Source organism: Falco rusticolus, chromosome 6 (assembly GCF_015220075.1).
Source record: "Falco rusticolus isolate bFalRus1 chromosome 6, bFalRus1.pri, whole genome shotgun sequence".
Classification (NCBI taxonomy): Eukaryota; Metazoa; Chordata; class Aves; order Falconiformes; family Falconidae; genus Falco; species Falco rusticolus.
Window position 1 is genome coordinate 21208163 of NC_051192.1, and position 576716 is coordinate 21784878.

The 576716-nt window shown below is 35.7% G+C and overlaps 1 protein-coding gene across 1 annotated transcript; it reads left to right on the top strand.

The window, feature by feature from the left end:
- The first annotated feature begins 36646 nt into the window (after positions 1-36646).
- GRIK2 (glutamate ionotropic receptor kainate type subunit 2) lies at positions 36647-452588 on the top strand. Its single transcript, XM_037392944.1, has 17 exons — positions 36647-36789; positions 42145-42549; positions 170935-171102; positions 175199-175456; positions 197965-198146; positions 201593-201646; positions 204772-204945; positions 262061-262204; positions 263495-263602; positions 273283-273396; positions 285516-285722; positions 307474-307697; positions 351809-351927; positions 355808-356025; positions 412858-413083; positions 436047-436297; positions 450924-452588. Exons 2-17 carry the CDS (start codon positions 42435-42437, stop codon positions 451086-451088), a joined length of 2727 nt encoding a protein of 908 aa, XP_037248841.1. The 5' UTR covers positions 36647-36789; positions 42145-42434; the 3' UTR covers positions 451089-452588.
- Positions 452589-576716: the final 124128 nt, after the last annotated feature.

The window sequence follows — 576716 nt, forward strand, 5'->3', positions numbered from 1 at the left end:
TCATTGGTTACATTGTCACATTACATTTTCTTTCATAAAAGCCTGTGCTTATTCAGTGCTTAGTATGAGTGTTATTTTTCATATGAACAAAACAATGCCTTCATTCTGGTTGAAATGGATGAACTGGTTTTCCTGAAATTTTATTTATAAACCCCAACATAATCACATATATCCATGATATGGAAAATGTCATCCACACATCTAGTAAACCTATAGCCAAATGAATGCAAGATCTTATGAAAAAAAAGCACTGAGCAATCTTTAGAATTAAAGTTTAGGCAGCCATGTGAATACTTAAGAGATTTGCACTTAAAAAATAAATGTCAATTATGAAAACTTCAGTTATTCCTTTTCTTCTGTGTGTGTTTGTGCCACATATGTCACTCAGGGAGCAAGATCTAAATAAATAGTAAGGGATAACATCTGAAATAGCCACCATCATCTTGCTGCAATAAATACAACTTTCTTCCTGCAAGAAAGGGTATCAAATCCACATTTGTATTGTTACAAAATACAATATTTGAAGGAGTCACATCAGATAAAAGAAGTTAATTCAGATGAGTTCATCTGAGAAGACCCACCAGTAACTAAACTACTGTAGACAATGACTAACAACCCTGAAGACATAAAAAAAATCTTAAAGTTTAAATATTTTTTACGTATTATCCTGGGAAATGTCAATACAATATTGATTGTACTTAAAGAAGTAGTAAAAAATATATTGTCTAAAGAAAAATATGTCTTAAAATATTTTTTCACATGCCTGACAGGTTGTCTTTGATCTTCCTGATAAAACTGTTCTCACATTGGAGTTGATATCTCGCCTTGTACATCAAGGACATCATCCACAAAAAAAGTATATTTTCTCGCTCATGAAAGATAGCTGTGAAAAAGAAATGTTGCTGAAATGTTCCTGAATCAGACAGTGCTCTAGAAGAGGAACCCCCACTACTATGTGAGACAAGAGGCAAATTGTTCCCCTGGAGACAGGGCAGATACCTGCCTGCTCTGGCTCTGCCTGGTAGCTATCTGCCCGTCCCAAGCCTTGCAGTGGAGGACTGAACAGTCTGCTCTGCTTTCTGAATGCACCATCTATGTGAGGTCACCAGGTCCAGTGCCAGTAAAAAGCAGATGACATCTTCACAAGATAGAGCCACAATCTTACAGCCAAGCTCAAGGATCAATGCAATCAGTTTATAGATGATGAACAATTTGGCAAAAGGCAAAGATGGGCAAGGCAGAGAGTGTGCTCTGGGCAAAGTCAAATGTCTTTTCAGATATTATAGTTTCTTTGTAGATGACTTGTCCAAAAGAAAACATCTCTATTGTTCCAAGTAGTCTGTAATTCTCCTTAATTTTTCCACTGGGTGTCATACTTTAACCATGGCCAGCAGCTCAGCCCCACACAGCTGCTCGCTCACTCCCCACCCCAGTGGGGTGGGGCTAAGAATTGGAAGGGTAAAAGAGAAAACCCATGGGCTGTGATAAAGAAAGTTTAATAGATAAAGCAAAAGCTGCATGCACAAGCAAAGCAAAACAAGGAATTAATTCACTGCTTCCCATTGGCAAGCAGATGCTCAGCCATCTCCAGGAAAGCCAGGTGCCATCATGCATAATGGTTACTTGGGAAGACAAACACCATAGCTCCAAATGTCCCCCTTTCCTCCATCTTAACCCAGCTTTTATTGTTGAGCATCATATGGTCTGGGATATCCCTTTGGCCAGTTGGGGTCAGCTGTCCTAGCTGTGTCCTCTCCCAACAACTTGTGCACCCCCAGCCCACTTGCTGGTGGGGCGGCATGAGAAGCAGAAAAGGCCTTGACTCCCTGCAAGCACTGCTCTGCCGTAACTAAAACATCCCTATGTTAGCAACACTGTTTTCATTAAAATCAAAAACATAGCACCATAGGAGCTTCTGTGAAGAAATTTAACTCCATCCAAGTACACGGATGTAATGTTTTAAAACCAGTACACGGAGTAATGTTTTCTGTTGTTTTAGGTCACCCAGCAGGATCTATACAGCTCTACATTTATGCAGATTGGCAAAGAAGTTTCTTCGCCTTCAAGTGTTCCTTTGACATTAGTGTTCCATAGCAGCTCTACGAGATGCCACAGATATATGGGAAATGATGCCTCACACGTCAACAACATTCAAACCAATTTAGGACTCTAAATTAGGAAGAGTCCTAAATTGGTTTGAATGTTGTTTATATGTTTATGTGAAGGTGAGCAATTTGCTATTTGAGGTGCCATGTCCAAAAGATATAAATATTTCTGAAAGTTTTTTAGTGAAGACCATGGCAAGGAATTTTGCTCCTCAGGTATAGTAATACGATATAATACAGTATAATGCAGCTACAGAGATAAACATTGAGAAGGATAGAATTTTCCCAATGGCATGGTCCAAGACTGTGAAATTAGGCCACAAAAATCATGGGTATTTCCAACTTCAATTAAAAATATGTTTAATCTTGATTTTTCTTTAATATATACCGTAGCAAAATGTTTTCTTACTGACCTATTTCTTCAACATAATTTTGAGGAAAAAGCAACCCAGCCATCCAAACAGACCAAACCAAACTTCACAGCACATCTCCCATTTTGCAGACTATGGAAGTGCACTGGGTGCAAGTGTTGAGGTGTTGGCAGCGGGGGTTGGGTGAGGGGTGGCGCTGCAGGGGGGGCTTTTGTGGGAAGAGGCCTGGGGCTGCCCTGTGCCAGACAGCTGCTTCCAGCTGGTTCCAGCTGACCCCAATGGACCCACTGCAGGACACGGCCAAGTCTGTCAGCCAAGATGGTGGCACCTCTGAGAAAAGTGTATTTGAGAAAAGACAAGTGAAAAAAACCACAGGGAGAGAGAAGAGGGGAAAACAGTGAGAAAGAGCAAAGGCAACACCAAGGTGGGAGGAAGAGGGAGGAAGAGGAGAGGAACGGAAGGAGAAAAAAAGAGTGTGGAGAGGAACCACAACACCCCCGCACCACCACTTGGCTCGCTGAGGGGGCTGAGTGTAATCTGAGGCAGTAATGAAGGGGAGGAGAGGAGTTTGAAGTTGAGCTTGAGAAAGGGAGAAGAAAGGTGTTTTCCCCAAGTGTGTAAATGTTTGTTTCTTTTTCTGATTTGTTTCTTTGTTTCCCAATAGCTGAAACAGTAATTTAATATATACATATATATAGTAAATGGCAGTAAATGAAGTTAATCTTTCCCAAATCCAATCTGCTTTGCCTGCAATGGTAATAGTAATCTCTTTGCCTTTATTTCAACCCGTGACTTCTGTCATTCCTGTTCTTCCTGTGCCATCCCTTGTCCCCCTGAGGCAGGGGAGAGACCAAGTGGCTGGGTGGGAGTTAGCTGCCACCTAGGGCCAACCCACTACAAGAAGTCTACGTAAAGGAGTACAAAAATGTTCTATTAATGTGCAGAAGAAAAGTGTAGACAAAATACTGACATTACTGTGAAGAATTAGTGGGTGAATAAACTAAAAAACCCCTGCCTGTTGGCAGACACAAAATCAAATACCTGGGTGCCAGATGTCTGTGTAGCTGCGGACTCCATCTGTAGCACATGCTTTCATGCCATATGCTACTTTATGTCAAATGGTGGTATGATTACATAACAAATTTATGGAAAAACAGCTCTGTTCCCATCTCTTGCTGCCTTTTTTATACTCCCATGTCTCTCTGTCACTACTGAAAAATAAATTCTACAGGCAGCTTTCTATACTCTATAGAACTTTTGCTCCAGAAAGAGGATCACTGAACTGTTGGACTCTGAGAAGTTAACGTCCAGCTATTAGCCACTAGTTAGTCCGATATGTCTACCAATCACTGTTCTGCAAGTGCACTGTGTTTTCTCTTAGGGGACTAGCATTAATATTATAATTGCACTTTCACACATTTTAATTTTGCAGGATATAGCAAAACTATATTTAACCTTAAAACATAAATATCTTTAAATATAAACAGAGAAGTTTTGAGCCCACACTCATTTTAAAGAGACAAAGTGGTGACAAAAATTCATCAAGACCAAGTGCTCTGGGTTTTTTTGGTTGGTTGATTGGTTGGGATTTTTTTTATTTGCAAGACTGGAAACACTGACATGCAAAATTTTATCTTTCATACTTGTTAAATTGAATACTTTTTGTTTTCTTATGACAGTCTCCACAACGTGACCATCTTTTCGTTATAGAGACAAATTACCTATTAAAAAAAAAAAAAAAAGTTGATAAATTTTGGTTGGTTTGAATGCAGACTCTGGTTTCTCTCATCATCAAGTTTCACTCAGTTTTATACCTTCCTTGTGATCCCTTAGTTATGACTGGAACTGTTTGGATTATAATGTAACTGAGAACACCTTCAGAATTTCTTTAATTTCATCGCTGTGTTGGGCTTGTTCCTAGGATAACATTTTGATACACTTGAGATTTCAAAATGACCATTGAGACCTGAGATTTAGTTATTCTTCCTTCAGCATGATACTGCAGTGTCCCCATGTTCATGGCTGAGGTGAGCATATAGCGACATTCATTCATGAGGTCCCCTATTCCTCATTCTGTATCTTACTGTTCTGTAGTAATGGCAATGTTGAGTCAATATAAAGTTTATTTTACCCTACATAGAAGCTGGCATTTGGCTCTATTCTTTGTCTTTCACAAAGCCTCACAATATTCTTGGAACTTTGACCTGATTCTGGTTCATTCACTTCTCTACAAACTGAATAATCTCATTTGCCAGTGTAGATATAGTGCAATAATAATAGCACAAGTGAGAAAAGAACCCAGCTGCTGGCTTTTTACTTGTGTTGTTATTTTAAGTATCCTTTTAAAGAAGATAACAAGGGATAACATCTATATTGCTTTTAATTTAATTCTAGTTCCTCTTACTACTCGTCAGAACTTTCTTGGCTAATAGTTACAGAACACAATAATTCCATATTCTGCCAAATTGCATGTCAGTTGCATTTATTTGTGAAAAAGGCAATACTTTTAAAAAATAATATTATGTATGCCTGATCTATTGAGGGTGTTACAAGAACCTGAAGACAATCTGGTAGCAATGGTGACTTGAAAGGATAAAGACCTTACAAAATAAAATAAGAACAACATTAGTCACAGGCAAGTACAGGTTTTCACTGTGCTAAATTCAAGTAATATCACTTTAGCCATGAGTACCATGCCCCAGTGTGATGGGGAGGACAGCATCCCCAAGAAAACGCCTGATAATCATTAACAGAGGTTACAGTTCTACCTGCCTTTGCATTCTGCCCTGTCAGCCTCCTCTACCATGTCTGACTCCCTTCTTTTCCTTTGATTCTGTCCATTAACGGATTGATTTTGGCAAAGAAATCCCCAGATAGGCCAACCTGTCATCTTGATATCATGTTGACTGATAAAAGTAGAGACATAGTATTAGTGTCTCAATGGAATAAGATATCAATATCTGTAAACTGTTATTTCAGATTTTCTTTATTTTGTAGTGCAAGATCCTCCAGAACTTCATTTATGTCACTATATCGTGACAATTAAAAATTGGTAGCAGAGTTGCAACTTCCCAGCTTCAGGTACTTTTCTTGCTCACTAAGATTCTCTCCCAACATAGGTAAGATGTTATCCACCATTTTCTTTGGGTAAATGTTTTAAGGTATGCCTCTTGATTCTGCTGGGAAGTACCTATAGTGTTAGGTTTTGTCTGGAAATGATGTTGGCATTTCACAGAGTTTCCATCTAGTTTAAATCAACTGTAATTCTGTCCCTGTGAAATGTCCACCTTGATTCTTGTTTCTCATATGGCTTTTGGAAACATTTTCTCAGAATCATGATAAACTGATATATCTGATGTAGAAACTGGTAATTTATCTTTGAAATAAATAGCTTTATGTCTTTAACACACAGAAAGGCACAAATATACACATAAATAAAAAAAGATTTTTATATACCTGTGTGGAATTTTAATTTCCTTAACATAGCTCTTAAAAGTTTTAGAAGAATCTTGTCTCCTTCATTAACTCAACAGTTCTCCTTTTCCACATAACTATCTCACTTTTAGTGCAAATACTTGAGCATGTATATTTCAAATTATATTGATGTGGGACTGGCAGCTGAAAGTCTATCACTGACTTTAATGGAAATTGATTAGATCCTCCTGGCACTTATGCAAGTAAAATTCAATTGCTTGAATGTGTGTGGAAAATGATCATAAACATGATGCAAGTGTAGCAAGAAGGAGTTCATTTTTTAATCTGAATCAATGTTTGTGGAAATAAACATATCGCACTTGCTGCAGCCTGGAGAGGGTAATGGAGGTAGAAGTTACTTAGTAAACTGGTTAGAAGAAAATTTTAAAGATAGCCTTAGAGTTTACTGAGAGGGAACACCACTTGACTATTTGGGCAAACTCATTTGATAGCTATTGTCATTTGCTGGGTGTTACTGGCTGTGTTGAAACATGGTGCAATGTCCACTTTCTCCATTAACTCTTATTGTGCTTATTGGATCAGATTCAAAACTTACATCTATACTGGCATGGAATTGTATTGGAGTTTGTTTCCTGGCCACAGGAGAGCGATAGCTTTTGGACTGCATGGATACTTTGAGCTCAATTATCTTAATTTGTTCTGCTGGCAAGGGAACTAATAAGAGCTGTTAATTCTTTCTGTGATATATTCCATTTTACATGGTGTGCTTTTCTGACTTAGATTGCCCCTCTGCAGCAATTTGAGACACTTCTAGAATGAGTGAAAGAGAATTCAACTTGTCATATTTTTAAACAAAATATATATTCTTTCCTACAAGTTAGCACTTCAGTGTAAATAACAGGGTAGCATGGCATGACTCACAATCCTCAGGATTCATTACTTAAATCCATTTCTGTACTTTTATAATGTAGTGTAATTTCTGAAGCACTTATAGGTTTTTCAACTTTGTGCTTACCAAAAAAATTTTAAAAAAAATGCTTATATAATTCAAATTAAAGTGAGAGATCACATAAAAAGGAAGAAAGGTTAAAACTTCGCACTATCATAAGACCAGATCTTGCAGTCCTTCCCACACTTCTCAGGATTGTTTTCTCTGAATAAGATTTAAGAAAAGATCTTCTTAACTTTCCTCTGAGCCATTACCAGTATAAACAGCCAAACGCAATGGCTTGGTTTTGCATCTGTCTTTTTTCCCCAAAAATATCTTGGCACTATTTTTTTCCCCTATTATTTGTGTTTATTGAAGGAAACACTGCTAAGTCTAAAACTATATTTCTTGCACCTACTAAGCACTTACCAATTGCTACAGGAATGAGAGCTACTCTTTGCTAGCAGTACCAGAAGGCCACTGTGATGCCTGATCAGTGATTTTCCATAGTTTTGAAGTCTGATGTGCAGCACAGTAGTATCAGACTTCTCTTTCCATGCCTGGGAAAATCTGAAAAGCAGATGGAACATGTGAGGGGTACATCCTAGGAGCTAACATTTATTCCTCGTTTACTGAGGTTATAACCCTGACCACAGCAAAACCAAAGGGAGCTTTGCCTCTGACTTTAATGAGGCCACAATTTTTCTTCTTTAGGGTGCGAATAGTTATGATACTGTGTTACCTTTGTCTTAGACTTGCCAAGAGTGAGAATTTTGTGATGTACTGCTGCAGTGAGGGATCACACCTGGTGTTGCCTCCCATAGGTATTACTTTTGTTCTTTGTTGCTAATATTTTTCTTATCCAGAAAGGTGCCATTTTAGGTGGAAATTACAGAATAAAAAGAACACTGAAAAACTGGAAATATTGCCTGCTTAGGTTTATTATGTCTGGTATTTCTTTGACAGAAAGTGAGTGGTTCTCTGTTATTAGTCTAAGAAATGTAGCATTGTTAGTGTGAAGTCTTTAACAATACAAAAATGAATCTGTTTTCTGGCCTGGTGAGTTGATCATGGTTTGAGCACATGAATCCTTGACTTCCTAACACATCCATGTCTACAAGTAACCTCTGCATCTACTGTTTAAACTGCTATACATGACTATGTATGCTTTACTGTAAACAATAACATGGAGTCAGTATGCATCCAAATTTCTGTTGAAGGCTGATGAACAAGCTGTTAACTAATTTAGCCTAATTGTAGCTTTGTTGTGTTAAAATATAAAACTAACAATTCAGCTTTTGCTTTGAGTCTTTTAAATTATATTTTTATCCCTACTGAGTAAGGATCTAATTAAAAGCTTTTAGCTTCTCATTGTGCATGCTGCTAAGTGATGTTGTTCAGTTTATCAGGACTCTGTTATCACTTGATTTAAATAGAAGGAAAACAACAGAACAACATATTTTCACTTGCTTTTTTTGCCACTTGTCTTGAAAATTGTTCTGTTAATTTGATTATTAAGTAAACCACATGAAAATCAGAAATACAGAAATATTTTCTTATAACATCCATGGTGTTTTAATGATTTATAAAGAGAAATTAAAATATAAACAATACATTTTCAAACAACGTGATTTGTGAAATAGTACATGTGTCCTATCTCTGCTATGTATCCACTGGAGAGTGAGAATGGGTAGTTTGGATTTTGGATTTTTTTTTCTGTTGTTTTGCTTTTCCATAGGTTTTTTGTTTGTTTGCTCTCTTGGCATTTTGTGAGGTTTTTTGGGGGTGTGTGTATTTATGCTTGTGCCTATTTTTTGTTTGTTTACTTGCTTGGGTTTTTGTTTTTACATCTGACAGAGGTGAACCATAGTTCATAGAAAGATGAAGACTGAAGATGATACAGAAGAATTTTTAAACAGCTTGTGGCAGAAGAAAACCATCTCTTCAGACATGGTAATCTCCACAAGACCTTGCTAACACTGCTGGTGTCCTTCCAGCCTTGCTCTGTAGTCTTCAACTTCACTCTTTTGGGAGTGCTAAAAGACTTCTCACTAAGTTTAGACAGTCTGTGAAGGGAACTAGGAAACTTATTAAAGAGCCTTACCTGCTGGTCAGAAAAGTGGTTTTCCTTGTCTTTTGCCTAGCCAGAGGAAAGGTTACTTTACTGTTAATTTTAAGCTACCTGTTAGCAATTAAATAAAAAGTCTGAAGAGTCTTTGGTTTTCAATGCTTGAGTAGTCATTTGACAACTCATGAAGAAGCAGGTGAGTACTGGCAAGACTGAAGACTACTTGTGCAAGGGTAAATGTATTTGGCAGGGAAATCACGCAAATCTGCAACTAAAACAGCTGGTCATGACATGCTGTACTTAAATGATCCTTAGGGTGGCCCATTCTGATAGTATGCGAAGCCAAGTATAATCCTGACCCAAGTGCACTGCCATGCTTTTGTCCTGGGGGCAGTAGGGGAAGATGGGAGGGAGGGTAGAGCTTGGAGGAGAAAGGGACACAGGGTCTCAGAAACCAGGGTTTCAAAATAACTGTTGCTTGGGTTTCAGACTGCAAGAATACATCTATACTAATAAAGTAAACAGTGACAGGGAACAGGAATGAACACTGGAATGTTGTTGTCCATAGCGTTGAATTTGTAGCATGGTTCTTGACTTGAACTTGGCCTGGGCCAATTAACATTCTTCCAAACAATTCCTAGACCTGATCTGGAAGTTAAGCATATGCAAAAAACTACTTGGGTGGACAGTCCTCTGTTGAAGCTAAGAGAGTTTAATCATATGGATATGGGTTGTTCTGTTCCTTAGGTCAGCTAATGAGCCCAGACACTGCGTGTATTATTCATGTAGGAATAGCTCAAGAGTCTAAATGGAAGCTGACACATGGCTTTGAACCGGAATTTTCAACTTTGGCGTAACGCACAGTAAGTGAGATGTTATGTATGCTTCTACTATATCTATATAGATATATAGATATACACGTTTGGGATAATCATGCTAGACTTGCTTTTAATCAAATCGAGGCATGTTTAAATGGCTCAGATGACCTGTCCCATTTTAGATAAATGACTAACTGACAATCTCTTGTTAGTCCTGAGCTGTCTCTGGGGTGCTCCTGGAATTGGCCATGAGATTGTTTGATTTTCTTTTCTTTTGCATCCATTGTAGTCTTAGACACCAAAGTCACAGTGACAGTAAATGAAACATACTATGGTTATGTCTGAGTGACAGTTATCATCTATAAGTACTCTAGTTATTTGGGATCACACAAACACCTCTTCTATGCTGTGCATTGGCATCCACATCTATCATCCTATGTTCTGATTATCTCCTCCCTATGTATCTGGCACTGAGAGGCAAACAACGTCATATCTAATCTAGCTGTTGAGGGCAGCTCTTTACCAGATGCCAAGATATTCTTGCTTCTCATCTTCTGTTGTTTTCTTTGTGATTTTGCTGTTTCTTCTTCAGCATGTCTTTCCCCATCCAGCAACAATCTTGTGACTGCAACTTCAGCCTGACACAGTCATGCTCAAATGTGGGCCTGCCTCATCCCTTGTTTCTCTGCATCCCCTGTCCACTTTGGCATCTTTCACTGAGAACCTCTCATGACTTTTCTTTGTTCTTACTGGTGACGACAGCCTCTTCTCTGTGACTTCCCTTCTTCTCTTATCTAGGCTCCAGATTGATTTTGGAAACAGGCCAGTGACAGAGTGAAAAACAAAAGATGCTTCATAAATTTCTGTGCCTATTTACACTTACATATAATTCAGTGTTCCTACTGGGTCAGTGGAACTGGCACTGATGTTAGCAGGAAGCAACACAGGTTGACTTGCTGTCAAGTCAGTCATAAGGGTGAGTTTACAGAACTTGGAACTGTGAGGAAAACATCTTTTTTACTTGACACTAAGCAAAGCTAAGTCAGAGCCGTTGGGGTAACGAACAGAGGACCTCCACAAGATGCAATTTTTAGAGCTACTTTCCAAAATAATTGTACTTTAAATCCATGACTGTTATTGTCTGCATTTAGACTCTACTCTCTCAAAGCTAATTTTACAAGCTACAATAAAGCACTTCCCAGCATGTAACATTACTGTTCAAGTGTAGCTGTTACTTTTTATTTTTCAAGTGGAGTTGAATGATTAGTATAAGACTAGGAATTTAAATTGCCTCATCTCTAGTAAATGTTAATACATGCCTGATATGGCTCTCTGAAAGTATGGGTTATCTGGCAAGCCAACTGTATGTATACATATAATTATGTAAACACATTCTCCCCAGTGTGATTCAAGGAGATAAAATGCAGTGTAGTGGAAGTTTTTTTGATCACTGTCCTCACTGTGAGTTGCTTAAACATCCGCCCGTCTAGTTCTGAATCAAAGTCAGCGGCTGTATAGGGATGCACAGTCCTGTGCATGGTAAAAATGTTTGCTGCATCACTTACAGTAAGAGCTGGTCACCTCTTGCTCCAGCTCTGTCTTGCACATTTTTCCCAACTGTAGCCATGATATCTTTCTTAAGAAAGGTTTATTCCTTCATGTCTGTCTTTTTGTGGCTAAAAGTTCAGAAGAGTTGACTGCTGAATTGTACTCAGGTGTGCTTTAAACCACAGCTCAGTGCAGCTGACCTTCAGCAGACAGACAGTACACTGCAAGCCATGGTCATTGTCGTGCTTGTTTTTCTGAGACTGTTCCTGTGGACAGTACCTGTGTCTTACACCTATAGGCTTCATTCTGCACTGAATCCATCCATAAAAAAGGTCTGTCAGCACACACCTGTCAAAAACCATGATAACTATGCAGATTCTCTGCCATTATTGGCAGAGCTGTTCATATTATCTTGGCATTAAGCGATGATTCAAAGTTCAGTTCTACAGGAGGTATGGAAGAGGCAATATAGTGTCTTCCAAAAGTTGTGTATGAAGACCTGAACTAAGCTTAGATTTGTAGCATATTCAGGAGCCTATGTGGTTCCTGGTATAGGCTACCTGAGAAGCCGTGGCTTCTCACACTCTTGCTGCAGGTATTCTCCCTGCATGCAGTGTGCATTCATTTGTGAGAGACCCCCAACAGCAGACAGGGGGGTCAACAGAGAAGTGAGCACCACTTTTAGCAAGTCTTTTCTTCCATCTATCCACCTACTTATTCACTTACCCATGCGTGCACCCATCTAGGCAAAAGTTTTGCTTTACCTATATTACTGGTAGATAAAGTAGCAAAACCCTCTAATCTAAATACATTTCAGCTCATTTCCTGATGAAGTGGAACATGTTGTGTGTCAACTTAATAATACAGCTATAATTGTTTCACAGAGAAGATTGCAGAGATAAAATCTTTCAGGCAGAGTTAAGAAGGCTAGATTTTTATTACCGTCTATCAATAATATATTGCTGCATATACCTCAGAATCTCAGCACCTCACAATCTCTTTATCCCAAAGTGGTAAATAAGTGAGGAAGTTGAACATAGTTTTAACATGGATTATTTAGGATTATTACATCTAATAAATCCAAAAAGCATATGTATTTCTCTCTGAAAGTCCAACAAATGCTGTGAAATTCCTGTATGGTCCCATGCACCGTGATCTTTCACAAGACATTAAGCTAATGATAATTCTCACAGGGATGAAGCTGCAGTAATCACAAGCAGCAACATTTTCAGATGAGGAAAATTGTTATAACAGCAAATAATGCTGAGGAACAAGTAAACATGGAATAATAATTTTAAAAGGTGGATAAAGCTGACATATTAAGACAAACTATCATTAACCATGCTAACTGCCATACTTTAGCATCTAGAAATAATGAGTTCAGTCTTTACAAGTGGAACTGGAAAATGGTGACTCTGAGAACACTTGGGATTTGTAGTGAACAAAAGAATTTCAACATAAACTGGTTGTGAAAATGCAGTTGCATTAAATGCTTATATACACATATGCAGCCTAATAGAAAGGAAACCGTGAGCTCTAATTCAGCAGAGAAGACAGGCCAAGAATGAAAACTGGAAAGGAAACAAGGAGGAATTGTAAAGGAAATTGTACAAAAAATTGTAAAGGAAAACAATTAAAATAGAAAATTAGTTATACATTTTCTTTTACAGAGGGGTGGCAGTCACTGGAACCACCCACAAAAGGGAACACTAAATTTTCTGTGTTTTGTTGAATTCAGCTGAAGACAAACTGCTTTTAAAAAAAGATATTACTTGGCTATAACACAGCATGCTTTACTCAAGCACAGAGTGCCAAATTGAGGAATACCCTCCACTTTTACTGAAAGGAGATAGAGCTAGTTTGTTTCCAAATTATTAACGCCCCACATGTTCTTGTGGCAGGTGGGCAGAGTCACCCTTAAAGGTGCTCAGGAACTTTGTTTCTTGAATGAGGGAAAAGACAATGTCAATAAACTGGTACTAGCTTATTCTAAAAGTGAAACTCCTACGCAAAACTTGGCATTAGCTATAAATTGGAATTTACAATTCCTTGTGGTAGGTAGGGTTTCTCTCCCTCATGAAGGTATAGATATTGCAACATGTAGGTACCTAAACCAACACTAAGAATACATCCCATACAGTGGATAGCTATTAGAGATCTGAAGTATGCAATAACCTGCTCTCTCAGTTTCTGTAAAAGGGCTATTTGTACCTTTGTGGACTTACATGGTAAGGCAACATCTACCAGAAACACAGCTGGAAGAACAGGTGCTCCAAAGGCATGAAAATTGTGGTCCTGAACAAAACAAAAGAAAGTTAATTGAAAAAAATTGAATGATATAAAGGACCCATACTGGCCCATATGGTCCAGCAGTATCCCAAAGTCTGCAATGGTTTTATGAATGGCTAAGCACTGGCAGAAGTACGTCTGATTAAATACATCATCGGAGGTAGCATCTGGAGGCTGTATGAAACCCTAGAAACTATTGCCTTGGCCTTTATTTGTCAGTGGTTTATTATCCAAAATAAAGAAGGTTTGATTGCAGTTGAAAACTGTTCTTTGCTGAATGAACCGGCAGAGACGAAAGCAAGACAGACAAACACACTCAAGCTGACTATGACTCACCTGAGGGCACAGTAGCTGCCACTAATCTTGATAGAAACAACGTAAGTGTTGTTCCTCTGCTAACACCAGTGAAACAAGCCTGGAAGACTGATGCTACCATGTGTCTTGATTTCTGAATTCGGTTCCATGTGTGTTCCTTCTATAAAAACAGCAATATGAAGCCCCTGGTCCTTGATTTTGTTACTGGTGAGCTCATTCAACAATTTCTATTCATTTATCACAGCACAAGAAATAAAAGCATACAGAATGGCACAGGCTTATTTTTAATGTGGTAATAATAGCTAGACAAATTAAATGTTGCCTTTTTTGTTGCAAAATGTGGACATCCCAAAAGCAAAACTTGGCCTTCACAGGTAATGTTTGTGAAGATAATGCCAGATATTCCCTGCCACCTGTTTGTGAAATTGTTTGGAGACTGTTAATTACATCCCTCTAATACTTTGCATTTCAGTTCACCTGAAAGATCAGAGTTCTCTTCATCTCCTTAGATAGCTGATAATTAGAAAGATAAATAGAATACCTCTGCTCATCACCCTTCCACTTCTGTTAAATATTCTGTCACTTTTTAGCCTTCTGCCTCTGAATCAGGATTTCTTAGCATTAAACATGAATGCCAAATACCTTCATGCAAACTTATCTATAGAAGATCCAGAATGAGCACTGCCAAATGATTAAAGCAAAGGTGAAACCATCATATCAAACTAATTCCACTAATGTCGCTTGATAATAGCATCTAGTGGCCAAAGACTTAGCCATTCCAAATACCAAATGAAAAATAATTGTTCACCTTTTATTGAAATATTAATCTTGATATTCTTCTTATTATAACACTTCTGAAAGCAATATCCAAGAGTATAATATCTATATACATGTAATCTTTGTTTTATAAGTTGATAAAATATGAAACTAAAGTATAAAGACATTAAAAATTAGCATATTTATTGCAACTTTTATGAGACATGCTGCTGCAAAACACATAAAATCCTCTAGGATAAATCTACATCTGGTGCTGTCTTGATAACTATTTAATTTACAATGGTGTAATATTTATATAGGCTCTTCTTTTAAAGAAATAGCTGATGTGTAGTATTCTTTTGTATGAGGTATAGTCTTTCATTTGCTGCTGGAAGCTACTGGTGCAGTGCATCAGTATGAAAGTAAAATATGTGTATGCCTGGATGTCAGTTAATTTTTAGAAGTGAAATACCTAGTTCCTATCGTTCATTTTCTACTTCAGCGTAGTTTTGCTGCTCATGTGCAATGTCAGCCATCCCTTAAAACATTCACTTTTCCAATTTTTTTTTTTCTCCAAAAGTCTCTTTTTCTGATTTAAACAAAAGGATATTTTATCGCTACGGATAGCAAAGCAAAAACTGAAAATTTTGGAATCTTGTTGTGAAGTTTTAGATTCAGATCACCTCCCATTATTTAAATTCTTACTAAAATCTCAAGATTTCCTAGAAACTGGTACACAGAAATTGCTACATCTCAACAGCTTTTTCCCCACCCTAGCCAGTCCAGGGATGGTTAGTTTGTGGCTGCCAGGAAACACTCACTCTTGCAGTGTAGGAAGGCAGGGCATTAACTGTGTCTTGTGTCCTGCTCTGGAGATGTTCTGATGTCAGTGAGCTGAATAATCCTTAATGTGACCTTTTAAAGGATGAAGTCCTACTGAGAATGACAATGCAAGGTAATACAGACATCTTGCTTTGTTATCCTCTTCTGTTTTCTGGTAGAGCAATCCGAGCATCTATGAACTACTGAAAAGCCTGCTCCCCTCAGGGCTCTGGAAAGTGTCTTGCAGCTCACGGTCATAAAATATTGACATAGACCTTATGAGCCAGAAATTCTGGCAATCCTGTTCTTGCCAATAATTATGATAACAACTTGAAAATAGTAATTAAGTATGGATTCAATAGTGGCATACTAGAATTTTTGTGTTAAGTTATAGAACTAACTTGCAGTTTCACAAAAGTCAATGGATCAATATGAACTTAGTTTGGAACTTGATTAGTCTATGATTATTTTTTTTTTTAGAACAAAACCTCAATATACATTTATTTCACTATTTTTCTGGTTAGTTGCAAAAGCATCTTTCTTCCAGAAATGAAAAAAACTGTTTTCCTTCACTACCAAAATATTCTGTTGATCAGAGAGCTTAGGCTTAATTTTTTTCCAACAGCATTTCAAAAAAAAAATCAAATATTTTTCTTAGCTTTCTGAAAGACAAGAAGGTGGACAAAATTAGTAGAACAGATGTTTTTTGTTGATGTAAACAATGGCCCAAGGAAGCTGCCTGAGAGCCATAGGAAGATTAAGTAAAGAGAAGGAGAACAGGCTTCTTTAAAGAAGAGTGAACACTTGGAATGTGATGAATGTAAAATATTATTGTAATTTTGACTCTTCTCTTGTGTGTGACACCAGGAGATAAAAAGTAATAACTTACTAGAATATTCACCTTATTTTTGCATTAAGGCTTTAAATTAAGATTCAAGTAAGCCTCTAAAATTTAGAATGCATATCACTGCTGAACTTTTAAACCTTTGAATTTTGCCAATAACTAATCTTGACAGAGCTATTATAAAGAGGGGAACCATACCAGATTTGTTTACACACTTCCTCTTTGATCTACTGACTTTGAATGTAATTATTATTTCAGAATTAATATCTTGTCACTGGGTATATGACTCTCACATTGTTGTTTTCTTTGGTCTAATGAACCCAATGTACTTCTCAAAATCTTTTCTTTTACATGGAAGGTCCAAAGGGACCTATTCCTTATTCTTTTCTATTAATTTTAATTCTTTATCAATTGAACTTACATAATTACTATGCCTATCCATTCACAATATAGTATCTTGAATACTGTCCAGTTAGTCAAGATTTCCACTGTGCTTCTGTCTGCTTATTAGCATTGAACACTGAATAACAAACACATACTGACCTAGCTAGTCTTCCTAGTTTATGTAGAATCACAGCTGGCGCCCATTATGGAAAGAGAATAGTTCATAATTGCACCAAATGTACATACTGCTTCTCTTTCAGATTTACTTTTTTTTTTTTTTTCCCTTAACCTGGAAAGTTTAATCAGCTGTTTTACTTTAACCATACTACAGACACTAAGCAATTTGTTTTTACAAGAACTGATTCTTGCCTACAGGTGGACTATGCCTGCAGAAGTTAAAAAACTGAATAATATTAGAACTTTGATAAATATTTGAAGGATAAATTCAGGAGCTATCAGACCTGTCAGGAATGTGGGCCATGCACTGTTTTGTTCTCAGAGGACTGGAGGGCAAAAACACATATTGGGCCAATGACCCGCATTCAGAATGGTAGTAGACATTGATTGTACTTAGTGTTTGCTTCAAAGTTATTTAAAGTCAAAGGTTTTTATCTTGCTTTTAGTGTATGCTCTCTTGTCCTCTCAATTCTGTTTGTCCAGTAGCAATGGAAGAGTAGAAATATAGCTATGCATAGCTGTGACTTTCTCTTACTGTAGGCCTGTATACATGCTCTTAAGTCAAGGAGAAGCACAAGTTTCTGGTCTTTTCTTTGACTAGCTATTTGTACCCTGCTGTCCTTCCCACATCTTGTGATATATTCCTCTTGAGGACATCTTGCCCTCCATATTTCCTTCTGATTTATTTTACCAATTTTTCTTCTATATTTCTAGATGCAGACTGGACTATAAGTATTAAGTCAATGTCCACTAAATACTTTTTCTCATTTTATTTTCAGTTATGTTTCAAAAAATCCAGTCAATAAGTAGAACACATAGCAAGGATCAGAAGATACCTTGAATGTTTTTAATGACATTTTAGTCAAAATACTACAGAGGTTTTAATAATTTGAATTTTTCTTTGTTATTTGGTGTAGTGAGGAAAATAATATGTCTCCAGCTTCAGTGCTACAAAAAATTTTCTTGAGAAGTCTTCTTAAATTTGTGTCCTTACCACACTAAAGATCCATGCATGGCTTCAGCACTCGTAGATGCCTGCTTTTCTTACCTGTACCAACATTTCATCTTTCCTGGGAGTTTGTTTTTAAAAAAAAAAAAAAAAAATCAAGGTCTGAAATTTCTTAGTTAATTTTAAATTTGCCTTTGTGTGTCAAGGTTAATGTCTGATTCAGAATCCTGAATGAGATGCAGAAGCTTTGCAACCCCTTTCCCTCCCCCCTTCCTAGGGATTTAGCTGCCTGTATTTAAGGTCTGCTCTGTTGTGACAGAGCTGTGTGGTCTCAGACCTGAGTGCTGTGAGAAGAGCTGTGAGAATGCACTTTGGGGGCCTCCTGCCCTTGGCTTGGGGGCTACATTAAACCTGAGAACCTCACTCAAGGCTTTGATATTGACTTCTGGGATGTTATCAAGAGGATTTGTTGTTCTTACTAAATAAGAGCATTTTCAAGTAAAACTTCAATTTGTATGACTACATCTGATTTTTTGATCATACTTTTCCTTCATTTTCCTCTGACTTCCTCTTTGTTTTTTCTTTTCAATTTTATTTCAGCTGTACTGTAATTTGGTAAACTGAATACACATCTTTCTATTGAACAGTAATTTCAACTTGTGGGGTTTTTTTATCCTGCATTTGTTTTATTTCTCTATTTTTTGTCTCATATTCATATGGTATTTAGTTCTTTTCATGCCTCCTTGGCATTATTGAAGACTTTGTTGATCTTTTCTGTATTCTCAGGTCATCTCATCTATGTTCACTTAAATGATTTGAGGCTAGAATAAGAATGTAGATCAGCACCTGGTTTTATACTGATGTCTCCTATGGTTTGACATCACATTTCAATCTCTAATTACTTTATGGCAATGTTTAGAAGTTCCTGAGATTTTAATTTGCTAATGATTTGGCTTCCAGTTTTAGTCTTGAAACTTACTGAAAAAATCTTTTATATGTATATTTATTAGGGATTCCCCAGTTTTTCCAAATGTTATTTGCTGTTCTTATAGAGAAACTGCAACAATTCTTTAGCCAGCCTTACATACCACAGCAATGAAACATTTTTATACATGTATAAAGACTGATTCATAACATGTTTGAAGATTTTATTCAAGAACTTGTTTGTAGTTAAAAAGAAAGAGCATAGGAAAAAATCAAGAGTAACTGTGAGCACAGACATTCTGAGATTTAGCTGTTTATACCATCCATTAAAATTTCTTGGAACAGAATTCATCAGTACTCATCAGCATTCTGTCCAATCTCCTCTCAAGTCCTTACAGTTTCATGGATCATTTACCCAATTATCCAGTATAGATTCTGGGTTGCTTGGAAAATCCCACAACAAAATTTTTTTTATAATTATAAAAAGCAATAATAAATCATCCAGTGATGAGATACCACAGCAAGATGGAGACTGTAGCAATTCAGTCCAATAATGATTCTGGATTATGATTGGCATTGACACAGAGTATTTTTCCAGCTATCTCCAGAGTTCTAAGGCTCATTAAAAATAAACAAACAAAAAACCCCAAAGTACTGTGAAATAGAGAAGCAATTGTTTCAACCTGAGCATGATCTTGTCACTTACACTTTGAACATAAGAATCCATTTTCAAAAAGTCTTTGTCAGTTCTAAAGCACCGTCAAAGGAGTCCTGAGCAATAGTGCAAACAGAAACAACTGATGAGACCCTTCACTGTTACAGCTTTAATGCACTTAAACAGAAAGAGCTCCAGCAAGGCAATTACTTCAGTCAAGCATCACATACAGACAGCTTCTGTACATACAGTCAAATTTTAAGTTACATGTGACCATTTCTGTTCAAGGTTTAGTGAATTTAGTGAAACAATAGGAGATCAGATTCCCTGACACTGATTTCTCCTCTGACAGAAAACAGACTTGAAAGACTCATCTAGGAGTTACTGATTGTTGGAAGGAAAAGTGTCTGTAAAAAAAAGAAAATTAACTGGTTTCAACACAGTCCTTTGCACTATAGTCCTTAGACATTACTGGTTTTATGATTATTTATCTTGTGAAGGAAGGTTTGACAGAAATTTCAGCTAAAGTCTATATAGCTGTTTACATTTATAAAGATGTTATTTCTGTAATCAATCAATCAAATGCCATTAAAAAAACCCAAGCACCCCTGAAAGTGACAAATTCTAAAGAAAGCAGAACCTGGAACTCACTGTAGAACTAAGAGCGATGCCCACATTCCTCCCACAGGGCTTGTTGGATAATTTCTTGTTAAACACCTCCATTAATGGACTAAAGAGTTTATCAATGAGCTGAGATGGTGTGATGTTTTTATCTTGTAACTACATGTTAGCAAACATAAGAAGTAAGTAATCCTGTACAGATGGAAAGCTGGATGACAATTTTCTTCTATCCCTGCAGCCTATGAATATACTTTTTGGTTAAATTGGCGCTGTAATATCAACAAAAAGCAGTTGCATTGCTGAGATTCCTCAGGATATTTTATGCTTTTTATGCAGTATAATATATTACGCATCTAGGCTTCACAATGTGATGCTCTCATAGTAGAAAAGTTCTGAAAGCAGAATGACCCTTTGGTTTAAATCATACTTTTGACATTTAGTTGTGACCTGGGTTGGCTAAACAGTTTACTCATTATATTATGAGTATTAGTTGAATGGACCATGCATGAATGCATACACTTAAAAAGGAAAGATCTTGGTTTGCCATCAGGTTGCCATCATTTTAGTACCTCTTGTTTCCTACAAATATGATGCAGCAACCTGAAAATGTGTTGTAATATTACTAGAGAAACATTAATTCCATTGTTCCTTTAAAAGGCTCAAGGTTAGTTCTATAATAAATGTTAGTTCACTGTAACTCTGTCAGAAAGATCTATGCAACTGCACAAGATAAGTATTTGGTCCCAAGATTTTAATAAAATAAAATGAAAGTTAAACAAAATGCCTGTATCTGAACAAATTAATGCATTTACATTGCAGGTATGAGAGTCTTTCAAGAGCTTTTAACTGACAGAACTATAGCTTCAAAACTCAAAGAAAAATGAAAGTCAACTATTTCAAGGAGTAAATTTGCAATTTTCATTTTATAGTCAATTGGTTTAGCTGAATTGAGTTTATGTCTTAAAGTCCCAGCCTTGGGAAAAGACAACCTTTTTCCTTCTGGAGCATTCTGAATTCAGCAAGTATTTATCATTTTGCAAGGTTTGTGGGAGACTGTTTAATAGTTTGCTGACTTCAAATTACAGAATGGTCTGGGTTGGAAGGAACCTCTGATGATCATCTAGTCCAACCCTCTGTTAAAGCAGATTCACCTAAAGCAGGTTGCACAGGATCATGTCCAGTCAGGTTTTGAATGTCTCCAGAGAAGAAGACTCCACAACCTCTCTGGGCAGCCTATTCCAGCACTCTGTCACCCTCAAAATGAAGAATTTCTTCCTCATACTCAGATGGAACGTCCTATGTTGCACTTTGTGCCCGTTGCCCCTTGTCCTGTCACTGGGCACCACTGAAAAGAGCCTGGCCCCGTCCTCTTGACACTCACCCTTAAGATGTTTGTAGACATTGATAAGATCCCCTCCCAGTCTTCTCTGCTCCAGGTTAAACAGCCCCAGCTCTCGGAGCCTTTCCTCATAAGGGAGATGCTTCAGTCCCCTCATCATCTTTGTAGTCCTCCACTAGACCCTCTCCAGTGGTTCCCTGCCTCTCTTAAACTGGGGAGCCCAGAACTGGGCACAGCACTGCAGATGCAGCCTCACCAGGGCAGAGGAGAGGGGGACGATCACCTCCCTCCACCTGCTGGCCATGCTCCTCCTAATGCAGCCCAGGGTGATCCCATTTGCCTTCTTGGTCACAAGGACACACTGCTGGCTTGTGGTCAGCTTGCTGTCCACCAGAACTCCCAGGTCCTCTGCAGAGCTGCCTTCCAGCAGGTCAGCCCCCAGCCTGTACTGGTGCAAGGGGTTGTTCCTCCCCAGGTGCAGGACCCTACACTTGCCTTGGCTGAACTTCATTGGGTTCCATTCTGCCCAGCTCTCCAGCCTGGCCAGGTCTCGCTGAATGGCAGTGCAGCCTTCTGGGGTGTCAGCCACTCCTCCCCATTCTGTATCATCAGTGAACTTGCTGAGGGCACACTCTGTCCCTCCATCCAGGTCACAGATGAATAAGTTGAACAGGACTGGACCCAGCACTGACCCCTGGGGCACCACCGGCTACAGGCCTCCAACAAGACTCTGTGCCATTGATCACAGCACTAAATCAGATCTAAACTTCTGTAAGTCTTTTCTAGGTCTTCTTGACCATAACTTTAATTTGTGCAAAATTTTACTGAGAAGAACTTCAGGCAGTAGGAGTATTTTCTTCATATTGTAGTTCTTTCCCAGTTTATTATGTTCCACAATTTCAGTCTAGGTAACAGTGACATTTGCAGTCCAAAACCAAGTATCCTTTATGTGAAGTCTGTTTTCTTTATTCTCTACACCAAACTATCCCCTTTTTCAAATCTGCGTTATATTCTAACCAATTAGAATGAGGAGGTTTCATACTGAATTTAATGAACGTATTCAGACACCCAAGTTGATCACAACAGAGCACCAAGTGAGCACTTTTGCCAGCAAAGAGGCAGTGAATTCAGCCTGGAGTTCCACCTTGGGCTAGCTAGCCCTGTTTTGCAGTGTAAAGTCAACATGAAAGTTTAAATAGTTTAGGATTTTCTCCTTCAGTAGATCCTTTTCACTGATACATATCATCCTATTGTCACAGTTAGGAATGCTGAAATTCACAGTGTGTGCATCTTTAGGGATCTTAGCATTACATGTGCTCTGAGCATCCCTAGCATCGGTGTTCACTCCTTTTCTAATTTTCAGGGTTGTGTATTTTACTATCTTGCACAAGCCCTTAGAACATGGAATAAGTGCTTATGAAATAGATGTAAAGAACTTTGTAGATACCTACAAAGAAAATAAGGAACAGAAAAAGGTGACCTATAGTACAGAAGTGAATTATTATGACAGTCACATGAAAAGTGGTATTTTCTATACTCTGTTCCACAATACAATTTGGAATGTATTCCTGTTTTACACTGCCCTTGTAAAGGTATGAGGGAAGTAAATACATCCTCTCTTATACATTTCACACACACACATACATTTATTGAAGTATAAAATGTAGAATCAGAAAACCAAAACAATGTCTCTCATTCCATGATTTAAATTTTAATTTAAAGTTAAAACATCCCAATTATGTAGAAATAGTTATTGCAGTCAGTCTTTACCAGAAGACCTATTTTCGCTTGCCTCATCCTACAGTAATTAAGTAAATGGGTCAGATCCATCTCACTGGAAAAAAGCCTACTCTTTATGACTGACTGTAAAGGAGTCTAGACAACTATTTTGGATGATGATGTCTAAACTTGGACAGAGAAGTCCTATTCCAGAAGTTTAGTTAAAAGTGGTTTACAAAAGCTTAACCACTGTGAAAGAATGTGTCCAGTTTTCCTCTGCATTTTGAAACAGCTGTGATGGTCAATGTAGCAGTGATGTGCCTGTTACTGTCACTGTGAAAGTCACTGAACTATGATGAAATTGTATATCTTGGAAATATAGTAATATGCTTGCATTTTAATAAGAAATTTAGACACTGACAGCTAAAACATCTGAAGATCGATATACTAATAAGCTTTTTAAGAGAGATTAGGTTATGTAAATGGGACTCATCTCACTTAACTTTGGATGCTTGAAACTTAAACCTTCACATTTGTGTTTGTTGTTTTATGTTCTGATCATATATGATTCAACCGAGTATCTAAAAGTTGGTAATTGTGTTCCACTGACTAAAAAAGAGATTTGTTGACCTGCTCAGGTTGTACATGCTTTTTAGTTAGACCTTATCCCATTTGCCAAATCAAAGTTGGTAGAAATTGTCACTGTTTTATAAATTCTAAACCTTTAAATCTGCACATAGTATTTAACTCTTCCAAAAGAAATAGAAAAGGAAAAGGAAAAGGAAAAAGAAAAAGAAAAAGAAAAAGAAAAAGAAAAAGAAAAAGAAAAAGAAAAAGAAAAAGAGAACAAGATCTCCAGGAGGCAATATTCTTCTTTAAGCTTTTAGTGTCTTGAATCTCCTTAACTTACTTCAGTGAATTCTGACAACTTGTGCAACTAAACCCAGACTTTGAGAAAGCTGATGATTAAAAAGAAGTTATGTATCCAAGGCCATGGCTGAACCCATGAAACACCTGCTAACTGCATACTGTTTTGTACATAAAGTAAGTAAACTTTGTGTCAGAAAACAGCCTCCTTATTTCAGGGCAAATCCAAAGACATCAGTGACTAGAAGTTTTGATAGAACCTGACTAATAGCTGAAACACCCCTAAACTGATTTTCATCCCTTCCTTCCTCCTTCCTCTCTTTCTTGTAAAGTTTTAATTCTCATGCTTATGTCTTAAGCCATTCTGTTGCCTTCAACAAACTTTGGATCAGATCATCAAACCAGACATTCCCTCCCCTGAACCAAACCTAGCTTCATACCCATTTTAAAAACTCATCTCCAATGTAAAAAGATGAGTGAATTGACAGAAATCACCTGTACTTGCAGATGTGTCAACATTCTGTGTTTCTATGAAGCATAACAATATCCTTCGAGAGTCTTGCTTGATTTAACTCTACCAAAACATATTCATATTGTTCAGCTGTAAGACCTTTTCTGAGAAAAGACTTCAGGAGACTGGTAATCTATCATATGTTCTACTTGACTGGTTATAAGAAAAATACTTCATGTTTTATGAGTTGCCTATCACTGTCTGACTGTGTTTGTATGCCAGCAGGGAAAACTAAAACCAAGAACTTTGTAAAATCGTTATTACTAAGGAGCTACATTTTAGCCTTTTTAATTAAACTGTACAATTATCGCTAAATGTTCTGTCCATCTAATCATGGTTATGTAAGGTTACTGATCAAGCAGAGTGATGTAGTCAGCATGACAGACCAACAAGATCTTTTTAAGAAATGCAACAGGTGAAATGGATAAAAGAAAGATTCCTCAAAGAGCAGGTAAAGTTTTCAGGCATTTAGTCACAGAGGCCAGAAGAGATGGATTACTGGTACTTATGGTAAAAGAGGTATTGATGTGGTGCTTAGGGACATGGTTTAGTAGTAGACTTGCCAGTGTTAGGTTTACAGTTGAACTCAATGATCTTAAAGGTCTTTTCCAACCTAAACGCTTCTATGATTCTATGATCATTAGTGTAAGGAATATTTCTTTGGTTCAAAGTCCTGGCATTTATTCTCTCCTCCCAGTCTCAAAGTGGCTGAAAATTCTTAGAGTACATTGAATATTAGAACCACAACAGAAATGCAAATCAGAATAAAGGTGGATATGAACCTTTTTGAAATATTAGTAAGCATAATGAAAAATGTCTCCTTCTAACCTCTCAACTGCATTGGGGCTGTTAATGCTGGTGAAATCTCTTCACTTCCAGATGGCATTTATTTTCAAGCACACTTATTAAATACAAAGTTTCAGAGCTCTCATTATGGAAAACAGGTAACTTTTATTCATCTGTCTTTGATGATGACCCAGCCCCAGGTGCATTAGGAAAATTTATTACTTATTTTTTACTACTTCCTTATTACTATCTCACAGAACAAGAGGAAACCTTCATTTAATCAAACTGTTTGTGGAGTAATATATTAGCTATTTACCTCCTGAGATTTAGGGATAAATTTGGAGAGAGACATAGAATTAGTTTAGTGTGGATTTATCTCTGTTCCCTTAGTAATATTTATTCACTATCACCATCTTTAGCATTTAAAAGCCAGGGACTGAGATATTAAAGGCCAAATACACCCTTACAGAAAGGGGGATGCACCTGAACAATCAAATGCATGACAAAAAAAGTAAGCCAAAAATAATTTGCAAAGAAGCAAAAATTTTGAAAAAAATTTTGTAGCTTTTGCTACTGAAGTTAATGTTTTTGCCAATGAAATGGAAATAACACTATGTCTCTATGCCAAAGTGAAGACTGCTAGCAGTTTAAGTTGCTTAAAATCAGCTGTTGGTAAATGCTAGGCTATAATCCTCTGACAGAACTGCAAAACAAGAACAAATTATTCTAGGAATTTAATGATTAAACACTTGATAAAAAGCTGTTTTCTTTACTAACTAAGATAAGTAGTCTGGGAGAGATTCAGAGCCCAGTGAGGGTTTATGAGTAACATCAGTCAAGACCTCTGTCATCTTTTTTTACTTTGGGAAGATTGTAGCTTCTGCTATATTATTGCTATTATTTTTCTGTTTATTAAATTGCATAGGACTACCCACTGAGGAGTTGAGGGTTTCCTATTTAATTTGCTAATTTCTTATGTAATTTATAGATACATGCTTCTTTACTTAAGCATGAAAGGACAGGATGAACACCGTAGGGGAAATGGCAGGCAAAACCACTAGTTTTGAACTACATCGGGATGAATTATAGATAGACTATAACAAGAGATTTCCATTTTGTGAGCCTCTAGCTAAGGAACTGCAGCTCAAAGTGCAAGATTAGAAATGGTTGGTTTTGGAAAAGCACACTGCACTGGTTTAGCCAGCTTTGCCAATGTTGGACACATTGTAGTCTTAGTAAGATTCTTTTAGCAAAAAGGGTTAGCACTGCTCTTTCACAATGTAATAGCAAAACATTTTCAATGCTATGACATAAAAAGAAGTGATTCAGAATGTGAAGAAGTTCTTCTTAAAAGTATTTTTGTGTTCTGAATGACTACAATTGTAGGTACTTCAAATTCTTATTTCCTTGTAGAGGTTTATGTATGGTTTTCCTAAACTAAAGTTGTAGGGAAAAAAGTAATTAGATTTTGAAATACATGTTTCCCAAACCTGCAGTTACCATGAAATAACAGATAATACTACCTACAAGGTGTATTTACAAACAAGAAAGTAAATAAAACCAACCTGAACTGGTTCTTTAGATAATTTACTAGGCACATCTTCATATTAGTTCCAGGTATGTGGGTGTCTTAGATTTCAGATACCAAGTGATTTAATCCAAGTTTATTCTGCTCCTTTGGGTGTTATAGACCAGCTGGTTAGACTGTTGCAAGACACCTTTTACCTGCCATGGAGAGGTCTATGTGAAATTATCAGCTCAAATCTTCTGCCTGTGAGACCTGGGGAAAAACCTGCTGCTCGAAGTTCTGAACTTTATTTAATCATCTGACTCACAGTGCTATCTACTGTAAAATGTAGGGAGTTACATGAAAATGTTCTTATAATTTGTGGAAATGTTCCCATCTCTGGTTAAAAGTGGAAAACTAAGAATTACTGCATTTGTTCATATGTGTTTCAACTATGTAATACGCAGTCGGGTATAAGAAATTATTGTAAGAGCTAGCTTTCACTTGGGGTTTTTTGCACTTTGTCTCAGTTCCCTCTTCAGTAATTTTTAGAATTGTCCCTGTCCTTTTTGTTGTGGTGGTTGTGTTTTCCAATTGTAAAAGTCTTGTCAATAAAACGTGGAAGATGAGAGTATCATTAATTCTAGTTCTTTCTTCTTGGATTCATGTAAAGTCTGAAAGAAGAAACAAAAACAGTAAAGCATTTGACCACAAATTAAGTCTTGATACAATGTGCTTGTTTCCTCCTTCTCACTGTTCATCATAAATTCATCTTGTTGAAATAAAAATTTTCATTTGACTTAGATATTCTTCCAGAAGGACTTCTAACAGGGAATGTTAAGTTTGGAAAAGGAGATGTGTCTCTTTTCCACCAAGAGATACCCGACTAGTGCCTCTTACCTATTAGGAGGAAAAAATACATGCTGAAAGTGTGCCTTTTTTAAAATCTTTAAATTTTTTTAGTAAATCTAGGAGACTGGGAAGTTTCTCAGCCTCTCTTTATCTCTTTAGACTGGACATTGGTTTTGATAAAGAATGACTGTCTCATCCTGTGTGTTCTCAAGGTTCATTCATTGATGTCAATGTTCATCAGTTATAGACATATGAACAAGCCAAATTAGGAGTAAAATGCTAATTAGAATAATTGCAGACTGTGAGTTTAAAATGTTTTCATAAAGACATTTTGCATTATACATAGTCTTAAGGAGAATCAAACTCTCATAAATTATCCAAGAATACCTTGTGTGGTTCTTTTTGTCTTCAGGAGGACTTCACTCCTTCTGCCTGTTGTTCCAACATAGTGTCTTCTCTCAGCTTTCAAGCAATTTCAGTAAGTTTAAAATATTTTCTTTCTGATACTTATCTTCAGTTCTTCCCTTCCTCCAAGGAGCCTTTCAACTCAGGAACACTTTTCAGTTTCTCTTACCCTTTCTGATTTTCACTTACTGTTTCCATTCCAAGTTCAGGTTCTGCTCTTCACAGAACTGGTTCATCATCTCTTGCTTGTCCTGCCCTTTCTTTCAGAATAGTATGTCCAACAACCTTTTTTCTCTCAGCAAGTTTAAAATTCCAGTTTTAGCAATCTCAAATAATGAAATACAAGCCCTCCTTTGTCCCTCTCACTTCTAGAAGATTTTCCTGGATAACAGGTTTCAACAATATATTGAAATTAAGCTATCAAGATAATTTTGGGGGCTGTCAGAACCTGGGAATTAGGCATTCTTCATCAATGAAATGTAATCATCATTTCTCAGCCTGCATATGGGTACTAACATAACCTTCAGAGAAGGAGGGTCCTTGCACAGCCTTAAATGGTTTCACAGAATCATAGAATCATTTAGATTGGAAAAGACCTTTAAGATCATCAAGTCCAACCGTTAACCCAGGACTGCCAAGTCCATCATTATACCTGGTTCCTAAGCACCACATCTACACAATTTTTAAACACTTCCAGGGATGATGATTCCACCACCTCCTTAGGCAGACTGTTCTAATGCTTGATGACCCTTTCAGGGAAGAAATTTTTCCTAATATCCAAAATAAACCTTCCCTGGCACAACCTGAGGTGGTTTCTTCTCCTCCTGTTGCTTGTTATGTGGAAGAAGAGACTTACACCCACCTTGCTACAGCCTCCTTTCAGGTAGTTGTAGTCAGTTAGCTTCTTAGTTTTAGTTAGTTAATTAGTTTTAGCTTCTTAGTTCATTAACTTACTTGCTTAGTTCTTAGTTTCTCTAAGTCAGATTCTAATTTGACAAGGTGTTTAAGCACATTTGAAACATGATGACTACAATGCTCAAGTTGCTCTCCCAGAAGCTAAGACTTTTGTTCTAAAAACTCACATGGAAGTGAAACTTGCCACTTCTTCCTAGCAGTTGAATAAGATAGGAAAGAAATTAAGGAATTAAAGTGCTTATAAATGCCTAAAATGTTAAAAGTATTGAATAAATAAGAGTTTGGATAAATAAGATTTTTAATAACTTAATTAAGGTGTTTATTTTTACATATTATTTGTGGCCCCATTACATCACTTATGGCTATCATTGCTAAAGTAGGTCATTATTCTGTTTTATAATACAGTGCCAGGGTATGTAACTTCCTATCTACTTAAAATGAATATTGTAGAGGAATATGCCCCAGGGCATATTTTCACATACTAGAAACGGCTTTCCATATCTGATAAACTGCTTAGGTTTGAATAGTGGAGCAATTTCCTTGCCTCCCCTGAAATGGACCAAATAGACTTTATATAGTCTAACTAAAATAATTTCAAGGTAGATTAGGAGCATAGGCTTGCTTTAGGTGAAAATCACTTTCCAAAACCTCAAAGAGATTTAAACACTGCACAGATCTTGTAATTCTCTACACACTAGTAAACTTTAATTCTTCTATTCTGAGAATTTGAAGTCAATTGAGCACCTTTTAACAGGTGTCCTAGTGAGCAGCTAGTATTGAGGGCTAAGCTGCTGTTTGCCTGTCACCACAACCAATATGCAGTATGTAGTGCCATATATCCCAATCTTGACAATGGATTCACATCTACTTCTAAATCCTAGGAAAAGGAATGAGATTAATTATAATTAATCAGACTATATAATAGATTACTTGGTTTAAATGGCTGCATATTTGAGGACAGAGCCCTACTGTCAGCTGTATATTAAACACAAAAATATTACCTGTGAATCCTATTTGTATTATGGGCATTTGGAACAATATATAGCACAAATTCTCCTGCTATGTTCCCCCCTGAAAATTAGTTCTATGAATTCACAGTGGATACGTGACTCAGATACTTGAAAAAAACACCACAATTGTCTTTTAATATTGTAAATGTGATCAACAAACAAAAAGTTCCCCATGTATGGAGAGTTTGGGTATATTGCCAGTAGACTGGCAATTTAACTATACAGCTGAACAAAACCTGTTGCAGCTTATTGATGCATGATAAATTTTAATCTTTTATACAATATATTCTAAGAGAGACATGAAAAAAGCACAGTTATTACTGAAGTTTAAATCTTATTGGAATAATAACTCAGTTGCAAAGTAAAATCAAAGTTTTTTTCCCATTTTTACAATGTCCTCTTCCTTTACAGTTCAAAGTTACCTGTCTATTGGGCATTATCTCATACTAGGGAAACTTCCACTCCCCACTTATTAGACTAAAGCCTGATTCTTACTATCTATTGGAGTACTGCTTAAGGCTGTATTATAAGGTGGTGTATCCAGTTCTTGTTTAAGACATAAACCAAAAATTTTGCTTGTAGATATTTCAGAATTGTACTTGTAAGAATTAACTGTTTTGGTTTGTTTGTTTTTTAAAATTATTCAATTTTGTACCCATTATGATTACTTCTGAGTCTAGATGCAAAACTAAGTCTCAATCATGTAATTGGCTCCACTTAGGCTCCATCTTTACATTTTTTCAAAGCTTCATTTATTGCCACAGGGTTTTCTTGGTCCAGCGATTAATATTTTATTCCATGCATCTAAAGTAGTACTGGATTTGTAAAAAGCTAGACATACACAAATTCATTAAGTCTATAGAATACATATTCCTACATGTATTTTTTCTCTAAAAGTGGGGAGGGGAAATTCTTTCGGGCTCAAAGAACAAAACACAAGGATAAAGCATTAGATAAAATATATTGGTATTCATAAACAAGACTATAGAGTTTCTGAGAACAAGCCTGGACAAGACATGTAATTTGCATAAGCAAAATAGAATGTAAAAGTTAACGCAAAACAATTTTATTGGTATGCTGTTGAACTGTAAGGAGAGAAAAAAAAAAAGACTCCTCTAGAATTTTTTATGTCCTGCTACGCTGCTATTGCACATTTGTTAGTGCAAGTATTAATGATCTGGCTGCCTCATTTAAATATTTGATGAAGACAATATAGGAGAAACTGCAGAAATGGTGGTGGTTAGGCCCAGAATTTAATGTGCCTCAACAAATTGAAAAAGTGTTCTGGAAAAATAAGAATAATATTGAACAGGGATGAGCACAAGATTCTACACTTGGGAAAGAATGAGTAGCTCAGCAAATCCAAATGAGAAAGCAGCTAGTCAGTGGGGTAGTTAAGCAGAAAACACCTAGACATTATTGTGACAAGACAAATATGAACCTACAATATCATGCTGTTTCAAAGGAATCAAATATTATATTGGGATTTCTGAATAAGATGGGAACTTGAAAACAGTAATAATACTGTTTCCTTCCATTCACTGCTTTTATTGTGGTCTTTTCTGTACTATATACAGTTCTGCACACTAATGCAATGGTATGGACCAAGTAGAAACATTCTGGCAAAAGCACTGATAACTATGAGATGCTTAGATATTGTCTAGAGAAGAGTAGACTAGGCTGGGACACAAGATAATCAGAATCACAGAATGGTTGAGACTGGAAGGGACCTTTGGAGGTCATCTAGTCCAAGCCCCCCAGTCAAGCAGGGTCACCTACAGCCAGTTGCCCAGGACCATGTCCAGACAGTTTTTTGATATCTTCAAGCTGGGAGAATCCACACACTCTTTGGGCAACCTGTGCCAGTGCTTGGTTACCCTCACATTAAAAAGTGTTTCCTGGTATTCAGAGGGCACCTCCTGTGTTTCAGTGTGTGCCCATTGCTTCTGGTCCTGTCACTGGACACTACTGTAAAGAGTACTCCATCTTTGCATCCTACCTTCAGGTATTTATACACATTGAAAAGATCCCTGCAACATCTCTTCTCCAGGTTAACTAGTTTCAGCTTTCTCTCTCAGCCTTTGTTCATATGAAAGATGATCCAGTCCTTTCATCCTTTGTTGGACTCTTTCCAGTTTGTCCATGTGCCTCTTATACTGGGGAGCCCAGAACTGGACATAGTATTTCAGGTGTGGTCTCACCAGTGCTGAGTTGAGGGGAAAGATCACCTCCCTCAGCCTGTGAGCAACACTTCTCCTAATGCAGCCCAGGATACCATCAACCTTCTTTGCCACGTTGCTAGCTTACATTCAAGGTGGTGTCCACCAGATTCCCTGGGTCTTTGCAGCTGGTTGGATCCCAGCCTGTACTGGGGCCTGGGTAAGTGATGTTACTAGAAAACTCCCTTGTCTGGTATGGGCCTCTGATTGCTACCCATTACTGATCTTCCAAGTAGGAAATGATGAATTCCAAACAAGAATAAGCTAAGGCCAATCAAGAGAAACCTCAGGGCATTGGGGCAACAGCTTGAGGGATCAGGAGCACAAGTAGTGTTTTCTTCTATGCTGCCAGTTGCAGGGTAATTGGAATATCACACAGGTCAATACCTGGCTCTGGGCCTGGTGTCAATGGCTAAATTTTGGGGGGGGTTCATCATGGGACAGTTTACATGGCACAAGGCCTGCTGGCAACAGATGAGGTTCACCTGTCTCAAAGCGGGAAAAGGATTCTAGGTCAGGAGTTACAAGGGCTCATCAAGAGAACTTTAAACTAAAATCAAAAGGGGAAAGAAATAAAACCAAGCTCCTTAGAGATGAGCCTGGGGGCAGCATGCCAGGGCTGGAGGTGAGATCAGTAGCACAGCTGAAGGGCGTCTATGCCAATGCCCAAAGCATGGGCAACAAACAGAAGGAGGTGGAAGCCATTGTGCTGCAGGAGGACTATGACATAATCACCATCATGGAAACATGATGATTTGCTTGAGGGCAGGAAGGCTTTGCAGAGGGATCTGGACAGGCTGGATCAATGGACCAAGGCCAATAGTATGAGGTTCAACAGGACTCAGTGCCAGGTCCTGCACTTGGGTCACAACAACCCCACACAGCGCTACAGGCTTGGGGAAGAGTGTCTCAAAAACTGCCTGTTGAAAAAGGACCTGGGGGTGCTGGTCAACAGCCAGCTGAACATGAGCCAGCAGTGTGCCCAGGTGGCCAAGGAGGCCAACAGCATCCTGGCTTGTGTCACAAATAGTGTGGCCAGCAGGACAAGGGAATTCATTGTGTCCCTGTACTCAGCACTAGTCAGGCTGCACCTTGAATACTGTGTTGGGTTTTGGGGCCAACTCAGGAGGATTTTCCTTGGCAAAACTAAAAATTTTCTTTGCCTGCGAGCTGTATGAGTCCTTATGCCATAGCAGTAAGACATAGATTTTCTGAAAGACCACCCAGTGTTGTCCACAAATGCAAGAGGATAAAAAAATACAACAATGACTGGCAGGAAGAACAAAATATTCAGTTGTCTGCAGTCTGACACTCCAAAAATTTGCTTTGGTGCTTTCTGTAGCAGGGAGCAAGTTATGAACCACTCATCTTGAACAAGTGTCAGTAATCAAAATTGCATCATTAAATTGGACAGAATTTGTTTAGGGCTGTTAAGCCTCAGCAAACAGAATCCCTATGAGATTATTTTGGTCAGTTTGGGGTCTTCACAGATCTGACCTTTTCAAAAAATTCAATGGGAACTCTTCCAAAAGATCTTAAATTCTGTCAGTGTTTACATTATCATAGCTGAACCAAATTGAAAGATAAAGCCAGAAAAGAAAAAAGTATTAAATATTCAGATGTACTGAGTACTAGTGATAGATTTCTGTGGGGCAAGAATTTATCTGTCATCCTTAGGCGATTTCATTTTGGAAGGCTTAAATGAATTAGGCTACAAGTTTACACTACTTTTAACTTTGAGGTTTAAATGCACCTAATGGGGTAGGAATGCAGTAAACCCAGATTATTTCATTCTATAAATTTAGAAATAATGCTGGGAAAAACAAAGTAAAAAATCATTCTCACAAAGATCTTTGCAAGTTTGTTTACATTTTAATGGGGTAACATTCTTATTGGCACTTATAAAACTCATTTTAAACAGCTAGTGAAAAGATGAAACATTGTTATTTGATAAAGTTTTAAATTTCAATAAAAATTATCAGAAATAAAAAAGAAGGAAGCAAGCGAATAAGTTTGGTGGGGTTTTTTTCTTTTAAGAGTCCAGGACCCTGTGTTACAAATTCTCTGGTACACCTTATTTGATTATTGACAGACTTGGGCCTGTGTTTTCCTATGTGTAACTTTCTAGTGATCAATACCAATAAAGTTCAAAGTTCCCACAGTGTAACTGGGTAGAAACATAACAAGGAATTTTGTCAGTATTGAAATTATGGGGTTTTGCAGTAGTCAAGGCCTGAGAAGAGAGAATTCCAGAGTATCTTGCCATCATGTCACTGACTTGCAGTGTGATCTTAGGCTTATTCCAACTTTCCTGCTCCAACTTTCTTTATTTGAGTAATAAAGAGACGTATGCAAAGTCCCTAAATATCCGAAGTGATATGTGTTGATAAGAGCACTGGTGACACTGGGAACCTCTTTCCTGATTCTGCGTAAAGCATTCTTGTCTGAGAAAGGCATTGAGGGCTCCACATCTGGACAGAAATGTAACCCAGGCAACAAGGGAAAAGACTCTGCATCAATGTAGTTGAGGTGAAATGATTACATGAGTGTATTACACAATCCGTCTGCAGTATTAGAACCACTCTGGGGGCTGAAATGCCACATCCCTTTTTTATCCCTGCCTTCCTTTCTCTCATCTTAGAGAAACACCTTTGAGTTACGTATTTTTATGTGTGCCTCGTTCTCGGGTCAGAAAACTGAGGATAGTAACAGCGCAAATGCAGTCAGCGGTGACAGAAGAGGGACGGAATCGCCGAGTCACGGCTCGCACAAATGTTGGCTCCTCCGACCTCACACGCTTCCCACTCTTCGCCTGCCCGCAGCGTTACCCCGCGTCGGTTTCCCGGAGATCGCGGAGATCCCTTGGGCCCTGCTGTGGGGCTCCTGGCGGTCCCTGTCCCTCCCGCGAGGCGCCCACGGGGCTCAGCTGCCCGCCACCCCGTCCCGCTCAGCTGCCCCGCCAGCCGCCCGCTCACTGCCGGCGCGGCTCCTCCCCGGCCCCTTTACCTCCTAAGGCGGCACAAAGCGCATTGCTTTAGCAGTGGGTTTGGTTTTTTTCAGGAGTTATTTCCATTACAGCTCCAGGCAAACGAACTGACTAATGAATTTTCTGCCGGCCAGGGAAGTGCGCTGCTAGTAATTACGGGTTGTGCCGTGGGGCCGATTAAGCTGCAAGTCACAGCGGCCAGAGCCCCGACCGCGGCGAGCCCGGCGCGGGCTGTGCCGCCTGCGCTCGGCTCTACAATGGGATCATTGACTATTTATTTACTTCGCACAACAACTCTGCTGTTTACTTCATTATAGGAGCTTTTCAGTCACCGACCCTCACCCGCCCCAGCCCCATCTCTTCGATGCTCTTCGAGCCCCCCCGCCTCCGATAACCAGGGCTCCCTCGCTGATCGCTTGGGCAGATGAAGCGGGGTGACGCCTGAGCATCCTTTGTGGGGTGCGGGAGGCGTTCCCCCGCCGATCCGGGAACGGAAATTTTTCGTGAGGGAGGGGCGAGGGGACGGGGATTTTCTTGTCTAACTGCACAGCACGTCTGCCCGGAGATGAGACCTCGGGGAGGCTGCGGGGTGGAGGGGAGGCGCAGGGGAAATCGTGCGGCGCATCACCATCGGCAGAAGGGCAGAACCGGCAGATGCCTGTGGCGCTGCCGGACCGAGCGCGGCTGGGCGGGAGGGGAAAAGAGTGGCAACCCCGCCAGGGAGGACCGCATTTCACACCCCAGCTGATTAGGGAGGCCCTGGCCCTGTTATCAGAGCTCCCTTCCCGCGGCGCTGCCGCTTAGGGGAGAGTCAAGCGAGAAGGACAGAGGCGGCTGCGGCTCCCGCAGGGCGCGCTCGCCCTCCTTGCTCGCCCTTGCAGGGGGTTTCTCCCCCTCCTCGCACCCTCTTTCAGCCTGGATGGGGTGTGGGAAAGTGCCTGAGCTCAGTCCCCGCTAGTCCAGGGAAGGAGCGGAGACAGGTGGGCTTCAGCACCAGGAAGGAGTCGAGAGGCAGCCGAAGGCACCCGCACTTTCCCCAGCACTCCCGCAGGCTGCCGTAGGGACGCTTCGCGCAGCCCCGCACCGACGGGGCAAGTCGGGGACGGGCAGGGGTCGCTGAGCGTCGTTTTGCGGGCGGCAGGGTCCAACCCCCACCCCCCTCAGGGTTTACAAAAGGGTCTCCGGAACCCCGATTAGCAGTTCTGACTTTTAACGCCCTGAAAACTCGCCGCCTGGCCAGCTCTGGTCCCTCGGGCGACGGCGGGGGGGCGGGGGGGAAGAGGCGGGAGCGTTTCTGCTTTGCCGCCCGCGAAGCCCTGCGGCCGCCGGTGGGCAGCGGGGCCGGCGGGGGCGGCGGGGGCGGCGGCGAGGCTTGGCGTTGCGGGGAGCCGGGAGCGGCGGCCGTGGAGGAAGCGGGTTTCTGCTCCTTTAAAGGGCGCTGTGCGGCGCTCCCGACGGGAGGCGGATCTCCCTCCTTCCTTCCTTCCCTCCCTCCCTCCCTCTCCCCCCCTCTTCGTCGCTCGGCCGCCGCTTTCCGCCGCCGTCAGTGGTGCCCGGACGCCGGCTGCACCGCAGCCCGGGCAGTCCCCGGCGTCCTGCCACCGCCCTTCCTCCCCCCGCCTCCACCTTCCTCTCCCTCCCCGCTTCCCCGCCCGCAGCTCAAGGTAGGAGGATGTCCCGGGGTCTTCAGCTGGCCGCCACGGCCGGAGGGATTGCATGCCAATGAGGGGCTGCGGGCGGGGGACGGGGGACGGGGTGGGCGGGAAAGCGGGGCGGCGGGGGTCGCACCGTAGCCGCGCTGTGCCTAGAGCTTGCACGCCGCGATGTCTCCTGGCCAGGTGTCCCCGGGCAAAGGCGGGCGCTGAGCTGGCGAACCCGAGCACTACTGGGCTGGCAGGCTCCTGCCGCCCAGGTCTGTCCCTCCTGTGGGGCACTCAAACCTGTCGCCTTCCTCTCTGCGTTCCCGCGTTGCTCCACACCGTGGGAGCCGCCGCTGTCCCCCAGCTACAGGCGGAGGGGTGGGAAGCGGGGGGAGAGCCCCGGGCAGCGCAGCCCCCGCTGCCCCCCGCCCGGCTCCCGCGGCAGCGCGGAACTGCCCCCCACAGCCGGAGAGCCGCTCCCGGGCCAGGTCCCGCGGCCGAGCAGCCAGCCGTGAGGATGTGCCCCCCGCTCTCCTGGGGGAGCGGAGGTGAGAAACGGGCTCTAACTTCGCTAGAGTTGTGGGTGGACAACAGTGTCTCTGTTTCATGAGGTCTCCTCCTGCCCCTACCCGGCCCCCACCGTTCGGCGCGGCCAGCCCCCCCTGCGGCTTGTCGGCAACCCTGTCATTTATTTCTGAACAAGTTCAGCATTCTTTGGGTGAGCATCCCTCGCTAACCCAGCCAGGGTGCTGACACTCTGTGTAAAGCAAGAGACATTACTGCCTACGGAGTGGAGGCATGATTGCAAGAGCTGTGCGAGCACTGAAAAGGAATGAGTACATTATAGTGAAATCTTTTCCACGTTTTCCTCAGAAACTTTTGGGGAAGTAGAGCATGGGAAACGTTAAACATCCTCCTTCTCCTCCCAAAATCTTTCACAGCTTCCCCAGCCTCAAAGCAAACTGAAGGGACGAAAGGCTGATCTGTAGATAATGTCATAAATGTTTGTTCTTACTGCTTAAAACCTGCAAGGAAAGGGCATTGCTGTGATGCTCAGAAGTGCCTGAGCAAGTAAGTCTATTGCATACTCAATTCGTTAATTAGAATACACGTCTTTCCACGAGCTAAAAATTAATTACCACCTTAAAATGTCATTAATCATCGGCACAGCAGAAACTTGGTTGTAAATTTGGACTGAGCTAATAACAGAAAGAAGAGAACCTATGTTTTTTATAGCTGGTGGGACTGAAGTGCAAGTGGGCCGCAATGTGTTTCTAAATGATAATATCAACATTTATTTGAATACTTTGGCAAACGTTTAAGAAGGGAGGACTATTACTGCTTTGTCAGCAAAGCTGCAATACTTGTTTCTAGAGAGCTAGAGATGCTGGTCAGGTGTTGCGGTAAGCTATGGCTCTCCTTACACCAGGCTGCAACAGCAGGACTGTGGTGGCATGTGAATCTGAAGCATTTGCAAGGATTTGCCGAAATATATCCAAGAAACAAAGCTTTGGGGACTGTGTGTTGTATGCACACTATATCAGTGGTTGTTGGAAGAGGACAAAACAGTAGATTGAGTGATATAAATGTCTTATCATTGATTCTTACATACACAGCTATGACCTGAAAACGAAAGCCATTTCCTTTTTAAAGTAATACGGTAAAACTATACATCCCAGTAGGTGGCAGCTAGCTGGAACTGGGTTAACTTTTATTGTGATAACAGCACATAAAAATGAGTTCTGAAGGAAAAAGTGTCTGATATAGTGTCTGATATAAGGTAATCAGTATCACATATCTCCCCTTTCTAATGAAACACTATGTACGTAAGTTCACCATTTATATTTGACACATACCTAAAAATTTAGTAGGCTTTTATTACCCAGAAAAGGTTCAAAGGCCTCAGATTGTCTATTTTTTCCCCTATCTAAAGCTATAATACTGGTTTTTATATCAGCTTCTTTAGAAAGTTGTTCTTGTGTATTGAAGATGTGTTACCACCTTGTCTACAATAGATGGTCAAAATGTAAAACAAATCAAACCCCATACATTCAAAAATTGTAGATTTCCCAGTTGCTGATCACTGAAGTGTAGGGGGCATTTTCATAAATACTTTAATCTGAAAAAACCCTGTGTCACAGTGGTAACAAGTCCCCAAAACACAAGAGCAGCTTCTCCAGTATAACATTTTCTTAGGGCTTTCCAACCTTTGAGCTGTACTTCTCACAGGGAAGGAAATCTGAAAGGCGTTAAGAACATTTACCTGCTTTCATATTGAAATCATTCTGGAGGGTGAACAAAAGTCTATTTCTTAAAGGCTACCCTTCTTTTTCCTTCCCTTCCCCGAAGGACAAATGACGCTAAAGTACAAATAACCGAAAAGGAATCTAGGGTGGAGGAGTCTGAGGCTTTAGTTAGTTGTGTAGTCTATAAGTGATCTTCAGTCACCAAATATTTAGTGAGTTCTAAACGTCTGATGTCTTGCAAGATTTACTTTTTCATAAGAAGCTGATATTCTTGAGAAAATAATTCTGCATTGATTGCGACTTTCCTTCAAGGTGGGAGCTAGGGGTTGAAAGAAGGGGGGAGTGATGTTAACACAGAGCATTAGGCGATGTGTGATAGCAGTTAAGGAGAGCTGTACTCCTTCTGAACCCATAAAATGCCATAGAATAGCTGGCCAGCTAACATAATCGAGGTTATAATATGTGTCTTTAAAGAAGCCGATAACAGATTTTAATTTCCTTTCCGTGCTGCGAAGTGACTGGAAGGGAAAGAAAATGCGCCGTGACACCGGCGGGGGCTGGGGCGGGGGCGCGGCGGCGGGCGGGGCGGCGCGGGGGGCGCTCTCCGTGGTGCTGGAGGAGCCGCCCGCCTGCACCTCCCGCTGCGCCGGGGCCGCGCCGGGCGCTGTCCGCGGTGCCGGGGCCGCAGCCGGCGGTGGCGGGTGCGAGCACGGGGGGAACGGAGATGGGGCTCAGCTTAGGCGTGCGACCAGGGGTGTCCTGTGGGCTGCTGGATATTTAACCGTAGAAGGAATTAATCACAAGTTGTTTTATGATTTCAGTTATAAAGCCCTCGGTGAGTTAGGAGCTCTGCTGGGCTTAGATTACAGATAGCTGCTGGTTGGTTTCTTTCAAGAGACCTTATAAAATCAGATTGATAACAGGAGTTACTTTGCCCAAACTTTATGTCTTGTCTAATGTGCTAAAGCTGATTATGAATACTGTATTTTCAAAACTGCTCACCAAAACTGAATTGAATTTAAAAAAGGAAAAATCCATTTAGACAGGAAGCTACTTCTGTGCATCCACAATTCAAAAAGTATTTAAAGATGCCTAAAGCCCTTTATTTCAGCAACGCCAGGGGAAGGACACAACAAACGTTCATAGTATTCACGTGGGTTGGTTTTATTTCTCCTTAGACTAAGATAAAATATGAATGAGTATAAGAGAATAAACGAAATAGAAAATACAAGAAAATGCATCTCTCTGCATTTTTGCTGGGAGATATTCTAAATGTGAACTGAAGGAGTCGCTAGATATCCTTGCTTTTAACACGAGGTGTTCTTTTTAAAGTGCTCCAATAGTCAAATCGTCTGATTGAATTCCCTGCTAGACTGCAGAACTAGCCATTCATGATACTTATTTTTGACACTGCAGTTATGCCTCCATCTTAAAGGAAAAAAAAATCGATGATGTTTAATAATCCTCTCGCAGAATGTACATTTCTTTTCATCAGCATTTTACAGTGTTTTAAGTAAATGCGTGCAGAGAAAATCAGTAAGCCATAATGACAAAAAGTTACTGTGAATTGCTAACACTCTTAGAGATAGAGAGCACCAACATTACAGGTTACAATTTAAATGCTGCTGTTACCTATTTACATGTCTACCATACACAGATGTTATTTAAGAATAAACTGTACCTCACATCTGTCATGCTCTACTTCTGATAGATTCCACAGAGTGTTCTCATTAGCTTGGCATCATCGGCATTTATTTCTGTAAAGTCAGGTTTATTCTGTGCTCATCTGTATGTATCTGTGGGGGAGGTCTCTCAGTGGTATTTTCTTTAGTAATAAAAAGCAAGGAGCGAGATAAAGGAGACAAAAGATGTCTGTAGGCAGAATGTAGAATAAAATGAATTAATTTTCCTGGTGGGGAATCTAGGAATTATCTTTTAATGTTTGTAATAAAGCTTAAGTAGGTTCAGCAAAAGCTTCTCTTAGATTGCAAAGTCTGACAGTCCTGGTTCAAGGTATTTTAATAGATACAAGCACACAACTAATTGTATTTCCAAGGAAAATCTGAAGTAGTCCACAGAATGAGTTTATCTTTTTTGGAACACCTGGTGAAAAGACAAAAGTCGGTGGCTGCATTTGCAGATAGAAACTCAACACCCCACTATCAAACTGAGAAGTGCTATTGTTCTCACCGAGGACTGCAAAATGACAAACTACATAGATCTCTCAGTACAGGGAGGAACAGCAATATTTCCATAATAGTAGAATGAAAGGAAAGCAGTGCAAAATAAGAGAGTGGCAGAATAAAGTGTAAAACATAAACTAGTAAGTCCCCAACTTACTGTCTTTTAAATAACATTACAATTTCAAGCAAGTTGAGCAAAACAGGTCTGTGCATTCAACAAGGCTGTTCTGGCGCTGCCGGTTCCCCTTTACCTTGTGAAAGCAGGCTGGTGCTCCGTAATCACCGGGTCCGGAGCAAGTTCTTAGGAACAGCCAATAAACAAGCCATCACTACCCTATTTCATGCATTAACGTGAGAAGCAGTTAGTGAGTGGAAATATCAGGATATATATATATATATATATTATCCTAAACGTTATTCTGATAACCTGCATGACTTTATTGTCAACCGCCTCTTTCACAACTCTAAAGCTAAGTGATTTCGACCCAGGCAGTCAGCTATTAAAATGCACGAATTGATTTTTACACAACCGATTCCCTTTTCCCTTATACACCCCCCCCCTCCCCATTCCCCCCCCTCCCCCCCCCCACGCCGCTACAGATCCTTATAGCTATTGTTAGAGCAACCGAAATACTAATAACAATTAGAAGCATGTAAATAAAACCAGGCTGTTTTTTCCTCTGACAACGCTAGGCGATCAGATCGGTTGCATAATAGAAATTGGGAAGGCTGTCTGACAGGCAGCCTTAAGAAGAGAAGAGCTATCTCAATTTCTCTCACTTAATCTTGGCTTCGCGTCAGAAGCTGTGCAGCAGTGCAGTAGAATGGGAGCACGGCAAAAGCTTCGCCACTGAAACGGCTGGTGCTCACTGACTCTCGCTATGTGGCGATACCTCAGCGATTTCTCCAGCTGGATTACCTATTGATTTTCCTCCTTTCTTGCCTCCCAGGTTTACTCGGCTGGACATTGTGTGTGTTTGGATTTCTCAAGGATTCTCCCCCGACTAACATGGATGTCCCACCATTCCTTGCAGTTGAAGGTTGCTCCTTGGCGCAGTGAATGAAGAACATGCAGGGATTGCTAATGGGTTTGGGAAGCGTAGACTCTCTCCTCTCTCTGTGACCATGCCGTGATCGTGTCTGAGGGCCATCAGTTTACGTATCCTCATTCTCACCCTACCGGGAAACCTGACGGCTTAGAAGGGGGAAGTAAGGCAGCGTGTGTGTGCATAGAAACATCATGAAGATTATTTCCCCTATTCTAACTAATTCAGTCTTCAGATGCATCATTAGACTCCTTCTTTGCTTACTGTGGATTGGATATTCTCAAGGAACCACACATGTATTAAGATTTGGTAAGATTTGCCGACACTTTTTTCATTCTGCGTTTAAGCCTCAATGTGATATACATAGGATTGACTCAGAAGGGGGTGCTGGGGGAGAGCTGGGACGTGCTACCGGAGTGAGGCACCGAAGTCCCTCTTTATTTTGCATCCGGAGGGATGAATTGCTGTGTGGTTTTGTTTTTTTTTTCTTCTGTGGCTGCAGCTCATTGTAGCCGTAGTAACGGCACGACGATGATGATAATTATAATAACAATAGCGAGAAAAATGACTGGCAAATGCGTTTGCCTAAGGCTCTGCGCTGCTTGCGTGGCTTTCTCGTAATGCACATTTTTGTTTCCATAGTAGTGGAAAGCATCGCTAATACAGTGCTTGATCAGTTAAAAATCTGTCAACTAGTTGTTAAGTTTCGGCCGCCCGTCTCCATCCACCCGAGCCGATCCCGTGTGGGCGCGACGCTGTGATCTGAGTGAGACCTTTGGGCTGATTTCCGCTTGAAGCGGCTGCCTGCTGGCTTGTCACTTCAGTGGCGTTTAGTTAGAGAAGTGATATGTGTCTTAAGCGGTGGTCGTGAAAGAGCCTTTGCGATACGTTTCAAAGACGCAGCCTTTCTACGCGAGGAAAGTTGTATGAGGTGTCAGCCCCCACCCCCCCTCCAAAAAAAAAAAAAAGAAAAAGAAAAAAGAAATGAGACAGCGAGAGAGGGGAGTCATAGATCAGAATGAAATTTCCAGGAAAGCAGAGAGGTTTTACATGTTAAAGACTATTCCAGCTGAACTGTGAAAACTAACCTCAACAGCTTTGCCTGCCTATGCGCGCGTGTGTACGCGTGTACGAGCAAGCAGGCAAGCGAGGGAGACATTGCAGCCGCTGCATCCCCTATAGAAGTTTCGCAGCAAGGAAGGGCAGGACGGGAATGAAAGTTGACGGCGGCTCCAGGGGGCTGCGCGGCCCGGGGAAGTCCTCCGGGGCGAGCCACGGCGGCAGCCCTGGGACCCCCGGCCGGCCGGCGCCGCGGGCGGAGCTCCCAACCCCGCGGGAGGCGGCGGGGACTGGCCGAAAGTTGGGTCCGCAGCGGAGCGGCGCCAGCCGGCCGCGGGGCTGGGGGGAAATCGCGCATCTCCCGCCTTCGCGCTGGCCGCGGCAAGCTGTAGCAGCCGCTATATCCAGTTCTGGGGGCCGCTGGAAGCTCTTGTCTCCGCCTGGGAGTAGTGCCTTGGTTTGATTTTGTTTAAATTTCACCCCCTCCCGCGCACGCTTTTGTGCGGAGGGGAAGGTGGGTAATGATTAAAGTCACCAGGCTGTTACAGATCTCGTGTGCTGAATTCCTAGTAGTACTTATTTTCTGCTTCCATCTGGTCTAAAGGTGGTGCTTAAGGCACGTTGCTCTTAGCAACCGTCTTCAGGAATGCTTGTTTCTTTGGACATGGCTAAACGGGTCCGTATATCATTGCGGGGTTTGTTTCGCATTCCGTCTGATCCATAATCACGGCCGTGAAACTAGCGCTGGGGTTGCCTGCAGCCTGGAACTGCGCGGCTGCCTGTCCTTCCGCCACCCGGGGTTCAGAACCGGTGCTGAGGGTCCGTCTCTAGAAGTCTGAACGACTTCCAAGGGTAGCTATGTAAACATCTTTCCCGGGCGCACCGTTAGCAAGAGGTGGGCTTGCCTGCTTTAGATGAGAGCGCTCTCTGAATTCTAGCCCAGTATACCTATAGAGACAGCCCTGGAGAGTAGCGTTTTGGTAATGAGTAGAGTAACAAATAATCCCGAGACTGAAGGGTGGTGCAGAGGGACGCCGGCGCCCGCTGCCATGGTCGTGCACGCATCTGCTCCGCTGGGCTGAGTCCCCTTCCCGCCCGGTCACACAGCCGTTAGCGGGCTGTGCTCGCTCCACCGTTTGTAGCAGAGAAGTGTGAGTCCGCTCCTGACTCACCGCATGCTTTTTCTAGTCTTTCCAAAGAACTGTCGCCAACCCATCTCTGAGCCTTGGAAGTATGTAGGGAGCGGTTTGTTAGTTTATATTTGTATGGAAAACGTTAGACGTAAGAGAGCGCAAAGAAGACTTTTGCCCTGCTCAGCCGGGCCTGTTGCACATCTCTGTTTTAAGGAGCCTGGATTTAGCCTGGTCCAGGTGTGGAGTGACTGTCACTGACCGCGAACTCCCGCTCCTTCCCCAGAGGCATCTCTGCCTCTGTGTAGGGCATGGTGGGGAGGAGGGAAGGAGCAGGGAATGAGCTGTGGAAAGGCTTCGGTTATTTCCGAGAGGGGAATTCTCCGCTGCCCCCTCCGGGTTCCCGCGCTATCTGTCCCTTCGGGGTGTCCTTGCGACCAGGAGGACGGGATACCGATGCCTTTCTGTGGAGTCCTTCCCGAGGAGAAGCGAAATCTGAGGAGATTCCCTCCAGGAGGCAGCTTGCCAGCCCCCGCTCTTCTCTCTCAGCCGGCAGCGCTATGGCAACAGGGGAGAGCTTGAAGCCTGCCAGAACTCCAGCCCTCTCATTCCTCATGTGCAAATTAACCACCATGGATTCGCATTGTCCTTCCCACGGCTCCTCTCATTGTTGGGACTAGCCAGCATGTCCTTTCTCTCTCTCGTTCTCAAGCTACCTTTCAGCAACCACACAGGGAAGCCGAGCCGCCAGGGTTATCTGTCAAATGCGGGGGTGGGTATTTTTGCCTGCGCGTTGTGGAGCAAAGACGGGGAGAAGCTGGTGCGATGGTGTAATTCCCTCCCTAGCGACACTCACTCAGACATCTGGACGCCCGCCTGCTGCTGCTGGAGTAGGGCAACGTGGTATCTGGGCATCGCACCAGGCACCCTTCCTAAATTACACCTCGCTTCATGGGGCGTGTGGCCAGGATCCCTCCCTTGTCCTTTCTGAATAGCTTCCCAACAGCAAGTCCAGGAAACCCTAAGGGTGAGGCTTGTGCCCAAGATTTTCCAGGGTTCCAAACGGGAGCGGTCCTAAACCCTTGCTGTGGGGAAAAGGACAGGTCTCATCTTGACGAGGGAGAAAAGCAGCAGCTTGGTATTTGTCTCTCCGCTGTGCTAAGTGTGATGGAAACCTTTTCCTTATCACTTGGCACCGTGCAAAAGCCAAAATACGTGACCGCCGGCACATCCATTCCGTTATCGGGGATCACGTCTCGCAGCTTGCCGAGTCACTCGCTCCTGTGTAATCGCAGACCCAGGGCAGCGGCTCCCCAGAAACACCAGGTAGCTCGGCACAGCCACATCTACAGCCCAGCCCAGCCGGGGCCCGGGGCTGGCCTCTGCCTCCGCCACCACCTTTCCGTAGGCCCCCTCGCTTCTCCCTTTACCTCCTTGGGGGCATCTCGGCGCTTAGCCCAGTACGACTGAATTAACAGGCTATTAAGAGTCGTTAACCATCGGTAGCTGCTCACCTGCGTTGCCATAAACGCGCCCCTCCCTTTGCCCAAGGCACTAAGAGCCCGAGCTGTTTAAAACCACTCTTCTCTTACCTACGCAGGCCATGAATATCAACTCTTTGATATCTGGAGCACTCTAAAATGCCCTCTTTTGTTTAAATTGCCCCTTTCGGGCCTTGTCTCTGCCTGCCGCGAGCAATTCGCCTTTCCACAGCCAAGGCGTGAGGCGGAAGCAGCGGCTGGACGGCGGGAGCGGTCTGGCCATGGCGCTCCGTTCTCCCCCGGCTGACTCGGCATCCGGGGCAGCGCGGGGGCAGCCTTGCACCGCAGGGGGCCCGCAGGCTTGGTAAGTGTTTCCTCACTTCGTGAGATACTTTGTTTTCTTCAGCGCGTTCAGATGTAAGGGTAAAGGAGAGGCCCACGTCTGTAGTCTCGGCTTCTTGTTGCTTTGGAGTTGCCTGACTGCAGGTAGATGGAGAAGGGAGCTGAGTGTTACGGGGTGCAATGGACTATAAGGGAAATGCGTGGGTGTCTTCTTCCAGCTTGAAAACAAAAGAAAGCCAAGAGATGGAAACGCTTCTCAAGGAATGAAGGGAGAGCTTTGAACTTTTTACTGACTTCTTCTCCCCCGCCCCCCCAAAACAGAACCCGACACCAAGCTCTTACAAAGCCTAGTAATTTACTGATGCCCTCCTTAAAATAATAATAGCAAAATAAAGCTGTATATGATCACATAATCTTTGGGTTTTAAGAAAAAAACAACCCTAACCGCAGTTCTCAACTCCGTGTGGGAACCTGGGAAGGGGAATTTACGCCGGAGTCTTTCTCCGTGAAGACATAGCACGGGTTTCATCTGACGCACTTCTTAGCTGAGCTCCTTTGCTCAAACAGATTAAGTTTATCTCCATATAATTGTTTTCTCGAGGTCGAGCGTGGCAAACCCAGGGAAGGGGCCGGCTCACCGTGCCCACCGCTGGCGCAGCTGGCGGCGGGTGCCCAACGGCACCTTCTGGGGCAGCGGTGGCCGCGTGAACCTACCCAGCAGCGTTCAAACCCGGCAAGTCACGGAACAACAGAGATAGCTCTGTGCAAAAGGGTATGAGACAAAAGTTCCAGTGAAAAATACCTACTGGGTAATCACGTAGTTTTCCTAGACCGGACCTGCATTGGCTCTCCTGAATATGCACTTTCTTTCCCTTGGATGTTGCACTGACACCCTTTTAGTGGAAGGAGGTAGCCGTTCTGCCTGTATTTGAGAGAAATAAGAAACTGTGCGTATCTTTTTTTTTTTTTAGTGGGGAAAGCAGTCTGCCCTCAGATCAAGAGTGTGATGAAAATCTGAAAAATAAACACTTGTTGTGGCAGCCCTCAGAGGTCCGTGGCTTGGTAATTCCAGCATTTAGAGCCAATGAAAATTTTGCTGCCAAGGACAAGAAGCTTTCAATATGTGTTAACATCCTAATGGAGAGGAGTTCAAAATCAGCCTTACAAACAACAACAGAGATCTTTGAAAGAAGAGTAAGGTTAAGAGCCTCGGGAAAGTAGCAAGGAGGTGAGAAGCATTGTTATTGACTGGTCTAGATTAAACAGCACAGAGGAAGATTTCAATTTGATAACGTCACAGCCCTTCCTGTTTTTCTTTTCTGCTTCTGCTGACAATTTTGTAAGGTAATTAAATTGGCTGATTGAAGTCACAGTGGTCATGGGGCGATAAAGACCGTTTGGATTTAATGGAATTTAGAAACAACTGTGTGCCTGCACACAACTCTTAGAGAACGAGAATTTTAATGACTCATTCAGGGTGCTGACTACATAGAACGTCCTGGACAAGTTTAATTGAAAGGGCAAAGCAGATTAGTTGTATACAGTCTTTATTGCACTAGATAGGGGAATTAGAATTATCCTTTTAGAAGAGTCATTATTGCATTATCAAGATTTAATGTAGGCTAAGAAATCTTTCATCCTTGTGGGCTTTCTGAAATATCCCCACATGCTATTTACCTAGTGTTTGGAACACCAATACCCTTGTAAAATGATTTTCACACAACTGTCCAAGAGATTGGACACTGGGAAGTGTAGCTTGCTTTTTACTGACTGCTACTTGTCTTTTGAAGTGATGCAAAGTTCAAGTAATACCTCCCATTTAAATCTGGTTGCTGAATGAAATGGTTTCTGTCACTGGAGAAAAGAAACCAGAGAAAAAGAGATTTTTTTCTAAACTCAAATATTAGAGATTTAAAAAAAAATACAAGAGAAAATCCTTTCGATTTAGAAAAGAAAAAAAAATATTTTGTAGTCATTGCAAATAATAACAGGTCTTTGTCCCCCACTTAATATATTTAAGTCTCCTCTTTCTGGGTTTTAACCTTCATCCTCTTTAATCACTTCCAAGGGAAGAATTACTACAAGTTCTATCAATAATGCAAACCAGAAACTAGAAGGTGCCTTATTTCCACACTCCTCAATCTGCAAGGCAAATTAATGTTTCCCAAATAAGATTTTTATCATATAAGCTGTAATGTATGTTGGAAGATTAGATTAAACAATATGATAACTTAATGGCATTATGCTGTCACATCTGAAGTGGAATATGGGGGTTCAAAGACCACTTACATATTGATAGATTAAATTTTTTTGCTCCTCCCCAGTCTTTTGACTCCTGTAATATACAGTAATAACTATCTTAAGTTTATATAGTGCTTTCAATTTAAACAGCCAAAGCTTTCAGTAATGCAAAGAATACAGAACAAACATGTAATGATCATTATTCCAATTACTGGAGCTCAGCCAACTTTGGATAAACTAGATGGTTTTGTAATACTATGTAAAACACTAAACAGAAGCTCAAGAAATATGTTCTTAATTTCATTAAAAAGTAATTCTTAATAAATTGAAACCACAAAACTTTTTTTTTTTTTTTTTGGGCAAAAATTAGACATGACCCATGGGTGCCGTGCTCAAGACTGCTCTTTTTACCTGTCCTGCAAGTATACACTTGGATCAAAATTTGCAAATGATTTGGATTAGCCTGGATTCAGATTTCCTTGAACATTATTCTTGTGTAGTCTTCCCAAAATGCTACTAAAATACAGCAATTCATCTAGGAAAATGTCTGATACCATTGTTTGATGTAGCCTTCAAATAAAATACACATTTTTAGGTAATATATTTCACAAGTGTTTCCATTTCTGGTGTCTCTGCCTGGGGTATAGAAAAACAGGTTCCTTGCTAATATTGTGACTGGTGTCTACAGCAGGGATAGTTTAAAGCACTAGAGCTACACTCCAGTCCTTCGATAATAATGTTTTGTTATCAATGTTATTAATCAGAGGGTTAATTTATTTATAGATCTTACAGAATTTTACCTTCATATACATGGAAATGCATTCATTCATTAGCTGAATGTCTATTTTATTATGTTTGTGTTTCCATTCCCCAACTCTTTCCCCCACCCCCAATAAAATGGTTATCGGGATTTAAAAGTCAGTTAAATAAGAATGTTAAAAATACCTAACAGTCAGAGGGTCTTTCATGCTGAAATATTGACAAAGTCACCAATTCTTGCATTAGGCTCAGTAACACTGACAGAAGAACAGCCCAGGGTCAGTTTACTATGCTGTCAGGGACTGTTGTTCGGGAGACTTGATGAATTTTTTAATTCAATCTATCACGGCTTTTTTGTGTTCTTTTCATTTATCTTAGTATTTTCTTGGGTGTCTCTGCTAATTATGTAAACAGCGTATCTGATTTCAATGTGTGTAGCTAAATCTTAAAGTACTTAATGATCCGTGCTGTATTTTTACAGATGAATGGAAAAAGCAATGTTTTTATGAGTGGGCAAAATAATTTTGAAAGAAGGTGTTTTCTTATTTTTTTTTTCTTTTTTTTTTTAACTTTTGCACCTTGAATAAGTTGGTCCCTTCCCTCGCTTCCTCTTTTTCATTTTTTTCAATAGTTGAAGTGGAAAACAGTTACTTAACTATCTGAAAGAGGAATGTATGTTTGAATGTTGTTGTTCTGGTCCTTTTTGGAAAGTCTTTGCTTCTCTAACTTTCTGGGAAACTGCTTGAAAAATTAAAAAATCTGAAAGGCCTCATCTCTGTCTAGAAACTAAAATTCTAATCTAAGCCAAGTTTTAAGCCTCTGCTGCAGTGTTTGGAGAGTGAAGGAGGCCAACGGGTTAGGGAAGGTTGGCTTAGGTTGGGTAAATCTTACATTGCAGAAGTCAGGTTAGGTGAACGATGCCTTTCATGGCATCAGTAATATGGAGGAAGTAAAAGTGGATTAAGTAGGCATTTCTCTCTCCCCAGATTTTGAGGTTTATTACCACACACTGAACTCAATTTCTCAAGTAGGAATTTAAAAGGGAAAGATAAATATGTTAATGGCTCAACAGCTTGCTCCTGATATTAAAATACTAAAAAAAAGCTGAAAGAGAAACTACTCACTCATTAGGCTGAAAACTGACCAGAAAATGCGTGGTGCTTGTTCTTACAATAGGTTATCATAATCAGTCCTGTAAATAAGGACTTGTTTGTGAACATATTATTTAACTGATTACTTAGTCTACAGAACTTCATTAAGTTTATGAAGCTTGCTTCAAAAGTTGCAGAACTACTTTGGCTTTGGAAGAGCATGCCATCTTCACATTTAGCTTTTTCTGTATCTCCTGTTAAATATTTCAAATTAAGTTTCGTATTTCTCTGGTTATAAAAATAGCTATTACTTTAAAGTGGTTTTTGTCATAAGGTAACTGATACTGAATTAAAATAGTTATTAAATTAAAATTAAAATAATTATTAAAATACTTATTAAAATGCTCATTTATGAGCATATACACACTTAGTAGGTAACAATCTGGGTGAATTTATTAAGGATCATTTTATAATTGAACTTGCCACCCATTTGGGCTTTTGTCCTTCTCCAGGAGCTAAATATGAACCAGCTATTTTAATCTGCTTAGTATCTAAATATTTATCAGCTATATCAATCAGCTCATATTTATGCTGTTATTTAAAAGTTGCACAATTAGGACATGAATTACTGAATAGTCCATAATAAAAATAATTACACTAGTAAGCATGAAACATTTACAAGAAAATCTGAGTCTTGTACCCCTTTCTTTAAGCATGTAAGCAAATGTTTAGGTCCTGCCTCAACAGTTCACACTGTAAAACCTTGAAGAAAGCAGTTATTTTAACTGAAGACCAATCAAATCTTTTATTCCTACCTATATTTTCAGGGTTAGTGCTTGATCATCAGTCAATACCAACTACCTGGATTGTCAGAGAAATAAGTCCTTGATAGTTTAGTGCTAAGTTAATTTATGTTAGTGTGTTTTTACTTTTACACCACAGATGATACGAGATCTGTGTGTACTTCTTAAAGTTTCTTATATGTAGTTATTTACAACTACAATGTATGGATCAAATATTGAAATAAAATAACAAACTTTCGGTTTTGTCCTCCTCTAACTTTCTGTTCAGGTCAGTGCCTTATGTTAGTACAAAATGAAATGAGAATCAGAGCTGTAAATTGTAGGACACTGTTTAGAAAAAGAATGGTTTAGATCCTTCTAATGCTAAACCTAAGTAATTATGTCCATTTAAATTTGTCTGTTTGTCCTAGATCTAGTCATTGGCTAGATGAGTTGGTGGTAAGAGTATTCTTCTGAAGAGGCATGATTAGGTCCATAGTGATGTTGAATGACACAGTGCTTTTCTAGTCAAGCCATCTGTGCTGGTTTACATTAGCGAAGGAGCTCATTCCAGAATTTGTCTTTCCTTTATTTTTTTTTTTACCAATTATCTTTTAAAATTGCATTACACTTCTTCTAGACTTAATTGGTCATTCACTTATTGATGTTAACAATATTTAGCAATTTGCTTACTTCCCCTAGTAGGATGGGGGAGAGAACTGAAAAGGTAAGAAAACTTGCAGGTTGAGGTAAAGACAATTTAATCGGTGTAAATCAAAAGCCACGTGCATAAGCAAAGCAAAACAAGGAATTCATTAAAAAAAGGAATTCATTCACCACTTCCCATCAGCAGGCAGGTTTGCAGCCATCATCAGGAAAGCTGGGCTCAATCGTGTAATAGTGACTTGGGAAGACAAACACCATCGCTCCGAACATATCTCCCCTCACCCCCCGCGCCCCCCCCCCCCCCCCCCAATTCCTCCTCCTTCCCCCAGCTTTATATGCTGAGCATGATGTTCTGTGGTACGGAACATCTCTTTGGGTAGTTCAGGTCAGCTGTCCTGGCTCTGCTCCCTCCTGGCTTCTTGTGCCCCGGTCACTGGCAGAGCATGGGAAACTGAGAAGTCCTTCATTTAGAGTAAGCACTACTTAACACAGTAATGTTTTAGTTGTTGCCTATTCACATACATGTAACCTTATTTGCATACTAAATCCAAAACACAGCACTGTACCAGCTACTGAGAAAAAAATTAACTCTGAGACAAAACAGGGCAGCGCTATAAAATTCAACATGATAGTGAATAATTTCAATTGGTGTTTTTTTTCGAAGTTGGAAACGGTACACACATTGGTTGAAGATACTGCAGTTTAGTAGAAGCAATATAACTTGTTTCACTGATCAAACATGGTAACACAATCAGAAACATTGTGCTATGTAGAAGTACATGTAAATAACAGTAAAGAACATGAAGATTACACATTCTGCAAGAGGAAAGTACTTTCTGAAGCAGTGACTTTGTTATTCTGCAACATTTATCCTACAAGACATGAAATCTTTAAAAGAAATTCAGTGTTACTTATTCATTAAGGAATTTGGTAAAAAGGTACATTAAGGGAATTAAAGTCATACAGAGTACTCTAAATCAGGGAAATTTAATTTTCTTTTAAGATGCTTCATCATATTTATTTGTGGTGTTATACTTGTTAATGGGAATGTGTATGTTTGCATTTTGCACATTTCAGTAACTGAAGTTTTTGGAACCTTTAAGAAATTACCAGCATACATTTGAATATTACAGTAAAATTCATTATTCTTGCTTCATGTTGTGCCACTTAACAAGGACCAATATCAGGACTGAACCTTAAGGTATCTGATTTGTAACATTATTGCTTATCTGATTTTTACTGTTCCAACAACGTTTATAGCTTTTGTAATTTAAAAAAATTATAAGAATTTTTTATTCAAACTGGAAAAGGACCCTAAACCAGCTACCTTTTCCAGCTAATAATTATGTATTTTTAAAAATATATCTTCTTGCTTAGAAAAATCTAGTCTGTCTGGTGTTGTATGGCACCTATATATACTTCTTTCTAGTCCATATAACAATTAGCTTTTGATATACCACTCCCTGAAGCTGGTATTTGAAAGATTACTGTGCAAATGGAAATGTAAGGCCAGTGACTGGTCAAGCTAATATGATGGCAAATGTGAAATTCTTCCTTTTACAAGAAGATATATTAAGTACTGAGGGAGTGTCTTGCTAATTTTTAACAGCCGTGTTTTTTAGTTAGTTGGTTTTCAGTCCATTGTGATTCCCCATCCCTTGTTAGCACTTGTCTGGTGCTCACCTTCATACCTTGACATGCTGGTCTATTTCAGACACTGAACTGCTTAGACATTCACCCAGATATCCCTGACTACACTGTTCTCCTCTGTTGGAGAGAGGGTAAAAAAAAATAAATAAGGGTGATAGGCAGGATAGACGCGGTTTAAGAATGATAATGCAAATGAATTAAAGGCCATCAGTGATAAACAAACAACACAAAGGAACTGGGAGGGGTTAATGAAAAAAGAAAAAAACCCACTGTTTACCTACAAAGGCCATATGCTATACAACGGTACAAATAGTAAGATTTTTGTTTCTGTTCAGTCAAAACCAAACATAAAGATGATACTCAGCAAAATGATCCAATAATATCAAAAAGAAAGTATAGCTTTGTTTTTGTAAGCTAAGAATTTGGTCAGTTCAATCCCTGTACTTGTTGTTTGATATGGAGTATGATGTTTACATAAAGAACAGAAAAATTGTTAAATAAGCTGTTTATGCCCAGATCTGATCCTTTCCTTTAAGGAACATACATGGAGTTGGTTTGGGGGAAGTGGTAAACCCTGGGTATGCCTCATCTGTAAGAGGCTGAGGGAAGAAAATGGAAATTTGTGAAAGATACATGTGACTTCCTTTCAGTACTGCTATATGTATTTGTTTGGATGTCCTTGAGAAGGAAAGACTATAAAATATGACTGTTATTAAGGCTTATCTCTTCAGATCTCAGCAGACTCTATCATTCACGATGTTCAATATGCCTGCAGAAACTTACTGTGTAACTGTGATACGGCTAAGAAAAATGTGTCAAAAAATGCATTAAATCAGATTTCCTAATGTCTTTTCAGACCTACCTAAACAATGAAAAATCACATTTAAAGATCAAATCAACATTAGCTAGTCACAGCAGCTTCAGTGTTACCCATTTTTGACCCTTTGTGTCTAGACATTGGAGATTACAAATTTAGCTATGTATTTGTATCATTCGGTGATCGTTAACATTCATTAAACATTGTATTTGTTGGAATGTAAGGTAAGACTGTAGCATATTCTCAGGTGAACAGTGTAGGTTGCTTTTGAGAGCACTTTACACTGTTTTCATTCATTGGAAGATGCTAGAGTTGGATAAAACTTTTGTCTAGCTGTCTTGTGGACACAGGAGCTCTGTCCACATTGATTTCCTTTAGTCTCTTGTCATCTTCTAGTTTGTAGGAAAGTGGTAACACATGTTTCTGGAAACCTTTTTTCTCCCTGTTACCACAGACCATTCAGAAAAATTCTTTCTGCTTTGGGGTTGTACTGTGTACTGGTTTCTTACTCATCAGAACCTTTCTGATAGTTATAAGGACAGAAAAAAGATCTTTGTCATCTGCACTGCTCTGGTTATATACTTACAAAAGCAAACAATATTTTCACTAATCCATATTAATAATAGATTATTGGGCTTTTGATAAGTCCCTTTATCACTTATTTTTTGTCAGTCATTTCAGAGTGTCACAGTATCTTTCTGACTTGAAAAAAGGAACTAGGCAGTGATAGTCTTACACAGGCCTGTGTGAATGTGTGCATGTACATACATTTTCCTGCTGTGGTGACCCAAATGCAAAAAAAAAAAAAAAAAAAAAAAAAAAAAAGAGTATGTCTCCTTTGCTGGAGTTGACTTTAACATAAACCAGGAAAACTGCCTCAGGGTGCATCAGAGGTCTTTGATGGAAGGACTCGTAAGGACTATCCATCTGTTTCCTGCCAAGTAGTGTGAGTCTGGGATAGCAAAGAGCTGTGAAGGTGGCAGAATCTATTCTCACATGGTGTGATCTTCATGAATATTTTCAAAGTGGTTGTGAAAGCAAAAACATTTCAAGAAAGAAGCTATGGAATTCAGCAAAAAAACCCCACAAAGTGAAGTATATTTATTGCAGAAAAAAAAGAGAATGCTCAATAATTTGCTACCCTAAGAAAGAAAACCTAAGTTCTGTGAATGAAGCTATGGAGATATGTGTGCTCTTATGCATTCAACACCTGCTCCCCTCTCGCATCTCCTAAGAATGTGGAAATGGTACTTGTTAATGTATCAACTCAGTTTGCCATGGAGTAATATTCTCAGTGTAAGCTAAATCTTCATTTAGGGAGTGGATCTGTGTGAGATCTGTGGCAACTCACTTTCTGTGCTGTTACCCAATATTTCTGAGTGCGACAGGCAGTACAATAAATCATATTAAAGTCAATTTCAGCTACTGTTAATTTTCTTCTTAGCTGGGTGGCCTAACCCTACAGCACTGCAACAATGCTTTAGGTAGATGTCCTGGGCCTCCATTGTAAGGAGCCGATATGTCAAGGATCGGCATATAGTTCTTTGCTGGGCAATTCGGGGAACTCCTGAGGAGAGAGAATAGTTTTCATTACTTCTGATTAGGCATAATTTCTACAAAGGCTTACCCATATGAATAACTTCACAAATATGGTTAATAGGTGGAAAGCCAGAAGGGATTTTACATCCATGAATCATCCTGTTGAACCATAATTTTAAAAAACAAAAGGCTGAACGAACTGACTAAATATTAACTTGCGCTTTAGAGTCCAATTAGTTCTGAAGCTGAAGTAATCCATCAAAGTTCACTTTGTCTACTTCGGCAGAAAATAAAACCACTGAAAGCCAGAAAATATTGGCTTTGGTGTCACCCTAAAGTTAGCTGAGTTATGCTAAACAAATTGAGACGGTAAATGGAAAGGGGCTGGTCTAGGTGGTAATGAAATATTTTGCAGTCAGTGAAGGTTTTCATGCTGTTACACAAAAGAATTTTCTGCTAGGGTTGGAAAAGGGCATGAGTATACTGAGATTTTCAGATGCCTTGAGTTCTGAAATGCCCTGTCCTAAGTAAAATATTTTATATTTGCAGTGATGGTGAGCTGGAAGTGCAGAGAATTACAGTGCTTTTGCTTTTAAAAATATCTTTAGCTCATGTTTTATAATTAGTTATCTTAATTAATTTTTTTTATGTTCTTTGGGTATTAGTTACTTTTCAACAGATTTTCATATTTTTAAGTAACTCATTTAGGTTGATTTACATCACAGGCAAGAATTTTTGAATGCAAAGGTTGTTTCAGAACTAGCACTGATATTTAAACTTCTTCTATAAAAAGTGCTGCCCTATTTTTTTTTTAATTTTTAATAATATTATCTTGCTTGTAGTATATATTTTTTTTATAATCTTTCTTTCAATAACAGCCAAATGTTTTACTTTCTTTTTGTCTAATACAAACACTGTGGTCAGTCATTATTGCTGGACATTATTGCTACTTCTGGCTCTGTGAGTCCCTAAGTAAGTAAACATGGAAAGAGAGAGAACTCGGAATAAGAATTATTCCATGTATCCATTGTTTACTTTTCCTTTCCTTAAATTTTGACTTTTGGTCTGTGTTGGTTTCAGAGAAGTGTGTGTTGGAAAAATAGTTATTTTCCACGCTTCTTTAAGGCTGTTCTTGTGTTATGTTCTCTATAACATGCATAGTCAGAGAATATAGAAAGCGATGTCAGTGAGCTATTGGAGATTAAGATAATGACAGTTAAGAAACAAGTAATACAACCTTCATATATGAATAAAATAAGGGGAAACATTTAGATACTGTAGAGGAAAAGAGAATTTAAAAATAAATATAAATATGCTGTAAATAACGAATGGTATATGGTAAGGAATAGAAATGGAACAAGAAAAAATAAGCCCTTGGTAAAGCAGTACTCTGCCAAAGATGGGCATTCAGTCCTACAGCAGAAAATGTGGAAATGTAGTTCTGGAGTAGGGTCATGGAAACATAGCTCATCTGTCTTTTTGCAGAAAGACATTGATGAGAATGTTTGTGAGTGTGCTGGCCAATATATCTTTCTTTTTTGAAATACAGCATCTCTGGGAAAACATCAAAATCTTTGTTGAATGTTATTATAGCATTTATATAGAATAAAGAGTTGCTTTAAAAACTTGAAATTATTGGAGATCTTCAGGTAAAATATTAAACAGAGGCTGGACAGTTTAGATTATCTGAGGTTTGTGCCACCAGTGGAGTGTATGGCCTATTGAAATGAAAATATGTGGATGAGTGTATTTCTAATTACACAAACTTGTATCTGACTTGTCAGTTTCTTGTATCACTTCTCTCAAAAGAAGAATGTGTTCAGCCAGGGTAAAAATGTGAAAAAAAATCTAGGAAACTTGGAGGTAAGAGTAATTTTATCTTTTATATTAACACCCCCCCCCCCAAAAAAAAAAAAACCCAAACAAAAACAAAAACAAACCCCAAACCCCCAAACCAAAAAAAGATCTTTCTTTCCTTCTGGACACTGGTATTGCTGATTCAGAGACTGGAAAAGTGCTATTTTAAGAGGACAGAACCCTAAAAGCATAGCTTCATGCTATGATCAAACTTTGCTGCTGAGAAACATTACTGCCACAAGAAAAGAACTATTGGCCATTGTTAGATCAATAAATCACTTTCGTCATTATCTCTATGGGAGAAAATTTATTATTCAAAATAATCCTACAGCTGCTCAGTGGCTGTTGAGAGTCCAAAGCCCAGAAGGACAATTGACTCACTGGTTACACAAAATATGTGTGGATTTCATCTTTCACTATCTCCATGGCAAAAGTAATGAAGATGTTGATGCCTTACTAAGGGATACTGTGTTTGTGTACTTTAAGCATTATATGTGCATAAAGGTTAAAAAGTTTTCATCCATATTGCAAGATTCTTCATGTGCCAGTTTTCTAGAAATATTTCCTTCAGACAAAATAGAAAAAAATAAAAGTATATTCATATATGAAGGTAACAACACAATTATGAAATGATTCATTACAAATGACTCTCAAGAAGCCCTGCTCAAGTGTCTTGTGTTATTGGTCTGATTTAACTGTTCTTGAAATGGATCTCCCATGAGATTGTTTGCTTGACTGGATACTACTCCAGAAAATAGGTAAATGTTGGCAATGACCAGACAAATATACAGGAGACAAATTGCAGTTATGTTAAAGCAAAATATTAATTTAAAAAGACCATAGAGTACCATAGCTGAATTTCAGGCAGTAGTTCTCAAGAATGCTGGTAAATTGTGTGCTACAACTGGATTTTATGTTATTTTTTACAGGTGCATCTTGTTGGACTAAAACTGGAAAGGTTATGTTTCAGAACTGGCTGTCTCATTTTTGTGTTACTTTCTTAATATTCTTAAATCCACCCTAATCCTGCTTAATAAGAAAAATAAATGTTCAATTTCTAACAGTATTAATACAAACCCCCTGCATGTACTTTGCAGAAGTTTATAATTGCATTTTAACAGTAGTCATGATAGATCATAGGTTTCCATATGAAATGACAGATAGAAAAAAAAAAACCACAAAGAAGATGAAAAAATTCCAAGTGTGCTTTTAACTTACGGAAAGAGTAGATAAATATTGTCTGTCTGCCCACCACAGAAAAATAAAAAAATTCTTTTCTGAAGTGGTCATAAAGTCTCTTGGCTTTATAGCCACCCCTTTTTTTCCCCTCTTTGCTTCCCCTTTCCAATTCATGATCTCCAAAGCAATGAAAGGTTACACTTAGAATGTTTTGAAAAGTAACTCAATGCATTTATAAATGTATTTCAGGGAAACTGGATAGTATTGTGTATTTTTCACCGATACATCTGTTACCTTATCACTTTGTTAGATGTTGTTCTTACAAAAACCTGTAGGACTGTTACTTAAGTTTGCCATCCTAAAAGTCAAAATCCTCACAATGAAAACTTTATAAATAGTAATTTGTCATTTTAGAATGCATTTTAAGTGTATTTTGTATTTAGTCAAGGTGGGTTTTTTTTTTCATATGGAATCATAATAGCAATGGGTTTCCTGAAATCAGGTCAATATTTGTTGCATGAGCATTTTATGTATAAAACATTAAGACTTTGAATGAGTGAAGAAGTGCATGTTATAACCAGGTATCACCTGATTTTAGTAGAGCACTACTATGCTTCAAGCTAACATGTGGCTCACGAATACTTCCTCCCTATCTCACAGATGAAAAAGTTAGAAATTGAACTAATACAGCATTTATTTATATTTGAAATAAGACAAGGTAGTGTTTTTATGTTTCTGTTGTAGTGAATCTAAAGTGAAAGAACTATTTTCCATCTTTGTGTAGAGGTAGAAAGAATGGGGCCACATTCTGAGCTCACACAGGGATTTGGTACGAGGACCACTCCAACTGAGGCAGTTATCCTTAGGTGTTCTAATGTGACAGATCCCAACAGAGTAATCCAAGAACAATGAATGCATTTTCCACACCCGCTGCTTGTGCTTGAGCATGCATTTGGGGGTGTAGCCATGCTGAAGACTTTAGACCATGTTATTGTTATTCTGAAAGGGCAGAGCACATAGAAGTTAACATTTAACATTAATCCTTCTTTGTTTTATTAACAATGTGGTATTTGGATGAGGAAAACGGTACATATGACAGTAGTTGATTTTACCACTGCTTTGTTATCAAAGCTCTTCTTCTCTCAGACTTGTCATGTTGAATCTCTGACTGCTAGGAGATCAGTTTTTCCCTCACAGTTTTGCATATTCTGTTGCTGACATAACCTCAAAGGCAGGCGGTCTTCTCACAGGGGATTTTATAATTGGATGAAGAACAGTAAACAGAAAAGTTTACATCTGTTAAGGAATGTAAGTGAAGGACTAATTGCTCACCTTACATTAAAAAGTCACGAAATATTAATGACAATTTGGAATATGGATTTGCTGGATAATCTGAAGTTTCAGTATTTATTCCTGTTTATGCTTTTTTATTTCTGCAATAATTTAGGGTATGGAAACTTTCAAAGAAAAAAATAGTTGGTATTTTGCATTTCAGATTATTTTGTAACTGGTAAAACTAAAAGTGTGTAAAGCATTTGTACATCTGTTGCACGTATTTGTATATAAATATTTTATATAAAGTTTAAAGCTCACTTAGGGATTAAAACTCATCATACTTATATCCAGTGTTTACTTGTGCAATAATCTTGACTCAGAACATTTTAGTTGTCTTATAAAGGGACTTTGAGTTACTCTCCTCTTATACAGTATAATACTCTCCTGGAATCATAACTTTGGACTAGATTTTCCCTACTTAAATCAAGGCTTGCCAAAGGCAACGCCATAGGCCAGTTAATCTTTTGTATGGTTCCAGAGATGTCAATAAGAATGTTTTGAATCTGATCAAGCAGCAGCAAAGATTGTATGACGTGACCTGGTTTTCAAGGGGGGTGAGCACTGTTACTCCTATTTATAGGAGTACATGGGAAGGGGCAACACTTTGCAGTGACTCTTAAGTAGGTATATAGGACTTTGCAATAGAAAGTTTAAAGATGAAGATTTTAAGTTTCTTAAATATGGTGCAATTCATCTATCTGCTTTCTGCTAAAGTGACCAGATTTGCTCATTCACAAGTTTTCTGGTCTCAGTAATGGCTGCATAATTTCACAGGGTTTTGAAAACCATCTTGGCTGTTTCATCTCTCTCACAGGTGATCTACCCTATGAAAAAAATAACATATCCAAATCAAAGTTGTTTATCCAATTCATTAGGGAAAAGATGTTTGGGTTGGTAATTTTGAATTATCTGTTCTTTGTTCTGAACCTTTAATACAAAGGTTCATTGGTATGTTATTTTCCATAATTTAGTCCTGCAGTCATGTTTATGCATAAACCTTCCCTGAAGGTGCATATACAGATTAGACACAGAATATTCCTAAAACAATTTTGGCTTTATAATACAATGGTATGAGGCTTCTTAAGGCTAGTAGAATCTGAAAATCATATATTTCATTTTTACCCAAGTTCAAGGCTTTTGTGAACCTAGGATGATCCAGTACGTTTTACAATTTGTCTTAGAAAAGCATACCCTACGATAGACACACTGTTAAAAAAATAATTTTGCAAGGAGGCTTAAATCCTGTTACTTGAGAATGGTTAAATACATATCTACTTAGCACTGTGGCATTCAATGACTTAAAGACTGTAATGAATATCTTCAATAATATCAAAGTTAAATATTCAAACAAATATCATTAAAAAATTTGCTTTACGTCTTAACTTTACAATTATTGATTAGAAGCTTAATGCAATTTCAAGCTTCAGAAAAGATTCTGCAGTTTTCATGCCAAATTTATGAAAGTACATTCAACTAATAATATTGGTTTTAAAAAAATCCCTGTGTTGTTCAAAACAGGTGTTGTGGACTCTATTTCACTCAGTGTATCTGTTCCATAAAATAAATGTTATTTTGAAGCATATATATCAAATCAAAACAGATGGATCTAGAAACAAAACATATGGGTATACATATGCTAAAATGTTCTTTAGAATGAACCTTTTATGAACCCTGATATATAATTGTTGGGAAATTCAACACGCTCTGCTGGTAGAGTTACTTTTGTTGACTTTTTAGATATCAATGGAAACATAATAGATATTTTAAAACAAAATTTTACTTTGAAGACATAAGATCAGTGAGTGCTGGGAACTTACTAGCAAATGTTTCAACAGTACTTTTTAATTAATGTTTCCAGTGTATGAGCAGAGAGCACGACATGAAAAGAACTTGTTTTTTTCTGCTCTTAAGTTGGCTGAAATATAGGCAGCAAAATATGAAATATCTTCAAGCAGTGACTAAATAATATAAGCACTTGTTTTAATTTGTAAAATGTGCTACTATTCTGTGACTATTTTTGGCTGTTTCCCTCTTATCTTGGTCTTGGAACACCTAAGTGCCAACAACTCAATATGCACATACAGCAGCCTGCATAATTCATTTAACAATTCATTTATGTATGAGGGAAATATCAGGAACAGATAATTTGGCAGGGTTTTTTACAATAAACACATTGTTTTCCATAAATAGATATATATTTTCCATTATTTCTTTTTCAGAGGAGGTAAATGCTTTCAAATTAGCATGTGCTTCTCTTATAACATTCCGGTGGATGTCTACAAGATTCCAATGGTGGAGTTTCCCTTCTGCACTGTGGCTACTCTAAATAAATGAATACTGCTATACAACTACAGCCATCAAGAGTTGAGTAATGAATAATAGCTTCTGGACTTCTCTGTTCCCTTTTTTGTTTTATATTCCATTTCCATTAATTTCTTTCTTCATTAATCCCACAGCTTTATCCATCCTTTGCAATTTCAAGCTAGAGGAAACAAATTAAGAAACACCTCCCCCCCCCCCCCCCCCCCCATTAATTGACTTTATTTGCTTTAATGCTGCTAGTCCATATTATCTGCTCTCTTAAATTGAGTTTGGGATTGCCAGCTTTAAGGGTATTACACTGCGTTTTGGGATGCTGCCAGCATATCCTGAGCAAATATATTTAAATCAAAGCTAAGCTGCTTAAAATATTCATGTTATGCTCTTAGTATGGTTTAGAGAAATGTGAAACCATTTAAGACTTGCAAACCTGTTTTATGGCCAAAAATGTATTTGAACTGTCAGGCATGTAGCCTAAATTGATAGTCACTGTTAACTTTGTTTAATAGGAAATGGTTTTGTTGTTTTATTAGCCTTGGTACATTCAGGGGCTAATTCATTTGAAATTTGTGGCATAATGCAGCTAAGAAGTAAAGAAAAGCATTTTTAACTGAATCCAGTTTTGGGAAAAGGAATATTCTGAAGAGATAAAATCATGCGTACATGGAAAAAGCACGTTTGTTTTGAACAGTTAAACATTTTTTCTTATGCATTGCAATTTTATGTATTGCAGGGAACTTTGAATATCAAATTCAGTAGTACACGATTTTAAAAGTCAATGTATTTTTAAATACTAAACCAAAAGAGAAATATCTATGAATATATATTATATTCTGGGTAGAAATACATCCCGTAAGAGAAGCTAACCAGCAATTTTGTAAGGTTTTGATGAAGAAGCTGTGAAACAACATGTTTAAAACAGGTACTAACTTTTCTTTGTACATTCTTTTTTCTTTTTTTTTCCAGTAATATAATGTGTTTGCTCACAAACTGGCCTATGATAATCTAACAGAAATCTGTTTTTTCTTCAGTTTTGTCCTACAGTCAGATGAATAACAGTTGCTGTTAAGGTTAGTTTAATTTAGTGGAAGGTTAGCAATGAATATGCATCTAGCTACTAAAGCAGAAGTTAACTAAAAGCTAGTTATTGAATAGGGTGTGCTATCTTTTTATATTTTTATGTGCGTATTCACTTTAGAGAAACAAGTTGTAAGGTAATGTGATATAATCTCAAAAATTTAAATGTGATGCAAGCTATCAGTGTTTGATCTACTATTGACTGATCAATAAACCAAAAGTATTAGCTAGAAAGAGCCTATCCATCCAAACACGTATATACATTTTTATATAATCATATCAAGTGACTTAAAAATAACAATCTAGATTGATATTTTCCATTTCATCCTAAATCCTTTATAATCTAAACTGGACCCTGATTATTTCTGTAGTCTAAGAGAAGTTTATCTAACTGAATTTTGTTACTGCAGGCTATGAATTCTTAAATTTTGCCTTAATTTTCTTATGACAAGCTCTACTGTGAACAACTGACTAGGTGGAAGACTCGTTTTGGGAACAAAGTTAGTCAGGGAATGTTGGATTGTTGGACTCTGAAATTATGAGGGAAAATATTTTGTCTTCCAATTATTCATCAAAAGCAATTACAGGCCATGTTTTTTTAGTGTTTAAAGGAGTATACTGCTACCAAATCCAACAAAAACCAAATTTGTTTTAGGAGTTCTAAAACTCTGGGTTTGTTTTACAGTGTGCTTATATAGGTGTCTGTCTACCAGTCTGTCTGTCCACTCATACAGTAAAAGGCAGTCAAAAAGCTAAAGCCAACAATAGGGGGCAGGGGTGTATGTTGGAAGAGGACTAAATCCCAACCCTGTCCAGCAAGTGTTACCTTGCATATATATCTTTTAAGTGACAACCACCTCAGGGTAGTTTGTCCAGTGTGGGGAAGTGAGGTGTGAGATAGACATCTTGAGGCTGCAGTTGAAGTGTGTGTATTTGCAAACAGCGACATGAGTGCACTTATAGCGCTTTGTTTTTGTTTCTCCAGCATTGTGGTGTTCTCTTACCTTAGATTTCAAATGAAATTTTGATTCTGCATTTTTAGCTTTGTCTGTGTATAGATGTGCACAGACATACATACATATATACTCATTACATACACATATAGGCAAACCTCTGTTTCTAGTCATCACCTCCTGTTAGTTTCCACCACCTAGCTGTGGACCATTTTGATTTCACTGTTTCCTGCCCTTAATTTTGAGCAAAAATCCTCTATTTCTCTCCTTTGAGACTTTCTAAAACTCCTCTGTGACACAAGTTTTTCCAGTGGTTGGCTTCCTGTGTTCAGAATTTACTATCTATCATTTAACTGTGGGTTGGTTTTTTGTTTGGTTTTTTTTTGGGGGGGGGGGGGGGGGGGGCAGGAGGGAGGGTATTCACCTGTCTGTGCCCATATACTGGCTTTCATTTTTACCAGATTCTAAATGCTTTTATTCTGCTTGTACAGCATCTAAGTATTGCATTGTACTATTACTGGTCTCTGTATTACCCTGATGGTTATATATGCTCTGAAGGCTCCTAAAAGGTGAAGCTTTGAACTCCCTTACTATAAGGAAGGTATTGAACTTGCATGTCTGCCTCCCCAGATAAATTATGCCTCTGCAAGATTATATATAAAAGATAGCCACAATCATGAAGGAAAAATATGCATTTTTTATATGCATATAAGGAGATAGATCAGGCTTATGGATTCTGGTTTCTCCTTGGTTTTGTAATTGAGAGCTGAAGGAAAATGTCTGTACTTCAGGAAAGGGCAGAACTTCAGCTATATCCCAGTCTATTACTTATGTTAGACACGGCCTTCCTTACCCTGTGTCGTCCCATCAGCTACCTGTTAGGAATCATGAGGTTGCTAATCCTGATCACCTAGTGGGTTCCTTAAGTTATTTGGGGATTTTAGATGTGGACTTTATGTGGAGGCTAAGCTTCGAAATCCCTAGGTGGATCTCACCCTTGGTTGTGCCTTCCTTCCAAAATGAATGCAGTTTCACTGGGTCACATTTCTCTCCTCATTATACCAGTGTAAAGCCATTGCAGGCATGACAGCAGCACTGCTGTGAATCGGAGTAAAACTTGCCCAGCATTTTAAATGGATGTTTCATTTCATTCACGTTATGTTCATCTTTTAAACTACTTTTCAGATATAATCTTTAATTTCCTCTTTGGGCAACTGCATAGAAATTCTAAACAGCATGTAGGGCTGGAGTAGCACAAACTGCTGGCATCTAAAAACTAGATAAGTGATTACTTCTAATGGATGATGTGTGTATATATATGTGCATAAATGTATTTAATGCACAAGGCTAGCATTTCTCTCTTGTTCAGCTAATTTCTGGTAAACACCGTATCATTGATAGTGTGAAAAGGATCCATTTTTCCACTCTGCCTTTCTGGAATAGATACACTATGCAGACATGCATAGCCACTACTTTTATTTGTGAAGAAGCAGCATCCTTGGAGGATAAGATACATACTACTTGTGTTAAGCCCTTTTACTGCCGTTGTGCTGCCAATACTCTTCTTTCTGTATATGCGTTCAAAGCATCGTCCTCAAGAATAAACCAATGGAACACAGGGAGCCAGAAAGACCTCCTGGTAAATATTTCTCCTTTCTGTTTCCTCTTCTTGGAATAAAACAGTGTCATTTCCACATTCCACTGCAGTTCTTATTTTTCTGCCAGGAAAAGGAAGTGCTCTTCCAACTAGAAAAAGTTTTACAGCTAACATCAGATAACAAAAGGATGTTAATCTCCTTATAAAATTTCTGCTAAATGTAATGGATTTGAAATAAGACAGTGAAACCACATAATGGTCACTACTCAGTTCTCACTAATTCTGCTCTCATGTAAGGAAGTAGGGCTTCTGCTGACTTCAGTGAAAGGACAGTGGCTGAAATACTGCTCGCACAATACTGAGTGGTCACTGCTTCCCGAAGAAATGCAAAACCGAGATGTGAGCTTCCTGAATCCGATAGGTATGACAAAGCAGCATGTGAAAACCTTTTAGCCCAATTTGGTTCTAGTTTTACATCCATATATTTACAAGGTGTGAATGAAAATATTTCATAGGTGTCTGTATTGGTAGTGCTATTCCAATAGCATGCTCAGCTTAGTATGTAGCTTCAGCCACATCTTTGCACACTGATCTAGGCCTCTTAAGTTTTGATAATCAGTTTGAGCAGCCAGATAAGCATATGACGCTTCTAGAAAGTAATCAAAATTCATATGATTGTAAGACACCTGCTGAGGCAATTCACAGGATTTCCAATACTGATACTTGGAACCAACTTGCCTGGAGATGCTTTGAAACACAAACCTACTATAAAGACAATGGTACCTCTCAGCTAAATACCTGCCCCAATTTGTGTTTGAATACAAATTCAAATTTGTTTTTGAATAGCCCCGTGAAGATTTCGAACAGCATTTAAAAGGTGAGAGTCTTATTTCCTTATAATTTCCTTCAATTATTTTATATAAGTTTGTATCTTGAATTGTTATAATTTTCTTCCAACATAAATGATTGCAAGAAACTGAATTGTGTTCTCTGTGGGGAGAATTTTCTGTTATTTAGTAATTTAAGCACCAGAGCAGTTTTTTTTTTTTTTGACCAACATGAGATGTGAAATGCAAACTAAACTGATAAATATTTTCAATTAAACAGAAAATATAAGGTGCTGAACATATATGAATGAAATTCAAACAGCATCAAAGTATTTTTATTTCAAGTATTTATGAGAAAAAAGGGAAATACTGACCAGTCCTTTCCAGCATGTCCAGATTTCGTGACAGTTTATACTAATCAGAGTCATGTTAATATTCAATTGTTTATTTCAATACCAAAATCTGAGAAGCCTGAAAAGGAGAGCCCACAGCCTGAGTCTGGTACTGAGGGTCTGTATTGGTACATAAGGGAGCAAGAGGAAGCTACAAAACCCAGCATGTAGAACAATGAGCTTTCAAAAATAAGCAGAAAAATGGGGAATAGTGCATGTCCTGATATTAGATGTTGTTCATAGCTATGAGGAAGTGGCTTCATGTCTCAAGAACTTTTTTAGAGTACCGAACTTAGTTTAAAAAACCCCAAACCAAACCACAAACATTTTTGTCACATTCTATTTGAAAGACTAGGAGAGAAGATGCCAGTTTTTTATATAATTATCTCGTGGTTAATGCATACATACAGGATACTGTAAATTCTGAGGTCAATTTTTGCTTATGTATGAGGGGGATTTAAACCCACATCTGCTGCAAACCTACTGCTGATGCTGTCTTAGCTTTTTTACTCTAATTAACAATTTTTCGAGGCAGAGACTGTAAGAGGGAAAATTACTTTCTAGCTTAGAGGTTAACAGACTTGCTTGGAAGAGTCTTGGACATAAAATAACTTTTTTATCCCTTCACTGTTAAAGGGATAATAATCCTTGAGGCAAAAGACTGAGCCCCATGACTCCTCCTAATCTGTCAAATTTATACTGCTCTTTCTTCCTCTGCTGGTCTTTTGAATATTGAATGCTTTTATATAAAACAGAAATGCCTCAACAGAAGGGATTAAACACATTCCCAGATTGTATTGCCATTGAATTTTCAATAATTTGATGGTCAAGACAATCAGCTTCAGAGTTAAAGCAGAGATTTACATTCCTTTAAGGCTGAGGCAGGTGCACTGGAAAAAGTTAGAGAAGTCATCTCTTCCTCTGGCTGTTGTGGCATTTTGTGTGAAGCCAAATCCAATAGGCATGCTCTAACACCACCTATCAGATTAAGCACTGCAGGCAAAACAGATGAAGGAATTGCTCATCTATTTATTCACTCCAGTAGGTCTAAGCTGACTTGAGTACTAAACTCTCTTGCTGCTGTTGAGCCTGAAGTGCTTCCAGGCATGCACAAAAGTAGAACCTTTGGCAGGTTGGAAAGGTTGAAATAAGAAACGGGTATTACTGGCTTTAGGTGTTAAAGAATTAGATAGCAACTGAGTGGGGTGAAGTCTACAATTTAGGCATTTGGACTTGGGGTATGGTAATTACTAGATCTGCTTATTAGCAGGAAAAATAAAAGTGAGAGTGTTGTTTTTATTGAACTAAAAGCAACATAAAAGTCATATTAACTTTGTCAGGTGCCTTTACAGTAAGATACTCTATAATTTCTTTGTTTTAATAACAATGATTTGGCAGTTTTTTCAAGCTACTTTATGAAATTGATATATGCATTGATGCTGCTATAATCAGCAGAGTCAATGAGATCCATGAGGCCTTACATATGCAATATTCCTGCAAAGTGTTTAATATGTTAATATTATCAACAACTGCACCCACCAATATATATTGAAATACATGGAAATATTGTCTACCAAACAAATATGGCTGTATATTTAATATACAGCATAAAAAGACCTTGACAAATCCCAATATGTTAAGTTTTGTTGTCACAGTCATTCTTACCTACTTTGTCAGTATTAAGCCTCTTCATTTTGTGCAAATGTCTACAGATGCAATTATGATAGGAGGACAAGATGCGCATGTGTGCAGACAAGGTAAATCTCATCAAGATGGGCCAGAAGTGCTGCAGGCTGCACACTCTTTCCATACTTGAATAGCTAACTGTATGCCCTCTCTTCCATGCAGAAGTTCATCAGTGGCAAAAACATGGGTGAAAAGTACTTAAAAAAGGAAGACAGGTTGTAAGATGTATATAAATAATTTGTGACTAGATAGGAAAAATCTTATAGATATACAGCTTACACACATATGTCAAAATTGTATTGTGTAAATAGAAATTGTTCTTGATCAATGCGTTTACTAGTCTAGAACTGACTGATAATTTGAGCAGTGTTTAGGTGGATTCAGAATATCAAACATCTTTCAACATCCAAAGCAAAGACAAACTGAGATTATTGGCTACTTTGGGATTGACATCATCGTCTTTTCCATGAAAAACACTGAAAAGACTTATTTTTATTGTATTTGCCATATTTCCTTCATTCTCCTTCTGTCTCAAAACCCCATGGCTTTCAGTCCATGTCTGTGCTCATTCTTTTGAGTGACTTGGAGTTCTGGGTACTTAGGAGCAGGTTTTTAGCTGCTGGGATGAACATGATTTACAAAGAAGTATCATAGAAATAAACCATATAAGAATTAGCTACTAAAAAACCAGAAGGGAAAGCCCCCCCGGACCAAAGTAAGAGGTGACAATTATCATTTTCTTTGATAAGGAAATCACTTATAAATGCATAAAGCAATCAAGGCATAATTAGTTTTTGTTATGTTAAGATCTAAAAAAATTAAGTGATTTGTTGCACTAAAGATTGTCAAAATAATAGATGAGTTTCACAACAGCCTGAATAGATGTTTCAATTGAGGTTATAGGGATGAGTGCAATACACAACAGCTTCTTTGAAACTCTATAGTGTATGTCTAGGCAGAAACCAAGTTGTTATATTGCCTATGTATTTGATTTTCTGAAGATTGCTTTGGGAAAGCATGTATTTCATTCCAGGTATGTAGTAAAATATGAATACAAAATAGTACTGACAGTAAGTTAAAAAACTCCTTTCTCTGGAAAAACAAACAAACAAAACCCCAGGGTTATCTCTTCTAGGAGAGGATCTCAGAACTAGTTAAATAATAGATGTATGTGAGATGGAGTGATTTCATTGAGGTGACTAGCACAATAACAGCAAAAGTAGTTTATAGCATGCTGTAACTATACAACTCTTAAGAAATAAGGGAATATGAATTTCTTTACTTACATTCATAAATCAGGAACAAATCTGCTGTCAGCCAAATTAACTTCCTATGTGAGACAAATCAATCCTCTGTTGAGATTTTGCCTTAGAAATCATAGATATACCAACAAAATGTCATTTGATGTTTATAAAGGACATAGAATATGGTATTTACTTTAACAGAACATAAACTGTTACAATGGAAAGATTTAAGCAGAAACTTTAATGAAAAGGCGTGCTTTAATGATTAGGACTTTTGTTGCTGGCTTGTTATGACATTTTCTTACATGGAAATGAAATATAGGTAATTTTTATAAAATTTACTTGCACATTATTAGATTATGAGAAAACTTTGATGCTGAAATTTTTCATGCATTATAAAGCAGCTGTTCCTAAAACAAACAAACAAATGAACAAAAAAAGTGTCCTAGAATGTGAATATTAACTTTGAGAGAATTAGCTGCAGAAAGGGGATAGTGCTGCAAACTTTTGCTTGGCTTTGTGTAACAAATCCCCTGGCATTGCCAAATTATCAAAAATATTTTCTAGCATCCTTAAAAACGTTAATTCCACTTGGACTGTATATCAAACAAGAACTCAAATTATTTTCATTGGAATAGTAACTTTTGTAGCTTGCTATCACTGTATTACTTTACTAATGCTCATTTTATTTTTTGGGTCTGAGTATCATGAGAGAGAGCCAGAGTTTTGCTCCTCTGTTTTGTAGATTATAAGCATATGAGAAATGCTGCTGAGTACATAAGTTGACAAACCTAACAGATCTTTGGAAATATTGTGGATTCACCATTAATTTCAGTTGAGTTATCTTCCTGGGTCGGGCTAGATTGAAGATGTTTGTCTAGTCTTGGAACATCTAATAGTCTCTTGGGCCTGGATAGTGTGTGTACTTGCTAAGGAGATGCTTTGGGTGCCAGAAGTACCATGGAAAATGGATGGCCAGAAAGGCTATGTTGAGGTCCAGCACTATTACCAAATTGACACATAGGGACTTAAAATTTTCAATACAAATAAAAATGCAGTTGATTATAAACAAATTAAACCCCTGTATTTAGCATTAGTGATTAAAAAAATAAAAGTACATTCTCAAGTTTAGTCATATCTAAAACAAACTACTCTCATTTTCTTTATTTTGATTTTACTTTTCTGAGTTTTTTTTCTTTGATTCATTAGAGGAGCACGTGTCAGAATAAGGACTTGTTTGTGTGGTTGCTTATACATATGTCCAGTCTGTATTTTTTAGAAGTGATGTGATTATAAGTATCAACCTGTAAGTGAATCCACGTAGAAGAAAAGCATGAGGTATTGAATTTTGTAAGCTCCTTTGTGTTATTACATATTTGAACCTAAAAATGGAAACATCAAAATGTCACCGCAAACTAGCATAACTTTCCTTCCTTGCCATAGCTCTGTAACAGAGACAAATTTGATTTTTTTAGTCCTTGAAATATATACTAGTTTTTTTCAACTGTTATACAGTGACTGCAAGAACAGACCTAACCCATATGAAAATAGATATGTAGATCTCCTGCTGTCTTAAACCACAATGTAATAGAAGCCTTTGTCCTCTAGTATTTTGCAAGAAATGCTAGTGAGGCTACTACAATATCCATCAAAGTGCAGCAGAAAAAGTAATTTTATTAGCAGATGTTTCAATGTCTGCTATGCTTATTTTAGTTGAATTTCTACAATTATGAAACTCCCTCTAGGAGCTTGTACTTTGTGTAACTGAATGAGTTCTTTGCCTTCTTCCACATTTTTGTTCCCATCCCAATTGCCAGAACTTCCAATTAATTTTTGCCTTATTCTTCCTTCCTTTTTCTAAAACCTGGCTGAAACAGAGATCAACAGATGAAAATGTGGCATGATTTTGAGGAAAACCTCCTTTTCTCCACTGTAACTGCACAGTCAAATAAAAGAAATACTGCCAAGTTCATTGTTTGAATTTCTCTTTGGTAAAAAGCCTGGGCAATATTGTGACATTGATATTAAAAATTTCATAAGGATAAAAAAAAATATGAAGAGAGTTATTTAAAATTATTCCAGTGGTTCCTTCCACAGAAGGTGTAGGGTAGCAGATACAAGATTTAATGTTACTTGATGTGGTAGAAATCAATTATTTATTTCTAAATACTTGCACTTATTGTGGTATTTGAAAACAAATGTTTTCTTTTTCAAGTATCTTTTAAGATTTTATAAATACATTAATAATTGATTTCTTCTTCCTATTTCATAAGACTCAGGACAAACTTCTGGGCAGCTTCAAGGGTTAGAAGAAATATTAGGCTGTTCATATAACATTAACATTAATTAATATTCCCAGAATTAAAGTAAATTTTGCCAAACTGTGGGGACACTGCAGTAGAATACTTTTTTACTCTGAGTTCAGCTTACCTCGCCTAAAGATTTTTTGATATATTTGTGAAAAGTATCAGCCTTTTGCTTGATATCTCCTGAAGTAAATCCTTTGCACAAACTTTGACTAGATTAAAATGGGCATTCTGCTATGTATTAATATGCACATTTATGTGGCACAAGCATAGTTTAAAACAGCAGTCTAAACAAAAATAACTCCTTCACTTTAGAAGTGTAACACTGTATAATGTGATGAATGACATCATTAGTTATTTGTTTTGAACTCTGTTTCGAAGACAGGTTATGCAGGAGATATTGCGATGGTATGATTTGGGTTGTTTCTTCCTATTATATATGCACTTGGTAAAAGACTTGTGTTACAAAACAGAGAAAGGAGTTGCCAGGAATTCTAATTATATAAATTATTATTTTCTCATAGGAAAAAAAACAGAAATATATTATCAATAATGAAAAAACAGGCTGGCAGATTTCTTTACCAGTCATTGAATGAGCAGGACAAGATTCTGCTCTAAACTTCATTTTGGAAGTGGCAGGAACTTCACAGAGGACTGACATTTAAGCTGAAGATTAAACAAGAGAACTAATGTTCTCAATTTTAAAGGGCAAGCTTTGGTAAAGTGTGAGAACTGGCTTGGGGTAGTCAGCTGGAATGAGGAAGCGTAAGGATAAAATGAAAGTTGTCCAAAGTCAAGATGAATTAGACCTTGCAAAGAAACTTAATATGTATAGTTTTCTTAGGTTTATAAATAAATAATGATAATAAAATACAAAGTTGAAAAAGCCCAACCAAACAAAAATAGGTGATGTGAGTTGTTTGCTAGTGAAGATGAACTAAATGGTGTATAATCTGGGATCACCTAAAACCTAAATACTTTCCTCAGTGTTCAGTAAGGTTAATGATGGTCATAGCACAGGGTAGAACATGAGGCAGAACCAGAATAATAACTTGTACTGAAAGTTTGAAAATGAAATTTACCATGAGTTGAAAAAAAAAAAATTGAAACACTTTAATAATTTCATAGTAGGGATTTAAATAGTCCCTCTTCCTGTGTACTGAAAAAAGGACAAGATATTAATATATATATATATGGATATTAGCAAATAATGGGGCATGCTGCAACCTGTTCCCACCAACAAGGAGGGGCTGGGGGGAGAAGCTCAAGGGCAGCCTTGGCTGCAGTGACCACAAAATGGTGGCACTCCAGTTTCGTAGGACAGTGAGGAGGGTGCACAGCAAGCTCGCTACCCTGGAGGTCAGGAGAGCAGACTTTGGCCTCTTCAGGGATCTGCTTGGTAGAGTACCATGGGATAGAGCCCTGGAGGGAAGAGGCACCCCAAAAAAGCTGGTTAAATATTTCACGATCACCTCCTTCAAGCTCAGTAGTGATGCATCCCAAGAAAGAGGAAGCTGGGCAAGAGAGCCAGGAGGCCTGCATGGGTAGCAAGGGGCTCCTGGACAAAAGAAAACACAAAAAGGAAGCCTGCAGGGGGTGGAAGCAAGGACACATAGCCTGGGAGGAATAAATTGTTCAAACACCCAGGGATCAGGTTAGGAAAACTAATGCCCTGATAGAATTGAAGCTGGCCAGGGATGCCAGGGACAACAAAAAAAGTTTCTATAGGTATGTCAGTGATAAAAGGAAGATTAGGGAAAATGTGGGCACTCTCCAGAAGGAAGCAGGAGACCTTGTTACCTAGGACATGGAGAAGGCTGAGGTACCCAATGCAGTTTGTACATGCGTTAAGATGCACCATGGCATGCATATATGTGAAAAAGAAATAATGATATGTAGGAAGGGAATATCAGCATATAAGGAATGTATCTGGAAAGAGACAGGCTGTTATGGTCACCCATATTCAACAAAGATTGACAGAAACTGAAAAAGCAGTGAAAGCAGTGCAAAAAGTGGGATGGTCAGTGATCCAAAACTGGCCTTAAAAGAGGAGCTATGTTAGTCTTGGCCATGCAAAATCTTTCTGAGGAAAGATAAGACTATGATCTCTAAATAACTCACAAAATTAAGTTTCTGGGAGGCTAAGTTGTCTAATGTAAAGCAAAATACTAGCACATGGCACAACTGGTCTCAGAATGGCAGGGGTCTGTCTGGGGTTTCTTGATTCACCTTCCATAAGAAGGGTGGAGTAAACCACAAAACTGTGTCTGAGGCAGAGTCAAATAAAAATAGACAATATTTCTGTGGCAAGTTTCTTGTGTTTGATGAAAAAGGGTTTAGAGGTCTCCTCCAGTCCTCTGTTTCTATATATTTGAAGGGAACTTACTGTTACCATAGTAACAGATGTGGAGACTGAATTTCTTCGTTATTCATACATGCAGCCTAGCTAGCATGGACAGTGAAAAAATTAATTTCTCTTTGTTAAATTTTTCTCAGCCCTGAGTGGTACTTTGGAAGTTAGATGGAAATGCTGTGGAGCTGTACTGCATAAAAGAATGCGGCTGATTAATTGTTTGACACATTAAATTGACTTAGCCTGTTTGGGTGCTTGTGTTTAATCAATAGCTTTGATTTTTTTGAACCACCAAAGTTATTGGTAGATCAAAAAAGAAAATGACTTGCTACAATATCTGTCAATGTATGAATTTTATGTATGTCAATGAATATAATGTATTCAAACTGAAAAAAAAAAAAAGAAAAGTCCACCGTATTCCATGTGGTTTTTCTAGCTCTGGATGGTAGCATGTGTAGCAATAGCAACATGTATTTGCAGAATTACAATAAATCTTGTAAAAAAAGGAACAATACCATTACAAGAGAGATTTTAGCATTCTACCCATCATATTGGATTATTATATTATTATGTTATGTAAGTGTCTAACAATTTTATATTTGGTGACGTAAAAATAAGATGAGCACCTGTGGTTTGAATTTGCATTTGATCTGTGAATAGCAACGTGTTATTACCCTTCAGTGAATTTTAAGTTTTTACTATTCATTTCTTGGTTTTTTTTCCCAAGAAATGAACTAATAATGAATTCTTTAGCTGAATATAAATACGTCTCTTTTTAAATTCTGGGAAATAAGATTGTATTTGAAAACATGGTGTTCTGGTGCTATATTGATAAAAACTGTACTCTATTGATGCCATAAATAGCTTCATAAATCTTTACAGCACTGGAGTATCAGTTGTCTTAAGAACAGGGAGAATCTGCAGACACAGTGAATATGCAGTGTTAAGAATAAAGAAAATTAAATATATAATGACATCTGCAGCAGAAAACTAGTTTATATGTACACATGTTGTACCCAAAAATATACATTGTATATATTTTTCTTTTTTATTTAATGTTTTGTCTAGAATAAAAAGTTATCTTGTTGATTTTCATTTATATGTTACAGCAAAATCTGAACAGAGAAAAAGAATACAAAAAAAATGTTTAATATAATGGCAATGGAATATGGAGATATGTTAGACACTGTTTCTTTTTCTCTAGTAGCCAGCTGATATTATAAACAGTTGTTGCACTGATCCCGTCAAATAATGAAATAATTACTTGGGCTTCTCCATGGGGATTTCTGTGTTGGTTTGTGTCTTTTTTTTTTCTTTTTGTGTATCAGAGAGTGCTTTTATGTCTGTCTGACTCCACGTTTATAGATCTAGCTATAATCATCTGTTCAAACCCAAACTCATATGTAAATAAAGGTATATGTACCGCATTTCTCTTGAGAAATCTTAGTAGGAAAATAATATAAATGTACTGCTCAACTCAGTGCAAAGTTATAACTTAGGCTTAGAAAGATGCTGATTTGAAGTATATCACTCTCATGAACCAAACTGACATTTTTTACTGGCAAATGTATATGACTGGGATCTGATACATAAGGAGAAAGTTCTTAAACAGTCCAGTCCTATGCTTTTATTCACACGAAGTTCACATTTTCTTGAGTATGGTTAGTAGTAGCAGGTAAAAAGAACAGTTGCCCAACAGAGAATATAGTTAGCAAGTTGCAGGTGAAAGTCTGTGGAGGCTCAAGTCCAAGGCAAATAATCTCATTTTAAATCATTGAGACAATTCTTGTTCTCTGAGGTTTAAAAGGTCAGACATACCTTTTCTCAAGAGCTGGGATTAGCTGCATTGACAAGACTATTGTGTAATTCTAAGCAGAGAGAGGACACTGATTTAAAAAAACAAACAACCGAGACAAAAAAATCTCTTCCCTCCTTTTCTTTGCCTGCTCCAATTGCTTAGTGAACCTATCAAAGTTTGAGTGTGTTTTTACTTCATTTAGATAATGAATAACTCCCCTTTTTATTGTGTGAAAAAGCTGGATTGTGGTACAGAAGACTAATATTTCTACTTAAAATAGAAATTTTCTATTGAAAATAACAATATACTTCCTGATTAATTTCTGAATAATTTCCACATAATTTCTGAAAATGTTACTGTTGGTTGGATAGTGACTGATTTTTACTGGAATGTAGGAAATTTATGAAAAAGAAAGAAAGAACATGTGAAGGTGGGGAAAAACACTCTATGGGCAAAGAATATACTGTTGTATGTGTTTTTGCTTTTTGTAGAAGAATTACAGTGCCAGTAATCTGTTTGGCAAAGTGAGTTTTCTCCAGAACGTTCTACTTTTTGGAACTGTAACAGATTTTTTTTTTTATTGTCTGGAAGAGTATTGTTCAATTATGTGCAGAAACAATTGGGTTTTATTCAGAAAGCTGGAGAAATCTATAGTATGCTTAAACTAGGAGAATAATTCATTTCTCTAGCAGGGGAAGAATAGATAAACGTTCATCCTTACTTTTTACTTAGATATTTCTGCAGCATTGACTGTGACCAGATTTTCTTAATAGCATTTTGTAAATGTGAACTCTCAAATGTGTAAATTGAGTGTATATGAAAGGGATAAGAGAGTCTTTGTAGTGTAGTGTGTCTTCCTGCTTTATATTCATTAAGGATGTAGAATGTAGGTAAAAGAAGTTTTGAATTAAGTTTTTCTAATGCATTTCTCACCTTCAAAATTCTCATAGAAATGAAGTCTTTTCATCACACAGCTATTTTACTTAAGTACCGCTAACACTCCAGCTACTGCTTTAGAATACAATTAATTGCAAGATAACCCATGTTAAACTTTCAGTCCATATCTGCTGAAAGGCTGACTTATTTTAGGAAATGAAACAAGATGAAAGAAATATCTGCAAGGTTTTTCTGCTCTTCAGAGGCTGTTGGCTAAAAGAATAGGGACTGGAGGGATTGTGTGTTAAGGAAAAATGTATGCTTCAAGATAAGGAGGTGTAAGAAGTTTAGGTAAATGTATCAGCACATCAATCAGCTGCTTAGTCCACTCAGAGAGAAAATGAAGGTTTATCCCATGTTATCTTAGGTATTTAAATGGGATATCTAGGCCACCTTCAGAGAAGATTCCATTGAGAATGGTGGGATAAACTTAGGCCAAAATCACTGCGCAATTTTTGCATTCACTAAAGAATTCCACTTTTGTAGAGCTTTATTTCCCTAAATTATAGCCAGAAGTTTTAGTTGCTCAATCCCAAAGATGAGAAAAACTGGAATCAGAATGACACATCTATAAATCTTTGAGCAATGTAAGCTCTGTATCAGCTTGCATCTGCCTTAATATTGTTATAATATTTTGTTATTGTTTTTTTTAAAAACGTTAACTGTAAAAACGCTGGTTTCTCTTTGTTTTCACTGAACAGTTCAGCTTTATTTCTGTGTTGGTTTTTTTTTTAATTTACACTGTTTGTGCAGAAAATACAGTGCATTTCTGTGAGATGATTGCTTGAGTCTTCCTCAGTCCAATTCTTTTTTTACATAGCTTTTCCAACCTTCCATTTTGTCTAGAACTGAAAAATCAGTAGAAAATCTGGCTTCACCCAGTTTCCATTTGCTTAGTTAATACTGTATAACATAAATATTCTATAAAATAAAAATATTTATTTTATTATTAGTAAAAATAAAATATTAAAGCTTAGTTTTGCAGCATTGCCAATAGTGTCTTTGGAAAGCGCACATTCAGCAGGCAGAAAGTCAGCTTAGACGGTATTTGAATCTTTTCTCACTGGTGTTCCTCTAACCAGGTCATAGCTTTGTAAGTTAAATCAGTTCCCAGCATTATAAGTGGCATTTTAACACTACTAATGTGAATATGGCAGTTATAGAATAATAACCCTATGTGCCTCTGGGGGGAAGTCCTGTGTGAAAATGTGTATACTGAATTCTATTCCTGATCATCATAATTAATACCAATTTAACATCTCTGTGTATCCACCAGTGTTTGCATAATTGTAGAAATAAATTCTGAGGCAAGAGATTAGTGTCTTTTTGCAAGAAGAGCAAGACAGGAGTAGAATGTGTACTATCAACTCATCAACATTAAAAGAATTAGAAGCAATTGGATTTTTCACTGTTTCTCAAATACTGCTGAGATGCACAGCCTGATGGAGTAAGATGCACTTGTGGTGCTCGTATCCCTGTTTGACAAACCCCAATTTATTGTTCTTAGCCAAAAGAAACCTAGTACTAAAAAAGATGATTAGTGGTTTTTCTGTCATCAAAGTAGCTCTTATTTTGATTTTATAATGTTGGGTTGAATCTGCATCAACATATAACTCCAGAATGGTGGCTGCCTTCCTCTGGTATTTCTGTAGCCACTGTGTGTCTACTTAATCATGTTACCCCACGGTGCCTATTTATCAGTCATATGCAGCTGACTAGTAAGGATCTGCACCAGCTGACAGCTTTTATGCAGAAAAATGCATAATTGTCTGTCTAAATGATCCTGATCATATCCCCAAATAGTCCTAGTTGTGATATTTAAGTTATGTAAATATAGCAGAATCATTCAGTTGCCCAGTAAATGCATGAGTGTTCCAGTGACCTGTTGTGTTTCATATTGATGATGAGATAGAAACCCAGAAGAAATACAAGATTTCTAGATGACAGCATATTTTTAACCTGAAAAAAAAATGCCGTTAAGAAAAGAGAGCTGTGGATATTGACCTCAATATTTTGATTATCACATAGCTGCCTATGATTTTGGGATGGCCCTTCACAGTATACCACAAAAATATTCATTTCTTGATGACACGTCTTTCCACTCAGGAAGAGGGCACAAGAGATAACAGTGACATATCTATGTGCAGAGTACCATGGCTTCAGCTGGAAGAACTGCGTAGAGAGAGCAGGAGTGACACTGGCACTAGAACCAGTTGTGCAGACCTTTTGTTAATGGTGAAGTTGACTCTTGCAAACCAAGCAACGTATGCTGAGAAAAATTTCTTGCAGAACTGGAAGTTATGGCATAAGTGTATTAGTTGCTACAATAACCAACTACTTCCCATTTACAATTTTATTTCTAAACCATTAGTAGTGTAATCTAGGAATCAACATTCATTTTCAAAACAGTTTTCAAAATAGGATTGTTCCTTGAGTACTTAGAAAGAGAAAGTGAATGAAGAGCAGCACTGTGTAAGTTATTGAAGTTTGCACAAGATGAAAGTCAAGAAGATACTTGCTTTTTTAGTGTAACAAAACTTATTTATTGATTAATTTTGGGCCATAAACACATATTTTTTTTGTCTTGCCTGTAAACCCACCAGAAGCTGAAGTTAACTATACACATTTAGTAAGAAAGTGCATATTTGGAGCAGAAGTAGTCTTTGTCATAAAAAAAAGCAAAATCAGATGCCCCCAGAGTCACCTAGACAGCAAGGTTTTTAAAATAACTGGCTCAGAGGGAAAAACATTTTCAGTACTAATATTTTCAATGCAAAATGCAAATAGTCCCAATGCATAATGAACAAATAAGAACTGGGTGGACTGGGAGTACCCATTTTTGCCTGAGGGTTTCAAGGCCACAGGGAAAACTTGCCATACACAAGCTGTTCTTTGAGCTATGAAGACAGAGAGGTGGTAAACGAGGAAGAAAAAACCCAAAAAACCAACCACAAACCAAGAAGAAAAACAACAGTTTAGAGTCAATAGATTTTTTTATTTCTTTTACTTACCAAAGTTTAATTAATAAATATTTATGTTTAGAAATGAGATAACTAAAACATCACTAATGTTCACAGATCTTAATTCTTCTGTGGCCTGCATGTTAATATGTAATTTAATTATACTTCTGGATTTGTCATTATTGATATTATACGAGTACTTCATATGTAGGTATCATAGAGCTAGGGAGCTATAGAACTTAAAAATATTTTTTAAAAATATTGAACAATAAATAGGCAAATACTTCCTCCATTTTGCACTTTTGACTCTATAATCTCAAAACACTTGTATTTTGTAGAACTGCAAAAAGTCTTTCATAACCCATATCTAGGTAATGAGAAATATCTGGAAAGAGGAAAACCAACCATCAAACTGAATCCTGAAGAGAGGGGCAAATCCTGATTTGTATTAAAGGTCTTGATTATTTTGAAAATTCTATTCTAATTTGTTTCTATTTATGACCATAAGAATTGAGGACAAGTAAGAAATCCTAAATCTAATTCTTTCTAGAAAATGCACTTGATTTGTTGTGTCCCCTGTCCTGCTATGCCCTTCCCCTCACCCCCTTCCCCCCTAAACATAGACTGTCCTTAATTCTTGCTCTGGCAGTAGCGACTAAAGACACTTAATATCAGCCGTAGGTTAATCAAGATGTAATTCTGTTTGAAACTAAAGAAGTCTGAAGATCAAATGACAGTAAATCTTTGGTCTTTATACCTTAGCTAATATAGTCCGTAGGTCTTCTATCTTCAGAAGAAATTACAAACCACATGATATTAACAACACAGGTATTGCATATGACTTATAACTAAGTCCAGCATAGAATATTTCCCATGGTTTGCTGTAAAAAGGAACTCAAGGATGGTGGTCAGCTGTTAGTACACATTTATGATGCTGCATTCTGTGGAAAAACCTTAAACATCTCTCTCTCGTTAGCTCATGTTTTCCTAAGGTGTAGGTGAAATTCCATTAATTGAATATTTATTATCATTTTTCTGTTGCTGAAGCATGCGTTAAGGAAGAAGGAACACATGAGATTATAACCTGGTTTGGTAAACAGCCATTCAGCCCTCACAGGCAGGAATTTCTATGTAAAGTTGCCTCAGTGATTTCATCATGAGCCTGGTTAGATCTGTTTATTTGATGGAGAAGAACTTCCGTAAGCCTTTCAGGTAATAAAACAGTTTGTCAAACTTCAAGTACTTAAAAGGGAGTGATCTCCATGACTTGTCATTTTTTTAAGGCTATATTTGTTGCAATCCACAGCCAAGATTACACATTTAGATCAGGAGAATAAAGATGAGAATAATGAAAGAGAAACTTCAGAGGAATGAGAACACAGTAGATGATGATCATGGTTATGAAATATACGATGGCCTGTCCCCCCCAAAAAAGAAATTTTTTTAGGTACTAGTTAAGGTTTTGGATCTTTTTTCCTTCATTTTGGCAAAGGTAACAAATATTATCTTTTATTATACCTCTTTCCAGCCTTCTGACAAAAAGATCTAGCTGATGGGTGAGGAAGAACTTGTCAATATACTTTTTATGTTCTATTAAAGAAAGACAGACAACTCCCATCTCTGATTAGAATTGTTTGATACTCAAAACAAAATAAATGTATGAGAACATAACCCTATTTGAAGCCAGCTAAGTCATTACAAGGATCTCAAATGATGTGCCTTACTAAAATATAATTATTTTATGTTTGACAGAGTTCTGTTCTCAGTTTTCTTTTTTATTTTGCTTTTTGAGAGGAAAAGAGTTGAGGCAGGACAGCAAACAAGTGCACAGAAATTAAAGGCAGCAGCTTACAATGAGTTAAAATATTTAGCTTTGGCTTTCTACTACAGTGACATATAAAAATGAGTGAATGGATATTATTTAAGGTTGTACAGTGGTAGTACACAAAAGCTCCATTAAAGAACAAGCTTTCATTTTATTAGGTGTAAGTAAAAGGATAAGGTTAGAGGGAGAGAAACCTATACCCCAAGGCATTTAAAATGTGTATTTAGTGGGGCTAGTTAAAGCAGCCTTTGTATCTCACAAAGCAGAGAACTAACTCAATGAATGTAGGTGTGTGACTAATATAGTGGCTCTTGGAAAAGGTTTCAGATTTTTTAGTGTATTGGATTTGTATGGGTAATTTTAAATAAAGTTATTTGGGGAAGTGCCTTCTTGGATCTCCACTTGTGAAAAGCACCAGATATACTTTATATAATCTGAACTGGGGATGGAGAGAGTGTTTTCAGATAGCGAATCATCACTACCAAGATTTTTAATAATTATTAGGTATTTGGGTTGAATATAATTATTTTAACATTTGGAAATACTGCCTTTTTATTTTTATTTCCTGTAGAATCTAATATTTTCTTCCTGCTTTTTATAAGAGTTTCTCTTGCATTTTGAATAAAAGGCAAAGCTTTTTATTCTCTCCTCCTGTAACTCCAGTATCTACTTTTGCAGATACATAGCAATGTGCTCACTTCCTCTGTATTTTTTTATTTAAAAGTGCTCTCTGTGTTTTGATAGAAGATGAAAAATGGATTTTTTAACCCATCTGGGAAATTCAAGAAATGCAGTTTAGGTTTGGTTTTTTTGGTTTTTTTTTTTTTTTTTTTTTTTTTTTTGTTTGTTTTATTTTTTTTTAATAGGTTGCATTTACCCAATGATTTTGAATTGGACTATGCTCTGTGAGTGATCTCTAAAGCACTTAATGTCACTAGTAATTTTCTGATATTTTAAGCATTCTTCATATGCAGTACTCCAGTTTATTGAGTTACTGATTTTCATAGAGAAATCTTCAAGATTTTTCTCCATGCTGGAGAGGGTAAACTACATAAAATTAATTTGTGAGTTCTTCATTGTGAGACCTCCACTATATTTTCAAGACAAAATTCTAGGAGCTGAGAAAGATGATTATCATGGGAACGACAGAGAGAACAAGGATTGCATATCCAATGTGTATAAAATATTCCATATATGGTAACACCACAAAGGCCATGACAAACAGGTATGGAAGACAAATGTAGTCCCTACAAGAAAAGGAAAAAAAAACAGGAAGAGAATTTCTTTAGTAATGTCTTCCCTGCTGGAGGATACTGCACTGGTAAAAGGCACTACCTAAATGCCAGCAAGACTTCATTCCCCTTTGGAAGAGCAAAAACACAGCCTCTTTGATGTTTACTGCATTTACCACCTTACACAATATTTGGAACTTAAGACTCAGCAATCACATGTGAAGTATTATTTTTACTACCGATAGAGTTTGGCAACTAAGAATTTTAAAGAGCAGCATGTATTTTCTGAGAAGGTTCTGGCTGTAAGATGGGCTATTTTATTTTTGTGGCAGACTCATTAACCTGGGAGTCCTGGAAGGCAGCAGTAGGTAGAAGGCAGAGGCAGACAGAAGGCAGCATACAGGCTTCATCCGAAACGTATCTCACATCCTTCATAATTGCCACTGGAAACTTGAGATGAGCTTTGTTGTTATATGAGTGCTGGTAAAATATAGCAGTTATTGCTTGTCCAGTATTCTTTTTCTCCTGTATGGGGGTATCTTTATTATGCTGGCAGAGGAAAAATGTCGAGGATTCTCCTACAAACAGCTGCCAAATGCATTGCTGCTGCTCTGAGGGGGAAGCACGTGTTACTGTTGTGTTCACAGGGTGATCTGTGCTGCCTAATGTCTCACAGGCAGACAGCTTTTCTGTCTTGATTTGGGAACTGTTCTGGAAGGAGAGCATGGATTTGTGGCTTCTTGTTTACGTAAGGCTAGAAGCTCTTGGTCTGAGGCATGGATAAATCAGTGACTTTTCTAGTACAACAAAGACATTTCTTTTGGTAGAACTTTCACTTGAGGCCTCGGGCAGCTTCAAGCTGTCTCTTGACTAGGTGTCCCAGAATATTCTGAGTTGGGCCAAAAGGCAACAGGACAATGAGCAAAGAGTGCTGAAAAGTCTGGTGAGGGGCAAGGGAGACAAATAGTCTTGGCTCAGTTTCAATCCTGGCCTCTCAGGTGCTTGGTATACTATTGTTTTGCTATATGTTATTGTGAATAGTAGCAAGAGTAAGGTGGGTCTTCTGCAGAGGACAAAAAAGTGGGTTTATTAGGTGTTCATGACACAAGATGCATTGAGGCAGGTCAAACTCTAGAAGAGTCTTTGCTGAGTGTATTATATGACTGGTAAAATAAGTGTGTCCAAATGTACCTCAAGCTGGTCACAAATCAGATAATGTGACTTAACTGTTCTAGAAGCTTTGCTGTATTGATTCAATGGAGTCAGTGCTCCAGCCTTGGAACCTCTCGCTGGACAGACCAAGACAGTAATTTAGTATGGTGATGTAGACACAACTGTATTTCCTAATTTTTTAAATGTATATTTATATTTCTTTATGTCATAAACCAGCAGCGAGCTGTTGAAAGATTCTAAGAGTCTTCTGGAATTTCCAGTGCTCTGATCTCCTTTCTGCAGTTGTATAATATCTCTATAGGAGTGTGGTGGGGAAGAAATGTTTTCTGTGTTTAGTCCTGCGGTTTCTAATATTTTTTCAGCCTGCAACCATTGCTGTCTGTGTATAACAGTCCTTCAAAAAAGCCCCACAATGCAGTGTTCTCTGTACAGTACAGTACAGTGTGATGTCAAGAAAAAAAGAGCATGTTTAAGTTTAACTTGGTTGTAGTCAGATGTTGGAATAAGAGTTTCTCTTGCTTTGAATTAGGCATTTCACAAGGGGATTTTTCTTGATTAATTAAGACAGCTACAATACTTTCATATAAATTATTCAGCAATTAAGAGGAAACTGTTACAAGATGCAGTCATCCTGGCCTAACTATTATTCATGTGGATCTTTAAACAAAGATATAATGGCAGGTATACACAGTGAGTTTTGGATGGTATGTTTCCTGCTTAACCAGCAGGAATGTATTTTAAGTTCATTTTCAGTTTAGTTTTTAATATATTATTACTTCATTAGAAAATCTATTTATTGAAATTAAGTAGACTGAACTTTAGTAAACTGACTTCTCAGTCAATTACGTTTCTCAGTACTTGTTTAGTTTTACATCCAATGCCTTCTATACATGTCTTAATATACACCCACTTTTTAATCTGTCTAGTCCTTATGCTTCTTCATTTTTTTCTGTTATGTTTTTAGAATACTACTATCACTGTTTTCTGATTCTTAAATATTTGATGCTTGTACCATTCTATTTATTTCACAAACTTTTTAGTTGAAAGAAAATAACCCATAACTTTATTACTTTATTGCATTTATATTACTTTATTAATTACTTATACTTCATAACTTCCTTTATTAGTATAATTCTGCACTCTGTGGCTCCTAATTGTTCTAATGCACCAGGAGGAATAACTGATTCTCAGATGTGCCAAATAAAATATTTTAATTTATATTATGTTCCTATGAAATCACTCACTAGAATATCATAGTAATATGGGAGATTAGATATACAAAAATAAATTTCAGTGGGCTTACTGTGTTTTTCTTTAATTTCCTTAAATATCTATTTTCTTTCCAACTTCACATAAGATAAAATACACCTTGCCAAATTTGCCTGTTGGCTATGTTGCATGTAATTCCACTTTTAATACTACTTTGAGGAAAACTAGAATTTGAGCATCTGCAGTAGATGCATTCACATTCTTTCCCTGCACTTGAGTTCTTATCTTGCTCTCTGCTTTGGGTATGAAATGATGATACTTTCAGCCTCAGGCCACACGTGTAGTTTGTATATACCTTCATGAGGATTCTTTTTGAGACCTGAATCCTTACAACTTTTTGAATTGCCTGTATTAATCTTTCAGTGCACTACTAAACCAAATCTGTTGCATCCATGTTGTAGCCAATAAAATATGTTTGCTACAGATTTGAGCTTTGACTCATATACTAGTAGAAAAAGCTTGTCTCTTCTCTCAAATAGTTACAATAAAATGTAATACATTGGATTTCAAAAAAACGCTAAATCAGTCCTGAGGATATACATTTTATCTAGACAATGTGCTGATCAAATTAAGTTTTTATTGCATTGAAATCAAGAAAGTTTATGCATCAGCACTGAGTAACTAAATCAGTTGCCTGGTATTTACTTTCTTTCTTTGAGGCACAATATATCTTCGTTCACCAGCTGGAAATATTTAGGCAGAACCTGAGGACACTGGGGACACCTGTCAGTTTCCACATATCCAGAGAAATGGCCCTTTGGATGCTTCCAAACTGCTCCATGAGTGTTGTAACTGTGGTTTATCGATGCACAGCAAATCCAGCTGATTCAAGACATGCACAGATCTATGGTTTCACACCTATTAAGGAAATGGAAGCCCTAGTTTGTCTTTAGTGAGAGCAAAGAAAATTTATCACTCGGAGCTGCTCCTTAAGCCCTAACTAAGCTAAACTAGGCTAAACTAAGCTAAACTACACTAAATTTGGAAAGCTTAGCAGGCACAGCCATTTTCAAATGCACAATCTAGTCCTGGTATTGTTGATATGAAGACAAATTTCAGACTTCAATACATTTTTTATGTGCAATGAATTGGCTTGAGGATATCTAAAACATGGCAGTACTTGGGTATAAAAGGAGAAAATGACACACTTGGTAAGTCTGGTTCAAAAAAGCACTCAAACACTTTTGGTACAAATTCAGCAGTGCTAATATGTTATTCCACATTTTGCTGTCAGGGTGCTGCAGTGGCAGGGGGCCCCTGGGGTCTGTCAGGGCAGTGCCCAGCAGCCAGGGCCGATCCCACTGCCCCAAGCCAGGAGCAGGGCAGCTGGGGGGGCACCAGGGGCAGTCCCATCTCCAGGTGTTGAGCACCTCCCTGGGGATGGGCCTAGGCTGGGTCAGGATGTGAGCCTGTGGGTGGGCTGGGCTTGGTGGGGCCCACGGACAGGCAGGGCAGGACTGAGATCACTTAGATAGCTGTGGATTTCTTTTTCTCTTTTCTGGCTTGTTATTAAAACAGATAAATTCCTTTTTATTTTATTGGCTTCTTGGTCCTACAAATGCATTCTATACCTTTTTTCCCCATTGTGCTTTAAACGTCCATTTTCTTTGTAAACTTGATCCTATTGTGGAAGAAACTTCTAAAGCATCTGGCATATAAATTCAATAGCTCTTGTTCTTCCTTTTGCTTTATTTCATGTTACCTTGCATCCAGCATGAGAATCTAGCTAACGCTTTGAAGGTCATCTTGAGGAAACTGTATTTTCTTCTGATTTTCCTTAATGTGAAGTAGCCAAAATGTATTCCGTTCTAAAAAAAAAATCCTATTCCAGAGTTTAGCACTTGCTTTTAAACCTAAAATTGGTTACTATAAAGAGTAAGAATTACTGTTCTAAATGTAGGTATTGATTAAAAAGCACTACATGTATATTTAAATTAATGAGAAAATGAATGAAAACTCTGTTAAGGAAGCATCCTCATGTTTCTATATCCCCAAGTAAGCAACACATCATCAGCACTGTAAGCTATAAAATGAGGAAGTGACTATGTGATGGCATACTTCTGTCAAATATCCAATAGAAAACACAATATGTCATGTATGTCACTTAAAGTCAAAGGGGTCAACACTCTTTAAATTCCTTCTGAAATAACTACAAAGTGTTTCATTGCCTTCTGAAGTCATATCAGCTGTGAGGATTTTAATGAATTCTTTAAAGAGCCTTTTGTTCCATGGAATGACAGTTTTGTCTTCTGTATAGAAATTTCTGACATTTTGTAATTAATCTTGCTAAAATATGTGAGTATCTGCTTGGCATACTGAATGTGTAAATCCAAAATCTACTTCAATTTCTGATGTACACAAAGGAAAAGTAAATCTTAAAGAGTTCTGTTATTAGCCATCAACCAAGCAATTTTGAAAACTAGTCTTTAGATTATAGCGATTGATTTATAAGTATAAAGTGAATATCATAAAAACATGTGTTTAATTTAACTAGAATGTAATGATATTAGTTCCCATGAAGAAACCTAACAAACAGTTGTTGTAACTTTAATTTATATGGGTGTACATCCTTTGAAAACTAGGGTGTGATTCTCCACATCTTTATTCTTCTTGATATTGTAATTATTGGAAGTTACATACAGTAATCGGATCAACTGGGTCTGTAATATGTATAGAATGAATGCTCATGTATTTATTCTTAGTCTCTGTAGACCAGCAGAACAAGTTCTACACTACTGTGAAATTTTCTAAATTAGCTAGGCATTTTACATTGCAACCCTAGGGAAAAAAACCCAGTTCATTAATTGCAGATAGCATCTTGTGAATATTATGAATTTACTGTTTCCTGGGAGGTGTTCTGTAGGGATGTTCATAAATACAAATAATGAATGACAGGCTGCATAGATAATATGATAGTCACATCAATTTAAAACCAAAATATCATGGGGTGAACAAAAAACTATTCTGATGGTAAGTGCTAAAATATCTGGATGAAAGAGGTATGGAGACATAACCTGTAATGGTCAATGATGGGTGGATAGTGATAAGGTAATAATAGACAACTAAGGGAAAGAAGAATCAAGATACTTGTTTTTATTTCTGGATTTCATTTTTCCCTTTGCTAAAAGGGAGCATAACACAGAAAGAGACATAAAGGGTGGGAGGTCATCAATAAAATTAACCTTGCAGACTTATGGACTTGCAAAATTGGGTAACATTTTTAGTTTGATATCCTGCATAGAGAGGCAGCAATTGAGAGCTGGGGAGGGGAGTCCTACAGGGATAAAGGATTGACCCATGGAGTTTAGAAGGGCTCTATTGAAATGATGGTTTGCTGAAATAAGTAGCAAATACAAGTCTGTGCTAACTTTTCATTTATTGTCACAGATGGTGTACACTTACGGAGTTGTTCTTGATAGCATAGGTGTTCTATTAGAAAATATCATTCTCATAACCCTGAAATTTCTGCTTATTAAGTGTATCTTTCTCCTCCTAGCCTCCTGGCATAAACTGTGGATGTGAAATCATCCTGATATGAAGCCTGAATTTGAATCTCAGGACCTTTGTGTATCCTTGGTCTCAAGTTACTGCTTGTGTTGATACTGCCCCAGCCAGCATGACTTTTACTTTTAAGTGCTGAGTAGAAGTGCTGTCGGAAAGTCACAGACCTGGCAATGAATCTTGATTTCAGTAATATTCATTGAAGTTCTTTCTCTTCCTCCATATGCAGAGGTGACAAATAGCACATGAAGATGCTTTCTAATTTTCTTGGTGCTACACTTTATAAGGAGTAAGTACACTCAATCATTTAAAGTGTTACAAAATATTTTTGAGAAAGTATGAATTATACCCCAGATAAAAGCTTATATTCTTTGCACAGAGTCCATATATGCTGCCCAGCACAACTAACTTGATGAGGTGCTAAAGAGCTCTGCAGAAAGTTGCCTTCCTTTCCTGTGCTAAGTGGCAGCTGAATTGCCCTGTAGTTGTTACTGCAGCCTTATGTTTTAGGATAATGTGACGTGTTTTTTCTCCCTTCCACATCAGGGAGAGCTCCAGAACCAATAGTACTGTGTTCTTCAGCGTGTAGGTCAATACACTCATAGAAACCCACTTACATGTAAAAAGTCATTAATTTTTACAGCATCCAGGTCTCTCACCTTAGATGTAACCTTTGGAGATAGCCAAAGCAAAGACATCAATTCTGAGCAGTTTCTGCGAGGGAAAAGCTTTCTCCTGGATGGGTGTGATTGTCCCCTGAACTTAAACTGTCTTTTCGGACGTAACATCATAGTTACCTGTGTTACTATTTGTGTTAATCTGGGAGTTTAGGAGAAACCAAGTGATTCTCTGACCAGTCTTTTGAGTAATACAGAACTCTAGTTAGGAAATATTATATTTCAGTGACAGGGAGAGAGAGGACCCGGACTATGCAGTAACTTGGTAAAGTATATGAGGAACAACTGCTTCTGTAAAGTTGTCATTTACATTACAAAGTGTTTGAAAGTTCTATTCTACAACCTGGTTAACATGTTAATAACAAGGAAAGTAAACATGGTGTGGCTAAACAAATGCATTTTCACTGGCTGTGTTATACGAGTTCATACACTTGGGATCCTGTTGACTATTCATATGTAAGATACTAGTTCCACTGTGCCACTGCCCCCGGAGCAAGGTATGACTTGGGGGTAGTGCAGTAATGCGATGGAAACAACTATCAGGAGGTCTAAACCTGGTAAGTGGCTCAGTCTTGTATACATCTGGCTGTACTGAAAATACAAATGGCAGAGGTGAGTTTAAGGACAACTACTTTCTCTTTGCCATACTCCTGGAGCTCAGTGGCATATTTTAAAAACCTGTTCCTTGTGGCCCTCTCTTAATGTGATAATTAAAACTACAAAAACCCCAACAGTTTTTCCATTTGGGATGTGGCATTTTTAAGTAGGTTTAGCTCCTCAGTGTTTAATAAGTTGCACTGGACTCCTTTGGAGAAAAAAACCCAGGGTATTTATGGTTTGTCTCTGGTAACTTTCACTTTCTTTAAACCCAAGATAAAAGTGGTTATTTTTTCTAACATTCTTCCCATCGGAAAGATATTTTTCTTTGGAGATTTTAATACTGTTAAGGATTTATCCTCTCAAAATTGTCTTTTTCCTGTGTTGTATACAGAAAGAGACCATGGCTTAAAAACAAATATAGTAAGGCCTGACTGTTGTGTTATTTTTCCTTCAAAGGTATTTGTTTACACTTAAATATTTACTACCTGATATTAAGGGACAAATTTTAGCTTTCCTAACCTGAATGTATGCACTAAGGAGATTTCAGTGGTTGTTTGTAGGGAGAACCATGGAAGGCTATCCACATGTGCACAAAATGTATTAGTAACAGAATGTATGTTTTATGTCAGGTCTTTCTATTTTGCTTTATATAACTTAGGTCTTATACATTCAAGATACAAGAAAAGGAAGTACATCAGTTCAAAATTCATGAAGTTACAGATTACATGCTTTTGAGTATGAATGAGGACAGATTTCTATTTTGGGTTTTTATTTTAAAACTACAATATGTAATTATAATTAGTTGATTGGCAGTCCTTCAGCAGGATGATTTTAAAACATTATACAATTTGTTCTACAAACCCTTTTCAGAGTTACATGACTGCTAATTTTAAAGAAAGATAAAGTTTGAGATATGTTTTACTTTAGGGATTTGAGTTGTTAAAAAACATATTCATTTCCATTTTAACTGGAATGTTAACCCTTAAGTAAGATGAATGATGCAAAATAGTCTGACATATAATGTTAAGAATATATCTACAAGGGTCTGGACAAACTATTTCCAGGCAATTTTAATTGGTTGGACTGAGAAATAGATTTTCATCCTGAAAGCAAACACTTGCGGTCTGTTGAACCTTTCTGTCTGCATACAGAACATACGGACTTCTACCCATTATATGGGACAGAAGAGATAAGAACTGACATGTAAAAATTAAACTCAGTTTTCTTCAATTAAAAAAAAAGTTTGGAAATCCTTTCTTAGAGAAGATGGCTATAGAATTTACAGTGTGCTTCATGTTGTGTTGTTTGTGCAAACCTAATGTTTCACAAAACTGATTACCTGCCTACTTTTTCCATTCTGTTAAAGATCAGAATTTGGTGTCTAATAAATGCTTCTATTTATTTCCTGCTGCTGAGAATTTGTCTCCTGCTATTGTTCTTGAGGGGTTCAATTTTATATCAACATGGTTTCTTCCTTTGTATTTCAGTAGTTCTCAGCTGATGGTGTGGGTTTTTTTGTTTTTGTTGTTGTTTGTTTTGTTTTGTTTTTAAATTCTGTAAGAAGAGACAAAGTAAAAAATGTCATGCCAAGTTTTGTAATATTTAAAAACCTGGTTTGTCATCTACAGATGAAGTAGCATGGATTGTTTCTGTGCATTGTTTTTACTGCCCTTGCAACACTTCTAAAACATCGCAGCTTCTCTTTGCTATTATTATTCCACTATACACTTTGTTCTAGTGACATTTTAAAGGACCTTTTGTGCCCTCAGGTATGTTAGACATAATATTTATCAGCTTAGTTCTAGAGAAAAGCACTTTGGTTCTTTGGATTCAGGAAAGCAAATTTGGTGATCAATCTGTAAACTGCAAAGTACCTGTGTAACATATTCAACTATTTCACTTTTCCTTATGAAGTCTAAATTAAAACTGTAGATGCCAGTCCATGGGCCACTAAATGATTCAGTTTCCTGACCTTTAGCTCCCCTCTTGAACCTGCCATTTTGGCTTTTTTCACTGTTATTTGAAGATCTATCTCTGTAATTGTTGGAGTATTTACATAGCACTGGTTGCTTACAGCAGTCTTTAGGTCTCTGACCTTCGTAAGGGTTACCCTACAAAAATATATTACACAGACTCCCTAAGATTAGCTGCTGTTAGCAATCTGTTTTAATCGCACTGAGATTTGTCTGGCTTACTTTCAGAGAAATCAAAGCCTTTCCAGCATAATTCTGTCTTAGTGAGCCACTCTCATTCTAGAATTTCTTCATTGTATTCAGGCAACTGTAATGTAGCATCTCACAAAATGCTGAACAGGAGCTAGTGCCAATGCCACCATGGCAATGTGTATATAAAGATACTTACAAATGCAGAGGTCATCCTTGTTTTTTACTCGTGTGAAGGAAATGACCTTAAAGAGAAAATAATAATAAACCCTCATATCCAGGGTCTAGAAGAATCCTGTCTAAAGGGAGAACTTCCTTGAATGAATTACTGGTACAGACAAATTTTTTTTTAAAAAATATCCAGTTATTAAATTCCAACCAACGTCTGTGCTATGTAAGTAAATCTTCTGAAATTTGAAATATATAGGGATTTTATGATCGACAATAATGTAAATAAAAAATATTTCTATAGATGGGAATATCATCTATAGAAATAATAAATATGGTAGATAATTATCATCTATATAAATAATTAAGGGAGGGAAGACTAGGTCAGGACATCTGTGAATATGCAGGCAGCTGAAGCACAGTTCCTTTTAGTTTATACCCTGTTTTCCTTTCTTATTCATACTGAGAATTGAGTAAATGATCTTTTGAAAGGAAAAGGGTTACATTCCCTTTCCCTTCATTGTTTCTGATCAAGTTTTGATAGTGAAGGACAGGAATAGAAAAGCTTCTGGTTGCAGGGGATGTTATGATTTTTATTCCTAATTTTTTTATGCAGAATGGACACTTGTCAGAATATGTTTTTATTTATATGTTAGGGAATTTGGAAGAAGCAGAAATTCTAAGAAAAAAATGCTTAAGGATCTCATTTGGGCTATAAAGAACTCCAGCATTTAAAATATGAAATATTAATATTTTGGCTGAAGAGTTAGTTTTATGAATATTTTATTATTCAATCTTATTTTCTTTTGTGTGCCTTATTTTTTTCTTAACTACAAGTAACATTTTAAAGTTGTCTTTTAGGGGTCAAGCCTTTTATTTTCCTCTCCCTCTGGTTGTTCCTCCTTTATTTATTCATTCACTCGCTTACTGCTAAAAAAAGCACACTTTGAAGTCTGTCTTTCAGTGTTTCCTTTTTTCCTGTGTACGCCTGCCCTTGCCTTCTTTCATCATGCAAACTTGTCTGCTGACAAACATCAGTCTGAGGCTAGCTGGTGCACATAAAAACAAACGCAAAATGTCAAAACACAAAGCACAAACTAAAAAAATACTACTTTTGCTTATTTTTAAGGCTACCTATAGTGTCACATTAGAAAAAAGAAAGAGTATTTCAATTACTTGCCATTTGGGGTGGTATTTGTTATACAGAATGTCTGCCTCTGGAAGACTATTTTCTGAAAAGTTCAGCCAGGAGTATTTTAGACAATTCAGCCAGTGAGGCTTAAGAGCACAGGTAATATGCTGATTCTGCTTTATTTTTGCCCCTCTTCCTTGCATGCATCTTTTTCCTTGCATGCATGCTTTTGAACAACAGTCTGAAATTATCATAGAGTGTCGCTTTTATCACTTCCATGAAAATATGTAGAACTTTGATTACAGAGTGAAAGTTTGGATAAAAAATAAAATCACAGACCAAATCTACTCAGTAGGAACATCTTTGTTTTAGTAGCTGTTATCTCCCAATATGCTACTCTTTTGGGGCATTGCTAAGTTTCTCTGAGATAGCTGATGACTAATACATGCAGCTCTTTCACAGAGTAAACATGTTCTGTCCTGCTGCCCAAGGTGCAAACTCATAGGGAAAGGGTTGACTTTGGCTGTAATATTGACTTCTGTAAGCAACCAAAGCCTGTTTCTTGTACTACCAGTAAAGTTCTTTCCTCTGCCCTTTTTGTATAAACTTACAGCTATTTCAAGCAAGATGGAAGAGTGTATTTTCATACAAGGAAGACGTGAATTGCACAACAGGTGTAAGACTGGTAAAAGAAAGCTTTGAGATGAACTGGAGACTGACATTTAAACACTGGAAAAGGAGTCTCAAGAGGATAGGATTGGCTTCATTACAACTGGGGAATGACCAGAGAAGGGAATTAACTGACGGCTTATAAGAAGCTTCACCCTCTGTAGTGTGCAAGGTGCTAGAAAGACTATGAACATTTCTTACTTTTTTTTCACTTACCACATATATCAGGTGTGGGTCTTTATAAAGCAAAATCTGGATTTTATATTTCCCAATATCCAGGAATATTCAGTTAACATAGTCTAAATCACAAATAAATTAAACCATGACACGCTATCATACAAGCTTTCCCATAAAAAAGTAAGAGATGAATGTCATGTGAGACACATTGCAATATAATGTGTCACTACAATTTTTTTTTTTTTCCATTCAGGTGCCTGTAATCAGGTATTTAGGCACTACAACAATTAAACTGATGTAGGGCTGGAATAGATTTTTCATTCTTGAAGAGGAATAATTTCTGTCCCTAAATAATGTGGCTGTCTCGGTATATCAAAATAATAACAATCATATAGAGGGAAGAGTCACCTGGGTGACTTTGGCCAGCTTTGCTCTCTATCTTCCCCTTCTGCTTTGTTTTCCCTGAAGGAATGTTCATTTCATCTTCACTGACATTTTAAAGTCAGGTGGTGACTTTCAGTTTTCTACCCAGCCTGGGAGTTTCTTCAGTGCCCTCAAGAGTACTCTTGACCTCATCAAACAGTAGATGCCTCAGTCCCACCTAGAGGTCACAGCCATGATGGAGTTACTGCAAAAATAAACATTAGTACGTTCATAATATTTTTTCTCTCACAAACTACTAAACAGCTGAAAACAACACTGGCAATCTATTTGATTGTAAAGGAGATAGGCAAAAGGTTCAAGCTTCTAGTGGAAGTGACTTCTATTCCTTCTTTTCTCCCTCACATTAAGAGAGACATGCTATCTTTCCTCTTTAAGAAGCTCACATTCTTATAGTCAGTGGATGGGAACCACTGCCACGATTTGTTTGCAACATTAACTTTACAATGACAGTTTTATGTTTTGGAAATGTAGATCTTTATCTAAGTGAGGAAAAGGACTCCTAGGATTTCCAGTTCTTAGAAATCCTATTTACATTTCCATCATATATTCTAAAATATTAAACAAGTCCTGGACAGTATCAGTAAGGAAAACTTTCAGAAGACAGAAGATTTTTGCAACATTAATGATTGCCTTTCTTCCTTAGGATCAGCTAAGTGGTGTTCTTATTAGGTTCAGTCAGAAACCCTAGAGTGAAAACTGTTGTTTCATGGAAAGTCACACTGCTTCTAGTCTAGCTTCTAGATTAATAATGTTTAAAAGCTAGTGCCTGCTCTTAAGAGATGCACAGAGTCATTTAGATTGGAAGGCATCTCTGAAGGTCATTTGGTCCAACCTCCATCTCAAATCAGGGCCAACTTTGAGCAGGTGGAGTGGGGCCTTGTCCATTTCAGTTTTAAATATCTCCAGGTATTTCAGAACCTCTCTGAGAAACCTACCCGAAGGTTTGTGAATACCACCAGGAAGTTTTTTTACTACAGTCTACTCAGGATTTCACTTCTTACAACTTATGTCTATTGCTTCTTCTTCTGTCACTGTGCACCTCCAAGAAGAGCCTTGTTTTCTCTGTACTTTCTTATTGGTTATTTAGAGACAGTAATAAGATCATTACCCACAATATGAAATTTACTAATAACTTTGCACTGTAGATTTCAAACCTACACTTTCATGACAATGTCTGTACTTTTAAACAGTCTTTGTTGAGAGCAATGGTGTTCCTGACTAGCAAAGGATTAAGTCTTTGTATTTTGATAGAAACCAGCAGTTGTTCTGTTCATCTGATAGTTTTTAACTGCAATTTAGAATTCATGTAGTCCTTCCAATGTCTTCGGTTATTATGTGTTTTGTTTTTAGGATATGACCTAGCTGCAAACAGCCCTCAGCAGCTCCTGGAAATTTTAAAATAAATATGCTTTTCATGAATATCGATAAAATGGAAAGTTTGCTATAATTGTAAGGGGCTGCCTTGTTAGTAATCTACTCTGTTGGCATAATGCACATTTTTCCATATGGTGAGGCAGGACTCTTCCAATCATTATATGCTCTCATTCAAATTCTGCCTGCTGCAGGAAATTAGCACTGTTCACACTTGTTTAGGCTTAATAAAAATCATTTTTGCTAAAGCACAGGGATAAGGTCACCATCTGCCACATGAAAATGCCAATTTCAAATGAGCAGCAGTCAGAAGAGAGTGTCTTTCAATTTCAGACACTTTTAGAAGGAACTTAATAGGAGAAATCTTAATTGATTCCGACACCTATCAGACCACAGATAATGTTAAGATATCAGATTTTCAGATTTGCAGATGTGTACTTTTTTCCTTGTAGTGTTATGAGTGTTTCATGCAGTACATTCCTATTTTCAGCTTTGTTCATATTTGGGAACATCTGACTATATACAGTATGCACTTGGAAACCATTCCCTAAGCGTGAAGGCAATAGATCACATTCACACTAAGTTCAATGATTCAGCACTCATACCATCTTTGATTTTTATCAGTTGTTTTAAACTATCTGATCTGTAGAAATATGTGTTGAAATATTTTGATAAAAAGGTCTTTTACAAATTTGTAGTCTCTATCAAAAGCTGTTAATGATAGCAAAATAAAGTGTGTGTATATATACATCATGACGTTTTTCTCCCAAAGTAGATTACAAAAAAGAAATCTACATACAAAAAAGAAATCTACACCTTCTATGAGTTACAAAGAACATTTACACTTATCTATTCAGAGAGCATGAGCTAAATAAAACACTTAATTAATGACCGTAGAATGAATGATTGAATATGGCCTTTTCATGACCAGAGTGTTCGTACTCTAATAAAGGAGATTAAAAAATGCAACTGCATCTGAGAAAATGAAGAACTCTCTTACTCACTTAAATTTGGAAACATCTGCTTTTCAAAATTATACTCAAAGTTCTGTAGTCTTTCAGAACAGGAAAACAAAATTTACGTTTGATTACATTTAAAAATCTTCTTAGTTTACAAACTGGTCATGATAAGTTTGTTTGAATTGAGTATACGACATAGGTATATTCAATCACTAGTTCTGTAGTCATTTACTATACATTGATTTTTAAAAAATCATAGTTATCTTCTCATGCTTGGGAAAATCAAGTAATCCAGGAATGAAAAAAAAAAGCAAAAAAACCTAATAACTGACTGGTTTCTACTTTCTCAAAGCACTAAAATTCCGAAGCTACAGGCTGACGACAGAGTCAGGCTGATGATTAGCAGCCTGGGGATAGCAGAAGGGATAAAAGCTACTTAGAATAGTGACAGAAACACACTGTGGACAGAAGAAAGTTGTGACAGATTGTTTCCACTCCACTTGTTACAAAATTCTAGATTTGTGTCTGGTGATATCATGTATCTCAACATGAACTCAAAAATGTGGGTTGATTTACTATTTGGCCAATGAGAACTGACATCACTGTTAAATTGCTTCCCTCAGTCACTGGTGGTTTTGGCTCTACTCAGAATTTCAATGCTGACCTCTAACCGTTTCCAAAAAATTACACAGACAGGTTTATGAACTGGATGTTTGCTTTGCTCTCACAGCAGTTTTTGGGTTGGGTGATTGTAAGCATAAGTTTTCCTTTATTTCAAATGTGAGTAGTTAATTTCCTTATTAATGCCCCTAATGTTGCAGCTGCTGTAAAGCCAACTTCATTTGCTCCAGCTCTATAGTGAGTGAAATATTCTGGATGACCTCATGGTTTAATTCTAGGTGATATTTTTTTTTATTATTTTTTAAATAAAGAGTTCAGAATCATAGGTTCATAGAATTGTTTAGGTTGGAAAAGACCTTTAAGATCACTGAGGCCAACCATTAACCTAACACTGCCAAGTCCATTGCTAAATCATGTCCCTAAGCATCACCTTTACACATCTTTTAAATACCTCAAGGGATGGTGACTCCACCACCTCCCTGGGCAGCCTGTTCCAATGCTTGACAGCCCTTTTGGGCAAGAAATTATTCCTAATATCCAATCTAAATGTATAGAATTATAGAATTGTTTAGGTTGGAAATGACCTTTAAGAAGTTTACTGCTTTATAATCAATTCTGACAAGTGAAAACAAAGTAATAAAAATGTAACTGCCTTATACCTGCTCAGATTAAAACAATGATCAGTCTCCAAGCAAGTTTACTTCAGCCACTATTTTTAGTCTGCTCATTACTAACTAAATAGCCTTCTTTGTCAGCTGTGGTCTTGACTCTTAGACAGTATTCCTTAACCTTGTAATATTTATTTCTTTGTCCTTTTTTTTTTTTCTAAGGTGCTTTTATAGGTGTTGAGCCTCTATTTTCATGCTGTTCACTTCCTCCTTTAATTATATGGGCAATAAAAATCCCAGCAGAGACAATAAAGGGAAAAGCATGCATTCATTTTCTTCTGTCATATTTTTAAAGCCATTTCCAGACTTCTTCATTTTTAGGAGAAGGCTTTTAACTTTGTAGCATGACTAAGAAAGAGGAGCATGGATGCATACTGTTCTTTCCTTGGCTCTGATTCTTCATGCCTTACCTAGCATATAGCTGGGTCAAGTATGAAACTAATCATGCACATACAATCTGTTCCTGTGGCAATGTTGTGTACCTGGTGGTAGGTTGTGTAGAGAAAGGACAGATGGATTTGTAGATATCCCTACTTTAGCTTTTTTTTTTTTTTTTAATACCAATATGTGTATATTGCAGCACCATGATATGTAAATAAACAGAGCTATGTCAATAGATACTCCATTTACAGATCCTGGCCCTTTCTCTTAAGACAGAAAGGAGGTATATGGCATGAAACTACCACAGAAAGTTACTTCTTAAGAAGCACCTACATAAAAGCAATTACATTATGGCATATCAACATAATAAAATAGTGAAAAAATCAAGCCTAGGAGACTTGGCAATTAAAAAGTTAAGGGCACTAATGTGCATGTTTATATTGTTAACATTTCTCTCATTTCCCACTTAGAACAATTTTGTGACACCTTAGAAGCTATTAGACTGACATTTCTGTCACCCATGGAAACTAGACTCAGTCTTCTGCAGCCGCAGCAGCAGTTAATGGGGGCTACATTTCTATGAGTTTCTAGATTTCAGTCTAGCAAAATTTGTCAGCAGCATGGGCTAATACTGAAGACTAGCATCACGCTCTAAGAAAGTGTCGTAAATCAAACCTTCTACCCAGCTTGTGTGTATGCTATAGTCAGCAAGAACCACTAGCCCTGGGGGCACACAATCCTGCTGCTCACAGGAGCAGCAAAGCACCCTCCTACAACACAGTGAAATCCTTCCTCAGTTTAGCACGATTCCAGTAGCAGACTGCAGACTCCATTTAGCCTCTGCTCCTATTCACATTTCTTCCAACTGTGCCAAGGGTGGCCATAGCCATATCTGAATGACAGTGTTATGTGCTAGGAGATGAAGTAGTGTATTGTTCCATTTTGTTCAGCTGTGGCTGAAGTCATTCCAGTTTAGTTCTAGTTCAAGTTCAACAACACTTCAAAAGAGCAACGTCTTCCCTCATTAACAAATAAATAAATAAATAAATAAAGTTACAGTGTGAACCAGTTTCTGTTTGGGGAAGAAATAGGTTTGCTTCAGCTGCCTGGTTGTGCATTTAAGAGGGAGTTATGATGTATTTCTTGCTCAAGAGTATGGGTAAAACTATTAAGGGTAAGCCCTTTTCAGACCATCTTCCCTGACCCCACATGCATATTCACTGAGATAAACTAGAGCAGAATTTTATCCTAAAAAAAGAGATATCAACTTTTGTACAGCACTGTGTGTGCTTCTGCTATAAAAAAAGACTAAAAATGATATGGTTCTATATTTAATACCTTTCACTTCTCTAAGAAATATATTCATTTTATAAATACATATATTAACTGCTAATCCTACCCTTGCAATTTAAGGTCTGAGAAGCTGTGGTTTTCCCTTGTGCTGTCATGAGTGAAAAAAGATGTGAATGTCAAATTAAACTTTCAGTTGTATCCTCAGCGGCCTCAGTAACACACCTCTACTGTCTGCAATACATTTATGTAAGTGCAGTTGCTGAGTATCATCTTGAATCTTTTCCTTTTTAGGGCTGTGTGGGGCTAGCAGAAGTTTCTTTTCTTCTTTTTCTCCATTTTTTTTTCCAGTTAAATGAGCAGAGATTTCTGAAAAACAAGGAAGGAAAATCACTTTTATACAATTAGCTTTTTAAAATGTAACTGTGCTCTAATTAGCGAGATGAGGTAACATTATTATAGCTCTTCCAATAAAACTGAAAACTGTGTCCGTTTCTCAGTTTCTTAAAAGGGATACAATCAAGAAGAAGAGACATAAAGGGGACAGTAATCTATTACAGAGGAAATGTATTCATGTAACTGGAGAACATGCAATTACGGTGACGATACTTACATGTTTCTGGTTACAGCTCAGCTTTGGTCTATAGTTTTTTGGACATACAGTCAATTAAAATTACTTTAACAAAGTCCTTTCTTCACAGTAATTTTCCTTCTAAAGTCCATTTACAACAGGAATTTATTTCATAGCTAAACCCCTCCTCCTTACAGTTCACAGTCATTAAACATATATATATATATATATACATATATATATATATAAAGAGACAGTCTTCCTTAAAGTAAACACTTGTCTGATCAGTTCTTTGTCCTGGTACTTCCTTTCTTTCAGGTCTTGGAATTATTTGAGAATCCTTCATCCTTCAAGCAGAAGCCAAAGGAATATATTTTGTAACGGGAGTATGTCTTCCATGAGACTCATTGTAAATCAGTGTAGGTTATTTGCTGAGAACATATTCAGTTTTCTATTCCTTTAACATTAGTACACCAGTTTTTTTTGATCTGGTACTTGGACCTGCTTGTATGAGTCATGTTTATGAATTTCTGACAGGGATCTAGAAAGCAGTAATAGTTTAAGACTGAGCCACTTATGAACAATATTTTTTACTATCAGAGATCTGCTTTCATAGCCACTAGGCTTAAATGGAATGTATACCTATTTTTTCTTTCTTATAAATTTGAATAAAATCCTGACTTGACAGAAAAATGTTACTGTCTGCTTGTCTTTAAAGTCCACTTATTTACATGTTCCTGTCAAAATCATATGATACTCAAACATGCATACATAGAGTTACAGTACTTTTCTTTCTCCACAATTTTGTTTAAAATAATGTAGTATAAAATACTAGTATAAATTAAACATGACATTCTAAGGAAATATGTTGAACTCTTGAAGGCAGTTTTTAATTTGTATAATTCTTCTAAACAGGTCTGAATCGCACTAATGATCAACTCTTTAACACCACTGTGCCTGGAAGTAAAACAGCTCAAACTTGAATGCTACTGGTTATACATGCATGGGTTATACATTCAGTGCTAAAGAGATGATGCTAAAGAAAACAGTCATAAATGTAAATATATCACCCTGAAAGATTGTCTATATTTTTAAAAAAAGCGATCTATGATTTAGGAAGGCACAGAATTCTTCTGAAACTGATTAAAATTGAAGGTTAAGAGTGCACCTCCTTTAAGTATGGTCCTATTCTCTGCAACCTCAATTTCTGACCTTGATGTAAAATACTTAAAAGAACTATTAATATTAATAAGTATTTCACTGTTAAGTGGAATTATTTTCTGAAATTTAAAAGGTATATGTTTACAAGGAATTGAAATTAACACAACATAGGGTTAGAACATAGCATATAATCAGACATTAAATAAGCTTCTTCCTGAAAGGGAACCTAATTTCAAATAGGTCAAGGTATTCACCTTTAAAAATGGAATATGTCTATATTTTCTAATCCTTCTTCTCTGGCAGCTAAGTGAAAATTTTCAGGAGTTTTACTTACACTAAATTCTCTTTACGTTGTTGTTGCTCTGCAAAGGGACCTTAAAACAGATAAAACTGAACTTTTCTCCACTTTAATATTTTCTCCATATTTCCAGAGTTGTTGACCAAGGGTCTGGTGTAAATGGAAAAAAACCCCCTCCTATAAATATAAGAACATGACAGGGTGCCCAGTGAAGCTCAACCACAGCTGTAGTTCACAAAAAAAACAACCAACCCCAAAACAAAAAACACCAAAACAAAAAAACCCAAACAAAATAAACTCACCCAAAAAACACAAAACAAAACCCAAACCAGCTTTGATCTAAAAATAAATAACTTTCCTTTATTTGTGATATGTAGTTGTCTTGTTAGTTTCACACCAGGGAAATCAGTGTTGGCTTTTAGCCTCTGTTCTAGTAGGGTGGCTTTATATCTTTGCTTGCTGCTAACTTTTTCTCATTTCTTTCAGATTTACTGCAGCAATTGAAATGAGTAAAACGAATAGCTACAACCTCCATTTTAGCAATACACATTTAGTTCTAAAATATCATCCTGTACATGACAGATAAATTATTCAGTGCACTATTTAATAGTGAGATCTCTATAGATTGTTTGTATTTTAATTAAATGTAACCTAAATTCAAAACCAGTCTCTAAAACCCGAGAATGGTTTTCTGAGTTTCTATTGCTTTAGTATGTGACAGTCAATTAATTACACATTTCAAAAATATAGGTCTGTAGAGGTGTTTTTAAGGAGAAAGGCTAAAGACTGTTTCAAAGTGCCAGTCTATGCTATTCTATTGATCTTTGGATTACACAGAAGACTTACTATGCTGGCATTTATTAATTTGGTATTGTATTTATTATAGTGTGTGATATGTTAGCTAAACATTTTCTTCACTTTTGTTAGCTTATACAGAAAAAGCTGATATGGCAATGTTAAGATATTAGTCTGACAGATGGAACAGAAAAAGCAAAATGATTGAGTGTTTTTATTATTCTAGGGGATTGTGATGTTAACTCTAGGTGCCAAAACAGACCTTCCTGAGACTTGACCAAAGCAGGACGATGAGGATTCTGAGGACAGAGAAATCTTGTTCTGAATTTTAAAACAATTCCTATTGTTTACATCTGCCTAAAATGAAAATAAAGACAGCCTTTGGGAGAAAATGGCAATAAAGTAGAATTATTTTAATTCTCAAAAAGTAAGAGATGGATTCAGGTAAATCTAGAAACTGATGTCAGAAGTTAAGTTATTTTTTAATTAATATTTGATGGTGGAAGTTTTTTTCTGTGCAATTAAAAAAATGTTCATGCATATATCTATGGAGTGAACTTAGAACAACATAATTACACCTCCTTTCAGCACATAGTTTATCTCTGAGAAAGTCTGTGTGACAGCTTTTTTTAATTAGAAAAGGTATACCTTCCTATCGTCTTCCAAGAAGCTGTAAATCAGCTGGGTCAAGAAATTTCAAATTTAAATTGGCTTCACCTTTCTCATATTATTCTGATTGCTGACAACACTAATGACCTTCACATGATATCAGCAGGCAAAAAATCATTAAAATCAGCTAAATCCAGTCTATCTTAGATTTAGATCAACAATGCTTCTATAGTCTAACCTGCAAACCTCTTTCTTTTAGCATGTAAGGCAAAGGGGTGTGCCTTCTCTGTTGCTTTGTGATTTTTATATTTTTCCCCATAATTTCTTTAATGGCACAGTTCCTTCTCTCAGTGGAATTCAACAAAGGTTTTGCAAGAATAGGTGGTGACCAGTTTTTTATGGCAATCATAGACAGGTTTTGCTAAAGTTTCAAACTGGAATCTTTAGATGAAAGTGAGAGTCTATGATAGTTAACATAAAGCAGTTTGCCAAGTAGGGAACAGAATTGTTAGTCAAATGAGAAAATGTAATATGTTATAAATCTAGCTCATTTTAGAAAGAGTGGTATAGGCTGCTTTGAATGGAAAATTAATCAGTAGACTACGCTTGCTGATTTTGGAATCAGTGGAGGATTTTGAAAGAAAAGTAACTTTAAAACAACTGTCTATTTCAAAGGTCAGACAAATAAAAAAGAATGTATTCCCTCAGTTTAGCTAAGGAAATGAGTTTGTAGTGGGTACTTTCCAGGTACTAAATCTTGATCCATTTTACTCTCGTTTTTATATATATATATTTTTAATACTATTATATGTTTTGATTGGAATCAACAGTAGTGAGGTAACTTTTTGCCTCTTCAGATTATTAATAGTTCTTTAGGAATGTCTTACACGTTCCCTGATTGTAATACTGTGATGGCACGTTTGGATCATAGAATCATCAAGTGATTTGGGTTGGAAGGAACCTTTGAAGATCATCTAGTCCAACCTCCTTGTCATGGACAAGGATATCTTTCACTAGACCAGGTTGCTCAAAGCTCTGTCCAACCTGCCCTTGAATGTTTACATTCTTCTGGACTTCTCTGGGCAATCTTTTTGCCTGCCTCACCATCCTCACTGTAAAAAAATTCTTCCTTATACCCAATCTAAACCTACCATCTTTCAGTTTAAAACCACTGCCCCTTGTCCTGTCCCTATAGACCTTGGTAAAAAGTTTCTCTCCATCTTTCTTGTAAGCCCCCTTTATATATTGAACGGCTGCAATATGGTCTCCCTGGAGCTTTCTCTTCTCCATGTTGATCAACTCCAAGTCAGCCTTTCTTCATAAGAGAGGAATTTCAGTGCTCTGGCCATTCTTGTGGTCCTCCTTGGACCTGCTTTAACAAGTCCATGTTTTTATTGTACTGGGGACTCTAGAGTTGGGTGCAATGCTCTATGTGGTGTCTCACCAGTGTAGAGTAGAGGCAGAACTGCCTCCTTCAACCTGCTGGCCAAGCTTCCTTTTAAGTAGCCCAGGATACTGTTGGCATTCTGCCAACTCCTGTCCAATATTTTTTGTCTGCCAGTATCACTAAGTCATTTTCTAGAGGTCTGCTCTCAACCTGTTCATACCCCAGTCTGTACTGATATTGGGGATTGCCCTAGTCCAGCTGCAGAACCCTGCAATTGGCGTTGTTGAACTTCACAAGGTTTGCACAGGCCCGTGCTTCAAGCCTGTCCCTGTCCTGGATGGCATCCCTTCCCTCTAGTGAATCAGCTACACCACTCAGCTTAGTGTCACCAGCAAACTTGCTGAGAGTGCACTCAGTGCCACTGTCTGTCATTGATGAAGATATTAGTATTGGTCCCAATGTGGACCCTTAAGGGACACCACTCATTACTGGTTTCCACCTGGACATTCAAACCTTGACCGTAACTCTTTGGATGCAGTCATCCAACCAGTTCCTTATACATCTAACAGTCTATCCATCAAACTCTTATCTCTCCAATTTAGCAGCAAGAATATTGCAGGGGACCATATCAAAGACCTTACAGAAGTCTAGGTAGATGACATCTGTAGCTCTTCCCTTGTCCACTGATGCAGTTACTCCATTGTAGAAGGCCACTAGGTTAGTCAGATAGCGATGGTTACTCTTTCAAGGCATGCAGCTAAGTGCAATACTGTCCTTCTAACAGGAGTTTATTTCATAGCTAACAATGAAGAAATGGGACTCTTAAGAATAATGAGTTGTGTGGGTGAATGTTTGTAAACAAATAAACAAAAGATATCAAGATATACACAACAACCTTCTTTTACACGTATATAAGTAAGTAGAATGTTGGCCTTAAAATCACTTAACCATATTCAATTTTACTGTTACTGATATAACTCCAATTTGTCCTAGTTTGGTTTGGTAAATGTAACAAGAATGCAAACAAGTTTTGTAGTAAAACTGCAAAAGAACTGAGAAGATCTATTGACCAGAATAGATGGACTGCAGGTATTTAAGAAAGAGACTCATAGCCCAAGCAATCGGTTCAGCATGCAACATTAATTAAAGAGACGAACAGGCATAAAAAGTAGGAAAATATAGGGAAAAGAAAAAAATCTTGACTACTCTCCTCTTAGAACTTCTAAGCCTTGTACCCAGTGACAGTTTTATAGAAGCCATACTGCTACCATTGTTCCTGTTGCTGCTGTTCCCACCGAGATTGCATCTCAAAAGGTTATTCTTTTTTTCAGTACTTTCCCACTATGTCAGACCACTATACAAATATAAGGAAATTGCTCAGCGTTGTGGCTGCTTTGTAGTGTGATTATGAGGTAGGAAGGGTTTGGCACAGTGGGCAGCTGATGTTCTGTATTTTAAAGGAAAAAAAATATTGTAATTACTTACTTACTTAATACTTACTTGCCACAACTAAGTCATTTAAGACTATCCTTTCTGGTAGCTTAGTAGCCTGATGCTGTTGACTGACTTCTGCCTCCCATTCCCAGCTTTGTGAACCTGTCTCCTTCCTTGTACTACTCCTGGCCCTTGTCTGTCCCTGCTTCTAGGGAGCCAATGCAGCTTGCCAAGCCAGCAGTTTTAGGGTTTTTATCTGGTTGTTTTTCTGCTAATTAGTGAATTAAATGAGCTCGCTGAAGAATCAAGCAAGTGCCAAAGCCAATGCATTGTAAGCAACGGGAGCCTGGATGAAAAGACCGGGTTAGACATATAGGGAGAAGCAGAACTCCAGCTGCCTTTGGCAGCAGCCAGTTATTAACCCTTAGCCCACTTCAAGCATTTGTGCCCTCTGTCTCTCAAACAATTTATAGCATGCTTGCAATCCAGTGGCTAAGTGACTGCAGGGGTGTCCAAGTACCTAAATACAATCAATCACTGAAAGGTTATGCCTTACTAAAAGAAAAATTAATGGGGTATTACTTCTGTTTATTTTTGCCTGAGATTTGGGTTTTTTTTCAGCTTCTGTCATTTAGAAATGCCGCATAATGTATTATTCTCTCACCATACATAATACCTGGCAGTTTGTGATATAGTTTGGGTTATAGTCTGGATTACATTGCCAGTATTCAGAGGGGAATATTTAGGTTGCAATTACATAAGAAGCAATTACATAAGTGCACAAACTTTTCCATGGGATTATGCTGGCTAACTTAGATGAGAAATATATTGTTTACACTTGTTTCTTTTCTAGAATGATTTCAGTGTTAACTATCCATGACTCTTCAATGTTATACACATTTTTATTTTGTTGGATTACTGTTCTTACTGTTTTTACTTCATACTACAAGGCCAGCACCTAATCTTCGCATGTAATTGTGCAAAATTCTGGAAACACATGCTTGTTTACTGTTCAGTTCAGAGCTTTTCAGAGTTGCCTAATAAAAACCAAATGCATTAATACTTAGAGAAATAGTTTCTAATGTGTTCTGCTGAACACAGTAAAATCCTTTGCAATGAAAGTGTTTCACAAATCATGTGGTTCTACAATGTGGTGTATTATAGGCAACAGCCTGCTGATCTTATTCCTAAACTCTACACTGAGGAAACACACCCTGATGTTTTATGTACATAAAGCGGGAGAAGCAGTCACCTGTACAGTTCTGTGACATGATAAATCAGGAGAATGTGGTAACTCCACTCAAGCCTAAAAGAGCACAGAATAAATAATAAAATAAACAAATTGTATAGGGTCTCTGATGTTAGAATCTGGTGCATAGGATAAGACTATTCTTTTGTTTGTTTTGTATTTTTTTTAATGCAGTTAGACTTACAGACCCAGCTAAGGTCTTTGCAGCATTATGCTAGACGGCCATGCAATTAGAAGCTACATCTGCTTTATAGCATACAGAAAAATGAAGCCTAGGATAGGAATCAAAGCACAGATGAAATGATGCAATTCAAACAGGTCAGTGGCAGAGATGGAAATGTAACCTGAGGTATCTGACATCCAGTTCTTTACTTTGCTAACTGGTTGCTAATTGGTCAAAATTAATATTGAAATAGCTTTGAGGGGAATAAATATATTTTAAAAATATGATTCTCTACAGGTTTTCAGTCTTGGAAAAGTAATTTGGCTAAAATTGTTATTTTTGATAAAATGAGAGTACAAAATGAAAATATGAACCCTGCAGGATAAAAATGCCAAATATAGATAAAAGCAGGGATTATGTCAATGTGTTATTTTTTCCTAATTTATTTTCCACCAATATGTTTTCTTTAACTTATTTTTCACCAGCAGAAACCTTTCATACTGGAGTAGACATAGGAAGCTCACAGCAGTATGAAACCTTTAAGAAAACATAGAACATGCAAAATTTCCCCTTGGATGTTATAGCTTCAGAGATTCTCAATGTCTAATTAATATTCAGATTTCTAACAGAAAGTTGTTAGATTTCAGTAGCTTGTTCACAGAGGATCCTTACCAATCTTGGATACTTTGAATCACACACCTCACTAATTTGATTTTTAATCAATGTAATTGGAGTAAATGCATGCAGTTGTTAGGTAATCTATATGTCCTTTAAAAAGTTACATAAATATTGCTATACAGAGTAAAAACATTTTAATTATAGTTATCTAACGTAGAGACTTAAATTATGATGAGTAAAGAGGCCTTGATTTCACAGGTAGTGAACAAGTAAAACTTGCACCAACCTTATGGAGAATTGCCTTTCTTTCTGAAGACTAGACTCCTATATGATGACTCAGATGAATGTAGATAACTCATGGATTTTGCATACCTGAAACAAATAATTTTTCTTACTGATATTTTCAATTAAGTTTTCTAATTATTATATTTTATATTAGTAAACAATTCATTTGCTGGTGTGCACATGTATTGCATAGGTAGTGCCATTCAGAAAAATCTCTTTAAGAAAAGAAGTTTCTTTATTTACAATTGTAAATAATCTTAGACACTGTAATGTTCTAATAGAGTGAACTGGTGATGAAAAACACAATCAAAAGGTTTAGAGGCTTTGCAGTATGTAGTAAAATACTGATACCTCTAATTTATACTAACCCAGAAAGTAAGTATTCTAATTTCCGTAACATTACATTTGTGTAGAATTAGTTACATAAGTCCATTTGGATCCAAGATCTGCAAGATGTTCTGTCTGAGCAGACCTGTGAGCCCATGTGGTATGCTTTAATTTAAGGTATTGATGTGAAAGATTTTTTCCTGTTTATAATCCTATAAAAGATATAAGGGTTTTTACAAACATCAACCCTTAAAGACGATAAATATGTGGAAATTTACATACCGTTAGGCTGCGTAATAAAAAAGCTGTTCCCTGCGCACTCACCAAGGAGCACAGGGCACATGGGGAGATCTAAATAATACCCTGCTCCAGCTGCTCTGTGGGCCACCACAGGAATGTGATCAGCCCATGGAAAGTTCGTGCTCCCCCAAGCACAGGGATGCACAGAGGCAGGATGGCAGGTGGGGGAACTCTGGTATCCCAGTCAGGGGAACAAGCCCAGTCCCTGGGCACCCCAGGAGCACATCAGCCGTGTGGGCTGGGTGAGAGCCACTACTGTGAATCAGTGGAAGCAGTTCTCCTGGTCACCTTACTGACTGGGGAGGTTACTAGCCAGGGCTATGGAACTTGTTATGGGATACAGGAAGAGAGAATTTTGGGATTGTGTGAGACGGATGTTTTGGGGAGGAATCAAAGGGGAGGGATCATAGTGGTTTGGGGAGGAACATGCATGGGGAAAAATTAAAGGGATAAGGGGATAAAAGGGACCAGTATTGTGAACAAGGACTGGTGAGTACCCTTCTCTGGTCATGCCCTGTCCCTGATCAGTACAGTCTGTCCTGTCTTCTAAAACTGTATTTCTACCTCTTTTCCTGGATGAGAGGCTATTGTGTGTGTCTCTGTGTTTGTGCAGGTGTGTGAGTGTGTGATTGTTAGCAAAGATCAAGCTGGACTACCCTGTAGGTGAAAAGCTTGGGAACAAGGAGTGCTTATGTGTCTCTGAAGGTGATAGCAGAGGAGGAGTTGGTTACTGGAGGGACCAGGGGATCAAGGCCAACTTCTGGAGAGGCTGAGATGCCTGTGTGTGTGCCTCTGTGCAGGAGGCCACTGGCGAGAGTGAGGATCCAAGGCCAAGTGTTGGATGGATTGTATATCTAAACCCAGTTACTGGAGAGATGCACAGTGTCAGCATTCGGGTGTGTGTGAATGAGGGTGTTGTACCAGCAACTGGAGTGGGGCTGCAGCCCCAGGGGTTCGTATGTCCAGGTGCCAGTAACTGAGGAGGCTGGGATCCAGGGGCAAGCTACCATGTAGACTGAGTGTCTGACCCCAGCTTCTGCAGGGATCCACATTGTACGCATGTATGTATATATATTTCCCACTAACAGACTTCCATCCTAATCTGCCCTCAGAGGACAGTGGAATGAGGCTGTTGGTGCTGCTTGTGTTCATGTGAATGTTGAGTGCTTCTGTGCTGTTCTGTGTGGCCAGCTGTCTATGAGCATTATATATCGGTGCTGGTGAGCCTACCATGTGGACATGCACAGCCTCACAACTGCTTGGATGTGGCGGTATGAGGCTGCAGCAGCCTTGCCTGTACTGTGCTACCAGATTCGACAATACCTAACATATACGATATTTAGGAAAACAGCCCAGCTTTAATTCTGTAGAAGTGTGGAACTGGAAGGGTTACTAGTTACTTAAACAGTTATGTCATTGCATCTTGTTCATAAGTTTTTGGTTTTGTTCTATTTTTAAAAAATCCAAAAATATAATTTTGATGTTGCCTATCATGGAATCTATTGCAATACTGAACTATAAAACTATTAGATTTGTTGAAAGGGCTTACTGTAAGAATAATCAGAAAAGAATACCATGTCTACCACCAGAAGAAATCAAGCAATGATTTGTTTCATATGACAATTGACTGAAGGATCTGATTGATAAATGCTGGATTAAGAGAGGAGGAAATACCCAAAACTTCCTGGTTCTTGTTCAAGCTCAAATGCTTTAGGAAGTACCTGTCAGTCTACTCAGTTTATATGGCACTTGTTCTGGATGTGACTGAAACCCAGTTTTATGACTTGGAGATTAGAAGAGCATTGTGTGATGTGTAGTTGGTATCTGAGCTGAGGATTACACCTTACCCTTGTGTGCAGAAGTGCATTATTTAGCACCCAGTGTGGGCTCCACAGACTTTGCTTGCTGTTCCCTGTCTCTCTCCAGGCTCCATTGGTCTTCTTATTTCTGTTCATAACTGTTCTTAACTTTTAAGTAGATTTGGCTAATATGAATGAAGAACAAGATACATGGATAGTTCTGAGCTGCAATGAATCTGGTATCTCTGGTCAAGCAGGTGGATTAAGCAGTCTCAAAAAGGGAAAGATAGGTCTGTCTAAGTGTACGTTACTGCCTGATGGTGTTAGCAGAATAACTTGTAGCCACATCTGTAAGCTTTTCTTTACCATAAAGAGAATTGGAAACTAATAACTTTAAGCAAAATGGGTTGTTTTCATTCTCTATCATAAAATCTGTTGTGTTTCCTCCTCCAGCCCTCCTCTCCCACCTCCACCCTCCCCATGCAACAACTGTTATTCCAGATAGCTTTCAGGAACTGCTGCAGACAATTGTTATGATGCACCATATGCTCTGGATGTAAATTTATTATTTTGACAGACTTTCATTAGTAAGTGACATGGTTTAAGCACAGGACATAAGCTATCAGATTTTAAATGTGTCTGGCAAGGATGTTTCCAATGACCCTGGCCATGTCAGTGATCTTCCCTGCTATGTTTCTACACTCTGTAAGGCTGGTATATTAAGAATGTCCTCAGAGGATGTGTAGGAGAGCTAATTAGCCAATTACTATATCAAGTATTCAGCAGATAAACTTGCCTGTATAGTGTATTTGAGGTTAAGTGGGATTTTATTCATAACAGCAATCATTGCATAAGCAATATATTAGAGAAGCTAGATGGGCTAAATAGACATGTTTGTACCCACTGTGCAAAACAACCATTCAGATGACAGTAGAAGAAAATGTAATGGAAAGCTTTTACACATCGTCACAAGGTGGGAGCAGAGGGGGGAGATGCTCCAACTGCTATTATGAGGCAACGTCCATGTTATCAGCATGTCACTGCTTAAATACAATGCGTGCAAATACCATATGAAAAAAAAATAAAAATCACTCAGGACTACTTGTATGACTAAAACTGACAAGTACATTTTAAAGAACCTCTAAGGTTTTTAGTACAAGCTTCATTTGACTTGAAGTTAAAGATCATCTCTGTTAGTCTAGTGACATTTGCCAGTCCTTTAGGTTATTATTTAAAATGGGTTTCATTGTACTCATTTAGCTCACAAAATGGACACAATTCTGTGTAACCTATTTAGTTGCAATAAGCAAGTAAAACTCTGCTTTATTATTTTTTTTTAAGCAGAGTATGTAATTCAGCAATACGATATTGAACTGGTAGCATCACATTTCCTTTCAAATTGCCTTCTTTGCTCTTTTATAAAAATTATATTGACTTTTCCTTTTCAGGGAAGGCTTCCCTGTTGACTCACTTTTCCTTCTTTCAAAGGAGTTGCATGAAATATTCTTTTAAATGTATCAAAACCATTCACTGTGTCAACAGCATGGAACCACAGCATAGAAATGTGGATGGCCCTTACTTTAGGGGTAAGGCGAGCTTTTCTGCATCCATTTCTCTACCTGAGAGATGAAAGTAGCTTGCTTTCCAATTCACGTCAGCAACCACTGATTTGGCTTTTTTGTCTAAATTGGTTTTATAAATAAAAGCATTTCCAGCCTCAACCTTTACTTTATACTTTTGATCTTAATTCTTGGTAGAAAATAACCAGTAATTTCAAGATGACTTTCAAAGTGAGCCAGTGATCTTGGCTTTTAATATGCCACTTTCTAATCTTGCCCAAAGTAGTTGTACAGGAGGATGAGAAAAAATGACTATAGTAGAACTTGCCTTGATTTTTAATTGTTGCTAGTTATGACCATTCCTGAACTATGCTTACTCCAAGAGTGTGTGTTTCAGAAGGAATATAATGAATGGATACATACAGTAGGCATGTTTCTAAGACCAGTTGTTATTTATCAGATATTCAGAAGCAAAAGATGAGATATATTTTACTTAGCTCTCACCATCATAAAGCTTGCCATCAACTCTAAACAAACTGCTAAGCTTCCTCAAAAATCATTGCAGAGATGCTAATCCTGAGACCCCCTCTCTAATATAGGAGGTGGGGGAAGTAGTTTTCTGACTTTTAGAAAAAACATAAATATCGAGTTGAGATTTGATGTCAAGCTTCTAGTGGCTAAAGTTGGATGAAATCAATCCTGTTCATATAGAACTTAGGTCAGCTTTCAAAGTACTCTGCATTCTGAAGTGTTGATTTTGCATGAACATCAACGAGAGATTAAGAAGTTCTAGTACTGTCAAAGACTAGGTTCAATTTTATTTAATATGAGTTGAAATACTTTTAAAGTATCTTAAATATGTAAAATATCTTAAAGTATATAAAAAGGAATACTGAATTAGGACTTTGTGCTTCAGCAGGATAGAACTAATTTTTGTTGTTGTTTTTGGAGGTGTTTTTTTTCCAGTAGACCATTCCAGTAGATCAGTCAATAAATGGGAAAATAAAAGCATTGAAGGGAATAAGTGGTTACATTTTCAGAGGTATGAGTATATGAGAATTGCAACTCTGTTTACATCTCTTCACTAATGTAGCAAATAAACTGACATGGGTATGTTCTGTCTTTTTTAAAGGGATAAAACATTAAAAATGTGGACTTTCATATGATTTAATTTTCTTCTGCAAGACAGTTTCTTTTGTCTGAAAAGTGATTATCAAATTAGTCAACAGTTTCAAAAAGGTAAAATAAAAAACCCCTGTAACTTTTCTTTTCAGTCAACTTGTAGAATGACTGTGGCATTACCGCTAGAATGTCTTTTTGTACCTTAAAGCAATAGTAGAAATCCATTATTATTTCTTGTTATGGCAATTCAGGATGGTTTCAATAGATCCCGGAATTTCAGTTAGAGCTAATATTTTGTTAAGGTAGACTATGTCTTACAGGTACAGTGAAGATTGTAGCTGAATTCTTCATTATAGCATGCTGAATTTTGTTTTTGAACGAGTTGGGTTTTGTTAGTGTGTGACAACAGAAGTCACTAAAACAAGATGGAACAAGAAACTGCTATAGCAAACTGGGCAAAAAGGCTGGACATATAATGATTAGCTATTTTAAAAACACCTTGTTACAGGAATCTTTCTGACACTGAAAGTAGGTTAAAACTAGGAATATCTAACAATCTTTACTTAGCGGGTATGCTGTTACACACCTGAGCCAGCTTTGAATTAAAACCTCACCGCTCAGGGAAAAATTTCAATTAATGGGCATGAATAGAACCGAACAATGTGAGGGAAGGGCAGATATCCAGTCTAGCTTCCTGCAAGGTTAGAATTATTCTCTCTGCTTATTTCATAAAATGTGTGAGATCTGATTTTGTGTATTTCATGTATCCTAAACTCTACCCTTTTTCATATGAGGTTGCGCAGGCAAGTTTCAGTTAGTACAGGTAATATCTAGATTAGTCACTCTTAGCACAAATGTGATTCTAATCTTCACTATTTATTCCTGCTTTTTCTATTATCTTAAGATATATTTTTTGTTTCTTTGCACTTTCCTCCTAAACCCTTGTAGGATTATTTGACACCATAATTTAGGATCTCATTTTGGCACCATTCCTGATGCTGCTTTATAGTATTTTGAAGAAGGTCGAATCTACCATTAGGCATTAACAACTTTTGCTGACATGCTTTCTTTCTCATGATATGAAATAGTGATCCATGATACAAATCACTGTGACATTTCAGAAACTTCTAGTCAATACACTGGCATTTATTATTAACTCAATTTACAGTCATTCACTTTGCATGCATGCATTGGTAACCAAATCACTTCAAGAATGGTTTGTAAGGAAGATTTTGTGAGAGTATAAAATGCTAACAAAACTCTAGATGACATTGGGAGTATTCTTCTTGCATCCAAATTTTAAAAGCTGAGCAGCAATAAGTCAACAGTGAAGTACTGACTTCTTACAGTGTTATTGTGGTAATAGTCTAATATCAAATTGCATATAGATGTCACCAAGGTGCACAAATGTTAATATGATACAGATTGACATTTTAAAGTACCTTTACAAATATTGATCTCACCTTTTTCTGTGATCTGAAACTCATTTCACTTAATGGGAGTCTTGTTCATCTGAATACTATTCTGGACACAGTGTCAATAATTGAAGATAACCAGAATACACGGCAAATTACAGATTTTTGATTTTATTTTGTTTCACAACTGGTTAAATTACAAGCAAGAATCTCCAGTTAGATACTCATGTATTTGCATTTCCCATAATGCTTCATTCTCTTTTGCTTAGATTACAAACGAAATACTATTTCTTACAAAAAAAAGAACATACAAAAACTCCACACACATGCATAAAAACCCCCAAACAATCCCCCAAACAAACACAAACCCCCAACAACAACACCCTTTCCACCCCCCCCACCCACCCCCTTTTCTAAAGCTAGGACAGAAAGGCAAAAAGGTAAGAGAGTGGAGATGGGGGTAAAAAGAGATAAGTATATGAGTCTGTAACAAAGAATTTTTTTTCCTTTAGTATTTCAGATTCTGTTTGTGCCAGGTGTAAATCATGATTTTAAATAGCCTAGAAAGAAATACATTCCAGATGTCTAGACTGTGATTTTTTTTCCTGCTTTCAGTGTGGCTGCACTTCATGATGGGTAACCTGAATCCCACTGAAGAGTTTCATGTCAAAATGAAAAGGGGAGGGAAGGATAAAATGTTTTGGGTTTTTTGGTGGTTTTTTTTTTTTTTTTTTTTAATAGTTCAGAGTAGTATGGCCCTTGTTATATGATTGAACTTAAACGAAAAAGAATGATGTTTTTGATTCCACTGGCAAGAATTTAAAATAGCACAGAATTTTATGCAAATTATTTGCATTGCTATGTATTTCAATAAAAGGTTTTCTGTATATGAAGTAACATTTTTACTTATACGGAACAATACATCAGTATTTATGAAACAGAAATTAGATAAGAGTATACAAGATCAAGGAAACTAATGCAGTAGTTGTATGTATACTTTTCAAGTTTTTGTAACACTAATACACCTGTATGCTGTTTGCTAGTGCTGGTTATGGCACTTGGCTTAGTAAGATGGTTTTCTGAGACTACTAATTCCATATCTACTTCATTCCTGTATGTTGACCAAACATATAACCTTTTCTTACGGAAAACCACCAGTAGAAACTTGCTTTGTTCAAATTACCTGTTCACTGGATGACACTGCTGCACATAAATATCTATGAGAAGCTATTTGCCACCATTCAAGATTCATCTAAGCATTCAAGAAAAGAACAGGATCTCTATTTCTAGCTCTGTCAGTGGAAGGATTATGAACACTTCACTCACCACTTATTTCAGAACAAAGGTGTTTAACTTGACACTTGCTCGCAGGAAGTGATACCCAGTAGTACCTGATGTATGTACAATGCTATTTGTACCTACTATTAAAAATCATGTTGCTGGGCTTTAACAATAGACTTTGCAATCACATGTCTGGTTATAACTGTATTATAAATTTTGATTTTCTGTTGAAAAGAGGCAGTTATTTTATAACAAGAACTAAAAAAAGTATCTTTGCTTTCAGGTTTTAGTATCTCCTCAATATTAACAAACAAAAGTTTGTATGAAAAATTTTACATCTGGATTTGTAACATCAACAAGAAATAACAGGGTCTTAAAACTGTCTTTAGTTGACTATCTCCTCTTTGCTCTGAATACTGTTTATGAGTCATTCCTCAGGCCAGACTTTTTTTGCTCTAAGTCTAATATAGCGGATGACAAGCTAAGTAATTTCACCATAGCAGAATATGTATACAACTTAGTATAATGAACATGTTCATTCTTTTACCCTATCAACATTCATGCAAGAACAAATTTCAGAAAGGTAATGTGTCAGGTAAACATTAAAATGGGAAAGAGCTAGGAAATTCAAATTTTAAAATTCAAAGCTGAAGAAGAAAATTGATAATGATCCTTAAATAGCTGGTTCATATTACAGCAGTACTGATTTAAAGCGTACATTTTGTTTTGTCAGGGCTTTAGTTGCAGATTGTCACTTTAGTGTGAACTATTTCCATTCACATTATAGTCTTATGTGTAATATTCTCATAAAAAAATTGTTACAATTGAAAAACTGGTTTGGAAGACACTTCAGGGTATAGTACTGAAAAAACAATAATTCTACTTATACCCAGAATTTTCTATAATAGATCATAAGCCATGTTTCTCTCTACTACTACCCATAGCTGTGAATCTATTCAGAATTTTATGAAGTAGAATAGAATAATTTTTGCAAAGAATTTTAAAGAAGAAATATATCAAGTTATGATTTCATTTCTGTAGTGCTTTAAAAATAAATCATGGGCTCCTGAACTTGAACTATATAGTCAGTTCATAAGGGAGAAATGAAAGTTGACCAGAAACCACACTATTACATATACACATTATGTGATAAAAATTACATTTACTTCATATATAAACTTAATTGATATAGGAAGAAACACTTGACTTTTCTGTGGTTTTTTATTTCTTGCAAGTTCAAAAGTTCTGTACAATATTCAATGACTATTGTCTAAGCAAACTGTTTCATGCCAATACGTGTATATGTGCATTTTCAGCTCCAGGACATTTGGAAAGCATTTAATTAGTCAGACAGAAAGGATTAGTTAATATTAAACAATGTTTTTCCATCAAATGTAATGTGAAAAAATAGTTACACTGCTCTTCAACAAAAACAGGAAGCAGATTTCAGTCTTCCTAAAAGTAACCTTGGGATGCTTCCATACCATAAGGTACCATAAAGATGGTATGGAACAAGCACAGCAGACATTAGTTCTTGTTACGTCCCCTCATCCAGGAAGCCCGCATACTCTGCTTAATGCTTTGGAAAAGTTAAGGGTAAGTGTTGTGCTAAATTGATTGAGATTAAAGGTGTCTGGGTTTGGCCTGAATTAAATATAGATCCCCTTAATTCTCTGGTCTGTTTCTTCTAGTATGTGTTTAATAACTTAATTGCTATATTTTAAACTCTGTATTATAAGTTCTGCCTTAGATTTCTTGCTGACCACCCAAACCCACACCATTCAGCACAGCCTTAAATCCCAAGCACATGATGAAATCTGAATTTGCTCTTTTCTGGTTACTTGAACAGAGATATGTGTATTTTTAATAGGAGTGTGAGAATTTTTATAATTAAGTCTACTTACAGAATTGTTGAATTATATGTTGGACTTTTTGAGGCAGGATTTGTATATGAACCACTGATCCAATATTTTCATGCATTGCGCAGGAAAAATGTCAGGTCTGGGTGTCCAGCTACTGTTACTACAACACAAATGCCTTTTTTGTTCTAGTCCATGAAGATCTACGTATTTGATATTTTTTGTTACTTATTTGTTCTACAATAAACTATAACCCTGATAGAATATGTTATTCCAGATTTAAGTCTTGCACTTATGGTCCATTAATCTGATTTTAAGTCAACCTTTTTTATTAACAAACATGCTGAAAGGAATACTCTAGTATACCCTCTCTCTCTCTCTTTCATAATGTCACTGCAAGTGTTTGTTTAATTGCATTTGGTGAGAAAACTGTCATTGTTAATGTACTGCAACATTTAGTAACACTTCTGTGTGCTATAAAGGCACAACGTACCTTTATTAGAGGTGGAAACTGACTTGGATCTCTTGCTTTTGTGCTCATTGCATCTCTCTAACCTTTTCTATATTGTTTGAAGTTTTTATTGAATGTAATTTTCTACCTCCACATTCCTCTTCGAAAACTTGACAAAATCAATCAACAAGGATAAACAGGGGGAAAACCCACACCCCAACAGCCCACGTCTGATTAAACTGACCATTATGGTGACAACAAGGAAAAAGTGATACAATTTGCAAAGGCAACATAATTTTTTTTTTTTTTTGCTTGGGTAGGGAAGACCAGAGAAATAAAGATGAGGAAACCAAAGTTCTGGCACTGTAGGACAGGAAACCAGCTGCGATTGTCATGCTGAGCTCATAGTAAAAGAAACTTGGACTTGTTTGTAGCATAAGTGGCAGAAACAAAGCAACCCTGTAGGAATTTTAAACTGCTGGATTCCTCTTAAAAATATGCACTCTCCAAAGACTGAAAGAAAATATTTATGCATCCTCTAACCAGTGAAATTTTGAACCTGATGAAATCTTGAAAGATTATTATATTAGCCATTATTTTCAAATATTGAAAAAGAACTTGGCAACCAAGTCCTTTCTTTCCCATTGTATCCACCCATCCAGCTCTTCATTCATAAACTATGAGGGAGCTGACATTCTGCTCATCTACCTGAGGGCAAAAAAATGTTGACATGCAGATAATTAAGCATGTGCCCACAAACAATTGGCTCTGACCCAAACTTGTGTCAAGCAGTTGGCATGGCTTCTGATTAGTAATTAATTAAATCTATGCCAGCAGACACTAATGGTATCTTCCCACAGAATGGCATGCCAGATACATTAAGAATAGACTACTTGATACCAATTCCTGTCTTATGCTTTGTCAGTTCAGCTGGATATCTAGTCAGTGTCAGTAAATACACTGTGTGAAAGATTCATTTAGAGAAAATGCTATCTAAAATGTAATAAAATTAAGCTCAGAGCACATTCTTTGCTAAGCTGTAGTACTTCTTGCTCACTCTATAGGGAAGCTGCAAGTCTACTATAGGATCCGATTACCAAAACCAAACCATAAAATCCCCAAACCACACTTCTTCCCCACCTCCCATCCCAAGTGTAGCTTATATAATAAAAAGTAAGATATCAGTTTTGATTCAGCAAGATATAATGTTGCTGGAGATTTAAGCTGTGTTTCTGGTTGCAAGTATATTTGAGTACAAACAAGGACTGAGAAATTAGATGGTAAAGTGCCTCATGGACTTCAATTGCATTTCAAAAACTGTTTTTCTATTTAATACCTTTTTCCCTGCAGGCAGCATCAACCCCTGACAGCTGATGGGCACCTGCTACTCCTACTCATTTCCATGGAAGGCAGTTCTCAGGATTTTTCATGTTTATTGACCATTTTATATCAAAAGGTCTGATTTAAAGCTCTCTAAGTGAAATAAATAACTAGAGGCCACAACTCTCCCTCAGTCATAGTTATGTAAACCAAAATTAACTTCACTGGTTCAGAAGTTTAGAACCTGAACACTTAAGGGGGGGCGGGGAAGCCATCTTCAAAAGTATAGCATTAGTATATTAAGTGCTGCTGAACACTGTCTATCCAAAATTAACAGTAGCTATGCAGGAATGGTAATAGTTGCCTGACTGTATCATTTTTTGTGCTCAGTTCTAATTGCTCATTTCAGGATAGTGAAGTGGAAAGTCTTCTGAAAAAATTGTATTCTGTGTGTATATTTATACAGGCAAAAAAGTTGTCACCTTGATTGGGATGAGGCTTTGGAACATTACTGCAGCTAACATTATTGTTTGTTTGTTTGTTTGTTTGATTTAAAGTAACATGCGAAGGATTTTACTGAACATTTTCTGAATATGGTATAATTTCAACAGCTATGAAGACCAAACCAATGCTGCTCACTTGGCAGATGGGATAATCTTTCACTTTGATGTATTTATCTAGAACATTGGAACTATTAACTTACCTTACGTAAGGCAACACAGCACAGTCTGCACTGCCCTGCCTTAAATTGCCTAATTGTGACTGTTCTGCATGGGATTTCCCTTCAGGTATTTTTAAGTAGAGGTCAGAAATCCTGCCCTGCTTTTCCTGGACTGAGCTCACTGCTGTGCAAGTGAAATATACCCATTGCCCTACAAAAAATTTTATGCAGGGTTGTCACCATAGGAAGTTTTTGCCTGTGGTCATATCTATAGTCTGTGCCTGCCTGCTTCTGCACAAGGACAAGAATGAAAACAGACGTAACAAGAACAATCAAACAGTATTTGTGCTTTGTGGAGGCTGGTGCTTTGAACCTGAGAATAGGTCTAGGATCAGCTGCATTGGCTGTAATAATTAATGAGTCTGGGGAAGGTTTCCATTGCACTCTGCATAGCTGTGTCTGAGAAACAGCATTTCTGAAGCAACCCCAGAAGAAACCCAGCCTTAAGGTCCAAGAACTGAACTGTTGGAAAGCAACTATTTTGGATGAGCTGTGTTTTGAAAAGTGGTTATTTTGTCAAGGAACTTTTTTGTTGCTTGGTATAAATAAGCTGCCTGAACACCAGGAAGCCATAGGTGTTCATCTGGAGGTCAAACTGAAAGGACAGGGTGTTGAAGTGGTTGAGGTTGAGGGTTCTGTAAGCTGCTGGTACAGGGACAAAGTTAACTAAAATCTTATGACGCTAAAGTCCATGTGGTTATTGTTAACACTGAAGGGCAAAGACATCTACTCTCGGTCTGCATGTCATTTCCTGACCTGTACCTGATTTCAGACAACTTTAATACAAATTTTTACTCACTTTTGGAAGATAAAAGATACGCATTACTACATACTATGGAGGCGTTTCTCCCCTCCACTTCCCTTTGACTTGTGCTCTCTCTTTGGATGCTGATGACCACTTTTGACACTAGGTCTACCCTGTAATCTGTCTCCAAGGAGGAAAGTAACACTTGCCATGTACATGTTTTAAATGAGTCCACACATCTCTAGGAGTTCTAGGCTTTGAAATAAATACAGGGGCGTCTGGCTCCATGACGGCATTTTGGAGGGCCAAACATCAGCCCATACCGGTGTAGCTGACCACTGTTGACCAGGATTGGAGGTACCTAGCCCAGATGCCAAACTTTTTTCTCACACTTCTTTGCCACCATTTGGCTCCCATAAGGAAGTTATTGTAAAAGGGAATGGCTTCTGCATAGCTCTGGCAGAACAGCAAGTACTAGGCAAGTAATGGTGGAAATACTACAAGTTCCTGTGGAATAAAAAAACATCGAAAGATGTCTTTTCTGTTGAGAAATGTGGATGCAGTAAGTCTTTGGTGGTGTGGAAGGACAGGGGAGTATTTTCAGCCTCTACTTGGGTTACTATGGGCTTCACCTCCCAAGCGTGTGCAAGATCTGTTATGTTCTTCACCTTGGAAGAACAAGCTGACCAGAGCTGGAATGCACAAAGTTTGCTAGCTTCCACAGACATGGCATAATTACATGTACTGATATGTGGATGAGACACCTGTGATCTAATCTGTAAAATTCAAAGATACTTTATAAAGACCCATGTTATTCTAAGCATGCAGCTCTGAGAAGCATGGTTTTTACTTTGAGGTGAAAGATGAACTCATCACAGCTATGCTTTCATACCTTTTGTTAGAAATAAAATGCGATTTTAAAATACTAGCTTTTAGAAGTAAATATCTTCATATTAAATACAAAGTTCTTATTGCAATACTTTACAGGGCTAAAGGCTGACTATTACTAGGAGTAATTATGGATTTATTGAACTTCTGTGGCTATTTTATTTTTAGAATTTTGCTTGGAGGTTTTTTTTCCCTCCCAACTCTTATCCAGTAGTTCTGAAAATAAAATTAGTCTGGTTAGTGTCAAAGGTTATACTTGGATAATACTTCTTAAAATGTCTTCCTGATTATTTATTCCAGCAGTACTGCCCTATTGAAAAGTACTCTAAATCCTTAGGGATAAAAGGTGACAGGTGCTATATGAATGCAAAGTGTTATTTTGGCAGATCTAGGTCAAAATCTTAGTTGTGGCAGTAAAATTCACCTTTGCTCAACATGTGATTGTTGGAAAGGGCAGTTTGAAGTCTTCCTTGATTGTTTTCAGCAGCCATCAGTCTATTAACTGAGTGTCATGTTGATGGGAGCAACTGCTGCTTGATACCATTCCTCTGGAATACCATTCCTCTGGAAATATTTTGATTATGTAGCCTGGGAAACACTTGCTTCTACATAGATGTGGCTATAGATACCTATTCTTTACAGACTGCATGGTAGTATGTAAAGGTGATAAGGAAAGAGAAGGATTGTTGATTAAATCTTATATGACTGTTGAAGATCTAGGATTAGACATCAATTTTGTGATTTTGGCATCCCTATATGAGTAAAAGAGTATGTTTGCAATGGAACTAAAATCTTAGCAAGGCCAGCTTCAGCCTTCTGATAAACCTGCCAAAAAAGATTGTGTGTGATTTGAATAGAGTTGAGCTGAACAGTAATTCTGGATTAGTAAACATAGTTTCTTGCCAATTCTTGTGTATGTTCTTTCTGTTTTATGAAATCATGATAGAATCAAAATTATGTAATTCACTGAGGGTTAGTTTATTTTTTGAGGCTTTTCACTTATAAAATGCATAGTAATTAGTATGGATATGAGTGTTGCAAACTGATAAGCTTGCAGTTCTTAACTGGTCTGTTTTATGGCAATGTTCAGAAAAACCTTATTTTTTAGCATTATTTTAAAAATGAATGTAATACCTTCTCAAATGGCACAGGTGCTCAAAAAAGCAAAATGAAAAAAGGCCCTTACCTGTGATTACATCCTAAAATCTTTTTTTTGTAAATTTAATAATAAAGAAAAATAAGTGATGCAATCTGTTTTAGTCTTACCTGCGCAAATTCAGGAACATATCAAAATATCTGTCACTATTATGCAGAACTTTTTGATTTTTTTGATGGATTTACTTTCTCAAATGATTATATCAATCTTCTGTTTGAGATAGTGTTACGGTTTTCAAAGACATACATACATTTTAATAGAATTTCTGTATATACCATTTAAAAATTATATTTAATTTTCCCAAATGTAGAAATAAAATGAAATTTTGTTCTGAATGTACATAGCTTGACATTTTTATTAGAAAAAATGAGTTTCTCTATTGATATTTACACTTTTTTTAATTGTTATGTTGCCATTTTTTAATTAGTGTTACACTTTGGAACAGCAACAACATTCAGTAATTGACTTTTTATGAAGAAAATTATCATTAATTTCTCTACAGCCTTAAAATACAACATATTTAACTTGGGGGGGTTGGGCTTTTTGGTTGTTTGTCAATGTATAATGTAAGTATATTTCACTTGCAAGCAGAACCTATTTCACGACTCGATTGTGAACAGATGCTGGTTGAACTTCATGAGAGAAATGGTCCGTGTTTTCCAAAAGCTCTTTGTTCATGATGGGGAAATCAGAGCAAAAATCACAAGAAAACCCCTCTCCTGAAAATGTTTTGTTAACTTTCTTGGCTTGTTGCATTGTTACACAAAGGCCCAGAAGAACAATTACTTTTCTTAGTGGAAATCGGTGGTATCTTTATTTACAATTAAGTTCTAATTTAGTGAAAAGAGAGCTCCATATCTAACAGATGCCATCACATTTTGTCTGATTTTCTTCTGACTACACTGCTGTCGTGTCACGTGTAAGCATAGTCAAAGAAGTGACAACTTTAAGCTTGTAAACTTGGATGCAAACATCAGTGCAGACTGGTCATCTAAGTTATTCAGGTGTCTGGGGAGTTCTCCAAGCTCCATGAGTACTGTGCTAATGGAATCCAAATTAATTTTGAACTAGCATAAGTAAGTACCTCTGAGAGAGCTTGCAGTTATACTTGTCTCATTTCATTGTATCTATGGCAGATGTGTGTATTTTTTGAAAACAGCTATTGTCTTGACTCCACCTTGTGACTGCTATAAACACCCCTAATCAGGCCAGCCACTACAGGTGATTAAAGATTTCCATGTATTTGCAGTTCCTAAATACTTGTTATTTCATGGTAACCTCTGTACATGACATAGCATTTGTTACTGCTTGAATCAAAATGATCATAGGTATCTGATCACACTTTGCACCGAAACTTTATAAACTTATAAACTTTATTCTTTCCCTGTTGAGTTGCAGCTGTAATGCCTACTTCTCTGCAGACTTTTCTTTGTCAGTCTGTTGACCTCTTTCATGTATCTCCTCTTTCCATCAATCTTTACTTGAAAATGTTTGAATGTATTTCTTTTAATTTGCCACGCTTTGCATCTCCTAACCAAAATTCATTGTGCCACTTCTCAAGACTTCTCTTACTTCCAAGTAATCAGTAGAATTTAAGTACTGATTGTGGGTTCATAGTGGTTTTAAGGTTGTGAAAACATGTTCAGCTGAACATGCATATTATGTTTGGAACTTATTTCATCTTGTAAAGATCACTGTGTGCTGGATATCCGTAACAACACTTGAGCAGTGGCTCAAAGAGATACATTTCCCAATTCAAACATAGCAAACACTGGTCAGACTTTCCATCATTTCATTTACCTTGAACTGATGAAATAGTGTATTTTATTTCCATGTCATAACACTTCATAAATATACACCTTTTGGAGTGAAAGTACTCAGAATCATACTGTATTAAAGCTTGGTTATGAATGAAACCTGGAAATTTGGGTGTACCAGAAAAGCAGACCAGAGAATATTTAAAACAAACAACCCCTCCTCCAATAATGCAGGAACAAAAAATCCCACCCAAAACCATCCACATGTGCCCTCCACCCCACAAAAGTGTTAATGTTAAGCTAACATACTCTGGCTGGATGCAATATTGACCTACTAGTGTCTTCTCTGTGTCTACTAAAATGGCTAAAATTTGTTGCACGTTCCTTCTGTACCCACACCTGGCAACAATAATGCACAATTTATGTACCTCATAAAATTACCCTGGAAAATTGATTTGCTGTGGGTGGCAGAAATGCTGATAAAACAGTGATCTGTGCTGTCTTAGAAACATATCTTTTTTGCCTTTCAGCTTTCTTGTGGCTAATCATTCTATTTCCAATTGCAACAAAAATACATCAGTAAACTCTATGACGTGCTGTTTGAAATAAAGAACTAAGTTTGTATTTAAATCCTGAAGGACATAACCAAACATATATATTTTATCTATAGGTTGGCTTGAAGCCTAACTGCAAGCCATGTAGGACAAAAACTTTGGTAATTCTTCATCACCAAAATGTTATGAGTAACTGATCATGAAACATACCAATTTTATTAAGAACAGTGGCAAGGGATGTAATAATTCTCTTCCAAGATGACAGAAAAAGAAATGTAAAATAAAATTTACCTCATCATGAAAGGGGCAAACATGGACTTTTATGCTTTCATCTTGATGGAGAAGTGGTCTTTCCAGTGAGTGAGGCAAGTAAAAATGGAAAAAAATATATATACAAGCACTGAGTTTATACAAATTTGTGCCTTACTGTTAGTATGATAAAACATAAAATAGAAGGCAGAATTAATATTTAGATTGTGGTAGTGACAGAGAACACTAAACCCCATCAGACCATTTGTTACGTAAAAGGTAATATCTGAAGTGTTTATGGGTAATAAGGGCATACAATTAACATCTGAGAACTATTTAAAGTTTACCTGTCTTAAAATAGTTATCTCTGATTTTGTACAAGTTGTGAAACATGATACTAAATGTTATTACAGTCATCTAGAGTATTTTTAACAAAAACTAATTATATCAAAATAGAATTTGATATGCATTTGTGGGGCATCAGTTCTACTGTATTATCATTTGTTAAATTATACACTTGATGCTCTTGTTCTTTTGAGGCCTTCACCACAATTGCTAGGTTTTTCTGTCTATTAATGTTCTTTCATAATAACAATGAAAGAATTGTTCCCAGGCAAATAATTGTTGTACAAAATCAAAGAAAACAATTACTGATATGTTTTCCTTTTCTTGGTTTTGAACAGGCTTATACCATATGGTTTTAACATTTGTATGCATTGTGGTCAGTCAAATATGTAAAAATTATTATAGATTTTCTTTATATTATAATCATATTTTTGTATGTAGTAGTCTAGATAAAATTGTTCTTTTGAGCAATGTCTTATATTCTTATATCTGAGTAGGCAGCTGATTTGAATTAAAGCCTATTTGTAGTTGTATTAGTATTTGTTTAAAGGGATAGTTTTTTCAAAACCATGGGTTTTTCTTTGCTTTATTAATTTTGAAAATAGGAGTTTAACAAAACCAGAATGTATCAGATGCAATGAAGGAAAAAAAACCAAACCACCCAAAGCTCAGCATAGGTTATTGCATGGACATCTACAATTAAGCTGAGAGATATATAGAAACAACCAAAGGCAGACCTTTAATTATAATAGTATTTTCTGGTATGATTTACTTGCTGGAACTGATGCAGAGGCTAAACTTCCTACGGTGGTTTTTGCAGTCTACCAAGTGAGCAAAGGGCAGGTTCCTCTTTGGGCCAAAGGAACCTGTTCTGAATAACCCTTTAGAGAAGCTTTTTCTTCATTGTTCATGGAGGAACACTGTCAGCTTAAACCCCTGATAGGAATGTTAGTCTCTGAGATTATCACCTAATCATGTGGCCTTACACAGTATGCTTACTACAAGGTTAAAAATAATATTTGCTAAAGACCAGGCATTTTCTACCCATTGGCGTCAAGTGGGTTTTAAATCAGCCCCTATTTTGTCTTTATAACTGAAAAGAAAAATGTATAGCTGAAGTAATTTTTTTTAAAACTAGCTCTTAAAATATGTGTATTTTCATAATAGAGAAAATGTAGGAATAAGTCATTAAAATTCATGCCACCATGAGGTCTGCTTTCACTAGTTTAGTAAAATATCTGGATTTTGACTGATCATTCAAATAAAATATAAATTACATGACTATTGACTAAAAATCACTTTCCAACCGCAATAAAAAGTGGAGAACCCATGGCATGACATAGATCACAGAAGTGATAACAATATGGCCTAGGAATTCAAGTACTTGACTGATGCCTTTAGTTTATCATTTACTGGGATTTGTTTTACATTTTTCAAATCAGCAAAAAAGCCACACAACCTTCTTAAAGTTAAAAAAAAAATAAATAAAAATAATCCTACATGTCCCCAGTATGTATATCTCTATAGTGAACCATGCAAAGCCATGAACAAATTAATTTACATCCTTCTTTCTTGCATCTTATTGTTTAGCATATTTATATTTTTTAGAAAACATCTTCATATCTAGTTGCCTAATTAAAACTCTCATATGCCATGTTACCCATCAGTGAAACAGCAAAGCAGAAGCAGCAGCCTGAGGTTTTTATGTGGATTTGCTCTCTACTTACTGGATTCTCTGATGAAATGATGTCTTGTCCTTTTCTAAAAAAATAAGTTGATAACTGAAAGCTGAGTTGTCTAACTCTTTTTACTGCAGTAACCATTGTAATAACAGTAAATACTTCAGCAAAATATTTTCCTTGCCTACTGAATTTCCTCCATTAGAGGGGAAGCAAATTAATATGGAAAAAGTACAGGAATTTAAAGAGTCAATATATGTGCACATTTTAAAATGACACCCTAAAGAGCTGAAAAGTAACTAGAAATTTTATATATCTCAATTTTCAAAGACTGACCTAATTCCAGAATGGAAGTACAAAACATTTTGAAAACAAGGTCATAGAAAGACAGAGCCAAGTGGTGTCTCAAGTTCTTTTGGAAAATATCAGTTGTTATGACCATCTTACAAATACTTTGAGACTTCTCTGAGAGAAAAGATTGTACTTTACGGAAAACAGCAAGGTATCAGCTGTAACTGGAATTTTGAGAGGACCAAAGATGTATGCTTTCTTCTCAATGCAAATGTTTGTTGAGATGTTCTCTGTGTATCTCCCAGCTCTACTTACCATTCTCTTTCTGCTTTTCAGGTATAAAAAATTCTTAATCACCTTTTTAGAGTAGTGAAAACAATTAACAATATGAAACAGAAAAAGTGTATTGATCAAAAGTTTAATATCTATGGAATTACTAGTAATAAAGATATAATTTACATATTCTATTTTCCATTTAATCTAGAATATCAGGTAGTTTCAAAGGAAAATAATAATTTGCACATCCTTTTATAAAAATGATGTAGTTTAAAATCTCTTTAAAAATAGGTTGTAAATGACCTATTTAATATTGAAAAATAGCTTGAAGATAAAATAATAAATATCAGGAAATAGAAGAATTTTGATTTAAATACCCGTAGCTATAGGTTTTTAAGGCAGTTGTGCTTATTATAAAAGGGTACAACTACTTCTGTCAAAATGAGTGCATTTTTTTACTTAAGCTACAGAAATTGCTGAGAAACCTTTTGAACTACTTATGTTTTATGTGATTAAAAAATTGAAATATTTGACAATAATGCAGTAATTCCATTCAATGAATATAAGTCTAACTTTAAAAATCCTAGACATACCTTACAGATGAGGTATAGTCACAAAAGCCAATTTTATCTGGTTTCTGGATGACACTTTGAGAAATGTAAAAAAAAATAAAAATCCCTTGCTTACACACCATGAATGCAATTGTTTTGTTCCCTGAGATCTAACATTTATTAATTGCTTCTCTGATTGATTTATGGGGATTTCTTGGCTGATACTGTTATCTTCCATTATTTGGAAAATCTGACAGTCACTAAATATTCTAACAGAATAATTTAGCAAAGTGAATGCTGTTCAAATAGTGGTGCAAGTGGTGAATGTGATTAATTACTTTTAAATAACTCCTATCTAGTCTTACACTGTGACAAAAACATACAGTGGAGATGTAATGGAATTAATATTAAAAAATAACTGAGATGGTTGTGGATATGAACCATAACATGCTAGATTTTTCCTTTGCCTGTGATCTAATTTTACATCCTTTGAAGTCAGTGATTAATGGTTTAGGGATTCCTTTTAGATTTGAGCTTGGACTTTCTGATGGATGTAAGGTCATAATTTTCCCACTTTGAGATATCAAAATATTTTCCTTTGTAAGGAAACCTTAGGGACATAAAGGAGAGAATTTTGGAAGATTGAAGTTTTAGGGTGTAAAATAATTTTGGATCAGAGATACTTGATTTGGCCAGACAAGTTTTGCTGTGGTGCTTGATCTATTTGAGTCTGAAAACAATATAGCAGTGTAACTCTGGCATTCTGCTGAGAAATCTGTATTGTTTCCAGATGCAAGCTAGCATCTGTGTATATGCCGTATAATGCTGGAATATGTATCAGTTTATATCTTCAGTCACTTAGGGATTTTCTATTTCATTGTTATGTTGGACTCTTAAGTGATGATAAATGATGAAACAAAGTAGGTAATTTAATTTCTAGCTGTATGGCTATATTCTGTGTGGCCTCAAGAGCTGAAGATAAATTTGCTTTTGGTGCTGAGGGCTGGCTCAGAGTTCAGCTCCTCTGTTCTCAGTACAGTATGAAAAATACAGGAATGGTCATCACACCAAATGTACTGGTATGAGAAAAAAGTCTTTGTCATAATGCCATTTCTGTTTAGTAGTTTGTACTAAATGTTTTATTTAGTAGTTTGGGAATATACTGCATGTTTGAGCTTCTCTTTTCTGAGGAGCCAAATTCACAAAAATCCCAGTGTCCAAATGGTAAACATATAGCCATTTGATTTGTTTAAGGAGAAGCAAAGGGAGAGGTTTTTTCAATCCTTTTTGTTTTTTTCAAGTGGTTTCATTCTTGAACAACTTAATTTAAAATGTTTGAGATATTTTACACTGGATAAAATACCCACCTGAATTCCAGTTCTTTGAAGTAGTAGTTTATATATTCAATACTAAGTTGCTGTTGGGTAGACTACAGAATCTGGAGTGGGAAGTATGAGCTTTCTAGGAACTACCTTTGCACAGGTCAGCGCCTTTGGAACGTGCCTTTTTATGCAGGTGATTGTTATTTACTCATGTCTTTCTGTAGACAGCTATGATATAGACCACTCATCTAATATGAATTTCAATTTTAAATGAATCTCTGAACTCAGAGGGTAAGCTTATTCATGTGGCCAATTTTTATTTTATATTTTTCAATTTTGGGGTAAAGACACTAAGTTCTAGATGGCTTCAACTAGTAGACATGTGTTGGTCAATATCAACTAAGTTCAGTCTGTTGTACTTTCAGTATTGCTTAAAGTCTAGGGTAAGGTTCAGAAGTTCAGTGAAATCTCATTTTTTTAACTTTTGGATTTTTAAAAAATGCTTAATCCTAATTCCCCTTGTATGCTGCTTTCTCTCTAGGAAGTCTATTCATTAAAAAAAATTGCTTGGTTCCTCTGTCTAGTTGGAGCTATAAAAGGCAACAACATTTGTTTGTCTCCATTTCCTGTGTTTGTTGTTCTGACAGCTGTGCAGTTACATTTTGCCCATCTACCAGCACTGCATATGCCTCTGAATTGAAGTGCGCACTAAGGTCATGGATTTTGTATTTTCTTAGGGCTGGTGACAATGGAACACTTTAAATTGTAATCCCAGTGAAATTGGTCTGTACCACTAATTTAAATTTTTCAAGGACAAGGAATAAATTTATTCTGTCCTATGTTTTCCTGATTTAATTAATTTTTCTATCTAGTTAAGCATGCTTATTTGCACTGCTGAGCTGTACTGACCAAAGCTGGACTTGTGGCCCCTGTGTAAAATTCTTCAAAATAACACATTCTGAAAGATATCTCCTGTCGCAGCACTCTCCAAACTAGCCAGCTGCAACAAGGTCTTTTACCATCACGTACCAACATACTCTTCACACCAGTCCCTCTGCTGCCTTCTCCTAGTCTCTCCTCATCCAGGGCACGCACCCTCTCTCCTCTCTGCTTCATCTTCCTCCTTTCTCTTCCTCAGCTGCTCTCTCTTCCTTGGCTGCCCAACCTCTTCACAGAACCAGCCACAGCTGCACCTTGTCTACATCAGCCAACCCACTGCCCCTGAAGCCAGCCTACAGCTGTATATTATCAATGCTAATTAACCCAGCTTCATTCCCCTACAATGTCCTGCATTAAAGATCTCAGAATATGAATTAAAAATAATAATAATACAGGTTTAATGACCAGGAATGAAACAGAAATGTTTAGTTTTTGCAAGTGTGACTGATAAATGCATTTCATGTTACTCCCATGTCCACTTGCCAGTCGCAGACAAACTACAGTCTCTCCACGTCCACATTTTATTTGGCTGCAGACTCACAGTTCACAAAAAGCCAAGAAAAGGCTAACAATGTTTTTACAATTACTACATGGAACAAAATAATAAAAAAGATATGGTAAGAGCAAATTGATTTATAAGCAGATACCCTTTGACCACCCTTTAAAAATATTTACTCTTTTCTACTTCTTTTTAAATAATGTCTATGTAAACACTGACAGAAGGTGGCTCTCAAGGATTTACTCTATCTGGTAATTTTTTTAGCCAGTATTTGATAATATTTTAGTTGTAGATGAGGTGTGGAGTCTATCTGACACATACTAGTTGCAATAGTAGTCACAGAAAGGAACACTGAAGAGGCAATATAGAGCATGCTTCTGAGAACAGCTTGCTCCTACCATTTCAGTATAGCTTTAGTAGACTAACGGCAAGATTCTGTCAAGCATGTCTATTTTTATTAAATATCTAATCTTAGCTGAATGATGTGGTCTTACAGCTCAACATCTGCTGCTATTTACTCAATGACTGTGAAGGTCTGGATGATGATCTTGGGAAACACATTAGCACTAAGCAGAACCCCCACTCACTTTAAAATAGATGATTAATCATTGCTTTCTGAATAGCCAGCGAGTGCTGTGCTTGTCTTCTAACTTTCAACAGCACCTCAGTTTTTTTGCATCTGTTCTGTTTTTTCTGTAGTTTTCTTCCTGCTGAGTATTTTTGGATTCTTGGGGAAACGGGGGATTTTGGTGAGTTTTTTTCCTTTCCTAAGCTTTAACCCTGTGAATTCAGAGCTTTGTGTGGTATACGGATTCGGGGACAGGTAGATAAAAGGGCTTAAGTATAAAAGTATTGACATATCACAGTGCTGAACACTATAATGCCTAATTTTCAGATACCTGCTGATAACAAGAATCCACAGCTCTGAAATAGGTACATAAGCTTTAATGCCCAGGAAGAATTTTATAATATGTATATGGTGTAGGAAAACTAGTATATGTAGAAGGATAATCACTGTTTATATCACAGAAAGAGGCAGAAGGACAGTGGTGATAGTAACTAAAGTACTTGAGTATTTTCTGCACCTAAGTACCAGGAACCTCATTTTAATAAAGCCTGTCTCTCAGTAAAAAAGACACTCTGCTGACATTCTGTAAATGGTAGTTCCAGTCTTCGCTGATGGAAGAGGGACTGAATTCTATATCTCTTACACAATATTAAGCTACTGGTTAAAATTCAAATACTAATGTACCTCCTTTAGCAAATGGTTTAAGGCTTTCTTCAAGTATAGCTGCTCATATCTTTTATGTAATGTTTTGTGTGAAACCTCACAGTCCAGAGGTATGACAAGATCAAGAAGTACTCAGGGGTTGAAAAAAGATTTAGCCTTGAAAACGAAGTGCCTCCAGAATTAGCAGATAAATTAGAATTTCTGGTAACCTATACTTTAGTCTTGGGTATGTAAGGCACAATATAGTCCAGAATTTCCCTCAAAGGAAAGTCTGGTGGAAGATGAACAACCTCTTACCAGAGAAAGTGGAGTCAGTTTCTCAGCTGGTATAAATGAGTATGGCTCTGAGTTAATTCAGAGCAGCTGGTATGGCAACAGAGGGGCAGAAAATGTGTTAAGTAGTGGTTTAGTTGCAGCTGTACCAGGACAATTATGGTCTAGGACAGGGGTCCTCAAACTACGGCCTTTGGGCTGGATATGGCCCCCCAGGGTCCTCAATCTGCTCCCCCCCCCCCCCCCCCCGCCCGGGGTTGGGGGAGAAACCGAGCAGCCGCAGATGACTGCCTGCCACTTCATCCATGCGCCGGCCCCCTGGTTAAAAAGTTCGAGGACCCCTGGTCTAGGACAAGGATTCCCTCCCCTGTTGTATTTTATAGCAACTTTCACTTATTTTTGTAAATGCTGTATTTTGACCTTAAATCAATTCTGAAGAAGAGAATCTTCTGACTGAGACCTTATTTCAACTGCTGGATAGGGACACTTTTTCCACCTTCAGACAGAAAAATGTGTGAGCCATCCAACAGCACTGTGAAAACACTGTAAAGACAAGTCACCAGTTTTGCCAAAAGGTAAACATGTAGAGTTGTCCTTATTCATTCTCTCAGGATGCAATAATACTAAACCAAAACAGTCTCAAATAACAAATTTTCAACATTACAAACTGGTTTTGTAAGAGACTTGGCTGAATAAGGAAAATACTATTGAATGTTTTCAGAAAATCTTTACTGTCAGTTCCACAAAATAGCTAAATTTATTTTAAAATATAATTATTTTATAATTGTGGCATTATTAGGTATGATTTTCAAAACTGCATCAGTCAATAGAATGTACGTAGTGCAGTGAAAAATAGTTCTGCTGCGTAATGGGATTTATAGCCTGAGCTATGTTTGCCAGTTTAGCGAACTGATTTCCATTACTCCAATATTAAGAACGTTCTCCAATGACTTCTATTCCATCTTCTGTTATGATTTGACAGTGTAGGTAAGAGGGTAGAAATGATCAAATAGGCTCAGTGACCTAGCTAGAAAGATTTAGTCTGATGTTTTTGAATTCCATTAGGGATTTTGAAGGAAATTGTCCACACTTCCTATTAACAGTTACAACTACTCTGACTGATGCTGCAGTAAATGGTGAGAGTCTCTATACCAGATGCTAATCAAATGTAATTTTTAGGGCAATATCTGTTAGAGAGAATTCACTTGTCTAGGTGAATACTGCTTTCTGTCTGAACAACTCAGTCATATTTACTATTGTGCTATAGGAGGCAAATCCTATGCAACTCCTACATTAAGTAGACTGGAGGAGACACAAGTCTGTCCAGCTTATACTACCTATTGCTATTCAATATAAAAGATGGATTTTATGGAAAAGGCTCATGACCTTAAAAATACTTACAGGGCTTATTTTGCATATAAGTAGGTTGCATTTATGCAAAAGTTAAACAACTTTTTCTTAGAATAGTTTTCTTTAAACATTTAAACTATATTGATTCTTCTACCTTTACCACTAGGTTGATCAAGTTTGCTACTGAAAAAATAACACCTGCAAAATCCAACAATTTACTGTAGAAGATATATTAAAAGTAGTAGTTCTATTGATTTTTCTTTTCTTTCCTCCCCTTTCTGTGTCCGATTTCCTATTTTATGTCATCTTGTCTGAACTTACGGATTTATAAACCAGCTCCTTGAACAGTAAAACCATTTGCCATTTGGTGGAATTGGCTGACATTTCATTTTTGCTGTGCAGATTGTAGATTATGTTGACATTATTTTGCTGAGCTCTGTACTACATCATTAACATATCGCTCATGACTGAATCTGAAATGCTTTCACTCTTGTAGTATAATAACCTGCATTTTCTCTGTTAAAGAAATTATGTAGATTTTGCTGAGAGAAAATAATTATGTTGCAGCATGGTAAAATAGAAATTGCATTTAAGTAGCAAAGTACAACACTAAAGTCTATGTTAAAAGTGAAGGAAGAAAATCCCATAGATAAGGAGTTTAGTCTTGATATCTATAAATCTTGCATAGAAATGAGCAACATTCATGAAATAGGCTGAAACCCAGACTATATCAGCATTGTAGTAATGCAAGATTTGTCAGTTAGAGGCATATAACTTTCTGCTTGCATCACATGAAAATGAAAATTCATTTCAAGTTCTAGGCATAATTCCATACTTGCCCATATGTGATTATTTTTGCTGGAAAAGAAACCAGCTAGCAGGATTGCAAAGTAGCTTTGAGTGACCAGGAGCACTGAAATCCTAGGCAGATTTTTATTAACTTGGCAGGCAATTATCAATTAGTTTGGTTTTATAAGGTTTTAAAATCTACATCTATAGATTTATTTGTAAATCAAACATTTACTTTGAAAGTTTTACTTTACCTCCTGCTGAAAGAGAGAGGTGGAACTAGGGAACTGATTTTAAATTGTCTGTCACCCTGATACAATCTGTTCATAATTCATCATTAGCATTACCAATGATCTCAAACAAGTCCCTTATTCTTATGCATTTATCTTTGCCTTCTTCACTATTCTTCATACCTTTGATTACATGTGCTTTGCCAGACAGTGGTTTCTTTGTTTCTGCAACGCATTGTGGATCATATGCTGCCATCCTTCTCCATGCTAAATCGTAACTTCAGCTGTGTTGGAACTAATTGTCAACAGTTAAGATTACAATTAATAATTAAGTAAGACATTACTTACTGTGATTAAAGGTGACTGTATGTCATCTTCATTGATGGCTTTTCAATCACATGCTCCACAATCCACACTGTTCCACTGACCAAGCAGTTTAAAATACAAGATGCAAACAACCACGTGCATTTGAGATTCTTTCCAAGATAGACTAATTATTCAGCTTCTTATAGTCAAATAGACAAATTTCACTTTATATTTATAAATATGGAAGGCGAATTCTTCATCAAAACCAAATCTTTCTTTTGTTTTCAACCCAAATCTAAGAAAAATCAATGGAAAGAACTTAAACTTTTTCCATTGGGGGATGGGGAATAGGGGTTGTGACCACAGCACTTTCTCTTTGCTTGCTCCTTCCTCCTCACACTTTTCCCTTGCTCCAGTGTGGGTCCTTCCCATGGGATACAGTCCTTCACAAATTGCTCTGGTGTGGGTCTGTCACAGGTCACAGTTATTTCAGGGAATATACACCTGCTTTAGCATGTGGTCATCCCTGGGCTGCCGTGTGGCTATCTGCCTTGCCATGGTACTCCATGGGCTGCAGGACAATCTCTGCTCTGGCACCAGGAGTACCTGCTCACCTCCTTCTGCTCTCCCCTTGGTGTTACAGGGCTGCTTCAGTTTATTGTTCTTCCCCCCCACCCCTCCTCACAGAGACCACCCCTGCTGCCAGCATTTAGGCACAGATGCTCAATACAACTGTAATGTAAATATATTGATAAAATATTGATTTCTCTATCACCTTTTCATGTAGAGTAACATTTTCACACATTTCAATAACTTCATCAGCATTTACTTATTTTGTACTGTATGTGTAGATGAATTACTTGTTGCCAGGGAGACAAAAGGGTTTTTCACTGTTTGTACAGTTTATGCTGTACAGAATAAGAAACAAACATTACCTTAGCTGGCATTAAGAACTAGTGCTAGCTAAACCAGCACTGCAATGCAAAATATGAAGTAATTACACTTTAATTTTTAATAAAACAGTACTTTTCCCATGGAGTTTGGTATTTCTGTTGTTCATTAATAGAACGACTGAAAAATGAGATAAAGAAGTATTTGAGTGATCTTTCCCTTCCCCCCATCAGGGTAGTTTCTTAATTTTGAAAATACCTTAGCATTTTTTTAAATATTAATTTTCTACAAGTAAAACTATTGCTGGGTATGAACTAAAGCACTAGATCTGAGCTGCCTGTATTTCTTTTAGCCTTCTAGCTAAGAAATAACAGTTTTCCCTAACTGTTTTCTGGATTCTGTTTTTAAGAACCTTCAGCATCTGTAAAACATAATGGCATGTCTATGTTGATTTAATCTCTTCAGAATTTACAAGTTGAGGGCGTGGTACTACATTCGACACCTGCAGGTGCATAACTAAAAGGCAAAGACTGATTGACCTTTCCTTAATCAATACATCTTCCACAGTCTTTAAAGTGACTTACTTCACTGGCAGACTTGCATTTTGGGGCTGCTTCAGGCAATCACAAAGATATGTTTTCTGGAAAAAATAGGTTATAGTTGACCAGACTAGTAGCAAAGATTTACAGCAGCCCCATCAGAAACATAACATTCTTGTATTGCCTTGAAACCTCCTATTTTCACAGATGATCAAGCAAATGAAAATTATGTGACTACTTAATCAGCTGTGAGAAACCGGCTTTATGAAAAGTGCTCTATAAGCCACTGCCTGCAGAGGCTGTGGCATGCTGTTCGGTCTTCTTGCTGCTTCATCACAGCACTACACTGATGGAATCCTGGGGGCGGTGACTAATGGTGGTGCTTTCCCAGTTCAGTTTTCCACTTTGCTGTAGATTTTCTGTGTGATCCTGAACATACATTTTTTTAAGTTAGTAAGTTAACCAGGTAGCTGAAATAGGTTCCTGTTGCTTTGGACTGCAAAATCTAATAGCACCTAGTTTACATGCTTAAATCTGCAATGAATAAGATGAATTTGAGTTTGTCTTTTGACTGTGTTTTCTGCATAGTGAGCTTGTCATTTTGTGTGTTTAACTCTTGCCTGAATTTTATTTCCAGCTAAGTCACTGAACATATGTAGATGGTTAAGCCTAGGGTTTTCCATATGTACAGATTATAACAACCAGTCATTATGATACATGTTATCTCTGAGTTTTCATACCTGTCAAAAACAAAACAAACAAACAAAAAAAGAGTTGTATTTTTCCTTCCTACCTTTACTAAATTGAAAACAACTTCTAATATTTTGTCTTTGGAGTAAAGGATGGTGAGATTCAGCTTCAGTAAAATTCTGTTCCATACAATACTTTGACCTGGAGTTTGAGGGGGTGGAGAGAATTCTGTTACAACCAAGCTGACTTAGACTCGGTACTGCAGTATCAATCATCTTGTTGTGTGGGAAGGTTGTAAGAGAAAACACACAGACTGACAGCACTCCTGAATTCTAATTTACTTAACTCATTCTGTAGTATGTGACTTAGACTCCAGTCACCCTGGGGTACAAGGTAAATCAAAAAGTAGCACTACCACATTCACCTACTCTCTGGGTACTCAGCCCCCTGAGCTGGAAGACAGGGATGAGGAGGAGCAGAACAAAGTCCCTACAGGGAGGAAACAGTGACCTGCTGTTCCACTTAGACACACACAAGCCTATGGGGTCCGGTGGGATCCACCCGAGGGCAGTGAGGGAGCTGACGGAGGAGCTCACCAAACCACTCTCCACCATTTATCAGCAGCCCTGGCTAACTGGGGAGATCCCAGGTGACTGGAGGTTAGCCAGTGTGACACCCATCTACAAGAAGGGCCAGAAGGAGGATCTGAGGAGCTACAGGGCTGTCAGCCTGACCTCAGTGCTGGGGAAGGTTACAGAGCAGGTTATCCTGAGTGCCATCATGCGGCATGTACAGGACGACTGGGGGATCAGGCCCAGCCAGCATGGGTTTATGAAAGGCATTTTCTGCTTGACTAATCTGATCTCCTTCTACAACACAGTGACACGCTGAGTGGAAAGGCTGTGGATATTATGTACCTGGACCTTAGTAAAGCCTTTGACTTTGTTTCCTACAGCATTCCCCTGGAGTAACTGGCTGCTCATGGCTTGGATGGTTTTACTGTTTGCTAAGTAAAGAACTGGCTAGCTGGCTGAGCCCAAAGAGTGGTAGTAAATGGAGTTACATCCAGCTGGTGACCGGTCACAAGTGGTGTTCTTCAGAGTTTAGTACTGGGCCAGTTCTGTTTAATATCTTTATCGACGATCTGCATGTGGGGATTGAGTGCACCCTTAGCATGTTTGCAGATGACATCAAGTTGGGGGAAAGTGCTGATCTGCTGGAGGGCAGGAAGGCTCTGTAGGGGGATCTGGACACACTGGACTGATGGGCCAAGGCCGATTGTATGACATTCAACAGGGCTCAGAGCCAGGTCCTGCACTTGGGCACAACAACCCCCCACAGCGCTACAGGCTTGGGGGAGAGTGGCTGGAAAGCTGCCTGGGGGAAAGGACCTGGGGGTGTTGGTTGACAGCTGACTGAACACAAGCCATCAGGGTGCCCAGGTGGCCAAGGAGGCCAACAGCATCCTGGCTTGCATCACAAACAGTGTGGCCAGCAGGACAAGGGAAGTCATTGTCCCCCTTTACTTGGCACTGGTGAGGCTGTGCCTCAAATACTGTATTCAGGTTTGGGCCCCTCACTACAAGAGGGATGTAAGAAGTGCTGGAGTGTGTACAAAGAAGGACAATGGAGCTGGTGAAGGGTCTAGAGCACAAGTCCTATGAGAAGTAGCTGGTGTAACTGGGGTTGTTTAGTCTGGAGAGGAGGAGACTTGGAGGGGATGTTATTGCTCTCTACAACTACCTGAAAAGAGTTTGTAGCAAGGTGGGGGTAGGTCTGTTCTCCCAAGTAACAAGTGATAGTCCTGAAGTTGTGCCAGGGGAGGTTTAGATTGGATATCAGGAAAAATTTCTTCCCTGAAAGGGCAGTCAAGCATTGGAACAGGCTGCCTGGGGAGGTGGTGGAATCACCATCCCTGGAAGTGTTTAAAAAACTTATAGATATGGTGCTTAGGGAGACGGTTTAGTGATGGACTTGGCAGTCCTGGGTTAACAGCTGGACTTGATGATCTTAAAGGTCTTTTCCAGCCTAAATGATACTATTCTATGTTAAGCAACAACCATGAAAAACCTCTGAAAATCAGCTTTTGCAGAGGTGTTTTTTGAACTTGACCTCCTCTAACAGATGGGCTTGAGGAGCTTATATCAGATCAAATTCAACAGCCTGAAACTCTTCTAAGTTTCAGTACAAAACCATTCCTTTAGAAAGTGAGGCAAGTTAGCATGAGCTCTTCTGTGAACAGGGACCAGCAGTCAGATTCTTTTTGTAATTCTTAGCTGAATGAGTTAATGAATAGGTTAAGAAATCTGTGCTTTCTCCTACTCCTCTTTGGTCATGTTTATTCCATTCTACTGTAGACACTGTGTCACAGAGACGAGGAAGAGGAGGAGTAGTATATGGCTCGTGCATATTTCTAGCCTAGAGCATCTCTCAGGATATAGTGTTCTCATGGAAGGCAAGAAATATGGACCTGAGCCCTCTTACACAAAAGAGGACTTGGAACCTGTATCCTAGGCAATTTGATCTTCAGTGGTCAGACCAAACAAGCCTCAACCATTTATTTTCATAGAAAATGGCTGTTTTGTACAAAGCCCAGTAATACTGATGGTAATTTTGACTGTCTACTAGATAAGGATCTAGCATTACTCCACTTCGTAACTCTGACAGAGGTCTAGTCAAATGCTTGCTGACAGTGACAATTCAAGTTATGTTTTGAAGGAGAATTTAAACAGATAAGAAAATGTATTAAGAATTGTAATGTTGGTATCATGGTATCATGCCTAAATCTGGATAGGGGCACATCTTATTCGTCTCTATGTGTGTTGGTTGTAGCTGTTATCCATTTACATAAGCAATGCCGTTTCTGGAAGGGCTGGGTTTTCTTCTGTCTCATGTAAAACACTTTCTCTTTCCAGGGCAGAAAAAAGAAATAGTATTGAACTTTTCACACAGATCACTGTGAGCCAGCTATTAACGTCTGCAAAGCAACTCATGAATTTGTAATAAAGACTTCAGTCATTTTATGCAGGAAATCCTAAAGACATGAAAAGTACTTGAGCAATAAAATGAAATTTAAGGGACAATTAACTGCTCTTGACTATGTGTAACCTTTGGGATAATTATAATTTCACTGGGGTTTTTCATCTGTATAAATAAATAATAATAGACTATTCCCTAAAGTTTAAATCTACATTCAACAACTGTAGTTTAAATGCTAATAGGTATATGTAATTTCTGCTACTCTGTACATGGATCTTGATATTACTACAAGAACTTAAATGTTTGAAGATAGTCTATGGGTTAGAAAAAACCCATAGACAATATTCTGTTTTTTCAGAATTTTTTATTTGTCTAAAGATATAAATGACTGACAGATTCTTTTTTAATTCAAATGTTTCAGGCTGCAGAAGAAAAATGATTTATTTAAGTTCATTGAGTGACTTCCTGAGTAGTGTAGGCCTTATGCATTCAACATGCACTGCACTGTATCTTTAAAGCTGGAAATCCATTTTCGTTCTTACGTTAATGACATACAAAATGAAAACATCCTTCTGGTAGGTAAACTATCTGTTAGGTGATGTTTGTGTTTAATTATGCATTTCTTTAATAAACCTACTGTTAGTAGGTTCTAGACAAGTAAATCCATAATATCCTGAGCTAAAATTTAAGGGATGGCAACATTTAAGGAGTTCTATAGAGACTTTTCAAGATATGTCTAAGAACTAGTGTTAGTGATTCAGCAAGACACTTAACTGCCTGCTTAATTCTAAGCATGTGAGTAATTTGGGGGTAAATATTATATATTTTATTATATATGTATTTATACATATAATATATACAAATGCTATATATAAAATTACAGTATCAGTACTATATCAGTATGATTTCAAAAAATGATTCAATTATTCTAGTAATGTTTTGCTGCATTTGGAACAAATTATTTGGATGTTAGCACTAAGAATAAGATTTTTTTTTAATCTTAATGTAAAACTTATGTTTGACACAACACTAAACCAGTGCTCCAACACCATGTACAGATAGATGCCTTTAGCCCTGCATGTACAGAATACTGTGCTTTCTGTGTTTTGTATATTGAAAAGTCTTTTATGTGTATTTTTTTCATATGCTTAGTGTTCTCTTAGGAATGGAATATCTTACTTCTATAGGATACTGGTTTTATTATAAAGAACACGCTTGCAACAATGCAAAATGAAAGATGGTGGTTATGAGCTGTATCTCTCACAGATGCTTTTGTTAATTTTAAGCCACATCCAACCACCTACAGCTTCCCTTCATGCAGATGTCCACCCTCTCCTACCCAAAGGTCAATGATTTATAGCAGACATTGTGGTTCTGTCTCAATGCATACCGAGGAGATGGTATACTGTTTTAGGCTGTTTAAGGGCTATGATCCTCTGAAAGAGGAGGAGGAAAAAACACAAGTAGATTTCCCCTCCTCTCATCCTGAAAGGTAGACAGAATGCAAATATAATTAAAAATAAAGCTTTTAGGACCATTTTTTTCTTGCAATTAATTTTTGTGAATTTTATTCATTGCTGTATTGTTTACTAGCAGTTAAATAGTGCTTAATTTACACTACGTATCAGGGCTGCAAAAAGCAGAGACCGCTTCTAAAAATGCAGACCAAGTGCCTGAAAGTCAGTCTTTAACACTAACATAAAGAATAAGGCTACAAGTCTTACAATTTAATGTCTGTCTTTCTCAATACACACTACTGAGTCTGAGGCCACTGGATAAATTGCATAGGAAAATGACCTATATAAACACTTCCAGATCAATAAAAAGCAAGCCTACATGCATGGCTAACATAGCAAGAGGATTGTTTCTAAAGTGGTTTTTATAGGCAGCAATTTCTTTTTTTGAACCATGCTTTCTGCTTGGGTGTATAAACACTCCCTAGGTGACAGGCAAATACAATAAAAGCTTTTCAAAAGTGCAGTGATGGGGATTATAAAAGGAATTCAGATAGAGGAAAATAATAAAGATGGAAATGTTTCATTAGTAACAAACCAGTACATTATTGTTGATGATCACAACCGCACAAAGGTCCAGTGAGATGCTTTGTAACAATTATTTTCCTCTTCTCCTTTGAAAGAGGAATCTGTAGGCTGTCAGGGATAAAATGTGTTTGTCTTATTTCTGGAAATGGAATCATCTGCCATCACTATTTAAAAAAAAAGAAGAAAGTAGTTGGTAACAGGAGTTGGGATTAGCAGTCAGTCAGGACAATTAACTAGTGGATGATCACAGAGTGCAGGCTCTAAAACTATACAGCCATGTAGTTAGTGTCTGTGGCATCTGGGATTCTCTGACCTTAAAGTGGGAAGTAACTGGTGATCAATCATCTTAGCAATGTGGTTCTTCTTCAGTACACAAATATGTGGATTTTTTATGTATTATGTACAGCTAACAAATATTCTGTTATTGTTGATAACAGCTATTAGTAAATTTTTCAGTACTTGTTTTCTCAGAAGATATTATGAAGGTCTTGAAGCCAGATAAGACCTTTTGATACATTGAGACTGGTAGGTATTGGCATGGTGGGTTTAGCGGCAGTGGCAGAAAAATATTTCTATTCATTACAGGGGAAATGAAAAGGTGGAGGGGGTTAAAAAGGCAAGAGTGTTGATGGTACTGTACATGTACCTTTAAGGTGGTGTTTGGAACATGTACAGACAAGGTAAGAAAGATAGACATCACTCCATGGGTATCTCTGTGTTTATCTTTATGCCTTTGTACATGTCTAATGGGTGACCCTATTTTTTTTGTTGTTGTTGAATGCTTTTCTCAAAAAGAGTGTTTGAACTGTCTTTGTAGTTCTGTAGTTAAAAGATACAGCTGTGATAGTTTTAATACTTAGTTGAAGTATATTACTTCTGAAGAGCTTCAGAAGAGAATGATCAAAGACACTCAATGGCTTCCATGTAAGAAATAATTCAGTAGGACACTTCTCTTAACCCACAAAAAAGAGACAACTGAATGGGCTTATAACAGAGGACTGTAAAATAATGAGTAGCATGGAGAAGGTGAATATAAAGGTGAATATAGAATGACTGTTCATCCTTTCTTTCAATACAAGAACCATGAGACATCAAATGACTCTAACAGGCAGCAGGTTCAGTGGAAATTCCTGCCACAAAACGTTGTAGGTACTAGAAGTTCATGTATATTCAGACAGTGACTGCATCTAATGGGTCTTTATTCCATGGATTTGCACAATGAAACCTCTGGATCATGTGAAGGACTTAGTAAACCCTGTAAGAATGATACAATTATCCCTATATGCATCCCCTTGCATACTTTCTTCCTGGACGATTGTGACTGGCCATTTGTGGGTACGGTGTATTGGGCTAGACAGATCTTTAATCTGACACAGGATAGCTCTTTATTTGATTGTTATCTGATCCCCTAGCTGAGTGATGGTTTTGTCACTATTGTCTGTCAGCTTATGTACTCTAGCAGTTAGAAAGGTTTGTAGGAAGTTACGGTGGTCTCAGAGATTTTTTTTTTCCTTCTTTCCTAGAACTGTAGCACACAACTGAATGACACTGATCCTTTGTATTTTAGGATCATCCCAGCTGTAACAAAAGTGTTATCAGAGAGACTTGCTATACTATTATTTTGCTTACAGAATGGTGAGCCTGTCTTTTACAATTAAAATACTGTTTGACTGCGTTATTCATTTAAAATTAGGAGCCAGGTAATAACCATTCATGTTTCTTTTGAATTTATAAGAAGTGTTTTGAGTCAGGAACACCTTTTAACTTTTCAGAAATACAGCCTACAGGAGGCAGTACTGTGGTGTTCTGTCCCACATGTAGAGACAGAAGGCACCAGGAGGCTGCAGCCTCACAAGCACTTCCAGCCCTCTGGGGGAGGACAGTGCTTGGCAAGTATAACACACTGAAAAGGAAAACAATCTGACAGCTGGGAGGTCATGACAGCTGTGGATCTTGGCAGAAAATCTCTTCTGATGTAGGAGCTCCTGTCCACCACTGCACAGGGCTCCACAAGACTAAGTTGAAAGGCACTGTGTACAGACCAGACATGCATTACATTGATGGTTACTTTTCCCATGGAAGATTTGTCATTTAGCTGAGAAAGAAAATAGCACCCTTAGGAAGCTGTTTGATAGCACTGATCAGAAAGGTTAATGACCATGTAGACGTCAACAAAAAAATTTCCTGTCCAGGCTGATATTCCCTGCTCAGGATCATATTTTATGTCTGGATTAAGCTGACTCAGTAGCACTACAGTTTTTCCAGGTGTGTAGAAAAAGAAAAAAATAAAATAAAAAACACATATAAAGTAATTAGTTCTCAGGCTCTAACAATGACAATATTTGTATGGCAATGTGTTTACAGCTAGCTTCTAACTACTGCAGCTGAAACATCCTCAGGGAGTTGAAACACTGGAACAGGTTGCTCAGGGAGGTGGTAGATATCTCATCGTTGGGAAAATTCATGGTTGGACGGGGCTCTGACCAGCCTGATCTAGTTGAAAATGTCCCTGCTCATTGCAGGGGGGTAGTTGGATTAGATGACCTTTTAGTCTAGAATGTCAAATTGCTGTTATAATGAGGAGTTAAATAATGCTATACACCGAGCCCTCATTTATTATATATTCAGAGAAATATGCTTACCATTTATTAAAAAGCCTCATCAGACACCTGCCTTAGGATTTTTTACACCTGTTTTTAATATATCACTGTTATTAACAATAATCAATAAGGATCCTGCTAAAAATGCATTATTAATAAAGTGGCAATGGGCCAAATCAATAAGACAACATCACAATCATGCATAAACAGTTTGCTTTGTACTGTAAATTTTCCTTCACCAAACCACATTCTCATTCCTAGATGCTTTGTAAGTGAATGTAAAAAAAAAAAAAATATTAACAATATCTATTGTGTAAAATATGTCCAGAATATAAAGGAAGTAATGAAGTGTTGAGGGAGTCTCTTGTTGGCTTATGAAACTGGAATAAACTTTTTTTAATGGCATACAGCAGTTGTCTGCAAAGGCATTAACCAATTTATCTTCCTAAAGAAGGAAGATATGCTTTACTTTGTGATGAACTGATAGTGTTATGAAGAAATTCACTTTTTTTTTTCTCTTGGTAAATTTTCCCTTGATTCAAATAAGATTCATAAAACAATTATTGTAATATCTGTATATAAAAGAAATACTTTGGCACTTCAGTGGAACTTAATATCTGCTTAAACATTCATCTTTTATGGATACTGAAAATAAATCTAGACTAAAGCATAATAAGAATAACATTAGAATAGTTGGGAAAGCTGGAAAGATGTTGAATACGCAAGCTATTTATCCATTTAATTTGTTGAAATAGAAGTGAGGAAAATATAACATCTTAATTGCTTGTTTAACAACTAGAGGACTAAATGTCAGTCATTCCTTATACAATAAAAGTATTCAAAAATTCATAATGTGCCCTTTACTATAATCTCTTTTAGCATTTACCTACTCTCTAGTCTGGTAACATATCATTGAAACTACTTTTATCACAGTAATTTCTAGCATACTATCATCTACTGTCTTGGTAAAGAGCCAATATCAGTGCTACTAGTTATTTATTTTTATAATCAATGCAGACCCAGCTAGTCAGGTTATTTTATTTCTTCACTTTGGGATATGAAACCTGTGTTTGGGCTTAAATCTGGTTTTGAGCTGGAAAATTTGATAGAGGGAGCATTCATAGATGGCAGTCTTCCTACCTTTTATTGCCTTCTTACTAATTTCTTGATAGCCTCCTTTCAGCTCAAACATTGATTGGAAGGTACTTTGTGAGCCTAGTTACAGAAGCACAGGTCTTCATTTATAAAAACTTCTGATTTGTGTGAGAAAATTTCTGTACCTTTCAATGTAGGTAAGATTTTACATGTGTTAAACTAGGACAAGTACAGAGGGAAAGTGAGTAGTCATAGATTATCATTGTAAATAAATTCAAAGCAACCACAGAATGAAATAACAAAGTTGATTCCTAACTGCTTTTTAAGACAGTAGCATGCCAGGATTTGTTAATTTCTTCTTTTTTTTCTAATTAAAAGCTTTTAGCCCAAGTCAACATAGAATAACACTGGGATTTTTTCTTTTAAGAGATAATAAAATATTGATCTGATTGTTAAGAAAACAAGCAAAAAACTTGAGAACCTCCAAGATAATGACTTTTCTACCATACAAGAGAAAGTTAGTGCGAGCAGGAGATGCTGACTCCTCTGCAAATGTGAGAGCTGAACTTGCAGCATTTCTAAAAGCTAGTTTACTATTATCAAAAACAAATACTTATCTCCTTTTCTGGAAAATATTAGTGAATCTGGGGAGAGGGGGTAAACCTTTGCTTTTTGGACTGTAGGCTGCTGTCACAGTATGTATCTTACTCTTCCCAGCAGTAACTCATTCTTCAATGCTTGATGCATGTTTTAGGAGCTTAGAGTAATGAAATAAATATATGAAAAAGGTTTCACAGAAAGTCACCAGGAATGCCAGGGTGTATCTATACTTGTGTAGATGTTACTGACTCAGGCTGTTCTGGTGAGTAAGAGTTTTAAAGATGTCTACTCTTTTGAATTGCCTGTTTCAGTTCTTCTCCCTTCATCTTATTAGTTACTCTGTCTTTGCCTGGGTTGAGCTCCTAAAGGCTGAGAAACCCTGTCTGCCAACTTGATACTAGTTTTCGTTTCTGCTTGTGAATAAATTACTCCTGAGTGACATGAAATTTTGAATGGTATTGCTGAACAGCCTGCATGTTGTATGGGCTATAGATAGTCTTGCTGTACTGTTCTTACCTTGGCACAAGAGACGCAGGTTGTCAAACACATGTATGACCTCAGCTGGAGATGTTGGTTATTCGCAGCCATTCTCTGATGTGGATCGGCTCTGCAGCTGCGGGACAGCTTGCAACTATCACCTTTGACTGTAGAAAATGCATTGCTGGATTCTGTAAGTGCAGAGTAGAGGGCAAGAAAGCTTGAGGTGCAGATGAAAGGGAGCAGATGTTTTGAGGTGGGAGTTTTGAGTTTGGGAGTTTTGAGGGGCAGGGATTTAATGTGGTGAGGGAGTTAAGCAGGCACCAACAGGGGCAAGCAGCTAGCAGATTCATTTGGCAAGAATTAACTGTCCTTTAGAGGTAAGCATTTAGGTTTAGTAAAAGGCTGCAAGAATCTTATTTTCATTAACATGAGCTATAGAGGGCTATAATTTGGAAGTGCAATAGCTGAATGAGCCATAAAGGAATTAAGTTATATGTATGTGTGTGAAGGAAATCCCTTCTGTTTCTGAGTCTGAGCTCAGGTATTTGGCCTTTCTACACCATTTTATTGGCTGTTATGAGAGAGGTTTTTTAAACAAACAAACAAACTGAAATAGTAGTTTCCTCATCCATAGCTGAGAGGCAAATCCCATGTACTTCAGTGAAAAGATTCTACTCTGAGAGTTTTTGAAAATAACACACTACGTTTGCAGAATCATGAATTTTGCAGATCTTGACTTTCCTAGCTCTTTGCTATTATGATGCTCTTCACCAAGGCTTTCTGGGCTGAATTTTCTCCTCCCTACAGTCTGCTTTCCTCTTAAGCATTTAGTTTTGCACAATGCTTCAGGTAGATCCTTTTTACAGCCATAACCCCTGTGGTCTTTAATGTGATGCTTCAAATCCAACATATTGCATTGCAGATTGGTGAAACATCACACCTAGCATTTAGCATAATTTTTTTTGTTGTTTTTTTAATGATTTAAGTGAAGTATCTTTGATTATAATGCTTTGTCTTACTTTCACTCCAGCTGACACACACTTTTTGCTTAATGGAATCTGTTTTGTTAATTGCATGTTATTCCTACTTTCAGTAGTATTTGCAGAACCTTCCAGTTCAGGTGCTGTGTTAATGTAATTAATGTGCTTTTATCCTCACTCTCAAGTAATTAATAGAGTTGAACCTAACAGTGATCCTCAGGACAGGTATTACGCTTGCCTTTTACTGCCCTTTGTTAATGGCCCCTCTGCTGGCAAGAGGGTTCATGTCCCAGACAAACAATTAATTTTCAAATGTGTATTTGTGAAATGCTTTGTTAAATGCACATTTTTAGTAGTACACACATGGTGGCCATTAATTCATTCTGCTTTATGCTTGTGCCTGGAACAACTGCAAACAAGCTGTATCTATAGCTTTATGCTGTGAGCAATAATGTTTCTGGAATGGAATAAGGTGTTCCTGTAGTATCAGAGGATCTGACTGCAGAGGGCAAGGTAGGAGTTGTAGGAGAAGGGTTGAGGCAACTGTGATGTGTATCAGATACTGAATGAAGGTAAAATGAATGCTGAGATCATATTGTCACAACAATGGTTTCCAGAAAGTCTCGTTTTCACACCTTATCTTTCTTTTGATTAAAATTGTAGGTCTGTCTGAACAGAAATTGATTTGGCCTGTGACTATGCAGGCTATTATACTCTCCTGCAAACACAATTATAGTAGTGAAGTAAAAAAAAATTGATATAAATTTTGAATGGTTCTGGGTCTGTCTTCCTTCTAAAATTACTAAAATTTTCTGTCATTTGGGGTTTCAGAACTGTAAAATAGTGCTATCCAAGGAAATCCTTCACTTCCAAAAAGATGGAGCAAATATCTTCCAGGCTTTAGGATCAAATGGACTTTCTTAAAACAATTTTTCAGATACACTGACAAGGTTATTGATGAATATTAGCAATGTTCTGAAGCAAGGAATGACAATGTATGGGGAACAGAGAAGTTAATAAGCTGCTAAAAGAAAGCAAATGGAATGCCATAGAACAACTAAGCTGGAAATGAGGGAGAAAAGATCATCACTAATGATACATAGATATACTTTTTGCTAGGAAAGTCTAATCTTCAATTTATTTCTTTTGTCAGTATTCAGAGTATCAAACGTTTCAGTTTTTCAATTCACTGTGTTTACTAGGACAATGTATTTCTCAATAATAATAACAATAACAATGTAAAATACAATAGTTTAAGCAGCAGAGATTATTTAATAAATAACACAAAGCTACAGGGAATTTACTGCATATTCTCATCTGTGAATCAATTGAATATAGCAGTTCTAGATGCTAGAAACATCTAACCAAGAGAAGTATTTGTAATGTGATAAAAGGAAGACTACAGAAAACATGGGCCCTCTCTAGAAGGAAACAGGAGACCTGATTACCTGGGACATGGAGAAGGCTGAGGTATCCAGTGACTTTTTCAGCTTGTTCTTAACCAACAAGTGGTCCAGCCACACTGCCCAAGTTGCAGAAGCCAAAGGCAGGGACTGGAAGAATGAAGAACCACCCATTATAGGAGAAGATCAGCTTTGAGACCATTTTAGAAAATGGAAGGTGCACAAGTCCATGGGAAGTGGTGAGATGCATCCATGGGTCCTCAGGGAACTGGCAGATGAAGTGGCTAAGCCACTATCCATGATATCTGAGAAGTCATGGCAGTCCTGTGAAGTTCCCACAGACTGGAAAAGGGGAAATGTAACCACCATTTTTACAAAGGAATACCCAGGAAACTACAAGGCAGTCAGTCTCGCCTCGGTGCCCAGCAAGATCATGGAGCAGATTGTCCTGGAAACTGTGCTAAGGCACACAGAAAATAAGGAGGTGATTGGTGAGATAATATTCTGAAATTTCATTATGAAAATTTTATTCTTCACTTTTTGTTAAAGGGCAGTTTAAAATAACTAAAACATAAGTATAAAAGAACTTGAGTAAAAGTGGAAATGTAAGTCTGAAATGTAACATAAAACCCCAAACCAACATTTTTTGAAATAAAAAATTACCATAATTTGCTCAATTAGCAAATCTTACTGATGTCAAATCTGTATTTTGTAAAAATAAAATAAGTACACAATAAAACATCACCTGAAGTCTAAATCACTCCTTGTATTTTTTGTATATGTAATCAAATAGCTGAATGAGACTGCAAGTTATTTTATCTGAAGGATTCTCTAATTCCAGCAGCAGTGATTACCTACAGTAGCGTGCATAAAAGAGAGCCCATGTGAAACTCTCCTGCTGATTAGAGTCCTTTCTGGTCACAGTTGCCTGTCATTTGTTAAAGCCATACAAGGCACAATCAACAAGAAATTTCAGCTCAGAGCATAAGATCTTGGAGCTGAACCATTCAGAATAAAGAACTGAGTTCAAATATATTTAGAATGCATTTATTTAAATCTTTTGTTGTTTCTGAATATACAGAAATTGAAAAATATCCAGTTATGTTGTTTCTGAAGGATCCAGAACCATTTTGCAGAAATGAGGATTGGAGCAGGGGGTCTTATTTTAGGCTTGGGTGACCAGCTGATATCTCCATATTCCTTCCTTGTTTTGGATCAGTGGTTTTGTTATATATTTCTGCATTATTTTTGCAAGACACTGCCTGCTTATCTGCTCTCTAGCATAAGCAATATTGCATTCCACATGTAGTCTTAAATTATTGCTTCATTAGCAAATGATTAGCTAACTTCATTAGTGTGCTGGTTTGAAAGAGCAAACCTGCAGGCAGACCCGAGTAGAGTAGAGATGTACATATATTGCCCCATGTCTAATGAAGTACTATATGGAGCTGAGGGAAGACAGAATTTGAATTTAAGGCCCTGCAAGTTTTGAAAATAACCTTTTATTCAAAGGTGTAAAAAATCAGAATGAAAGATTACAGCTAATCCTTAAGATTACCCCTTATTAACAAGAAATCTGAACTTTCATAGCTTTACATCATGTTGTATTAAATAGCACCAAATTAAAAAATACTTTAATAGGGCTTGGGAAAACCCAAATTAGAAATTAAAATCTTACTGGAAAGAGGATGAATATTTTTTTTGTCTAAGGATATTATTTTATTAACAAACTAGCATGTGCAAAAGGTCTATCTAATTTCATGTTAGTATTAATCCACATTTAATTTTTTTTTTTTTTTTAGCTAATTCACAATTATTTACCTAGGTTAATTTATATGACAGGAAAATCTGAAGTCACTGAAGATTTTGAAACAGTTGCCTTGTTTTCAGACATGCTTCTGGTTTCTTTTATTCATGGGTAAAATACCTCAACACAGGCAAAATGAAAGATGCATTTTGGAGGTATGGCTTCAACTGATGGAAAAATATTTTTGAAGAAGTATCTTAAACATCACAGAAGCTTTTCAGAGGGGGTTATATATAGACTTCAATGCAGGAAAAGCTGTAAATAAATGAATATTCAAGGCACCAAATAAATTTAGAAAACTGCTTAACAGACCTGTGAAAAAGGCAAAGAGATTTTACACTCCCTTTTTTTTTAGAATTAAATGTTTAATTCTCCTATCTGTATTGCCACCTTTCTGAAAAACAGAATAAATGACTTTCTTTCTTTCCCAGTAAACCTGTTGCCAGATGTAAAAGACAAAATGTCACACTTCATTGTTTCCATGGCATGAACAGCATTTCAACTAAGTTGTCACTGTTCACTCCCAACAGCCCTTTCCACAGATCTGACTCATTACAGATTTGAATTTAATTATAAAGACACTGACTTTAGTGGTTTATATAAATCAATATGAAAGGCCAGAAAACCCGTTTTTCTCAAAAGTGGTCACTAACAATGATATGCTAATAATTTAAGACAATGTTATTTAAATGTAATTTACATGGTATCTTTATATGTATGACAACTTAATCCTGCTCTTTTTTTGCTGTAGAGTGATATGCTTCTACCTGTGTCAGTTCTAAAAAAATCCCGCTACTTACTGGGTATGGAAAGCTATGATTTGTCAGCACATTTTACAACATAATATTCATGGGACACGCGCTGCATGGATTCTTTCATTTTGGATTATTGGGGGAAAACAGCTATAAGGAAGGACCCTCATAAAAGACAAAATAAGTTTTATGACAGCTGTCTGTTTCAAAATGCAGTTAACAGTAAATAATTAAACCACGATAACAACTAAAACAGTATTCTGTAATATCAGAATAAATATTTATATCTGTGTTAAATAGCAATGAGGTAACAAAGGGCCACTGGTAAAGAATAAGTAATAAACCCACTGCAGTATAAATATGGAATTAATTATCGGTGTACAAGTGTACTGTGTCAGAAAGCTCCTGCTTTATAAAGACCTTTATATTATTACCAGCTCATGCGCATGTGCCTCCTGTACTCACATGCAGATACATACACACAGAGGAGAACCAGCAGGAAAGAGACTCAAAGGGCAAGCTTTAATTCACCTCATCTAAACTCTATAATGAGCAAGAAGATAAAGGACACATGCCAAAAGCCTTTCATTCTACCTATTCTGAACGAGTCTCTGCATGTGCCTTTCTTTTTTACTATAGTGGGAACGATCACACTAACTTCAACAGTCTTCTAGTAGGATGAATTTTGTACATGTTAGTGTGTTCTGTGTCACCTGTATAATTTTTAGTGGGCAAAGTCTATCTTTACAGATCTTTTCAACATACTTCCATAAAACCAGATTTTTTATTTTTTTTTAAATATAAATAACTCTAATTTTATTTTTATCAATGGGTATACACTGGCTTAAGAAAAATGAATTTCTACTCCAGGGAGTAAATTCTGTTTAGCTGGATCACAAGGTGACCACTTCTATGTGATTCAGTTTTGGTTAGTTATTTGAGCAGCCATTGTTAAGTATCAATGTCTTAGTTGTCTGAAATGTGTGAAAGGTAGCAAACCCAGGCAAAATTTACTTTTTTTGAATTGGATGCAGGTCAGCGTGCCTGAAACTGGCTAATACCACTTTGTATGCATCTATTTTGTGCATCATCTTCAGAAAGGCTGCTGAAATAAGATTTTGCCTTTTCTCTAGTGAAGAACAGTTAATGAGGTTCATCTGCAGGAAATCATTGAGGATTATGCGGGAGTATTTAAGAATGCTTGATTTCTGTGTTCAACAACAAATTGTGGAGAAATATGACCTCTTTTTAATATAGTACTTTCAGGATACAATTAATCTCATCTTAAGGAATGCTACAAAGGCTGTTTAAAATAACCAATTCAGAAGGGACATCCACCTTATAGAAAACTCAGAGTAGGTGAAATTGAATCCAACCCAGTGAATGGGATTCAGCTGCCACAATGTATGTGCTATGAGACATATTGCCCCCCGCCACAGTTACAAAAGTGCTTGCAACTCCAATGAGTCCTTTGCCACATCTGCCAGCCTCTACAGGCTGCATCCTAAGAAAGTCTCAGGCAGTCTAAAAAGACAGTAGATGCCTCTAGAATGCCAGTAGTTTTCAGGCAACTGAATTCTCCCCAACATTCCTCTTTACAACTCAGTGTTAAATTATTAACTATGACTGCAAATAACCTTAAATTTCTGGGCGGATGAGCCCAAGATACAAACAAACCAACGAAAAGCAACAACAACAAATCATTGAAACCAGCATAACATAACTAACCCTTTGGTGACTCTTCAAAGACTACAAAAGCTAAATGAACATTTTAAAATATAAAAATGGTTGTATTTAGTATCCGCACTAAAAAGCTACTCCTTGCCACACAGAAGTGTGAAGGTACCAAAGTCTTGTTTTCTGAGATCAGTGTAATTTCTGAATGAAAGTCAGATGACCAACTGTTACATGAGACAAATACTCAAAACGCTGATGGGTTCTGGTCTTAAATACTACCCAAAACGTACACTGTAAAATTGGTTTAATAATGAGGCTTTGATCACTTCTGTTCCTAAAATGAAATCTATTAGTATAACCTCAAATAAACTGATGCTTTGTTCAGTTATAAAAATTATTTCAGTTTTTTCTGTATTTTGAAAAGAGTGCTTCAACACAGAAATACTCATATTAATATAAAGGCCTAAATGGAAAAATAATGAAGGTCAATCACGTTTCTCTTTGGTGTAGAAGAAATGTGTTAGGGGCCTAGAAACTGGTAAAAATCCAGCTATGTCTTGACACCACCAAAATATTAAATATAATTAATTGTCTCTGAACTTTCTGCTTGATAAATTTTAATAATGTGTTTCAATCTATTGTGTGTCACTAAAGGCAAATTTATCGGGACTTCTATCTGTTGGCTGTGCTTGAGAAATATTAATTTTTTTAGATAAACTCCTGCTTCTTGCGAATATATCTCTCCACAATAAATATGAAATGGAGAGAATTCAGATAACAGTTTCAAAGATGTTCTCAGCATGAAAAACACCTATTAGATAAACCTGTATTACATAACATTGTTTATTGCAAATATCACCACATCATCAGAAAGAAGCAAAATTCCCCAGCTCCAGAAAGAAGACCTATTTTGTCTTGTAATGTCACTGGATTTCAAGCCACTTTAGGACATAGTAACCTATATCCACTGTCTGCTACAATGAAATCCCCCTCTTGTTTGGTTTCCCTAAGTCATACCTCTGCAAAAAGTGAAAACTAGCACTGAATATAATTAGCATCAAGTAAGGCCCTCTAGTTCTTGTATGTGAAGAAAGAGTGAATAAGAAAATGGTACCCACCATTTGCATGACACACATGATTATGCAGAACTCTATCTTACTCCAAGCTGTCTCTTTTCCAGGCTGAATTATCCTTTCTCATTCACTCCTTATATGAAATTAATTATTTTGTTGCCTTTCTCTTTACCTTTTCCAGATCTATTATGTAATTTTTGAAATGAGTCAGATTTGGTTCAAGGTTCAGATATGTATGTGTGCCAAGTACTCAGACTCCCCTTTTAGTTAATGGAAGTTAGCAGATGAAGTGTGCAAGCTGTACTGATAAGCTGCAAAAGGACTGATAAAATTTGAGATCTATTTGTGTTTTAGAGCAATCTGTGTAGGTAAGACACAAGATGTGGGAAGGACACAATCCTTTTCTGTACCAGAGGCCAGGAGGGGTAGCTTCAGCATTGTCAGGTAGCCCATATGTGGACATATGCATTGAGTCATAGATGGTTGTGCTCAGGTAAACTGAACTGTTCTCAAGATGGGAACCTGCACTTCTAGCACACCTATTGGCCTCTAAGTATAGATGTCATAATCTCCAACTTCAGTTAATCCCTCCATGTCCCCCATCACCACACCCTGGAGGGGATTAACCCTATGGGCAAGGTGCAAGTTATCGGCAGGAAAGCAGAACTTCCACATTATACACTATTGTAGAATTTATCTTCCAGATTGCTGTTTCAAACCCTCCCTCCCCCTGTTTTGTTGCTGATTTTTAGATTGTTTTCTTAATGGAACAGTTGGAATGAGTCCAACAATATCCTACCTCTGTACTAAGTATGTTTCCTTGCTTGAATACCTGAAAACAGAGGTTGCAGATGCAAGTTTTGTGAAAAAGGTGGTTAGGTAGCCTGTTCATATGCCTAAACCAGAGTGGTCTTCAGTGAAGATACTGTTTTTGCTAGACACCGACAGATTCAGTTGCAAGATACATTCCTTGAGAAAACATTTTATATGATACCTGTGATTCATGGAACATTTTTTTCCTTCTGGAAAAAATAGTCTCCTCTGTGGAGGTGTTTAAAAAAAAAATAAGCCTGGATGAGAAAAATAATTTCTTCTTAAACCATATAAATTAGAAGAAAAACATGGAGTATTTTTACTGTCTAGTCTGTTGTAACAAATACAAGTCTTTACTGGGGAAAAAACAGTTTAAAGCGTTTTAGAATCTTTTAGAAGTATAACCTTGTGAATAAAAAAGTAAATTAATACTGTGATCACACTAGATGAGACAGTTTTCTGGTTAAAGATGTATCTGCCTGGAAGTTTGGCCACATAATTTAAAAATATATAGAAGAGATAATAAAAACAAAGAGTTACTTTATCTCAGATAAGGGTTAATATTTAATCCATATATTGGGTTCAGATAAGGTGAGATACATAACTCCTGCTTTCCTGCCAAAACAACTTTTCTATTTTTCCCAAAAGGCTTCTAATTCAGTAATTAAAATTTAATTATCGAATTAGTGAACAACTTCTTAGAGCATAATTATCATATTACCTAATAGCTTCTTAGCATTTAGAGACTTAACAAAACAAAATATTTGAATATAATTGATGATCAATCTAAACCCAAACTCTAGATACTAGTGCTGAATTCTGGAACATAGATAGAAACAGAGTGAAAGGATATACTGTGGAAGCTTCATTTGCACATCTAGATCACATCTCAGTCATTAGGAATATAAAATTCCCTTTCATGGAAAAGATTAATTGGGTAATTATTAAGAAAAACAAATGACAGCCAAATGTACTGCAAATGAGAGAGGAGTGTAAAGTACCCGGTATCTCTGTGCTTCAGATGAAATGTTTTTACCTTCTGCTTCTGTATGACACTTTCCCCAGCCCCTCCAGTAATGTGTCTGAGGCTGTGAATTAAACACCACTGGTTTATCACTTGAGAAGTGAATCAGTATCTCTGAAATGTGTCATACTGAAACAGACCCTCTTGTGCCTCATTAAATATTTTTGCTTGTTTACTTTAAGATCCCACTAGAACCTGTTCTCTGTGTGAATCTGCCACAAATTATCAGTTTCTGAAGCACTCAACTTCCATATGCATTAACATGCTTGTTATTGATATTTATATTAATTGATGACTTTAAGAACATGAATCTGTGACAAAATTTGTGTATCTTTTGTGTAATATTTAGAAGATAAATAGCATGCAAAAGCTTTCAAGAAGGTTTACATTTATAATTACATTTCTTATTATTTATGGAGTTGTAGTACATTTCATTAATTTCTTTGGAGAGCAATGTCTTAATTTCTTCTGCTAATGCCTTGTTTGTATAAGGCATACTCAGATGCATAATTTATCTTATGTCACTTTATAAGATGTAGTATGTTTCACTGTTGGTGTAACATAAAATAACTGAGCTGAAGGAATCTGAAGCAATGTATTTTTAAAACTTTAAAAATAAATTTGTACAGTCTAGCAGCAGACACCTAGTATCTCTGCTTTCAAAGATAAGAAGCTTTTTTGTTTTGTTTTGTTTTGTCTAGCTTCCTCTTATTCACATTAACATTTAACAATCTCACTACAAATCTATCTTTCTTGCTCCTTGGAACTTTTATTATCAGCACCTAATACTTGTTTGCTCATGCTCTTTGCTTGTTTCTGTACTCATGGTACAGCACTTTTTAATTTTTTTTCTCTCCCATGGCTGAAGATTCAACAAGGGAAAAATTGAGAGAATACAGAAACCATTTCTATGCAATTCATGCAGCTGTTCTGTTAAGGACAGGAGCAGTGAAGATTTTTCCAAATAATATTGAGTAATCCATCTTAGTCTTCTGAAAATTACTTTGGAGTATTTAAACCATAATCCTGTAGCAGCACATACCATATTTTAACCAGAGTAGCAATACTTTTGGCAAAAGATGAAAAGATAATGACTTAATTTCTAAGCAACTAGTTCAAACATTTTTGGAAACTGAACATTTGAATACTGAAGAAAACATCATTAAATGTAACAACAAAAAGTATTTGTCACATTTAAAACTTTTCCATCAGTCTGATTTCAAAGATTGTTTTTTTAATTCTTTTATGACTATTGTAAATTTTCCAGCTATTTCACAGCATTTCTATAGCAATGATTTCAAACTGTTTAATTGTAATACAGTCAGGAAACTTTGAAAAGATGATTAAATGCTCCAAGCAGTACTGAAGACAATCTATCTTTTAATAGCTTTAAGGAAGAAATGCAAACAATAAACTGTTCTAGTTAATGCACTGTAACATGGTAGTGTTAGAAATAGTAATGCATTACTATGAAATAATGTAGAACATGAAGTAGCAAACTGAAATAAAAATAATTTTCTGAAATATAAAAATAGCTGGAAAACTTCATTTTTGTCACTTCATAGTGCCATATGCAGGACAAGAAACCTTTATTTTGTATTTCATGTAAAAAGTCCTTAGAAAACAAAACCACACTGCCTCTAGTCTTTGCTAAACAAGTGGATTCACCAGTTCTTCCCTCTGCTTATTTAGGGATCATGTAGGAACACTTACAGAGTTCTACTTTTTTTCCATTAAGAAACAAATTTTCATTGATTCTGTAGATGTTACTTTGCCTATGCACAGCAAAAATACCACAATCTTCCTTTTTGTCTGAAATGTCTGTGGAAGGAAAAATTATTTCACTAAATAATAACAATATGGGTCCTTTTAAATAAGCAGTTGTAGCACCATCCTCCACAATGGAATTTTAAACACTATCTCATTAGCAAAAGAATGACTATTAAGAACTGTTACAAAATGAAAACCATTTATGAAAGGGATTATTCTGTGGACAGGGAAAAGTACATACAGTTCATACTATTAATGGAATGATACTTGGTACTTTGCATCTCTTCTGTTACATATGTGCATGTGTATACATATATTTAAGCCTAGTTATATCCTTTTTCTTTTCCTCTCTCTTAACTTAGATAATACATTTTGTAAGAATTGTTTCAGGTTTCTAAGGATTGCATCTGTGAAAATCTTGAAATAAGGAATAAAAATGTGAAAATGTGGTTTTTGAACCTGCTCAAATCACTTAAATATCTACAAGCTGCTGAATATTTAAATATTCACCATTAAAAATAAAAAAAATAATTCTGAAGCTGGTGATAATATTTCATACATTTTACTTTTGGAAAAGATTCTGCTCAGGGATCCAGATGCTCAAATTTCAACTACATTAACAAAGGTCATGACATTCAGCAGAGCTCAGGTGAGGAATTTTGTTGTATATCCATGTGCAGGATCCAAGTTTTAGTCTTCTGTGATTGCAAATAAACTTTTATTGACCTTTTTTTTTTAATGTCCAGGCCATAAGAATGGGTACTCTACTGTTTATTTGAAGAGAAAAGTTGATCTATGACATGTTGTAATTTAAGCTTTTGTGGGTATTTGCAATAACTTTTTTGTTTCTTGATATTTTCGGAGAGGAGAAATGTAAGCTAGTTATTTTGAAGATTTATATGGGCCTTAAATGTGAGAATCTGGATTTCTTTCTTAAGAAAAAAAAAATCATAATGCATATGTGATTCTCATTTGCTAGATCCTGCAGTGCTTACTTTGTTGCTTTTAAATTAGCTGCTGTGCTGGGTCATAGCAGGGTGAGTGGGATCATCTGGGTAACGGGGAGTTCACTCTGAAGGTACTTCTGGCTAGCACATGCTGATATTTGATGCTGAAGATGCATTAAGAATTACTTGAGCAAAAAGAGCAAGCAGAAAGTGACCTTAACCATATAACACCAGTCCAGAAAGGCTTACTAGTATTGTGGGAGGAAGTGTAGGATCAAATAAGAAAGCAAGTCAGAAGCTACAAGCTGGGACTGTAGGAAGAAAGCCTGAGTCCTAACCCTGACTTTCTCATCTATTTAAGCATTTTCTACAAGAAATTGATTAGATAACAAGCATGGGCTGACTCCAATTTCATACCTAGCAGAGGTGTATGGAAGTATATGGTAACTTCAGGACTGCTCTTGTTTTCTGACTCTTGCTGACTGAAAATTCCTGACTATATGATAGCCTATCTTTTAATCTAAGTTGAAAATTATATGTCAGTATATTGCCTTCTGGTTAGGGCATTGTTCTGAACAGTGAAGGACATGGGTTTAGAGTTTAAAATATAATGGAATCTGTTTTCTGCTTTATAGGCAAGCTCTTTAACATGTTGTTTGTTCAAAAATATTTAATAACCATAAAATCACAGGTGGTATATTTCTTTGAAGGTGTTTTTCCACATAAGCTGTGCTTTGCGCTTCTACTAATTAAGAGCCTTCTGACTTCTGTGAAGCTTAGGAACTTTTCTGTTTCATCTTTATATGTTGATGGAGACTAGTACAAGCTTCTTATGTTGCAGTATTTCTCTACATGCTTGGGTGCCTACAGTTCCTGGGAAACTTCAGCTTTCTACAGAATTGTTAAGTGATTCCTGGTAACTGCTGAACCACAGGCTCTGTGAATGTCTTTAGAGAAATGAGGTGTGCAACTTTTCGAAGCCCTGCTGAAAAATTACAATGATAAGATCTGACTCTGTGTCCTACATTGTTTCCTGACTCTTGGTTTACCTTATTAAAACAAAATTGAACCAAAAGAAAAGAAAAAAATTCCTTTTCTCCAGCTTTTGCATGTGGACATATTAGTATTAAATTACACAATATTGTAGGTGATGGGTTCAAAGCAAATTTAGTTTTTTAATGTCTACTTATTTCTCATGAGTAAGCCACTTCTTTTATTTTAAAAGCAAACGAAAACCTGGATAAATTTTCCTTTATTGTCTGTGTACAGTTTAGCTTCTCAAATGAGTTCAGACACAAACCAATGTTTGAGAAGATGGATGAATAACATTCAGTGTGATGGAAAGAAAAAATTCTGACCTAGTGCAACAATGTTAGCATTTATCTACGGTCTGTATGAGAAGGTTAAGGAACTGTTTTTGTCAGTGTTCTAATATATTTTATGACTTTTTCTAAAATAAAATTAAATGGGTTATGGTTTGTATATCTTCAAACCTATAAGCAGCAATGTATCATCAAACCTATAAGCAGGAAAGTTTGAAGATTTTAACTGCCCAGTAAGTAGCTATAAACAGATGTAAGACTTCTGCACTGGTCCTTGTAAAAGTATTTATGTAAAACTTAAGCATTTAATTTTGCATACTATCTTCTTTAAACAAGTTTTGGAGAAAAATGTTTTCTTCATGGAGACCGAAAAGCTTTTTATCTGGGTGTTGGCTGCCTCTAGAAAAGGAAAAAAAAAAAAAGGAAAACAAAGGTGTGTTAAAACAGTTTAAAACATTTTGTTAGCCAAAGTAATGAGAAGCACGTTTTAGCAAAATCTCAAGGCCATTCTTATAGTCACATTTCATTTTGTGTTTTGTTTCCTTTTGTTACTGCTAGTCATGAGAGACTAAATGTTACATGAGTGTGATAATTGTATTGAAATTATCAAGTGTATTCTCTAATAATTTGTTTAGCATGTCAGAGGAAGCTAATGTATATCCTTAAAGTGGGAAGTATGTTCTAACACTGCAGATGAATGTATTTAGGTGTTCTTATTTTGCTATTTTGCCTGTCATCTTTAGTCATATTCTGACTGAAAGGAGTAACATAGAGATGTTATCAGAATCAGTGTTTTATAAATATGATGCACATTCTAGTCTAGTGATAATTTTTTTGTAGTATTTGATTTATAACTTTTCAAAGCATCTTTGGCACTGTGCTGATGAAAGGCAAGGTTCTTACATGTGGCATTTTTCACATCTGGCTTAAAGATGTTAGAATGCATCAAATCATGTTTAAAACACAGTTTTGAAGATACTTATCAACTGTATGTACTCACCTTTAAAAATCTTTTTCACTAGTTTTATAAGATAAAGAAGCTTTTCAAATCAGATCCACATTTATTTCCTCATATTACCCCCTATTATTTCCTCATATTTAAGAAAAACAAAACAAACTCTTTCTGTTTTGATATATAATGTAATATTAAATTAACAGGATAAACCTAATATTGACTGGATATTTAGCCTCTTATGTATTGCAGTCACAAAATATATAATTTTGTCTTAAATCTGGATAATTCAAATCCTTTTAGAAGCATGTCTTAAAGTTGCCAGTTTCATGCAACTACACTAAACCGTTAATCAATAGATAACTTAGATGTTGAAGGTAATATTTCTATGCATTTTATAGTGCAAGATTTGCAGGATTCTTTGATCATGCCTTTGTAAAAGTGATTCCACAACTGCTTTTAACTTAAATCATGCCTCATTTCAAAACATGTCACTGATTTTCCAATAATTGTGGGGAAATTTTCTTAAATCTTGTTCCAGATGGAAGTGGCTAAGATGTAATTTTGTTCTGTACTTACAGAAAGCACACTTGTAAGCTGGCAACCTTTATGGTGGTCTGTGAACCACCTCTGTAGCTTCCCAACCCATAACAGGATCTGAAACAGGATTATCAGCACAGCTCATAGCATGCTCGGTTAGGGCTAAAATGCCTTCAGCCAGCAATCCTGATCAGTCACTGGGGCACAGCACCTACCATGCCTCCTGCTCCCAGGTATCATCCATACCATATCAGTGATACTGTTTTTTTGGATAAGCCTCTACATTGCCTTCTGGCTATGCCTGTATTTGGAGAACTGTAGTTCCTTCACACTTCCAAAAAGCCATTGCTTTCATCTCTAGGAATGTTGACAGTAAATTAGGATCCACTGAACTCTCAATACCTTTCTGACTTTTTATTGCTCTACATGTAGTGCCACCTTATGTAATCATTGGCTCCAGTTACCAAATGGCCAATTTCAAAATTAGAAAACAGCAGATATATGCTTATATTTTAATGGTATAATACCTGATAGACTTTCTTGGTTCTCTCTTGAAAAGCTTTTTATAAAAGTTGTTTATCACAGATAGCCATTACTCCTTCTCCTGTACTTCCAGGTTAATTAAAGATGTCTGAGAGTTCATGTTTTCTGAATGGAAAATAATCAATCAGAATAAGAGATTTATATTTGTCACATCAGGATTAGATCTGGGCACCATAGTCAAAATTATTGATCTGAGGTGAGGAGGAAGAAATAATTTCACACTTACATAACTTCATATGAATTTATTAGTATAATTTAAACATATCTGTTTTTAAAGTAAAGTGATTGGAAGAAATGTTACTGGGTAAGAATTTTTTTATAAAAGCAAATTTTTAACAGGGTTATGGTCACCTTTTTAATGTTGCTTAAGACAGAGGTTTACAGTATCATGATTTTAAAGTTACAGTACCATTAAAAAAAATGGTGCTTATGCCACAATGTCACTGATTTTACATTTTATAATGTATTAATAAAGACCTTCTTCTTCACAGCAGATTGGTGTATGATACAATAATATGGCTATAATGTTAATAAATTATAGCTATTAATAACTAGTGTGTGTATGTGCAAGATCTTACTGTTGTTTTGCTATTAGAAAAAATGGAACTTTATCTTATATCTTCATATAAGGAAATCACAGTTAAAATTTAAATTATGATTAATTTTTCTGTTTCCATAATTATTAATGTCAATGAATCTAGATTAGAATATTTGTGTTTAAATTTTTCTCTTGTGATTTTACATTTCAAAACCATGTAAGCCTTGATTTTGTGTATATAGGTGATATACTTGCAATGATATTGAAAAAGAATTATTTCAGGTTCAGTATTTTAAAGCAGACTGTAATCTTCATTTCAACTGATTTGTCAGATTATGATCCGAGGTAATGTGGCCTTCTGTTATATATTTAAAGGTTTAATTTTTCAGAGGGCACAGATTGTAAAATTGCTTGTAGCTACTGTAATTAAATAGCATATATTTTTACTGAAAGAAGCTTGGGGCTGTATTACAAAACAAGGAAAAATCCTTTGCTGTAGTATCAACCAGGTTTGCTATTTTGCTTGTTTGTGGTTCTACTTGGACACTTGAGGTTTGCTTGAATGTGGATTATTTCAAGCAGGTAACAGTAGCACAGGCTGGCATACATCTGCTTCAGAAGTTTTCCCTATGTAAGTGGAGGAAAGCTTTACAAATAACTTGGTTCTGGTACTTGTATTCATCAGTGATTTTGTGTAGTTAAGCCAGTTTTCTACTTTCTGCTGGGTTTAATCAGGCATTACATGGAGACGATAATGCAAAAAAAGATAGTGATCCCCAAAGTGGAAGAGTTATGGGAAGAAAAATACCTATGACCCTTTTGTGGAACAGAAATGGAAAGCTGAATCATCTGAATGGGTATCCTATCATTTGTGAAATTAGGTAGTTCATAGCAGAACCTACATTTTTTTGGTAATTTTTGCCAAGATGTGTAGCAAACTGATTTATTTTTTTCCTCTGGATTTCCTGTTTGAGAAAATAATCTGAAAATTGGAGAAAGTCAAGATGGCTTGTGAACTAAAAATAGCAATTCTTCAAACATTTTTGGTGGAAAATGCAGACTTTTTCATTTAAACAACTTCACAACAAATTCTTTTGGACTTGTATATTTTTAAAAAAAAAACTAGCAGATTTTCCTTGGAAAACAACACCTACTTACTCATACTATTTTAGGCCCTACATATTGTCCTTTTTGATAAAATATTATTATCAATTTTTTTCCAGTGGTTTCTTTCCTGAAGAAACTGTTACTTCATCAGTTTTATACTGATTTTCTATTGGTTATGCTAAAGTAACATAGTCATATAGATGTGTTTTTAATAGTGATGACTATGATGAAAAATCCTAGTGAATTTCAGGTTCAGTAAAAGCAGTTCTAGCATATCAAGATTAATGGGAGATAATGGATACCGCTCCAAAAGATACAGTATTTAAAGATTGTTTTACAATTGCTCTTGCATATCTAGCTTGGACTGGCCTGTCTTAAACATTCCTCATTACTGTGATTCTTCAAGTGTTGATCACTACTAAAATCTAGTCAGCTTTTGCTAAATGGTTATCATGATAGTAAAACTTGAAGAAGTTTTCAGCTACACAGCTGTCACCTACTGTACACAGTCAATAAAACTTCACGAGCTACAGATTGAGCTGTAGCAACGTGATGCCATATTCCCTAGCGTTACTGTTATAGGGCAGAGATGAACTGCCATATCATTCACATTGTAAATGAAGAAGTCGTATATGAGATCATTAAAGCAAGCTAAGCATTAAATACACACTTTGCTACTCTTTTTAAGTTTTCTGTCTCTGTTTTGAGGTAGCAGTGAAAATTCAGCCTTTTCCTCTAGGATGTGCTGCTGGTTGTATATGAGAACTGATGTTTGTGCCTATTACAGGTCTATCAGCTGTGTTGAGAATAAGACAAACCCCAACACCTGCATTTTTCAAGCTGTTAGACAGAGATAGGCATTGGCTTGGCTGCTCGTCCACATATCAATGGCAAGATTTATGACTCTTCTGTCTGCTTATCTGAAAGCATGCAGTGCATTCCTCAATTTGATTATTAATAAGGCTATCCTGAATACAAGGTACAACAGCAGTAAAGAACAGCCTGCTTAGGAGGGAACGTGACTCAGTATGCCATAACAGCTTCTGGAAACCACTATACCTTTATAATTGAGTACACCTGAAATGGAAAGCCAGTCCTTTTTATTAATTTCCTTTCCAGTGGATTTACACATTTACTTTAAAAACACTCAAAGTATTTTTTTGCTATTATTTACATATTCAATAACTAACACAGGAACATGATGGTAAGGCAAAGGGAGTTTAAAGTTATTAAATAAATTTCTACTTGCATCTTATGCAGCAATGGAGGAAGCACCCTTTAAAACTTCCCATTCCTGTCAATGTCTGAACTCATTTATGTACCTTTGCTGAGCATCCTGAAAGTATCTGAAACACCGACTTCCACAAACATTTAAAAGGGTTTTCATCTGGAGAATGCAGAGCTGTTTTGTGACTATATTCTGATATTCAGAATGCAGGCATGTATCTGCCTAAGCTCCTGCTCTGCTTAGTGTGGGAGTTCAAGCTGAACTGCTCAGATGTTCAGTTAAAAAATGGTGGTGCCCCATGTGCAGGATTGGGTTGGCTAAAGCGAGCAGCTGTTGTTCACTGCGGAGAAGCCCAGCATTTTCAGCCATTTTGCATATTAGTAGAAGATGGTGCATTTTGAGAACCTCTTGGTTTGAATCTCTTCTTAGTGTGAAGTTTAAGATGAACCTACACCTGTCAACATCCAAAATGTTTAATTATGGGATGTTCCTCCCCTGCTACTTGAGCAGACAGATACAGAGGTAGCGTAAAACTGAAATGAAAGGAGCCTAGTTGAAGCTGACATCCTACAGGTTAGCAAACAACTAGGAAACTGCAAATATATGGTCTAATCTATATTCCTCTAGGGTTCTTCTTTTTAATTCAGTGTCTGCCTAGTAAAATGTGAAAATCTTCAAGAGCAGGTATCAGAAGATATGTTTTCCTTCCTCCTAGCAGAATATCCTAATCACAGGACAACAGAAACAGGTTATTTTACCTCCCTTTTCCTTAAGAATGGTAATTAACTCTGAGATAGACAGGCTGTATGCTGCCAGCTTTGCAGGGGATGCATTTATCTCAGGAACAGAGACTGTGTGAGTGAGGGAAAAATACTGAATGGTGCATGTGGGAAATTACATGTTGTTGCCACTCACAGGAGATAGATACTTTGTCATCTTCATAAAATTGTCTTATTATGTGATAAACTGTTGCTACCATAAGGAATTACCCAGATATGAGAGGTCAAAATAAATTTTCATTATAATTTTATCTTATACTGAGAGTAGGGGCTGTATCTTTGACATGGAATTCTTGATCTCAAGAATTTAGAAATGAGCAGAATGAAAAATACAGGAATAAAGAAGGAAGATAGTACTGAGCTTTGGACACACTGAAGTTAAAGAAGTCTTGCAGTGTAAAAATTTCAAGGAGAAGAAAGAGACATTGTAATGCTATTTATCTTTATGAATCCATTGTAACTTAGGATATAATATATTTTTTTTAATAACTGTTTGTGTGATACTGGTTTATTCAAATACATTTGAATAACTGCTTTCCAGATGCCTTAGGAAAACCTATAAAATCTATCTTAATTTTCATAATGTGCATGAAAACTTTTGATTTTCCTTGTCTCTCAGTATCTATACTTGCCATTTATTCACTAATTCTTAGCTTTCTGCAGCAATTTTTTAATATTTTCCCCAAATCAAAATACGATCCTCCTATATGTCACAGCTTGATTTATAATGTTTAGATGCTGTAAGCCTTAAGCAGCACAAAATCTTGTCTATCAGACTGTGTTTTCCCAAACGAAGTACCTCATTAATTTCAAAAGCAGTAGGTTGCTTTTCATGTTAATATTGCATTATTGTGCACATAAATGTCATTTTTTTTCAGTTTTAAAGATGTACTGGGCTTATATTTACCTGAATCTTATCCTACCTTTTTGCTTTAGCTTCTGAACTATTGTTAATATTGGTTACTGATTAGATAAACATTCAATACCTAATCAATTTGAATAATTTCCCTAGATATCTACATTTTTCATAAGCATCTGCGTCTCCCGTCAGTGCCTCATTCTCAGTTTTAAATTACTAACGTCACATCTCATCTCAGTTAGTGCCTGTGCTTTTAAATTAAAATTATTTGAGCATCTGCCCCTAGGGTTCTCACCAGGAATTTAGGGGCTCATCTGCAGGAAAAAAGTTACCACCTCCATCCTGTAGTGAGGAACAGGTTGGAAGAGGCAGGAGGTCTGCAAAACTGAAAAGCCTTTTCATATTTAATAGTAACAGAAAGGGAGAGTTTATAACTAAATACACATTCTTTTTGCTTTAGAAATGGTTTATCTACTTGACTGCTCAACAAAACTGTTTATAGACTGTAGTTTGTGAAGTTCAGTCTGACTCAGCTCCGGCACATTCAGATTTGGAGAGCTTCTTGCTGAGAAAGTAGCAGAGTGCTGAGTAAATTTCTTTAGACAATACAAACCCAGGTAGCAATGTTACTTTGGAAATGAATAAGCACAAGCTAGAAGAAAGCAAATGAAAAGCATTGCTTGCACAGATATGATATCTGGCTTGTAATTAGCGATCCTCAGATGATGGCCATTGGCTGTCCATTAGTATTGATGGATGCTGTTAGCATGAGGACCGAGAGACCATATGGATGCCGACTGTTTTTCTGATGCACTCCGTGTCACCATAGTAAGGACATATCTTCATATTATTTTTATTGACACTGTATCTTTGGCCTTTCCAGTCCCAAGAATAAATGGTGTTACTCCAAAGTATGTATAAATTTACATTTCATGGGCAATGATATCTCATTAATGAGAAAAGAACAGCTGAAACACAGCACTGTTTCAGAAATATATTTATTTGAGACTGAGGCTGGCTCAAAAGTGTTCTAGAAATTGCCTGCCATTTGAGGCATGTCCTGCTCTGGCAGTATGTTTTGTTTGGGGATGCTTTTGTTGCATGATAGAGCTTATGCAGAGGGTAGTTGCTTAGATTCCTGTATTTGCTGAGGTTGAGGTTAGCATGTACCTGTGGCTTAGTGCAAAAAAGCAAAATTTGAATCATTTGGTCAATGTATTTATCAGTTCAGGCACACAGTCACGCTAGAATATGTATACATGTTCATTTTTGGAGGCAGTTTGGCACATCTCAGCTCCTTTATAATGTTGCATTTCCAGTGAGCTCTTGAGTTGATTATAGCTATATCACAAGTCTAGAACAGTAGAAAACAAGAATCCAGAAATCTCCCTCCCCTTTGCCACACACACATAGGTGATGGTTGATCTTAAAGGGGTAAATGTAATCATTTTAGGTTTAACTGTGTAAAAGAATAATTACATATTCTTCATCCCTCTCCTATTTTGCTTTTAAATAGTGTGGTTAGTTTATAATGCCACACTCTTTTTATTCATAATAGTAAAATGAATGTTGTATTGGAAAAAAAAGCAAACAGGTTTTCTTTAAGGTAAGTTTGATTTGTCGCTGGGTTATTTATGGTTTGACCCACACCTCACCAAAATCATGAGGTAATTTCATGAGTTGCACTGTATCAGGTTTATTAAGTTAAAAATTTCAGCCTGATGAATCTTTTCTGAAAGCGATGATTAAACATGTTCTTATATGCCAATTTAGCTTACTAGTGGTTTGGTTTTTTTCTTCTTTCTCCCATACCAGGAGGCATTTTTGAGTGTGTGGAATCTGGTCCAATGGGAGCAGAAGAGCTAGCCTTCAGATTTGCTGTGAACACAATCAACAGAAACAGAACTCTTCTGCCAAACACCACATTAACTTATGACACCCAAAAGATAAATCTCTATGACAGTTTTGAGGCATCAAAAAAAGGTAACCTTTAGCATATTTAATTTTTTTAATGAGCAACTAAGAGTCACTTGATTTACCTACCTGAAAAAAATGTCTGTCCAATAAAGCCATATGCAGTGAGATGGTACAAGTTTCTGGTGAATATGAAAGAACTGCTTTAAAGTAAAGACTACCCCTTGAAGGCTGTATTCTTTTGTCACCTTTTAAAAAATATTTATATTGTCAATGTCTTATTATATTTAGATTTATTAATTATAATATTATAATTATAACTATATAATATAAATATGATAATGTAATTACAATAATTATAATTATATTGTCACCTTTGTTCCCACAGCCCCTGTCTAAAAGCTATTTCTTTAAATATTTTAAATCTGAAATAAATTTTTCTGAGTTTTGTGACTACAGTTTTTTGATACCAGCCCCTTTGGAGTAAAGAAACACAGTCTCCAGACCTTGTTCTGGAAAACATCAAGTGCCCCGAGGTTCTAGTAAGCCTGGGGGAAGGCTCCAATTCAGTTTTAAGCATTCAGTCCCTTTAAGTACTTCTTCACAAATGCCTGTAACATATGAATGGCTGGTATGTGTGAGGTGTGGCTTCAAAGGGGAACAAGTAGTTGTAATTTTGATCATTTTATGTCAACGCAGCATAAAAATAAGCCTAAATATTAAGTCTGTGCTTAAGAATATTGTGATCAGCCAAATGTCTAGGCCTGACTTCAGCAGTTTTCCCCTTACTATAAATGATCTATTTAAAGAAAATTAAAAGCTAAAGATAATTCTGAACACTTTTCCTAAATTTTCAAATCGTTGATTCTCACAAAAACTGAAGTTTTCAGATTGCTTTACATTCAAGTCTATGACAATAGATGCAAGTTGTACTGCATCATTGCCATATCCTAGAAAGTACAAGCCCCAACAAGTTCAATATGTATTTATAGGAGAAAATACAAAGCCTGGTGTTAGAACTCAGTAGGATTGAATTTTGCAGTTACATGTCCTTTAAAAACATTTTTTATAAACTGAAGAACCAATTTCATATGAATGTTAGCCTTAACAATAAATAAGAAGGGTGAAAGAATCCAAGATCAACCTACATTTCTTATGACAGGTTTCTAGCCTAAATTTGCAAAGAGATCTGGTCCCAACATGCCACTCCCAAATGTTGAACACTGAAAACTTTATACAATAAGGGATTTTTGGTGTTATGGTGGGCTAAGTTGAATTAAAACATTTGATGCCACATTAGAAACGCTACACATGGAAAAGGTGCTGTGTCAGGGTGAATGTATATAAAGAACATCTTTAAAGTAGAATACAATGCAGATTTTAAAAGTCAGTTTAGAAATTACGAGAATTTTTCTTTTTTGCTGTAACATATAGAGTTAATCTTCCTAACCTGTTTTACCTGTTTATTTGCTAAATAAACAAATATAATATCAACTGTTGTTGTTAGATATGAAAATAGATGGTGTCCATATTTGTACAGAAACACACACAGTTTGGGTATTGTAAGATGCTTTGATTTATGAAGAATATTGTGGCCTAAATATTTATGCCTAACTACATGGTTTCTTTGCAAAGGAGAGTGTGTGGAAGTAGAAATATGCAAACAACACTTTTAACAAAGTATTTTTGAATTGTTATTCAGGTGTTTTGGATGATGGATTAATGCAGGTTCAGAGAGAAACTACTTTTCCCTTTCCATCTCTGCCAACAGTGAATAAATGGGCTGATCCCTAATTCTGGCCTCTTCTTCCTATTGTCTTCCTCATCTTCCAAATTCAACTGCTTCCTGACTCCAGCACACATAGTCCTGTGAAATTTAATGAGACAGTTTCTTTCCATTCCCAAGGGAGGATGTAGAGAACAGAGAAATTTGTTCCACAATCTTTAATTCTTTAAGCCTTTCATGAGACAATACGACTACTTTTAGTCCTTACTTGGGGTTTGCTTGAAGGTGTAGGCTAGCCCTAATATTATGTTGTTAATTCTTGATGGACTATAATAGCTGAAGTTAGGATGGCAACATGCCATTGATTGGATATATTGAATAGATTGTATATATTCATTGTTCCTAGTTGCATCTTGGATGAGAATGCAACTCTTTATTTGTAGCTCGTCAGGCTGTATCAAAATCTGTGTAATCTTCCAGTGCTAATAGCTTTTTGCTTCATCAGTTCACAATACAGCCAACTACATTTGTGCTGACAGGTGCTTTAGTTCAGAATCAAAGGCTAAAGGTTAACACAAAATGGTTCATTTTATTATGATGGCTCCACAGCAAAGTTTTAACAATGAGGTTTAAGCATTTGACTCATTTTGTGGTTCATGATTATGTCTATTAGTGAGCAGGCAGGCACTGCATCAAAAATAGCCTGTTTAGACCTCTTGTTAACACATACTTTTGAAGTTGAATATAGATTAAATATTAATGGATTTTTAAAGGTACTACATGAAAGAGCAACCTGAAGGCAAGACGATACTTCCAAGATACTGTTTCAGTGAAGAATAATGTAAATGGAAACAAAATATTCCTCAATACACTAGAAAAATTGGTATGCATCTGATAGATCCACTGCCATATTAAATCATGTGTGAAAGCATTGCATTATTCAAATCTCAGAAACAGGGGAAAAAAAGCCCATTGAAAAGCCATCTGGTAGCTATTGCTGTTGTTAGTGATCCCATTTACTGACATTTGCATAAAGCTTGTTGATTACTCTTAGGAAGGGCAATATTAGCATAAATGTTTTTTATATCAAGCTAGTCATTTAGGCCCTGATCTGATGCTCAGAAATGCAATGGAGATCCTGCATGTATATGAGAAGTTCATTTAAACCACCGGTGTTCTGCAGTAATAAAAAGGTGTGCCAGCACAGTTTCTGGAATGCACTTGAAAGACAGCAATATTTTCATCATGTTGAAAAGGATGTGCACAATAAAACAATTAATTTTGACTTGCTGAGAAAAGTGATGCAACAAGATGTGTTTCTAGTGCTTGTTTCCTCAGCTGTCAGGAACGTTGATGGTGGAGTAAAAATATTAATTAATCAAACCTCATACAAATAATCACATCTAGATTGCATTAGGGAGATACTTTTCATACTTCTCTTTACCAAATAGGGTGTGTTCTTAGAAGACAGAATCTGTTGATTTTCAGAACAGCATACTCACAAAGGTTATGTCTATGGCAGTGATCTAAACAGGAGCAGGGCATGGGCTGAAACACCATTCTGCAGCACTGAGTAATTCTCCTGCCTTCTTTTTGGCATGTCTCAGCTAATATCCTACAAGGTAATACTGGAGCATACTGTGGGAGACCAGAGACTGCTAATACACAGCATAGGTAGGGCCACTCTGTATTGGAAAGAGGAGACTTCAGCTGCTTGAATGCAGCAGTATCACGTCAGTGACTCTCAGGGCCAATTTTATCTACTAATATAGGTGTAGCAAAACTATTTCCAGTGTTTAAAAAGGAGCACAGATTTTTTAATTTTTTTTTTTTTTTTTTTGTTAACAGAGAGCAATTTAAGTTTCTTTTAAGGAAAATGTTGACCTTTAAAATTTTCTAGTCAACATGCCTGCTTTTCAGATTCAATGAAATTCAAATGTCCATTTCAATGGAATTAATCATTTGCCTGCTACTTAACTAGAATGTACTTAACACATAAAAATTCTGAGTAATTAAGATCTCAGTAGAAATAATGTTGATTGATTGAGGAAGAAATTACACTTGAACAGCCTAGGTTAGAATACTGTCCCTTATGGCCCTTTTCCAAATGTAAGATGCAGCTAAGCATAAATCTCTTCTCTTGTTACTGCTTTTTTAAAGATACACAATTGCTGGACTTTGTCACTTTCACTGACAGAAATGTTTATTAAACATAGCTGAGCTCTGTTTTGATGTTAAGTGTTGCTATTAATCAGCTCATAGTGAAAGCTTAGAAATGTATTCTGAAGTTGAAATCTGTGTGTTACACAAGAAGGGAGCTCTGTCAGCAATACAGTTATATCTCGTGGAGTGCCTTTTGTTTAATGTGAATTGTGCAATACCTTCTGGCACACTGCCTTCTTTCCTCTCATCATTGACAGACTTCTATCTCCTCTTCAGCCTGCGATCAGCTGTCCCTTGGGGTGGCTGCCATCTTCGGACCATCCCATAGCTCTTCAGCTAATGCTGTGCAATCCATCTGCAACGCTTTGGGTGTTCCACATATCCAGACCCGCTGGAAACATCAGGTGTCAGACAACAAGGACTCCTTCTATGTCAGCCTCTATCCAGATTTCTCTTCACTCAGCCGTGCCATCCTTGACCTTGTGCAGTTCTTCAAGTGGAAAACAGTTACTGTTGTTTATGATGACAGCACTGGTAAGGCTAAATCATTAGATTATGTACAGATGTATTCACATGTACAAAGAGAGGGAGGAGGGGTGTCACTAAGCATATTTATTAATTTAAGAAATCTTAACTAAATTACAATAATTTCTATTAGCAAGGTAGTATCTAACAAATAATATGGACTTAGCATAAGTATTCTCATAAGTATGCTTCAGTTGCCGAATTTTGTGTTTGAGCTCACAGCTGTCAATAAATCAGTCAGTTTACCCACATTTTCTGCAGTGTCTTAACAGTTGCTAACAGCTTTATCTTTTGCTTTCACTTAAAACTTAAGTTCTGAAGAAAAATATAGTAACTTGAAAGGTGTACTAGTGTGCCTGGTGAAATAGAAGACCTAAATTCTAGTGCTGTTTCTGGCATTAATTAAGTTAGAAAACAGATGCCATATTATTTGGAATTTCAGTATCTATTTTTTCAGAGAATCACAGAAGGAGCCCTGTTTTTAGCTGCTAGGAACTGAACCCAAAGGAAGTTTGGAGGCTTGTTTTGCAGATGGTTTACATGAGTTAAGAATGAACTCCCGACTTTCCAGCAGAAATATACCAGTTTGCTACCTTTATCTTACTCACCCTAAAGTTTGTTTTGCCCTTCTGTTTTGCCTTGACAGTAAAATCTTTGAAAAATGCTTTAAAAAATTAAGTTTGATTTAATGTCTATCTAGTGGCAGTCCTTGGTAAGAGGAAAAACTGACTGTAACGGAAGATACAAGGAAGGTACTTAGCCAAATGGGATATATTTAATTTTCTTGGAAATGTTGCTAACTTATTCCATGCTGGTTGAACTGTCATTGGCAAGAAAAGAGCATGGTGAGCCTCAAACCCTTCTCATGGTTCAGTGAACTGGAAGACAGTTGATATCCTTGTTACATAATGCTACTATCCTTCTAAATCTGAAATAAAAAAATAAGATCAAGAAACAATATGTTATGTGTGAGGCTACCTGCAGCGAAAACTCACTCTGCTAGATAAACAGCAGTTACAGCAGAACAGAATGCCTGCTTAGTATTTAAGTTCAAGTAAGATGTGTGTATAGCTATCAAAAGGTGAAAAGGGAACAGACATGGCAGTGCATAAAGTTATAACTGATTTTTTTTCACGCTTTTTAACAAATAACCAAGACAGTGACGTTTAGAGGCTGCCTCCCTAAAAATTTGTTGGCTGATGTCACCAAAAGCCTCAGGTAATCAAAATTCTGATTTCAAGTTTGGCCCTACAGACATAAGGCAAGAAATAGCTAGCTTGTTTATTAATGTGTTTTGATATTTTTTTTGTATTATTGTTCTCAAATAGGACAGGAAGTAAAAAAAGCCTCACATTTTGACTAAATGATGATTGAAAAAGTAATCTGTGTTCAGTGAAACACTTAAAGACTTAGGCTTACTTAAACTGGAAATATTTCACTTTGATTTAAATTGCTTGGAGACTATTTTTACAGTAAAACAGTTACCTTTTAAAACAGGTCTTTTAGTTAGAAAAGTCATATGTTTTAACATTTTGAAACTCTTTTGCTCAATATTTGCAAGTAATTTTCTCTCCTCCTACAAAAAAACAACCCCAAAATGAACATTTAATGTTTAATGAGCTCTCTAAACTCAATGTTTTCTAAAATATATATGTTGTTAACAGTCAAGCTAGCCCTGATTTCATAAAGTAGGTTTTGAAGTCAGGATGTAAGTAGAAAGAGGAATGAAGATGAAAAAGAAGTTTTTGTTGTGTTTGTTGTGATTTAAGAGGAAAAAAGAAAATAAGGAAGAAAAGAACAGTTTATTTAAAAAGCATAAAGAATCATTTCAGGAAATGTTCACTTTATGTTTCCTTCTGGAGTGGCTCGACCCTTCACATTATGATACTGGTTGTTCCTGGTCATAAAACAGCCATCCCAGCTACAGCAGATACAGAAAAAAAATCAGTTTTAAAAAGGTAATCCTCTCTCTTTTTGTGGCCTTTGCTGTAAATAAATTTAAACTCTACTTTTTTTTAAGACTGTCAGTTTCTCTTTGTTAGTAGCATCTCCTATGGGCATTTCAAAGACTTCAAAAGCAGGACACTGCTGGGAAGTCCACAGCATTGCTTGCCTTTGAAATACATATGAGAACAACTCTTAGCTATGAGAAACTAAATCTTAAAGAAGTAGAGTTTAAATCTTGTTAGAGCTTAACTGCAATCTGGTGTTTTTTGAGTCAAGGGGCAGGCAAAGACGAACCTTTTGGAAGGAAGTAGTTATTTCGCTTGAGGAAGAAACTATGTCCTGCCATAAGATAAGATAAATATTCAGTTGTGAATGTAGGGCTGAAGGTGAATATGACAGTTTCAGGTAATATTTGGAAACTGTGTTGTAAGACTCCTTGTGCCATTTAAGACTTAATTTCAAATCCATTAAAATGAAGGCAACAAAGCCAAACCCATTTATATCTGTTTCTTCCATTTGGTCAGTGATTCCTTAATGTAACTTGGATATCATTCCTCTTTCCCCCTTCTTTGTTTCTTCTTTAATCACCCAAGTTTTATTCTTCTTTATTAAAAAGTTGTTTAGGATGGTAATGCATACCTTATTTTATGATAATTTTAGTGTTGTGAATTCCCTTTATCTGAATGAACAATTCCCAAAAGTACACCCTGTCAAGACAATCATATGGTGGTACAACAGTTACAGTGATAATTCTTTTAAATTGCTAAAGTTAATATTTTTTGGGGGACAAATTTACTTTATGTATTTCTGTTATTATTTTATAAGCATGCATATAAAGGGAGATGTACTTTTATTATAGACAGGAGGAAATGGTGGAAAACATGCATAAACTATATGTGGATTCTTCTGAAGATAAATTATAGGGGTTGCCCACATCCAAAATCCTGGAATACTGTAGGTCCACTCTGAGGGAATTTTTTTTTTTAATTTATTTTAAAAAAACGTCTTTATATCTTAATTTTTAAGGCCGAGTTTTATGAAGTCTCTAAGGAATTCCTAAAGCTTTACTTCTCTAATAAAGGAAAGATACCCCACCTGCTTCAAAGCATTCTCATAACAGCTGTGTCCATATTCTTCATTCCTTCAGTACAGGATATGTCTTCTTGAGTAAACACAAATGGGAAAAGCTCTGTGGTTATCTGACACTCTCCAGTCAGTAAAAGCCCATGTTAACTCTAGTGTAATTCCCAGGAATGCACTGGAGACTGATATTTCAAGCGTACACTTCGGCTGCCTCTTGACAGCACCATGTCCAATTGTGTTCAATCCCCCAGTTATGTGACCCTGATAGCAGAGCATTTTCCTGATACTATACAAGGCACTCAGCAGAAGTATAGATGCAGCCTTCCATAGTGATTTTGTGTGCATTTCAATCCTTAGTGTGTAGCTTCCTTCAAAACATCCATATGATATGTGCAAAATAGCCACCAGCTGTATTTGATCTGGATCCAATTTGATCTGAGATTGTGTGGTATGAAGGTGATACGGAGAAAGTCAGTCCATGTTTACAGCTCAGTTTGAAATAAGAAAGTATTTTGGAATCCCAGGCTCCCTTTCCAATAATGAACATCTGCACGTCTAGAAGACTACCACAAAGAACAGCCATTACTGGGTTGTATCCCTCAGTGGCGTATTCTCCCTGTATTGTATGGGGAGGGATAGCTGTACAAGTTGCTACTGATATGAGACAAGACATAAAGAAGTTGCTTTTCATGCACTATGGGTAGCAACTAGACCATGTTCCCAACTTTCCCCAGCTTTATGATATTGAAATGGCTAAATCAGAGAAGATTAACCTATGGAGTATGGCTATGGCTCCTCACCTTAAGTCAGGACCTCAGAATACTGGGTTGTTCTGTGCTAATCAGATCTGCCTCGGGTTCAGGAGCCTGTAATGAGGCAAGCAAGATAACTTGGCGCACGAGAAAATGAAAATTACGTCATGTGGAAATAGGGACAAAGATGCTTCTAAATGGATATGATCAATAACACAGGAGAGAGCAAAGATTGGGTTGAATACAGAATAAGAAACAGTCAAGACTCTACAAAAAGGATGAAACATGAATAAACTAGAAAGGTTAATTCTATCTTGTCTTGGTAAGAAGAGGTGCAGTTTGTTACAGTGAGGATAAGGTAATAGAAAAGTAATAGAAATAAAATGAATATAATAGAAATAAAAATGAGCATAGAATGGGCAAAGGTTTTAATATTATAATAAAGCCTTTTGCCCTGGTAGTATTTTATGGAGTAGGCATTGTGACAGTAGGTAGATGAGTCTGTTCTTTCAGGGAAGAAAAAAATGTGTAAGTCCTTCTGTGAATCTGTGTTTGAATACTCCTGCACCTGACTTTTTTTGCATTAAATTATAGCTATATTCCACTTCCTTCTGTGATTTTCCCTTTATTTTAGCTTCTTTTAGCTTTTTTTTTTAAGGTCGTCCATCTGCTGTACAGACAAAAAACTGGAATGAGGCTCTAGAACACTTTTCTTGCTAGTCTGAATATAAGTATCGCTTCCTGTGATCATTCTAAATGGCAAAGTATACTCCTTTTAACTAGAATTTTCCATTAAAAAAAACCTAGCAGGATGTAATAAGATGTTGGTTAGCTTTGTTTTTTTTCTTTAAAGTAATTTATGGTCTCTTTGTTAATTAAATACCACTAAACTCTCCCTGGATACTAATTAAGTCCTTTCAGATTTACAGATTTGCTACAGTCGATTGTCTTTAAGAAAGAAAAGTGGAAAAATGGCAGTATGTTCATCAGCTGCATGTCCTAATGGTTTTAATTGGTCTCAAAACAGTAACTTAATTTCAAGTACGTATTCTAATCTCTGTGCTAAAGAAAACAGACTAGATAAATTCTAAATAAGTTTGTGAATCTCAGTCTCAGAGAATTTGAAAACAAAGAATACATGAACAGTTAGATGTCAGGGCCTTTAAATTATAGTGGCACTTGTATTGCCAACTAGTGCTTTATGCAGATCAAGTTGATATAAACAGGGTTCTGAGTTTTTTTTCTTAATTAACATTTGTTTTGGTCTTGGGTGAATGAGTATAAACACCAAAAATCTGTCGTATCTATGAACAGAAGCCAAAGTAAAAGCTGGAAAAAACCAACTTCAGAAATAAAAATGTTTTGTGTTGGTCTTCAGTATTGAACCCTGTGCTTTAATTTAAATGAAGGTAAAATAAAGATGCCATTTGCTCATATTTTTACTGTACTATACAGGTAGCATTGATTTTTAAATAAAGCTACAATTTTTTTCTTGGGACCACTGTTAAAATTCACATTATCTTATTCCCACTGTATTTAAACATTGCTGTTAATGCTCACTTTGAGTATTGTTTACAGTTATGGTCTTCACAATTTAAAAAGAATGTTAAGGTACTTGAATGTGTCCAGTGTAGAGCAACAAAACTGGTGAAAGGGCTGGAAGGCCTGATGCCTTATGAGGACAGCTGAAGACACTGAGTTTGTCTAGTTTGGAGAAAATGAGGCTGAAGAGTGACCTCAGGTCTCTCTAAGCTTCCTGAGGAGGGGATGTGGAAAGGGATATGCTGGTCTCTTCTCCCTGGTATCCAGTGATAGCATGCATGGGAATGGTTCAAAGCTGCAGCAGGGGAGGTTCAGACTTGACATCAGGAAGCATTTCTTTACTGAGAGGGTGGTCAAACACTGGAACAGGCTTCATAGAGAGGTAGTCAATGCCCCAGGCCTGTCAGTGTTTAAGAGGCATTTGAACAATGCCCTGAAGGTGCTTTAACTCTTGGTCAGCCTTGAAGGGGTCAGGCAGTTTGACTGGATGACTGTTATAGGTCCATTCCAACTGAATTATTCTATTTTATATTTCACGTATCTTATTTCCAGACATTTTATATCTTGTGGTTTATTGTACGTGTGGTTTATTTTTTCTTCTTCTTTTTTTCCCTTATAATACTAATAAAGAAATATTCACCTTTGCAGTTAATATAACTTTACAGTAAGGGGAATTAAATATCTTGGGGGTAAAATAGATGTGGTGTGATTGGAAGTGGGCAATATTACTAAAGGATTAAGGAAAAAAGCTTGTAAGTGATTCAAAGTAAATCAACTAGGGAGAAAATTTCCATTTAAGGAGAATATACATAGTGCACTTTAAAGATGAGAAAAGGTGTTTAAGTGACTTTAGAGGACAGGCAACTGAGAAGGAGAATATTAAAGGAGATGGTCTGAAAAGGCCTGCTTGTCTGTTTTTTATAAATGAATTAAGCAACATCTCAATTTATGTGGAAAGCTGTTCTTTCTAAACACATCTGTATAACTAAGGTCTATTCTTAGAATGAGGAAGAAGGAATGAAATGAGCTGAGAATGTTGCATTTGAACATTTGACAGTTGATACAATAACAGCACATTTCACCTGAGTTTAGATGCCAAGACTTCAATCTTGGTGATCTGTAATAGAAACTTACAAACTGACATGGCTGGCATGTAATACAATATATTTCAGGTTTGAAATTTTGATATAGAAGGGTAAAGTTTGTTCAAGAATAGGTGACAGGCAGAAGCAGGGAGATTTCTTAAAGATAATCTGGGTTGCTCAGTCCACAATACAGTAGGAGACATCTGCTGGGAGCAAGAGTGTAATTATTAAAAGAACGAAGGAATACTGTTACTGTGATTTGCATTGCTGTGGATCAAGATCTGAAACAAACCCCTAAAACATGAAAATTAAGTACCAAGACTTCACTACTGTTTTTAGAATAATCTAACAAAACTAACCAAAGGCAAAGTTTTAATATCAACAAATATCTCAAACTAAGTGTTTACTGGGAAAAGGAGGATAAGAGGACACAGTTCTTAGATTATTCTTAAGAAGATGTTATAATGTATATTGACTTTTTAAATACTGAAAATACTGAATAGCCATGTACGAGTTATTCTTTTGTTATTTCTGACTGAATCAATGCTTGGGAATGGAAAATAATGGTTTATTATTAGGGAAGTGCAAAATATACTGACTAGAATTCAAGAAAGTGAATGTCATTAAAACTGGAATTTCTGCAAAAAGAACTGGAGTCTAAAAAAAGAAGATTCAGATCAGTTGATGTTTTCTTAGATAATACTGAAATGTATAAAACAAAATAACTATTGTCAAGGGACCTAAGTTTTTAAACCACTTAAGAGATTTTTTTCAAAACTTTAAAATGAAGTATTCTTAAATCTGTTAATAATTACCTTTTGAGAACTCATGGTTGATAGGTGAAGTTCTAAAAGTCTAGTAAAGGTAGACAGATTTATCCCATCGTAGACATTTTTCCAAATTTTCAAGGTTTCTTAGGTTCACTCAACATCTAAATCATCCACCTATATCTAATAACTACTTTCCTAACTTGAAACCTGCTTAAAATTGGGTAGAATGAAGTGAGGTTGTAGTATGAGCTTTGGGTGGGGGTTTTTGTTTGTTTGTTTGGTTTTTTTTTTGTTTGTTTTTGTTAGACCAGTCAGCCGAATTTCTATTTCTGGAAAAGTGCTGGAAAAATTTCCTTGTAAACACTTAAAAGGTCTCAAAGTGTTGAGCAACTTTCAAGTTTGCTTTATCAAGAGCATACAATGTAAAGCTTCCTACTTTGATAAGTCAATGTACCTTGTGGGTAAGGAAAATGCAGTAGATGTGATAAATATTGAGTTAAGAAAGTCATACTGTTCAAGGTGACATTATTATATGCAAACTAGAGAAATAGGTTCCATATGCAACTGTTGTCAAATGGATGCAAGAAAGAGCAATAAGGTGCAAATAGATTGGTTATTGCTTACTGCAAAACTGAAAAGATATACTTAAAAAGTTCATTTTCTGGTATATGAAGAGTATACAAATTACATACGCAGGTGATAAGATCAGATCTTACAATACTCTAGAAAATACAATTTGTGTTAAAGTATTTGAGTAGTTACCCATTGAACTTAAGACATGGTCATTGTGGGTAAGCCAACAATGGCATTACAAGAAAGAAAGCATAACGTTTTACTCAGATGTACGACCTGGAATTTCATGTGTAGGGACTTCCCAGGTAATTCCAATTTAATCTGCAGAAGAAAAGTGTCACACCATATTACATAGCCTTTTGCAGCAGATCTCAAGAGAGATGATGGTTCTTCAGTCTGGAGGCTTGGGAAGACTAAGACCTGGCAGAAGAGATTAAGAGAGTGTTGGTTTTCTCTAGGAAAAGTGGAAAAAAAGGTCCTGCAAAAAGGAACAAGTAGACAATTCTCTATGTTAAATGGCATAGTTGGAGACACGTTTAAAATTGTAGCAGAAATTATTAAGCTGGGACCATTTAGGTTAGAAGAAAATAACAGGTATCCTTGAAAGGTTGTGGAAATGCCATCTCATGATTGTGGGGTTGGTTTCGGTTTGTTTTTAATAGCAATGTTTTCATACTTCTTTTCTTAGACAGAACAGAAAAGACAGGTGATGGTGACCTTTTAAGGTCACTGTCAGGACTGTTCTCTACTACTGATGCAGACTAATGTCTCTATCGAATGTGCAGAAATACTAAACTACTATTATGTTGCTTCATTGATAGCAATTCCTCAAATTAGATTTATATTAGATGACAGTTAAATGAAAACTATACCTGTGTGTATTTTTGTATATTTATACTGTTTTGACTAGTGCAATTTTTAGTAGCATTTATTCTGGTTTTATGAAGCGGATGTGGAATTCACAGTACTGGTTGTTCTTGAAGGGCTAGGTGGGTATCACCTCTGCAAATATATGGACTTTTATATAAATCTTATCAAAGATACTAAGTGGGATGGGATAGCTTAGCACAGAATGTTAAATAAAAATATTTTTGTGCATTTCAAATGTCTGCATTATCAATTAATAATCAGTTATTCTGTGTTATTTAATGGAATGAATGGAATGAATACCTAAAGGAGAGCTGTATTTGCCAAGGGGAACAAAGCAGACTTGAGGCTTTCCATGCATATTAACAAGAATTGCATGCAGTTCTGTTCCACGTCTGTTCAGTCACTGAGTCAGAGGTTGTAGAGCATTTTTAAAAACATGTGCACTTTTACAGAATCTTCTAATTAAGGACAATAGATTTCTAAGCCTTCCTTAATAAATTCAGATTTGGTAGAATTGAAATAATTAATTTCACTAATAATTTTGTTCTGTTTTTAGAGAATGAAGAAATATTTTCCAGACAGATTACATGTTGCGTAACATCTTTTAAGTATAAAGTGTTTCAAGTGTTGTGCACAGTAATTCCAAGTGAAAACACAATTAGTAGTTATGTGCTAAACCTAATTGTGGTATTTGATATAGCTGGTTAGATAGTTTGGTGCATTCCTTTTTTAAAAAAGTTATTGTACCTTTTGTTCAGTAAAGTTCGGAAATATTTTTTTCAGTGCTACATGAAAATACCGCTGTAAGCAGGATGTTGTGAAGTTAAAATTTCACTTTTAAACTTTTTCAATCTTTTTGCAATTTGGGAGCTAAGAATTACCCTAGCTAGCTGTCTGAAGGAAAAGAATTTAAATTCTGTTATTCTTTTTGGTAAAAGGACCTATAGCTCTTTGAGACTAATTCTATGGAGAAATTTTTTTTTTTTGAAGAAAAGTAAATGTCATCAAGGTAAAAAGAATGAATGAGTCTAGGCCACCTTTCAGGAAAACGTACCACAGGTCCCACCCTGTTTTGGCCAAGAATTGAATTTTGATTTACTGCAACAAGACACAGTATTTAACTATAAATTTAAAATAAAAATAAAATAAATCCATAAGGTATTTTATAGTATTTTTCTGTGAGCCTAAGGAATGGAAGTACAAGTAATATTGCCAGAAATTATTGCATTAACAATAAACATATTCGAAATGGTACTTTAAATTGTTTTGCTTTTGTGGGTTTGATTAACCTTAAGAATTTTAATTCTACAGAAAATTGGCTGGGGAACTTATAACCAAAGTAATTATTTCTTTCATAAAGACTGAAAAAATGTATTCACTATTTTCAAATACAAAAAAATGTGAAGGAAAACTGTTTAACTGAAAAATGAAAACATGAAAATGGAGACATAATCAGTATCGCATCTTGCATGTGTCATAAATTTAAATGAGATTTATCCAAACTTAAAACTCTTACTTCAGTATTACGTATTTTGTCCTCTGATTGGAGGAGCATTGTGAAATGCACATGAAATGGCAACATCTTTGTGAATTTCTCTGCATTAGTCTCAGCTCAAATATTCCCATCTTAGACATTTTAGCCCCAATTCTAGATTTTTCTTCTCTCTTGCACTCTTACCAAATTCTTTAGCAAAACTCTAACTTTTTTTTGTTGTGCTTACCTAGTGTAAATTCCAATTTAGAATGTTCATTTATGTTTCTTTTCCAACCAAGTCCATTTCCATTTCTAGTAGATATTATTTTTTATTTAGTTTTATATAGTTGGATACAGTAGTGATACTTCTATGGTATGGCTAGAAACTGCTAACTTATTCTACTGCTTCTCTTGTCATTGATTCTGACAGTTTTGACAAAAGCTGCTTTGTCCTTTGACTGTAGTAGATCTCTTTTTTCCCACTTCACCCTCATTAAACTGAACTGCTCATAGATGTCAGCTACTTGAGAGATGATACTTCATATTATTACAAGAATTCTGTTGAAATGCCCAGGACTGTTAATTGTCATTGCTGTCACCACCATCACACTGAATTAGATAAAACTTCCTGAAAATACTCAAAAAACATGTTCAGAAAAATGAATAATAAAAGTATTTTAAATAAGGCATATCATAATAGAGCCACATGTGTAAAAGAATGTCACATGTTGCTGGAGACTAGAAAAATATGGCAAACTAATAGAAAAGGCTTAATGTTTTCTTGATTTTCAACATTTCTTTACTTATATTGAATATTTTTTTTTCTTATATTTTCATGCACTATGTGCAGATGTAAGGGAAGGAATGGACAGTTCTATTTTTCTTATTTTCTAGCTGCTGTATGCAGCAGCTGATAAGTACTCAGGTGGTATGAAAAAATGTTTCTTCCTCTTATTATGGTGATCTTCAAGATCAAAACCTTTCCATGAACTGAAGGCCTTCTCTGAACTTCAACAGCACATTGATTTCCTCTTGTGAAACTGTGTAGGATGGGGTGGAGGTTTTTTTTTTTTCACTGCAGTGATGAAAAGCCATTATTAGAAAAGAATTGTTACTGGAAATAGGCTAAATTGGGATTGGCTGTTTGAAACTAAGTATAAAAGATGTTCACACCCGTGCTCTGATGTGCTCACTTAGCATATTTAAGGAAAACAATAAAGCTGATTGTTGCCTTGCACTTCAATTACAGCTGGTTATGCTGAAACAGCAGTAAAATGGATTTAACATTTAGATATGCTAAGACCCAAGACACAGAAAAAATTAAATGATACGCAGAGTATCAGAATAGAAATCTGACTGTCTGTGGGTTTAAACCTGGACCCCTGGTTTTTTTGGTCAGTGATTTTTAACTCTAAGGCTAGTCTTTCCTATATATGACATTTTAGTAATCTCAACTTCAATATTAATTATGAATACAATTTTAAACACTCTGCTTTCCTGTACTAAGTAAATGTTTCAAAATAGATTTTATTTTAGTCTAATTTTTTTTCTGCCTTTAGTCTAGACACTTTTAGAGCTTTCATAATAATGAGGTTTGTATTTCAAATAACATATATAAATGACATACATATCTAGTTAAAAACATAGTTCTGGGTTTTTTTGTTTGTTTTAGAAATGAGGATTTTCCTCAGATATTAGTATTACTGTGCTTTAAGTTCTCTTGAAGTACACCATTGTTTATATTGGCATCTTTTCATGGAAGGGCTGTCCAAGGAGTGAAAGAAAAGTCCCCTCAGTCTGGTGACACATACACATATCTTTTGTTGATCACTGTTGATCCTAGGTTCTCTAACAAAGTAGCCTGTCTGTTGAGCTGATGACCAAATTGACCAAAAATGGGTAAGACTGCTGGAGATAAAGCTTAAAGGTCTTGAGTCAGATCCATCCTTCCACATACAAAGTAAGGATCACTTGAAGTTTGGGGACTGGACTGTTCTCTCCTAATGTTCTCTCCGGAGGGCACTGGTTACTATGCCTCAGCATGCAGTTGAATTCAAAAGTGTGGATGTGAAGGCAAATCAGGTATCAGCTCTATAACACTGAGCCTTTGAAGCTCAGGTCAAATTTTGGAACCAAAGACATTCAAGTATGTCCCTCCTTCATATTACACTTCATCTTTGAATTAGTTTATTTTTTATAAAGGAAACTGTAAAGCCTTTAAATTGAAAATAAACATAGAAAATATTTCTGTTGTGTGCTTCTAAATACCAAGACTTGCAACTCATGCAAAACTGTTTGTCTTGACAAATATTCAGCTGTGTATGACACAGAATAGCACACACCGTAGCATGTCAGCATGAGGGCAATATTAATGTTTGGAGACTGCATCATAGCCACAATTATGAAGAGGTTTAGAGAGAGGCATTAGTACTTAGCCCTAGAAATCTTGTTTCAGAAGACAGTTAAGACAGTAAATGGATTTCTGGCATAGTTTAGAGAGAGGCATTAGTACTTAGCCCTAGAAATCTTGTTTCAGAAGACAGTTAAGACAGTAAATGGATTTCTGGCATAAGTAGCATTATTTTATGTTGAAGTTTTGCATCTGGAGCAGAAGATTTAGTTGCAGTCTAGTCCAGACCATAAGCGCTACAAGAACATGCTGATTTGGGAAAAGAAATTCCAAGAGAGAATGAGCTACCTAAACTGAAAAGTTTTCTCTGATTACTGGCATGGCTACCGTCCAAGAGATAGTTTTTGAAAAATATTTTCAGTTGAAGCTAATGTAACTTTTATTTGCCTTCTCATACGTGACCCAGAACTAGCATTTCAGTGTGTCTAAAACATTTTATTAGCAATATGCTGAAAAAAAATGTATTTCCTCAAAACATCTCTTCCCCCTCCCCCCAAAAAATCCTCAACTTGATGATCAACTGGTTTTGAAGCACTATACCTTCTTTAAGTATGTTTGTATAGCTGAAAGGCTACATGTGGGGAAAGTGAAACTTGGAATGAATTCATCAAGGTGTGGTAGAACATGTCAACACAATCTAACGGAGTTCTGATTTATAAACAGTTCTGTATCTCTGAAGAAGAGCTGGGGACAATAGGTCATTACTGTATGCTTTGATATAGAGATAAGTACATAGTTACAGGTAGCCTGACATTACAGAGCCTCTATACATCTGCACTTCTTCCCCTGGAAGGAATTTTTGTCATCCAAATAGACCTCCAGAGTTCATTTGGCAGATAGTATTATTATAATGTGACTAGTGTATCCTGGCTTGCTCTAATGAATTTAATCTTTGAATTTTCAGGTGAAGTTATTCTAAACAGAGCAGCTATATTTCTTGACAATGTGCTTGTTAAATAGAATTTACTACTGAATGCAGTTATCAGATACTTTTCCTTCTTTTTACTGATACAGTGCTATTATTTTCCTGGTAGTAATCAAGATTAACAATAGAAAAATAATTTAAGTCAACATAATATTAGGTATCTTTGAACTCTTTGTCACTTCACCACCACTTTTAATTTTTATTTATTTATTTATTTCATGCATTTTTAATATTGCAGATTACAAATGGCATAAATCTCTAACGCAGTAACATCTTTAAGATATATATATATACACATGCATACACACATAGTATTCTGATTACACTCCAATGCTTCGACTACAAGACTGAAAAATCCTGCTAAAATATTGGACTCTAAAGCTTTTGATAAGAAGGTGGATTAATTATATTTACAGTAAGGAGATAAATTTTTCTGGATTATGTATTTTAAGTCTTTTCCTCCATTAAAGACACTTCATACCATTGGTACTGTATTTAAATACGTTCATATGTAACTAGTGACAATTTTAAAGATGCTTTATGCTGCTGGAATTAGGTGAAATTATCTTAATGTAGTAAAAAATCTAATTATGAATAAATGAGAAAGGTCCCTCAAGCTGTCTTTTCCCTTCGTCTCTATTTTCTCTGTATTTTTCATAATGGTGTTTCTGTATTATGCTGTTACATCCAAACAACATGGAACAGCCCACTGTTTAAGCAGCCCTGCTAGGAAATGCATTTGATTTGTTTATTTTATTATTTTTTTTAATCCTTTCATTTGAGTAGACAACAAGGATGATAAAATTAGAGAGTTCATGGGTAATCTGCTCAAGATGGTCAATATCTGTGAATAATTTTATAGCAATGAACTGTTCCAGTTGATGTGAAGCATGCTATCAATGCTCAGTAAACTAGCATCCTCCTCCCTTCTACCCAAACCCCTTTCAAAGCCCAATACACAATGGTATTTTTCTGAGGCTTAACTAGAAAAACTGTGCAGGGGGCTATCAGGGAAGGAGAAGACTACAGAGAGGTGTGAGAGGAAACAACTTGTTGAAAATAGAGAAACTATTCTGGTAGCTTTACAAAGCAATATATTATTATTATTGAAGTTTTTGAGATTCTGAAGATAGGAGTAGCATTTAAAAGAGCATTAGTGTTCTTTTGTACAGAAAAAGGTTCATGTGTTCAGCCTATTGCAAAGTGCATTTGCTTGCATTCTTCCTGTGCAGCACAAAGGCAGCATTAATGGAAATGATAAATAGTTTGATGAGCAGGCCAGGTGGCATAGCAATGGCTTGCAAGACTGCTGAGCTGGAGACACAGGTTTTAAAACAAACTTGGGGCTCTTGCTTCCTGGACTGGTTGAAGTTGAACATGTCGAGGAGGTAATGTGATTGATCTCTTTGGAGGAAGATGCCAGCTGGAGAGCTCACAAACTGCTCCTTCAGGATTCTCCTTAAAGATGAATTGATGGCAGCTTCTGAAAAGAGTTACTCACACCGCATTCTTCCCAGCCATTCAGAGGTAAGACTCTATCACAGTGGCTGCTAAGAGAAGGAATTGAGAGTTTAAAGGGACAGGAAAAAGGTGTCCCTGGTGAAAGAAACTGCAGGAAGTACATTCCCAAAATGCAGCTATTATTTCTGTACTGTTGCAAAATAGATATTTTTTTTAGAAGCTTGTCCACATAAATGATTAGGGTTTTTTTTAATTTTTATTTTTTCCTTACACTTGGATCCTGTAATGCTAGTAAAATAAGAGGTCAGCATTTCATGAGGGCTGTACTTAATTTTATATTGTAAATCAGTTGTTTTTAAAATATTCTAGGCTGAAAGCTGTGCTTTTGTGTTGGCAAATCTCTCTTCAAGAATATGGTGAAGAAAGGACTTGTTTTGTCCTTAGCTTCATTGTTCTTGTAGTTCTCATATTATGTTCCCCCCATTCGTTGGAGGCTCTGGTACCTCTTTTTCTGATTAGCTACACACGAACTACATACGTGCCTTTTTAAAACTGCCTTGCTGATCCAGTTTCTTAGTGTGTGACAGCTCTCTGATCCTGAAACATTTCTTGTTTGGAGCTTGTCCATTTCCTTTAATATCAGACAACAGCAACAAAAGTTGCTTTGGGATTAACAGTAGCTCAGAAACTTAGTATTAACATATAACTATTCCATGCTTGTTTGATCTAAAACTACCTTGGCCCTTAGCCATTAGCCATCTGCACAGAGGGTAGAAATGGAGTCCCACAGACAAACTGGACACAATAGGAAGAAGCAGTCTTCCTTGAGTCTTGGGAATCTCATTCAACCAAATGGGACATAACAGTATTAAGAAAAAGTGGAAACTGACCAAACAAATTTTGCCAACATCTAAAAGTGAAAGCAAACAATGAACTTGTCTGACTTTACCTGATGTAGTCAGGACTGTATGTCTAAAACACTAACTAAAGTACAGCTCATCTTTTGTTACTGTAAGGCACTAGTTTTACTGTAAAAAGCCTTAAACGTATGATATCTTATAGCTGTGAAAACTTGAACTCCAACCACGTAAGGATAAGGATATAAGGATAGTGGCAGAATTTATTCATGTCTTAGGTGGATTGTCTGGTTACTTCTCAACTGTGTGATGTTTTGATCCCCTGGACCTTTTTGTGGCCATTGCACACCAGGACGTTAGGGCCTGAGGGGGGAAGCGAACGTCGGTGGCAGCAAGAGCTGAGGAGGGGTTACTGTCTGCAGCTGGACCCAGGAGCTGCAATTTACATGCAGGAGCTTGTTCCTTGGGGTTATATTTTCTCAGTGTTTAATTTTTCCTTTGGTTATAAATAATGAGCCACTGTCCAATAATCTACAAAAAGGGGGGGACAGGGACGGGGACGGGGACGATGACGACGGATGGACACGGAGGAATCCAACTGCTCAAAATAGTTGGAAAACACTGCAGGCAAACCCAATCCAGAGTCAGGTTTTTTTTTTTTTTTTGTCTTAATTACCTTTAAACACAAGCTTCCAATCTCTCATTTTGTTAGTGAGGAAAAAAGGACACCGTTACGTAACTACATACCTTTTTCCTCCTTCGGAAGAAAGGAAACACTGTATCTCCGCTGCAGGTTACACGCAGCTCACCCACGCTTGCCCTGGGCGGTGGCTGCTGCCGCTGTCCCGGGCGCGGGCGCTCAGGGCGTCCTGGGGCCTGCGCCCCTCAGCCAGCCTGTGCTGTGGCAAGGAGCTCTTCGCCTCCAAGAGGGTGTCTCCGGCCCTGAGTGGCGCCCAGCGTCTTTCTTCAATACTTTTGAGCAGGGCTTGCCTCCCTTTGGCATCCTTCGGGTTTTTTTTTCCGCTGCTGATTAGGTTGGCTCAGTGCCGGCTGGAACCAGCAGTGACCAGCGGTGGGAAGGTGGTGACACACACCCTTGTACCTGGTGCCGCAGGTACAGGCAATAATCGCCAACAGGTTTCAACTCCAGTGGCTTTGTCCAGACATAAAAGGAAAGGAAAAAGGTACGGATTGCAGTTTTTTTGGGTGTGGTTTTTTTTTTTCCTCTGTACTTTTTTTGTTTGTTTGGGTTTGGGGTTTTCTTGTGTTTTGTTTTTCCCAGCTTAATTATGCCATTTTTGCTCAGGAAAGGAATTTGGTACTTTTTATTTTCTAGGAAAACTAGACTGCTTTTCAGACACTTTATATATAAACAGAAATACTGCATCACAAATGCCAGGTACAGTGTGGAAGGATACTTTCAGGCTTTGATTTATATTTGAAAGAGCCTGCTTTTGAAGTGTGATCCTGGCCTGGAAAGCCTTTGTTCAGTCTTAGTTCCCACTAATGCCTGAATGAGGAAAGGCTGCTTCTCAGCACTTTTACCTGCCAGTGCTATGACATAGAAATAAAAAGTACCAGAGAGAGGTATGCTCAGCACTATCTGATTTTTTTTCTGTTCTTCAAGGTGTTTCTCTGCAGTGAGGAGCTGTAGAGTGACTGTGGCAGTGGTACTTGCTACCTGTGACACAGCTTCATGGTGGCTCCCCACACCACGCACTCTCTGCGCAGCAGCATGTCCAGGGGCCTCCATGCAGGTCGTGGCAGCCCTTGAGAGTGAGGAGGTTTTGTTTTCCAAAATCATTCCTGTGAGAGGCTAGCAAGCTGGAAACTTGTGCCAGGGAGGTTTTATTTTTGAAGTGTGGATGAGGATGAACAGATATTCCTTGTAGCGGGTGGCCTGGTGAACTACTGAGGTTTGTAATTTAGTACACTGAAATATGTTTTGTGCCCTGCATAATTCATCATTAATAAATGCTGGTAAAGTAAAAGACCAAAACTATTGCATTGGTGCAAGAAATGGGGTAGATGAAGGGACTCATCTCTTTGCCATGCCCTATGTTTGTTTACCAACACATTGGAAGTTATGGACATGCTACAGAGAAAAGCAGCCTCCCTTTTTCCCTTCCTTCAATCCCACGTTAACTTTCCGTGACCATCTTAACTGTCCATTCTGTCTCCAAAGGTGTAACAAAGGTGATTGGTGTACTACCTGACAATATGAGTAAAACATACAAATTAGGCACTTTGCCCTTCTAAGTAAACAACGCTTTGAAAAATGTTTGCAGTCAAGAAAGAACAATCAGATTTTCTTTTAACCCTTGATATATTAAAAATACTCAATATGGTACTTGTACAGAAAACTTTAACTTTATGAATCACTTTAACATCTTATAGAATCAAATGAATTTTGCAGTTGCTTCCCCAAACATAGTAAGTTTTGTTGGGGAGTGGTTCTGATTCCAAAACTTGCACAGTAGAATAAAGCTGCTTTTATCTCTTGCTGTTCTTGAAAAGGGGTTCAGTATAGAAATATGAGAACAGGGACTAAAGCCCAGGTGTTTCCTCTCTCAGATGACTGTCATAACCATCATACTAACAAGTGTCTATTTGTTTCCTACTGAGCAACTCCAGCTGCAGATTTGGATAACAGGGCACTTACGTATAGTCAATAATAATACTTTATTCATTCCTCGCCTCCCAAATAAAATAAAATCTGATTCTGCTGGAAAAACAAAAAGGCTAAATATATTTGAGTTTACAAAAAATCATGAGGGAAAAATCATCTTGCTATTACCCAAAAACAACTGTGTGGGTGAGACACAGTTCTGATTTTCCTCATTTTGAGTAGATGCATATTTTGTAATCATTGCTTCCATTTGAGAGTCAAACAGCAGTGCAGTTTTGAATCTCCTAATCTTCAATATCTTTTAGCATATTTTCACAGGTAATGTTTATTTTTTAAATAGCTTTTCATTTTTCTGTGCATCACATGGATATGATTTTTGAGCAAATTGTGTACTTCTCATCTTTGGCAGTTTACTTAATGCTTTCCCATTGGGAGTTCAATACTTGTTTTGTGAAACTGATTATAATCTCTTTCCTACCACATATCTGTGACACAGAACTGTGTTTAAGAATTTTGTGTTGTCTTAATCTCCTGTGCTTACAGTGATTTCCAGTTGTGTTGTTCTACTGCAAGGAATGATTGAAGAAGGTTCATGGCAAATGCTCAGTGCGACATTGAACTTCTTCCACTAAATGTAACTTGGAGGTTAAAATACAGCTTATCCCAGAAGTTCCCATAAATATCTGAATATTTCAAGGGTACAAGGTCCTGAAAATATCTGTATGTTCAAATTCTTGCCCCCCGCCCCAAATCTGCCTTTTTTCCCCATCTTCTTGCTCATAAGTGTGATGTAAGTACTTCAGATAGATGTATGTCTGTAGTTTGCATACTCAGCTTTGGATACTGTTGTCTGTTACATGGCAACACATTTTGCAGTACTATCCTATTCAAACTGAGAAGTGGCTATTTAGAGAGACTCTTTCTGTCTGTCTTCTCAGTCATATTTGACTAGCAAGCACCAAAAGCCAGGATTTCTCTTTTTCTGGCAGACTGTGGCATACTACCTGTCCTGTATTGCCATTCTTGTGATTTGTAGTTCTTAAGTGGAAGTGCATGGATATCACATCAAGTGAGCAACTGGCAAGACTTTACTTTTGAGAAAGACTCTGCTTTGAAATGTGGCTCTTCCCTCAATCTGAATTCAATCACACTCAATTTCTTCTACAATATGAAATCATCAAATTTTTGGACCACAAGGGCATAGATCAGGGGTCCTCAAACTTTTTAAACAGGGGGCCGGTGCGCGGATGAAGTGGCAGGCAGCCATCTGTGGCTGCTTGGTTCCCCCCCCCCAACCCCTGGCGGGTGTGTGTGTGTGTGTCTGTAAATACCAGGAGCCGGACTGAGGACCCTGGGGGGCCGTATCTGGCCCACAGGCCATAGTTTGAGGACCCCTGGCATAGATTCTATTTGCTTTATTTTTCTTAGCATTAAGGAAATGAGAAAGGCTTGGAGACAATCCTAAGTATTTTTGATGATGTGTTATTGTCAGTTATTTTTGATAAGGTGGGTAATGGCTATGGGGTATGTTACGTTGTTCATTCCAAAGCTTACTTTCATGTAATTGTCCCAGAACATCTGAAAATGGTACTAATATGCAGTAGATGTATAAGCTTTTAAGTTATAAAAGACCTCTCTTCTCTATGGCTTTTAGGTATATTTATTCAAGATTATTTAGAAATCAAGTATTAAATCCATTTAAGCTTCCATTAAATACATTAATTCATGTTATATAAATATCATTATAGCATTTGACGTAAATATGGCAATTTTTTTTATTAGTTTCTAAAAGTACTATTTTTACAACCATTTACTCAGAAGTCATGTATACCTTACTTTGTTTTAGCAAGCAGGGACCAGGTCTAGTCATGTGAAAGCACTTCAGTTTCCATATCTGTTCTGTCCTTGAAATCTCTACTACAGATTGCCAGTAAATTTAGTGATGTTTCTGTGATTCTTTAATGGTGACTTTTATCTCCTTTTCAAAGCAGGACAAGCAAAACAAAATGAAGCAAAGAAAGCAGGACACACCTAAAATTAGGCTTGCTAAATATAGTGTAATAGGAGTCAAAATTAAAAGTTTGTGCTGGACAAAATTTTCCAATTGTCTTCTTTTAGCATACAATGACAAATAATCTGGAACTTGGGGAATTATTTTTTATCCCACCTTGAGTTAAAACATTTTGCTCTGACCTTAAATTTTGGTGTGTTGTTACATTATGTACAAAAGACTGTTAACATTTTTCACATTATAATTCTGTATGGAAAATGTCAGCCCATGCTGAAATACTGGATTTAGATGTTCACAGTACCTTAGCTGTTAATGAAGAACCTACAGAAATGTTTTTAGAAGATGTAAATTTGAGAGATTATTTAGCTATAGGTAACTATTGTGTCAGTTTGAGCAGTACACACATTGCTGAGGATGTTTGTATGTGATGGAGGTATTACCGAGAACTTGTGATGAAATATGAGATACAGTATCTGTGACATAAACTTGTTAGTGAAGAAAAAATTCCTAAAGTGATAAATAGCAAGGTTTTTCCTTCCCCACTCTGCTTTTGGGCCCAAGAGGTCTACTGGGATCCTCTTCCAGATCTCCACACCTGCAGTCTTAATTTAAGAAGGTCTTATATAGTAAGATATAATTCCTGTTCCAGCTAATTTCAGCAGAAACTGTTGAGAAAATAATGTGGGTCCTTTGCAAGGTCAAAGGGGAATGATGAAACAAAAGACTGAATTTATCTTTCAGGGATACTCTGTACTGTTCTGTACTGGTTCTGCTGGAAATGACTAGAGCTAAGTTTTTTACTATCTAAAAGCTTCATAGCAAAAAATCATAGCAGCGCTATGTTAGTAAAATCTCTCAGCATTATATTAGTAAAAGAATAATATATATGAGAAAAAGGCTGTGTTAAATCCTGTCAGAGGTTATCACAATTTAATGATGCTGCAGTGTGGTTCCATGTTACATTGCGACAACATCATTTCCTGAAATCAAGACAGCATTGATATCCAGTTGTAGCCAGGAAGAATATTTAGAGATAAAATGCCAGTGTTTTTTAATAGTAGACAGTACTGCCTCTCATGATAACTAAATAGTAATTAGTCATCTCCATTAATATTTTTGAGGTAGTGAAGTGAGCTATTTCAAATTTTAGAAGCACTTCATTTATGCCTGGATCCTACTGTAACTGAAATCTTAAGGAGAAAGCTTCCATTTTTTGATGGTTGGGCGTATTATATAGGTGCACTGCAAACATAGTAACAGTAACCCTTGTTACTGCCACTAAGTAGAGCATGCTCCAATGCAGGAAGGAAGTTAGCACAGAAGATTATATCTTTTTTTTTTTTTTTTTCCCTAACAAATAAACTACTGGTTTATAGGAGACCTGTTTTTACCTTGTCATTTTAATACAGTTAACCTAATATTTAATGTTGGTCACAGACCAATCAGTGATCTGTAAACCACACCACACTGTTATGCTGATGTGAGCAATAAGATTTTTGAAAAATGTTACTGCATCTAATTCCATAGTAAAAGTAAAGTAATTCAAAATGGAATTCTAGAGTACTGAAAATGAATGCAATGGCATGAGGCATTTATTCAGCCTCTTTCTTGCTGCATGTATGTGTTTTGTTACCTATATAATAAAGAAAAATACCAATAATACTCTTATGTGAATTATGTAAGAGTGTTTTACAATGCTGAAATGATTCACAACATTGTATGTAAACTAGACAGATTAGTTAGGAGACTGGCTAGTCTGATTACAAACTGTTAGTCTGGGATATTACTTTAATTGAATTAGAATAATTATATATATTCTTTGAAGAGCAATGTCATAGTTGCATGATAGTACTAAAGAAAGATTTGTCTGTCTTAAGGTAATCCTAACTGAGGCTGCTTGCTGTCTGTTACTATTAAGGAAGAAGAAAGACGTGATAAGAAAGTATTGGGAGTGCAGATACTTTCTTATTTTTTCTTTTTAATAACACTTTTGTGTATCAGTTGCAACATACTGAGAAGGTAGAAAAATTCAAGAAACTTTCAATGTTTATACTAAGTTAACCTGCTAGCAGTTCAGGTTTTTGTTTTGATAATTTTATTTTCTTTTGACTCCTCTGTTTTCTTTAAGGCCTTATTCGATTACAAGAGCTCATCAAGGCTCCATCACGATACAACCTGAGACTAAAAATCCGTCAATTACCAGCTGACACAAAAGATGCAAAGCCATTACTAAAGGAGATGAAAAGAGGCAAAGAATTCCATGTAATTTTTGACTGCAGCCATGAAATGGCAGCAGGCATCTTGAAACAGGTAATTCTCATTTTGCTTTAGATGGCCTAATCTTTTTCATCCCTAATAAAGAAAAGTAATATCCAGACTTAATGGCATTTAGCAAGCAGGGGAATTGTATGTCAGTTTTACTGAGGACTAACTGAAAATCAGCCAATGATTTCAGAGATAATTTCATTGGTGACTAATGATGGCTGCTTTCATTATATGTTTTTTTTAAAGTAATATTATAATCGGTTCATGTACAGGGGAAAAGATACATCAGTCTTTCAACTATGAAGAATCGGTACTTTGGAGAATTGATGTTTTAACCAGGGTTTTAAATGCTTGCTTAGTGTTATTTTATATAACAAAGTTTGTTTGGATTTTTGTTTTTTTCTTTCCCTTTTAATTGAAGCCTCTAAATTGTCTACTCTTTATAAGACAGTGATATTTGAATAGCGTGTTGCCAACAGACCACATGAATGTGTTCCACTGAGAGGACAGAACCAATAGATATCTTTTGGAGCCATATTCTCCTCATGCTACTATAGGACTGCAAAACACCTGAATACGTGTGGGTAAATGCTTTGGTAGTGTTTGCATTGTTGTCTACAAGTCAGATGAGTAGGTGAGATAAAGCAGAATCCCAAATACTTAACTGGCTTTGTATTGCAGAAGCAGATTCCAGGGATGTCTTCTAAGAGAAGGTGACAATATAGCAGTAAACAAAGGATGTGGCTCATAAAAAAGCTTGCTGTAACCCTGAAGTATGCATAAAGACAAGCCTTTGTGTGTCTTTAGTTTAACAAGCTCCAAAGACTGGAAATTCCTTGTGCTCAGAGGTCATTTTCCCCATTGCTTTTCAATTGGACTATGACTTGCAGTAAGGAGGATAGAATACCTAAACCAAAACAATATGCTATATTTCTAATGCACAGTCTTTAGTGACTTTACTCATGCTTATATTATGCTTGCTAGCAGACTTTATGGTTTAAATTGAAAAGAATATGGATTTAAGATTTGAAAATATGTCTCTTATTAAAGGTACTTAGGTGTGTTGTTGTGGGTACAATTAAAATTGCTACTAAACACACCTATTTTTTATCATTTCTTTGCTTTATTGTTCATGGATTAAAAGGCTTTTATTAATTCCCAGTAATTTTAAAGCTCTGCTGGTGGTTTTTGCTCTTAGCTAGGTGTAAGCCAGCCAGCCTAGTTAGTCTAATTGTTTAGCACAAACCATTAAATGTGTGTTTAATTATTTTAACATCTTAAAAATGCAGCTGGAAAATGTTTTGATGGCAAAACAAAGCTGCAGTGCTATGTCCATCAAGGAACATTATTTATGCTGTACCTAGTAGCTTTTAGGTGAAAGGAAACTTTTCTTTCACAGTATACAACTTTGTGAAAAACATGACTAGAGGGAAATGGGAACAAAATTGAAAGCATTGTATCTTTAATCATGTCCAAGGACCCAAGAGTGAGTGTTCAACCTCTTTAAATCCAATTGTAAACTGTTTTATCAAACTACTCTGCTTAGCCTAAAGATTACAGACAGAAAATACAGAAACAATTCTTTCATGAGTGTTTAGATCTTTATACAGTTTCTGTAGAATTTTAGCTTTCCGTTCAGTTCCAATATTGCAATGCTTTAAATATATCCAAAATTTGTAGTTCTGCAGCTGAATGTGAGCTCTTGCTGTCAAAATTGGCACAAAGGATGTTAAGGCTGTATTTATTATTTAATGATATTATGCCAGATATAGTGTTTACAAGTGTTTGCTGAAAAATAAAATAAAAAAATATTTATATATTTATTTGTGAACTATTAATTAACCTATTTTTACTGGTAATGGAGGGATGAACTTGGGGAGACATGACAAGGGGTTTCTTCTTGGATGGATAATTGGAAAGGTTAGCAGTGAAATTGGTGGAAGAGAAAACAAATTGGAAGTAAAGAAAACAAAGAACCTTGAGAGGCCAGTGAAATGGCACATAGCAGAATCAGGAACATGTGTAGGACATTCTTGTGTGGAGATTCTGTGAAGTATGAAAGACCTGATTATAAGCAGTTAAGATAACAGGGGACTGCAAATGTCTTACATACACAGAGGAAGATACCTTGGCTTTTTTAAGAAACAAAAAGACAATTCTTTAAAAAGCTAACAGTGTTTATAGTTGTACAATTTCTGATGAAGTTGTAATATTTCTCATGAGGTAATGGTTTTCCTGTGTTTTAGAAAATATAAAATGCTACAAGCACGCTATATTGCAGGTCTAAATATTATTGTGGAATTCTAAATACACAAGTATAAGTATCCTTTGGAACAGTGTTGTATTTTTTGTCAGTCTTCTCTAAAATACAAAATCTGATCTGCAGCTGATATTTGGAGTTAATTTTAGCTTTTAACTTTTCTTTGGAAAAGGACATATAGACTAGGAATTTTATCAATTTTCAGGCAATGTCACAAGTAAAAAGGCTTCCACAACCTTCAGAATGCTGATAGATCTTTTGTATACAAATTGTGGTATTGTGACAATTGTATAGTTGTTACCTTCAGTGTGTTTAAGGAGGTGTATCTGGTACTGACTTGGCAAAAAATTCCATTCATAATTCCTGGAATTATTGCTTAATAGTGTAGCTTTTTTTCAGTGTTAAAATTAGGTAAAACTCACTGTAGATACCAAAATCATTGAATAAATCATACTAGTCTAAGGATACTTTTGTGCAGAGCATGAAGATACATGCTTTTCAGGTGAAAATGCCCTTAATGAATACAAGTGATGAGACTTCCATAGTTTATTGCTTTAAAATTGTATCTACAAATATTTGTTCTTATGCTGTTAAAAGTATGAATATTTTAAAATACACAATTGATCAAAACCTATTTGGTATTACATACTTAGCAAGTCACATGAAGGTACTTGATAGATATCTGAGTTTATAGAGTAATACTGTGAACATTTATTTTTCATTTTTACTGAAGTAATATGTATCTTGCTGTTCAAAACTTGACTCAAGTATTTTCTTCCATGGCTAAAAAAATATACACACATATTATATAAGCTTGGGTCCTTCTTTTAAATGTATACTCATATTCATCAAAATAGAAAATTATTTCCTATTAGGTTATTCTTATTAAGGGAAGAGTTCAATAATGAATGAAAATATTTTCAACTCAAATTTTGTGTGGCAACTTAATGCGTCCATTAGTATGTAAAACTATAAGCCTTTTTCACATTTACTGTACTAAACAGTTTAATAATATTCTTTCTATCAGAAGATCTGGTTCATAAATTCCTTTAATAGTCAGTAATCTGCTCTAACTGCTAGGAAATTACTTGCTTGACCTAATTTTAGTATAATTCCAACCCTGTAGTCTGATCCCAGTAGTGGTTTTTGCAGTTTTTCATTTGCCATGTAAGTGTGATAAAAATGTATTTTGTGACCTCAGAAAGATTAATCTTTTGTTTATTTTTTCAAGGCTTTAGCTATGGGAATGATGACAGAATACTATCACTATATCTTTACCACACTGGTAAGTGGCTTATGTAAATGTAGTGATGACACCTAACAAAGATGTTACTTTCCTTTAATTATATTACTTGACAAAGTGAAAAAGGTCTCTCTGGAATGGGGTGTGAATACAAGATGTTTTCTCTGTTGCGTTTTCTTACTTCAAGTGAAAACTCATCGGGATGATTTAATTATTGTTCAACAGTATGCTGTGGGAACTGACACACCTGAAAATGCAACTGACTTTGTAGCACTGCAGTTTTTAACTTTCAAGCAGGGTTAAGTATACAACTCATAATTGATTATTTATATTGTTAATTTTGTCCTTTTTCTTCTTTCACTATTTCTATGTGAAGATTATGACATTTTAAATTTAGTCATATTCCATATTTTTAACCCAACATTTTACAAGTCATATGATGGTCAAATGAAGGTCATTTACAAGGTCTTCACTGTCATATGATTCCTGAATAATTTGATGTGAATATTAGCAGTATTTTATTTAATAGTCCACATGAACTTTTTAGGCATATGAATTATGCAATATTCTTTGATGTCCATTGTAAAAGTAACTAAGAAGGGATTTGGTCATTCTTGGAACCATCAGATTTAACTTTTGCAATAAATAAACATTTAAAATGTGAATGCTCCTACAAAACATAAAAGTATGTGAAGACCTTTTTTTGCTGCTTACCACAGCATAAGACACAGTTTAAATGTTGGTAAAACTTTAGAAAATACAGTGTGCTCATTTCTGTTTTCCATTGTGTTCAAATTTGTGTGTTTAGATTACAGTTCATTAAGGTTCTTAAAATGCAAGCAATTTCAAGCATGAGACAGATGTGCCTTGGTAAAACCATGCTGGAAGTGACCTATGTTTAAAGTTGCATGCATGTTTAAGTCCTTACAGTAGGATGGAAAGTTCATCTCAGAATCACAAAACAGAAGTTTTGTGGAATGGAAAGTGTTAGTATGGAAAAAGATTGTTGAATAGAAAGCAAAATAATTTTTGAAGTTCATTAGAACTCTAAAAGCAAAATACCCTGTACAAGTACCTGTATTATTTTAGAAGGGTAAGTTTTTCTATCACTTATGGATTTAAGATTGCATGAAACTGGATTTCCCTCATTAGTCTATCAAAATGGATTCTAGATGTCTCAAGGGATTTTTTATTTTTTAAGTTTTCATTCTGCTATTGGTGAAAATTGCTTCTATGAGTGGTAGAGCTGTCCAGTGGCATTTACTTTTTATTCTTAAAACTATGTTTAAAAATCAGGATTTTCTGTTATTTCCTAATTAGAACATTAGGTTTTTTTAGGAGAGACAAGTATTATATTGAGTTGGAGCTATCAAAGTATAACTTAGTGTGCACAAATGGATGATAGATTTTGATTTTGCAATGTAGCTTTGGAGCTTGCATCAGAATTTAATTGTTTTGATATGTTAATTGCTTCTTACCTGACACAGTCCTGTCATAAATTTTCCAGTCACAGTGTTTACAGCAGTCTTTTGTGTATTCCTCTCTTGATTGATTCAGTGTCTAATGTAGTAGTAGCTCATTAATACACCAACCTATGTGTATTTATAGTATAGGCAAGTTATTGTGTGTATATTTATTATGTTCCAGTGTAAACATGAATGTGTTTGGATTAAATAATTGCATCTGAGGTTCTGACATCTTTCACAGTAAAAGCTGAGAATTTTTAAAGAGAGAGATGTAACATAGTTCTAGTTATGTTCGACCTTTCTTTGGCAATAAAATCTCTGATTTCTTTAGAAAAAGGACGAATTAGGTTATTTGTACATGAGTGACTTAGAAGCATTTTTACACCTACATATCTAAGGTATTATATATGGAAAATGGTATCATATTTACTAGCTATAATTAAAAATAGGTAGTGATTGATAACTAGTTGATATTTTTGTGGGCTTAGTAATGTTAACAATGAATAATGAATTCTGTTTTGGTTTTCCACATTACAGATTTAATCTCCTTCTTTTCTAGCCAGTAAACAAAATGGATTCAGGCAAATATTTCACCTAACACTACAATTTCATGGAAATTTACAATATAGTAAACTGTCAGCAAAAAATACATTAAAACTGAGATGAATGACCAAGTATGAATTATATGGGGAATTTCTATGTTCAATGAAACTAAAATTATGTTCTAGGACAGTAATGTCTTAGGTATAACATTGATTACATCACTTAAAAATATTTAAATAGAAAATGAAAGTAAACCAAATAAAAGTTTGTTTATAATGCACATAGCTAGGCCTAGTTTTCAACTTAATTTCCCCCCCACCTGCCATGTTCAAAACTTGATCTTAGACCTGAGTTTCCTGAAGTCAAGTACTGGTTCTACATTGTTGTTAAGGATTCTGTCGAAGAACTTGGATAATCTTGAATTTGCTTGCTTGATCTAAAATTTGATTTTCTTCTTTTTATTAATTTGTATTTGCCTTTGCATACGTTGTGGGGCTAAATTTACACATAATAGGTGTACATATCTATTGAAAATGTATTCCTTGGCAAAATTTATTCTTGCAAAGACAAATTTCTAGTCAAAGATATGTCCATGTTGGGGAGTATGGTTGATAACTGTGAAAAACGCTTTTGGTTAAATTTAAAGCCATGTACATTTTCCCTCTCCCCTCACTGTTTTCTGAAGATCAACATGTTCACAGTTCATAGAGACTGAAAGTGCAGGGAAACTCTTGTTCTGTTTATTTTATGATTTTAAGTCTGTTCTGGTAAGCCAAAGAAGTAGCATTTATTAATAATATTTTTAACAATTAATAGCAATATTTAAGCTAACTCTAGTATTTAAGCCTAACTAGTAATGGATACAGTACTGAAACTGCGCTTAGCATTTCCTAGAAGTTTTGGGTTGTTTTTTTGTTTTTTTTTAAATATGGCAGTTGAAGCTGTTCTTCCTCTGTGAATCAGATTACTCCCACTATAGGGTCAGCTGAGCTGCTTACTCATAGACATAGGCCTCCAGAAAAACAGAGCATACTTCCAGGCACATACAGCACTGCTACTCCTGCAAATTTCAGTACTCTCATCTGGGGACATGATCTAACAATTGAAATAGAAATTGCAGTGTATTAAAGAATTTATATGATGGTCATTTTTTTTCAGGACCTGTTTGCCTTGGATGTAGAACCCTATCGTTATAGTGGTGTTAATATGACAGGATTCAGAATTCTAAACACGGAAAATACCCAGGTGTCATCTATCATTGAAAAGTGGTCTATGGAGCGGTTGCAAGCGCCTCCTAAGCCTGATTCAGGTTTGCTGGATGGATTTATGACGGTATGAATATCAGTGTTTAGTTCCTTTTTTAATATATGCTTGTGAAGTTAAAAAAAAACTTTTAAAATTTCTATTTCTGTTACTAGACGTTTTCAGGGGTATGAGACCAAATATTATTGTAAACATGAGTTGGAGAGTAATGACGGTGTTTCTGTTAATATTCTGTAGACTGAATACGTAACCATATTAATTTTCTTTCAAAATTACACATACTGTATTTTTTTCACAAGATAATGCCCCATTGTAAATGTTTAATTCATCTAGTCCATTTCCCTACTTTGTTGGTGAAAATATTGTATGAGATCATATCAAATTTCCCCAAAATCAAGCTAAATCAGTTTGCTCTTTCTCTGTGCTTTGTATCTTATTCATTTAAGATTCATTAATTTATAATGTGTACTATTTCATTTCTACATAATTATTTTCTTTTATATTTTATGAATATTATAAATAACACCTTACTGTCTGGCCTCACTTCAGGTCATGAAAATCACAATTACATTCATGCAAATAAAATTTCATTCCTAGGTTTCAGTAAGTTTCAGCTCACCAGTTGGAATTTAATCTAGAATTATAACATTGGAAGGGATTTATTTTAAAACATATCCTACATTAGGACCTCTTTAGTTTTCAAATTTGTTGAAAGGTCTAATTTTCTGTTTTGGCCTGGGATGATTTGTAACATCTTTGCTGATAGATTTCTGCTTCTTTTTAGGTATTATTTTCATTAAAACACTTCTCGTGTTTAAATTCTGTAAATTTAAATAATAAATTCTGCCTCTTGAAGATCGGTATTGTAGTTATCTATCAGTTATCTAGACTGTGTTAATTGAGCCACATAACATAGCTAATCTTTTGAATAATTTTTTTTCTACTGATAAGGTTTAAAGATTTTATAGACATTAGATGCTAAATGCCAATATTTTAAAAAGTTAATTTCCTTTTTGTCTTGTTTTTAGAAAACTACCCTTCTTAGAGAAAAATACTCCTTTGTTCTGTTTGCCTGTTATATGTAGTGTCTTGAACATAACTGGAAACATTTTAAATTTAATTTATTTACTAGTTCTGTTGGGCTGCACTTTTAAGATCCTATTATATAGTACTTTAAAAGTTACATTGTTATTTTCTCTAAATGATTTCAAATAAGCTAATGAGCCACCCAAAATTCTAGAAGTATGTCATGTATGCATCTGGTTTACATATAACTGCTGCTTATTGTTGTAAGTCATTGTTTCATTCTTCCTTGTTTGCATGAATACTTTAATTCTTTGATTTTTACCTTTTTTAATTTAAAATTTGTAGCAGTTAATCTCACTCATTGTAGTTATATATATTATGCATTGACCAAAGATATGACTGATCTCAAAACTTCATATAGTTACCAAGATCAGTAGCAATAATTACTTTATAAAAACATAGGACCATGGTAAATAAAACCATAGAATAATAATTATTGGAATAGAGTTCTCTGGGCAAGTTACGTGTTTTTCATCTTTTGTGGTGCTGCAAAGAAAGTGCCATTCTCAGACAAACTTCCGATGTGCGGCAGAAGCCTGTTATTGCTGGTATATGACTGTGTTAGGCCATACTTTACACCATTACTTTGCTTCAGGATAGAAAAAGAAGTGCATGAAAAACACACTGATTTCTATTCTGGACACTTAAGAGACCTCTTTGTAAATCTAAGTGGAACCAAGTATTCATATCGACTGTGATGATTATTTTATGGGGATTCTTTATGTTGATTAAGTATCTAAATGTGCTTTGATTACCTGGCTTTTAGATACCTGAGATATACAGATAGAATTTAAAGGATATTTAAAGGCCTAATGATTTTGACAAGTGTTAGGTGCTTACAAAGCTTTTATAATTTGGCCCTCAGATATAGGTAAAATATTCACAGGATGTCAGTTTGGAATCTGTAAAAGAAAGTTATGTCATGATATCATTGCACAAAGTTCTTCCTGTGCTTAGAATAAAATAAGTCAAGTCAGTTTATTGACTTATTATCAATAAAATTGTTAAGTTTGTAAAATCTGACTTCCATTTCACTGTTGTTCATGTGTATTTAAAGTCAGAAATGCGCTCAAGAATTAAAGATTTTACACAAATATTAGTGTTATGGAATACTCGTTACTGATATGGGCTGAACAGGTAATTTTATTTTCACTGTTTGATAATGACTACAGCTTATTTAGAAAAATATTTTCAATAAGTCTGCTTAATAGGAGAACATTTAGTTCAAGCAACATAGCTAAATGCCATTTAATCAGGTATTAACACCTGAAACTTGAGAATTTGCTAAATAAAAACCTGAAGTTTGTGTATCTCTGAGCATTTAGAGACCTCAATGAAGCCTAACTGGCTGCAACGGTGTAAAACCCAGGCAGTTATGGATTTCAAAATTTATAAGCTCTGGTGGTGTTTGTATTATGTCCTTCTTCCTCTGACTTTTCCACTATATGTAAATCGACTTAGCCATCATGACAGAGTTAGAACTATCAGTTTAACTCTGACATAGCATTTCCTTATTTATGATTCACAGTCTTAATCCTTGTTTTCTGTAAGTTTGTATAACTCTCTAATTAGTATGTAATTTGTCTTACAATTATCTGACCTTTGGTATCCCAATGTGATAAGAAAGTGGGTCTAAAATTTCATCTCATTTCTTTGTAATGTTCCAAGTCAAATTTTCAAGTGTGTGGATCCTGTTGACTTCAATTAGGATAGTTTTTCCTTTGTTTCTAGGCTGCTCTTCAGGACAGCTCTGGAAAGGGTGATGCTTTAGCACATCCAAGAAGATTAGTAATGAAAAAAAAAATTTCCATTATATTTTACTCTGCTTTTAGATTTTGTTAGGATTCTTTGTTTCGGCTTTGGAAAAACAAATTTAAACTATTTAATGAATGCTACCATATTTAATCATTCTATTATTATTTAATAAATGTTGACTTATTTGTATGATGAAGAAACTAAATCCATTCTATGATTTAGAAAAGTACAATTTGCTTTGTTCTTTCTGTACCTCCAGAAAATCTGTGGAAATGTTGGAAATAATTTGTGTGTTGTGTCAGACTATATGTGTTTTCTTTACACAGACTTCTTGTGAGAAAAGATTTGCTTGTAAATGTTTATAAGAATTGGATATGATTTCTACTAAAGCCTAAATTAGTTGGTGACTTTGAAATAAATTTTTGAATATACTTTTAATATGGTACATAGGAGTCCTGAGGAAGTCTCAGTGATCTACTTTTATTGAAGAGGTTTTTCTATCATGACTCACATAGTAATAGATTTAATTTATACTTTTGATGGTTCTTTCATATTTCCTTATTTGTCTGATGATAATCAAAGTGGTGCTTATCCTCATAACATCAAATAACAACTTAAATGTGTTGTTATTCAACTATATTTGTACCATTTTATATCTGTCACACACTTGTGTAGAAATGCATGTATATCATGGTATAGTTTACTAAGTTAGTTAAAGATTATATTTATTTCTTACATCTGTAGGGCTGGTTTTTTCAAAGTATTCTCAGCAGTATGTTATTTACTTTGACCATTGTTTTTGTATTACCATTCTCTTACTAAAGTGACAGAAAGAAATACATAGTGCTGTTAAAACTAAAGACCACATGGAACTGGCACATGCCATAACTTGTTTCTGATAATAAAAGTACAGGAATATGGTAATGATAATCCTGTCAATGATAATTCTGTCACAGGTAATAAGCCGTGCCTTTAGAAAATACCAGAAGAAAAGTCAAAGACCAATCTATTGCAGTCCTTTTTCTTTCTTATTAGTGGAATTAACTGTATCTAACATTTGTCTTTTTCTCATTGTCTCCTTGTTTCTTCTTCTTACCATTAGGTGAAAAAGTTCCAATGAAATAATAAGTAATTATTATGCTCCTGTTAAATCCAAAGGTGGGACATTTTCAGATTAGAATAAACAGTCTAATAAATTTTCACTTGACACTACACTTCCTGACTTAATTCAGCAATCCCTAAAAGTGGGTTGTTTTTTCCCTTTTCTTACATGTTTCCAAATAAAATCTAAAGTGGCTCTGATCGGTCACAATCTAGGTGGTAAATGTCCATTAATTAATGCATTTCCCTGTTTCTCACCACTCATTTCACATGTTAGCAGTTCAAAATACACATTTATAAAGTTAGACTGTGGGCAGGGTTGGTCATTATCTTTTGAACTTGTTCCATCTATCAGAACCTTAAATATACTGATCATTAAGGTAAAAAGCACCAGATATTGTGCTGGTCAGCTGCCAGACTGGATTACCAGTCATTTATTTATAGCTTAATCATTCTACTAGGGTATTTAGTTGCCTAGAATTCTTTTACAGCTTTATAGAAACTTGTGCATAAAAGTAAAATAAAAGACATCTGCAGAATACTTTTTTCCATGCCCATTCCTGTCCCAGAGACTAGTTAATTATATATCAACAGCATTCAAATCAAAAGAGGTTGAATAGCATCACTGAAAGTTTTGAGATTTGCTCCATGATAAATATTTGAGTTTTATGTCACCAAAATGAATGGGTTTGTTTGTATACAAAATGTATGATAGATTCAGTCAGGCAAACCTGTGGTTCTGTGGAGGCATTCTGCCTTGAAAGTATTTCAACATTGCCAATTGCAGTACAAACTGAAACTAGTCTGAAATAGAGCCTTGTGTTATGATGTTACTAAACAACTTCCAACTAGATTGAGGATCTTTAAATGATTCTCTGATATATGATATATTCATTATTGTTATTCTTCACTAACTTTGCACTAAAATCTGAAATTTGAAAGTGATTGCTACTTAACAACCACTTGAACAAAATGACTTGGCATTAAAAAAACCACCCTTTTTCAACCAGAATAAGATTTCTTCTTGAAAAAAATGATTTATAAAGTAAGTTAAAAAACCCCAGGATGAAATAAAAATATTTAATTAAGTAACTTTAGCTTTTATTTTTTAAAAAGTTTAGATTTGCAAGGGTTCATCTTGATTTAGCCTGGAGCAAAAAGTAGAATTTTGAATTCTGGATTTTCCTGCAAGATGAAAAAACTCCTTAGTTATGACAACTGAATATTTTTGTTAAATTCTAACAATACTGTAATCTGTACTGTATTAACAGAAAGTTATTTTGGAAAGCAGAGGTGTGACATACTAGTTTTAAGATACTTTATTTTGGTATACTTGATTTTTTAGTTTTTGTAAGCATTAAAAAAAGAGAAAAAAAACAACCAACCACACAAACCCTTACAATATATATACTACTACTTTTATATATGACAACCATGATTCAGACCAAGCAAAGTAGAGCATGATTAAAGTGTTATGAATTCAGAATTCTTTTAAAAACAACTATCAATCTTCCACAGTTTTCTGTGCCTCAAGTCAGAAGTTAGCATGCATAATTAAGATGACCTAACAAGCTCTGCTGCTTCGTTAACGTGAAGTTTTCCTTACTAACTGCTTTTGCCTATCATCCAATTTATCTATCTGCTTTCATCTTACATAGAAAAGAGTGTACTTTTTTCTATTCTGACTTAATTTTATTCTTCAATGTTTGTTTTAGTAGCTGTATATGGCAGGTGCAGGGAAGCACTGTGGTACTTGAATAGCTATAGCTAAGATCAAAATTAAAGCTTTTTCCTCAGAAAAATCATATTTTGGGTCTGATATGTTTTGTAGGTTGCCTAGCAGAATGGATCATTATTTAGTCGTGCACTTTTTATTTTCACTCTTAATTCTCATTAATTTTTTTTACATATTTTTAAAATTTCTTTTCTGGACATAGTGTGGTTTTCAAGCCTAGGAGCTCTCCACCATGAAACATAATATTTTTCAGTAAATGAAAACTATTCACAATAATAATTTAGAGTGATGTTAAATACTGAAAGCAAAAAGGCAGAGATTTGTTGCCTACCCAGGATGGGCTTATGGTTTGTTTCTGTGTATGAGATTTTAATCTGATTCAAAAAAACAGAGATGAGATTTTATGAATAAAGATTTGAAATTTTTAAAAGCTGGTGTATAGACTTCCTTGGATAAGGAGAATAGATATCCAAGGATATTTTCTTTAAATAACTGTAAAAAAGATGCAAAGATCATGAGGAAAAATGCTAATGCCTTCATATGTTGTCTTTAAGTTAAAGAATATACAAATGCATTCACTCCACAGAGCTGTCTAGGAAATTAATTTTGAAACTAGGCATTTTGAGGGATACAGGAAAAAGACGGAAGTTATAATTGCACTGTAATTTGAGAATGAAATGAAAGAATAATGTTGGATTTGTGAATATGTAGATATTTCCCCTAATTAGCTTTCTGTATTTGTACAGCCAAAAATTTTGGGGGACATATTTATATATTATACTCTTTGCTCTCTGTTTCCCCTCATTGTAAGAAAACTTCCACTAAGTGACCTCTCAATGTCCAGATCTTATGACTGTCCTGTGAAGTCTAGTTTATCTGAATGTTCACCTTAGCTTTGTGGTAATGTTAGTTAAATATTCTCAGAAGTTTTGTTGAATGCAATGGTAAGACAAAGAATTGCTAAAGAAAAGAATGGTTGAAGGGTGAGTATGGATGGACAACAGTGGTGTATTTACCTTTTTTTAAATCCATGTATTTGAAAAACCCTAAAACCCTGTAATGAATTGGACCAATGCATGAAGGCCATGCTAAACAGCCAGCTGTAATCAGGTGAAAGAGCCCAATAATCACCAGAGTTCTTTGGCTTACTTTTGGTGAAGCTTTTTGAATCATGTTGAACTAATTTGGTTAAGCAATAGAGTTGAAAAGTATACTTCTTGCATTATAGACAAGATTGGGGGAGATTAAGAGGGTAAAGAAGGCAATGAAACCATGGCACTTGTAGCTCATGACCATCTGAAACTTAAAAATCTGGATTTAGAAAAAGGGATTCATTTTTTTTTAATCATGATATAACCATGGCTTAATGATGTTTTTCATCAGAAAGATAAATAACTCCCATGTCAGATAACTGGACATGAATAATACCGAGAGCACTCTTCTACTGCTATGAAAGACAAGTATATATTTCCCAGGTTCAATACGCTGCTCAAACAACCAAATAAACAAACAAAAAGACCCACAGGAATTTGAATCTAGGTGTCTCTGATCCATTTTAATCATAGTTTAGGTAAGCAGCTTGAGTCAAGAAAAAATGTGAAGAAAAAAACAAAGCAGTGATAAGAGATTAGATTAGATAACCGAACAATGTTAAAATTAAGCTCTTACTGATTCAAGAAATTAGAGAGATGCAAAACTGGAAATACATTCTAGTAGCAATACTGGTGTTTTGTATGTTTAGTTCAGTTTATTTCTTAATCTAATTTTGTTCTTTACCCCGATCTTGTAGTTTCTTGTGCAGTGTTATTTAAAATTCATTGCTTTAATTTACTCCCAAAGGAAACAAAAAAATTATCGTGTCATGCAGCATTTTCTTTCAGCACACTTCTGGAGTTTGACTTACTCTATTCATCCTTGGTGTCAGGATTTTCAATGACTGTACAAACTGATACAGATAGTGAAGTTATTACACAATGTAAAAATCCTGCACTGAGATAGAAAGTTCTAAAATTTAGTTTTGTTTTCCTTTAGGCAAACACTTTCATAGTTACTTGGGAGTAAAAAAAGAATGCATTAATTGCAAGTATAGTATTTTTAAGCTTGTCGAGTTAATGCTTTAATAAAATTGAGGTGGTTACCTAGCAGTGTTAACAGAATCTACAGCTGCTTTACTTCCTGCTAATTCCTTAGGGTACGCTTTAATTTTTAAAAAATAATAAATTGTTTCACACCTGTTTATTTTCTTGATTTGAAATGGTAATCTCTTTAATTTAGCAATGAAGTTATTTTATAGAAGATAAGACTTGCAATTAGTTGAATAACTCGTTATAAATTAGTAATTAGTTCTAACAGTAAAAGGATATGTGTGAAACTGCAATTTCTTATCCTTACCTAACAATATGGAAATAACAGTTATATTTGAGATAGCTAGTTACATAAAAATTTAGTAACTGCTAGCAGGCACTGTGACTGGACAAAAGGATTTGATGAGAAAAAGGTGCTGTGAAGGTTCCTGAGAGTGAAAAGATCCATAAAATAATAATAAAAAAAAATCATTATAGAAATACAGCCTCAAATTCTGATTTAGAGCTTCAAAGAGGATAGCTTGTTATGTAGACAGCTTTATAATTATCCCTTTAGCAAAAGGAATTTTCTGGATTTGCTGATGAGATGTGTTTAGTAAAACAGCGTGGCAGCAAATGTGTACTTCAAAGGAAAGACTAAACAATTACTTATTACTGCATTACAAGCTAGGAATCTCCCTTAGGCACAGTTAACTTCATGAGTTTAGGGACTATGCTGGATTTCATACTGTAAGATGTTTTAGAAATGATATTTCAGCTATTTTGAGAATTAATCGCATTATTAAATATTTGACTCCTATACGTATGTAGTCTTTCTGGGTGTTTTAAGAGACAGGATCTATCAGAAACTTGTGATCCTATCCCAAAGGAAAGATATGCCCAAATCTTGTATAGCATTTAGTAGAAACTGCAGCTTCTCTCCTATGGAAGATTTCATTGAATTGTTCCAGATGTGGTTTGAGCATGTCTGCACATATTTATAAATACAGAAGATTAACATGGATTTATATAATGCTTTCATGTTAGAACCCTCCTGCTGCATCTTTACAAAGTAACAGAGGGAACTCTGTAACAGCAAGTAGGGAAATGGCAGAGCTTGTACAACCTGCAAAATCTCTTATGCAGCCTGGAAGACTAGCTGAAGCATAGGTTGTTTTTTGAAATAGGAACTTAAATGCCTTTACTCAGGAAATATGAAAGTGTCTGCACTCTATGAAACTTTGTCTCAGGACTGTAATCCAGTATACCATAATCTGTAAAGAAGAGTTTTCGTAGGATATACATTAACAAAATTCAGTTTAATAGTTTATTTATACACTGTATGTATTATAACTTTTCAGAAGTGACCCGAAAGCAAGATTACTTTTCTTGTATTTCTTTGCTATTATGGTTAAACAACGTTGTCTTTAGAAGCAGCATAATCAACTAAAGCTGTTAATCAGCAGATTTATTTGCAGGAATAAAAAACTCTAGCAATCATTATGGCTACAGTTGTAAGATGTGGTATGGTGACAGTGTAGCCATGCTAAATTAAGCAGCAACAGAAATCAATTTGTGGAGAGAAGAGACCGTCAATTTAGCCCTTTGTGTGCTCATCATCTTTACAGTGGCACTGCCTGTTAGGGCTGGTATGTACTCAGTTCAACAGTGAGGTTTAAAAGTACATCCTGGGTAAAATCTTGGTCCTTATATGTGTGGAATTTGGCTAACCTTTAGTTTGCTACATGAACTCAGGCTTAGAGATTATAATGAGACAAACTGAAGAGCTGACTTATTCCCCCTGCCTCCCCCCCCCAATGGAGTATTAAATACTACATACTATAATGGAGTGAAAAAGAGTGTAAATAATATGTAATTATTTGTCTCTGAATATTCAGGTAGTTAATTTGAGCACAGTTTTGCTGAGTTCTAATAGTCTTCATTCATTATATACTTCCAATTTGTGAAAACCAAGAATGTGTTATTTCTTTCTGTTATTAATTAATACCTACTAATTATTAGACCAGTTGACATAGCTGGTAGAAATAAGCAAGCGCCTGGCATACCGCCCTCTCTTCTAAAGACCTGAAGGAGTATGTGCTTGAATGTTTTTCCATGTTTTCCATTTCCAGATGCATCCAGATTTGTCTAATGAAAGATATTCTCCCTATAAATCTTTTTTTTTTTTTGTATCTCCTTAAGCTGCAGCATACTATTTCTAATTTTAAACAGCTTCATATATTACATGCAGAGTTCACTGGAACCTGCATCCAGATCAAGTATCTAGTTATTGTTTAAATTAATTTCCCAAGGGAAACACCATTTCCTGTCCAGAACATCGTGGACTCAATTTTAGTGCTTTCCAGATGCCACAGGATATTGTGCCTGGCTTCTACCTCCCCCTCCAGAAGACCACAGGTCTCCTATAAGTCGAAAGTCATAACTGCCCACCTTCTGTGGATGTTTCACATATTTTTGAATATTTCAAATGGTGCTATATGTCTGCATTTAGGCAGTTTAATCAAACTTCCAACTAGAATTGTAGCAGTGAATGTATTTTCCACTTAAACAGTCTAGTGGGAATCCAGTTGCCACAAGCACACATACAGAGCTATTAAACAGTGCCTAGGAAAATTCAAGCAGCAATCTGAATCTGCATCTGGATACCTTTATGCCAAGCTGGAAACAAAATTAATGTGCTTTCATTATTATATATTTTATTTGTGAACCTGAGGCCTTTGCTGTCCCAAGCCACATTCAGCATAGGAAATAGGTGAAAAAATAACATCCTGAATGCACTAAAGAGAATTAAGTATCATGATGCTGTGAAACAGAGATTTCAGATATTAGTTTTTATACTCTTCATACTCCCACTTCCTAAGGCCTGAGTATATGTATAGTATGTTAATAGCAGAGATAAGGCTGTATCCCATTTCAGATAATGAGAGGCTATGAAATGTTCTGGAAATAAATATTAAACTTTTTAAAAAAAAATTATTTTGATGCTATAGAAACATTTATTCAAGCCTAGTGGTGAAATGCTACTGGAAAAGTATTATTTTGCAAAGGATATTCTGTGCCTGTAGTTCCTTTCAAGATTGTTTATGAACACAAAATCTCATTTTATCTCTCTTTTTCATGTGTAGCAATGGATGCATTATTCAACCCATCTGTTTATGGAGCTGTTCATTGAGGTCTCCATTCAACAAAATGTTCACTGGGCTTTCTTGCTGAAAAAAGCAATACAAATCTTGTCAGTAGTCCTGTTGAAGTCAACAGGGCTACTTTGGCAGTAAACATGAAGCATGTAAGTTCTTTAAATGGGACTTCAGAGGTCATTGGTAAAAACCCAGTAGTTTTATGTAAGTTACTTTGTTACACTCCTTTGCTCTCTTACTTTGAGCAAAGAGAGAATTTCAAGGTATTCCTGAGCACAGGGGGAAATCCTTTTTCAGTCTTTTCATGATAAATGACATAGTTCAGGAAATACCACTTTGCAAATTGTGTATGCCTGATGATATGATTGTTCTCGATGTTTACATAAAAGATAGACGATATTAGTTTTAGACTATTTTGGATTTCTTCTATTTTTTTAAAATAGAGGACAGTTATTCTGGTGTAATTCCAAAGCTGGAGTAAGATTGTAGTTAAAATCTGAATAAAAATAATTTTGTATCTGATGGAATATTCTTGCCTGCAGGATTGCTGAAAAGGATTTTTTTTTCATTTATTCATCTTCAAACTGACACCACCACCCCACACCTCCACCCATTTTTCTTTGTTGTTACAGTGCTCATCATTTTTGTCCCTAGTCCCTAGGTGCTTCACACAAGCATGATTCATGTTAGCATGGATGCTGGAAGTAGGGGGTCTTCCTGTGCAGGTAGTTTTGCAGTAATATATATCAAGAATTTAAGCTGGGGAAAATCAAGGTAGCAGGTGGAGGCCTGCTGGCCTGTTATTTTATGAAGTTGCTAGACTAATTTAGAAGGTGATGTCCACAAAATTTCCTGAATGGACTGTCCTAGACTCCCTGGAGAAAACTGACATACCTATAGATACCTTTTGGCCAGTGGTGGATTTCATGGAACTGTAGAACAGTCCAGGTTAGAAGGGGCCTTGAATGATCATCTTGTCCAACCTTCACTGGGAAAGGGAGCCAAGATGAAAATGTCTTGCACCCTGTCCAATTGTGTCTTGAAAACCTCCAGTGATGACAACTCCACCATATTCCTGGGGAGGTTGTTCCAGTGATTGTTCTTACTGTAAAAAAAAATATTATTGAGATGAAACTTCTTCTGTTGTACCTTGTACCCATTACCCTTTGCCCTCCTCATGTAGCTCCTTATGAAAAGAGAGCCTCCTTCCTGTTTGTAGTACTGGAGTACTGTGATGAAGTTCCCTCTGAGCCTTCTCTTCTCCAGGGAGAAAAGACCTGGCTCCTTCAGTCTTTCCTCAGAGGGCAGATTTTCCAGCCCTTTGATCATCTTTGTGGTGCTTCTTTGGACTCTCCAGTGTGTCTGTGTGTTTTTTGAATTGTGGGGGACTGTAACTGGACAGAGTACTACAGGTGTGGCCTGACAAGTGCTGAGTTGAGTGGGATGATTACATCACTATCTCTGTTAGTAATGCCCCTGTTAGGGATGCAGCCCAGGATCTGATTTTCCTTGGTTATTGCAGCAGCTCACAGCTGGCTCATGTTCAGCTTGTTGTCCACCAGGACCTCCAGCTCCCTTTCAGCAAGGCTGCTCCCCAGCCATGCAGATCCTAGTCTGTACTGGGCTCTTTGGTTACATCATCTTTGCATTTGTCTTTCTAAAACTGCATACAGTTCTTGCTAGCTTATCCAGCTCTTTAAGATGGCTTTATCTTCTGGCATGATCCCTTACCACCCAGTTTAGTATCATCAGGAAACTTTTTAGCAATGAGCCTGTGTCACCCCTGTGCTTCTGCTTACTGGTCACATGTCTAAAGAACCCTTTCTCATTGTTCCTGACAACTTTGGCCTATTTCAGTTGTAGTTGAGCCCTAACCTTCCTGACTACATCGTTGTGTGCCCTAGCAAGGTTGTTGCAGTCCTCAATGAGTATTTGACTGCCTTTCCATAGCTGGTATGTTTCTTTTTTTGGTGTGAGGCACACCTGAAGGCTCATTGTTAATCCAGGCTGGTCTTTTCTTCTTTTGCTTTCCTTTTACTTTGTAGGGGATGAACTATTCTTGTGTTTCCAGGAGGTTGTTCTTGGATAACTCCCAGCAAGTTCCTTTGACCTTCATGGATGCTTCCCATGGAATAACTCATAGCTGGGCTCTGAGCATGTTGAAATTGGCTCTTATGGAACCTGATGGATGAGTACATGTCAATATGGTGCCAACAAATGTCCACGTACTTGAAGTCACTCATGAGTACCAAGTTCTGTTGGTTCATGGTTGTGTATAGAGGCAGGGAGAATTAATTCAGCAGCATACTTGCATATTTATAAACATTAAAGTCTACTGTCAATATGTGTACCAACACAAGGTATATAAAATTACATAGAAAACAATTTAGTAATGGTACTTTGAAGAACAAAGTGATGTAAGATTTTTGTGTCCTCTGAGTGTTAAGCTTATTTGAGGGTTGGTTTGATGTTGGATTTTTTTGCCATTAATAGAATATACCTCTATGAAGCACAATACAGGAAAACATACCTCTGTGATCTTGACAACTTCTGTGTTCCCTATGAATATTTCTGCTCCATTTCTGCCTCTGAGGATGTTTTTCATTCTTAAATTTTCTTTTTTTTAAAAAATAATATTAAGCACATAGGAGTATCTGCTAGAGTTGGATACGTTTATTTTCAACTTGCAGTTGAATATGGGAATGCAAACACTGACATACCACTTTCTGTTCAAAAAGCACTGTCATGCATACAAGGTCCTCAGCCTGAAGTTTGTTGCATGATCATGAATTGAAAAACTAAAATCTGTATTCATGGAAGGAGATGTTTCTGTCTTGGATTGAAAGATTTATAGCAACATCTGGGAGCAATTAGAAAGGCTTCTTTGTTCTTTGGCACAGTTAGGTCTTCGTATCTTTGTACAAAGGAAAGATATGCTTAATGATCTCCATTAGTAAATGCTTAATTTGCCACAGTTTTGCAATTAACAAGGAAAATAATAACACAAACTTTTTCTTTAAAATTGAATATTCCTCTACTAATGTTAATACAAGTAGGGTTCTCTATCTTCATTTGCTGGGTTTACTCCTGTGACATTATAGATGAAGAACCTAAATATACAAAGGAAAATAAACATGTTTTATTGAAATTTATGTCAAGTTGCACCAGAGAGTATTGTCTCTGTGTCTTTCAGCATTGACCATGGTTAGGTTTCTTTCATTTTACTGTTCCACATTTGGACTATATATTGACTAAATACTTGTCTTAGATAAAGGTCATTGATTAGGAATAGATACCAGCAATGGTAGGAAATTGTTGTTAAACAATTTACAGGGGTTTAGATATGAAGTTCTTGAAAGAAGTTATCTTTAAATGAGAAGTAAATCATAAGGTCTCGAGCTCAGTTGTGTCATCTAAAGTAAACTTTTATTTGGTTTATAAATTGCAACATACAGAGCTTTATATGTAGTTTCACAAGGCTGAAGATAAAGCTCAGGTTTACTTTGGTTATGAACAAATATTTTATTAGTATTCATAAGCATTTATAAGGACATGTCTTTAAATCTATTGAAGTAAAAAGAAATCAATGCTGATTCTGTCTTTTAGACATGGATGTAGAATACTGAATGATGTAGTAGATTTAGCGACTAAATTTGTCTGGAGAAAGAAAGAAAAATATGAGGATTATGTTCTTTTCTGCACCCACATAAACTGTGTGTGTTCATGTAACAAAATCAGCTGTATTAGTTTAAAAATAAAGGTATCTGTCTATTTTATTGAAGTTACTCTGAATTTAATGAGATCAGATTATCATTTAGGGTTCATTCCTAAAAAAAACCCACATATGGAATATGCTTAGAAATATACTAATGAAAGATTAAGTGAAACTGTAAAACGTGAAACACTAGAATAAAGTGGATTTATAGTGAAGTTTATCTTGGACATAATTAAAATCAGGAAAAACAAATTGGTAGAAAATCAGTGAGTTTTGTTAGCATTTGCATCTTTGCTAACAGTTCTCTGAGGCAAAGATCACACACCTTTCAAAAAACCATGAATCAAGAGAGTCATAAGAATGACGCTTGAATAAATGTATTGATGAATGAAAGATCAGACAAGAGAGGGGATTCTAGGAATAAAAATTACAAGCAGATTTCCAAATTTTTATATATGTTAGTGTTTGCTTTATTTTGTGGATAGTAGCATATGTTCCTTTTGATTAGAACAGCCTTGGGAATGAAAACGTTTAGATGATCTATATGAGGTTTATTTAATGCTGTTGGTTAGAATCCGAATGTCAGGGACCTGTATTGATCTACAAATAAGATCAAGGGGGAAAGACCATCCATAGAGCAATAGGAGGTAAAGCACTATCAGGAGAGAATCTTTACTGTCTGAACAGTAGGAATCATAGTTGTTACAGAAAAGTACTGAAGGGCTTTCCTGGAAATATAAACTAGTAACAACTAGCCCACCAGATCTAACACAAAATGTACTCATGATTTGCTCTTAAAGATTGAGCTGTTCCCTGAGAAGGTGTGTTCCTATGTCTTCATTTTTAGAGATGCGTTCAACTTTGCAGAACTGCTAATGCAGTTTTCTTTCTATTCCATAAGTTGTAATAATTTTGAAATGCAATACCTTATTTTTGAAGCAGTTCACATTATTACAGGTAGGTGATCAAGATTCAGCCAAGTGCAGTTCAATGTAAGGTGTACGGAAAATACTGAAGATGTTTTCGTTTAAGGCTTTGTAATAGTGTGAAAAGTTACTATTACCTTGTTCTGGTTTTGTTTATTTGTTTGTTTGGTTGGTTTTTGTTTTTTTTATTATAAGCATTTTTAAAATTTCTGTGTGTGTGATAGAAGCATCACCGGGAGTAACCCATTGCATATCACAGAATGATGTAGTCAGTTAGGCTTCCTTAACATGACTTTAACCTCTTAAAAATGGATTTTTAAGAGTGATGTTTAGGTCTGTGGTTCCTCCCCCACACCTTCTGTAAGATGCATTTTGTTTGACTTCAATGGTTGGAAGTAGTAGCACAAAAACCAATAAAAAATACAATTACTTTTTTCCTGGAGATAATAGTGGATTGAACAAAATACTGCAGGACTCAAACAGAACGTTGAAGCATTTCAAGTGTTATATTTGGAAGCGTGAACAGAACACATACAGTAATTTTGTATAATAAGGACATTAAAAAAACTGGGGCAAGTTCAGCTGAGGGCTGCCAGGATTGTCAGGGTTGAAGGACTGGAGCACTGAGGCTCAGGGACCTAGCCTGAGGAAAAGAAGGCCTTGTGAGGATCTAACAGCAGCCCCCAACACCTGCAAGAAGGTTATCCAGAAGGCAGAGTCAAGATATTCCCAGAAATGCATGGCATGAGGATAAGAGCAAAGGCATAAACTGAAAGAAGTTTGGACTGTATATAAAAAGAAACTTTTCCACTGTGAGGAAAGTAAAGCAGTGGAACAGATTGCTCAGAGAGGTTGTACAGTCTCCATCCTTGCAGGTTTTCAAGAACTGATAAAGTTCTAAGCAATGTGGTCTGACCTCAGAGATGACATTACTTTGAGCAAGGGGTTTGACTAGGGAAGTCCTGAGGTCTCTTCAACCTGAATTATCTTATGATCTTTAATTTATACACAACAATACTCATGGCTGTCCTCTGAGAAATTAATTTCCAGTAGCTGTGTAGGGCATTATTTGATCTGAGGGAACCTCTCCAAAAGCAACAGTGGTTAGAGCCATGAAATTGAAAGCTGTACTCATGTTCATGAAGAAGAATTATAGCTTAATCACACAGACATCATATATATAGTTGGTAAACCAGAGTGCCCGTTCTTCCTTTTTTTCCTAGAAGTTTCCTTTCTATTTTGAGAGAAGCATCTGCTTTACTTCCCATTTTGCTTGTATTTTAATTCTAATGGGCATGAGAATTTTTCAGATTACAACAAAACTTCATTAAATATAGTGTGGTCTCAAACAGAATTTTACAAGCTTCCACAACCACAGAAGATGTGTTAGAATAAAACAATTGTATTATTATCAGACTAGTGTTAATATCAAAATGATTAGTGAATTCATTCAGTAAAAGGAATTATACAGTGATAGTTGCATTTCTCTTGGAAGACACTAAAATGTGCTTTTGTTGGATGTTTATAAGAAGACATGTTGATTAACTTTGTAGACAGTTGAAGTTGCTGACCATTGCAGCTGTCCAACCAAACAGACAGTTATGTCCCAAACAAATAAACTTTAAAAGTACTGAGAATTTAAAAGGTTCCAATATTTGAAATAATGAGCACACCATAAAAAGAAACGATGAGAAACCTAATAATTCCATGTTCTGTTCAGAGTTTGGCTGGTTTGCTGTGTTGAAAATTAAGAATGATAAACTGAACTATTCTACACTGTACACTCGTAGGCATAGTAATTAAATTGCCTGTCTTTTCTGTGCAGCTGTTGAACAGGTAACCTTGCAGAAAGCTGGTGGCAAACCATGTAGAGCCATTCCAGGAATGGCTAGTGGTCTGCTAAATCATCCAGCAGTGGCTTGGCATACTCAGACATATTCTTTCATGTTGGTAGCCATGTCTTAGGCTTCATTTGCTTCTGTTTGCAGATAAACTGCCCAGAGAACAAGTTTAATATCCTTTGCCTGTGCTTCAGAGTGAAGTGTACATACATACCTCCTAATGAAGAAGATGCCTAAACAGTATGTGTGGAATTCACCTCTCCTAACTTAATCTGTGTAAAATTCAGATGACTAGTAGTAGCCTGTATTTCCTTTGAATTCAGTAGAGAAAGAGTACAGAAATTTGTCCGAAAAAAGCTACATAGATTGTATTACTGAAGTGGTGTCTATAGAGAGCCTGGAGTGTTGGTTGGCCAATTCTAAATGGCTGAACTTAGGTAAAATGATTCCTTTCTTGTGTATGTGGGTTTTGCACATATGGAACCTTCCACAGTTTTTCTTTTATTTTTCTTTGACTTGATCATGTGTTTACAGTTCTAATCTGCCTTGCCTGTAGCTCTAAGGAGATATGTATTCTTTAATATGGACTATATTACTTTGGTGCCCTATCATGATATGATATCATGATTGATAAACTAACCAAAAATGCACTAATAATACAGTAGAAGTTGTCAATAAATAAGATTGCTTGGTTTGTGTTGCCCTAAAACACAAGGATATTATTACTTTCAAGGCTGTTCCCAGAATGTGAATTTTTTCCTCGGTTTTTCCAACAATGTGTTCTGTTCCAATTGTTGTGGACTCTAGAAGATTTTACCACCTGAAGGAACTTCTTAACAGTTAATCTGGTTGAATAGGACTTAGGTGGCAAAGTTAATAACCATATCAGAAACTACAGCACTCTGCTTTCTTCCTGATAACATTTAGTGAAGACACTCACTCCTTAGCTTTCCAAACCAATGCGTATTTTGTAGAGACCCGATGAAATTATCTCCTCTCATGTTCCACTCTGTAAACCCAAACATGTTAGTTCTTGCCAGAGATGGAGAGAGGGAGGGTGGAGTTTTAAATTCTTTAAATATATGTAGCAGTTCTGATGTCAGAAAAGTCGACAAAACTCCAGGTCTTTTCTTTTGATAAGTTGCTAATTGTTTAAAGTTGTGAAAATGTTTATGAGGTTCCATATCATTTTCAAGTTAGACAGAGGCTGCACTGCAGAAGCTAGTAAACCAAATCTCCACAGGCCAATTTATTGTCATGCTAGTCTTTTAAAACATCTTCTCATTATCTGGAAAACAGCAAGGATCCAAGGATTGTTAGGAAAAAATCCAAAAGGGAACAACATATACATTTCAGTACTAGCCCAACAATTCATGTGATCTAGAGGTCTCTAACTAGTAAGATAATATTATTTATGTATGTTTATGGTTTACTCCAGCGTTGCAGTGCCCTGTGGGAAAACGAACTAGGGGAGAAATTTTTTTTTCTGAGTAGAAGCCATCAAGTGGGCCAAGATTAGATAATGAGGCCTTCAACAGCCAGTAATGGAATAACATTAAGTCTTTTGAGTTCACTAGGCAGTTGGATGTGCTAATGGAGGAACCATGCTGGGAAAGCATATATTTTAGTCAGATTTTCTTAAGAGGGGGTGATTGCACATTATGATATGAATAGCTATGCTAAATGCATGGAATTTTTCTGCCAGAAAATTAAGGCCCCCTCTACCAGATAATGGCTCACTGGAGGAATGTAATAGTGGTGAAGTAAAATCTGAAAACAGATGATTTCCTATTTAATAGTCCATTGACTTTCCTCCTAAAGCCATTTTTTCCACCATGATGGCTTTGGTCTTTATTTTTGTTTAGTAATCAAGTTCAAGCTGTTCTGAAAGGATTTCAGAAGATACTTCTTTTTTGTTAGAAAAAGGTTTAATTCATTAAAGTATTATATTTTTCAGGTCAGGTGTAGTTACTGATTTCAGTTGCATTTTCACTAGTGTGCCTGAATAGATACTGCATAATACATGAAATTGTTTTATTCAGTTTTGCCATCCATAAATGCCACCCTGTCTTCAGTGTGTTTCAATATCTTCTGGTATCCATTCATGTCTCCATACATTTAATATTTTCTGGATAGTTCTAGTATATATTCTGCTATAGAGGTTTTCATAAATTTTTTTTGTGTTTAATTATTAAGCTTTTAGAAGGAGAAATGCATTACCGTTGTTTCTGACTCCTGGTTATTTGTGTTTATAGTGTACTGTGAGCAGATGTGTTATTTCCAAAAATGAAACAAACAAAACAGATTAAGAGGTTTTTCTTTGTAGTGCTAACTGTCCTCACTCTTCTGCTGGTATTTCTGACTAGACAAATATCTTTCCTGTTTCACTCTCAAGTAAAGTCCTACTTTTCTAGGAACTGCTATTCTGCAAAAAATTTCCATTCTATCATTCAGTAAAAAATGCTTGGAGTAAAAGACATAAATAAACTGCATGTATCAAACAGTATAAAAAGGTAGATGTCCAGAATGACTGGAGTAGAATGCTTCTATCCATTGTACACCACGCTAAACATGCTGCCCTCATTTATTTGAAAACATACCCATGAATCGTTAACTGAAATTTCACTGGAAAATCAGAATGATTTTCCTTGATTTACAGTGTAGGGAAAATTATGATTAAGCAACTGTAGTTTTGAGAAATATGTATAGCAGGGGAGGCCTTGTATCTAGAGCAACATAAAAAATAAATAATGAGACTTTAATAAACATAAATCTATAGAATCATAGAATCACCAAATGGTTTGGGTTGGAAGAGATCCTCAAAAGTAATCTAGTCCAACCTTACTGCCACAGTCAGAGACATCTTTCACTAGATCAGGTTGTTCAAAGCACTGTCCAACCTGACCTTGGACACTTCCAATGATGGGGCATCCAGAACTTCCTGGGGAAATGAGTTCCAGTGTCTCACCAGCCTCATCATAAAGAATTACTTCCTTACATACGGTCTAAATTATTCAGTTGTCTTAAAATCTGATGTAAGAAACTTCATTTCTAAAAATTAAACATTCACAGGTATACTGAATTTCAAAGTCTAATAGTAATTTACTATTACTAAAGTAAATACTTGAGTGGGAAGGGTTGTAAAGTACAAAGTACTTTCAGAAATGCAAGATGTGTACCACTTTGTGCTCCATGCAGTTTCAATTCTGGTACCTGGGTGTGTCCAATACCTTTCCTTCTGGTGACTGCAGAACTGTAAACTGGACCAATGAGAGCAAGAAGTAGTAGTTGTGCAGCTCCTTTTTTGACAGTGAATTCTCACTAGAGCAAAATAACTGCAGTGCATAGGATTTACATTACACAACAAGAGAAAATATAATCTGCATGAGTTTCTTATGATTTTCAGTGCTTTATTTGAGATGCTTCTCTATCTTGAGCTTCTAAACCCACTAGAATGATTATCTCCTTTGATACCTCTATTATTTTCTCCTACCCCCCTCTCTCTCATATATTTCTCATGCTGATATTTAATTTTAGTTTTAGGCTACACCTACTTTAAAAAATGAAATTTGAATACTTGGAGTAGTTTTTTTGAGCACTATCATATGTGCAGAGCTAGTAATGTCTGGCTTTTTGATGGTGTTTATTCAATGATTTCTTGTAGCACTAAAGGTAATAGAGGTGAACTGTTTTCATAAAGAAAAATATTCAGTGATGCCAAAACGGCACAGAGTAACTGCTCAGAGATTAATTTTGTCTTTAAGCAGCAAAGGTATTTATTCCGTGCAATGTTGGGGAGCTAGCCAATTTGCACCAGACAAACTAGCTCCGAGGTTTTCAGTGAAAAATTAGGTGTTTTATACAATTTTCGTGAGAGGTTACACAACATCTTTACATACATACTCATTTGATTTTGACACCTAATCATTCCATTCACAATAGGTGGGATCTAGGTGGAGTAGACCTTTCATTTTTCTTTGTTCAGCGATTTCCTGACTTGATGGTCTCCTTATCTCCTTTCTCAACACAAACAGAGCATCACCCAGAGCATTGTACCAAACTCATCCTGACTAATCTTTTTATTTTAAGACCTCGTTCTGTTTCATCAGTAGGCAGTAGATTTCTTACTAGAAGTAAATCTTCAGGTACATTACTTCTGGTTTTATGACCATAGTCTTAGCTTTTGGTTGTTGTGAAAACTAGTGATTTTACTTTTTTTACACATTAGTGTGAATCCAGGATGTAGAAATGAGTTGTGCTTTCACAATGGCTTGATGAAACTTATAAAAAATTCCCAAACAAAGAATTAATTAGAGTGAATTTACTACTTTATTTACATTTTTTGAAAAATTTATCTTTCTTTTGTTTGGATTAGTGATTTGGTTTCTTTTAGGCATTATGATTGTTTTGGTTTTTTTATGTTAATATGATGATGCTCATGAAACTGCTCTGTTCTCTTTTCTACATATTGGTATTTCAGAAAATGCCTAGAATAATGGTGGATTTAAGTTCTAAGCATTCACTCAGTATTGCATTGCATGAAATTAGCTTCATACACTTAAGTGAAGGAATTAAAGATAAAACATTCTGATACAGTCTGTATACTACTCCTCCCCGGAGATTTGAGTTTCACCATGTTTTTGAATTTAAATGCCTACATTACTACTAATTGCTTTGATTTTTTTTCACATTCCTGTTCTTTATAAACAAGAAGGAATTGTTAAAAAAGGCAGATGTTTCTCTTGAGATAAAAAGAAGATAAAGAAATAAACAAGACTGAGAGTGAACTTTACACTCTGCTGGTAGATTGGCAGCTAGGAATGACAGAATTCTGTTCTAGGCATTTCCTGTAGTGTGTTGCCTATTAACAGTATTGCTTTGACTGCCACAGTAAATATCCCTATAGCTGTTAACAGATCACCAGAGATGATCTGAGTTTTCACCAGGATGACCAGTCACTGAAATAGATTTCTAATGCCTCAGTGACTCCCTTTCATCTGAGTGAGCAAAAATTCTCACAGGAAATCCATATCTAGGTATTAATAGTAATAATAGTAGGAATAAAGCTCCAAACTGTTTCACCTCAAAGAAGCCTGAGAAAGATCTTTTGTAAATGAAGCATTTAAATTCATTCTCATTGAGGAATTTTCTTCTACCTGGGAATATTTTAGGTAAAATAAAAACACGCAGTGCTAAAAGTACTTGGAAAAACATGGAAGTGAAATCATCTTAGGGAAGAAGGTGCTTTCTGTAATTAAATTACTAACATGAAAAAATCCCTATAAACTTGTCCATCCTGAAACTGAAAACACAGCATATTGTTTATAAAAGTTTATTATACTGACAGGAATTTCCGATTTATGAGTCTGTTGAGCTTACATAATTCTTGGTGGAAGTTCAGACAGAGAATTGTCTATAGTAGTAAAAACATTGACTAGTGTGTGTTTGTCACTATATATATTCACAGCTTGGATTCTGCATGAACTGAAATTTCTTTGCCCTATAGGAAGTTTTAGATTTTATAGAATCATAGAATTGTTTAGGTTGGAAAAGACCTTTAAGATCATTGAATCCAGATGACTCAACCACTTCCCTGGGCAGCCTGTTCCAATGCTTGACTGCCCTTTCAGGGAAGAATTTTTTCCTGATATCCAATCTAAACCTCCCCTGGCACAACCTGAGGCTGTTTCCACTCATCTTGACTTGCTACTTGGGAGAAGACACTGATACTACCTCACTACAACCTCGTTTCAGGTAGTTGTAGAGAGTGATAACGTCTCTCCTGAGCCTCCTTTCGTGAAGGCTAAACAAACCCAGTTCCATCAGCTGATCCTCATAAATTCTGTGCTGTAGACCCTTTGCCAGCTTCACTGACCTGCTTTGGACAGGCTCCAGCACCTCCGTGGCTTTTTTGTAGTGAGGGGCCCAAAACTGAACACAGGATTCAATGTGCAGCCTCACCAGTGGTGAGTACAGGAGGATGATCACTTCCCTAGCCCTGCTGGCCACAATATTTTGGATACAAGCTATTGGTCTTCTTGGCCCACCTGGGCACACTGCTGGCTCATATTCAGCTAGCTATCAACAAACACACCAGGGCCTTTTCCACCAGGCTGCTGTCCAGCCACTGTTCCTCAAACCTGTAGCATAGCATGGGGTTGTGACCAAAGTGCAGGTCCTGGCACTGCTCCTTGTTGAACCTCATAAAACTGGCCTTGGCCCATTGATCCAGACTGTCCAGATCCCTCTGCAGTCCCTTTCTATCCTCAAGCAGATCAGTACTCCTGCCCAACTTGGTGTGGTCTGCAAACTTACTGAGGGTGCACTCAACCCCCTTGTCCAGGCTGTCGATAAAGATATTAAACAGAACTGGCTCCAACATGGAAACCTGGAGAACACTGCTTGTGATTGATTACCAGCTGGATGCAACTCCATTTACTACCACTCTTTGGGCTCGGCCATCCAACCTTATGAACAACCTTGTGAACAGCACACCCATCCAAACCAAGAGCAGCCAGTTACTCTAGGAGAAGGCTGTAGGAAATGAAGTCAAAGGCTTTACTAAGGTCCAGGTAGGCAACATTCACAGCCTTTTCCTCATCTACTGGGCATGTCACCTTGTCATAGAAGGAGATCAGGTTAATTGAGCAGGACCTGCCTTTCATAAACCCATGCTGGCTGGGCCTCATCACCTGGTTGTCCACATGATGGCACTGAGGATGACCTGCTCCATAACCTTCCCCAGCACCAAGGCCAGGCTGACAGCCCTGTACTTCCCTGGATCCTCCTTCTGGCTCTTCTTGTAGATGGGCATCACATTTCCTAACTTCCACTCAACTTGGACCTCCCCAGTTAGCCAGGACTGCTGATAAATGGAGAGTGGCTTGGTGAGCTCCTCTACCAGCTCCCTCAGTAGCCTTAGGTGGATCCCATCCAGCCCTATAGGCTTATGTGTGCCTGAGTGGTGTAGCAGGTCACTGACCATTTCCCCTTGGATATGGGGGCTTCATTCTGCTCCCCATTCCTGTCTTCCAGCTCAGGGGGCTGGGTACCCAGAGAACAACTGGTCTTACTATGAAAGACTCAGGCAAAGAAGGCATTCAGCACCTCAGCCTTTCCCTCATCATTTGCCACTGTGTCTTCCCCCGCATCCAGTAAGGAATGGAGATTCTCCTTAGCTCCACTTTTGTTGCTAATGTATTTATAGAAACATTTTTATTGCCTTTCACAGCAGTAGCCAGATTAAGTTTTAGCTGGCTTCTGGCCCTTCTAATTTTCTCCCTGCAAAACCTCATGACATCCTTGTAGTCCTCCTGAGTTGCCTGCCCCTTATTCCAAAGGTCATAAACACTTTTTTCCCCCTGAATTCCAGCCAAAGCTCTCTGTTCAGCTAGGCTGGTGTTCTTTGCAGGCTTGTCTTTTAGCACACGGGGATGTACTTCTCCTGCACATTTAAGATTTCCTTCTTCTTGAATGTCCAGCCTTCCTGGGACTGCTTTGCCCTTCAGCACTGCCTCCCAAGGGACTCTATCAACCAGTCTCCTATACAGACCAAAGTCTGCCCTCCGGAAGTCCAAGATAGCAGTTCTGCTGATCCCACTTCTTACTTCTCCAAGAATTAGAATCCGTTTTGTTTCATGATCCCTATACCCGAGAGGGCCTTCTACCATCCCATCATGCATAAGTTCTTCTCTGTTTGCAAACAACAGGTCCGGTGGGGTGCCTTCATTAGCTGGCTCCCTCACCAGCTGTGTCAGAAGTTATCTTCCACACACTGCAGGAACTTCCTAGTCTGTTTCCTGTCTGCTGTATTTTAATTCCAGAAAACATCTGGTAAATTGAAGTCCCTCATGAGAACCAGGGCTAGCAATTGTGAGGCTTCTCCCAGATGCTTATAGAATTTTCATCTGTCCTCTTCATCCTGGTTGGGTGGTCTGTAACAGACTCTCACCATGATATCTGCCTTGCTGGCCTTCCCCCTGATTCTTGTCCATAAATACTCAACCCTATCATCACCATTGTTAAGGTCTAGACAATGAAAACACTGCCTAACACACGGGGCTACCCCACTAACTCTTCTTCCTTGCCTGTGGCTTCTGAAGAATTTATAGCCATCTATTGCAGCACTCAGTTGTGCAAGTCATCCCTCCATGTTTCTGTGATGGCAACTATGTCATAGTTTTCCTGCTGCTCGATGGCTTCCGGCTCCTCCCATTTGTTGTCCATGCTGGGTGCATTGGTGTAGATGCACTTCAGTTGGGCTATTGATCCTGCCACTTTTTTGAGGGTAGGAGCCCTAATTCCTATGTGACCATTCTCAGGTGCTTCCATGGTTTCTAACACATCAATAACGCTTGTGTCCTTGCTGTTGCATGGATCTCCATCCCCTGCTTCCACTGAGATGCAGACTGAAAGACCTCACTAGCACAGTGTCCCTCAAACTCCAGCGAGCCTGGTTTTATCCCTTCCCCTCTTCAAATCTAGTGTAAAGCTCTTTCAGTAAGCCTTGTTAACTCCTGTGCAAACATCTTTTCCCCTCTTCGAGGCAGGTGTACCCTGTCTGTTGCCAGCAGGTCTGATGTTGTGTAAGCTGACCCATGATCCAAACCCCTAAATTCTGCCAGTGACACCAGGCTCAGAGCCAGGCATTGATCTGCTGCTCTTCCTGTTTGTTCCCTCATCATTCCCTGCAACTGGAAGGATAGAGGAGAACACTACTTGTGCTCCTAATCCCCTAAACAGTTGTCCCAAAGCTCTGAGGTGTCTCTTGATTGCCCCTGGACTTCTTGTTGGAATTTCATCACTCTTACCTGAAAAATCAATAATGGATAATAATCTGAGGGCTGTACCGGCGTAGGAAGCTTTCTCTTCACATCTTCAACTAGGCTCCAGGGAGGCAGCAGACTTCCCTAAGAAGTGGGTCAGACCTGCATATTGAGCTTTATGTTCCCTTCAGAAGGCAGTCTCCTATGACAGTGACCCATTATGAACCATTGTACTTCTGGCAATACATAAATGTGCTTCTGAATTCCAAAAAAGACATAAAAGATGCATGTATTTCTTATGTTCTGCTTAGACAACTATGAGTTAGCGTTGAAGCAGTACAATGGATATACTGTTTTTGCTGCCAGTGGTGTGAACCTGGCTGCTTGACTGATTTTACTTTCATTCCACTGTTGCAATAATATAAGTAGTACCTTGAACACTAGCAGTCAGGAAGCCTTGTTTCCTATGGATTTGTGTCTCCTAAGTGTGTAAGGCAGTAACAGTTTTAACTGATTTTTTTTTTTTAAACAGAGATAGGGCATCTCTCCTTTGTGAATTTTCAGGAAGTCTGATGAGGCAACCTTTTCCTCAGTGAGTTATTTAGCCAGACTGCCTCGTTCATCCACGACTCATATTTGTGAAATCTCTATGCTAGTATCACATCTGGAAAAATGTGGAGCCCCCTTTTCTAACACATTACACTCCACTGCTGTTGCTCTTTCACTCTTCAACCTACTGCCTGATGGCTGATCACAGAAGAGTTGGATAAGAGTGTTCATCCATATTTTCTCATTTTTATTCTTTTTTGGGGTTTTGAATAGTTATGCCAGATATTTTTAATGTTATATATAAAGCCATGAAAACTTTAACACTGTCTATACTGATGGCTATTTCTTGAACATAGCTAGTATAGTATATTAAGAGAGAAGTGAGGTAGAAGTGGAAAGAGACTGATTACATAGATGTTAAATATTTATATTGTAAAACTGTCTTTCCCCACACAAAAAAATTAATCACTAACAATAACAACAACAACAACAACAACAATAATAATAATAATAATAATAATAACTCCAAAGCCTTAGCAGACTATATGCATGTTATCATTGGCTTAGTTAAGCGCTTGTGCTAGTGTTTTCAATATTCTTCCATGTACAAAAATCTCTCTCCTGACTTGAAAATAGCCTTTTTATAGCATTGTGTGTTTCCTAGCATCCACCAGATGTTTAGTGCTAGTATTGCTTTATATGTTCACTCACAACGTTGCAAGTGATCCTAATCCCAACTCAGCGATGGTATGTATAACTATCATACATACTGACTATAGTTTCAGTCCTTGGCAAATTTGCTGTAACTGATAGTAACGGTGCTGTAGTTGTTTGTCTATGATACAAATCTTGAGGAATAATTTGTTTCTTACAGGCTATTAACCACTAGAAACATATATTTAAAAGTTCAGAACATTTAGAAATAAGAGTTAAATACCATTTCTGTACATAAAAGTAAACTTTGTACTTTCTGTTACTGTTTATTGCTTAATTTATGATATTTCATACAGCAGTTAATGGTCAGAAGGGCCACCCCTCACTTTAAAATTTGGGTTTTCTTAATGAAAATACCACCACCACTCTGAATGCAAACATACAAAAAAAAAAAAAAAAAAGTGTTTCTACTTGATGTATTTGACTTACTGTTTAATTCCCACTGGTTATGAAACTGTTTTCTTCGATAAGTGTAACATGTACCATCCAGCTCCCTTGCTTGCTGTGAACTTGTAACCCCCTTCAGTATGTGATTGATGAATATAAAATTGAATCACAAAAAAACCAAGAAAGGTCCTATAAACTTGACTATAGAGACATGATCTATAGGTGCAGTCTCAGAAATAAAACTGAAACTGGAATTTTCAAAACCTGACTTTGAATAGGACTGGACTGCTTCCCGGCATGCCATGATTTGAAGAAATTTGCCTTTGCAGGATCAGATTTGTTATCTTCAGATATTTGTATACGTATAACCTCACAATCATTTGGTCACTAAACTAATAATTTACTCTCTCGTAAAGAATCTGGCAATGACTGAAACCAGAGAGGAGAGGAGTAAAAGTTAGTGAATAGGCAAAACAATGCCAATTTGAAGCATACACATTTTAAATCTTTAAAATGTGCTTTAACAAAAATTTGAAACCCAATGGTGGTTTATTTTTAAGAAGTCATTTATACATTAAATGTATATTAGAATATGGGTCCATTTTTGTGAGATTAATTTGTATGTAATATTCAGTTTTTACCCCATATTTCTGAGTCACATATTTTGAAAATCATAATTTATATTTGACAGAATAACTTGAGCAAAAAAATCTTAAAGCATGGTGGATTTCCAGAATGTAAGAATAAAATATTGAGACCTGGCAAAACTAGAACAACAATTGCATGTTGTAGTTTTTAAGATATTCTTCTGAAATCAATTCTGTATAATTACTCTGGTTCCTGTATACTAGAATATGGCTTATGGCTATGGATAAGGTCTAAATATATACTTGGTTGTTTAGGCAGAATTCCGCCAATGTCAACAAGCCCACAATTTTAAATGATCTTGCCTTGGTAGATATTTATAAAACCTTCTGTGATTGTCTTTCATTTGTGCTATAGGCTGTAAAACTAAACCACTAGTTAGTTTATGAGTTTTCAGAAGAGTTTTTAAAAATTATTTTTGCCACACCATAAATAAAATATTATTAAAATATAATTTTACCTGTGAGATGGGAAACAAGAAGCAAAGGGTGATTGGCTGTTGCTTTTATGACAGTACAGGTAGATTTTTAGTGTAAAATATGTATTATTCATACGTGGAATTTTCATTTGTTTAGTTCATTATAAATACTAAATTAGAAATTACTAAGGCAAGTCAGCTATCCCCTATAGACACAACCCCCCTTAAGACAGTGCACAAAGCTGTTATTCAAAACTATAAATAACTGCGTGTAAGTGTAAAGTGGGTATCTAACAGAACCATAGAATCGGGTTTTTTTAATAGACTGGTAGGCTTTGTTCATAGATTTTATATTTGAAAAATGAAATAGCTGAAGCTACGCACTTGACTATCTTTTTCAAAAGGATAAAGGTTTAATTTCATGCATTCCTATGGCATATAGAATAATAGAAATATTTGGGTTGAAAGATCATCTGGCTCCAACCCCCCTGCCATGGGGAAGGACACCTTCCACTATACCAGGTTGCTCAAAGCCCCATCCAGCCTGGCCTTGAACACTTCCAGAGATGGGGCATCCACAGCTTCTCTCTGGGCAACCTGTCCCAGTGCCTGACCACTCACATAGTGAAGAATCTCTTCCTTATATCTAATCCAATCCAATCTAATCCAATCCAATCTAATCTAATCTAATCTCTGGATCGAGTCTAAAACATTGTCTACCATGTTTCAGCAAAAAGTATTACAACTGCCTTTGTTGTAGCAGAGTTCTGTATGATTAAATGATGCACCTTTTTCAATACATTTTTAGATAGCTGTCTGGTACAGATATAAATACATGTTAAATGCAAAATGTTGTTCAGAGAACAGCAGAAATTCTGTTCTTATGTCTAACAATGTAAATATAAAAAAATCCACTATTGTATAATCAGGAAAGTTTATCCAACAAATTGAGCACGGTTAAGATAACAGTTATGTGCGCCTGGCAGATTTATAAAGGAAATTTCTCTTTGCTGGAGTTGTTCTATTAAAAAATCAGTTAAAAATAATAAAAAAATGTTAAAAACATCTTTGGAGTAATATTTTTCCATCTAATATATGAACAATATATTTAAATAATGATAGGAAAGTAGAAAACTTTTAACAGACAAAACTGCAATTGAATATTGGAATTTTAATTTTTCTCCTGTGTTCTGTTCTGATTAGGAGTAATGAATGCTGGAGGGGGAAGAGAACAGCGCCGCGCCCCGCCCCCCCCCCCCCCCCCCCCATCTGTGTAGCTTTTATTTTTTTACGATATTGTTTTTCTTATTCTTCTTTGCTCAGAAGTAACCATTTCACTTTGAGCCATTACAAGAAAAGGATTTCTTTATTAATTACAGCACTTTCTACTCCATGGACAGATTCAAGAAATAACTGTTGTATGCTGAATAACCCCTTATGACAACAATGTCCAAAGACATCCAGTCCTCATTAAATATAGTTCTGCTTGGCTGCTCTGCACTTTTAGTAGGAAATGAAGAACAACCGTGTGAAATACACTATTGGTTGCTTTGTAGCAATATGTCAGTGATATTCCAGTGGTTAATGGAAGTCGGTGAAAAGAGATAATTTCTATAAGTAGTGGTTTATTTTTTAAGCTTTAAAAAGAACTAGCTGCATCATGTCCTCATGAATTGGTTGAAGCTATTTTTTGATAATAAATCGGTGGTTCATATAGGTATACAAATAAGGAATGAAGTATGACAGCATAGAGTGTAAACATCCTTAATTGCTTGTGTAGACAGCAGGAGAAGTACAGGAAGTTTATGGTGGTGACTGAAGCAGCTTCAAATGAAGACAAGAGATTTTTAACTGCTGAAAATCAATAAAAGCACTGAAGGTAGTAAATAGTCAATATACAGAAATTATTCTGGTATTTTTGAACAGTAAGTTTAAGCGGAATTTATAATTATGCAAATGTTCAGTATTTGTATTGTTTTATACTTAGCCTGGTGGTTTACATTTGGCACTGTTAAACCCAGTTAGCTTTTGACTTACAATGCTGTAGATGTCCTCTTATTTTCTTTCCTTAACTGAAGGAAGAAAAAGGTGAATTTGCAAGACCTGGAAATTGATAACATTTCTGTGCCAAATCCTATCATACTAACTGCTTTTTCTCTTATGTTGTTTTAGCTTTTATTCGTGTTCATCTACATTGAACACAGTTGTTCTCAGGCAAGAATAGAATGACTACATCTCAACTGTTCTTATGTTGCACTTGGAAACCAAACTTTGGTTTTAGGTGTTTAGGAGGTCAGGGTCTAATAACTTAATTTTTTCATCCACACCTAGACATCTAGTAATTTTTTACCTGCTCCTTTATACTCCAGCAGGCCTTTCCTCTGCCAGTCAAAGGAGAACATGAGTTTTTGCTATATCCTGGGTAAATGGAGGCAAAATTATCAAAAGGAATGAGTTGCCTGTCTCTTTACAAATGAGTGGCTGAGGCCTTCTAACGAGGAGAGGTTTCCAGGCTTTAGATGCCTGTGTTATGGAGGTTCCACACTTCTCAAATATTTAAGTCTTTAAAAAGAAGAGTTTCTTTTTATCCTGAGCAATTGCTACTGGCTAGCTGAATTAGACTGCTGGCTAAGATGAATCATGTTCTGAAATATCTCTTTTTCTGTGCATTGCATACGCTTAAGGCATGTGAGTTCTATTTGGAGGTCCAGGTGACTAAAAATTCAAAATAACAATACTGAGTATTAGAATAAAGAGCTTTTCCCATGGTTTCTAAAATTTTAGAAGTTCAGCAAGTTGCTTGGCTCACCTTGAGAGAAATATTTAAAAGGATGCAATGAATTAGTCAAGTGGCACGTCTAGATAATTGAATCTATTGAATTCAGGAAGTGTAAAATCTGTTTCAACTTCATCTAGGAACTGATGAAAATAAAAATGGAGGAAAGCAATTACATTAAAGAAATCTTACCTATTAACTTGAAAATGATAGCCTGTGTATAAGCTTGGAAGGATTCTTAGTTATTTCTTCATGATGCTCTCATTGTCAGTACCATTAATGAATGATACTAAAATAAATCAGTGAGATTTCACAGAGAAGTGCAGGTGAGGCAGCTGCATGTTACAGAAGACCTTACAGTAAAATCACACTGAATTTTCATATGCGTTCCAAATATACAGCAAACACAGAAGAAATAATAGGTATTCACTCTTGAATCCTCATAGTGAATTGCAATGTTGAGCATTACTGAATGAAAGATAAAACTGGAAGATAATTAAGTCCTATTTTGCTTTATTTATGATTTGGCCAGGTGAGAGAAGCATTCTGTCTGAGAATGTAGCTATGATTTCTGCAATGAGTTTGAATAAATTTCAATTTCTCATTTCTCTTATTCCTGTGAGGGAGTAGAAACATTTTGATTTATAAAATATTCAAATATGTGTGTAAGGAAAGAGGTAGCAATACATCCAAAAAGTATTTAGGATCTTTGTTCAAATTTCAGTGGAAAAAGCTTGCAAAGAGATTTTACAAAGTGAATGTGAGTGGAGAAGTTATAGCATGTACTAAACCCTCTAGAATAATGTCTTTGTTGTCTCCTGCCTTTTCAACTTGCTTTCATATCAGCTTGCAACTTTCTGAACACGCAGCCTATGTGACTAGATATTTTCAGGGTCTAAGAGGTAGTCTCCTTGGAGATCAGTCCTCAGGTGGACAGTTAGTAACCTTGGTTTATGATGTTTAATGGCATCGGAACACACTTTAAAAATGGTTCTCTTTTTTGACAACCCTCTATTAGCAGCCAGCAATTAAATGTATTAAAAACCCTTGTTGTTCACACTCTTTCGGCACAGAACACTAAGGGATGTATATATTATAATTACAATTATCCATTCTCCTCATTGTCCTGCTAGGGAATGCAACTGTAATTCTGGCAGCCAGACTACATAGTTGGCTTGCTGTCCTTGGACTGCAGATGTCTAATTGCAGGCAACCATTTCATTTCAAATGGCTCATTAAAGCAGAAGCCATTTAGCATTGCTAACATGAATCTGCTTCCATGATTATGCATTTAATTAGAAAAGTGCAAGATTTTTCCTTTGTAATCTGGATTTACAAAATTCTCCTATGTAATCTGTTTTGGAGGAACTTGAATGGCTTAATTCGTTCTCTCTTTTACAGTGCTTAATATCTGTTTATCTGTGAACTTTATAAGCTAGATATAACCACATTGTATGCATTTGTGTTCCACAAGTATTGCATGTTTGTGTCGTTTATCCAGTTTGAATTTTCCTTCATCTGAAAATCAATTATTCTGCTACTTTATTTGTACCTGTAGCTAAAACAAGTCTATGTATTTCATATGCAAGCATCTCTGTTGACCTCACCCTGAGGAGCTACTAGTAAAGTAGTAACATTAGCTTAACCCTTCTGATCCCTTCTCATTTCTTTTAGCATTATAGATAAGAAGGTTTCCAGTATATGCAAGAAAGATAATCTTGTCCTTCTTTTCTTGAGCTCTGTACCTTATGTATTGTCCATTTGTGCATGTGTGTTGATATCAGACTTTTTGCTTAGCATAGCTGGGACCCATTTAATGTGCATTATTGATATAGTTCCTTCCTTCTCTATATGTTGTATATATTTGACTATTTACTTTTTGTAATTGTAATCCTCAATGGTTAACTGTTTTTGTAGTGTTTCAGTTAGTAAATGTAATCTGGGGGTTTGCTGAAGGTATTTACCTCCCCCCCCCCCTCCCCCCCCCCCTCCCCCCCCCCCCCCCTTTTTCTTTTTCTTTTTCTTTTTCTTTTTTTTTTTTCCATTGCAAATTATGGACTGTCGAATTTTGATATTTGGACAGACAAGCACATTTACACTGCAAGCAGAGATAATGGACTCTCATTCTCCACCCTTCCTCCCTACCCAATCCCTTGAGAAATTTTTTTCTTTTGTGTTTTACCCTCATGCATTTTAGTCATCAATCATTTGTTCTAAAGAGCTCTAGCACCTGTGAATCTGTACAGTATCCCATTCTTGAGACAGTTACCTGTCACATTTATGTTTCTATGTGATTCTAGTGGCAAGTTCCTTCTAGATAAGGGCTAGGGAGGTGTGCTTAAGTAAACATGTGAAAGAATGTCAAAGGAAACAAGCCTCTATACAGGTGCTTATTTCCAAATATCACTAAACTTTCTCAATAGAATACTGGACACTGTTTTGGATTACAGGACAAGACTGGTACAATCTGAACTGCTGGCTTCAGAATAGGGCAGGCCAGGACAGTAAAATACATTTAGCACATGTGAAGAAGCTTCCTGCTATCATACTTTGGCTGGGTGTGAGGAATATGAATGAGTTCACAGCTGATGAGGTAGTCAGTGTACATGCCAAGTCTGTGAAATACTCTCATCCTAAAAATGAAAATTATTATAAGCAAAGGTAGGATTATCAATGGACTTCACATTTGGTGGTTCAGCTTTCTTTTTCTCTCTTCTTTTTAAGAATGTAAAACAGCTTGAAAAAACAGTCTCTCAGCAGATCTTTTGTGCTAGTCATATACAAGAAAAATAGACCGGAGTCTCAGCATATATTCCCTCCTTTAGTAGCGGTGATAAAATAATCTCTCAGCTAGTTTGCTTCTTCATATTTTTTGCCTAATGCTAATCCTTTAAGAAAAAAGAACAGTGGACAACTGTCAGTTTTTGTGAGTTGGATTTGTTTAAGCAAGATAACAGCTCCCAGAAGAATGTGAGCATGTGGTAGAGCACTTTACAATCTTGCTTTGCCTCTTGGAAAGCTTTCTTCACTTGGCCTTGCTGCTGCTGTTTATTTCCCCAAGGAACATCTGTGAGAGGAACTGTATTTGTCTCTGAAGTACCACTTCCAGGGTTTATTTTTCCCACCTTTTATTTTTCAAGCAAAAGTCTACTTTCTAAATTTTTTCCATTGTGTTAATACTGTACACTGCTTAGTGGATTGTGGCAGAGATGGTGGGTTTCTCAGAATTTTAATATATAGCTAGTTAGGCAGGTGTAGTTTGTCCATGGAGAATCCAGTGATGATATTTTATCACCATTCCAACCTGGTAATTTTGTTCGGATTTTAACAAACTTATATAATGTTAAATGTTTATTTTGTTTACTTTGTGAAGAAAACGTAATTGACTGCACTTCCTTCTGATTTAAACTAAATGTATTTAAGTTGCATTTGGTTAGATAAAGTAATGACTGGGTTCATTCTAGTGGCAATTTTTATTATTTCCAGGGGAATATAGTAAAGAAAAACATTTTGTGATGAAGAGTTGTATGTGGAAATACTGTCCAAGGTCTAAGCTAAAAATGTTGATGGAAATCACAAAACTGACTCCTCTATCTAAGGCAGCCACTATCTCCAAGATTGCCCTACAACTAGAAACAGGCTAATGAAAGATATTCTGTATATTCTGTATCTTTAATGTTTCTCTAATTTCCTCTCAGCAATACTGTATGTCTTCTAACACTGGTTGAGCCAGCAAATGCTATCCCTTGTACAGTGGCACTAAAATGAAACATGGTTTTGCCTTTCTTCTGATACACTGGCGTCTTGGGTATTTACATTATTTTTATAAAACTAAGTAATTTTGTGATTATTCCATGTCATGTTAAATGAGAATGATCATATATAGGTGCTTTATTATTAGTTACAAATAAAATGTCATCTCTGGCAGTGGAGCTATGATGGAAGAGAATTTTAAACGACTCTAGAATATTTGTAGATTTTAATCAATCTTTATTAGTATACTTCCATTTTATTTATTATAGTTTATATTTTTTTGCCTCTCCTTTTTCTGAAGAGTTGGAAGTGGCATGAATCAGATTGCAAGGTTATACATGTAACTGAAATTAATCCATCTGTTGTTTCAAGCACCAGTTATACAATTTATCAGATATTCACACTTTTTCTTGAGTGTTTTTTTAATGGAAACTTCCTCTTTCTTAAAAAGGGCCACTTGAGTATCCCTAATACAGGTAGCTCTATACACAGAGCAAGTAGCAATTCCCTTTTTTCTTTTGCTTCAAAGTAATCCTTTTTTACCTCTTTGGAATCTCTTTTTAGATAGAAATACACATTTTCTTCTAAGAGAAACACTGGATTTGTATCTCTTTGAGCTCCATTTCCTGATTCCCAGGCTCTTGCTGGGGACCCTAAGAACAGTCAGCTCACCAATTTACAGTGAATGGGATTAACAGTTTTCTCCCAGAATGAAAAGCAAGGTTTCTCAAGTATAAGATACATCATTCTCTTAGGGTATCTAGACTAAACCTTTTCTCTTACATTTCTTTAAGAGCTTGTCTTTTAAAAAATTTTAAGTCTCCTTACTGAAGGATTTGCACTGTGTCTTGTTTCTTCCTAGTATTTAACACAGACAAAATGTGATACAGCACTCGTAAGGCCTAATACATTTTCATTTTGTGTGTTAATGATGTCCATCAATCCAATATTTTGTTTATTTTTAAAATGTAATGCAAGTCCTTGATTGCGACTACTATTTTCTGATTCTCTGACTTCCATTTTCTATTCTTCTGTTTCTCTGGTAACTTATAGCAGCCTTGTGGCTGTGATATCCTACTGCCTATTGATTTAAGGACTCTAATTGAAAACTATTCAGCAAACACAGTTTTCAATTTACTGTTTTGCCCAACTATGTTTAGGAGCCAGGGGCTCATTTGCAGCAGTTGATGGTTAAAGATTTAAAAGTAAAGCTGCATGTCATCTAGGTATACTTCAGTAATATGCAGTGTTTTCACCAAGGACTTGTCATACATCTTACATAGCCTGCAGGCTAGAAGTGTGTGTGCATCTGTGTCTGCATGTGTAACCACAGGAAAGGAAAAGGCAAAGAATCAATGATCTCAAAATTAATTAAAATCAGGAAGACTTTCCCCCTGCTGACAGGATATTTAGGATGAAAATAATTAAATGAGCTATTGTGACAAATGCAATATCGATTGCTCACCAAGAGCAGCTCCTTGAAGACTTAGATGAAGATTGATAACTGTTTTTTAGCAGTTAGAGCCAAAGGCAACCGTTCCCATCTCCAGTTTGTGTGCCTGTGTGCAGTCTGACAAATGGCTTTCAACCCAACCCACTATTGACCACTATAAAAAGCTATTATCTACCATAAATAAATGACAAATACATGCTGCTTCTCTCTTCTTCTTCATGTCTGTGTAGTTGAAAATGCCTTGCTTGTGATTTTTCCGTTCCTCACACTTTAAAAGTAGTAGCTGCCATTCTTTCATGGCAGAAAGACATTTTGTTTCAGGTCAGAGGTGGATTTTGTCTTTCTTTCAGTAAACAGGGTCAGGAATTGCAGCCTGGAATTAGAGTTAAAGTGAAGATAAGGTTAATATTTTCATAATAATAATAAAATAGAATAAACTTGAATATGGCACCAGATTTTCTCAAGTGGCCAGTGGAATTTAGCTACAGTATGGCTACAACAGCAAGTGAAGAGGCCCATTGAGGGCACCTCATAAAGCAAAGCTGTTGGTGCCAAAACTATTCTTGTTTCACATTATTATATTTTCAGCTGTTTTGCTTCAGCCTATCTCTAGTCCGTTCCTCTGGATAAAGCCAATTAGGAAATGGAACACATAAAGTACAGCCCTAGATCACATTTTTCAGTCAATTTACCTCAAAAGAGCCTAGTTCATGCACTATGAGACTATGCTTCATGATGTGAATCAGAACACTGGTATGTGGGAATAACCAGGAAAGCCACTTAAAAAGCTTGCTGCTGATGAAAAATGAAATCTGTGGTAGACCTTTCAAAATACAAAATTGTTATGAGAACAAATCTTAATGAAAGGAAATTGAATAAGCAAGTGTTGTTTTTGTTTTGGTGACAGACTAAACCACAAAAATAGACAGAAAATGCTATAGATAGAAAGGAAAGTAAATGTTATAGACTTAATACTTGTTTAAAATGTCAAAACAAGCCTGTTGAAAGCATTTGCCTTTGAATCACATTAATTTATGTAAGTATTTATGGACACAGACTCTTATACATCAACTTGTTTGTGGAAACACACTTACAAGAGGAAAACAGCTCCACATCATCTAGAAAGTAAGCAGTTTTTTGCAAGATGTAGTAAGTAGTTACGAGAACTGAGAAGTGCTTAACAAATGCTTCCTATATATGCCTTGGCAGTCTTGTCCTGCTAATGGCTGTGGCGTCAAACTTAGCTGTTCCTCTGTCAGTGTTTGCGGTGAGCTAGAGCTCTGTGAGGTGAGATTCCTCACTTAATACACTGTATGGATAGACTGGTTCTTCTCGGATCTTTCAAGATAAAAGGCTCACAGAAATAATTCTCTTCCATCTCTTTCTTTCTGATGAATCTGCAAACAGTTGTACCTTTTTGAAACTTATAGACTCCTTGTGATTTTTAAAACTGGATATTTTTCCATTTTCAATTAATTTTTAGATAAGAATTTGTAAAGAAATCAGCTACTAAGAGATTGCAATATCAACCCTTTGAGCTTTAGATTAATGAGACCTTCCCTGTCTTGTTAAAATAGGAAGTTAAATAGATAATCATGTTAAAATGAAGAAACTACTATCTTGTAGACCTCATTTGTGTGCTGCCTGCTGCCTCAAACCATTTATGACCATTCATGAAAGGTTTTCCTAAAGAACCATAACATTTCCTGCATCCTGTGATATCTGCAAATTTCTTCATCAAGAGCAGAAGTTAACATAATGGATTAACTATTTCAGGAGAAATAATTTTTCTTCTATGAGTGTGTATCATTCCACCATCCATGAAAGTTTGTCTAGGAAGTAATAGATGAAAAAAATAAGATGAAAAACTGTTAATCTAATTGAATTGATTTCTGTTTAGGATTCTTTGCAAAATATCAGTTTCATTAAGAACATAACCTTAGGCACCTAGGTGAAATATGATCCGTTGTGATTTTCATTTTGTGGCACTATATTTTGAGTTTATTCACTTGGGGGGGTGGGTGGGGGTGGAAGGGGGCACACAAATGTTATGGTTTTTACTGTACCTTTTCCATACCTGATCAATAACTGCTCCCACTTAGTTTTACAGACAGAACTGGTGCATTGTGTTATATTAATGAGAGACAGTTCCAAATACAGCCTTCTTTCAATTTTTTAGAGTTCTGTCACACTGTAGCCACACAGTTGAACACTTTCTGAGCAGATGTATCTCTTGGGATAAATATTTTGAGAAAAATTCAGCTAAATCAGATTAGCTAGTTTTGGGTAGAAAAGTAGGCAGAAATGTTTCCAGCATTAATTTTTTTTTTTTGGTAACTTTTCCCCAGAAAACTGCAAGGATTCCCTATGATCAAGTAGAAGCTTGGAATGTTTTGTAAAGCAACAATGAATTTTATGTTACAGTCCTGGTTGCAGCTGGGATGGAGTTAATTTTCTTCTGACTCCACAAGTTAGCAGCTTTTTACTGCATCTGATACAAACACACTTCTGTAATCCTCATGGAGCAGGATCTTGATCTGTCCTAGCTGTACTGGATTTTGTATGTGTACCTGTGGGATCCTGTACAAAATACACTCTGTGGTTATATAAATTAAAACTTGCATGTGCACAAGAGAGGTAAAGCTTACATCCTTACAGCCATTATTTTCTATGGGGTAAACACTGATTTTGTAAAGATTTTTCTTTTTTTTTTTAATTATTATTTTTAATTTAATATACATCTACATGTATTGCAAAAACATATAGAGGGTGTTTTATTCATTAGGTAAGCATTTTCCCATAGAAATGTCTGCATGCTTTATTATGTATAACAGACAGAACAAATTGTTTCCCTATAACTATCCAAAGCACCAGTTACACTTAATACTTCATGAAAATAATTTCTTTAGAATATCAGCATACAGTATAGAGCCATATGTTATAAAAGTATCTTCATAAACTCTTACCAAAATCCATCTTTTCATAATAATTATATTTACTTTTCCATTTTAAAGTTGTCTCTTCAGAAAACTTCTCTTTATCACACTACTTGGCAGTCTTTGGAAGAAGCAGCCAAGAAGTCATAAAAACTAAGGGAGAATGCCTATTGCCTTGTAAAGAAACCTGACATTGCTTTGAATTCTGCTATAATTACATTCTTGTTTTTCAGTCCAATCTGATAGATACGGTGCTTCTTTGAGCTAATTTAGAGAAATGAGGGCATATAGAAATGGTGTAGTACAAGTGAGGATGCCACTAAAGGATAGCATATTGTGTACTGCTGAGATAGCTAAACTGAAGAAACAACTTTAGAATCAGAATGGTCAGAAATGAACTAAGTGATAGCAGCAAACTGAAAACTGTACTCTTTAAACTATTAACACTAATTTTTGATCATACTTTCTCTGACAATGCAGAAAAGAATAGAATTCTGTGAAATTTTCTTACAGGTGCAGATGAATACTGGTACTTTTATACTCTTTATCGAAATGGGATTATGTGAATGATCCTCGCTCAGAAACTGTAAAGAAGTGTCAAAGAAAATCTAAAGGCCTAAAGTAATTGATGAGGTTTATCACATTTGTATGTATTTTTCCTTCTAGTTCACCTGTCTAAGGCCATTTGGCCAGTAGACCTGTTTGTGAGTATGAATGAGAAAACCATAAAGTCTTGTGGTACTTAGGTTAAAGCAGAATGCTCTTGTATATTCCCTCTGTTTTGTTCCTTCATCTCTTCCCCTCTTTCTTCCCTATGTAGCCTGCAATTTCAGTTATGGAGAACCTTCTGAAATATAAGAGATTAACATCTCTAAAAATAAGATTAATAGTATGAAAATTATGTTTCCAAGTCTTGCTAAAGGAGACATATGCAAAAAAATTGTTAAAACTTCTGCCTCAGTTTGGACCCACCTTTATTTTTAAACATAGATTTAGATGTAGTGCAGAAATCCGACTGTTGTCTTGACAGATTGAGTCCTGATGGGGTATTGAAAGAGCTGGAAGTATATTCCATTTTGAGTTCCTTTTTTTGGCTCAGTAATTGTGATAATTACATACTATCGGTTGGGTTTATGATATAAATATCCTTTTGAAAATGCACTATGTTTAGAGAGAGAGTTCCAAAATTTCCAGAAAGGATCACTGGGTGAATTTGGATTTTGTGTATAGCTACAATTTTTTATTGGACATACCAAAATTCATATATGCATCCAAAAAAATCTGATCACTGCGGAGACTGTGGTTGGTTCTTATATTCACAAAAACGGCAGCTATGTCTAACAAGTGTCCTGGTTTTGGCTGGGATAGAGTTAATTTTATTCTTAGTAGATGACAGAGTGCTGTGTTTTGTGTTTAGTATGAGAATAAGGTTGATAACACACTGATGTTTTAGTTGTTGCTCAGTAGTACTTACTCTAAATCAAGGACTTTCCAGTTTCCCATGCTCAGGTGCACAAGAAGCTGGGAAGGAACAGGGCCAGGACAGCTGACCCGAACTACCCAAAGGGATATTCCATACCATAAAACATTATGCTCAGTATATAAACTGGGGGCAGTTGTCCAGGGCGTGCAGATCACTGCTCAGGGGGTGGCTGGCTATCGGTCAGTGGGTGGTCAACAATTGTACTGTGCATCACTTGGTTCTTTTGCTGTTTGGATTTTATATTCCTCTTGTTCTCTCCTCTTCATTAAAATTGTTGTTTTTGTTATTATTATATTTTAATTTATTTTAATTATTAAATCATTTTTACCTCAACACATGAGTTTTACCTTTTTCCCAATTCTCCTCGCCATCCTGCTGGGGGTGGGGGTGGGAGTGAGTGAGTGAGTGGCTGCGTGGTACTTAGTTGCCAGCTGAGTTAAACCTTAATACATGATAGCAAAAATATTTTCAGTTGTTCTTATTAGTAAATCTGTATTTCTTCTAGCACTGAATTACTACAAGTGGCTTAAAAGTTTTGAAAATTTTGTATACATAAAAACCACGCATATGATTATTCTTTGCCTTTACTTTTTTATCTGCCTACCCTTATTTTCTTTAAACTTTGAACTTCTATGTGCTTTGCTATTTAGGTATTTCAAAGTACCTAAAACTTCAAATAAGTTTTCACTGTCAAGGTACCTCTCAGCATCAGTCATTGAGGTTCCCATTAAAAAATATTCAGTTTTTTCTGAAACATCACAATTTAAAGCGGTATTTTTTGTGATCTAATATATTTAGAATAATAGACGGGCTAAGATAGCTGTTTTTATGAGGGCATTTTTAGAAGATAACCTGGAAAAACAGTGTCACAAAACACAACACAGCTTTTCAATCATTGAATAAATTGACTTAGTATAGGCAGATTTTAATCAGAACAAAATGTGTCTAATGCAAATATGTTTGAATGTATTTAATTTTGTGTCTACTCTGATGGTGAAGCTGGAGTCAACAATTTGTGAGAATCCGATTTTTGGAAGTAGCATCATAACATGATGAAATTTATTCTGAAAGCAAATGTTAATGTAGAACTCCATTGAAATAAAAAGCCATTATACAGTGAACTGCAGTAGGTGGAGGCACAATCTCAAAGAAAAGAAAATGTAATGTTACAAGGTCACTTTGCTTTTTTTTGTAATCGTCTGAGCAATGATCTGCATATAACATACAAATTGAATAAAATTATACAAAAATGGCAAAAACCAAATAAGAATGTAAAAATAGATATGCTTCCAAAACTAAAAAAGAAAACACCACCCCAAAATACATAAAGTATCTGCTTTCTAAATCTAAACAAAAGACCGATTTTGTAAATCATAGGCCAGTTGTCTTTTAATACCTTTTCCTTTGGGTATTACTGATTTTAAGGAGGTGTTTGTCCAAAAGCAAAAAATTTACATATTTAAAATAGAGCCATAGGACATTATAAAGGATTTATAGAAGACTGATGTAAAGCTGATTTCTGTTTTGAAACAAACATATACTTTTTTATGGGCTAGTTATGTTTTACACTGCTTAACAATTTGTTTTCTCCTGCAAACATGAAATTTGGAAGGCTGCACAAGTAATAGTGTTTTTTGCTGAGGATATTAAAATCTGTATCATTAGTTTTTTCTAAGTGGAGAAAATTGTAAATGGAGCTTTGTGAAAGCAGGAGAACACAATGTGTTATAAAGACTCAACTATTTCATCTCTGTATTTCAAAGTCATCAATATACATTCATTTTTGTCATTTTACTTAAAATTTGAAGATGTGAAAGCTCTGAAATCCTCAAACACTGTGAAACTTTTACTGGATACAAAAATACAACAAAAATCATTTGTTAGAATGCTTTTTTCTCAATTTTTGACCAGATTCACATTTAATCTCTGCATTATTCTAACTTTGTGCCTCTCACTTGCATTGTACTTTCTTGCTACATGGGGTACAAAGTTGTTCAGTGTGTATGCTGAGTACGCTTTTTCTGTAATTACTTATGAATTGCTCATGCAGAGGGACTTTTCATGTGGTGTGATAAGTCTTGAATACTGAGCTAATGTAATAGTAGCAGGTAGCTCTTTGTTACAGATGTGGTTGCTGGAGTTGCAGTGATCACAATCATATCGATTTTTGAGCAGGAGAACAGATAAAAGGAAATAGACTACCAAAGAGTCAATAATGACCCATTGTTCCTGGTAATTAGGTTTTTGCTATCTGTCCTTAAGGCATATAAAAGCATGTTGGTTTTTTTATTATTATTATTGCAAAAATATTATAGCACATACTGTAATTTCTAAAGTTCAGAAGAAAGGTTGAGAGAGTGCTTCAGAATAATTTCCACAATAGAGATTTTACTTTTTTTTAAAATGGATATATAGAAACCTAACATCATAACACTTTGTTCTTAATTGCATACTATAAGCACAGTTCTGCAAGTGCTTGTGTAGTCAGACAGCATTTGCTCTTGCAAGTAGTACAATGAAAGTCATTTACTTCTTGACTTAGTAGAGTTTATGACATGATGGGACATTTGCAGGGTCTTAAGAATTCACACTTTATGTGGTCTTGTTAGCCAGAAAATAGAAAATGGGAGAAATTATTTTTCTAAAAAATACCTCTCTAGAACTAGTTTTTTTGGCTTTTATTTTTGTCATACAGTTAACAGTGTTTATTCCAGGCAAATGTAGATGGCTGTATAGACTGAATGATTTCTATCAGGAACTTTCTTTTTCCTCTTTCTGTGATTGGAAAGAAGTAAACCACCCTGAACACTTGTACAGACAGGGTAGTGACAGATAACCTGTCCAATAAATAATTGATTTAAAAATAAGTGAGAATGAGAAGTTGATCAGCAAGTTCAGGAAATCAGTCACAGCTTAAACTTACATGAGAATAGCAAACCTTGGGTAGAGAGACTGGCTTTGAAACCAGACCTTTATCCATTGAAACTAAATCATTGAAGCAATAGATGCATGCTAAACATTCTCAGACTCTTTCTACTTATTCTTTTAACTGAAACATTCCCTTGCACTTAAGATTTAAGCTTTTGCTCCACAAGAACGTAGAGCATTATCTCAGCACTCTCCAAACTACCAGCTGCAACAAGGTCTTTTACCACCAGTTACCAACATACTCTTCACACTAGTCCCTCTGCTGCCTTCTCCTAGTCTCTCATTCAGGGCACACGCTCTTTCTGCTTCTTCCTCAGCTGCTCTCTCTCCATTGACTCTCAACCACTTAACAGAACCAGCCACAGCTGCACTTTATCTACATTGGCCAATCCACTGCCCCTGAAGCTAGCCCACAGTTGTATATTATCAATGCTAATTAACCCAGCTTCATTCCTCCACAGAGCATTAACTGCATGTTCTGTTATAGTTAAGATTTAAGCTTGTGTTCCACAAGAATGATAAGGTGTCATTGTCAGAAAACATAATTCAAATATTTCCTAGGAACTTCTAAATCTTTAGCATTTTATTTGCTAAAATGAAATTCAGTTCCTGAATCAGAGTTCAAGCAGATGATAGGAATACTGCTGTTCTTATTTCAGAAAACCTGTATTGAACTTACAAGCTAACTGCATCTCCCGTGTTAATTGCTGGCAAAATTTTAAGTTGTCTGAAAATTTCACCTCCAGTAAGTTAAAATCAAGTTGCAGTAAGTGACTACCTGCCTAACTCTGTTTTCAGATACTTTGAGGTTCTTAGCACCATAAACACTCTATCAGGTTACATGATTATCTGAGATTTTGTGAGATGAAAAAAGTTCTACTATTTCAAACTTTTATGTTGGGAAATATATTTTTATTCTGTCTATAAAAAATGCAAATTCTTTCCTATGTAATGGCAAGAAATGTAGCAACAACATCATTATCCTTTGGAGTATTTTTCCTGTTCTTTTGTTCTCTTGGCATTTGGTCAAAATTTATAATTGTTTAATGTTCCACTTTGCCATTGCTCTGAGAACTGGAGATCAAACTATGAGGCATTGAGGCAAAAGATGAAATTGTTCTTTTCTTTTCTCTTTCTGTGTAAGAAAAAATTACACTTAAAAAATAATCACCTGGGCAGTTCTACTTTTCATAGATTAAAAAAAATAATAATTGATTGTTGGTTTTAAAACCTTTTTAAATTATATAAATAAAAAATATGCTTTGTTCAGATGTTAAAACAAGTATTTTGATGATGGGGAAAATAATTTCCATCTGTTTTATCTCTACTTAAAATCACATACACATCTCTGTAAACAAATACCCTGTTTAAAATTCACTAGGCAACTAAATGTTAAAAAATAATCTAAACAGCTATTCCTTAATGTGATGATTATTGAGCTGAAATACTATCATATTTTGAAAAAAAAAAGGAGTTTATGCTAACATGTTATTTGATTTTTTAAAAAAGTTACATCAATATTTTTTATAGCTTGCTGCTGCTCATATCTTGTTCCCAGTTTGAATGCATTTTTGGGTGTGAAAAAACCCCGCTCTACTCTTTGCTTAATTGAACCCCAGAGTGGAGTTTGGAATGTGTCAAGAAGTAAGAAAACACCAGCTTTAATAAGCATACAATGCAATTTAACAGTTCATAAAACAGTAAAATTTAATCCCAGGCTGAGAGATTTATTAAATCTCACTCAGCAAAATGGTTTTGTGGGATGTGTTAGCAAGTGAGAATTAAGTGAAATGATTTCAGGGGCAATAGATTTTATTACCGAAAGAGGGGAGGATCTAGTTTTGCATGCCATTTCTTCTTAATTTCATTCACTTGTTATAATTGCTTAGAGCAGGGGAGCTTTCCGTGAGTAGCAGTAGTATGCTGGGTCTCCAGAATCTGTGTGCATGCTACTACACGTCAGGCATCATCTAACTGAAATATCTTCTGAACAGCAGTTTTTTAAATGATTGTTAAAGATTTTTGAATCTAATACAACTTAAGCCTCTATCTGTCTGTATGATAAAATTACTTTCTCCCCTCCCATCATTTTTGCATGTATACTTGGTTTTCTGCATTCTTTAGCTTTCCTTTCTTTCCTGGTTTCTGTTCCACTAAACAGTTGTTCTCAGTCTCTGTTTTCATAGGTTAAAGAAATTATCTTCTTTCAATCTCTTTTCTAATACTTCTGCCAGTTAGAGGATTCCTAATTTTGCTTTATTCTTCCAGACAGTTGTTACATGCCTGTGAAGTAGTATGCTAGTTTATATCACCTGCTTATGTCCCACTTACATAAATGTTAATATATCATTCAACGTAAAAAAAAATGTTTTTTAAAAGTTAATTTCTTCCAATACTTTTTTCCTGTAGCCTCATATGACAAACTCCTTGAAGTCCCTGCTCAAACACTGAGTGTTCCCACAGCTATTTTACTTAATGCTACACTAATATCCTTGTTACTATGACTTGCTGAAAATACTTTTTTTTCCATTATTGCTGCCCAGACTGTTCAAAACTGTAATATGAGTTTGTATGGTGTGCATATCGCATAGCTGTATGGGATACCCAAGAAAATGTTTAAGTGAGCTTACCTAGATTTGTTATATTTTGGATTGATAAATGCTTTTTGGTTCCCTTGAAATCATTCTTAACCTAAGGTAGGTTAAGATAATATAAAAGCATTCATTTGCTTTTATGCTTTCCAATACAGTTGGAAATACTTAAGAAAAGGTAAGACATATTGTCTCTACTTCTGTAAGATTAACTGGGAAAGGTTTTTCTCTCTGTCTCCCTGCCTGGATGTTTTGCTGTATTGGTTTGCTATAGACTTTCTCTAAAACAAAGCTGGAATTTCTATACACCCTATGTCTTGGGTCACATTCATTAGACAGAGTTGTTCCTTGATATGGAATAGCATGGGCCAATTTAGCTTTACAACTAATCACTTCTCTGATTCTTCCTGAATGTTCTAAAGGACCTTTTCTCCTGAATCTAGTTCACAATACAATATGTAAACCTCTGTTGTAGTTTAACCCTGACTGGCAACTAAGCCCTATGCAGCTGCTGGCTCACTTCCTCTGCAGTGGGATGGGGGAGAGAACGGGAAGAGTAAAAGTGAGAAAACTCATGGATTGAGATAAAGACAGTTTAATAGGTAAAGTGAAAGCTGTACCCATAAGAAAAGCAAAGCAAAACAAGGAATTAATTCACTCCTTTCCATCAGCAGGCAGGTGCTCAGCCATCTCCAGGAAAGCAGAGTTCCATCACACTTAACAGTTACTTGGAAAGACAAAATGCCCTAATGCAGATGTCCCCCACCTTTTCTTCTTACCCCAGCTTATATACTCAGCATGGTGTTTAATGGTATGAAATATCTCTTTGGCTATTTGGGTCAGCTGTCCTGGCTGTGTCCCCTCCCAATTCCCTGTGCCCCTCCAGCCCTCTTGCTGGTGGGGCCTAGGAAACCCATAAGTCCTTGACTTAGTATAAACATTACCCAGAAACAGCCAAACCCATCAGTGTGCTGTCAATGTTGTTCTCACACCAAATCCAAAGCACAGCACCACCCCAGCTACTAAGAAGAAAATTAACTCTATACCAGCTGAAACCAGGACAACATCATTATTGAAAGCTGTGTTTCATCAAGCTGCATACTCATAACTGTATAGAATAAAAAAAAAGGAGGGGCTATGTGTATCATACTTATCATTTTGAGTGAGGACAGGTATGATGACAATCACTTCGTGGTTGTAAAATTATTATTACATGATTTACCCTTCTATCTTTCTTTTCATGTATAATTCAAGACATGGTTTGATTTTACTGCAATGCAAAACTGCATTTTAAAAAATTCAGTTTCATCTCATAGCCTGTAAGAAGTAGTAAAGAGTAAATTTGAATCTATATTTACTTTCATATTCACATTCACATTTCTCTACAATATATGTATACAGAAAAGGGTTCTATATTCTTGTGCCTCTTACAGATCTGTATGGTCCCAAATAGTTCATATTATTGAACATACTTATGATATGAATATTTCTTTTGGACTATTTGTTAGGCTTCATTTGTCTTGATGTATATTTTTTTATTTGATTAAACGTAAACCTTTTTATTCTTGTCTGTTCAATCTAAACTTTTTTTCATCTTTGTGATAACTTCAACCGATTCTATCTTTTGTTATGCATATGACTGGAAAATTGTAGAAGTTCCGAAACATAATAATTTTTCACTTTATTATTGTAATAACTTATAGAAAATTATCTCTTATCTATATGTATATATAAAACATAGAAAATGTAAAATTTTTGCAACTGCATTTGAAACACTGACTTGTAACAATGGAGTATATATCTCATTAACCATAAACTGTAATTGCCGCGAATAAAATAACAGTAGATAGATCCATGGAATTTTCTAATTCCCCTAGTGCCCTATTTGAGAAATTACTTCTGAAAATGGGAAAATATTCTGAATATAGTCATTAAAATAACACCATACATGAATAGTTAGATGCTTTCTTTTCATCTTATATAAGCATTATTTGTTTAACATTAAACCTGAAAAAGTTAATGAAAAATTGCTTTCTTCAACATTAATCTCTTGGTCTGGACCTTCTTAAAAAAGGGCTTTGTAGTGCGGATTTGAAACTACCTGTAGTTTGGAGGTAGCTGATCAAAGATATGTGGTGAATCAAGGTTCAAGTAGGGTAATGTTAACACTATTGGCACCATGCTATATGAAAATTTTGAGAAAAAAAGTTCTTATGTCAGTAGTTATTGTTTTGTGGGTTAAAATCACATTGTCCTCACATAATTTAAGATCTGGACCTTAAAATTTTCTGAGCAGGAAACAGTTGAATGTATAATAAATAAACTACAGATTTTTATAAGTATATCTTAATTTTTATCTGTACACTAGCATAGTTTCTGTAGTTCATATACAGCAGTCTTTAAAGGCAATTTTGTCATTTTCCATCAAACAGGACAGTTTTAAGGAAAGTTGTAGACAATGTTAGTATTGAGAGCTCTTCTGCACTGTAGGTTGTCATCCCTTCCTGACTTATGAGTATTGTCAGACTTTTCTCACATCTTTGTTCTGTTCTTATCTATTTTCCCTGGGTTGTTTAAAAGAAAGTGGAGTCAGCTTCTATGATAAAACCAGTCTTCAAAGGAGAATAATAATAATAAAACTTGCACAGAGGCTTATTTCTGTTCACTGTGCTCACAATGGAAATAATCTAGAAAATAAGATGAATATGGGAAAAAATGAAAGGCAGATGGTGAGGAGTTTGGTAGAACAAAAAAAAGGAAGTGTTTTATTTGTTTATGGAATACGCTGTCTATTCAAGTTTTCAGAATTATTAACTACGTATTGTTTGTTAAATTATCAGTAAGGATAACTGAAAGAAAAATAAGTAATTATCAAAGGAGAAGTACTGTTAGCAGGCTAAGGAGATTTATTATGGGGCATTTTTGAAGGCTTTGAAAATGCATAAGTATGCCATTATAAATCCTAATTGTTCAGTGCATCTTAAATAATGTTATTTCTCCTTAAAAAGTTTATGCTGGAGAGCAAGGGGATTTGACTAGGCTGTCCTGTTCATTGTACTTCCAGTATCCTCTGCTTGTTCAGGCTGTTAGATCAAAGAAACAGAGCTGCTGTTCTTACCCTCTGAATTGTGCTACATCATCTCTGCCCGTCATAAAGCTAAGTAGAAACAGTCTGGATATATTGGGAGTTGAAAACAGAAAACCCCAACAACCTGCTTTTGCATCTAGTATTCTATTCAAGGCATTATTGTGGTGTAGGAAATACAGAATTTATAAGGGCCAACAGAAAATTCAGTCCTTCTGGAACATGCCCTGCCTCGTGTACTTACACTCCTTTTGCCAAATAGGAACTCACCATTCTCATTATGCTCTAAACTCTCGCAAGGAGAGGTACCATTAATACAAGCTTAGCAAGAGAATCTTTTTGCAGTATGAATTGGTCATGGTAACACTCTGTTAAACCAGTGACCACAGTTGGTCTGAACTAGGTTTATTTCAGAAGATACTGTGATCTGAGATGGCTGTGTAGCTAACAAATTCAGTCACTAACAAATGATATTACATGATGAAATAAATTTCAGAATAAAGACTTCATATGTATTATTTTTACTATGTTCACATGTTTTCAAGGATTTTGTTATACTAAAAAAATGTGAAAAGTGTTCTTTCACTTTTATGCATTTATCTGGATACTTTTGTCATGGTCACCTAGGAAACAAATGCAGATACACATTTGCAAGCATTTGCATTTGGTTTCATATAATTTTTGATGCAACTAATGAAGTCACACTTGAAAAGAATTTAAGCTTCATTTTAATTATTGCAAAATATATTTCAGAATACATCAGTGACCCTCAGACACTAGGCAAAGCCCTCTGAACAGTTTGGCCTTTTAAATGTAGTTGGACTTATTTCATAAGTGCAAAATTTGACTGACTAGAGATAGGAAGACAGAAATAATCTTGAAGAGATAATGAGCTGCATATGAAAAATATAATCTATACTACTTAATGTAGTAGTACTTATTCAGATAATATGCAGGTAAAGACAGCATAAGAACTAAAAAGTGGAACAGCATATGCACACTTTACTAATCAATGGAAAAAGCTTACTGATGCAGTATTTCAAGTGAACTGTGTAGTGTCTTCCCTTGAAATTTTTGGTGAGTCATTTCAGTTTAACACAGCTGACTAGAGAATCAGAATACTATGTTTCAAGATATTTTTTTTTACTTCAGTTTTATTTTTCATAGAACATTTTATTAAAGAACTCTTGAGGTTTCTTTTAAAGATTTTTAGCAAAATATTTGGTTTGGCATAAAATTTTGGACATATTTAATTTGTGATATCTTTGTAAACTGATACTAATGACAGTAGTGACTGGTAAATGCAGATTCAGATCTCTACCTTGTGATAGGACAGGGCCTGTTGACTGAGTTATAGAATATGAATAGCGTCATATTCTTTCTCATTTGCTTTGTCTTTGTTGAAGAAATACATTTTGACAACTTTTCTGAATCAAATATTTAAAAATTTTATTGCAGAAAATCCAGTCCTATCAAACTGTCTAGAGAGTTTCAACTTGGATTATAGAAGAGTTGTTTTTGAATTTAATTCTGAGACAAATTTGGAAGTTTTACTCCTTCTTTGACACACATAAAGGATTTCATTACTCCCCCCCCCCCCCCCCCCCCAGCCCTTTCTTGCAGAGGTAAAGGGACATTAATTTGCTTTTACTGGACATGACTTGAATGAATAAAGTTAAGTTCAAACACAAAATACAGATCACTAAACAAGTATGTATCATACTTACAAGGAGGTCATCTTTAATAATCCCTTACACTTACCATAAAAGCATTTTGCAAATAGTTCAGCAGTCTAATGCTCATAAAGGTAATCCTTATATTGTTAAGGATGTCATTTAGTTAGATATGTAAAACATCTTTATTTTTTATACTCTTGTTTGTCCCTCTTTTTTGATTCCTTTCCTGTGGAAAAAGTTCCCCACAGTCACCGAAAAAAGTTGGCAGAGTAAAGAAGGCAATTATGGAACTTGTGTGTCACAAGTTTGTAATACAAGAATTATCTGGTCTAGGGAAAATACACTACTGAATTGCAAATAACTTATTCTTGTCTGAAATCCATACTAGATCAAATACTAAAGAAGAAAAAGTAAATTTATTAAGCTTCTCTTTTCTATTGACTTATTTCATATGTCACTCAGTGTAGAAAATTTCTTGGTGTTTTCAAGTACTTCACAGAGCATCTTTTAAGTTGAAGACCATATTTCTTCATAGACTTTTATTAGTAATAAATTTAATTAAGGGGAAAAACAATCACATTGGTTTGATTTAACATTTAATTGAAAACCTGAGGGTTTTTTCCTGCTTTCAAGCTGTTTTTAATCATCCATATATGAGTAATTGAAAGTTCTTCCAGATCATGCCTACATAACAATTCTTTTTTTTTGTTAACTGTCGATTACAGAGAACTATAATTTTTTATAGTAAAAGCTGAAATGTTTTTTTTTTGTTGTTTGAGAAGTGTACTAATTCTGATCTAGCTCATGAAGAAACAATTACCCTAAAAATCATTCATCTTAAATTAATGTTAAACTTGATTACATGATAAAAATCATGTTTCCTAAAAATAAAGCACATATTTTTTCAATTTAGAAATAAATCAGGAGCACAGAGATATAAACCAGGGAGGAGTGGTTTACTGGTACGTGAAATCCTCATATAGTTTGATGGAGGTAAATGGAAATGTCATACAAAAACATTGCTGTGCAGATAAGGTGCACACACAAGTCATGATCTGATGTCAGTAAATGTGGAATATGCAAATTTTTTTAACTTAATAGTTAATTAAGCACAGGTATTCCTAAAGCAGTTAGCACATTTGTTGAGGCAGATGCCAAATGGCATCAACGAACTCTTATGTACTGTAAGTCAGAAGATTGTTATGAAGACCATGATTCTTCTGTTCCATTAGGCTTGCTCAGATTTTATCTATACATCAGTGTGAGCCCTTTCACTTTTTTTTGGAATGTCTTAAGATACAGACCTAGATGTCAGATTGCAGCTGTAATGCATAAACATCCATTTAGTTTCAGGATTTTCAGCTGATTCTGGTCTGGCCTACCAGCCATGCTGAAGGTCACTAAAAATAATACCTTCTTTACGTTATAAGAAGGGCAGAAAAACTTGGCAGAGAAGCAGTTTGTCAGTTTCATTACATGGGGAAGATTTCTTCTTGGCTGAGATCCAGACTATAGCAGTTTTTTTCTGCATCAGCTTCACACGTACAGGTTACAAACCAGTAAAAAACACTGCCGACCTCCTGCCCCAGCTCCAAGCCTCCAAGACTCAAACATTCCTTACAATGCCAATTGAGGACCAGCAAGCATGTGACAAAAATCACAGCATATATCTGCTAGGGTTTACCATGTGCCTTTGACACCTTTGGGTGTGGCTGGGGACAGAGAGGAAAAAGACCACCTTTTACTTGGAGGAGGGCCAGGGAGAAATAATAGGCTCTTTCTCTAATGCTAGAAAGGAGTCATTTTCTAGCTTCTTTGTATTGAGTCTAGCTCCATGAGAGCCCTTTCACAATGAGATTAGAGTACTTGCATGCAATTTGTTAGACAGTAGTTAGCAAGTAATTTAGCAAGACTCAAAAGTGATTATACATAAACATAAGTGAAAAATAGAGGCAAACACAACACCCACAGTAAGACAGGAGGTAAAGGAATGACAGAACAGTGTTGAGAAGAAATGTGTGGTATCTAACTGAGTTTGGGATAAAAATCAAACACAGTTTGGTACTTCCTCTCTATTTGAGATATACTGTGACTGAAATCATGTCTCTGATTAAGCTGTTACCTGTGAGTGCTAAAAGCTTTCTTGTTACTTGACAGTCAACTGAAAAACAGACTTGTGGTCATAGACATCTGTTACCTGACACCTTAATCACCTAACCCAGTCTTGTTCTATTTCAATTTGATGAAAAATTTTTGTAGCATCTGTAGTTGTAGTAAATTTTTCTTTTGTAGTTGTAGAAATAAAAATGACAGTATCATAAGCAGTATTTTAGATTTTATCTGTATCCAAGCAAGTCATCATGAATACTAAGTAGGATTGTGAAAACAAAAAACCCCACAACCCATGGTTCAGAAACTGTACCAAGACATGTTTGTGAAATGCAACGTGATTAACTAAAACAGTACCAATATAATTTTTCAATAAGATTATTTTCTTCTATTATGGGTACTTCAGTGAATGGAAACATTGTAGCATGTTTCTACCTGAAATTCAGGAAACATTGCTTCTGAAGTGTCCAGACTGCTAATCTCTCTTTACATAAAATAAAGAATCTTAATTAATTAGGGACATTTCCTCCCAAACAGTCTCTTGCTGAAACCTGTACCACAAGGCATAGTTCCAAAAGTGTGATTTAAGGAAGAGAAAGCAGTATGGACAAAGGCAGTGAGACATAAAGCTTAGCAAGCATAACAAATGAGGGTGTAGAGCTAGGCCAACAACTATCTGTCTCTCAGAGGAAAGGTGAAGTGACCAACCAAGAGAAGAGCCCAACCTGCAAATTCAAGTATATACATTATAGCTTTTCCTGAGTTCTGTGCTGTTGAGTTCACTTGCAGTAAAATCAATGGTTGCACCCAGTGAGATGAGTACAATATTGAATCACTAAACCAACGTATTTTTGAGTATATGGTTCTCTCTGTCTTTATTCAGTGCAAATGTTAAAGCCTACATTTAACTTTAATCTTCTTATACAAGGTGGATTGTGGAATCTCATCCTATGTAAAAAAGGGATTTACCTTGTAGCATCTAAAAATCAAACAGGGCACTCAACTTCTAGCCAGTGATTAATTTATGTTGTGCACATTTAAGAGTATATTCTGTTTGAGATTTGTTTCCAATGAAGCAATATTCATCAGTCAAATGTGAAGAATATTATCAGAATTTGAATTACTTCTAAAACTGCAATGGCTTTTTTTTAAAAAAAACCTGTCTTGTTGACTTGACTGCCTTGTCATGTGTAGTGGGCCTGGCTGAGCCCCACAGCAGCCCTCATGGTGCTGCGCTTGTACTGGTAGCTGGAAAGGCGGTGGTAACACACCGGTGCTTTGGCTGCTGCTGAGCAGCGCTGGCACAGCATCAGGGCTGTGTCTCCAACCTTCCCTGCCCCCTCTGACCAGTAAGTTGGGGGTGGGCAAGATGTTGGGAGAGGGGGGACATAGCCAGGACAACTGACCCAAAGTGACCAATGGGATATTCCATACCATATGACATCTGCTCAGATAGAAAAGCTAAGAGAAAGAAGGAGGAAGAAGGGGGCATTGGTTATGTACATTTGTCTTCTGGTGCAACTGCTAGATGTACTGAAGCCCTGCTCCCCAGGAAGTAGCCGAACATTACCTACTGATGGGAAGTAGAGAATAAAATAATTTGTTTTCCTTTGCTTCTGCATGCATGACTTTTGCTATTGCTTCATTAATCTGCCTTTATCTTTGACCCACAAGTTTTTTTCCATGTTATTCCCCCTTTCCCTGCCCCGCGCCCCCCCCCCCCCCCCCCCCCCTTTCTGCTGTGGAGGGGAGTGATAGAGTGGCTTGGGGGGCACCTGGCATTCAGCCATTGTCAACCCACCACATCATCCTACAGATTTCCAGCTCAGTGGCTTATGAAATTTGACAGAAAACCATGTTGCTTTGCATCTGGCATAATGTTCATTTGATTCCTGCTGATGAGTCTTAGCAGTTCTGAGTCCAAATATATATCAAATTAATCAGTTAATGTTGATTTTGAACTTCTGGTTGCTTCTTCATGGGCTGCTTTTGATAAAGTCTCACAGCAATTTCAATTTTCCTTTGTTGGTGCAAGGACTACAGTTTTAGCAGTAAAGATGTTTTTTAAAAAGTTTGCATTTCTGAGCCAGATTAATGACTTGTAATTATTGTGTAGTTTATTTAAAAAACCTGTTGTCTAGACTCTAACTACTACCAAGTACTGCTTCTAGAATATTAAGCTTTGTATGATGCTTACTCAGCATGTCATTCTAACTTTTTGGTATTTCACTGCCTCCTTGTCAATATTAGCTTGCCTTAAAAGCGCTTTAATGCCTTGAAGATAATGAACAATTTGGCAGCAAAAATATTTTCTGACTGATTTGGAGCCCCTGTGTAAACTACTTGGTGTCTGAGATCATTGAAACCTATTATACTGGATATTTTAAAATTAGGATTTATTTCTGTTTGGATTTTGAAATCTCTCCTTGGGAGAACCATTTAAATGTAAACCTATATTTTCCTTTTTAACGTAGCTTATGGGCTATAATGGTAGAACATTTTTGCATTTTTATGTTTAGTTTTATTGTAAAGAGCCTTGGGATGCATTTGCATGAAAGGCACTATATAAGCTCATTTTGTATTGCATTGTATTGTATTGTGACAAGTGCAATAATCTCCAGGTTTCCTATCCATTAAAGAACTAATTTCACAGCTCACTAATTACGTGAATGAGAAGGGGAAATAGGTCCTTTTTCTCTAAGGTATGCTGAGCAGATGGCATAGCATACATTTCCACCAGCTGAATCTAAGGTCCTCTCTTGCATTTGGTTCCGAGGCTTGCCTCTGTTTATCAAATAGAACAGGAGAGAGATGTCAGTTTCTTGTACAGCATGACAGTGGGTACTGAGAGACTGTCTCTGTCCTTTGCTAACACAACGTTAGTTAGCACATACCAGGTCTAAACAACCTATTTATTTAGGATGGGACATGAAAACTACTAAAATGAATGTGCATTTTAATGCAATTCTAATTTGCTTCTGATTTATAGAGGACACTGGTTAGATCTGTCATAGGGATTTAAACTGACAGCCATAAAAAAGTTATTAATGAATCAACTGAGTACCTTTGGAACTGTATCTAGTCTGAAATTACAGACTAGAAACAGAAATACACTGTTTCCTTAGCCTGTGCACTTTCTTCATAGCTAAGATTTTACTACCTTGATAATCTTTTTTTTTTTCTTTCGCTTCACTCATAGAAATAACTGACTTGAATCAAACATACATACAGCAGTTTTTATAGCACCCTAATGCACTGCTTTTTTGAAGTAACATGAGTCGTCAAAGATACCAGTGTTCTCCTGTGATCCTGAAAAGTCGGTATTTGGGCCCTTATTTGCAGCAGGAGAAAATCTGAGGTTGGAGATCCTTATTTAGGAATCGGCAATAAGGCTGCCTTTTACAGTTCCATGCAAGCAATCAGACCATTTTCCTCCTTTAACATAAGTAGTGCTAATTTTTCTTTCCTTCTTTCACTGCTGGGCTGTCACATGTGCTTGTTTTGTGTTCATGGTTCTGATTTCATTCTAATTTCAGACGGATGCAGCGCTAATGTATGATGCAGTTCATGTGGTGTCAGTGGCTGTCCAGCAGTTCCCACAGATGACTGTCAGTTCACTACAGTGTAATCGCCACAAACCATGGCGCTTTGGGACCCGCTTTATGAGTCTCATTAAGGAGGTAAGTCACTAATAAAGTGTGATGCTTTGTTACTTTCCTTTCTGCCAACTCCCGTTTTCTTTTGTTTCAACTCTACTTGAATTCTGCCTTTTCTTTTCAGAAGATGGAAATCTCTGAATTTGTTGTGTGTAAAGAGTTTAGCAGGCAAGGCAGCTTTTTTATTTGAAAGCAGGTTTTCCTGAGGTATTAGTTGGAACAGAGAAACATAAAAAAGGTGAAATGACTGCATTCAAAAGAAAACTTTTGCTTGTAGATAACTGGGGGGTGGGGTGGGAAGTTTGTGTGCGGAACATTTGTGGCATAAAATCCCAGACCCCTGAAACACCAAACAATAGACTGACTATGAAAAATCCAGCAACCTAATACTGGTGTAAGTTCAATGGGGCCAAGAATGAAGTTTACTCCCTGGTTTTAATTTTCCCTTTTTTATCCCCTCTGGTGAATTAATATATGTGGCCTTGGCCTTTTAATAAGCTGTTTAGATAGATGGTGATTTAAAGTAAAGCTAGGAGATTTAAGGTGCTAAATGTGAACACTGTAGAGTATTCAAGTCTCTTGTACTGTAAGTAACTCCTAATACAGTATTTTTCATTCTAGATATGAAAAACATTATGATAAAAAGAACTATTTGCAGTGGAATATAATCCTGTTTTTAGTATTGGTTCATTTTAGGATGATAATTTTGTTTTCCACATTCCCTCCTCTACTTTAGTATAGTTTCAGAACTAGGTAGACTTTGAGTTATAAGAAAATGAGGATGTTGTACTTCATTAAAAGTAAGGTATCAGCTCTGGAAGACTGGCCCAGTTTTTGCTGTCTCTGTGGTTTTAGGGGACTCAGCATCTTGTAAAAGTAAGCCTTGATTTGAATTAAATTTCCTGACAGAAAAATGAAATCTAGCATTCATGGAGGAGATTGAGGTTTGGGGTGTGTGGCTGGGGAGGGGGGTGGGGGTGGGCAAGTGGGGGGCATGCAGGGAAGCAGAAGGGGAAATGCATGCATGACTCATGGAGGAATGAAACCAAAACAGTCTTTTATCTCATTTAGTTAAAAGAGTTTATTAGCTAACAATGAAAGTTGTTTAAAAAATGGTGAAGACTGAAGAAAGGTTAATTTAATGAGCAAAAAGTGAATACAAATTATGTTTTTAAAAAATCAACCACAAGGTAGATTATATAGATAGAATTAATAATTAGTATTCCCATTTTGGCAGAAGTAAAATTTGTTCGTTTTGGGCAAAAATAAGGAAGAGGTATTGATTTATAGAAATTGTTTTTTCTTTCTCCATAGGCCCACTGGGAAGGCCTCACAGGCAGGATAACTTTCAACAAAACCAATGGCTTAAGGACAGATTTTGATTTAGATGTTATCAGCCTCAAGGAAGAAGGTCTTGAAAAGGTGTGTAAGATGTTTACCTCCAAAGTGATGGGAAACAAAAGAAAAACCCATCCCCTAAAATCAGTAGTGTTTTCAATAAAATTTCATGTGTTACATAAAACAATATACCTGCTCTCATCTTGATATCTGGTTTCAAAGACTTCTAGTAAAAGCTGTTGTACTGATGTCTGACAATTAGTGTCCTTTTAACTGTGTGCTTCTAGCCACATTCTCACACTCAAGAGTACTGGGGAAGACTGAATAGCTGGGCCTGGAGTCATGCGTTATTATACTTTGTCTTCAATCTATATTGACTTTAATTTTAGTTGTGATTCCAATCCCATTTTCTACCATCATGTGTGAACCTGTTGGTATGTGTATTTGCATTTTCTTTACATCTTACTAATTTAAGAATAATTACCTCTATCAGAATGAAACAAAATAGCTTCATTTTGGCAATCTTCTGTGTTTCAAGAGGGAACTTTGATTCTTTCCTTGGAAAACACGTTTTTGTCTGTAAGTGGTACTGAAATATTAAGGATAGGTAGTCTGACAGATTTGTGTTTTCTGGCATGAATTTTTGCTGTAATGATGGAATGGAAGACCAAAGGAATGAGAAATCCCCTTTCCGTGTAGCCTAATATTGTCTGTATTTGAAATAAAGGCCTTTGGAAACACGTACAGATATCTGGCCTGCCTACATGACACCATGATGATCTGAAATCGGATCATCTTCCCTCTCTTCTCCAGCCATGCTGCCATGGAGAGGCAATGTAGGAAGCTGCAGTATCTCACATTATTGTGATCAGCAGACAAAGATTTTGCAATTTGCATCTACGTTACAGTTTGTGTTTAGCTGTGGTGTTCAGTGTTCTATAAGCACTGTGTTTTCCTTTATCTTCAGATAAAGTTTTATCAGCTATGGCTCCAGGGTGATATTGTGGCCAGAAATAAAAAGAGAAATTAAGGAAGGGACCATGCTACAGGGTCGTACTTTTTTTCTGAAAATCGTTGAGTGGAGAAGCTAGCATAAACAATGTATTTCTCCAGATCTTTCCCCCTCAGTACTAGTTTGCCCCCAATACTTGAAATATTAATATTCTCTTGCTAGAAAGATTTCAAAAAAGTTCGGAAGCCATGAACTTGCTTTGAACCACTTACATAGGTAACAATATTTTTGAAAATGTCCAGTGGCAAACCTGCGATTAAAGGACTATACCATATTTTAAAATATTCAGCAATCCACTGACAGTAAGGATTCTTCCTAGGAAGTATTCCAAGAAGGCAGCTCTGGGAACTTAAGGGGGAAAAAATATATATGTATAGTAGTAATTAATTTGAAAAGCAAATTAGCTTTATGAATGAGTGGAATAGGTGCAATGCAATCTGTCTTCCTTACTGAAAACATAAATGGAAGAACTGATGACATGGGAATAGCTAAATTAAGTCAGTAGTGGCTGAAGAGTCTGCATCTAAGTTCTTACTGTTGAAAATGAGGAAAGAAGTCTCTCTAATCTAGGATGGCTTTTAGAACATTGGGTAGCATTTGAGAATCATCAAGCAACATGGGTTTTCTGGAAAATAAAATCTCAGTTGACAATTGGGAGATATGTACCCCACTGAAAACAAAGAAATAAATCAGGAAGGTGTACAGAGATTAGAAATATGGGAAGAAAATAAAATTTAACAGGAAATACAGTAATCTAAACCACATAATAGAAAAAAGGAACTTGCTAAACAGTAATAATCAAAGGTATGTAAGAGACAACAGGAATGATTGTAAAATTCTATGGATAATGAGGAAACACTAGCATGTGCTTGAACTGTGTATACAGAAATCCACAGAAAAGGAAGATACTTTTCTACTGCCTTCATAGCTTATTTTGGCCATTTGGTAAAGGGATGTGATAATATTAGTTTTTCACCAAAATATGCTAACAATCTTTAGAAAGAGCAGTAAGAATTAGTTACTATGTATTAGAAAAGTATATGAGTTAGGAAAGTGTTAGCAAAGAATGATGAGGAATGCTCTACAGATTCAGTTTCCATAGAGTGTAGTGATATGATGTTAGGAAAATTAAGTTGCATGCACATTAGATTGAATTGCTTAGTAAATATTTTGAATGTATAGGGTATTTTACTAAGAAAGAGAAATCAATGCTGAAAAATAAATGTTTTTCTGTGAAGAAAACTTGGTTACTCTGAAGGATTACAAATCCTATTTTTGAATCCAGGGTGAGTCATTAAACTGTAGAGCAGGACACTTCCTAGCAGAAAGAGTACATTTTAGCCAGGGTTTTTTTTTTATTATTTATTTAAAAGAGCTGTCTTAGATGTTTTGGTGGTTTTTTTTTACCCACAAGATTGTCTTCTGTTAAACCTATGATGAATCCCTCTCCCGTCTCTCAGTCCCATACCTACATCACACACTTTTCCTCCAACTTTCTGCTACTCTCACTTCCTGTTCCTTCCCTTTTTCCCTGCTCTCCTTTTCTTCCCTCTCTCCCTTCCCCCCTCCCTGTCCATTCCTCTTTCCATCTAATCCCTGTCCACTTGTCCCTCTTCACCTCTTTGCTCTTTCCACTTCCTGTCTATTATCTTCTTTCTTCAGGAGTCTTTCCCCATCTGTGACCTTCTCTTGTATGTTCCTGATGTGTTTTTCCAAACCACCATCCTGTCAAGCTTCTCTGTCTATGTAGTTAGAGTTCCTGAGGTTTTGTTCTATCTATGTATTTATTGATTCATTTTGTGGTATGAGAGGAAATAGGGAGATGGAATGCAATCTGTAATGGTCTTGTGACAGAATGGGACATCTTGAGGAGAAAAATATTCATGGAGTAGACAAAAGAGAGTTATTGTGAAGTATTTTTGGAAGACCTACTTTTTGAGATTTTGTAAAAAAATGTCCTATATAAATTGCCTGGTTGGTGTAATGAGAAAGAAATCATGTATTTTATGTGCAGTGACTGCTGAAGTCAGTGATAATAGAAAGATTGCTCACTGATTTAAAAAAGATGCCATGTGTGATCTTAGATATTACATGATACCTGTTCCTGAAACTGTTGAATGAGAGGTGATAATCAAGTATCAGTCAATAAGAAGTATGCTTTTCCAAATAAAAATTAATGTCTGACAAAAATGATAGCTTCTTGTAAGATGAAGATGACAAAACTAATAGATGATTGAAGTGTTGCTAATGTAGTATACAACAAAATTTGCTGACAATCACTCTGGACACACTGAAACTATTTATGTTTGAACACAGTGAAAATCCCAAACTTTGGCAATCCAGTATAATAAGCAAATTATCATTTAAATTACAATCAATCAGTATTTACACTGAAGCTGCATTGTGAGGAAAATTATTTTATACTTTAGGGAGATAACAGATACCTGAGTTTAATACCACTTTTGATATGCAAATTTGTCACTGAAGAAGAATCACATTTCTTGAATAGAGATGTTAAGAACTGACTTGAAATATTGCTCAGGAACCTACATACAGAATGAATATAAATGACCCAAAATGAGTTGTGATTCATTGTCCAACATATCAATGTAAGATCTTGCTTTATTTAGTATCTTCATTAACGACCTGGGAAAAAACAGCAAGTGGCATAAACAAAGGGTTTGATAAAATTTAGAGAAAAAAGTGTTTTTTCTTTAATCGGTCTACGGAAGCCAGAAATATTGGTATTAATATGATATTTGGCAAAAGAGGCAAAATAAATGAAGCAATTCACAAATGGGATATAGACATAAATAAGGAAGAAATATTACTCCCACTAGAATAGAAATTATTTTCTTGATGTAATCACCACTATTACTAATTAATCTACAAAATATAATAAAGAAAAGATAGCAAACTGTAGACACATTTATGAATTCTTTGAGGATTGAATACAGCTTTGATTTTGGCTGTATAGTTAGACAGTTGGTACACTGCAGAAGGGCAGTGATCCTTCCTGATGCAATGCTTGTGGCACTTTACTGTATTATTTATGTACACTTTTGATTGTCTCAGAGCCAAAACGCCATTATTTTTCTTAGGAAAATTTTGAAGGAGATTAAAAAAGAAAACTTGAAAAAATACTTGCTTACTCATAAATTGCTTTTACCCAAACATGCTTAAGTAAGAAGCTGCTTTAATCATTGAATCATCATAGAATGATTTGGGTTGGAAGGGACCTTAAAAATCTAGTTCAGCTGCTACTGCCATGGGCAGGGACATCTTCCACTAGACCAGGTTGCTCGAGGCTCCATCCAACCAGGCTCTGAACACTTCTAGGGTTAGGACATCCACAACTGCTCTGAGCAACCTGTTTAGTGGCTCACTACCCAGAAGTAAAGAATGTCTTCCAAATATCTAATATAAACCTGTCCTCTTTCAGTGTAAAACATTACCCCTTGTTCTATCACTACATGCCCTTTTGGGGGATAACATCTCATGAGACTGATGCTCAGTAAACTGCTCTAGAGTACATGTAAACAGTGAATTTTAAGTTTCAGGAGCATGCAATGCTTTGGTTTTGGGGTGATGGTGAATTTTGTACTGGTTTTGGCTGGGATAGAGTTAAATTTCTTTATAGTAGCTTGTATGGGGCTATATTTTGGATTTGTACTAAAAAAGTGTTGATAACACACTGATGTTTCAGTTATTGCTCAGCAATGCTTACACAGCATAAAACCCTTTTCTTCTTCTCAGCCTGCCCTGCCAGTGATGGGGCTGGGGGGGCACAAGGAGCTGTGAGGGAACACAGTCGGGACAGCTGACCCCAGCTGGCCAAAGGGATATCCCAGACCATATGACATCACACTCAGCAGTAAAACTGCAGGGCAGAGGTTGGTGGGGGTTGTTGCTGGTTAGCGACTAGCTGGGCATTAGTTGGTTGGTAGTGAGAAATTGTTTCCTTTTGCTTCATGTTTTCTTGGGTTTTATTTTCCTCTTTTGATTTCCCCCCCCTTACAATCTTTTAATATATATTTTTTTATTATTAAACTTTTTTTATCTCAACCCATGGGTTTTCTCACTTTTAGCCTTTCAATTCTCCTCCCATCCTACTGGGAAGGAACAAGTGCTTAATTGCTGGCTGGCAGTAAAACATGACAATTATATTGGATTGGTCTTGATAAGGGTAGTTGCTTTGAAGAAAGTCTGAGTGTTACTAAGAAAAGACTACCAATATGATATTTTTTTTTTAAATAAATAACTTGCTGAATTGTGATTGGCTAGAAACATATCTTTACTATGTGGCAGATTGCATTTTGATTTTACAGAGGAAACATGCATTTTAGACACACTGTAGGAGATAAACTAGGATCATGCCGTATTGTTGAAAATAAATGGGTTGAGGTGGCTACCACTTCTTAAAATACTGAAATTGACATAGCTATTCTAAATATTTACCTGTGAACTTTTTATTTGTATGCAACTTTAATTTATACTACAATCATTAAAAATTTCTAAGCCTGAATATGCCTTTCAAGTTACATTTATGCTTAACTTTATAGATCAGTTCAGAAATAGATTGTGTTAATGGCCAATAACCTTGAAAAAAGGAGAATATTGATAAGGTTTGCAAAGCTTTATGTCCTTAAATGTATTGCTAAATGTCACAAAAATCCAACTAATACTTCCCAAAGAGACTAGTAACTGAGTTGAAGTCCAGTATAGTTTCCTTCTTAAATTCCTACTTGCTGAGCAGGCTATATAAATTTTATGCAAAGAATTACTGTAATCAGTGCTCTCCATCCTAGATAGCAGTCCAAGAATGTATCATAATTATCTTTAGTTATTCTACTATATAAAACTATAAAAGGTTTAAACCCCAAATTATACATACATATATATACCTATACAAAACTGTGTAGTTTTCAGTACTCAGAAGTTGAATTATTATTTATTCTGATTTAACAGGTCTCATATTTTAGCTTAGTTTTTATTATTTGGTAAGTACTTTTTTCCTAGAGTATTATTGCTTCATAAATCATGCCAATTACATTTCACTATGAAATTAATATTTTTGGAAATAAGTGCAATTGTAATGATCTTTTTTTGGAGACCGAATGCAGAGAATACTTGAACGTGAAAGAAAAAAGTAATTTTAAATTTGTGTGACCATTCACCAAACTTCATTATTTGCTGATTTCTGTCTTTTGGTAATGACTGATTTTTAAACACTTCTAGTAAGATTTAGTTTTGAAAATGTACTATTATAGAGTAGTCAGTATTATGAGTGTTATTTAAGAATTTTTCTTCAGTGGTATAGGATTGATTAGGCATTTGGAAACCTCAGGGTGTACCTGGTTAAAACTGCATGGCAAACTAATAATAAAAGACTCTAAAGAGATGATGTCTTCATAGACACTGGCAATTTTCTAATCAATACAGATTCTGAGAAAATTATGACTCTACAGTCAGATTTTCAGCACATATTTCCTAGTTTTGCTCTTTATCTATCTTTCAGTAATGACTGTCTCAGTGGTCATAATCTCCAACAAAATGGAAAAGATTAATTTACTGTTCGTTTCCTATTAGTAAGTCTGATAGGACTTACTAATTACAGGTTTACAGGTTTAGAACTTGTTCCATCCAGTTATGTAAAGAAGTTATGTTGCCTTGCCACCATTGTCTTAGAATAGATGATGCAATTTAATTAAGGCATTGCAAATTAAAACCAGATTTATTTTTTTTTAAATTACCAAATCACCAACACCCCCCATCCCCTACCCCAAACCCAACTAAAAAATAATTGTGGTTTGTTAAAGCAACAATGAAATAATGGAAATGTCTGCCCAAATCTTCTGCAGGACTGAAGTAATTGGATAGTTACCTAACAGTTAAATACATGGAAGCTTGGATGCAAGTATTTAATTACTGAAGTGTAGTTGGGAAACTGTATTCCATGTTCTTGAAGAGCACCCTGATTGTTATGTTACAGAATATTCTATGATATTTGATGATGAGTCTTTTAGTAGCTTTTGTTGGGATTGTTTGAACTTGAATAATCTGATTCTTGACTAAGCTAATTCTTTGTATCACAGAGATTCTTTGTCTCCCTGTGGAGCACAGTGTCAGCTTTGTGGGAACTCCTGGTCTGGGTCCTGTGCTATGGATAAGTGTTAATGTGTTCAAATTGGCATGCTCACTCCAGAAAAGTCTAGCCATTTAGGGGACCTGAATAAAAGAATAGGGGGTAAAGGGCTTAACAGCCTCCCTGTGACTGTATTTGCAGTGTGAATATTCTCTCTAAGGTGTATATTAGAGTATCAATTTGTTTCACTTTTTAGGAAAACTGGGAAGTTTGTTGGAAATAAATGTAATGCAGTAGAAGTAAATTGTTTGAATTGCAGTTATATGTAGTAGGCTACCTTGATTTGCTTTTTCTACATATTTAGTATTTAAACTTTTCTATTGAAAAACACAGTAGCAATTCTATTCTAATCAAAAGACTACTTTAAAACTAAAACACTGCTTAAAAAAATAGAAAAGAATGAATTTGCTGCACTGTTTATGCAGTTTTCACTGGAAGAAGTGTGATTTAGGAGCTATATATATCAGTAGTATATCAGAATCTGTGGCATGTCATTCAGTTTGAGCTCATTAATAAAGATAATAATGTCTTATTTGGAACATATAACTTTTGTTCCATTTCTTAGATTTCTGGTTCATAAAAATAGCAATACAAGTACAATTAACCTCATCTATAAATATATTGCGATAATTTATCAAGGAAGAAGTTCCTTTTTAAAGTAATGCTGTTGATAATTCTTATAAGTCTATATGGATGTAGTTAGATAAACCCCAAACTCTAACAGCTAATACATTTGCTTGTGGCTGTGGCTACGTTAAAAAGGGAGGAAGTGTTTTACTAACTATGTATTAGCTTTTATCAATATATTTTATCAATATATCAAATAAATAAATTTGAATTGAGAACTTGAATGAAGTACATGATTAAATGATTTTAGCATTTGAAATTGATCAAATAAGATTATGATGGTCCCTTAGAAATTTTTCTGCTACTTGTGTACCTGAAGTTGAATCTTATAGAGATTAGTCCAGCTTCAATTATGTGAAAAAATAGCAGGGACAGGCTCAAGTTCTGGTCTTTGTCATTCCTTGTTGCTTTATTCTAGTCCAGTATTTCTTTGAAATACTATGATTGCCATAATTAACAGAACATTGCAACTAAAAGTTCTTAATCTGTTTAGTTTCTTAATTGTGGACAAACTGCAAGGCTGAACATTTTGGGTTTCCTAAAAATACTTTCAGGTCACCAAATGAAACAGTATTAAAAGAGTAAATGAAAAAAAGTTTTTTTTTGGTAGAGGTTTGTTTCAGTACTTTGAAATGATGTATTAGATGTTATTTTCCAATTATATTTCTGAGACACACGTTGTCCTTTTGCCCCTTCATGATTCTTTCATCGGTTTACAAGCTACTGAATTGCCAAAATTCAAGAATCACAGCCATTCAAAGGAGTGACTTCTTGGAACAGAAGAAAGATAAAATATTTATTTCTGTGGAACAGAAAATTGCAGAAAAGGAACAAATTTGACTTTTCTTTATTACAACTTCTGTTGATTCATGCTCTGCTGTATTCTCAGTTTCAGAAATGAAACTTTTTATTTAACCCGTACCACACTGCATCCTGAACTTACTTGGCAGCCATACTGCAAGAAATCACTTAAAACTATACAAACAGTTTCTCAGGAATCAGTTGAAAATTTTTAAAATATATATATATATATATATGTGTTTATATGTACTTGAATACATACAAACATACATATATATAGCCAAAACTCACAGAATTTAAAATTTTCTGGCTAGATTTAGTTTTACAATATTATAGAATCATAGACTCTTTGAGGTTGGAAAAAACTTTTAAGATCTTTACGTTATATTATGTATATTTTTTAACATTTGAAATTATATATAAAATCCTGCCTAAAACCAAAAAAAGAAACATTTTTGGGGTTTTTTTTAGGCAGTAATACAAATATTCTGATGTGAAAAAATAGATTATTGTACTTACTGCTTGCCCATTTTAGTTGTATAGTGATGAAATTGCAGATAAATGATGTAATCATAAGCCCCATTACTTATTGTTTAGTATGTGAGATGTCCTTGACTTGAACCTTAAAGCATAATCCTGGGCCTCCTTACTTAGATAAAAATCCTCTTGACTTTACTGGAATAAGAATTTCAAGGTATAAAATGTCTGTAAATCAATTAAGTTATTACACTTAACCCACTTTCAGCTTTTTCCGTTACATTTTCCCCAAAACATCTTTTTGCTCTGCTCTTCTATCTGATTACAGAAAAGGGTAAATCCTGTAGAGACAACGCTCTCTGCTCTGCAAATGAATTTCAACATAAGTGCTAAGTTGTCTTCAGATGTGGTTTATCTTAGAGAATGAAAGTTAAATTGAAAATTAGGTATTCAGAGTAGCTTCAGACATTCTGTGCAACATTTTTCCACTTAATGTCACACTTCATGAAATACACTTTGAGGTATTGTGAATCATATTTTAAACAAGCAGTCTTTAAATGTAATGACAGCCAATAATATAACAGGATTTATAATAAATATTACCTTTTTTTTTTTTTTTCCTGTAACAATCTGGTTTCCCTTATAATGTTCTTTTCTAGATGTGGATATGGAAATCTTACACTGTAATTTATTGTTTTGTAGGTTGGAACTTGGGATCCATTGAGTGGCCTTAACATGACAGAGACTCAGAAAGGAAAACCAGCAAACATCACAGATTCCCTGTCCAATCGCTCTTTAATTGTTACCACCATCTTGGTAAGCAATTATATTTGCTTTTCCAGAAATACAGTTGTGCAGGAAAGCTAATAGAATATGATATACTAATTACAACAGTAATGAACAGTCTGTAGTATATGTTACACTTAGAAATTACTCTGTCATGAATGAATTCCAGTTGCCAAGCTAGCCATGGATATTTGTTCTCATCTAAATTGTAAGTAAGTTATCATGATTTTAGAATTATATTCGTTGATTAATATTTTCACTTTCCTTATTATTGGCTAAATTGTTTGGTTCCTTCACAAAGCTGTTTAGTTCAGCACCATATGAGAGGGCAAAAGGTGTTCGTTTAAGTGTTTGGGCTATTAGCCAGGAAAATTTATTGCTTTCATTTGTTAATCTTAACACCATGATATTACCTCGAAGGAAAGTACAACATATTTAACATTTATTTTCATCATCGTTATTACTTAATTATTAAGTTGAAATTTTTGATCATACAGAAATTTAATTAAGCTATCATTTGAACTAGATCAGAAGAAACATTTTAAGTAACTTCTTTTTCATTTCCATTGTTGACAAATTCACAGTGGTGAATGAGGTATTTTTTACTTATAGTTACATATATTTAGTTATGTAAAATTGATGTTCACTGATTTCCACACTATAATTTTGGAATAGTAATTTGAATTTCAACACAAATGAAAAACTTTTTGAAAGTGTGTCTGCTGTGTTTGTCTGCTGCCAGTGTTATTGTGAATTCGCATATATTAAAAAAAAAAATTCTTTTTTACTTTTATTCTTTTATTCTTTAATAAGGTTTATATACCAACATATATTTTGATATTTCAGGCTAGAATGGATTTTCTTAGGTACATAGATACATATGCCAGTGTGCTTCTAACCTTTTATATAACATAAGCCATATAATTTTGTCCAGTGGGTAACTTTTTTGTTACTTGTAAGGTCTGGTTTTATTTGAAGATTTATAAATTATATAAAATCTTCTGAATTACTTTATTTCATTGATTCCACTAATTTAAAAATACATACCTGATATATAAGTGGAACATGAATGACTCACTCTTTCAGACATAAGTTCTTATGCTAAGGCCAGCATAATTTTACCACAACAATCCCTTGTACTGTTAATTACCGTTTATAAACATATAATCTCTTGGGTTCCTTTTAATAAAATGTAAATGGACATCTTATAGTCTCTTAAAGGAAAAGCATGTTTTTCTAGGGTATTCGTATGTCTTTTATCTTCCCACTGCTCTTCACAAGTTTTCAACTTTTGTATATACAAGAACTACTGGATTACCAAGTACTGCTTCTTAGTAATTCCAGTTTACTGCCCCTATACTCCTGTTACATTTTATGTGGATATCCTGCCTAGGATTTTTCTTGGAACATTCCACTGATATATAACTATATTTCACGTTTTTTTCTATTTGCTTCCTAGAATCACTGCTTTCCAGAGTATAATCTTATTTCTATTAGTGACTAGTTCCCTTCATTGCTCAGTACTCAACCAGCCTTTTTATCATCTGCACACTTCATTAGCAATCATTGTATACTTGATTCCAGATCAGTGCTAACAATACTGTGACAAGGATCAATCTCTGCAAGATTACATAGAAAACACTCTAATAATTTGGGGTTTTCAAGCTTATTTATGTTTTAACATCTATCTATTGATGAGATCTGAGGTCATATACTGTATATATCATATTGATTTTGTATAGTGATACTTACATTTGCATCATTTTGTTTGAAAGGTAAGCTGCACAAATGTAAATAGCAGTGCTGTGAATGAGAACTGATTTTGGACTGATAAAGCTCACAAAAGTAGATTCCTGAGATTTATAATAGCAGCTGCTTTCTATAACCAAGAATACCCTTTCTCTTAAGGGATAATTTTTGTTTAGTGGTGATGCATAAACATCTGTCTTCATTGCACATATCTAAATAAACTAATAAATAAAAGAAATATGAGGACTTTAAATTGATGTTACAAGTTGCTCACTTGTAACTGCCTTTTATACTTCAGTTATTGTTCAGTGAAGGTTTTGGTAATTGCAATAACTCTTTTCAGCTATGACAGCATTGTAAGAGTAGTACTCAATAATGAAATGAACCAAAAATTGTTGTGGTGCAGAAAGCACATGTACTAGCCTGTTTTTGTAGTTCTATCTTTTTGTGCTTAATAAATAAATTTCTGTTGGACAGAAAGCATATTACTGAATATTCAGTCTAGAAAATACTGCTTTAAAAGAAGGCAGCTCATTCAAGCTCTCTACATAATTTTTCTATGCTGTTGTTTTCACTTTAACAATTCTCTGCAATAGTCTATTGTATACTGCCAGCTGTGGAGTCTTGATCAGTATTCTCTGCAGTTTGCTTTAACACTCACTTCTTTTTTAGAGATCCCAGTCTTTATTTTTCATTCTGTCTTCTGAAATTCTGAACGATACCTTTTTCCTCCTTTATATTGTAATCATTAAGATCTTTACAACTGGGAGTATACTCTGCTTTTCCAGTGGTGGCTGAGTCTAACAAAGATGAAAATATATTGATAGGCAAATTAATAATAAGTGAACTGCAATTCATAAATTCATCTACTGCAAGTAAGGATGAAACTATGTGGTCTTTTCTATCTCAGGCTCTTCATAGTTCATGCTATAGCTAACCATCTGAAAGATTATTCCTTGGTTTATGAGCAAATCAGTAGCTCTATTCTAAAAAGGGGTCAGGGTTGCCAGGACTTCATCACTTCTCAGAAGTATACTGGCATGTAGTTTTCGTGCAGAAGCATGTCTGGTTTCCAAGTTCTGGTCCCGTAGCAGCCCAAATTGCCAGCTGAACATGTGTAGTGAAGCGATAGTCAGATTTTTATGGGGGGAAACATTTGAAAAATAATAATAAAAGATAGATTTTTTGTATCTTTTATAACCATAGCAACTTTGGATATCTCAATCTTTTTGACACTATTATTTTATTTTATTTTAATGCCATCTGCATTGAAACTTCAGAATTCCTTCTACAATTGAAATTCTACATTCTATTTTTTAAAAAAAACAACAAACAACCAACAAAAATCCTTTCAAGTTCATTATAAGGATTTCTTATAATTTGGTCCTCCTAAATTGACTTTGTTATGCAAGCTATCAGAACTCTGATTTTATTTTTTTTCTTTTGATCACAGGTATAAGTATCCGAATATTTTTTTCTTGTACATATTCTAGCATTACTGTGGAAGCTGTTTAAATCTGGAATTAAATTTGCATATTTATAAATGTATGTGCATAGTGTTTGTTTATTTATGCTAGAGCGCAAACCAGCCTGTACGTATGATACAAGTTCATTTGTCCTGTTCTGCTGAAATAAATGTTGCTTTCCTTTCCTTATAGCTCTTACGTACTTTTCTGTATCCACTTATATCAATGTTCTGAAAGAACTCACAGTTGTCAATTTTTTTTCAAGAAATGGGCGAAAGTTATGAAAAGTGTGTGATAATCTCAAATTTAGGAGTTTTTTGTTACTTCACTTTTGAAATATGAAATTGCATTTTATACTATAATTCACTGAAAAAAATGCTTTGAATATTTTAGAAGATAGAGTGGATTTTCAAAACAGTTTCAAAATGTAATATCACTACACTATTTTGTTAATAAATGCTGCTTTTTCAAATGGGTAGAAATCTGATGTTGTATAAATTCCATCTTGTATTCAAAATAAAGATATAAAATCAAGAAAAGCCCAATTTCTTAGCATCTTTGATTTTTTAATTTTTTTTTCAGGTATGCCACTTTTTATATTGCATACTTTCTCTTCATTTCTTTTGGAACCAAAAGATATTGACAGCATGAGTTTTTAACGGCCAAATTTTAAATTAATATATCCAAAAAAAATAACTTTATTTTTTTGTCTTTGTAAAGATGGGTCACTCATCTCTTGTACACAGAATTGCTGATTTGTAATTTTTTTAAATTTTTGTTTTTATGGTATATTTTGAGGAAAGATACTGATGCAGGCATTTTCTTGTAGTTACCATTACATCATTCTAGGATGATTCAAGCAATACCTGCATTTAGAGATAATAATAATATTTGGTTCCTGCTAATGTTACAGCCCTAAATAATTATTTTTCTCTCATAAAATATTTTTGAAATTTATGTACTGCCACAGAATAATCAAATCTGTTTTTGTCTAGCAGAAAATCTGTAAACTTGATGGTTTCCTGTTTTTAGTTTACTCAGATGTGATTATATTTTCTTCAGAAACTAAAGGAATATGCAAGTCCTTACTTTCCAATTTTAGTATTTTTCTTACCCACCTTTTATATACTTTCTTGTCATGGTCAGTGTGTGCCTAAATGCCTCTCCCAGGTTTCTCATACCCATTTCAATATCCAGACTCTGTCCTTCCTGAACTTCATTTCCCTTGTGCCTCAATTCAACTCCTCTGTCTTCAGCCACCAGTGCAGACTTTAAACTGACTGATTCTTGAAAATGTAGAAGAAATGTAAAGAAACCTACTTTAATGTGTTTCAGGAACTTTTCTGCTGAGAAAGGTAAATTAACTTGCTTTATAGTTTACGGTGCTCAAAATACGGAGTTTAATTAATGGAGAGTTGAAGCTGAAAATCACTCTTATCCCGAGATCCAACATGATGTCTGTGTGCTTCTAATAACCTTAGAGGCCTTCAGACTTGCAAGGTATTCAGAGATGTTCTGGGCCACAGTGCTTGTTTGTATTTCAAACATAAAAGTGATGCTTATTAGAAAAAAATTATGAGGTTTGAATGGATTCATAGTGTATGAATGAGTACAGTGGGATCAGCACAAGTTAAAGTTTGACTCAGTAGAAAAAGGTCAATAAAACTACTTTTCTCCTGCTTGGTGGAAGCAGAAGGAAGGCAGGCCATTTATTCATATCTCTGGATAAAGACTGAGAAGCACTTTCTTTGTGTTCCAGGTTTACAACATCATCCCAAACAACTGCTCTGAAATAATTCTCTAGTGTTTCAATTCTCTTTTAATAAAATGTTAGTAATAAACCTACACATTTACATAGTGGCAAGGATCAGTTTATAACTCCAGGATTTGCACTTAACAGTAAAGGCCATCAGACTAGGAAGATGCTTGCTGTATTTATTGCTTGTCTTGCGTTTGCATTTTTTTGTTTGTTTGATTTTCCTCACAGTCTTTAAAAACTTAAGACACATCACAAGGAAAGAATGTTTTGCTTTCCATTATGGTAAAAAGTAACAATGTCTTTGCTATTCTTCACATATCATGAAGACAGTATGATTCAGTTCAGCTGAAAATAGATTAGAAGAGTCCGCAGTGTTGTGGTAGTCTAATACTTTCATGTTCTGTGGTTTATTGAGTCAAGTTATTTTGCTTGAAATAGGCATCCACTCAAATCTGTTTTGCCTTACTGGAGTGGAAACCTAGCACATGTTCTTGGGATGCAGGTGAATTAATTTAAAGTCAAGGCAAAGTTAAAACTACGTGGGGTGGGAATAAAGAAAACTTTGTTTTAGGAGCCTGACAAAATGAGGAGTGAAACTGCAGGAAAGAACAACTGTGGCTGAGTTCTTGAGGCTGTGATTTATCAAAGCATAGTTATGATTACACATTTTGTGACTCAAAAGGTCACAAAATACTAGGGAACCTTCCAGGAAATATCATAAAAGATGTCAAATAAGGGTATTCATAATTAATTTCTACTATAGGTAGTACAGTGGAGGAAGGCAACTTGGGTGGTTTTTTGTGTCTGGCCTTAGTTTCTCCTATTAGAATATACTGGCTTAAATGACTATTGATATGTCTAATATATTACATTGTTTTGATGATTGTACCTAGTGGATTGCTTCACCTCTCCCACTTGAATTTGGACTGCCAACTGTGAAACCCTACTGTGTATTCGTTACATCTGACATAGATGCTAATTAGATATGGCACCCTTTTAACTTCAGTATCCTTGGTGAACTGAAGCTAATGATCAAAATTCTCTGTTCTAACAGCAGCATATTTTGAAGGTGGTTTTCCTCTTTTCATCATCATCACTCCGTTTTCTTTTGTTTTGATTTTTTCAATGCTGATAGTAATATGAAAGTTCTAAAGTATTTACAAAATGCATATGTCCATTTTGAAAGTATTAATGAACAATCCATGTATTTGATAACTCTCCATAAAAATTAAAATTAGAATAATTTGAAATTTAAAATTTATTTTTGTAATTTTGAGTAATATCTTTGTAGTTGAAATATAGTACAGCTCAGAAGAACAATTAAAGTAAGAATTTCTTGTCCAAATCCAAAAGAAAATGTATAGATCAAGAGAACCAAATACAAAAAACTGTATTAGCAAATTTTCTACATGCCCACATTTGTATAGAATAAGTGGGTTTTCATTTGTGTTAGTTGTCCATTTTAAACAATGAAACAAGTCTGTAAAAGTACAATATTAATTCAACACGTAGAAACATAAGACAATTTTTATTGTGTAGGGAAGCTTTTAAGTTTGCGATGCAACTTATGCATTAAAAAGAAATACAGATAAATTTTGCAGGTAGAACACATGAAAATGTGTAATGGAAAATTGTTATATTAACATCCCTAATGAGAAAAGTCTTTGGAGATGGTATACTTGCTGTGTATCATAGAAATGATGCAACTTAGAAATTTATTATGAAAAAAACAATACAAACATACAATCAGAAGAAAACATTTTGATTGTTTAATCTGGTCTTTAACACAATACAATTGAAACAACTTCTCCTTGTTGTTTCTTTTTGAAATCTGTCCAATTTTTATCTTACTTGTTTTTTGGATTTCAGAAAGCTATTTATATAAAATAAAGACTTTATGTAATCTCTCTACTCCTTAATGTATCCTCTTTTTCACATCCAGACTGGTGCTACCACCTCTGATAATAGCATATGATAAGTTACTATCATCTGATTATTTTGACTTCACTGTCACTGGAAAGAATCACAGTGATTAAGTTCATGAAAACAGCAGTCATCTGTCACTTGGGGGTCATATTATTCTTGAACAAGTTTTGTAATTTTTTTTTCATACTGAATAAATAATTTCCAAGGATTTATTTTCTATTTAAAGATATATTTTTTAATCTATGTGCTACTTTATTCTTCATTGTGACCACATCTTTATTTGCAGTAGTTTTAGTTTACTGTATTTGCAGTAAATTTTCTCAGAAAAATTATTGCTTATATTTACTACTTTATCTGTGTTCTCACTTTTAGTACTTATCTGGCTTGGGGTGGGGCTTTTCTGTATTGAATGTCATTGAAGAAATTTCAGTCTCACGAGATATTAAATGACTATTTTGATCTTAAAGTGTTGTAGCAAGCTGACCTGTTGATGGAATTAAGTAAATAATTGCTCCTAACAGGGTTTGTCAGGGTAAATTTATTTCTTAAAGCTATGATTTTCATTATTCTTTCACAAAGCTTTCCTTTAAAATGTTAAAATATACACTATTTTCTTGAGTCTGTCTTACCAAAATCTTTGCACAATATCTCTTTCTTGTTACTGTTTACCCAATAGTTGTGTTATTGGGAAAAAAAAAAAAACAACAAAAAACACCCAGATATTTTTGTCCTTACAGGTTGATGTAGGGAAATGTGTCAGTGTTTTAAAAAAGAAAGAAAGAAAAAAAAAAGATACATTGGAAAGAATCACAAATATATACTGAGTAGATACCTAGAAAGATTTTAACACTTTGCTTTTCAGAAGGATGACTTAATGTAAGGATTGTGGAAGTATTACAAGAATATTAATAGCTCATTGATTAGTCTCCTCAGAAAAAGCTTTTTCTCCATAACAAAATATTATAATTATTAAATAGTAGCATAAAGGCTACTGTAGCCCTGATCCCAGCTGGTCAGAGTAAAGAATTATCAAAGAGTGTGGAGCTGCAGCTATGAATTCCAGAAAGTGTTTGAAAATTTTTAACAAAATGTAAAAAAGCATCTGTAGAACACATAATATGATTGAGGATTACTGTAATGTTCTTACAGGAAACTATGCAAGAATGTGTGGATGAGCTGGATGGCTCAGTTAAGAAATTGTGCTGTCCTTTAAAGCAGACATAAAAACATGAATTGGCAATTATTCTGCCTCCATGATATGGCACATATTTAATTTCTGCCCTCATAGTTCAGGATTGTTTGGAATGAAAGATAGAAACAAAACTATTGTCAAGAATCTTGTCAAGATTCCATATAGACTGGGGGATGTGTGACCGTAAATATCTGAACAACTGAGAGATCTGTGTACATTAGCATTCCAAGCTACATAGGAATTTCATAATGCTTACAGAGGCATATATAGAATATTATACTCAGGAAGCACAAGTCTGAGTCTTTGTACATCTGAAACAGGGATTTTCTCATCTTCAGAAATAAATCTTAGGATTTAAAGTGTAGCTAAACAATTTTATTCAATATTTAATCTCAGTTTAATGTGGGGTAATGTATTTGAATTAACTGCTGTTGTTAAAGAACTTCCAGATGTTTGGGAAAATTCCAAAATTGCAGAACCTCACAGCTGAAATGGACAATTTTTCAGTTGTCATGATTTCACTTTCTGGATGGTGAATGTTTTTTTCACATCAGAAACAGTTGCCACAGGTAGCTGTTTCCTTGGCATTTTTTGGAAGAAGTGATTGAGCATAGCTTTTTCTTCTAGCAAAAGTCCAAATTCTAGATAATCTACTGTGGCACTTACATATACTTACTATTATAAAGTGTCTCCTAATTTCTAACCTTTATTTCTTTTGCCAGAGTTTAGGGTCTGTAATTTCTCTGCCCTCTACAGAAAATAACTTTTCTGGCTCCTGTTTGCAACAACTTTGTATGTGTTGAAGGCTTTTACCTCTTCCCTCTCAGTCTGTTCTTTCTTAAGAGAAACAACGTATATTCTTTCACTCTTCCTATTTTGTAGACCTTGGTTCATGTTTCTCCTGAACTGCACTATTCAAAACTGAATGGAATACAGTAACTGAAACATTAGTAGTGTCAAAACCAAAAAATGATAGAGTAATTTAGATGGGAAGGGACCGCTGTAGGTCCTCCAGTTCTGGACTACGACTTAAGGCAGATCCAAGTAGGTCAGGGCTTTTTTCCTCAGTTAATGGTGTGGTATTGTTGAGTCCAGTACATGATCCCCTAAAATATCTAGAACTTAATTTGATAGAGTTGTTACCTAATCAGCTCTTTTCCTGCTGAATTTCTGCAATTTATTATTCATCCGAAGTATGGAAATATCCCCTAATGCTTTTTGAATACGATTATTTTTAATTACTCTTCAATTTTCTGAAACTTACCATTTTGAATTCTGATCCTACCCCATTGTAGAGTGAATACACATCCAATTGTCATCTTTTCTGTTTAATAAAAAGGAGAAAGATTTAAAAGTACTCTATAAAGAAATATCACTTATTGTAACTCTCCAGATTGATAATGAATCTCTTTCAATGAAGTGCACATTCTGGACAGTCAGATTTTGTTCATACTTTTAGGGACAACAGGATGACTTTGCTTATAACATGATGTGATGGCTTTCCTCAACTTCTTCCCTTCTCTGTATTCTTTTAGCTTTAGATTCTCACAAATTAAACAGTTTTATAATTTGCTTAGGATAAAAATACTGTTTTTCTCAAAGTTGCATTAATCAGCTTACAATTTCATAGCCCTCCTTTGTCCAATTGGTGAAGTTTCTTCTATTGGGAAGAGTTTAAAGATAAGCCTTTTACACTCTCCTTGAAGCTTCCATGAATTCTTAAAGGTAATTACTAATGGATTGAAAATTGCTAAAACTGGTTCTTCTGTGAATTCTTCAGGTCCAAACCTCCCAAAAATACTTAAAGTTTGATGACTCACTGAAGTTGTCTTTCTGTACTTTAGCCTAAATGCTTTTACATGTGTTTCTTGTTTTAATGCTATATATTATTTGAGCCACGTTACCTTTTTCAGAGAGGATAGGCACAGGAAAATCATCAAACTGATTCTTTGTAATGTCATTTCATGGGTTTTTGTTTGTTTTGGGCAAACGATGAACTAGTTTCTAGAATTTTATTTTATTCTTCCTTCTAGAATGTCACTTTATATCCTTAATATTGCCAGTTGTACAAAATTTGGCATTTTTACATTTGTTCCCGTATAAGTTTTATTTGTGTGTGTTTGCTTTTCTGTCTTTTCACTTCCTCTGAACTTCATTTTCTGAGTTTCAGTTCATTGAAGAATTCATGTTTGAGTCTTGTTGTTTCTTTTTTCTACACTGTCTTTTGTCTTAGTATAGCTTCTGCTTGGCCAGTAGAGTGCTTTCTTTAAGGAATTCTTATTTTACCTGAAAAACTGTTTTCCTTACAGTTGTTGTCTATGAGGTATTTAGTATCAATTGTTGAGTTTATTAACACTGTTTTCAATACATAGTTGTTCTGTCACTGTCTCTGCTTCACAAGTGTTATTCAATGATTCTTGTCATTTAAATCACTTTCAGCTTTCATGTTTTCAGTCAAGCCTTTGTTCTTGTCAGTACTACATCTAGAAGAGTTCTCCTGGAGTCATTTGCCTATCTACTGTTTGAAAAGTTTCTGTCAAAGCATCCTAGTAGCTTCTCTGGACAGTTTATTTAATGATACATTCACTGTTAATTGTATGAAGATCAGTGGTGTACTTTTAAAAATACGGCCATGACCTTATTAATTTTAATAGATGTATATTAAAATAGAATCTCAGCAGTCTTGATTCAGTAGTTTGTTTTACTCAGAAAATATTTTTTAAGAAGCAGCGGGTGAACAGATATATTCTGAACACACTTCCTTTGAAAGGAAGAGATCTCCCTGCTTTCTCCTTTGCATTTTTGGTTAAAGTTCCAGTTTTATGCAGATATAGTGCTTAAATCATGTGATACCTCAAGACAGATGTTTACATCAGGAATGCTAAAAAATCCTAATTAAAGCTGCCTGTAGAATGAAGTGCCTTTAACCCCGCTGGGTGCTGATGTGGACATTTAGGGCTATATGAATTTTGTTAAGTTACCCTGGAGAGTTTATCTGATTATTCATTGAGATTTGTACTCGGTACAGTAATTGCATTTACTGTCATTTGTCTTACTTTACTTGGTGCTTATCTTTTTATTATGGTAAAAATGAAAAAAAGCTTGTCTAAAATGTGAGCAAAGACTGAGTTGTGTGTTTAACCTATAAAATACAATTCAAATATTGGTGCCATATTGTACTGGAAAACTCTACCAATTGTTTTTTATCTTTCTCCCTTCAGCTTTGTCTTTAAGGAAGGCTATAGTATATTGAGAAACAGATGTAAAAATCTTACATATTTTGCTAAATGTTTTTTCCCATAATTATGAATATTCTGCCAATCATTTTAATTTGTTTGCTGTTTTGTTTGTACACTACTTTATACAAAAAAGTCAATTGTTGTTTAAATTATAAGAAAAGAAATGTTTAAAGGGAATAAATCCAGTTTTCATGGAATGTATATCATAGGATTTTCTTTTTGAGTTAACTTGTTTCTGGTTCTACTGCAGTCTTGTAAGTGGCAGCCTATAACTTGAAACAAAGCAGTAGGTGCTTTCACTGACTTGGCCTCAGCCCGTGGGTTTTCTGTACTTTACTGAGCAAAACATTCTGAAAACCATTAAAACACTTGTGTAAAGAAAAGTGTAAAACCCAATTCTTAAAGAATTTGATTGATGTTTGGAGTTTTAATTACTTTTTTCAGTTGCCAAAGCACATTGTTACTGCATTTTAAGAAGCTTACAATATCCATCAAAACAATGCATTTGATATCAATGTGAAATGTAACTGCTAAGGAGCACATTTAAATTTAGCATTTATATGAATCCCTTGAAGATATGTCTGTGGTTAGGGTGTAATTTTTTCAAACAAAAATGAGAAGGAGGGTCTTTTGACTAACTTCATTTTGAAGATAAATAAGGACTTGAGACAGCTATAACCAAAAGCTAAAAGGATTCTACTTTTCACTTTAGCTCTTTGTACACAGAGTGGTTTCATGGCAGTGTACTACTTAAAGGTTAAAAGAAAAGAAAGGTGTGGGGGCACTCATTATCTATTCTGCTTTTTTAATGATTACAGGAAGAGCCATATGTTATGTTCAAGAAGTCTGACAAACCCTTGTATGGAAACGATCGATTTGAAGGTTATTGCATCGACCTCCTCAGGGAGCTGTCTACTATCCTTGGATTTTCCTATGAGATTAGGCTGGTGGAAGATGGAAAATATGGAGCCCAGGAAGATGCTAGCGGACAGTGGAATGGAATGGTTCGTGAACTAATTGATCATGTAAGTTAACTTTTGGAAGCTTTCTAATATCCATTTAGATTTTGATTCTGTCTATACAAATTATAAAACTTTTATGATAGTATAAGTACTGTATTGGAAAATGCAGATGTTTAAAGAAGTAATGCAAGTAAATTCACATCAATTATTTATTTAGTGTAGAATTGGTGTGTTAAATGAAGACTATTTTACATCTCTGTTTTGCCTGTAGTCGGGGTTTGTTTCTGCCAAACTGGTTTAGCCCTTCTGTGGCACATGCCTAAGTCAAAATATGGAATAGGTAGTATTCAGAATTTATTTCTGAGAACAATTTTTTTTTTTTTGTGACAAAACATAAATCTGCATTAATCAATAATCAGGTCTTCTTATAGTGGATATGAGACTTTGTTGTAGAAAAATTTCTGTGTATGTAGTGTAAAAAATTATTTGATATACACAATGAAGAGGAACATATTTCTTGAAACATTAACAATAAAGTGCAAGCAGTAAGACAAAAATATCAACATATACTAAAGGAGCTAGATAATGCGACGTGTGTCAAAGAGATACCATTGCTATTACTTGAAAATGAGTAAGGCAGGCATAATTTTGTGTCCTTCAAAGCATACTTTTCCATTTGGTCATGACAGTTGAATTCAATCTCTTAGAAACATTTCAATTTGAAAATTATGTCATTCTCCCTTTTTGCACGTATTTGGGTGAATTGCTTGATATAGAGACATTTGATCAAAGAACAAAATAAAACATGTTCTGCACATTGCCGTCATTTAAAATAGGAGGAAGGGGAGACTATTTTATAGTTAATTCAAGTGAAACCTCCTAATGATGGCAGAAACTGAATGAATAGCTTGAAGACAAATATTCACTAATATTGTTTCACTTTAAGATTTCAGCAGATGGGCAGAAAATTTTCTAATCAAAATATGCGTATTACTAGGAGGGTTGTTATCTTTGTGCTTTCCTAGTAAATAATAATCTGCTATTGCTGTTACAGCAGATGTTGATTATGCCTATCTTCACACTTTTAAGAAGAATGCATGGAAGTATTATATTTATATTATCTTTCAGTGTGTGTATGTATTATACCTAGCACACATACATAGAAAGCAAACAGATATTTAGCTAGATTCTCTGTCCATCTCTATAGATGTGTATTTTCACATATGTATTAATGCATAGGTATGCATAGCTCTTAGATGTGATGGTTGTTAGGTGGTATCATCATCTGGAACTAAATTTCCATGATTGGGGTAGATATTGTGGAAGCATTTCTTATATAATTTTTCAGAAGCAAAGAAAAATCACATTTTATATGGTTTTGTTATTTAGCATAAAGCTTTCTTGAGCCAGCACTAGTATGTCCTCCTAAGCTTTTCACTAAGGTAATCTTGAAATAAAATGTCTATCAATTAGTTGCAGTATTAAGTACGTGGAACAGGAGCTTTTCCAATCCTTTCCTCTTGGTAACACAGAATGGAACACGTGCTTCTTTTTCCTAGATAACATATATCCGAACTTACAATTTATTTTGCCTTTTGCAATGATGTTTACTTAGGAATTAAAAATGTTTAGATACTCTGTTAGTGTATCACAGAAGATGTAGCCTAACTTCTTAACCTGGATCATAACTTTTACTAGTGCCTCTCAGTTTATCAATTGTTGAAATTTTCCCTTAATGTTTTCTCTGTTTTTATCTATTGAACACATGCAATTTATTTATGCATCTGTGCCCTTTATTTACATGCATGTTATTGGTACATTTTATTAGCCAGCAACACTTCAGACCTCAGAACTGATGCACAGGAAATCAGAGAATTCCAGATAGACAGCTAACACATTTGATGTAGTTAATACTTCACATGGCTCATTAGCTTAGACTTTCAGTCTTTTGCCTTAGAAAATATTTTTTAAAGTGTCAAAGAGGTTTTATTTTGTATAAAGTAGTTTATTAAACTCAATTACTATATCTTTTGGAAGGTAAAATTATTCTGCCTACACCTTTCAGACTGAGTTTCTAATTAAAATAGAGAACAGAATAAAGACAGAGTTCTGAAAGTTGTCATAGTAATTACATGTATTTGAAAAATATTTTTGAAAATTATTTTATTTTTACCTTCTTGTTATATTTTAGCTGTCAGTCACTTAAGTTCAGAAAAAAGAATACTATGCTGCAGTGTGTATCTTTGCAAAGGTAGTTCGTAGAATTTGTAATTCAAGAATAAATAAAAAGGAGAATTTTAGTATACTATGTATGTAGAAAGGAAGATCCACTATTTATATAAAAAGTACCAAACAGAATCTAATTTTTTAAATAAACTGTTTAAATCTGTGCATAGTCACTTTACATAACTACTTGGACTCAAAAGTGTAACTGAAATGAAGACAGTTCTGAACTGAGCTCCACATATCATGTCAATCTCAGGGTTGAAATTCTGCAGTGTGGACAGAGCCTGAAGCCTTTATGTCAGGCTTTGTGTGTTTTCAGTCTCCTTTCTTATAGTTTACCCATATTTCTTCTTTCTTTGACTTTTTTACTCAGTGTTCACATATGCCATCATTCTGATACTGGTCTCCAAAGAATTAGTAGTTTCCTTTTAAATAAAAGGTAAATACCAAAAGTGAAAAATTAGTTCAGTGATTCCTCCCCTTTGACAACTGAATGATAATGAATTCTTGCTGGAAAAAGACAGTGGTCTCTAGAGCTGCAATTGGAAGAGAAATATTCACTAGCACAGCAAATATAGGAGAGATTTCCCTATGAAAACATTTTAAATTGGATTTTGCCAGTTAAGGAATCTGATTTCTTTGCCCCAATTTTCATTCATTATTTTACCCCACTTTTTACCCCACTGTCTGGGTAATTCAAGAAAATGTTGTTAGATATTTGGGGGAGGGGGAACTAAAATCCAGGTAGCTCCATCATTTATGGATGTATTCTTCATGAAGAAGTATTCCTTCTAGTGACTTGCTGCCTTTGGTTCAAGGAAGTTATTATAAAAAAAAACATTTTTGCATTAGAAATTATTTTGTCAGGAGTTTTTCGATCAGTTATGATAAGTGTATTTCTCTTATTGTTTTGGGTTTGCATGGCAAGGTTTTTGTAGTGGGAGGGCTACAGGGGTGGCTTCTGTGAGGAGCTGCCAGAAGCTTCCCCCATGTCCAATGGAGCCAATGCCAGCCAGCTCTGAGATGGATCCTCCACTGGCCAAAGCCATGCCTATCAGCAATGGTGATAGCACTTCTGGTATAGCATGTTAAGAAGGTGGGGAGGGGGAGGGTGGAAATCTGCACCAGCAGAAGAGAGGAGTGAGACCATGTGAGAGAAAACTCTGCAGACACCAAGGTCGGTGCAGAAGGAGGGGCAGGAGGTGCTCCAGGCACCAGAGCAGAGATGCCCCTGAAGCCTGTGGTGAAGGCCATGGTGAGGCAGGCTGGGCCCCTGCAGCCCATGGAGGTTAACGGTGGAGCAGATACCCACCTGCAGCCTGTGGAGAACTCCGTGCTGGAGCAGGTGGATGCCCAAAGGAGGCTGTGACCTGTAGGAAGCCTGTGCTGAAGCAGGTTTGCTAGCAGGATTTGTGGCCCTGTGGGGGACACTGCTGAAGCAGTCTGTTCCTGAAGGACTCTGTGAAAGGGACTATCGTGGTTTAACCCCAGCTGGTAATTAAGCCCCACACAGCTTCTCACTCACTCCCCCTCACCCAGAGGGGCAGGAAAGAGAGTTCGAAAGGAAGGTAAAACTTGAGGGTTGAGATAAGAACAATTTAATAATCAAAACAGAATAAAAATGAAAGAACAATAATAACAGTGATGACAATAACAGTTCTAATAAAAAGAAGGAGGGAAAGATTAAAATCCAGAGGGAAAGGAAGAAAGGAAGACATGATGCACAATGCAACTGCTCACCGCCTGCTGACAGATGCCCAGCCTGTCCCCGGGCAATGATCTGCCCGCCCCAGCCAACCACCCAGGTATATATACCAGGCATGACATCTCATGATGTGGAATAACCCTTTGGCTAGTTGCCTCAGCTGACCTGGCTCTGTCCCCTCCCAATTCCTTGTGCTCCTCCAACGTTTTCGCTAACAAGGCAAACTGAAAAGTCTCATATCAAAACCAAATCACAGCACAGCACCAGCTCCTAAGAAGATAATGAACTCCATCCCAGCTGAAACCAGGCCAGGGACCCATGCTGGAGGAGTATGTCAAGAAATGCAGCCTGTGGGAAGGACTCAAGTTGGAGAAATTCATGGTCTCCCATGGGAGGGACACCCTGCTGGAGCACGGAGGAAGAAGCAGCAGAAACAATGTGTGATGAGCTGACCAAACCCCACTTCCTGTTCCCCTGCACTGCCTGGGGGGAGGTAGAGAAATTGGGAATTAAGTTCGACCTTGGAAGAAGAGAGGGGTAGGGGGAGGGTGTTCTTTCTGATTTGAATGGTAATAATTTAAGCTAAATTCCCCAAGTTGAGTCTGTTTTGCCTATGATAGTAATTGCGGAGTGATGTCCCTGGCCTTATCTCAACCCACAGGTCTTTCATTATCATTTTCTCTTCCTTGTCTGGTTGAGGAGGTGAGGGATAGAGTGGCTTTGGTGGGCACCCAGCATTCAGCCAGGGTCAAACCACCATAGTACACTACATAGGAAAAGGAAACAAAATCTATTCGACATTTTAATTAAAAGAAGTGAAGATGAAATTAAAACTTTAAGATCAGATGTTGAGTTTAGGATCATATGTTGACCCCCATTCAGTCTGAGGTCTTAAGAGATTTTCCTTTTGAAGACTTTTGTAAAGTTTTGTTGTTGTCATGGAACATTTTGACTTTAATAAAATAAAATAATTCTAGAAACAAGTTTTTTATCAGCTATCTTAGAAATAATTCTGCCCTTGCTACTGTGTCATGTCAATTGTGAGATACCAGGCAATGATACACATATTTTACATTTTTCTTTACTTGAATAAACAAGTGAAAGGCTCTTGTTAGAGAAAAAAATAATAATTTCGTTTTGATGCTATTCTCTCTGTCTTAATTCTCCATACTTGTGGTATTATTTTTTAGCTCTTTAGAACAGATACTACTCACAGTATATTAAAATACATGTCAGGCTCTGCAAAATAATTTTCAAGTCTAATGTTAACACTTTTCTTGTCTCAAAAAGAATCAATTTTAGAATAAGATATCCTTCCACCAGCATCTGTTGAGCATCTGTGTTGAGCACATTAAATATGCCTTCTATTTTTCCCCATATAAATGCTAGTATTCTAAACGCCTGGTAATCCCAGGCAGATTTTCTTTATTTAGAGAACTACTATCTTCAATTTATGTTCATTAACATACATAAAGTAAAATATACTTTATATAAGTAAAATATACTTTATATATAATATTAAAATATAATTTTGATGTCTGCCTTCTCTGCATGTCAAATTCTTCACTGAGTTAATATTATGGCAAACTTGTTAATTTTGACTCATTAAAAAAGTTTGTGAAAGTATGGAATTTGAGAAGGTAAACAATGTGATAGTTTTTCTTAAACAAGGGCAGCATGTGTAATAGATGTGAAAAGTAATTTGTTGACAGTGCCTACCCTTACTCTCAGTGTTACTACATAAACAAGATACTAATAATTACAGATGTTCTCAAAAAGGATGGAGGATTTTGATAGGAAATCCTTTATTTCCAATATATTTTTAGAACCTATTTGACATCTTATATGTCAGGCCTCATAAAATCAAATTAATCCAGAGCACTGTTCCATGGATTAGAATGTTGTACCTCAGAGGGGAAGACAGACTGTGAGAGACTAAACTCAGGATCAAATGCATAAATGAATGTTTTGGTAAAAGGTGCCTATTAGAGCGCTAGCTATGTAGGCTTCTGTTTTAGCCCATAGAGATCTACTGAAAACAATCATACCAGAGCTGAGAAAGAAATTTAACTTAAGTTCTAAAGCTGTGTCCAATGGAGTCATTCAGGTTAGATGCTCCATGATCTCAAGCATGTCTGCATAAGGCAACAAATATGACAGAGGACATCTGTCCTTTTCTAGAGCAGCCCATCTGAGGATAGTTTGGCTATACAAGGTATCTCTTATGCAGTAGACATATTCAGGAACACAAAACGCTTTTCTAGAACTTGGTCAGCTGAATTGCTCTTTAGACTCCATCACCTGTATTGATTAGATCTTTAGTGGCTGTGATGGGAATTTGAAGTGCTGTGGATTAAGCCAGAAGCCTACACATAAGGGTCTGGTGCCGCTTGACCTTCCTTAAGCTGTCCAAGGCATCCACGTAGTGCTGGCAGATCTAAGATCTGTGGGACACCCTTTCATTGATGGAGCAGCAGCTAGAGGCATGGGGATACCGTAGAAACTGTCAGAAGCTCTAATAAAAATCAGAAAAGGGCCCGGAATACAAGCCCAGGCATCTGCCTTTTGGTGTTGTCTCACACTTAGGTCTTGCTTGAAGCAGCTGTGAGATTACAGTCTGTCTTTACAAAATTACATTTGTACTGCACTTGCTGCAGCATTCATTGAGTGCTCATCTTAATTTTTTCTTTAAATTGATCTCAGTAAATGTGAGTAGATAAATTCCTCTCTTAATGAAGTATACTAAGACTTCTCCAAATGCTGATCCTTGTTTATGCAAGTAAGCATAACTGTTTTCTTATGGAATTATGCTGTTTTCCAATTACTTGTTTTTTATTATTCCTGTCACCTCTCATGTTTGTATGAGAAACCGGAAAAAATAGGGATTACTGTGAGAAACTGTAATGTGAAGAACAACTGAGAAACTTCAGCCATTAAGAACAAAAATAATAATTTTGCCAACAGTGCCTTCATAACAGGGTTGGGGTTTTTTTTTGTGTGTGTGTTCCTAATTTTTCTGTACTTTTAAATGGATAATTTAAGCTGCCTGGATAGAACTATTGTCTTTCATCTGGTTGTATAGTTTGATGAAATATTATTTTATATAAGTTAATTAGATAAGAGAAATTATCTTCCAAATCTTGGTTTAAATTAATAATCTTCTTTCTTAGATAAAACATCATGAGGTTTTTTCATTTGTCCTTTAGAAGTAAACACATATATTAATCATAAAAATGAAAAAAACACCCAATGAGCTTGCAGGTACTTCGGTTTCACATTCCAAAATAGGCTTAATAAGGTCTGGGGTTTTTATTTTTAAGTACATGATTTCTGTTGATGGGATGTTTAACGTGATGCATAATATTACTCATGAACACAAATTATATTCACCGACAAAAAGTTATTTTTCACTTCTTATGGCAAGGCATATTCAAGCTATTCAGGCTAAGGGAAATATGTAAGAAAGCAGAGAAAGAATATAAATACTACTGTTCAAGGAGGCAGGTGTTTTACACGGATTATAATGAGTAATAGGAAAGAGCGAGTGATCATGTGAGTGTAATAGATATAACAGGTTTATAAGCTTATGTTAGGGGAATTTCCATGGGACTCACTTCCCTTTTAGTAGGACTCCAGCCCACTAATGCAACAGGAGTTCTGGTGGGACTCAAATCCACCTCCCCTCTAGAGGCCCTCAAACCCCCTAGAGCACCTCTGTTTCTGCTGGGCTGAAACCCACACTTGTGCCTTAGGGGTCCAACACTGACTGAAGACAGAGACACAGGCAAAATGTAGAATTAGAAAGGATTTTTTCTTAAGCAATGCACATACGATGCCCCAGCCTAATGCTTGGGGACATTGATATTGAGGAAGACAGGGCATTTTTTTATAACATATGTTATATATAACATATATTACAATGTAGTTGTATAGACTAATCAAATCACCTCTGTTAAGGTGTAGGCTAATCAGTTACCATTGCTTATGTAATTAGTGTGTACTTATCCTGTGCAGGTTCAGTGTGTGCTTGTCCCGTGTGTTAATCTTCATTGTTCTGAACCTGTGTAGTTGGAGTGGTTTTCTACTGTCTTCTGGTCAGTTGCTGTTCTGAGAACCTTGAGTTCATCCCTAGGCTTGGGTCACGATATTTTTCCATTGTCTGAGGGTCTTTGCGATCTGCTGGTGTTCGTTCTTAACATTTTGCATGTATATTTTTGAAATGAAGGTGGAAACTGTTAGGACTCCTTCAGAGGAAGGGTTTCGAGGTTAGAAGTAAGGCTAAAGAAAACTTGTTTTGTAAACTGTGAAATTTTAGGTAAAGCATCATCAAATAAATTATATTACAGGGAAATATTTTAATTTTATGTCCTTAATACATTGAGGAAATCTCAGCTCAGTATACAAGATATAACATATACTAAATTCTGAGCACTCAGAAACCACTCGTTGGGTTTTAGTTTGGATGAATATTGAGAGAAAGATAGAATCTCAGCTCAGCAGAAACTGTAATATTTTTACTGTGTTTGAATGGTTTTCACCTGCAGAATCCATAAATCTATCTTGATTTTGGAGTTTCCAAGTATTTTCTGCTCATATTTCATTACGAAATATCTTGTTCAGCTCTCACGCTCTTTATAATAATTACTCCTTTTCTTGTATGATTTTACATGGGATACATTGAGCAGTTTTGCATTACAAAAATGGAATGTTAATTGTAATTTTTTACATAATACAGAGTTTATATACATATATATACATATACAGTATATATACAAAATTTAGGCTACGTATTTCACAAACTATGTGAGAACGGGATAAATTTATTTCAAAACTTAGGTCTACACTAGCATCTGCAACTGAATCTCGTTGTCATTTGATGAAAATTTTAATTATGCTTAATTTTTTATATATATAATATAAATTTGAACTCTGATCCTGTGGGGAGATGATGTTTTGAGGGTTAATTTTCTCTAAAAACCACGTAGAGTTTTGGCAAGTCTGCCGTGTAGGTATAGTTTTTGCTTCAACCAGCAGCTCTGGTGAATATACATAGGTGGTAAGCTGAATGTCTACTCATTTCTGCTAACGTTTTTAATGTTATTTTCTAGTATCTTGGCATTTTATTTTATTTTTACCTTCTCTCTTAAAAAAACCCAACAAAAAAAACAATTCCCTTTTTCTGTACTCTCTGTGTATGTTTTAAATACTATTAGTTGGTATTTTAGTTTTCTTGTCCTTATCTGCTTGTATTTTCAACTTTCTTATATTTTGTTTATAATGTATATTTTTCCTGATTTATCATTTAGCTGTTTGAAGGCCATCTGTTGTGAGTGTATTTTTATTTCTTAGTTTACGTTTATTTACCTTGCAGATTAAGCATTACTGTTCTATGCTGAAGCATTCTTCTTTGAATTTCCAGTAATCATTATTAGTTAATTTTGTTATGTTGGCAGTTTTCCAGCACAACCTGCTCTTCAAAGAAAGCTACTAATTCACATTATTTAATATTGTGAAACAGTATTCCAACACTTTCCAGTTATTCTGTGTAATGATGAAGTATCCCGAATTCTTTAACTGTTAAGTGCTTGTATTGTATTTTTCATGTGTATGGTTACTTTTTTAAAGATTCATATTATCTTCCAGTTATTATTGTTTGCATGCTTTCTTTTCCTCATTAAAGTAGCATTTCATTTCTGTGTGAAATCTGTCCTGGGGACTATAAGATAACTTATTATGATAATTTATAATATGCCAGAAAATATCACTTGTGCTTTTTGTGCCTTTCAGTCTAATTGTTAATTGATTAATCCACAACTTCAAGTGCTCTGACCTTTTATTTCCAATGTCATTTGTCCCAAGCTGAATATGCAGCAGCAGGTGTCTCCCTGACAAGCAACTAACCGTGTCTCTTTTGCTGCTGCTTGAGCTTCTGTCTTTCTCTTCAACCAAACTGAATACTTTCGTAGGCTTACAGAACCTCTCTGCAAATTCTTACCTTGTATGTCTGAATTTATCAATGTGATTCACTCAGATATGCTGTACTAGGTATCTGGCTGTATATGATATTCCCATGGAAAAATGTACAAACAGATCCTAACTCAGAGTAAATGTTGTGCAGGAAATAAGGTTCAGATAGAGTGCAGCAGAGAGTATTGCAGGAAGCCATGAAAAAACGCCAGGGAAGTCCAGAACCTCAGTAATCTAAAGTGTGAAAGGAAACATAAACCAGAAGCTTAGGTCAAGTGTGCAAAACATATGTATTAATTCAGTAAGGAACACAGCAGAAGTGCATATATGAATTCCCTATTAAATTACAGGCAAGGGGTATGGTAATGATTTCGAGTACAGGACAGACTGAAGATGTAGTATTCAACAAATGAGCAGTCGAGAGTGAGCAATTATTTTCCAAAGAGCAGGGAACTTCCACACAGTCTGCATTTAGTTGAGCAAAGCCCGGCGATATTTCTAATATTACGGTGAGACACACAAAATATTAATGTAGGCACTTTCTCTTAATAGTCATAAATGTTATTACATGATCTTCTGAGCTGATCACATCCTATGTTTCTTAAAAAAAAATGGATGGAAAATTTAAAGTACATTTGACACCAGAAGTGGTAGGAGATTTTGACAGTAGGGTCATCTTAATAAGTAAACTGAGGTGTGTAGATTTTTTCTGATGAGCTGTACTTAAGAGGCTGTGTATCTGAATTTTGTTGAGGTTAGGGGTAAGTGAATATTACCTTCCTGTTTATTTAACTACAATATGCCCAAGTAATGTTTCCTACAGTTAGGGTATTATGGTTTTCTAATTTTAATTTTCACAATTTTAACCACTACTAATGAACCTTTTTCTTTTAAAATCCCTTTTCTTTTGCTAAGTGAAAATAACCTTTCTTTTTTCTCCATTTCTGTTTTTTCCCTTTTTCATTTTACCAGTCTTATCAATTCCTACTAGTGAACTGACAAAGAACTGAACTTAGCTTTTGGAGCAACATCCGTACTTTGTCTTTTGACATTCTGCTAGATAACTCAGGATTTTATTTAAAATATAGATGAAATTCAGAATGTTCAAAATTACTTTAGTAGCCAGGAATCCTCATGATAAATAGCATGTTTTGCTGTCTAAAATTTAGTTTGCAATTTCTATTCCTTGCCTTGACTATTTTCCTACCTGCCCACATTCATAAATAGAACATTTGCATACTTGCCTGCCCACCCTCCCATTATTTTTTTTTCCCCTTTTCTTTTTTAGGGGTAGCCAGTCACAAGTTCACAAGTTTCTGGAAATGGTGGGGAATCATTTCAAATATTCCTTGAGAAGTTACTGGTGAAAGAATGCTAGCACTGGGTAAAATCAAGTATGAATTTGGGACCAAATATTTAAGAGTCTGGGTGGAAGAATTAGTATACAAGTATTAACACTGAACATGTTTTAAGTCTAACGAGTATAATTGCCATTTATAGTTATTCGGTATTTAGACATGCCTGGCTAATGCACTTGGTTCTATAAAATGGTTAAGTTTCTGTTACAGGGTTACTGTTACCATAAAAATGGTACAGTGAATAATTGGAATTGTTTTTCACTGCGTTGCCAGTGAGGTGAATCAGTGCCCAATCAAGGCAGCAGCATGAAGTATATCAAACAAGACTCCAAAAGATAGCTCTTTGGCTCAAGCATCATTTATGCTTACAGCAATGATTAGGAACTGATTTGATCCATGGCCAGGGCTTTATTCATAAAAGTATTACATTTTTCATATCCTTTTACAGTTATCTGATCTTTACAATTACTTTTGTTGCTATAATGATAGTGAAGAAAGGTAGAAAATAACACAGGGATTATTATTTCTATGTATATGTCTGCTGAAGTGAAATATATGTGAAAATTAGAATTCTCTAATAACAGACTTAATCTCCATTGGGACTTTCTTTTTATTAGGTAAATTAATGTATCTACATTTTTATTCTGTCTCTTCTGGTTCAGAAAATGTTGGTCATTGGGGTTGACCCCATTTAGTAGAAATTAAGTTACCTGGAGAAAATTGATGATACAATTCTCTATTCAAATATGTGCTTTTCCTCAAAGGAGGATTTGCAATTTGGTTTTTCATGTCAAATCTTCAGCAAGTTATTTTTCAAGCTTATCAGGAATTTGCTCATTCAGACTGTTTCTACAATATCCATGCTTCAGTGTACAGTACTTGATCACTGCAAAGATCAAAATAAGTTCAGCTGTACAGGAAAAGTTGATTGGCACCAGTTTTCCCAATCTTTTTTTAGTCCTCCTTTCTGCCTACACAGATCTTATTTTAACCTCATTCCCCCCAGAAGTAATGATTAAGGAGTTTGATTGCATTCTTGGTAGATCAGGAATTCAGAAATTCTGCTCATAACTCTGAACATGGTACACTCTGGTGTACTTATGGTACCATGGTACACATGGTACAGTCTTCATAAGAAATGTTGCTACTTAACCTCTGCTTGGATTTTCTTCATTTGGAAATGGTAACAGAAGGATTTTGAAAGACTTGCATGAGACATATATCAACCAGAGGTGTATGCATGAGGCACAATTACCACAACCAAATGAATTCTTAATATCATTACTGAGGCTAAAAGTTTAAAAAGGAAAAAAAGTTTAAAAGCTCCGTGCTGCAAATTGCCTTTTGCTCATCTCCAGATACTTCCAACAAATCTCAAAGTGAACATTTCATGGAAGGTAGGGAGGAGGGACTGTGGAATCCTGGAGTACATCAACTTTCACCAAAACAGCATTTTGGTAAAAGAGTTTCAGGATGTGTTGATGGGAGATGTGTCCCTGGGAACGGTGCCCAAAACATAACATTGCTGTTTGGAGAAATGAAAGGTACTAATTCTGATCTGTTCTTACAGTGTCAATGGTAATTCAGTTGTTTAAGAAAACTATATGAAATTTGAAGATTAGAGTTAAAAAACAAAAAAGAAACTGCTAGCAGTGCAGCCTTACTTAAGTCCAAAATACACCAAATTAAACTGTGTGTGTATGTGTGTTTGTCTGTGTGTGTGTGTTGGGAAGAAAATCATGTTACTTTGTCACAATAGCCTGGAATTGATTTACACAATTTTTATTCTACTGTTTCCTGACCGCTGAGGGCCTGATTAGCAGTAATGTGTAGCAACTTCCAAAGATGAGTAACTTCCTGAGAATGTAAGTGTGAAACAAATATATACACACACACACATATGCATGCCAATGGCTGTACATAAGTGCTTGAAAAGGATGAGTGTATATTTTTGCATGAGTGTGTGGAGCATGGTAGTCATAAAATACTAGTGGAAAATGAAAAAGTACAGATACTTGTTAGAATTTTTTTTACTCGGGATATTGGATAAATAAGGGACATACTGAAACAATGTTTTATATACAAAACCCATGTAATTCATCCATAGGATTTGCATTTTATTTTTATTAAAGATGGATGTTAATAAGTCTATCCTGGTATCTTCAGTATTTAAATAATGCCTGGAGTTCAGATAAGCTTTACTAAATTTAAATACATTTCACAAGTTAGCTTACATATAGCCTAGGCAGAGCAGAACTAGATTAGGATCTAGTGCATAAAACCACTGCTAACATTTTTCTTCCTTAGATTTGTGACAATATGTTGTGGTTTAACCCCAGCCAGCAACTAAGTACCACACAGCCACTCAGTGAGATGGGGAGAACTGGACAAACCCACGGACTAAGATAAGAACAATTAATAAAGTAAAAAAAAAAAGAGAGAAATAAACAACAACAAAAAAACCCCCAATCAACAATGACAATAAGAATTGTAATGAAGAGGAGAGGGAGAAAGAGAGATAAAACCCAAAAAGGAAAAGAAACAGGTCATGCAGAGTGTAATTGCCCACCACCCGCTGATTAACACCCAGCCAATCCCTGAGCACCGGTCAGCAGCTCCCAGCCAAACCTCCCCCCCCCCCCCCAGTTTATAGTTTATATATTGAGTATGACATTCTATGGTATGGAATATCCCTTTGGCTAGTTTGAGTCAGCTGTCCTGGCCCTGCTCCCTCCAAGCTTCTTGTGCCCCTCCTCACTGGCAGAGCATGGGAAACTGGAAAGTCTTTGGTTTAGAGTAAGTACTACTGAGCAACAACTAAAACATCAGTGTGTTATCAACCTTATTCTCACACTAAACCCAAAACACAGCACTCTTATCGTCTACTAAGAATAAAACTAACTCTATCCCAGCTGAAATGAGGACATTATTTTTGGGTAATAAAATATGTACTGTATTAGACATTCTTTTATAATTAGGACACATGCAAAGCATTGCTTGATGTATGTTTTGAGAATATACACAATGTAAAAACACTTCTGTTTTTATTTCCTATATGATGGAGTTCTCTAAAAAGACCATTTTTTGTTATTGCTTATAATAATGATCAATTTTAATTAAAGCCTAAGATACTGGAATTTAATGATTCATTGAGAATTTCAGGGTGTGGGCTCTTTTAAGAAAAAAGTTTAGCCCTTGTGATGGCTGCATCAAAATGCAGCTGGAGGGGACAAGCACACAGGAGGTTGATTTTATTCATATTAATAAGTTTTATCCCCTCAATTAAATAAGCTTATGAAATGATAGATTTCAAAAAAATGTCGATGAGAATTGTAATCAGTAAGAGGTAACAATATCCTGCAGTGATCTTTGCTCATCCAAATGATACACAAAAACTTTATTAATAATTTTGGTTCCTTTGTACAGAATTGCAGATGACAAAGTGATACAGAAAAGTGGGAGCAAGTCAAATTTGACACGTTAACTTGATTGCATGATGAAATGAATTCACTGAAATAATCTGAAAAAAACCTCATATATTGGAGAACAGAATTTGTGTCAAAATTAAGAAGTGTAGGATTTTTTTGTCCTGAGTGCAGTAAACTGAAAATCTAGGTGACACAACTGGTCACCAATGGAAAAAAACCCAACAGTTCCAAGGAGTTGTGGTAAATCTGGAAAGTATAATGAAAAAAAATGCTAACAACAAACAAGAAATCAATGTTTACCTTTGTATTTTATTTCCAGAAGCTGCACTGGAACATGGTGTCCAGTAATTTTCATATTTAGTAACCATCACTGGTATAAAAATAAAATTTTGGAAAAAAAAGAGTGTGATAACTGTGTAGAAGAGCTGTAAGATTTTAGTTGGTTTAGGTACTCATAATTTTTTTAATTATATATATATATATATATTTTTTTTTTAAGGGAGGAATTTCCCTTTCCTGAACTCTAAGCCACAATATCTACACTGTCGGTAAATGTTGTCTTTGGCAGTTTGCCCTTTCTGTGGATATGTTAATCTTGCTCTTCTAACCATTAGAAAAGCCCTTTGTGGAAAACTCTGCTGGAGTGAAGTGATAAGAATTAAGGCTGAGATTTTATTATTGCAAATTAATGTCATCCATCTTCCTGCTAAGTGTAGTTTCATGGTGCGCTGCCCTTAGCCCTCTTACATGCAATTTGTGTAACTGTTGGTTAAAACTAAGTTGGTGCAAAATAGTTTAGTGAAAGCATTCTATAAATGAGCAGATAGAAACTTTGTGACTATTTTGAATGGGTACTCATGTTACATCTTTTCAGCTATTAAATCTAATCCATGCTAGCATAGCTACAGGAGAATGGGCTAGAAAATATTTACTAACCTTAAATAAGAGGAAATAATGTAAAATAATTAATTATAGAGTTCCTGATGGGTTCAGTACTAGTGTTTTTCTCTGAATTAAATATTCAGAGAATAACAAAGGAGCAAATGGAAAACAATACTGAAAGTCAGTTATGGACATGGCTAGGCTGATTAAAAGATATGCCCAATCCTATTTAAAAGCCACCGTAGGAAGGATTCCAAATGTTTTTGTCTAGTTGAATGCAGCAAGTTTTTTTGTATTAGTGGACAACAGGCCAATTATTTTTTTTTGAGATCTGATTCTGAAAGGCAATGATCTTGTTGGTTACTAGATCAGGACCCTCCTTTAAAGACTGCAGCAACGTAGTTGACACCATCAATAGTTACCACAGCTGTTCAGGACTTTGCCAAGAAAAGTATTAGCCATGCTGACATAAAGATGTCTAAAGAAATGAAACAGCTATGGAATATTACTGAGTGTCAGTAAAATGAATCTGAGTAAATCACCAGTATTTCAGTAACTTTTTGTGCTAGTAAATACTGAGAAGCAGCTCAGCAGTTAGAAACAAAGACGTGACTTGAGCCAGTACCTATTCAAACTGTCATCATGTTACTTTATTGTGTTAAATTATTATGTTAATAAAATAAGAGCAGCTAAAATGGCACCTATATAGGATATTGTTAGCAATTAATCTTAAATTATACAAGTCAGGATCCCACAAATCAGAAGGCATGACATGTGAACTTGGCTATCTAGTTTGGACTTGTTTTGGACTTTATGGTATGTTACTTACATTTGGCGAAGGTAACAACTTCTAGTAGCAGCTTTCCAGGACCTGTGAGGAGGTTATCAAGAGGATACATCTAGGCTCTTCACAGTGGTTCCTGACAGGATGAAAAACGTCAATGGGCATAAACTGAAAACCTCCATAAGTTCTCTAGAACAAACTGCTACACTGCTTGTCTGTAGAAACTTCTTCGCTATGTGGACAGAGTAGCAGTGGAACAGGTTACCCACAGGCGTTATGTTGTTTTCATCCTTGGAAGTGTTCAAAACTGAGTAAAGTCCAGAGCAAGCTGGTCTGATCATGTAGCTTCTTTGAACAGGAGATTGGACTATAGACTTCTTGATGTCTCTTCCCACCTGAATTGTCCTATGATCTCATTAAAGGTACTAGAAAAGCATTAAAAACAATTTATGTCAAAATAATGTAAGTAGTAAGTTAAAATCAAAATAGCAATAAAGCCCTAATAAAATCTTAGTGGTTTCAAAAGGAAATGAAGATCTCATGTCAAGACCAAAAGCTTTTCACAGGGTGTAAAATTTTTTAGAATGTAGCAGCATGAACAAGGCAGTTAAAGACAGAGCACAAGCTTAAAAGCAAACTACAATCTTAGCTTTACAAATCAGTGTCAGGGAAATGCACTTCTGTGAACAGGAATAATGCATAAGCTCTCTGTGCATTAACAGCCCGTTAAATGGGTTTAAAGAGTTGAAGCTGGGCATTAGCCTTCCTCTGTTTAGCTTAGGGATGCATTTTCTCCAAAGGGAATGTAACTGAAATTCAGCTCTCAGTTTAACAATCCCAAAAGTTTGAGGTGGCTGAAGAAGTTTATATTGACTTAGGGTCTTAGGCTGAAGAGCAGACAAAATGGATTAGAAAGAAGCCTTATGCATTTTTCCTTTTGGAAAAGTAGCTTCCTTCATTTTGAAAAACAGTTGCAAGCAGTGAGTGCATTGCTGCCTCTATAGAAGTAAAATTACTAAAATCCATTTTCAGTGTATGTGTAATTTTGTGCCTATTACACAATCACAATATGATTGTACAGACTGTATAAACAACTGAGAATGGATATAGATTGTATGATTCCCTCTGCATTTTTAATATGAATATTCATGGCTGCTAAATCAATCCAAAATATTAGCAGCAAAATTCTTACCAGAAGACTCCATTTACATAGGTTAAAGAACTCCATTGTTATGGTGGAATATTCTGTAGTTGTAAAGTCTAATTAAAAATACCTATTAGTCGTTTTGTGGTTTCTGTGTATAGATTGTGTTTAAACTCTTCTTTCCTGTAAATGAAATAGGTGAAAGTTTTTCAGAAAAGAATCACTAAAACAACATTCAATCATTGTTTCTATTTCCTTTCCCTAATATTGTTAGTAGAAGCTATTAAATACTTTCAAAGCTCAATTTCCCCCAAAAGTAATGTGGCAGTTTCTCTGAGTTATATTTTATAGCATTAATGTTCACATACAAAATATCAATATCTGCAAATACCATTTTACTATATGCACTGTGGCCCGTGCACTATTCAACATCTGTGTGCAGATTTCTTGCTAAAGTTGTTTGTAGCTGCATGCATAGATTGAATTTGGGGTAAAACTTGTCTTTGAGGTTATGTGCCAAATTTCAGCCCTGTGCAACCGAAAAAAAATGTCCTCCCTTTTTTCTTTAAATGTTACCTTATGTAAAATAGTCAGTCAACATGCTGATTGGAAGTAAAATGTAAATGAAGAAACAAAGGAGGAGTATTTTAGCATGCCATAGGAACTTCTGTCGCACAAATAAATCATGTATACCTTGAGTTGTTTGCTGTTAAGTGAGCATCCTACAACTGCACATGGCAGCACAGCAGGGAAACCTTTACACAACTGTGAAGACAGTATGAGCAGTCCTCATATGGCACAAAAAGATGAGGAGATGTGACAATCCCTGCTCAGAGTTCTGTACTAATGTAGAAAGTAGGCCATGCTGAGAGTGCATATACTAGTATGAAAGAAGAAAATATCATTACCTTTTAAGATGGAGTGTGAAGATGGAAGATTGAGTACTGTTGAGAAGGAAGGTACTGTTGAAAACGTAAAGTTCAAAATATCTGATGCACTTGGAGAAAGCTAAGTGGGAATAGCTGTCAATAGTTGACTTTGGAAAGTGTCCTGTCGAGCATGATCAACTCTGTTTCTTCCTCCCTCTTGTCTGGGCCATTCTCTTCCTTGCTAGAGAACCTCTCTTTGGAAAACTGTCAAGATGGATGCAGAATGTGAGTGCCGTTCTCCAGTTTATCATGCCATGTCTTTGAATAGTGGAGTGAATGCAGAATTGTGATTTCCTCACACTTGCCATAGTTAAAGTAAGAATTTATTGTGAGGAGTATTTTTCCCCAGTCTCTGCCATCTATGGCAATATGGCATTATTGTCTGCAGCGTGCTTCTTCATCACGTGGTATGGTTACAGTTCGTGTTGCTGTACAAGGCTTCCATTTTGCTCAGGACTGTGCTTTGCGTTGGAATGTCCTTGCTAGACTTACTTGTTTCTAAGCACTATTGTAACCTTTAGTTGGTGCAGAACTTTTCTCTGTAGCAGCTAGCTTATCCTCACCAGTCCTTGGATGCTGTCATAAAAAGACATTCACCTAAGTACCCTAAAGTCAAGAATAAGGGCTGTTGAAGATTATGTTTATATTATATATCTATATGTTTATATTATATATATATTATAAATTAATCTTTTTTCCTTTAAAAAATAGAATCATATATATATTCAGTTTAAAAAGTGGATTCATACATTATTGCCAAATGAAACTAATGTTTGTTATGGAACTTATCAGAAACCCATTCTAGGATGTACTCATTTGTTGATGTCAATAAATGTAGATTTCTAATATCCTAATTTTACATCATTCCTCTCAAATTCATCCTGAGAAATTAACTGAAGAGAATTCTCTTACCTAAATTTCTTCATTTTAGGAGGGTGTAGGAAACCCTGGTACTGCACTTCTTGAAACTTGGCCCCTTGTTTCTCTTACTTTCAAGTAGTGTAATTTCAGAATGAAACAATTACCAAAAGAATTGACTACTTTGGAGATAACATATATATCAAAATATATTTTGAAGATATCATATATAGCAAAAGTAGTTACATGTGGCAGTATTACATTTTTTTGTTAGTCATTCTAGAAGATTTTTGTTTCCTCAGTCACTAAAGATTGGATTTTATTTTTTGTTGAGGTGCTTAATTTTTGTTCTTATGGTGATATATTAGTTCAAGAATATTGAAGTAGAGTTATATAGCTCTGAAGAAAATCTTGAAATATCAAGATATGGACCTGTATTTTGGATCTGTGACTCCCAGGTTGGGATATCCAATTATCCTGTTCTGTCATATAAGGCATGCGTTATTTCTTTTTCAATTACTTTTCTGATTTCATCTCCAACTTCCCTAGGGCTTTCCCTCACTGGAGGTAGTTACATCTCACTTTACAATTCACTTCTACAGTTTTGTTTTCATCTAATGACCAGGGGTTGGATTTCCTATGGTATTTATTAAAATAAATAATTTGTTATTCATTAAGGCTCTATTAATGTTTTAAGACCAAAATGCACAACTGTGAATAGCCTTCCAAAATATCTATTTTCTCTGACTTTGGGCAGCTGCATCTTCTGACAGCCTCTAGATCAGGGGTCCTCAAACTTTTTAAACAGGGGGCTGGCGCGCGGATGAAGTGGCAGGCAGTCATCTGCGGCTGCTTGGTTCCCCCCCCAACCCCTGGTGGGGGGGGGGCAGGGGCCGGATTGAGGGCCCTGGGGGGCTGTATCCAGCCCATGGGCCATAGTTTGAGGACCACTGCTCTAGTGAGTTAGCTTCAGGCTCTTAGGGTAAGGACTGCTAGTTGCCTTGCAAACTAATAACTTTAGTCGTTATGTTCCTCAAACTTCTGCATGCTGACCTGTAACTTTTAATCCAAATTAAATTTAGTTTCTTTACTGTTTTCTTTCTGCATCATCTGGAATTTCATCAGTAATACAGAATTCTTAAAAATTCAGCAGCTGTGGAATAAAGCCTTGATGGTCTGATTAATACCTATAAATTCTGAATAGAGTGGAAATGAAGCATATGTCATGTTTTTGACCAGTAAACCCCTACCAAATTAAATGAACAGTGCCAACAGAATTTCACATTTTAACATAGAAGGACTTTACTAGAGCAGATCTAATGATATGATAAATGCTCATAACAATAGACTACAGTAGAACTTTGTGGAAGGTAAGACAACAAAAAACCCACATGTTGAAATGTTAGAACATTGTATGGGATTTTGAGTGTTACACAATATATGCAATACCAGCCAAGCAAAAGAGAGTATATAAATATATGAATTTATACAATTTTATTTGGTATAAAATATCTGTAACTTGATCTAGAACAAGCATTCTGGAAAAGGTGTTATTTGCAGCTATGTTACTTAGATAACAGTATTTCACACTAACTATACCATTTCTGTCATTACATACCTATATTTACATACAGTTTACAAGGAATTCTTAGTTTACAGCTTGCCAAGTTTTGTACTGCATAATTTCTCACTCTGGACTTTTCTCTTTCATATGTACACATGTACATTTACACACATGTACACATGCACACATACTCAGTATTCTTTCAAGAGCTGTTGACAGAGATGGAAAAGTACCTGTTGTAGATTTCTTGTCACTATGATTTTCATTAAGTTTCAACTAAAAAAAGAATAGAGACCTTTTACTTATCTCCTATGACTTATTGCTGTAATAACTAAAACTAAATGCAAATTTAAAAAATACTGCATGATTTAATTTTAAATGCTGCAAGTGATTTACAGTTATCTACAAGTTTCATAGTGATTTCTGCAAACTAGTAAGAACAGTTGTACTTAGAATTTACTCCCTGTAGCAACCTTTCATGTATAGCACTTCCCATTTAAAAATATTCTTCATTTTCTATCAATGCTTTTATGCTAAGAAAAGCAAAACTCCTTCCTGGAACTTTCTTTACACTTTTTCACATCTGCTTCACAAATATGTTAGCTTCTAAAGGGCACAGTGAAGGAGTGACAAAGAGAAGACATATGTCAATATGTTGATGTTTTTAAAAAAGTTTTAACAGATGTGATAATGGATGTTCTTGTTTTCTGCAAGATGTGATATTTTTCTTCACTTCTATCCCTGTGATAATGTTTTTCATTTTCTCTAAATGCTGACGTGTCAGTTTAGCAAACAGAAAGTAGAATAAATCTCTTTCCTTATAGGGAGAAGAGAGTTCTAAATTTCAGCCTACCTTGTACAAGAACAAACCTGCTTCATGTAAAGTTTGTGTTTTGACAATCTGATTATCTGCTTCAACCTGTGTCTTCTGACTTATAGCCTGTTTCTCTTTTGTATTTCTGTTAACAGAAAGCTGACCTTGCAGTTGCACCGTTGGCAATAACCTATGTTCGAGAGAAGGTCATCGACTTTTCCAAGCCCTTTATGACTCTTGGAATAAGTATTTTGTACCGCAAACCCAATGGTACAAACCCGGGCGTCTTCTCCTTCCTGAATCCTCTCTCCCCTGATATCTGGATGTATATTCTGCTGGCTTACTTGGGTGTCAGTTGTGTGCTCTTTGTCATAGCCAGGTAACATGTCAACTTTTGTGATTTTTTTGGCAATTGTTATAATCTTTTTCTTACTAATAATTGTCAAAAGTCACAAAAATTTTCTTACTTTCATACTCTTATATTTTAACTTCATGACGTACAGAAGAATAATTAATGATGAGGGTTATCACTTTTAATGTTCTCCAGTGCCATATTAAGTCTCCAGTTTTTTATGTCACTAAGCCTTGAGTAAGCTAGCTAGCTTTCTTCTTTTATTTACAAATTTAGAGACACTAGAAAGTTTACAAAATGTCTTCCCCCATTTATGCTGTGTTTAGAAAGGCAGGGGTTGGCATGTTTTATTTTGTTAACCTGATTTCATTTGACACTGTGGTGCTTAATCTCAAATTGAGTACTTAGCTGCCCATGTTAATCCTAGATGTCCAAACTGGGCCTCTACCTGTTACAAGAGATGTTACTTCATGTAGATTAATATCTTAGAAGTAGGGTAACTATATAGATTTTAATTATGTGCTAGGTAAAATCCCTGAGATACTTCACGTTAAGTTCCAGACTGGAATATACTTGGAAGCATGTTTAGTTGAGCTTTCAGAGTTAATGAACTCAATACAACAATTGTTAAATTATAAATTTATTTTATATATAAGGCTCACTTTTTAATCTGTTTTCTTCAACATAGGCAAGCAGAAAAACATCTTTTGTCAAAAATTCCCATTATATTTACCTTTTCCTGGTTAAGTAATTAGGACTGACTCCAGAGGTCACAGAAATACAGTCTTATATGTTGTAACGTTGACTTTTGCTGTGACAGCAAAAAAAATTCAGAACAGTAAATCAGTGATTCCCAGGAATGTAAATGTAATCTCTTTTGCAGATTCCTCTTAGTAGTCATTGTACGTATTTTTTTAAAATCAAATACATATGAACTATATTGGCTTTTATCTCTTCAATAAGATTTTTAAAAATGTTTGACTTGATGATGCAATCTCACTTCATCCCCAATATATTTATTATTTCATTCTGCGATACACAGTATATTCTTCCTATTTTTATTTTCTTATTTTTCTATAGTTGATATCAGGGTTCTCCATCTTTCTTTGATAATGTGCACTTTATTTTGGAGCAGTTGTACCATTCCTTTACTAAAGGGAGAGTCAATAGTTTTAGAAATTATTTTAAAAGTAATTTAGCAAGATCACCTGTGCATAAGGTATATGAGGCACTGAAGTAATAAAGATAACACTGAAGCATATTCTGTAATGAATAACTTTGCTTGCATGCCTTCTTTAAAAGTCTGCTTTAAAAAGCCAGACTTACATGGGAAGATTCTTGAGAGATCAGTAGATTGTATTGGACTATATAAACAAGTAAACTCATTTCTGAGGTGTTCCTGTGATACAGATACTTCTGAAAGCACAGTCAATCATAAATCACAAATGTTATTTTTTAAACACCTCATGTAAAATATTTATGTTTGTCCAACAGTTTTCACTCTATTGTTATAACTGAAGGACATTTTCAGCACGATGCAGTGTATTTGACAGGCAGCTCCCAGGAATGTCAGTAGGAGTTGTATGGCTGAGTTCCTACTTATGCTTTGAAAACTTGTCACCATATTTTGTATGAATGTTTTCTTGAAGTTTGTTTTTATTTTTTTGTTTGTTTGTTTGTTTAAGCTATTCAGTCATTTGATCTCACTAGCAGAACTGGAAAGACTATTTATTTTTAAACAGAAGTGCCACATAATAGACCGGTATTGTTGAACTTTTTTCACTTGTCTGTTTTTATGACCAATACCGTAAATTCCTTACGTAGTTGGAAGCATTACCTTCATTGTAAAGCAATATGAAATGCATTTTATACTAAGCAGAGGAGTTTCATTTTTTGTAGAGTTGTATAAAATACCTTTTTTACACCTAAATTTATATCAGCTTTCAAATGTAGAGATTTTCAATACCTCTTAACTTATACAACCAAATATTTGCTAACACATTTAGAAATAAAAGATCTAGGATTATGTAAGACAGTCTACAGATTTTAATCATAATGCAAAGTGACTTTATAGTATGTGATAGCATTTTCTAACACTATAGTTCATATAGGGAAACAGGTCTAAGTTAAAAATGTAATCTGCTGAATATTAAAGAGATAAAAGGACATTATTCGAAAGAGCCTTTTGCGAATATAATTCACAAAAGGTATCTGTCATGTAAAAGAAGATACTGCTAAATGAAGTGTAGTGAAGAGGACCTTGCAGTATGGTGCTGACTATGTATTTTCAGTATAGATTATAAATTAGGTATTGCACACCTGATGATGTGTTTTTCAGTCCTTCTGTCATGAAACTGTTGGATTGTATGCCACTAAATTAATAGGTTCCACCTGGAGTGTCTTACTAAGAAGATTTCTGTTTCATAACAATCCTTTCATAATGAAAGTTGAACTACCAGTGTTTCATAATAATTACTATGTGTTTCATAATAAGGTGTATCTATGTTTGGAGCAGTACTTAGTATGTCTTTTATGATATGATGTTTTGTAATTATGGCTCATCAGAATATTCAGTGTAGAATATTTATTTTTAGATTCAAACCTCCTATTTTTGTCTCAAATGTTTTGTGATTTTATTGTTTTACCATGTCTTCCAAACATGTTGGAATGTAAGAGCTTGGTACATTGAAAATGGAAAGTACATTTCTGTTGTGGTACTTGGATTTCACCCATTTATTAGTATTATGGTCATATTTAGGGAAATATGAAGAAACTAGTAAAAGATGCAAGAATCTTTGAGAGAGAATTGCATAAATTCTTTCATAAAGTAACCGATAAGGCATAAATGGGAAAAGTGTAATATAAATCTTTTCCTTTATTTGAAAGAGCATTGGATTTTCCTTCCAATTTGAGAAACAGAAATAAAGAGCTGAAACCTTCACATACTTAACAAGATGAAAAGCTAGGAGAGATATTTTGTGTTAGCTGGAGGTCTTTTCTATGCCATTGCCTTCTTGTAGCTGCCCGCCCTGCGCCCCACCCCCCCCACCCCCCCACCCCCCGCCCCAGTGAGTCACTGTTTATTTGGGCATTACAGATTTTGCACTGTCGATAGGAGGAATATAAATGAGTTACACACAGTGTTTTCTTTAATTGGCATTCTTTGTGGGGAATTATAGTAGGCTGTGTTTTCTCCATATATATGAAAACCTCTTAATCTTGTATGTTGTGATTGTTGAATCTGAGTAGATATGGTAGTTAGTTTCTGAAAGTTCCTTTCTTTATCATACAGGCTGATGACTGATAGATAAACCCAGTCTGCTTGACACTCAGCTTATTACTTTTCTGTGAACCGAGAAAGTCAGATAGCATTTTTTTCTCAGTGGCATGGTAATGGATCCGATTCTGGTGGTAGCTAGCAGTCTTTGTATCATGCTAGCAGTGTCTTGTGTCATCTAATGTCTTGTTAAGACATGGAATTTGGAAGATGGAATTCCAGTTCCAATATTTTCCCTTTATGCCTCTGCCTTTACTTGTTTCTTTGATTTAGAATCCCAGTTAAATTTATAATTTACATGCAATTAGAAGGAAAACTAAGACTGGAGTACAGTGCACCAGCTCTTTTTTGGAGTTCTGTCAGGTACAAAACATTTTCTGATTTATATAACAAAAAAAACCCCTCAATTAGTGGAATTTCTTTTCATTTTTGTCTGTTGGTGCAAACCATTGTTTCATTTCTAAGAAACATGCTGATTTCTTAGTGTTGTATGCCAACTTCATAAACATGTTGTCCCTTCTTTTCCACTAGTCTGTGTATATAAAACAACTGTTTCCTATTTTTGGTATCTGCAAAATCGGATGTGTTGGTAACTGGAGGATGCTTCCCATTCTGTATAGTCAATATGAAAAAAATCAGTTTCATACTTTTAAAACTGCTAAATACGTTTAATTTACATAGGTCTTCCAATACATGATTTTCAAAATTAACCTTCAGCTGGCTTTCCTCATGATTGTATTATATTTTAAAGAGTCTCTTATGTATGATTTTAGACATTCATGTTTGCATGAATCTTTTCTAAAAACACAGACTGGAGGCTACACTCTTTAAATATTTTTTTGCCAATGATTTTCCACCTGATTTACTGGGTTTCTAGTCATTCCCTGAACATTGAAGTATTTCTCTGAGTAGTAAGGTCTGTTTGCTGTGAATGTGTCTGCCTGTCATAAAGCATAACTGGAAGAGATACGCCTGCTTAAGGGATGATGCTTACCTTTAGGATCAGCTGTGAAGCAGATAAACTACCCTGGACAAAATGGTCCACTAATGAGCTCTTATGCTTCTTATACCAAGCTGTCTGGAGTATCAGTGAGTATTGAGTAAATATACATTAAACTGTGCTCACTGCCCTAATTGATAATACTGAATCATGGGTTATCATTTTAAAGGACTTGATTCACCTTTACTTGTACCACATTCTGCATGTTAGGACTCCCTGCTTTTTCCTCACTTCAGCAAAATTACGCTATCCTACTTCTTATAAATCAAGCCCTTGTGCTGGTTTCAGCTGTCAAAGCATTTAGTATCAACTATTTTTCCATTTCCTTGTAAGCAGTGATAAAAGCACAATGAATACTGCCTCATCACCAAACTATATTTTTTCTCTTACCAGCTGGAATAAAACATAACAAAAGAAGACAAGAGTTTTAAAAATGTCTCCACACATTTATCTTAATCTTTTCTCTGTGAAGAGCTTAGGAATAGTCTGCTGCTTCAGACTTGAACAGATGCCTGAGCATTATCTCTCTCTGGAGTGCATGCATATCCTTTTACATCTCATCAGTCTTCATTTTTATTTCATATTTTTTGATCAGCTGATTTCTGCCCTTGAGCTTGTCTGATTGATTTTCAAACTACTCCTTGAAAACTATCTTGATGGAAAGGAATTAAAGGCAGAATGAGAGGGAACTACTTTTCCAGTTACTATGGAGCTTTGGTTATTAAATTATTGTGTTGATATTTATTCAAGTAGGAAGTAAGCATATTTGCCCTTTGTTATTAACAAGCATTCTTCCTACGAGAATGTTATCTCCTGAGGCCTCCTTAGAGAACTACAACATATGTTATAAGGTGTTTTCAGGAGTGGATTCATCATCCAATAGGGCAATCCAGATGGCATCTCTGAAATCTGCTTCTCTTACTATCTCACAGTTTTAATATAGTTTTGCCTCAGCTGTAATACAAGTGGGGACATTGTCACTTGACTGTAAACTAATGTGTAAATAGACAAGGATAAAAGAATGCCAAAAATTACATGCTTTCCAAACCTGTTCTATAACAAGTATTTCAGTCAGAGATTTTTATTTTTGTTAAACCAGCTTGCAGCTTATGACCCTTATTTGATTGCTTTCAAAAGATTCAGTATAGTGTCTGGGTTTTTTTCATCTAATTTTTCCAGTTGAAAAGCAAACCTCTGTTAATGCTAGAGATCATCTTTATTGTGAATGGAGAGCAACTGTGCCAGCCTATGGAACACTGGGGTTTTTGGTCAATTGAACCAAACAGATTGCTTGACAAGATTTTTTTTCTCTTTGATGACTTTCCTAGTTTTTTTAATAGATATGTTTGTGTTGCTCTACCAATAAATCCTAGTATTATGTGAGAATGTTCTAAAAAGCTTACTTTCTGAACTAAATTACTTTTTTACATCAGACCTGGAAAATATCAATTTTAGATTTCTCTCATTTAAATGGAATTTCAATAACTGAGGTTAATATAAAGAAAATACCTCAGTTATATCTTAGTATTTTTTTGTACTTGTGAGAAAACACATGTTTTTTACTTAGTCTATCCTGCTATATGTTATAGCAATAAAATTTTACAGTCATCATGCCTGGACATCAGTCACTGGAAATGTAAGCAAGACTTGCACATGATATTTCAAATATTCTCAGGTGTTTCTGAGTATTACTTTCCACAAAATGTGGATAACAGCTTTAAATTAAACAGAATGCAAGTTTACTGTGGTGTGTGCCATTTAATATTATCATAAATCTGCATAATCTGTAATAGCATTTAAATTAAATTTTCTGTGGTCAGCATGCAGATCATATATTCCATCTTTTTCTGTATCAGAAATGAGAAACTTACTGGAATTATAATACTTATGGTCATCATCTAAGTTGTGTAATTATTTTGAGAAGTTATGATACAGATTGCACTCAGTACTATAAAGTCTAAACATTGTGGATGGGGCTATATGGCTAGAAAAAGACATGTATAGCAATGAGTTAAGCAGCAATCTCTCACTTTGCATTTTGATACTCAGAAAGACCCTTTGATTCTTCTGACCTCCTCCACAAGAGATTTGTCTGGGTTCCAGGTTAGCTTATAGAATGTCTAATATATAAATAAGCAACTCATTATGGACTGCTCATACTAATCCCTCAGTATTCTCTTCAATCACTTCTGAATGCTCTCATTCTCCTTCATCTGTTGAAGGAGAGACAAGATATCAAGAGGTCTCCAAGTCTACATACAAGCTCAGCATTGACATAATAGCCTCTATTAGAATACTGTTTAAGATCATAGTGAGAGAAAAATCCTTACCTTTTACTCTTTTTAACATAAATAACCTGCTTAGACTTTAGGGAGAAAAAACAGTACTCAAAAGCCTGGCTATATTTGTGGTAGATCAATCTTACATCCCAGATACTACTTACATTGCATCAAATGTGAGAATAAACTTCTGCCAGCCAAACAACTGAAATGTTTAAACTGAGGATAGCTGAAGAACTCATAGCTCACCTGCATTAGCAGTCCAACAGAAGATATAGTACCTCCCACTGGCTAAATCTCCATAGGCACTTTGAAGAAGAAAAATATGCTCACTTCAGCACACCTGGTCAATTCTGGATTCTTTGTCAAGAAACTGATTTTTTTTTTTGTGTGTGTGGAGGTCTAGACAAACATTGTCTTCTGCAGAGTTAAGATGTGTGTGGAGCCTTCTTAGAAAACAATGTGTTAGCAGTAGGTGTACATTTCCTCCATCAGTGTATTTTATGTTAATTTGTGTTTGTAGGTTAATCTAATCAGAAAATGGCTTTTTTTTTTTTTAATGAAGACCATAGTAGTATCCTTATGCTGTGTAAAATTGAAGATGACCTAAACCTCTTTCCATCCTTTCTGTTAATTTTTTCCTCATTACTCTGAAAGCCTTCACAAGTTCATTAATTCATCACTAATTATCCAAGACCGTAGGTATTTTGAATACCTGAACTCGATCATAACTGTTCATCCCTAAGGAATTTGATGCCTCTTACTACCAGCAATTCAATCTCTTTGTTCCCATTTACTTCAGCACCAGCATCTAAAGATAGGATTTAAATTTTAGATAGCTATAGGTAGATGGTTATATCCAATTAGGTGGACAGTTCGTTCTGTCTGTACTCATTCTGACTTTTCCTTTTAAGCCTTGTTACATATAGGTGTTACATATTTACAGACCTATATTTCCTCTCCATTTTGACGGAATATTGTAACACAACCTTTTATAGTCTGAGGGGTTTTATGGAAGGTTGTAGCAAAACTTGAAGTATCTCAGAACTTTTTTTTTTTTTTTTTTTGAGATTTCTGATAAGAAATTTGCATTTATCTTTATCTGATTGGATTTAAGTACAAGCAAGGTAGATCTCATGTACCTCATTTGTGTCTTCAAATGCCTTAGGTAAATAGCTTTCTATAGGAGGTCAATATCTGAAGAATGTTTTGTCAAGATTTTCTATAAAACCACACAAAATATTTATATCTACCATGGACAGCACTTTGTTAGTCTCTATGTACTATGTTACCATCCATAAGAATAATCCCATAGTCCTTGCTGACAAAGCTAATAAAAGTCTGAGGAACAATTTCATTTAGTTTTGAAGATCTTCACACTGTAGTAACATATGCAGTGGTTCTCCTTATTGTAATAGCCCCTGTAATACTAGCACCTATAGTACATTAGAATATTGGAATTGCTTGTATAAGTAGTTTGCTTGAAAACAAGTGAGGAGCCTCCAGAAAAATGCTGAATATTCTTTTCTGATGTTGGATCATTTCATTCTGTTTTGTCAAATCTTTTTTCTTTTTTTTCCCAAATATGTGACAAGAAAAGAAGACACAAGTCTAGACTTGACACTTTGTATATTTATTTAGGAAATCATAACATGGAATAATTTTAAGTGTGCTTAGAAAGAAGGGTTCCTCTATAGATGAATCTGTTTTCAAGCTAAAATGATGCTTTTGAGAAAGGCTAGCGTCTCTTATGTTTTTGGAGGTAAGGGGAAGGAGACTTATTTGCTTTGTTTTGGTTTATTTGCAAGTGTTTTACTCTGGCATGCATAGTATTAGTAGGGAGAAGGAAATTGTAACTCTCACCATAATGCATAGAAGCAGTTTTCTCATGAGATGTGCAAAACCATGTAGTCCTCCAACCTAAAGAACAAAACACAGGTATCTAGTGGAATGGGAAAAGAATCAATAAGAATCCAAGAAGGTACCACGGTGCTGTGAAGATTTTACTAATAATTGAATAAAGTGGTAAATGGAAAATGTCCAAGTTAACTGATTGACTCTTTATCCATTAGCATCAGTGGCTAAGTTTGCAGATTGCCTGATATATCAGAAAATTAATTCAAACAGCATCTGACCTGTTGTTTTTTCTCCAAAAAAATCAAAGCAGAAAAGCTGATGTAAGAGGCAGTTTATGTGCTGAAGTCATTTCACACATGCATCCTGCTTGGAACACCTTGACATAATAATGAAATGTATCCTCAAGAAAAATGTAGGAGTTACAGTGCTAGGATGGAAAATGGGACGTTAGCAGTCATGATTACTATTTACCCTGCTTCTGGAGGGTACAGAAACATATAATGTTATTGAGCAGAAATGACTCTAAGGATTGAAAGGCAGTTTTTATGATAATGAACTGAACATACGAAAATGTTATGTGTTTGCTAAATATGTGGCTCCATATGCAATTGATTTCTTTATATAATCTAAATGAAGAGGGAGACACAAATCATTGGAAGCAAAGCCAATATGATAGGATGGTTATTAACCTTGTAGAAAATCCTATCTACAGATGTTCAGAGGAAGAGCAGTTTCTGTAAGATAGCATTTCAGAGTTCTCCTTTGAATTCTTTGGTTTCAGGATTACTTGAATGATAGGAAAACCTGGCTAATGAAAAGATTTTATGAATTTTACTCTTTTATTCTCTAAAAGAGATTTTGTATTGTGTAATGTTAACAATAAAGATACAATCTTAAGCTACTTTTAGATATTTGTAACTGAATAGTCAAATGTCCCATTATTTGGAGTGGTATAAATATCAGTTAGAATATAAGTTTTTAAGTATCAGTTTCTGACTTCAGAACTGGAAGTAATTTAATTTGTGCAAATTTAGCTAAAATCAGATTTCCTGAATTCATCTGACTCTCCATCGTCATTATCCATTGTAGTCTGATAATATGTAAATAGAGCTAAATTGAAGAGAAAACAAAACAGAAAAAGAAAACACAAAACCAAAATCATTTTACCAAAAGCTAACCTCTTCAAAAGATAGAGCATTTCTTTATCGGGGGAAAAAATATTAGACCTCAGTTGTGATTAAATATTATACTTCAAAACAGAAGCATATCTTTAAAGAAATAAGGAAATAAATAGGTAATATTTCTTGACTTTAAGTGTTATTCGATATCTGGAGAAAAGTAAGATTAATATAGATACAGAATAGATATTGATATAGATACAGAATCATAGAATCATAGAATCATAGAATGGTTTGGGTTGGAAGGGACCTTAAAGATCATCTAGTTCGAACCCCCCTGCATGGACAGGGACGCCTTCCGCTAGACCAGGTTGCATGAAGGTGTTAACCAGAAGTTTACCGGGCTTATGCAAGCCACCAGTCTGTAACTCATCAGAGAACAGCAGTCATTTAAGCACTAACAGGGCTTGACCAGAAAGAAATCTGAAAAAAGCAGTATGGTAATTGTTTTTGATGCTGAAACAAAATCAGCAGTGTGTCCTCCAAGCATTTCTAGTTTATCTATGGAAATCACCCTGTGTTAATTCTAATGACAGTGAAATTGCTTTAGTGCAAAGCTAATAATGCATTTTCGGGCTTAAGAACAAAGGTGCACACCTTTTTGTTTTGGTTTTTTTATAGTATTATCAGAGTTCTGCCTTTAGCAACAAAGGTATCATTCTTACATGGTAATAATTACACAGGATTGAAAATTTTTAGCACCATAGTTAAAACCCCTACATCAGCTAAGGTATGTAATTGATTTTTTTTTTAGAAAATAATAACTCTTTAAAATATCAAAATGTTCATCATTAATCATTCTTATAGCACATCAGAAAGGAGTTTAAATATAAATAATTTTTATTAATTAGTCCAGTTCTGGCACTTCACTCTCATTATATTGTTCTGTTTTGTTTTGTTTTGTGTGGCCATTAGATATGTGTGGCACCTGCACTTGCCAATTCGGATTTGACTAAAGACTTTACAGCACATAGCCTCTAGCTCTGAGAATCATGAAGGTGATGTTACTTCAGCTTGTTGTGATCATTCACAGAATTTCACAAGACTAAACACAGCAAACCACCCAGAGCTATTGCCTCTTTCCATCTCAGTTTCCTTCCTCAACGATGTGGAGCAGGAATGCTGCATGGAAAACTTTTCAGGGGGTAAATTGTGAGGTGGTAGATCGCAGAGGGAAATTATACAGTTCCTTTCAATTCTTCTAGATCTTTAAAGATGTTCTCGTCGTTTCCCATGAGAATAGCTTTAGCTTTACACAGAATAGCTTGCCTATTTGCTATTAATGTATTTGTTTTGTAGAAGTAGAGATACAGTCTGTCTGTACCAAAGCACTATCACCAGTGGTATAAGACAGTTTTCAGGTAACAGCTACTACCGCAATTAGTTCCTGTTGTGGAGCAATTTCCTTGTAGATACATTGGAGTGAAAATTAGAAAGGTTTGTAGTATGGTGCAGGTTCAGAGGAGTTCCTGTAAAAGAATTCCACCGCTTAGAAAATTCTCTGGTTTTGTGGCTGACACAATGTAACCAATGAGCCCTGTCCAGAAGAAAACCAGAAGCAGTTAGCAGAATTTTGTACATTGCACTGCTTTGCTGATCTCACAGAGCATTGCAGAGTTAATGTCAAGTGGCAAAAATATCTGAAAAAGTCTCTTAATTAGTCATATTTGTCCTTCACACACTTCTCTCTCTCACTTTCTCTCTCTTGCTCTCTCCTTCTAAATGGCCATGTTAGAGGAGAGTGAGCAGTTAATTGTGTCAAAATCCTGGTCAGCGTGCCCTTCATTTACTGGAATGAAAGGAATTTTCACCTTGCTTCAAATGTAACTGTGATTAGATAAAGTTGCTAGGTAGATGGATAGCAGAGGCTCCTCGTATCTTCTGTTCTGCTGCTACTAGAAGCCTGATTTTGCCTCCAACTTAAATGTTGATGGGGATTGTTAATGTTTGCAACACCTTCCTCATCATCCTGACCTTCCTGTGTGAAAACAAATGTCAAAACCAAAGAAGAAGATGGTGTTGCACTTCTATGCACAAATGTAAATGACTCCACAGGTGAATGCAGTAGAGATTTCTGCGTGGTATGGAAGGCTTGATTGGGCTTTCTTGTAACACAGGACAGCTTTCAGAGAGCATTGCCAAACAGGGTCATGCCTTGTTACGTAACAAATACCGAATGCTTGTGTTAAAGAGTTCACAGTTCACCAGGAGTAGTTAATAGTTTAAATAGTTGAATAGGATGAGAATTTCTATGAGGTATGAAGAAAGTGAAGTGAAATATGAGTACATTTCTTAAGTAGTCAGGATCAGCATAGTTCATCACCTACCTAGGCAGAACCACATTTCAGTTTACATTGTAAAGCAAATGAATTTTGAGGAGGAGTTTGAAAGACAGGTATTGATCTTAGCCTTGAGGCTTTTCTCATATGAAGTCTGGATGGGATTTAACCGGTACTGGTGGAATAACTGCACAGGTTAGCCTATGGTAAATGAGATTAAAATCACTTCCAAGTTTTTCTTTCTCTTGGGGAAGAGCAGTAGTTATGAGGAACAAATAAAGAAGAAATTCTTAACAGTTACATTTCAGATTAATTTGTGTGAGACAGGATGTGTTTGTAAGTATTGAAACTTGATAGGAAGCTGTGCAGATACAGAGACAGGAGCATGCGCTATCTGCCTTTACAGAAACATACAAGTTGCCTGTAGGTTCTGTATCAAATATGCCAGATCCCTAAAGAGGTCATGAATATGTTGGGAATTCTGAAAATTCTGAGACATTGGTGTCTTAGGCAGCTGAATCTCTCAGATGTTTGTTAAGTCAAGAACATTTGTTTTGGCAATCTGGTCAGAGGAAAGATAGTAGATTAGATTGAGGTAGGCCATGTGGTACTAGAAGCAGTTCATTTGAGTCAAATGACAAGGTTAAATACAGAATTAAGTCAAGTTAGTGATCCTCAGTATTGAAAAAGTTAGTGTAATTGCCCTTCCTCAGAAATAAATGAGAAAGAAAGAAGTATCCATAGTCTATTTCTGTAGAAAAGAATGTGTTACTGCGTAAGTCCAGAAGTAGCTTGGATCTAGTCCCTACATTGTTGAAATAATACTTCTAGAATCACAATTTCTTGGAAACATAGTCTGGAAGAAATCCTGAGCTGAGACAAGATCTGATATACTTAGTACCCAGACAAGGTTTTATCAAATTGGAGAGGTGGAGGGGTGAATTCCAGCTCATTGCTAGGAAGGACGCACATGGGTCACAAGTACGAGGATGGGAGTTCCTGACAGTGCTATCAACAAAAGAAGCACTGGTATCTTGTTAGTGTCCAGCTGACTGTTGTATAGGTACTTCATATCTAGGCTTCAGGTTTTTGTTTGAAGGTGAGAGAAAGGTTTCTAGATTGTGGAAGTAAAAAAAAAAAAAAAAAAAAAAAAAAAAAAGCTTCAAGTATTTACCCAACATCAGGATGTGGAGCTGCAATTCAGAGTCCCTGTGCTCACAGACCTTTTTGTAGTTCAGTTGAACTTGCTAATTTAAAATGAGTCATGTGTTTGAATCCCTTTAACCATGGTCTTTCCTGAAGAAGGCTTGTGTGCTCCATTAACATTAACTGAAATATTTGTACAGTTACTGGTACAATTGAGAATTGTAGTGGAATAATCAAGATGAAACATTTTGTAATCAAATGTCAGCTTGAATAAGACAGTACATTATTGTCCTATCATGTTCCTGTATAAGTCAACGTGAAAGCTCTCACTGATTTTGATAGTAGCACAGTGGATCCCAAGGACTATGTATATAATTTTTAAGGGCTGGGATCCAATGCTTGCTTTGGCCTAGAGGACAAGCAACATGGTGAGGCCTGTGTTTCGTATGACTAAATGCTCCACCATCCCAGTTATCCCACCCACAGCGCTTGCCAGCACATCCTGCCTCTCTGAACCACACCTGGGCTTTATCGGAGTGTAGCATAGGCCGAAACTGTGAACGGGATGTGCTAACAAGTAAAGTGTTTGGATAATTATATGCCATTGTTGAAACCTGAGTGCTTCCCTTCCTTTACTGATATAGCTGTAACCACAGAAGCTCATAGAATTATTTAGATTCCTATTTCTACTAAATAGGCTTTAATCAAGTACTTTAAATACAGAATTATTTCTTTTCCATAATATAAACACATTCATAAACAATTAAGTTTATGCTTACTTAGAAAAGAACCAGCTTAGTTTTTGACTGAGTTTTGATAAATCTGTATCAAAGTCCCAAATCTGAAAGCTATTCTATTCCTTCAGAGAAACATTAGGAGTCACAGGCCAGCAAAAGGCAACCTTACATGCCTTATAAATCCAACTATGTTTTTTCTTTTAAGTCAGTGTATTTATTTACTTATTTCTCATCAGATCAAACCTCTCAGTTTATCAAGATTTACAAAGCTGTCTTAAATATTAAGCATGTGATCGCTCTGTTTAAATTTATGAGGATAGTAACATTCCTAAAATAAAATATATGTAAAAACATATTGAATTACACAGGGGTTCTCACACAGTCTTGTATTCGCTCAGGAAAAAAATTACTTGGTGAAGAATTCCATTTGACATCTCTGTGGATTTCGGTGATGTTGTTAATATACAGGTAGTAAAAATTTAAATAATTTAATTGGTATTTAAAAAACCCAAACAAAACACAAAAACCAAACACCACAAAACAACAGTTTTCTAGGTCTTAATTTGTGATGATAATTTTTTTTCTTTTTATACCAGAGTTCCATATAAGTGAAAAAAATACTCACTATAAATACTCAAAAATATTCCACATGACCCCATACTACCACACTTATTTTTTGTACTTTACTAGTGTTATTTAAAGGATGTCCATTTTGACAATTTTAAATATTTAAAGAAACATTATGTTGCCCTTGCAAATATTTTGTTTATTGTGTATGTAAAAATCACATCCAATGTCCCAATACTAACAGATATTCTATTAGATAGTGACTCTAGTGTAATCATTTTTTTATTCCTGTTATTCTGATGGGTGACACTTAATGTACAGTGAAGGGCAACAATGAATTATTACACACTCTAAACTAGATAACTCCTTTGTTGTGATGCTCAGTGTTAAACTAATCTGCTGTCAAGAAGGCTGTTGCAATATTGAATAGAGAAGATAAATTTGTTGTACAACCTTGTAATGAGCTCACCCCATCATTTTTTTAAGTACATATATTTTTGCATTTTAAAATATGATTTTTCACTTCATAGAGATCCTCTACAGTACTCTACTTCTTCCCTCAGACTTGTGACAAACTCTTGAATGTACTGAGGAAGTCAAATAAGTGCTTCATTTTTAAAAGAGGAAGCATTTGAATTCCTCATATATCCTTCTTACTTACATGGTTTTATTCTTTTGAATAGAAATACTGATGAACTTATTACTTTATGTTAATAATATAGAATGGAGTATCACTGTTGTATATTATTCATTTACTGTCTTATCTGTAGATATAGAATTACCATTGTAAAAAATTTGTTTGGGCCAAGATAGTAAGATCTTCAAATCAATAGTGCATATGGGTCCCTTATTATTGCAAACATGCCAGTCATTCAGCTCTAAAACTTTAAGAGCAATAAACAGTATACATATAATATAACTTTGCAAGGGCCAACACAGTGTTGCACTGTGCTGTATTAAACTGCACCAAACACTTGCCGACCACTTTTCCTAATAGCTCATATTTTGTGATATGGAAAAACAGCATATGGTATCATAATGTTTAAATAATGTTACAGATACAAGGGTTGGTATGTGTTTTTATTAAAAAGAAATAATTAAATGACAAATGAACACAATGCCTGTGTGGCTTCTGTCTTCTACATTGGATGCAGAGATTCCTTGAGGTAGGAAGACTGACTAAACGTAATCTTTGAAGATGTGTCAGCTTGATAAGTATTTTGGTAAACTAGTTTCTGAAAACTCAGCCCACCCTTGCCAAAATTAATTTCAGTTTAAGAATACTACACCTGGTGAAGTACTTGACAGTAATAGTACAGGGGCGGTTAGGTTATAGATCATCAGAAGTACAAGCACTAATATTCTCCATATTGAGGTCATTTATATTGATCAGTAAAGTTTAAATTTTTGTTATTTCTTGTATAAAATATATTTTTTTCCTGAAGCATGAAAGTCTCTTTTTTTTTTTTTATTATGTGGTAGAGCATGGGTTAAATATCAACATGTGTATATTCTTTGAATACTCTTATATTGGCAGACACAGATTTCCTGATTTTCTTTGATAATAACTTCTGACTTCCAGATCAGGACTTCAGTTTCTGGGATTTATTTTAATCTTGGAGGTGTATTTTGGGTGGTATATAAGAGGATCCTTACTAAAATTACTCTTCAGTAGATTTGACAGTCTGCCTGTAGGAGCAGATAAATGACTATGATAGGAGGGAGGCAAGTTATTTTATATATTCATTTATATATTGAGCTTAGGAAAATTATATTGTTTTTCTTATCATTTTAGAGTTACTTAATGAGTCATTCTTAATTCAAGAAAAGATTAAAATGGAGACAGTAGATACTTTTCTGGTCATCATAATGTGACTTGCAATCTCTTTTTGACATTAAAGCAATTTAGAAATTGGGAAATAATAGATGTATTTTATTTTTTAGGAATCAGAGTAATGTATCATGGTTTCAGGATGTCAAAAGTGTTTACTAGTTATTCATAGGCTCGACATTTTTTAAAGATAGAAGTCTTCATAATATATGGTAATTTTTTTGTTGTTCTTCCATGACAGAAAGATAACTACTGTAGTTCAAATATATGTAGGTTTTTTACAATTAAAAATCCAACTGTTTCTTCATTTCAGCTAAAATAATACAGATTTTACTACATAAAAAAATCTTTTTACAACAGTAAAACTATTCAGTAAGTATACAGGAACATACAAGGGGAAATGATGAAATTATAGGGAAAAGAGAATTATGTGGAGAAGATAAATCATACTTTCCTATTCCTTTTTCAGAATGCAGAAAAGGAAGGAATATTAAATCAAAGTGAATGTAAAAAAAAAAAAAAACAGAAAAGATAATTTAATTCACTTTTTTGTAAATTGATAATAAACTGGAACTTATCTCAGACTAAAATAAAAAATGAGTGCTTTGTGGTAAGGCTATAATGATTAGAAATGCAAGTGCATTGGGGGTAATGTTTCATGTGCAGAGCAATAGGGGAGGTTATAAAGAAACTTTTCCTGTAGTGTGTGGGCAATTTTCAAGTTTGTTGTAGTTTTCAGATTTCATTTTTTTGCAACTTCATATGAAATGCTGGTAGTAATAGTAGTCAGAACAAGGTTTTGTAGAAACTTTCATTGCCTGTTTTCCCTAGTCTAGAGAGCAATAGAGTTGGGAATAAAAAAACCCACCTTCATCAGTGTGGAAAATAGCAGGCATCATGAATTTCTTGTGTTACTATGCTCCATTAAAAATAACATTTCTACTGATTATGACAATTTTAGTGAAATAATAAATCTACCTCTTAGACGGTGCTGTGTAATGTCAGTTTATTTCATGTTCTATGCATTTCATTAACCTGTTTACACTGTCTGTTGTGTAAATTTTTGTGCATCAGATAAATCCACAGTTTGATTCATAGATTTGGGAACCATTACTGTGCACTGTAGGTCTGTTATAGTGTCCACCAAAGATCATGGAAAATATTTCCATCAGCTTTTGTAGACATGAGCTAAGGTCCATTTGAACATATAAAACAGCAAAGATAACATGGAATGCAGCTAAGTAGAAGAAAATAATAATTCAGTGAGGTGAACACATACACGATAAAATGTTCTCCTGAGTTTATTGAGTTAGTATTTGAAGCAATGGTGAAAAATATGGCCTTGAATTTGGGCCTTTATGAATGTTACTGGCATCATGACCATTATGAAACAAAAGCTGCAACTGTCATCTAAGTTGGTTCAGAATATGCACCTGAATATTTATTTTATTGTAGTAAGTGACAATTAGGTAAGTTTTTCCCTGCTTCCCTGTTAATAATTCCTGGTTTACCAATTTATGTCTAGAAGTTCAATTAGGTTAAATGGCATGTGTTGAGACTGAAGACTGTTATTGATTAAAATAATTTATAAATCACGACAGACAGAGTGGTAAACAGGTAGGCTTTCACTCTTGTGAAAAAGAAATTTCAAGAATTATAAACATTTTGGTTAATGCATTTTTCAGTTGAAGACAATGGGGGGAATGGGGGGCAGGGGAGGGGAGAAAATTAAAGCCAAAATTTGATTCTTCATGAAGTACAGGTAACTTTCAATTTAGGTGAAAGGTTTTTTTTCTGGACATGCTGAATAACTGATGATGTTCAAACATTTTTACCTCTAATAATAAATGTTACCTTTTTAAAAAAAGTCCAAAGATCAGAAAATCTTTGTGCATAGGTATCTTTAAGTGTCTCTACCTGTTTACTGTGCTGTCATTATTAAAAACCACAAAAAGGAATATTTTTCTACTTTTATTTATTGTATGTAATTTTGACATTCAGTTTTAAAAAGGCATAAAAATGCACATAAAATAGATGCACATAACTAATTATAAAAGTTAATGTGATAGTATATATTTTATATGATAAATAATAATTTTGTGTAAATTAAATATATATTTATCCATATATTATCTTTGACTATGTAGATTCAGTAAAAATTAGTGCCTATAAATTTAAAATATTACTAGGGGCAATCCAGACATTAATTTGCTGTGTTTCATGCAGGCTTACATTATAATAATGGTGACATAAAAGCAAATATGTTTAGTTAAATTCTAAGTGACATCCTTTCCTTTGATCAAGAATACTTCATAAAGTCAAAATGTGGCTTAGTTGTTTGATATTTACAATAATACTTTGCATTTTCACCCAATGAACCTCAGAAAATTGATTGGACCAGTTAGTTCTTTGCATTATTTGTTACATTTTTTTTTTTCAGTTGATTAAAATTTAAACATTGTTTTCAGGTCAAAAAAGATCAGTACAATAGTTTAACCACTGTTTTTTGGTTTTGTTATAAAGAACACCAAGAAAAGAGAGTTTGTGGTCAGATGAAAGTATTTTTACTGAATTGCCTAATGTGTTATTACTTCTTCATTTACAGAATACAATACTGTTCTTTTGCACAACCTTTTTCCTGCTTCATTCTCAAATTTAAAGCCACTCTGCTGTCAAGGATGTATGTCTAAGAATTTACTTTATAGCAGGGAAAAATTATTCATTCATAATATAAAGAAATTTAAACTTAGATAGATGAATTTTATGTTATGTGCAAGTGAGCTACAGTAAGTTTTGGGTCCATTCTGTCAGTCCTTAATCAAAGAAGCATGGATGAAGTAGTAGTAGTTTCTCCTTAGTTCATGATTTTGTTCTTTATTTATTGCTTAATGAAAGTTTGAGTTGGTTTGTTTGTTTGTTTTTTTTTTTAAGGATAAGCCAAAATTAATTACATGTGCATTTCGACACATAGAATATGACTTGAAGATTAAGTTATTGAAGCTGAACTTGGCTGAAAGTGCAGTATATTGGAATTGCCTTACATAATTAGTTCAGAAAGGTCTGCTCTTAAGTAATGTATCTAAACCAACACAGCAATGGTTTGATTTTTGGTCTTTTTCTTTAAAATTCTGAAGCAGGTATATTTTGCATTTGAAAATAGAAAAATATAATCAATCTCCTCAGCCTTTATCTCTTCCTTAGTGTCTGTTTCCATTTTTGTAGCTAATCTATGCTCTGAAACTAAAAGTCAGGTGGAATCATTTGAGAAATGTTTGTGATGATATAGTAATCCTTTTTATAATTCTGAACAGTTTTTCTTTGTTAATAGTGAAAAGAAAATGCTTTGTTTGAAGTTTTAAAGAGTAGACTAAAATTAAAATTTTTTAAACAAGTATTTGAAAGCATATATTTCTCTAGTTGCCAGCTTCTTGTTTGATTGTGAAAAACTAGTTCTGCTTCTGTGAGTGGACAATAATTGCCCAGGCATATTTGAAAGTAACAGGCAGTATTTCTTGAGCTACTTCATTTTACTGGTGTTAGATGCAGATAAGGAAAAGGGAAATCTTGCATTCCCTAAGACTGTGAGGAATTTTATAGCTGAACGAGTGTTAAGATATGATGAAGCAGGATTCTTAAGAGCATGAACTAGAAGTGATTTGTTTTTTCAGCTTTCTGAAGATATAGTGATCATGTGTTACTGATATTGATTGTTGCTTGACTTAATAATATAATTAATTGTGGCCCTTTACATTTTCTTTCTGCTTCTCAAAAGGGGAAAGAATCATTGTCACTTGTAGTGGCTTTGGATTAGATCACCAGAGTTGAATAAACATAGCTGGGCCAGAGAAAAGCTACCAAATCCATTCTCAGCTTAACTTGGAGTGGCAACATGAACTGCACTTCACTGTGAACAAAACTAGTAGACATTGTGAACACAACTACTAGTAAAATGAAGGCAAGATGAGTTTGGCATGATAACAAGATCATTCCTAATGATTTCAGCAACTTCTATAAATGAATTGAATTGAAGAAAACAGTGCCAAGAATTCCAACAGAATGAAAACAGAATGTTCAGAATGTATACATGTGCAATCCTTGCCTCTTCCAAGTTTGTACTAATTGTAATTGAAATTCTTACTCAGATATAGCTGAGCCACCCAGAGAGAACCTAGAGCAATAATTACTATCCTTCTATGCATTCTTGCTGACATTTCCTTTCTCCTACAACTGAGTTGACATTAGTCCTGCAGTCTGGTGACTGCAGTAACTATTAATAACAAAGTACATCTAGCAGGAATATTATTCCTGGAGCCTAGGCTGTGTCAATAGCAAGAAACTTCACTTAAGGAAACTATAGGTACCCAGACAATACAGGGGATCTGCTCTGAAAACAAAAAAAACCCAAACAAACACCCACTACCCTCCAAAAATTACCCTTCTTACATTGCAAGAAAGAGGTATTCCTATGCTACTTTTTATTACGGGACACTTCCATGATGCAGATAGTATTCCACTGTTCCACGAATTATTATTGTTCCACGAATAATTTTTATATTGGGTTTTTTTCTGTTTTTTTTCAGTAGTATTTTTTTAAATTTTGTGTGTAACGTTATTATGTGTGTGTCAGTTTGACAATAGTAGTTCTTAGAATTATATACTAAAGAAGCTTGTATATAATATTGAAACAATTATCTACTCATGTGGAATATACAATCAGTAAATGCACTACTTTTCCTTAGAAGAATGGGTGAATTTAACACAACAATCATCCCAAAGGGCTTAAAAGCGAACCCTAGATTTTGTTAGAAATGCTCACTGAAGGACAGACCACAGTTTTCCAGTTACACAGCTCCCATTTGCTTTTCTTCAGCAAGTGGACTGGTGGTGATTTTGAGTGCCTCATCTTTGTATAATCCTGTGACAATTGCATCCATTTAGTCTACTATGTAAGGCATCCATGCATTTTAATCTTTTGTTTACAGCTATCTAGCATTTCTCATGCTTTCCTGTTGAACACTAATGGAGAGCTCAGGTCTTAGCCTATTCAGAATAAAATAAGCAGTCAACCAAGAGCTTTTAAAATGATAGCCTTACTAAACTATTTAATGAATTGCTTAAGTATCACTTTTACACCTAATTCTGGGAGATTGCTTCAAGAGAGCCATTTATGAATTCTCTTCTTTTGATGCATTCATTAAAGTCATACAGTATGAGTTCGAGTGCATTTCTGCATTTTGCTATTGTTTTGTAGCTTACGTTGCCATTCATTGAAAAATATGCCAAACCTATATAATGCAGTTCCCCAAAACCTTTACAAAGCAATTACTCAGGATTCAGTATCTCTTAACTGGTGGCAGTGTTAGGCAGAACGTCTTTGATATAAAACCGATGACATTTCTGTCTTCTAATGAACTTCTAGGAAATACCTATGAAAAGATATAATTAAACTAATGTGATATAGCACATGAAAAAATCTTTGGGAATTATGGAAAAAATCAAATTGTTGAAAAGGATATACTGTGCATCAGAACTGACTAGGAGTGAATGCTATGATATACTCGGACTCATACCACATGTGAAGCTATAATCTGCACAAATCTCAGAAATTTAAGAGCCAGTTTTCCAGATGCACTGCACTGCTTTTCTCCATTCTTTCCCCAGAAACATGCATTATGAAATTATAACTTAGTAAAAGCAACAACAGCAATGAGAAAAATTAAATGTTTTTTATAGATAAAAAAATATCTTGAGAATAGTAATATTCTTTCTTTCATAAAGAAGTCCAGCCTTTATATTTGTGTTTTGCAGTAGATTTATCCCAGCTGATTTCTTCCATTTACTGAGTGGGGTTGTGTTGTCTTCTGCCACTTCAGAAATCTCCAAGCAAGTAGGAGCAGACTCTTTTTTTACATACAGCCTAGGCTACATAATGGACAAAACACGTACATGAAGTGAGCTGTTCTCTGTGGTTCCTGTTCTTTTGATGCTTTTAGCATCAAGGATTGTTCAGCTTCCATTTAGATAGTAGCACACCCTTTTTGGCCAGTTGTAGTTTCTTTATTTCATAACATTTAAAGATTAGAGAAAGGGAAATAATTTTAACTAAAAAAGTAAAAATAAGGGACAGATCTCCAAAGAGAATGAAAGAGATCTTTCCCATGACTAGAGTTATACACAGGCAGTACTACAGATTGAAGAAATGGAGGGAAGTTCTGATGCAGTTGACAAAATCCCAGAAGGCATTTCAGCCTGCTAATAACTCACTTTCCTATTTCTGACAGTTACACCTAGTGCACCAGTGAGCTACCTAACAATGGTGAGCGGCCACCTTCTTGCCACTTTTCAGTTGCACTCCAGGCAAGGGAAAAAGAACAAAGAAACAAACAATAAGAGACTGGATTCTTGCTTACCTGAATTAGTAGTGTGATATGAAATAGAAATGAAAGGGATTAATCGACAACAGAAGGAATGGTGTCTTTGAAGATGTTTTCTATTTGCATCGAAATATGTAAAATAATTTTAAATATAAACAAATCCTATTTGTTGTCAGATATAAGCCAAAACTGAATACTTCTAGAGACTTATAGACAAGTAGTCTTTTACTCTTCTGTACTCCCCCTTCCAAAGAAAATATTTTTGGTATTTTCTAGACATACAAAATCCTGGATATTTGGATATTTTTAGAACTTAGCTTTGCATTTTGACCAGTTTTTGTAGTACACATAGAACTGAGGCATGGAGTTTAATTTCAGGACTGTGTTTGACAGTGTTTGGGTACAGTATATAGAAGTCTTGGATTATTTAACTTTCCCTGAAGCACCTTTTCTCAATCTATCTAAAAACTAATTCAGGTTTTCTCTCTGTTTACTTCAAGTTAAATATTCTTAATTATAATTATAACTTGAATTTGTTTATGCTAGTAGTTTTTCCTACTCAGCTTTGAATATGACTCACTGTGTTCATATCATGGTAGAAAGTGAATTATCAGCTGAAATATAGGGGCTTTAAAATGGAGGCTGTGTACTGAGACACTACATACTGTTTTTTTTCTCAGAATGGAATTAGAATTGTGCATTGAATGTTTAAAGAGTAATTAATTTGGAAAAAGTTGGAGATCACATTTGCCCATATAGCAGTTGAAATACAATTTTGGCATAAGTTCAAGTATAGTTAAAAGTTTTGTTCATATATGTTTTATATTTGATTATTTATATTTACATATGTGTATGGATGTGTATATACATGGGCGATTTGTATTCAAATATCCTGATATTTCACAAATCCAACTCTGAGAAGGCTTTTTTCACTATCAGTGGTGAAATGAAACTGTCCTTTGCTTGGGCCCTCAAGTGTTGTGGGTTTTCCTACAACCATAGTAGAGGTATGGCTGGATACTCTGCACATGTCAGCTGATCTGAAACCTAAGGGGGACAGATCAAGCTCTAGGATCAGGTTACAAGTGCCTTGGTACCATTTCAATTTACATGGACAAAGATGATCCTCTGGGAGCATTTGCCACCATTAGGATGACCACTATTACTGTTCCCATGGCAAGCATTACAGAAGGAGAAATTTAAGTCAAGCTCAGTGGAAGAAACCGCAGCTGTCTTCAATTGACCTCAAAGTGTTTGGTAAATTACACTCAAATTGGTCCTTATGTTTCTTCATGAAGAAGTGCCTTATATATTTAAGGAATCATTTTACTCTTTGTAATGCATCTGTAAGGGTTTAAGTAGATATGAAGATCTGTCTCCCCACTTCTACCTCCCCATTTCTAAATTTTCCGTAAAAGGGAAATCTCCCACTCTGTCCTTCTCTCTTATTTCTCCATGGAAGTATGGTATTTTATATAAATCTCTTAGGTAAATAATTTGCCATATAGGCTGTAAGTTTATGCTTATTTTTACATCGCATCAGAGCCATCCTATTGTTCTTAGTATTTCTTTTCCTGACAGTAGTTATGATGCATTGACTTTGAAGGTTTGTTTAGTGTCATCGTCTCAAGTCATTTGTTCAAACCATCAGGAGGCGATGAGTGATGAATTAAGTTGGAAATAACTGGAGATTCAACTTAGCAGTTCAGATGTTCTCTTAAGCCAGATGGTCTTGTCTTTCTAGACTCTTAGAAATACATTTAGAATTATAACCTATCATGTAGTGTTTTGTTACATTACTGATAAAAAAAAAAAAAGAGCTGGAGAATTCTGTGAAAATTAAATAGACTTGAGAATTTTAAAAGCTTCAGTTGGTGAAAGATTGTTCAAAGTAGAATACTAGTGAGAAGCTTCATTAGTGTTAGGGAAAAAGTCAAGCTTTTGACTTGATGGAACTAGCTAATGTATCTCTAAATATGACTAGAAAGCAGCCAGGAAAGTGTCCAAGAAAACTTGGATAACTTTATCCCCAAAGAATATAACGATGTAAAAATATTCCTTGCAGCAAAATATTGTGTCACTTTATACTCATATCCACTTCTTAAAAAAAATAATGTTCAAATTATAATGTTTCATAGACTCAGCATCTCTCAGCCTCCAAGTGTTTGGTAAATTCCCCTCAAAATTCATCCTTGTGATTTTACATAAAGAGATATTTTGGTACCTTTAATAAATTCTGATGAAATACAAGTGTGAGTAACTGCTACCATGGTGTTCAGCCATTACTGTTCAGGTTTTTAGCCTCCATATTAATTACAAAATGAATAATTCTCCAGAATGGAATTTAAATTAATAATTAAACAGTCATTATCTATTTATAAATATTTGTTTTAAAGAGGATTAGATTGTTTTTTGTAATGTAGGATTCTGACCTTATACATGAAGGTATGCAATAGCATAATACAAGAATGGCTGACTTCTTTTCTTGAAAGAATTACTGAATATTCGTATTACAGCTAAATCCTCTGCCCAGAATAAATCTATCCTCATTTCTACAATAAAATAGTAATACTCACTGCAGTCATGACATGTCTCTGCTGGGCATATCTTTTAAAGAATCAGAGTGTTTAAAAGAATTCTGTAAGCATTAGAAAGATAAAATAATACACTTTTGATTTTTTTTAAACAGCTCACTATGTTAACGAGTTTGTAATTAGAGAAAGAATCCACCTGATTTGCAATTAGGTTTTAATGGGAGTGTGTTGATATCAGTTTAATTAGTGTAGAAGCTGACCATAATTATTGTAACTTTTATATTATAACAGAATGGAAAGAATGAAAGAATGCTCAAGCAGTGTTGGAGACATTGTTACTATAAGATAACAGTCATATAATTGTAAAATGATTTCTTACCTCATGAGAATACTCCCAATTTGTTTTGTGTTTCTCAGGATCATTCAGTACATACTATAAAAAAACAAACCAAAGCATCTTTTTTTTTAAAAGCAAAGCTATAGTACTAGCTGCTTTAGAAAATTATAGTATAGGTAAAAAAAAATCAGCAACATCGGGTTTAAGAAATAAATTAGTATAGGTATCACTTGTACTCTTCTTTTTTCCACTCAGTAGAGTGGTGAATAATAAGATGCTTCCCTGCAGCTATATACGACAGGCAAAATCTCTTTGCATGGAGTAATTAGTTTACAGCACCCTATAGCTTGGAGCCCAGCAGGAAATATTTGCAAGCAAGTACAATATAAACAAAAAGATAGTTCCTGTTGTAGAGCAGCTGACTTGCTTCTTTGATCACTAACAATTTCTTTCTCATGAGAAATATTTCTCTTATTTTAGACATGAATATGGATGGAAAGTTAAATCAGCAGAAGGTGTAGGAAAGCTGTTTTGTTTTAGGTTGTGGTTGTTGCTTGAGGCAAGTGATAAACTTGTTGAATTCAGGCTATTTTAAGTACAAAATGAGAATCTTTCAAGTTTTTGTGCAGTATACTGGATTGAATGAAGCAAACAAAATTTTATGCTCTTTGTAAAAGAAAATATGGAAAAGAAAGAAGGGTACCCCCTTTCAAAAAAAATTTTTGAAGTCTCTGGGGTATTCAGAAAACCCTTACATATTTATTGCTAAGACACACTTTGGCTGAATCCAGATACAGACAAAATATTTGTATGGAATATCTTAATGATTTGCTTTCATGCATGTATTTGCTATATCAGTGGCTTACCTTTTTTTTATGTACATACTTGATGACTCAAGGTGCAGAGCATTGGGGTGCTCAGAGTGAGAAGAGTAACTGTCCCAAACCATTAAAGGCAGATCATAAAAATACCACAGTCACAAAATGCAGCCTGGTGGAAAGCTAAAACAACTGCTGATATCAATGACAAAATTCACGTCATGTCTTCCAACCCATGGTAAGGGTAAGGGCACACAATTATTTTTTTTTCCCCTTAACTTATCCTCTGCAACCAATACTAATGTAACAATGAATATCCTTGCAGCAAAATAATATGTGTTAGCTTAAATTCAGTTAAGGTAGTTAGAACTGACAAATTTGACCTTACAGTCAATGGGATAGGCAAAAGGAGGCTACATGGATGACTGTAGTAACCTGCCTGGCATTAAAAAATGATCACTTAATCATGTTTGATTGTGAGTCTGTATCCTTAACAATCTCATGGCTAACACCTTGTTTTTAAGTTTGGCTGGGGTTTTTTTTTTCCTCAACAAATTTCATGTCTGCAAACAAAGTCACTGTATAGTTGGATAAACAAAAAACAACTTTGGTAGTGTTGGGATATATTGGGCAAGTATGCTTCTCATAACAATAGTTACTGCTCAAAATATATGGAAAGGTAGTCTATCGGAACCCTTAGTGATTGCTGGACTGCTTGCAACGCATGCTTGCATCACAGAGCATTTAGCCTGAGTAAAAGCTATCTTGGGCTGTAAAAGCTAACTTTAGTATGTGTGCTGCAGTGTAGATTTAGATGCTGTACTTCAGTGTTTGCTTACCTTCTACAAAACCATTTTTTTGCTTCAAAATTCTTAGTACCAAAGTGGTTGTTTTTAGAGGGAAGCAGTATCAGATGACAGAGAAACAAAACCCTGCCAGCTTGCCCATGCAGGTTTGATTCGTACTATATTTCAGGAAGTCTTGGACTATGTACTTTGCAATTTTCAGCTTTTCTTTAATATTCTAAATATCAGAAAGGACACTGCTGAAAATAAAAATATTTAAAATAAAAAAAGGAATAAAAAATAGTTGGGAAATAATTTCTGCTTTTGGACTGTGTGTTTAGTGGACACTCAAGGTTGGTACTGGAAATGCTTTGAAATGGACTATAGAGGAAGTAAGGGCTTCTTTCACTTAAATTACCAACAGAGATATTTAGCTTATTGGACAGTCTGTGAATGGGCATAATACTCACTACTGTGACCATATTTGTAAACTTTGCTATCACAGATGTTACAGACTAGGAGTGCTTCCGTCATAAATGCATTATTTATCTCCCACATGACCTGTTTTGCTCCAAAGCAGAACAGTGCACCTGAGAGATTAGTTTCTACCTAGCTAAATAGTAGCAATAGTTGCCTGATTGAATGAACAATAAGCTGCATTTTCCCCTTTAAGTAAAAAAAAAGAAAAAAATATGATTGTGATGTATAAACTTGCAAAAATGTTTTTCTTAATATATTTAACTTTTAATAATTATGTTTTTCTATATGCTGAATAATACATATTCCTATATTTTTATACTAAATTATATTTATTCCTATACAATAATTAATACTTTTATGTTCCTGATTTCTGAGATGCCTACCTTAAGATTCATCATTATCCTGTATTAGAAAACTCAAAAATATGGCCTGGTCCCTAGAAAATATCTCTTGTCAATCCCCTGGAAAATGAAAGCTGTCTATCTCTTAATACTTTAGGGGTCAAACATGTCAGAGAGGCCAGGCTCCTCCAGTTTCCTTGAATATGTCTCTTCCATTGCATAGCCCACAATTGAAGCTCATGCTTGAAGCCAAACCTGCATATAATCTGTATTTCCTACATCCTGGTACACAAGGGCATATGCATATTAACTCCTTTGGGCAGGTTACATAGCAATCTTAAGCCCCAAGTGAGCAGTGCTAGCAAAGTCTGCTCACCTCAGTCTTGTCCTCTCATGTAAATACATATCTCCTAAAGAATAGGATAGAATTATAAAATAGGCTGGGTTGGAAGAGACCTCTGGTTGCCATCTGCTCTCAGATCTCAACACTGAAAGCAGGGAGAACTTTGAAGGTTTCCCACAGCTATGCCCAGGTCAAGTTTTGGACATCTCCAATGATGGAGATTGCTCAATATTCCTGTAATATATTCCAGTGCTTAAGCAATCTCACTGTGAAGAAATCTTATGTCCAGACAGAACCTCTGTCCTTTCTCTGTACATCTCCAGGAAGAATCTGAGTCCATCTACCCTTCAGGTAGGTGAAAACAGCAGCTAGGTCTTCCCCTATTTTTATTTCTGCAAGCTGAAACCCAAATCTCTCATTGTCAGCTTCCATACAATGTACTCTAGTTCTCTGACCATCTTAATAATCTCTGCCGGACTCCAGGATATCCATGTGTTTCTTTACTGGGTGACTTGGAACTGGACACAGTACTCCAGATGTACTTCATGATTGCCCAATAGGCAGGAACAACCACTTCTCTTCACCTTCTGGCCATACTTTTGCAAGTAGAGGCTGGTATGTAGTTAGCATTTATTGCTTTTAGGACACTGATGTTTAGCTTGTCCATCAGGACATTCAAGTCCTTTTCTGCAAAGCCTCCTTACAGCCAGTCAGTATCCACCTGCACGGTGCATGGTGTCTCTGCTTCCAAACTGCAGAACTTTTCATCTGCCTTTGTTAAATCTCATGAGGTTTTGATCAGACTGTTCTTCCATCTTGCCAAATTCCCTCTGAATGGCAGCTTTGCTCTCCAGTACATCAGCCTCTCTTTTCCTGACGTGGCATTACCCAGAAAGTTGCAGAGGTACATTCTATTCTACTATCCAGGTTGCTGATTAAGCTATTAAACAGCTTTGGCTCTTGTATCAACCCAATGAGAAATACTGTTCATTTTTGGCTGTCAGCTAAATTTTGAGTAGTTTCCACTCTTCTTCAGGCCCTGAAGTCCAGCCAATTTTTTCTTCACCTTGCAGTTCACTGACATCCAGGCGTTACATTCACAATTTGGCAATAAAGATGCTATAGGACACTGATAAATAGTCACTAAAACCTGGATAATATCCACTGCTCTCCTGTCATTCACAGAACTAGTCTTCTTATCTTCTTATCACTGAAAATAGTTAGGTTGGCTTTTAGTTAACTAATAGTTAGGCATGATTTGTCCTTGGTAACTCTCCTCTGGCTGTTCGGAAACACCTTGTCCTTTCTCTCTCTGGTAGTGGCTTCCAGGAGGTTTTATCCCATAATCATTCCAGAGACTGACGCAGGGTTTACTGGTCCCTGGATCATCCTCTCTGCCTTTTTTTGAAGATAGGTGTGCCATTTTCTTTTTCTAGACATCAGGGATTTCCTTTGATGACTGTGACCTGATGAAGAGGTCTATCTCTACAAACTTCATCCATCCATTTACTAAAAGTGAATTTATAATGGGACAGTGGAAAATACTCCCAGTTTTGGAGGAATTTCTGAAAGTTATACACCTATCTTTTTACTATGCTATTGTAATCCTTTTGTAGACGATACAATGAATGGAGAAGAGTTTTGCTTGATAAAGTTTTCAGAACTAATCAGTATCAAATGGGGTTGCCCTCAAGGACCTGCCTACTATAAGGCTCCTAATTTATGTTAGATAAAGATCACCCCCAAAACTTGTAATAATCAATACCAGAAAGACTAATATTCTCATTGTTCTTCCATTCAATAATGTTGACGTGTCTTAGTATTTTCAGCACAGTGTAGTTTATCTTTTCCTGTCTGTAGAAAACTTCCAGGGCTATCCAAGGATAAATTCTAATCAGCCAAACTAAGTCAGCTGCCATCAGTACTTTTATTTCACTGGTAGGTACCAGGCAGGAGTGACTGTTTATATAATGCATTGTTATTAAAAAGGTAAGCCTTGATTCATTGTGAATCAGTCCTCACTTCAGCCCTCTGATGGGGATAATGACAAGCTTCTGTCAGTGGGTATGGTACCGTAAGCAAAACCAGTTCATTAACACACATGGAAATGTAAGACACAGAGTGGGCTTTTTATGGAGAGACAGTAGCAGGAATACCTGATGATACCTTTTCTGGACTTCCATAAGCATTCATTAAGCTATTATATTTCCATCACACAGATCTAATACTTCCTCTGTTTGAATCTCAGAACCCCAGTGGGACAGGGAGCCTGTAGAGCTCTGTTATGGTGTTCAGGTCTATAGCATACCCCTACTACACGTTCTCTAGTATGTTCGCCTGCTAATTGAACTAACGATATCATGTGCAAACTTTTATATGTAAAATGTATACGTAATTTTTTTTTTTTTTCAGCATGAAGTACAAATAATCAGAAGAGAGTCCTGGAAGAAATGGTTAATTCCTTCTACTCTTTCAGTCTTCTCTTCCCTTGCCAGGTTCAACTGGAAAATTAATTGAATACTGGTAGTCTTAACTATTTCTGGGTTTAGTATTGGTTTCTTTACTATGACAGAATGGATATTTTTTTTAAGACAATATGAATTGAATCAGGTATAAGAATAGTCATTAGAAATATGTTACTTTTTTCAGATAGAATGAAGAATAAATTAATTCTGAATATCCAATTATCCTCTTTATCTCCTTTGATCAAATTGAAGTGTTGCAATATAGAAACAGCATTGACAAACTGAGATTAGAGCAAAATCCTAGCATAGAAGATGAGAGTTTGCTGCCTATTTTAATAGAAATAATTATAAATAAGAGATTTTATAACACTTTTGTACCAGAACACAGCATCTCTGGAATTTTATCCCTGGTGCCAAATTAAAAAGAATTAAAGGAGAAAAACAATGTCCCACAGTATTCTTCACTGATGAGTATTGATAGAACCTGAATTATAGCATAACATATTATATTGTATGTATAGGTAAGCACAGATTTATTGCAGAAAGATGTATTAATTCCTACATTAGGAGCACTCCATTTGGTGCATATTTTTGGACATATGATGCAAAAGTATGTCCATAGCTACACTGCCTTATCCCCTTACTCCTTCTGAGATAAGGCTTGTAACTAAATAAACTTTTACACCTGTTCAAGTCACAAGCAGAAAAATATATGATTAGCTTTATGGTTTTACCATGCTGTTATATAAAAGACTAATTTCATTTTGCTACTGTCCACTTTTCACATTTAAATGGAATAGTTGCTTTTTCTACTAAAAATATCAAAATATTCAGTACTTCTTCTCACCCCCAAACAGGGGAGGCCAAACTTTATTGCTAAGTGTGAAATAAACGTATTAGCACACTTTCTTGCAATTCAACTTCCATAAATTTGAGTTTGGTCTTTGTAGTTACAGATAGGACACTGTGTAATGCCTTCTTTTTCTCCCAGAAGGCAAAAGACCTGTAAAGGTTTTCTCCCTCTGGCAAGCACATTTTTAAATAGTTCAGCTGTTAATTAATATACCAAAACCAGCAGCAATGATGCAACACAGTGCTACCGAGCCCAGGGAGTGGAGGCTCTATAAAATGTATAATATCAGTTTATAAGCTCTGAAGATAAGCAAGTCAATCACCTGTCAAATATGAACCTTTAGGAAACTGGGTGGGGTTTTTTTCCCCTCCACGATATAACTTTGGGCCTGCAAATCTGCTGAAGATGTTTAAATCAAAAGCAATCACATGTGCTACTCAATACTGGGAAAGAAGAGCTCTAAGGAAATTCAAGTACTGCAGGCATAGTTTAGGGTGATCATTAACATTTTTGTTAAGAGTTGGTATTGGTCAATAAGGACACACTGTGATACAGGAGCATATACCTCCTGTCTTTTAAGTAAAAAGTAAAGAGTTCTTGACAAACAACGATCCTTAGAGATTCTTTTGTATTTATTGTAACATGAACCAAACAAGAAATTGTGCTCTGTCTAGTTTATGAGTGGATAAAGCAGAAAACAATTGTGCAATCTTAGTGCCTTAACTAAAAACTGCTGCGAAGAGGAAGCTCTATTACATGATGTACAACAGCGCTATTAAATAAGAAAGGAAATTTTAGGTACTTTGAGCAACACTGAAACCTATAGTCTTGAGTTAAGCTCTGAAGCGAATGTGTTTAAAGGGAACACAGACACCAAAATGTCTCATTCTAGGATCTAAAATGAACTGTAAGTGGCCTGAACAAATATAAAGGAAATACAGGGAGCAAAGCTGTGTCTGAAAACACCCTCCTGCTATAATTTTTTCTACCCTTTATGGCTGTCTTCACACTGTAATCATAAACTAGTAAGGCTTAATTTGGACTTAGAAAAAGTAATCACCTATATTTTAGCTCTCCTCAAATGTATTATTGTTCATGACATAATTTACAATTTATTGACCAGACTGTCCAGGAATCATCAGTGATGCAAATTTTTAGTGGGAAATGTGCCATAGCAGAACATTTCTAGACAATGTGATGGTTTTTCTGAAAGTTTCATATTCTTATTAGACTTTCTGTTCAAAATAAGTCAATAGAAGGAGAAAAAGGTGCCCCTTGAAAGTGCATATGTTTTTTTCCTGTTTATGTCAGTTACTGAAGAAAAACAAGGACTTGAATTTGGACTTTTTCCATTCTCTGGTAAATTCCAAGAATGCCATAGAGATTTAAGTCATTTACCTAAGTACTTTATCTCTGATTGTGGGCAGAAGTAGATGTCTGCAGAAGAGTTAAAAGCATAAGGAAGTGTATAGCAGTACTTCTTTCAAGTACACTCACACAAACACAACAGGTTTTTTTCTTCAATAAAATTTTTATTTTCTTGACGTGGTAAAGATTTCTTTGAAAACCTGAAAAGTACCATAGGCTGAGGAAGATGTTTCTCACCTAGTTAAATACGCTACAGACTTCACAAAGTAAATAAGACATGGTTTCTGCCTGGGGAAGCATGCAAATCCAATTTTAGACATGACAGAACAAGTGAGCACAACAGATAGTGGGGGAGGGGGGGAGCTGAAGAGGGTCTCACTAAGAAGTTTACATAGTTACTTATCTTGATACTATCACTGTTTCATTTTTATATAACATTTCTAAAGATTCTGTAAATATTCCAGAAGTAGCTGGAGCGGCAGCAGAAAGAAAACAGGGAGAAACGTGTGTAAGACTTAGAAGAAGTGAAAGAGGTGATGAAGGTAATCAGTTCTGTATAGAAAATTATGGTCTGCATTTGTGTACAGACTTTGTTTCTCTATGCAACCTTCAAACCATCAAAACATTCAGACAATAACTAGTCTCAGGTCATCTATGTGGAGGCCCTTACATTTTAGACTTTCTCTTTTGCTAGGTATCTAAACATAGCTCTGATGGATAGTTCCAGAACAACTTTGTTAGTACACATATAAGCCTTATTGTAGTTCATGGATGGCACATTGGAAGGTCCTTTGTGCTGTGTGAGGGCAGGTGCTCAAACCATTGACCAGAATTCATACCTCATCTCCCATTAGAGGAAGTAAGCCGATTCTATGTTGTGGAGGGTTAACCTTGGTTAAGGGCCAGATGCCCACTCAGACTCTTGATTGCTTCCCTTTGTAGCAGGACAAGGGGAGAAAATAAGATGAGAAAGCTCATGGGTCGAGATCAAGGCAGGAAGATTGGTTACCAGTTACTGTCTTGGGCTGAAATAGATTCAAAATGTGAGACAAAAAGACAAATACTGAGACACATTTCCTCCTCCCTTTCCCAAGCTCAGCTTCACTTCTTTACTCCAGATTTCTCTACCTACCCTTAAGCAGTTAAGGGAGCATGGAGGGCAGTTTGTGGTCCACATAGTGTTTTCTCTTTATCTTCTTCCCGCTCGCACTTTTCCTTTGCTCCAACATGAGCTTTGTCATAGGCTGCACTTATACAGGAAAAAAGTCTGCTGCACTGTGGTTCTCTCCATGGTTTGCAGGGGAATGTGCTCTGGTGCCAGAAGCACCTCCTCCCCTCCTCCTTCTCTCACCTTGGTGTTCCTTCTGCTGTTTCTCACTTTTTTCTTCCTTCTCCTCTTTTTCTGCCTGGCATTTTTTTGCGCTTTCTCAAACACACTTTCCCAGATGTGCCACTATCTTGGCTGAGGGGCTCTGCTGTGTCCTCCAGTGGGTCTGCTGGAGTCAGCTGGAACCAACTGTGTCCAGCACAGGGCAGACCCTGGCCTCTTCTCACAGAGGCCACACATGCAGCTGCCTCCCAGTCCAGGTATTAAATCCTTGCCATGTATACCCATTACACATTTTCTTTTTAAATTTTTTTTCTTTTTTCTTTCTTTTTTTTCCCTCTTTCCCCCCTTTCCCTCTGCCTTACCCACCTTTTATATGTCTTATATGTCTTATATGTCTGCTGGCCAAGGTTCAGTAGATGGACTTCCATCCTAGGTTTTCACCTTTAAGAGAGGTGCCCTCCTGGACGTTAGGAACACTGAGTTTAAAACTGCTCAAGCTGAGTTGGGCATGGAATCCAAAAGTCTCAACTGGCTGTTTTAGTCACTACATATGTTTGAAAATTTTTTCTCTTGTTAGGCAAAGGACTTAGTAGAAGGCTTAGCACTGTGAATCAGATGCATATACTATGCCTCCCTGGACAGGGCAGCTGATGAGGAAGTTCAGTCCCCTGGTCCTAAACATTTTCTGTTCTATGGTTGCAGGCCTGTGACAGTCACCCTTCAAGATGAGCTGGGAAATCTTGAGAAAAAGATATGAAAGTCCAGGGTGCTCCTGAAAGCAGAATAAGATTAAGTTGTCAGAAGTGTTTAGGCCAGATGTAGGGCCAGGACTTCAACAGTTCAGAGGGATTTGGCTGTTAGACATTATTATGGTGTTTGGATGTTCTTTTGTTGCTTTTCTTTGCACTGTAGATCTATAGTTGCTGAAATTAATCTTGGCTTAGCAGGACAAACCATGGGGTTTCCTTCTTTCATTGCCCTACTGTCAGTAGTACCAAAACAACAAATATAAATATAGAAAAAAGGAAAAAGAGGGGAGGGAGAGAGAGAGAGAGAGAGGGAGAGAGAGAGGAAGAGAGAGCATGACCAAGAACCTAGAAGAGGTGATAAAGTAGCAGTCAACCAGCCAGTGAAACTGTACTGCCGTATCTCTGGCTGCACAGGGTCCTTCCAGTTCTTGCCTACCAAAGACAGGAATGTCTAAGAAGATTCAGGAATGCATAGGGTGTGAGATTGATGTTTGCTCTACATCTCTGCTGTCTCTGCTGAGATAACTTTGGCTTCAGCCATTCTCCCTTTCCCTGCTGTCTCCTGGCCTCATCCTTATTTTCAAATAACAGTGGAATTAGTACCACTTAAGTTCACTTTGTGTTGTATAAATAGTTCTTTTTAGTTGTTTTGAATCCTCAACTCTGATTTCTAAACTAAGGCTGAGTAAATAATTTATTTATTGCCTTGCTAATGTTCCTTCACTTACTAAGGCTGCTCTAGAAATCAGATAGTCTGACTCCTTGCCAACTCATATTCCCTCTCCATTCAGGAAATCTTCATTAGGGACGTGTTATTTTTCTTCTTTTTCTAATGGGATATTTGGGCCTCACTTGCAGGCAAACTGTAGAGAACTGCTGAGTTGGTTGTACCCACCCCTAGGCTTTCTTCCCCTGTCATTTTAACTTTTTGTCTCCTCTGCTATGAATAACACTGTCTTCCGGGTTCATCTGCTACAATAATACTGTTGGGTAACATTGTGCAGTTTGGATCAACATCACTTTCTGTTCTCCTAAACTATCAATGTAATATTTCTAAGCTCTTTGTAGTCCTTTGCCCTCCTTAGCATTCATAAAATCCTCCAAAGTACTTCCCTCTATGTTTTAATTAGTTGTGTTGCTTATACCTTCTTCCAGATTGTTAATAAAATTGTTTATTAAAATTTACTTAAAACTAACCTAGGAGCAACTCTTTGGACATCTCCCCTACTATAGATTACTTGAGATATCTCAGAACTGTTTAGTCCGAGAAGATTTGTTTTTCAAGACTTCAATATATTTAGCAGAAGTCAGGATACGTTGTCTGTGGGAGAAGTCTACAATCAATGTGAAGTTCACATACATTAAAAGATAGTAATTGAAAATAAGTTTTCTCCAGGGTATTTACTGACATCTAACATCTAAATTTATCCACATTTCTTCTACTAAAGAAATGGGTGGACTAGTGTTTGGGAAGTTCAAAAATTATTTAAGGACTGAAACCAATACATTTATTAAAATCAAGCAATAAGAACTTTACTAGTGCTGCAAAAATAAGGTTGTATATATATCTTTGACTTCTATTTCTAGTATATAATAAACTTTAATTACAACTGTGATATGCTCTTTAATACTGTCATGAATGCTAATAAAACCTTGATCCACATCTGTAGAAATGTTTCAGTTATTATATACTATATATTAATTAACTCATAACAGTCTAAGAAATTTTTAATAATTTTGACATCTTGAATTTATCTTTCTTCAGTGTATGACATCAAGTGGAATGGTACTAAATACCTAAGCACATTACAATTAAAAGAAAGATTCTCTTTGTGTTCAGCAGATTTGAGAATAGATCCATACTTGGTATAAGTTTTACAGTGGGTTTTTTTATGAAGCAGAACAGCCATTCTTAGTTTTGATTCAGATTTAAGCTGTGACCAACCTGCACATCTCTGTAGCTCCCAAGGGTACATTTTTTTGGATTTAACCACAAGGCTAGTAGCTAATACAGCAGTAAAAGTAGATAGCTTCCAAAAATCATCATGTATCCACTTTTGTTGGATGATATTATTCCTGTATGGTTCATGTTGCTTACAGCAGAAGTTTACTGTACAGTTTTTATGTTGCTTGCTTGTAAGTTACTTGAGTGTTTAGTTTTTGAATATTAACCAGGAAGCTAAAATTGTAGAAAAATGGGACAGGATATTTTCATTCAAATACTGAAGATTTTGGTCCTGACCCAGCAGTAACTGACATATTTGTATTTAATCCCTGACTCAATTGGATTTAACAGGATCCTATTAATGTTTAAAATTAATAGCGCCTGTGAGCCATTTAAAGGGACGGGGTAGAGCTACAGAACCCACTTCTGTGAAGACAGTACACAACTTGCACATGAATCTTGTGCCTTTCTAGACTTCGGATTGATCACTATCCTCTAAGTTTAGAAACCTTAAAGTTAGTCTTTTAGGTATCTAAAAAGTCAGTCATGTTAAGTTCCATTTATAGGCAGTGGAGAGGTGATGGTGATTCAATGCAATTATTTTAGATGGGCTGGTGTTGTATATAAAAGAAGTGTTGAATGAGTAGTTCTTGTCAAGGGAGCAGCAAAAGCAGAGTGGCTCCACAAGGGAAGATGATGTGGAAGATGATCACAGTACAGGCAGGGCAATTACTGCACTGACAAGGGTATTTGAGCAGGGCAGGGGTGCTGGCAATAATAGGCTGTGTTCACAGCTCAGCAATCATCAGATAAGGTGAGGTAATGAGTCAGGTCTGACATCCAAGCAGCCAAATGAAAATCTTGTTTTTTCTAAAAGGCATAGTTTAGAAAAAAGAAACACAGGCTTTAATAAAGCGAAGAAGAAGCATGTTTTATTGTTGAATAGGTTAATACATTATGATAAAGCATCCATCTAATATCCTGGATATTCTTGAAAAAGTTTAAAAATATTATAATTTATCTGTCAGTTCTGATGCAATAAGATGTGGATTGAGGGTGTAGTCCTGTACAGAAGCCCTGAATAACAAAGTCTAGAATAATTATTCTTACTCTTTGCTCTGGTGAATGGGAGAATGTGTAATTTGCTAGAGCTAAGAGTATCACATGAACGTCTTGATACTTTGTTGTGTTCAGAAATATCCATATTGAATCAGTATGCTTAGCAGTTCATGAAGAAGATGGGATAAGATTATTTTCATTTTTCAAATTATGCTCATTAGATGAAGGCTTACAGCTCGTGAAACCCTTGCGCTGAGGGTTTTGCAGTGAAAGTTGTCTGCCCACTTCTTGGTCTGATTGTGCAAGAGAGATGTTTGTGGCCATAGAAGTGTATCGTCATCTTTCCTTTGCATTTCTTCATAGTCCTTATCCAAATAAAAGTGAAGGAATGAAGGAACAGTATCTGAGTTAATTTGGCAGGTTTGAAATAATGACAGAATAGTGCACACTAAGTGTGTGCTGTATCTGTGACATATATTGCTGAGCTATGAGGGGTATGTTAGTTTACATGTCATTCTCTAAATAATATTTTTGTAGCTCTATTTTCTCCTAATGGATTTACACGTTCATTTTCAAAAACACAGTAGCAGCATAGTCTGAAATGAATGTAATTAATTTAAATTACGTTCTGAAAATAATGTAATTTAAATAAATTAAACCCAGCTACCAGTAAGTAATCTTATTAGTCCTTTAAGTCATATTTGCCCCTTACTTCTATACAGTCAGTATTCCCTTCCCTTCCCCTGACCAAAATTATTCATAATTCCATGAATATAGGGAAGTATTCCACCTGACTGCATCAGACCAGGAATTAAATTTCTTGCATTTGATTTTTGTCTTGTAATTTCAAACTGTTCTGTAGAATATAAATTTTTCTTAGCCTTTCCATAGTCATTATGTGACTCCTGTTTGGGGCAGAATGGAAGAAAGCATCATGTCTGAGATAACAATCAAATGTTCTAAATCAGTATGGATTTTTAAACAAGAATTAAACTGTAGGCACTATTATGGCAGCTGATAGCTGTCATGGATTTTTACTTAACTATTCAGTATCAACCTGCAATTTAAAGATGCTGTGTGTTTTGTTTTTTTGGTTCTTAGGAAAAAAAAGGAAAAAAAAAAAAAGAAAAGAAAGAAATTCTGTACCTCTTCCTACCCTAAAAAAGAGATATTGTTTTATATTTTTGGTGAAAGTTCCCTGTAGGAATTTAACAGGTAACGTGTTGAATATGATTTAATGATACTGACACTATACACCTGTTTTGCAAATATCTGAAAATAATACAGAAAACTAAAATGATGTGTAAGTATTAATAACGAGGCCAATCAGTCTTTACTCCACAAGGACTAAGTATGGGCCCAACTGATATAAATTCAGTTCTGTATAATACTCCTGGACAACCATGTGTTGGTATAATGTAAGAACAATTGCAAATACTTCTCCACTAATCCATTTTTCTTCCCTCTAAATTGCAGCTTTTGTGTTTTCTTCTCTTTTTAATGTTATATTACTCTCCAGAAAATAGAGCTTAAATTAAAAACGTCTCTAATTCCACATGTTGAATGTACTAAGCTTGTCTATTAATTTGCTTGCAAAACGAAATACTATGGAAGAGAAACTGATAGGTTTTTGAGTTGAGGATTACTGAAACGGGTGGAGCATATACTTTTATACATATGTATGCTCCACCCGTTTCAGTAATCCTCAACTCAAAAACCTATCATCAGTTTCTCTTCCATAGTATTTCGTTTTGAAAGCAAATATACATATGCTTTTATACAATATATGTATAAAATTAGTTTGTATAGAACATGCTAGACCACATCTTTTGTGAAAGCAACTGAAAGCAGCACTCGGTGTGTGACAGGATGTACTGCACGGAGTATAGTATGCGAGCCCAAAATCTTGTATCTACAATCACATTTGAGGTCATCTAGACTGGGCTCTGTGGCTGTCTATGAGACTGTATCTTTATTTACCAACAAAAACTGTAGAAACATCTCTAATTTATCTAGCACTAGTCATGTGTCTCTTCCTGAGTTTGTCTCAAACTACTGACACTGGATAGGAGGAGTGGGTGCCTGCAGGTCAAGAATTAAGGAAAAGAATCTTGTATTGTCATGGCAAGAAGACTTCCTGTACCCAGAGTGTGCAAAACCAAGCTCCTAAATAAAAAGGGAGGCTGAGACGCTAGTGGTAGAGTACTGTTGATACCATACCAGGTCCTTAAGCCAAACAGGCCCAAGACGGACTGCTATAGAGTCTAGAAGTTATCTTCTAGATACTGCATACATTCTCAGTGTAGACAATTGGAAAGTTTATGCCTGAGCAGGTAACTTTTTGTGATGCTGTCAGTATAGATCTTGCCTTAGAAAACTAACGGAATTTTGTATTGAACTGAACTTTCTAGAATCTCAAAGGTGGAATCCTGAGATATTTTCCACTTCTACAGGATATAGAAAAGCAGCTTTGCTAAAGCTGGTGTCCTTTGTGTGCATTGCAACATAAAGGGCACTGAGAGGTTCCACAAGCAGATAGCATAGTATGAAGTATAGTCAGTCTTCATTTACACTGTTCACTTGTGACTCTATGTAGCTATGCAGAACATGATATGGTATTCCTTCTCATGAAACATTATTATCATTTCTGTTCTTCCCATGCACTACACTGAAAAATCCAGTATCTGATTAGAGAATTATCTGAGCAGGTTTTTCAAAAAAACTATTCTTGTTTTTTAAATATTCACTATTATTTTTACCTGCAGGCCTGTAAGAGCAAGGCTCCATTATTCCAAACACTGTAGGAATACAGAGCTTAAATAAATTGTATTCTGTCTCAAGTAATTTGCAAATGAAATTATGCAATTCTGAAGTAAGTCTTCTGTCTGCTCATTTGGCATAGTAATTTTGATTTCTAATATCATGGAATGTCCCTAAAGTAGAATCATACCTGGCACAAATCTTCCCTTTCCTGTGGACTGCTAAGATTGCTGACTTCTAAACATTACGTGTACTAGCCAATAGTTTTGGAAGAGTAATTGCAACTTTTCAGTGGGTAGCAGCAAAGAGGAAAAGCAGAGCACAGGTTTTGTAAAGCTCATTTAAAGCCTATTCTATAAATATTTCAAACACATGGAAGGTGTTAGAGATTAAATAAGTTGTATCTGAAATGTTGGAATAAACACTAACAGAGATGGCTAAATGGGAAAAGTACCTGTTACCAATTATTAGGGAGACCAATCTTCAAAATTGCATCAGCTCACTTGAGTACTGAAGTTTCCTTTTTGTTTTATACTTGTCTTGATTGAGCTAGAGTGCTCTGCATTTAAATAGTAGGAGCGTAGTCAGTTAATCAAGGAAAGCCATTATTCCCATAATAGCATTTATTATACCACATTTAAATACTGTGAGCAATTCTAGGCCCCCCAGTACTTGAATAAACTAGAGCAAGGGTCACCAAGCTGCTTGGAGTCTGGGGTACAAGACATGTGCAGATGCTGGGGGAGCTCGGCTTTTTTAGCATTGGGCAGGAGGAGTTTTCCTACTAGGCACTTTCTAGTAAGAGCAGCTGATACAAAAAAATGGGTTCAGGCTCTTTCCAAAGCTACATAGTGTTTTGTACTTTGAAACAATAGAGATTCCAGCATCACTTAAAGAAAAACAGTAAGCCAGGAACATGTTGCCCAGAGAAGCTGTGGAATTTTTATCTTTGAAGGTTTTTGAGACCTGATTGGACATCCTCCGGTTCTGAATTAGTGGTTGACATTACCCTGAGCAGGATGCTGGATTATATGACCTCCTGAGTGAGCCTGAATGTATTCTATAAGTCTTGGATTTACAAGTATTTATTGCAATGGGTTAAACTGCATAGAACTTGTACACATATGTAGTACCTACAAAAAATTAATTACATGATCTGTTGCTTAAGATTCTTACATCAGACAACCTAATAGCAGACATTAAAATAAGGTGGGATAATATTTATCCATAATAGACCAGTTCTATTTTCCTTACTTTCTTTTCTCTTATTTTTTCTTATGCATTTTTAAACACTCATCAGTACCCATTTAAAAAAAAAAAAAAAAGACATTTTATCAACTATGTTATGGACTAAAAAATAAAAAATAGGGAACTTTAAAACTATGGGGTGTAACCCAATCCTAGATGTCCAGAACTCAGATTGTACTCTTTCTTTTTCTTAAAACCAGCTCCTGTGTCAGGTTGTTTCTTCTTTTCTTTGCAAATATGGACCATTTTTCTGCTCTTCATAACAATATCAAAATAATTAAATGAGATATCAGAACAAAACTTGAAAGTTATCAATGTACATTTTAGATTGTTCAATAAAATTTCAGCTGCTAAAAATAACATTTGCAGAATATATTTATGTTACTAAAATATGTTTGCTTTATCTAGCAAACATTTTCCTCACAAGAACAAGATATTTTCCAATTTCATCTTCAAATATCTCTAGTAGCAAAAGAATATAAAAATGTTTTTCACTTTTATTGAGCTCTTGGTTGTTTCCAAGTTTTGTTGGTTTGACGACAAAATGACGTGAAAGATACTTATCTTTTTAATGAGACAGTAAACTTCTGATCTAGTTTTACTACAAAGTAATAGAAGAATTCAAGTCACAATGTTTAATTAGAACTAAATCAACTTTTTTGAACAGCATGTCAGTATTGCTTTGGAGAATGAAATGAAACATTTCTTTGTCAAGTACAGACTTCTAAGGTGAGAGGTGGTTTAACATTACATTAAGAGCATAAAAGTGCAAGATTTGTTTTTCTGAATCTTAAAGTGTTTGAAATATTATTGTGAAAAGAATTGCATATTCTGAAGTGACAGATACATTATTCACATAGCTTTGATTATATGATAGATTACAAAAAAGTTCTTTCATAAAGGTTGCCTATCCCAGGGTTTTTAACAGAGTGGCTTTAATGATTTGAGAAATTAGGAAAATACACTATTATTGATTTAGCAATTAAACTCTGTAATATATTTATTAATTTTGCTGGTTCCCTTCTACTGTGCTGCAGTGATTTTTGTGTTGTTTTTTTTTTTTTTTTCCTCAAATATGTTATATACATTCATTAGCTTGTATTCACAAAGATTTAAAGACAAGACTTAAGCATAAAATAGAAGTCCCTATCAAGAGTGTGTCTCCAAGGCCAGGCATGATCATTAAACCTCTTAATTAATTAGAAGAATCCTGCACATTGGAATTAAAATTTAAAGCTGTACAAAGATATAACGAGGAAGAGAAAGAACTACAAATCTTTGTTTCTGAATGGAATCGTAACAAAGAACAATTTACCTAGACATGTTTGCTTGTTTTAGCTATACTTGATAAAATAATATTTTGATATGAACCTATCATAATACACAGCAATGTCAAAGTCATGAGTTAAAATGGATTGAATATATATAATCTGCTTGTAATCTATTGCTAGACTCGGTTAGACATCATTCTATCATTGTTCTATCTATTTTTGAAATAATTAACTTCTCTATTTTATTTTTTTTTTTTAATTTAATTTCTTTTCTCAGAGCCTGGCCCTGCAAGGTGCTTTTGAGTGTCCCCAGCTTCTTTTGGAAAGCCTTTCCAGGGATGCTGTTGTGCACCTCACAGGACAGGATGCAATTCCTTTAATTTGCTATAATATTTTTTGTGTGCATTACAGAGTTTAGTCCCTTTTGGTGATTAATGATGCCACTTTTACCACCAACTATTTATTTTCTGTTAGATTCATTATTTGTAATTTTACTGAGGAAACACTTTTGCCTTAATGTGTAATTTATTTTCTTTCTGCTTAATTACTGTGATTTAACATAGAATTTCTTTCAAGATGCAAAATGCTGACACAATGGTTATAAGGACATAATCGTAAATGCCAAAAAGTGCTCATAATTCTAGAAGAATAAGTGCTTTGATGTTTACAGGTGGCACTCAGAACCTTTCAGAGCCAATCTATATACAACTTTATTATTATCAGTAGTAGTAAAGAATGTGAATCTTCAGTATTGTTTTATCTTTTAATATTGCTGTTAAATATAATGCAGTCATACTATAAAAACTTCCAATCACTATTTTCTTTATAACCTTTCTTGTTTTTCTTTTTCTTTTGCAGCATATTTGCTGGATAGACTTTCTCCTGGCTGCATTTTAAATCTGTTCTTTTTTCTGTCAATTACCACAGGTTTAGTCCCTATGAGTGGTATAATCCACACCCTTGCAACCCTGACTCAGACGTGGTGGAAAACAATTTTACCTTGCTAAATAGTTTCTGGTTTGGAGTTGGAGCTCTCATGCAGCAAGGTATACGATTCAGTCTGCTCTTTCTCTTGGGTGCCATGTCCCACTTTTTGCTGGGGGTAACAGCTCTCTGGTGCAAGTCACTTGCATGGGTGCCTCTGTGCATGTAACCATAAACCAGCTTTTTTTTATGTTTATGTACCCAGGCATTCTCAAACTCCGCCTTAGGAATAGGTCCGAAGATTGATAAACTTTTCTAAGCTTAAAAGTACAGCATAACTATGTAATTTCTTTCCTAAACAGAATATGGTGCATTACTGCATAGGTAAAAAAGCTAATCAGTCCATAATCTAACAAACCTTCATTTAAATAACCTAAAAAAATACATCTTTGTCAGGCAAGAATATAATGTAAATGTCTCTCACCTGTTTAATATTGATCTAGAAATCTTTCAATAATAGACATATTTTATCTAGTAGTTAGTACCTGCAAACTAAAATGTTAATATAGGAGATTTGACTGTTTCCAGCCACATTCTGTATTTTTTAAAATCACAATGATCATTCTTAGAGATTTAAATAAACAGTCTGTGTTATACAATGCATGCACTGAGAAATTGGTGCCATTGCTGAGAATGAAAATGGCAACTGTATAGTTATATAGCTCAGATTATAACCAACAACAGTTTTAACCAGCACTGTCTTAGTAAAATGTTTAAGTTAAGATACATTCTTTAAAATTTATATTTTCCTTTCAATATTCCTTTAATATTTAAAGTATACCAAAGATATAGATCCATAAACATATATCACCATTTTATTATCGTTTTCCATAAGAATTTGAACAGTGCCACATAATTTCAGACACATTTGTATAGCACAAATTCAGCTTTTTGTTCTGACATTTCACTGGGCAGTATAGCATAAGAAATATTGTTGGTTCTGCTAAAGAACCAGCAAAAGGGATGACTATTCTTTCTGAAAAAATAACCAATGCATATCACAAAAAAATAATGGAAAATGCTGACAGGAACTAGTGCAAGCTGGTAAACTTGTTTGGTGGATGTACCTGAGCAATTGTTTTTAAAACTTCCCATTATAAGTTCACCATCTATAAATAAATCCTGGTGTTAAGTCACCGAACGAATTCAGGAAGTTCTTCTGTAACTGTAACAAATGTTCTATCATGTATCAGGTCTGCAGGCTTAACAAGTCTCTAAGCTCTCAGCAAAAAGTGTACAATGCTTATGAAAACATGAATTAATAGGTAAAAATGAATCAAGATTCCAAATCAGAAAGAAAAATACAGCTATATTTTTCCAAGTATGTAGTATCAACTAGATCGATTACCAATATACATTTTAAGAAATTGTATAGTCAAAGCACAACTCCTAAATATAGTTTTTTTAAGATAATGGTTGCTTTCAAAGCATCTACCAAAAAATGGATATTGAATGAAACAAGGTATTATGAATTCCATTCCAAGTTCTCAGGACTGTCAGAATCACTATGAATGCTGAGTTTTATACCTTATGTGGCTGTATACTTCTTTATGTTTCTGGAGGAGGGCAAAAAAGCAATTTAGGGTTTTGCATCATATGAAAAAGGTACTTTAGTCCCTATCATCTAAACATTTATTGATAATCAAAATAGGAAAAAGAGAAAGGCATTAATTTTAAAAGAGATCTTTGGAGGTTAATCGTTTTCCATGAAGGAAAACTAGTTTTTCAGGATTAAGGCTGACCCGATGTCCTTGCCTTGCATTGTTTTGCCTTTGACTCAGCGCATCTTTTAATAAGCTTTCAAAAGCACCAATTTTAGGATGAAGTATCAGTCTTGTTTTGATAATTGCTTTTAAAAAAATTTTCTCAGGAGCCTAAAGTCATCTGAAAGGAGGCTTTTACACAAGCATGGAAGTTCTCACCTAACTGCAATAACTCTCCATTAGAAACAATGTACTGCCGCGTGGGCCATACTCACATTAACCTGTTAAGCGTTGCTTCTTTACGAAACATTTGCTTAGTGCTGGAGGATACATGATAGAGGGAACTCATACATGTCTTGCTGACACCCCTCGCTCCCAGGAAACTGTGGGATATAGTGCTGGACATGACGTTACCTTGGGTACATGACAGTCAGCCCCTAACCAGGCTCTGTTTCATGGGCCTAGGTGGCACTCGGTTTCAGCCTGTGGTAAGGTATGAACTTGTGGTAATTGGGGCAACTGCGGCAAATGTTTCCATTCTTCTTTTCTTCCCAGTCCTATCTAACTTTACTGGTGTTGGTTTTTAAATGGAATGAAAGCAATTAAAAGTTGGTGATGGTGGGCTTTTTGGGAAATCTGTTAGTGTTATGGTGTCTAAGTGTCTGACTAACAGGGCCCAGGAGCAACTACATCAGAAAGGTACTTTTCTACTTTTTTCCTTGCAGAATTCTAGGCAGAGTCTGGCGCTGGAGTTGGCTGTCATGTCCAAGTCTGTCAGCTTTTTTTGTTTGAAACAGCAAGGGTAAGATGAACTGCAGGGTAAGATGGGCTGTTTTTGAATACAATAGTCCAGTTATGATACCACTTCTTTTTTCATTTTCTTTGGTTTTCTTCCTTCTCCCCTGCCCCTCCTTTCTGTTCTTTTTTTGGCATTGACACTCGAAGTTTGGCATAATCTTTCATTTATATGAAGATGTGTTACCTTGCTGGACCAGTTCCTTAAATAATTCAATGTAAACAGTAAAATTTAACAGGAATAAAATAGTCCATCTTGCCTTCATTCCATTTTACCCAGGAGATTTAAAAGCAAGCATAGTGACCAATTCACAAAAAGTGATTGTTTTGCTACAATGATGTAGTGGATATGGTAAAACTGTTTCTTTGAAAACAAGTTTCCAGATATTTCTAAAAAGTCTTACATGAAGTTCTTAACAATGAAACTTGAAGTTATCCAACATTCTAATGATTCAACATCATTAGAAATTTCATTCCATTCAATTATAACATTATGGAAAAAATTCCATACATGATCATTTATAATAAATATTTGTGGTTATAAATTACATTAAATTTTATATTTTCCTGTTTTTAGTAATTAGGCACAAGAGGAGTTTGTGCAGTTCAATTTGTCTGATTAGACTCCAAATTAGAATTAATAATTATGCAAATTACCATACAGTGTCTGTCTCCCCCTCCATTTTTTAGTGCCATGAGCAGGCAACTCCAGCAATGCATTATAATCTATCTTTATCTAGTTTATGCATAGTGGTCTAATATTTTCATTGCTGCTATATCGAATTAAGTGTGTGGCATAGCCACCCATATTTATCTGAAATTGTGGAGCTAACTATAGAGATGGGAGATGTTCTTTTTTTTATCTAAGCAGTCAATATACAACCCTTTACAGCAATACAAATGCCAAAAGTCAAAAGCATATTTCTAATACATTCCAGATTTTGTATTTCAGATATGAAATACTTTATTTCATATCTGTTTATTTCTTCAAGAGTTTATTTTTGACTCATGAGCTTTTACAAAATATTTAAATATTTATTTAGTGCCTTGAAGATAGAGAACTGTAGAAGTGTTTCAATATTACTATTATACTTAGAGTCTTACTCCAGCCAGGATTTTTTGTGGAAAGCCAATTCAAGTAACTCGTTTTTCACATTGATGTATATACATAAATATATTTATAAATTTTAAAGACACGCTGATCACTGAATCTCCCATTACTATCTTCTAATTCCCACAGCTCCAGAAAGATGTCTTTATAAGTGTAATCAGTTCTTATTTTTCATTTCAGTTTTGTGTGTTTGTAAAAGCAGTACACGTAAGCCTGTAGCTTAAAGATTTTTTTGCACAGTGATTCCGTCTCCCCACTGTGGCAAAAAGTGCTGAACACTTATTGATTGTTTTCTGTGCATTGGTTTCACCTTTCTCCCCTGGTTTTCGTTAGGTTCTGAGCTCATGCCCAAAGCCCTCTCCACCAGGATAGTGGGAGGCATTTGGTGGTTTTTCACACTTATCATCATTTCTTCGTACACTGCTAACCTAGCCGCCTTTCTGACAGTGGAACGTATGGAATCCCCTATTGATTCTGCTGATGATTTGGCCAAGCAGACAAAGATAGAGTATGGAGCAGTTGAAGATGGAGCAACCATGACTTTCTTCAAGGTAAGATTTATATTCTGTTTGAAAAGATGCTATATCCCAATCGTGGGGGGAAAGTTTGTGCACCTTGTTGAGAAGCAACATGTATGATTCCCACTGCTGTCAAAAGCAACTAAAAATCACTTTTTTGAGGATATGCAAGGCAGTAAAGATGTCAATGCAAAATCTCTCATGGGTAACAACAGGTAATTTCTCTGATGATTTTCACTTAAAGAATTAAATTCCTAGCAGTGAAGTAGGTGAAGAAACTTGAGCAATTTGCTCAGACGGTTGTCCTATAGCCATGTATAAGAATGAGTTTTGTCAGATTAGAGTTATGTTATCAGTTCAATAGCATTGTACTTCATTGTAGTCTTTGTTCAAGCAGCGGGACTACACTAAGAATATTAGTGGCTGGACTGAGAAAAACCTTTTGGACTTTTTATTTTTTCAGAAACTTTTGAATGAAACTCGAGGTCCATATAAAAATCTCAGATTCTTCCTGCTTTTCTGTTCCTTTTAACCTGTTATCAAGATAGTTCAATTTGAAATACAGTGAAATATGCTGCTGAATTAGAAATCTTTAGCTTCATCAAGCATTTAAGTGGGCTTAAATTAGTGAGAAATATGCATGAAGGGGAGAAAGAATGATTTCTTCTATATCTCTTTGTGTTTGATAGCGCAGAAGTGTCTTGGATCTCCCAAAGCGAGAGGTGTTTAAAATATTTGTCTGATCTTTGGTACATTTTGTAGACTTTTAGCTAGTATATTCTGGTTTTATGAGTTATTATGCTGTCACCTAAAGCTTTGCAGTGTCTGTCTAATTGGCATTTGCAATTAGACAAACTGAGGTCCAAGGTAACTTGTAAACTGGTGCAGAAATTGAAGAATGTGTGCTCAGCTCCTCTCATTTGATTAAGAGTCTACAAAATTTATTTAGGTATTAAGGCTAAATAATGAGTATTTAATCTTTTAACATTACAGCCAATCAAAGTGTACACAGAGTTTTAATTTTTAAAAATAATTTTAGGGCTTTCAGCTTCTGCTTGGAAATAAAAATCAAATCAATATCTTGGAATGTTTTAGGCTGTTTAACTTATAGCATACATTGCGAAGGTTCTGAGTATTTTCCCCGGGATGCCTGTTGGAAACATAGCTGATGAAGTTAATAGATGTAACTAATCAACTAGAGGTCTCTTGATGTCAGAAAGTACGTGAAGCAGTTAAAAGAAACAACATAACTTAAGGTCTGCAGTTCTTAAAAGAGTCGATTCACCTCTCAGGACATAAAGAGGTAACACAAGTTATTTCCTGTGTTACCAGAAAACACTACAGGGCTTTAATTTCATTTTTGGCTGGCAGAAAATTTTGAACTTTTTCTGATTCAGATTCAAACTGTGGACTCTAAAATATTAGAAAGCAACTTTAAATTAGCAGTGTCTTTCCTTCTGGTTTCCAGAAGCACTTTTCTCTGTGTATTAACTTTTAGTTTTCCTTCCCTGCACCCTTAATTTTCTCTGTTATTCACTCTTTTTCCTTTTTTGTATGTGCATAATCTGTGGGGTTTTTAAGTGCACAGAGACAATTTCTCTTTCTCTGGATGTTTTTGCCCTCTGCATATTAATATACTGCTCCCTTTTCTGCACAATTCTTTCTTTCTGCTCTCTTTCTTCTTCTGTTTCTATTTATCTAGATATATTTTGTGTTTATCTAGTGTATTTTATCCAGGAATTAGAGAGAGCTTACTTTATTGAAACAGCAATTGCACATCCTGCATAGAAGATTTTTGTTTGCGGTTGAAATAACTTAGACTTATACACAACAGAGTTATGGTGTCAGTTCACATAGTTTGGTATAGTTTTGTAGTACATTAATGAGTTCTCCTTCACTATGAATAAAAAGAAGAAATCAGAACAATACACAGGTTTTCTTTATTTTAAGCTGATTAGGGCAAATTAATGTTTATTCTTTTGAACAAACATATTTTCTGGGTTTTATATGCAAACCAATCATGGTTAGTAAGTGTTTTGTACACATGAAAATGCAGTGATAGTTAAGAATTTCTGTTCCAGCTAGCAATCAAATGTTTCCAAATATTTTTCTGATGTTTACTATCTTATCTAGTAGTATGTAAATTAATTTGTATTATTTACCTAATGAAATTAATCCAAACTTAAGCATTAGAAGTCACTGCAACTGTAGTTGTAGTTCAGCCAATAAGTGAAAATCATGCTGAAAATGAAAAATAAATGGAAACTATACAATCTCATTTGGTTCATTCAGTAAATTCCTGAAGTAACTTCCAGGTAGATGTTCAAATATTCTTGGTGTAAATACTATTCACTAGAGCTACCTATGTAAGGAATACAATGGAATTAAATATATACTCCATGAAAGATAAAGCAAAACATTTGTACACAGACTATCTGTTATAGTATACTTTCTGGTAAAATTAGGTGTCTTCACCTAATGATGCCAAGTTATCAGAAAACAGAGTGCTGCTGTTCTGGTCAACATACTATATCTGTATTTGTGTGTTTTCAAAATATATTTCTATTTTGCATAAGCAAATTGCTTCAGGAATGTAACTTCCTTAAATGAAGAAAATGAAAATGTAAGAAAATATTTTAAAGTAGGACTGTAAATGGAATTACCTTAAAACATACTACTAGAGTAGAACAGCTGATTGATACTACTACTAAAGAATAATATAAAAAGCACTTAAAACCAGGAAACTGATAGAGGAAGACAAAAACTCTCAGAAAAGTATCTTAAGTGCCAGAAGTGACATTAACTAGATGTAGATAGTACAGAAAAGTAAGATAGTATAGAAAAGGCAAGGGTTGTGTACATTTTCTGCATTGTGTTTAAATAACCAGGATAAATACATTTTTAATTCCTTCAGAATACTTCCTGTTTTTATCAGTAAGTTAAAGGAGGGTTTTATATGATATATATTATATTCTCTGATACATAGACAAGTGAATATCAAGCATAAAGTAACACTGCACTATTATGTCCTGTTCTGGTGACCACACTTCAAAAATATGTTTAAAATTGGAAAGAGTTCATTAAAGGTGAATGAATGACTGTGGGTCTGGAAAAAAGCATTGCAGTTAGAGGCTATAGAACATTGGTTTGTTCAATCTGCTGAAGAGAAGGTTGAGAGGTGACTTGATCATGGCCTGTAAGTGCCTTAATGGAATGAGACTTTGGCAGCAGATGACTGTTTAATCTAGCAGAAAAAGTCATAATGATACCCAGTGTTTCAAAGCTGAAGTTAGGCAAAAACAGACTAGAAATAAGGTGCATATTTTTACAAGTGAGATTAATAAACCAGTGGTAAAACTTATCTAGGAGTCAGCTGAATGCATCCATCATGTGGCCACTGTAAGAAAAATAGATACAGCATAGCCCAAACATGTTACACTTTTAATAACATGTCTACTCAATGAAATACATAGCCTTTGTTACACAGGAACTCAGATTAGATTTTAGTAGTCCCCTCCTACTTCAAATATCTATGAAAGTATGAGTTCAGGGTGTCAGTGTGGGGTGTGGGCATTGCACAAAGATTACTGAGAGGACAAATTTATCATCTGTGTGTATGCTTTTCCTTAGCTGTTTTGTCTCATTCTCATGAGAGTGCATTGAGTAAAACAGTGGCATTACATTACAACAAGAACTGAAGGCACCAGATGGTTTTCTAATGTTAAATGAAATTATCATATCTTGGTAGTAGTTATTAGTTCCAATCACAATGAGGCTCGGTAGCTACCCGTGAGACTGACAGTAATTTCTGCATCTATTATCTACATAGCGGTCCATTGAATGCTTTCTTAAAAAAACTTTGGAACCTGGCCAAAGCTGTGTGGTACTCAAACAGAAAAGGAATGTTTTTTGAAGGAGAACCTAAATGGGAATCAGACAAACTGACTGTTGGATTAAAACCTGCTAAAGTTAAAATCTTGGAGAGAACAAAGGATATATATTGAAAATGCTGCTACCCTTGTGAGTCAAACATCCCTGTAAAATAGCTTTGATAAAAAACGAAAATGTTGTCTTCAGCAGGTTATCAGGCCCTCCAGGTCATTGTATACCTTCTCATGGTTTGAGAAACATGCCATTACAAATCCTTTTAGAAGCCAGAAAGTGAAGGAAATTTTCAATGCTGTCTTCTCTTAAAATCTACTTATCTAGTCTCAGCATGGAAAGGAAGTAATTTTATGAGTCTGTTACATGTCAGATGGATCTGGTGGGCCATTTCATTGGAAACAACAAAGAAAACCTTACTATTATTCAAGAATCAGAAGAAAAGAAACATGAAAGTAAATTCTAATCCGTATCTGCTGCTAGGCTTGTAGTTTCCACTCCTGATAAGTGTTTTGGTGTTTCTCATATTGTGGAGTTTTTCTTAGTTATGAAATTCTCTTCCTTTCTCTTGGCTGCTTTTATGACTATTGATAGTTTTCAGGTTTCAGAAGCTTGTATTCCTTGCTGTTTGGAATAAGATAAAAAGCATTTATTTTTTCCATTGCCTCTGATTTCTGTGGTCTCTCAGTCTGTTTCCTAAAATCTCAATGTCTGTTTTCTTGCTGAATGACAGCTCTGAAATTGAGAACAATGTTAATTGTACCCTGTTTCTATTTGTACCACATTTCTTCATCCTCACACACAAAGAAACTACTACAGCACATATTCTTAAATGTGATCTACAATGTTTTTTCCTTTTTGTGAAGGTGTTGTGTATTTCTGGTTTTCTCATAATTTTTCATATCTGTATCTTTCAATGTCAGAATTTTTTTTCTCCTGTTTTTGTACAGTACCGTGCCCAGTGAATTTTTCTCAGTTATGGTTACTAGACATTTGCATACAAAATAGTAAAAAACAAAGTAATTTTTCATTCTTTAATAGCAGTATATTAGTGTCATTACTTCTGTATCATGAATTAAGCTCGCTGTGAGAGTAGTATATTTTATACCCTTGTTTTGTTGATAACAAAGCTGAAGCACTAAAAGGGAATGTATCTTTTTCAAGTTCACTTGGTAAAAGGCAGATAGGGGACTAATTCAGGAAAGCTGACACACACCTTAGAATTATCTGATAGGCTAGTCTATTTATCATTTACATTTCCAATTTCTTTCCTTTTCTTCCTTAGGACTCATTTTTATACTCCAGCTCTACTTTTCAACAATATCTTCCATTTCTCCCCTCACTACTTTTTCACCACAAAAATCCAAGCTGCTGACCCTTTTAGTCCCCTGTTGTCCTGTTCCCACCCCCACCCCCATCCCCTGCTTTTTTATTACCACCTCCCTCAGGAAATTTTGGGTGCCAACAATTCAGTGCTTAGTGTCTATCTTCCTCTTCCAAATTCTCAGCCTATTGTTAAAGGAAATAGCATGAAGCTCTACATATACATTGCAAAATCTTAGAAATAGTCCTTTAAGGCTGAAAGAAGGAGTTGTAGGGGAATGCTCCCACCGCGTGCACTTGAAGTACAAATGACAAATCCCCTAATGTAAATGAAAGAATAGCAGCTTGAATAAGGATATGAATGCCATTCATTTATTATGAGCGGTGGTGGCATTGGCGTGCATAAAGCCAGTATAACTGCAATGGGTTTTTCAAACCTGGGTCTGAACATTGTAACAGACAAATGACATCTATCTGTTCAGCAAATAAGTATGCAAGTACAAGGATATGAACATATACTCACACAGAACCTTTATCTGAATGCTGCAAATAAAGCATTCTGAAGTTTAGAAGTGCATGTCAATTACGTGGTTGAATTGTTCCAAGTGAAAGGTGAAAGAAACACCATTTCTGAGGTTCTCAAATATCCACTGACTAACAGTGACTAATGGAAAACAATTTTTTGGGTCCCAGCCTCCGTGTGCTGATCTGGATAATGCTTAAAAAATAATTGGTAGCAGATACCACAAATACACGTTGAGTTTTCTTTAAAATTATTTCACTTTATAGATAAGTTGCATTTGAATGTAACAAATACAGACTTGTTCTTATGCATAAAAACACGTGGCACTTTTGATTAAAAAGGGAATTGCATATAAATACTATATAATCTTTTCTTTTCTTTTCTTTTCGTTTCGTTTCTTTTCGTTTCTTTTAGTTTCTTTTCTTTTCTTTTCTTTTCTTTTCTTTTCTTTTTTTTTCATCATGATGGTTTGGGTCTATCTGCTTTGCACACATACAGTTGAAATGCATTGGTTCGTTTTTCCCATGATTTTTCCCTCTTTGCAGAAACAACTACTCAGTTAACCACTGAATGTACAAAAAAAAAAAAAAAAAAAAAAAAAGCCAGCAGAGTTGCAAACCTGTAAAGCAAGGTCTGTGGTCACTCTGTAGACTTGTAAGAACTAAATCTGCAATGACAGAGGCTGTGAGAATGAGACACAAGCTTTGTCCAGAGACCTCAAAACACCTCTGCCTCACTGAGTTCTACTTATTTCTTTAAAAGATGAAGGAAGCTAGGTAGAGATAGGTAGGTTAGATGATGCATTAACACAGAGTATAAGAGCAGCAGTGCATTTGAATTCTAAATAGAAGAATTTCAGATACATTTAGTACCATTAAGTTCTTTGAGGTGACCTGTCTTTCTTGCAAATCTGAGGGCAGAAAGCAGAACTAATTCACATAAAGGGCCTCATTCCAACCAACCCTTTAGGTACTGGGACAAAGTGACTGAAATGATTTCATGCTGTCTTGATCCTTCCCTTTTCTCTGGGCTTGTCAGAGCTATTACTGTTGCTGCAGTGTATAAGAGCATATGTTTGGCTGCTTGTTGCATCTCAGTGCTGAAGTATGAATCTAGAAATAGATGGAAAATGTAGAAATCCACTACCTTTCCACCCTTGCCTTTGTCCATGCCCATGCCTTCTCCCTTCCCTTTCCCCATTCCCCACTCCTTTTTCCTTATACTCTGTTCGTCCATTATGGGCTGAATAAAATGAACACAAGAACTAGACAACTTTTCATTTCTGCAAGGCCTTATACTGCATTATGCCATATATCCAGATAGTAAGCACTCTTAATAAGCTGTTGGGTAATATGTGGTGTTAATGAATAATTATGTTCCAAAATCATAGGATTCATATTTATCATTTACACCTGTCTCCAGCTACAGCTCTTAGAAACCAATTAAACATGTACAAATGCTTTTCAGGGTCCTCTCAAAGAAATATACATAATATTCTAGTGAAAAGATTAGTTATTCACAATAATTAAAATATTGAACTAAATATTTAACATATGAATTGCATCCCTGCTAGTTATTTTTGAAAGAAAGTCAAAGTGAGACATCATAATTAAATTAAAAGTTGGCATTAGGAAAAGTCTTCTTTGTCTTTGGATCAATTAATATTTTCCACATCTTAATATCTGTTTCTGCCTTACCCCAAATATTCATAGTGGAAAAATTTTCATGCTGATCTCCCCACAGAACTCTCAGGTAACTTATGTAACTTATGTTCCCATCTGGCTATTTCCATTAAGTATTTCTCATTGTGAATGCAAAGTAGAGCTAAAATGAACATACTAGCAAGAAGCTGACACTTCGTATTGTTCAAAATTGCATCTGGCAAAAATATTCATTAATTAATGCACATGCATTAATCATCTGTACTGTACATACATGATAGAGTTTGTCTGAATAAAGGTGGTTTTTTTCAGTGTATAAGGTGTGGTAAAATACAGCAAGACATAATTGCCGTTTGGGTAGAATTATAGGATACCAGAAATCAGAGCCCAGAGGGGGAAAAAAATTGCCAATAACTGTACATTTTTCAATGTTTAAAGTCAAGCCTGATATACAAATATTGTACAGACCACACTTTGAGTCCTAAATTGTGTCAGGATTTTTTACAGGCAAAACACAAGAATTTCTACCAAACATTAGCTGATACAGAGCAATATTATAATCTAGATACTTGAAAAATCATTTTGTAATTAAGAGAAGCACATTCTGTCTTTTATTTTGGAGCATACATAGGGTTGCCACTGAAAACAGGAAAAGGAGGGGCTTTTTCCTTTAAAGTCAGATGGAGTTTAATCACTACTAATCACTGCAAATTGCTTCTGGTAGTATCTCTCAATAGCTTTCTTCTTTTGTTGCTTTGGAATCAACTTAAGCCAGTCCAACTGTGAGTAGTCCAACCTCTTCTCTTGCCTTCAGTCTCAAGCTCTGTTGTCTCTACACGTCACAGGGCTGTGGCAAGAGTCAGTCCAGATTTCTGATCCAGCTGAAAAAGAATCCTTTTTTTGTTCTTGCATGTTTACTTTTCAGTTGTGAAGAAAGCTGATCTGTCTGCTAGAAAGCTAGAACTTATGTGAGTGTAGCGGACGGTGTCTGCTTCCCACGCAGGGCAATCTTATATGACCCTGCTAACTGTGAAAGCCACTGGGAAACCACAGCCTTTGGGAAGTGGGTTCTGTTGCCTATGGATTTGGAGGTGTGAGGATGGGAAAATCAATTGCAATGTAGTTGCAGATACTTCCAGAATGTATGCTGTCCTTATGTATTGTAGGTTTTGTCTTGACTAGTATGCCCTTTTGATTCCTTTCCCTCATGTGAGCTTAACTTTCTGACCTCCACAGGGCCTGTAATGGCACTGCTGACAGGATCAGTCATGAAAGAATGACTGAACTTTGGGTTCTGATCACAGGTTTGGTTGCAAGGCTTTTTCCTCAAAAATGCATAACCTAATTGCTATCTAGCCTTATCACCTTTCTCTTCTTCTCTTGCTGCTTTCCCTCAGGAGGCAGGGCAAGAACACTTTCCTTTTCTCTCTTCAGATTTTCTCTTTTTATGTCTGTCTTTAGATCATGAGCAAGGTGAGAAAGTGAACTGAACTAGATCATAGAGAATCCTGCAGCTGCAAACAGCATTCTATATGAAAGATACATTTCAGAGTTAGGGTTTGTTTAGGAAATTCAGAGTACATCTAAATAATTTTAACTATCAGAGTCTGAAAAAATAATATCTTGCTCATCAAAGCAAATAGAGCTATGATCAGCCAGTTCTTTATGACTGGAGTAGTCTCCTGATCGGATGATTATCTGCCCATGAATACATTGGGCAAAGGATAAGCAATATATTTCTTAACATTTTGTCATTTGTTCGGATATGGCATGTGACCTTTCAGTATACTCATCAATGTATTGTATAGGAAATTATGGGAGGTTATCTTTTTGTGCATCTTAAGAGCTAAGACAGTCACTCATAATAATGGTGATGATCATAAATAATTTGTTATTTTACACTGGATTTGACTAAAGCTCTCACAATAGATGTTTAAATGTAACTGGCAACTAAAATCCAGATAAGTTAATATATGAATCCTGTTGTGACTTGTGATTTGAGGGAAGCATGAAAGCTTGTATTATTTTAATATATGCTATTAGTAAACTATTATTTCTAACTGGAAACTAGGCATTGTGAAAATTAACGAAGGATGTAGTATTGCTTACCTGAAAATATTTGTATTTGAGTAGTCTGTCTTTGCATTTGAGAACTGAAATCAGCTCTGCCTCAATGAGCTATAAAATACAGCAAGTATCATAAAGGCCTTTGAAGCCTTGACTTTTTTGGTCTTTTTTTGAAGAACTCTTACTTCCTTGTGCAACAGAAGGACAGTGGTAGGATAGAAACTGTTCTCTTCCTCTTTCTGTTGCTCTTACCATCTTTCTGTTTCTCTGTCTTTCATTTTTTATTTTTTGATACAAAACATTTTCCTTCCTTGACTTACAAGGAATCTTCCAAAACTCTTATGAAGCTTCTATATGACATGTCTGATAGAAGTTTCATGTACTCTTTCATACATTTCCACTTTCTGAAAAAGGAAGACACAACCTTAAAGGAACTTTCTGTGAAAAGGGAAGACTAGCACCAAATATTTCTGATTTGTTGGGAAGGCTGCCCTGCTGTTCTTTTACTCTTTTACCTTATCTGCAAAAGAAGCTGTGAAAATAGTTTCTTTGATGTTAGAACTTCTATCTAAGCTTATCCAGGTAGTTATAGTTCAAGTACATTTTTATTCAGGTTGAACTCCTGAGGAATTTACTTGAGTTGAACAAAATCAACAGTTTGGTTCCTTAATTTATTTTATGGATAGACTTAGTATTTCTGATGCAGCTTTTGTCCCTGAAGTACAGAGACCCTGAGCATAGTTCATATTACAGATGTGCAATCCAACAATGGTATTCTAGTCAGGGGTTTGGCTACCCATGAAATCAGAAGTTACCAGAGGAAACACTGAAATTTCAGTTATAAATTCCTATTCTAGTCACTGGTGCCTCATAGAAGAAATGTCTCTTCTGAAATTAAGTTTTTTGTTGTTTGGTTTGGTTTGGTTTGTGGCTTTTTGGTGTTTTGTTTTTTTTTTTGTAGAGCCTGTTCATAATGAAGATTTGGCTGTCTCAGTGGCTGTCTTTTCAAATCATGTCATCAAAGATAAAAGGAGGATTGAAAGGAAACTATAAGGCTCATCTCATAAGCAGTATTGAAGCCATTATTTGTTTTACTTTCTCATTTAGCTAATAATGGATTTATGGATTTCTTTCCAAGATAGAGCTTGATTTTTAAATACTCCAAATAAATTTCTTAACACTACCCCAAAACATTAAGACTCTTGGTCTTAATCTTCAGGTCTTCAATTTTCCTTTCAGAAATACAGAATTGCTTTGATAAGTTGAATCGCTAACTTTTAGTGGAATAAATCTAACAACAAAACCACCAGAACTGATAAATATTGCAGTTTTAATATTGTGTGATTTGAGATTGTTTTTGTTATTTTAAAATTTGTTGACATGTGATGGAAATAAGTCATTAAAAGCCTTCCATTACTATTTATTTGTCATTTTTAATACTTTATTTTTTTACACTGTATTGTGTTACACAAACTCTATTTTAATATTATTAACTTCATAGGTAAAATGTGTAGCAAGAGCAATTTATTATTCTTTCATAAATATAAGAATTGTAAAACAAAGCATGGCATCCCTAAATTAATAATGAGGAAAATGAGGAATAGGCTGTATTCCTGAAGTTTCTCAAAATGCATAGAGTAGGATTGTACTAACAGTAAGTTGGTAAATGGTAAATTTACCAATAGATTGGTAAATTGGTGGGCTGGTGAAAGAATCTCAACTAGTGAATGAGAGAAATAGGAAGACATAATAAGATCCTGTGTTTTGGTCTCAAAGCTGGAAAACAGAGGCCTCCAGATGATTTGTTTTGCTAGCATAGTTTTTGAAACATATAGGGCAGGTTTGTTCTCATCCCAAATGTAGATACCTGCTTTCCTCTCAAGCAGTTATCTACTTGCCTTTCATTGGCACTGGAAAGAAACTGAAAGGCACAGAAAGCAGTTCTTCCATACTGCCCTAAGTAACTGTCCTAGAAGGGCAATGTTCTCCAAAGCTGAAGAACTTCTCCCACTGACTGTGGAGAAGCTTAAATTAGTACCTTGGTCTATATGCTTAACGTGTAGGTGATTATAAGTATGTAAGATAGATCTTATAAAATTTCTGGTCACAGCACTAGGCAACTTTCATGTATGTATAAACTGCAGTATGAATGTAGGGAGAGGCTGTGATTAAAATCTATGTATGCAAATTAATTAATTTTACAAAGAATAATATGAATAATTCTAATTCTAATAATAAAACTGACTTAACTAGAGCTGTGGGGATATTTGTGTTAATTTAGATTATTGGTTTAACAACCTGTGAACAGTTTTTTATTTCTTACATGTTGGCACTTAAATGGACACAAAAAAACTAAGAGAAAAATCTCTTTCAAATCATAGAAAACATTCACATTTTGGCTTACAATTGGAGTTGGACTATGGCCCAAATTCTGGTCTGTTTTTGTAAACATCATATTTTGAAAGATTGACCTGGTCATAATGAGTGTTCCTAAAAGTAAGCCAGTGATTGCAAAAGCCTATCTTTCTAAGACAAAAAGTAAAAATAAAAAGTAACAAACACAGTCCACTGTTTTGCTTTGCTCATGTGATTCCATATGTTTGATCATATTAAAGGTTGAGTACATTTATCCTCCACCAACAGGACAGATGTTGCAGTGTCATCTGCTGTATAGCTTGTCATTTTTTATTACATTTATGAGTCCAATTAGTTTTTTTTATTGAATTAGGGAGACAGGTGCAAGCTTTTGATCTGTGCACCAATAATATATTTGCATTGTTTGCATATTTTGTTGGAAGTGTATTGTAATCTTGACAAATTCTATGCCAGAATTTTCATGGAAACTTTAAATTGAAGGGTACAGTTTGAATAGGATCAACTGCATTATTAAGGTTTAGTAGGTGTCAATCAAGAAATGATGAAAAATCTGAGGGTATGTACAGATTATAATTTCTGAAAACAAGTCAAGCTCCAAACATTTTTATATTGTCATTCTCTAAGATAGTATTTGGATATCCAAATTTGTGATATGGTTTAATTTACAATGGTTAGAGCAACTCTTGATACATTTAGAGGAAAGAGACTGTCTTTTCAAGTACTTTGCTTGTTTTTCCTGCATTACAAAAGAACAGCAAGAATAAGCAAGCAAAAGAATTGGCATAGTAATTTTTTAGAGCATGGAATCACCTTTAAGCCTGAAGATGACAACACTACAGTTATTGATTCCTTTCATTATTATGAAATTATACAATTATAAAGAAATTATACAATTTCTTTAATTGTATAACCAAGTTCTATTCACGTCTGGGTTTCTGCATGCATATAAAAGATTAATAGACTGACACAGCAAAGTTAACAACCTTGTTTACAGGAAAAATAAAATTTGCCCACATCTAGAACAAGCTATACACTCTAATAAATTCTGAATTATTAATTCTCTTTAGAAAATTTTATTTTTCTGCACTTCTGGGCTCCTTGGTTAGAAGATAAAACAAAGACAATATTGTTAAAGTTAAAATGGAATAGGATAGCAAAGGGTAGGGTAGGACAGGACAGGACAGGACAGGATAGGACAGGATAGGATAGGATAGGACAGGACAGGATAGGATAGGATAGGATAGGACATTTCAGCCGGAAGGGACTTACAACAACCATCTAGTCCAACTGCCTGACCACTTCAGGGCTGACTAAAAGTTAAAAGCAAATTATTAAGGGCATTGCACAAATGCTTCTTAAACACTGAAAAACTTGGGGCATTGACCACCTCTCTAGGAAGCCTGTTTGAAAGTTACCTTAAAAATTATTGTTAAAAAATCATGATTTCTGACCCAACATTTTGAAGTAAGAATTTTGACATAGGTTGTTTAGAGACTAAAGTAAAATATATGAAGAAATGTTAATTGGAGAGTAATTTAAAATACACACAGAATTCTTAGATCATTTCAAGTATATTGTTCCAAATGCATTATATGTCTCTGCCTTATAGATTTTCAGGCAATTTTTAAAGTAGTAAATAAAACAAATCAGGACCATTTTTAAAGTCAAGATCACTGGGCTAAATTCTCTTTTCCATCAAAATTATGGGATCAGGCAAACCCACTCTATTAGGAACAATCTTTGGTATGCACTTGACATCTCATGAGCTGTTATTGTTGGGGTTTTTTGTCTTGCTCCCAAACCAATTTCTTTTTTTTCCCTTTTTTTTTTTTTCTTTCTTTTTTCTCCCCTTAGTTGTGCTGGTTCAGCTTAAAGCAAATTATTTCTATACCCTGAATATCCTAAAATGGAACTATATCCTTCTTGTATTTCCTTTCTATGCTTCTTTCATAAATAATTCCCATTGCTTTCTGTAGGTATTAGGTGTTTCAATACCATTGTGAATCTAGGTTTAAAGGCATACAAGGGAGAAAAAAAAGAAACAAAAACAAACAAACAAACAAAAAAAGAGCTTGTTCCAAGACCACACAGAACAAATTGTGGCCATTAAAGCTGAAAGACTCTGAATTTTCACAACAACAACAAAAAAAAACCAACAAAAAAATGAGTTATATGTTACAAATATTACATATCTAGAGGCTTGGACTAGAGGAAAACTGTAAAAAAAGTAAATAAAACACCAGTGGTTTAATAGTTTCAGTTTGTTTGAAACCAAAATGTTATATTTGATATTTAATTTAAACATGTAGTGCTTTTCTTTCCATCAGGCTGGTGTTTCCCACAGCATTTAAATAACGAGTATTAGATAACTGATATTATTTACCATTTTAATTTCAAATGAAATATTTTGTTAGTGTAATATCTGTCAAGAAGAAATTATTTCATTTTACTTGAAAAAAGAATCTTTGATGTCTTTGTAATCAAGGACAGCAAAACAAACATACTCTTTGTTCTGATATTCTCTAATGTGCATTACTGATTTGTAAATATATGTTTGGAACATATTTTAAGTGATGACTAATTTCAAGCTTATTTCCATAGTGAACACCATGTATTTTGAGATGGATATTTTAAGTGGGACCCAGAATGACTCCTCATTTGCTTAAAAAATTCAAACCCAGATCTACTTTGCATAATTTTACATAGGCAATGGTTCAGTATAAAACAAACAAACGCTCCTTTTCTCCACATACACACATATAAATGATGACTACATGTTTGTCTGCATAATTTGCACACAGTGTTTCCCCTGAAGGTATAGGAAACACACTGCTATTTTACTGCACTCCTTTTGTTGAAGAGGAAGTGGTGTCATTGAATAGAATTGCCTCATCAGACACTCTACAGAAGTGCCAAGTTGTAGCGATCAATAGGGAAATAGCAGATGTGAAGGTTACTTGGCATCAAAGAATGTGAGTGGAAGACTTTCCTATGGGAAAGTGCTTCATTACACTTCATCTGTACTAAGAATATCGGTTCTATCAAGCTTTCAAAAATTAGAATATGATGGCTTTCATGACTCCAGCTCTGAAAGAGTCACTTTAACAACAATTAAAAATTTAGATAGATATCTACCTGGGTAATTGCATAAAGTGGTTAGGATTTTATTAATTTTAAATTGGAATGCTGCAATTCCTTCTCTCTTTGAAGAAAGCAGATCCAGCATAACTGTGGGACAAGAATTGGCTCCCTGGTTAATCACTATACTGTAGATGAGTGTAAATGCTGCTTTTGGAGCATGTTCATAGGAAACAAACAATGTTTTATCATTTCTCTAGAGTATAAATATTTAAAGACTTGTTCAGAACGTTCCTTGTTTTGGGACTAGCTTGGATATTTATGCTTGTTTCTTTTTTCTGAAAAGTATAAGCAACTTTTCAATGTTTGTCCACACAGGAACTGCTGCAGAAAAACTGTGTTTCAATACATCAGTCAAGTGGATGCTCTTTAGAGAGATTGCTCTACAGGGAATAGCAAAACCGGAGAGTCAGTAAACAAAATGATGTTGAGCTGGCAAGTCAGTGGATCATAGTATTTGTCAGTATGAGAGCTTACAGTTGCTGATAGCAGTTGAATGCTTTTCTGAGCAAGCTGTAAAAAGGAGCAGGTGTTAGTGAGGATAGAATACTTGGAGGGAAATATTCACTGACGGATGATTTTGTTACATTCACTTTACAAACTTGTGAGATTTCAAAAAGGTGAATTTGAGGCTGAACATACTGGGGGTTTCCCTTATAAAAAGCCCAACTCCTTAATCATATATCTTTCTCTAAGAATACCTCTAGTTACAGGGGTGGATACATGTTTCTTATAAAACATTGAAGCAATTTTCTCACCTCACCTATCTTTAAATTAAAATACTGCTTAATGGAAGTTCTACTCCTAGTCTGCTTAATTAATACTTAGAGCAAATTATATTTATTGCCAATGTGAAAAAGGAGTTGGCATTAATTATCTAAAAGCACCTTTCTCCCTGAAATACAGCATGGATTGAAAATTAATTGTCCCTGGTCCTTGAGCTCTGTTCATGCTAATAAACAAATAAATGCACTGGAGCACACACTGAATCAAAGGTTGCACTAACAGTTGAGATATTTAGAGCCAGAATGGAATCTGATTTGCTGAGTACTCTGCAGTGCTTCAGCTTCCTATGCCTCCAAAGTTTGCAAGGTATAGAACTGAGGGCTTTGGCATTAAGAGCTTAAATGAACATTACATGGTATCTGTCGAGATTGCTCTTTCATCTGAGAATACTGTGTAATAATGTGTACAAGTAAGTTACGTCTACCTTCAGTGCTTGCAGGTACATTTGATGACAAGAGAAAATTATTCTGCCTTTGGCTTTAAAGTGAAGCTGAGGCATTCCTGTCCTGCAGTAGCCCAAACCCAAATACTTTGTACCTCAATAAACATAGCCAAAAGCATTTTAAAAATCTATTAAATCCATCTTGCATTTTTGCTGTGTTTGATCAACAATTTATCAAAGCAAGTAAAAGAGAGATAGCAGTAAAATTTAGAGCTGTATCTAATATGTGAAGTCATTTAAAAACTGAACTTTATTAGGCTTTTAGTTTAGATAGTAAATCTGTATTAGTAATGGAAAAAATAGCCTTATTTAATTATGCCGAAAAAGTTAAATGTCAGCTTCTTGAAGTTATGAAAAACTTTAAGCACTTGAGGCTGAAGCCTTCAGTCTTCTTAGTCTAATACAAGTGGACACAGACAAACCTTCTTTTCTATTGTGTATTATAATGCTTCTGTACTTGCTCAGAAGCAACTACACACCCTTTTGGCCAAACCTATCTCCTGTGTGCACTGAGATTCAGGGCCAAGTTTACCCGTAAGTGAGTACTCTAACAGCTATTCAGCTGGTCTAAAACCTGTTCCTTTAATCAGGATTGCTTTGGTAGTGTAATGACTCCCCTTGTATATTTTTAGTTCACTTCTTATATCTCTTTTATAAAAAGCACTGAGTATTATAGTTTTCAGAGTGGGAAAATATAGTGTGAATACATGTAATATTGAGCATGTTCTGTAACTGTTTATCTAAATTCCATTAAAACAAGCATTTTGCAAGCTGTCATAGAAAAGAAAAAAATAAAAATCCCTACAGACCAAGATTATGACAATATTTGATTGTCAGTACAGGTATGTGTCTTGTTTATTAAATATTGCAATCTAGCTAATTAGACTATACAAACAGTATTATTTTTCACTGTAGGTCCCCTGACAGTTTTCTGAAAACAATGAGCATTTTAACAGATTACCTAAAGTCAAAAGGATTAAGTTAAACTTCTTTTCCCCATGAAATACATCATAGTGATGCAGTAGAAGATTAGGAGTAGAGCTGCTTTAAAGTTCAGCTGCACTTTTTAACATATGGATGCAACCAGGTGTGATGAAGAAAAACATTTATCAGAAGAATCTGATTCTGTAGTTAGTACAGGATAACATTTTATCATAATCCTATCTAAGAAATAATTTTTCATAATCCTATGCATTATCAAAACAATTGTATCAGGTGAAACTTTTTACACTTTACTAACAGTGGCTTTATTGCAGCCTTTTTATTTTCTAAGCCCCCAAATTTGTATCCCTGTGCAACTAAGTCCCAGTGAATTGTGCTGAAATTTTGTAGGTAAATAGATGGCTATTAGATCAGATCATTAATTTGCAATTGTAGCCTTCTATGTACTGTTACCGAAAGCTCTTTCCTCTAAATTTTTACTTAAACTAATACACTCAGAAATCTGCCTTGCCAGAATGTTTTCTGCTAAATTGGTCAACAGAAAATATATTAGGATTTGCTGCAGGATGTTCACAGATTATTGATGCAGAAATATACAGTGTGAACACAGCAGTACTGTTGCTGGTGCCATCAAATGCATGCCATGAAAAAGTTTGGGGTATTACTAAATTCACTGTGTTTTACCGAAGCAAAGAACTAGCTCAACTGGGATTTGAAAGATCACAAGGAACATATAGATTCTTTTATATGTTAATTTATACTTAAGAGGCATAGAATAATGCTAGAATGTCTGCTGAGCTAGTTTCCTTCCTCTAGCTCCTTTGTGGCAACCACTGAATCATACCACTCCTGTTGGACTGATAAATTTCAGTTCTATCTTCTTGTTGTCTTTATGGTGTTGATATATGCAGTTTGGTCTCGGGACATTCTGAAAAACAAATTCTTAAATTAGAGCTAGTCCTTGTAATTGTGTTTTAAATTCTACCTGTATAGAAAATTAGGTTAGTTCTGTTGTACTGTCAGAAATAAAATATCATACACCAATGCACTTTCTCATGAAAATAGTATCTTGTTCTATCATTTGTTTACAAGGCAATTATACCACACTTATTCCTATGTTAACTACAGGCACTTGCAACTCCATTGCCAGCTAACCATCATGTTAGTGATAATGGCTCCTGTTGTGTTGTTTGGTTGTTTTGCTGTTTGGGGTTTTTTGATTGTTTTTTACTGTCATATTTGTTTGTCTCCAATATCCTGGGCACTGTATTAATGTGGAGGTACATTAAAGCCATAGTGCAATTCAAATGGTTAAAATCTGGGTGAAATTAGGTATGTGCTGCAACTCATAACAGGCACAAAATCCTGAATGGAATCCCTGCCATTCACTGATGAGATGATAAAAGGCAGTAGATGCTCTGAAGCATCAGTGATATAAATATCATGTGGTGAAAAAGCTTCCCCTTTGCAGTAGAATTCCACATGTTAATGTGATGAAGTGGTAACCATTTTCTGCAATAAAGTTATGTAGTTTTCACATGTCCAAACATCTTCCTGTCATGGAAAGCTGCTTCCCTACATGGGCCATCTGGGGTCTTAACAGCTTGCATGCCTCCAGCACTTCTGGTTACTTCCTCAGTGTTGAATTAATGCAGTGAAGTATGTACATGCTCAGTATACAGAGAACATAGAGCTGTTTTATTAAAAAAACAGTTGTACAGAAACAAACAGCTCTACAAAAACAAACAAATAAAAAAAGCAAATACCGGGGCCCCCCCAAACAACCAACAAAACCCACCCTCAAAAAATAACAACACCCAAACCAGAACAAAACCCAGAAGACATGAAGTAAATTAAGAACAGCACTTAAGTGTTGTGTGGCACCCTGAACCTGTAATCATTTAAGAAGTGTTGGAATTAAACCAAACTGTGACCAGATAATCTGAAACGTGGATCTTCAAGTTCATAATACATCAAAGTAGCCCATTGAATCTAACTTAAAATATGCACATTTATGTTCACAAAAACTATTTTCTGTCTTAAAACACCATAAAACCCAAAGGAACTGGGCTGTAAGATTTTCTAAATATTGCAGTTGGCTAAAATAACAAAGAATCCAAATTAGAAAAAAAATTACATTCTGCCAAAGAACTTTTTTTGACAGATCTACCTTATTTTCTCTTCTCTTCCCATTGCCTTTTTGTTTTGTTTTGGTTTGGGTTTTTTTGTTGTTGTTTTTGGTTTTGTTGGTGGTTTTTTGTTGTTTGTTTGTTTTGATTTTTATTTGAGGCAAAGTTTATTTCTGAGCAAAAACCACTCTTCCATGCTGACTGCAATTCACAGAACTAATTACCCAAAAGATCAGTGTAAAACTTTGAGTCCTATTTTTTTCGGACAGATTTGCTATTTAAATTTTTATCCTTGCCAATGAGGTTAAATTATCTGAAGATTTCAAATTTCTTAAAAACTTTCTGCTTCAGTCATATGTATATATCTTAACTTTCATTTAAAGATGTGGTAATGTGAAAAGAGCACCTGTCCCTACAGAAGTTTAATGGATTTCAAATTAAGGGAGGAATTTCCCTGCATTTACAGGGTTGCAGAGCTGATTTAAAAATTTTCTCCAAAAGAAGAGGATAAGATTAAGGAAAAACAATTGTATTTCTAATAATATGGTCTTTAAGGCAAATTACCTGTTATGCATTATAGTAAAAATAAACAGTTTTAAGTGAAAAGGGAATTAACCCATCTCGTTAATTGCTGTGGTTAACATCATCCTCCTTAGATGCTTCAATTTTCTGGCTACTTTTCTAATACTACATTTATAATGGTATAGTTTCATTTGATAGACCATAGTGGTTCGTTTAAAACATGTATGCTTAATTATTTAAATGTAAATGTTTCTTCTTACACTTTCATTCTCTAAAGATTGTATGTACTGATGAAACAAAATTTATTAAATTTAGTTCGAAAAGCTATTTTCAGACTTAACTGTCTCAGCTTATTTCTTTGCTCTTTATTCCTGAAAACCAAATGTAATTAGAGCATACTAGAAGAAGGTTTCTTGAAAAATCCTCTTGAAACTGGGATGATTGGATTGTAGGAGCACATGCATCATACAGTAAAATACATTTTATGTGTGTCCTATTTCATTGTACTTCTTAAATTTGAAATTTGTTTTGTTAGGCTCAGTTATCTTTTCCAGATGATATGGAACAAAATTCTTGGATTCAGGTATGCAGCATTTAAGTTTATCAGATTGCTGCCTACAAAGCAGTTTTATGGAGGAGTTATTCTTACCAGAAATTTATAAGGTGGATATGTACATGTTAATAATAGTACTGGTTTTAAAAACAAAATTATTTTTAAGTAACGTAAACAGATTTTTTATTACTTCCTTAACATCTCTATCAATAACTTCTCAGGGTTTTTTTTAGTGCATGATGATGCAAGCTTGTTAAAAAATAAGCCTATCACTTCTAAATCACAGCTGGTGGAACTGCCACAACAGATCTTTTAATGTTGATTTCACCCCAACAGCAGGATTCCTCTGTCATTGGACATTATTGTAAAGATGTAAATCTATGTTATACCTTTCCATCTGCCTAGCATTGATATTTATCACAGATAGCAGAGAAGTAAGTTGTTAGGTGGCCCCAGATCAGAACGCTACAGTCCCTTTTAAAGTTTGGAAAGCAAGAACACATCTTTGTGGTTATTAGGTTTTGGGCCTGAGGTCTAGGAGTTGGTTCTTTTATTCCTCATAAAGTTTCTCTTTAAATTAGGTACTGTGAAACTACATGCAATGTTTTTTCCTCATTGCATTGCTAATCTCTGTGATCCCTTTGTGTCATTTCTGCAAAATAATGAGGCTGTTAAATACAACTAGACCTAACACTGAGCTCTTTAGTGGCTTATTCTGACTCCTCTCTCATTAGTCATATGGTCCTTTTGGTTTAAGTTCTTTCATTATGGTTTAAAGCCATTAAAGCCTTGGTTTAAAGCAATTATTCAAATTAATTTTATGTCACATTGATGTTTAGCTTGACATGTACTCTGCTTTCTATCAACTCTCTCAGAACCTAATCCGGTCCTTCCTTTGCTTCCAGACCACAGAATGGCTAGTTTATGCTCCCTTAGATCCTGATTTAGTAGGATTTATCCAAGACATATAACATATATCTTGTGGTATCCTACAACATACCATTCTTTAGCTTTCAAGTGACTTAATCTAATTCCAGCCCTTGGGAATAGATGATAATATCTAAAATTCATATATATGCAAGCAACAACAACAACAACAAAAAAGGCTGCCTTAATTTAAGATGACAAATTTATTTTTATTCTCTCTTTTCTCAATGGAGAGGATGGGGGCCCCATAAGAATATGTTCAGACCCAATTACATATTTTCCCACAGGAAAAAATTGAGAAGAATCTTCCAGAAGGTCAGGTAGAAGTGGAAGGTGGAAGTCTTTCCTCTCCCCACTTCTCTTGTTATTTCCTGAGCCCATGTGAAGTCTCTGTGAAGTGGGAGGTGTATGGACAATAAAAGCATCCCTAATTTCCTCATCCTGTTCCAGTTCTGGTGTCTAGTGGAAGTATCTTCTCCTTGCATTGAAAGTTATCCTAAAAATAATTTTATGTATGCAGAAAAGCAGTTTCCTACAGAAAAAAAAGTTTCAGTGGAAAAAACTCATCAGTTTAGTAGGCATTGTTATCAGATTCCTCCAGATGAATTTATCCGAAATCTCTCATCTTTCTGTCCTTAACCATGTAATTCATTGCACCTAGCTTCAGAAGACAGAAGCTAATCATCCAGCCTGACCAAGTCTTTTAGTTCTGTAGTTAGTGTAGGATTGGGGTAGTTGGCAGAATTGTTTTCTGGACATAACCTCTTTTTCCTTTTCTGTTGAATATAAAGTGATTCTCTCTATATAGGTGTGTAACTTTAAAAGTTCTAAAGGAATGAGCATTATATTCTTCTTAAATGTATTATTATTTCATTTTCAGTGTTACCTTCATTCTAGCATTGTGTACATAGTTCTTGAAGTTTAGAAAGTTTGTAAACACTATTTTACCTCTTTGAAGTATATACCAGTTGGATACTTCACCCATGTACTTTAAGAATTCAGATATTCCATGTCCTCTTTCTTTTGCTCTCTTCTATTTGACCAGAATTCTATCTTTAGTTTTACTGGTTACCAACTTAGTCTACTAGAATTGTTAAAACAACACTATGCCATATTAATCTCTGTTTGTGAATGTACTGTCCAAAAGCTTACCAGAACCAAATTTGGTTTTCTTACAATAAAAAGTCCTGAAGGAAGTAACCCTGAATGTATTACAGAGTATTCTTATTTAAGATAAACTGTAGTGTTAATTACAGAGTATTAGCATTATATTCAATTTTTATGGTACTCCTCCCAAATCTAGCTATCTAAAATTACTGAAATGAAATTATGTATCCATCATTTCTCCTCCTAAGATGCCATCTGTTCCACAGATAACTTAGGTAACTAATTGCTACTTTAGTCAAAGTACAACATTTAAATCCTCAATTGCCACCTGTCCCTGGAGTCAGCAATTTCCTTAGAAATTTCTTTCTAAGAAAGAAAACTTTCTTAAGAAAGTTCGCTTCTGATGTTACGCAGAAATGACTAAGTCTGGCTATTCTGAACAGCTAAGTGCCTACTTTAACTCCCTTTGGGGGCCTAACATTCTTCCAGGGACTGGTCTGGAAATAGGATGACTGTATCTTCCCATACTCCTACAGTGACAGCAGTGCTGTTATAACTTGGTTTTAGCTGGTGACTCAGTTTGTAGAAAATACATTAAAAGGAATGTCTGATTTTTTTTAATGGTAAGATAATCAGAAGGGAGAATTGTTTCAGTCCGTACAATTTAAGATATCCAATTTTAGTGGATTGTTATGAATGGAAGAACATTAGATTAGATTATTAGATTAACATTCTAAAATAAAAGGAGGGGAAGAAGGCACTTTACACACCTGAAATTTCGGGGTTTGCTCCACTAGAATGTACATGTGTTTCATCCCAAACAACCCTTTGTTACTCAGTTTAGTCAAGCAGAGTATAAGTTTTCTGTCTATTTGTCAACGGGATACATTCAGGGTGGAAAAACATTCTATACCACTTGTTTCTGCATCCTATTCATACTGTGTTAAACATATTTTTTTTTCCAATTAGTCTATTGCAGCCCAGAAAGCCAACCGAATCCAGGGCTGCATCAAAAGAAGCATGGCCAGCAGGTCAAGGGAGGTGATTCCTCCCTTCTACTCCACTCTCATGAGACCCCACCTGGAGTAGTGTGTTCAGCTCTGGGGCCCACAATGTAAGGACATGAACCTGTTGGAGCAAGTCCAGAGGAGGGCCACAAAGATGATCAGAGGGCTGGAGCACTTTTGTGAAGACAGGATGAGAGAGCTGGAGTTGTTTAGCCTTAGCCCAAAGAAGGCTCCAAGGAGACCTTCTAGCAGCCTTCCAGTACCTAAAGGAGGTCTAAAGGAAGGCTGGAGAGGGACTTTGCACCAGGGCATGTAGTGATAAGACAAGGGGTAATGACTTTGAATTGAAATAGGGTTGATTTAGATTTAGTACTAGGAAGAAGTCTTTACTGCAAGGGTGGTTAGACACTGGAAGAGGTTGTCCAGAGAACGTGTGGACGCCCCATCCCTGGAGGTGTTCCAGCCCAGGCTGGATGTGGTTTTGAGCAACTTGGTCTAGTGGAAAGTGTCCTTGCCCATGGCAGGGGGGTTGGAAATAGATGATCTTTAAGGTCCCTTCCAACCCAAACCATTCTATGATTTATGATTTTAATTTAGTCTATTTGTTTCGGTTTAGTAACTTGAGTAGATATACCCCCTGTACTTCTTAGTATGATGTCAGAGGTACAGAGGCAGAAAACTGAAGCCATTCTACACAGAATTAATGTTTTTTGTTATAAAAAGAAAGAAAGAAAGAAAGAAAAAGACAAAATTGTCACTTCAGAGCAAGCTATGGATTTCAGACAAACTAGGGTAGCTTTAATTTGTACTCTGCCTATTTGAATAAGGTATTTAACATAGTAATTACTTGAGTATTCATGTTCAATAATTGCAATAGCACATCTGCAGAGTCTAATTCCCCTGCCTTAGTATTTGTAAAATATACTGTATGTTTTCTGTTCATAATTTTTAATCTTCTATTTAGTAAAAGTAAACATGAAAACCAAAAAACAAAGGTTTAACAAAAGGTGATTAAAAATGTATATGTTAAAATACAAACCGGTAATTTTGCTTATTGCTATGACTTATTAAATTCTGCATATTACTATGATGATGCTGAAGTGCTCGTATCACCATGTAGTAGAAGTACCCAGTTAGTTAAAACAAACAAAAAAATTAAGAAGCCTCCCAGCTGGAGCTGATTATTGCCTCCATCAAGTGTATCTCTAAAAGGAAGTGAGGGAAAATGCACTGCTGGTAGAAATGAATCTGACCTGTGCTGGAAAGATTATCTCTGGACTTTTGCTTTCTCAGGAAATATTTTTCCTGATCAATCCGATCAATTCATAACCTGTTCTGAGGTCTTAACATGTAGTTTTACAGTGTAGCTAAAATATTTTTACTTAACTCTTCTAATGAATTAATCCTAGTCAAGCAGCTGTCACTTCCATGGTAAATGGCTTGTGAGCAGATTTTAATGCTAGTAACAAAACAGTGCTTCTTTAGGTTTGTTTGGAACTTTCGTCTCTTTCTACAACATAGCACATATATAGCGCATAACACTTCTGTTCTTGGTTGCATCTTTCTTGGGTTATCATTTATACTTCAGAGATGGAGAAATCCTTTTACACCCCAAAGCTTGTGCTTACACTTCACATATGTGATATTAAAAAATATCAACAGTCCTTATGACTATACCTGACTTGCTATCTCTCTGTTCGTGTTCCATTTGCTCAGACATGCAGAATGCTAAAGGATGGTGTTAATCAGTAGTGTGTTTTCTGAGCACTAGATTGTTAGTTGACTCTTCCTTATGGCTGCAGGATTTCTCACTGCCATTCATTAGCTTTCTTGTGAATATGATCCCAGAAAGATTAGCTGAATAATCCCTATCAGTGACATTTAATGACAAAATGGAATTGCCAATAAAAGTTGTAGCAGTAGTTTAGTAGGAAACCAGATAAACAAATCATTAAAATTACAGGCTGTACTACTTCCTGTTCAGTGTTACAAAGTAAATTATTATCAAGCAACTGCCTGTTCTCTCATGAATCTCAAATTTCTGTTTTTAAAGCTGTTTCCTATAACATAGTACGGTCTGTCCATAAAGAATATTTTGAAGATGAAGATCATTCACAAAAGAAGACAAACTGTCAGATAAGAGAATAATAAATACACATTTAAAAGACCATAAATGAAGATAGATGATATAATTAGAAGCTAATTATGAGGGGAATGCTTTAAGGAAAAAGAGCTTATCTTTTCCCAGATCTTACTGTAGAGAAATGTGTAATGTTTATTGCAGTCTCTTTCTGTCTCTGCCTGAGCTTATCATCATGACATATGGGAGATTATCACTAGTCACATGCTTTTTCAGATACACTGTTAGATGCCTGTGCATTCTGTGGGATGTCTCCAAAGTCTGTATCCCAGCAAGCACAGTAGCCTTATTCAGATTACTTTATTTGTGCAGAATAAACTAATCAAATGTGGGAGCCTTTTGCCTCTCTGTGAAAAGCACACACATTAGCAAGTATTTCTAATGGCCACAGGTAAACTCCAGAGTAGAACAGATTCTTAACCTGAATATGACTGGCAATACAGCTGAGTTACAGGGATGAACAAGACCTGTGAGAAATTAATGTACTGTAAAACACAAATACATAGACTTCAGTGGTTTAGATTTTTTTTTAAAAAAGATGTAAAATATCCCAAACAAAGTACATTTATTTCCCTCAATGTATTTTCTACCTGCAGTTCTTTAAGCCTCTGAAACCTTGGAACTTACCTGGTACCCTGTGATTTTGAGAAAATTGTGATTTTCATTAACTATGGTGTGTCACCATAAAGATCAAGTGAACTACTATGTAAGGGAAAAAAATGTGCAAAAGATAGGTATGTTGAAGTATTTTGTTTCTGAAATGTTGCATAAAAATCAACTACTTCCAATGACCATGTGAGGCACTGGTTTTAATGTTTATGTGTGGGCTTTTCTTTGGTTGTCTTTATGCCACAGAGGAGTTCTGTAGGCCCATAACAAAGTTCAACAAAGGAACAACAGTGGCTTTCTGTCCCTGGGGCTGATCCTATGCCAAACACAGTCTAAATTATGACAGCTGGTTTGTTATGGCTCCCAACAGTGCTTTGTTTGCAAGAAATTGCCTGAGCACTCCAGTGCTCCAGCCATGCCGAGTGACCATATGGAACTTAAGAATTTGGCTTGTGGTTGCTATTGCCATCATGGTATGCCAATCGTGAATTTATTCTCCAACACTGTAGATCCACATTAATGAATTCATGGGTTTTGGACACATTGTAAGTTTCTTTCTGTTTATGATGATCTTCTCATTACTTAGGAGACCATGTGCCCAAGTTAGGTTAGGCTTATTTCTAGCTAAACAAAATCTAAGGGTGTCATATTGGCTCTTTAAAATTGGTTTCTAAAACATAGAAGCCTTGCAACTTTGTCCTAGAAAAGCATCAATATGTCTGTCTGCTGAGCTGAAATAATATAAACCTAGTGATATGCTCTGTGCTTTTGTAGTTGTGACATTTCTCCCATATGGTTACCTCTAATTTAAGTAAATCACAGCAAGTGGCTAAAACAAGAATATAAGCATGGCCACCACTTAAATCATCTAAATCAGCTAAAGCTCATATCCTGTTTATGGTAATGGTCACTCTAGGGTGAAATACAAGAACATGGCATGCACATAGTGATGCTTGTCTGCACTGGCAGCGATTTGTAGCTCATATCCTTCTTGAGAAAAAAAGTAGCATGATTATATTTAGTAACTACATTGACAAAATAAGAGAAATCAGAAAGCAAAGACAGGAAGAAACTATAAAGGGAGTGATTAATAAGACAGCAGACCAAATTAAGTCTTCATATTCAGTTAGATTACGGAAGTATTTTATGTTATATTCAGAAATATTTTTGCTGGTTGGAAGATTGCTGGTGTATAGCAACATATTTGTCCTCCAAACTGCAAATCACCTGAGTCCACTTTTTGTTTTGTAGTAGAAATGCTCACCAGTGTACTCACTTTTTGCTGATATTTCAGAGATAGTAGAAACACATCTATGAAAGGCTTGATAGGCTTTCAGGTCTCCATTTTCAGAAGCAAGAAAGCAGAGAAATTTGATAGTGAAGTAAAAGCTGTGAGACTAACTGTCAATGAAAGTATAGGCTGGAAGAAGTATGAAGGGTCAGACAGATTGTGCCTCCAGTGAGGACTTGGCAAAGAGAATCAGGTCATTCCTGACATGGAAGGGAGCTGGGCAGTTTGGCAGCTAAGGTCAAGCTTTGTACATAGCTCGCCTGCTGCCTTTATTTTGGAAATGGTGCACAGAATCTTTCCCAGTCATTTTTCTGTGGCAGCTTCAGGAATGCAGTCTCGTCTCATCCCTGCTGTCAGCTTGCTCCAACTGTTCACACACCAGTCGAATAGACATTATCAAGTTTATTTCATGATGTTAGAGGTTAGACCTGCCTTTCTCCCCATATCTTGCTTGCAGAGTTTTGGTTCTAACAGAAGGGTTTTGCCCATCTGGACTGTTAAATGATGTGTTGAGTTAAAAAACATGTTGAGTAAAAGAGCAATGTACATTGCAGCAAATGTACCTGTAATGTGTGAAGATTAAAGTGAAAAGCACCACTTTATACTGTATATTTGACTGCATCTTTACCTTTTAGCCTGCAGTCACAGCCTGCTGATAATTAGACTTTGAATATGTGAGATATTGATTATATAATTTATTAATAATAAATAAATTAGTAAATTGATAATTCAATAGGCTATTTATTATGTATGTTATTAAGTATTTTGTTACTAAGTTATTTGTGGATTTCGCTGTGAAAAAATGTACAGAGACAGATTTTTTTAAAAGTCCTGTAACTTTTATCTATAGGCAACTTGTGGTTTTTAGACTTACCTTATGGTAAGAGGATATAAAAGGGTTAGGCTCCTTTGGCTTCAGTGCACATTTCCTGCCTTCTGAGACAGAGAGGAGAACAGTGAGTGAATGCCTGTCCTACTGTAGGTAGCAGTCATTATTACCGGCTTCAGAGTGTAGCTCTTTACTAACAGGATGTGAAAAGGGTTGCTCAGGACAAGATTGTTTTATTCTGAAAGAGAAAGGCTGTCAGTTAACATATATATAATTGATCCTCTATCAGCAGTCATTTTGTTTTTGCTACCAGGGTAGGCTCTGCTAATGATGAGAAAATGGTATTATTCATTACAGTAGCTTACCTTGGTTTTAATTCTGTTAGACTTACCACACTTTCAAAGTCTGAGTGCAAGACTGGAGTCCAAAACTCCTGAGTTCAACCTCTGTTTATTGAGTGATTTTATTACAAATTCAGGCCACTTAATACCTCTTTTCACTTCAGTTCTGTATTAAAAGAAATGAGATGATATTTACATACTTCAGTGGATGATGTTAGGGATTATTTTTATTTGTTTAATGCTTTGAAAATGGAAGGTTTAGTTTTGCATTATTTTCTTTCTCTGAGGACTCTTTTCAGCAAAGACTATGAGAAGCATTTTTTGCATCATCTTTTTTGACCTCCCTTTCCTACATTTTTCCTTCTAAACAAAGGGTCATTATCTTTCTTCCTGAATTATCTCTAAAGTCCCCCCTGTCAGGAAGCAATGTCTTATGCCAAAGAGATATAAGCTGGATTCCTGCTCTTTTTCTTACATGTGTTGGGGGGGGGGAAAAGGCTGAAGGATGCAAGGAAGCTTTCATTGGAGAATTCTACAGTTCTCACAATCACTATAAATAAAAATATGCATCTGATCTTGAGGTTGAAAGGCTGTACTGTGTGCTTTGTCATACCTAGAAAGTCATCTAATAATTTATAGAAATCTCAGGAACAAAATATGTCATTTATTCCCCCTGACTACTCTCTGTGAACTGGGGAGGGTTTACAGTTTATCCTCCATACTGTGATGGGTCATTTATTTTTCTGGTTTACAATCAGGTGGATTAAATAAAAAAAAAAAAAAAAAAAAAAAGAAGAAATAATAACAGTTTTAAAAGCAAGCACCATAGCCATGCCATTGTGTTTCACACTTAATACCTTTATTTTCTGCATCACTTTAATAGAAAACACCTAAGACCAAATTACAGGAAAGGCAGGGGGGAAGAAGATGTTAATGTACTTATGGAAATATGGTATTTCAGACTACTGTAAAATTAAATTAGGCAGTGAAAATGGAATCTTCCCACAGTAGAAACGCATTTTAAAAAATCCTAGAAATTATTTCATAAAGAGATTGCAGTGCTGGTATCATAGCTTGTCTTCTCACCTATGTCTCCACAAAATTTCCTGATTCCTCAGTACAGTGTAAGGTCTTCCACATTAAAATCTATTACCTCGTAACAATAGGCTAATTTTGAGGATTACTATGGAAATTAAAATTAGTACAGGATTATGTGGCAGAGAAAAAGAATAGATCATATGGTAGACTGTCATCAGAAATTAATTCTAGCAGAGATTAAAAATTTGTTTTAAGATGGATCATGAGAACTGAGGTCTTAGAATTTACTTGACTCCCAAGTTAATGATGTATGTTATGTCCCTCTGGTCAAGATGTTTCCCCATAAACCAAACCCAACATAAAAACATTTGATGCTCTTCAGGAACTTCAGGAGCTTATTAAATTGAAGCAGTAAGTTTAGCATGAATAAGAGTGTGAAAACCCCATCAGATCATTCTCATAAAAGATTTCTATAAAATAATACAGGTGTTTGGAAGAAAGGCAGTCTTCAACAAGAATCTTCAAATTGTTATATTTTGGAACCTTTTTTTTTTTTTTTTTTTTAAATCCCATTTATGTAGAGAAGTGCAGATTGAAGAGTGTAAAAGACCTGTTAGACTGTCATCCATCAACTGTCAGGTAAGTATCCTCATCATATCATTTAATTCTGATTGGCAGCTGTTAGGTGCTCACCCCCATCTCATTTATTCCCTTAGAAAATTGCTCACTTTCAGCTTATTATCTCTCTAAACTCTGTATCTCACACTAAAGCAGTCTGGCAGTGTCTGACAGAAGGAAGCTAGAAAATGGGTAGACTGCAGAGATGTCTTTGATCTGAAGCTTTCTTGCTTTCTTGCTGCTCCTGCCACTAGAGCTGCTATTCACAGTATGGGATGAGGTCTTGATCACAAAGCCTTCTGTCAACAGTGTTTGACCTATCATTAGCTAATTGATATCTGATTAGATAAAGTTTCTCTCTCCCTAAATTAATTTTAAATAGCCTTCTTGGTTTTTATATGCAAACTTTGTTTTCCCATTGTTGTGGGGTTCATTTACTTTGATTACATAAGTTATCTGTTGTTGGCCCTGTATTGCAGACAAATTACAATTGTTTTTGCAGGCTTTTTGACAGCTGCCTGCATTAAGCATGGCATATTTCTACTTCTCCCTCCCTGTGCCTGCCACCCCCACCACCCCCACCACCCCCAGTCATCCTTTAATAAACACACTGAATCTGGAGTAATAGGAGGATTGTTGTCTGATAGCTACAGAGAGAACTAAGCAGGAAAATCCACAGAATGTTCTGCACAGTGGTCCTGATTTCGTCACACAAGAGCCGATGCAACAGTCAGGACTGTGAGTTTCATAGCAGTCTTTAAAAGAGGAGCTAGTATCAAAATGGAACAGAGTTTAAGATTGTTTACTTTGTTTTTAACACTGTTTATTTCCGAATGAAAACTGTAGGTGATGAACTCGTCAGAAGTTTGAAACTGTTACATGTTTTCTCTAAAAGACTAAAGGGTCTTATTCTGTAGGTTGTAAGTGTAGCATTTTTCACAGATTACACAACGGTAGAAATAATATCACGTAAAAGATTCATCAATTTGTTTTCCAAGATTCAAGCCATGCAGTGACAAGAACACTTGAAGAAATTTCTAAAATTCATTTGTATTCACTGCATTAAGTTCATCGTAAAAAGAATGAAAGCTGAAAGCTAGTTAAATTGGTCTATTTCATCTTTATTTCCTTTTTAAATCTTAGAGACTGACTAAGAGGGGAGAAAAGGGGGGCAGGGAGAGAGAATAATAATAATAATAAAAAAACCCCAAACACGAGAGAGAATAATAATAATAAAAAAACCCCAAACACAGATATTTATGCACTCAATTTATTTCCTTTATTGTTTTCTGATGGTTTTAATTAATCTTCCCCTGCTGGGAATCAGATTTTCCTTGGTATGTTACTTTTTGCTAGCAGGTGAAACATAGTAACAAAACCATCATTGTATTAAGCTCTCTGGGCTCACAGAAGAGTACACACAAATATGATAGAAATATGATGCTGTTAATTGTAAAAATTAAGCACTTTGAAAAGGTTCAGATATGAATTAGGCTACTTCTGTTCTTCCTGATGAATATCAGAGCAAGACTTCTAATACTGTTTAGTTGTAGGCTTTCCATACCAGCTTACAAACGGTTGTCTGTCCCTTTAAACATTAAGAGAACTAGTTATTATAACAATAAATTATATATGTTTGGATATGTTTGTTTTCTATGTTAGATTCTTTATCCTAGAATGGAAATGATCTAGCCTAAACTGTGATTTCTTGTTTGTTCTTCCTACTACATGTGAACGCTCACTTACCTTCTGACTGGATTTAGCATAACACAACAGCTTTCTTCACACAGACCCTGCTACTTTAATTTCAGTAGGCAGCCACATCACCCACCAGTCATTCCCTGTTTGTAAACAGCAAGTCCAGTGGGGCATCTCCCTTGGTTTGCTCACTGACCAAATGTGTCAGGAAGTACATGAGATAAATACAATCTGTGTTTTATAGGAAGTGTCTGACATTCTCTTATAAATATATTAGGAGAGCTCTGCACATTAGTGCAACATCTCCCAATGAAAATACCTAAATACCCAAGTGCTTGTGTGTATATAAGATAGCCGGGCAGCAAAACACTTGGGCTCCTGCACTTTCTGCAGACTACTACCTCCATGCTCAAACCACCTTGAGGTGACAAAAGTATTGCCTACTATGTTTTAAAATTTTTGAGCATAAAAATGAGACGTGTAAGAAGTTATTGTGGCAGTATATTGTTGAGAGTTGCTTATTTGCTTTTGCCTTTTCTTTTGTGCATTTTCTTTACTCTTACAACAACAAGAAGTTCCACTTCTCTGCCTTAGCTTTGAACAGGTATACTCTGAACATTTGAAATGCATCTTAACAATAATAAAAACCCAAAAAAACTGTTACCCAAAACAAACAGAAGAGGTTTAAAACATATGTAATAAAGCTTTATGTAATAAACCCTTCTTAAAGATTAATCTTTAACAAAAATATGGAATAATCCTAGGTGATGTTGCCATTAAACAGATAAGTTTTAGCTTTTTGAGGTGTGAAGTGTCGCTTGGCTTACTTGAGTAATTTTATGATATACTTAAATATACAATCTTAATTTTTATTTGTGAACATGAAATAAAGACAAGCTTCCAGGAGAATTTTCAAAGTAATACTGTACCATTTCTTCTGATTCAGCTTTCATTTCTCCATAGATCCTTGCCTGTATTATTATTTAACACTTTTACTGACCTTCACCATTGCAGTATCTCATACCCTAGCAGCCAGCCAGATTCCAGCAGTCTGTGAAATACTTTGATGCTACAGACAGTCTTGTGCAACGTCTCTTTAAAAGGTCAAATTTGGGTTTACAGAGCAAAGTTTATCCTACTGTTTAGAAAATATATCCTGGGATACTATAACACATCTTTAGCCTGAAATGGCTAAACTGCCTTTGAAGCTGATTTTTTCTCAGAAGACAGAAAAGAGTATCAATCTCATTTTTTGGGTACTAGATCTAGGCAAAAATACAGGTTTCATTTGCTTTTCTTCCACGACCTGCATTTTCCTAGCAATTTATTAATCATAGAGCTTGTATGAGCTGATTTGTGTCATTGTTTGTAACTGCAGCTGGCAACATCATTTGGTGTAAAATCAGAAGGCTCCAGTAGGAGATTCAGATTTGAGGACTGATTTCTTCTCCTTTTTCTTTCCTTCTATTCTTTCCCCTAAATTCTACTAAACACAGCAGAAAAATGTAGAGAACTGTCACTCTTGAAAATTCAAATCTTTAAATGATCAATACCAGAATATTTGAAGTTGCATACATCAAGTTTTAGTTTCAGAAACATGCATGCACGTTATGTTCATGTTGATAACACACATAGGCAAGACCCTCCTTAATAATTTAAGTCTTTTGATTCAGCTCTGCAGCTTATTTTGGGAAGTTTGCCAAATCTGATTTGGCTCAAAGTTGCTTGTATATACATGACAATTTAACTGGTTGCTTTTCTTCTTTCTTTTTACTACCTTTGGGAAAAATCCTGTTGCTGTAACTTCAAAAGTACTGGGGTTGAAGTAGGTATTAGCCCATAACCAGCAAGCTTTATTTTAGGCAAATCATAAGGGAAAGGCTAATGCAGTCCTTGGAAAGGCATATTTTTAAATAAAGTATCAATAATAATATTATTCATAATTTAGGGAAATATTTCTTTGATGAATTCATAGCCCACATGAATTGACATGCTGTACCAACTATGCTATTCTCTCGATCTCTTGCATGTGTGTGTGCATGTGTGTGTATATATAGGATGTGCACACATTTACACATCCAATTTACTTATAAAGTTATATAATTTTGTTTCAAGTACTCCTCTTTTAGACAGTTTTATTCTTTTTTTGCCCATGTCTTTCAGGCCATTGCAAATACAATTCTACTTCCAAACTGAAATGTCCTGGTAAACTAGAGGCCTTTGAGCATATAGGACCGCTGCACAGTCACATTTTTATTACTTTTCATCCAATTGTGAAATCCATTGCATTAAATCCTTGTGCCAAGAACTGGTGTCACCATACGTGATGGGTACTGCCTTGTTTTGGCTACAACTAAGAATGGATAGAGTAGTAATATTGACAGTACATAAATAATTGGAAAACATATGCAGGCTGACAGTTTGTTATATCTGTGACTGTATAGAAATTAAAATGTATTCTTAAAAGATAACATTTTAGAAGTCCTAGTAAGATATACACGATTGTGTAAACCTAGTTCATCTCCTAACTGTCAGAGACTGAGACACAGAAACAGTTCTCTTGGTACTCTCTAAAGTCTCTGCCTCTTTCGAATTATTCTAGTCTCTTTTGTGGTATCTTGTAGAACAAACTGTGTGTGTTCATCCATATATGGGGATCCTACTGATGTATATAATCCAAATTAACAGGCAAGTACCACATTTTATTATCTATAGCATGGAACATAACCTCAAATAGGTGTTTCATAGAATCATAGAACGGTTTGGGTGGGAAGGGATCTTCTAAGAATATCTAGTCCACCCCCCTGCCATGGGCAGCGACCTCTTCTACTAGACCAGGTTGCTCAAAGCCCCATCCAACCTGACCTTGAACACTTCCCATGATGGGACATCCACAACTTCTCTGAGAAACCTAGTTCAGTCTCACCACCTCATTGTAAAAAACGTCTTACATCTATCAAATGTAAACCCACCCTTTTTCATTTTTAAAGTGTTGTCCCTTGTCATGTTACTACAGGCTACAATAAAAAACCTCTCTCTCTTTTTCTTATAAGCCCTTTTATGTACCGAAAAGCTGCACTAAGTTCTCCCTGGAGCCTTCTCTTCTTCAGGCCAATACTCCAGCTCTTGGAGTTTCTTCTGCTCCTGGTAGATGCCAGCTGGAGCTCCAGTATCCTTCACCAGATTTGCCTGTGTTTGAGTTAGCAGAAGATTATAAGCAGTTTCAAAATCCAATCGTCCAATCACAGGTTTTTACATTGTCGTGAATAGGGCCTGGCTACTGACAGAATGTGCCAATAGAGTTTGTTTTGTTTATTCAGAATTCTATAAGGCTCTAGTAATGTATGTCCATACTGCACCTCACTAGCTAGTACAGATGTTAATCCACATGCTGCAAAGCATGAGTTTCATGCATATGATACAGTTATTTATTTGTACTCAACCTGTAGAAGGTAGGGTCTGATGTATTTGTCTGACATGTTTACGACTAAAGAATCAGCCATTCATCTTTGAAAGTTTCTGTTGTCTTATCTCATTTAGGCTGGGACCCCTCAGACAGGGTACAAACCTGTTTGAGAACTGTACCTACAGTTCCTGTATGAATATTATATACAAAAGTTGTGCTTTAATATTAGGGTTCTTGAACAAGTAAAACCATAGGAAAGAATTAAAGCTTTAAATGAGTCAGATCTATTTGTAAATATAGCTGTTTCTAAAGTACAGTCATATATGAAATACTTACTTGAATACTTCAGAATGACCTGTTATCCCCTTAAAATAAATTAATAGACATATCACTTTTCTGTAACTAATTATTGTAATTTTAAAATGTTAAAAAGCAACATTATTTTTTAAAGAAAGCACTCTACCAGTGTTACTTAGATACTGGCTATTTGAGAGTTCTTTGTTCTTTGAATGTGTTTGATAACAGTTGTTATATTAAATATTAAAATGTTCTTTGTATTAAAGACTACAGTATTATTCAATCATCTTTGGTCTAAATCTATGGGGTACTACTTATGACTGACTGTTAAAGAAAATCTGAATTTTTGCAGAAATATTTCTTCTCAATTTACTGATATCAGGACAAAGTTTAAACAATAAATATTAGCAAATGCTATGGTAATAAGTAACAGAAGTATTTGTAAAAAAATAGTTTTTAATGTGAAATCATACACTTATCTTTTACCCTGGTGCATGTAATGAAAGTGAAAACGTTTGTTTTTCTAAAAACACTAATATTCAGTAATTTTTCCAAATACAATTCTTCAACTAATATTTTTCATTAAGCGTAATTTTTCACGTTCTTCCATTCTACTGTCCTCTCATTTATTTATTTTGCATTGATTGTTTTCTGTCTCAGAGTTGGAAACCTGTTTGTATCCATATTTATATATTCCATCCTCAGAGCCAGTTACCTTGGAAACTGTATAAAGTGCATCTTCTTGACTATTTGTTCTATCAAATCACTGAACTGCCTTCTTTACTTTTTCATCTATTGCTCCACAAAGCTTGGTACTAGCAAACAAACAGGCCCAGCTTATTTCTTACTGTAACTCCCTTTCTTAACTACTCAAGGTGACACTGTACAGTACATGTCTGCTCATTTTCAGGTAATCATTAAATGCCTACCATATATACTTTTTTGTTAAGAACAAATAAGTAGTATCTAGATACTCTTTTCTGCTTACAGCTACTGTTGCAAGCAGCAAATCTACGCACAGCAGTAACATGTTTAGTAAGAGATTCTCTTCACAGCAGCAATAGCTACTGCTTCCTTTCCCCACACACTACCCCTTACTATGATGTGGAAACCACCAGAGTATGGTGAAAAAATATTTACTTAATAACAATAATTGAGAATGACAGTCTTAGAATAGTATAAATAAAGTCATTAGGCATTTCTCAAGAATCAGAATTCCAGTAATATAGGTACAAGGTTGTATGTTCTTATCCTCATCTGGTCTTAAATGAAATAGCTCTATATTGAAATTCTTAATATGTCAAGATTAGTGTTTTAGTTCTGTCTTGATGTCTCTCTGCTTTTCTATAATATTCAACTTGCCTCGAAAATCCTGAGAAAAATAATGGTGCTGGTATTTTACACTGAGTGTAGCAGGCAACAGGAAAGATGCTTGTGAACAGTCGGGTAAACAAAGAGAACTTTTTGTTAGAGTAAGGCTCAAATTGAATGTGCAAGTGAGAGCTTCATCTGTCTACTCTTACTTTTATAACCAAACGCTGAATATGTATGCATTACTTATAAGCATTGTCACAGTGCCTGTGTCACTTAAGCTTCATTAAGAGTGTAAAAAATGTCAAGGTTAAAGCCCTGTGAGCTGTTGCACATTTCAGAGTTTCAAAATCCCATGGAACTTAGTGTTCATGATGGCACAATGGAAGCCCATTTCAGCTTAGTGTAGCAATCCAAAATTTCTGCATCTGACTGAAACCAGGTATTCATGTTCCTTTTATAATTAACGGAGAGAGGGAGGAACATTTAGAAGGGACTAAAGACACAAAGGATAAAAATGTTAGTGCTATAGACAGGGAGAATTACGTGCCTTCATGGATGTGGTTCCTGTCTCTCTCCAATGACAATATAAGGAACCTCAATACTGGGCTTATTTATTGAGCACATGTATATAATTATACATGTTGCTTTTCTGAGTTAAGTAAAGGTGGCCTGCCCACCTAAATCAATATTGGCAATTTTGTCTTTTTCAGGATAAGATACATCAAGATTCTGAGTCCTATTTGATGTCCCTACTTACTAACCTTGATTCCCACCTAACAGAGAACAGGTACTTTATTTGTAAACCATACAGAGATGTTTTTATTGAACATACTGTATCTCAAGTCATTAGGACTTGTTTGTGTGGCAACTGATACATAATTTAATCATATCAGTCTGCACATTTTGTCATTTTAAATTTGAGGACAAGTACAAGCTGGACAGCACTGCCCTCTAAGGGTGTCAGGCTGAGCCCAGCAGTGGCCATGGTCACAGGCTTCAGTCAAAGAATATTAAATGAAGCCAGAAATTTATTTCACCTAGTTATATATTATCAAGTGGTCAGTGAAGCCACTCTTAGGGTGGGTAGTGTCTATAACTCAGACTGGGGCAGAAGGTCAACTCAGTTACCCCAAAGGGGATCCAGTGGGACCACAAGGAGGTCTGACCTCTGCAGCTAAGCACAGTTAGTACCTATGATCCTGCCTTAAGAGAGCCATAGTTACTCCCACCTGGCTTTTAAACATCTAACGTGAGATGAGATGAAGCTAGACCTTTAGTTAGAAACCTAGGAATGAAATGAGAAATGAGGCTTTGTCATTGCAGATCATTTTGCCAATGTCAATTTCTCAAAAGCCTTCATGGAAAGATTTTTTTTGACCAAACTTTTGTCAGAAGTAGTCATGTCCAAGAATGCTTGTCTAGAACAAGTTGTTGGTTTGGCTTTTTTTTTGTCAAAAATATCCCCCAGTATATATGTAAATATATATATATACACACACACACAGTGGAGACTGTTAATCAGTTTTGTTCCATCAGGTGTGAGCAGCGGGTCTCTCATAGATACTCTTCTTTAAGGGGAGAAAATCGGTCACGAGTGCTTGCTGCTCTCAATGCCTGGTGTATTTTTTTCTTGCTTTCAATTTCCACCACTTACCTCACCATATTAAATAAAATTTAAAAGAAGAGTTCTAATTCTTTTCCTTTATCTGAACAGCAAATTGTGCTACATCAGTATTTATTTTCTCAGAACAGATTGTGTCTTGATCTATTCAGATGACCTCCAGTTTTCTAGCCACAGGTTGTATATTTGAAGGGATAGTGAGTAGTTTACTTCTGAAAAGTTTTCAAAGTTTCAGCTCTCCCAGATGACCTCCTTCTTGCAGATCATTGTGGATGTTTAAGGAGATACTAATTGCTGAATACCTTCAAGAAGGAATAGACAGAAATGTTAACAGACACAAAGAAGGTGATTTGGCTAGTTGAATATAGCAGACACTGCGTAATTCTGAGAATCATTGAATATAAGTGACAATATTGTACAGATTCACTGTAGTTAGCATCCAGCAAATCTTAAGAATTGTATTGCAAGTCTGCAATATCTTCCACTGCAAGTTTTATGATGCTTTTCTGGATCCAAAAAGGTAATTTTTTCCTTATCTCTTCCAGAAAATATAGGAGGCTCAAAAGAAACTGCTACATAGAAAGCATTGTATCTGTCATTCCTTATTATTTAGTCTACTTAAAATCAGTTCTTAATCTAGGATTTGGAAGAAACACAATACAAAAATAAAACCACACAGGGATACATACATGTGTATATGTACACACATAAAAACACAGAGCAAGGGATGTACCTATATCTGTATATTAAGATATATGAAGAGATATACTGTTCCTAAGGACTAAGGATTGGATGATTTGAGTATCTGAAGTGGTAGGAATATTGCATGAAGGAAAGAATGCAGCCATAAAGAAAAATTTTAAAGATAATTTCCATGTTCAATGAGTTTGGTTATGTTTTTATGCTTTATTTAAAACTTGTTCTAGAGTTTATCTCTTCTTTAATGAGAAAAAACAGTGGTTCTGAATGTCAAGGACTCCTTTACATGAGTATCACTAGTGGCTTTAAAGTGGGGGCATTAGCAGGGAGTTATAAAAAAAGGGAAAATGAAGATTTTAATTTCATGACAATTGATTTTCTGAAAATTGGTGTTTTAAAGAAAGACTTTGACCAGGATCATTAGAAAGGATCTTAGGGGCTGTATGACAAGATCCTATTGATTGTCATTTTACTCTAATATTCTTTCCCTGAAGAAATATTTTAGATACCGAAATGATTTTCTCTCCCTGGATTTCTGAGAGGTAAAATCTTAATTGTCATGGATTTGAGACTACTTGGAGAAAATGCAAACGAAAAAAAAAAAATAGTCCATTCAGGTTAACTGGAATATTTCACAGCCACAGTTTCATAGCATGTTATTTTTTTTTTTACCTAAATGATTTAGCTTAAATGTATTTTAAAAAAAAATAATTCTTGAGTTCTATGTCACCTTCCAAATCAGTCAAAAAAGATAAGTAACAGTAAGACATATTTAGAAGGCTAATATGTTTTTCAGTTCAGGGGTTTTTTTGAATAGAAAAGTTGACCATATTGATTTTTTTCTAAGAACGTTTGATAATTTAAAAAAAAAAATTCAGGAAGCTATCCAAGCTGAAGGCTTCAATTTGATCATTTAGAAAATATTCTTCATTTGGGGTCATGAACACCAAGGATGCTTCAGAGAACCTATTGTAGCTGATTCTTTAAGAAAAAATGCCTTCTTCCAAATCTGGATGTACCTGGACAGATAGATACTGCTACTTCAACGTAATCTTGTCTCTGATTGTCACTATAAAATAATTTCTTATATTGCTTAGAGGAAGGTATCAGTGAGTAAAGAATGTTCACAAACTCATTTTTCCATAAATGCAATTATCTTCTAGGAGTTCTAAGCCTTCTTTCAACTTATTTCAGTTTCTGATTGCCTTTCTTTATCTCTTGTTTCTGATGGTATCTTTTCAGCCACAGCACAAGAAAGACATGAGCCTTTTAGAAGGGGTTCAGAGGAGGGCCACTGAAACCATCAGATGGCTGGAATACCTCTCCTCTGAAGAAAGACTGAGAATTGGGGTTATTTAGTCTGGAGAAGAGAAGGCTCTGGGGAGACATTAGTGCAGCATTTAAATACTTAAAGGGAGCTTACAAGAAAAACAGAGGCTTTTTACCAGGGCCTTTTTACATTGGACACAAGGAATCATTTTTTTAAAATGAGGTGGTGAGACAGTGAAATAGGTTTCACAGAGAAGTTGTGAATGCCCCATCATGGGAAGTGTTCAAGGTCAGGTTGGATGGGGCTTTGAGCAACCTGGTCTAGTAGAAGAGGTCGCTGCCCATGGCAGGGGGGTGGACTAGATATTCTTAGAAGATCCCTTCCCACCCAAACTGTTCTATGATTCTATGAATGAATGAGAGTTGTTTTATTAATCCACTATAATGTTTTAGTCAATTTGCACCAGAGTCAAGAATTGAACGCTGGTTATATGGACATGATTTGCTAATAAAAATGATTTTCTGTATTGCACAAGTCTTCTAATGAATTACTGAAACACTTAGCAGAAAAGAGAAATACAGTCAATGTCTTTCAATCAAGCACCCTAAGCATAATCTAGAAATGGTAGCAGACATTTTGCCTGTGCAAATATCATGTTTGAGTCTTCATAAAAATGTATCTTTTATTTCTCACTGATGGTTATTTGCGACCATTGTTTGCGCTCCATTCCAAACTAGCCAGCTCAGGCTGGAGTTCTGTTAAAGATCTCTGACCTAGGTGTAATTTTTTGATATTGCACAGCTGGAAAATAATAGCGTCCTCCACATACAGCTTCTCACAGATATAAAATACTTGTAGACATTTCGTTTTAGAAACTTCCGTATCTATACCAATTTTATGTAATGGGTGCAATATATACCCAATTAATATTTGAAATACATAACATGTAGTCTTCCATTGTTTTAGATGTTAATTTTAAAGGTAGAACATTTCCTGCAAATGCTTGAAATTTTAATTTTCTATCAGAAATTGAAGATCCTGAGACTTCAAAAAAACAAGTATAATTAATTTATTTAGAGACAAGTATTAAAAGGACAATAACTTTAGTATCAATTTCTGAGTGATTATTAGAATCAGGGGAACTAAATAAAAATTAATTCTAGCTTGCAGGATACTTAAGCAACATTTTTAAAGAATAAGATGGTTTCAGTGAGCTGATGTATTTTATATCTATTGATGAGTATGATTTGCTAGCTTTCTAGTGTCTTTCTCAGCATTGTGTGTTTGTATTAATGAATGATAAAAACAAAGAAGCAGAATAACTTATAACCTGTAAATCAGCCTAGGGCAACTGTGTAGACAGTAAGAAATAGCTTAATCATTGTCTTCAAGGAGGTCAGAAGGTTAATCCCAAAGACAAGTAAATTTATGCATGAGCTTGTATTAGTCCCTTCTCCATCATTTGATACTTCAAGTGAATGGGTTGCCCTGCAGTTCAGAAGAAAAGATACTGCACTGCGGCTATGATATTTGGCATTGCTTAGATAAAGCCTGTTTAAAGAGGGAGAAAATAAGATTGCCATAAGCCTCTTGTCAGCTTCCAGCCCAAAATAAATTCATACATATAAAAAAAGACTCAAAGAAAATAATAATAATAAAAAAAAACCAAACACAACAAAGTGGAAAAATAAGCTGGTCAAAGCAAACACAACACATCTCTGCTTTAGGCAGTAATCATACTATATAGTGAGGGTCAAAACAGTTGAGGTGAACAAGGAGTATTTTGGTGCAGAAAAATGGAAAAAAACCCAACCAAGTAAGCTCATGCTTTAAAACAGATTGAAATTTTAAAGTGAGACATATAGGTCACAGTATCAGATTCAGGTTGCTAAGGCACAGTAGGCAAGTTTTAATGAATTCTCAGTAAAGCTTTTTAAGACAGGCACTAAAGACTGGAATATTAAGATAAACCTTTTTTTTTTTTTTTAATCAATAGGAAGAGAGCTAAGGAAAATTCTAGGGAAAGATCAAACAGAATTATGAAAACTTAGTTTTTCAACAGGGAAATGGAGCTTTCTAAGACTGATTTTATTAACTTTTATATAGGAAAAAAAAAGATTTTTTTTTCAATGATTTACTTTTATTTATATGTTGGGGGCAGCAGGGATACTGTTTTGTCTTCTCAAAATGTTAGCAATCTAACAAAAGCAAACCTTAGAGGAGGTGGAACTAAAATAAGAGGGAATGGAGTCTCAAACAGAATCATTATACTTAGCAAGCCAAACCAGTGTGGTGATAGAGATAAATGCTTCCTTTTTGTATTTGAAGATGTAGGAAAAATAGGTGTATATATACAAGATGTCACCTCAGTGTAGCAGAAATCCTCTTTGTCTCCGAAGCAGTATAAGTAGTATAAAGAGACTTTTCTTATAAGCTATTTTAAATCACTTTACTAGATTTTAGAAGAGAGATCAACACAAGGGAAGGACAAGAAATTGTTCTGTATCCTTGGTGAAGGGTGTTTATCTAATTTAATATGGACCAGATAAGTGGAGAGTGAGGAGAATTGAAAATTGGTTGAACAGCCAGGTTCAAAGGGTTGTTATGAATAGTTTGAAGTCCAGCTGGAGATCAGTCACAAACAGTATGCCCCCAGGGTCAATATTGGGTCTCACACAGAATCATTCAAGACCTGGATCATAGGACAGAGTGGACCCTCAGCAAGTTTACAGATGATACAAAACTGGGAGTAGTTGATAGACCAGATGGTTTTGCTGCTGTTCAGAGGAACCTCAACAGGCTGGTGAAATGAGCAGGCAGGAAACTCATGTAGGTCAACAAAGAAATGCCGAAAACCTGCACCTGGGATGTCATAACCCCATATACTAATACAGGTTGGAAGGCTTACTAGCTGGACTGCATTAGGCAGAAGATTGCTAGCATGTCAGAGAAGGTGATCTTTCCCCTCTATTTAGCACTGGTGAGACACATCTGGAGTGCCGCATTCAGTTCTGAGTTCCCCAGTACAAGAGAAACAGTGTTGTACCGACAGGAGTCTAATGCAAAGCAACAAAGTGTGTTAAAGGATTGGATCATCCTTTATTAGAAGAGAGGCTGAGAGAGCTAGGTTTGTTTTCCCTGAAAGAAAGGTTGGGGATGGGGGGCACTGATTGATGTTTATTAATACCTGATGGGAGGGTGTAAAGAAGATGGAGCCGGGCTCTTCTTGGTAGCATTCAGTGAAAGAAGAAGAGGTAGTGAACTTCGGTTGAAATATGAGAAATTCCATTTAAAAATAAGGAAAAACTGTGGGTTTACTGTGAGCATCCAGCACTGAAACAGGTTGCCCAGAGGGCCTGTGGAGTCTCCATCCCTGGAAATATTCAAACCCTGGACAATGTCCTAGGCAACCTGCTCTGCTAGACTTTGCTTGGAGCAGGATTTTGGGGTAGATGATCTCCAGTTTCCTTCCAACCTCAACAACTCTGTGATTCTGTGATTGCTGTGGTAATCTGGGACAATGGTATGTGTGCCATCCTCTCACAGAACAGTAACTAGCCTCCATTTTTTAATTTTCCTTGCACATTCTATATCCATTTGAATTAATGCATCTGATGGGCCTTGCTTGAAAGAAATCTACAAAAGACCATTCAGGAAGGGGACAGTGACTGCATTAACAACACATGACAAGCTGGTTCTCTCTTCCCTTACCAGCTTCAGTGTCAGCAATGTTCCTCCTGGAATGGAAGATTACACCTTTCAAATCTTTAGGCCTCTAAATCAAGGTAGACAATTGTTTTAAGGGTATGGCTTTGTGCTGGTTTTGGCCGGGAAAGAGTTAATTTTCTTCATAGTAGCTAGTATGAGGCTGTGTTTTGGATTTGGGCTAGAAACAGTGTTGGTAATTCAGAGATGTTTTGTTCTTGCTGAGCCAGTGCTGACACAGAGCCAAGGCCTTTTCTGCCTCTCAAACCACCCACCCCACCAGCGAGGGGGCTGGGGAGGCACAAGGATTTGGGAGGGGGCACGGCCAGGACAGCTGAACCCAGCTGACTAAAGGGATATTCCATAACATGTGATGCCCTGCTCAGTATATAAAGCTGGGGGAAGAAGAAGGAGGGGGGGATGTTCAGCGTTAGGGCATTTGTCTTCCCAAAGTAGCCATTACGCGTGATGGAGCCCAGCTTTCCTGGTGATGGCTGAGCACCTGCCTGCCCATGGGAAGTGGTGAATTAATTCCTTGTTTTGCTTTGCTTCTGTGTGTCGGTTTTGCTTTACCTATTAAACTATCTCAATCCATGAGTTTTCTCACTTTTACTGTTCTGATTCTCTCCCTCATCTCATTGGGGGACTGAAGTGAGCAGCTGTGTTGTGCTTACTTGTCGGCTGGGCTTATAGGTTGCTCAAGTTTTTTCAGAGCTTAATAGTGAAGAATATACAAGTCCATTAGGATACTAGTTAATAGAAGACAAAACCAGAAGAATCATGCTGTGTGATTATACAATCCTGGAGTAAGAAGAGCAAATTAGGAAATGACTGAGATTTTCTTTATTGCATTTTACTCAAAATGAGAAAATCAAATGGTGACTGATTATAATGCAAAGAAAATGCCAGGGGTATGGGACTGTGGCTTGTGTATAACTTTTTTGTTTGCTGTTTCTTTAAACTTAATAATTTCTGAGTTAGCTCTTTGGATTTAAAGTCAAAAAACTGTCAGGGTTACCATATATCTGATTACTATCCATTCTGATAGGATAAAGTTAGCTATAGACTAAGTTTGCTAGAGAAAAAAAAAATCATAGAATTACAGCAGATACTGCCATGATCTGAACAGACAGAGTGTGCTAATCAATAGATGGTATCACATCTGTCATGATGAACATGAATATACACTTCCCAGAGATCATCAGTAAACTGGTACCTTCCTGGAAGGTTCCATGCAACTTTGTCAGATAAACATAAAACAAAATCAAATTGTAATAAAATAAATGCAAATTAATAAGATTGTAACATATTTCCCCATTTGATAAACTATATTGAATGCATTGTGTTGATGCACACTACTGATGTTAACTACTGTAAGATAAAACAATAGTAGTTGATAAGGTCTTATGATTAAAGTTAAAAGATGTTTATGAAGCTATGCACCTCAAAGGAAGTTATTTTTCTTTATTAACTGTATTGCTGACAGATAATGTTTATCACTTATCTGTAGCTGTTTATTGTAAAATGAACTAATGGTGTATCACTCCAAATGCTAACCCAGGTCCTCATTAGAAACACCTATTGTGTTAATTGGCACCATTTTAAGCAACTTCAGCAGGTGACCAGTATTCAAAATAGAGATGAAACGGTTCCCTTACTTTCCCAAAAAGTTTCATCCACTTTGTTGTGTTGGAAGCTGCTTGTACTGTCACTGCTTTGGCTGCTTTTGTTCTTGGAATACACAGAGAAATGAGGTTTGCAGTGTGGCTACAACACATTTCCCAGCACGATGGCTTTCAGACTTGTAGGTGATCTCTGCAATCCTGACTGTGAGTAGTAAAGGGTCACCTGAAACAATAACCACAATAACACACTGGCAATGGCACCAGTAATGTGTCAAAATACAATCACAAGATCTATCAGTGCAACTATTCATTTTTGTCAAACTACATGGAAATGTAGATGGTATGGTATAAAATGTAGAACAAATTCTATTAGTTTTCTGTGCTTTTACTTTTTGCCATTGTTTTCAGTCTTATGTGATACATATAAACAGCAGAACATGAAGTCAGTCAGAAGCAATATTAATTTTTATTAATTTGCTAATATTTTGTTATTGTTCATGGAAGGTTTCTAAAATAGTTTTTCAGAAATTAGTTTCCACAAAATTCCCTAGAATGGAATTTTCTGACTTTTCACAAATACTTTAATTAAAACAACAAAATAGGGAATAAAGTCAAGCTCTATAGTCCCATTATTTGAAACTGCTCAGCAGAATAATTTGGTAGCATCCAGAAAAGGTTGGCTTCTTTTGACAAGCAGGTTAGCAAAGATATTAATATAAATTTAGCTAAATTTAACTTAACAGATACTCAAACAATCAGAAATTATGTTTCACGATAGCTTTTTACTGAATGAATAACAGAACTACTTTTTGATGTCCAGTTACTGAATTTACTGACAGCTCGACAGGGGAAATGCAGAATCTGCAATATGATGCACAGCTACACCCAGAACTTCCATGGAGGAAGTGTCTAGAATGCCTAGCAGTTCAGATAATGCCATACAATCATGAATATAGTAAATTTTTGATGAACTAATGTATGACATACCAGCCCATACAATATTTCTGTGATGGCATGTGGATTTCCTCTAACGCATGTCAGTATATAATGTCAAATATTTCTGCCTTCTCTTGATTGTATTTCGGAACTCAGATGTCACATGCCACAGCGTAACTATTTCAAGCCATGTTTGAAGCATTTTGTTGTTGGATAAAATTATTTGTAGACCTAAAAATTCATAGATAATAAAGTGTAGTTGTTTTTCCCATGTGTAGCTTTAAATACATAAAAGTAAATTAATGTTTTAGTCAATAATAAAAGTCTTCTACTGTGGGAATTAGTAGAAATTTTTAGTTAGAAATACTAAAATATCATTAAGGCATCCCTGGAACTCACAGAGAGTGATCTTGCTGAGTACCACAGAAAGTTTTTGTGCCAGCTCAGGAACTGTCTATAAAAAAATAATTACTTGAAAAATATTTTTATTATTATTATTATTAAGTTTTAATTTTTATTATTTTCTTCATTTTTCTTCCAAGCAACATCAGTATAGAATTTTGCTCTCTCCTATTTTTCCCTGTCACTCTACTTTGTTACTAATTCATTATTATGTAATGCTTTTTTTAATCTCGACTTCACAGTTTCTTACTCTACATTTCATTGCAATTGTGTGTCAGCAATTGCTGAAATACCAAGATTTTCTGTAAGACAGAAATCAGATTTCTGTTTTTTTGTTTTTCTCAAGTATTTAATAAACTTTGAAGAACTTTCAGGTTTTGAGGAAAGTAAGGCAGATACTTGTCACTTATATCCTTCTCTAATTTGTAAATAATAAACATCAGAGTACTGTCCTAGCTTTGTAATGGAAGTTTGACTTGTAGAAATTTGATCTGTGTACTTCTAAGAGACTGAAATGATCTCTGAATTCACTGTGTTTAGCTTGTCGATGAAGTTTCACTTTATCCCTCTAGTGGGATATGTACCCGCCATATATGCTCATGTAAAAAAAACCCCCAAAACTAAAGGTAAGGATTGAGGGAAGGTCACATCAGCCTAATTTCTTATTTCCTTGTTCTAGCTAATATGGCTTAATGTTATTATAATTTTAACTTTGATTTCTGTCATTGAAGATAATGTTTAGGAAGACTACAGCTGGACTTACGTTTGCATCAGAAGTGCACACAGAAAATGCTGAAAATGGGAAAAAATAAGAGGTTACAGTACTTTTCACCATGATATTTACAAGAATTCAGGTGAACTAACAGGAATAGAGCATCCATAATTTTATGGCTGCAATGCTCAGGCCATACTATATGATGGACACTTCCCAGTGCAGACCTGATAGACCACTTTACTGTTGTCACAGAAATAACTATCTGTTCTTACAGACAATGTCAAATGTGCTCAAATTAAAATTATTTTTGCAATTTAAAGTTCAATCAAACCTATTCCTAAAGAAGATAGCCAAGGTTCTACTGAAACTGGAAACTACATGTTTTCTCAGGTAGATTTTGAACAGCACAAGTTTCTGCAGTTGATATAGGGCAGTGGAAATGTAGTACATTAATTTTTCATTGCTTTTGCTTTTCCACTGCAAAAATATATAAAATATTGGAATTTTGGATTCAGTAGTTTCAGAAGATGACATACAATAATCCTACTCAAGATGGCATTTTTCTCTGCTTACCCACCCCCCACCCACCCCCCACCCACCCAAATAGTTCTGCACAATTCCTTATCTGTTAAGACCTTTGTAATAAGCAATAATTTAATAAATAGTTGACACAGAATTAACCTGGGAAATCTTAGAATAGAATAGTCTTTGGCTAAATTTGGTCTATTATCTAACAGAAAACACTCCATTTTCTTTCCTTGGAAATTCCATAACTTTTATTTCCACTAGTTTTGAGCATTTCCCTCTGGCGAAACTGGAATACACCTGTTAATAACACTGGAAAGAGAATCCTTTCCCCTCTGTTCTGCCATAAACTTGAAGGTTCTGGCAGCTCCAAATTGTAAATAAAGCAGAGCCTTTGTAGAACTTCATAAGTTCTTCATAATATAGTCTTCATAAGCTATACAATATCTCTTTCTCTGCTAAATTTCATTACTAGCTGTGTTTACACTGCCTGTATGCATCTATTACAGATATCCAAATTGCGGTATGCAAATAGATAAACGAATTGTATCTTACTCTTTCTTTAGACTGTCAGTGCTACAGTATCCCCATCGCTTCTGAAAAGCTGGGTAGGATCTCTATGTATCAGTGCTAAAAAACACTCAAAACTACATCTTATAACTGCCATTGCTCATATTTTCTGTACAGATCATTAATCAAACTCATGTAAATTTATCTATGTGTAGATAAAATCTTCATGATGTATTTCTTCATCAACCAGTTTGGCTGAAAAACTCCTGTGTCTTTTACTGTAGCATTTCATCCCAGATCTTTTAAAAATTATTATTTTTAAAAATTTCTCCATTGTTGGAGGAAAGCAGCTCCTTAAGTGTTATGTTGCTTATCTTCTCAAGTATGTCATTTAGGAGACTACAAGTGTTTCAAGATAAAACTGCCAGAATAATTCTAAGACCTAACAGATTTGCGAACAAACAAACAGTTCTTTTGATCAGTATCCTACCACCTCTCTATACCTTTGATATGAACTACATATGGCATCAATCCTCTTTGCCTGAATTAACTCCAATTTTCAAGTCACCAAGGTCAGACAAGTACAGAGAAAGACTCAGCTGTTCTTAGCTAGCACATATGGTCCAACATTGTTGGTAATTTACTTACTATAATAAAAAAGTACTGAATACTAAATCCAGATCCCACTGCAGAATACCTCAGTGGTGGCTTATGCTAATCTATAGCTGGCAAATATTTTATGTGAGCTATTTTGTAAAGAAATACTTGAAATTATTGGGTAATTTGGATGTTCAGAGTTTTGTTAGGTTTGGCAACAGAACTGATGAGGGAATTTACTGGGGGAAAAAACCACCAATCTATCTCTGCCACTATACTGATTTTGATGACTATCATTACAGGCAATAACCAAGGCTAAAGCTGCCACTTGATAGGTGCCAAAAGAAAAAAAAAAGTGAAATTTGAACTTCTGTTAAGTTTTTAAAACCTGTGAAGATAGCAAGACAATATTTATTCCTAATTGTTTTGGGCAACAAGTTAGCAAATAATAGTTAGTGGGATTTGTATCCCTTCTCCTCATTCAAAGAGATCTTGAATGCTATGAGTTTGATTTCTAATGCTGAATGATAAGTTTCTTTCAAATCACACCAGTAACAGAGTGTTTTCGGTCTAGTGCATATTGGATTTGCTTTGAACATTGCACAAGCGTCTTCTATGCCAATGTAGATGCTGTGAGAATAGAATTGTTAAAATCCTGGCATTGTGACAAATTCTTACTCTATTAGAGGTAAATATTTAAAGTAGTATTTGTGAACTTCATGCTCAGTTCCAATGATGAATCTATATGCTCACTGCTTTTGGAAAAGGAGATTGCTTTCAGATACAGTGCAAATGAAGTATGGCGTTTTGTACTGTGTTTGTATCTGAAAACAGGCAGAGTGAGCAGAATTTGACTTACCTTTACAGAACATGCAGAAAACAGGATTAAATTTCAGAAACCGATTAAATTTGTTTAATGTCTTATTCCTAATTATAAAGGAAGAAACCTACAGAAGTGTGAAAAATATCACACTTGTCATCTTCTGTAGTATTTTACAGAAAGAACCATTGTGATATTAGTTATAATTCAGTAGAGGACTGTAAATTATTCTCGTGTAAAAGGCAAGGAAGTTCTCTGAAATCCATTAGTGGTTTTGGAGCTATAAAATCCTTACTTATTTCCAGGTCAAAGCTGATAGTGAAAAGTTATTTCAATAGCATTAGTGTTTGGATATTTTTACCCATAAATTACTTTAAATATTTAATGCTTGTTCAAAATATTTGGGTTTTAAAACAAAAACTCAGCACAATCAGGACATGAGTAAAAATCAGGACATGAGTAAAAATGTCTTTCTCTGAGCACTGCATTTTTCATTCCTTGTAGCTCTGTTCTTGGCAGAAACACCTTTCCTACCTTTTTTCATTTGTGCTCTATGGACCATGAAAACTGTCGTTATGGAGGAGAGAATGCTGTATGCATTGGTTTTATTGTTTTTATGCTGACACAACAAAATCTAAATCAGCTGGTTCACTTAGGGGTTTGCAGGACTCAGCGGTTCTGAAAAAAAATAGTCATGGGGAAAAATGGGGGGGGGGGGGGGGGTTGGCACGTGGTAGAAGATGAAAAGAAATGCCCTGAGGTCAGAGGGTCAGAGTCAATGAGACCAGTCTGATAAAAAGGAGAGTGTCTTTTTCACTTTTCTTTGATAGCTGAGAAAAATTCCAGTCTCATAGATCTAGGAAACAATCAAGGTCATCTTTATAACTACTTGCTAATCTGGTCAGAAACAAATGATACTCAGGAGTTCACTTGAATTGACACAGTATCTGTTGGGTGATAAGAGGGCAGCTAAGGTATTTAAGTCTGGTCTTCTGTCCAGCACAGGAGGAGGAATGTATAATATTTTCAGTATACTTAAGATGCTAGTGATTAGCATGGTGCTCTGTAAAAGCAATGCCTTAACCTATAGCAATGATTCAAAACTGTGCACTACACATATGTGAATGCAGAGTTTGGAATGTCTGTGGTATCATATTATGTTATGGAGGCATCAGGTGCAGCTATGCAATTGAGACCAAATTGCATTTTACATACTCAGCTATGTCAAAATCGGTAAATATACTACTTCTGCTGCCTCAAAAACCAGCACTTACTTCTGGACCATAGAATTAACCAAGGCTTACCAGAAACGAGAAATTATTTTGGTCATTAAAACAAATTTAAATGGATTATTTAAAACAAAATATCTGGAAACAGGACATGTATGATCCTGTGTAAAGCTAAAAATTAGTAAGTTCTGAAGTCTTCCATTCTGATTCATGTAGCTGATTCTGATATTTATCATTATTTGCATATACTTGTCCACTTCAGAAATGCTGAGCAGTTTGGAGAAAACACTACCTATTCCAAAGAATTCAGATTAGTATTAAGAAATGGGAGAGCTGGATCAGTGTACACAGATATAAATAAAACAAACAAGAAAGTACATAAAATGCAAGGGTAACAAACATATCATTGGTCATTGATAATTATTTGAATGGCAGCATAGTTATTTGAATGGTAGCAATCAGCCTTTACAAATTTCCATTTGGTGACAGTTCAAGAAAGCAAGCAAGCTATTTATTTTTTATTTACAATTTTTTGCATTTATGCAAGTATTTAATTCTTTCAGAAAGCCTTATCTTTGATTTTCCCTCCATTTGTAATGCTCAAGGAGAATTACAGAATTCCTAAAACATTCTTTACCTTAGGCTTTTTGTTAGTTCTCTCAGCTTTAATCTTGTCATGCTCTGATTTAAAATGCTTTTTCAGTTAATTCAATTAATTAAATTTGTTTATCTCTCTATTAATGATACTAATCCTCTGTGGCCTAAAATACTGGAGACATATCCCAAATGTGCTAGAACATCTATAATCCATGAAAGAGTGGTCTATAATGTGTACTTCACCTAAATTTGACATCTAGCTGTCCTATGTTTAGGGGAAAATCTTGACATATGTTAGTGCTTTTGCTGTTATTAAGAACATCAGAAATGCATTTTCTAGATTATTTTGCAGCTATGTAGAATTAGGGCACGTGTCAAAACAAAATGTTAAACTTAGAAAAAAAAGAATAAGGGATTAATAAAATAAATGTATTACATGAATAGCTCAGCTTGGATTTCTGTACTGGTTTTCAGGATTTCCAAGGGGCATGTTTGAAACAATTGGGATGAGTTTACTTGGGTTTCGAAGAATTGAAGGGTGAAAAAGACAGGAAAGCAATTTCTCTGGCTAATAATGGGCTTGCCTTTGGCTTGATATATAAACTACATAAACCCACAATGGTTTGGGGGTTTGTTTTCATTTTGGGTTTTTTTTCCCCCCAAAGAGGAAATTGTTTTGTTTTGTTTTCATGAAATTGCTCAATCTTCAAAATTTGGAGTCTCCAGCGTAACTTCATATTGATAAAGAATCATAGAAATCAATGAAAACTAAAAATTGGAAAAGCCCTCTGGAGATCTGTTCCTTTTGATGGTGGAGATCTGCTTTCTTGATTGAAAGCAAGGCCTTAGATTAGCTTATGTGGGGCCATGTTAAGCTGCCTCAAATACTTCCAATGAGCTGATTCCACTACTTCTCCAGGCTACTTCTTCCACTGATTAGTTGTTCTTATGGTGAAGAAGCTTTTTCTTACATCCACACAGATTTTCCCTTCAGCAGTTTGGGCTGTTGTGTCTTACCCTGTCACCATGCATGCTGGTGAAGAGAGTACCTTCAACTTCTCTCAACTTTCTCTTTAGGTAATAGAAGAACAAGATTAGATTCTATGTAAGGCTTCCATTCTAGGTTGAACAACACCATTTCCAACAATCTCTGAAGGTTAAAATCTCTAACCTTCTGATCGCCTTGATGGACACTGTCCAATTTTAACATTTTCTTGAATTTGGAGTACCAAAACTGGACACAGCGGTGTGGCTTGGCGAATGCCAAATATTGTGGATTAATCATAACCCTTGTTCTGTTGGCTGTAGTTTTGCTGAAACAGCCTGCAGTTTGCTTTCCTGCTGCAAGGATGGGCTACTTGCTTATGTTCAGCTTGATGTCCTCTTGGATCCATAAGTCCTTTTCAGTCAACTTACATTCCTGCCAGTCAATTCCCAGCCAGTATAGATGCTTGGATAAACTTTGTGTTTATCTTTGCTAAACCTCATGCAGCTTCTGTTATACTTATTTGCCAGCCTTGGGGTCTCTCTGCATGGTAGCTCTTTCTTCCAGTGTATCTACCTCTCCACCTTGTTTGGTGTCATCCACAAATTTGGTGAGGGTGCTTTCAATACGCTTTTCCAAACTGTTTACAAAAATATTGAATAGTTTCAGGTCTAGAACTGACCCTTGAGGCACTCCACTCATGACAAGATGCCAATCTGGCCTTCAGCTACTAACTACCACCTTCAAGATCAACATCTCAGCCAGTTCTCCATCTGTAGGTGCTCCATCTTTCCAGTCCATACCCTACAAGCATGTCATCAAGGATGTTGTGAAAGACCATGTTGGGCACTTTGATAAGGCTCATATAGGTGGGTCTTTATGAATGCACTTGTTATAGATCATTCTTTTTGTCAGTGCAAACACATAAGTGATAAGCTTGGTAAAGTAATTCGAAAGTGACATTTCATAGTCTGTATATTACAGAAGATCAAAATAAATGTTCATAATTGTTCCTTTGGCCTTAAAAAATTTGATGAATCAAGCAAATTTAAGAAAAGTGGCCTATGCCTAGTAAAAAGCAAGGCTCAGGAAAAGTCACATAGCTGTTACAGGCAGTGTCACAACATAGTGTAGTAGCATTGGGAATCCTTAGGGTTGTTTTAACGTAATGATTGTCATGGTTTAATTCTTATGTGGTCGAGAATGCTTTCTTGAATTATATAAGAACTTGACCTCTGACTTTTTTTTCCACTTTTCCTCAAAATTTAATCTTAATTACTTTTAATGTTTCCTTTGTTACTACAGCCTCTTTTGAGTTTAAATGTTGCATAGTTGGAAGCAAAGCTGAGGCATGGTCTGTGAGACCCAAGTGCTTTTAGAAGCCAGGAGAGAAGTTGGATGCTGCCATTAAAATAAAAATCCCCATTAACAGATCTGTAATGTTGCTTTTGTAAAAAACTGTCAGAATTTGCCTGGCACATTTTCGCTGTGCATTTTTACACTCTTGTCTTGTATCATGAGGTCTGCTTCCCTGTCCTCTGATCCTTGTTTATTCTGGCATTCATTCAACATCCTGATATTTTTATAACCTTGTTGTCCAGTCTCACTGCTCATATATTTGTCTTTCCTAACCAGTGCTTTAGGATAGAGCAGTAACACATTACAACAATGATTCCTTCTGTTTCCAGCCTCACATTTGTACATAGTGTTAGACTAACTTAGAGGCTTTGCCATGCTCCCTTTTGTGATCCCTGACATGCACCGTTATCTTCTAATGATCTGTAATCTGTGACCACTGAGTATGTCATTGACAATATCCTCTGAATGACATTGTGAGAGCTACCATTTTATGTACCAGGTAGATGAGTTTCTTGATTTGCTTAACCTTTTCATTTCCATCTTTCCTGTAAGTTTTTTTTTATTCCAGTGAAATTCAAACGTTGCAAAGCATAGGCAGCTCTCCTACTGTTCTGCATTGTCTTCAGCATTACTGAGGGAACACAAGCATGATAAATCATGTCACCACAAGTTATCTTATACAGACATAATTTCTGGTTGATTTAAAGTTAGATTGGATTTCCAGACAGTGATTTCCAGTTAGATGAAACAATATGGAGAACTAACCCAGATAAAATGATACACTTCATTGGTAGAGTATATAAATTGATTAACCAGATTGATTTGTACACAGTGAAAGAAGATGGAAACATAATGTAAATTACAGCACCTGTCTCTGTCAGTATGAATGACAAAGTCATAACCACAAGAAGCAATATGTACATTTTGGAGTGTCATTTTCTTTGCTTCAATGTCAGATGAGCTCCTGATGCTTCTGATTGTTCCGGCTTGTATATTTTAGCCACATGAGTCTGCAGAGTAGTTTTCCAAACACAGAGGAAAACCATTTGTGGTTTTGTTTTCATGAATAAAATGTTGGTTTTTTATTTTCAGATAAAACATTCTCTGTTGTGCATAAAACAAATTCAGTAGCCTGCACTATACACTTCAGAAAGGTTTGTACTGTCAATCTTTGTTTAGTATCTCCACCAGAGTTGATGGCAGTTATATTTAAGGCTGACACTAAAAGATGAAATATTTCTTTAAAAGTGTGATTACACTAGTTCTCATGCTGTATTTCTGCATCTTATTTACTAAGCAAGATTTAACATTACTGAACATTTTCTGATACATCTTAAAATTAAAATATGATTAAACAGATTGGGCAAATTTAATGTAAAATGTCCACTATTTGTAATACCTTCGGTTTATCCAGTGGTTATGATCTCTTAAACACTGTGTTTTACAAAGATGAGGGAAGGTAATATCTTTTTTTAAAGATGGTGAGGTGCAAAGAAGGAAATGACTCCTCTGTAGCTGCACAGCATCACTTTGTGTCAAATCACTGTCTCCTTTGACTGAAACTACGGTCTCTCTCTTCCTATCACAAGAGTTCTTTGCATTCTGGGAAAATTAAAGCAGAAAAGACATATTCATTTTTAGGGCTTTTAGTAGTCAATTTCTGAATGGCAAGCTAGTATGAGTTATATTAGCTATCTCTTACCTAATATCTTTCTCTAGGTATTTTTGCACTGTACCGTGGATAAAATGTTTGCTGCCTACTTCCTCACAATTATTTTCTCCATATACTGCCATCTGTAAGTGCTTTGATTACTTCAGATTGCCACGCTGTGCATTAGGTTCTCAGAATTGCTCAGGAGTAGATGTATGATTGAAATAAGGGTGAACATTTCAAATGTGCCAGAATCCAGATTCTCATATAACACTCTCCGACACTGATGAACTTGGCTACAATGAAATACTCAATAATTTTCCAGCTTCAAAGGACTTCATCTTAAAAAAAAAAAAAAAAAAACCAAACAACAAAACAAAAACAAACAAAAAACCAAACCACATATAAGCAATAAAGAACAGGTAAACTACAGATATTGTGCATTTCTTGAGGATCTGTCCAGCTGTTTTGTTTTACACTGACAAGATGAGAGCTACAGATGAGATGAAAGGTACAGGCACTGTTAGAAGAATGCCCTGGTAAAACCTAACACATAGTAAAATATGCTAAGAGAGCAATGTTCAGACTGAGAAATTGTTTTCAGTCTTATAAGCAGATTATTATTTATGTTGCATCTAATATTTGTCTTTCAGAAATCCAAAATCTCCACTTACGACAAGATGTGGGCTTTCATGAGTAGCAGGAGGCAGTCAGTACTTGTCAAAAGTAATGAAGAAGGTATCCAGCGTGTGCTTACCTCTGATTATGCATTTTTAATGGAGTCGACAACCATTGAGTTTGTCACACAGCGGAACTGTAACCTAACACAGATTGGAGGCCTGATAGACTCAAAAGGTTATGGCGTTGGAACTCCCATGGGTAGGTGAAATGTCAACCATTTGTTCTCTGTTCATTAATCTTAGCTGCTGCAGTAGCATAGCTCCAATACACTTGCTTTCTCCACATTGCTAGCATTTTTTTCTTGTTCTTTTTTTTCCCACCTGGTGGAAATGCAACATATTTTATCAACATTTATGGGTTTTATTGAATTTTCTAAACAAAAAGTAGTTACTTTATAAAAAATTCAAACATTTTCTTATGTTTCTTTTATGTGGTACCTTCCATATGTTCAACAGTCAGAATTAAAAGTACTTTTCACAGTACTTTGTAAAAAAAATGTTTTTTAAAATTTTGATCTCTCTCTTTAGAGAATGAGTTGCTGATAGTACAAGGCTTGCATTAGCAAATAGAATTCTATACTGAGAAAGTTAATCACTGAGATTCTTAAAAGAGGAGGAAAGATTCCATAACATCCCATCTATAATCCACAGACAAAAGAAATGCTGCATTCACCTTGTGGAATATGGTTTTGCAGAGTAATTCCAATCCTATATATTTTCCAGGTCAGGTGTTCTTCATTAGGTGCAAAAGTTTAGTTGCAAGGTTAGAAGCCAACTACAGTCATTAGTTTGGCTGTTAGAATCTGCAGGATAGGATTCAGCAAGCACTGAGGTGCTGAGTTCCCATTGACTGCAGTGATTTTTGAAGGACCTGAGCTAAGGATCTGGCTTTAGATTTCAGAATAGATGGGAATAGGAAATGGTGTGACATAAAGACTCTGTCAGTACTGCCAATGATCCTATTTAATATTATAAGATTGTTCTGCTGACTTCTTTGCAAGGCCAATATTTATTCTAACTTTATTTTTAAGAAGAATTTATCATTTTGTAATTTATGTTAATATGTTTTATGTTTTTCTCAAATAAGTCTTTCATCTGGTACTGATTTTATCTGTGTTGATAGTATACACAAAATCATTGTGTTGGGAAAGTTGAGTCCAGTAATTTAAATCAAGGACATATTAAGGAGGGTTAAGAAATGAACTTTGCTGGAATATCTTGGATAAAGATGTATCTAGTAGTATCAGATACAGGTTTCCCTCCATGTTGCAGCTATTTACTGCAACTTTAATACCACCTTTATAATTTTCATTATTTTAATAATTCACTATGAAATGGACATCTGCAGAAATTATGATTCTGTTCATTCTGTCTTTGAATTGTTAGTCATTAAGAATCTAATTTTATTTCATATACCAATTTTTCCACCTGTTCTATTGTGGCTTCTTATATTGCTGAATATGTTCTGTACACCTGTAAGTGCCAGAAGGGATTGGACTTCAGTCCTGCTGCACTTTTTGGCTTCTGATATTTTCTGATATATAAACATTTTGTTATTTTGAGGGTGAAACACCTCGAAGGTTTAGTAAGGGAAAAATGAAATCTTAGTGGTAGTTTAGAATCCCTGAATAAGCTGCATGCAAACTTGTGAAGCATCTGAGGCACGCCCCAGAAATCTAAGCATCCATGGAAGTGCCAAAGTGATAGGAATGAGAGAGACCAGGCTATTTAATAAATTATTTTGATTATGTGTAAATCAGTGAAGCAGCATAAATGCCAGAGAAAACAGGTGAAAAACAATGATAAAGCCAGAAACAGACTTCTAGAGTAAAAGTTTAGGGGAAGAAGTATTAGATGTAAAGAGCAAGTAAGTAAACTGTCTCTTGGCCTTTGTCCCCTACTTTATTTGTGAAGAACAGGCACCATGCATGCACTATTTTTTCATTAACTTTGTGTCATATCAATGACATTATTCAGCTCTTACTCATCTGCAAGATTCCAAGTAATAACAAAGTGCCTGTGTCAAGAGAAATAATAGTGTTATACAAGGGGATCTATGAACTGACAATTGTCTTAAATCAAAATGAAAAAAAAAATAGAGGACATACCTGCAGGAATCAGAGATCACAAAGGAGGTAAAACAAGTTGAATCAGTGTTAAACTTCAGAAAACATGTTGAAGTAAGATCTGAAAAAAGATGAGGCTGTCATAAAAGGAAATATAACAGGAACTAAGTAAAAAGGAAGGTACTTAAAAGTAAGGTTTTCACAAAAGAAATGAAGGCACCATAAAACAGCATCTAGAGCTTTCCCAGAACAGCCAAGAATAAGAGATTGATCTTGTGTTTGGGCAGTATTAATAAAATGCCATCCTGAGAACTAATATTTGTAAAAGTTTTGTATCTTGTGTATTAACTGCACAGTCTCAGAGGAAAGAGATTAGATAGCCTCTGCTAAAATAATGCATAGTTCACATATACATTTGAAAGGAAACCTTGCGAAGAAGCATGTCTATAGTGCCCATCAGAATAGTTTTTGTTAAATATATTGCTTTATTTGAGCTAAAAAATCTTACAGAGCAGTGGATAATACAAAATAAACTCATGCATTATGGGTAATCTCATTTCTATGGGAAAAAAATTTTGGAGCCTTTAAAAGAGCATGGTTAAATCTACAGAAGTAGATTTCATCTTTATTTAATGATTATGGAAGAAGTTTATGGACATGCAATTGAGCACTATCTTTTTAGAGTTAATAATCCTAAAACTAACTTGTCAAGTGCTCGGAAAACTACAGTGTAATGGTGTCATAAATAAAGCGCATGTTACTGCTTGTGCCTGTTTGGGAGGTACATCTCTGAGCAGAACAATACAGAACTATCTGATTAGATGCATGGTATCTGAAAGATGTAGACATCGTCTCCCCAGCTTTGGAAAAATATCCAGTTAATCTCCTGGAATAGTGGTTTGAAGTTGCATATATATTTGCACATAAGATTAAATTTGTAGAATACAGTTGATACAGGCCTTATGTTGAATACATTAGAATGGCTATCGTTACTTTTTGAGAACAGCATCAAAGGAAGCAGGTGCAACATATCTTGTTCCTCTTGAAGGCTAATAGAATAATAGTGAAGAACATAATTTGCTTGAGTCTAAGTATCTGCAAGCTGAAGAACTAAAAGCTTTCCTAATAGAAAAATACGCTATCAGAGTAGTTTATGATAGGATAATAACTTGGAAAACACAACCACCTAAGTACAGTACTAGCTTAGAGTACTACAGTAAAAGCTCTTTGCTCACGACGTGGAAGTTTTAAATTTGGAGAAAGTAAGTTGCACAACATGAGGAGAAAAAACCTGGCAGGTCAGGCAGTCTATAGGTATCAATTAGTTCCAAGCACACTGAAGAAGCAAAATCTGAGTTTACGTGTTTATTTTAATCCTTCTAAAAGCATTAGTGAAGTAAACAAAATTTAGATAGCTAAAATGATTAAGGAAATTGGAAACAATGTACTTTTGGCACAAAGTAGGATCACTGTACACCTTTAAAATCAACAAAATACGCTGATGCTTCAAATAGGTGTGAAGCAGCATTTTCTGTGATATCTTTGCTGTTAGCTTTATTTAATATGTCACATATGACACCCACAGCACTGAAGAATAAACCAGAGATAGTGAATTTGCTAAGTTATACATGCAATGAATGATTCTCGTGATACATGTTTACAAAGTAAGATAACAGCTTTGTATACACTTCAATCAATTATCAGTCAGCCATCTCTGGTACTAGGCTAGAAAAAAATCATTTATAATTAAAAGAGAAGGGAAGAAAAGACCTGGGATGAGATGTTTGACAACGATTGGTACTTTGGAGCAGATAAGGGAGACCCTATTTGTAACTGGGGTTGTGTTTGTTTTGTTTGATTTTCCATCTTCGCAACTTTGTAGCTTTGTAACCAGGAGTGTAATGCTTTGTTAGAGCAAATTTGGTTTTGTACCTGCTAGTTTGAAGCTCCACAGACCAGGGGTTTGCGTTGGCTTTATTCTAGCATGTGCTTTGAGGAGGTATGTTACCAGTTCTGTGTTCTTCGTCAATGAATCTGGTATATAGGAAAACTTTTGTTAATACGCATAAAGCTTGAAGTATGCTGTATAGTTTATTTCTAATTATAAATATATGAATACATGTCATGTACATTTATCTATTTGAAATACATATATGTTTCTTTCAGTGGTTGGAATTTGGCTTTCTTTGGGCATACACACGTCATCCAATGTTGATATGCAAGGGAGGAAGGAGGGGAGGGAAGGAGGGAAGAAGAAGGGGTGGGGGGAAGGGGGAGAGCGGGAGACTGAAAACATGGAAAGGAAATGAATAGAAAAAGGTGGTGGGAGAAAGAGAGAGCAAACTCTGTGGGCATGCAGAATAACTTCCACTTTTAATGACAGATCCTCTAAAGTGTTACTTATTACCTCCAGTAGTTTTAAAGGTCTTATTTTTCCATCATGTATGATAAAGGTGTTTAAAATTGGGTTTGTTCTTGAATAAATCTCAGTTGGGATAAATTTACTGTTCCAAAGGATTCCTAAATGTTTATGATACTTCCACATGCTTATGGTCCTCTTATCAAACATAAGTGTAACTTTTTCAAGGAAAAACAGTCTATCCAGAGTATACATTTCATGCCCTACCGAAACACATTTAATATGACTTTCTTGTGGTCAACATACTGTAAAACACAGTAATATCATGTGACAAATATTATTTACCATAATGAGTATTTATTAATATCATAGTTAAGGTTAAGTGAACCACATGAAAGGTTAGATATTTAGCTTCTATGCAGTCTGTATTGAGGCCTTAATGCTTCATCACTCTGGGGTGGTTTCAGGTTCTTATTTCTTTTCCAAACTCCTTTTTCTCTTCAGCATGGTAGACGGCAGACTACTTTCTATCTGGCTTGGGCACATTTTCTACTGAATTGCCAGTTGCTTCTGTGTTGAACCTGGATTGTATAAGTGGCTGACAAGTATATATATATATCTCCATTCCATATGAGCAGATCTGCTGAGCATGCTTTCAGATGATCTGCACTTCTGTGGCAACTCAGGACTATCCTGGCATATGCCAGACAAACTGCATGTGTGGAGATACATGCAAAGTAATGCCTTTGACATTTTGAAAATGAAAAATGGTAGGTGGAAGTAATCCTACAAATTTGCATATATTTCTTCTAACTCTTAAACATAAAATAGAAAGTGGCGTTTGAGAGATATGGCGCATATAAGAAATTTGAGCTAGGTATTTCTCTACTGTTTCTCTGTGATTATTGAGCTGTGGAAAGTTACAGAATTAGATTAAGAGGGGTCTTTAGCTGTATAGCAGTGGTGTTCCTGTAATATATGATAATGATGAGGTAAAAAACAGTTTGAGAAAAAGGTGGAGTACATATTTTTAATCCTTTCTTCCTGTGCAGTTATTACAAGAAAATAAATTGTGCTATTAGTATTCTTAGTATCTCAGTTGCAAAACATACTGAGTTGAATCTGTTACATGGCTCTCTTCACAGTTACTAGGTTGTTGACTTTTCCCTTGCTATGATCAAACTATGACTTTTTCTACTACAGCATATTACTATTGGTATCTTTAATCTTTCTATACTGAGGAACTATCGAGATGCCCTGAAAAATGCTGGAAAGTGTTTGAGGCTCAGATCTTAAATATTTAACTGTTAACTAAAAAATTGTTAAAAAAAGAGATGTGCATTCCCCCAAATATAAAGAGACTCTTCACTGTACATGGGGATAAAATCCAATTCTCAGGATATGAATAAAATTAAACAATGTATTTTGGGATCAACATACCAAGTGGATAAAGCTACCGATACTTCATTGCCAAACTAAGTCTTACAGAACTACCCATTATACAAAGCTGCAACAACATGCAATAGTAACCCAGATTCAGATATCAAAATTTATTCATGTAAGTACATAAACTATATCTACACACTGTATATTTATATAGTCACAATAGAAAGCTGGCAGCTGCTGTGATACAAACAAGTTATATGTCTCATGTCAGATAGGAAAGTATATGAATAAAATAAACAGCCTTCCAGCAGAAATGCATTGGCTGCAGACCTCAGATATCAGTATGTTCTCTTAAGCTCAAAGGATGAAACAAAACTTCAAGTTTCTCATGTTCTGTTGATTCAGATGTGTCATTTTTAGTGAGGTTCTCTTTTCTGTAGATAATGAAATATCAAATTAAATGTCTTTGTTTACAAAAATTTTTATCTCTTAGAATTCTTAAGGATTCTCAAAATTTTACCCACTCACCTATGACTTCCAAAAAGTCTATTTGGCCAGCTAATGTAATAAGCAAATCACTTGCATGTGGAAACTTATTTATATACTTTTGCACTTTTTTTTTTTTTTTCAATTAGGCATTCAAATCTTCTATTTTTGGCAAATCAGAGCCAAGAGTGGCGTTGGCTTTTGTGGGTTTTTTTTGTTTGTTTGTTTGGTTTTTTTTCTTTTCTGAATTTCAGTCAGATGTGTAGCATGTAATTAAAATGTTGTTTGGAGTATGCACATTTCGAAGACAGTAGTATTCATATAATTTCATCAAACATAGAATCTAGAAAGAGTATTTCACACTCCACTCACTTAAATTAAAGATTTCACTGCAGAAAAAAACGGTTTCAGGCAAAAATTTATGATCTGCTTTTTCATATCTTCTCTAGGAATATGACTTCATGAGTTATTTATATTTACCTAAACCATTAAAAAATTCAGTGCAATCATGTTCTTCCTATGCCAGTGATAGGCTGCTGGATTCAAATAGTATTTAAACAAATAGTTTAATCAGGAAATGTATAACACTTAATTGTTCTGTTGTATCTAATAACACTATAGGTTCAGCTGATTTATATTACCTATTCTGTCTCCAGGGAGTGATCTAGAAAAAATGTACACAATAATTTTTTTATTTTATAATATTGAAATTTTTTAGCTGACCTGTGTTCTTAATGCAAGTATTTTACAAAATATTTCATTATCTGTCATTTTTATTAAGTGCATGTTTCCAAATATAGACAATTTTAGATGAAGGCACAGTGGAGTATATGAATTACTTAAGAACAAAAGCTTTTAATAGATGCTTGTAATTTCAAAGATTAAAACTTAATGTAGTAAAAATACAGAAAAAATACTTTTATTTCCTAAATAGGCAATAGAAAGTGAAAAAGATATAATGAAGATAGTCTCAAAATAGTCTTAAATCTTCTCTTAGATTTCATTCAGCCTCCTCCTTTTCTGCATTTATCATTCCAGACAGAGTTTTGCAGCCTGGTTTTGTAATCATCAAAAGTAGTTTACTTTTGGAGTTTGCTTGTGAAATAAAAAGTAGATAAAATCGGTGTAAACACCTTGTAAGTGTAAGAATAACACTTCATCATCCTACAGATGTGTAGGATATTGCATCCTATGTTTTGTGTAGCTTTTAAAGGACCAAAGCCTCTAATTCTACTGCTACATGTCTGAATTAACTTATTTTTTTGTTAAGCAGTTTCTACACTTAGAACATGAACTACATGCAAATTAGTAATTTAAACAAATGTCCTGAATGTTTTCTAGTAAAGAAAATGAATGTGTTACTACATATTTAGAACATAGTGGCGCTAGAATTTTTTCCTGCTTTAGGTGCTACCTATAATTGTAGTAAAATGCAGTCCAGTTTAACAGAGATTAAAGTATGAACAGAAAGCCTTCTGTTTTCCAGAAATTACTTAAAGATGAACCTCAAAACTAAAGGTACAGTTGTCTGTAGTTAGACTTAATAGCCACCACCAAAGTAAGGGGCAGGATATTCTTTAAGGTCTGATTAAATGAAAATGTATAGTATAGCTATCCTGCAATTATAGATTCTTCTTAAGGGGGTAGGATTATGATACAGATGAGTATCACAATGATAATGAGTTCTGGCCCCCATGATTTAAGAATAATGTTAAGGTACTTGAATGGGCCCAGAGGAGGGCCACAAAGCTGGTTAAATAGCTGGAAGGAATGTGCTGTGAGTAGTGCCTGAAGCACTTGTAGTAGTAGTGCCTGATGGTTTGGCTAGTTTGGCCTAGTTTGGAGAAGAGGAGCCTGAAAAGTGACCTCAGTGCTCTCTACAGCCTCTGGAGGGGATGTGGAGAGGGGGGTGCTGAGCTCTTCTCCCTGGTATCCAGTGACACTACCTGTGGGAATGGCTCAAAGCTGTGTCAGAGGAGGTTCACACTTGTCATCAGGAAGCATTTCTTTACTGACAGGGTGGTGAAACACTGAAACAGGTTCTCTAGGGAGGTGGTTGATGCCCTTAATACCGTGCTTTAACTTTTATTCAGCCCTGAATTGGTCAGGCAGTTGGACAAGATGATTGTCGTAGGTCCCTTCTGTCATGTTAAGAAGGGGGGCTTCCTTGAGCTCTCTATACTTGATCAGCCTGTCAGTTTCCCAAGAAAGACAAGACCCTTGTATCCAACCAGCCTGCCCGCTACCTGCGTTCTGACAGCCTGCTGTATCGGGGGGTGATTCGACCAACTTATTCAGGGACCCCCGTTGACAGCGTCATCGAGCCAAATCCCCTATAACAACAACTTACATCTCTGGAGACTTATACAAAATGAACTTCAGCTGAAGATTGTTATTCTACAAAATACAATTTAGTGACAGAATAAAGTTCAAAGACTGCCAGTAAACTGACTGCAAAGTAAGCTTAAAATAATACACTTAGTAATAGCTAGCATGACTTAGCCGTAGAATAAATTTCTTACCCAGTAGGTATCCCTACGGGGGAGAACACAGGTTCAGCCCGTTGACTGATCCCAGAAGTTCTGATGCAGTCTTCCCTAACTTCTCCCCTCAGTTGTCCACTTTTTATACTTCATAGTACATTGCATAATCATTAACATACACAAGACTGGTTAAGTTTCTTGCTTCCAATGCAAATTAGTCAGCATCCTCAGACAGCACTACTGAAGTTCTTCACTAACTACGTATTCTCTCCAAGCAGGGATTTGCCCTCTTTCAGGAGGGCTCTTTGGGTCAGAGGTTGTGACCTCCTGCTACTACAATTACCTTTTTCCTACTTCCAATATATAGGGGGTTGCGACACTTTATCTCCATTGGCTAGAACTTCCTCGCTTGAATGCTTCTTTGTTAGCTTCCATCCTTCCCAAGACTGAATCCCTTCCTTTCATTCATCAATTTTGACAACTTTAGAGAGTGGGTCAGCTTGTTCTAACTTTGTGAATCTAAATCAAGATGTGGTTATCTGGGAGTTTAGACAACCATTTCCCTCCTTTGGACTTATTTCAGCCCTGTACCTGTCCATTTCCTTTGCATTTAGGTGGAGCTTGAGTGACTCTAGACATATATATTTTTGTCACTGACTAGTATCATGTGACCAGTGAGGTGTGCTAGTACCTTGGAGGTGGATGACTTCAGGATGGAGGTGTGTGTTAGTATGACAATGAGATTATTTCATCTGAGGAAAGTAATTTTGCCACAGTGGTTGAATCAGCAGCAAACATCTTCTTATATATCCTTCATGTGACAACTGCTATGTAGCTTATCAGACTGTCAGCTTCCCATTCCTGCGGGGAGTACTATGGAGCCTGGCCATGGGGTCTCCACTCCATCCTCCGTTACCCCAATCAGCATGTGCTGAGATGGCAGGCTGTGTTGCTTAGGGAGCTGTGATAAAGTAGGTTCTGTGCATGCCAACCATCCTGAAAGCAATAGCTGTATTTTACCCTAAAGAGCTTTCTGTAATACGATGGTTCTATTAGGTCCCAGTTTTCTCCAACACCCCCCCTGCCCCCCACCCCAAGTAATTTTCCCACACCTTCCAAATGAAATAGTCTATTCTAGTGTACTGTATTCTAGTACTTGGATGCCATTGTTTATTAAGTTGTGGGGGTTTTTTTCTTCTTCTATTTCTGCTTCTTCATGTTCTTTGTCTTTTTTATTTTTTCTTTTCTGTTTTCTTTTTCCTTCTCTTTTTTTTCTTCTTCTGTTTTTCTTTCTTTCTCATTTTCTTTTTCTTCTTTTCCTTTTCTTTATTCTTTTTCTTTTTTCTTTTTCACTTTATGTCTTTTTTATCTTTCTCTATTTTTGCTCTTATTCTTAGTGAAGATTACAAGATTCTTCAAAAGACTTGGTTTGGAATGTTTTATTTTAATCACTGACTGCTTACATCTTACTTCAGTATTCCAAACATGTTTTAGTGTAGGGAATGTAGTCACACCAATCACGTTATTTCAATTCTTGCCAATGTTCAGTTCTAATAGAGTTTTCATCTTCTTGGCTGGAAGATAAAGTTCTGTCTTGCCCTTCCAACTGCTTTACGAGAACAGGTTTGCAGGAAAAGACAGACTTTTTTCCCTAAAGAAGTGTTTGATGAGAGTCTTTGTCATGCTTGATGCTTCATTTCTTTGTGGTGCTGCTTATTGTTCCTGCAGAGGTGTACAAGAACACACAGATTTTCAGTCTGTTCCTCTATTTTTAATGTACATCTGTTAGAACCAACAAGGCTAGTGAAGATTTATTATCTGAGTCTGGGAACCAGGTCAATTATTTAAAAAACAAAAACAAACAACCAAAACTCAACAACCAAAAAACCCAAACCAAAAAAACCCAGGCATAGCATAGCATTTCTATTGATAACTTACCTGAGTGAGAAAGTAAGGCTGAATTTTCCGTGTTATTTTAAACTGGCATAGGGCTGCTGCATTTTGCAAAAACTGACAGCTATATGAGCAGGGTTAATGACCTAAGCTGGTAGACACTGTTCATCTTTTTTCATAAAATTAATTTACTTTACATTTAACTGCATAGATGCTAATGAGGCTGGATGAGTGCTAGTCATAGTATGAAGGAAGCAGTGATAGGAGACAAACTTGGTTGTGGAAAAGGAAATGGAATTTCTGCCCAGTCAGCTGTTAGGCTGAATCTGAAGACAATCCTGAGAGCCTCCCATGTTTTGTGACAGCTACAAAAAACTGCAATCTATCTCTCAGTGGCAGAAACAAAAGGTTGTAACCTAACAGAAGCGAGTAGTTGCAGGGTAGGGGGGAGATGTGAAAATGTTTTCAGTATTTTAAAAAAAAAACTTTCTTTTTCCATGCCTCACTTTCATTCTATTTCAAACATTGCAGAACTGAAGCAGTACAATTTTCATCCCCTTTCACATTGGTGCTTCATTTTTTTCTTTTTCTTGTCTTTTCTCCTGTAAGTCTAGGCTAAGATTCAAAGAACATTATGTTAGCAAGAGAGCTGCAATAAATGAAAATACTGGCTTGTATTAAATACCGGGTTTTTTTCTTTTCTCTTCTTTTTTTTTTTTTTTTTTAATCTATTTAAAAATTAACTGTTTGGAGTTTATCAACATTCCTTACTCTCTGAATTTAATCTCTTACTGTACCTAGGGCTGCTTTCTGTGTTCTAACATCATTCTCTTTTCACACATCCACCAAATAAAAAGGTCATGTTTTGAAGAGCCGTGTTTTAAAAACTCTCCTTAAATCTCAGGCAAGACTGGAAAACAATGACATTGAGTACAATGACTGGCACTGAGCATGACTGGCACATTCCTTTCAATTAATTTGTACATTTGGCAGTCAGTGATCAATGCAGAACATAATTTTAGACATTCATTTCCAGGAGAAACAAGTCAGCTTTAGTTTTTTGTTTTGGGATTTTGTTTTCTTTTTTATTGTTCCCATTATTTATTTTAAATATTGCACAATTTTCTAAAATTAGAATCACATGTTGCCTTATTTGAAGAAATACCAGAAAAAGAAAAAGAACATCGTAGGCCTCACAGCCTAGGATGCTTTGCTTCTACTTTTCCATTAACTCAGTTGTGGCTGATACTGACTGGTAAACAAAAGGTCTATAATTTTACCCATCTATATTTTTAAATATATTTATGTAAAACCAACAAAGCCACAGGTATGAATTATGTGGGAACCTTTCAAAAAGCAAGTAGTTCTGAAATTAAAAGGAATAACAGGTAAATGATGTATTAATTTAGTCCCCAAATTTGTTATCAATACACTTGGTTAACATAACTGAAAACAAATCCTACATATCTGAAAATGCTGAAGAGTTCACAAGTTTAAAATTTGCATCAATGAAAATATATTCCTGGATTTCCTCTGTAATGTACTAAACCCAACAGCCAACACTGGTTTTCAATTTAATCATTGTTGACATTTTAGACTCTGCAAGTATGTACTGTTTATATTGTGGGGGACACTGAGGATATCTGAGCTGTCCTTGTCTATTACCTGTCATAAAGTACTGTTTCTGGGGAAAAAATTCCATCTTACAGTCCAGCATTCTGTTTACTTAGAAAATATGCATATGTGTTTATGTATATAATACATAATCAGGTAAATTTGGATAATAAGTGTAATGAACACAGTGCAATTTTTGGGCTCTGAATTTCAGTACTAGAAGTATAAACATTGTCCACTGTCTATAGTTTTCAAAATCTAAAGCACTAAAAAAAAATAATAAAAATGTATTTTAAAATAGCTTGGTTTTATTGTTAGGACACCCTAGTTCTCTTGAAGCTACATATTACCTTCAGACCATACAGATTATGTTAAAATGAGCATTTTTTTACCAGTCCTTGGAGATGAGACATATAAACGGATCTTTCTATAGGAATAAATAGGAAACCATGTACTAACACAGGAGGCTTTTTTCTTCTGCTTGCCTGCACTAAATCTGTAATCCTTCATATAATCTGAACTGTAATATTCATCACTTATACATGCATAAAAATGCTGAGCTTCAGTTCCTCTGTAACTAAAATAAATTAATACATTTGTCTTCATTAGTTGAGCATAATGCACAAAAAATAGGTGCAAATTATTTATTTTTATGCAGGTCAAACCATGTATTGAAACTAATTTGAGAATTTCAGCTGCTTGAGCAGTTAATTTATTGTTGCTGAAATTTAAGAAAGTGTAGCTAACATATTTGATGAAAGAAGTGGCTTTTATAGTTACCTCAGAAGTATAAGCATATTGAAGCACTGTCTGAGAGGAATGCTGAGACTGAGCTTTCGTATCAGTGAAGATATGCCAAACCACTTCATGTCTGGTAGGTGTTGTGAGCATACTTTGCCTTAGAGAAATGGTTTCTGGTAGGAATTTATGGAACAGAAGTAACTGAAGCAAAGATATTATTAAGACTTCAATGCTTGTGTTATAGTGCCTAGGACCATATGTATGTATTGTATTGTCAAAGACACATTTACAAATGTAAAATGTCTGTCCTGATATGTCACACCTGGTTAGAACAAACTAGCGCATTGCATCCTGGCACATGGTGTTTTATTGAATTTCGGCATTCTTGATCTGAAAAAGCTGCAGCATCAGCTATTTATTTTGTCTGCCTTGCATTCCCTGGCTCAGTGTTCCTTTTTCACTGCCTGTTAGAAGTGGGATCTCATTTCCCAGCAACTCAGGCTCACTGAATAAGTATCACCCTCCACCAAGTGTTCTGTAGTTTAACTTCAATGCTTTAAGGTTCTTCTGAGGGACATGAAATAACAAAGCAAATTGACCACATTCTTTCTGAAGGTTGCAGAAGAGGCTGACAAAGCTGGGACTGTTCAGCCTGAAGAAAAAAGATCAGGGGGTATCTGTGCAATGCATGTAAGCACCTGAAGAGGGAAAATAATGAAGAGAGAGTCAGACACTTTTCACTAGCATCCAGCAACTAGGCAAGAGGCACGGGGCATGTACTGAAATAAAATAAATTCCATTTAAATGTGAGAGGAGAAAAACAAACACACAAAGAAACTTCTTTACAGTAAGGGTGGTCAAACACTACAACAGGTTGCCCAGAGATTTAGAGTCCCATCCTTGGAGATATTCAGAACCCAGCTGGGCAACATGCCCTGAGTAATATGCTGTAGCATAAGCAGGTGGGGTGGACTAGATCATCTTCAGAGGACTCTTCCAAAGTTCTACCTTCCATCGTACTGAAATACAACAGTTTTGTGACAATAGTACTTCAGACTTCAAGATCCTTCTCTTTGAATAGTGACTTGTATTTGCATCCAAAAGGGTTAAACAGAAGCTATTGGCTGTCTTTTGGTTTGAACCTGCCTAGTTTCATTTGCTGCACCCAAATGATACCCTTGTAATGGAAAAAAAAAATCAAATACTCAAAGCTCTTAATGAACCTGATTTCTTGCTATTTCATCCAGCCCCACTGTTGAGGACAGAATTTTCTAAGCTGGCTAGCATAAATGAAAAAACTAGCACCATGACTTTGATTTTGCCATGGTGCTTTATAGACAAATGGCACAGTGAGTGAAACACTGAAATCCAGTGTCTGTAAGCAGCCCTCGAATAGTCAAACTTCTTGAATTCTCACTGTATATATGATGCACACAGCTGATGCCTCCTCCTCCCAAAGACCAACTGAGGACTACCTTGATTCTGTAATCACTTTAACCTTGTAAATCAAATTGGGGAACAGAAATCTGCACCTCAAGGCATCAGCTTCTCTTATTTATCAGAGGGATTTGAAAATATGGAGCACCACTTAATAGAAGAGTAGCAGCTGAAATTTCTTATCATCACCTATAAATACAATGTTAGACTTCGTAGGAATTCTACAGCTTCAAAGGTCTCTATTTTTGTTTTTAATAACTTAAATGCAGATTGCCCAGATTTAAGATGTCATTGCAGTTAGATGTACCCAAGGCCACTTCACACGTCACCCACGATGAAACAGCTAATGGCAAAACACTGACATTCATTGTTTTCAGAATTTGCTTTATAGCTTGGCACGGTGTTAGGGTGTTCTGCAAAAGCATGAACTGGGTTTTCAGGTCTGGACTCTTTTATTACGAACTTACACTTTTCTTGTCTTTCAACATACTCTTGTCTGCCTGCCTGAAATCTTCATGTATAGCAGAACTTCATGTAGCATTTCATTAGACTTCCTTAATTAAGGTGGGTAGTGTTAAACAAATATTTCCCACAAAGGAGGCTGTAATTGCAAACCATTCATATTTGAGTGATACAGGTTTGCAATAAGAATTTTAAAAAAATAAATAAAAGCATTGTATAAATATGAAATACTTCTAGCTATGTTAAAATAATATCACTGATTTTCTCAGTACAGGTTTCAACAAAGATATCTCCTGTTCTGCAGCTGCACAGTTCAACAGGGTTAGAGAGATAACAATGTATTATGATTATGATCTTTTCAAACTGTCTATGATGTTACAATGCATGAGGAGTCTACAAAAATGTTACTACCTTTTATTTGTTTGGATTCAGTATTTAAACTAAAAGCCATGCTTTAGAGCTGTTTACAATGATAGTTTGAACAGGGGCTGAGAAAACTAAACTGCACTAAAAAAAAAGAAAAAAGAAAAAATGGAATAGAATACCTATGTCTAATATGATAATGTAATAATGATCTGAGTGTTTAAAATAGTTTAAAAAAGGCCTTCATTCTGTTCAAGTTGTCTTGTTACTGCAAAAATAAATAGATAAAAATGGTGTATGTTAGCTATCAAACCTGTTATTGTATCTTATTGAAATTATTAATTATAAGCAACCATTATACATGCAATTTTTTTGTAATTTACTCACTGTGGAGGATAGATAAGTTTTAAGCTAGTTACAAATTAATATATTCAAGGATGTTCCCTTCTCAGTCCTAAAACCATAAGTGCTTATGAACACAAGAATTCATGAATGGCTATTGTAATCCTAAATCTCCTATGTATTCATCTAATTTTGATATCAGTTATGTTGCATACCTTTAGGTGGACAATTATGAGCAATTTAATATGAAATAAATCTCAGCTACATGATTTCTTTTGGTTACATTTTGGCTTTATAAATCTTTGTGAACTTTTTAATGATGATTCTATAAAGAAAATACCAGAAATTAGCATGAGTTGAGAATGGTTATGACAGGGAAGAAGTGAAAACAGTAAGAGAACACACCACTCATGAAAGGGTTTTGATTAGTTTGACATAGAATACTGATTTAAAATGTTTCCTGCCTCTTACCAGCAACTTGTCTTTTCCAAGCCATACATGTAGCTCAAAAGTGAAAATATGTATGTATGTAAAAAGGAATAGTGAACAGCTTTGTTTGGTATTCTATTTTGAATGTTTGCAGTTTTAGTTATAGGTGGGGTAGCTTAGACTGCTGTAAACGTCTACTGAGGACCTTCCATTGTAGTAACTGCAACTTAATGAATATTTAATATTTACAATATGTCTAATATTACTATATAATAATCTTAACATAGCATGAAATATGTAAATTTAATATTTACAATATGTCTAATATTATTATATCATAATCTTAACATAGCATGAAATATCGGGGTTAATGATCAAAATCAGGAAACACTGATGTTGTTTCATCAGAAACATTAACCTATCCTGATAAATATTTTGTCTTGATACATCCTTTGGAAAAAAACAGTAAAATTGAAAGTTATGTATTTAGTCAGAAAGAGGAGAAGGGGAAATCTAATGTATATGCAACACAGCTAAATTAAAGTTGCAAGTATTCCTTATATTAGATTTGTGACTTTATTATTTATTCCCAATATTGTCCACAATGTGTGGGGTATTTATATAACTTTGAAAAAGGCTTCTTTATGTCCAGAAGTCTGAAAGTCAATAAGCTAGAAGTCCATAAAGAGGTAAAAGAACAGCTAGTAGAGGAGCAAGAAGTATACCTTTTATTAATCTTTAAATGAATCTCATATATTAATGCATTAATAATAAATTAATAGGAAATGTATATAAATGTTCTCGATCTCTTGTGGTGTGAAAATCTTGGTTTTGACAGTCCAAGAGATGGATAACAATTATATAAATTTCCTGTTAATTTATGATTTCTACATTAAAAAAGATCTATGACCACTCAGAGTTTATTAATATAGCAGTTGTTTTCAGTATACTTGAGAAGTGTGTTTAAATTCTGTGTCTGGAATACTTTGATATTAATTCATATTAATAATTTAGAGTACTTTAGAGATGAGAACGCTGTAATATCTGATCATTTCATAAATATAAACCAACAAATTTGCTGTGAGGCACAGAGCTAGGAAACAGGAAAAAGTTACTCAGTTAACATCACAAAGAAAGCCTGTTATGAAAGCTACGTTTAAATATACATTCATCTCCTGCTGTAATGCAATGATCTCAGGTTGGTTCTATACTCTTAAAATAGCTGCCCAATTGCTACTTCTTATGGAAGTATCTAATTTTGCTGGTGAGAACATCTTTTCATCAGTGGCGCTTTTTATTTGTTTGTTTGTTTATTTATTTATTTAATGAATTGGTGAACTGTGCTTACCTACTTGGAGTTAAACTGAGATCCATATTTTGGGATAAAGGAGGAACTGTTCCTGCGTCAAGTCTGCAGGAACTGTCACCTTTTCTTTTGATTTATTGCTCTTCTCTTCACTGTGGGGTGTTGCTTCCTTCCTACGACTGCCTAAGAATTTTAATCCCCAACTATGGCAATGGCATTACTCCATGACCTGGGAAGAGTCCTCAGTGATCTTTTCTTATGTGAAAATGAACTGACTTTGAGACAGGGACTGGGAGCTGATAGAATCCTTTTTTCTTCATGTGTTGCTTGGAGACTTTTGAATGCACAGATAAGAACTAACTAAGCTATGTTGATCCTTCTCTCTGTCACTTCCCTCCCATCCCAATTAGAGAGGGTTAACAGAGTTAGGAAGCAGATGTGGCTGTGACTTTTAAAATAAAAGCATTTCTATAGTGCTAAAGTAAGTGCTTCTCCTATATCCAGTGCCTCTGAGCTGTTTATTCCTTTTCTACGGCATCTCATAACTGTGGCTGTCAGTCTTTGACTATGCTACAGATTCCTGGAAGGTGTTTCAGGCCCTGTGATGCATGAGGCTGTAGGAAGTAGTTTTTCCATGGTTCCTCATAGTCTAATCATCTACTCCATAATCATGTGTAAATGAAATTCCTTCCATCTTCTTTCAGTCATGCCTATGACTGCAGTATGCAGACACTTAAGAGAAACTGAAGTCCACATACTGTATCATGTTATCCCCTGGCCAGGAATGTCTATTCCAAAGGCCTAAATTTTGTCTTGTAAAAAAAAAAGAGGAAAGCTTCATCATAGTAACTGATGGACAGAGATAACAGAACAATACAACAAACAAAACTTTCAAATATGATTTAACTCAACATGCAATCAGTTTGGCGGCAGAAAATTTAGTCTGTGATTCTTTATGGGGCTAAGTACAGAGAAATGTCAATATGCCAAGACTTAAATGATTCCACCTGTCCCCTATAGTATAAATGGTATTAGCTAGCATTCGTAAAGAGATTTCAGATACGCCTAGACTGGAGTGAGACTGTGACTGCAGCTTGTGTATATGTACCCAAGCTATCTTTAGGACAGATAGATCAATCTGGTGTAACCATAATGGAAATGGGCTCATGCTGGAAAAAAACAACAACCAACCTCAAAACCAAAAAACCCAAAACTCCTCCATCTTCCTGCTGCTTCCTATCAACTGATAAAACTAGAACTTGAATTGGTTCCTTTGTTCAATGTATTCACATACAGCTTCAACACCTAGATATTAAAGGAGTATCTTTCCTGTTAAATGGGGCTTTCTCCTTCCAATAAATACTTAAAGTACTAGAAGAAATTCTTGATTATCTAAGTTTTGTACCTAGGTTCTGAATATGATGGTGTATTCCTAACTAGCTTTCTCTTTTCCTTAGGCCAAGTACGCAGACTATGAAGTAATGTTGCAAGATAAGTAGAACAGTATTGGGGGGTTTTAATAACAAAAGAAAAAGGACAGGAACAAAAGACACTATCACTGGTGTAGGAGAATTCGGAATGGATTTTTCCATCTAGCAAATAAAAAGTACCATGTAACTATGTACCATGGGCACCAGCTTTCAAAATACCAGACAATTTTTAATGATTTCTTTTGGTAAAATGCACCTGAAATGACAAAACAAAAGTGTTCCTCATCTGACATTTTCTTAATGAAGGAGTTAGCAGAATGCTGCTATTCCTTTTTATTTACCTAGGGTCAAATTCAGTTCTACAGGTCCCAATATGCTCCAACTACTGTAGTATTTGATAGAATGAATAAAACAGATTAAGAGAAACCAAGCAGGAGATTTTACTAAATTATAATCAGGTAGGAAACATTTTAAGCAGGATTTCAACATACCAATCTGTGTGCAGTGACATCCTGATAGGAAAAGCTTATGTGTTCATAATTTATCATTAAACATATCATGTGCATAATTTTTTATATACTCAGACTTTGGGGCAGAAACCATATATATGTATAACTTCTGCAATATTTCTGAGACTTTGTTATCCTAATTTTGTACAGGTGCTTCACTAGACAATAGAATTTAATGCAAATTTTAGTTTTTATTTACATTTTCATAAGCAGGTAACTGCAAATGTAAATTATTGTATCCTTTATTGGGTTTGTTCATAGGAAGGCACTAAGGTCTCTATAAACCTATAACAGAAGGTCTTAAAATTCTTCTGGCAGCAATTATAATTCCTGCAAACAGCAGCTAGAGTGGGACCAGCAAATAATGTATAGATTATATTCTGTATGCCCTCCAGTCACAGTTTGTCACGAGAATAGCTTGCTTGTCAGCTGATAAAGAAGTGAAAGCAGTAGGGAAGAGGAAAAGAGAAAGAAAAAAAAGGGAGAAATTTCTGTACAAAGCCACCAAACTTTTCCCTTTCTCTGTACTCAGTTGAAGATTATAAGCTCATCTTTCCCATGATTTTGGGATGGAGTTTTAAATATCACCGTGTCTGTCCCTTTCCAGTCTTCCCCCCATGCACAGACTGGTAAGAATTTTTTTCTTTTTTTCTCAGTGGCTTGTTTTTCACATGGCAGAATCTTAATCTCTCTTTTTTTCTTCTTTTTTCCTTTCTTCCACTTCTGCTTTAATTTTATTCATGCCATATTTATTTTGTGAATGCATTCATATACATTGTCTGGGAGTCTAAAAGTTTTGGTGTTTGTTTTATTTTTTTCTCTCTAACAGTAAATTCTCTTAAATTAAATACTTCTGATTTTAAAAACATTTAAAAAACCAGGACATGGCCTTCTTCCAATACCTCATGGAAGGGCTTAGTTTGTCTTTCAATCATGTGACATAAGTGATAAGGAAAATTACCCAAAAATGCCAAAAATCTTCTACGTTCAGTTGTTGAAATTTTTCATTTCTACAAGAAAAAATAATCTTAACATCCAAAGTGTAATCCGGATGCCTTGTCCATCTTCTGTATTTATTTTCTCTTCTGTGTGTATGCTACTTTTGTTATCCACAGATCATATCATGATACTTTTAGCCACTTCAGGTGCTGTTAGGTAGATTTTTCATTGCTGGGACTTGCAGTCCAGCTTGTATCAGGAAAAGATCAGGAGCAAATAAAAACTTAGGAAATTATATTGTTGCTATGCTTCTTTTGTTCACTCAGTAACTACTTGAATCAATATAAACAGCATTAAAAATGATTTTTTTTCCAAATATATTATTAAATATACTCATTATCTGTTGCAAAATGTGGATCAATTAATTTCAAACATTTTAAGTCATTCAGAAGTAGAACTACAGCACTGAATGATAGCTTTATCATGGTTATACAATTTTAAATTCTTAATTTAAAAGCAGCAGTATGCAATGCTAGTCATCCCACACTAGTGTGATTACTTGTGAGATTACACTTTTAAGATAAGATAATAAGGTATAAGAAATAAAAATACTGCAGCAGAAACACCAAAGGCCCTGTAATCTGTTCACTCCATAACTATTTGTGCAAAATTCTGCAAATCACCAACAGTGATACAAATACTGTTGAACTGAATCACTATTAACTGCACGCTCCTAATGCAATCCCAATAAACTTGAATTGTAGACAGGAGTAGTTCATGCTTTATGGTTTCTGTCTATGAATTCCTCAGTTGATTAATTTTTTAAGTACTTCAAATGGACTACAGCTGTATGTGTACAAATCTGGTCCCTAGAATATATAAACAATACAAGAAGAATAGTTGGTGGTACTGCCTATATTTAGACCAACAGAAGTGTGGAAACTGAATGGAAATGTGTCTAATTAGAAAGCAGCCTGTCAGATCAGAAGATGGCTTAAACTGGGTCCAAGATTTTTTTCTGAGAGTCTAATGTTGTTTAAGTAGTTAAGTATTTATATGTAGTGTAACACTGAAAATACCCCCAAAAGATTATAGGGTGCACTTACACTTCCCCAGGCACTTGTGGACTGATCACTTTCCTTCTTCTGTCTGACTGAGAAATGTGTCAGCTATAGGGTTTTACAGTGTTTCAGCATGATCAGGGTGTAATTTTGCCCCCTGCATGCACAAGAGAGTAGAAAAGAGTTTGTTTTCCTTTCTTTCTGCTTCCTGTATAGTCCTGTGTAAACACAGTTTAGTCTGAGCACAGAACATCATTCTGTTCTAAGTATAGATGACAAAAGCATGAGTTCTTGAAACAGATACTTTGAGGCCAGGTTTTCCCACTGTTTTATTCTGTAATAAAGGAAAAGCCCAGAGTGCTTTGTAATTAATGGTCTTTTCTACATTTTACTTCCATGCTGGCACAGCAACCCTTTGAATAAACCCAGCTTTATTCTCATGATAAGCTCAAGACATGTAGGAAGAAATTGAAGAAATAAAGAATAAATATAAAGACATTCTAAAAGAAATCATATGTTTTCCAAGAGTGTAAAAAGTATAAAATATCCTATTCATGCATTCCTTCAGCACCTTCACAGCTGATCACAGAACATGAAATAGTCAAATAGGCAGCATCTCTCTAAAGGATGCTGAGGAATTTTTGTTTTAGAGGTATCAAGATAATGAAAATGCATTTTATTACTCAGTCAAAGGAACCACTGTAAAAATTATAGTTAGCAAGTAACATTATTATGACAGAAAGAAAGAGAGGAGGGATTCTTTGCAGAATTGCATTCATATCACATGAAAGAAGGGATGCCATGCCTTCTTCTTTACTCTTTTTTCCTCCCCTGAGACTTCTTAATCACTTTAATGAAGTCTTTTGTTCCTGTTTTCAAAGAAGAAAAATTATGTCTTTGTTTTCTCCTTAAACATTACACAAATCTTAACAGAGATAGCACTTCTAATTGATGTGATTTACACTCTAACATTCAGAATAGTTTTCTCTATTGGCATTATTCATTAATTAATGTAGATTTTAAAATACTCATTGAAAAGTCCTTATGCACTCTATAAAGAAAAAGAGAGCAGATGACATAAAAAGATATGAGACTACCCTTTGAACTGCCCCTTGAAATACTGAAATATTCAGAAGCTACAACATTTTCATGTCATTTAAATATACTGAATTATGAGGAAGAAATATATTAAAATATGAAAACTTATATCCCTGTTATCCAAACACACTTAACCTTATCTTTCTGAATGCATTGCTACCTGATACTGTTAATAATGATGCGCATGTTTGGAAGGTATCTTAAGTGCCTGACAATCTGTCAAATAGAGACTTTTATGGCTTGGTCTCGAAGCATAAATTGCTGTTTCTTCTTGTAATAAAGTAATAGCATAAAGTGTTTGTTACATATCAGACCTTGGGTTAGCTTTAGGGTAACAAGCTATGAAGCAACAGCCTGCAGATATATGTATATTAGATTAAATCTACTGTGGCATAATCAAAAGCCTGATGAAAATTGTAAGATTAATATTATTTAGCTGATATAATAGTTGGACTTGAAGAAGTTTGAGACCACGGGACCAAGTGTGATAGCACCTGTTTCATCAGGTTGCCTGGCTTACAGACATCACCAGCTGGATCAGGTTTTATGTGTATATATTTATATGTGTGTGTGTGTGGTGGTTTGTATTTATGCGACCAGTGTGACTGGTGAGATGCAAATGTATTTTTGATAAATACTGTGGTTGTAGAGGATATAGTTTTTCCTGTGACATTATATTACATTTTATTCTTATGAGAAATAACTAACTTTCTTCAAAACATACCACACACAATATATGTACCCTGTTGTCTCCTTAGGTTCTCCATATAGAGACAAGATCACTATAGCAATTCTTCAGCTGCAAGAGGAAGGCAAGCTCCACATGATGAAAGAGAAATGGTGGAGAGGCAACGGCTGCCCAGAGGAGGAAAGTAAAGAGGCCAGTGCTTTGGGAGTTCAAAATATTGGAGGAATCTTCATCGTGCTGGCAGCAGGACTGGTTCTGTCTGTCTTTGTGGCAGTGGGGGAGTTTTTGTATAAATCAAAAAAAAATGCCCAGTTGGAAAAGGTAAATATTGTCTTTTCCTATTTTATATATATGGTCTATTTAAATAATACTTTAAGCATTTGGTAGTGAAATGTAGGTGATGCATACTGATTGTTTATTACAGTGTGATTTAGTATAGTATTTGTGTAACAAAGGATCACAGCAAAGTACCCAAAGTTTTACATTTACAGCTTTTAATTTGTGTTCAATGTGTTTAATTGTAGCCAGATTTCAGGACAAGTGACTATTTCTCCTCTTATTCAAGCCTGAAAAAAGACAGCTTTTTACTCCTGGAAGTTCACTGCAGTTAATTTTATGGATGAAGAAGAAATCTGAAACTGTAATGGGAAACAAATTAATCTTCTACATATAATTCTGATTTTCATAAGACAAACTGTCTGTAGCTTAAAGTCAAAATCTAAAAATGTGTCTAAAGAAATGTTCTTTACAGAAGTTTATGCTTGCAAAGTTGTACCGGTAGCATCTGGAAAAGATTATGTCTGCATCACTTTTTTTTGGTGGGTTTACTACTGGTATGATGTCCTGTAATTTCAAACTGACTCAGTTTTGAAAATTCTAGTGTTAATTTGTTCTGTACTTGCAATTTATACAACAACAATATTGTAATTGTGCCAACACTAGTGATAGCTTGTGAAATTCTTAGTTAGAATTATCATTTTTGCATAATAAATAAATGCATCTTTATAGATATATATGTATGTCCATGTTTAAATGTAAACTTAAACTGTATTTTATTGCTATGACAAATTCTGAATTTTAAAAATTGAGAGAAACTGTTGGACCTTACTAGGTCTTTTTCTTTTTTTCTTCTCCTTTCAAGGAGCTTGTGACCTATGGCAATTTCTATATTTATATTTATACATTTAATTTAATACTATCAGAAGTAAATCCAATGACTATATTTATATTAATATTTTTCCAGATGCTACTGGTGAGTTTTTGTAACTTGAATCATTACTCAGAAAATTTACAATTTGTTTTTACTTCTTTTGAGGCAACCTTTTGATATGCAAGTGTCCTGTTATAAACATATTGTTAAAGAAGTTTTTTTCTAATACACACAAAGGCAGCGTGAGGTTACAGTGTCCTAAACACAGTTTGAACATGGGTACATTTTATAAAATTGTTAAAGAACCATTTAGATCCTTTTCTTTATGATACTACAGGCTAATTCCTTTCTGTTAACTTACTACTGAAATGTTATGTTTCTGAAATGAATTTGAGGACAAAGGTACCAGTTACTTAATTAACCCATGTAAGTATCAATAATTTTTATCCATTCCTAACATGGATATGGATTTCATATGGAAATCAATATAATTTGGTTTAGCTTTTCTAGATTTTTAACAAGGAATCACATAGAAAAATAGAAATGTTTTGTTAATAATCTTGTAACATAAGTTCAGTATTTTTCAGGGTGTGAATGAGTCTCTTACGTGCCAATAACAGCATGTTGGAAGTTGTCTGAGGAAGCAAAGAGAAACCTCTTAATTAAGGACATGTTTCTCTAAGCCCTATGGTTTTGTGATTTTTTTCCTGTTGTTTTTTTTATTTGCTTCTTTTTTATTTTTGTTGGTTAATGATGGATAGACATAGCAATGACTGAAAGTATCAGACCTTTTAACAGTACTGCTACCAGAAAGGTTTTATCATCAACTATTCAGATACTTTAAAACATTAGGAGTGAATCTGAAGCGCTTCAGATAGTCAGATTTCTCTCCTCTCTTTCTTTCTTGTCGCCAGTCTCTTACCTTCCCTCCCCTCCCCACTATACCCACATACCCCGATGTCAGAAAATCAGTAAAATTGCAGTAAAACTTTACTTGTGGAATGAAATTAACAGGAAGATGATGCAGGCATCGCTGCCCGTGGCCTACCCCAGCATCCCCTCATCCACTCTTCTCCCAGCACACACAGAACCTCAGTGAACATCTTGTATCCTCTCCTAATGTAGCAGGTCCCCTTTGCCTGGGAGAGGGAGCAAGCAGCAGCCAAAGGGGATATAGCTGTCTCCAGTTTCTACGTCACCTCTGCTGGGATAAGTAAACCATGCAAGTAATGCTGCCTTGGCTATCCCATGGGGAGAGGGGAGGCAACAATTTTGGTAACATTTATAGTTCCATCCTTTTAGAATCAGAGTATCCTTCTGGCATTTGTATAATGCCTGTCAATGCTTGGAAATAGGGAAGATCAAAGGTCATGTTAACAACCAAGGAAACAAATCAGATCCTTCAGCTGCTGAATATATGGAGTATCCTGGGACATAAGTGGGCATATTAACATGTGTGTCTGCTTTGTAATGTATACAAAACCTGCACTTCCACTGGGGAGGCAATGCAGATTTAAAGTGTATAAACTAGATATAGTTTTTTAGCATTTTTGGTGTCACCCCACTGCTGGAGTGCACACTTAAGCAGAGACGTTGGCTGGGTGAACCTAGCCAGAAGAGTGAAACCTTGAAAGGAACTGAGCTTCAAAAAGCAGCAGACAGCACTGTGTTATTTGCTAAAAATCTCTTGCATCTTGTAATCAAAGTATTTCAGTACATCCATGGTCCTGATGTTCTCAAAAATCCAGAGGAAACATGTGACACTAGCTGTAGTGTTTCTGGAAAAGCAGATGAATGCATGCAACTACAACACTTTCCAGACACAAAGAAATTCCACTTCTATTGTCAGCTTTCAAAAGCAAAGAAAACCCTGGATGTTAGACTGTTAGTCACTGACACTTTGACTAGTTTGTTTGAAAAATGAGTGTCCTAATTTACTAAGTATTGTCTAGAAGATCCAAATCCGATGGATGTGAAAAGAACAATATATGGATTCAGTTCTGTTATCATTTATAGCCATTCAAAACTCATTGAGCCATCAGCAGGTCGGAACTAGGTCCGCTTGTGAAAAAATAGGAGACGTACATTTTGCTAATTTTGACCTGTTAAGTACTTCAAATAATGTGAAAAGAGACACATGTCAACATACCTTAACTGTTTGTTTCACTACAGGAGATCTGGTCATGGATTTCCTATAATGCAAAATACTAGATTAAATCTTAAAGTGTACTGAAAGAGTAACACCAACAAAATATTTCTGGAGTTATATGATCAAATCATAACCTAAACATCAGCTAAATTAGCATCTCTGAAAGAGTTATTTATTTATAATTTATTATAAAAACAGTAACTAAATTGATACTGGTTTATATTTTACGCACATTTCTCAAGGAAGGCAAAAACAATTGCACTTTCCATGGTAAATAATTCACTGCTAAGCTGTACAACTGAGTTGAGAAATACCAGTCTGGATAGTTTATCTCACAAGGTACAATGAATGAGAAGTTAGCAGGACTGGACCCCAAGCAAACATTGGTAGCTGCAAATATACATGTGTGTTACATACAAAACAGTGTTACTTACAACTGCAGATTCTATTGAACAAGAAATTCTGAATGCTGAACTGTGACCTGTATATAAGACTAACTATGTCTTTGAAGATGGAACAAACTTAACTGGTTGACTTTTGCCCAAAAGAAATTGTGCACAAAAATTTCAAACACCTTTTGCAAAATGCACAAACCATATTTTGGTTTTGATAATGTAAGGATAACAGGAATAGAAGTTTCTGATCCTGGCTGGCTCCAAAACTCATGCAGCTTTAATTTTAGATTATGGTAGTATTCGATCTTCAACTTATTAGAAGTTAAACATGATTTTGCTATGATTGCCAATAGTTCTGAATTTGCTGTCTACCCCAAAACCACATTTGAGTAATGTGGTAACCTGGGTTGTGTTTTGAGCTAAATAAGGATTGGAAATGACAAAGTATTGTCCTTGTCTATGGCAGAATTTTGAAATTCCAGTTGACACAGTGGAAAGGGGTAAGAGGAGGTGGCAGACCAGAAGCCGTCCTGACTGCATTCCTGCAGAGTAACCACAAGATGGTGCCTTCTAATTTCTCAGAGGGAAATTTAATTGTTACTTTTTAATAGAATTTATGTCACAATGCTCACCTATTTTTCAGTTGCAGCCTTTCTAAAAAATCCTAAAGGCTTGTATTCTGTCCTATTGTATATGATACAAACATCTAATTATGTCATCTGCTTAGAAACATGTTATTAAGCAGACCTTTTTTATCTAGCCAATCTTGACAATAAATGCTCAGTCATTTGCATTTTATAATTGCTTTTGCTGGTGAATGACCTGCTCCCTGATTTTAACAGGCACACAGAGGGCAGTGAATAAACAATGTTAGAAACAGAAACCATTTAAAACAATTACTATGTCCTTCTTTTTTATTGATGTGATTCAATGTGTTATGGGTTTATGTACATTTCATGCATCTAGTTTTGTATAACTCAAATTATTATCATAAAGGCCAGGGAAAACATTGACCTTGAAGACCATTAATATTTAGCATAATACATTGATGATTCTCAGTTTGAGAATTTATTGACCTTTCCTTTGTTTTTGTTTGGGTGGGTTTTTTTGGTGTTTTTTTTTTTTAGTGGTTGGTTTGTTTGTTTATTTGTTTGGGGTTTTTTTTAAGTCTTCTCTGAGATTGTTTCCATTGTGATACCACCTTCACAGAGTGATTAGATACATTACCATTAATGTCAGCTGTGTGGTTTCTACCTGCGCACTGCTGAAAACTTTAGCATGAAATTCACAGTATGGCTGGAGGCAGTGTCAAGAATGTATAGAACGTTGCTTGCTGTCACCCTTGCAAATGCTTGTCCTTGTATCCTTCCTTGTCATGGTTTCGTTGGAGAAGGTGGCATTGGCTTGAGAAATTATCTTGACACCTGGTTTTACTAATGTAGCGGACCCATACCCTTTGCAAGAGGCAAGGAGGGACCAGGGTCTGCTAGGCAGAACAAGCTTTTGTGCTTGTAGCCATATACAGTTGACACCATGTTGTGATTGTGCTTCTCTCAAATACACTTTGACTGTTCTTGATCTGTTTGCATTAAGTTAGTGTAAACGGCAACATGAGCTTATTTGCCAAGGTCCTTCTACAATCTGTTTGCACCAGGATAAATTTAATTCATCATGTCTTAGAATGCTTCTTTTTAGGATTGAGGTGTGCAAAGTGGGTACATGTAATTTGTCCTATGTGGAATGGTATTACAGGAAGAAGTTAATAAGTACGGAAATATTGTGGATGCTGCTTTATCAGTAGGACATGCAGAAAGTCAGCATTTCCATCTTTGTTTTAATTGTTATCTTACCAACGGTGCAAAACAAAATTACCACAATAATTTAATATGAAAAATGAACAGATTTTTAGGGTTCTTCTTTACCAGAATATTTTATGGTTTGGGGGTTTGTTTGGTTTTTTTTATTTTTTTTTTTTAATTTTACTAAATTATTTCTCATTAAAGTCTTTTTCATTACTTTCTCAAAAAATGCTGTTATATCAGTGTTATTGGAGTTCACAGAATATCCCTAACAGTTTAATATCAAAAGCCTTTCTTTAGTACTTGGGACAGTGATTTATAATAGTCTTGGAACAACCCCAAAGTAAATCCCAGCCTAGTGATTATTTTTTTTCCCCCTTTCCAGGGGGAGGCAAGTTCAAAAGATTTTAAAGTTGAAAAGCCTGTTCCTCAGGCTAGAATAAACAAAAGAATGTGGGCATTCTTGGTAAATCAAAGTCAAAGCTTTGGGATTTATATCCCAAGTAACTTTGGTACAATGTACAGTGATGTAGCCTGTATTGTCATGTCCCATTTTGTAATGGAGTAACCTCAGAATTTTTAATATTGGCTTGGAAAAGCAGCAGCAGCTGTGACAGCTCAAAAAAAGAAATGTTTTTTCCAACTTTAGCACATTGCATTCTACAGATATACAGTTGGAAAATTGGGAACTTCTATCACCCTGTACTCCCTTTGGCACTGTATGTAGATGTATAGACTTGGATGGATAATTTGTATGTGTCTAAGTGTACAGATTATTTGGAACTGAAGTATTAATTATAATTAAATAACCTCTTGGAAACCACCTAAGTACATATTAAAGGATATTTTCTAATGGAAGGAAATGTTACAAAACCCCCAAATCCCCAAATCAAACCCATCACCACCACCACCCCACCACCCCCTCACAGGAAAAAAAGAAGAAAAGACAAAAATAAGACAAAAAAATGGAAAAAGTGGAAAAAACCCAATTTGATTGACTGCAGCATTTTAAAAATCCTTTGCAAAGAATAAAATATTAAAACCAAGATCTCTATTTTGATTTTTGATTGCAGCTCAACCAACATATATTTGATAATGGACCTTGCTTCTGAGGTATCTCTAATAACTTATGTAATTCAAGAAACAAAGAACAGAAAGATTTGAAATGTATGTAAAGCTGACTACTGCACAAGTACAAATGTAGAAAAATGATTTCAGGAGGCTCACTGTTCCTTCATAGATATTCAATTAAAGATCAGGTTAAATTACAGGTCTGGGTTATGGAATATTTTATGTTTGACAAGAATTTAAAGTTGTATAATATTTTTTTGAGCCCCCTGCATGTTGTTTATTTTATAGCAGGAATAATTCACTTTCACTCATCAGCAGAAAGAATATTCACTTTATATAACTATTGGCTTCTCTGTAAAATAAATAAATAAATTCAATTCTCAAGAAAAAAATAAAATTGGATTATAGAACATTTACATCTTTCTAATAACTTTGCATTGCCTTCCCCTGAATATGACTTTAACATGTCGTGTATACAAATATTTTAATATATAAATATTGATCTTTGCATGTTGAATTAATCAGCTATACTATTGCTAAGTGTAGTAGCACACACAGTTTAGTTCATCTAATTTAGATTACTTAGAATTCAGTATAAGCCAGCAAAGCAACAAGCATTTACAGCTACCTTTTAGACTGAGAAAACATCCTAGACTTCCAGATGAAACCATGTAATTACCAATGGATTCTAACCATGCTTAGTGCAATATGACTATAATAGAGTTTCCAAAATAGCAAAAAACATTGGCATTAAATTAATATTAACAGTCTCTCTCTGTTCAATATGATTTGAGGCCATGCCAAATTTCATGTTAGGTTTATACTATCACACTGAACTATAAAACTAGTATGAATTTTTAAAGTGGAATTTAGCTCAGCAAACTTTAAAAAAAGCTGTGTAGATATAGCTGAATTCAGTTAAGAGAAGTTGTATTTATTTTCTAAAATGTCTCTGTAAGATGGACTATTTATTTTCAAATTAAACTACCTGATGCTATAGACAGTATTTTAATCCAGATAGATTCATACCCCAAGGGATTAATTACTTATCATGGTCACTTCCTTTCATCAAGCCTGAAGATCAGCAAACTGACCTTCCTTAGACAAACAGAGAATGAATTTAGATATAGGATCAAAAATTATTTAACAGGTGAATGAACTTTTACATCCAGTGGCTGAGTATGCAAGATCTCAGGTGACCTGTTTCAGTGCGATCAAGATCCCCTCTGCTGAGAGGCGGAGCAATACCCTGCACAACTGTGATGACAACATACAGAACCATGAAAATGTTGCAGTGGATATAATTTTAAACCGGATAGGCAATGCCATATATTCTGCTGCTACTATGAATTGCTGTCAGCACTTATTAGACACCTGGCAGTGGTTTGTTGCCATTGTCCAGGACACTGGACTGCAGTAATATGTTCTGGAAGAAGACCTGGACTGGTGTGACAAGCTTCACACCAGTAGAAATTATTGCCACTGACTGAAACACAAGTGACAAAGAGTACTTCTCACCACTGATCCAGCTTGAAAACCCAGACCCAAACTTAGGAACCTGGAGAAATCTGAGACTGTAAGCCTCTTTCACAAGAGGTGGAACTGAATAATAAGGGTAGCTAATACCTTCTGAATGCTTCCCTGTACTTGTCCAGCATAGCACCTACCTCCCTGGGACTGAGCTGCCATCATTCCCCTATTCCAGCCAGATACTGGAAGTGCAAAATAACTGCACCATCCTGGTCTGACAAGAGGGTAGGACTGTGTATCATCTGCGTGCTGATGACACCACAGCCCAAATTATTTCATTATCTCCTCAGTGGCCTCATATGCATGTTGAAAGGAGAGATGTCAGGATGAAACCTTGTGGAATCCTGCATGAGAGAGAGCCCTCGGGGCTGATGAGCAATTGCCCTATGCCATCCTCTGGGATTTCTCTGAGAGGAAAGAGTGGAACCACACAAGTGCAATCCCATCTGCCCCAGCCTAGGTCCACAGGTGAGTCAGAAAAACCACATGGTCAGTGCAATGGCCAGAAAGGCTGCTGGCAGAGCTAAACAAAGCCACCTCTGAAATAGCTTTTTGCACTAATAGAAGTTTCCCCATCAGCCACAGGAACCAGCGTAGCTGTCAGGATGCACTCAGACTGGAAACAAGGTTAAATAGTTTCAGAAGACTTTAAATAGACTCAGACTTGCTTTACCAGAAGTCTCTGACATCCACCAGAGTGCATTTTGTTTTGTCAGGAAATAAATCTTAGAATTCAACAGTGGCTGAATTGATTTTTTTACACACCGATTGATAACTTATTTAGGGCAAGCTGGAATCTTATTGTCCCACTGGGACACACCAACAGTATATGCTAGAGGTGGCCTGCAATGAGGTCCAGGTATGTCATCTAAGTTCATCATATAACTCTAAAACTCAGTGAGCACTTCAGTTTGCAGAAGATTATTTCAGTGTTGTTTGTCACAGGAAGGGTCAGTCCCATCAGATTCTTGTTGATCCTCTCCGTAAAATATCTAGAAAGGTCCTTGAAACAATCCTCATGCAATTCAGTTACAGCTTCACCTCCTGCTTCACCAAACTGTCTGCAACAACTCTACTGGTCTCGACTTTGTAGATACTATGATGGAAGCAAACCTTAATTCACAGAATTAAGTTTCTGATATTGCTTGATATTATTGTCTTTATTTATAGAGTAGGTGATGAAATTTCCAGTACATTTTGGCCTGAAAATAATTTCCTTAAATGGTTGCTCATTCCACTTCTACCAAAAAGCCAGTAATTGCTACATCTGAAATTGAAATTATATTTGTGATATGTTCAGCCAATTGATGTGAACTTAGTCTGCAGTGTACTTGTGCATTATACTTGCTAAAGACTGAAAATGTACTACATCAGCGAAGTCTGTGGCAAAATATTTTTAGTGTAACCATATGATGTGTATATAGATATATATGTATGTACATATATGTATATGTGTACAGCCTTCGATCAGCAGTCATGTCTGACTAGGTACATAACTAAGCAACCTAAAAATTTTATCAATACAGATACACCTTAACTTCTTTTGAAATGGTAATGCTTCAACTACAATGAAATATGATTTCTCTTTTTCTGAGGTTATTTTCATTCCATTAATTGTTCATCTCTTTGTGATGCTAAGTCCAAATTTTGCTAGGATTAATGTTTCTGTCTAGGGGGTTTAAGATTGACAGGTTTTCCATATACACATTCAAAATCCCTGGAGGAGTGGCATATGGAAGCAGAAACTGATTAGGAGGGAGGGTCAGGGTAGGGCTGTGCATTCATTCTCGGCTAACTTCAAGAAGATGAAAACCAGTTTGATTGATATATCCTGCTTGATGCTAGAACACTGAACCATAACACAAGACAATGCAAGATTACTGCTGTTACTGCTTTGAGTAAATTAAACAAAGCTGAAAATAATATCTGATATACAAGACTGGAAGTAATGAACTTCTTAGTAAATCTTAGAAATTTTTATTGAAGGTTGACAGTCAATATGAACTGCATCAAAGAGGGGAAAAATATAAACCAGCAAGCGATTGCAGATTTTTATATTTAACATATGTTGAGTATTAGTCACTTAAATCAGAATATTAGGAGTGGTGCATGCATGCCATTCCCGGCTTCCCATTGCTCTTTTTAGGCTGTTACAAGCAAAATCTATGGTGATAATCTTATAATTCTATCTCTAACAGATGTTAATATGATTTCTAAATGCCTTTCTAAATTCCTATATAGCAACAGAATGAAAACAGTTTAAATATTGTCTACCTTTCATATTAATACATACTTGCAAAGATACTTTTTTTTCTCAGGCAGCAAACCCATGCACAAGCTGTCTAAATAGATTGTAAACAGTGTTAATGTTTTGCAAAATTATTATCTTGATTCTACATGACTTTTGAGCTGTCAGCTGTGGCAAAGAATGAAAGACGTATCAATTCGTTTCTCGAGAAGATGAGTTTTTTCAACATTGCTTTGTGTTAAAAGGCTAAGATAACAGTTCTGATTAAAATTTTCTTCTGCACAGTTGAACTCCTCACTTAAAATTGCAGCTTTTTTCTAATGTTTTATAGTGATTTGCTGCAACAAAACAGTTGCGCTTAAATGCACTGTTGTTTAGAGAACTGTTTGTCTTCCTTCAACTCTTCTGCTAGATGATTATATCCAAGATGGCTTGGAGGCAGCATTTACTTTCTGGTAGCATTTAAGAAGACAACTTACAATTTTGTAAGGGTTGGTGAGAAATCAATAATTAACATTCTTGTAACATGCCTGCAGCATGGAAGGTAAGTCGGGCACAGTAGATTATTTTCTCTCAGTTAAGCAGAGAGTCTTGTAATATATCTACTAAAAGTGACCAGTTTCATGATGGACAACTGTTTTGAAATATAGCCCATAGATTCTGTAAACATTTCAGTTTTCCCTTAACAATCTGAATAGTGAATTGAATTCTGGATTGGGACGTTAAACTACATTTTCAAAAATCATATTGGAAAATCTCATTTATCTGTCACAAAAAAGTATTCTAGAGCTGCTTTGGTTTTTTTCCTGTCTTATTATTTCAAAAGTTGTATCCTAGCAGTGAATGAACACAAAGATAACTGTTCAGAAAATGGAGATTGTACACAGATTGGAATTGAAATGACACAAGAAAAGGATTTCTATTTAAAAAAAGGTCAAACATAAAGTAATACTTTGTCAACATGTTTTTTTTAAACATGATTCTGCAATATGTGGGAAAAATCTTCTTATATTTCTCAGGTAGAACCCAAGGTACAATCAGGATCCAGGTCATGAACTTTTACATAGCCTTGAATTAATCTTTTTTAAAATGCATCATTATTTCAGCGAGTGAATTTTTTTAAAAAAAACCTAGTATTTCTGTTAGTGTTCAGTTACCAAAACAATGGTACTCTTTGGGAGCTCATACTGTTTACTGTTTTCAGACATTTGATATTTTAAAATATGCAACATACATAAAAAAACTTTGTAAATGAAATAATTAAATAATACTTTTTTTAAAATATATGCAGATAAGTTCCCATGAATTTCATTTATACAAAATACTTTGAGAACACAGAATGGAAGAATTTTCTACATAACATAATTACCTCAAAATTGTGTTAACTGCCTTTCTGTCAGTACTGCCAATATTTCTCATTTAATGAGTTTTCAGATCCAGGTAAAATTCTCAGATAAAATGTGTTGGCAAGTTTCTTGAGATCTCATTTTCAGGATATTTCAGCATGTTGACATGAAATGCATGTGTCTTCTTACCTCTTAGCTACTGATTGTAAACCTGTTCTTGCTGATATTACCCTTTGGTAAGTGTTTGCAGATCTTTGCAAAAGGTTTTGGTGGACTGATGCATCTTGAAAAGGATTCACTTTGTTCTGGCACTCATCAGATGTCTTGGTAAAAAAAGGCAAAAGACACAATCTTGAAAGTGTTAACTGCTAATGCACCGATTTAAAATTTAGGAGGATTTTGTTCCTCAGAATGTTTCAGTTAGGTCTTTGATTCCAGAGGTGAGCACCATATAATGGCTGGAGGTGGTATAATGCTGAGAGTTGCAGCATTTTCTTCTTGATGGATTCCCTGTGAAATTCCTGAGTTATATGCTAGGTTCCCCATAGAGTGAAAATGCCAAGGTCTGTAAGCCTTAGCAATTTAGCCTGTAAGCCATTAGGGAATATTAAATTAAATCTTGCCCTTTTGAAAGGTTTCAGGGTTAACTTCAGATTAATAATCATAAATACAGTTCTGATGTTAAGCAACAACACTTTCTTAAAAAAATAGAAAGTCTAAGAGAATTGAATATTTTCTTTCAAATACAGCTGGATGAGAAGGAGGTGCAGTTTCCTGCTTTCTACACAATGCTAAGCAAAGACACCTTATGCATGAAGATCCGGCATATTACAGCTCAATTACCAATATTAGCCACCTCATTCACACACTGAAAGCTGTAAGTTTTGCCCTGGATGTCAACCCTGTGCACCAGAACATTTTTAAAAGGGGTTGCTAATGAGTGGCCATTGCAGAAGTCACTCTGGCCAGAAATGAAAAATTTTGTCTTGAACTTTGGCCTCTGAAGGACTTGTGCTTGGCTCTGCACCAGAGACATATACCTTCCTCTCCTTTGGATTCACAGCTTAAATTTTTCTTAGTTGCAGGTGGCTAAACCCTTTCTGTCATAAGTTGAGTAAGTGTCATTCCTGTATTTCAAACTTAGCAGGAGAAATGTATTACAGCCAGAGTAAAACTACCCTTTCCTTCCCACCTGCCTATTCCTTTATTCATGCAAATGATTATGGAAGAGGGCATTTGTTTGGGATTTGAGGGATTCAGGTTCACTTCTAACCCATGACTGGGACACCTCATGTTTGCACTCTTTTGCACTAAACAGAATTTTACATAAAAATATTGAAGTCATTACTGAAACCAGAACTGCCACTGAAGCCTTTCCTCCGCCACTGTGTGTTCTAATCCCTGGTCTACAGAGAAGCCCACATGCTCACTCTTTTCCTTTCTCCAGCTCTGCCTCTGTTAACTACTTCCATGTAAAGTGGAACAGGGTCAGTAGGTGGAAACTGCAGGTGGTTTTACCTTGAAATGCTGTTACAGCCCTTTGTTGAGACACTGATGCTTAAATCTCCTCCAGCAGAAGACATTACTGAAATGACACTCAGACATGTCTCACATTCAGCTCTAACGATCCAGCTGATGAATGGCCGCACAGAAGAAAACTTGTAATGTCTGCTACATGTCCTTCTTTAGCAACTGCCACCTTTTTTGAGGAACTTGATTTGTTAGGTCCTTTCAGAGCACGCCTGATGGATTGATGACCTTGCATGTGGAGAATTTGAGTGTGAATTCTGATGGGATCCAGGACTTAGCCAAGAACCAATGTGTCTAGCAGAATTTCTACTGATCATTGCCAAATGACAAACTTACAAAGTCTAATGTACCAAACTGGGTGCGTTACTGCTCACAGTGTCTTCAGCCCTGGAAGTTGAAGCTGAATGCAGACTGGGATAAATTCAGCTTCAGTGTAGGTTCCCAAAGAACTAAGCAGGCTTAAGTATTTTCTGGATCTAATCTCCAGACTCCAGGTTTGTATGAATAATGGAGATGTAACAGTTTACAAATAAAGCAGAGTTTTAGATTTGGGATATAAATGAGACAATATATCTTGATTGATGATCTACCACTAATCACACGAAATCAAACAAGAGATATTTACAATAATTCTAGGTACTATGCCTTTTTTGTTTGTTTGTTTTACTTTTTTTTCCCTCCCTTTTTTCTTTTAATTTTTCCATTTTCTTTTTCCAGATTTTCTCCCTGGACTTCAGATTAGTTATTAAGAAAGCAAAATGCAAAGGGCTAGATTATACCTCAGATTTTCTTTGGGTGAGAGCAATTGTCAGAGGCTTATCATAACATTTCAGGCTTTGGGATGTGTTATTTAGTTAATAAGTATCTCCATTAGCTGGAAAACTTTGAAGTTAAAGGATATGATAAAAGTGCTTAATTCACAGACCCCAAAGAGACTGTTCTTCCTTACTTTGATATTTCATCTATACTCCAGTTCTCACTGAGGAGAGGCTAATTGCTCAGCACACTATTAGAATTCAGTCAGACTGAAGGAATAACAGATAATTTATTTTACTTTTCAAATTTCTTGCATTGTAAAATGGAAAAAGTGTTTTGAGGATCTAGCTTTTGATGAAAACATGTTAATAAACTTTTTTCTGATAATGTGCTTTTCATAGTTGTTGATGAAATGGAATAATTTTTTCAAATATATACTCCACATGATAGTCAGTAGTGGAAGAAGTGTTTAGATACAGAATATATTAACAATGAGTTTGCATTTTTATAGTATTTAAACATTAATTTAGGTAAACTTCCTATATTAAGGCTTGTTGTTTTGTTGAGGAACAGCTATTTAAATCATATAGAAATGAAATTACTATAGTGAAATACTGAATTTTTAATAAACATGTTACGTTCAGCTGCTGTCCTGTAAGGCTAACTTATGTTAACAGAACATCTGCTGGAAATATTGCTATGTATCATATGCATCCATAGTTAGTAGCTGCCAGATAAATAATTGTAGAGACAAGGTGATTTTTTCACTGAGTCATCACAGCTTGATGATTAATTTTAATTATTATGTGATGCATATTTAAAAGAGAGCAATTTGTTATGTGCTCCGGGCTGAAACATAGCAAACTTACAGGACTGACAAGGCTGTGCCAATAGAGTGAATCTGCTTCTAGACATTGCAGCTAGATATTTCTTACAGATTATTTTCTTCTTTTTCCTCTATTTCCCTCTGTAGAGGTCCTTCTGTAGTGCCATGGTAGAGGAGCTAAGGATGTCCCTGAAGTGTCAGCGTCGATTAAAACACAAGCCACAGGCCCCTGTTATTGTGAAAACAGAAGAAGTTATCAACATGCACACATTTAATGACAGAAGGTTACCAGGTAAAGAAACCATGGCATAGAGCTGGGAAGCCAAATACCCCAAGCACAAACTGTCATCTTTTTTCCAAACAACCTTGCGAGAATGTTTCCTGTGGAAATATGCAACCTGTGCAAAATAAAATGAGTTACCTCATGCCGCTGTGTCTATGAACTAGAGACTCTGTGATCTCAGCAGTTGCAATGGCCAGACTCGAATCACAAGCATCATGGATCAACCAAGTTATGCGGGGTTACACTGTTCGTCATGGGTTTCCACCATTCTGAATGAATGAAAGTTCCATGTGAGTTTTGTGGCTGGTTTCAAATGCAGTCTCAGTGAGAAATTACAGGTTCCTTTTGAAGTTCAACGGTTGCCAGGAGGTGGAGAATAAATGTCCAAGATGATACTAACTATGGAAGGAGTCTAGTAAAAGTAATATCTCAGAACTGTAGTGGAACAAGAAACCATATGTTCGTCTGAACTTCCAAGCATAGAAGAGTTGGTAACTGCTGGTAGACAGAAACTACCCATATGGACAGGCAATATGAGTTTCCTGGATGGGAGGAATGTTAAAGTGAAGAAACACAAATCCCATGAATAAAGGATAATTATGAGGATGCTCACCTGCTTTTGGACTGTCTGTGTCACTGAACTAAATAAATAAATAATAATAAAAAAATCAGTAACTTAATTTTACCTGGGCTGGAACTTTGATCTAAAAAAAAACAACAAAAAAATTCCATAATTTTGACCCAATTCTTAGATGAAAGAAAGCTTCCTTAGTACAGAGGAATGTATCTTACAACCCTTAGATATAAGCAACTAATTTTTTTTCTTTAATTGTGAAAAAAGGGGGTTGGGGGGTGGGAAACAGTGTATTCCACACATAGAGGGCTTGCATTTTAGACTGAATGGGTTTTGAAACCCTTGTTCCTGCTACTAATTGAACTCAATGGAGCCTGTGCAATTCTCGCTAATATTGGAAGTGGGATGGGTCACCTAAAAGAAGTGAATGTGGAGAACTTTAAGGAGGACTGCATTTTTCAATACAGTCACAATATTAAATGAACAAAATTCTTGAGCAGTTTTTTTTTAAAAAAAAATGTTCAGGTTTATTTGTGGAAATGCAAGATTTCTATGAAAATAGTTTTTGTATGGAAATTTTTGTAATACTTTTTATCAACAAAATAAGAACATGTGTTTCTGTCAGGGGTGTGATGCCAAGCATGAATGGTAGTGCGTGTGCACCACCAACGTTTGGTGAAAACTATTTTTATCGAGAAAAAGGAATCTTAGAAGAGACATATTTTCAAGTTAGATAATATAAAAAATAGGTGCACTACCACCACTGCTTACCATGCTACACCCCTGGTTTCCACTAGGCTGATAACATGCTGTCATGAACAATTGTGTGTAAATGGTAAAAGACACAGACCTCTTGACCACATTGTGATAATAGTTAAAGTGCACCCGGTTTGCTGTTTGAATCCAACGCACTAAATTAAAAAAAAAAAAAAAAAAAAAAAGTGCATTAAAATTATGTCAGTTTTAGTTGTTTTGTTTTTGCTGTGTGATTTGAGCAACATACGTATGGTACTTTGTGTCAATACTGGTACTTAACCTCAGTTTAGTGCCCTATCCTGCCGATTCTTGTCACTAAACATGCAGCCAGAGAGTTTGCTGGGATTTCTGAGAGAAGCCAGTACAGCACATTATAATAAGTTTTTGCAGAATCTGGCTCTTAGCTGCTTCAAATCTAATTTGTATAGTCCTGCCTGTGATGAGTTCCTGGACATAACATTTTGAAATGCTGCCCTAGAAATGCTGAATCTTCCACCTCTGTCTACTGTAAATTTACTTGCATCTCAACAAAAAATGTATAGAATGGACTGTGTAGGAATGTTATGTCAGCCAAAAAAGATCAAGAAGTTGGTCTTTATATGGAAAATAATTTGACTAATTAAAAAAAAAACAACCAAAAACCAACAACAAACAACCCTTTAAAATTATCATAGATAATCAGTCATTGGTGAGCAATGAGATCATTTGTTTACTGGGGCTTAATTTAGTTTTATCATGATCTTTCTAGCACAAAAGTATAAGATATATCATTCAAATTGTAAAAATTGTGTCATGAAATTTGGGGGGAAGGGGGAGGTTTGTGTCTACTACCTGGTTCTCATAAATCTTCATAGAGACTGAGCTGGCCATTTCCATCATGAACAGGGACTGAGAAAGCAAATTCTCTTATATTTGTGAGAATTTCATCCCCATTTCTGTGAAAACAAGTTATCTTTGTCTGAAGTATAAACAAGATAAAAACACCTTCAACAAAGACTCTGAAAATGAGTATACTTACGTAATAAAACTTTAAGTTAATTCTTTAAAATACAGAGGGGAAGAAAGTAACTGTCATACAACACAATGAAAACTCCGAATTATGGTGGTTTGGAACGGGAAAAAAATTGGCTATTGCATTTGATTGATGATTTACAATAAAATTTGTAAAATCATGTAATAAAATGCTGTATTATGTTCAAACAAATCTTTCTTTTCTCCGTTAAGGGTGTTGAAATAAGCAGGATTCCATTCGTACCTTGATGCACATGACTAATTCTCATTAAGTTTATGTGAGCCAAAGTAAGTGTGAACGCAGGATAGGTCCCAAATGTTTTACTGGGCCAAAGTCCCCCAAGGAACAAAAATCTTAACACAGAAGTAGTGTGGCTTAATTAAAATTTTAGTGAGAATTTCAGCCTTCCATTATTAAGGGAAATATGCAAAGTAACTGGAGATTTGTATTTAAGATCAAGACTAGAAATGCATGGCTCCACAGATTCATAGTAGGATAATAGCTTTTTTTAAAAATCATACATTAATTCATAACGTTAGTTTGTTATGCATTAGTAATTATTTCTGTATTCTTCACAGAAAATTAAGACATGTAAAGAAAAATAACAGAGTTGACCCCCAAAGTAGCAGAAAATACTACTTTTGTATTGGAGTAGTTTTGTCCTCCAAAAAGCTCAACAGTTCATTTTCCCTTCACTGTTGTGAAGGAAAACCTCAATTCTGAGTTTGAATTCCTGTTTGAAAGACCTCTGAATAGCTAGTCTGAAATTCCCAAATTCTTATGTAGTGTAAATTTCTATAGTTTTATTAAAATGAATGGAACTATACCAGCTAAAATAAAGTGAGTATCTGGCCCATGAAGATTCAGAATCTGTATGTAACTGCTTTATGTGGTTTCATATAAAAGGTCAATTAGTCTGTTGATTTCCCAGGACGGGATGATGGGTGCTTCTCTGACTGACCTTGGATGTCACTCTAGAGAAGACTTTTAAAGCAGTTATAACTCAGTTATATGGTGCTATCTGGTGGATGACAATTAGAGGTAAAAACGGAACAAGACTCCTTTTTATTCCCCACCCCCACCCCCTCTCTGCCCACCCCCCACCCTGGGTATTTGTTTCAAGGAAGATAGATGTCTATAACATTTACAGATTTGCAAGACACACAATTTAGATCTTTAGGTTGCCTCAGCATGGTTATATAGCAATAGATAACTATGTGGATATTTCAGAATAAATGACAAAAAATCCTTTAGTTTATTGATAAATGTATTTGTGAAGATTCAGTAGTGAAAATTCAGAGCCAAATAGTTGGATGAAATCAAGACATGTGGTGCTTTATAGTAAATGAGGATTTGGTCAATTATAGACATCAATAGGCCCTTTCAAAGTATTCCTTTGGTAAACAAACACAAATACAAACATATTCAGGGAGTATCTGGCAGGTTTTGTATGAGATATTGCTTTCTGAAGTTTCTATCTCAATATTCAGTTGAAGGTTTGAAACAGCCTTTTCTTTCAAGTTTGTATTACTTGAGGCTTTATGCATTAATCCTTCCAGGCTGCATTCATAGAGTCTTCCACAAAACCCAAATAACACTTTTTAGCCCTACTACACTAACTGGTTAATATTTCAGAATGGAAAAGACATAATTTATGAAGAAAGAAACACCATGAAAATCCAAAGCCTCAAATAGAAGTAGGAGAAATGCCCTGATATTCTACAAAATCAAAATGCTTTCAGGGAAAAGGGGTCATGAGCAGACAATAGCATCCAAAGAGGTAAAAGATAATGCTATATCATATTTTTTATAGTACTATTATTATTTTAAGGATATTACAAAAATATTTAAAGTACTTTCAACAGAACTTCACTTAGTCTCCAAATACATTAGAGTTTCCAAACCTATCCACAATCACAAAATATGATGGTTGAAATGCAGACTACTTTGAAAACAGTGTCAAAACTCCTTCAGATGAAGAAAAATTTTGTCCAATATATCCCCACATATGTACTGATACAATATTAAAAGCCTCAGCCAAATGTGTACTGGTACAATATTAAAGGCAAAATTAGACACCAGCCTGTATTTAGGTGTACAGGAGCAACTGTGCTTTTTGTCATATTTTCAGAGATGTTCAGGAAAAGAAGGGATTGCTGAGGTTGACTCATCTGACATCCAAGATCATTGCTTTCCAGCTTCAAATGTTAGTGTCCTGTTCCTTTCCAGTTTTGCCTCTCTGCCTTCCTATAAGCACCTCCGACACTTTCAAATTTATTTTTAAAACCCTTTTCTTCTCACTTTCCTATAAAATATAGTTCTAATTAAAAAATAAAGTTACTCAAACACCTCATCTCCCCAGTTTGTAACCATGAAGATAAACACATTAGCTTTTCATGTGACTGTAATCTAATTGTCCTTCTTCTTTTCATTTACTATCCCGCTCTGTCCCCTGCTTGTGTTATCTTCTCCTGTTGTTCTTGTACTTGCCTAGACTGTAAGCTCTTAGGGGGCAGGGAATCTGTCTTTGATTTGTTCTATGTAGCACCATGAACTATGGAGCTATATAAATAATAAAATAAGTAGATCTTCTTAAATGATGTTTGAAGTGATAGTGATCTGATTTGACTGCCAGTCTAGTAATATATTGTTTTAGCTCATTGCCTGAAATCCTAGTCACTATAGAAATAGAATTAAAATAAAAATAAAAATAATAAAACCAACCCAAAGGAGCTATCACACTGACTCATCTTACTGGAAATTTCCCTACATCGTCGGGGTATAGGAATATAGAACATCATGTTCACATACCTTCTATAAAGGCTTTATTATGAAATCAGCTTCATTAAAAATAGGAAAAGTAGGTTAACACATTAAAAAAGGGGCTATATGCAGGATAAGCTTTGCAAAAGAGAACTTTTAATTGGTTTAAGCTTGGAAAAGCTCTGACTTAGCAATTTGTTAAGTTGAACACCAGGCACCTTGCCTTCTGTCATTGTATCTGCCCACTTAGATGAACAAGACTCTCATTGTCAAAATCTATGCCAATCCCATTTTATTACTTTTATGGATATAATTAGATTTGTTTTTATGAAATGTAATTCTAATTAACTAAAGAAATACTTCCCCTTGCTCCTATCCAACAGCACTGGCTTTCTATGACTGTTGGAATGACAGAATTGTGGGAATTTGAGAACAATGTTAATTGTAAATAATGAAAAGGAAAAGATGCATCTAATCTTGAGGACAAACTTATCAGCTTTCTCTTTTACCTTTTCCTTCTTCAAGGAATACCACTCTGTAATGATGAACACTATTTTTCTGGATGTTGAAGTATACACTGGAAATTGTACATAGATAACATCTTTCAGCAGTTCTCAGAGCCAAGAGAATGCTTTTCTTTCTTTGTCATACAATTATGCATAGTTTTTCCAGAAACTTAGGAAATCTAGCATGAGCTAAAAGTAATAGAAAAATTGTAGAGTTCTTTCTTTGCCATGACTGTAGGAGTTTTGATTGGAGGAAGTAAGATACTTAGTCCCACATTAAACTTACCTGGAAAATTATATGAAAAGATTGAATATTGGTAAAGATTTGAGGTGTTGTTAATGTTTCCTTGGGCTACATCACCCACCACAGATCAAATTCATAGCAATTTGGTTTTGAAAGTCCAAGTTCGAACCTTCTGATGTATTTATGCCAAAGGTTGTTTCTTGTCACTTTCCTACAAGTTGACTGCTGGCTGTTAAGCCCAGGGAATGGAAAGCAACCAAACACATTGATGGTAACCATATCATTCTCTTTGTGCTTTGAACATGCTAACTGGCTGGGCCATTTAGGTTCAGGTAAATCAGTAGAAATTTCTGGTATGTACATCTGCTAAGCCATTCTATGGATTAATGTCTATGTTAAAAATGCTTGTTTGTGATAAGTAAATATTACTTGTGTATTTATCTGAGGCATCTCTTATAGAATCACAAAATCACTGAGGTTTTGAATTGCTGAGTCCAATGACTTCTCCAGATGGAAGTACCTTCTGGAGACTGTTGAGCCCAATGCCCTTGTTCAAAGCAGGGTCAAGGAGAAAACATTGCCCGGGATGTTTTCCATTCAGGTTTTGAATACTTCCAAGGATAGAGACTCCACTACCTCTCTGTTTCCAGTGTTCAATTACACTTACAGTGATAAAGGTTTTTCCCTCCTCACATTTAAAGGTAATTTCTTGCATTGCAGTTTGTGCTTACAGCCTCGTATCATCTTGCTGGACATGGAGTGTCTCCTTCCATCTTCCTTCTGTCAGATTCCACTGACCTTTCTCTTCTCCAGGCTGAGGAGTTCCAGGTGTCTCAGCCTCTCCTTATATGACAAATGCTTAATCCCTTAATCGTCATTCTGGCCCTTTGCTGGGGGCCATACTCACTCTGTTATGTCCCTGTCTTGTACTGGGGACCCCAGCACTTTAGATGTGTCTAACCAGAAGGGGAAGAATCAACTTCCCTGATCTGCTGGCAATGGTCTTAATACAGTGAAGGGTTTTGTTACTCTTCTTGGATGCAGGGGCACATTGCTGGCTCATGTTTAGTTTTTTGTCCACCAGGATGCCCAGGTCCTTCTCTGAAAGCTGCTTTCTAGTTGACTCACCCATAGTCTGGGCTGGTGCATGGAGTGATTCTTCCCCAGGTGCAGGACTTGGAATTTCCCTTTGTTCAATTTCATGAAGTTCCTGTTTATCCACCTGTCCAGCCTGTTGATATCCCTCTGAGTAGCAGCAGAAACATCTGTTTTATCAACCACTCCTCCTTTGTGCAATGTGAGAAACACAACTAAATATCTGTACACCTGGACTTCAGATGTTGATGACCTGTCTGACTAGGTGTAAAAAAAACTAAGAAAATTCCCTCTCTGCAAGCATGGTGGACAATATTCGCTACCTTAAGAGTGAGCAGCATGGTGACTGTAAGCAGCTAGTGCACGGTTCTGTTTTGAAACTTTTCATACTGTTCGGTTGCTTCAAAATAGATAGTCATATTCAGCATACCTTATTAGTGGGCATGTTTTCATCTTTCTGTCTGAAAGTTTTGAAGCAAAATACCTGACATGGGGGAAAAAAATGGCAAAAGCTCTTTGTGTTCAAGCTTCATGTGATCCAGAAGCTTTTCTAGACCAGAATACTATCCTATTACTCAGTAAACTCTCAGTATGATTTTAAGTTACAGGCTCATATGAACTTGGTAACTGCAGAAGCACATGTGTAGTTTTCAAATTGCCAAAAGAATTTGAAATAGAAGCCATTGTTAGAACCAGTCCTAGATTCAGAAGAACGTTTCCAAGAAGCATAGATGAGGTACATCTATATTTGTAATTCTGTTTGATAAAGTTTATCAGGCTTTTTCATTTTCCCTCCTTTTTTCTTACAATTAATGGTCCCCAAATTAACTCAAATCTACTACTAGCTAATTGCTTTGAAGTCTTGTGTGTTCCTATATATTTTAAGATCAATAAAGTGTTATACCAGACAGCTGATGTTTGGCCAGAATTTAGGCTGAGGGAGACAACATATGGCCCTTAAAATCAAAATAACCCAATTACAACTAGTCTATTGAAATTATCAGTAGTTCACATTTCATTTCAAAGCTTTCTTTTGTGGTGATGGGTATTATATTCAGATTGCTACACATTTATCTTCTTTTCCTTTTCTTTTTTTTGTACATGGGTTCACATTATAGGAAACCTTAGTCTAACATTTTGTTCTAGAAATTACCTATTAAGCATAGGGATCATTTCAGTTTCTATGAGAAAGTGAACCAACTCATATTTCACTTGTGAACCTGTGATACATGCTATTAGCAGACTGAGTTTCATGATAACAACTCCTTCATTTTTCTTGCAATTTCATTGCCTTTTCTTTACCTTTTGGGTTTTGTCCTGGTAAGTGGATTTCTTCTTCTTCTTTTTTTTTTTTTTTTTTTTCTTGTTTGTTTATTTTTAACCTTTGTGTTCATGTAGTGTACCTGCAAAAAAATGAAATGAAAACAAAATGCAAATGTTACATAAAAGCAATAAGGAAAAAACAGTAGGTAGTTTCTCAGAATGGTATCTATCTCGCTTCCGAGGTACTAGTTCTTCAACTCTTCTCAATGTGTTTTGGTCTTCTGTAATAAAAAAAATATCTGTACTACTACCATTTTTTTGACCAAGGTAAATGATGCTACACATCAGCAGTACATCTGTTAAGTCTTTTGTGATTTACAGAACAAAATTAGTGTAATATGACTACAGAGATTCTGGGACTTCAGTTTATCTACACACCTAGCCTACAAACCTACCAGGATTTCTTTGGAAGCTGCTAAAACCCCACAAAATTATCATAAATCAATTAGCCATTCTTAAACTGTTGCTCTGACAAACGCTACAAGGTGCCATTACATTTTCAATGGCAGATAGAATGAAGTATGTTCTTTGTAACAAGCTATCCATGGATGAATACAAGCTAGATAAACTAGAAGGAGTCTGGTTCTAGGATATAATTGAATGACCCGATTTGCCATTTGTTTATTAGGATGTTGGGCTCTTAACACATTATAATTAATATTGACATCTTTGACACTAAAAATTGCACAGTGTGAGCTTTGCTTGAATGTCCTAAATTCTACAGACTTTGATTTTAACCAGGTTTATGTATTTCACTTGTTAGGAAAAGGTTATGAGAAATTTGATCCTGAGCCCAGTGAGTTCAGAACCCCCTTCTGGCACAGATTAATTTTTAAAATGGATGCTGTCCCTGCTCAGCCATTTTTCTTAACAGCTCATTATGAAGGTGAGTATGCTATAATCATGCCACTTATCTAACAACTTGCCCAGCATAAATGAAAGTAATAGGAGCTTTAACAGAATATTTGGACTGGTAAATTACAGGAATTAAAATGTATTAGTCCACACTTGCCTGTGTTCATCAAGGCTTACTCATATATGACATGGTGAGGTTTATTAATGAACTATGTATATTGATGCACTGATTACTAAATGAAGTCTGCTTTCCTGGACTTCCAGGTAGACCCATCTTACAATTTTCCTGTCTCTTTTTAAAGTGACAAATGGCCTTGTAAAAATAAACAGAATACATAAATGTAGCTCAAGTTATTTATTTTAAAACGTGTTAGGAAATGTATCTAAAAATTATAAATCTGGAATGAAAATGTAAATACTTATTAATCCACTGAAGACTGAGTGTAAGGCATGTGTTAAAATTCAGTGTATAAAAAGGCAGATAAGATTGCGTATTCTTGAGTGAAACTTTTTTCAGCTTCTCATTAGCAATCTTTAATCCAATGTCTAAACATATATCAATCTCTTTTTAAACCTGTCAGATAACCAGCAAGTGGCTGATAAGAGATTTCATCATTTAATTCTCTTAAATTTTCTTTTCAATAATCTGGATGATTCATAATTACAATTGACTCCATTGAAACCCATACAGCGTGCCAGTTTCTTTAAAGACTTTCAGATAACTAAATTATGGATAATTTTTGTTATAATTCTGAAATAATTGCTGAAAATTATGGATATTTTATTAAAAGTTTTCAAAGATGTAACCAATGTCCTTTTTTCATACTGGAGACTGGTAAAAAATCTTGTGGATTAAATTTACTCATATATTTATATCTCCATCTGTTGAAGAAGCTGATATTTTGTTTGTGTTCTTCAATACCTGTAAAGAAATTTTCTGGTTTAACTTTTCTTGTAAAGTTTTAGTTAGAATATATTTCCAGTGGGGATCTTCATAACAGGCATTAATAGTTACATCCTCATAATGACCTCATTGACTATTTCTTTCCAATTTACAGAATGGAATAAGTGACACAATAAAAAGTGAGTTGCCTAAACTTAGATAGAAGGTCTGTGTGTGCAGTCTCCTAAATACTTTATGTGTGTGGATTGTGGTTACATGGCCATTTCAGTGCAGCATAAATCCAGGTTGCTACCAACAGGAAAGATCCTGTTCTTTCTCTATACTTTTTTTTTTTTTTTTTTTTTTTTTTGTGGCCATATGATGAGAAGGATCTCTCTGCTTCTGCAGAAAACTAACTGGGAATGAAAAAGAGGGAGGGAAGACTAGTTTTTAGCTCATGAGAAGCTTTAAGTGAGCTATTGATTATCACAACCAACTGCTGTAGGCAATGATAAAAATCTAGTCTCCCCTTACATAAAAATCCTTTCCCTCCCAAGTTGAGACAGAAATACTACAAGAACACATTTCTGTACCTGCAGGGAACTAGGAAAGGATGCTGGGTTGAGTCAGTTCTAGCACAACTCAGTAACAGGAGTCCTGGGCCAGGCATCACAGCCTGGGGTGCCGGTTCAGCTTGGATGCTGGCCAGCCTTCCTAGGCACAGCTGCTTTGGGAAGGGGGGTTCTGCAGCAGGTGGCACCCCAGCACCTCTGCTAATGAGCACCCAGAGTTGCTCTGCCAGTTTTCCTTGCCTGGACAGGTATCAGGTGCTGAAGCCAGCCAAGTCCTACTATGTAGCTCCATTCAGTGTGAGGACTCAGCTCTCCCTCTAGCTTGTTTGCAGCTGGAATGCTGCAAATTGAGTGAGGAGAGTGCAGCAGAGCACGGGAAAATCCACCACATATGCTTGGGTTTGGGACAGAAAAAGACACAAAACAGCACCACTTCAGAATGTCTTTAAAGCAGAATTTTCCTTCTTAGGACCATCTAAAACATAATGCTGTTTCCCAAAGCAGCCACCAGCTATTAGTAATTCAATTCCCATTTTGTGTAGTGGAACTTGGATATCCACAAGTACAAATAATAAACATTTCTGAGGAAAAAAATAAGAAACCTTCTTCAGTGCCCGAAAAAGTGTGTTGTTAAATTGCTTGGAGGCACAGTCTTTCAGATCATGTTTTATTTTTTGTTGTTGTCATTTTATCTCTCCTTTTCCCTGGTATTTATTCTTCTTCCTTTATCACTGTGAGAGCTATGAACTGTGGAAAGCTCACTTTTATTCCATATCTGTTCTTCCCTGATATCTTCACATTCTGCTATTCAGACTTTCTCTGGGACAGCAATGTAGCAATACTTATTTTTCTTCAGTACAGACCAGGTGCCTCTCTCAAGTTTTTGCTCTTTTACCTGCTATTATTCTCCTAGTTGAAGAACACTTCTGTATGTTAATGCAGACAGACTCAGTTTTTCAGAAGCTGTATCTCAGTTAACACATAACAATACACATTTTCCAGACAGAAAGAAAAATCCATGTCTCATTTCTGTAAAAAAAAGACAATAGTGACGCCTTCTGCAACGAAACATAAAGTGAAAATAATTTTGCAGTTGTCTGTATGAGAAAGTGGGAGTGTTATATGTAGTTCTGTTTCTGTCCACAGAAAATACGAAACCAATAATGATCAGATTTAAACTCTGGCAATAAGTGGCTCTGTTCAGTAATATGGAGAAATCTCTAGGAGCTGTGTAATCGGCCAAAACAATTCTGTTTGCACTGTAAATGTGTCAGACCCTGACCAAAGTTGTGTTCACTCCACCCAAATCTCCTTGACGGTATGATCAACCATGTAGTTTTCCATTACAGACATCCTGATATTGGTTCAGTTTACACCAAAATCTGACTTAATCCCTTATGGTCTCAAGGCTCCTCTTTCATAAATCAAGCTTTGTGCTAAACACAGTTTGTCTGTAATCAAGATTTAAAGACATGATTCTTTTTTATTCAAACAGTTGCTGAGGATCCCCACCTCCCAAAAGGATATTAGTTCTTTTTCAACCCTGCTGTAGATATTCTGGAGTGGAAAAGAGAGCCCTGATACTCCTTTCTTACAGAGCTCTAGATAGACCATGGGCTAGAGGGAGTCTGCAGAGAACTTCTGCATAAACTGCATTTGGGAAATGAGCCAAAGGTGCCTGCTGTGGCTGCCAGGGCACGAGACAACAGAAGCAGCCAGAGGCTCTGCCCAGCTGTGAGGTTGTAAGGGAAGGACCTGAATGTGCATTTGGATCATCATGCTGTTTCTTGTCATTCTCCAGTTAGGAAACATACAGGAGCTTCAACTTAGAATGGTAACAAAGGGAAAGTCAGAGGTTAATGAGATTATGCACATTTTCAGATATGGCCTACAGAAATAATATGCAGGGAAGATTGACCAGCCTTGGGTCCCTCCCTACCTGTCTTTGTCTATTTTTTTTTTCTTTTTTCTTCCCCTGCCACACTTTTTCTCCTCCCCCTCCCCCCCTTTAAACTTAGGAGAGCCAGTGATCCTGGCATAATTCTGTATGGTGTTCTGTTCTGTCTGTACTGATAGCTGTTTGCAAGCTGCATTGTGTCGTTTGTAGCTTCTCCTCTTTAGCCTGGGCTGCTTGTGTTTCCTCTACTGTGAAGAACATTACATTCATGGAACATTTATTTGATACTGTGAAAAGAGATTTGCGTAACTGCTGTGCAGGGAGGGAGTTAGAAAATGAGAATGGAAAGAAGAATCATTGTCTAAAAATTTGTCTTTGTCTTCATTTTGTTAGTTCGATTCTGTGTAAGTGTTGTCTGGGGAAGGTAATAAGTAAGAAAACATGCCATCAAGGGATTTCCTGCAGGAGGGGTTATTACATGATCAAAGGCCCATTAGTGAATAGAACTGACTTGGTGTTATTTCTGTACTTACTCTCTTAAACTCTGCCCATTTTAGTGGCAGGGCAATCAAAGCACCTAACTGCATCTGGTATTTTTAGAGTCTGACTCACACCTAAACATTAAAATATGTAGCTTTATATTTTCATTCCGCTCATCAAGACTGGAACAGATATAACAGATCCTCAGATATAATAGATCATCTTCTTAAAATAATTTCAGCTGCTGTATACATGGTCCTCCTAACCAATCGTCCTGAGGAATTTTCCCGGTGTGAGCTGAATGACAGAGCTCAAACAGCAGAGGAAGCTAATGTTGAATACAGGATTGCAAGATGGGGAGTTCTAGTTTAGCTTGGATTATAGTTGATAACACTTTATCACAAGAAAACATGTTGAAAGCACTTTAACCCTGACTTGAATGATTTGAACAGCATTTAAAAATCTGTTCTCGACCCTCATTCCCCAAATGCAAAACAGCAAAGATCAAGAAGGGTCTTTTCCACAGTTTATCCAAAATGAAAAATATTTCTCAATCCTGTCTTTAACCTTCTGTTGTTTTAACTGTAGACAATCCTAAGGATGAACCTTAAGACTGAAAACTTTTTTTGCTTTTGTTTTTAGCCTTTAACAACATACTATGCATACTGTTATGAAGACAATATTATGCATGTTGGTCTTGGGATTTTGTAAGCACAAATCATCCATGGTTGACCTTGTTCTTGACATTTTTTGTTTTCTGAAATATTTCTGGCATATTCCTTTTAAAAAGGAAGTGTTACCAATTGTGTCTGTGTTGCTTGTGCTGAGAAGACTTTCTTCTTTGAAGCTTGTATGGTTCTGAAGAGACATGTAAAGGCTAATGAAAATGTGCAACTGAGGCTGCAGAATAGATAACTTTTCCTGGGGAATGATGCTACACCGTAATGCAGAGAGCTGCCAACTGTAGCAAAATTGCAGTGAAGAAAATTTTAGTAGCACAAGGAAATTCAACATCTAGATCTGTAAGAACACAAAGGAGAAAGAAAAAGGAACAGAAGAGAATTAAAGTAATACTATCTCTGCTACTTCAGTTTATGTTGGTTGAAAGCTTCCAGAATAAACAATGTATAGCACCACCTGTATCCCATGAACATATGGCTGACTAAATTGTGGACATAATCCTGACCTTTTTATCTCTTCTTCCAGCCTAGAGTGAATTATTTCATTTTTTTATGGAGTAGTTTATTGTTGCCTCTGCAAGCCAGCTACTATAACCAGCACACAGAAGTCTGGTGTTCCTCCATGCACTAGTTCTCTTTGCTTCTTTGCAGAATGGAAGGATAAAATAAATCATGATTTTTGCTCTCCTGAGTGATTCTGATTTCCCCTTTGGTCTCCCGTTCATCCAAGATAGTTGGATAGTCTAGCTTTAGTCATCTCCCTGAAAAATATAACTTAACAGAAGCTGAGTAAATATGACACAAATTAGTCATGTTCACATTTAAAGCTAGAGCAAAACACTTATTTTATTTTCCTGATTTTATTAATCCTAAATATTTTTTATGCAAATGCAAGAGAACAAATGGCTGATTTTTGCCAGTCTTTAGTCTACTTGGAATTTGCAAGATGAGCTTTCTACAAAAGCTGGGAGGGCTCCTGACAAAGGGGACTTTTAGAAGTGAAGAGCCTGTGCTCTGTCTTGAGCTGAGAAACTGGGTTTACAGGATCTGATGTAAAAGATTGCACTTATAGCACTGAATCAACCTACAGGCAGTTTAACAAGGTAAGACGAGGGAATACGAGCTTGGTGAGTGTTCGAGATTATTAAAGCTTTAAAAATATCCTTTAGACTATGGAAACCCTGTCAACACTACAGTAAACCTAAATATAAACTATACTAGTGAAGATGTAAATTGAAAATGAAACCAGCAATGATGATTTAAAGAGTTTGGGGATTAAATATTTTTGTTGCTTACAGTACCCAACCCTCTGCTAGGTCTTGTAAAGAATATATAACAGACATGACATTTTTCCTTAGTGCATCCTCCCTTCCATTTTCCTTGCCTGCCATTGTCACCGGAGCCTTTAGACAAGGAAGACGTGACAGAACTTGCCAAATTCTTTATGTCTATCTCAATATTCCAGCGTGTATTCCAGCATACATAAAGCTGTCATTGGAAGAATAATTAAACAGTCAGAGCAAGACACCAGTTTTCTGAAAGGTTTTATTTACCTCTGTGTGCAGCATATAAACTCAAGTGTGTTTAGACCCTAGGTATTTGCAGGAGCCATTTTCTAATTATTCCATTTACATTCAATTATGTCTTTTGTGGACTTCACTGAAAAAATTACCATAACGCAGAGAATACCCTTTTAGGCAGTTACACAAAAAACATGTAATTATTGTTCACCGTTAACAGAGGCAAACTGAGAAAACTGCAACAAAAATCACAGCAGCCTGCTCTTGTGACTTTGTTTGTAGAGGTGCTGTTTAAAGGCTCCCTTGTGTGAAGGTTATTTGCTGACAAAGTTCCAGATCATCAGGAAAGTAAGGGAATAAATGACACAGCTAATGGCTGAACTTGGATATTCTGAAAAATCAGACAGACATACACACAAAGTAAGCTGGACAGTGCCATGAGGCAGCCTGGAGTCATGAGGTTTTGTTTCCTTGATACTGTGAACCACTCAGTGACTTTATATGATGTACACACCTCACTGAACCCAAGAAACTGTAAAGCGTCAGCCTGGTTAATTATAGGTTTAGAGCTGCAATGTGTTAAGAAATAGCAAGGACGTGACACACAATTTGAAAGCCTTTGTTCCAATTTTCTTTCACTTTGAGATGAGGAAAAGGTGTGGAAATAAAAGCAGTCAGACTGAATAGCATATTACACGATAAGTGTGGTAGTCTGCATTGTTCTGAGATAGATCCTCAGTGAAGGTGCATAATAAGCGGTGATGTTTACACACTGCTGACAGTGACTCTACCACGCATTCCCACCTTTCCTGCATGTGCTTCTGCAGCTTCTCGACACAGGCTTGCAGCGCTAACCTACCGACCACTCTGATTTTCCATGTACTTTTTCATAATATAAATGCAACAAAGTAATTTAAAAATGTTAATATCTGAGCATTTGATGTTTTTGTAAGAAACAGTGAAGACCGTTGCCATCTGTGGCAAAGAGTTAATTAAAAGACTTCATTCTTGCGAGCTGCACATTTTCCCTCTCAGGATCAAGCATTGGGTCCAATGACTCAATTGGGAGCATTGCATCTTGCTTCAGTGCCTGTAACTCTCAATGAGGCAGCACAGAAAGGTAAGCATAACAAATATATTTTAACTCTTGCTGTAGCAGGAGCAAGCGACAGAAATAGTTCTGTGTACTGGTTAGCTAGCTGTTGTGGAAAGGCAGTTTCCTCTAAGCACTGAAATACAGCTGCTTTAAGTAAGGGCACACTAAATAACAGAAATGTTCTTATGATTGTTTTTTAAAATGTTTTCTTCTGAAGCATAAAACAGAGTGAAAGGTGGACTATAGCTTTCTTCATATTAACTGTGTTTGTGTGGTTAATCATGCTGCCCTATACTAAAAACCTTTGGCAGGTGGTATAGACCCTCCTACTTTGTTTCAGCTGGTGGTCAAGCAGCCTGCTCCCCCATGGAGCATGTTCCTTCCAAAGCTGCTGTGTTCCTGAGGGGGACTCTGTTTCCAGGATAACTCCAGCTCTGTTTTCTGGCACAAGGCTATGATATCCTGTTATGTAGAAATACTGCCCGGGGCTACACCAGCTCTGTGAGTTTTCTGGTGATGGGGGTGGGAGAATCCCCATCTGTGGTCAGTTTGTGACCTCGATTCTCATCCATGACTGCTTTCCAGTTAGGGGAAAACCAGCAGTGAGGTCTAGCAGGAAACAAGGAAAAGGACGGTCTGTTTGCAAAAGTCACTCTTGACCTACAGTCAGAGCTACATTACTTTTTAATAGGTTTACAGAACTCCTTAAAAATAAATGCAAGCGCTGTCTTGCAGATGAAAAGAAATTATGATTTCTATTTCATATATTTGAATCCATGCTTTGAAGTGTTCTGAAAAATCTCTGAAACACAAAATGAAAAAAAAAAAAAAAAAAAGTCTAAATCTTAGTATTGGAATTTAACCTGTGATACATTTTAGGAGGGTCTACACATTTTTCCAGTAAGAAAAACTCACATTCTAGGCACTGTAACAAGTTAATTTGTGTTAATGATGAAACAATTTGCTGGTCATATTTAGAAACCTAATATATAATTTTGACACAATCAAAACTATGTCACCTATGTGACCTTTTTCTCTGTATATGTAGCAGAATTTGAAGGTCTACAGACATCAGAAACATTGACTGAATACAATCTTACTAATTTTACATTAAATGAAATAGAAGTACTTTTCTATTACCCATAAGAAAAGACCAAATCAAACAAAACAAGTCTAATAATAAGGTATAATGAGACACCACGCTGAAATGTTCTTAAATATAAGCTGTGACATACTAAACTGAAGAAATAAATTAATTAGAAGTTCTGTAAATATGAGTTGACTACTGCTACACAGTATAAAGAGGAAAGGTAACTGAAGACTGTAACGCAGTCTTGTAGTTTATAGCTAGGACTCAAGAGAGACCTAAGGATACTGAATTTCAGCAGAACAAATTTTGGAAGTATGCAGGAAATGATGGGTGAAATTGAATGATTTTGAGTAATGGAGAGAAATTTAAAGTATTTAGAGATAAATTTCTTAGGCATAGAGATTCTGCATGCCACCTAGCAATAAATATAGTGAGTGCTGGTTATTATTCTCTTCTTTTAGTGTTTTATATAGCCAATGTAGATGAACACAGAAATGAAAAAATGACCAGCAGTAAGAGAGATACATACAGTATGTTAAAGAAAGTACAGCACACTGTTCAAACACTGGAAAATTGCATCAGAAAAGAATATTAGATAGGGCAGTGAACTAAACTTGAGAGTTTTGAATATTTGATTTGCCTTAGATATATAGAATTCCCATGATTTTATCTGAGTCTGAACATGCTAGTGAATAATTGCTATTATGTTGCAGAAACCATGGCAGTAGCCTGTGTTACCGTTCTGAGGATTTCTAGGCATTCTAATCAGAAGGATTTCACTCAGCTGGTAAAAAGCTGATTTCAGTGCTTTCAAGACTGAAAAGCAGTATTATTTACATTAGGTACCTTACCAAGAGATGATGCAAATCCTGAATTTCTCAGCACCAAGACACAAGACTACATTTCTTTTGTTTGTCTGAAGAATCCTGATTTATCCCTCCTCCCCAGCCCCCCCCCCCCCCCCCCCCCGCCCCTAAAGCTTCAGCTGAGTGAAAAGGGGATGAGACAGAAGAGGCTGAAGGGTGTTGCCTTCAAGTTGAAATATTTTTGCTCTCTAGACCAGGGTTTCTCCTCTCTTAGATCTCTAAATCAGAGATTTAGAAACAGAATTCAGTAAGTTAAAGGCTATGTTAAATTCAGATTTTTCCTATGGGACATTCATATTAAGAGCCTATAATGCGTTTTATATATATTCCTTAGGGTATGATGGGCTGATGATCTTTTTGGCTCTTCCTCTGGGACCAAAGGATTTTCTTCTTTTTTCTAGTGCACATAGATGATTTCTATTTCTCTTCCCCGCCCCCCCCCCCTCCCTTATTCATTTTTTATGCTGTTATATGGATGGGTTTTGCTTGTTCATTGGAACATGATTTCATTTACTTGGAAAGGACTTTATCATGGTTCAGCAGTGGCAGTGAAACTTTGCTGATAAAGTATTACCTCACAAGATCAGCAATGCTACTGATGCAGTATGATTTGTTAGGAAGGATTCATTTACGGCTAATATTACATGACAGCACTATTGATAGCCACTCCTGAGCTAGTCACCCTACACTCTTCTGAAACCGATTTTTCCATAGAAGTGCAAAGGCTTTAAAGGGAGACCAGGCTTACTAGTTCACACAAAGCTGTCTACACTGCAAATAACAACAGCAGGTCAGCAGGTGCTTCTGATACTCAGTCATCCTTCACTTTTCTTGATCATGCATGATGAGAACATATGATACCTCATAGCGCCTGTGTACCATGCTGTTGAACAGAAAGCAAGAGATACAAAGAAAAAAAAGAATCTATTCTCAAGTAAATTGAACTGATATGGTAAATGACAGAGTAGGAAAATACAATACATGCAGAAAGCAAAAGAACAAGATGATACTTAGCACTTAAAAGAAAAAAGGAGTACAGTTCAATAAAAAAGTTAATTTCTCCAGCTCTGTGTGCAGGAGTTAAAAAGAAAAAAAATTCAATATTGCTGAAGTATTGTACTGAGATGATAAATTGTATTATTTTGGAACTATCCTAAGTCTCTTTTGTGAGGCACTCAGAAAGATAACAATGGATTGTAAAAAAACCTTGAAACAAAATGTATTGAGATAATCAGCAGACCTGTACAGATGTCTTGATTAATACGTGTTTTTCTCTTGTGAAATTAAAGATATTAACAATGTAACATTCTGAGGTCCAACAACTCATATCAAGGCATTGCATTTTACATGAAAGAGAGCTCTGTCACGAGTTGTTGAAATGCATTTGGTGAACTAATTTAACTGGATTCTGGACCTAAATATCTTTTCTGAACTTTTTACACCACTGAGTGTGTTATATCTTCAAAATTCATTTACATATTTGACACTTTAATGTAAAAGACTACTCTAGATTTTAAGAAGTTCCATATTGTTCACAGTCTTGTGAACAAGTATGATATCATCAGATACAACACCTGCTCAAGAACCTTGGAAATTCTGGTACTGGAGAAGAGTTTAACACATTTCAACTCCTATTATCAGGTGTGCTTGATAGCATTTACACCAAATGAATAGGTCACCAACACTTTTTTGAAGAAACTTGGTAGTTGCTTGGTTGACTGATCTTCCCAGAACTAAGAATTACTCTGCTGCTCAATACATTAAAAAAATAAAATAAAATAAATAAAAAAAAAATCAACCTAAATATTGCACAATGTTGTGAATTTATTTATAGGCATATTGAATAAACAATTAACACTTCTAGCCCTTGAAGAATTTTATTCCTTTTTCAGTAGAGTCTACTGTAGGCTTTATGCATTTTGTTTCCAGATTTCCAGGCTGGCTGTGTCAAAATGAAACCGTTTGGCTAGGTTCATGCTAGCGAGTTGAGCAGGTGATTTCTTGGCACATTAGAATAAAGCTTCCAGGCTGCTAGTCGTGTTTTGGGTGGGGTGTTAACACTATCTGTCCATAAATCCTGGTTCAGGATTGGTTCAGGATTGAGGAGAGGTCCTGGCATGAGGGGGTTTGGACAGGCTGTCTTGCTTTAACGGGGCAGAGCTTTCCGTGATGATTGGCCTCAGTGCCAGAGATCCGTCTCATCACATGTTTAATTTACCAATATACAAACAGCCTTGGAGACTAATTGGATTAATTAAAGTGATGTGCAGTTTTGTATTATACAATACTATTCACTGTGGTGTGGGAAATTTGTGTTATAATACAGCCATATAAATCTTGAACTACTGACAGGTTTTAGAGTAAAATCTGCAACACTGTGGATACTCCTATCTCACATCCATTGCAAGCTGTTCTTTTAGTTGTGGTCTTAACATGGACATTATTACACAAAAAGAAAAACCACAGTCCACATAGCCAGCTCTCTTCCATTCTTTTCCCTTATTCTAAGCAGCAATGCAGGATCTGGAAGGCTTACGTCCATGTGCCTGTTCTTACTGAAGATTTGAGTTGTCCTAGAAAAGTACAGCCATGAGGCTATAGGTAGCTTGAAGATGGGTTTCTTGCAAATTACTATGTTGAAATGTTTCAGTTAAAGACACCGTAAGAATAATAGCTAAAACCATACAGAATGCCCTGCTTAGCGAGTCCCACTGCAGAATGCCAGTTGTCTGATGAGGCAAGGTGAATTGCAAAGGTAGGAGAGAGAAAGGGAAAAATTCTCCCTTAGTACTGTAGGATGCTGTTTCAAAAAGAAGCATTCCATGTTAAGGTCCTAATGAAGCAGTGCTTTCCCTGCATAATGTGGCTCAGAAAAAGATGAAGTGGGTTTGGAGAAATGTTTTTGAAAATACCTGTCAAGTATCTAACCCTATAAACAGAACAGTATTAATTCCAAGTTTTATACTGCTGCTTTGGTTGAAGATACAAGGAAGTGAAATAAAGAATACATGTGGTATTGTACATATTTACAAAGAGTTCAGGTAAAGCTGAACAATAAGGGTTGCCTAGCTGTTGGATTTTTCTGTCTAGGTGTCTATGTACTTTGACTAATATAACCCTTAGTAGCTGAAGCTTCACTAAAACTCAGTGGAATGTAGCATGCCAGGCAAAAGTTTTAAATGGATTTAGAGTCACAAAAATTGTAACACAGGGAGTCAGACATCAGAACAGAACAAAGACAAACATTGTAGCCAAGCTGAAGTTGTTATTTTAAATGTTTATGATGTTTTGTATTTTTGTTCGAGATATATTTTATTGTGGGGTGTTCTAACACACAATGCTTACAACAGATGATGTGATACCCTTTTACTGTTCTTTACTATAGCTAGATGCCATAATGCAGTTCTAAAGCTAAAGAAAAGCAGTAATAATTGAGATTGTGAGTACTCTGGCTTTATTTTTCTATTATTTTAATTTTAAAGAAGATATATTGCTAGAATAGAAAGGGCACTGTAGATGTTTACCATTTTAATTGTTAAAAGTATAATAATTTTGGTTTGTGTAATACAGCCATTAGCTTAGACAATTAACTTGCAAATTAGTAATATTATTGTTCGTATTAGTATTACAGAGTTAGGATTAGTATTGGTGTTGGTATCGATGTTGATACTGATATTGTCATTAGTATCATTTTACTTTGGTAGATTAGTTTCTAAGGATTCTTACTGTGCTTTTGTAAACTACATCTCTATATGTTGAAACTCATACTGAACTAAGCATCCTTAGAATGAGTGCATTTCAATGTAGTCAAAGTGGTATTTATTTGCAATTCTTGTGAAATTTGACTTTCTTGTGCAAACATTACTTTTTTGTAAAATTTTACAATTCCTGCGTAAGACTACTGTGCATGTTCCATAGATGTGAATGTCTTCATAATTATGAAATAAATGTATGTACAAGATCTAGTCACTGGGTTTTCTTATATATTGATTATGGAAGGGATGGAAAAATTTTAAGCAAGTGTATTTCAAAATCATATGATAATGAATGTCTATTAATCTAGGAGTTTCTTGGTTATCTATGACAAGATATACATGTAATAACTTTTTTTCAGAGGACAAATAGTTAATACTGCAATAGTAGTGTAACAATGTGATATCCTAAGGCTATAAAAAGGCAGGGAAACAATCTTCTGTTAGACCAAACCTCCTTAGGCCCTGAAAAGTATTTGCGTTTTTGAAAATGTGCCTAATTTCTTCAACTATACTCCAAATTACTTGGTGTAGAAATGAAGATATGCATAGGAGCTGTACAGTATTTTCTAGGTAGCTGGCATGTAAGATAAACATTTTGCTTTGACACTTCTATGAAAATGTCACAGCTTTTTGGTGGCTGGTATTTACTGGACATAAAAGTCTTATTTTTCAAAGAGTATACATTTTTTCTTTTTTGCAATCATAAAGTTATTATCTTCACTTTCTTCAGCCTGAGTGTGGTTTCTGTTTGATTTTAAATATGCATAACATAAAAATTTGCAAAAAAATTGATTAACTCTACGAGACACAAAAAAAAAAAAGGAAACATGGGAACCAATCGCTACAATGTAAATTCAAAGCTTCATTAAGATAAATATTTAGGAGCTCTGAAATTCAGTGACTAATGAGATGCTTGCAGAAAATCACCAGGAGTAAAAGATGCTAAATTCCTCTTAGTTCACTTCTTAGTTCACCTTCTAATCCAGATATAAATCCAGTCAACCCATAGATGTTTATTCCATAAGTTATGTAACGTGTTCACACACACACACACACACACACAAAATAATTAGTGCTAGACAGTTCATAGCTTTTTTTACACAACATATTTCAGTATTAAATGATGCTTCCTACTAGAAAATTTCTATAGGAATATCTGGATCTAAACTGTGTTTTGTGTTCTGATGTAAGCTTATTACTGTTCACTCCACAATGGAGAATTTTATTGTATTTTGATGCAAAAAAAATATCAGGCTTGTTCATTTACAAATATTTTACATGCTGAATACTCAGCATGCCTAAACCACTTTGAGGTCAAACAAAAGCACCCTTCCTCATTTGTATACACCATTTGCGCCAAAAGTTCCCACTTAATGTCTCTTAAACCTAGTAGTCACTTATTTTTGCAACTCCTCCCTTTCTGGAATTTAATGCCTTTTTGTTGCACCTACAATAAAGTAATTTAAGTTCATTTCTGACTGTTAGTTCAACATAGCAGAAACAAAAAAATTCTAAAAAAACATTACACCCACCAAAAATATTTAACCGCTATTTCTGTAATGTTATCTAAGTTTAAATGAAAGAACTGACAAGTGTAAAGAATGTCAAACTCAAAAGCTGCAGAATATAAAAAGCCACAAAGTAAAACTCTCAATAAAACTTTCTTCCCCTTTTAACACAAAATATTCTGCAAATAATTTTTACTAGCACTAAATACTATTTCTCCAGAGAAACAAAGTTAATAAGTCATTAGAGAAGATTCAACTTTGCTTTTTTTCAATCCGAAAGGTTTTAAGTTTCACTGAAAGAGAAAAGGAAAAAAACCCAAACAAACCCAAATCAATCCAAACCAGTGTACTAAGGGTGAAAATTCACAATACAAATGTGACAAATCCAAATAAAGGATTTTTCAGGGAAATACATTAAAAATGTTCTTGAAACACCGAGGGTCACAAAAAGCTAGATTATGAGTTAGAAGACTGGGGATTGGGAACATTGTCTCTGCAGTCTTCTTGAGAAGGTTGCTCATCCATATAACTCCAGAAGTTCAAACATGTACTTCCTCTAAATATTCTGCGGCACTGAACACTTAAAATTTTTGAGAAAGCAGAGAAAAAGCAAAGTAGAATATGTTATTATGCAAAGAAATTAAATAACATATTCTAGAAAACAGGCTCTAGCTGAAATCTTCTAAGCTTCTAATAATTAAAAAAAAAATCAGAAGGCACTTCAAGTGTCTACGTCACTCAGATTGACTACATCACTTCAGAAAATTCTGTGGGATTTGGAGGCTAAACAGAGACCCTCTGAAGTAAACGAAAACATTCACTTTGACATTAAATATGCTTTGGTTTCTAAATGCAGAATTTCCACAGATACATATGAAAATGACCCTCATCACAGAAATGTCGGAGAGAAAGATTTCAGCCCTGGCAATAAAGAACGATGATTCTACAAATGCATATGCATGCGTTTAATTCTATACACATGACTAATCCTATTTTTAATGTTAAATATGTCAGTAAACATTTGAAGAAACAAAATTATATTCATACTGTCCAGATACAGCTTTGTAAGCATTAATATATGAAGATTGTATAAGGGCAAGTAAATCAATAGCATCAAAATCATAGTATCAAATACAAGAAATAGTTTCAGTAATAGCAATTCCTTCATCACTGTCTCAGCTTAATCTAAGCTGTATCGAGGGCAGTAAGAAGCACACTTTGGGACAGTATTTTATACATCCTTGACACTGCATTACAGTAGCAATAAAACATTTAATATTTATGCCATATCCACAGGAGCTCTCATGTTATAAAGCATTTAAAAGTGAGTCACGTTCTTTCATATGTTTGTGGAACTGGTTGTCACTAAAATGATAAGAGGATTTTGGACTTAAAAATTAGCAGATACTGCCTTCAGAGACAGACCTCAGAAACACATGGGCTTTTAGCTACCCTTTTACCCCAAAGAATCTTTTGCTGTTGGGTTTTTTCATAGGTTTAGTCACCCATACATACACACATATATAAAATCCCTATATAAACGACTGAATGATATATTGCCTAAATTACAAAAGCTTTCTTTTGCTGTTTTTATTGCAGCCTTAAGAACTTGCAATAGTGCTTAGAATACTTGATGGAAAAGGAGAAATAGCTCAGCATATGTGTACACTTTAGGAGTTTTTAAACTTTATATATGGAGTTCCATAATTTTTTGGTGGTGAAAGCATATAGGTGGCAAGCTATTTAGTGCTAACTGTCTTGTTTCTATTCACCTTAGGGAAAAACACAGGTAAATACAATTTATTTCCAATATTACTTTTTAGTGTGAGAAACTGTATTATTAAAAGAAGATACCATTTTTTTATTAGTAGTTGATTTTTAGCAATATGCCATGTTGAAAGAATAATAATTTGAGAAGTATTTTTGTGGAAAACTTAAATAGTGGAGGACAATGCTGCTCATTTCAGTTGGGACATGACAAACAAATTCAAAGACATGATATTGACATAAAAAGAATGGGTCAGATTATGCTGCTTAGGATTTTCTGAATATCTCACTTAATGAGAGCACTTATCAGTTTGAGAAAGAACTGGATGGAATTGTTAACATTAATTGGATCAGTGTATCCAGTACAATTACTATACAGTGATTCCAGAATTACATGTGCCCCGACAAAATAAAATGCAAAATCTTCATCAACTTTTGGGGAATTAGAAGTACTTAAACACTAATGGGTTTACCATTTTATTAAATTTACCGAAAAGACAAAAAAAGATTTATGAAGCATGTAAAAAAGTTGGCATTATATTGCTAAAGGCCAAATAATCCATGAATCAAATTTCCCTTAATATGGAAAGGCCAAAAATATCTATTTTTCCTTTAATAAATGTATGTGTAGACTCTGAAGTCATACTGAATTAAGTATTTGGAAAGTAATAAATTATCAGATACTGAATCACTCTGAAACTGCACTGTAGTACAAATACTATGTACCTATAATGACAGATGACTAATGAAGGAGACCAGTGCAGTTACTTTAAAGGGAATATTTTGGTTTTGTTCCAGTTACCCATATAAATGAAAGACCAGAGAAAATGACTGAACTTATGCAGTATAATTCTGATTGATATTAATGACCCTGTGAAATATACACTAGTGGTAAATCAGAAGCAAGCTGTGAGCTTTGAAATTGGAAATTTTTATTTCTGTACCTAGCATTGACTGGATGGCCATGACTCAAGGTTTAGACCAAATGTTTCCAAAACAGTTCCTCCTTTGTAAACATTTAGCCGCTTTAGACTTGGGCATACGTCATCGGTACTAGGGAATTCTAGATCTTCACAGCAACCACTGTCATTGCTTTTGAAAAAACAAGTCAGCTGTAGCTGAAGTAGTAATCTGTATTTTACATACCAACTTTTTGAGTGGTTTTGAGTTCTTAAATCTGGCCAAATATGGGTAAAACTTCTTCTAAAACAGCACAAAAGTTACTGACTTATTAAAAGAGAACAAAAATAGTTTCAGTACTAACTGATCACACTGAATTTAAAGACCAGATTCTATGACTTTCATGAAAACTTCGCTTTTCAGATAAGTTCTCAACTGTATCATCCAAGAATAAAATACTACTTAGCAGGTATCCAGACTCTTAAATACTCATGGATTAATAATCAAACAGAAGCTAAAGCTTTAATAACAGCAAACAAGAAAAGCAAGTTGCCAGTTGGAAGAATACCACTTTACCAAAGCATACCCCTAAACTCTGTTTCTCAAATGGTATCTATTATTCTTTTTTTGTTAAAGTTTATTTACAAAGCATCCTGTGATACTTCACACCTGCCAAGGTTCTGATAGATGTGGCAATTTTTTTGGATTAATTTGAAACTCATATACATATATGAAACTTATATATCTAAGATATTTGTCTCCTTGTAATTTAACTGCTAAATTCAAAAGTTACACGGTCATATATATGATTTCCTTAATTAAAATTCCCAATGATTTATTTGCTGTGGACTGAATGGTTTCAGGAATTGATCAAATGGCTCACTTCAAATGAAAAAAAAGATTAAGTAAAACAGAAGTCATCATTTCATTCAGTTTAGTACATTTAGTACTTATTAGTACATTTAGTATTTATTAGCAAAATAAGCTAATACTAGGGTAGATTTACACTGAAATAATGCAAAAGAATGTAATTTTCAATAAGATTGAGTAAAAGTGTCAATGACTGCTGAAATATTTATGATTAGGCATTTTTAAAAAGTTTTATAAATTTTGTGTGAATGTTTTTGGATTAGGCTTGTATAGCCAGCCAGTCACGTGTTTCCTCTTTCATGTGATCGAGTTCTATTTTTCTACATCTTCAAAAAACAAGCAAAACTCTTTTCCTATAATAACAAAACACAAATCCCTATTTTCTAATTAAATAAATAAATAAAAAAAAAATTCCAAGCCTCCATAATTAAAGACCCAATTTGCAAAGATCCACATAAGAATCCTTATTTAGCAACCTACTTAATGGTTAAAGCTTACTGGTTTTTTACATTCTGTGTAAGTGCAAAGGATGTTAATCTGACTTCTTCAGTAATTATACATGTTCTTTGGTGAATGAATTTAAATAGGTGATCAAAATTAAACAAAATGTTTTGTTGAAGACAAGCCTCTCCATTGGAAACGGAGAACATCTTCAGAATTCACTGTATGTTGTGAAGAAGTTTTTGAACGAACTGACAGCAAGAAAATAGAATTCCATGAACATTTTCCTGCATCAAACAGTATAGTACATTTGCATGGTATTTTTCTCCCTTAATGTCTATTTCCACTTGCCTTTCCTGTCACTAACAATACCAGACATATTAACACCTCTATTTTTATATATTCAGTTGAGGTAATAAAAAATTTGCCCTTCATCGTCTTTGTTTTATTATAAAGCAAAATAACTCTTTTTGAAACTACTATAAAATAAAATCTGCGGCTCTGTGCTTGTTAATATTCTAAAGCAAAGTATGTTTTGAATAGCCAAAATAAATTCTAGTGTCAAACACAAAATGGCTATTCGTGTTGAAAATGTTAAGTCAGGAGTTTATAATACTGAAAACACTTTAGTTGTGACTGCCTGATAGAACACCTCTGTCATGGGCAGTAAAATACACATGGAAATACATATTTTGCAAAATGACAGAAATTTCCAAAATGAAGGCTTCAGACCAAGGTGAAGTCTATGCACAATATACATTTCAAGTTTGAATGGACATGCCTCTGTAGCTAGAAACACTCCTGTAGCGCTTCTGTGTCTGTGCTTTAGGGACAGCAGCAAGAAACCACAAAGAATGCCTGATCAAACCAAGCCAAGAAAAAAACCCAGTCACTTAAAAGTTTTCCTACATTTTGGTGAGATGCCACTGTCATTTTAATTAGTTTATTTTAAGAACTTTCATATTTTGTATATGTGTGCTGTAATATGCAGACTTCTTGCAATATACCAATATAATTGAAAGAAATTATTAGACTGAGCTCAACTTTTTTTTCTTTCTATGTAAGGGCGTGTTCCTGGGTTATTTCCTTTGGCTTTCATAGAACTTGACCTTTTCCTTAGGACTGCAAGAAAATATGGATCATTCCTGGAGTACTGTCTTTCTTACTTTGCTGACAAATCTGTCCATTGCTTCTGCCATTGTTCATGGCTTTCTTAATTTGCAGATGGCTAAAAGCTGGCAATTTTATCCATAGTTTGTCACAGTGATTGAAGACAACAGATTGAAAAATGGTTCATTTCTTTTTACTGATGGTGCTGAGAACCTAACCATCAATGTAAAGCATCAAAATTCTAACAGGATGTTGTACTTTCTTTAATCTTATCATCCTTGTTGTGACTAGCTTTTCCCAAATATGAAATGGAAGTAACATTTCCAAATCTATTTCTCTTTAGAAAAAAACAAATTGTTCTAAGTGAGGTTTGTGATTTTAAGGGTTATGCTCATAATTCGGAATATGAGTTTCACAGTACTGAAAGAATTAGATAAATTAAACTCTGATGCTAGGAAAAGCCATAGCAACAGCAAAAGCAAACTGAAGGGGTTTTCATAAAAAGAAAGACTGGGCAACAAAATATAATATTTATTACATAATAGCCAGGAAGAACTGTCATGGGAGTAGAGAGGATAAGAACATGAGGTTTTTTTGATTTGTAGCCAGAATTTTAGGGGGGAGGACAGGGGATACATTCAGGTTTTTTCACACTGATATTATTCAGCAGGACACTATTTTTTAATAGTGTGGCTTTGACTTAAATTTGGTAGAATGCTTGAGGTTTGAGGTACCTGACATAATCTAGGATTTTAGTTACCAAAGTCTTGCAAAGCAATTGTAACTGCTTACCTGCAAGCACTATCTCAAGAAAACCTTGCGAAAACAATAGAATACAGTACGCTATTGTCCTGGTTCTGGCTGGGATAGAGTTAATTTTCTTCATAGTACCTAGTACAGGTCTCTGTTTTGCATTTGGGCTGGAAACAATGTTGCTAACATAAGGATGTTTTTGTTATTGCTGAGCAGTGCTGACACAGAGCCAAGGCCTTTTCTGCTTCTCAAACACCCCACCAGCGAGGGGGCTGGGGGTGCACAAGGAGCTGGGAGGGGGCACAGGCAGAACAGCTGATCCCAGCTGACCAGAGGGATATTCCGTACAGTATGACATCTTGCTCAACATACAAAGCTGTGGGAAGAAGGAGGAGGCAGGGGGATATTTGGAGTAACCGTTACACGTGATGGAGTCCTGACTTCCTGGAGGTGGCTGAACCCCTGCCTGCGGATGGGAAGTGGTGAATGAATTCCTTGTTTTGCTTTGCTTGCATGTGCGTTTTTTGCTTTACTTATTAAACTGCCTTTATCTTGACACATGGGTTTTCTCACTTTTTTTCTTCTGATTCTCTCCACTGTCCTGCCATGGGGGCAAGGAGTGAGTGGCTGTGTGGTGCTCAGCTGCTGGCTGGGGTTAATCTGTGATAGCTTCACAGTTCCAGATACTAGGTTTCTTTCACCCCTTTTTTAGTCTTGTTTAAATATAGTGCCTGAATACTACACCAGTAAAACAGCATCCCTTCTCCATATAGTTAATGAGAAATAGGGATTCCATCATAATGTAAGGATGGATTTGGGGAGAAGAAGGCAAATATGAGTCTTTTCATAATGAAGAAGACTCAGCATGCATAAAAGAGGAAGTAGTGTAAGGTAAGGTAATGAGAACATAGTGCAAGGTATGGAAAGAGTAGAAAGGACAATACAGAAGACACAGCAGAGATTAAAGACGTGGAAGGGATCAAGGAAGTCTAATAGGCCAGAATCCGCTATCTCCTTGCACCAGAGAAGATTCCAGTATTTTCCAACCTGGCTAGTACTTCTGTTATGTTTAAGCAGCTGTCGTATGCCTTTGTAACTTGGTGACTAGCTTCACCAATTATAATACAACAGATTGTCTTTAGCCAGTTCTACAATACTTCTAGCTTGCCTGTAGGCTTAATGGAATGCTACTGGTACTATATAATGCTGGCATTCAGGGACTCAGCTCAAGAGCATGATTCGATTGTGCTACATGCTTTGCAATACTAGAACTAAACCTGGGTATTTGGAGCTGGCTGTCTAGCTAGAGGAGATACATACTGAGAGCACACGATAATGAAATTACAGAATATGTTATAGTTTTGAATATAAGCATATATTTAAAATTTCTTCTCTGAATGATCATGATTTATTGCTGAAATATTGTTTTAAAATTTCATGGACAAAATTCATCTGTTACAGCCTGACAGTAACTACATCTTCTAGTGCAGACACACATTTGGAAACATACCTCCATCTCTATTGAGAAATATCGTTGAGTGCATGGAATGTGCTTCCAAGGGTAGCAATACCAAGCAGAATAGAGCCCCAGATAAACTGTGGAGAGTTACTCCTAATTTATTCCTAGAACTGAGCCACTTTAAAAAATAAAATAATATATTTTTTTTTCCCAAATAATCTTTCTTCAGCAAATGGTGGAAGGACAGGACCCTATTATTTAACAACCATTAGACAACAAATACAGAATGTATTGCTATATTTCTGAGCAAAATTTTCTGTTCACTTGCAGAACACACAAGACAATGAAAACAGTGAGGAATGAAATTAAAAGCTGGAACAACTCCTCTTGATTGCAGTGGACTACTGTCTCTTGTCAGATTGAAAAGTAAAACTTAAAATCAAGTTATTTTCAGATGGTAGTGGTGGTGGTGGAACATCCACCTGAATAGAATAAATCTGAGGATTAAGGCTTGCTGGAATTTTTGTTTCTTTGTTGCACCAATTCTCATTGTAGTAGTAAGAACACTGCAAGCTGTATTGTTATCAAAGACACACGTGAAATTTGCGTGTATGAAATACATGCATAGTATATTAAATTATCTTATTGCTTTCTTATATCATCAAAATCTGTTCACCTACTTAAACTTAAATAAATAAATGAAAGAGGTGGAATGTCAGGACAGTGGTTACTAATTTTACTATTCCCACAACTTTTTGCCTTTGGGAAGAGAAAAAAGCCATTGTGAGTATTTCTGGAAATTTTGCTTTCTGTTCTTTTTTATCCTGATGAACATGACTAACAACTCAATACCTTGTGATGTCTCTGGTGGGATTTCAAACTTGTTTCAGTCAGAATTCATAGTTCAAGGTTTGCAATAGTGAACTATGGTTTCACTCTTGTAATAACCTCTGTGTTTGAAAACCCAACACAAAGAATCTGCAAGTTATTTTTTTTATAATAATCTCCAAGTATTCTGCTTAATAATTATTTGTTTAACTTATTTAGCATCTTTCTTGTCCAGTTTCAGTCAACAGTGACTTGGTTGCTTTTAAATTAAAATACATTTTTAGCTTCTATCTGAGCTCCTCTCAAAGGCGATTTTCAATTCCTTATCCAAATAATGACACACTGGAACAAAAATTTACCTCTGGGTCATCTTTATTATTTATTTGTATTTCAGAAGTAGCTAGATTGCCTACTGAACTGATGTCTTTTGAACTAGGAAAGCTGCATCAGATTTTGTCATAGTTTCCCTGCTGCTGCTAAGTCAGTTTCCTCTAAAGGAAATGCTTTTATAAATCCCTTTCCATCACCCATTGCATTTGTAAGGGATCTCTTAATGACAATTTCTTTTTTATGCATAGGTTTAAGTGAATAACTAAGAGTGGGATGCATTTTGGGAGCTGAGTAAGAAGATTTTTATGATGGGGTTGTTTGAACTAGATTTGTGTTTTGTGGTAACTTTATCTCTGAAGGAAACCTTACACTCTCTGTCCTCTTAGATGATAGCAATTAGGATTGGATATTTTATCATGAATCATCCTTTTTGCTTCTAGCAAATTTTATAGAAATATTTTACACAGAAAAAGCCAAACACCTGTAGCAGCAATCCAAAGTTAAGACAGGAGCATGTAAAATACCATGTATTCATGTGCAATACCTGGACAACTACTATGGACGTTAACAAATTATTTATGACAATTAGTTTTCTATTACCAGTTGTGTATTTTATAAGTTGATAGAGCTTCAGCAAACTGCTTAGTCCATTTTTCTCATTAAGCCTCTCCAAAACTATTATACTAATTATATTAGGTTTGAGAATATTTTCTTTGGGAAGGGTCTATGATAAGGCAAAATAAAATGACTTTTTTTGTGACAACTGCTAGGAGCACCATACAGTCTGTCAGCAAAGAAGGTGAAATTTAATTGCTCAAAATAGCTAAAGATTTCTATCTGCACTTAATTGCAGCCCATACTGCTGTTATTTAACATTGGAATGCCTCAGACTGGAGTCAGGAATTAATTGTATATAAAATTTTCAGGGATTTCAGTTACTTCTCTGAAGTAGTCTAGAGGTATAATGAAAGAGATGTAATTGTTTTAAAACTGGAGTGGTACAGAAGATAAATTCATTCTTTTTCACTCACTTTTTGGTTTTGACATTTTGCTTTATTGTGAGAAAAGCTCTTTATATATAAACCAAAGAACAACTTTGGAAGTAGTGGAATCTGTCAAACAGGAAACAGAGCTTCTAAAGCCTGCTGAAAAAGGACTACCTTATCCTTGTTTCTTTCTTCCAATTTTCATGAAAAATAGCTGAAAGCTCTGAATAAATTTTGATTTTGATTCAGGTAAACCCAAGCAAAAGCTAGATTGTGGAAGTAACATTGCTGAATGTGCAATTCCAGCCTTGAGCCTCTAAAAAGCATACTAATAATTTATTAGACCACTTAAAAGCAAGTTTTGGTTGTTTTTGGTTTCCAGTTAGGAAGGTGGGCAAACAGCTGCCTCTGCAGCCGATGTTAATGCTTTTGCTAAGCTAGAGAGGCTTTTATCTGAGATGGGTGTCTCAGTCACCTTTTCAGTTGAGTGCAACATTTCCATATCCATCAGACTTTCTGCCAGTTCACATGGTTCATCATTGAAATGTTCCCCATATAGAGCCTCTGCCTCCCCCTAGCCATTGTTATTTTCATTTTGTGATGAATTGTATTTGGGTTATGTCTGTACACTAGTTCTGTTGCTTGTTTTCTGCCATAATGAAGCTTAACACTTTGTAAAAAATCATAGAATCATAAAATTATAGAACAACTCAGGTTGCAAGGGACCTCAAATGACCATCTGGTACAACTTTTACAATAAACCACAACAAACTTCAGTTTAAGCTTTGATTGTTATTCTTGTATTACACTAAGGCATCTGTGAAGGTTGGACATTAACTATGCAATGGGAAAAATTATTCTGTGATAAGGTCTCAGGTCTCAATGTCTTAGGTCTCATAGAGAACTGTCCCCTTTACAGGTATAAATAAATACTGTACCATTCAGAAAATTTACAATATAAAAATTACATAAAACTATGAAATGAAAACAGAGGCAATAAAAGACAATATAAATGTACAATGAATGCTGTTGGCTTTCTTGTTTTTTTTAAAAACATGCTTAAATATTTAATATGAAATAATGATATCTGTAGACACCCTGTTTTTTACTTTTGAGATCATGAATTCAGGAATCTCTGATGGAGTCTTAATGAATTTAATGTCACTCACACTTTTGCATGCATACTCAGTGTGGGAAGTACTTCCCACAGTCCAGCCGGGGCAGGACTGGAGAATCATCAGAGTTGTTCTTACACAGTATGAGAATCTTCAGGATTCAAGAGTTTGGGGAAATACTTCGTAGTAACTTAAAAAAAAAAAAAAAAAAAAAAAGCTTAATTCATAACAATATTTTTCTTCTCTAAAATTATCCTTACCATACAGATTGTAAATATAACAAACAAACAAAAAAAGAAATCCTACTCAGATTAATTTGATGGGAGCATTTCACGCAGAGATTACTAAGCATAATCACAGGTTTAGATTTTTTAGTGCCAAATATATTTAGCATAATAAGGTAAATTCTTCAGATTCTTCATGGATTAGACATTTGAGTAACTGCATAGCCACTTTACTGATTCTATCTGTCTTAAATTATAATGCTGGAAAGCTAAAATATAATACAAATTACAATTCCAGGGAATATACCTGACATCTTCTAGTACCACTGAAAGTAAATTTGGTGCTGAAAAATAAGATTCCTTAGGCTTAGTCTACATCATGAAGATAGTGCACCAAGAAATTTTTGGTTATTGCAAAATATAATAGTTTCAGTCCATTTTTTCTCCTGTGATCCTTAAAGCAAAGAGCTGGTAGGCACAATAATGTGTTTTTGTAGCTGAATAGCCTTCATTTCTTTTAAAAGAAGCCTTTGGGCATTTTAACAAAAATATTATTAACTCCTACAAACGACTGATCTACTAACTTTAATACCAAAGTTGTTATCCTAAACTTACATTCAAGAACTAGAGCTATAATTGTGAGAACCATGACAGTTTCACTTTGTACTGTCAGTTAATGCTTTCCCTACATACCATAATAACAGCAAATTCCAGTTGCCCAGCTTTTATTAAAGACCTTTAAGGCAATTTTCTGCAACAGGTCTTCAATAATCTCATGACATGGCCCTGCAGGAGCTGAAAGCACTGAAAATGTTGTCAAGATGGAAACCCCATAAATTAAATAACAGCACCACCAACAGCCATTCTGAAACCTCATATGTTACAGATGCATGCAAAAAGTGAGATCAAACTTGCAGAGGTCAGAGATTTATAAATTTCCTTAGGTCATTACATTACTGAAGTTAACACAGATAGATAAGAAGTACTCTAGGCTCTGGAATTGTACAGGTATAGTTATGGAAAAGTAGTGTATTCACAACCTTGTATTGCCTCAGTGTCCTTAAGGGCTTAAAATAGAAAGTACCTCTGATGGTAATGTAACAACATTTAGTAAATGCTGATTTAAATTGTTGCTACTGTATGTTGCCATAATTAGATTAAACAGATGGCTGTAATTTTTTGGTTTTAATATTTTAAAACAGAAATATTTGATACTTTTGAAATAAAAGTTTTCAAATGAAGATTATTTTTTCATTTCTAGAGTTATTTACATAAATACAAAGTTTTGCAAGTTTTGGAAAGATTTTGTTTAATAAAAATATTTGCAAATTGAACAAAATGTTTTGGTTTGGTTTGGGTTTTTTTAACCCATGTAAAACCTGCACACATTAGAAATCCATGTGAAATCTGTGGATTCCAGATTAATAACACAGTATTCCCAAGTTTTTCAGAAGCTCAGTTATCATTAGATATTAATTTTTGTGTCATTTAGGTTCACTATACTTTTTCTTGTAACCATCTGTGTTGCTAACCTTTTATACATTTTAAAATAATTAATAGAAAGGACACTTTCTACTCTTACTAGCTTACTGTTTGTGCATCAAGAACTTCTTTGTTGGGTAGCTGGGCAGACTGAAAACATGAAACAGTCAATGGTAAGCCTTTTTCATCTCAGGTAAGGGTGCTAAATCCTTCTTTCTAATATTTGAGAGTTTTTAAGTTCTAAATCAAGTTATTAAAAAACCCTTTCCAATTATTAAAGGATCCAGTCAGAATCAGTCAAAGTAATGAAAAAAACCCAACCCATACTTTACTGCGTGTTGAGAAGACATGTATTCAGCCTGAAAGGTACCCAACACCAAAAGCTTCCTCACAAATAATGCTCTTACTCTCAGTTTAAATATGTTGTACCCATCGATGATGTAGTAGATATTTACACAGAAATATGTTAGAATTTCAATTAAGTAAAGCCAAGTCTATAAGAGCAATTCATAATTCAGTTACTTTTTTTTTAACTTTGATTTGATATTTTGTGTTTAAAGTAATTTTTCTGTCTTTTGGACACATGCATTTTTCCTCTGCATACAAAGTCCTAGTCATTTCATGTACATTTGATGCAAAAGAACTAATATAATTTAGTGAGGAAAGCTATGCTCACTTTCTAGAGGGTGTAAATTCTGGTTTTCTCCCTTGAGTGTCTCTACTTACGCAAGTGACTTTTTCTGGGCATTTTGAAAGACAAAATGCCTTAAATTTGAACTTAATTATACATGCAAATTACTTCAGTAAATTAAAAGTGTAAAATAAGTACAAAACTTTGGGTTTGATTCAGTGTATTAGAAACTTGTCTATTCTGTAGCCAGGTGGACTGATTCATGGTGTACTACTTAGCAAGTGACTTGAGAATAACAATGTGTGTTTCATCATGTTGCTTTTCATTAATTTCTACAGACCAAACTGTTGGAAGTTGCATAATGGTGACTACAGAGAAAAAAGAAAAAAATGTAATGGAAATTGGAAAATATTGGCAATTCTTGAATATATTAAAAAAATCTACTCCAAACAAAAGTTAAGCTGCTTTTCGTTGTTGTTGGGTTTGGCTGTTGGGGTTTTCTTTTTTACTTTTATGTTAAAGGAAATCATTACCTGCCTTTGCTGGTGGACTCTTTTTGATAGCAGCAGGTAGCCCAAACCTATGGACTTCATTAATAAGATGAGGTCCTGGCACTACTGACTTTATTTAAAAGAAAAATAGGAATAAAGCAATATCTGTATTAAAACCTTCCCATTTCAGTTGCTTGGTTTTGAAAGGTGCTTTTTAATTCATTATTTGAAGCCTTCAAAGGAATTTGGATTAAAGCATGTTTGAAAATTAGGACCTTGGCTCCTGGAGCTTTTTCCAAAACTCACTTTTATTAGTGGCAGAACTCATGTTAACTGCTTCCCAAAATACAAGCTGTATTTCATTATTTTCAGTCGATGTGGTCATCTTTATTTCAGTTCCAGGTATGTTTCCAGTTTAGAAAGGATATTCAACTCAATCCCATACCTTCCTTAACTGAGTCTTTCCCCACACAAAACTCATATCTCAGTGTTCTTTTTTTATTATTTTAAAAGTGTTTTTAAGGAATTAACTTTCCTGTTCAGACACAAAGCCATTGCTCTATTCCAGGATCTCATGAGCTCAACTTTCCTACTTCATAGACAAGGAAGTGACCAACAGTGAGGTGAGATGACTTGCAAAGAGCTGCCTGGGCAGGCACTGAGCTACCCAGTAGCAAACCTAGATACAGAAATCCAGTCATGTGTGGAGGGGGTCCTATTTTTTCCTAGCCATTGTTGCCACTGCACTGCTCTGTATGCTCCCATTTATGCCAGTGTTCCTAAACTCTTGAATCATAATGGCATTATTTGTCAAGACAAATATAATGTTGGTAGGTTTCAAAGCTTTTTATTTTTTTCCCTCTTTCCCCTTGCAACAGCATTATGATATTTCTGTCAGAATAAGAATGAAAAATTCTTCCTTACATTTTAACTGAGTTGACCAAATATAGGCTTCCTATGCTACAGTTAAGTTTTGCAATAAACACACACTATTCATTTTCCAAATGACATATCCCTCACTTCATAACTATTTAAACCTCAAGGAACAGCCTTAATTATTTCTGCTTAAATCATCATTTTGGCTCCCCATCCAGATCTCTTCTTTATGCAGTAAATAGATATCTGGAATATTTTTTTTTAATAAATATTTTATAATAGATGAGATGCTTAAAAATGAAATTAACAATGAACTTGTATTTGTTGTTCTGAACTTGTATTTGTTGATCCTTCTTCACTGGGTTAACTGTTATCATTGAGGGACATTGTTCTTTTCCATAAGAACGTTACACAGTTCTGAATATAGAAGTACAAAGGAAACTATTGAACTATGAAAGAACTTTCTCTATAAATTTTTTGCTCAGTGAACAGTGATCTTGGCAAATAGAAATAATCCGTATTCTAGTATCTCTCACCATTGTAGAGTTCTTTATGCACATTAAACCCCATGATCATAGCTTGCCCTTTCTATGGAGCAGAGTGCAGCTCAACCAGGGCTGAAGGTCCTCTGTGTTTTCCTAAGCCAGCAAGCTGCACAATGGGGAGGACCAGAAGTCTTATTCTTGTGAAAATCCGCAGGGGGAGTACCTAGGGAGAAGGCAGTTTTGTCTCCTCCCTCCCTACAATATGTCAGTCATTTTAAGTGTATATATGAATAACAATCTTTTCCACAGGAGGTGATAGGGATTATATCTACCCTGAAGTTCAGCAGTGATCAGACAACAAACTATAAGAATGTTACAGTTCAATCTTTGGTACTTTCATGGAGCAGCAGAATGGTTTAATGTCTTCAAACATCTCAGAGGTTATACCAGTTTCCCTTTTCATAGTTACCTGGTTTCACCTCATTTTATATAAAAGGTTTTCTATTTGATGGTTTGTTTGTCCAGGACAGTTTATATATACAAGTAAAGAGACCGACATACTTTTCTACACTGAAATAGCAAGAAATATAAGCCAGAGAGATAGCTTAAAGAAAGCTCAAGAAAAGCACTTACCAAGTCTGTAACCCTGTCTCTTTCAGTAATCTCAACATTCTACCCAGCACAGTGAAGAAAACCAGAATTGTGTAAAAAATTTAAAGAAAATCCATTTTCTTAAAGCAGAATAAAACCTTTTAAAATATTCTGGCCAAGTAAACTATTATAGATAAGATATGAAGAACCTTATCAACTTACTGAGTTGAAACGTATTAATAAAAGATATATAGACTTCTAAAGCTAAAGTTGATTAAGGCCATTTCATCCGTTAAATAATTTTCTCATATTAATAGGATTATTTTTTTAAATGAGCAGTTAAATTATGTGCTTTTGTCATTATTGGTAATTACAGTACTGAGGAGCTATTAATTTAATAATACTGAGATAAAACAGTTCATTAGTTCACATAAAGTTAGCATCCAATAATGTGTCCCATTCAGCAATCTACGGTTTTTACTCTTATAAATTCCCTTTCCAGGGAAAACTGTTTAAGAGATTTTTTCTTTTAAAAATTTCAGGACAAATCAGTTATTGTGCTTTCAGCTCAATATTTAGGATAAAGCCCCCTGTTCCTCTAAAGAAGACATAAAAATCCAGTTTTACAGTGAATTATTTTATTTTCGGTTCATTTCTTTACAAATATTTTACATAACTGTTTACCTCTTTGTCTTTTATTCATTCTCTGAAAGATCATTAATTTGATAATAAGGATATGATAAAACATTGCACTTATTTCCTATTAAACAGCCTGATAGGACTTTATAATTCCAGTACATTGTGCTTCATATTTTCAATTTTCCTGTTCCAGAGCCATTTTGTTCAACATGGGGGGGAGTACTTGTGAAGCTTGCTTTTAAATATAGCAGAGGTAATTTGTGACTGTGTTCACTCTCTGAAAACTAAGCTAATTCAAAATTTACCCATCTACTTGTCCAGCAATAGCTAGATAGTATGTACATTTTCAAATATGACCTGGGTGACTCTCCTAGTGTCCTCCTGAGTGCAAACTCAGAGTAACAAGAATTCTTCGAATTTTAGTTTTGAACAGAGAATGACTTCTGAATCTTACCAATTTTGGTAGGAAAACCAGACATTGCTATTTCAACCTCTGGACAATTTAAATGGGTTAAATCTTGAGATCATAGTGTTCCAATCTTCCTAACAAAAGTTTATCAAATACTGCTTTTCTGTCTGTTTTTAGGATTTTCAATCATGAATATTCAGTTTTAAATTTTGCTTGCTTCCGCTGTCATTGTTGACAAGGACAAATGATATTATGATAAAATGGAAAAGGGAAATATTATTTTTTTAAGAATGATAGTTTTCTACCTCTTCAGAGCTTTATATCATTGCCATACTGTACTTTGTTTGTCTTGACGCCCTATTGAAAACAACTAGAGGAACTATTATCAAATCATTAATTATATCTCCAAAGACAACTGTGAAGCAATAAATGTGCCCTGTGCTGCTAACAAATTACTGCAACTGACACAAAGAGGCCTTGGGAGGCTATTTATTTCTGTTAAGACTCTTTCATAACACAGTTGCTAATATATTTTTTGGTTTACCTCAGTTCGTAACATGTCTCACTTCCTTTTTGTATTTTTCTAGAAAGACATTTTCTACGTGGCATCCAATCAAAATTGAATAATGGCCAGAATATATCACTGAGGAGATACAACAGTTTTATAGGTTACCAGGCTGACTGGTCAAAGATTTGGTTTATTGACTGCATTTATTAATAACATGGGTATAATAGCATATTTCATATCTAAAACAGCATGCGCTATTCTTCACTTGCAGGATAAAGTTTTGCAGGCAGCTGGAAAGCAATTTTCATGAGAATATCTCATCCATTGTTTTTTTTCTATCATAATTATCAGAAGTTGATAGTATTGAGCCTGAAGTATATTTTAATTCCTTATCTCATTTCTAAAATGAGCATTAGGCTTAAATATAGTTATTTAAGTTCTGAGACAGTTGCTTCCTCTTGCAGGTGTTGCCAATATTCCATCAAGAAAGATTCTTTCAGAAAGTTTAGTAGCCTTTAAATCACTAAAACAGTTTATGAAGTACAATGAATAAATGTACTGTAGACTTTAAAAGAATTTAGGACTGAAACTGCTTTTGCAATTGCCCAGGACTTTTTCCTGTTTGTTCAGCTGATGTATAGGAGTGGAGTAAATGGTTCATCAATATATGACTGACCTACAGTTTGTAGACTCACTAGAGGTAAAAATAGCAGAACATTTCACTATGATAAAACTTACGTGTGACTGCTATGAGAAACACTTTTTTTGTGCTCAAAAAGCAGCACCACAGCAAAGGAAAAAAAATAAAAATGGAGAGGGATACTCTGTGACAGCATCCTAACATGGCTCGCAGTTGTAAATACATGCCTAGGATGATGTGCTGGTAGATTTGTAGGTTTTATAAGGAGGTGTACAAATCTGATATTCCTCCAGAGGAAAACAGTAGTTTTGCCAACTCCCATATTAAGCTTCTCAGAATGCATTTATGCTCATGCCAGAGCCTCCATTTTATTTTTTTATTTTCTTTCCCTAGAAGGTAGGTGTTTGGGACCTTTGTCGGAATACAGTTTTTATAAAGGTAGTTCAACGCTTTGCTTAAGAAATGTGAAGAGGACATGACTGACAATGCTTACTACAACTTTCCACCATAAAAAAAAAAAAAAAAAAAAAACAAACCAAAAAAAAAAAAACCCCAAAGAAAAAAAACAAACAAACAAAAAACCAAGAAAAGAATGTAACAAGAAGCACCTACCAATATGCAATGCTCACTGACAGGTCAACTTCCTATCATTTTAAACCTGACCAGCCATTTTACATTATTTGTGCCGACTAAGAAATACTGTGTCTAACAACTTACTTTTTTTGTGCTGAGAATGAGCTTTAAAGCATAGCATATTTTTTTGACTTCTTTTGTTTCTTACTAACTTCGTTAAATGTATTGGTTGGAGAAGACAAATGTCATTCTGCTCCAAAGCTTGTTTGCTATTTCATATGCCTTCAGCACATGCCTTGGCATATGCTGTTCTCCATGACACCACAAGCCAAACAGGATTAGTAGCCTTAACGTGCAATTAGCTGGTAAGGGGGTTGGCCATTTACCATGTCATAGCATTGTCTCCTCAATGACAAGATGACACATGACATCATCACATAAATCTAAATGATAGTCATGTGTCCCACACCAGGAAGGTGTGAGAGCAGAAGTCTGGAAGGGAATGTGCAGAAGAATAACTGCCTGATTTATGGCACGCTTGTTCACTTAATTAAAAACTTGTGGAAACATCTGATGTATATCCTACTTGTTTCTTTGAATTGCTCATCTGTAACTGCGACAAACAAACCATTTTCTTTTTCCAGGAAACTTTCACATTGAAGAGGTGAGACCTATTCCTAGTTCAGACACACTGTAAGTGATTCTAATACTGTTACAGTGTATGTCATATATCAGACATTGTGCAACATAAAAGGAAATTTTACATCTGTACTGTGACATCTCCATCCTGTGTGTTTATTTTCTGGTCTTTTTATAGTCCAGGCATATATCCCTGGCTGTTATGAGTCATGATTGCCCATAGGGAAAAAAAAAAGAATTGACCAAACCATGTTACTGTGACGAATATAATCATTGATAATACTAGATAATGATTAGATAGACCCTAGGACTCCTAGGAGGAGTAGAAATGATGTCTAAAAGATTAGAAATTAAAAAAAGAAAAAAAAAAAGATTATTTAGATCTATTTCTTATTCTGCTACTGACTCATAAGATTTTGGACAAATCTTTTTAAAAGTGGCTATGAATCTGAAATATACACTAAGAAAAAGAAGTAACCCAACTGCAGTATTGCATACTGTTATCTCCAAGACCTGATAGGAATACAGACTTGTAGGGTAAGGATGGGAAATGAATATTCATCTTGTCAACCTTTAATGTAACTCTATGTTTCTGTGCATATGTCTGTATACAATAGATTGGAATATAATAATCACTGTGTATTAGTATAGTGATCTGTTTAAGTTTTTAAATGTAGAATTTGTTTAACTGACTCTCACAAGTATTAAAATATCAGCCATTTCAAATTTATGGCATATATGAGAAGGTTATGAATTTAGTAACATATGTTTCTTATAGTTTCACCAGCTTCTTGGAATTTGCTATATGTAATATGAAACATTAAGAATTATATTTACTTTAAAATAACTTGAGAACTTAAACTTACATCACACTTTATCCTCCTGGATGTAAAAGGCAAAAAGGACCATTATGATTACTTTCCTGATCTGTGTAATATAACCACAGAATATAATCAGTTCTTGCCCCATAAGTAATTGATGAATAGAGTATAACTGTGAAAAAAGACATTGGTCTTCATTCAGGCTTGCTGGTGCCACCCTGTGCAGACACTACATTCAGAATAATAGAATATGGTATCACCATAACTACAGCTAACTCAAACATATATTGTGACTGCACAGAGATATACAAGATGTATGTCAAATTCAAGCAAGTATACATCCAGTATAGTGGAACCCTTCATGTTCTTCAAATCTGGTCTTGTCTTTCCATCCTCATTCCATCCCTGCAACTGACTCCACCACCTCTCAGCAAGAGGGAAGGATGGCAGCTGTCGTTAGATTTATGATCTGAGATAATTTTTCCAGATGGTGCACAGTACGTTGAACAAAAATTCTTACAGTACAGCTGAATAGCTGAATGGGAGAACCATACAGACATACTGAGGTGGCTCTAAAGGAACAAGTTTCAGAACTAGTATGGCCAGAATGATAATCATGATAAATTAGCTGCATATGGGTTTGGCTACTGCTTCTTCTAGGACCGATTATGTCATGGTGTTACAGTTCAGGACAAAGAACACCCCACAGAAATAAGAATAGAAGTCAGAAGATACAAAAGAGAATGAAAGTTTTCTTTGATACTTTTAAATTTTTGGTCCATGACATATTTTTATGAGACTCTGTGTTTTTTTACTTCTAAGGTATGCTCTCTGTTTGTTGTTTGTTTGCTTGTTTAGTTATGAAAAAAATAATTTGGAATTGTAGACATTCTACAACACTAAAATTAACTCCAGTATTTGCTCCACCTTTCTCATGGATAAGAATTTGCTATTTCTTTGTTGTCTGAAGTAAATCAGGAAGACTTACATAAACATACATGCCATTCCTGTTGGGAAAATTACTATTTTATTTTGTTTGTTCATTCAAAGCCTGAGAAAGCCTAGTAGCTTCAGTGTGAGGTACATACATGTGTAGTTTAGACTAGCATGAGGCAAAGAAATGCCTTTTAAGTGAGATTTCCTGCATTCTTCACCTCTTGTTATTTTAAAGGCACCATGCTCTATATTTGAATTGCTCAGTAGTCATCATTGCATGCAGAAATAGCTGGCAGTGCAGCCAAAATATATAAGGGGAAAATGAGACAAAACAACTGTCCTTTTTCCCTAAGCAGACCAAAGAAGGAAGCAGTAGGGAGGAGAAGTATTTCAGAGGGATGATAATTCAGAAATCTGGAAACTGCTTTAGTTAAGTAGATTGTCAAAGTTCTGTATAGAGAGATTTTCTAAAGTAAGTTTCATGGAACAAGTGGAATATAAATTCCAGGTATTCTTAGTGATCTGATTGGTCTGGCTGCTGAGGAATGGTGTTGGCAATGTGGCAGGAAACTAATCAAGTACTTTGGCATGTTGAAAGCTATTTAGATTTTGGAGAGTAAGCAAATTACAGTGATGATGTATACTGTGGAAAACAACTGACTAATTTTACTCACAGGTATTTCTCAGCCATCCTTCTCAGGAAGTACTGACTGATGGTTAATTTTGTATGGCTCCGTTCACCTGGAAAGAAGATTGCCTTTCTTCCCCAGATTATTTCATTAGATTTTTAAAGCTTTCTTTTTTTTAGATTGATAAGGGATTTTTATAGTTGAGAATGTTGTTCTTAACTGAAAAAAACCCACAAACACCAAAACTAAACAACTCCAAAACAAACAGCCAAAGTCTTTTCATCTGTGAATTCAATGCACGAGCTGAAGTACTGTGTAGCTGTTTCACTTTAAATCAAGAAAGAAAAGACGTACTTTCCTTTTTTATTCAGACCAGCTTTTGAGTTTGATGGTTGGGTAATTTCTCAGTTGTTAGAATACTACTCCGATTACTACTGAACAAATATGTCATTCCTTGATGATGATGACTTTTATTTTATCACACTATTGACTATACTTTTAGGAGTAGAGATACTGAGAGTTAAAAGGTAAAAAACCAGTTATGAAACAAAAAAATGTCTGTGGTCATCCTGAAATCAAAATCACATATTAGCCAATATTTAATTTGAAAAAATCCATAATAACTTCATTTAGGCATAATAATGAGCTTTAACTAGTCTGAGTCTTAAAAATTAGCAAAAAAACCCCTCAAATTTCCTTCAGCTCTCCATGTCCTTTATCAATATTACCAGTACAACAGTAAAAATCCTTATATTATATATTATCAAATATATAGTGAGGTAGTTCTTGCTCCCCAAAAACTATTAATTGATATGGTGATGATCTGAAAAAGAAGTCAAATATATAGAACTCCTTATTGATAAGATGCAGGTAATTCACCCAAATTTTACAAAATACTACAGTTAAGCTTTAGCAAAGATATAGATTAAACCCATCTCTGTGCACCTCCATCTAGTTCCTTACCAGCTTCTGAGTTGTATGTAGCTGGTGTCTTTGAAATTATTTATTTCTATTACAAGACATAGAAAATATGGGTTTGCCATGTTTATAAGTCAGATGCCATATATTTTTCACAGAAAATTTGTGTTGCAGAGGAGTAAACAAATAAATTCTGATTTTTTTAGATAATATGTATAAAAGTTAAAGGTAATGAAATAACTTTTTTTTGTTTGTTTTAACCAGGATCTAAGAACATAGGAAAGCACATAATCAAAACCATTTTTAGATCACAGAACCACAGACTGATTTAGGTTGGAAGGTACTTTGGAGGTCATCTTCTCCACCTCCCCTGATCAAGCAGGTCCACTTACAATCAGTTGCCCAGGACTATGCCCAGACACCTTCTGAAAAGCTTCAAAGATAGAGACTCCAGAAATTCTCTCGGCAGTTTCTTCCATGTTCAGTCACCCCCACATTAAATAAGTATTTCCTTCTCTTCACACAGAGCCTCCTGTGTTTCATTTTTGCCCATTGCCTCTTGTCCTGTCACTGAGCACCCCTGGAAAGATCCTGGATCCATCTTCTTTGCGCACACACACACACACACCACCCCCCCACCACCACCCCTTTAGGTATTTGTATGCATTGATAGGATCTCTTCTGAACCATATCTTCGCTAGGCTGAAGAGTCCCAGCTCTCTCAGCCTTTCCTTATAGGAGAGATGCTCCAGTACCTTCATAATATTCATGTCCCTTTGTTGGAGCCTCTGCACTATGCCCGTGTCTCTCTTGTACTTGAGAGCAAAGAACTGGACACAGAATTCCAATTCCAGGTGTAGCCTCACCAGGGCTGAGTAGAAGGGAAGGTTAATCTCCCTCAACCTGCTGTCAACGGTAACTGATGCAGCACAGAATACTATTAGCCTTCTTTGCTGCAAAAGCACATAGCTGGCTGTTCAACTTGGTGTCCACCAGGACACCCAGATCGTTTTCTGCAAAGCTGCTTTTCCGCTGCTAGTCTGAGTCACACCTCAGAATACACTGGTGCATGGGGTTGTTCCTCCCCAGGTGCAGGACTTTGTACGTCCCTTTGCTGAACTTCGGGTGATTTCTGTCATCCCGCTGGGCTGACAGTATTAGATCAAGTACGTAGATCAAAGCAAGCTATGAAATCAGAAAAGGGCCTTGCATGTTGAGAAGCTTGTAACTTTTTTCCAACTATTCTACAAATAAACTAATACTATCTAAACCTGGGTGGGTTTCCAGGTGCCTTGGAAAGTAATGGAATTCTAAAACTATTATGCCTTCCTGTTAAAACTTTCTTTTAGCCTTTTCTATTTTCAGTTATTTTTCTCCCCTAAACCAAGGTTATGAGTTTTGTTCATACGGTCTCAGGTACTCTTTCCATGCTGTCTCCTCCTCCATACAGCCCTTCAGAGAACAGCTTTTGACTTGGACAAGCTGTGTTTGAATGTATGGCTGTTTAAATAATAAATGTCTCCCAGTTTAGTTCAAAGATACAAGCCTTATCTCACTTGGAATTTTCTGCTGAATTTTGATCCTAAACTCAAACATGTGATTCCACTTCTTTATAGCTAGCATTTCAGCACTTCCTGTCAGAATAAATGTATCTAAAGGAGCAAGCCATGTAGAAAATAACTTCTAGCATTTATTATTTTTTTTTTTATAATTGAAACAAATATAAATCATTTCAGTGCTCAGCCCCAAGCGGAGATGATATCTGCCTTTTAAAATAGCTACTTCAAAGAAGTTCAAAACACATTTGCATAAAACAGTTGTCAGATTGTTTATGTTTAGTTCAAGGAGATGAAAATTAGTTGTAAAATGCCATGTGGGGAATTTGTTCATATGGTTTCCTTAGGGATGAACAATTTGATAACTTGATTTTACATAGAATGGTTCAAAGGACAAATTTTAAATAATATTTCCCCTCCCATTAGGGTTAAGTACGCAGGCACATCTCAGCAGAGTATAAGCTGTGTTTTTTGCTTTAATCTGCTAAAACTTCTCCAGAAGGGCTGCATATTTAGTGTAATTAGATAGTTGGCTCCTGTGTGGTAAATGGAAGATGTAACACACGAAAAGGCTGTGTTTCACCCTGTTGAATGAGAGACACATATCAGATATGCATCCAGTGTGATTTGTTGAAAATTAAAATAACTCTTTTTTCTCCTATTTGTCAAGGTTATCAGAAAAAAAAACCAAAAAGAGGGCGGGGGCCACTGCTGGGATACCTATCCTTACCATGTGAATACTACACATTTCTGTGAGGATGAAGAGCAAACTATATGGATTGTTGAATATAGAAGTTAAGTATATTGAACGAAAAGAAGACATCAGAAAGTGAGCTTTGATTGCAGAGGTTTTTAATGGGGGAACCAGATCCACCATGGCTGAAGTGGTGACATCCCAACAGTACTTGAACAATGCAACATTTCGGTTTATATTTAGGAGGAAATTTTTGAAATGGGAGCATATTTGAGGAAGGACTAAGTATTCTAATTTAAAGATCACTGAATTAAAAAATATTTTTTTTCTGATTTTTTGGCTTACTTTATTTCCTGTACAAATTGGTGAAGCTTAATATTTCTCTAAGTTATTCTTACATAGTAAGAACATATACATAACTTACATAGTAGGCTACTCCTACTAAAATAAAAAGTCTGGACATTTCCAGGCATTTGAAACTAGTTGTCTATGTTATCAAATTGCCTTTATTGATAAACTTTTTAGTGGTCACAGGAAAAGTGCAGGAATTGTCATGGGACAATAAATGTTTTCAATAAGGACATTCTAAGAGGTTAAAGTGATTAATATATGGGCAAGTCCATGGCATACCACACCAGTTGTCCTTAAAATTGGAAAACATATCTATCCACATGTAATTTATTACTATAAATCTAAGAACAGAGGGTAAGAAACATGGATTAGTCACACACACCACAGGTTTGTCTTGACCTTTTAAGCTCATATGTTTTCAAGGGAGAAGCCAACTGACTGATTATAGACAAAACTTATTCCTCAGATGATACAGAACCAAGCTGCAGTGAGAAATCGCCTGAAAATGAGCCCAACATGACATAAGGGAAGTGAAATGAAGACATAGCATTTTGCACCATTATATTAATTGATATTAACTTCTTAATAAAAGTGGGTATTTAATTTGATATTGCAGTGGGCAAATGTTTTCTTTGGTAATACATACTCATGCAAAACTCACAGGATTCTTTCTTTGTTCTGGGTTTCTTTTCCTGGGTAAATTAAGATGGCACAATTAGAAAGTCAGTTATGCTTTTGGACAGCCAGTTGCTGTAGATATAATTCCAAGATATTTTGATGAATGGTTTGCTGTTAAAGTTATTGACTTACAGGATTTTGAATCTTTTTAAATTTGTTTCAGCTTTTCCCCTATCCTTTTCCCCAAATTTTCCTTCTTCCTTTCCTATAACTTCTTCCCATTGTTCCTCAGTCTGGCAGATTACCTTTGAACAGGATAAGATTTGATATATTTTAAATTTGTATTTGGGAGGTTTTATTCCCTTTGTTTATGTAAACCTCAAATCAGTTTACTCACAGATTGGCAGATTCTCAATCTTTATTGCTTGCCAAACTATTGCTACTGAATATTTTCTGTTCTGTGTTATTTTATTAAAGGCAAGGCAAGGCAAGCAAAAAGGCAAGGCAAAGAAAAAGAGGGAAGGGAAGGGAAGGGAAGGGAAAGGAAGGGAAGGGAAGGGAAGGGAAGGGAAGGGAAGGGAAGGGAAGGGAAGGGAAGGGAAGGGAAGGGAAGGGAAGGGAAGGGAAGGGAAGGGAAGGGAAGGGAAGGGAAGGGAAGGTAAATGATGTAGGATGAAAGGTAAAATACAAATGTAGAAGAAGGCATATGATGAAGAAAGGATTTGTAACAGTATTATTTAAAAGATCAAATAATAATGATCAAACAACAAACAACCAAACTCATCACCAGCCCAAATTAGACTGTAGCTGTAACCCAGGGCAAAATTACATTTCTCTGCAAGTCTGCCAACATCCAGTCAGACCTTTGCAGCTGTCCATAATGCCCTACAGTGATAAATGAATACTGGTATGTTAATTCAGAAGTGCAGAAAAATGCATAGATTTTAAAAAAAAAAAACTAGATAAGGATAGCCTTAAAAAATGTATTTTTGTAAAAAAATTTGTATAAAATCTAGCTTGGAGTTGTAGTGATAAAGCTCTATTTTTTTTTTTTTTCAATAGTAGTAGACTGAAAGCATAGCAACTAATCATTAATGCTATGTTGTTTGGTAAACCACACATTTTCTTTCCTTAAATTTTTCATCTAATGCTAACTCTCATATACGTCTTAAAATTTATCAGCTTTTTAGATTGTATAACAAGTGTCACTGGGCTTCTTGGAATAAAGGGCATCTTTACACCTCAGGTATGTGTGCTACCCAAGAGCATGAAAGCTTGCCACATGGTATGCTAATGGATTTTTTTGGAGGAAGAACAATTTCTGCACCATTGTGAAGAAAATCCTTAGGACTGGATGCATTTTGTCATCTGTGAAGCTCAAAATCACAGGGTTATTTACATATTGATATGAAGGAAAGGCCAAATGTGAACCTCGGGTGCTGAGTTTTTTTGCTGTAATAAGACTATGTAAGGCAGGAGTGCTGGGATATGACTGATCATTACTTCTGGGTCCCAGTTATTTGTCACAGGATATTAACTTCTCCTAATGACCTCAGTGGTTATAGTGTTTCCTTAAAACCATGACGACAATGATTGTTTTTTGGCTCAGTTGACAGTACTGAGAACTGATATATCAATATGAATTCCTGATTTAACTAAGCATTTAATTCAGTCTGAAATGTTTCATCCCAGACCACAACTGAATCGCTATCTCTGGTTTTGCACTCCTGAGTACAACTGAGACAGGGGCATACCGAAATAAGCCCGCCAAAAGGTCAGATAAGGACTCAAGAGTATCTGTTACACAGCAAAAGGCTGAGAGAGTTGGGCTTGTTCAGCCTGGAGAAGAGAAGGCTCAAGCACATCTGAGCAATGTATATAAAAGTACCTGATGGGAGAGAGTAAAGAATGCGGAGCCAGGCTTATCTAAGTGATGTCAGTGGATGAGCAAGAGTCATTGGCCACAAACTGAAATATAAGAAATTCTGCTTAAATATGAAAGAATTACTTTTCACTGTTAGGATAGCCAAACACTGAAACCATTTGTCTAGAGATGTTGTGGAGTTTCCATCTTTGGAGATATTAAAAATCCAACTGGACAATATCCTATGCAACCTTCTGTAGTTGACCATGCTTGAGCAGTGTATTGCACTAGGCAATCTCCAGAGATCCTATGCAGTCTCAGTGACACTATGACTCTGTGAATGTGTGCATTATTTTGTTCTTTAGTGAAAATAAATAAGAAATATAGAACTAAACACTAGCTTTCTAGAAAAGTTGGTGGCCATTTCCAGAAGCAAAGGATGCTCTATTGATGTTTATCTTCTGATTTCCTTATCTTACACCCTAGAGGTACATGGTCATCTAAGATGTGAGTACAGCCAAAATCAGAAGCCTGACATGGGGTAAAAATTTTTGTATATGACTTCCCTAGCTTTTATGTGGTACTTCTAAAACATTTGAAAGAGCTACCAGGCATTTTGTAGTAAGATCTTCCTACCCATTCCTGCTGAAGATGTTTCTCTTTTTGTAAAATAGTTTCATGATCATTTGTTTTAAGACAAACTAGGAATGTCCATATATAATCATCATCTATAGAATGTCTACTATTTAGGGTCCCAAGAGCAGAATAATCTGGATTCCATTCCTTACCTACAAAAAAAAAAAAAAAAGGGTCCAACTAATTTCCTTTAATTGCTTCATTTCACATGGTGCTTCGATGATTTAGATACGTGATGGTCTGTCATGGTTTAACGCCAGCTGGCAACTAAGTACCGCACAGCTGCTCACTCACTCCCCTAGCCCCCAGAGGGATGGGAAGGAGAAACGGGAAATAAGGAAGTCTTAGTTGAAAACCATTTTTAAAATGTGTGTCACTTTGCTAAATGGTACCATCTTCCTGAAATTTGTATTTGACTTAGTCAAACAATGCAGTTTCATTTATCTTCCCTTCTGAAAAACATATTCAGTCACTGAGATTCTGAATTCATTGTGTAAGGTGATTCTTCAAAGACTAAGCCCTGCACAGGATCTCTTGCTTCCTAAAATAAAGTGTAACTATTTTCTGAAATTATAATAAATACATACATACATACATACATACATACATACATACATAATCAAACAAACAAATTAATATATTGCAGGAGAGCATAGAGGGCTTCACTTCATATCACTTTAAATGTTTGCATTATGGTTGTCTATCATGCCCATGGAGGAAAAGAAGGCATTTCTAATGTATCCATCTGTAAGGTTTAAAATATTTACTCTAGAATAGCATTCATCACAGCTTGAAACTGGCACTTTCCTGTAGTCACAAAAGCAGCTTAGGTTTTCTTGCTTAGTGATAAATGTGTAGAAATTCATATTTGGTCAGATGAATTTGAGCTACAGTTTTCAAACTGAGAATAATCTTCATTACAAAAAGCTAATATACTGAAAATAGCTTGCAGATTTTGGGAAACTCACACAGTCTTCTGATTATTATTTTATTTTCAGTTCACTTGTCTAGTCTAGTATGTAATATTTGAATGTGTAGATGGACCGGAAGAGTCTATAATTTATAACATCATTGTTTTCTGTCTAAGGAATCTGGAGAAATCCCTAGTGCACTCTGTGATTGCCAAATATGTACTTTGGAAGCTGAGTTTCAGTACTGATGCTTGAGGACTGAAGGAAGTTTTATTTTAAATATATAAGATAGACATACAAACAAATTCTATTATTAAATACATATTAAAAAAAAAAAAAAAGGCATTTTATGGCTCTGAAATCTTCCTAAACAAATCTGTCACTGCACCAACATTCCAACCAGGAAATATAATCCTAAATTGTTTCAATGTGAAATTAGTTTTGAGTGATGTTCACTTGACAGGCATTGATTTGGTAGACTAAGAAAATACTGAAAATCCCTGGTGAACAAGAGAGTCTTTGACATCATCTGCTCAGATAAGGACAGAGGATTTTTACAGCTTTGTCTGTTTCATTTCAATAAGCTTTTGAAAGGGGAGCTAGCTTTAGTGTGGAACATGAGTAGATTCAGAAAGCATCCTAATTCCAGATTCAAGAAAGTATGGAACTAGCTGGCAAGAATCAGAAAAGTTGTAGACTAGGGAGGAGGAACTTGGCTGTAAAAAAAAATTTATTGTTATTTTATTGAGCATTAAGCCATTAAACTTTTTTCTAGAGAAAGAAGAGTGATCACTTTAGGTATCTTCAATTTCTGCAGAAACAAGAAATCATCTTCTAGGATCTGGATCAGTAAACTAATTGAGTGGAAGAAAAGACAGAAAAAGTAAATATACATTCAAAACAAAATTACCAAGAACTGAATTAATGTGATGTGTAAACCAAAATTTTTGGGATTTCTTTTGTAAATTTCTTATACTTCAGTGCTAGAGGTCTTGCTAAGAAATGAGAAGAGTTGGAATTGCAATTACCATATATGCTACGATCCCTCATCTCCCAATCATACTTTTATTGATTTTCTCAGCTTAAAAACTAATCAATCAGTCATGGTTTGGTACTGTATGAACAAACAGTATGCATTCTATTGTAAAATAGCAAGAACTGTCACACAGTTATGAATAGTGGATGTAGGCTACATGAAAACCACAGGGAATTCTATCTTCAGAGGCAAATTTTGAAAAAGTTGTGACAGATAATCTGGTTAACATGAATGTCTAGTGCAATGCTACAGTAGGCAAAGATAATTTATCCCTTCTACTTATTTCTTCATTTTACATATCAATGGGAATATTTAACAGGAGCAAAATAGTTATAATACTAGTATCATTGTCTGATTTATTGGAACCCTGTTTATAATTCAGATGCTGACACTGCAAGAAGAATGTTTTAACAGTTAACGAAGTTTCAGAGAAGAGCAGTGAAAGTGATTGTAGTATTGGGAACTGGGAACTGTGCCTTAAGAGAAACTGTGTGCATCCCCAGTTTGATTGCTGAATAAGACGTCACCAGAAGGATTTGACTACATTACTTAAGCACCTGTATAGATGTGGAAAGCTGAGTAAACTGCAGTTGACCATAATTTTAAACATGTGTATTGTTTCTACTGTATCTTTGTCTTAAATGTCAGGCATTACACGAAAGAAGAACACCAAACTGTCTTTCTCTGGAGAAGGCAGTTGTTCAAAAAAATCATAAATTACTGAGCAGTTTTTTTAAAGAGAATGACTTTGGCAGTGGTAAAGACATTTTCCCAGAGAGTTTTCTGAAGGTTTGTTTTGCATCTGAGATATTTATTCAGCCATTTAAAAAGTGAAAGCAAGAGAGAGAAGTTATTTATCACTTGATAAGTTGAATCTCAAAATTTGAGATCTTTTTTTTTTTTTTTGTCTGGGAAAAGCAAACACAAGAAAACCCAGAACACGGGAAAAAAAAAATCTGTAATCCTGAAAAGAATTTGGTGTACTTTTTAAAAATTTAGTGAGTTGTAACAAAAATGAGGAAGAGACTTACCTGAAAGTGCTATTTATGTTGCTGACTATAGACACATCCTTTATTTCCTAGAAATTCATCCAAGTTGGAGCCTCAGCTTTGCTTTTGCAGCACAACTTTTCTAGCCTGATACATTCAAATTTTGTACAGAAGGTCCCAAAGAAATGACCATGGTTGCTCATGCAATTAGGGAGATCAGCAATTATTCTCTGGTCACGGAGATTATTCCCAAGGAGTGCTCCAGGCAAGATGCTGTGCCAGTGGAGCTAGAGATGGCTGTTGGACAGAAATCTGTCACCATGACAGCTTAGGAAGCAAGTGTGAAAATTCAATCACAGCACCTTGTGTTTGAAAAGTAATGCTCAACCAGGCAGGTAGTACAAAGATTAGGAAATTATTTTATCCCTGTCTGTGAAGAAACCAAAAGTCTGGCTTGTCCATAAAAGAAAAATATAACAGTTTTCAAAGGATGGAAATTAAAACTAACCATATAAGGCTACTGATAATATGTGCTAGAAAGAGTGATAAGTAATTATTGAAACAATTCTGAATAGGTGCAGAATACTGTTGATGACTCTAAATTTTACCCAGGGAGTTGTGTTTCTCTAAAAATTAAGATTTTGAAACTCTATCCATTGGAGTGAAACAAATTGCAAGAAATGTTATGACCTTTTTTTTTATGTAGTAGTCCAGATCACATAATCACAATAAACCTTTTTGGTTTTAAATAAAAGACATGAATCCAGTGCCACTCTTCTGCTTCTTATGTGCTTATACGGCAGTCCATTAGGAGCCAGATCACTCAAGCTGTCTAGTCCAATTTGTGAAAATGCTGAGAGAGCCTAGATAATTGACATTTGAACTTTTAAGTTAAAATGTGGCTTTTCTGTCTTGTCAAGAAAAAGTATTCTCAGAATATTTGGAGAACCATTCTGAACACTTGAGCTCCTGGTTATTGATAAGTATTAGTCTGTGTTGCTCATTATTATTTCCTTTACTTTCATAAGTAATCAGGCTATCCCTGCAACTGGAGCATGACTGGTACTTTGTTGTTCCTGTATCAAATTTCAGTAGGGAAAAGAATAAAGTTCTTTTGCATCTGAAGTACACTATAATATAATTTGATAGTGACCTCTGGCACTGGTAGAATGACCTCTAGGTATTGCTTGACTCTTTTAAAAATACTATTATTATTACTTACAAAGTTTTAAAAACTGAAATTGTTGCTATTCCAGCAAATTCAGCATACAGTCAGATATTTTTTAATGCTCACACTCAACAAATAAAACTAAGTTATTTCTATAATATGTAACTACTTGTAAGTCTACAATAGTGCAAGCATGAACTTCTCATGAGTTTTTGACACCAAAAATGTAAATAGATTACTAAATACGATCCCATAGTATTTCCATCTACTTTATTTTCTTTATTACAGCCTAGCACATGGTCAGCCTTGTCCTGTGGTCCTAACATTTTTTCCACAGGGACATTCAATACCTGTATACATTAATATTGGAGCTGTTCTGTTCTGTAGCTTTTGTGCACTACCACTGATATAAAAGGCAAGGATTTACTCAAGATCAGAATCTGATCTCATGCACTGGAAAAGAATAAATACTCCTTAGCTTTCCTTGTATCTTAATCATCATGTATGAAGTAGAAATTGATTCCAGGGTGCCTTACGGACTGCATTACTTAGCATGATGTGTTAACTCTAGTCAGCAGCTCAGCTCCACACAGCCACTTGCTCACTCCCCTATAGTGGGATTAGGAAAAGAATCAGAAGGGTAAAAATGAGAAAACTTTTGGGTTGAGATAAAGCTAGCTTAATAAGGAAAGCAAAAGCAACACACAAGTAAACCAAAATAAGAAATTCACTACTTCCCATGGGCAGGCAGGTGCTCAGCCATCTCCAGGAAAGAAGGGCTCCATTCACCCATAATAGTTACTTGGAAAGACAAATGCTGTAACTCTGAACATCCCCCCTTCCTCTTTTTTCCCTGCAGCTTTTATTGCCAAGCATGATGTCATATGTTATGGGATATCCCTTTGGTCAGTTTGGGTTAGATGACCTGACTGTTTACCTCTCCCTTATGTGCATCCAACCAACTTGCTGGCAGGGCACTTGTAAAAAGCAGAAATGGCTTTGATGCTGTGCTAGCACTACTCAGCAATAACTAAAAAATTTATGTGTTAATAACACTTCTTTGGTCACAAAGCCAAAACACAGCCCTATACTAACTACTATGAAGAAAATTAACTGAGTCCCAGCCCAAACAAGTACACTTAGCAAGTCAGAATCATCAGAAAATGTTTTGCTTCAGTTTGGTCAATATAGTGCTGAGATTTTATTTCCTTATGTTTATGTTTACAGGACTAAATCTCTAGAAGAACTTAAATGCATGAAAAAAACAGATGTTGAGGGAAGTCTTGATTCAGGGATGTATAGGACCCTCTGGTGAACTGGCTTGGCTGCTGTTCTGGCTACCAGATTGTTTCCTTCTGCTCTGCAGTGGAACAATATTGTGTTGCACCTGTAATTTGGGGTAGAGGACTAATGCTACTTTAATTGAATTTTTTGAGAACAGCTGATGAAACCAAAGGCCTTTAAAGTGTAAAGAGCTGTGCTACCAGCTCTTTTCCCTTCTGTTTCCTTATGCTTACAGATTTTTGTCTTAATACCATTTATTTTTGCTCATGTTGTCAAAAAAGGTTTCATTAATTTGCATCAACTGAAGATTCCCCTTTGAGAATCCTCTTTGAAATTAATAGGATTTGATGGCTCACACTTCTACATACAAGTTAATATGATCCAACAGGCATTGCTTCTGCACATAAACAAACAGTGTGAAATTATAATTACAACTAGGAAGTAGAGCAAGAGAAGCAAATTCATCTAATTTTCATGCAAGCTTTACGTCTACTTTTTTTTTTCTTTTACTTTTAATGTTATTTAAAACATACACTTCTTTCTACTTTGGCAGTACTAGCCAGCATGAGGGAGCAGCGAATAATATGAATAATATTGAATATGATTTGGAATCCATCAATGTTCCATACATTAATGTGTTGTACAGACAATTCTAAGCAAGTCCTAATAAAACTGGATTTTAACGTAATCTGATTCTTGTACCTAAGATGATTTGTTGATACACAGCACTACAGCGTAGTAGTAAGGCAAAGTTTTTACAGTCCTAAACCACTAATTCTGAACTTCTTTCACCCAATTATGTACAGATAACAAAATTTTCATTTTGGTGACTGTGATAGTTTTTGTGCGTTATTCAGTTGTGCTCCTGCTAAATAACAATGATGAAGAATCTGTATTTGCTTTGCTGTTGTGTATCAGGTCAGGCAGAGTCATCTAGGAGACAAAAGACTGCATATGAGGAGTGAGCATCCTCGGTTGGGGGATTTTTGCAGTGTGGTGGGGCAGGCACTTCTTCAGTCTGGGAAAATGAGTTGTCAGAATAGTGAAGACTTGAGGTGGAGGCGGGGGGGCTTTGCTGAACTGAGCTCCTAGTAGACACAGCAGGTCTTGGTAATTATAGAAAGAAAGAAATATTTCCTAAAGCTCAAGAAGGACTTTACAGCATTTTTTGCAAGCCAGACAATCTGAAAAGTGTCAGCTGGGAGGAAGCTGGGACAAGAGATCTATGCAGCGAGGGCACATGAAGCAGGGCAGTGCTACTCTTGTACTCTAATCCTAGTCATCGGTTTCTAATCCTACTCTATCTCTTTTAGAGGCTGGGTCTTTTGTTTGTTTGTTTGTTAAGTTTTGACTCTGTTTTTTTCCTATCTAAAAGACCCGTTTTTGGTTGTGTTTTAATAATACTTGATTTTTGAGATAAAAAAATGAGATTTCAGCGTACTTGATTTATGAAAAGATGCTGATAGATCCACTTCAAAGGTCTCAGGGAAAAATTTTGGTGCCAATACTCTATATTTAGACACAATTTATGGACGCATATCCATTCCACAAATTAAATAAAGTTTAAGCTGTTTCCTGAGCTTGGGTCTAACAATTCATCAAATAAATCTGTAAAAACATTCTGAAAAATAGCAGTCACCATACTGTTCCTTAGCACTATAAAAAGCTATGATAGATTGATTTTAAATTGACTAATTAAGTTTTTGAGATTGAAGCATTATCTTACTCCACAGACTATTTAAATCACAGGAAGCAAATGGCTCTATTAGAATAAATAGATCTTTCCTTTCAGCCTGTTATTAAGTGTTGTCCAAAGAACCATTGTGAAACTCTTCTGCAATGTTTTTTGCAGACAATTTTTCTCAATAATGACAGTATAATAAAGTGATTTGTTCAGTGGTGATGGTTCATTCATTTATAGAAGAAGTAATTTGATTGAGGATGATCAAAGTGACGAGCTAAACAGACTTTGATATATTGTAACTTCAAACACTCATTTCTTGAGAAAGCTAACTTTAAAAATGAGCTCTGTATCACATGAGCCACACCTTTTCGCTCCCAATTCCTCAAGCTTTTACCTGCCTTTGAAGGGGACTGTTGAAAGGACCAACAATTAAGATGGCTGTTGTTCCCAATATTCTTGAAAGCACAGGGGACGACAGAGGAAAGCAGAGATTTTTACTGGTCAGTTACATGGATTTGCATTGTGTGTCCTGATCTGAGTGAATAAAAGTAGATATGCACAGGACCTTGCAAGTTCAGAGCAAAGAACAGCTTCAGTTGGGGTGGGGGTGGGGGGTGGGTGGGGGAGGTGGGAGGGAGGGGGAGGAGAAAAGAGGCTGCTCAGAACTAGAATCAGAGAGGATTGCTGAAGTGTCTGCTCCTGAAGGGAGATTGTTGTCTTGTGATGAATCAGTGATAAAGAGTTTGGAGAGAAAGGGAGCTCTGCTTCAGAAACAGCAGACTTGCTGTGATTTCAAGGGGATTGCAGTGTAGTGACAAGAGTGGAAGCAAACTCCTGCCCTTCTCCTTCTTGCAGAACAAAAACCCCACAAGCCAAATTAAGAAAAACGACAACAACAACAACAACAAAAAAACCACAACCAAAAAAAAAGGAAAACTGTGACAGTACTTTATCATTTCACCTTTAATCCTTGATCTTGATTACCATTCTTTGCACAAGGAGAAAAGCAGAAAGAAGTGGAATTTGGAGGAGCTGGTGAATATTAAGTATTGGTGGTTTAATTAATTGTGCTAATGTCAAAATGGCAGTAAGCAACCTCTCGTTATATTGAACCCTGTGAATCAATGGAAAAGAGCCCTACAGGTGTCAATCCTGGATTCAATTTACACACGAAAAATGGAGAAAAGACTTAAATGAAAATTTTTATTCTGCCGCATTCCTGGAACAATATGGTAGTGGCTGTCAGTCATATCTCAAAAGAAGGCCTTCAGAAGTAAACTAATTGAAGACATCACAGTTTTATTGAATTTACAGAATAAAAAAATTTTTTGCTGATTTTTTTTTTTTAATTTAGTTTTCTATGCACGTTTTCTTGAGTAGCATGAGTTTTCTTGAGTAGCATGGAGATTATTACTGCCCAGATACTGTGATTTCATTATTTTAAAAGTCTACACAATGCTTTTTTAGCTGAAACAGCTGCAAATTTTCATTAAATCTCAAAGACAAACTTTTTAATAGATTTTTTTTTTTTATTGCTAGGGCAGGAGGTAATGGTTTTAAACTAAAAGAAGGTAGATTTAGACTAGTTGTAAGGAAGTAATTTTTTATGATGAGGGTGGTGAAACACTGGAACAGTGGCCCAGAGAGGTGGTAGATGCCCCATCCCTGGAAGCATTCAAAGCCAGGCTGGATGGGGCTCTGAGCAACCTGATCTAGCTGAAGATGTCCCTGCTCATTGCAGAGGGGTTGGCCTAGATGACCTCTAAAGGTCCCTTCCAACCTAAACCATTCTATGCTGTCAGAGAAGCCCTTAAACAATTTTAAAAGACAGCATGGGTACCCATTAAGTGTGAAGGTAATAAAAATAATGAAATATTGTAATTTAAGAAGTTAGCCTTGGTTCTGTTCTCTTTGTAGATAAATTATGGGTTAGACACTGCAAAGACAAAATAGGAGGTTTTAAAAAGAGAAACTGTAGAAAGATAGAACAAAGAGAAGCAAGAATATACTTTAAATTCCATTTTTACAACAGTAGATCACAAGATAGAACTGTTAGCATCACTGGAGTAATCCATATGCCTCTTAGTAAAAATTTGTAAGAAAGGTTAGAGTTACCGGCTGTGTAAATATTTAAGTAATTCTGAACCTTCAAAGGCTTCTGAATATATGTAATTTATACTAAGTGTACTTGAAGTTCGAAAGCAGCCAATAATAATAATTAGTGCTTTGTTAATATTACCTCTTTCTATTTGTTAGACATTTTCAAAATGGTAATTTTTCATCTAACTATACACATTGGTCTGTAAGTTTGGTAATTATACTGAAACAAAAGCCTTATATGCACCATATTGAGATCTTTTTTAAAGGGGCTGGATATAGCAAAATAAGGGAAAGCTGATTTCTTGTTTGCAAAAAATTGCTAAGGTTTAAGTTGCTGACAGCCACTTTAAAGAGAAAAAAGAAAGGTACCAGAATGTGTCTGAAAAAAATATATCTTAGGGATCAGAACTACATTAGATGGAAGAATACACTTAATATATTTTGAATGGTGTACACTTAATATATTTTGAATGGTGTTATTTCCCTTCTGACTCCAGAGAATCTGTGAAAAGGAATTAATTTTAAAGTCAATTGCATCCAATGTTAGTCACATGATTTGTGGTGGGTATTTTCATTGATTTTGTAAACAGAAACTGAATGTATGTGTAGTTTAGTGTCTTTGCCCCCTGGGAAATTGCAAGGAAGAACATTTTGTTCTCAGGTGTCTTTTTCGGTTTACAGCAAAAACCAGTGTGATTGTTATTCTAAACATCCACCGGCAGGATGGAGGAGAAGGAAGAGGAAACAAAATCAGCTTAAGAGAATGTGAATGCCCAGGGTTGCAGATGCTGGCCTTGATATTGTAAAGACTTGTACCAGAGCTTAACTTTATGCTTTGTAAGCAGTTCTAGTGAATTTAGCTGAACTGTTCAGAGGGCATAAAGTTAAGTGAATATGCAAAGTTTTGTGGAATAATGAGTTTAGTTGCCTTTTTATTTTTTCCCTAGGAAGCTGCATCAAACCATTAAAGTGGATGTCTGATTGAAAGGATGATGGACCTGATTTAAAGCATAGCTTTGGGTTGGGTTTTTGGTTGTGTTTTTTTTTTTCATGTTAGCACATTACCTCTTACTACTTATAGAGTGTATTTCCATGGGTTTCAAAGTACCTTTTTTTCTTGATTAAACTTTGTCAGCGTTTATTGCCTGAGGGTTTTTTTGCAAGCAAGGTCTCACAGGAATTCAAATAAAAGTATAATTTCATAATTTAAAATCCTTTCAAGTTATTTAAGTATTAACTGGAAGTGGTATTAGTTGATTTTTTAAAATATTTCTCTCAATTTTGATGCCAGTGATAAAAACGTGAAGCAATACATATCTCTTCCTACATTAGAAATCTAAAACTTGACCTAGAGATACCTAGTTCCTTCTTACAACTATATAAATGATAACTACCTGAGATGCAAATACCTATAAGATAGGCTTTGTGAGTACCAGTCTGACTGATCTACACTTCTTGGATGCATTTTTTTTTAATGTATCCACCCCTGAGGTACCTCTTATTAAAGTGAATCTCCTAAGTGATGTAAGCTTGTTTCTTTGGTTGTTTTGATTTGGTTTGGTTTTGGGGTTTTTTTGTTGTTTTTGTTCTTTTTTTTTTAATATTAGGTGGAATTAATCATATTATGTCAGATGATACTTTTTACTTCTTCATCTTCACTGACGATGGCAACACAGTTCTACAGGCTTTTCTTCTATGCAGTAAAGGAAGGACTTTTTCTATTTTATTTGCCTCAGATATTTCTATATATTATTTCTATATCCGTAACCATGGATATTTCATAAGGCTTTGAACCTGTCTGCTTTTTCAGGTAGGTTATTAACTAGGCTAATAGTTGACTAGGCATGTACTTTAAGCTGGTGACCCATCTTCGGTGTCTGCACTTGATTTTATGTAGTACACACAGCAGTGTACACAAGGAAAAGGTAGAATGGTTACTCTTGCCTGCAGTTTGTAGTATTATCCACATTTTGAAGTAGGTGTGACTTCAAAAGAAACACATTGAGACACTACAAGGCTGTTCTTAATAATTAATAATTAATATATTTACATATACTTCTTTATTATTAGCGATGTTTTTCTTGCAAACTAGACATACTAGGGTAGAAAGTAAGCATACTCCAGACATATAATTAAAGCATATTAATACAACAGGGCCATTCATAAATTAAACATTATCTAAAGCATGTTTAAGTTTATTTTCATTCTTGGCTATAACTGCAGTTTTAATACTTGAAATGCCTGTTTTTATTCAGCAAGCTGATGAAAAGTTTCTGAATGACTTTGTTCAGACAACTCTGCTTGCTTTATTCTTGTTTGAGGCTTGTTTCAGGTAAACTTCAGGAGATGGATTGCAACATGTAAGCCTGAAGTCTCAATCAAGAATGACATAATTTTGTTTTAATGTCTGGGTATATGACATTCATGTGAAATTCTTGTAAGACCCTTCTGACTGTGAAGAATCTTTCATAGAGTGATGTAGCTTAAAGCGTTACTACCACTTTGTGGATCTTCATGTTTGCCTTAATTAATACTGTAGAATCTGAACTTCTCTCTCCTTGGTAAGGTTTGAATTGGGAAAAAAAAATATTTGTGATCATTTTTTACTGCAACTATACTGTGGAAAAAATGTTAAGTAGTTACTTTTTCAGTAACTCTTTCTGTTAATATGGAGTCATGTAATCTGAGGGTAGCAAGCCAGAGGAAGAGCTGAAAAACAACAGGTTTCATATAGCTAATTACCTCGCTTTGGTAGTAATAAAATGTTTTATCTTACTATGAAAGTATTAGGAAACAGAACTATATTTACTATTTCTATATGACTTGTTCTCTTTCTCTTGATGTTTATCAACCTCAGCTGCCTACTAAAAATTAGGTCCAGGGAAAATACATTTCCTCTCAGCCAAGATATGGTTTTATACCATCTAACATTCTTAAAATATTCCTAATAGATATTTGTCTAACCTGTCCTTAAGATGTTAGATATTCCAAAATAGAATAGAAATTCCCCAAACTCCTTTGGTAATCTGAGAATTCCTTTATTAGTTTTGAATAAAAAAGATGTTTGCAATTTCTGTAATCTGAATATTTCTTATTTCAATTTATATTCATTGCTTCTTATCCTCTCTTTGGAAATAAATTATTCTGTTTCTCAATGCATCAATCATTACTAATTCGTCAGCCATTATCTTCCCTTACTCCCTAATCTGGACTAACAATAAGAATTACTCTATTCCTTTGTAGACTTCCAATGGTAATCAAAAGTGGAAGATGCTGGGAAATCTAGGCAATGAAACAGGAATAGTGGTCTGAACTAAATCTGAGAACCCTGTTTAAACTTTACAACTTAATGACACACCTGAAAACTTTACTCTAGATTCACATAAATTGATAGGAGCTTTCTGCTAAACCTTTATAGGCACAGACAGTTTAAAATGTATGCCATCATGAAGGAAATACAGAAGGGAAGGTAGGAGGCTTGTGGGAAGTGTCATCTTTATCCTCTGTTATGAATTAGGTGATTGAGATGCTTATATTCAACACTTTTTAAACAGGGATTCGGTTGCATTGTTTAGTAAGCAACTCTCGCAACTCCAGCCCTTGGTTGTTTTACTTTATCCATTGTTCCTTCTATAATTTCCTTTGGGAATCTTATCAGAAGGAGAATGTAGTGTAAAAAATGGAAACAAATTGTCTTGATCAGCTTGAATAAAAAAACCCTTGCAGTATGGCATATTCTGATGTGAGAATTTTTTGATAGAAATCTCAGCTCTGAAGTCTTGCTAGGGTCAGTCTGCCTGGAAAAGTGATAACTTTTATGGACAACAATCTTGCCTTCTTTTTCTGGGAAGCTGGAAATATTTAGAAGTTAAAATTAATCTTCAGGTAAAAAATAATGTACATGCAGTTAAGAACAATTATCAGCATAGTTGTATGTCATACATGTTGCAAGAGGAAAGAAAGACTGTCAAGTATTTCATTTGATGGAATGGGAACCATGAAAACACAGGGATCAATAGAGGAGAGACATCAATACCTGCATAGGTTAGGAATGAGGATAATTATTTTGATTAGGGTAGGGAGATTTGGAATTAAACAAGATTGCTGATAAGAAATAAGAAATGGAAAAAATAGATTAGGAAAGAAAACTGAAAATTGAACAGAACATAGGGAAGACTCACTGTTAAACCGACGGACTGAGAAGAACTTTGGTGCAATAAACGTATTTAGGATGAGAATGCTGAGCTGACAAATAAGGCAAGAGGAAGAATCTCCCTGGTGCATTGAATGAGGTCAGAGTGAATCTAATAAACCAAAGGCAAATAGGGGGGAAATTATGTACTGGGGAGTAAAGAGTGAATTAAATTCAGTATAAGCCCTAGAAACATAGAAACATTTAGTCTGGGAAAGACCTTTAAGATCATGGAATACAACCATTAACCATATGCTACCAAGTCCACCACCAAACTATGTCCCTAAACACCACATCTACATGTCTTTTAAACAGCTCCAGGGATGGTGACTCAACCACTTCCCTGTGCAGCCTGTCCCAGTTCTTGACAACCCTTTCTGTGAATAAATTTGTCCTAATACCTAATCTAAACCTCCCTTGGCACAACTTAAGGGTGTTTCCTCTTGTCCTGTCACTTGTTAATTTGGAGAAGAGACTGAGACCCATCTTGCTACAACCTGACTTCAGGCAGTTGTAGAGAGAGATAAGGTCTCCCCTCAGCCTCCCTTTCTCCAGGCTAAACACCACCAGTCCCTTCAGCCTCTCCTCATGAGACTTATGGTCTAGACACTTCACCAGCTTCATTGCCCTTCTCTGGACACACTCTGGTACTTCAATGTCTTTCTTGTAGTGAGGGGCCCCAAACTGGACACAGTATTCAAGGTGCAGCCTCGCTAGTGCCATTTATGTACAGGGACATGATCACTTCCCTAGTCCTGCTGGCCACACTATTTCTAATTAAAGCCAGGATGCCACCTGGGAATGCTGCTGGCTTATATTCAGCTGGCTGTCAACAAACATCCCGAGGTTCTTTTCCCACAGGCAGCTTTCCAGCTACTCTTCCCCAGGCCTGTAGTGTTCTGTGGGGTTGTTGTCACCCAAGTGTAGGACCCAGCACTGAGCTTCATTGAACATCATACAACTGGCCTTGGCCCATTGATCCAGCCTGCCTAGATCCCTTTGCAGAGCCTCTCTGCCCTTAAATAGATCAACAGTCCCACCCAACATGGTGTCGTCTGCAAACGTACTGAGGGTGCACTCGATCCCCTTGTCTGGATTGTCAATAAAGCTATTAAACAGAACTGGCCCCAATATTGAGCCCTGGGGAACAGCACTTGTGACCAGCTGCTAACTGGATTTAACTCCATTCAGCCCCACTCTTTAGGCTTGGCCGTCCAGGCACTTTTTTACCCATTGAAGCGTGTGCCCATCCAAGCCACAAGAAGCCAGATTTTTAAGAACACTGTCAGAAATGGTGTCAAAGACTTTACTAATGTCTTGGCAGATAACATCCACAGCCTTTCTCTTATCTATTTAGTGGGTCACCTTGCCATAGAGGGAGATCAGGCTAGTCAAGCAGGACCTGCCTTTCATAAACCCATGCTGGCTGGGCCTCATCATCTGGTTGTCCTGTATGTGCCACATGATGGCATTCAGGTTGACCTGCTCCATAACCTTCCCTGGCACCAAGGGTAGAGTTACAGTCCTGTAGTTCCCTGGGTCCTCCTTCTGGTCCTTCTTTTAGATGGGTGTCACATTTGCTAATATCCAGTCTTCTGGGACCTCCCCAGTTAGCCAGGACTGCTGATAAATGGTGGAGAGTGGCTCAGTGAGCACTTCTGCCAGCTCCCTCACTATTCTTGGGTGGATCCTACCCAGCCCCATAGGCTTGTGTGTGTCTAAGTGGTGTAGCAGGTCACTGACCATTTCCCCTTGGGTTACAGGGGCTTCATTCTGCCCCCTGTCCCTGTCTTCGAGCTCGTGGGCTGGGTATGTGGGTAACAGGTGGTCTTACTATGAAAGTCTTAGGCAAAGAAGGCATTAAGTACCTCATCCTTTGTCACTGTGTTTCCCCCCACATCCAATGATGGACAGAGAATCCCCTCAGCCCTCCTTTTGTTGCTAATGTATTTATAGAAATTTTTTTTTATTGTCTTTTATGGCAGTAGCTAGATTAAATTCTAGCTGGCCTGAGCCTTCTAATTTTCTCCCAGTATAACCTCACAACATCCTTGTAGTACTCCTGTGTTGCCTCCCCTTCTTCAAAAGGTCATAAACTCTCTTTTTTTTATTCCTGAGTTCCAGCCAAAGCTCTTCTGTTCAGCCAGGCCAGTCTTCTTCCCCACCAGCTCATCTTTCAGCACATGGGGATGACCTGCTCCTGTGCTTTTATGATTTCCCTCTTGAAGAATGTCAAGTCCTCCTGGACCCCTTTGCCCTTCAGGACTGCTCCCAAGGGACTCTGTCAACCAGGCTCCTAAACAGGCCAAAGTCTGTCCCCTGAGGCAAAGGTAGCAGTCCTGCTACTCTGCCACCCTCACTTTGAGAATCAAAAACTATCATTTCATGATTGCTGTGCTTAAGAGGACCACCAACCATCACATCACTCACAAGTCCTGTCTGTTCACAAAAGAGAGAGGCTTAAGGAAGACTGGAGGGAAAGAACAGTAGAAGTCTGGAAGTTGATGAATAGTCTTTTGAATAGTTAGTTAAATATGGACATGAATCCTGAAACCAAGAAAAAACAAATTGAAGGAATATAGTGGAAATAGAACTAAGTATAATTTTAAATAAAAGTGAAAACTGTGTCTGTAGTGCTCGTGTGTACATGAAAATACTTGTGTTGTATATATAAAAGAAAAATTTTTATAAATTGCCTTATCAACCCCTCTTAAAATGTCTAAATGGTTTAGCAATTGGAGAGATGAAATGAAAAAGATGTGTGTGTGCAGGAACTTCCACAACTGTAGAAAATGGGGAAAAAAAAAAACCAAAATAAAACCCAACAAAAAAAGTTCACCATAAAGAGAAGCTGATGCTATAGACCCTGGTCAGGTGAGTGTATGCTCTTCAGAAAAGGACTTCAATGCCAGGCTGTAATACGTACTGTATACTGCAAAAGAAGTCATTTCCACTTCAATCTATTTTGCTTTTTCTGCGTGAGTGGAAGAGGCACTTTAGCTAAACTGTGGGCTAGGGTGATTTTTCAGAGAAGTATGTAGTGATATCGCTGGAGGCAAATACTTTCTCCTGTTTTCAAGCCCTTTGGCATAATGTGTTCACCATGCCATTTTCTGCATTGTGCTAGGACTCTTTTTCCTCTCTAAAGTGTTTTAAGAGAGTTTATGTTCAAACATGAGACCAAGATTGCCCAAGCATATGTTTGGATGAAAGTAGTTTTTCTGTCAGCCTCAGTTCTGATACAGTGATTGATGAATTGTACTCAGAAGAATGTGATAGCCTCATTTCAGTATAACACTAGGGTTGATTTCATTTGAGTAAATCTAAATAAAACAAATAGTGAGGGAACAATATCTGAAAAGCTCTAGGATAATAATCTTTTATGTTCTTTTTCCTTTTTGTGAAACAGAGTATCTCTGTTCTTTAATTTTTAATTTATTTATTGAATTAATTATTTTTGCACGTAGTCACAAAACACTTCATATGGTACAGAATTTATGGAGAACAGGTTTGCAATAGTATGACAAGCATAATGGTGCCAGCTAGTATTTCAGTACTTATAGATGACTAGCCATCTGGGAAAGGGGTAATTTAAGGTCAACACATGAATAAGAATAAATGCCCAGACACTCTTTTTTCGTCTGCAGCAGCTATGCTGCCAAAAGATTGATAATAAATGCAAAAATCAAGTATTGTGTGTTCCAGCAATAATTCATTCATAAGTTTCAGTAGATCTGTCACATTACTTTTGTTTTAAGCACATGGCTCTAGCAGAATTACAAGCACCTCTCAAGCCAGTGCAATCTCGTTCAAAGGAAAAGCTGGTATGGCACTATCTTAAATCTGAATTTCCGTAAGTTGCAGTTCCCCATGAACAATAGAAAATAAAGTTGATAACGTGATAGAAAATTAGTCTTATTAGTAACAGCCTAAGACTGAGCAAGCTGTTTGCTGCCCAGAGGAAAGAAAAAAAAAATTATGCATATGAATTTTGCTAAGCCTAACTAACTTCACCAGTTCAGCGTGGATTTCACTCTGGGTAATGTTATGTATATGTTTACTTGTTTGTGGCACCCAAATATACTGGAAACTAGGCAACTCTCATTATCAAGATACAGTACTTTCTGGAAATTCACATGCAACACATAAGCGCAAAGGGATGGACATGTGCAAAAATAAAGTAGGCGTAAACCTGTATTTTATTATTGCTAGTCATATGGTACAAACATTTTCTTGATCTGGTTCTTCTATTCCTATGTAAGTGATAATATTTATTTGTGGGGTTTGGGTGGGTTTTGGTTTTTTTTCATGAAAGGAAGAAAATCATGTATTTGAAACTATATTTGTCCTTCATATACAATTGACAGTGAAGGAAGAGCCTTTCCCATCAAAGTCATTATGTCAACCTATATGAACAATGACTGATTTTTTTAATCTCCTGAAAGTAATTCGATCAGTTTAAATGAAAAGAGAAGGGTATTCCAGTTCAATTCCTCCAAATTAGGTGTCCATAATTCCTAAAAAAAGAAAACTTTGCCTAATAGCTTATTATTTTTATTTCTAAATTGTTTCCTAAACTTTTGGAAATAATTACCCATCCCCAGTTTCATAGACACATGTACAGGTGCACAGTCATCTTTGTGTATATTTGTTAGATTATGAAATGTTAAGTTAATGCTTAAATGAGATCCCAAGGAATAAGTAAAGATTGAGTTTCTTCATATTTCTTCTTTAATAGCCTAATGTAAACAACAAAGTTTGACCAGGAGAGAAACAGAACATTCTTCTCACATACTCCTCATGATTACTTATCTCTGACATCTAGAGAAAAAATAGAGTAAATATAGATTTCAATTTTAGAAACTGAGAAAATGAGGCAACTCTCATCTCAGTGAAGTTAGTTAGGCTGCTAACAGCACCTGAACAAACCATTATGAATCTAGCTTCAATCTATACCATAGAAAAGCCAGAAGATACTATAATTTTTTAAATAAATTCATCTAGGTGTTGAACAAATAGGGGAAAATGTACCATTGAATTTGAAAGGTAAAGTTGACAAGAGGAGTAATATTTGGCAAGTCATTGAGAATTTAGTCTGGAGATTAGAAAAATCTATTTCCATTTTCCATACAGGATATGAAAGGTCTAGAACCTCTTTTCAGTACTAGCAGAGAGATGAAAACCGAGTTGCGTATAGCTCTGGAGGACAGAGTCAAAACAGTCCATGAGCAGACTGCATGTCACTCAGGGTAAGGAGATTTTCTTCATTTTCATATTCTTATGACTCCATAGTAATATTTCTGTTATAGTATTGCACTATTTCAGTACACATTCACTATGTCATACTCATTATTTCAGTGTGAATTATACTGAAATTCATATACTGAAATATTATTTATACTGTAAAATATCATTATTATTATTGGTTTTATATTTTAACAAAATTATACATTGAATGTGATTATTATGAAAACAATGACAGGATATTTCAGAGCGTCTGTGCGTATTTTCTTCACAGCCTTCTTTGAAAATACCATCAACATTTAAAATACTTGCAGTGGTGTTTATTATCTTATTACAGAAGCTAAAACAACATGCATGCATAAAACTACATACAGAATGCTATTTTTGTGAGATTATTTTGAAGTTCACTGTCACCTGCCTCTTTAACTATTTATTTCTCCTCTTGTGTCTTGCCTTTTATACAGGAATAGCACCTGCCTTTTCCTATACATGTAGAATTAAAACATAAATATACCTGTTCTTTGAACTTGTGGATGACTGTCATACATTCAGAAGTCATAACACCATCCTGAGCTGAAGAATAGGGTACAGCTGCTTCCAAGTCCTTTCTTCCTTTGAAACACGTTGAGAAAAATGCCTGAAAGGCACACAGATAAATTAGCCTACCCCAACAACAACAACAAAAAAGCATAGCTATTCTTCAGATTTGTTATAACATATGGTTTAAAGTTCAGATCAGCCAAAGAATGCTGAAGAGATCTTATACCAGGTCAGAATGGTGATCTCTCCAGAGTACCTGACAAAGTGTGCAGAAACCCTTCGCTGGGACCCAGGTTCTGCCAAGGACTTACAGCCTTGCATTTAATGAGACTTTTCAATATACAGCTAATTTAGCTGTTATTCATGTGCAGTGAATCCTTTCTCAGTTGGGCACTTTATGAGCTTAGAAAAAAGTCTACTGTGTATTTTCAGTCCACAGTTTTCAAAGGCTTATCGTTCTGTCAAATCAAAACGGATTTCCTATAGGACAGTGAAAGACACCGCTCCTCACTGAAGGTTATTTTGTAAAGCTTTAGCTTTCAAATGAACTTCAGTTTTTTTGGCTACAGACTTACTGGAAAATAAATGGCTGCAAGATTTATTTATTTTTAATGTAATAAAAAAAATTCCTTTTTTCTACTCATTTTATGTCCAAATGCCTAATTACTGCAGAAAAAATAAAGAAAAAATAAAATAGACAAAATCAGCACTGAACAGATAATTCTAGTCCTTATGAAGAGTGCTTCTGATAGTGTGGCATCAGTGAGTATCAGGATTAGTACAGAAAGTTGTTTTTTTTATTGTAGGGGTAGGCGTTATGTCTAATAAATAATAAAATTAATGAAATAAAAATAAGTAACAAACCCATAGATTTTATTTCCATATTTACCAAAACAAACATATGAAAAAATCACTGAAGGTTCCTAGGGTCTTATGCTAAACAGTGTGGTTTCTGTTGTGTATGTGAGGAAACTTGTACTTTGCTTGCAGGATGTTTTCAGCCACCTGTGACACTGTGTTCTCTCTTGTAAGTGTGATTATTTTTTTTTTTAATAGCGCTGGAAAATGCTGCTTCACTCCAACTTAGAAACTACTGTCTAATTTTACAGAAGGTAACTAGAACGGAGTAAAATGATAATTTTAGAACAAGTGGTTATATAGCAATGACCAAGATTTAGTTGTAAAATGGTCTGCTGACAAGGAGAAAAAAAAAATAGTCAAATTAACTAAACAATTGTATGTACAGTATTCTTCAAAATCATAAACAAACCACTGAAAAAATTAGAAGCAGCAAAATATAAGCAAATGCTTACTATTTAGGCAATATCAGTTTTGTGAAGAGAATGAGATAGACATCACTGTGAAAAGTAACATTCATGCAATTACATGCAACCATGTAATCATGTGGCCACACATTTAAGAACAAAAATACAATTGTATATATAACAGTGTAGAAAATAAGGGTTACATGCACAGGTTTAATTTTTCAGCTTCTCTTTAGAACTTGACTTTTTAACTTTAATAATGCTGATGTGCTGAAGGTGTGATTTCCTACAGTTTTGATGAAGTAAACAGAAAATGTTAATTCCATAGAAGTCAGTAGAAAATGCAGATACATGATGCTGACATTTAAAGACAGTAGGTACCTTTGCCCTTTGATCTTGAGTAAGCAAATGATGATATTAATAGATTATCAGACTCTGTGAAACAAGATGAAGTAGAGAATGGCAAAGGCAGACCATTTCCTTGTAGAGGCTTTCAAAAAGCCACTTTTTTGTTGGTTTCGCAAAGTTTTCTAACATCACATTGAGGACTCAAACATTTAATTTTATCCTATGGGTGGAATGTCCTTAAATAGTCACATTATGTATGCTTTCTCTGTCTCCTGCCACTTTATATGCAGAGCATAAATATATATGGAGATACATATGAATCACATTTTCTGTCTTTGTTTCTTGGTCTTTTAGCTAATCTCTCTCCTTATCATCATGTCATGATTCCCACACTTTTTACTTTATTATGTTCTATTCCTAGTTTGGAGATATTTTCAAGACATTTTCTAATGCTGTATCACTGACTCCTTGTGTGTTTCTGTGCCCTTTGGGAACTTGTATGCAGAGCAATGATGGTACCAGATCTTACTTGCAGTGCTTGACACCACAGCTACCCATGAACAGTTTCACCTCTGAATGAATACATGAACAGTAAATATTAAGCAAACAAACAATGAAAACAGCTTTTGAGACTATAACCACCAGTTTTTCATGTCAATCAATTGGACCTCTTTTGCTGAAACTTTCCAAAGATTTGTGTTTCAAACAGGCAATCAGATTGCAAAATTTCAGACTGACCTGGTAAATTAACACTCAATCATATCAGTCAGAGGAAGAAAAAAAAAAAAAAAGAAGGAAAAAAAAAATGCCTAATCCCAAGTATTGATGTTCCTAAAATAAATTCTATCTCTTCTAAAGTATTTTTACTTTCTTTAGTTATTTTCTGTACAGTCCAGTAACATTTTTTTCACATTCTCTCTTTCTTCCTTACTTCTACACAATTCTTTCTCTTTTGGTTTTGGTTCATATTTCTCCCCACCCACCATGTCTTACACAGAAAATGTGATCTCATCTTCTGATTATGAGTTAAACTTCTGCACTTCGGCTGCTGAAAGGAATTACAAATTAGTCAAATGAGACAAAATATCTTCATTGACCCTCAAGCCAAACTGGAAAGAAATAAAGCATGATCAGGTTTTCAGTGTCTCCCTCTGCTGAAAAGTTCCAGACAGCAGTGACAGGTGAACGAAGATGCTGCTTTTAACGTTGGGGTTTGTGCTAATTTATGTTAAGGCAAAATGTTACACATTGCATAAACAGGAAGGGAATTTACTTTCTTACTGCCAGAGTCTGCCATACCATTTTATATGCACCCAAGAGAGGAGGGAGAACAAAGGAACCACAAAATGACACAGTAAGGGTTTCTGGCCTTTTCTGAGCTAACACCTTCTCACAGAAAAGCTGTAGCAGTCCAGTTTAGGTGCTGGATGAAGGACCAGTGCTTGTATATTGAATTGATTGATGTGACTCGAATTGTTATGAACTATTTCAAAAGCAAATGGCTAAGAAAAAACTCAGGGAAATATTAGAAATTTATTTTATAGGTTTTCAGAGATAAGTAGTCATTTTGGATGTCTTTTTTTGTGTACCCAAATGGAATAGCTCTGAGTGGGATGTTCTCAATATGTTCTGCAAATCATAGCTTTTAAACCAGCACAAAATAGAGAAAAATAATACTTTCAATTTCAAGAAAACTGAGATACGAATACGCAGAAAAAAAAGATTTGTAATGGCAAAACAAGGATCTGAAATTATTATTAAACAGATAAAGGAAATAAATTGTATGGCATAGGTGGCAAGTGTTTGATGGCTTTACTTGCATTTCTGATGTATGCCACACTGGTATAGCGTGGAGTGTTCTAGACATGAATGGTTGTTAATCTGTTCTGACATTGTAATTCTTGTTACCGTTAATACGTATGTGTTTTCAGCAGGTAAGTTATTTCATAAAGTAAAACTACCAAGCCAAAAAACCCTGAGTCAAAAAAAACCAGTCCAAAATTACCCTAGTTATTCTTGTCGGTGCATCAGGGTGGGCACAGCAGTCTGAGTGACATAGTTTGATCTATTGAAGCCATGAAAAATTGGTCCCAGCATACACACAGAATAGGGAAGTATTTAATTTGAATTTAGAAACACTTGAGGCACATTAGCAACATTCTTTACTGCTAAGTGGAAGTTACACATGCCAACTGGCATAGCAGGAGTAATAGTCTAACATACTCCTTACTGCTAACCATTATAATTTTAGACTGTGCCTTTTTGAAGGCTTCAAATTCTGTTCACCTTTCAATTTCCGAAAAAGATGTTTAAATTCCCTGTTCTCAAAACAAGATGCTTTGCAAACGATATAATTTTTTTATGTTTGCCTTTGCTTATTGTGGATGCCACAAATTGTAAATATGGCTTAGAATAAAAATAGAAAAAAAAAAAAAAAGTTACTCGGGCCAAGAACTAGCACTGAGCTAATGTTAAACTTTTCAAACTAATGACATGATATTTATGACCTTACAGTTCTCATTAAAACAGTAGCTATATGACCTCTCCTTTAGATTTCCTAATAAAATAAAAGAATTCCTTCCTCCTGATTTTGACTTTCATTGTTACACATCATATTTAGCATGGGAAAAACAATGGACACTAAATATAGTCCTTCTAAGATAGAGAATGTGTAAATATTCTCTAAACCACCATTAATAATGAATACAAACTTTACATAAAACAGGAAAATCATGAAAGATAGAGATTATTTTTGCTTTGCTTTGCTGTCCACTCACACAGGGAAAGAAGTAGAAAAGGATCTGTGAACAGTCTTTACCTGAAAAGTAGATTTCAACCTTACTGAAGTAGGAGGAGAACAGGCAGGAGCCTAAGGCCATGTGCTTTCTTGGGAACAGGCTACTTGCAGAATTCTTTTTCACATGTTTTGTAAGAATCTGCATACTGAAGTAGCTATTCATGGGTGCAAATAAATTATTTAATAACGTGTTACCCAGGCTGGATTCAGACTCCTCCTACACAGTGCAGAACTGTGAGGAAAACCATACTTCAGTACTGGTTCCTCGTAAGCCCTTTCACTGCACTCAGCCTGCCCCACTGCAATCTGATTGCAATGTAAAGTGGCTGCAGAAGCGTCTGCAAAAACTAGAGACTTCAGAGCTGAAGTTTATTTGCAACCATACAGGCATGACGACACAGAGCTCATCACATTAAAAAGCATACATTAAACTCTGTTAAACTGTAGCTGGCATCCAAATTAGCTTTTTTCAAGACTTCACTACTGTCACCATTGTGATTTTACACACAGTCAATTGCATTATTCCTGTGGACAACATTAGTGGCTTCTTTAGTCACATCAGTGAAGAAAATTATTTGCCTATCCCAAGAGTTTCTTTGTTGATGCACAAAAGTGCTGTGTTTTTACTGGTATCAAAATGATTAATAAATCAAAATGACTGATCAAACATGTATTTTCTATTTATGAAACTTGTTTTAAAGTGTGACTTAATTTGGCATAAGTATGATTGGTTCTGCCTTTAAGCGGGGAGATAGAACTAAGGACCTCTTCCAGCCGCACCCAGAACTAATTTATAAAGTTTTACAACATGGCAGTCTGTAAAAGATTATCCTTGAAGGTATGGAAGTATTCCACCACCAAATTACATGGCATTTATTTGTTTGACTAATAAGGTGAACACAGAATTTCAGTCTACAAGAGGAGTTTTGATGTTGGGCCTATTGAAATGTCCAAGGTAGTAATATCGTTGTTAACAGTGATGGTTTCCTGGTTCAGATTGACATTTCTTTGTTTGACCTAGACATTTATTCTGTGTTCTCAGTGGTTTATTTCTATTCCTATTGCCCACTTTGGGCTGTTTTTATTTGTATTGTCTAAAATCACAAAACATGGAAGTTATAAGATACTATACTTTATGACAATGGTTTTATTTTTGGCTTTTGTATCTTCCTCAGTTCACTGTAATTGCTATAGTTATTGTTGGTCCTTCTGTATAACTAAAAATTTAATTAATAAAAAAAAATTGGCTTAATTTTATCATCTTATTCTTGCACACTGGTACTTTAATGTCCCTAGAGATCTCTCTGTGGAAAGGCAGCTGCACTAACGGCGCAGGTTTGGTAAAAGTAGCGTTCAGATATGTGACTGGGCATCAAAATGTTACTACTTCAAATGAATCTAAAGATTCTCCTCCTTTCTGATTACAGAGGGAATCCAGTCCTGCCAGCTTGTTACTTTTGATACCCAAAAAGCTGTCTCAGCAGCCTTTGCTTTTGGTGCCATCACACACTTTGGTGTGATAATCATTAACATTTTCACAGACTAAAAAAAATAAAGCATAATTTGATCATTATATCAGACACTGCTTTCGCTGAGAACCTCTTTCTATTGATCTCAGACACTTAAGTCTTTAAGACAAATTCCATGAAACAGGCAGCATCTACCGCAAATGCACTGCGGTCATGGTGTACAAACAGGAGAAAACTCCTAAGCAGACTGTAGGGCATTCCTGTGTCTGCTCAGGAAAGATGAAGTTCAGAAAGGAAATAGATATATATTAAGAAGGCATTGCAGCTCAACAGTGTGTACCTGATGGGCATTCACCCATAAGTACTGGTTCTTTCAGGAACGTTTCATAGGTCAGGGCAGGCCATAGTATTTTCTCTATAGTCAGTTCTGAAAGTTCTTGCACTGGTAAATTGGAGCTGAGGACACCCGTGTACAGACAGTCCAGGTTTCAGGCAGCAGGATGCGTGAGTGAAAATGCAGTCCACCAGAGTGCAAATGTATGTTTCTGATTGCTCTTCAGGGACTTATCCTTTGCATGAATTTAAGCTAATGAGGGTAATTTCAGTTTCTCTACGAAGCTAAGCTAGTGGTAGTGAGCAGGAAACAGAGCTTCTTTGTGTTTTCCAGTACAGAAGCCATTTTGATGACAGTGCTTTTCTGGTTTTGATGGGATTTTTAGTATTTGAGTCAGTGTGTGACTGGTGAACTGGAAACAACTTCAGAGGAAATAACTAGTCCATGTATGTGTGTGCATGTATGCGATGGGAGTATTCAGTATTCCAGCAGAGCACTGAAGCACACACATGGTTAATGGAGGCTGCACCTTTTGAGATTGAACCCTTAATGTCAAGAGGGTTCAGTTTGTACCTGGTCAGATCACATATGCATTTTGTTTGGGATTCAGTCATTTCTCAGGTATTTCTCTCAAACCCCATCTCCTTCTTCCCCTCCAAAAAAGAATATGAGACAATGTTCAGAAGTCCCTGTAAAGTAGTGAAGATACTGCTAATATTTTATGTATGCATTTAACCATTTTAACTTTCAAATTACAATGTTATTTTATTCTCACATTTCCTCTCTGCCACAAACACTGAAAAAAGAAGCAATTCTTTAACAGCTTAATTATTTTTCTCTTGTCTGTATAGATTTTTCCCTACATGTATTCCTACCTGGTACTAATAACTTAGTCTTTTATATAAATGAATCAATATTGTTGCTTTAACATTTTAATAATTTCAAAATGCCTTGAGGGCATTATTCCTCTGAAGCATGTGTATGACTTTCAGTAACCCCTAGTGAATTACTCTTGCTCATCAAGGTGAAACTATGCCCTATAGTGTTGCATCTAATTTTCTTTTTCCTTCTTTGTCCTTTTCTCTAGCTAACTGCTTAGTAATGAGATGATAATAAGGATATGACAGAATATTTAAAATGTAAAAAATCAGAAATGGAGTTAGCTTAACACTTATATCAGTCTTTGAATATAATACAGCAAGGCAAGATACAGTACATTTGCAGCAATACTTATTACAATATTTAGTGTAATTCCAGAACTCTTCATCTGTTACGTTCACCATAGGAAGAAAAAAATTTCTTCAGCCCCAAATAAGTTAAAGTGATCCCAGTATTGGCTCTGTTGCCTTTAAAAAGGAACACTTGACGTCCATTTTGATAATGTGAGATCTTTAACCTGGGAAATGTCAAACTGATTGTTTCTTTCACAGATATTACCCGGGTGAGGTTTTCCCAATTCACTTCTATCCTTGCTGTCAGCTCACTTAAATGGAATCTTATCAAACAGTCTTCATGCTCTCCTGCTCAGCATGTGATCTTCCTTCAGTTTTCCTAAAGTGAAAACTGAAATCCTCTGTGTTGTTTGGCTGGCACCTGTCTCCTGAACTGACATGAGATCAAAACCAACTATTATTTTCACCACTGAGGCAAGAATTAACGGAAGGAAAGTTTAGTGAGCAAAGTATAAAAGCTATTAACTTTCTGAAACTCTATTTTAGATTTATTGGCTCCATCTTCAAATCTAGAGCTAAAAATTACATGTAGCTGCTGATATGTAGGCTCAGTCTCTTTTGGATTTTTCAATCTGTTACTGCAGGTCAGGCCTGTCTGAGCTTTTCTCTCACAAGTCCAGATGAGATCAACTAAGCCATTTGTGTATTTTAATGATCCTGTCTTGGTGCACATGACACTGTGACACACAAATGGTATAGCAGCAGCATGTACGAACACGTATATTAGTCTACAGATTACTTTCACCCATATGTCTGAAGCACTTTCAGTAGTGTGGATACTTTTCACCCAGATAGTACCAGTTTAGTGTCACTAAGTCATATTTTTTTCATAATTTGTCACTAGATAATTTATCAAAGAGTAGGAAAAGGATTGTAATGCAGAGCTAAACTACCTTTGGACACTTTTCAGATCCCCATTTTTTGCTACTATTCCCAATTGTTATTTTTAAATGGGAAATAAATAATTTTAATTATGTCCTCTCTATTTAAAGCAAGAAATTCCATAACAGTTAAGATGATTTGTTTATCCTTAGCTATTTTTTCAAGAAGGTATCCCATTGTCTTACATGAGTTCAGCCAATGAATTTTTATCATTAGTAGGTAAACTTTGGCAGCCTTTCTTACCTAGTTCACAAGCCCAAAAGGATACCTTCCCTGCTTTATTCTTCTGGGTTGTTTTCCTTGCAGCACTTTTCCTTTTATATTAACATTACTGAACATTTTCTTGAGACTAATCCTTGAGATCATTGAGGATGCTGTTGTCCTTTTTGCAGTTTCCCAAAAATTGGTCTTATATGTAGTTCAAATGAAGGGGTTTCAGTTTCTTTAGCTTGCCATCAACTTGCTGAGTTATCTGATATTACTTAATTTTTTATAGTCTTGTAAATAACTAGAACTATATATTTTTTCACAAATGCAATAGAAGTCTTGAAATAAAAAGCCTGAAAGCACTTCAGAAATGCAGATTTAAAGACATGATTTCAGATTTCCCATTTCAGGACTCCTTAGACAACATCGATTAACAGAACATAAGCAGCCAGCAGGGCATTTTTTTGTTTGGCTGTGTTGTGGCTTTTTTTATTTTATTTTATTTAAAATTTTTATTTTAAGTTCTCTTTTCAGATACCTTATGTTGGACACTCAAAATAGAACTACTCAATGCTTAGGACTAAAATCCCACACTTCTTAAGAGACTTTTTTTTTTTTAAAATAATCTTCAGGAAAAAGAGAAAAGAATAAAAGAGGCAAAAAAGTGTAGTGAATATACTTGAAATACTAACATACTGATTTCCTCATTTTAAGCTGGAGCTGTTTGAATGGGTCAGATAAAAATCTCATGCCAAATGTGGAAGCAAACCTTGAGAAATCTGGATATATAATACTTTTGTGTTGTTGTTATTGTGTGACATTTCATGTTTACATTGAAGCTGAAAACAGTAAAACTGTCACACTACGGCTTAACAGTCTAAGACGTGAAATGCTGGACTGTTATCCTTAACTCCTTTACAATTGACAGTTGGATCCATTCTGATTAAATATTAAAAAATAGATATCCTGGCAAGACAGGGAGGAGAGAAGAGTTACCAAAAAAACCTGAGAATTAATCTTTTAAAATTTGATTTTAGATTTAACTGCAAGAATGGAATAGTCTGGGGTGGGAGGGGGAAGGAATGAAAATTATTCTAAGAACAGAAAATGAGCCTCTCCAACTTATGTAGCTGAGAATGATGAAAACAAATGTTTATTGTTCTAGACTGCTTTTTTTGTTTGTTTGGTTTTGTTTGGTTTTGTATCATTACTTTTCTTACAGATAAAGGTGTTCTTTGTATTGCACTGTCTATGGCCATATAGGACAGACTACCTGGAGGCTTTTACTACATTCATTAGGTTCTTCCCTAAGTGTGGCATTTTGTGAAGACGAAACCTTTTAATGGTTTCTTGTTATTTCATCCCTGGAACTGACAAGATTCCTGGTATTACATTCAAACACACATACATATATTTTTTTACATGTACACATATGTGGGTTTGTATATATACATATGTGTTTGTATATATGTTTGTGCATGTATATATATGTTTGTGTGTGTATATATACACACGCATATATATATATATGTAAATGTATATATACATACAGCTTTCCGTAAAAGAAGAATTTCTGAACTACTGCATCTGAGCCCAAGACATCAGATAACATTGACTAGAGGAATGGACAAGTAGCATTGTCAAGCCGCTTTGGTGCTTTGTGTCTTCAGGATGCCTCAGCATGCAAGTCAGCTTAAAAGACAGAACGGAGAAGCCCGTAAGGGCTTCTAGGTCCTGGTTTTGTTGCACAAAGCTTGCAATCTCTGCTGCATTGTGGCTGCCAGGTATTCAGACTGGGGCCTTTAGTAAGACTGTCAGCCCCACTGTGTAGCCTCTCAAGCCAAAGGAACTTGGTAAATTTTGGGTTACCAGACAATTCATTGCAGAAGTGGGCACACCATTGCCAGCTGGTTCCAGGGTCAGTGGCTCCAGTGCAGATCCTTCCCGTAGACTGACCGAGAACAAATCAGTTATGTGAACATGCCCCAGATTTTGATAAGAAAGCTTTCCGTTTTCCCATTCTGGAACTAGCCTGGTGAATCTGTCCCAGACCTGACAAATTTGGCAGCAGTAAATTGATTGCTCTGAAGCAGCCTGGCAGGACAAGAGGCTCTGCTTTTGTTTTGGCAAAATGTAGTCAAACCTGAGATGAGTCAAACAAAGCAGTCAGGCTCAGTGAAACATTTCTTAATAAAAATATTTCCCTGGAAAATATCTGACCATCTGTACTCAAGTTAATAGAGCCAATTCTCACTAAGGTCATAAATATTAATTACATACATGTTTCCATTAACATTGTACTCTAATCACAGTGGGTTTTTATAAATGTTAAGTCAGGGGGTTTTATAATGCACATAGTATTTTAGTTTTTGACCAGCAGCCTTCAGCAGTCTTTGTGTTACGTTTCCTTTTTTTCATATATGTTTTGTATGTTCCCTAAATGGACTATGCATTGTGCAGCTGTTTAGAATAGTGTCAATATAACTTTTTTTTCCATCTAATGCTTCCTTTTCCCTGGCTGTGCCTGAAGTGAGTAGCTGCCTTACAAACCAGAGTTATTCAGGTTACAAGACAACAAGAGACAATCAAGTTTGTAACTCATTTATTTGTGTGACTCTGATGGTTCCTGGAGACCTCAGGGCCACCATGGCATCAGAGCACAAGGTGTACACATATTCCTCCTTCTCCTAGTTGAATGTGTTCATACATCTAGGGGAATAAACTTTCCCAGGTAGGGTGAACATAACAGGTAACTCTTCTTCCTAGTTGTGCAATAATAATGCTTTCCCCTGAGAATCAGAAGGCATTGCATTTTCATCCTAGCCCATAAAGGTCACACTTAGAGTAGCAAACTAAGTGTCCAGGAGTTGAGTACATGATAACTATATTAAAATACTCCCTGAAAGTTTTGTTTCATGACAGCTACAACCTTCCCAGGCTGTGCAAAGTAGCCTGGAGAAGAGCAAAGAACAGTTTTTTAAGGAGAGCTAAGGGTATTCCTGCCCAGCAATACGGAATACAGGTTAGTCATAGCAATGTTGGTCCTTCTCCATTCTGTTTACCAGCATAAACATAACCAAAGTATCTGTGTGCCAAATGAAAGTCAGTGAATGAAATGCTCAGGTAAACCTTGGAAAATACAGCTTTCAGGCCTTCTCACACCTTTCTTGAAGGCTTTTGTCACAAGATTAAAACCTAGCAGACTACTCGTAGATGAGTGATACTTGTGGAAACATTTTACATACATATCTGATATGCTCACCCTGGCATCCAAAGCAAGGGAGATGGTAGAACAGTCCTGCTGGGGCATGACAAGTGAGAGTCATAGGCTGTATCTTCTCAAAAAAAGAGAAGGAATTAAATGCGGTGTACACAGATCCTTCTTTAGCATGCACATTTTGTGGATCCTATTTTAAGAAGTCTAACTTCTCTAATGTATCATATAGGGAGCTTTATGTTATGATTCCATCCTTGGGACCAGTAGTTAAAAATTAGGTGTTGAGATGCTTTAGCTCCTAAGTTCCCTTTGAATCTAAGCCAATGAAACTTATAATTTCTAAATCCTCACTGAATAATAGTGGTATAGGAGAAGGAGAAAACTGAGTTTTACTCAGTCTGCCTGAGAAAAAATCATAACCCTGAGGATATAGTTTTATAATGCCTCTGATGGGAATTCATTGTGACTTTGATGAGGAAGGCAAAGACAGAGAAGTAGAATGCATCAAAGTATTTGAGAAACCTCCAAGGAAACAAATAGAATTGGAATTATTCAGTGTGATTATACATATCCCAGAACCGTCTAAATGTAGACTGGTCTTAAAGCATACGTTATGGCCCAGTGGGATAACTTGGAAGAAAACCAAGCTTTAATAATCATACTGCACATATAAAATTTGCATTTAAATAACATTAATGAATTAAGTGTCAAAGCCATAAAAAAAATTATAAAATCCTTCTTGGTCAAAAAAGTAAGTTATGTTTTAAAATAGTGTATATAAATGCCTAACAAGGTAAAAGACGAGCTTGCAGAAATACAATTTCTCTAAGTGTTGAATTCACCTCTTTACTAGACCCTCCCATGCACTTGCAAATTTCAGTTCTGGTGTGAGCTGGATGTTCCACTTATATCACATTCTTGCTTCAAAGGAACAGGATTTCACAACTGGTGATTTAAAAATACAAAGTATTATCCTTAAGCTTTTGTCAATGAACTTCCTTGAATAAGTCTGCATTTCTGGAAAAAGGACTGTCCTTTCTGCAGGAAAGAAGACTTTCAGTTCTCAGGACTGCATACTAGTCAAGCACTAAAGCATTTAGTCTGACCATCAATTTTTGTGGAACAGCACTCCATACGCCCTCAGGGACAGGCTGCATAAGGAAGTGGTTGAGTCACCACTGCTGGAACTATTTAAAAGACATGTAGATGTGGTGCTTAGGGACGTGGTTTGGTGATGGCCTTGGCAGTGTTAGATTGAGCTGGGCTCAGTGGTCTTAAATATTGCTTTCGACCTAAATGATTCTATGATTCTACAGTTGTCACAGTGAACAGATCTTCTATGATCCATGTTGTTATTTCATTGGAAAAGTTCAGTTCCACAATACTTGTGGAAAACTTTCTTGTGAGTTATCTGCATGAAGACTGCAAGATAAACCTCTCTGAAGTGTGTGTTATTAAAATGAAGATATACTAAAATTATTGCTGTGTTTTATTATCATTCTTCTTTTGAGGCACAAGTGATTCCTTGAAAATGTGTAGGATCATCCTCTCTGTTCAGCCATTATTGTACAGATGATATTAGGGATCAGTGCAAACAAAAGAAAGTATCTTTGATACCATGGAGATTTTGTATGAAATTTGTTTTGGAGAAGAAAGAGTAAGTGGTTAGGCATTTCAGTAATTTGTGTTTCAGTGTTTCTTGAATTAAATATGGCATGTTTCTTTTCAAAAAAACCTTATCACTGTACAATATGAACTATTAAATATGAAGGTTGAATAAGAAATATTTAAATCAAGGCATTACCTTAAATACTGAAGTGATGTTTCTCAGTCTTTTTACAGCCCATGGAATACTTAAACTGAAATTCACAAGAATCATCTAGTTGTTTTGGAAAAAAAAGAAAAAAAACCACCCCACCCCCCAAAATGTAGCACTGGATTTGTGCCATCATATGCAGTGTAGCTTCAATGGTGTTCATTTTCACCCTACTTAAAAGCCTGAGTTTTGTGAGTTCACAGCAGTAAGCTGTTATCACCCTTTTCCATTCCACTTGTTTCCTTCCACATGACAGGGTACATGTGGTCAAATACATATTTAAAAAAAATAAATAAATACATTGTGATGGTTTCATATGCTACTTCCATGGAGCACAGGCTGAGAAACATTATTGTAGTACATTTTGAAATATTTTGTTTCATTCTCCATCAGAGAATAAAAATAAATGTTGAAAACCTGTGTGAAGTATGCTTTTCCTCTTGAGTCTGTCTGTAAGTGATTTCAAAATGTATTCAGAGGAATCTAGCTGAAAAGATAATCTTTACCATACTGATAATGTCAGTTGTCTGAGAGTACACAACGATGTAACTTAAATTTCTTTCTACAAATTATGTCCAGAAAACAGCTATTTTATTAATTGTAGCAAGCTGCATTTGTCTCTGCAAGGCTGAGCAAATGAACAGCAGAGATGCCCTTTGGCAACAAGAATAATAAGTGACTTGTATGGTCCCTCCAGTACAGATCAAACTGACAAGAAGCAAAAGGTGGAAAACATAATGAATCTAGCCCATGTATGTGTTAGATTTTGACGTGCTTGTCTGTACATCAATCAATACAAGAGACTGCACCTCAGAGGAAGAGAAAACTAACAGCTGTCAGGGATGCTACTCCAGGACACTGTAGACGTCATGCTGCATTCTTTCCTTATATCTGCATAATCAGCTGCAAGGCGAAAAAAGGCAAGATAACAGCTAATGGGGAGGGAATTTTCAGTTCTGTTGAAGTTCTTATTTTGTATCTAGTATCAGAAAAACGTCCATTATAGTTTGTCTATCCACCTGTAAGATACGAGTTTGGGACAACAAAAGAATGCTCTGCTGAGATATAAGTACTTAATACTTTCTTGATACGTAGTATGCCTGTTAACCCAGCTTTATTTCTGTAGGTACAGTTCTGTAAGGGGTAAAAATAAACCAGATTATAGCTTGTCTGTAAAGGCAGAAAATTCCTGTAAAAGAATAAGATTGGGACCTGAATATTCAGATTCAGAATCATGCAACTGATTGCTTTCTGCAACCAGACTTTATGCTTTTATGGCAAGTCAACATCATAATCAGAGGTCATCATGTTGGAGATTAAGATTAACACCTAATAAAATCATAGAGGAGAGACAGCCATATCTCAGAACCATCCATTTTAACACTGATTACTGGTTGGGTAATCATGCATCTTCCTCAGTCAAGGTGGGTATTGCTGAACTGGCTCACCTGTGCTTAACTGGAAAAAAAAAAAAAAAGAAAAAACCCAAAAACATTAAAAAAAACCTTTTGCCTTAAATCTCCAAATAATTTCAGAGATCCAAGTCATTTTAGATGGCTTATTATACAAACTACACATTTCTGTCTCAATGCACATGTAATTGAAATATTAGCAGTGCTGTGTTAGATTAAAATTATATGCTGCATCTGAAGCATTAAACTTTGACAGGACTATGCTGGGTAAGTTAACAAGAAAGCACTCCACACAGAAGATACTAGAACAGTCTATTAGCTATGGAAGTAATTATCTTCATATGCATTTGTGATGTTTTAAAACAGCAGAAAATTTTATTTTACTCTTACAGCTCTGAAATACAGCTGATTAAAAGACTAGCTGTAAGTATGAAATTGTATGCTGCCATTCTAACCCTTTGTACACAGGTTCTGAGAGAACAAACAACATTCAATACTCCAGTTGAAGGCATTAGTAAAGTCTAGATAAGTTTTGGATAAAATTGATTAAAGTACTTTAATAATATTTATGATATATAAAAAGCAACACAGCCAAGATGTCTCTTAAAGGGGATTTGAAAAAGCTAAGTTCATTAAAAAAATTCAAAATATGATGCTTTGAGTCAGTTCATTGATGGTTCAAAAAATCTTTAAGAACCTGGACCCATCTGAAGCTTTAAAATACTAAACTATTTTAGCATTACTTGTGGTTATTCTAAACGTGTTGCCTTTTTAGCTAAGTTTTATTCTTCCTTTTTTTGTTTCACTCTTCTCTGTAAATAGACTTCAAAGCTGAAAATAGCTTATTTTGTTAAAATACTCCTCTGCTGGGCTATTGGTTTGCATGAGGATATGTGGTAGCCACTTCTTGGCTGGCCCTGGCTTGTCTTAGAGACTCATCCTTCTAAGGCAGTCTTTCTGTGAATGTTAAGAGTGATTATCTGTATTTTCTCACAACTGTTTTCCCAAAGTGATGATGTGGTGACATCTACAGCAGATGTTCAGTGTGGTGGTTTTTTTAATTTTTTTTTTTGCATGAATTTTGGGACTAGTATTATTAGGAATGTATCAGTATAGCTCCATCTATTACATGCTCATCCACAAGCATAATAAACCACACAGGTGCTCTGCCAGCATAGCTTTACTGTTTTTAATAATTGAATTAATTCATGTGTCTTTATATTCTTCCATTTAGACCAAATCTGAAATACTACGTTAATAAATGATGCCTCTGTCTAAGGGGATTTAACCGCTGACAAACCCTAGGAGGAAAAACATGGGTGCTAACTATAGCTTGCTTTCTTCTCTATAGCTTTATTTCTGTTTTTCTCAAAGTACTGTTAGGTCTCTTAAAAAATGCTGACAGCGAGAAATGAGATTCTGTATGTATGAAGATTCATCCATACACTTATATTACCCTTTTTTTAAGCCCTAAAATTTATTACTAAATAAAAGAAAAGACACCAACATCCAGCAAATACTGCAAAACTCACATCCTTCAGTCCATGACAAACCGTTCTTTGGGGGGGAAGTATTGAGGTAACTTTTAATTAACTTCATTAACCAATTGTTTAAAAAAGTTACAATCACTATTTCTTGGACATTCATCCATTCATAATTAATCAGACAAGGAAAAAAAAGACAAAATATACTTTTACCACTGTCTTAAAGGAATTCTTTCCTGAAGACCAAAAGACTCCCAGTTTTCTTTATATATACAAAATTCTGCTTACTATGTCTACAGAGGCCCTCTGCCATATCTTGCAATGAAAACTGTGTTCAGAGCTCATTAAAGGCCTTCCTTGATTGTTTCTGTAGGGCCCTCTTGTGGGTTCTAATAAATATTTCTTTGCCTTGAGCACAAAAATCACCACAAATGAACCAAAAAGACTGACATGACAACGGTGCATACAGTACTTCTGCTAAACCTATAAGCTCACCCTTGGAAAAAAATCAATGCTCCTTTCATAGCCATACATTTAGCAACTCAGTGTGACTTTACAAAGAGTCGTAAGATTTCTGGTTCCAGAAATCATAGTTTGAGCTACATGGAAGAAATTAATATTGGCTGGGGGATAAATTATCTGTCATTTTTAAATGATGTGTAACGACAATGAACAAGTACTGTTGTTTTTTCATGCTCACTATGTTTCACTCCATGGAGTAAGTACCATGCCTGCTGCCATTGGAAAGTCAATATTTGCCAGCCGTTGCCAACTGTTAGCAACAGTTACAGTAACTGAAATTCTGTCATAATTCCTTTGCTAATAACAAACAACATCATCACCAGTGTTTGTTTTTCTGAGTGCATACCAATTCCAAGATGTAATAAACTGATAGTAACATGAGACATTACAAATAAAACAATGCAGCAGAGGTTATTCTGATATATAGTATAGGATGTAGAGAGTTAAATGCTCTGTAAAAAAGCAGAGCAATATAGTATTGCATGAATAAATGACGGACCACTCTTAATCTAGAGATGCTGGAGTGATGAGTGAAGTGCCAACAAACTTCGTGGGTATAGATGGAAGCCCACTCCAAATTGTTGTTTATTGAAACCTGAAATTTTACTGTAAGCTTTCTACCAAATCCAATAATTATTTCTGCTGATTCAGTAAAGAAGTATGATCCCAGCTAAACTGAAAATGGAAATATGGGATAAATTGGAACTTTAACCTTAAGGATGCCTTCACAGTCTGAAACAGATAGTAACAGGGAGTTATTACATAATCAGGAGTTGAGGGATGACTAGAACAACAGCAGAATTGTCAACAGGGAAAAGTAAAATAGCAGATATAAAAGTCATATTAGTAAGTTTATTTTTAATTTTCACATTAAAATGTCAATACATGTTTGCATGCATTTTGTTTATTAACATACACTAATAGAATTTACAACAAACCTTTCAGTTATAATCTCTCCTTCGGTTCATTCTTTGGTATTTATATTACTGGTGGAATGCATTCTATTCTAGCTGAGGACAATAAAGTAAAACAAATAGTTATTGCAGAAAACTGTATTTTAAAATGCTATATAATTTTCATATTTTGTATGATTTTTGATCGGAGTTTTATGGTGTAAATTGTACCATAAACTACCTGTTAAATAATGGATCTTCCTTTCTTTCTGCATCTTTTCTGAGCTTTTTTATAAATGAAACTTTAAGAAAATACAGCTCAGGTTATGCTGTATTGAACATTTTCAAGTGTTTGCAAGGTCTGACAGCTGGTACTAGCATAAACTATGTTAGGGAGAAAAAAAAAAAGAAGCAATAAAAATAAAAATACATTGGTAGAAAAAGGTATATTTTCTGAACTTAATAAAAGTCCATCATCTGTTCCTGTTTCTTCAGTGCTCCCAGGCATACACTATTGCTTACCTAGTTTCTTTCTGAAGTAGTAACCAAGTGTGAACTTTGTCATTATAATTTTTTTTCCTATAATGCATTTTAAAAGTATCTTTGATATTTAGCTTCTTTTTGTGTTATTATAACAAAATTGTTGAATTCATTATATGCTTCCACAAAACACTGGGCAGCTGGAACTTCATATCAGTTTGCTGGTATGTCATGTATATAATCTCTTTTGAATGTATCAAAATAGTTGCATTCTTCTAAATATGACTGTCTGCAACTCCAAGAAGTTGTGAAATTATTTTTTTCTTGATGTTTTCTATTTATAAATGGAATTATATGTATTTTTAGCATTAAATTTCTACTGAACACAATGCAGATAGAGTGAAAAAATAATGTTCAACTGTGATTTAGTGAAAAACAAAAATATTTAAGTTATGAATATACATAGAATTTACAATGTGTGTTTTACTGGATCAGATAAAAGTGTTGTGACTGATATTTGGATGCTTCCAAGAATAGTTTAGTAAATGTTTATGTTTAGTAAATGTTATGTTACTGATACCACATGCAGCTCAATTCTTATAGATGAGTATATAAATTGTTACATAATTTGTTTTTTTAAATTCTTTCCATCAAGTCACTGCATTTTAGATATTCATTTAAGTTTACATAAATATGGCTAAGCTTCTGTATCTTGTGTGTGTTACTTTTTTTTTTTTCTGAAACAGATTATTTTTTTCAGAAATGGACACAACTCACAACAGCTTACTAAAGCTATAGATTAAAATGAGAAGTTTTGGCAGAATTTTTTCTGAATATCAACATTCAATTCAACTTCATTCTTTTTTATATGCTATCACCTTTTTATGTTTCAAGGCTGTTCTTTACCCTGACTGAGCTGGACACCAATACAAGAAGTAATGTTAGCTTAGTCTGTTCTAGTCACCCAAGTCTTTCAGTTGGGCCTTTAACGTACCATTATTTTGCTTTTCCTCTTTGAACTTCTAAATTTTGTCTTGCACATTCAAAAAATTCTTACCAGATATAGGAGAAAAGTAATACTTTTATCTTTGTGGTCACCAGTAAAATAATGATATAAAAATAGTACTTAATTTGAACACTTAGAATTTTTCAGCCTTTTTTATAAGATAAACATAAAACCATAAATATTTGGATTGAACTAAGTTCCTTGAAATATGCCATATATTTTAAATTTTTTTTAACTGAATTCAACATCTTTTAAAAGAAGTAATTCTAAAAAAAAACTTTTAAAAGTATTAGAAGGATTTAAAAAATACTTTTAAAAGGGAATTTTGGATATCAATTGATAAACAAAATGTATAAAAATAAAAATCTGATTACTTTTTATTACATGAATTTCATTTGATTTATTAATATTTTGAATCTCTAATATTTTTTTAATTTGTTTTCTCTTATTTAGAAACAAACAAACAAAAAGGTCACATAGGTTTTCCCTTTATTCAAATAAATTCGGCCTCTCGTTCATGACAGCTGTCTTATTCCACATGACGGTTTCATCTTAGCGAATTACAGAACTCTACACATTTTTCTAGGATTTTCTAGAGCGATTAAGACAGGTTATGAGGCCTATAAGAAGAACAGGGGAGATGAGCACTGGTACTGTGAATGTCAAGTAGCAGCTGCAAAGATTGTAATATTTGGGACTGGATGACCTTTAGCAATATAGGGAAAACTCGTTAGGAAAACATACAAACTGAAGTGTACGTAGAGGGACTTGGAGAAGAAAGCATGACAGAGTTGGACTAATTTGTGTAGAGGATGGATTTAGGTATTGGGGCTAGGGTTAAAGATGTAACACTGTAAAAAGGTGTTTTTTAAATTATGGGAAATTGTGCTGGACAATGATGACTAACTAGAAGATGACGCAAAGACAGGCAAAATAGAAAGTTAACCTTCATAAAAACAGTAAATGCAGACAGAGTAAAGCAGTCTAGAAAAGGATCTAAAAAAAAGGGAAAATGTACTTAATTATATACTTCTTGGGTATGAGTTGAAGAAATTTAGTAGGAATAATGGTGTTGGGTTTAAAAGGTGAGGCAAGGTGGAAACTGAGGAAGATTTTGAATCTGAACATAGAAGCAACAAGTGAATACTTATACTCATTGCTCAAGGAAATTTGGAATAGGTTTTGAAGGTGAAAGAATGAAAATAAAACAAGAATTGGAACTGGGTTAGGTAAATTTGAGAACTGATCCTGATTTATAGTGGGGAATATGCAAGAGATTCTGTTCATCTCTCACCCACTAGAAGTTTTTTTGATTTTTGTGACTTCTATCAGTGATAGGTCAGAAACAGAAAGACAGAATGCTTAAATGTTATTCACATAGTAGATAACAATATATTACTGTTGTTAACCTGTTCACTTGGCAACAATTGTTGTAACAAACAGGTGTCTTTATAAAACTCTTTTTGTTAAAAAAAAAAATCATCTAAAGTTAGAAAACACATTTAAAAAATGTAATAATATATCACACAGTCAAACTATGAGAAATGTCAGATTATATGCTGCCTTGAATATTAGTACAATGATGCAATTGTTATCTACAAGTGGAATAATATTTTTGAATTTGCTTCATTGCATAGGACAGGTGTAGATAAAGCAAGGAAGACTGTGTAGAGATGAAGGTTGTCATTGCTACATTGTTTGCTTCAGAATCTGTGAAGTATGTAGTGACTAGAGTCCTCATCAGGTAGAAGGATACTCTGCTGATTTAGTATTCTAAAAGCTAATTGAAACAAGTTCTCATTTGATTTGCTTGAGACTTCATGAGATATAAAGCAAGTACAAAACTCTGAAAATGGTCACTCGTTTTTAACAATTGTCAAATGTGAGAACCTTCAAAACGATTTGCTGAAGATGCTGTATATTCACAACAGCAATTAAAAACAAAGAGACATATACCTTGAGCATATTAAGTGCTACATAATGAAAATTACTTAGGTATAAGAGGGTCCAGCTGCCTCCTGCCTAAAATGTAACAATTTTTCAATCTTAATCTTCCTCTATTTTGGCTCTCCAGCTATGAAATGAAATTATACTGCTCCCTCACCTCCCAAATATATTTTTAAAAATGCAGATGCTATACTTAGAATAGTCCAGAACAGCCTCAGAGATAATTGATAATCTGTAATCAAAAAAAATATTTAAATAATGTACAGTAAATAGAATCTAAGGTTATAGTGCAGCCAATAATGTTAAAACAAAAAAAAAATATAAAATATTAACTATTTGGTGCAAGGAAAAAATGTTTATTTTTGCAGCAAATGAAGCAAGAAAGTAAAGAAAAATATGACAACATCAGAAAACATATTTAAAAGGGCTTAGAAATAAGGTTATAAAGGCAATTTAAATTTTGGGATTTCTTTTTTACTTTGACTTTTCAACTTTTAGAAGGTTCTTTCAAATCAGCATGATGATTATAAATAGTTGAATGGCATATATATGAACGATTCGGAGCAGATACTTCATCAAATTAACGCTGTGATTGTGATCAATTGCAACTCTGAGAAATCGAATAATACTAAATAACTAAGATAATGTTCCAGGAAAATATGATACATTATTTTAAAATGCACTCGACATTCCTGCATACTTGACCTAACCATGTCATTGCATCTCAGACTTTTTTTTTTTTTTACTCTTAAAAAAGGATTCTGTTCTGATTCCTAGTGTTAGTACTCCCAGATTGACTGTTTGTGAAAACACTGAGACAGAACAGCTCACTCAGGCAATTTCCATAATGATATTTTCCTTTTCCCAAGGGAATGTTAACATCAAACAGGGGCAGATTGATGAGCATGAAAAGACATGTAGTGCAGTGGAATCACACACTGATGAAATCATACAGATGGAAACAGTTTGGAGTATATTTCAACCATACATCTGGTTTTGGCTCCAGCCTTACCACAGCTTTCTCATAGCTAAAGAATGAACAGACACCATAAATAAATCTGATGAAAATAAAATCAAGAACAAAGTAAACTCAAAGACATGGCAATTATGTGAAAAACAAGTAATAGTTAACATAGTTAACATAGAATTTCCAGTTGTGTTTCCAAAATGAGTCTGATTTACATCTTATACTGGAGCATTGGGCTAAGGAAGGTAGTCTGCTCAGACAGAAGAAAGAGAAAGGTCTTTGTCTCAAAATGGAACATTCCTTAGGAAAAAAAAAAAAAAAAAACAAAACCCAAACATCTAAATGTTTGAAGTCTGCAATTTGATGTAGATAGTTCATATAGGAAATATGCAATTGCAAAAAAAAAAAAAATATGTAAAACTTAAGGTAGCAGCAAGTTATATAATAACATGCTTTACAAATCTCAAAATCACAGCACAAGCAATAGGCCTGACCATTCTGTCATAACAGCTAGCTAGGCTGTAGTTGACTATTAACTAGGCAATAGTCATCTCGTCATATTATAGCAAGTTGACACCACAGCAGAATTTTCTTAAATGCTTTGGAAGTACATGTATAATCAAGCTAAAACATATTCCAGTTCCAGACAAAGCTTGGCAAAGTCTGAGATACAATGTGGTTAATTATTGTTTTTAAACCCTGAGGCTTGTTACTGACACTCAGCAACATTAAATTGCCTTGGCCACAGGGTTGACTAAATTCATATTACCCATCAGCTATTTACTGTCTCAGGGACCTATCTAATACCTTGCTACCATTATTAGATTTCTGAACAGAGAAAATTACTGTACTTCTCATTGTCTTTCACTTCGGTTGATTGCAAACCATTCCATCATTATTTATACTAGTTTTACAACCTAAATCTTATAACAGTAGGGGCTTATTGACGCTAATTGAATCAAACACATTGTTAACACTTCCCAGACAAATGCAATAAAAATCTCAAGCATTAGAAGACGCACCTATTCTTTCACAGAAATGAGTTTTAGTCAAGTAAAAAAACCACCAAAACCAACCAAAACCCAAACCAAAACACCCTCACTTTTTTTTTTCTTTTTTTCTTTTTTGGGAGGGTGGTAATTTCATGGTTGTTAATTGCCCTCTTGTGCTGATTCCATCTTGCTTAAATGAAATCTTCTGTGATCACTTGGTATTTCTAATGCTGTTTTTCTTTAGATACTTTCCAGAATGGCTAGGATAGAAGTAGGTCAGAAGTTTATATGAAATGATTACAAGTGACTTGTAAACCATAATGTTTACTTAATTTACATACTTTTACCTTATTGATTAATCATATATGCAGCTGAGTAATTCCCTAAGAGAGCCCTTAGGTTCTTTACTAGTGTGGAAAGACCCACCAGGAGTTAGAGGCTTATTTCTCTTTCCCTTCTGCTCTCTCCTAATAAATCTCTGTAGAGATGAAGTAGAAGTCCCTGCAAAAATGTAACCTCCTTTCATTTAAATTTCGTGTGTAATAGTAATGATAATAGTATCTGGCTTTCCTATAGTGTTTTTCATTAACAGATTTTCAAGTGTTTTGCAAAGAAAGTCAAAAGCTTTATTACTATTAAAGTAAACTGCATGTAAATGACGTTTTAAATAGCAAAATATATTAATCTGTTAAAAAAAATATAATTCTACAGCAAGGTACTTCCAATTTAAGACAATATTCAATGTGGAGAGAATGGCTTTCCCCAGAGTGTTTACTTGTGTGCTCAGCAATTTATATATTCATTAGTTACTGATGAGAGACACATTCTGTACTTTCTTTCCCTACTGGACTTCAGATTAAGCAATGCCAGCACTTGTACATTTTTCCTAGGTGCTTCTGAAACAGTTTACCCTATGAAATGTATCTGTCATTAAAAAAATCCTTCCTGATATCCTTAAGAGATCTGAGGGGCTTTTTTGTTGTTTTTTATGAAGTTGTTTGGGTGGGGGTTTTTTTCTTAATTTTTTACTCCCCTGGAAATATTCAGTACAAATTTCATGTTTGTCTTTGCTTTACAGCAGGTTACAGAAAATTCTATAGTTTTCTTCTTGCATTTCTAAGGATTTTATACTCCTACTCTGTATGACTATTGCTGTGTCAGCCTTTCTTCCTTCATAAGGTTATTCAATTAGCTGAAAACTGAATTTGATTTGTAAGTGCAGCCAATATCAGACAGATGCTTTGTTCAGTGAGTTTTTTGTGCCCTGTGCTCCTACAGAAGTCATAACCAGGGGTGTGCGAGTTATGAGTCTCAAGGTCAAGGTAACAGGGAGAAGAAACCTGAGGGGTGTTGGGTGGGGATTTGCTGCAGCCTGCCCCCCAAGACTGAGAGGGATCAATAAGGCATTTTATCCATAATCACCAGAGCCTCACATCTGCAGGTACTCTTGCTTGTAGAGGTCTTAGGCTGTTCAGAAAACCGGGAGGGAGAAAATAAGACAATCCAAGAAGTTGCTAGGCTGTCCTGGTGAGAACCTGAATTGAACTTAAGTAAACTCAGGATTAGTTCTTTCTCAGCTAATTTCTATGTGATTTTTTCTTCATTGGTAGTTTGTAAGTGAATTCAAACTTTGTATATGCTACAGACACATTTTTCTTTTTTCTTCTATTTTTCATCATCTTTTGTAGGATATTAAGACATTAATTTTGATCTAAAGAATGGTATCAAAGTAAAACTAAAGGACTAGTGGGAACTTATTTTTTATAATACCTGAATTACACTCAAAATCTTGTTCTGGACAAAAAAGAATAATTTATATTAAACTAAGAACAATATTGCTAATATATTTTTTAAATGTCTAATAGTCCAGATTATCAGAATAAATGTAGGAGGGACTCAAGAATACAGTTCTACAGTTCTCTCCTCTCCTCTTAGCAAAGCCAATGCAGGCTATGTGCATAAACAGCTGTTATTAAGAGTTCTTTAATATACCCAAGTTTAGTGTACAGATATATTTCCTTTATAGCTTTAAGTGTCATAATTCAGGTATAAAAAACTGGTAAGGTGAATAAGTACAACGTACTTTATAATCTCTTTTCTCTTAGGTTTCAAATAGTATCATGGTGTCTAAATGCCAGATGATTTCGGTTTGCTAACATATCTGAGAGTCTACATCAATAAATATTAATGTCTCCTGCTGATTACGTTTGAAGATCTAACTGAGCTGTATTTTCATCAGAATAAGAGGCATAAAAAAAGTAGTTTTCCACTGTCTTTTTGCTTCTGATCAGCTGAAGGTATTAATTTGACTCCTCTCAGGAAAATGAAAGGCGTTTCATTTGCAGCTCACACTCTTAAACAGTTATTTTTGTTGATCTTCCATTTTTATTGATCACGTTATTCAGGAAAGGGAGAATTAAAGTTTTTTATGTAACTGCTGCACAAGACTTTTCTCTTTAGTTAGCTTTTAGTTCTATCAGATTTCAGGTGTTTTTTTTCACCTACATCTTTTTTTCCACTAATGGAAAAATACTTTTCTTTGACTTTTTAATGCATCAAAAGCAAAATTGCTTTTCACTCTCATTTTTCATGCACTTAAACTACTTACAAATTTCAATGTGGTTTGTGCCCTATAATTGCTCTACCTATTTGAGCTTCTGAGTATGAATCAAAGGTGCTAGCATTTTTTATAATATCTGAGTGCCTTCCAGAAAATGTCATTATATGGTAAATTTGCTTTAGAACTTTGGCTATGTTATAGAATTGGGAGGCAAAACTGACCCCAAACAATATAGTTCTGAGAAAGCTAGGGCTATCATCTTACTTACATATCTTGAACTATTTCAGTTAATATAAACAATGGAGTAGTGAAATTGTTTCAGATTTGTCTTGCTAGAATAAATGGAGAAAATTAATATAGCAAGCATAAATTTATTTATTTGTGCATTGGGTTGGGTTTTTTTTTCGATCTTAAGCTACCTGGACCTCAGTTCTGTCCATACAGCTCAGTACCTAATTTAAAAGAGTGGTTGATTTTTTTGTCTTTCCATTATTTCATATTGTCTGGAATACTTACTGTACAGCGTAAATTCCCAAGATTCATTTCTTATGTATTAGCAATCCAATTTTTTTTCAGAGTTCAGCTCACTGATTACTTTACTCTTCCATGAACAAACTTAACAGCTTTGTAGCTGGTCTTTCTGTCTCGGTCATCTGTGTAAATCAGCAGTAATATGTAACCTGATTCAAATATTTATCTCTCCAGAGCCATGGAACATTTCCTCTGAGTGGGAGTTTTAAATCCTGCTAATTGTCTGCATTTTGGTTAGCCCTGAAATATAGCTTACTGGTACCAAAATCCATTTAGTGCTTTTGGTGCCTTAATCCTTTCATATTTTTTCTCACAATGAATAATGCAAATCTCTTGTTCATATTTGTGCATTCAATATGTTTATTTTTAGCATTTTGACTTTTGGGCTTGTCTTTATTTATTTAATTCTTTACTGTTATTTTTCTATGTCTCTATCTTTTAGAGCAAGTCTGACTGTCCTTATGCAATTAAGTCACCCTTTGGTCAGCTCTGAATCAATGAATATACAACTGGATAATATAAAAATAATTGTAAGTAACCACTAACAACTCCAATTTTTTTTTACCAAAGACTAAAATAGTAACAATATTTTTTCTCTTTTACAATCCATGTTTAAGATTTAAGTCAATAGTATTTTTTTATTTTGTTTGTGCTGCTGGCTAAGGTTATGAAATGGGTTCATTTACCTTCCCTATTGCCAGAAGCTTCTAACATGAGGTCCCTGTACTAAGGAAAGACTGCAGCCTGCGGTGCTGGTAATTCCTTTGACAAATTAAGTAGGCTAGGATAAGATGTGTGACTTTCTAATCTGATGTTTTTGTTTTGTTGTATGTCATAATTAGACAATATTACATAATATTTAGTACATAACAATAGTAGTGTGCATGTTGCAAATGCAACAGAAAAAAACCCAACTCATCCACCTGGGAGATATCTTATGACAGCTACACTTCTCTATGGAGATAAAAGAGAGAAGGAAAAGCATATACGATTCACATTAGTCACCTCCCCCAGGTCTCTCGGAGAAGGTGTTCACACTTCTTTAAATTTAATCAGGCAACCTGCATACAGTAGGATGACACCGGTAACATCTAGGGAAATACTGAAGAAAGCTGTCTGCTCAGCTTTAAGAGTGACACTTTAAGTCTGTGGCATCCAAAATATCCCTTCTCAGTCTGAAGAATGAAACATGTGAGCTGACTCTGTGTAGGATTTGCAAATGTGAAGAACAGATGTTTATTGGTGTAGTTCATTCAATTGTAATACCATCACTTTCAGTTAAAAAATCACTGTTAAGGCTGCATTTTTTTTTGTCCTCTGCCTCAGGTTCTCATGGTAGGATATTTGTGTGAACAGATCACACTATCACATCTTTCAGCATCTAAAACATTTATAATTCTAATAAAGCTGAAACTCTCACATCACAGTTTCAGAAATAATTGCTGTTTTAAGCTAAATCCAGGCTAGAATAAATCGTTATAGTTACTTTGCTGCATGATAGTTTGTTCTGCTAGTTGTCAATGGTGCATAACCCTTAAAGGTAATGATTTTGCTGCTAAATTGTAATGTGTAAACTGAAATTACCTCAAAAATCTCCATCAAGATGAATACCTTCTGATGTTTAGATGGATCTTCTGGATAGGAAGTTCAGGATGATTTATCTCAATATGAAATTAAATTCCCTAGGTAATAAACTAAATTTTCTAATTTATATTTGCCTTTATTTCTGAGTTCTTGTGTAGTAAAGATTGGAAGACAAATGCATTTTATTTTGCTACTTTGTATTGCAATGGGTACATAAATGAAGAAGTGAGACAAATCCTAAATCAGCTAAATCAGATTCCTCCAGTCCTTATGGAGTGATGGAAAGTTAAAATGTTGATCTACCTAAAAAACCACAACCCATTAGTTCATTGCAAGAAAAAAAAAAAAAAAAAAGTCGGGGGGGAGGAAGAAAAACTACTGAAAATTACTGATTATATCTATAAATATGTATTAAATTGGAAAGAATACATTCCAAATTTCAAATTTGGTATCCAGTAAAGCTAATCAAAACCTGTTAACTTTGTATCATAGTATAAAGATTATTTTTAAATGGTCTGCTAGTATACTTTAGACAATATAAGAACTCAAGAATCCATTTACTCTTATAGTTTAAATATGATCCTAGTCCTGAAACCTGTTTGTCAGTAGTCAGTAATAGTCAATAGACATATATGGAAACAACTTAAAGGGCTGTTGTTGTCCTTTTCCAAGTTTGGTAATGCAATAAGGAGCTGAGGGTCTTCTTGAGGTATTCAGGGACTATCGTCCATAATTCTTTTAACTTTGGTTGATAGTTTTATTTAGTTTTGGCATTTGGTGGATTCCACAATTCACACTTAAGCCATTTAGAAGTAGTATTAATTTTTTGTAAAATGTAAATAACTTTTCCCATAGTTCTATAAATTTACTGACCTTAGGCAAAAATACATTTTTATGTAAGCTTTTTTACTTATCACACTCCAAAAATTTTTTTTTCTACATTTTATGTATCTTTGGTATTTTGATTTCCTTCATAACTTTCATTCCATAACTGTTAGTATTTTTATTTCTGTGTGGGTTTTGCTTGTGGTTTTTGTTGGTTTTGTTGTTGTTGTTGTTGGGGAGATCATTTCAGAATCATTGTAAATAACTTTACGACAAAATGCTGAGGGTTTCTCTATTTTCAATATACCAAATTATTTATTTTTTGTTCTTTTTACCTTCTTAAGCTCATCATCAGTTTAAAGATAACAGACAAGGGTTAAAAAAAATCAAACAGAAAAACAGAAAGCAAGCCATGTGTAATAGATATGTTAAGAGGAAGTATAGTCTGACTACTAGGAAAAATACCTTGGCAATGCAGTGTACCATAAATTTAAAACAAGATGATCCTTTATTTGTAGTAAAACATAAAAGCTATACTGTATTTGTCAATGTTAAATTGTGGAGAACAGTAGTATTTTTCTATGTTATGTTGTCAATACTGCTCCTCAAAGACAAACTATCCCTGACCTCCATTTTGAGTATTTAGTCCATACTACAGTTCATACTACACAACTGACTAGTGGGCTAAACCTTCATTCATTCAGACATAGGAGGTACAAAATCTGGCATTTAGCTGTTTTTCAAATATATTTATTAAAATTATTATCGCATGCTTGTAACATCCTCTTATTTTTTAGATTAGAAATTAATAATGTTTTTCATCTTCTAGCTCTGTGCAATCTTGCATTCATGCCTTATTGGTTTAGAAGTGATTGTAATTTTCCAATTTTAATAGGTGTGAGACAGTTTTACACAGATCCTTAGCCAGATTTCTATTTTCAAATGAGATTTCAACTGATTTATATTTCTGTGGTTTGGGATACAGGATATGACTGTTCTTTACTTATTTTGAAGATATTGTTATTGTTTTTCCAAATTATTAGAGATGGAAATCTCTTTGACTGTTCCTATGCAGTGTATCCTAGACTGCTCATTGAACCTTGACTTTACCTTTTCTCTTACCCACATGTCCATTATGTAAGGGGCTTTTGTCTTGACTTAAACCATAAGAACATATCCTAGCATACTTTTAATTGCCTGGTAATCTTGGATGATTGGTTTTCTAGCAAATGTTCTTCTCAAAAGCTGGGATATAACTGCACTGATGCTAAATCAACTCAGCTAAAATGATTATGCCTGCAGGCCCTTACTTTTAGGCAAGATTTCAAGGTAATGTTTTAAAAGCATTTATAAAATGGAACTTCCCTCTCCTCCCCAGGAAAACATGCTTTTTTCCAAAGTTGCTTCTACTAGAATGTACTCTGCTTTAGTTGAAAACTGTGTGACCATATAATACTGTTTCCTAGTAATATTTTGAGTGAAAAGTTCTGGGGTTTTTTATACATTGTTAATTGGATCCACCCGTGTCTGTTTGTAATGTTATTAAATGTTCTCTAGTCTGTCTCACTGTCAGTTTTGCTGTAGGTTACAAGCTCTCCTGATCTGCTGGACAGGTCAGTTTGCATTTATATTTCAAGTAATTCACATTACTCATGCTGCTAAAAGTGGCAAGTGTCATGATCTTCAAAATTCTAGAGAATACTTCTGATTAGAGGATAGTGTGAAGGGAATTGACCTCTCATTTCAATGCTACCAATTCCATTTTGAAATGGTGATTAGTTTTTAATATCAAGTTAATCTGAACTTTCCTGTGCTTCAGATCAAAAAGCTGTTCTTAAAATACCATGTCCTTGACATAAAGATGACTTTTGCTAAGAATTCCAGTGGGTTGTTTTTTACAGAAAAAATGTAACACTCTTGCTATGATTCCTTCTCCCCCCTCAAATCAAGTAAACTCATATATATGCAGAAATAAAGGAAACTATAAAAAGTTTTGTCTGGTGGCCCCTGGCAGGCTTAATCATCTGGAAAATAGAAGTCATCTTATGCATCTTCATAACTATGGTTTCTTGCAGGCACAATAGGGCATAACAAAATGAACACAGCATCTGTTCCTGTATGCTTAGGTTAAAACTTTTAAAATGTTAAGTAACTAGTTTGAGTTTCTGGATTCTCTGGAAGGTCCACAACTTAGAATTCTGATCGGGGTTACAGCAAACTTGCAACTAATCTAGAGATTGAAGTTTGAATGTTCAAAAAGAATACTGAATTGTTTGGAAAATTATATTGTTCTTTACAATTCAACCATGGTGTCCGTTCAAACTCATCTTTAATTAATCAGTTCTATTTCTATGCATAGCCATGCTTTTGTAATCATTATGGAAAATTTGAGTTTTGACATATTTTAAGTAAAACCTAGCAGCAAGATTTTAATGAAGAAATTTGCAGACATACTCTGTTTTATTAGCTCTACTGAGTAAAAGTCTTTAATTTGAAGAGATGTTATGTCAGACATAATTTATAATATATAATGTATCTACAGACAAGTTCAGGGTAGCAGAAGAGTATATCCAGGAGTTCTGTTGTTAAAGATGTTAATACCTTAAGTTTTCCCTTCACAATTTAAAACAGTGTTACTAGAAAAATTCATTACATTTAAGTAAATAGATACATATGTCATATGACAAAAGAACTCTTCACATGTCATTGGCATAGGTATTGATTGATTCATTCTATGATAATATGAGCAGCTGAGTGCATGTACTGAGGTACATGTTCTAAATCTGAAAGAAGAAAGCAACTTAAAAAGCCATTCTAAATAAATGTTTTTAGTGTGCAAAGTGTTAAAAGCAAAATTTATCAAAATTGCATACGGAAAAACTCCATAATTCCCAGTGTGTTTCTTGTTCTTTTATATGAGCAGATTTAATAATGCCGCAACAAAAACTATGTTGAAAAAACTGTTATTAAACCTAGTAAAAGTTACAGGACGGTCATCCCAACACATAAATATTTCCACATGCTTTGAATACTCAGAACAAAGGGAAGGATTTAACAGACTATGCAGTTTAAACAAATTGCAACACAATTTTCTTTGAAAATGTCAGAGAGTTTCTTTGGTTTCCCCATTAGATTTAGGGGGGAAGAAGGGAATTTAAAAATTTTGCTTATTTTAGTGAAATGTAGTGATCATTATTTTAGAAGTTCAAATATGATTCTGTAAAGAAGATCCTCATTCATGGTGAAATGGATGTAATGGAAGAAATGGGATGAAAACAAGCCTTCCCATTTCATTATTGGGTTTTCTTTCTGTTCCTATAACAGAAGTTGTGTGGTTTCCTCGGTGTTTTTGTTTGTTTGTTTGTTTTGGGTTTTTTTTAGTGACTTCTGTAAAATTACTACCTGGAACAATAGGAGTTCAGTTTTAAAGTTGTATTGGGTTTCTGATGGTAAAACAATTATGAATTATGAACAGTGAAACAAAATGATAGTGGCAGAACTCTGAAAAGAATAAGAATATTAAGCTTCAAAACTTATCTGAGTTCCAGAAAACAAACAAAATAACAAATTATTTTAATTCATTTCACAAAATCAGAATAATGTAATCATTAAATGTTCACCATATTTTTACCCCATGTTTTATTTCTATAATTTTGAAAGAGTAAAATATTTAAAAGAAACAATTTTGTCCACCTGTTCCTTTTCTAAAAAAATAAAAATATATAATTCCTGTTTCACCACTGATGTAAAAACTTTCACACTTTATGAAAGCATATATAAGAAGCCTCTGCCTCTGCTAGCGATAAATGAACTTCAAGACCCAGAACACTCCAAAGTTTAAATACAAATACAAATACCCTAACAGTCTTTGAGTCTGTAATACTAGATCTGGAGTTCATGTGAATAGTTTCCTCAGATTTATTAAAGTGTTTATATTTTCTCTTTTTTTTCCAAATGAGATTATTCTTTTGCTATATGAATAGGCCATTGTTCCACTGTCAAGGGTAAAAAATCATTTACTGAATACAGTGAATTAATCATAGTTAAGACAATGAATATTTCTGTCCTTACTGACAGAGGATCATGTAGCTTTTTCCTCCCACACAGAGGTATTGAGAGGCATAAGGTATTATTATTTGCAGTTATTTGATACACTTTGATTAAAAGAGCTTACAGAATGAAAAGTTTTAGTTCATACTTTTATATTGTTTATTATTATATTATCTGCTGTTGATCAGAAAGTCTACATTCTTACTAGGAATCTCTACAGTACAGTACTGTGCAATGGAAAAATCCTTTTTATGTTTTATGTTGAGATGATGAGACACATGAAGTATTTTCATTTCTTCTTGTGTTTGAATCAATAATGGGTGAGTACCACTGGCATAGACACTAGTCTACTGGACATCAAAATTGCCATTTTTTCATAGTCTAGAACATTTTTGGTGATATGAATCTTTTTTGTTAGGAATTATGCTGTTTCATTATCTCTGCATGTAAAAAGAAGGCTGAAATAGTGGGCATGAACAATGACTATTAATTTTGCTGGAGTAAATTATATCTGCATAATCAGTTGGATAACCCAGTGCTTTTCAAATTTACAAAATATTATGAAATGCATTCCTCAGAAAGACTAAAGTACTTCCTTATCTTTTGGTGTGTTTGTTTAAAGAGCTAAAATCACCATTATTCATTTGTACTATTTATTCATGTGCACTATTGATTATCCAAATGACAGCGGTCAGTCAGGCAAAAGGTCAGTTGCCATCTGTCACTTTTGACTGGAAGAAAAATAACTTTGTTTATCTTTTGCATGTCAGGGGTTCTAAATCCATAATTTTATTGGATGAGTTTTTCATTTTGTTGGGTTTTATTTTCAAAAGAAACCTACAGTAATATTTTACTTTTTCTAAATAAGTAGCTAAAACCACCTCAGATTTCAAATTGTATATCGTTTGTCAAGGAGCAGCAAGAGCAAGAAAGAGAAGGAGAGCTAGGAGCATAGCTGGCATGGCAAGGCAAGGTTGCCATTCGATGGCACACTAACAACTGAAGAACAGAAGGCTCAGTGACAGTAACCAGGGTCAGCCACAGTCCAGAGATGGCCAGAAAAGTCTTCAGTGATGGGGCAGATCAAAGGTCAAGCCAGGAGACCAAGTCAGCAGGTAAGGATCAGCTAGGTACCTGGCTAAGCACACCCATACCGGTTGGCACAGACTTTTGTAGATCAGGCAAGGATCAAGGGTGGGAACCAGAGCTTCAACATGATGATCCAAGTGTTATGTGAAACTTTAATTTCAATACATTTGACATGTAGCTAAAACCTGGATTGCAGCGTGGGGAGCAGCGAGAGGGGTTGCAGAGCCTTCTAGTGCACTCAGAGCCCTGACAGCTGCTTCAAAATTCAGAGCTATCTGATTTTAAACTACTGACATGGTGGCCTAAAAACTATATAGGATTTGTTTTAAAAATCTATGTCCACTTGTACAACCCATGGAAACAGAAAAGTTTAAGCTAAAGAATAAGTAAACAAACAAAACAAAAAGTCTTCAACAATTGCTTTAAAATTTTATTTTCAATTTCTTTTATTTAGTTCTGCTTTATCATTTTGACTTTGATAATGTCTCTGGGAAGCAAGTCTGAATGTGTGAGACTGCTAGGGAAGTAGCTACAGGGAGGTGATTTCAAACAGGAAGTAATACTGCTGAAGAAGGTTCTTTATAATATCAGCCAGAGATATTATAAAGAGAACAGTAAACTCAAATACACTTTGGATCTTTAGGTGTGTCGCAGTCTCTCATCTTGTCCTAAATGCCATTCTTCATTTTACTCCTGTGAGTAGACTGTTTCCATAATGGGAATAGCTAGAATCATAGATTCTTCTGAAGTATAGCTGCAGTTTGATTCTCTATCAACCTGCTATGTTTTCCATAGAAAAACTACCATGGACAGTAGGACTGCATCAGCCAAACCAGTTCTTTTGTTCATAAGGAACCTATCAAGAGCAAATGGTTTTGTTGCACTACACAATTGATTTTGGCCATTTAGCTATGTGTTCCCCAGAAAACACGAACAAGTGTGATCCTGGTTTGTACTAGCTAAGTCCTATTGCATCTGAAGTAGTGATATTTATATGCAAAACCTGGAAGCTGCTAGTGGCATTAGCTCACAGGAGTAAAACTTTACTCCCCAGCAGCATGTAATACCAGGTATGACTGCATCTCCGCTAAATAACTAACATGAAGATAGTAAGCTTTATTTTTTTAATTAAGATTTCATCATATATCTTAATTTTTCATAACATATGAACATAAGAATCCTAAATAAAAAAGTTTGAAAAGTACATTTTTCCACAGAAATAACAGATGTGTGACAGAATCAGCAGCTGTGCATTCCTAACCTAAACCAAGTCATTTATATTAAGGAAGATGCTTCTTGCAGTGTTAAAGCAAGGTAGAAATCTCATAACTGGGTTATGAAGAACTCAAACATGCATAGAATGGTCGCTGGAAAACATGATAAGCACAGGCATATAGAGTAGTGTACTTGCCTTATAATGATACTGATCATAGAATGGAAATAAAGTACATTCTGAGCTGCATTGAGGAACATGAATGTGCAGTCGGGATGTAATAATAAGCCTCCTCTGACAGCTCCACCTGTGGGCACAGCTGATGTGACTACCTGCACCTTATGTAGGTAGACATGCCCAAATTTCCCTTAGTGTGTTAAGCTACTCTAGTGGTTCATTGCAGTAAATGGAAAGAAATGCACTGTAAAGCATACTAATGGCTTTTGAATGGGGTCCTTTCATACCACTATTGGTAACTTTTTTAAGTATTCTTTTATAAATATAGGGATATTGGGATTTGGGTTTTTTTAACAGGAAGAACACTATATGTAATTTCCTGGGGGCTAGAAAATATTCTTTCAGAAGACTACTTTGCATAAAAAATCCAGGGACAATAAAAGCAGAAACTTGAAGAATTCAGGCTTATCTCAAAACATTTTTTAAAATTGTGATTATTTTAAATACCGTGTTTTGAACTGTAATAGCCAACAGGGCCCAGAGCAAGACTCAGATCCTTGTGCAGTTATATGCCTAGATAATTGATCCACTATATAACTTGGAGTAAGAGCAGTAGACAAGCCTTAGGAAGGACTATAGTAAGATGGAGTGAGTTCTCAGTATGTTAGGTATTATTTCCAAAGGATGTGGCTTCCCTGTGCTCACTGGGATTTCTGGAGGGACAGATGATCTGCATGATCAGAATGAATATGTATTCTGCTTGCCTTCTCATTTCTTACTTTTCTCTTTCTCACATCTGCTTCACTGTTTGCCTTACAGCTCGTTCATCACTGAGCTCTGTGAATATCAAATAATAGCTAAATCTTCAGCTAATATAAATAGGTTTCTTTGTTTCCAGTGGAACCATGCTAATTCCCACCAGCTGAAAATGTGGTTCTCCTTTTTATCACCTGTTTTATGTTATAACCCTATTTCATATTTGCAAATAATTCCCAACTATTTTTTTTTTAATGGAGAAAAACACTTCTACACTGGGAGCTTCATTTCCCTGTGGTTCTTTTACAGTTCTTACAAGGTGGTAGTGAGAACAATGATTATGTCATGCTGGAACACACATTTCACTGAGAATAGATCTGTTGATGCATTTTGTAGGAGGGAAAGGAATGTTTGATTTTTTCTTTTCTGGAGTTCTCTCTCTATTTTGGTAAAACAAATTGTGCAGAAAAGAGAATTTTTTAAAACCTCACCTTTTAAAGTAAAAAAAAATGGCTAATACAGTCTTATACTGTTTCATCATGCCAACAATGAAAGAACCAAGGCTTTTGTCTGAATGCTATGCTTAATTTTAAGAAAAAATGCATTTAGGCATTATCTGATTTTAGAAGGAAGATGGAAACCTTTTTGTCATTAAAAGATTTGTATGAATTATGGGTAACTATGGGGTATTGCTCTCTTTGTCGGAATGTTGGTTAATAGGTCCATTTTTTAATGAGATGGCTGGTTAAAAAATAAGAAGAAAAATAATATATTTGACTGACTTTTCATCCTATGATTTTAAATATATATATATATAATCACTCATCCAAATCATACTATTCAATGAGTTCAGTTTGATTTTTTGCTCCCAGTTTTCCCCAAGCCCTGATACTGTTTTTTAAAAAAGACAAGATTCCCATTTTTATAGAACAGCATAGGTTTATTCACCTAGGAAGTGGAAGATCTAAGATTAAGTCTTCTGCAAAAGTGTTCAAATCCCATATCTTCCGTATTCTAAAAAAACTGGATAAAGAGGAGGAAGATCTCTATCACTGACTTGAATGCATTCAAAAGTTAATGAAGCCAGAAGAAAATAGCATGCTTTCTGTAGAATGCTTTTTGATGGAATCCTGGCTTTCAGACATGATTACAGGGACAGCTGATATCCACTGTGGGACTACTACTTACATTAGAAAAGAATGTTTGAAAATAATTATTTCGTAAGAAGGGTTAAACAGTCTTTGAAAAAAAGATTTCAGGTGGTTTTAAATTTACACACACAGAGAAAAAAAAAAAAAAAAAAAGGAACACAGGCACATTTGGGCACCATTCTGGACCCTGGATTGGGCAAATGATACCACAGTGCCTAATATTTTGGGGTCTGCATCTGTTTTGTAGATCTAACCATAAGCCATCAGACTGAATTTTCTACTGTTGCAGGGGGTAGAGGACAATCATTTATTTTCTCCTCCAAAAGAAAACCAGTTTTCTGCCTTCTCTGAACAGCTAATGAAGATATGAGACCATTTGTAGAGGTCAGTGTAATGAAAAGAAATGGCTTTTTTTAAACACCTTGTTCCATTCCATGGCGGACTTCCAGTGTGATCACTGATCCCTGACATTTGGCAGGTTAGGAAATGTAAGGACAGATAGGATTTATTTATGTATTACCTGGTGCATCTAAGGTAGAGGTCTGATGCTTTGTAGGTCAGAGAAGTAGAAAATCACTAATGAACCTTACTGAGGATAGATAAGGAGGAAGTATTTATTACACCAAGCTGTCAGCAAGTCTATGAAGTCTCAGATTGCCTCCAAATGATAGACTCTACTTCATATAATGCTCACCTTTCTTCAGTATATGCACACTGATCAGCTCCCTAACCTAATGCACTCTGGACAGAGAAAAAATAATCTCTTCCTGTGATAATAAGCAATCATTCCCCTCTAAACTTAAGTTTTTTAAAGTTCTTTTTGGTTGATTAGCAAGCTCAGACACAATTTGGAATTGTTTAATCATCAATCTTCCCCTGGTTTAGTGTGAGCTGTCTTCTTGTTTTCTATTTCACTGAAAACTGAATCAGCTTAAAAGAAGATAAAAGTTTCAGGTATCAAAATACTTCATAAAGTTCAGCAGTTGCTTGTGTTTCCTTTCTAAAGAGACAGGATATTTTTTTATTTCTATTTAGCCAGCCATGAATATAATGAAATAATGAGGATTTCCCCGCACCCACCACACCACCCCATCTTCCCCATGAACTAGCTGTTTTCAGGGTAGGACTGAATTTATACATTGTTCTGTTCTGTGAAAACTTCATTTCTGTCTCTGGACATAAACTTTTTTCTTTTTCTTTTTTCTCTTTCTTCCCCTCTCCATCATCCCCGCCCTGCCCCGTTGTCCCCTCCCCCCCCCCCCCCCTTCCTCCTTCCTATAATGAAATAACTTATAAAATCCAGATATTATTTGATGGCTTTCTTTGTGACCTATCAAATTTGCTCTATGATCTACTGTAACTAGTTTCTTTTGTGCAATGTGAGACCATGATGAATTACTAAGTGGCTTAATGAAGAGTATTAGTCTGCTGATAGTCATGCAACCAGTAAAACTTACTACTTCTGCCTTGAAGAATGTCTGTTTCAAAGACAGTGACTTTTTTTTAATGAAAATAAAGGGGGGTTTAATGGAATATGAGAACAAAACCATAATTTTTCCAATGGGGATCATTTAAAAGTGCCTTTGAAAGCAATAACTACATTTTGTTTCTTTCTTCTATCTCAAATTTTCTTGTCCTTAATGTCTTTAAGCACAGGAAATTTATTTCCTTGAAGTTTCCTTGTACTGGTTACACCTGAAAGAAATATGTAGCATGTTTTTAAAGTTGTCAGTGACTTTGCTTGGGACTAGGCTAAGGTCTAGCTTAGTGGGTTCAGTCTTCCACTGTGCAGTCACTGGAAAGCAGGTATTTGCTTCAGTAGTATTCATCCCCATGCAGTTGGCTATGACTCCAAAGACCTCGTGTAAAGGCTAAATCCCAATATTTTCCATTTCCAGGCAATCTGTATGTCAAACAGACATTGTTTCTTAAAAAAGAAAATAATCAGGCTTTATTCCAGTTGTTCTATGGACTATAATATGAGAAAGGGCTAGGTAGTTTTCAGAATCAGTAACAAATATCTGTTGTGCATATTAATATTTGCTATCTGCAGCTTTTAATATTCCAGCAGGGATGAAACAAACAATGCTAACTTTTTTTTTTTGTTATCTTGTCAAGGGCAAAAACTTCTGTCATCTCATGAAGAGAATACAGAGCTGCTGATGGAGAAAACTGACACTGCTGAAAATATTCTGGATATGAAAAGCTTGTATGGTAGGGAAAGGTTAAAGCTTCCCACAGAAAGGTTTGGTGTATGATTGCATAGATTCCTGCACTTGTCTGTGGGTGAATATCCTCTTAAGGCTTTTCTGAAATGTTTAGTAGATATATGAGAAATGTTTATTCAAACTCAAGGTAGACCAGATGATTTGAACCAAGGAAAAGAGACCATTGAGTCCCGGTATCACTTATTTACCCCTTCTAAAGTCACTTGTCCAAGTGACAAAAAGTGCTTTGAAAGATGTAGAAAAACAATCCCCCATTCCCCGTGCCCCCCCGCGCCCCCCCCCCAAAAAAAAAAAAAAAAAAAAGGTCTTCTTTTTCTGAAGGATAGGTTTGGCTGTCACACAAGTGCTGACTTTTATTCCGTGGCTAAAACGCATACCTTCACATTCAACAGCTTCTCCTAGATGATGGCTAGAGGCAAGAGGGAGGAAACCTCAAGGTCCCTCAATGAGATTGTCCTGTTAGGGTTATTGACTATGTTTGTGTCCATGGTGCATTGTGTGCAGCAATTTTTATTTCCTAACAGAACATCCACTACTAGTATTTCGAGGATTTACATTTATATCACAAAGCCTTCAGTTGAAATGCAAGAGAGCTTTTGACTCTTGAAGCTGCCTGATCACAGTAGCAGTATGTAAAATGCAGTATAATAATGCAGAACCCATTTCTAGTTACCACCTTTCAGGGTACTGTAAAAATGACGAAGAAACATTAGGACAGCAATACCTCAATTCATTAATTAAAACAAAGTCTACCTTTCAATTTACAGGTTACAAAATTATCTAATAAGAAGCTAGTCCTCTCCACTTTTCTTCATTCTTAACACAGATCAGATTTTATTTGTGCTTTCAACAGCCACCATAAATCTAAGACACAAAATATATTTACAGTTTATTTGGTTGTATTCTTTATGTATTTAGGCTGGAAACAGTAAAACTACTTATCAGTTGTATTAATGTTAGGCATATTAATAATATTTAGTCCTCTATAAAACCTTTCATTGTTTGTTGTTATATTGACTGTGTGCATATAAATGATCAGAATTGGATTTTTCCCACAAGATTTTACAAGAATAGGTCAGGAAAGTAAGGGCTGGTAACCTTTTGAACCTTTTAATAAAATATGTGCTGGGTTTGCCAGGAACACAAGGAAGCCAACTCCTCACCAGTAAGCTAGATCCCTTTAAAAAACTCCAATAACCTTGAATATTTCTTTGGCTTTTTCTTTAGGCCTGAGAACAAATGGTTACCTTAAACTTCTAACCTCCCCTATTAAAATGAAATAAACCACAAAGTGTTTGGAGTGTTACTTTGTATTAGTTCTAATTAGTTCTAAGCTAATTAGCAGGCTTGTAAAAAGTATGGCTTAGAGCTGTAAAATTTCAACATTGTGTCCACTTGTTTATACTGCATCCTCAACATTGGTAAATATATAAGGGCAAAATTTGTTAAACTAAGTTGGTTTTAAACAATATTTATCATTGAATACATAATACTCCTTCGAAGACAGTTTTCTAAGTCTTTCCTTGCTTTCATTCAAAAGCCTCATAGAAGTCAATTTTAACCTAAAAAAGTGTAGCCTGAAAAAAACTTGAATTAATATATGCATTAACATATGTATATTCACCTGGAAAAGAAATAGTAAAACATTGTTATTTTTACATTTAGAATTAAGAACTTCTGTACCAAATTATACAAATGCTGTAAAGAAAGGAGCTATGTAGTAGAAAACATTCAGATAAATTTTCGATAGAGAAAATAGCTTACAAATCTTCAGGTTTTAGAGATTGCCTAATGAGCTGGTTTATCTTCCTGATTTATTTTTCTTCATTGCTGTAATTTGGCATGATTGTATTGTTGTTTTTCATTGCTCATCTCTTTTTTTTTTTTTTTTAATTTTTCTGTGAGATAACTTTTGGTATCATGTTAAAATTGGTTGGATTACAGATTATGCCTCTGGTCTCTATTTATGAGACAAGCAATACAGTCTTGTATGGATAGGGTAATAATTATGGTCAAGTTGGTTGAATTAGAAAGATTCCTTGGTGTGGGTTTTGTTGGGTTTTTTTTGCTAATATAAAGAAAAAAATCATAATTAGATAAAATAGACAAGTGACTTAATGACATTTGATAAAGAGACTAAGACCTTTGCTATCATTGCATTAATGATATCCAGATATTCATGGTACATTAGCAACACTCATGTTATTGTACAAATCTACTATAAATTCTAATACATATGTACAGTGTGAAGTTTGTTAATCACATAATAAAAATACTTCCTAATAATGCTTGACAGAACTGTATTAATAACGTCTGTTTGTATTAACTAGACCAAAACAACGAAAGGCAGGTGCAAGATCTCTATACAACACAAAAATGTGTAGGCAGCATAGCATTGATGCAGCATTTCTGTTTAAGTGAAACAAGTGCTGTTCTTGACAAAAATATCAAAGAGCCTATAAATCATTGATCCAAAAATTTTTTAGCAATTTTATTTCTGTCTCAGAGACATTAAGAAATTTTTAATTAGAGGACAACTGCATCTCAGTGCGGCTGAAAACTAGTTCTAAATTACATAGGACATTTGTGGCAGAGCTGGAAGAATTTAAGTTCCTTAGATACAAGGGATCATTTTCCTCAGGTACAAGCCAACTTTTATTTGACAGTATGGATGTATTTTCCTATATCATTACTTTATATGCAACATAGAAAGGAGCAAAGAATTCAGCAGCCATCAGTACAGAAGTGTAGCTGTGTTTAGCTTTAGTGTTTGAGTCAGTGTCATTTCTGCCATTGGAATAGTCATATTCAGCTGTTAGCTTCCTCTCTAACTCATCCAGTGATAAGTCACTTTATTTTCAAAGGCAAACTTCTAAAAAGAATGCAACCCTATAATAAAATGGTGGAGTGGGCACTGGGAGGGAATCTGAACCAGTATTCCTTACTTAATTGAGGCTTACTGTACCCAATTTTATCTACAGCTGTACTGCTGACTCTGACTTTTAGCACATCACTTCAACATTTTACACAGTATTTAACCCACAATTAAAATAATACTACTCATGATTACACTCCTAACTAAGTGTTTTGAACTCTCAGGAAGGAAAACTGCTAAATATAACTATTGCCATGCTAATGAATTTATGATAGGGGTACCACAGACACTGCTTAATTAAAAGTCTGATTCTGCAAGTATCCTAAATGTAGTCTAAAATCCCAAGTAGGCAGCATAGATGACATACAACCACCTCGCATAAAAGGGAAACTAGGAAAGTATTATGATATTCAAGAGTAAGTTCAGTTTGGTCAGCTCCAGCTCCCAGCTGATTAGACCTTAGATACAGTATTCCAATACTGTCTTTTCTAATCCTGCATCTTTTTTGTTAAATCCCTTTTTCACTAAAAATGCAACAAAACCAACAACAGGTTAGCCTGACTTTGAAAAACAAGCAGTAGAAATGAAGAGCAGGTTATAAGAAAGTAGTATTCCTGTGTCTTGTAGAAGAACAAGGAATTTTTATTCTGCAAGTCTATGTATTAGAAAGTGGCAGGAATATCACTTTATAGAATTGTTGCTGTTGTTGAACTGATTTAATAATATGCTCTTAATTATACTGATTGCTACTGCATACTTGATATTATGTATCAGACTGATTTATATCGACTTCTTTTTAAAAATAGGGGGTTTTTTTCCTATATTTTATTTGGATTAGTTAAAATAAACTTTTTTTTTTTTCTCCTGGTCTCTTTCCATTTGTACTGACTACAACATTTTCCTGGGAAATCAAATTCAAAACCAACATTCAATCTCATATAAAATGGAGTCAATAAACTCTTCTTAGAAATACTATTCCCTAACATTCATATTCATAGATAATATAGCATTCACTTATTCTCTGTTTCTTATCCTGAATGACACGTTTCTGCTATATTCCTCGTTCCAAAGATTTCTCATGATCTGACCACATGCTGTGACTGAACTATAGTACCTCTGTCATTTAGCCTTTGAAAGATCAAAGTTTGCTTTTTCTATATCTATAATCTAATAAAATTTTCTTCAAATGACTTAGTTACTTCTCTCTGCCATCCATATCTAACAAGTTCCACTCTGCCCTTTGTTACTTTTTTATTTTCTTTCATTTTGCAGAGCAGATATCTATGTGTTCTTTTTGCTGTCAGTCCTCTAGAATGTGCACATATTCTTGTCATTTTTTAATTATTCAACCAAAAAAGGATTCAGTAATAAAATGTTGATCAGTATAGTTAAGCTAGAGGTAACATTACATATTGTTTTGCATGCAAGATGCAACCTGATCGGTTGCTAAGTGTCTCTGGTCAATTAAATAGTGCATACACTAAGATATACAATATTAAAAACACTGTCACACTTCAAGATTTAGATTTGCCTTCAAAATTTACAGTCATGTACATATTTTAAATACATGCCATATAACAATGGTTTCGATTTACAAGGAAAAGAATATTTGGTTTCCTGTCCAACAACAATGGAACTGTAGTCTGTACTCTGATAGCGTAACCATCTTCACTTTTCCACTGTTAATGAAGGTTCCAAAATTCTGCCCATTTGATGTCACTGTTCTCTGCTGCCTTCAAATCTTGACATCCATGAGAAGTTTTGGCCCACTACCAGAAAAAAAAACATTCTTTTTCTATTCCGGGCAATGAGATTTCACTTTGTGTAAGAACAAGGGCAAACAGTTATCATGCATTTATGAAATATAGACACATATTTGAGGGTCAGACCATCTCATTATGCTTGTACTGCATTGCTTTTAATCCAGTGAGGCCTACAAAAACCAGCATAGATTTTTTTAGTTCCATAGATTTTTACCTTCCATTCCCCCTCAGTTTCTCAGCCCAATCAGTCATCATACCCAGAGGGGCAGAGAAAGCAGATTTGCAGACTGGCCCTAGCCCCTGGACTGTCCCAGCCTTCCTCAATGCTGGCATGGTTGACTGAAAGAGAATGTGGTGCTCTTTATGTGTGGTCTGGAGTGCCTGATGTTGAAGAGAAACCATATAATTATCCCAGGCTTTAGAACTGAAGAGCTGGTTCTTAATCAAAGCTCCTGATTGCTTTCCTAAATATAGCTGTGTAGATGTACCCTTTCTAGCTTTGCTTTGTAAAGGTAACAGAAAAGGAATTGCTTCAGAAGCTGTATAAAAGATGAACAGGATAATTCTTGTTTAGTGCTCAGGGTTTGCCTAGAAAGACAAGTATTGCATTTCAATCCTTTCACTTTAATCTAAATAGTTGGATTAAAAGTGCATCTTAAAAGTACTCAAACACAAGCACAGAGAGCAGAACACAACTGCACTAACTGTTCAGCTACTGGAACTTTTCTCTCCTTTCCTCCTCCCCCTGACCTCTCTATCTTGTATGTCTGCTTGAACGGGAAGAACGTACTTCAGTCCTCTCTGCTTACACAATCTCCTGGGATGTGCAAGATGCGGCTTTATAGCCTGGGCAGAGCATAGATTTTATGACTTCCACTTTCTCAATTACTGTGGTGTGTCATAACACCACCACCTTTGGTTGAGACAGAAGAAAGAAAGTGCCCACTGAAAAGAAAGTGCATTATTGCAGAACAATCCTGTCACCATGGGCTGAAACTTTCTGACCTCTTCCTTGTGGGTATCAATGGACCATAAGCAGGACCTAGGCTTTCAGGTGGCTAATCAGTACTGGGCATAGAGAAATATGTTACTGCAGATGTCAGGCAGACCTTTGGTTCAACCTTAAGCAAAAACTGAGCAGTGTTTTTTTGAATTACACTCTTGGACATTGGGTGCCAAAGACCAGAAGCAGAAGAATACAACTATCTTGAGCATTAACCGGCACATTTGATGTCAGTGTAAGGCAATGTTATCATTCAAATCTGTGTTGATTAGCACCTCCTGATGGCTAAATGCATCACCATGCTTCTTGTAGTACATCATACTTCTTGTGGTACCACTCAGAGATGTTTAATTCTTCTGTTAGAGCCTGTAGAGAACCTGAACACCTAGTTCTGTGGCTAGTATTCTTCTCTTGGGCCCAAATAGCTGTTGTTATATTTTCAACAGGGATATATCATAGGGTTACTTTTCTTCCATGGGCATGATGCTCCATTATTTGGTTTAGTCTGAGGTTCCAAAAGTTTTTTGAAACTAAGCTTTAAAACATGGGTTCTAGGAATGAGTGCAGAATTTGGCTGACTGGATCACTTAGGAAAGCTCAAGTTCATGACAGAACATGTATTTAGGCAGCCTTAATGGCCCCTTTTAAGCCAATGGATATTTCCAGTTAATCACCTTGCAGCAGTTTTACTTTAGTTAAATGTTCCAAGCACAAAGTATGGGAATTTTATGTGCTATGTCTGTCAGAAATAAATATCTGAAGCATATATTTGAGTATGACAGCATTTTCTTTTCAATAACATTATTTGATTTTCTCAGAACGCTCACTTTTGTCCAAACCTTGCTTTTTCTACTCTGCAGTGTCATCTTCTTGATTTACTTTATTATCACATTTTCTAGAGCTATTAAGCAGTTCAATGATTACATTAATTTTTCATAACCCCACTTTCACTTTCAAACGTATTGCTTGTCAACATAATTACCTTTTTTAATCAAACGAAAATATTTACATGTACTTTAAGAATCACCTATATCTCAACCTAATTTACTTTTAAAATTTAAATCTTATCACAAATTGCATTTCAGAAATTATAGATGTCACACTTTTATTTATTCAAGTGACAGAATTGCATGTAAGGTTATTGGAGAGTTAACACACTTCAAACCAACGCAGGTAATATGCAAATTGGAAATAAAAGAACAAACAGGTGTTCAGAATTTTAATTAGCAAAAATATCAAGATAAATAATGTCAATTTTTAGGTATTCAATACAAATAAAACCCCTGAATTTCCTCTAAAATCCAAGGGGAAAGGAGAGTTTTTAATGTGGAGACAGTGTAAAGGTTATTCCGTATGGTAAAATTATCAAGTTTCAATTAACTTTGGTAATTTAAATAACTTTGCAAATAAGGTGGGGATGGCTGTGGTGGATTGTCTGTCTGCAGGTACCCACCAAGCTGCCCTATCCCCCTCCTCAGAAAGACAGGGGAAAAAATATTATGAAAAAGCTCATGGGTTGAGATAAGGACAGGGAGATTACTCACTAATTAATGTCACAGGCAAAACAGACTCAACTTGGGGAGTTAATAACTTAATAACAGTGTATGATAATGAGAAATAAAAGCAAAATTAAAAACACCTTCCTTCTACTCTTCCTTTTTTTCCCAAGCTCTATTTCACTTCTGACTGTTTGACCTCCTCCCTACTGAGGAGCACTGGGGAGATGAGGAATGGGGGTTATGATTTGTCTTCATCTCTGCTGTTCCTTCCTGCTCATGCTTTTCCCCTGTTCCAGCATAAGGTCCCTCCCATGGGATACCATCATTCATGAACTTCTCTAATGTGTGTCCTTTCCACATGCTGCAGTTCTTCAAGAACTGCTCCAGCATGAGTCCTTTCCTTGCGTACAGCCCTTCAGGAACAGATTGCTCCAGCATGGGTCCCCCATGGGCCACAGGTCTTTCCAGAAAAGCTACACTCGTGAGAGCTCCTCTCACAGGCTGCAGTTCCGGCCAGTAGCCCACTCCATCATGCTGTCATCTGTGGGCTGCAAGGTGCATATCTGCTCCAGCATGGTCCTCCACAGGCTGCAGGGGGGTAACCTCTGTCACTGTGGTCTTGGCCACAGAGGAATCTCTGCACCAGTTTGCCTGGAGCACCTCCTTCCCTTCCTCCTTCACTGATATTAGTGTATTAGTGTCTGAAGACTGTTTCTCTAAGATTTTCTCACTTCTCTCTCAGCTATCGTACAGCATTTTTTACCCTCTCTTAATTATGAATGATGAATTGATGAATGGATTGTAAACAGCACTGCAGGGAAGGACTTGGGGATACTGGTGAATGAAAAATTGGACAGGAGTCAGCAATGTGCACTTGTAGTCCAGAAGGCCAATCATCCCAGGCTGCATATAAAGAAGTGTGGCCAGCTGGCCGAGGGAAGTGGCTGTTCCCCTTTGTGCTCATAAGACCCCACCTGGAGTACTGTGTCCAGCTCTGAGGTACCCAGTACAAGGAAGACATAGACCTGCCAGAGCAGGTCCAGAGGAGGGCCATGACAAAGATCAGAGAGCTGGAGCACCTCTCTTCTGAAGAAAGACCAAGAGAGTTGGAGTTGTTCAGTGTGGAGAAGGATCACAGATGACATTATTGTAGCCTTTCAATATGTAAAACAGGCTTATAAGAAAGATGGAGAGAGACTTTTTACCACAGCCCATAGTGACAGGACAAGGGGGTAATGGTTTTAAAATGAAAGAATGTAGGTTCAGATTGAACATAAGGAAGACATTCTTCACCATGAGGGTGGTGAAATATTGGTAGAAGTTGCTCATAGAGGTTGTGGATGCCCCATCATTGGAAGTATTTAAGGTCAGTTTGGATGGGCCTTTGAACAACCTGTTGTAGTTAAATTGGACCTAATAAAGGTCCTTCCCATCCCAATCCATTTTATGATTCTATGTTTCTGTTTTTATCACAAAGGTGCCACCAGCTTCACTGATAGATTAAGCTTTGGCCAGTGGTCTTGGAGCCAGCTTAAACTGGCTCTGTCTGACATGGAGGCAGCTCCTAGCATCTTCTCACAGAAGTCACCTGTGGTCCTTCCCACTACCAAAACCTTGCCCCATAAACCCGGTACAATGACCATGTCCTGATTGCCATTTAGACGCAGTTCTCCAAAACTGTATCTTGAACTGTTAGTGCAATATGATCATAAAACTCTCTAGAAGAAAGATGGGTTTTAATTATCTATTTTTTTTCAAAAGCCTCTTCAGTCTTGTGCATTTTCAGGACACACCATCTTTAAACATTTGTTTTACTAATATATGTGTTAAGCCTTCTTGTCATGGGCCAGAGCTTTTCAGGCAGCAAAGATTTCTCTAACTGTACAACAGTCCGAGAGAAAATATTTATATGATAATAGTATATGCCGTATCAAATTAACTTACTAGAACTTCACTGTTGATAGTAGGAAATGTAAATGGATGAAAACTTCTTGCTGACTCTGTTATCTTAAATTGAGGAACTCTTGAAGGTTTTATGAATGATTCTCTAAGAGAAAGAATTTTCTCACCTGACATTCATTGCATATGGAATCAGCAGTGACACAGAGAAAATAAAGATTCAAGAAAGCCTCTACAAAACTCACTAGACAGAAGGAGGCTGGGAACACTCAGAAACTTAACTAAATCTCTATAATTTTATTTTTTTTATTTTTTTTTTTTTTACTGAGTAGAGAGATTGCAACCACTAAGAAATAGGTAGAAGTTGCAGAAGTGTTAAGTGGAAAAACCCAAATAGGCTGTACTTTGACTAATATTCTGGGTACTGCAGCTTCTGAAGGCAGAGACAGTTCTAACGTAGCAGCTTAGTTGAAGTCATACTAGACTGGTAAAAGTTAAGCTACAACCAAGCAGACAAGGCAGTAAAAAGAGCTTATGTTTTGTCAGTAATAGCAGAAGTGTGGCTAGTATGGAAGCAATGTGGAGTAGGCACTTCTAGCCAACCATGAAAAACAAAATTAGAAAGAGCAGCTTGTCAGAGAGGTAGAAAAAGGAGAAAAGCAAAACAAGACAAACAGATGAACAGAGGCAAATATGTTTCAGTTTACATGTTTGTTTCTTTGCACTCTGAAATTTGCATTAGCATTGTCTCAGTGCTAATTAGCTAGATCTATAAGCATGCGGTGCTTTGAAATTCATAGGAGTTACTGGAAGAAATGCTGCTGCATTAGTCATATTTTTTTCTGTTTGTGTTCATGTAGCATTGGGAGGATTAATACAAACACTGGAAGGGCATCCACATCAGAAATAGTGAGGCGACAACTGACCAAGGTTTTTCAAGGTAATGAGGCACTCAATATGTACAAAAAGTACCAACTACATTTTTCACAAGCTCATACGCACCAGTAATGTGTGTCTGACCAAATTTTTGAAATCTGGCTCTAAGACTGAAGATATTCTGTACCTTTTTGGGTACTACTGGAAAAACTGAACCGCAAAGAAATGCAAAATGTGGGTTAATATATTCTGCATTTTCCTTCACAGCACATCTTAAAACAGGGACTTTATAGACCCTGGGTTTTACTCTGCAAATATGTAAGCATGAAAAAAAGAGACTTGGCAACCTTGAGGATATATTGTTCATTCTTTTTTATACTAACTTTCCTCATTGAAAGGAAGGCTATTTGATACCACAAGAAAGAGATAACCATTTTTATAAAGTACTCAAAAGTTAAAAAAGGACTGTCAATGAAGATTACTCTGTTTTAGAAAGTGACCCAAACTTCACATTGAAATTTAATCTTCACTATTAATTAAATGAAATTAAGCTTCAGTATGGCACTGTAAGATTGAAAGAGGCTATAATCTGTTTGGGAACCTGTGTAAAGTTCATTTGAAGGTCTCTGTCTGGTCTGAGATTGCCAAGAAATTTATTCCTCATGCAAACATTACCTTAAGGATTTCTGACAATACATTGGTGTCACTCTTATATTGACCAGTGACTTCTGTTTTGGTCAACTGCTCATTTGGGAATACATTTATCATCTCACCGAAGTTTCTGTATTATTTCAAGGCATAAGGAAAAGGAATTTATTATATGAAAATGCAAACCTAAGAAATAACCTGATAATTTAGAAATAGATGGTCATATCTGAATCTATAGTGAGTAAGTTCTCCCCCTCTTAAATCTTCTCTTTTTCATTTTGTTTTTCATGCCTAACTGTAAGTACCTCTTTACTTTGCTGCCATACTATCAATGCTCCTGTCACTACTGGGGGAGTGGAGTAGGGGGTGGGGGGGAACTACGCTTTTTAGTGCCTTGTCTGTTTGATCTTAGCTTAGTTTTTACCATTCTGATGTCGCTTCAACAAGCATACTGTGTTAGAACTCTTTCCACCTTCTGAAGCCACTACATGCAGAATATTAGTCATAGTAAGAATACATTTGTGTTTGTTCAGCCTGAAGATAGAGCAAAAGGAAATGTAACTTACCTTACAGCTACATTTGACTATGGTTTGGCTTCAGGCTTTCTTCTGTGTACTCTTCTGCTCTCAGATTGCCAGATCAACCAAGATCTTGTAGTAATTCACCCAATAACCCAGAATTCATGTCTTTGTCATGCCCTGTTCTCCAGGTGCTCAGTATGAATACTGCTTGGAGTCAGGATTCTTCTGACATGAACTTCAGTACAATCTGCACATTTATTAATCAATATACATAGGTTAATAATAGAAATCTTACATTCTCTGTGCTGTGCCATGAGTTCTTTTTCCCCTGACATTTTTCAGGTAAAGATATTATTGAATGGTTTTCAAGCTAGCTGGATTAGGTTTACCACTTGAAGAGTTGTAAGGAAGAAATTTATTCACAAAATGCAGACACAAAGGCTAACTGTATCACTCTAGGAATCTGCAGGTTAGGCATACAAAGCTTTAGAACCATTAATTGTACAAATTTGTGGATAAAATAAGTTAATGCTGTTCTTCTGTGTTGCTTGAGATTAGATATGGAAACCAATGAAAGTCCTGGATAAGAACAGTGTGTTTGAAGAGAGTGATCAAAAATATACTTTGCATGATATGGAAATTCATTGCAGTACCCTTACAGGCTCCTTACAGGCAGGGGCAAAAGGTGATAAGGGATAGTAAATACCACTTTATTCTGCACCTGAATTTCGGGCCTTTTTCTTCAAAGAAATCAGTAACATCAGATTTTCTAAGGCATTTAATCATCATTCACTGATTCAATTAAAATTATTAGAATATCCAGTCTGGAGTACAAACTCTAAAGATTGGGAGGAGGGGGGGGCGGGGAAGAGAAAGAAATAGATATAGCAAAATAGAAAGTTATGCAAGGCACTTGCACTCTGGAAGTAAATTACCATGCCTTCCTCATAATTAAATAATGATATTTAATTATTTGCAAGATTCCTTTATTTTCTGCCTCTCCAAGAGAATGCTAGTGGGAATATGCAGAAACTTCCAACGTAAGTGACTTACTGCAAAGAAAATGTGTGAGGTTTTTTTAGTAGTTGTTGGTATTTGTAAATGGGTGCATTTAAAGGAAGTAGAATCACAGGTTCTCACATTCCCTGGTGAGCAAGTCACAGTTGACAGTGACTTCATGGCTGATAAAGCACCTACATCATAAGGAAATAGAGTCTATAATGGGAAGGAGGCTGCTGTTGCATAAGGCCTCATTGACTCTTGGTAGGAACGATAACATAATTCAGGGCTCAACTTAAATATGCCCTCTTTTCCTTTTTGACTTCATTACAAGATAATTGTTTTTTGTCTTACTGCCACATGTATTAGTCAGTATTAGAGTATTATTCAGTGCATAAGGAGCCCTGAAAACATGGCAAAACACATACCCGAATATGAACAGATAAATATTACTTTGATATCTTTCCTCTAGTCGGTGCAGTTGCAGAGCACTCTACTAGGGAGTATTAAGACTTACCTTGCTCTATTGAGAAAAGGCAGCAATTGCACGCTTTAGCACAGATCTTGCATCATACCTGACTCCTTTGTAAGGCTTCTTCTTCAGCTTCTCCATTTATTCGGAGTCTTCCTGAACTTTCAACACTGTGGAGGGTTACTAATTAGCTTATTTTATAAACTATCTCAGCTTTGAATGTTAATGCATCTCATGTGTGAACCATTTTGTGACTAATGGTTCACACCATTACTTCTTGTGAACATATGTTGTTTGTTTATTGTATGGTGTGGGCAGAATACTGAGTATTTCTTTGTTCCTGATTCATTAAATTTATACAACGGGATGATGAAGGCAAAATGAATGTTAGTAGAAAGGAAGGATTAAAAAAGTTTGTACGCTTGGAAAACTATACTATAATAGAGCCAGTTTCTACCAATTTTCTTCAGTATTTCTAAATAAAATCAAGTCCATGACTGTCTTAGTTCCTGGCGGTTTTTGAACACATACAGTGTTTCAAAGGTATGGCTACTTGATTCCACAATTTACAGCTGAGAAGTTAAATACTTTTATAATTAACACTAAAAGTGTATAATATTTTCACCAAGTAACACTGTTATAACAGTATGGTATAAAATATTATTTGTAGGATGATCTGGAAGCTTGTCGCTGTATTTACACCTGGGTTTTGGTTCAGCAGCATTGTTTTGAAGCAAATCCCACAATCATTCTGCTTACTGCAAATTGGTTTGGTTTGCAGAATGGTTTCAGAGTGCAAACAAGATACCTTACAGAGGAAACTGAGCAAGAATCTCTGCCTCAGATGGACAAATGTGCTCCCACCAAAATAAGATGTTTAGTCCTCTGGATGGCTTTGAATCAGGTACATGGAGAGGACCATTGGACCGTGGAGCCAGGATAAATCTTGTCTGAGGTAGGACTCCGAAACAGTGCATGGTGTGAATATAAGGGCGTTAACACCAACCAAACTATTGATCCTACTACCCTGAATTACTTGCTAATACACTGTGCTATGGTTTAGCACAGCTCTTCAGAGCAAATACGTATTTGTTCTGAACACCAGTCCTTGAAACAGCTCAGGATTTGCAACAAGCAAGTGGTAACTTAATAATGAAAGATGATAATGACTAAATATCATTTTAATAAAGAACAATCCTGACATCATCCATTCTGTGCTTAGCAAGTTGGAAGTTATTTTTACAACCTCTTGGTTGATGAAGTGAGGGACAAATTATAATGATTATGTAATCAAGAATAAATACAACCCTCTCCCATATGTTGTGCAAGTGAATAAGGGAAAAAATGTGAGAGACTAATGAAGAAGCTAAACGTAAGTATCTGGTGATGTTGCTTGTGGAGACATGGAGGCATGTGGATGTTCTCTTCCTTATGTTTTTTCTATTTTATCATAATTCTAGAACATATTCTCCCAAACTTAGTACCAAACTACCTGCTCTACTGGAAAAAGGAATAGCTATAAATGTCCAAAACCACACTTTTAAAGTAAGCAAGTTCTGAAGTCCTTTCTGAGTTATACATGGACAAATCTCTGCCTCAAATAGCAGTTTTCAATACAAGGTCAGGGATCTGGTCCCAAAGATTACCTTGCATGCTCAAGTTTGATTAAAACTCTAGGTCAAGCCCTAATGTGTTTCTCACATCATTAGAACTTTAAAGCAATCTGGACAACTTTGTTGCTTGATCTCTAAAATTCAACAGCTGCTTTACAATCATCTCAAGCAGGAAATTCTATAGCTTTCCTGGCAATGTAAATGCAGTGTAAATTATGGATTAACATAGAGTAGGGGAACAAAAATAATTCACTGATGTCATAAAAAAAAAAAAAGCAGAAAGTATCAAATTAAATCATAAGCCAACAAACTGAAATGCATCTGAAGTGTGGAGATCATTGCCTTAGACACTTCAGACATTCAAGAGAGCAAATAAGTGCTCACTCATAAAATCTTTCCTCAAGAACTGATGAACATTTTTTTAAAAATGTAATTAGTAGTCTTTGCATTATTTCTGTTTGAAAGCAAATTACCAAAGCTTGTAATGCAATGTCAGGTGGAATACACTCATGCCAGGCGATGGCCAGAATCTACAGCTCTGGTTTGGTAACATCTTTCCTGTCTTCTGAGAGACAGTGTTCCCAGAGTAAACTCAGGATTAAATATTTACTGATTTAGCTACTACAAAAAGAATAAATTGTCTATAACTTTCCAGTTTTACCAAATGAACAAATGTACACAATTAGAATAAGACATACGTAATTAATCAGCATAGCTGAAGAGGTATCTTACTTGCTTTTTACCTCTGGGCAGAAATCCAGCATCTCCACAGTAATTCACTTCAGGTTAATAGATAGTATCTCTTCAAACATCCTTAATGTTGCCCTTACTAATATAGCAAGCAAGCCTGATCTTAGCTTGTTCTTTGACATAAAGTGCCATGCATTTGTAACAAAAACAAGCAATTATTTCTTTTCTATCAGCAGCAGTAGAAGGAAGGCCACAGTGTCAAAAAGTAGAAAACAGAACATAAACATGCAAATATAAATTCAGACTTTTTTCCAGTAAATAGGGCAGACCTTCAGGAGAGCTCCTTGTCTGGACTTTCAGCTTTGCAAGTGGTAAAAAGTGTCCCATTAAGTATATGTTAGGTATCTCTTGAAAAAAATAGTTAGATATTGTTTTAATAACACAGATTATCTGATTGAAAGGAACTGAAGTTTTACTTCCTGAGCTTTGTGAATATATTCTGGTAACTAGCCACATTTAGTATACTTCCTCCTTTTGATTTACTGTAACTGGAATTTCAATTTTCCCTATTCTTGCTCTTATTACTTGCCTTTTTCTTTACACGTTCACACACACTCACAGATACACACAAAAAAGCTCCAGCCATTCTGAGATGAGTAAACAAAGCCAGCAAAGAACTTTTAAGGACAAATTTGGCTCTTTGAAGAGCTGCAGTTCCTGGAAGGATGAACTGTGATAAGCTTGGGAGTTTGGAGAGCAGGTGTGTATGCAACCTTAACACAGCTGAGGGGGGTGAGGCAGACTGCAGCAGCTGCACAGCTGCAACAGATATGCTGTCACACTGTCTGAAAGAGGCTCTGAAGTCCCTTTATCCCTGTAGATTTCCTTCTCTCTTTCTTTCCTTGCTGAATCTATGCTTGGAAAGACAAGCTGGAAGACTAAATGTCATTCAGTTAAGAGGAAGTTACTGGA

What these genes read in the sequence shown, in the direction of transcription:
- GRIK2 (XM_037392944.1), top strand. Translation starts at nt 42,435, where the DNA reads ATGAAGATTATTTCCCCTATTCTAACTAATTCAGTCTTCAGATGCATC. An exon ending in GTGCTCTTTGTCATAGCCAG is followed by an intron (nt 307,698 to 351,808) that starts GTAACATGTCAA and finishes CAATTACCACAG; the next exon opens with GTTTAGTCCCTATGAGTGGT. An exon ending in CAACCATGACTTTCTTCAAG is followed by an intron (nt 356,026 to 412,857) that starts GTAAGATTTATA and finishes TTTGTCTTTCAG; the next exon opens with AAATCCAAAATCTCCACTTA.